At 37.6% G+C, this 576716-nt stretch overlaps 4 protein-coding genes and 2 long non-coding RNA genes across 8 annotated transcripts; 2 read left to right on the forward strand and 4 right to left on the reverse strand.

Annotated features, from left to right (window-relative positions):
* Positions 1–18482: 18482 nt before the first annotated feature.
* LOC131062232 (pentatricopeptide repeat-containing protein At3g24000, mitochondrial) lies at positions 18483–21488 on the reverse strand. Its single transcript, XM_057995887.2, has 2 exons — positions 21152–21488; positions 18483–21010 (listed from the first exon to the last, which is right to left on the reverse strand). The coding sequence occupies exons 1-2, from the start codon at positions 21351–21353 to the stop codon at positions 19125–19127; spliced, it is 2088 nt and encodes a 695-aa protein (XP_057851870.2). The 5' UTR covers positions 21354–21488; the 3' UTR covers positions 18483–19124.
* Positions 21489–125437: 103949 nt separating this feature from the next.
* Positions 125438–166123, forward strand: LOC131876341 (uncharacterized). The gene is made up of 3 exons (XR_009372617.1): positions 125438–125594; positions 126136–126292; positions 165820–166123. It is a non-coding gene; the product is annotated as an uncharacterized LOC131876341 (long non-coding RNA).
* On the reverse strand, positions 125958–331199 carry LOC131062195 (DNA repair protein RAD51 homolog 3). 2 transcript variants are annotated; one of them, XM_057995885.2, is made up of 9 exons: positions 331039–331199; positions 315133–315234; positions 246406–246528; positions 246127–246160; positions 245951–246021; positions 245605–245831; positions 195765–195896; positions 172316–172382; positions 125958–126258 (listed from the first exon to the last, which is right to left on the reverse strand). In XM_057995885.2, the coding sequence occupies exons 1-9, from the start codon at positions 331148–331150 to the stop codon at positions 126083–126085; spliced, it is 1044 nt and encodes a 347-aa protein (XP_057851868.2). In that variant the 5' UTR covers positions 331151–331199; the 3' UTR covers positions 125958–126082. The 2 variants fall into 2 exon arrangements, with proteins under 2 accessions (XP_057851868.2, XP_057851869.2); XM_057995886.2 differs by lacking the exon at positions 331039–331199 and adding an exon at positions 330462–330663.
* On the forward strand, positions 326311–326947 carry LOC131062221 (uncharacterized). Its single transcript, XR_009110828.2, has 2 exons — positions 326311–326391; positions 326486–326947. It is a non-coding gene; the product is annotated as an uncharacterized LOC131062221 (long non-coding RNA).
* A 22736-nt stretch (positions 331200–353935) lies between the features above and the next one.
* LOC131062169 (uncharacterized) lies at positions 353936–418978 on the reverse strand. Of its 2 annotated transcripts, XM_057995884.2 has the most exons (12): positions 418698–418978; positions 418474–418580; positions 416851–417077; positions 405841–405973; positions 405415–405563; positions 395042–395903; positions 394492–394958; positions 356242–356337; positions 355768–356158; positions 355604–355650; positions 354900–355353; positions 353936–354777 (listed from the first exon to the last, which is right to left on the reverse strand). In XM_057995884.2, the coding sequence occupies exons 1-12, from the start codon at positions 418751–418753 to the stop codon at positions 354470–354472; spliced, it is 3297 nt and encodes a 1098-aa protein (XP_057851867.2). In that variant the 5' UTR covers positions 418754–418978; the 3' UTR covers positions 353936–354469. The 2 variants fall into 2 exon arrangements, with proteins under 2 accessions (XP_057851867.2, XP_057851866.2); XM_057995883.2 differs by having other exon boundaries at positions 353937–354777; positions 355604–356158; positions 418698–418977.
* A 152298-nt stretch (positions 418979–571276) lies between these two features.
* Positions 571277–571915, reverse strand: LOC131063316 (uncharacterized). The gene has a single exon (XM_057997099.2). It carries the CDS (start codon positions 571913–571915, stop codon positions 571277–571279), a length of 639 nt encoding a protein of 212 aa, XP_057853082.2.
* Between the last annotated feature and the right edge of the window lie 4801 nt (positions 571916–576716).

Here is a 576716-nt window from a genome sequence, read left to right on the forward strand (position 1 = left end):
TCTTAATCAAATACTCAAATTATTTTACAATAACAAGATGTACAAACTAGAAGCTAATAAAAAACCATACAATGAGGTTGAAAAAGAAGGATGTATATCTTCCTTTAACACTATAGTTCCTTCTACAACACAATCTCTTGTTGATAATGCTTTCTTAGAGGATTGGGGTTCATTAGACTTTACACCCTCCTTTTTGGAGAATACAAAGTCCTTGAATTTAAAATTGAAGCCTCAAAGGAGCCTTGTGGTTCAGTTATCCAAGCTACTCCTAAATCCATTCAAACCTCTTCTTTTCACAAATGTCTTGATGATGATTGGAACTCTTTAGACTTCAACCCGTATGGTCCAATGGAAACTAAGAGTAAACCTTCTCATCCCAACATTTCAACAACCCATAAATATCCTCCATTTAAATTTGGAAAAATAGTATGGAGTCGATTTTAAAATCCTTTCTAAACATGGATATAATGAACATGTTTTGGGATGTATCAAACAAGGTATTGAGGCTTATGAGAAATCTACATCACACTTTTCTCAATAAGGTTTAGATTTCCAACCTCTTCTTTTGTCTACATCCCCCCCTCCAATGTCTAATGCATCTATGTCTTCACATTATGAAGAGAAACGATTAACACCTACTCTTAACTTTTCATCTAAACAAGAGAGTATTTTGTTAATGCTTTTTAAAGCCAACTGGCTTACTCTTTGTCTTCCAAAATGAAAGAAAAATTGTAAACCTAATCAAGAAAATCTTTCTTTTTGTGTGTATCATCAAATGCATAGCCACTTCACTAATTAATGTTAAGCCTTGGAGTGTACAATTCAACAACTTATCATATCTGGTATCATTCAAATGACAAGTGACAATAAGTCGCACCTTTGTCCCATCCCTCTTGAATAACACTTATTTTCTATTATGTTGTTCCTCATTATGTGACATTTGCAACTCTGTATGGAGGCTCATTGTCATTCATGATGATACTAGCTGAAGTACAACCATTCCTTTTTAGGATAAGCAACATAACAGTTTCTAGTGTGGTTGTCCTTGCCTATACACTGGGGGCATGGATAACTTGTTTTGAGGCATGCATCCTTTCTTGAGGATATCCTCTCCTTCTCTTTTGTGCATCCTTGTTTAAATATCTCCTTCCCTTTGTGGAAATAGGTGTCCTTAGACAAGGATCCTCTTCTTCTCTTGTGTGCATCCTTGTTTGAAGATCTCATTCCTTAGTGGAAATAGGTATTTTTAGACAAGGATTCTCCCCTCTCTTTGTCTCTTTTGTAGTTTTGCATCCTTGATAAGGATCCCTTTATACTTGTTGCAAGATGTTTCCTTTACAATGATCTCTTCCTTGCTTAAATATTTTCATCCTTTATAAGGTTCTTCTTCCTAGCTTGGAACCCATACATTTTCAATATATGGTGATGCTCTGCAAAAAGGATTAGAAAATCTGTTTGATGGCAACACACACAAGAGCACAAGAAACAAACGTTAGTGTTAGCAACAAAAGATTATCCTAAACAGGCATATCAAGAGAGATATTAAGCATGAAATAGAAAGCATATAAACATAAAATGAAATAGCTAATCAAGATGCTCATAGTTGCTCCTCCCTTGTTCCTCTCCTCTCCAAGTCCCAAATGAGTGTAGCTCTCAGCAGCTTTTTGCACTATGGATGCTTATGGAGGATTGAGATTTAATACTAAGCTTCAAATATGAAATGAAAAGCTAAATACTATGCTAGAGTAGATAGTGATGCTATGAAAAAGCTCTATGCTAATGCCAGTATAACAACAATACTCTAAAATGCTTCTCTTTTGCTTGAGGAGAAGGGTTCTATTTATAGAAGAAATAGGGAAATGAAGGGTTAAGATTGAGCAATCTTAACAAGGGTTAGGATTGAAAGTTGGGGATCCATGTGCACAATTGGCACCAATAAAATGGTGACAAGTGTCAACATAGGATTGGGTTGAGAGAAGAGGTTGGAGGCATTAAAGGCCTGAGAAGACCTCATGGTTATCTAGAAGGTAAGGGTCAAGTCTAAATTAAGATTACCCATTGGATTAAGAGTTAATCCAAGGATAAACCTTTGTGCAAATGTTTAAGAGATAATCATGGTCAAAGCATTAATGGCCTGATGAGACCTTTGGGTTGGGTAGAGGTTGAGTCAAAACAAATGTTTTAACCATGTGGGAGGGTTGAATTAACCATTAATGGTTATTGGAGACTTTGGGGATTAAGTGGTTGAAGGTTGAAAGCTTTCAAAGGTTATCCAAGACTTTGAGGGTTAATTTGTTGAACATACAAAGCATTAATTGCTTTTCAAAGACTTTGGAGTCTTTGAGAAGTGACTCCAATTTGCTTAGGAATGTGACAATATTTAGGGGATGGATTAGGCTAATTAGGAAGGGTTTAGAAGAATCTAGAAGGGGTTTAGGCATACAAGTGGATTTTGTAGGAAAATGCAAGTGGGAGAAATTTTGGTATTTTTAATTAAAATAAAATCATTTATTTCAATTAAATGGTGTAAGTTGAATTTGGATAAATATTTAAATAAATATTAATTTATTTAAATGAGAAAAAGAAGATAAAGCATTTAAAATGCTTGAAGACTTTGAGGGAAACCATTAAAGGCTTGAAGACTTTAAGGAAAACCATTAAAGTCTTAAGAAGACTATAGAAGGAAGCCATCAAGTTTGAAGACTTTAAAGCCATCAAGTTTGACTACTTTAAGGGAAACCATTAAAGGTTTCAAGTGGGTGAGGATAAATAGGATTTTAAATAAATAATTTATTTAAAATAGTTGTGCAACTTGCTTTTGTAGGAAAATACAAGTGGGTGGAGGATAAAGGTGATTTAAATAAATTATTTATTTAAAATAATTGTGCAACTTGCATTTGTAGGAAAATGCAAGTGGGTGGAGGATAAAGGTGATTTAAATAAATGTTAATTTATTTAAATGTGAGAGGTGGGATTTTGGGGGTTTTAAATAAATATTAATTTATTTAAATGTGAGAGAAGATTTAATTAAATAAATATGATTTATTTATTTAATTAATGGTTTGAATTTGGTTAAGTGAATTAAATCAAATAAATTGAATAATTTATTTAATTAATAGGAGAATAGGGTTAAGATGAATTAATTAAATATTAATTTAATTAATTATTAATTGATGGTTAAATAATCAAATAAATATTAAATATTCATTTAATTAAGTGGACAGATTTATGTGACTACATTTGCCCCTCTTTGAGACGGTGCAGTTTATCGCGTCGTTTCAAAGAAAGAAAAATAGGTGTGAAGAAATGCCCCATAAAATGTAAATTTAATGGGTGGTATGCCCCCTCGAGAGATGGGCCAAATTTTGTTTTGAAAAATCGGGCGATCTCTCGAAAAAGAATGCAAAGTGGAGGGGAGGTAGAATAGAAGAAATTAGAACTAATGATGAAAGAATGGGAGAAAATGGAGTGAATATGAAGAAACAACAAGCCAGCGAGTACCCTGAGGTCATGCAAGAGATACATAGCAGATGTAGTGTGGGGTTTGGATTGATGCTATACAATTGATCAAAATTGTTTGGACAATCTGGTGCAATCGGTTTAATTGCCCCGGTCAAGTCAAAGCGTGACAGTTGATGTCAGTTGGTCGCTTGAACATGATAAAGTCTGAGTAAGTGAATCAAAGTGACCTGATGTGACTTAGACAATTGATGTAATTGCCCGATGAAGTCAAGGTATATGAAGCAAAATACTCGTTGAGACGTAGACAATTGATGTAATTGTCCGTTGGATTGTGTTTGATTGGCTAATCAATTGATAGGATGTGCGTGTGATGGATGGTTGTGGGGAATCATGGTAGCCCCGTTGAGACTAGGTCATTATGATAAATGCCTGATGTAGTCTAGGATTACCATGATCGATTACCTGTTGAGACCCGAAGATACGTGATCAGAGTATCTGTTGATAGTCTAGGTGTGTGGGAGTCGATGTATCTGTGTAGACAGAGTAACTGGCTTAATTTTGTGGATGAGTGAGGATGGGAAGCGATGAAGGGATTAGGATGATGTTGATGATCAAGATAGGGAGGGTGAGGGGGGATTTGATGTTAGATAGAAGATATGGAGGACTTATGACTCATTCCTATGGAAGAAGAGGAAAATAGAGTATGCATTATTATGACTACGTATGCATGATATGCAGCTATTATGAATGTATGGATGGGTGGAATGCAATGAAATGCAATATATACAAATGAGATGGAATGACGATCCATGGTGCTTTATTTTTTATCATTGAGCTTTAAAATGTTGTAAGAAAATACAAGCAACTTGACATAAAGATTCAAGATGACCAGAGTATTTCTTACATGGATTTTTATATAGCAAGTTAATACAAGCAACTTGATATAATGGATCAAGTTGACCTGAGTATTGCTTGCGGAACAGACAAGGATTATCTCCGTTCATGCATGACTTGGATCGTCCTCCTTGATCTTAGGCTGATCATATCCTGAGACAAGTGCATACCGTACTAAGAAATAAAAACCTTTATCCAAATTGGATGAGGAGGAACCAAAGGAAGAGCATTGTACCTGCAAACAAACAGTATATACATAAAGAATAAAGAATAAGGATCCTTGGTAATGGTTCATGCTCATATGGTCGAGGTATACGCTGTAGTCAGCAAGCCGTAGTGATCTATGACTGCATTTTGCATAAGATCACGTAGCTTGGTGAACTTCCCACGTAGACACCATTAGTACATGCCCCAGAACTTCATCGGAAATAATGCGCAAACGATACAAAACAATGCTGAAAGATCCCGATACAGATAAACAAATGATTGTACTCATAAATCAACCAAGTATTTGATAGCTTAACATAATTTTCTTGTCAAAGAAAATGTCATCTTGTCTTTGTTTTGATAAGGAAGGATGCATCCTTGTTTAAGACAGTTTGGATTGTTGATGTTGATTGTGTTGGTCGAGTGATAAGTGGTCATTTGTGTGAGTATTTTGTATCTGATCGGATGAATATGTACAAGGTGTTGTCATGTTTTTTTGGGTGATTTTCGATGGTTTTTTGATGTTTTTGGATTTTGTGTAATAGTTTTTGAATGTTTGTGGATTTTGTGAGTCATTTTTGAATGTTTTTGTATTTTGCGAGACATTTTTGAATGTTTTTGTATTTTGCGAGACATTTTTGAATGTTTTTGCCAATGAATCACCAGTAATGTAGAATCCACTTCCATCATCTAGATTGTAAGGGCATTGCCCCCAAGTTGGACATGATTTATGAAAAAGCGGGATGCTAGACACATGAAGTACTTTCTTGGATGACAGATCAAATAACAAGCCATGGTTAGATGGATGGATGTGTGTATGTATGAATGTGATCGCAACGAGCCTGAAAGATACTGGAGCCATTGCCTTTACGAGTGGCGCCTATTTGCCAGGTTTTCACCATCGCACTTACCCAAGGTGCCACCGGAGTGGTTGTTCACCGTTTGGATGCATGATTTTTCTTTACTTTTTTTTTTGTTTTGAATGGTTTTGTATTTTCTTTAGGACATTTTCTGAATGTTTTTGATATTTTCTGATATGTATACCTTAGGTATAAAACCGTTTGAGGTGCATGCTATTGATTGGATCTGCGAGCGGTTCTCCGTCTGATGTAGCCAACTGATATGCCCCGGACCCGAATACAGCAGTGACAACATATGGGCCCAACCAGTTTGATTCAAACTTGCCTTGATGTTCTCTGTTTGGTTGGTTGCGAGGATTTTCTCGAAGAACAAGATCACCTACCTCAAATGTACGAGATCTAACTCGGTGATTGTAGCTTCTACTCATGCGCTGCTGATAGGCTTTGAAGTGATTGTATGCAGCTTGTCGCTTCTCATCTAGTAACTCTAAGTCCTGAAGACGAGATACTCTGTATGCTTCATCATCGATGAGATTGTGCAATGAAACTCGTAAGGATGGTATCTCGACCTCAATAGGTAAGATAGCTTCAGCACCATAGACCAATGAATAAGGAGTTGCACCTGTAGGGGTCCGAATGCTAGTTCGATATGCCCATAGCACTGGATTCAATTGAACATGCCAATCACGGCCGGCATCATTGACTGTCTTCTTTAGGATCCTCAATATGTTTTTATTGGATGCTTCGGCCTGACCATTGCCTTGTGGGTAATAGGGAGTGAAAAAGCGGTGTTGGATATGAAATTTCTCACAAAGCTCACGGACATCCTGATTTTTGAAAGGAAGACCGTTATCTGTGACAATGGACATGGGCACACCATACCGGCAGATGATGTAATTGAGGATGAATGAGGCGATCTGCTTGCCGGTGACTTGGGTAAGTGGAACAGCTTCGATCCACTTGGTGAAATATTCGGTGGCGGTAATAATGAATTTATGGCCATTGGATGAAGATGGATGGATTTTACCCACAAGGTCAAGGCCCCATTGACAAAAAGGCCATGGTGTTGTGATTGGTTGCAGTTCTTGTGCTGGTGCATGTATTAGGTCGCCATGAACTTGACATTTTTTGCACTTCCTAACAAAGTAGTAGGAATCCTTTTCCATAGATGGCCAATAGTATCCAGCTCGCATGATCTTCTTGGCTAGTGATGGACCACTTGAGTGAGTCCCGCAAATTCCTTCATGTACCTCTGCCAAAGCCTTTGTTATCTCATCTTGTTCCAGACATCGAAGGAGAGTACCATCAAGACTACGTCGGTATAGGGTTTCAGCAATAATGGTATATCGAGCAGTTTGGCGAATGAAGGTTTTACGTTGATTATTTGATTGGTTGGGAGGAAGGGTGTGATCACGGAGATAAGTGTAGAACTCACCATACCATGGGGATTCAGAACCAACAAGGAAACATATCATTTCAGATTCGGGGATATCATAAGCGGGGATCCAAAGTTGTTCTACCAAGAACTCGTAGCGTGTTGAATTCTGTGGAAGATCTAGTAGAGATGCGATGGTAGCCATGGCGTCAGCAGCTCGATTCTGATCTCTTGGTATCTGCTCAAAAGTGATAGTAGTAAATGATGTCTTTAGACTGTCCACCATTTGCTTGTATGGCATGAGTTTATCATCTTTGGTCTGATATTCATTAGTTGCTTGTCGAATGACCAGTTGTGAGTCGCCATATACTTGTAGTTCTTGTAATTTCCATTGTACGGCTAATCTGAGTCCTGTGATCAAAGCCTCATACTCTGCTATGTTGTTTGTGCATGGAAATGTGAGCCTGTAAGACTTCGGGATGCTATCACCTTGAGGTGTGATAAACAGAATGCCTGCCCCCGAGCCATGCCTAGTGTATGAACCATCAAAGTATAATTTCCATGACTGTGCTTCTGTAATCATGAATATCTCTTCATCTGGAAAATTGGAAATGAGAGGATGATCGCCTATGAGTGGTGCATCGGCCAATTGATCTGCAATGACCTGACCTTTGATAGCTTTACGGTCCACATACTCGATGTCGAATTCACTTAGAATCATCACCCATTTGGCTAAGCGACCTGTCAATGCTGCTTTGCTAAGTAAATACTTGAGTGGATCAATCTTTGCAATGAGTTGCACCTTGTGTGTCAACAGATAGTGCCTCAGTTTAGTGGCTGCTAAGATTACTGCTAGGCAAGCTCGCTCAATAGGCGTGTAATTGAGTTCATAGCCCACCAGTGTGCGAGAGATATAGTAAATAGCACACTCTTTTCCTTCTGCATTATGTTGTGCCAGTAGCACACCCAGTGCTGTACTTGTCGCTGAGATATAAAGTAACAACGGTCTACTTGGATCTGGTGGCATCAGCAATGGTGGATTCATGAGATAGTCTTTAAGCGCCTGAAATGCTTGCTGGCATCTGTCATCCCACTGAAAGCGGATGTTCTTGTGTAGCAGGTGTGTGAATGGGTGACACTTATCAGCCAATTGTGCAATGAATCTGTGGATGGATTGAAGCCGTCCTTGTAGTGTCCTTAGCTGACTGATATTCCTTGGAGGTGGCATGTCCATGATTGCCTTAACCTTTGCTGGATCGACCTCAATACCTTTGCTTGAGACAATGTATCCTAGAAGCTTCCCGGAGGTCACTCCGAAGACACATTTCTTTGGGTTGAGTCGAACATGGTATTGTTCCAGTCTATCAAAGATTTTATCTAAGATGTGAAGATGTCCTTCTCTAGTAAGTGATTTTGCTAGTAAATCATCCACATAATCTTCCATCATAGTATGCATCATGTCATGGAAGATGGTGGTCATTGCTCTTTGATAGGTCGCTCCTGCATTCTTTAGACCAAAAGGCATTACATTCCAGCAGTATGTGCCCCATGGACATGTGAAGGCTGTCTTATGTTGGTCCTCTGGTGCGATCTTTATTTGATTGTATCCTGAAAAGCCATCCATGAGTGAAAGCATGGCATGTCCTGCTGTCAAATCTACTATGATGTCGATATTTGGTAGAGGGAAGTCATCCTTAGGACATGCCTTATTCAGATCTCTGAAGTCTGTACAAATGCGGATACCCCCTTTTGGTTTGCCAACTGGTACAATGTTGGAGATCCATTTTGCATAATCAATTGGTCTAATGAAACCAACATCCAGGAGTTTCTTGAGTTCTGTTTTGACTAGCACGGCAATCTGAGGATGCATCTTACGAAGCTTCTACTTGACAGGTTTGGCTCCTTTTGCTACTGTGAGATGATGCATGACTAAATCAGGATCAAGCCCAGGCATGTCTGCATATGACCATGCAAAGTTGATCTGACGCTGTTGGAAGAACTCTATAAATTGAGGCTGTTCCTCTGGAGTGAGAAGAGATGCCAGATGTATGATATGAGGATTTTCAGGAGTCCCCACATTGTATTCTTTGGTCTCCTCGATAAGAATCGTTGATCGTTCCTGTTGTGTACTAGCAGGGAGGATGTCAAACCCTTCATCCTCAGGCGCCTCAGAGAGGTTTTCACCATTGGATACGCTCTTTCTTTTTACTTTTGTTGGATCAAATAGTGCCACAGTGTGGTTTTCACTGGAAGATCCATGTTTTATTGTTATATTTTTGCAGCTGAAGGGTTTGGCATCCGCCCCGAAGTATGCTGCGCTATTAAGTTCAATGACGAATCCAGCTTTGTGATCCCCGCTTGGTAGATTATCCCTTAATTCCAAAAAGTCAATGATAGCCTCATCGTTTTGGAAGAGGTCAAGACATGGGGGATTTGGTTGGTTCCATTCGATGAGTTCAGGGTGGATAATGGGCATTACTTCATCGATTGAGTTAAGTGCGGGAGATGTATCAGTGAGGGTTAAGACAGTGTGGTGAAGGTCGTTGATGGTACTCTCCCTGTCAGAATCCGGCGTAGGATGAGACGTAGGGTCTGTGGAAGATGTTTCCAGCTCAGGTACCCAAGTGGTCTTTATCTGTGCTTCTCCGTAAACAGGGATGTCTTTGCGGGGTGGAGGTGGTGATGTGTCTTCCTCATCTGAAGTGTTAAGTTGCACTGAATCGAATTCCCACTCATGTGAGTCGGTCTCTGAATCACTCTCCAGCATCCGATTGCTATACCATACTGGGATGTCTTTGGAGTTAAACACGGCAGGTGTGATTGGTTTATGTATCCTTGTAGTGATCGGTGCTGCAGGAATTGTGATGGGGTTTAATGGATTTGTCACTGGAAGTATCGGTAATGGTGACTCAGTGGCTTCTGCTGGAACTACTGGTGCCATAGATGCTGCTGCGGGTTCCAATATAGTTGCTGCTACAAATGGTGTTGCTGATAGGATTACTGGTTCGTTTGATGGGATGAGTGACATTGGTGATGGTGGAGTTGTGAGCCTTGAGGGGGCAGTGGGGATAGTGCTTGATGGTGCTTTGATTATGAAAGGTGTCCTCTTTGCAGTAGGTGGGCAAAATGGTTTGCTGGGTTTTCCTTTGAATCTGAGTTTAGGAAGGATCTCTTTTTCAAAGCCAAGGCCTGTATTACCTTTGGGCTTGAATTCTGGTAGTAGAGGTTCGTGTCGTCCTTGTTTGCAGTATCCCAAAGCACTCTGACCATCATATCCCATTCTTTGCATAATGAGGAGGCCTTTGCCATATTGTTCCGTAGGAAGTGTAACTTGCGGTTTGTCAGTGGTGATGGGATCTTTATAGATCCAGTCCGCTAGGTCCTCATCTTGTGTTTCTTCCTCTTGACTCTTTCCAAGGATGAAAGGCGTTAAGGCACATGCTGGCGTGATTAGTGGTTGCTGGAGCAACTGCTGTGGTTTACCATGTGTTCTAGGAGAAGTGGGCATTTGTCCCACACAAAAGAGTTGACTTAAGTTATATTCCCCGGGACCTTCCTCTGCGACTTTCATCTTAAGCTTTTCTTGCTTGGGTATAGGGGTGTTCGAACTGGCAAGAGAGGTGGGATTTACATATGATGTGGAGGAAATGGCTTCCCTATTATTAGGAACAGTAATCTCTGGTTGATGGCTGATATTATGGCAAAATGCAAAGGGATTTGCATCGCCCAGGATTGTGATCTCTGCACCATTATGTGGGAACTTGATACATTGATGGTAGGTAGATGGAACGGCTTGCATGGCATGTATCCAAGGTCTCCCTAATAATAGATTATATGGCAGAGGAAGGTCCAAAACCTGACAAATGATGTGCTTTACCACGGGGCCTACTCGGATTGGTAGTACCACAGCTCCTTTGGATGAACGCTCTGCATCATCATAGGCCTTGATGGTGATCTTCTTGCGAGGATCCACTGATTCTATTGCATATCCCAATGCTGTGACCAACTGTAGTGTACAAATGTTTAGGCCTGCTCCATTATCTATCAAGACTCGCTTGATCCTGTGTTGGTTGACAAATCCTTCAATGTGTAGCGAAGCGTTATGAGGTTGTTGGAAGGAAGAGTTGTCACTTTCGGAAAAAGTGAGACAAGGTGATGACTTTAGAGTTCCAACCATGGCTTGAAATTGGTCCGTGTTTAGGTTTACAGGGACTGACGCCTCTTGGAGTGCGTGATCCAAGATTGTTTTATGAGAGGGTGACAGACGCAAAAGCTCCAAAATGGATATAAGTGCCGGGGTTTTGTCTAATTGTTCCACAAGATTGTATTGCTTCGGGACAGAGGTGGTGCCCTGTGGAGCTGCCTTTATGGTAACTTTGCCGCGACGTGTAACAACATTGCAATTTGAGGTGGGATTTTTGAAGGTTATAGTTGCAATTTGTTCACTGGCATCATATAGGTGATTTACAGTGTAGTTATACGCAGCCTGCGTATAGTCAGTGGTATCGGTGCCTCGCCTGGAAGTGGAAGGACCCCTTTGATCTTGTGATGGAAGTGGATTCTTGAACATCTGATGATCATTATTGGTTGTTTTTGGGTCATGCCCTTCAATTTCAATTTCTCGTTGCCTTGACCGTGATCGAGTTTGAGCCATTTTGTTTGCAAGTTTGTGTTGAAGTTGATTGAAGATGATGATGAGTTGTTTGATGAAGGATTGATGATTTTAGTGGATTGGTGGTATGTAGATCTCTAGCACTTTAAGGTAGATGCAACCAAAATTCCTTCTTTGAATTGCTTGTTTGTTTTGATAAGATTTGATGTGATAAGGTGTAGAGAAATCTGAGATGTGTTACAGATTTTGACTACCTAGCAATGAGAGGATTCACTCATGAACTAGTTTTAACCTGCGTAGATGTGTCTCTTAGGATGAGCTTATCCTAGATGTAGAAACAATCTAAAAAGTGATGTGATGTGTTTGATTTCAAGCAATATCTAAAAAGGAATCGTGGGACAAGAACCTCTTAATGTTTTGAGAGTTTTGGGATGGATTGATGATGAAGTGATGATGTATGAGTGAGATGATGGATGTTTTTGTTTTCAACTTCAATCTTTCAATAAAAACTTTGTGTCACAAATGGGACAAACTCTATCTCTTCCCTTTCAGGCGTTGGTGGCACTTCTCGAGCTGTGTTGTAGGTGATACAGATGTTTGGGAAGAAGTTGGGATTAATCTTTCCTCCTTGATTTTTGTGATAACTCAGAGCTCTATATTGCATAAAAGCTCTGCGGTTCAATGATTTGGAATCAAACTCGTTTGTTTTACCTTGAAGATAGAGACGCATGTGATGTAGAAAGACGCTATGGGAGACAAAGATTTGTCGATTGATATAGAAGAATTTTCTTCTTTTGATTAAAGCCTTTGAGCTCAATGGTCTTCTTTTTAAGGTAATATTCTGATGACACTTCTTCTTTCGCAAGATGTGAAGAATGGTCATAAAAGTGGTGACTCTGTGTTTGTTTGTACTTTGTTTTTGGTATTTTTGGTTGTGTTGACAGATGTTGGATGAATACTTTGTTTTTGGGATTGATTTTCTGATTTTTCTTTGACAAGAAAACAAAGCAAGCACACAAACACAAGATTGTAGCCTCAAAGGCACAAATGAGTATGGGTCTAGATCAACCCAATCCTTGGACTTGTTTTTGACCCTTCCTTTAGATTTATTTTAAGGTGTAATTCCAAAGCCTGAAGTCGGCTCAATTTGCACTAGGTCTGTAAAACGAACACACTTCAAACACTCTTTATCCCTATGGTCAAATGGCCAGTTGTGATAAATTTAGCCCACATCTTGATATTTCTTCGACTTTGGTACTACATACCTTATGAATCCCGCCGTGGCAGGTAAGGATGTGATATACTAAGTCTTGCGCGAGCATAACAAATAGATGATCCCTATGATGGGGGAGTCACCACTTTTATCAAGTCACAAGTGACCTTTCAAAAAGCTATGTTTCTACTCAAGGAAATATGTATGGTGAGTATCTTGGGAGCAAAACCTTCTATGCTCTTGCACTAAATTATACCTCAAATATCCTCAATCAATAGAACAGGTGGGCTACTACTTAAAGGTGTTTAGTCATGTTCGATGGCTTTGGACATAAGTTCATTCTGCAGTGACTCACTTAAGAGCCTTGTAACTGGTGGTGGGGCCCATTTGTCCTTTCGGCCAGTTACACTGTAGGAACAGCTATACCCAAGGCTACAACTTTCGCTCTCACCTGATTTCTATAGCGGCTCGAAGGATTTACCGCTCGAGGTCGTTCCCAAGAGTATCGATCCCTTGGCAGGCCTCTCTTAAAAACATAAAATGTGAGTGTTACTAACACTTTTCTCTTGCACCTAGGACCACGAAAGCCAAGGGAGAGGATAGTGTGTGTTAGAAGTAGGACCACTCGACCAACTCTTTGCACAAGTGTGCCAAGCACGAAAAACACCTGTTCTTTTTAATCTGTCATTGCAATGTGATCTAACTATTTGGAGATGTTGCTCCAACAATCATGGTGTTCTTTTTAATTTTCAAAGGCAATTGTTTGAGTAAACTAGAATTTGAAAATCCTGGTCAACTTAATGAAAAACACGTTTGCATGAAGTAAGATTGCTTTAAAAATGAGACAAGTTGATTGTGAATTTTATTTGCACCAAAAATGGAAGTGTGGATTGTGAGTTTTATCTTGATGCAAGAAATAAAATTTGCCTTGTTGATTTTAAGCACCAAAACGAAGTTTGTTTTCTAACTTGCAAAAAAAATAAAGTTGTTTTTGTATAAGTTTGTGGTTCTTTTTACCTTTGAACAATGAAATTCTTTTTAATAGCCCCAAACAAATGTGTGATTCTTTTTCAAAAGCCCAAATTTGAAATGTGAAGTTAATTTTAAACCAAAATAAAAAGTGAATTCATTTTTAAAACCAACTTCAAAAACAAGTTAGTAAAAAAATATAAATCTACTCTTTAATCTAATTTAAATCTGCACAAAAGAGAAAAATAGTTAGTAAAATCCGCCTATTTGGTGGGCTTCTACAAGCCTAAATTTTTATTTTTTTTTTGGTTTTTTATTTTTTTTGGTTACAAAGTGATTTGTACAACGTTTTGTTACAATAGCGCTAGTCTGCGTTTGAACAGAGGCACTATTTAACACAAACGTATTAAAAGAAAGGGAAAGACAGAGAAGGGAAAAACACTGAAACAGGGGGAATAGCGCCAAAATAATGCCAAACGCACCAAAACAGTGTCAAAATCGCAACCTGTGTGACATTTTCAACATTCAAACATGTTATTGGTTAAAAAAAAAAAAAAAAATTGATCTTTTTGGTGTTTGGATTCACGTCGGGTTCACCAAATGATGCTCTGCAAAAAGGATTAGAAAATCTGTTTGATGGCAACACACACAAGAGCACAAGAAACAAACGTTAGTGTTAGCAACAAAAGATTATCCTAAACAGGCATATCAAGAGAGATATTAAGCATGAAATAGAAAGCATATAAACATAAAATGAAATAGCTAATCAAGATGCTCATAGTTGCTCCTCCCTTGTTCCTCTCCTCTCCAAGTCCCAAATGAGTGTAGCTCTCAGCAGCTTTTTGCACTATGGATGCTTATGGAGGATTGAGATTTAATACTAAGCTTCAAATATGAAATGAAAAGCTAAATACTATGCTAGAGTAGATAGTGATGCTATGAAAAAGCTCTATGCTAATGCCAGTATAACAACAATACTCTAAAATGCTTCTCTTTTGCTTGAGGAGAAGGGTTCTATTTATAGAAGAAATAGGGAAATGAAGGGTTAAGATTGAGCAATCTTAACAAGGGTTAGGATTGAAAGTTGGGGATCCATGTGCACAATTGGCACCAATAAAATGGTGACAAGTGTCAACATAGGATTGGGTTGAGAGAAGAGGTTGGAGGCATTAAAGGCCTGAGAAGACCTCATGGTTATCTAGAAGGTAAGGGTCAAGTCTAAATTAAGATTACCCATTGGATTAAGAGTTAATCCAAGGATAAACCTTTGTGCAAATGTTTAAGAGATAATCATGGTCAAAGCATTAATGGCCTGATGAGACCTTTGGGTTGGGTAGAGGTTGAGTCAAAACAAATGTTTTAACCATGTGGGAGGGTTGAATTAACCATTAATGGTTATTGGAGACTTTGGGGATTAAGTGGTTGAAGGTTGAAAGCTTTCAAAGGTTATCCAAGACTTTGAGGGTTAATTTGTTGAACACACAAAGCATTAATTGCTTTTCAAAGACTTTGGAGTCTTTGAGAAGTGACTCCAATTTGCTTAGGAATGTGACAATATTTAGGGGATGGATTAGGCTAATTAGGAAGGGTTTAGAAGAATCTAGAAGGGGTTTAGGCATACAAGTGGATTTTGTAGGAAAATGCAAGTGGGAGAAATTTTGGTATTTTCAATTAAAATAAAATCATTTATTTCAATTAAATGGTGTAAGTTGAATTTGGATAAATATTTAAATAAATATTAATTTATTTAAATGAGAAAAAGAAGATAAAGCATTTAAAATGCTTGAAGACTTTGAGGGAAACCATTAAAGGCTTGAAGACTTTAACGAAAACCATTAAAGTCTTAAGAAGACTATAGAAGGAAGCCATCAAGTTTGAAGACTTTAAAGCCATCAAGTTTGACTACTTTAAGGGAAACCATTAAAGGTTTCAAGTGGGTGAGGATAAATAGGATTTTAAATAAATAATTTATTTAAAATAGTTGTGCAACTTGCTTTTGTAGGAAAATACAAGTGGGTGGAGGATAAAGGTGATTTAAATAAATTATTTATTTAAAATAATTGTGCAACTTGCATTTGTAGGAAAATGCAAGTGGGTGGAGGATAAAGGTGATTTAAATAAATGTTAATTTATTTAAATGTGAGAGGTGGGATTTTGGGGGTTTTAAATAAATATTAATTTATTTAAATGTGAGAGAAGATTTAATTAAATAAATATGATTTATTTATTTAATTAATGGTTTGAATTTGGTTAAGTGAATTAAATCAAATAAATTGAATAATTTATTTAATTAATAGGAGAATAGGGTTAAGATGAATTAATTAAATATTAATTTAATTAATTATTAATTGATGGTTAAATAATCAAATAAATATTAAATATTCATTTAATTAAGTGGACAGATTTATGTGACTACATATGGTATATGATGCCAACTCAAAATCTCACACCTCATTTTGATCGAGCACAATTATTAATTAAAATAAAATATGATATTGTCAATCAATTATGAGAAAATAACAAATAATAAATAAATCATTCTAAAAATTTGCAAAAATTAAGACACCTTAATTCCAAATAGATGAAGACTCCTCTCAATCATAATTGTTCTTCTAATTTTTATTTTTTATATCATAAATTTGACCAATATATAACTAGTATTATACCTATATTCCAAAAAAAAAATGCATAAAATAATGCCGAGAGATAACACATAATTGTCTTGCATGTTTATTAGTTGTCAAGAAGGATATGGAGCTAAATAATGTTCGACTCTTTCACTTTCATTAAAGATGTAACAGTTCCATATACTTAGAGACAAGTGACAATGATTCTATTTTATTCAGAGTAATAAAATAATACTTACAGAGAAATTGAAACATGCATGCATTTACATGTCATCTACACGTCAAATTTATTCAAAATCAATTTTTTGTTTACGAATATTACTAATATTTGTATGTCATTGTAGATGTCTCTCAGCATAATTTACAAATATTTGTATGTCATTGTAGATGCCTCTCGACATAATCAAGGTAACTTCTAATTCATCAATTTATTGTCTCTAAAACTGACTAGTATACTTATATTTAAAAAATATATGTAAAATATGTCGAGAGATGTCTTATAATAGAAGAGAATCATCTATAAAATTAATGTTCTTCTAAAATACTAAACACCAAGAATACAAATCCATTAAAGTAAATCTAGTTTTATGCAAAAAGTTGTGAATCTAGCTGGAGACAAGTGGCGAGGGTTCTATTTTATTTGGAGTAATAAAATAACACCTCCGCAAAAGCTGAAACATGACATATTTCATGCATTTACCCGTCATTTGCATGTCAAATTATTTCAAAAATGGATTTTTGTTTACAGACATTTTGATGTCATTGTAGATGCCTCTCGGCATAACTAGTATACCTATATTTAAAAACTAGTATATCTATATTTAAAAAATATAAGTAAATTATGTCGAGAGATATTTTATAATAAAAGGGAATCTGACGATTGTAACAATATTAGTAGTATAAAGAGTTTAAAAAATATGGATAATAATAGAGTTACTTAAGTATGACACTCTTTCACTATCATTTGAATGTAATGGTTTCATATAGTTGGAGACAAGTGGCGAGGGTTCTATTTTATTTGGAGCAATAAAAGAACATCTCCACAAAAACCAAAAGATGGCATATTTCATGCATTTACCTGTCATTTGCATGCCAAATTGTTTCAAAATTGATTTTTTGTTTATAGACATTTTGATGTCATTGTACATGCCTTTCAACATAACTAGTATACCTATATTTTAAAAATATAGATAAATTATGCCAAGAGATATCTTATAATAGAAGGGAATCTGACAATTGCAACAATATTAGTAGTATACAAGATGTTCAAAAATATGGATAATAATAGAGTTGCTTAAGTATGTACCAACATTATCTAAGACGACAACATGACCCTGAAATTTAGAATCCAACGCTACTTGATTATTGATTGTACCCTTTAAATATTATGGCACTCTTCCCCTATCATTTGAATGTAATGGTTTCATATGGCTGTAGACAAGTGGCGAGGATTCTATTTTATTTGGAGTAATAAAATAACACCTCCACAAAAACCAAAAGATGACATATTTCATACATTTACTCGTCATTTGCATGTCAAATTGTTTCAAATTTGATTTTTTGTTTACGGACATTTTGATGTCATTGTACATGCCTCTCAGCATAACTAGTATATCTATATTTAAAAAATATAGGTAAATTATGCCGAGAGATATCTTATAATAGAAGGGAATTTGAATGTAATGGTTTCATATAGCTGGAGACAAGTGGCGAGGATTCTATTTTATTTGGAGTAATAAAATAACACCTCTCCAAAAACCAAAAGATGACATATTTCATGCATTTACCCGTCATTTGCATGTCAAATTGTTTCAAAATTGAATTTTTGTTTAGGGACATTTTGATGTCATTGTAGATGCCTCTCGGCATAAGCATAAATATATATAAAATATACCAAGAGATATCTTATAATAGAAGAGAATCATCTGTAAAATAAATGTTCTTCTAAAATACTAAACACCAAGAATACAAATCCATTGAAGTAATGCATGCAAAAAGCTATGAATCTCGCTGGAGACAAGTGGCGAGGGCTCTATTTTATTTGGAATAATAGAATAACACCTCCAAAAAAGCTGAAACATGGCATATTTCATGCATTTACCTGTCATTTGCATGTCAAAAAATTTCAAAAATGGATTTTTGTTTACGACATTTTGATGTCATTGTAGATGCCTCTCGACATAATCAATGGAGAATACATGTTAAAGCTTCCAATCTTAAACTAGTATACCTATATTAAAAATATATATATGTAAAATATGCCGAGAGATATCTTATAATAGAAAAGAATCATCTTAAAATAAATGTTTTTCTAAAATGCTAAACATGAAGAATACAAATCGATTAAAGTCCTCCATGCAAAAAACTGTGAATCTAGCTGGAAACAAGTGGCGAGGGATCTATTTTAGTTGGAGTAATAAAATAACACCTCCACAAAAGCTGAAACATGGCATATTTCATGCATTTACCTGTCATTTGCATGTCAAATTTTTTCAAAAATAGATTTTTGTTTATGGGCACTTTGATGTCATTGTAGATACCTCTCGACATAATAAACTTGATATTTATGATAGTTTTTTCAATTTGCTTTCAGTGTTGAGTTCAAGTTCGACTCAAAAATCGATCTGCCGGATCTGTGCCCAGGTCTTGCAAATATGAATTGAACCATAGGAAGGTCCTTGTAGTTCATGCTAGACGTCAGCAGTTAAATTTACACTCCACCTTCGTTCCACATCAACAGATACTATCTTTCAGCCGTGCTCCATTCTTTCACTTAGATTCACAGAGTCCATTAGTATCCTACATTGTCTCCTCTATTAAATTCAAAAGCAGAAGTGTTCTCCGTCATATCCTTGCTGCAAGCATGTAGATGGTTTATAAACTTAATTGGATGTATTGTCCTAAATCACCAATAGTCTCTGCATGAACATAATCCATCTTTGAAATGATGGAACCGATTAGTATCTCTTATAACAATTTCTCTCTGAACAACCTTCGAGATAAACTTGGCAGCTTCATGACAATCACCACATACACGAAGATTCTTTATGATTCGGATAGGTGTCCCTTCAGGTGTACTCATAAGCCCAAATGCAATGGCCATTCTCTCACTATGGGTGTAGAGAGAATTTTCCTTCTGCACCTGCTCTACATCATGTAACACAGACTCCGTGTTAGGTTCGTAGCCTGCCTCTTTCATCTCTGCAACCAGTTTCTCTAAAGTCTTATAGATCTCCTCTGCCTGTGGATGTGACCTGTCTCCAGCAACAAAAGCGTGCACCTTGTTCTTGATAACAACCCAACTATGTGCAGGCTCTTTTATAACTCCTCTTTGTTTCATTGTGTTCCACACATTTGCTGCTTCATCCCACCTGCCAGCGGTGGCATAGATGTTTGAAAGGAGCACATAACCTGCCGAGTCATGTGGTTTCAATTCAATAACATGTTCAGCGGCAACTTTTCCCAGTTCCATATTCCCATGTACTTTGCAAGAACCAAGTAGAGTCTGCCACACCAAAGCATCAGGTTTAATTGGCATTCTATCAATAAGGTTCTTTGCCTCCTCCAAACATCCATTACGGCCGTAAAGGTCGACCATGCAGACATAGTGTTCCATTCTAGGAGTGATGCCGTAATCATGAATCATGGATTCAAAGTAACGGTAACCTTTCTCAACTAGGCCAACATGGTTGCATGCAGAAAGTACACCAACAAAGGTTATATGGTTTGGCATAATACCAACCTGTAGCATTTGCTCAAACAGTTGGATTGCCTTTTCGGCAAGACCATGCTTTGCATATCCTGTAATCATTGCGGTCCATGAGACTACATTAGGGTTATAAATGCTATCAAAGACATTCCATGCAGCCTCTATGTTTCCACACTTGCTGTACATGTCAACGAGAGCATTCTCCACATATATATCCTGCTCAAATCCCATTTGTATTATTTGGGTATGGACCTGCATCCCCTGTTCTATAGCTGCTATGCCAGCACATGCACTCAAAATACTAGCAAAGGCAAAATTGTCTGGTTTCACTCCTTCCCACTGCATTTCACAAACAAGTTCCAGGGCCTCATTAGCAAGCATATTCTGACCATATCCTACAACCATTGTACTCCACGAAATATGATCTCGCTTTGGCATTTTATTGAACACATGGAAGGCATCCTCTATGCGTTTGCATTTAGCATACATATCAACAAGTGCATTTGCTGCAAAAATAGATAACTCAAATCCACTCTTAATCAAATAGGCATGAAATTGCATACCTTCTTCCAAACTCATTCTGCCGGCACATGCTGTGAGAACACTTGTCAATGTAAACTGATTTCCTTTCAGTCCTTGCTCTTGCATTTTAACATACAGCTTCAAGGCCTTCTCTCCTTGATCTGCCTGAGCACATCCTGCAATCATAGTAGTCCATGAAACAACGTCTTGTTCAGGCATTTTGTCAAACACTTTGCATGCATTTTCAATACTATCACATTTTGCATACATGTCAACAAGTACACTTCCTACAATAACATTCAACTCGAGCCCTATTTTCACAACATATCCATGCACTTGCCTTCCCTGTTCAATGCTGCCGTGGCTAATGCAACCGCGAAGAACACTGACAAAAACAAACCCATTTAACTCCACGTTTGCTCCTTGCATATATCTAAATAGCTCAAAAGCTTGCTCAATCTTTCCGTTTTGTACATACCCCGCAATCATAGAATTCCAGGATACCGCACTTCGTTGAGGCATTTTGTCAAACACTTGACGTGCATCAACCAAAGTTTCACCTTTTGAGTACATGTTAACAAGATTATTATCAGAAAATATGTTTGGTTTTAAGCCTGTTTTAATCATGTGTGCATGTACCATTTTCCCCTCTGCTGTGGTTTTTTTAATTACACAACCTTTCAATAAACTTGCATAAGTACCTTCTTCTAAACACATGTTTGATCGATTCATAAGATACAATGCCTCTTTCAACATGCCATGACTGCATAGTGCTGCAATATTTTCATTGATTTCACTGAATGTTGTGTTGGGTTCAGAAAATTTTATATGTTTCTGGGTTATAAGGCTTTTAGCGTCAATGAAAAACTTTCTGATGTGATGCCCACTGAAAACTTGCATCATCTTTCTTTTGATCTACTTGAAATCTACGAAAGAAGAAAACATCGGTTTAAGAATTTTTACAGCCATTTAAAAAATTGTGCATTTGTTTGTCATGGACATTTTACAGGCTTGATCGAAGGGTTCTAAAATTTTGGATACAGGTGATATTTAAGAAAATAACTACTGTGAATAGTGTGATTATTTGTGTTATTATGAAGATTTAACTAGTGTTATTAAAGAATTGGATTAAGATCATAAACAAGGATTTATTTATTAATTTGTTAAAAATCATTACTTTTTTCAAATAGTTTAAAGATTAGGAAATATATTGTTTTTAAGTTTTTAATTTTTGGGATCAAAATTTCAAAAATGATACATCAATAAAAATATACAAATATGAAAAAATTTAGATTAGAAATATAATCAAAACAATTTAATATATTTAAAAATATAATGGACAAATTCATATGTAGATGGTGGATGAATTGAAATCAACAAAATAATCGCAAGTTGTTAAATTGTAGGTAGAAATAATTTTTTCGAAGAAGTGTGCAAAGTCAATTAGGGAAATTTTTGGTCTATTATTTGCATACATTTATGTAGTACATGAGGTCAATTAGCAAGCCATTTAACAAATGATGTTGTTTGTGCAAGAAATGTCTCAATGAAAAAGTGATAGCTTCAAATCAACTATGCATGGATCCAAAAAAAATATTAAAACAAAACCTCTTAATTTTATTTTTTTATATTAAATATAAGGTATCAAAACATTGTACAGTATAACCAAAGGAGTTCAGGCTGTCAAAGAAGACTACAAGAGTCAAATTACAATAATTTGCATAATAGTACTGAGACTATAACCCAAAACTACAAACTGAGACCGAATACAAAAAAAGGATTACAGTAAATAACAGGATAAGACTATCTGAAATGCTGCATCAAGATCATCACAAAGGGCGCACTATGGAGAGGAATACAAAACATAGGATCAAAACTCCAAATACTGAATTACCTCTTCTCAGTTGTCAAGCCACGAGGTCCATCCCATCGGGCCTTCCATCCAGATAGCAGTTCTAAATTCCTAGATGATGACCAAAATATCTGCCTAGGCATGTTGTTGTTGCATCATTCGTCCGCCTTCATTGATTTCCTTCACAAATGTTTCAAGTGCACTCACAAAGGGGGATCTCTCATTGTTGAATTTGGTTCAGGTGTATCCATGAGACAACTCTAAGAGGAAAATTTGAATAGTTCCTTTGTCAATGAATCTCTCAAACTTCTCCACTGTAAGCTTCATCACAAGCATGACCTGCATGGAAACATTATTAAATATGAGTCTCCTGAGAGACTTAGTGAGCACTCTATCCCTGTTCTGAAATTTAGCCTCATTATGAAACTTCCAAATAATCCATAAGATTTCACAAGTTAAAATAGACCAGAAATAATTTACATCTCTTTTCATGCCTTTGATAAACCCATTAAGAACATCATAGTGAGTAAGATCATTATTAAAGTTAATGTCAAACATACTCCAAATCTCTTTAGAAAGAGACAATTGAAAAAAATATGCTTGATATTTTCATGAATCCAGTAGAGATTACAAATAGCAACATCTTTCTAGTGATCTTTAATAGGCAATCTTTGAAAAATAAACAACCATTTAAAGCACTTATATTTAGGAGAGATAATGGACTGCCAGTGAAATGAGAATAATTTCTGCCAATCAACATTAGTATAATGTAAATTCCAAATAGAATTAAGATATAAACTGAGACCATCATTAGATAAAAGAGAGTTATAAATCAATTTAGCATTAATCTTAATCAAAGGAGACCCATTCACCCATGTGTATGAGGTGATTTTGTCTTCCTTCAGTACACATGGCCTGTATAGGTCCACTCTGTCATAAGCAACCTTAAGCATGGCATAAGTCCTCTAGTTAGAGGAGGGAATTTGGAATCTCTACTTGAGGTCACACCATGGGACCAGTGCACCATTATAGATAATATCATTAAAAGTTCTAATGCCTTTATGAGCCCAATTCCTTGTCGAGCAGCCTTGGATGAGAGCCAAGGGCTTATCTTTATGCATAAGATTCCACCAAATAGATTTCTCGCCACAAATAGTGTTATCCTTGTCCACTACCCCATTGTTAGCAATCAGGTGTCTAATATATTCCGAGGCTTTCCAAATAGTCTTAAAAACAGAGGACCCGATTGGGGAGACAAGGAACCTACCGACAACCAAGTCAACAAAGGGGAGCAACTTCCAAGTCTTGGCTTGTTTAGGCATTGCAAGCCTAATATTATTCCTAGTGAGGACCTTCCATGGTTCTTCACCTTCTAAAGCTTGAAAGATCCATTTAGCAACTAGTGAAATGCCTTGAAGCTTCAAATTCTTCAACCCTAGACCACCCATACCCTTCTCCAGACAACACCAACTCCACTTAACTAAATGCCATTTTCTTTTTCCTCTACCATCAGACCAGAGAAAGTTCTTGATGACCTTTTGAATCTCGTTAATTTGATAATTATTGAACATCCAAACTGGAAAATAATACAGACTGTAGGAGGAGAGGAAAGTTTTGGCAAACTTGCAATCTGCCTGCCAGAGAGAGGTAGAGGCTATTCCATTTATTAAGTTTGCCATCCAATTTTATTTTAATCCACAACCACATCTCTCTCAGGCAAGGGTTAACAGTAAATGGGATTCCCAAATATCTGACCTGCTTTGATGGTCCACCCCATTGGAAGTCAAATTTGGTAACCAGGGGGGGAATCATCCCACCCCAATAGTATAGATTTCGGGGCAGAGATATTGGCCCCGAAGGCATCACAAAATATTTTTAGTTTACCCATCAGAGAGGTAAAGTTCCCTTCCTCTAACTAAAGGAAAAAAGTTGTGTCATCAACAAATTGTACATTCACCAAATCCATACTGTTGAGTAGGGCAATGCCCTTAACTCTGGGGGAAATGGATGAGTCTTTGAGAAGGTAAAACATAGCATCAACAACAATCACAAAAAGGGTCGGGGCCACGAGGCAGCCTTGTCTGATGGACCTACTAAGGGATATAGCCTAAGAGCGGGACCATTAATCTCCACTTGAACCAAAGCATCTTTAAGTAACGTAGACACCATCTGATAGAAATCTTTAGGGAAACCAAATGACTCCAGCATCATAAGTAGGAAACTCCACTCTACCCAATCATAAGCCTTCTCAAAGTCAATAAGGAACATGATAACTTTTTGTTTGGTGTACTTGGACCAATTCATGGCTTCCCAACTAGTGATCAGATTTTCAAGAATGTATCTCCCTTTGATAAAACCAGTTTGGGTGTTGCTAACTAAATCTGGAAGAATCCCTTCTAATCTAAGGGACATCATTTTGGCTAAAATCTTATAGAACACATTGAGGAGCGTCCTAGGCCTCCAATTCTTGATGAGGGATTTATCTCCATCTTTCGGAATCAGTTTGATGACACCCCTATTAATCTTAGCACCTAAAGTCTCAGCTTCAATAGCTTCATGATAGATCTGAAGTAAGTCCTCTACTATCCAATCAATATTAACTTTGTAGAACCCAACAGGGAGCCCATTTGGCCCGGGGGCTTTTTCATTGCTAAGGTTATTAATAGCTTTCCTAATCTCCTCAATAGTGAAAGGTTTACTAAGCATGTCTGCGTCTATATCAGAAATCTTTTTGGGGATGAGCATTTTTCACTGAGCAAGAGAAGACTTCTTAAGAGCGAAGTCACAGTCTAAAGTAAAGAGCTTTTCATAGTACAAGAGAAAGGCCTTCTTAATATCTTCAATGTCTGTTAATTCAATACCATCATCCCATATCTTGTCCACTCTTTCCTTGTACTCTTTTTGTCTAAGCATATTGAAAAAAAACTTTGAACCCTTATCTCTGAATTGCATCCAACTAATTGTGGCCCTGACTTTAGCCTTTTGGTCTTTCTTATGTTGAATATTCCTGAGCTTATCTCAGGTATGAGAGACAACTAAAGATAGATCAACATTGTGGGGATCATTCTGAATGAGAGCTTCCCGAGTGATAATTTTTTCTATGAGCTCTCTTACTTCTCTTCTCCCGTCCTTGGCTAATTTGGTGTCCAGAGTCTGGTAGAGAGTCCTCCAACTCCCAACATTCTTGTTCCATTTGTTGATTGCTGAGGACTCATGATAGTTCCACTTGTTAATGTGCTTGATAATATACAAAGCATTCTGAATATCTTGGTTTTGCAACATCTTAGTATTGAGCATAAAGTTACTAGGCCTCCTACTCTGAGGAGCCAAACTAGAGTTCACAGAGATATGCACCATAATGGGGTGATGATCGGAAAGGGTATATGGGATTGCCCTAACCATGCTCCCTGAGGAATCCTGGATGAAGGAGCAAGCAACAGAGTTGGCATAAAAGCGGTCTAGTCTGGAGTAGATCCTCTTAGTACCTTGTTGAGCATTGCACTGTGTGAACCAAATGTTATTATAATCCTTCTTCCTATCTTCTAATGGATCAAAGAGATGAAACTTAGTTTTCATCCTATCCCAAAAGATCTCTTCTCCACTTTCCATTCCATACTTAGACCACCACTTTTGTCCTTTGAGTTCTCAAATATTATTGAAATCCCCTCCTAAGATCCATGGGATGTCAGGGAGGCAAGTCATCCACTTCCAGAGACTAATTCTATCTTTGTAGTCATTGGGGGCATAGATAGAGCATAAGCCAACTTTAGAGTCTTCCAGCTCTAAAATAACCAATGAAACTCTATTACAAGGGAAAAAACCACTATCTATAAACTTAGAAGACCATTTCCTATTAATCATAACAACAACAACACCTCTGCTCTTGTCATGATTGGTGGAAAAATGAACAACGTCATTCCAGATGAATCTGAGATTGACCTCTAGGAGAAACTTGGATGCTTTTACTTCTTGCAGGAAAAGAATATCCAGATTCTTATGATGGTTGAGGAACCTTCTGATAATGTGTTTTCTATCAGGGGATTCTGATCCCCTAATGTTCTAGGAAATAAGTTTCAGATCCATAATAAGCACTAAGCATAGGGGTCTTTGGCGACTTTAAAGTTTCTAAAGCATTGGCGAAGCTCCTCTCTGTTAACTTTTTTCTTCAGAAGGGGAGCGACCTTCTTCTTGCCCAACGACCTTCCCCTCTTCCTTCTTACCTCAATGAAGGGGCCCTCACCGTCAGTACTTAATGTATCTGCTTCACTGTCCATGGCTTTAGAAGGATGGTGTTGGTTCGGGAGCTCCTCAAAGTTGACTAGGTCACCGGTCAAGGACCTCTGATCCCCATCAAAGTCCTCAAATAGGGGATTAAACCTAATAAAGTCATACTTGGAAGAAGTTTGAACTTTGGAAGTACTAAAAAACCTGATTGCTAACATTGGGGTCCTCTTTGATAACCTTAATACTGGCCACATCACGATCACAGACAATGGGGTGAGAATCAATAAAAGGGGTCGAATTGCCATCATCATGGCTCTCTTTATCTGTATGAGAAATCAAACTGTCAATTTGGTCCTTCTTACAAATAGAATTAGTGCCTCTATTAAGATTGTTTTTGATTAAGGAAAAAGCAGGTTTTGAAAGGGCCCCGAAACCCTTTACAAGCAGAACTTAAACAGCAAAGCTACAAGAAACAGAAAAGAACAAAACCACAAAAAACCAGCGGAAAACCGAAGAAAACCCAAAAAAGCCCCGTAAAGCCAGCAGGCCTTCCAACATTCAGATTTTTTCCGGGGCTTTAGCCAGGGTGTTGTTGATTTCATACAACTCTTTGATGTTGTCTTTGAAGTTAGGGGGATCCTTTGCTAAAGCAGCCACAACTTTCTTGATATTGGCCCTAGTTCTCTTCGCAGTACCGCCCACCGGAGTAGCATCACCACTTCTAGTTTGGATGGTCTCTTCCTCCAGGTCAAGATCCACGACCGGTTTAGGAGTGCAGGTATGATCAATGACCTTGGTGATGTCCTCTAGGTTTTTAGTGACAGCGGAGAGGATACTTGGGATAACTCCCATCAGATTTTTCATCGCTTCTTTTCCCTCTTCCAGTGATTTTACCTTATTCTTCATTTCCTGCTTCCAATTAATCTGCTCTCTGTTTTCATCCTCCCTCTTTTCATCCGTTTTTATCCCTTTCTTATCTAGGTTTTTCAGGGTCTCGTAGGTCCATCTATCGAAATCCATTCTAGCCTTAGAGAGCTTCTTGAGGTTATCCAGGATAAGCCCTTTACCAGCACTTTCCTTGTCCTCGCTATCCCTATCCTCAGTCAGGTCCTTCTCAGAGTCTTTGTTCATTTCCTTCTCAGAATTCACTCTGGTTTCCTCATTATCCTTGGGTTCCGCTTCTTCCATCAGATGGTTGTTGTACTTACCAGGGCATTCGCTGAGGGTAGGGCTTTCTTGACCAGGCTCATTATCGCCACTTTCTTCCTCATTACCCAGCTCCTCGTCTTTCCAGCTGTCTTCACCGTTGGAGTCGTCTGTCTCCATTCTACTGCTTTCCTTAACAATGTCCTCTATTTCCAACCCAGGGATGCTTTTCCTTTTTTTGCTGGAGGACGCCTTCTCCTTGCTAGTTTCTCCCTCTTCCATCTTTCTCTTGCCCAGAGAGGCAGAAATCCTCTTATTTTCTAGCAGGGCGAGGGTTTTGCAATGCTCATAGATGAGCAGCAGAAGCCCGTAGTGGAGAATCGGGTTGGAAGAGTTAATCCTGTGTTTGTTGAGGGACTTGGAGAGGGACCGAAGAAGGTAGTAGGGCAGGGATACCTTTTTGTCATGTCTGAAATGGTTTAAGAGCACGAAGTGGTAGGTGTGGGCCCTGGAGAAACAACCTTCAACCGTGATGTACTTGCGTTCAGAACCCAGCCCTACAACTTCTTGATGTTTGCAGCTTCGTAGTAGCCCCCAGTAGCCTTGCCAATTTTAGTCCTCTCTTTCTCTTTTCGCGGGAACAGGTTAACCGCGTTGTTGGAGACTTTAAGGTCTCGAAAGAAATTAAGCCCAATGTGGGGCATTCTGGTCACAGTGGAAATGAGCCCAGCATCCAGCTTAAACTTAACTCCATAAAGTTTAAAAGAGCCATTAGACCAGTTTTCAAAAATCTTGGAAACAGCTAAGTTAACCCTACCTTTGTCATAGTCCTCAAGTTTCTCCATGAAGCTGGTAAGAGAGCCCTTCTCCAATTTCGCCCAGACTTTTGGCATCGCTTTCTAGGTCGACGTATTGTCTGGTTCTTCCCGCCTTAGGTCTCCTCCCATCTTCAGATCTCTGCAAATTATAACCTTCTTTCCCGATGTTGCTCAAGTTTTCGAATTGAGTAACCCACAAAGCATGCGGCAATTTGTTAGAGATAATAGAAGATCTGTCACAGGACCAAGTAATGATGGCCTTTCCAGCAAGGCATAAATGATGCTTTTTACTTGTCATGATTAAATTGTCCTTCTCTCCCCGTATAACGCTCCTTTCTAATGAACTCTTTGATATTTAAATTGAGATCCTCCTCATGCCAAATCATTTGGGAGTCAGAGTTAACTCCAGTATTTGCTAAACAATCCGCAACGTTGTTTTGCTCTCTGAAGGCATGTTGAATAATAATTTCTTTGAAACTGGCAATGATCTCCCTAGCTTTCATGATGATATTTTCAATAGACCAGGAAGGCTCCGATTCCCCCTTTAAGCACTTTATAATATTAAGTGAATCTCCCTCAAGCCATATTTTATCATAATTTAGATTTTTGGCTATAATTAAGGTATTAAAGGCAGCAGAGGCTTCAGCAAAATGGCTAGTTTGATTCCCCAGAGGACCAGCCACCGCCTTAAGACAACTTCCAGCAAAATTTTTGACAATGCCCCCATATCCAGCTTTACCCGGATTCCCTTTAGAGGCCCCATCAAAGTTAGCCTTAATCCATCCCTGCGGGGGAAAACACCAGACTAGACCTTCTCTTCCAGTCTCCTTGCTAGTGGTAGTGGTAGAAAGGTTCCACCTGTCTTTAAAATCATCTTTAGTAGCAGGTCCCTGATCAGCGAAGTAGAGGCATTAAAAAATACTCCTAAAGATTTTATTTGCAACCACTTCAGGAATAGCCCTTTTATCCCTAAAAATCCTATTGTTGCACTCTTTCCAAATATTCCAGATAACAATCAGCAGAGTAAGTTTCCAAGTCTCCATAATTTTAGGGTTAGAATTAGGGCAATGCCATTGAAGCCAGGTGTCACCAAGAGAGTTCGGGAAGACCCAGCTCAGGTTCCACCTGGTAAGGATGATTTTCCAGATATCCTGGCTAAAAGTGCATTGATTGAGAATATGACAAGTTGTCTCTTCTTCCCTGTAGCAAAGAGAACACCTATTAGGAAAAATAATACCTCTTTTATGAAGATTGTCCAGGGTTAATACCTTATTTTGGATGAAAATCTAGAAGAAGATATTGACCTTAGGAACTAACTTCTTGTTCCAGACTTTAGCCCATATGGGAATTTCTTCCACCGAGACATTGTGTATAGCCACAACAGAGGAAACAGAGTATTTCCCATCCAGAGTTTCCCTCCATATCAATCTGTCATCTTTGTTGTCTCTAGGGATTTTAGCAGAGAGAGCAATTTGAAGGAACTTGAGTCCCAGACACTGCTGGCTAAAATCAATCCATTTCCCATTTCTCCAATAATCTCTTACCATTTCTCCATACCTGCTTTTGAATCGGTCTTTCCAATCTTTAAGGATTGGGATTTCCTCTAGAGGTTTATCCAGGATCCATCTATCTTCCCAAAATCTTATTCTCCTCCCATCCACAAGGTTCCAAGTTTTGCCAGCAGCAGCCCAACTTTTAGCTAATTGCACAACATTCCATATGGCGGATCCTTCAACATTAAAAGAGTTGTCAAAGAATTCTTCCTCAGAAGGTTGCATATAGAGATATTTGTTTTTCCAGATAGAGTTCCATTCTCTTTCCTCCCCTTTGAATCTCCATATTTGTTTGGCTAATAAAGCTTTATTCATAGAACCAATGTTCCTTAAGCCTAGCTCACCTGAGGCCTTAGGGGAACAAATTTTATTCCAGGCAATAAGGGGAATTTTGTTTTTAACTTCCACTCCCGACCAAAGGAACTTTTTTTGGATTTTTTCGATGGCTTCCACAAACTTTGAGGGGATTTTGAACAAGCTAAGAGCATACATAGGAAGATTTTGGAGAGTGGCTTTGAGCAGAGTGATTTTACCTGCTTGACTTAGGACAACCCCTTTCCAGCCAGCAAGTTTTGAGTTAATTCTATCAATTAGCTTGTTCCAGAAGGAATCCTCAGGCTTGAGACACAGAGGAAGCCCCAAATAGGTAGAGGGAAACTCATAGATGTTGCAGCCAAGAATCCTGCCAATCCTTAGTTGCCTTTGGACCGGGGTATTGATGAAAAACAAAGAGCTTTTATCCCAGTTGATTTTTTGGCCAGAGGCAGATTCATAGGTATTCAGAATAATCTTCATATTTTTAGCTTCCAAGATGGTGGCTTCCCCCATGGTAATAGAGTCATCAATGAATTGTTCATGAGAGCAGACAACATTGGATGAAGAAGGTTTCAGACCCTTAAGATTTCCATCTTCCACATTTTTAAGGATGAATCTACCCAGGCATTCAACAAGAATGGTGAACAGGATAGGGGATATGGGGTCCCCTTGTCTGAGACCTCTAGAGCTTTTGAAGAAACTGGTCAGGGAGCCATTGACAATAACAGCAGAGGAGGAAGTTTCCATGAGTTGAGAGCAGAGCTGAATAACTTTGTCACCAAAACCAAACGCTTTCATGATCCTAAGGAGAAACTGCCATTTCACTCTATCAAAAGCTTTAGCCATGTCTAACTTTAGGAAGAATCCCTAGTTATTCGTCACTTTCAGGGAGTGGATATTTTCATGAACGGAAATAATGGAGTCCAAAATCTATCTTCTGAGGACAAAGCCATTCTGCTGGATAGATATAATCCTTGGAAGAATTTCCAATAACCTGGAACTCAAAACCTTGGATAAGATCTTGTAGACAGAGTTACACAAGCTGATGGGTCTAAACTTGTTAAGCGAATCAACTCCGGGGATCTTTGGGATTGTTATTACCATAGTCTTCATCCATTTTATCATTATAGATAGTTATATTCTCAATATCTTTGATCATCGATTTAACAAGAGAATGCTTATTATTAGAAGCATAAGCAATGGGTAATTGGTCAGTCATGCTATCAACCACCATGGGGTTAGAGGAATTCCTTAATTTATCTAGCACAAGTTGCTGGACATTCTTCTTCCCAACATTCCCAATCCTAGGAGAAGGGGCAAGATTATTCTTATTGTCCCTCATTTGAGAAAGAGAGATATCGATAACCGAGTGTGGGGGAGGGTCTACATTGAAACTCACAAAGTTTGCAGCCTCATCAAAGGGAGGCGAGATGTCAGAGGGTTTGTTGATAAGCTCCGAGATGACATTTTTGAGAACATTTAATTTCTCAATAATAGGGGCATGAGGAGTTCTAGGCTCAGAGGACATGGCCTTATTGGTGCCCCCATCCAAAATATTTTTAGTCACAGGGTTCAGTTTATGCTTACCAAGAATAGGATAGTTTTTTCGAACATGCACTTCATGCCTACAAAGAAAGAATGTGTTTATGCCACCTAAAACCTCAAAAGAGCAATATTGGGGTCATCATCCACAACAATTTCAATGGAATTAGGGATATCTTTGCCCGAGTCTAGAGTAATAAGAACTTGAGTATCGAGATGGGGAACCAGAGAGTGGGAATTATCAATCCTGATGACCCTACCCACTGGCTTGAGCAATTGAGGAATAAACTTCCAGAACAGAAGGGGGAGGTTTTTAATAACAATCCATCTAGGACAGGAGTGAGCAATAATTTTATCATTGACCGCTTCAGGGGACCATTTAATATCCCTAAAAGTGCATTTTTCAATCGACTAGAATTGTTTATTAATAGCTTGTTCTTGAGATTTAACATCTTTAAACAAAATTATAAATAGACCTTTCTGAATCATATGACAAAAAGAAAAATGCAAACCCAGTTTTTTAATCCAAACATTCTTTAACCATTCATCCATAAACTTGCAGACCAGATAGTTGGTTATGTCCGTGGCCGCCAAAAAAATCGCAAATCTTTTAGTCTATTTTTCTCATTGTTAATGACATCAAGCATAATAGAATTGGAAGCCACACAGAGGGTAAAAACAAAGGGGGTAGGGTGCTTACCTTCTCCTCCTTTGACCCCATCAATACCTGTGAGAGTGGAAAACCCTAGATTCGAACTTGGCAGCGTCTGAAATTGACGAGGAGTCTAAATTGAGGAGAGTAGATTTAAATGTTTTAATAGAATTCGTGCCCTTGGCAAGAGGTCCTCCATTTGGCTCGCTCGCCATCAATGCGTCGACATCTAGAAGCCCACATAGACTATCACCACATGCAAAGAAAAGACCAAATGACGACAAAAGAAAATGCAGAACAATTAATGTGAGGACAAAGAAAGAAAAGAACAGAGTGCTTACCTACGTGGAGGAGGTCAACTGTACTCCTCCATGTAAGAAGGCCGAGAACCCCTCCACAAATGACCAAACCCTACAAATTTGGTTTAGTTGCAGAGCACTCTAAATGCAAATCATAATAAGTGTTCTTCCCATAACCTCTTAATTAGGAAAATCAAGCTTCATTACCAACACAATCATGTTATGTTTGTAATATGGAGGGAGAGAAAGAGGAGAGATAGGTATATAAAGGGGGGGAGGGGAAGGGGAGGGGGGAGAGAGAGAGGGGGGGGATTGATGGATGGATAGAGATGAAAGATATATATTTATATAAAGAGGGGCGAGGGGGAGATACAAATTTAAATATAGAGAAAGAAAGTGATATGTAGAGAGAGGTAGAGAGGGAGAGATAGAGGGGTAGAGAGAGATGGAGAGATAACGAGATATTGATAGAGGAAGATATGGATGAAATTGAGTTATAGAGATAAAAATATAATGAGGTATCAAGATATATATATAACTTCAACTTACCTAATATAAATTTTTTATTTTTTTTTCTAACACAAAAAAGACTTTTTCATGAGAAAATAACTTATAGAGTAAATTAAAATATCTTCGGTACAAGAAAGGCTTATTCATGGAGAAGGAGAGAATAGAATAAAAGGAGGAAGAGAAGATAGAAGAAAGAACAGAAGAGGAGAGTCTTGTGAAGGAGAAGGAGAAGGAGAAGAATACAAAAGATGAAAATAGAAGAATGTCTGTTGGAGAATCTTTTAGACCTTCAGAGATTCTACATCAAACTTGTTGCAGTTGTAAATGAAGTTCACACTAGTTGTCATTGCAAAAGTACTTCGAGTATCCATGTTTCAAGGTCAAATTACCCTTAGTCGATTGTCACCCCTACCTATGTTGCATCTAAGTAGAAATTTATCATATCTTAGGTGGAGTGTATTGAGTTGGTCAATGCTGCACTGAAGTTTCTCCATGAGATACTTCTCGATGTTGTTTTAGATGGATCACTAAGTGATGCTGAGCAAATACATGTGTTGCTTAATAAATTAAAAGATCATGCTTCCCAATCCCAAGAAAAAAATCACATAAGAAAAAAAATGCATACTCGCTATTAAACTAATAATTTCTATCAAAAATTAATTTATAAAAACAAGGAAAAAAATCATGTTTGCTAATAATAATAAATCTCAAGTTTTTTATCACCATCCATCCAATTCAAACCGAATCTATTAGGTTTATTTTCAAGGGTTACATGTATGCAAGTCAATGTTTTTGGTTAATGTTTTACATGTATATCTATAGGTCAATGTTTATATGTTTAAAAAGAAAAAAAATAGTGGGCTATCGAGTTAAGTAATAAATAATAATTAAATTAAATAATAAAGTTGTGTAAATCAATGTTATAATAAATGAATATTGAATTTTTTTTAAATAATAGTATTTTAAGTAACATACTATAATGCCACTATAAATTTAAAAATACATTCTAGAGTAAAATAATTTCATAAATTAGCATTTTCAAAGTTTTATGTTATTAAGTAAACTATAAACTACAAATTAATTGTGGCCATTATGTCGGCTACTAACCCATGTATTATATGTTACAATTTTTTTTGGGAAGAAGATTGATTATTTGTTATTGATTCATCATTAAAATTATAATGTAATTTATTGTTAGGATAACCGGTGAATAACTAAGAGGGGGGGGGGGGGGCTGAATCAGTTGTTAACAGATTATATCATTTAACCAGATAATCAACACAATGCAACCATACCACATAACACCATGATTTGTACGTGGAAAACCTGGAAAGGGAAAAACCACGGTGGGAAGCCTACCCATAGTCAGATGATACTTTTGCAGAAAGTATGTGATGCAATGAGGGGCCTGCACATGCAGGAAGGCACACTACCTAGAGCGTACTGCTCATTACAAAAGAGTCTCACTGACTATAGAGATGTTATAACCACCTCAAGATAAATGGACAACAATCTAGAATAATGAACTGCCAGAGATAACATCTACCATGCCTAATTATAGTCCCGATTAAGCTCAATATCAGAGGCCTTTAACCTCTTCCTTAATCCCAATTTGATCACCTATGATCGACCAAATCTCCTTCGCATATGATATTGCATTTCAAGACCATGACACTTGTTCCTCATGATCTACAATGAGATCTTACATCATTTTATACCAACCCTAAGGCCTAAACCAATTAGGTCGGCCACCTATAAGATATTACAATAAGATCATTACATAAATCCATATTACAATGATATGCCATGTTGGCTTAAGACCAAAACAAAAATAACCAATCCATAGAACATCCTGAAACATCCCGATAATGTATAGAGTACACGTTAACATGATACCGGTCCATAACCTAGATAGGTACCAGACCTATTTTGGGTCCACCACGCCAAAGAAATATCTTCAAGCAGTTGAATCACGATCAAAGAACATCTTCAGCATCCTGAAATCCATGTAGAAGCCGCACCAACACCACTTATGCATCCTATCAAGATTCCTCAGTGAAAGCTCTGTCGGTTAAACCTTAAACGAATACCAGTAAGGGTTTACAAGAGTGTATGATAGCATTCGATTACCAAGTCAATACCAACTGACCAAAACATGCTCCAGAAACATGTAACACATAAAATCAAACATACTCCATTGATCCAAACATGCCGGAAGTGTCCAACAGATAGTATATTCTGTCAGTAACACTAGATCTTCTACCGATAACCAAAACCTGTCTGTCGGTAACCAACCATAACAGCTAGTGTTGACATCAATGACAAAACATCAATGCAACACATAATCAATTCATCCATAGTGCCATCAATCTCCCCATTTGGCATTGATGACAACTCTAGATGTGAAAAACATCTAAGTACCAAAAAATGCCAAACAAGTCTCCCCCTGTGGAAGACAACCAAGAATCTCCTGAATATCAATAACTCTCCCCCTGTGAATAATATCTCTGTAAAGTTCTTGTGAGATTTTGCCAAGATCAAGAGCTCAATGAAATGTACAAAATAAAGACACAATATAGGACAAGAATAAACCGTATTCTCATCAATAGAAAATGATCAATAACATGATTCAATAGTTACATACAATGTAGATGAGCTTGCTTATATAGGCAAGGCTAGGGATATGTGAGCACCCAAACATGACATGTGGCTCAATAAGAAACAAGGGTAGGTAGGAAATAGGTGTGGGTAGGTAGGAGAAATAATATAATAGTCCACATGAGGTGGATCAACCACTGAATGTGGAGTGTAACAACAAGAGTGGAGTGTAACAACAAGATCAACACCATAAAAGGTGGAATTTCTCCTACACACACTATCCCAATGTGGCACAAACACCCAAGTGTCTCATACCCAAACTACTATGAAATGCATTATCCTAAGTAAACTTAAGTAAGTGTAATAATATCCATGATGAATAATTATTTACACCAACACCCCCCCTTAAGTGCAACTTAGGGGAATGCACTTAAGTCTACAATGCAACTAAGAAATGCAAGATGGGTCCCTGCTACTAGGCCATGTTAGGTACCCATGTACAAATGCAAATGCATGCAAACCAATGCAATGAAATCTCTCACAAAGTGGGGAAAGAGAGAAAAACCCAATGGGAAAAAACCCTCCCTCAAAAGAGAGATGAAAAACATACAAGAGAACTCTCATAGAAGAATGTGAAGGACAAAACCCCATGTGAGGAAAAAGTCCCCCCCATATGAGAGAAGAAGAGAAGCTAAACTGTGACCCCCCCTCAATGGAGAATCTGCACCAATGATAGAAGCTCGATGTATGAAGAAACTGCTCCACAAACGTCGAACAACATTCCTCCCCTTAGGAAGAAACAAAACCAAAGGTGTATCCATGAAGTCTCCCCAATCATGAAGGGAAGATGTATGAAGAAAACTCATGATGAAAGGAATCTCTGAAAACTGCTCAAATGTCCCCATGTCGATGTTGAAAGATACCCCCTCCAAAGGTGGTAAACTATGCCACAATGCTGAAAAAGGCACTCCAAGATCTAGTGGAGATGGATGTAGAACATGTCCCAAAGACTCACATGTCTCCTTGAAAAATAAAGAGACCTCCTCCAACTGCTGTACATAAGTATCCACAATCATGTCAACCTCGAAAGAATGATCATGTAGAGAATGAATAAGAGGGTCAGAGTGTGCCCTCGCAACAATCGAAGAAGGATAACCTTCAACAAAGAGAAGATGAATGTCATCAATGATGTCTCCCAAATCTGCAATGTAGGATTCCACAAACAAACCTGCAATGTTTGTCAAGTAATCATCCCATGAATCTGAAGCTGGAAGACAATGAATATCCTGCTGCACTGAATCACATGAAGGAAAAACTGTCGCACTATCCGCATCATCAGGTGCAATAGGTGATGTGATATCAATATGAGGAGATGAAATACAAGGCTCAAGAACGGGGTCACATGTGAGAATCCCCATGTTCAGGTGTCCAAAGTTCTCCTCAAAATCTGAACTATCACAATAAGTGTGATCATCATGTGTAGAATCATCAAATGTGAAATCATCATCATCAACAAAATCTGAAAAGGAGTATAACCGAGATGCATGATCAACCACCCTAGTTGCAATGATAGCTCTAGTCTCCAAGTCTCTAATGAAAACCGAGTCAGGTGTGAACTCCACAACTCTCTTAGTTGCGCCATGTGTGATTTGATAGATAGAAAGGAGATTGTTTGTCAAGTGGGGTACACACAACACATCATTGAAGGAGTTATTCCCAATGTCAATAGATCCTTTCCCAATCACATCCATGTATGTATGATTGCCCATCAAAATCTGTGGCATGGTGCAAGGCTCAAATGTAGAGAACATGGACTGCGAAGATGCCATATGATGATAAGCCCCTGAATCTAGAAGCCATCTCTCTGAATCATTACAGATAGTAGCACATAGAGCTTTTCCTTTTCTTGTTCCAAAAGAGTGAGTCTTCCCACTTGTAGAAGCCATGAATGCTTGCCCTTTTCCTTTTGAATGTGAGGAAGTGGAAGTTGATGAATCATCCTTCTTGTAGACTTTAGGCAAATCAATGTTATGCTTTTTGATGATATGTGTGAGCTCATCAATCTTCTTAGAATGGCAACGATGCTCCTCATGACCAATCTTTTTACAATAAGCACAAGTAGGTCTCTCCCTCTTTGGTGAATTATCTCTCTTGGAAGAGAATGAATCTCCTTGTTGTGGAGAAGATGGTGCTTTGTCCTTAGGCTTTGATTGCCATTTCTTCTTGTTTGAGTTGTCCTTTCCTTGATTTCCTTTGTTCCCTTGATTTGCCACTAATGCTTGAGACTTAGAAGCCTTAAGAATGCCCATGCTTATCAACTTAGTTTGTTCCATCATCAACATTTCATTGAAAGCATCAAATGTAGGCATTTTGTAGCTTGAACCCATTGTCATCCTATGGGTTTGGAAACTAGAAACAAATGCTGCATATTCTTGTGGAAGCTTGCCTATCAAGTTGAATATCAATTGAGTATCCTTCTTATCAATGCCACAATCTTTGAGTTGTGCCCTCCACTCATTTGCCTTAGTGACATAATCTTGTATAGTATCAAAGTTCTTGGGATCTAACATGGTGAGATCACTATCAATTTGATATCCCCTAATCTCATCAACTTGACCATACAAGTCTTGAAACTTTTGCCAAGCATCCTTGATTAGAGTACATTTCTCAATATGAAAAATGAGATCCTTTGATACATACTTTCTTAAGGTACCAATTGCCATGATATTTTTAGTGAGCCAATCCAAGTGACCAACTAGATCAACCTTAGGATCAGCGGGAGCAACAATAGTTCCATCAATGTAATGAGTGAGTCCTTTTTCCATAAGTTTACTCCATGCATCAATTTTCCAAGTAGCATAGTTATGTGGAGTTAAGAGAGGAAACTTAGAAGAACCCATAGCAGCAAAAAGGAAGGAACACAAGAGCACAAAAACACAAGAGACACCCCCCCAGATTCACTCAATCAAAGTACCCCCCCCAAAGTGATGATTTTGGCACTTTATACTTAGTGCGATTACAATGAGCCACTTGCAAAACAAGGCAAAGTGGACTTATGATGAAAATTTTACAACTTCTCAAATGAGATACAAGAGACTTCAATCAATAGTGCAATGAATCTAACTGATATTCAAGCAAATATACAAGTACCAAGAGAGCCAAAATGGCCAAAATCTGAAAGTACAATTTATACTCACAATGGCATCAATCTAATAGCATCATGTGAAAGTAGATGAAAAAATACGCACTTTCAAAAAAAACGGCACCTGAAAAGGAGGTCGTATGACCCCAAACGAAGCCTCGGAAGTTGCAAAAACTGGGATTACTCAGGTATAGTCACCAAAAACTGCATTTTCTGAAAAATCAGTGCATCAAAATCAAAAAAATTCTTCACCACTGCGGAGAGCACAAAATTCTAGCCCATTTCAAAAAAAATTGCTTGAAAAAAGGAGCAAAAATGAGCAAGTTATGGCCATTTGAAGTTGAACTGCAAAATCAAAAATGCAAATGAGAGGGGTCTGCTAAATTTTTTTAAAATGATGACATGGCGCTGATGTCAGCAAGTCACTATGTTAAATTTGACGGTCGTATGACCGTCGCAAAAACTTTGCCCCTGCTGACTGGGCGTCCGTACTGTACAGATAGCTGACGTGGCAGATGGCCGTGCAGGTGACTGTGCAGTCTGTACCGTACGGGATTTGCTGACTGGGTGAGCCGCGTGGCGTTTGCGTGGCGGTCGTACGAATGATGTGTCATAGTGTACGGATTGTACGGAAACCTGACGTGGACGTTTGTACCTGCGGGCCAGTGGCCGCCTACCACGTGGCGGGCGCGGGTCCTTCGGTCTGGTGGTCGCCGGCGGAGTGGGAGAGACCGGTGGGCTCGGGCGTTGCTGGAGGCGGTAGAGACCGGAGCGGAGATGCGGGTGGTGGCGGGTCTCGGTTTGCGGCGGGCGGCGGTCTGGTAGCATTTGGGAGGAGCCGGCGCGGCGGTGGCAGTGACGTGGACGTGGCGTGTCGGCGGACAGGACCAGTAGGTACGGGCTGACAGCGCTGCAGACCTGTCACGGGCGGCGCCTGCAACCTGCGACACGCAGGTACACTCTGCGGGGGGTGGGGGGTCTGCGGATTGTTTTTTTTTTTGAATTTTTTCGATTTTTCAATTTTTTTTTTTTATTTTGATTTTTGAAAAAATATTTTCAAAAAATAATTTTATTTTTTTTCGAAAAAATGATAAAAAAATTTGAAAATCTGTACGATTATAGCAAAATTGGCGAAATTTTTTTTCTCACCAAAATAGGCCGACTTTATAACCAAAATTCATGGAAATGACCTTCTGGACGCAATGGCAGGGTCGGATCTGGTCTAGGACGCCTCCAAAAGATGCTGCTCCTCAGATCTACCTCTTGACGTCGCAATAATGCCTCTTCAAGACGAATCAATGAAGCCCCAATGGCTCTGATACCATGTGAGATTTTGCCAAGATCAAGAGCTCAATGAGATGTACAAAATAGAGACACAATATAGGATAAGAATAAACTGTATTCTCATCAATAGAAAACGATCAATAACATGATTCAATAGTTACATACAATGTAGATGAGCTTGCTTATATAGGCAAGGCTAGGGATATGTGAGCACCCAAACATGACATGTGGCTCAATAAGAAACAAGGGTAGGTAGGAAATAGGTGTGGGTAGGTAGGAGAAATAATATAATAGTCCACATGAGGTGGATCACCCACTGAATGTGGAGTGTAACAACAAGAGTGGAGTGTAACAACAAGATCAACACCATAAAAGGTGGAATTTCTCCTACACACACTATCCCAATGTGGCACAAACACCCAAGTGTCTCATACCCAAACTACTATGAAATGCATTATCCTAAGTAAACTTAAGTAAGTGTAATAATATCCATAATGAATAATTATTTACACCAACAGTTCTGGATTTATTTTTCACATCACTATCTCTCCCCCTTTGACATCAATGCCAAAAATCTAACACAAATATCAAAGCAAGAATATAAACCTCTAAATCTCAAAGCTGAGTACTCCCTCTGAGTAGTAGCACCACTCATCAGTGTTAGAATAAATAGTATCTCTGATAATGCATGTCAGACTAATGACAAACTGCATCAATCAAGTCTCTGTTAGAGGGGCAGAAACCCCTAACCTGTCTCTCAAATACTCAAATGATTCCTTAGACAATGGTTTAATGAGTATATCTGCAATTTGTTCTTTAGTGTTCACATAAACTAGTTTGACTTCCTTTCCTTCTACCTTGCCCTTCAGAAAGTTATACTTTATTGATATATGCTTAGTCTTGGAGTTAAATACTGGATTCTTAGACATGTCAATAGCTGTAGAGTTATCACAGTAGATAACTATAGGTTCACTACAATTTACCTTGATATCCTTCAAAATTTGCTTCATCCACAAGACTTGAGTGCAATTAGTTGTTGTTGCAACATACTCAGCTTTTGCAGTAGATAAAGAAATGCATGACTGTTTTTTTCTAGATTGATGAAACCAGTTTCTTTCCAAGAAAGAAAGCTCCAGCAGAAGTGCTCTTCATGTCATCAGTATCTCCTGCCCAATCTGAGTCAGTATATGCACATAAAGTGAAATCATCATCTCTAGAATACCATAAGCCATATTATGTTGTTCCTTGCAAATACCAGAATATCCTCTTTACTGCACATTCATGATTTTCTTTAGGATTACTTTGATATCTTGAAACAATACTTATTGCATTCATAATATCATGTCTAGTCTGAGTTAAATATAGCAAGCCACCAATCATAGACTTATACCTTGTCGGATTTACCAGTGTAGAAGTATCCTTGATAGATAATTTCTCACTTGTCACCATAGGAGTACTTACCAGTTTGGAATTATCCATACCAAACTTCTTCAACAATTCCCTTAGATACTTAGTTTGACACATAAAAATGCCTTTGTTAGTTTGAGTAATCTGCAAACCTAAGAAAAATCTCATCTCACCAATCATGGACATTTCAAATTCATTTTTCATATTATTAGAAAATTCCATGCACAATTTATCTTCTCCTCCGAAAATGATATCAACAAATACTTCAATAATCAGAATACCATCATCAGTGATCATATAATATAAATTACTATCAGCACTGCCTTTAGTAAAACCAAGCTTCAAAAGATATTTATCCAACCTTGCATACCAAGCTCTAGGAGCTTGTTTCAATCCATATAAAGATTTCTTCAATCTACAAACCATATCTTTATCATCTATCAGTGAAAATCCATCAGGTTGCTCAATGTATACTTCATCCTCAAGTTCACCATTCAAAAATGCACATTTAACATCCATTTGATAAACCTTATAGTTCTTATAAGCTGCATACGCAAGAAATAGTCTAACAACTTCAACTTTGGTTACAGGTACAAATGTTTCACCATAATCAATTCCTTCCATTTGAGAATATCCTTTACAAACCAATCTAGCCTTGTTTCTTACAACTTGACCATCCTCATTCAGTTTATTCCTAAAAACCCATTTAGTTCCAATAACATTCTTATTTTTAGGTCGGGAACTAAAGTCCAAGTTTCATTCTTCTCTATCTGATCTAATTCATCTTCCATAGCCTTTAACCAATGCTCATCTTTACAAGCTTCAATAATAGATTCCAGTTCAATTAGAAAAATAAGACATACCTCTTCATTTGCCCGTATTCTTCTTGTCATAACTCCCTTGTTCCTATCTCCAATGATTTGATCTTTAAAATGATTTAATCTTACATACCTTGGTGTTTTCTGAACTTCAGGTTCACTGCTTTGATTATCAGTCACAGTTGAATTTTCTGATTGTATCGGTGTAACTGTCTCAGTTTCCTGTAGCAGTTGAGGCATTGTCGGTTCAGTTATGATCATTTCCACTATCGGTTCCCTGTCAAATGATATAGATTGATTTCTGTATTTCTCATCCACTTTCACATTAGCACTCTCCACAATTTTCTACAATCTTTTGTTATAACATCTATATGCTTTGCTTTGAATTGAATAACCAAGAAATATCCCTTCATCACATCTAGGATCAAACTTCCCAATTGAATCATCTCTTTTGATATAGCATTTACTTCCAAAAATTCTGAAATATTTAACTGTGGGTGTATGTCCAAACCATAATTCATAAGGGGTCTTATCGGTTTCACCTTTGATGTGAACTCTGTTGAATGTGTAGACTGTTATACTCACTGCTTCTCTCCAGTAGATGTGAGGCAATTTGGCTTCCATCATCATAGATCTTGTTGCATCCAAAATGGTTTTGTTCTTTCTTTCCACTACTCCATTCTGCTGAGGAGTCCGAGGTGCAAATAACTGTCTCCTAATTCCATTTGTCTCACAATAACTGTTAAATTCATGAGAAGTGAACTCACCGCCTTGATATGATCTTAGACATTTGATTGTCAATCCAGTTTCTGTTTCAACCTTTGCTTTAAAGATCTTGAATTTCTCAAAGGCTTCAGACTTATCCCTAAGAAAAGTCACCCACATCATCCTAGAATAGTCATCAATAATCAACATGAAATACCTATCACCTTGAAAGCTTCCAGTCCTTGCAGGACCACATAAGTCAGTGTGAATCAAATCAAGTACATCATTAGATTTATCATGTATGTTCTTAAAATAAGTTCTAACTTGCTTTCCCAATTGACATTCCTTACATACCAGATTATGAGGCTTCATAATCTTAGGTATATTTGTAACTGCCTTAGTTGAACTGATCTTAACAATACAATCAAAATTAACATGACACAACCTCTTATGCCATAACCAACTCTCATCAATATGAGCAATCAAACATGTCTTATTACCAGTGTTCAAGTGAAATATGTTACCTCCAGTCTGAATACCGGTTGCAATCTCCAAACCAGTCTTGTTAATGATTTTGCATTTTCTATCTTTAAACTGAAGTTGGAAACCCTTGTCCACCAATTGACCAACACTCAAAAGATTATGCTTTAAACCTTCTACATAATAAACATTATCAGTATTATGCTTGCCATCCAGATAAATAATACCTCTACCTTTGATCATACATGCTTTGTCATCTCCAAATCTGACTTGACCGCCATTGTATTCTTGCAGGGACATAAATTTTCTCTTATCTCCAGTCATATGATGTGAGCATCCACTATCAATTACCCATTCATCCTTATCTTCAACTTTTGTTGCCAGGGCCTTTTCTTCATTCATGATAATCAGTTCTGGTTCATCTTCCTTTAAAGCATAGAACACCCATTCCTTTCCATTGTCGGATCCAATAGCAGAGTCTTCTATTGGTTCATCCCTAGAGTCATCACTTACTCCTTCCTCATCCGCTATGTAGTATTGTTTACTTTTCTTGAATCTATATCTATTCTGGTTAGGCTTAAATGATTTCTTAACTCTTTCCTCAAATCTTGCATTCCTTTCAGGACATCTAGATGCAAAATGACCAATCTTATTACATGCAAAACATTTAAAAAGTGATTTTCCTTCATACTTACTTCCTGTCGGTCCTTTAGGTACTCTTCTAGCGAATAAGGCTTCAAGTTGCTCAAATTCTTCACCTTATTTCCTCATATCTTCCAATTCCTTTACATATAAGGATTTCCAATCACTTTTGCCGGTAGATGATGATGCATGAAAAGCAGGTTCAGACTTTACAGCTCCAGAAGATCCAAATTCTTCAAGCTCAAAAGCAGATAATTTCCCAATCAGAATGTCTCTATTAACTGAAGTGTTTGTCATTGTTCTCAACTCATTAATTGTAGTTGCCTTCATCTTGTAAGCCGGTGGAAGGGATCTCAAGACTTTGGAAACTATTTCATCTTCACTCAGAAATCCTCCACAACATTGAATTCCCATAACAATTTCATTTATTCTTTCCATAAACACAACAATTCTTTCATTATCTTTCATATTCAAGTTTTCATATCTTACCTAGTAACCATCAAGTTTAGCAATTTTGACAGTAGGATCACCGTCATTCAGAGTTTGCAATTTATTCCACATAACCTTTGCCGATGATTTATCAGTCAATCTCATGATTTGCTGATCAATAAGTGCACACAAGAGGGCTTCTCTAGCTCTACAATCATTTTCAATATTCTAGTCCAGGTCTGCAGGAGCAAGATTGCCGGATGTTGGATCATAAGGTGTGTATCCTTTCTCAATGATCTCCCAAATATCCTTGCCAAGACATCTAAGATGAGTCTCCATTCGAATTTTCCATATCCCATAATTTGTTCCATCAACCTTAGGGATTTCTCTTCTGAAAATAGTTGCCGGTGGATTTGAAGTGTTACCTGCCATAGGATCTACCTCAAGCGGTTAAGCTTCTGCAAGAGAGGACCAAAGCTCTGATACCAATTGTTAGGATAACCGATGAACAACTGAGAGGGGAGGGGGGGGGGTGAATCGGTTGTTAACAAATTATATCATTTAATCCACTTAATAACCTTAAACTAGAGCATATAAATATTAAGTACCAGAATAGCAAAAATAGATACCGGTAAGCAATGGAACTTAACAATAAAGCAGATAATCAACACAATGCAACCATACCACATAACACCATGATTTGTACGTGGAAAACTTGAAAAGGGAAAAACCATGGTGGGAAGCCTACCCACAGTCAGATGATACTTCTACAGAAAGTATGTGATACAATGAGAGGCCTGCACATGCAGGAAGGCACACTGCCTAGAGCGTACTGCTCATTACAAAAGAGTCTCACTGACTACAGAGAGGTTATAACCACCTCAAGATAAATGGACAACAATCCAGAATAATAAATTGCCAGAGATAACATCTACCATACCTGATTACAGTCACGATTAAGCTCAATACCGGAGGCCTTTACCTCTTCCTTAATCCCAATTCGATCACCTATGATTGACCAAATCTCCTTCACATATGATATTGCATTTCAAGACCATGACACTTGTTCCCCATGATCTACAATGAGATCTTACATCATTTTATACCAACCCTAAGGCCTAAACCAATTAGGTCGGCCACCTAAAAGACATTACAATAAGATCATTACATAAATCCATATTACAATGATATGCCATGTCGGCTTAAGACCAAAACAACAATAACCAATCCATAGAACATCCCGAAACATCTTGATAATGTGTAGAGTACACATTAACATGATACCGATCCATAACCTAGATAGGTACCGGACCTATTCTGGGTCCACCACGCCAAAGCAATGTCTTCAAGCAGTTGAAGCACGATCAAAGAACATCTTCAGCATCCTGAAATCCATGTAGAAGCCGCACCAACACCACTTATGCATCCTATCAAGATTCCTCAGTGAAAGCTCTGCCACTTAAACCTTAAACCAATGCCGGTAAGGGTTTACAAGAGTGTATGATAGCATCCGATTACCAAGTCAATACCAACTGACCAAAAAATGCTCCAGGAACATGTAACACATAAAATCAAACATACTCCATTGATCCAAACATGTCGAAAGTGTCCAACAGATAGTCTCTTATGCCGGTAACACTAGATCTTCTATCGGTAACCAAAACCTATCTGTCGGTAACCAACCATAACAACTAGTGTTGACATCAATGACACAACATCAATGCAACACATAATCAATTCATCCATAATGCCAACATTTATTTATATTTATAAATAGAGATAAAAATATAATTTAATTAACATATTAATGTTATAATAATGTATATACAAAATCAAAACAAAAACAACACATATTACAAAACAAATTCTTCTTACAAATATATATTTTTTTATCAGTAATTTTTTTTTCATTATTTAGGAATCTAGCTTTCCACATCGATACCATGTCATCCACTTTGAAATTTCTATTAAATTCCATCTTGTCAAAGATGAATTTAACCTATTGTTGTTGCTCGAGATCGACTTTCTACGTCGACCTCCTTAATTCGTCCAAATTAGTTAATTGGTCTATGTTGATGGTAATGACATCTTTAATGTCATCATCATACTCTTGCACAAATTTATTAAGTGGTAGTATATTGTTCACAAACATTCTAGTATCCAACCCATACACCAGATCATATGGTGATTTTTGAGTAGCCTTCTTCACTATAACTCTATTAGTCCACAGTGCAAGTTTGACCTTTTAACCCCAAGAATTTTTGTTCTTGCCTATCATCATCTCTATGATCCTCATTAGGATTTTATTACTTTATTATTCTTTACCTTTACCTTGGGGATGATGTGGGGATGAATATGAAAGATTAATTCCATAATTGTTACAAAAGGTTATGAAATCATAAAACCCAAAATACATGGCATTATCTTTCATTAATGGTACTGGGACCCCAAATCTGATAATGATATGCTCTAAGAAAAATTCTACAACAACTTTACTCATTTCCCTTATGGTAGGGAGTGCTTCAATCCATTTTGTGAAATAATCTATGTCAACAAGGATTCATCTTGGTATGCTTCACACTTCCTCACCAATTTTTTAGCATAAAAAAATAGTGTAGGCAACCAATAACCAATTGTAAGAATTTTTTGTGCAATTGTTTTAGCCATGAAATGACCTCGACAAGATCCACTATTCAATACACATAATATCTTATAAACTTGATCTTCACCTACACATTTCAACAAGACCTCATCTCTGTTCTTCTAAAATAGATCACCTTGTAATATGATATTTTTAATCTAGCCTAGAACTTGAGAGTCCTTTTTTATTTTTAGTCATACGCTCATGATAGTACATAATTTGCAAGTACTACACAATGTCTTTATACCAAGCAAAAGATTACAAGATACATTATTTCAAAGGTGTCTCTTCATCTACTCGATTAATCTAAATTTCCTCAAGATTAGACTTGGTCATGAGTCTAGCTAGTCTTTTTCCTCTAATTGTTTTAGTGATATAGATACCTATATTGAATTATTGGATCCTATTAATCCATATGCACCTTCTCCCAGTAACCTCCTACTGAGTAAAGATATTTGTGACTACAACATTAGGGACATAGGCCATTATTTTTTCTCCCACCAAATATGGTTTGAAATTTTTAACAACCTTCACTAAAGCATAAACTTGCTTCTCCATGATGTCACATTTTAGCTCTATAGATTGAAGTAATTTTCTAAAGAATGCTATAGGCTTCTCATAACTGTCATCATTTTTGTAAAAAAACAATAGCAACAATATGGAAAGAAGCAATGGGGAACAACTGGAAATGGTTTGAAAAGTTAGGAGACTTGAGCACACGATCTTGCTTGATTACTTCCTTAATGTTTTAAAAAACTTGTGTGGCTTTATCTCCCTAAGTGATCGATTCACTTTTCTTGAGAATCTTTGAGATTTCCTTAGTTGTCTCTACAAATTTTGTTACCAATCTCTTGACAAAATTCACCTACCTAAAGAAAAATGGGATTCATTTGACATTTTTTGGTAGTTGCATCATATCAATTGCTACTACTCTCTTAGGGTCAATTCTGACTCCATTTTTTGAAATAATATGGTCTAACAACTAACCTTCTCTGACCCTAAAAATACATATCTTGGGATTCAATGAAATTCCATATTCTATGGCCTTGGTGAAGATATTCTCCAAATACAGATAATGATGCTTAAGCTTTTTAGAGAAAGAAGCTAGATTATCCTAGTAAACAACCATGATAATATCAATCAAATCTACAAATACAACATCCGTTTCTCTTTGGAATGTTTCTTCAACATTTGATACACACATGTGCCCCATGGTGTGGTAGAAGTAGTCTTATACTATTCCAATTCTTTAAAATTTACCTAGTTACAACTCGAGAAACCATCCATCATTTCCAACAACTCACAACCAATCACCTTTTGAAGTATTTCCTCCATATTGGGTAGAGGATAGTTATCAATTAATGAAGACACATTTGAATTTTTGAAATCAACTCATGATCTTATGTCTCTATTCTTTAGTCTTATTGAAACCTAGGTAGAACATACGATAGGCTTAGTTATGCTTCCATCTATGAGCTTCATTAGCCGTTGTTGCATCTTTGGTTCCAGAGTTGGATTAATTGGTGTTTGATTTATTCTAAAGGGCTTTGTATCTGGTTTGTGAGGAATCTCATGTTGGAATAAGTCCTCTCTATAAGTCTTTATGTCATCATATGCCCAAGAAAATATATGCTTATACTTTCAGAGAATGGATGCAAGCAAAGATCTTACTTTGGGTCCAAATTCCTTCCAATATAGATATTTCTTAGGAAAGCCTCTATGCCCAAATTTACTTTTTCAAGATCCTTTTCATGCACAATAGGCGTATTAGCAATATTTCTATTTGTGTTATCAGACGCTCATTTTAGGGCATCTACCCTCTTTGGAATTTTATTTGTTTTAAGACAAATAACTTCATTCCCAAATAGTGTTTCTTTACCATCCACAACCTCCAAAAAATGCAAAAATCTATCTCCTAGTTGTGGTATTGATATATATAGAGCAAATATATTTACAAATCTTGGTCACCACTAAAAAAAATCCAATTAAAAATGTTATTTTGAATAGATGTTCTAGTCTTAAATTCAACTTTGGATATGTCAACTATTCTTACATCATTTGACCCAATAGGAAAAAAATCTAAGAATTCTTTGATCACATTTTTGGATATTTTGATCCAATTTATAGAAAAAGAATCAAACAACTCAATTGTATTCCAAACACCATGCTTATATTTCTTCAACCTTTTATGTTTTGATGCATATTTTCTTTTAACCTATGAAACTACTAACTTTGAGTCGTAGAAAATCAGCAATTTAATCCCATGTTTCACATCTATGTTTAAACCAAGAAAAAATATTTCTTATTTTGTTATATTATTATTGCACTCAAAGTCCTAAAGAAAAGAAAGCTTAAATGTTTTTCTAATAGGTGTTATGAAAATAATACTAGCACTAGAGCTCTCACTTGAGAAAGATCCATCAAGTTACATTAGCACAGATAATCATTACTAATAGATGCTTGAATTTCATCTATTATTGGTTATTTCTACATCACATCTAATTGAGGCGTACCCAATTTAAAATTGTCAAGATCCACATTGAGGAAACATACATGTCTACATGCTCTACATCCTTAATCAACGTAAAATATCTCTTTTCTTTGTCTAACCATACATTCTTTCCATTAACAAGAATCATGACAAATGAAAAATCTAACTAAATTCTTCCACTAATTGCTGCAAAATATTTCAATGATAACAACATCCCATATTGAGGTGGAATGTCCACAAAAGTAACATTCATGCTGAAAAATTTCTTAGGAAAAACAATTGTCTTAAATTTTGAATCCTTCATAATTCCAATCACTGGAATCTCTCTAGAATCCATGGAAAAATAATTTCCATATGCCTTATTCACTTGCATACCAAGCTCATTAGTATTGCTAAAGGCATAACATTCATGGAAGCTCCTAAATCTATCATACATTTTTAAAATTTTTTTTTATCATTAATAAGAAAGGTGACACAAAAGGGGTCAACCTGTGAAGGGCACTTAGTTAATATAGTACCTAAATAAATAACAAGAACTTCAAAAATTGATTCATCCAAGTCCACTTCATTAATTTCTTTTTTCCCTTTTCAAATGAATCATGCACTTTTTTTTGTTTCCTATTGACACCCTTGAATTATTATTAATTAAGACCAATGATTTGTCCTTATGCTCTTGTATTCTCATCATTTATAACAATGATACTAAAACTTTTATCAATAACAAGACTTGTGCCATATCAAATGGAGCATTATTTGGCATAATAGGAATATAAGGCTGGAAAAAACACGAAGAAACATTCTTATCGTTTTCATGTGGGGATGTCATTTTGGCATTAGAGGTACTTACATGAATATCTTTAGCAATCGAATTAGCTTTTTTTTGGTTGACATTATGCATCTAAGACTTTTGATTCTTGATAAGCTTACTCTTTTCTTCTACACTATTAACAATAATTGGGTCTTTAGCAAAATTCTGAGTCTCCTTTATGAACAAGCTACTTGGTTTCCTATGATCATTATTCTGTGTTTTATTTTGAAGTTGTAATTTCTTTTTTCTTGTTCAATGACAATTTAATGTTAATGCTTTAATCTCTTCATCTAATGGTCTTTTCAAATTTTTATCGAAATTATAAGGTTCAAAATTATGTATAAAACCACTTTGTTCCTCATCATCAAAGAAGGTCTATTGACAATAATCTCCACTTTGTTTTATTTTGTCATTTACATCCAATTTTGTGTCATATTCCTTTGAAGGAGAATATTCATCATTTGTAAAACATAACTTAGTGGATAACATATTTACTTCATCATTCTCATTAAAATGAGAACCATTGCATTCATCACAAGATTTGTTAGAATCTTCAAGTGATTGGGAAACCATACATTGCACAAGTGACTGCCACAACTCATAAGCCACACACCATGGATTATCATCAATCATATTGGCATTTGGCCCCTAGAGAGGATCTTGGGTATCTTTACTAGATGGACCCTTTTGGTTGTTCTGCATTGATTTACCATTATTCCATGTAATATTATAAGGCTCATCTAACAACTTTGACATTCTTTCTTACTTTTGGTAATTAGGTCTATCATGGAACAAACTGTTCTCAGTTTTGGCAACCTTGTACTTAAATCCTTTAGTGCACTCATCATTTTTTCTAACGCATCCTTAGATGAATATGCCTTATTTTGATGTCCTTTTATATTTTGTAATATCTTGACATCATCTCTTTTGTTGAGTTTATTAGTTTCCTTTCTATTGTTCTCTATATGTGTTGCAATCTTGTATGATCCATCAAATATTGAGGGTCATTATCTGTCAACTCATAGCCCATTTTGGCATCACAAGCATTGTAGTGCAAAAATAAGCACATAGATTCATTGGGTCTCATGTATGGGGGGATTTTATTAAAAACTCTAGTGAACCTAGCATTAAAGTTGGATGCTAATTCATTATAACACTTGCTAATGGTAGTCAATTCATTAATGGAATACTAGAGATCAATTTGTGTCCATACTATTGTTTGAACACCCTTTTGAATTCATCCCTAAAACCAATGCTTGCAACAAGAAGGTTCTTATACCAATACCTAGCTTCATCAATTAGGTATTGTATGAAAATATTCATCACCATATCTTCAGCTTCAATTACAAAATCATCTATCAAATTTATTAAATCTTTGAGGTCATCTTCGCTAGACAAAGCACTATTGCCATAAAACTTGACTAGTGTAGTTCTAATGTTATTATTGATGACATTAGAATATCCAGGCATCTCAGTAAAATCTAATCATATTATATATTTTTTTAAGTTAGCATATTTCCATAATCCATAGATTAAATTCGTTGTTGCTTCTGGATTAGGTTGTGTATTTTTTGCATCAACGTTTTAGATCACACTCTGTGATCTATCATTAGGGTAATAGAGAACATACATATATTTCCAGTTCTATGGGATTTCTAACTTGAATGTTTCCTATTACAATATTTTCCTAGACATTTGGATTTATTGGTGGATTTTGTTGTGCTTGAATATTTAGAGGATTTATTTGAATATTTTGTTGTAAATGGAGATTTGAATTTTATTGAACAGTTTGTCGCATAATAAGATTCTAATCTCCTTGTGGATTATGTGTTTGACCACCCACATATCCCCCATAAGGATTATGCACATGTCGTTGAGCCACCACTCTAACATTACCATTTTATGGCTGGCTCATTGCTTGTGACTGTGGGTTTGACATAGTGTTTTGTGAAGGCTTTATAGAAAGTGCATTAGTAGGCATAGATATAAAAACAATTGATGTTTGCATAATCCTTTGGTATAAAGCAAAGGTGGTTATCTTTACTAATGGAGTATGTTGGGATGTAGAAGCATAAGAAATATTTTGTGATAAATTACCAACAAGAAAACTTTGTGAAGCAACATTTGAGATAGAAGAACTATTAGCAGCAAAATAATTATTCATGGATTATAACCTCTTTCTCATGTCACTTCCAATCTATCTAACTCAACCTTGAGGTCATTAAATTCCTTTAGCAATTATTCCTTATTTTGGACATGAAATCCTGAGGAAAAATCCTTTTGTGAGGTGGAAAAGATATTTGCATCTATGAATTGGGTCCTACCACAAGTTGATGCATCTAAACTTATGTAGGGAGAATTATTTTGCATCATAGGTGCATTTTCATATCTAACTTTGTAGGAGCTAATTATTTGTTGGGTCATTTTAGGATAGAGATATTCTTTCATCCATTCATTTAAGATATAAATCTACCTTCCTCATCAACATGGAGATACTAGAGTCGCCACCCATTGAATGGTAAATAGATTATACTAGAATTTGATTTTTTTTCCCTAGAAAACATGTCAAATACTTCAATCCTCTTTTCAAAATAACTTTCACAATAGATGAATTAACATAAAAAAATCACCATTGCCCTAGATAGACTACTAGACTCTTAAAAGTATGATAAACAACACGTGTATTCCCTATTGGATTTGCCAATTTGTTGGTGTTTCCAAATTATTGTTTGATTTTCTCCATAGATAAGCTATTTCTAATACTTAAGATTCTCATATCAGTGACCACTGAATAGGAGACAATTATTAAAATTCCCCCCTCAGTATTTTAGGTTCTACAAGATCTTGGGGGTAGCCCTTTACCAATATCAATGGAAATTTATTTTAATGTACAATGATATTGCAATAATAGACATGTTCTCACAAATTTTACCAAGAAAAAGTGAAATATACTCAAAATTGGCTAGATTCTTGGAGAATAATTCATTACTAGCTTTGAGAATATACATAAATTAAAATAATTTATATAAAAAATTCAAATGATATATCATTTAGGTTTTCTAGATGTTGGATAAAGTAAATCCTATATTGGTTCCTAATAAGGATATAGAGTCAAATATTCCCATACAAATTCCTCTTTCTAATATTTAAATTGAAATACAATGGATTAGTTATATTAGTACTTTACACTAATGGAAATAATCCTTCACAATTATACTTACATATCCTTAAGGGCATACACAATATTTCATATTCCACTTAAAGCATTTAACCTATTACTTGAATACAAGCAATCAACAAAATATGCAACACAATAAACTTACACAAATAAACTCAAAGATCCTCGATCCTTTTATTTATGAAAAAGAGTGCTTACATCTAAGAAACAATTGTGAAAGACACACATTGTTCATATTTAATATTCTAAATTGTAAACATGCTACACAAAGCTTTTCATCTACAGACAAAATTCTCTTCTCTAACTCTAAAATTTGACCTCTCTACAAAAAAACCCATGCCAAAACTAAAATTATAGAATCCTTTACAATAATATAATACCCACTTTATAGAGAAATTGAGCACATATGCTCAAGACTAAGTCACATGACTCATGTGACTCTTTATAATTACACTTTGTTTTTACATTCAATTAAAAAAAAGTGGGGATTGAGCTTGTTACAAGATGATTATTTCTTTTAAAATAGGCTCATTGAAGCAATTGAAGTTATTGTAAGGGATCGAAGTTGATGTTAATTTTTTCCACATAAGCCAAAAAATAGACTAAAAAATATTACACCATTGGAAAGTCACTAGAGATTCCAAAATCATGTCACCTATATTATCGTTTGTTGAATAAGATGTAGACTTCTAAAACTTGATGAAATATTGAAATGAAAATATGCATTATTCATCACATCTCATTCCTCTTGTTACAAATGCTTTCTTTGTAGCCCATTGAGATGAGAACCGCATGATCACCTTGACCATAATGCATATTTTATCCAAAATTTTGCCTCTGGCTTACTCATTATGACTAGCCTCAACCAAAGTTTGTATGATTAGATATAAATTATTTAACAATGACCATATGATCATTATAATGATCCTTTACTATTTCCTCAACCAATGCAAAGAACCTTTCTATTTCACTCTCTAGCTTCATCAACTTGTCTAGATTGAGATTTAGGATATCCAAATTCACATCTTTTTCACATATGGAATTGAATATGAGAGGCAACATCTTAAAGAAATTCACCTAACCTTCACATGTCAAAATTGTTGGCATTAGGACCTCCTCCATCTCCTCAAAATAGTTCAATTCACTCTTTAAGACAACTTTATAATCCTCATGTACCAACAATATAGTACCTAATGCATTATATATATGTTAGGAATACTAGCACAAATACCATCACAACTTCCAAAATCATTGTGGCTCAACACCACCTTCATCATTGTAACCCTTGGAGTCTGTTAGGATTGCTAATTTTTTGTAAAATTTGGCTAAGTATGGCCTTGGTTTTCCCCTTTACAAGTTTTAGGGTTGTGTCAAAGTTTTAGCCTAAGTGTTGGATGCCATTCTTTTTATGTGGTTGCTGCCTTTTGCTACAATCTTCTATTAACTTGCTGAACCAGTCATCATAGCCCTTAGTTATGCCTTCATGTTTGTTGCATCATTTAGTGACTAACCCCTTTTGTATTAGGACTTCAAGTGTTTATTGGTTTTAATATTTTTCCTAAGTCTAATGTCAAGTGTTTCTAAATTTTCATAGCCGACGACCCTTTAACCCTTAGTAAGTTACAACATTTAGACATGTGCAAAATCCAATTACTTAAGTTGCCCTTGTTTCGCAAACCTCACAATTGTAAATTGGTTTGTTTGTGTGTACTTGCAAAAGTGTATAATGAGAAGGCACAATTCAAATGTAACTCCGTAGCTCCACAAATAGTAATTATTAAAGGAAAATGTATCCTCGAAACTATATAAGATGATGAAAGGTTAAAGTTGGTTTTGTCATCTGCGGAGGTGCGAAATGAAGGAAAGTGGTTTGTTTGGTAGATTTTGTTGCCGACAGTTCTATAGATGGTGATAAATAAAATAAACTGTATCTACAAAAGTGTGGGATATTGAAAAGGGAACAAGGTGGGCCTGAGGTTGTTAAGGTGGCATTACCATGATGGCATCAATAGGAGAAAGGAATGGTGTTGACTACCTCTATGAAGGAAAGATACCCAATCATCAAATTGTCAATGTTGAGAAGACTAAATCGTGGCCATTCCATTAGCAAGCATGGAAAGATATGAGTCCTAAAATTGACTGTGCAAAAAATCTTCATGCCTTAGTTAAAATTTTGGTCATTTTGAATTAGTCTTGCTCTCTGTCACAGGGTTTAGGGTTTTATGCATTTTAATTAAGTCTTTTATTAAAACCCTTGAGCCCGTTATAATTCCTCATTACCTTTTTTCACTTAAGGACGAGGGTTAGCTTATCGTCTAGGGGGCCATGTTATTTTCCTAGCAATTAATTCTTATGTCGGCCCCTTATATTTTCCTATGTCCTCGTTTTAATATTTCCTTATCTTCTAGCGGGCCCCCTTTAATATTTATGCCAGCGCCTTAAATTTTTCCTAAGTCTAAAATTTAAATAGTTTGGCCTTTATGTTAACGAGAAAATAGATCTGACGGCCCCCGCTACCCCGCGGTCAAAGGTGCAAGGAAGATAAGGACCACGATATCATGAGATAATGCCACATGTCTTGAGCAGGCAGGGTGAGTCGACGGTCTGACATTTCAAACATTTGATGTTACCGATTCCCAACGAGTAAAGTCTGAGTTACTAAGGGCTTTCTTATCTACATGTGCTTCAATGGACGATGATTTTTTAATCTATGAAAAAGGTACTTTATGTTTAATTGGCTAAAGACTAGTGTTTACCGTGGCAGTGGTGTAAAGATTGAACAGATCCAATGACCCTCGTAACCCTACGAAGGAAGATGCAAGGAGGATAAGGACCACAACATCATGAGATGATGCCATGTATCCCAGGCAGATTGAGATGAGCCGACAGTGGGGCCATTGACAGAGTTGATTTGGAAGGTGACTTGGTGATGCTTAGTCAGGCCTTTCACGGGTCTACTTGCTACATGTGACGGTCAATGTCAGGTTGACCAATATGGATTGTGTGATGTGCCAAGCATGGAGGAAGATCGACGATCGAGATTCAAAATTTATTTCAAAATGAATTGGCATCATTTCTTTGCACGCGTGAATAGGTAATGGTGGACGGGGTCTGGTCTGCTAATTGTAGAATGATGAAAGAGAGAAATCTTCTTATTTAAAATTACCAGAGGCATTTTGAGGATGAGCAGAGACTATTTTGAAAACCAATGGAGATTGTTTGAGCTCTCACAACAGTGTTGGGGTTTTCTGGTGTGTGTGAAACGTTTTGGCATCTTGCAGCGGTTGTTTCCTCGAGGAGTGAACCCAGTATGTTGTGAGCTCGTATTAGATTTTCATCGACACAACAATAAGGATGGTAAAGATCATAAAGAACATTTGAAAGTAGTTGGGATATTTTGAGAAACTATGGAATATTTTGTAACATAATTAGGTCTGCTTGATCATTCTGATGACAGGTGTCTCCTTTGGCCCGTAGCTTGTTTGCTCCATGTTTTTATAAAAGGGATTTCAAGGCCATGAGACAGGGTTCCAAATTTGATTTATGTACTGGGTTTTGCCTGGTTAGAGTAATAGGTCCCATGTAGTAGGTTTTAGGTGGAATGAGCAAAGTGTAAAGTCCTTTTGTAGAGAAAAATAGAATGAGTCCTGTGTCTTAGTTTTTGTAGGTTCTTGAAGGAGTCGGATTAAATTGTTTTATGACAAAAATAGCAAATTTATTCAACAGAAGTACAATTCTGATCTATTTCTCTCCAGTGTACAATTCTATCATCTTTTAAATGAAGTAAATCAAGGGTTCCTTTCATTTAGTGCATTGTTGTGATGTATGTGATTTTTGTTTATGCTTTGATCCAAGGGATCAATTAAATGTTAAAACAAGATTGCAGAGTGGTAGGGCTTGTTAAGGGATTTGATAAGTAGTCTAGGTTGGGATTGCAAATAAGAAATATTGTAAGGCAATATTTTCTCAGATATGAATGCTATTAGATATAATTTTATTATAAATTATTTCATATCTTATGACTTCAAGCACCCAATGAAATAAGGCACCGATCCTAGCTTGTTTTAAGTCTTTACAGTCAATCTTATACTCTATTCATCTATATTTGTTACAAATTATTGATTATCAGAATACCTTTCAATTCATGTCTATTATTGTGTGTTCTACCCATCTCATGCTCCAATTAGGTTGAGGATCACTGAAGGATTTGCCATCCTTAAGAATTCTCCTTATTGTTGAGCTTGCATATGAGATCATTTGCTTTGTTTTAGTGAATCTTTGATTATGGTGCAGAGATCATAAAATTCACTAAGGGATCACCCTCTCGAGTTTTGCAAAGCCCAAAGTGTAGAAGGATTTGCAAAATCCTTGTCAGTTGATCCATGTTCTTGAGGATTTTAATAGTCGGAGTTGGCTTCTCCATAGAAATCTGAAGAATCAACTTGGTTTTTGCCTCTCGCAGTGTAAACCCATTTGGGAACCAACAAGATCAATGGCCTAGGTTTAAATGTAGGCATGACTACCAAAGTGAAACTTTTTTCATCAAATGCATTAATGCCGACATGATTGAGGTTTTCCTACAAATCAGGAGCATTAAATTCATTCATGAAAGCACCATTTTTCACCTCGCATTTGAAGATTCAGGGGCAACAAAGAGTAGCAAAGATGAAGGGACTCCATTACAATTGCAAAGTTAGGGTTTCAAAGGAGAAAATTAAAACAATGAGTAAGCTTGTGCTTGCTGTGTTTGAATTGTGAAATTCTTAGTTGCCCTTGTATCTGTGCATTGAAATTTCTAAGTAGAACAAAGTTGAAGGGAAACCCTAGGTTGTTTTAGTTGTAAAAATGCTAAAGAAGGGTGAATCATCAAGAAAGAAAGGGAAAGGGGCGCCAAAGGTGGTAGTAATCCCATCTAAGACATGTCATGAACCAAATGTAGAGCCTTGTGTAGAAGAAGTGGTGAAACTAGGCGTAGGGTTAAGTGTTATTTCTGTTTCTATTCCAATTGAGGAAAAACCTAGGAAGCCTAGGGATCCAAGGAAGAGGAAGGAAGAGGCTTCTGATTCTCATAAACTTGAGCCTAAAAATTCTTGAGCCCTAAGAAAAAAGAAAGAAGAGGCCCTTGCACAAACTTAGGTCTCAGCCTAACCGCAAGTGCAATCTTATGTTGATATAGTCACAGTGGATCTTGTGAGCACTGCATAGCAACCTATAGAACAAGAGGAAGCAAAAAGACCATATGGTCAAGACCATTTAGATATCCTCCCCGAATCAAGCACAAACTGGAGAGAAAGAGGAACGTTTACTGATGTAATATAAAAAATATTATCCCTTGTAATTAATGTGACAAATGACACTTTTCCTCCATGTCCTTAGAGGTCAGGATCCACCATCATGTCCTTTTGTCCACTCAGACCATCCATGTCATCTCTGGCCGAAGCATTACCAACTCCGCCAACCTGTCACCTTCGGGGACACATGCGCATCGTGGAGACGTCTGCGCAACACACTAGCATCCCACGAATCTGATAGTCTGTAGGTGGCCATTTGAGCTTTATGCCTACACCCAGAAGGAATTGTAATGCCTCTGCATGCGCCCACCGACGCTTGAATTCCTTCTCAGGCCTTTATATTTCATCTTGGAGGCATTTGAAGGGATTTTTTTGGTGTTTTTGGTATTCCTTCTTGTAGGTTGAGCTCTTGGAGATTATTTTTGAGAGCACCACCATTGTCACAACACTTCAAGAATTTTCAAGCATTTCAAGCACTTCACACCAGCACTCCAATGATCGTTCGTGGAAGGGGAGTCTACTCAAATATCTCTTTCTCACTTTCCAATATTTATTTCCAATCTCATATTGCATTATCTATTATCTTTGTCATTGCTCTTTCCCGTGGCTTTTTGGGTTGTCCATGGAGGTGGAAACACCAAAACGGGGGTCTGACTTAGGTAGACTCCAAAACACAACCTCAACATTTTCCTCTCTTGTGTGTGTAGGAATATTATCGTGAGGAGGACGTTGAGTTGCAGGAGGCTTCATAGTGTGGACCTATTGTGATATTTTCTTACCCCTTTAGTATTTTCTTATTTTATTTCGTGATTAGTGCTTTTTAGTCATTTTGCAAATTTTGTTAGTACATCCTAGACTCTGTCTGCATTCTATGCTCCGTCTGTATAGGACGACAGTGCGTCGCGCTGGCATCTAAGCTCCACGTGCTCGTCCTGAGGACAGAGGCTCTGTAGAGCCGTCTAGAGATGCTTCTCGGGTGTTTGACACTTCTTGCATAATTCTGTTATCCCCTGGCTCATCTTAGCGCTAGTTTGCAAAGGTAGTCAGAAGGATAATTTATACTCAAGGATGCATCATCCTTGAGGTGGAAAATTCCCTCCATTACATTTTGGTGAACCTGATGTGAAACAGGATTATCTTTGCATTACTTGCTTTCTGCTTCATTTAGGTGCATTTAGTCTTTTAAATTTTCAAAATTTTCAAAATCTGAAAACAATCTAAAAAATCAAAAAAACTTTCATTCGCATTTAGTTTAAATTTCTACATTTTTTCGTTTATCTCTTAAAACAAACTTTATCATTCAGTGTCCCTATAGTGTGGTCCTGAGTGTCGTGGGGCTTGTCTATGAGCTTTATGACTCAGACTGCAACATGAGTCATAGTTAGGAGGTCGTCCAGGCGAAATTTTCCCCCTGATCGCTACAGTCCTTCTCTACCCGACATCATGCAAAGTGAGAAGTTTCCTGATCCCAATGAGTTCTTGTCCTCTCACAGTCTAAAATTTTTCCTGACTAGGGGGCCTTCTCCTTCTAATTCACAACCTAAATCTCCTAGGAGTTCTACCCTGCCTTCCCGTCTTGTGGTCGATCACGATTTTGTGGTCACTGTAGACTTTGAGAAGATCAATATGTTGGAGCAAAATTTGAGAGACTTTGAGGGTTTCTTCAATAGAGAGAATGTCCTCCCCCAGGCCAAGAATGCCATGAGTACCTTGAGAGACATGCTATTCTCCGACAAGAGAGGCCTAGAGATGTTGAGGGCTTTGTCCATGATTGTTAAAATCCATGTGCCCTTGGTAGATTCCCCCCTATGGACAATCAATCTGATCCCTTCGGTTCCCATATTAGTGTTGGCATTCTAGGGCTTAGTGTGCAAATGGTGGACTCCACCATACCTAGTGTCAGTGCTTCACTCACTCCCTTGGGCTACACAGGCATGGCTAGTAGTTCAACCTCCGTCGCTGCTCAGAATTTAGTAATCAACGCTGGTACTACATCTGTAGGTATCTCAGTTTCTGTTGGAGGATCCAGTGGAGGTGGCGACACACCTCCACCTCCTCCACCTCCTAATCCTATTTTGAACACTATTCTACAGAACATGGGCCAGTTGTAGTTGCAACTCACTAACCTAGCTTCTGCTTTCGGCCAGTCATCCTTACCTGCATACTATAAGAAGAGTCCTCTAGACATTACCATCCTGAATACTATCCTTCCAACTGCTGCTGAGTCCCTGAAGTTTGATAGGTTCAATGGTGATGGGGACCCAAACGTGCATATAGATTCCTTCATGACTATGTGTAGTGACTACCATAGTCTAGATTTTGTGTTGTTGAAACTGTTCTCATTTCCCCTCAAGGGGACAATGTTAGAATGGTATAACTCCTTACCTAACCACTCTATTCATACCTTTGATCAACTTATGGACCTTTTCCTTAAGCGGTTTTAGGCAAACATTGGTAGCAAGGTCACTATCATTGACCTTGTTCATTGTGAACAAAATCCCAATTAGAAGATCAATGATTTCATTTCGAGACATCAAGCTATCTCAACCAAGATCCCCTTTTCCCTACCAGATAGTGATATGTAGAGGACGTTTTTCAACAATTTGCAGCCAACATTGAGGGAGAAACTATCTCTTAACTGATATCGGAACTTCGCTAACATGTGCTTTGCTCTCATCGATTACCAGCACACTCTGTCGCAGTTCAGAGATACTTCTTCAAACCCTCGTGGTTTGTCCTTTGCAGGCACGTCCACAGATGGGTCTTAGAAGAATAAGGTTGTCGCTAATGTTGTGGCTATTCCTTCGATGGCTATTGTGCAAGCCCTACAACAAAATAGAGTCTTCACTAAGTTGAATGACTCATACTTGAGCATAATGCAACGATTATTGAAAGACAACCCAATTACCCTTTTGAAAATCAAACCACTGTCTGATAATCGGCCTTATCCGTGTTGGTATGATGGTTCAAAGTTTATCATTATCATTGTGTGATTGGTCACAACACTGAGTGATGTTATCATCTTCAACATGTTGTCCAAGACCACATCGACAGTGGTGCAATCAAGGTGGATGCACAGAAGCACAAATCAAACAAGTGTGTTGATAAAACCAACAACAATTTGCAGATTTATATCGATCCTTTCCCTCCACATTCAACAAATTTTATCTCTACATCGGATCCTTTTTCGGATGATGGTCCATATGTGAACATGGTCACCATCACCCCCATTAGCTCACCTCTGGCCCATAAGGGGAAAGTATCTGATCTATCCTTGTCATTTAACCCTCTAGATGCCCTGTATTGCAAAGAGCCCGCTCCTCTTTATGTCCTTGCCAAGCTGAATGGTCAAACTGTCACAGGTGTGATGGTTGACCATCTAGTAGAGTCGATGTTATCACAGATGAGACTCTCTTTGTGAACGATTGGCATAGACCGATGTATGATGAATATTGCACAACTTTGAGGATGCATGATGGGTTCTCTATCCGCACCTTGGGTAGCATCACCTTGACGATCCTCGTAGAGCCTAAGGCGGTGTCATATGTATTCATCATCATTCTTGAATTGGACCTCTTCCGAGTTAAGCTCAATATTCCTTGGCTGATTTATATGGAAGCAATCCCCTCGATTGTGCACAAATGTCTCAAGTTTCCCCATGAGGGCACGATGCATGTCATCCAGGGCATTGGATACCGACCCCTAATTGCCCATGGGGATTTTTCGTTAGGCAACTTTTGGCCTGCTCCGGTGGGGCCCATGCTTCCCCGCAGTGATTTAATTTACCATACTTATCAATATAAAACAGGGGAGTCAACTCCTAAATTTGTACAACCTAGTGTTTCGTTGCCACCTCCTGCATCAACCCCTCCTCCATCGATTTTGGTCTTGGAGTAGGTCATTCCTCATGTCTCCTCATCATCGAGGGCCAAGGTTAAGCCTTCTCCCTTGAATAGATCTCCACGTCCTCTTAGGACCACACAGCCTCAAACGGTGTCTGCTATTCCTGCGACTGCGCCCAGTGCAGCCAAGGGAAAGGCACCCATGTTGTTGAAGTCCGTGGCTCTCCCTCCCTTCAAGATCCCGATCATGGTCGATATTCTTTAGCCCTCTCATTATGATAAAAGGAAGTGATCTTCTTGTGTCCCTTCATCACAACCTATGTCGACACCCTCTGTTCCTCTGGCCTCTCCTTGAGCAAAATGAGGATGGGTGCCTGTTGCTGTAGATGTGGTACCTGATAGGGAGGCAGTGCAAGTGGAATGCTCAAGTGACTTATATGTTCACTAAGTATAGGACCTTACTATTTTCAAGGATTTGTTGCTGTAATCAGAGTGCAAAGGTTCATAGACCATCTCAAACTTCCTCTTGTTTCACCTCCCTAAGTCAAGACCTCTTGTATGCTGAAAGGCTTCAACCCCATAATCACTCTGGCTTGCTAAAACTATGTTCTTGGGGTCTGTCCCACAAAAGGTGTCAAATTCATGTGAGGACAACTTGTTTCAACTGGCATTGATGTCTTTTGTGCTTTTCATTCACCATTCGTGTACCCGATTTGACCAAAATTCAATTTTTAGGCCTAAAAAGGCTATAAGCAATTAGCCCTCCTTTTGGGGTTTTGTGCTCACCCTGTTCAAGCAATGGAATTCCAGACTGAAAGGTTTATATTTTTGGATACCCTTTTTGGATTTCTTGAAGATTCATCAAGTTTGGGGGTCCCTAAATCCTTCTCCATGACTGTCCCAAAAATGGGCATAAAAGGAGGGTTTTGGAAGGGTTTGTTGTCAAAAACCACATTTCAAGCTTGGGAACCTCAAAATGATTCAAAGACACCTATTTCTACCTTTCTGTTGGCTAACAAGACCATAACCAAAAAGTTTTAAACCTCACAAAGTGAAGACCAAGATTTTCATGATATGCATACAAAGGAAATGCAACATTTGACAATTTTACACTTTTGCCTTCCACAAGCACTTTTTTTTTGCAAAATTCCAATTATAACAGAAGTATATGAACATAAACGACATTAGAGACATGAAGGAATCCAATTTTCCCTGCACAAAAGACATTAGGCAAGTACAAATGGTAAATAGTTCACTGTCAAGTAAATGGGACTGCACTTTTCCTCTTTTCACTGTTTTTCCATTTTGGACCTGCACTTTGCAATGTTAAAACACATATTTGAAGGTTTGTTTGTGCTCTATAAGAAATTCTCTGTCTTCTTCATACATGAAGTCCTTCATACCTGCAATTTGAAGAGGAGAAAATCCATTTACAACTTCAACAATATGCAAAAATCAGTCATACTTGACTGTGGCAGCCTGCTGGGCGTTTTACATTATTTTTTTTTTTGCCTAAGGAGATCATTGTTTGATCTTGGCTTTTACATTACCCAAGAGCAGGGCTTACTCCTTTCTTGTACTTGTTTACAAGCAAACAAAGTATGGACAGAGGTTTTCACACCAATGAATGGTGGAGAGCAAACTAGGAAAGAAAACAACTACCAAACAGTGACTCACTGTTTTGGCTTACAATTCATGAAACTGAAACATATAACCTTCCTCTTCCAGACTTAGGAAGTCTCTTTTCTTTCTCACAACACTTAGACAACACATATGTCTATTCACCAAAAGGATGCAAATGCTATGGAAGAGCAAAGCATCATACTTGTGCAAAGACCCTAGCCAAATGGCTTACTTGCCTACGGCTCCATGGCCACAAAACACCTTGTACCTGCACTCTTGAAACCAAAACTCATATTTACATAATGTACAAATTGACCAACTGGTTCTTGAGAAGCCATGAACACTTTAAGACTCCAAGAAACCAAGTTGGTCAAGCATTCTTGCCCAAATTCCTAGACTGGGCAGTGAAACTGTGAAATCAAAACAATTTTGCTACAACTTCAAAACTTAATCAAATTTAATGCCACCAAAGGAAAAAGTTTAGGAAAACATGTTAGAATCAAAAAATACAAGAATAGTATGGACAAGTACAGCAGGTGTACGAACTGCTATTCACATGGAGCCAAAAACTAGAGAAAACCAAGTAAAAACTAGTGCAAGTTTGCAAAACTTCTCATAAATTCAAATGATCAACCCTTAAAAAAGTTAAAACAAGAGTTTAAATACCTCTCCAAGTTGGTTAACCTCCTATATGGATAGGTACATGTCCAAAGGCACTTAATTTTGACATTTTGATGCCTAAATGACAACTTTTGGTGCCTAGAAAATGCAAGATTGACCTCCAAAACTAACCATCATCTAAAAACACTTCTTATACCTTAAATCCAAACATAAAACATGTCTAAAACCTTTCAAAAACAAAAACACACTAAAAACTCACTTTTTACAACATTTTGCCAGGCAACACCAAAACTGGCAATTTTGAGCAAAAGTTGAAAACAGGAAACCAAAACCACACAATGAGTTCAAAACTCATCCAAACAACCTAGAAAAACTTCAAAAAGCATGCTAAACAACTTTCCAACTTAAAATAACACAAATCAAACCTGAGATGAAAAAGAAGCTGAGAATGAGCTAGGTGCTCCTGCACCAGTACCTCTCCAGGATGCACCTCCTATTTCATCAGTTGGGCCTTCTCCCATCCTTGACACAATTTCAGAGGCCTCTTCTATGGAGCATGATGCTCCTGAATCCTCTCCAGCTCTGGTTGGTGGTCCTCACCTTTTTCAGAATCATCGTGCATGTGAGAATAAACACTTTCGACGGGCTCGATCTCAAGAGTGTGATGCTACCTTATAGTCCGCTAGTGTAGCTTCGACACCCACTGCTATTTCAGAGCCTATTCCCTTGGTTTCTCCCATCTCTGCACCTATTTCGGTCTCGCTCCCTACTGCTTCAGGGGCTTTCAATCAACCTCCTTCTAAATGGGTGCAAGTTTTCATTGCTCCTTATTTGGAGCCACCTCTTTTCCAGACATACCTCCCTTGTCTCGACCCCTTAACATGTCGCATACGTAGGTGGTGCGGTGGTGCCCAGTGCAAATTTTTCTATCTTGCCTGCTTTGTCGCCGCTCCAGCATCTGAGTTTTCCTGGGGTCCTTCAGCCTACTACGGTTGATAGGAGGCCTAACACTCCTATCCCATGTAAATGCAAGTTTGAGCAGGGCCCTATTCTGGAGTTTCAACGATGCAAGTCTTCATAGGTATGTTTTTCAGCCCTTCCTTTGCCCGTCTCACTGCCTGCTGGTTTGCATGTTTTTATTTGTATGATTAAGAAGGCCCCACCTTCTCTTGAATTTGTTACTGCCCCTTTTCCAGAAGCTAGCAGTCTTGTTCTTGTTTCATCTTCCCCAAGTGAGTCACTTGCTTCCTCCATGAAATATTGCATGTTTGACTCCTTGGAGGACATCCCGACCTTGTCTATGATCTTCATGCGATCCTTTACCCTTGCTTCCTTCGAGCCTGTAGACGAAGACGTTGCTGCTACTTCATCTCTTTCTCTCACTACTGGTGAAGCACCTGATGTGGCCCTTGCAATAGTCCCTCTCCGAGCTCGCCCCCCTTCTCCCTATGATCTAGATTGGGAGGATGAAGCTCTGCTTGAGGATAATGATCTCCTGCAGTATGATCCCCTCCTAAGGGCTGATCGTTATGAATTTTATCTTTTATCTACATTTGCTTGCATGTGCATGTGATTGTGTTCCCCCTATGCTTGCTTTATCTATTTGTTCCCTCCCGGAGGACCCAGGTTACTCTGTAGGTACTTGGATATGAGAGGTTGACTATTTTTATCCGTTGTGCTCTCCTAAAGGACCTGAGTTACTTAGTAGGTGCTCGAATATAGGGGATTTCCTATCATACACATTCCTCTATTTGTCTACCTCCTTCTATTTGCCGTATCTTGATTTTTTATATTTGGGAACAATGCAAAGTGTTGGGGGCATTCTTTGCCTTCTTTCATGTTGACCCAAATTTTTATTTTCTCTTTGTCTTCATGTGCTATTCTTCAGATCCAAGAAATTTGGCACTATGACGATACAACCATCTTACAGTGATACTATATATCCTTTTGACACTGCTATGGGTTTTGATGCCAAACTATCAGATCCCCCTATCATCTTGCATTGCACCTTTTGATGTTGTGGATATATATGTGCCACTTTCTATTGGTGGCATTCCACAGAAACATCTTGCCATGTTGACATGCCACAACTGCTATTCTCCTTAGAATGACATGCCTTCCATGCCTATCATTCTAAGGGGGGGCCATCATATCTGCATTTATCTTTTTATCTTTGGCATTTATCCTTTCAGCTTTTGTGTTGGTGTCTTTTATCGATTGTTTTCCTTGTTTGCCTAGGTGGAGGCCAAACCGCTCTATCTTTTTCTTTTCCAAGATCGCCTAGGTGGGGGCCAAACCACTTGATCTTTTCTTTTCCCACGGTCACCTACATGGGGGCCAAACCATTCTTGAGTGCCTTTGTAGGGGCCAATATACTACTTACCAAATTTATTTGCCCTATCGCATGGCTATCTAGCGTGTCGCTACCCATGTCAGCAAAATTTTATCTTTATCTGCCCTATCGTATGGTTATCCATATTCACATATCACGCCCTATCGTATGACCATCTAGAATAACACATCTTGCTACCCATACTGATGTATCTTATACCAATGGCGGTTGCTCATCTCATATCTTTCCATAGCCAGGGGATTTCCTCTAGAGCGAGGTATGTTTATGTTACACTATCTTATCCATTCCTTTATCTTATCATCCATCACGCTAGTCTACAACTAGTGTGTTTGAGATGTACCAAATAGCAACTCTGTACCAAATCTTGACATCATCTCGTTGGGGGAAACCTCTTCTAATCAATAAAAAAATAGCCTCCCTATCATGACTATTCTTTCTCTGTATCTTTCTCTACTTTAGCTTCGCATCCCTCGACAAAGGCATGCTCGCTAAAGTGGGGGCAAAATGTAACATCAAAAATATTATCCCTTGTAATTAATGTGACAAATAGCACTTTTCCTCCATGTCATTGGAGGTCAGGATCCACCATCATGTCCTTTTGTCCACTTAGGCCATCCATGTCAGCTTTGGCTGAAGCATTACCAACTCCACTAACCTGTCACCTTCGGGGACACATGCACGGTGCGCTAGCATCTCACGAATTTGATAGTCTGCAGGTGGCCATTTGAGCATTACACCTGCACCTAGAAGGAATCGTAACGCCTTTTTATGCATCCACCAATGCCCAAATTCCTTCTCAGGCCTTTATCTTTCATGTTAAAGGCATTTGAAGGTATTCTTTTTGGCATTTTTGGTATTCCTTCTTGCAGGTTGAGCTCTTGGAGATTATTTTGGAGAACACCACCATTGTCACAACACTTCAAGCATTTTCAAGCATTTCAAGCACTTCACACCAATAATCCAATGATCATTCGTGGAAGGGGAGTCTATTCAAATCTCTCTTTCTCACTTTCCAATCTTTATTTCCAATCTCATATTGCATTATCTATTATCTTTATCATTTCTCTTTCCCGTGGCTTTTTGGGTTGTTCATGGAGCTGAAAACACCAAAACGGGGGTTTGACTTAGGCAGACTCCAAAACACAACCCCAACATTTTCCTCTCTTGTATGTGTGTAGGAATATCATCGTGAGGAGGATGTAGAGTTGCGAGAGGCTTCATAGCATGGATCTATTGTGAGATTTTCTTACCCCTTTAGTATTTTCTTATTCTATTATGTGATTCATTATTTTTAGTCATTTTAGCATTGTTTAGTCATTTTGCAAACTTTGTTAGTAAATCCTAGACTCTGTTTACATTCTACGCTTTGTTTGTATAGGATGACAGTGCGTCGCGCTGGTGTCTCAGCTCCGCGCGCTTGTCCCAAGGATAGAGGCTCTGCAAAGCCATCTAGAGATGCTTCTCGGGTGTCTGATACTTCTTGCATAATTTTTTTGTCCCCTAGCTCATCTTAGCACCAGTTTGCAGAGGTAATCGAAAGGATAATTTGTCCTCAAGGATGCATCATCCTTGAGGTGGAAAATTCCCTCCATTAAAATTAATTCATGTTCTCATTGTGGAAGCGATCTCGTCCCTATCACAGGATGGAGTCTGTTCTCTTATTTTTATAAACAGAAATGAGCCAGCTCCTATGTCTCATACATGGTCCCTTGAAATGGAGAGACCGATTGTGCCTAGTGTTTTTATAGAGATTGATTTTATAAGGATTTTGGCCATGAGATACAATTATGCTACCAAAATAGTAAGGGATATTAAAGGGAAAGTACTCTTGGATATAAATAAAGAAACAATCATCAAATGTTTTGGTTTGAGTGGACAAGCTTTAGTTCAAATTGATTTGGACAAGTTTCAAGCTGATCATGAAAGGAAGAGAAGACTCCTTAGGACATTTGAAGTGCCCTTGTATAGGCCAAAGGGTTTGGATAATAGGAAGGTACCTATTTTTTTATCATGAGAAGGAGCCCTTTTTGGTGGAGAAATTTGAAAATTATTTTGTCAGAACATATCATGCTTTGTGTCAAATTTTGGGGAAGGATCTTGAGCAATGAATGTGAATTGGAATGATGTTGATGGCAATGAGGATTCAATAGAAACATGTTAACATGTTGTATGATTTTGCTTCATTCATTGAGGAGGAGATACATCAAAGATTGATCAAGGTTAGAGAAGATGGAAGAAACATAATTTTTAAATACTATGACTTTGTATGTCATTTGATCCTGCACTAACATAGGTATGAATGGTATAACAGGTTAGGATTAAGGTTCCGTGATGAAAATGGAAAGGCATTCCCCATTTAGAGGTGGTTTTATCTATGGGATATCCAGTGTCCCAGTGTTGATTACTTGACCTTTCATGAGTGTTTTTTTGTCAAGGCAACTTCATGATGTGGTTACTTCCTCGACAAGTTGCCAATACAAATCAAGGAGTTGTTAAGGCCAAAGGTAGAGAGGATAGATGAGGCTAGGGAGTTTAACCACATTGATTAGTTTTTTCTAGTAGGTTATACCCTTATAAGGATCTATGGTTTCCCCAAGGTACCACATCAACTCCAAGTTTTTGTAACTCCCTGGTTAGCATTTCTTGAGTACATGTGGCAATTTATATGAAAGGAGAAGGAATTGATGCACATCAAAAAGAAGGGAGCTTTCCTCCCCAAATGTGTCAAGTACATTGATTTTTCCATTGGTTCCAATACCCTAGAACATGTCCAAAACTACATGAATTGTAGATTTTCTTTAAAATTTGGACATAAGAGATGCTATGATCCAAGGGGTATTATACATTAGCTAAAAGATACATAATTGCATAGAGGTACTTATTTTCATGAATTACATTATGTAGAGGACTTGATAAAAAATTGTCATAACACCACAAAGGTTGTCCAAAAGAGAAATAAATGCCCCTTTTTGTTGAGTATTGAAACAAAGAGGAAGAAATGGGATGCAAATTTTTCTAGGATTTTACCTTGAAGAGAAAAATGAAGTGATAATAATTTAAAAGCATTTATACTAGGAATGTCATTCAAAAGGGTAAAGGACCCATGACTACAAAGAAGCCACCAATAAAAGAATTGGTTGCTAAAAAGCCAATTTTTGAAGAGAGAGCTGAAAATGAGCCTCAAGAGGTTGAAAAAGAATCACCATAGATGTCTCCTCAAAAGGCATAAGTAATTGAATATGTTCATCCTAGGTTAGATGAACTTCTCAACCAACAATTCAACAAAGGCCATTCACTACCATTGTTGAATATACAGTCATTGAGCCAACCCATGGCACAGTTGAGGTAACTCAATCCTTGCAAGAGTTAGCTGTAGAGAAAGAGGTGGACCAATCATTAAGGTCACCTCTAAGAGAGGTCATCACAATCTAGGAGCCACAAGCCAGGATGGATTTGGAAGCACCAATTCTGATCAAATTGATGTGTGCATGTTGTGGTTACTTCTAGGTTCTTATCTGATGATGAATTCATAAAGACACCTAAATTTAAAGGCTTGTGGTTGAAGATGAAAGGCCAATATGAAGGTAACGTGTTTGGTGATGTTACTACTCCAGAGGAATTAGATTTGAGCCACATAACAACTAGTGAGGCTAGACAGATCATTAAAGATAGTGGCACACTATTAATCCCCTCTTGGAATTTTGAAGAAATATTTCTACTAGACCAGATTGGGCAACAATAGGACCCATTTCTTGTTGCGGAATTCAATAATGAGAGAGGTGTTAGTGGTATAGATTACCACCCGACATTAAAAGATTTGTCTCAGTGAGCTTCCACCCCAAATACAAATAAGCCACAATTATTGATAGGGGTGAAAGAGACTATTGGTGATGGTGGTATTATAAGGACCTTGAAGGATACAACAACTTTAGAAGTAACTAACATCACCATGCATCTTCTATGTTTACCAAAGATGTTGTAGAGAATCAACAAAAAATGTTGGAAAGTTTAATAACATAAAGAGTAAACATGAATAAATCATATAATCAATTGTTTTAGGAGAATGCTAGATTGAAGATTGTTGTCGGGATAAAGGACCCCCTCCTATTGCCAATTGATTCTATACAACAAGAACAACCCTCTTAATCAACTCAAAATGTTTCCTCTCCATTAGTGCAAGAATTGGATAGCATGTGAGCGCAATTGAAAGATTTGGAGCTGGAGTTGAAGTAGAAGGATGAATTATTGAAAAAGGCTAAGGATGATGAAATAAAGAAATCATTGGAGGTGATGAGGGATACAATTTGCATTTGTTAAAAGTAATTTTGGATAAATTGGATGATGTTTATAATGCATATTAGACTTTTTCACAAGTTTTGAAGCAACACAGAAAGTTTATTTTAATTTTCAAAGCCATTAAGTGATATGTGGCAACCACAGGCTAGTACCTTAGGAGAATTGTATATGGATGTTAAAAGTCTTCCGTCAACCCCACCAATTATTAGTGCTACATGGAAGATGTTCAAAATTTTAATCAAGGAGTTACAATATATTGAGAGAAAAGAGTTGGGAGTCAAATAAAAGATGGATTCCTTTCAGATACTTCAACACTAGACAATCCCTAACCTTTTGAATGAAAATGATGAGATTAAAAGACTTGATATATGGAAGAATGATTTTGAAGAAATGACACAAGTTTCCATAAGAAAAATTGATGAAGGGGAATAGCCCTAGGTGTCCACATACCATCTTGTGATTGAAAAGATTATTGATACTGACACCTTATATGGAGGATTCATAGTAGAAGTAAAAAATATAGTGGATAATAAATGTAGGGAAACTCATAGCAGAGTGCAAGAAATCTAGAATTTCAAATGGCCAACTAGCTTCCAAATTGCACAATGGAATCAACAACACTATATACTCGAAGGGTAGTTAATAGGGAGATACCATGCTAGGAGGGATAGACTTCGTTTCACACATAATTTAGCTACATACATGGGAGCCTTGCCAGATCATTCGATCATGGGTGTCCTACGAAGGTCCAGGGTACTTGATTGTGTTGGAAGAAAAGAAATTTTGGTCACATATTTTTTCAGTGCCTTGGTCATTTCACAAGGCTTGTCTTCTAGTGTGGCAAGTTTCTTTCCTTTTCACTTTATGCATTTTCCACCTCATCATAAATTGTATTATCATCATTCACAAAATTGTCTCCAAAATGAAACGATCTTCAAAGTAGTGCAACACATCATCATGCCACATCAACACGTCCATGTAGCGACATTTTTGAAAATGAAGATGGTTATATTTACTTTTCCCTCTAGGAGTGCAAATATTTTTGTCACATGTGAGTAAAGATACCACAAGATATTCTTATTTAGGCAAGTAAAATTTTGACATGTTAGCAATGGCCCGAAGCTTGTTCTTCTCCCTTCTTTTCTATAAAAGGGAATTCAAGACCAATTGCAAGAAGTTTTGAGATATTTAAGTCTTGTAATATGGGCTGGTAGAATAGAGTATTTTTCAGTCTGAGCGATAGAATTGTTGATAATGCAGAACTGGGCATTTCTTAAGAATGTATTAACAATTTTGCATGAATCAATAAAATCTATTCCAAGTTGTCTCCTATGTTGTGTTCTCTTTATGTGTCTGAATTGTGTCCCTTAAAGATGAAATGGTTTGTCTTTGTAAATTTGTTTTCTAAATGTGAGATATGTTTGCAGGTTCTCTTCAAGGAAGGGACTAAATTCTGTAGGTGTATTTCAGCCATTTGGGGAATGCAATAGTGATTGATAAGTAGAATTTGGAGTAACTTGAAAAATTATGTTCATGTTAGGCATGGATGTAAAAGCTTAGTTGGTTGAATCATTGAATAAGTTTGAAATACTTGAAGTTTTGTAATATTGACTTTTTGGCCACGAATTAGGCACTGAACCTTAAAAGCTTGAGAGAATTTCAAATACCATCCTATGATCTAATTTTTTTTTTAGTAGGATTAGGCGTATTTTAGAGTTTACTCCTAATTGTGCATGAAAACGTTAAATAACTATAAATTGAGCCAATATAAAGTTAAATACATGCATTCTGGTTAATATGTATTGGGACAAATCTACATTATTGCAATATAAATCCATATTGTTGCAAATCCTTTAAATATTGCAAAGGGTTACCCCCTTATGTCTTGCATAGTATAAAGTGTAGGAGATCATTCAATCTTTGATTGAGATCTTGTTCGTTGGATACTGATCCAAATTCTTGGTGATACAATTTGGCTCATTCTTAGGTGAATTTGGGCAATCAGTTGGAAACTCCAACATCGTCCAAAATATTTGAATACTTTTTAGAGTATTATGTGCCCTCATATGTGAAAATATTTTTCTTATATAGTTGTATGCATTCCATACCTCTTCAATCAAACTCAATATAGAGGACAACTTATGCCCAAAAATATTGTCAATGATGTCAAATACCTTTTTTGTTACCCTCCTTAACTATTGTTTTCTTTGCTTGGTTTCACTTGCTTAATGCTTCTTCCAAATCCCTATTTGTTTGATTTAGTGCCTCCCTCTCCTGAGCTGTTGTACTTGTGTAATGGATTGAGGAGGTGGAAGGAGTCACGTGACTTTATTATACTCTTCTAGCAATTTCACATTTTGATCATTAGCCCTATTCAAATCAGCCTCTAATTTTCTGATTACTGCTTTAGTAAACATAACATTATTTACTATCACAGATGTTGCTTGCAAGGAACTGGTATCCCTAAGTCTTTTTACAATCAAAATCTTAGTTAACTCACTAGTATCCCTTATCACTTGTGGTTTATTAGTCTTAGGATAGATATACCATATAGCTAATATCTAGTGCTTGGGATTTAATCCTTGGGTAAAAAAAAATTCCTCAGCTTGTTCTTCCAAAGTAAGGAATGGATCATTCCCCTTTTGTATTCTTATGGTGTCCTCTAATAGAAATCAACCACTTTGCCTCTCTAATTCTCTTTCCTTCTCTAGTGTCATATAAGATATATCACTATTTACTTCAACACCAACTTTAACTTCTATTGTTTCTTCATCGTCCTTGTTTATTGTCTCATTTATTTTACTCATTTTCCTTTAGAAATCCTCACCCTTATTCTTAAGAACAAAATATTTGAATTATTGTGAGGTGATTAACTTGTTAGCTATCATAAACACTATGCAAGTGAATGCTCTTTTGTCATCCACCACTGCCCCTCTAGTTTCAAAATCTATTAGTATTTTATCATCTGAGGGGGGTTCAACTGTAGCTCTTAGTTTTGGATTCACCACTTTCCTTATTTTTTGGACATTTAGAACAATGTCATCATCATCTACAATATAATCAACTAAGGATTGAGATTCAATATTCTATGACACTACCATTTGCAGATATTGTGGTGGAACATTGTAAACAATAGGTTGAGGCATGTCTATTGTTGATTTTGACATATTAGCCAATATGTTATGATAATTATTAATCATAACATAAATCTTGAGGATTGGGTCATTCAATTCTATGTTAGCCCCTTTATAAGAGAGATATATTGCCTTATTTTATTTTGCAAATTGTACCTTGATCCATGACACTCTTATTCTCACTACATCTACCTCTGATGAACATTTTCTAATCAAACCTTCAATTTGATCATATTCATGTGCATATCATAACAAATTGTAGGCGACCCTTATGTTGTGGATAAAATTCTAAGGATCACAATTTCTTATCTAGTCAACTTTCATCCTGTATGACCTCAATTTTGTGAATAATAATACTAGTGCCTCCTTGGTAGTAATCTAAAAAATAGAGATAAAGATAGTCATAGGTAAGAGGAAACCCTTCTTCATGTTTCTAAAGTGATTCTTTTATCATTCAATTTTCATGTGATCCCTAAAAATGCAAGCTTGACTGGTACTAATCTTGGCAATATATGAGGAGCCATTGAGGAATCATAAACCATAATAAAAATTGAATTAGTGTAGAAAAATGAGTCACCCCGATTGTAGCTGATCCCAAGCTCAAGGTATTGCTCTTGTGGTCTCAAGGACCTTCTTTCTTTGATATTCTCTAATCTACAAGGTTCCCTAAATTTATCATAACTAATTTGACAATAATTATACAAATACAACATAGTTAGCCTTATCACAGTTGCTATCACAAATATATGTTCCTTCTTGGATAGGTAGAGAATGTTCTTATTTATCCTTAAATCTAATTTACAATATGAGTGACCACACCTTTCTACCATTGTTTTAAAAAATATGGTATATGAGTGAATACCATCTAAAATTTATAACCTCAATATCCTTCTTCAACTCAAATAAACTCTTATGTATTTCATGAGAAATTAATGTGGCATAATCATAAGTTATATTTATAATTGAATTCTAAACATCTACAACTAACACCACTAAATTTCATGCTATTTGGGTCTTAACATCCATACCTAAAACTTGGCACAAGAAAAAATGTCTTGACAAAATAATCCTCAAAGATATCATAGTTGAACTGTTCCAACTGATCCCTTTCAAATTTTACCCATTTATTATTCTATTCCTTTTTTTTTTCTTCTAAAATTTGGTAACCACTTAACCTAATAGCTATCCTTCAATTTGTGATATTCTCTGGAGTAATGCTCCAAGATCAATTGGTAGCTGAGCATTCCTATTCAGTCCAGAAACTTCACATATGTGATTTTTATTTAGACTAACTAAAGATGCACCTTTATTATTGCAAACAAATCTTGTTTCAAGGACATAAATCTTATCTACTACTCTAATTATGTCTATGTTTATGGAGACATTTATGGCCACAAGCTTACCCATGTCTAATATTTGGATGTTATTTATAGGCTTGGTGATCGAATATTTGTTAAATATATACATAAATAGTGACAATCCATGCTTATCCACAATTTTGTTTGACAAAATTCTTGTGCCTTGGGCATGCTTTTCCCTTTTTGATGAACCAAGAAATTGGGATATGATATCTTCATCCAAACCCCTTTTAAATCCCTTAGAAGTAGAACTTCTGGTCATCTTTGGTGGGGTTAGGGTTTTAAATTTTTATAGAGCTAGGATTCCCAAGTAAATTTGAAAAGTCTACCCTTATCTTAAAGATTTTAAAAAATTTAAAGCCCTACAATGCATTTTTCTTCAACAATTAAATCTTAGGAGATCAAAATTATTCTTTACAAAACAAATATTTCAATGCATACTTAGAATTTATTACTTGTACTGCTTTGAAAACCATAAACTATATTTGTGAATGCCCTACCAGATTGAATTTTAAAAATTCTTCACACTAGAGCATTCTTCAAAATTTAGAGGATAAACACAAATGAAAGTGTGTCAAAAATATCAATGAAACTAAAAGATATTGACCAAAACTCATACATGTGAGGTAGACAACTACATGTAGTCATTCTTCAATTTTAAATATGGTTTGATGATCTTCAAAAATCCATGAATAACACAATCACTTGATTATTTAAAATTTTCAATTAATGTGACAGAAATCACCTTTAGGAAGCCACGTAATATTTAAACAAGTAGGTCCAACCTGAGATGCATGTCAACAAATTTGACTAGCCTCCACTATGTCCATAAAGTTGGTGCAATATATCATGTACTTAGCCTGGTTGAGGTATTCAATGGGCAAACTTCATGTCTTAAATGGGGGTTCACTTAATTATTGACCAGTGATGCATCTTCAAAGGTGACACTGACACTATATGTGCAATAAAAGGTCTCTCAAGCTTCTTATCATTTCATGAAAACACACTAACTAATGAAAGTACAAATAGTGTTGAACAAAAATATGTTGATATGACAATTACTGCAAGAGACTCAAGAGCAACTTAGTAGTGGCTGTAGGTAATAGTTGATAACTAACAACAAGTAACAATTAATAACTAACAACAAGAAACATGTTGGTTGCAACCAAACTCTAACTATGACAGTATTAATTGAACATAAGAATGAGCTAACAACAACTAAGAAATCAATATTAATCTAACTACCACATTCATAAATAACTTAATGAATAGAAAAGAAGGAGGATTACATTACCTCAAGTGGTCCTTTCTTGAGGAGTGTAATATCTGAGAAGTAACAATACGCTTAACTCACGAGATAACAATCATTGTATGTTCCCATTCATAATATGTATTCAACATAACCTAATTACGACTACACAAAAAATCTATAAATAACCATTTTATGCATTGTTCATGAATCTAACATTCATTAATTGGTAAACTAAAAAATAACTTAATGTTAGTTGGAGAAGATAGCAACTGAAACAACACTCCCCTTTAAATAAATTTAGAGGAATTGGATCATTACATCTTCCAACTAATTTTAAATAGGTTTCACATCTCCCTAACACTGAGACAACTTATTAATTAAGAAAAACATAAACAAACAACTGGACTATAGAGTCCCATTGAACAAATTCCTTTATTCATCACTAGCATAGAATTAGGAACAAGGGTTACTGAATTGAATTTGATTTAACGAGGCATAACCTCCTCATGCTCCATAATATCAGATATCCTCCATGTTTTCTTGAAGAGACATAGTCAACAAGGACTCCAACATGATCACAACTCTCCCACCACTTCTTGATTGCTTTCACACAGGATAACAAAGTATATCTTCTTTGCTTGGGTGGCTTTAGGCTCCCTTCAAGTTTCTTGTTAACTCTTTACAATATATAATAACCCACATAAATTATCATCCATAACATTCAACAACATAACAATCATTAAATCACATAAAACATTCCATATCAACATGTCATTCATATATTATAACTAAAAAATAATGTCTCTGTGAGGATGATTAAAACACATAATAAGTCCGATAATGGTCTAATAAAGTTTGATAAAGTAGCATAAACCAAGTAAAACTAGAGACATTTCCAAGACTCATCACATCTCCCAACTTTACCCTTTACTTGACCTTAAGAAGACCAATTCCTAAGATTATATCCTAGGATATCTTATCTATAATCAATGGTCTAGATTATTCCTGAAAGCTAATTTGAGTAGAAGCCTATGTCATTAGTGATCCTCTCCTAATGTTCTATTTCTCTCACTACATTAATCGTGTAATGTCTTCTCTAGCATGGTACTGGGTAGAGAAGGAGTGGAGGATGGAATTTGAGTGACATCCTTGCTATTCCTCTATCTTCTGCAACTTTCATATACCTTTTAGCTCTCAATTCTAGAACAATGAAGTTATATAGGGAATGTGGCTCCCTTTTTATGAGCTTCTGGGTCAATTCCATCCATCTATGATGATGGTAGTGTTTCAAAGTCTTTTCTTTTGCACTTCCTTGCACACAGGTTTAAAATCTTTGATAATCTTATCTCCTGAGTTCATAGAGTTTTGCTACAACTGCTAGCTTGTTAGTAATTCTAAATCACTCCACCGCAATCTCATTTGGTTCCTCACACTTATCCCTTATCTTAAGTGGGTGTGATTTCTCTCATTCTTGATATAACTGATACAATTCTCCTTGTTCCTACTCATTCCTAAGATAGGATGTGAGTGCTTTTAGTTATAAATCCCCTAAATAGAATAAGGGGTTCCATGTAGTATTGTAGGGGACAATCAAATTGTGAAGATAATATTCACACACATGGTCCTGTATGTTTGGAGTGGCCTTAGAATAAGCAATTAGAATTGATCTTGGTGATAAAATGGAAATGACTAAATTACTCCTTAATTGGCTAATTTGGAAACATAAATTTTTTTCTTGTAAGTATAAAGCATATACCTGGGTAGGAGGATGGCAACCGTGGAGCTGGTTGGCTAAATCAACCAATTTTTTCAAATCCAACAATTAATTTCTTTACTTCTATATTATTTTATTCAAATTTTGCCTCATGCTTTGCTTGGAGTTATTTTTATTCTTTCTCCCATTAGTTTCTATGCCATTGAAACTTCATATGTTGTTTCCATAATGCCATACCAAAAGTATAGTTACTAGTGCCGATTCATCCTTGCTCTTAGTTGTGAGGCATTCCTTTCTCTATGATTCTATAATAGCCAAAGTGTCTAATCTTTGTAGTGCACCTCCTTCTTCCTGCTACAAGGTTAATTGTGCATGTAATTCCTGCACCTTTCCTTTTAAACCCATTTCTCTTTCCTTGTAATCAGCCAACTATTCTTCCAATTCCTTTATCTTATTTAGAGATTCTTGCAGCTATGCTTTTTCTCTCCCTTTTAAATTGTACTCAGGGCATAAAATTTTTAGGACCAATATGAGGTTCATTATTAGGGATATATTATTCCATGGGGGGAATAATCCCATGTTCGCTTGTACTAGGTGGATTGATAGGTACTTTTCTTGGGTCAAAAGGGTCTCCTTCTTTTGTCCTTTGATAAAAATTGTATTGATCATTCTCCCCTTGCATATCTTCTCTTACATTTCCTACTTCAAGTCTTCCTGCTTCTTTCTCCATAGTTCCCCTATCTCTAAACATGTCTTCCCTCTCTGAATCCTCTTTTCTTATGGTTTCTTTTGCTTAGCCTATTTAATAGTTTTTGGGGTTTCCAACTTTTCTTTGGGCTTCTCTTTTCTGCCCCTTGTGTAAAAACTTTATGAGATTCTTCCATGGACTTTTGTCTTTTTGTCATAGGTTTCTCACTCATAGTCTCTACCCTTGACTTCTTGTTTTTTGAAGTTGAGGAAGAAATAGATTCTTTCCTCTTTATTGTCGAAGACCTAAGGCTATGGTTCAATGATGAAGAGGGAATTTTTATAGAGGCAATAGGTGTTTCTAGTGATTTTGTGGTGAAGCTACATGTTCACCCTCATTCATAGTCTCACGTTCCAATTCTTTACCTTTATACTTCTTAGGTTTTTTGGAAGGTGAGGAGGAACTATCCACATTTTTGTCATTAACTCGATAGTTCTCCCCTTTAAGGGTTTCAACAATTTCCTCTATTCTTTCTTATTATTCCTCAACTCTTCTAGACCCTTTTGATCTATCCTCTATTTGTTCTAGATCATGTCTAAGAAGCCGATTATAGATATTATCCCAAATTTTAAATTCTTCCTAGCTGACATTTGGAAATTACTAAGACAAACTTATTTTAACTAATAGAACAACTAACAGTGGTGAGATAAGGAGGAGGGTTTCCTCTTCCTCTTATATTCTACAACCATTGTTGTTAATATGTGATGTAGAAACTTTATAACATTAATCGGTCTCTTATGATGAAGGTATTTCAACAATTTTAAATGAGCATTATAAAGCATAGAATATTTTCCATCACACGTAAAATACCTTATGACGTGTATATCCATTGTCTGCTAGAGGGGAGGAACAAATACCCAGTGAGTTCCTTGATAAGACAAGTCAAACCTCTCATTAGGGAAAGCAAATTCTGCCCTTGCATTGCTGCATTTGGTGATATTGGAAACTCTTCACCCATTCTTGAAAGACCAAAAATATTATAAGTGGAAACCTTTGATGCATCTACCCTTAACCCTTTGAAAATTGCTTCATTATTCATGAAGGTGGTTGCGAAATTTTCTATCATTTCATCATTGAATTCTATCAACCATAGACAATAATGCACCGACCCTGCTCTCTCAAAGAATGACAAAGTGTTTTCATTTGAGAGAAATAGAGTGTGGTCTATAGGCTCCCTTCTAATGGGGTCATCACTCATTTTGCTTCTTCTCTTCCTACACTTGTCCTTCTTTTTTCAGTAAAAAGTGAGCTATAATTCCCCCACTTCAGCTCAAAAATGTTTAAATTTTACCTAAATACAACTCAAATCCACTTACTTTTGCCAAAAAATTCCCCAAATTGAGTTTTCCTCAATAATTATTCCCTACCTAGTATGCAAGTGAGTTGTATATGACCAACTATGATGCCCAAAATGATGTTTAAGTTTAGCCAAGGTTTAAACTTGTTGGAATTTACCAATCTTACAAAATAGTTTTAAATTTGATAGAAGATGCCAACATAAATAGTCACATCAACTACCTACATCTAGATAATAATGACAACAATACCCTTTTAAAACAAATATAATGAGTCCTACATTCCCCCAACTTATACATTAATTTTTTTATAAATTGAAATTAGGGAGGTAGGGTATGTGCAAGAGAAATAATTATTTAATAATACATAAATGACATGTTGATAGGAATAATGCATGTGAATTACCAATTGAAAATATTGTTAAGTATGTCATTAATAAGATTTAATATGGATCATACTTGTGGTTATCATACACAATGATTTGAAGTGTAGTTGTTGAGGTGGCATGAGATGATGTAGAAGATATGCAATACAATCCAAATATTATAGATGTGAATGATGTGACAAAAAAGGCTATGATGATGGCAACAATGCAGCGTCATGGTGACGCCATATGGAGATTTGAAAAGTGGTGGCAAAATGCATGTGCATGCAGATGGAAAGTGTGTTGATTGCAATGAAAATGAATGGATGCATGCAAAGGCTTGTTGGTTGTTGTTGTCTGTAACTTGGAGAAAAGAATGCCCTGCATGAAAATATAGAAGTTTTGATTGACACATTGAGTCAGGTCCCGATTGAGAAATATTGCATCAAGTCCCAAGTAGACATTTTGTTGTGGTACTAAAAAGAGAATTAAAATAACATAAAAGAAATATGTGTAGTGTGTGCATATGGCTTTTGGTGGTTCAAGATATGTAGAGGTAGTGGTTATGGGTAAACCAAAAGGTCCATCTCTAGAAACTAGAGAAACCTATGCTATTATTGGTGGTGGTGGAATGGGATCAAACTATGAAATGGATGGAATGGAAGGTGATGGAAAATAAACTAGGGTGGATGAAGATAGTGATCTGAATTATTTATGAAGGTGGAGCAAAAATTCTTTTTTGTCGATAATTTTTTTGTAAAACTTTAATCTGTGCCCATTGACCATTAACTTGAATTTGATTGGGTCAATTGTAGTGATCATTTGAAAACACTTGTTGAATCTCATAGGACCCTAACTAGTGTGTTCAAAGTTTTCCCTTGATGTCTCAGTCTCTAGAATCATATAGAAAAGTTCAGTTGTCTTCTTTGAATTCCTTTATTTTAATATACTGATCATGTCATTTACTCCTTTGCCTTTGAGAAAGTTTAGTATGTTGAATTGCCTTCATGCGCATTTCATCAAATGCATTTTATTGTGTAATTGATCCCTTTGAGCCTGATCAAGATTAATATCTAGGTCCAATGCTGTTATCAATGTCTCGTATTCAAATTCAATAGGCAAAACTGCCTTTTTCCCATAAACAATCTTGTATAGTGTGAACCCTGTGGTTGTCTTCCATGTGGTTCTATATGCCCAAAATTATTCAGGAAGTATTGTAACCTAGAATCTCCTATGAGCTTGCACTATCTTAGTCAAGATATTCTCCAATTCTTTTTTTGTGACTTCTACCTAACTATTGGACTATGGGTGGTAGGGCATTGATTTCTTATGCTTAATTTCAAATTCTTTGACAAATTGTGCTATCAATGCAGATGTAAATTGTGGGCCTTGATCGGTTATTATCTCACGGGGTAATCCATCCATGTAAAATATCTCCTCATACAAAAATTGAGCCACCTTGGTATCTCTGGCGTTTCGCAAGGCTTTAACCTCTACCCATTTTGTTAAATAATCTGTACATACTAGGATGTAGGATTTTCAATTAGAAGTGGGTTCAATAGGTCCAACAAAATCTAATCCCCACTTATCAAATTGTGCTAATGATAACAGTGGTTGAATTGGCATTTCTTTACTTTTTGTAAGTTTTCCCATTCTTTGACAACAGTTATATCACCTTGTGTAGTTGACAACATCCTTGTGTATAGTAGGCCAATAGTAGCTAGAGTTAAATATTTTGATTGTAGTTTTATTGATTGTAAAATAGCCTCCACAAGGATCATTATGGTACAAGATTTAAGTATGTCATATGTCTCATCCCCCCTTAGCCACATACACATAACATTGTTAGGTCCTGTGTAGAAAAGGTATCCATCTACCCATGAATATGATAAGCCGCGATGTGCTAATTTCTTCTTCTCTAGAGTTGTCTCATCTGCAATTAGGTAGTTTTCTATATTAGTATACCATTTTGAATATACTGACAAGGCAAAATATGTCCATTAGGAAAGAGTCATCTATTACCGGTTCCTCTATTGAACTGGTCAATCGGGAAAGGAAGTCTGCAACAATATTTGCCTTGATCGACTTGTCAACAATGGTGATGTCAAACTCCTGCAAAATGAGTATCCATCTTACAAGTCTCCCACTGACCACTGATTTGTTCATCAAAAAACATATTACTACATGGTTAGTGTGAATAAAAACATGGCAACCAATGATGCAATGCTTGAATTTGTTTATGACATAAACAACTGCAAACATTTTTTTTGTAACGGTGTAATAGATTTCAAAACCTTGCAAATTCTTACTAACATAGTAAATAACATATTCAAGATTATCTTACTTCTATCTTAGTACTACTCCAAATATAATATTAGATACATCAGTGTGTATGTGGAAAGGTATTGTCTAGTCGGGTCCTCTAAACATTGGTGCTTGTGTAAGCATAATTTTGAGGTTTCAAATGCTTACTAGCAGCTAGAAATCCAATCAAATTATGAGTCCTTTGTTAGTAATGTGTAGAGTGGTGAATTTATCTTGCTGAAATCCTTGATGAAGTGCTTATAATATCTTGCACGTCCAAGGAAAATTCTAACATCCCTATGCTTCTATGGCACTGATAATTTTTAGATAATAACAATCTCAGTTGGGTCAACTTGAATGCCATTTGCTGAAATAAAATGACCATTGACAACACCTTCCTTCATCATCATGAAACACTTCTCATGGCCGAGAGAAAGATTGTGGTCTTGACACCTTTGTAGCACCTTTTCAAAATTTGCTAGTGCCTCATCATAGTTATTACCATAGGTTGTAAAATCATCCATATAAATTTCCATGGTATCATGAGAAAAGTCAAAGAATATACTTAAGACAACCCTCTGGAAGGTGGTTGGTGCATTTCATAACCCAAATGGAAGTACAAAATATGCATATGTCCTCCAAGGACATGTAAAATTTGATTATATATGCAAAATCCATCTAGGAAAGAGAAATACCTCTTACCAACCAATGAGTCCAAAACTTGATCAATAAAGGAAAGTGGGAAGTGGTCCTTTCTAGTGGCAGACTCCTTGTAATCTACACATACTCACAAATTTCCTCCTTTCTTAAGCACAATGACCAATGGCGAGACCTAAATCAAAGAGTTTATGCAGTTTAGCCTTAACTATGACTCTGAGCACCAGGCTGGATTCATTCACCTCTACGATTGTCTAACCAATTTGCAACCTTCATTGATAGATATCTTGTGCATATATAGGTCTGGATCAATGCTTCGTATATCGTCGTAGTCCCGTGTAAATGCTAATGTATGTGTTTGTAATAACTATAGTAATCAGTCACATTGTGTTGTTGTTAACTCATTGTTGATATTGAGTGTTCTTCTTAGAGATACTTCTATTGGACTAGACATTGTTGTAAACGAAGAAAGATCTAGACCATTAATATTTAGGTTGAAATCATTAGGTAAAATATCAACAATAATTGGTGAAGTGGATGGATCTTCGCTAGCTTTCAAATTATAAAATGGACAAGTTAGGAAAGATAGGAACTCCTCTTGCTGTAGGTCCAATCCATAAGAATTCTGCATGATTTTGGCATGAAAACCATCTTCATCTTGCACTTCCATCATGGGAGAGTTATCAATTGTCATAAGAGTTTGCAGAGAATATTGTTCCTCTTCCTCCAGTGTGGGCCAGATGGATTATTCCAAATTTGAATGAGGCTAAGATGGAGGATAAAGTACTAGCTATTTAGTTATATCCCCATCAGATATTACCATATCCTAGCCTACAACTAATGAAAGCGACAATAAAAACAAACCATGGCCTTCATAGAATCAATGGATATCCCCCCAAATTGTCTTTGGGTTGTAGAACTACAAAATCATCAGGGTATTCACACGAATCTATGGTTATCAATGTCTTCAATTATTCCTTCTAGTTTAACAGTAGACCCATTTGCTAGTTGTAATGCAATTGGTGTTGGTCATATGTTTTTCAACTACAAATCATTAATTGTCTTCTTAGTCATGATGTTAATTTTTTCTCCAAGGTCTATGAGTGCATTATTAATGAGGGTACCATTGATTCTTACATCCATTTTTGGGCTTCTTGAGTTCCAATACTCATGAACCACTAATGTGCCTAGCATAATGTCAGTTGACTGTTCAATAACATGTGCTGTTTTGGGATTCTATTTCTTCCTTTCTGATCATCTAAGGCATAATTATCTAATAGATTTGGTATAAATGGGGACATCCTTGATGGGTTGAAGGAGAGGTATCTTCACTATGTCTATAAAGTTGGTGCAATATATCATGCACTTAGCCTGATTGAGGTATTCAATGGGGCAACTTCATGTCCTAAATAGGGGTTCACTTAATTATCGAACAAAGACGTATCTTCAAAGATGGAATTGGCACTATATGTGCAGTAAAATGTCTCTCAAGCTTCCTATTGTTGCATGAATACACTAATTAATGAAAGTACAAATAGTGTTGAACAAAAATTTGTTGATACGATAGTTGCTGCAAAAGGCTCAAGAGCAACTCAATAGTGGCTATGGGTAATAGTTGATAACTAACAACAAGTAATAGTTGATAACTAATAACAAGGAACAAGTTGGTTGCAACCAGACTCTAACTATGACAAAATTAACAAAACATAAGAATTAGCTAACTACAACTAAGAAACCAATAGTAATCTAGCTACCACATTTAAAAATAAATTAATGAACAAAAAAGAAGGAGGGTTACATTACCTCGAGTGGCCCTTTCTCAAGGAGTGTAATCTACAAGAAATAACAACACACTTAACTCAAGAGATAACGGTCATTGTATGTTCTCATTAATAATATGTATTCAAGATAACATGATTACAACTATAGAAAAAATCTATCAATAACCATTGTTTGCATTTTCTATGAATCTAACATTCATTAACTTGTAAACTAGAGATATTTCTAGTACTCATCACATTGCATTATTGGTTCTAAAGAGGGAGGCTCGATGGACACATAGCCCTTCACATTTATGATACACAATGAAATTTTGTAGCATTGTGGGTAATGGTTTTGTAGGCTTAAGGAACTTATGATAGATGGATTTTTAGCAATGCAATGAAGTATCAACATCTTGAATTTAATTTGACAAAGGTGGGGACCAAAAAATACACATTTTCAAAGGACTTGGGAAATTAAAAGGCATGTGTGACAACCAAGAACAAAGGGTCACTAGGATGAAGGAGCCAAGAAACATATGAACATAAAGGACTTAAGTTGTAACTTAAGCTACCGATAATCGAGATTTTCAAGTCAACTTTAAAATAGAATAGAAGGGCAAATGAGCCATGGAATCTTAAGGTTTTTTCTAGGAAGAGAGAAAAAACCCTCTTGATTAGTAGAATTGAAAGGAATAACAGGAGCAAGAAGTAAAATTAAATCCAAGTTATTGATTAAAGTAAAATTTACCAAGATAGAAGAGAAACTTGTGAGCAATCACCCAAACATGAAGAGGAGACACAAGAAATTTTGAAAGGGGAAAAGAAAAGAAAAACCCCTTGTGTATTATGAATGAAGGAAAATCCTAAAGAGAGAGAGAGAGAGAGAGAGCAAGAAGATCATAACAATAAAATAATGAAGTGAAAAATGAGAGAAGAATAATCTCTTAAATAGAGATGAGGAGAGGAGTTAAATGAATGTCACCATTCACAATATGTGGGTGCAAAGTGTCAACATCCTCTTCAGGAGGAAATTAAATATTCTACATATTTGGAATAAATAAAATGAGTTGTGAGAACTCAAATAAGACAAAGGACTTGTAGGGATACCTTAGGAACATTCCTATAAGTAAGAAATAAAAGGAAATTAACTTTATCAAGTAAAGATTAACTCCTAACATCCTCCCTTAAGCTTTACTTGGGGAGTTTACATTAAACCCTTCAATGGGTTGCAAACCAAGATTTTTACAATTAAATTGGAACTTTTCTATACAAAGTGGCTTTGTTAGAATATTAGCAACTTGATCTTTTAGAAGTGAAATTTGATTGTCTTCAATTTGTTCTCTGATAAAGTGGTGTTGGAGAGTAATATGTTTGGTCCTTGCATGGAAGATAGGATTATTAGCCAAGGCAATGCCACTTTGATTGTCACAATTTACAAAGGTGTTGGATCTTTTTGAGGTAGCCCCAAATGTTCAAGAAATCTTCTAAGCCATAAGTTTTGTTTAGACACATTAGAGCATCATTTATATTCAGTTTCTGTGCAACCAAGAGAGGTAAATCGTTGTTTCTTACTGTTACAAGAAATGACACTTGAACCAACAAATAAACAATATCCACAAGTAAATTTACCATCATTGGGATCTCCCCCTAGATTTGAATCAGTAAATCCTTTTAAAATGAAATCACAATTTGTATCATAAAATAAACCAACATTAATAGTTCCTTACAAATATCTCAAAATTCTCTTTGCAACTTTAAAGTGAGCATGTTGAGATTTAGACATAAAGCTAGAAACTAAACCTACACTATAAGCAATATCTGGGCTAGTAAGAGTTAAATAATTTAAACTTCCAACTAGTTGTCGATATAAAGTAGCATCAACTAAAGGAGTTTGCATATCAAGCTTTAACTTTGTGCCTAATTCACATTGAGTAGAAACATGATTAGCACCATTCATTTTAAACTTGTCTAAAAGATCTTGAGCATATTTACTTTGAGATAGGAAAATTCCTTGAAGTGTTTGCCAAATTTGCATTCCCAAAAAATAATGTAAGAATCCTAAATTAGTCATTTGAAATTTTTGTTTGAGTTGAAACTTAATTTTAGAAATCAAATTATTGGAACTTGAAGTTATAATTAAAGCATCTACATATAAAATAATAATTACAATGTCATCTTCACTATGTTTAATAGATAAATTTGGATCATTTTTGCTTCTAATAAAACCTTGAAAAAGAAAGAATGCATTTATCCTAGAATACCATTCTCTAGGAGATTGTTTCAAACCATAAATTGATTTCTTTAACTTGCAAACTAAATGTTCATTATCTTCTTTAAAAATAGTAGGAGGTTGAGACATATAAATTTCCTCATTCAAATCCCCATTTATAAACACACTTTTAACATCCATTTTATAAACAGGCTAATGCATATTAGAAGCTAAAGCAAGAACTATTTTAATAGTAGGCATTTTAGCTACAAGAGCAAAAGTTTCATTATAATCTAAGCTTTGAATTTGAGAAAAGCCTCTAGCAACCAATCTAGCTTTAAACTTACTAATTTCATTATTTTAATTCAACTTAGTTTTATATAACCATTTACAAGAAACATGATTTTTACCACATGATTTTTACCTTGAGGTAAAGGAACTAAATCCCAAGTTTGATTTTCAAGCAAAGTATCATATTCTTCTTGCATAGATTTTTGCCAATGAGGTTGATTTTTAGCTTGCTCAAAAGAATTAGGATCATTTGCATTCATAATAGTAGACATCAAAGTATAATTGCAATAATTTATTCTTCTAGCCTTAAGTTTATCCATTCTAGCTAAATAATCATCACTTTCTTAAATCAAAGTTTTGAATCATTTAGGCTTCCTTTTAGAAGTAATGGAATCATCACTAGAAGAAGAATCATTAGGAGTAGAATTATCGTGATCATTATCACTAACACTAGAAGGAAGCGATGCATTAGGAGTAGGGTTTAGAGAAGGAGTAGGTTTTAGAGGAGGAGGTTCATCCTCCACAACCACAACTTTACTTTCCACAAATTCATTATCCTGCACTTTAAAAAAATCGTGAACACCATTTTCAACAATACAAACATCTCTAGCAACTTTAACTTTGTTAGTGATAGGATTATAAACTTTATATGCTTTAGAATGTTCATCATAACCTACAAATATATAAGGCTACTATTTAGAATCTAATTTGTGCCTCTTTTTTTTAAGTTTATAAACATAAGAAACTGAACCAAAAATCCTTAAATGCTTTAATTGGGCTTTCTACCAGACCATGTTTTTTCAAGAGTTATATCCTTTAAAACATTGGTAGGAGTTTTATTAATGAGATAAGTAGCACAAGCCATAGCTTCAACCCAAAATTTATAATCCATATTCTTAGCATACAATAAACATCTAGCCATTTCAATAATGGTTCTATGCTTCCTTTCCACTACACCATTTCATTGAGGTGTATAGGGAATAGTAAGCTCATGTTTGATACTAAAATATTTCAAATAACCATTAAATGCATTATTCACATATTCCTTACCATTATCAGTTCTCAGTATTTTAATCTTAAAACTAGATTGCCTTTCAACAAACATATGAAATTTAGTAAAAAAATCAAGAACTTGATCCTTACTATGAAGGAAATAGATCCAAGTTCTCCTTGAAAAATCATCAACAAATGTAAGTGCATACCTTGATCCTTGGATGGAGTTATCCTCCATGGGTTCCAAAAGGTCACTATGAATGAGGTGCAATTTATGTTTTTCCCTCCATGCTTGACATTGTGGAAAGGGCTCCCTATGCATCTTACCACTCATGCATCCTGTGCGTACAATTTTAGAAGGAATAATGCTAGGAAATCCATCTACCATATTTTCTTTTTGCATCAAGGCAATTGATATTGTTAGTATTTATGTGACCAAGTATTTCATGCCAAACATTAAAACCAATTGTAGTAAGCAAATAATACTTTTAATGAGAAAACTCATAAAATTTGAATAAGTTATCATTGTCCATTTTAGCATTAGAAATAACTTGGTCATGTTTTGGATAAAAAATTAACACTTATCCTTATAGAATTCAATCTTGTAATCTTGGCAAATTTTATCAGCCAAAAGCAAATTTGATTTTAATTCTGGAACATAAAGAACATCATGTAATTTACCATTAGGGACATTCAAATCACCAATAGCTTCTACTTTAGAACTATAATTGTTAGCAAGTTGAACAGGAAAATTAGAAGTATAATGTTGCATAGAATAAAAAATTTCTTTATGAGAAGAAACGTGTTGAGATGCATTGGAATCAATAATTCACTCAAGAGGTTGAGAAACATTATAACTACATGTAAAAGAATGATGATATTGATTACCATTATTATTAAAATTTTTAGGATTAGAGTTATTTGAATGAATATTTGGAGTCACAGGATTTTTACCATTTTGTTTCTTAAAACATGTATTTGACCAATGACCATCTTTACCACAATAAGTACAATGGGGCCTTTTAGAAGAATTGTTCTTTTGACTATTATTAAAATTGTTATTTTAGGATTTAGAAAGAAAATTATTATTAGGATAATGATTATTATGATTATGATTATTATTAGTGAATTTAAAATTATGATTATGATTTTGATTTTTAGACATAAAAGCATGTTTACTACTTTTAAGTGTATGAAATTGAATTAATTTAGCTTCCTCTTGACATAATAAAATACAAAAGATACCATAAGTAAGCTGATCAGATAAAGAAGGAATAGCTAATTGAGCATGAATATTGGTAATAAATTGCTGAAATTGATGAGGAAGACATTTTCTAAGAATAATATGAATTAAACGTGAAGAATCAAGCCTAACTCATAAACCATTTAATTGACTTTTAATAGAATAAAACTTTAATAAGAATTCATCCATGGTTTTAAAATCGGTATACTCGAGGTCTTTGAGTTGATCTTGAAGCTAATTTTTTTTAGGATTCATTTGAGCTATCATAATTTGTTTTTAAAATTTCCCATGCTTCATATGCTTTTGTACAATTTTCAATGAGAACATACAATTCGAGAATCATTGAAATACCAATTAAACTAAGTGCTTCCTCATTTTGAGCCTTCCAACTGTCTTGGTTGGCTTGAGGTGCAATTGAAGTAGGCTCTGAGTCTTTATTAGTAGCTACATCCAAAAGATGTTTGAAGCGAAAAACAAAGGAAATATGCATTTTCCATGAATGATAATTAGTGCTATTTAACTCAATTTAAGGAATTAAAGTAGACATGATAGCAAAATAAACTTGAACAAATAATGTTAGTTTTAAAAAATTACCCCCTTTGATGAAAAAAAAACCTCCTTGATTAAAATTGAACCAAATTTCAATAATAACTTAAAAAAAAAGACTATCAATTTTTTATTTTATTTCAAATCCTTAATACAAATTTATATTTTAAAAGTTGTGATTTAGAACTCTTAATTTTTTTTTACATTTAAAAGAACTTTGATTAAAAAAGAAACTATTTATATTAAAAAACTTAATTAAAAGACTTTATATATTAATTTTTTTTTGATAAACTGTTTAAACTTTTTGATAGAAACTTTTAAAACTTTTTATATATGAAAAAACTTAATAAACTTTTAAGATACGTGAATGATTAAGAACTTAAACTTTTATTAATTAAGTTACATGAAATGTAAGAAAAGAACTGATAAAAGAAACATAAGAAATGAACTAATAAATGAAACGATACATTACCAAGCTATCAATACAAAACAATACAAGCAAATTGGATGAAAGACGTTACATACATATATGAAGGATTGTAGAGAAAGGAACGCTCCAAATTGGACGACTTCAATCATACACACTAAGCTTTGACTTCTAGGCTTAAAAGTGTTAAACACTCAAAATTGACTGACATTCTCTAGGCTTAATAAGTTGCTTAGTGTGTGGGGTTTAAGGATGGTTGTTACAAACAAGCGTAGAGGCAAGGACAATGTAAAGGCAAAACACAACAAAGGAGCTCGATATTGATAGCGAATCAGAAAATGGTCAAGGTAATAGTGCAGAGAGGAGTGCATAAGGAATAAAGATAGAGATGTTAGTAAGTTGTAAAAAGAAATACATGCAAACAAAATTTTATCAACTCATAGAATGTAGGGTCAAATAACAAAGATGTTAATCCCAAATGAAGATGATGGGCCTAAATGATGATGAAAGAGACGTGAAAGGCATGATTGAACACGATGCAGGGTGAAAATAGCTTGCATAGTTTGACTAAGCTTCCACACTTACACAACTCATGCACTTACAAACAGGCAAATAGAGAAATATAATGTCACACTAAAAAGAAACTCTCTCTCAAGGTGCAAATAGGGAGTGGGGAAACTTTCAAATACCCAAAGGCTTGGAGTGAGAACATGATATGATAATTTTAAGTCGTGGCCCAGCTAAAAGGCCTCTTGCTAGGTAAAACATTAGAGAATGATACAGGACAAGAAGAATCAAAATGATTAGAAATAAAAAGAAGAATGATACAAAATTGAGATTAAAGTTTAGTATGAAAAGGATTCAAATCATAATACATTAGTATATTAAACTTCTGGTAACAAAATCCTACTATACACAAAACTGGAGAATATAATATGAAAACCAAAGATATTTATTACACAAAGATCAATATGAAACCTCTTTTTATAAAAACCTTGCAAGAAGAGAAATGTTAGAACGTACAAGCAAATCAGAGATGCAACTTAATGATAAAACAGTTTTGGCAGGAAACTTCCCAAATGAATATAAACTAAAGAATGCAAGAAAAGAGGTTAGAAATAGAGTTTTGGTGGCAAGCCTTCCAAAACATTAAAAAAAAACAATTTAGACTCGAATCAAAAGATGATTAGACTTGCTGTAAAAATTTAAATTGAAATTAAAACCTGCACAAAAAACAAGTTAGAGAATAAAATTCTACTCTTCTCTCAAACAGTGCCTCCAAGAAGGGTGAACTCCAAACAAGATAATGGAAACCTTCATCAATTTCAACTTAAACAAGGATTAGTAACCTGCTCTGATACCATGAAATCAATAACAAGAGCAAGAAGTAAAATGAGATCCAAGTAAGTTATTGATTGAAGTAAAATATACCAAGATAGAAGTGAAACTTGTGAGCAATCACCCAAACATGAAGAGGAGACATAAGAACTTTTGAAAGGGGAAAATAAAACAAAAACCCCTTGTGTATTATAAATAAAGGCAAAGCCTAGAGAGAGAGAGAGGCTCATTACAGTGAAATCATGAAGTGAAGAATGAGAGAAGAAGCATCTCTTAAATAGAGATGAGGAGAGAATTTACAAAGTAACTCCCATTTCAATGAATGCCACCATTCACAATATGTGGGTGCAAAGTGTCAATATACTCTTAAGGAGGAAATCTAATATTCCACATATTTGGAATAAATAAATAAGTTGTGAGAACTCAAATAAGACAAAGGACTTGTAGGGATGCCTTAGGAATATTCCTACTGTGAGATTTTGCCAAGATCAAGAGCTCAATGAAAAGTACAAAATAGAGACAAAATATTGATAGGAATAAATTGTATTCTATCAAGATGAAAATACTGATCAACTGGATCATCAATCCATACATACAATAAAATATGAGCCTTCTTATATAGGCAAGGCTATATGGATATGTGAGCACACAAACATGACATGTGGCTCAATGAGAAACAAGGGTAGGTAGGAAATAGGTGTGGTAGGTAGGAGAAACAATATAATATTCCACATGAGGTGGATCACCCACCGAATGTGGAATGTAACAACAAGATAAGACCACAAATGGTGGAAATTATCCTACACACACTATCCCAATGTGGCACAAACACCCAAGTGTCTCATACCCAAACTACTATGATATGCATGTACCTAAGTAAACTTAAGTAAGGTGTAATAATATCCAACATGAATAAATAATTACACCAACACCCCCCCTTAAGTGCACCTTAGGGGACTGCACTTAAGTCTACAATGCAACTAAGCAATGCAAGATGGGTCCCGACTACTAGGCCATGTTAGGTACCCATGTAAAAATGCAAATGCATGCAAACCAATGCAATGAAATCTCTCACAAAGTGGGGAAAGAGAGAAAAACCCAATGAGAAAAAACCCTCCCCCAAAAGAGAGATGAAAACTTTATACATAGAATTCTCATAGAAGTATGAGAAGAACAAAACCCCATGTGAGGAAAAAGTCCCCCCCAAATGAGAGAAGAAGAGAGGCTAGGTATCCCCCGCTCAATGTAGAATCAACACCAATGGTAGAAGATCGAAGATGAATGAAGAAACTACTCCACGAACGTCGAACAATGTTCCTCCCCTTGGGAAGAAACAAAACCAAAGGTGTATCCATGAAGTCTCCCCAATCATGAAGGGACTATATAGGAAAAAAACTCATGATGAATGAAGTCTCTGAAAATTGCTCAAGTGTCCCCATGTCGATGCTGAAAGATACCCCCTCCAAAGGTGGTGAATTGCTCCACACTACTAAAAAAGGCACTCCAAGATCTAGTGGAGAAGAATATAGAAAAGTCCCAAAGACTCACATGTCTCCTCTAAACATAAAGAGACCTCCTCCAACTGCTGTATAAAAGTATCCACAATCATGTCAACCTCGAAAGAATGATCATGTAGAGAATGCACAAGAGGGTCAGAGTGTACCCTCGCAACAATCGAAGAAGGATCATCTTCATCAAAGAGAAGATGAATGTCATCAATGATGTCTCCCAAATCTACAGTGTAGGAATCCACAAACAAACCTGCAATGTTTGTCAAGTAGTCACCCCAATGAACTGAAGCTGGAAGACATGAAATATTTTGTTGCACTGAATCACAAGAAGGCGAAACTGTCACACTAGCTACATCATCAGGTGCAATAGGTGATGTGATATCAATAGGAGAAGATGAAATAGAAGGCTCAAGAACGGGGTCACATGTGGGAAACCCCAAGTTTAAGTACCCAAAGTTCTCCTCAAATTTTGAATCATCAACAAAGGAAGAATCAACCTCATCAATAGGACCAAAATGTGAAAAAGAGTACAACCAAGATGCATGATCAACCACCCCAGTCACAATGATAGCTCTAGTCTCCAAGTCTCTAATGATAACTGAATCAGGTATGAACTCCATAGTTTTCCTAGTTGCCCCATGTGTGATTTGATAGATGGAAAGAAGATTGTTTGTCAAGTGGGGTACACACAACACATCATTGAAGGAGTTATCCCCAATGAAAATAAATCCTTTCCCAATCACATCCATGTATGTATGATTGCCCATCCAAATTCACGGCATGGTGCAAGGCCCAAATGAAGAGAACATAGACTGCAAAGATGCCATATAATGAGAAGCCCCTGAATCTAGAAGCCATCTCCTTGAATCATAACTTGCAGTAGTACAAAGAGCTTGTCCCTTTCCTGTATCTGTCCCAAACGAGTTATCCTTTCCTTTATCTTTATCCTTGGAAGCCGAAGTAGACATTCTAGAAGGTAGGTTGATTTTGTTCTTCTCAAGAAGATGCTTCAACTCATCAATATCCTTTTTGTAACAATGTTGTTCATCATGTCCTGACTTCTTCCAATAGGCACAAAAAAGATTGTCCTTAGATTTCCTCTTAGGTAAGGATGTAGAATCACCTTCTTGTGGAGAGGATGATTGTGCTCCATCTTGTTGTGGTTGAGACTTAGGTTGCTTTTGGTTCTTGCCTTTCCCTTGATTGCTTTGATTCCCTTTTATTAACCACCAATGCTTGTGACTTTGAAGATTTGAGAATCCCCATCTTGGTCAACTTAGATTGCTCAAGTATCAACATCTCCGTGAATGCATCAAATGAGGGAGAAGTGTAAGAGGAACCTTGAGCTAACCTATGGGTGTGAAAGCTACATACAAAGGTTGCATACTCTGAAGGAATCTTGTCCAACAAGTTATAAACCAATTGAGCATCCTTTTTGTCAATTCCACAATCCTTTAGCTTTGCTCTTAGCTCATTTGCTTTTGTGACATAATATTGGATTGTATCAAAATCCTTGGGATCCAATCTTGTGAGTTCACTATCAAGCTTGTAGCCCTTAATCTCATCAATTTGACCATACAATTTCTCATAAATATCCCAAGCCTCTTTAATTGTAGTACACTTATCAATGTGAAAAATGAGGTCATCTGATACATACTTTCTTAATGTTCCAAGTGCCATAGCATTCTTAGTGAGCCATTCAATTTGAGCATTAGGATCAGCCTTAGGATCAGGTGGTGCCGTTATAGTTCCATTTACATAATGAATGAGTCTTTTTTCCATTAGCTTACTCCATGCTTTAATTTTCCATGAGGCATAATTATGAGGAGTTAAAAGTGGAAATTTAGGAGAACCCATAGCACCAAAATGAAAAAAACACAAGATAGAGAGAGGTACAATCACACAAGACACCCCCCAAATTACTTAATCAAGGAACCCCCCCCCAAAAAAAAAATAAAAAATAAAAAAATAAAAAAATGGTGATTTGGAACTTTATACTTAGTGCGTATACAATGGGCCACTTGCAAAACAAGGCAAGGTGGACTTCTGATTTCAAATTTACAACTTCTTAAAATGAGATATAAGAGACTTCAACAAATACCGCAAGTGATCTAAACTGAGATCCAAGCAAAATGCAAGTACCAAATAGGCCAAAATGACCAAATATTGAAAGTAAAACTTCTACTCAAAATCACTGCAAAATAATGGTAGATTTTGAAAGTAGACAAAAAATTATGCACTTTAAAAAAAATGGCACCTAAAAAGGAGGTCGAATGACCTCAAACGAAGCTTCTGAAGTTGCAAAATCTGGGATTGGACAGGTACAGTCATGAAGATCTGAAAATTCTGAAAAATACATTGATAAAAATCAGAAAATTCCTCCACCACTATGAAGAGCACAAAATTCTAGCCCATTTCAAAAAAAATTGCACCAAAAAAGGAGCAAAAATGAGCAAGATCTGGCCATTTGAAGTTCGCCTATCAAACTGAAAATGCAAATGGAGAGGGGGCCGAAAAATTTCAAAATACGGATGACGTTAGCAAATGATGGGATTAAATTTGACGCCCATCTTCCTGTAAAAAAAATTCACCTCCACCCTTGCGCGACGCTAGTACCGTACAGACATGTCAACTTGTGATTAGTTCCGCACTATAAGGAAATGTTGACATGGTGAGATTCAGTTCGTTCATACAGATGGCGTGGCAGTGATGTGTCTTACAGATTAGTGACACAGTCGATGATGTGGCATGTTGACTCGGATCTTTACATCCTGGTGGCAGTACAGTGGGTGACAGGGCAAGTCTGTGTGGTGTGCTGGCATGGCGATGAGTGGACTAATACTCAAATGTCGCGTGCCATGGATCATGTGCCAACTGGGTGCTCAGCTGGAAGTTTGGTTGTGCCACAAGGTGTCAGAGCTGAGAGAAGGCGAGGACACGTCAGAGAAGCCACTGCCATGAGAGAAGCCGCCACCATGGGAGGGGTCGCTGTTATAGACCACGATGGGGATGCGTCGGACAGGCCGGAGCACAGATCGGTAGTCGCTAGACGGGTAGTACGCTAGAGAAGCAACGCCGGGAGTTGCTGAGAAAAGGACAAGGTGACCGGAGCGAGGATTACGCCGACGGGGAAAGCAACGGTCATCGCCAGGAGTTGCGGGGAGCACAGGCTGCCTGGACCGAAAGGAGGGTCACCGGGAGGTTTCTGGATGGAGAAACCTGGAAGGAGTAGGTTGGGCATTGGACATCGCCAGAGAGGAGAAGACAACCACGGGGCTGGGAGGAGACAACACGAGCAGGTGAAAGTCGGCAAGAGTGATGAGGACAGATGACCGGGATGAGTACGGGGCCGTAGGCTGTCGGAGCATGGGGCTGATGGGGAGAAGAGCATGGTACATGACGGGGCCTGCAGAAAGATAAATGTGGCGAGTACAGAGGTTTGGGGGGGGGGGGGAACCCCCTGGAAAAAAATATTTATTTATTTTATTTAAATTTTTCAAAAGCCCCCCCTTTTTTTTAAAATTAAAAAAACTATGAATAATAAAGTATTAAAATAAAAAACAAATTCACAGAAAAAAAATTTAAATATTTAAAAAAAAATAAAATTTGTACCATATAGCCTTATAGGCTAAATTTATCCTCCAAAATCAACTTTCTCCAAAATAGTTGAGTTTATACTCAATTTTTATGGAAATGGCCTCCCAGACTCAACCGTGATGTCCAAATCGCTGTAGGACGCCTCAAAAAATAGCACCTCCCCAGATCCAAAAATTGAAGCCTCCAAAATGACTAATCAAAGAAGCTCTTTAGGCTCTGATAATGTGAGATTTTTCCAAGATCAAGAGCTCAATGAAAAGTACAAAATAGAGACAAAATATTGATAGGAATAAACTGTATTCTATTAAGATGAAGATACTGTTCAATTGGATCATCAATTGATACATACAATAAAATATGAACATGCTTATATAGGCAAGGCTATATGGATATGTGAGCACACAAACATGACATGTGACTCAATGAGAAACAAGGGTAGGTAGGAAACAGGTGTGGTAGGTAGGAGAAACAATATAATATTCCACATGAGGTGGATCACCCATTGAATGTGGAATGTAACAACAAGATAAGACCACAAAAGGTGGAAATTATCCTCCACACACTATCCCAATGTGGCACAAACACCCAAGTGTCTCATACCCAAACTACTATGATATGCATGTACCTAAGTAAACTTAAGTAAGGTGTAATAATATCCAACATGAATAAATAATTACACCAACACCTAAAAGTAACAAATAAAAGGAAATTAACTTTACCAAGTGAAGATTAATTCCTAACAAGAATAAACCTTAATTTTGTAGAGGTAACACCAATATGGTTGTATTTATTGAAAATAAAAGAGAGATCTTCTATTACAAACTATTCAAATGTATTTAATTTAATTTTAAGTTGTCTTGATTATATAGATGTTAAGTTGGGAAGAGGAATATATATATATATATATATATATATATATATATATATATATATATATATATATATATATATAGAGTAAGAGGAGAGATGTGAAGAAGGAATGCAGAAGCAAGAATAGGGGTTCAAATTCCTCCATGAAAAATTCTTATATGATGGTGACAATGATGCTTTATTGCTTGCTGCTAACACTATATTATGTTGTTTTTCTTACTGACTTGGGTTGCTCCTAATATATGACTTGTCACAAGGAATGGTTTTCTACATACACAACTTATGATGGAGTAGAGGTTTTCTCTAGATACAACAATTAGATTATTGGTAAGGGAAAGGTATGGTTGTGTTTTAGTGTTGGAAGAGTTAAATACCTTGATCATGTTTTGCATATTTTGGATTTGGTGACAAATTTAATTTCTATATCCAATTTTAATTATTTTGGTGTACATTTGACTTTTTGTAAATCTAGTTGTAGGTTGGTAAGAGGGAACTTGATGATTATTGAAGGATCTTGTATCAAGAATTTGTTTAATTTGAATGTATCCACATTTTGTAATTCTACCAATGTAACTAAAACTAAAAATATATGCTAATTGCTACACAAATATTTGGGTCGCACAAGTGAAAAAGATCTTGAGATCCTTTCTAATATAAAAATTTGGTTGATGGTTTTTCTAATTATTTTATCAACGAAAATGATATGCAAGAAATGTGTGTTTGGAAAATATAATAGATCTTCTTTTCTTGTTGAAAGTAATGAAGCTAAGATTTTATTTGAAATAATTCATTCAAATATGTTTGGCCTAATGGATGTGGGACTTTAAACTTTGTTATTATATTATATTTATTGATAATGTCTTTATATACACCTTAATTTATTCAATGCGTTAAAAACCTAAAGTTTTCATTATATTTAAATAATATAAATCATTAGTAAAAAATAAAATAGATTCTAATATAAGGGTGTTCTCTAAGATTTGGTATAGAATGCTCTATACCATGCAATATTGGCTAAACATTAACCCAAGATCTAGACACTTCATGAAAATACATGAGAGTTTAGCAATTAAAGAATAATATTATTTTATTAAAGACTGCAAATGATAAATTACAATGAATTACAAAGGGGACCCATTAGTTATATAGGCTAAGGTGAACATATCATTGCATAATATTATGACACGTGCCTTAATCTTATGGCTCACAACAACTAGTAGGATAAATATTAAATGATCTAGGAAACAAGAAGTAAATGTGATAAGATAAGTTCACATGACACCTGAGACTTCTAGATTTATTCCTAGGACTTATGTGTACCCTAATTAAACTTAAGTACATGTGTGAAGAGGAACTAGGTGATGAATTGGCTAGTTATAATACCCCTTTCACACCAACGCCCCCTCTCAAGTGCAACTTAGGAAGAAGTACACAAATGCAAACAATGCAAGAAAGGTCCTATCTACTAGGCCATGTTAGGTACCTATGTATTAATACAATGCACTCTCTCAAACATAGAGAAAAAGAGAAAACCTAGTGGAATGAAACTCCTCTATAAAAGAGAGATGAAAATAAGACACTCTTAGTGAAGTATGAGATGGAAAAAACCTCATATGAGGAAAAATCCCCCCCATATGGCTAATGAGATTAATAGAGGTTTTGTTGAGCCTTAATTTTGTCCGTCAATTATAAAGTTACTTGTTACATCATTTTGATGTTTTCTCTTATGTTTATCCTTCTAGAACTAAGTTTCATTTTGCATCAAGATGAATATTTTCAATTTATTGATATAAAACATAGTAGTATTAAATTCAAAACAATTATAATTAACTCTGATTAATAATGAACTCCTAATTTTTTTGTGTCATTTCATGACCATTTCAAAGAGCAGGTTTTATATTTTTTGTATAAATCTCTTTTAACTCTGTTATACATATAAGAAAGAAAAAAATATGTAGCAAAGGAAAATTGGACATTTTTGGTACACAACTACAATTAGAATATTTAAAAAAAAAAGTTTTTCTTTGAATATATTTGTTTTAAAGATTAAGTTTTAATCATATATAAAAATCTGTGAAATTAAATTTGGGCCAATAAACTTATTCCAAACTTGCTTCCACGAAGGAACACCAACCCTCCCATAAGTTTGCCTATCCAGCTCCAAGTAATCGAAACAACCAAGAGCTTACCCTTTGGATTAGGGCCCCAGTTAAGAGCCTCTTTTCCCTTTAAATAATTACACTCTACCTGCCAAAACCCTAGCAATCTCCCCTTAGCCTCCTTCAAACCTTTGGGAGGCCACTCATGAGATTATTTCCATTTATAAACCTCCACCTGACCTAAGTCCTAGTTTTTTTAAAGTCTTCAAACTTTATCCAACTAGCTTCAACAAAACTATTGCATAAGGACCACAAGTGTGGAAACACTGATATAATAGGCGGGTGGCCATCACATGAATCATACCAGAAAAGAGGCTCATATCCCTTATTATGAATCTAGAAAATCCCCTACTCAATTAGATTAGCACCCCTCTTAAGAGTGTCCAAAATCATAGAACCCTTACCCACAAGGATAAAATGAGGGACATCCTTACTATCCACCTCCCCCAAATACTTCTTAGTAAGGATTCTAGCCCAATCATGATCCTGATTAATGCACCCTGCTGCTTTAACTTGCAAATAAACTCACACTTAACCAAACTCCACCTCGTCAAGAGAAAATTGCCAGCCCATAAGATTTGACTACAAAGATCATCAAATTCCTTAATGTCACTTTATGGGGATATCTCTACAAAGCACATGTAAATGGGAGAGCCTAAATCAATGAATTCAGAAGCATCACTCTCCCAATCATCGATAGCCACTTGCATGTCCAATGAATAGCCCTCTTGTGAAACTTATCAAGCACATCCTATCAAAACCTATTAGGAAGAGGCTTCACAACATGCTAAGATAAACCAAAGGAACGAAACCAATCTGGAATCGAAGAATCTAGGCAATCCTTCTCTAAATAAGTTTAGGAGTATTAAAGAAGAAAATGGAATACATCCTCATTAATTCTTTTCACAGAGGCAACCAAGTAAATACCCAATGGCCTTCTTAAGTTAACTGCCTCATTGATTATAACAACACCTATATAACTCATGTCATACACAAACTATAAATAAGAGTGGGGAGACAAGTTGTTACCCCACTCCATCCATGGATCAAATGTTGTCTTACATGGGACTTTATAAATCTTCCTAGTCCTTTGACCATTAATATAAATAAATAAGGAGATAAGGGATCACCTTGCTGAAAACCTTTAGAGGCTCCAAACGAACTCAAAAGTCTTGCTATTGATAAGAACAATAAAAGAAGAAGTGGAGTAGTTCGTGATCCAATTAACCCACTCACTGCCAATCTATACACACTATATTTGACATCAAATAATAAAATTATTTTTTTCTAGCTCATTGTTATTTTACAAAAGTTTTCCCTTTTGAATCCCTCTAATTAATTTTCATTAATAATCTGTACAATACCTTGTCAACATCATACAAGTAGAATACTACTATAATATAAACATCTTGCACTATTAACAAGAATACTATATTCAATGATATTTGTGATAATATTTTTTCTCTTTCTTTTTGTTATTATATTATTATTGTGAAGAAATTTGCATAGATGTATATGGGATAACGAACAACAAAGATTTATTTAAGGAGAAAAATCATTCATAAGAGTAATAATTTGAGTTTTATCTAAAATATTTAAAATTCATATTGCAAATATTCTTTTGTAACCACTATAAGAGGAGGAAGGTTTCCTTCTGGTACATCTCCCTCCTTTGTTGATACCTATATATTTATTTTGACTAAGAAATGCAACAAAAGCTAGAAAGGTGCCATACAAAGGAGCGAGATCAACAATGAGAGAAAGGAACAAGTCAAAATAAAATTATAGGTATCGACACTTATAGTTTCATTTCTATTTATTTGTTTGCACTTAGATGAAGTGTTTTGAGATACTAAATTTGTGTTTATTGAATTGGATGCATCCAATTTATATCATGGAAATTTAAGAATGTAATTTTATAATAGTTTGGTTGTATCATAGAATGAATTAATTTGAAATAAAACAAAATATATAGTTATAAAATGCAAAAAAGTGACTTTGGTGAGTTATTCACACCATTTTTTACTTTCCACCCATCAATTATATAATTGTTGATATGTGCATGTAAGGGTATTATGCATGGTTGTATGTGTAACCATCAATTATATTGATTAGTTTTTTTGTAAGAATTGTGTATGTTATCTTAGTTATGGCAATGCATATTGTTGCTTTGGGGTAGTAATATTCTATTATTGTTGCATTTATTTATTTGCCAATTGTAATAAACTTGTCTTAGAAATATGTATATATGTGTGGTATGCATTGTATTTAGTGTCCATTAGAATCATCAAAATTGATATTGCATGGTAGCTGAAAATTGTGTGTGCGCCCTTTCAATAATCAAAATTGTTTATATTCTTTAATTGATGGAGTTCATAAGCCTTCATTCTTATGTAAAAAAAATTCTAATTGTCCAAGTGCCTTGTCTATACTACTATGCTTGGAATTTTTTTTTAAAAGAAATTTATCTTAGTTTTTGGTATATTTGATAATAAGTTTAAGTTTGTATGTTTTTAATATTTGAGTAGTTCAAAAATTATCGTTTCTTCTATTTCCTTTTATAGTTTATTAAAAAGGGAATTGTTTATTATATTTCTCTAGATTGTTTAATCATATAATATTTAAACAATCCTTTTAATCTCCATGACTAATTATTATTTTTGTTTATATAGTCTTTTGTGTTAATATTTTGATGACAAAGACAACCCTTAAGTTTCTATTATCGATCTTATAGCCTTGCGATAATTTTATTTCTATTGCATGACATATGCATAGTTCATTGTAATTCATTTTTCATTTTGTCTTAGACCATATGACAATCTAGGTGAATTTCTCAATCCAAATAATTTCTCTGTGACATCTATTCATAGATTTACCGAAACTACTTAGATGTTCACATTCCTTAATTACCCTCTCATCCCAAACTCTCATCTCTATGATAACTACTTCATTTATGAATGATAAGACTATACTTATTGATAGAATTTTGGCATGGTAATCTTATATAGCATATTAGCTTTCCAATTGTTATACAAATCGTCTTTAGATTATTATTGATCTTTATATGGCTATCTTTGAAACCTTGCATTAGTTGAAAAGAGATGTCATGATTTCATATATTTAGTATTCCCAAAAACTAGTGGTAATGATTTTGGATGTGTGAAATTATTTATAGTTTTAAGAGTAATAATCTATGTCGCGTGTGATGTAGATAATTTACTACATTTGGATTGAGAGATGACATATTCTTTTGGTTTAATTTAAATTATCACATTTAACATTCTTGTATAAACATAATTTAATTATAAGTATTTCTACCAAGCATTAAATTATTTATAAACATTAAGAAAAATGATAATATTGATGAGAGTAATAAGAGTTTTTCAAAATATTCTAGATTAATTAATTGGTATAAGAATGAATTAAATTCCTTAAAGAATAAATTCATTAAAGAATAAGAATTTATGAAGGAACTGTGATCTATTATTAAATAATGTTATTCAAGTAAACGAGCCTTGTTCACATTTATTATTGTTGACTTATATTTAATTTGGTATAACACTTACACTTTCAATTAAAAAATAATTTAATTTTCTTTCCAAATTGTTTTTATCAAATTTCAAATATAAATTGGACTCTTAATCTGTCATGTGCTCCCACCTCACTTGATAGGGATATTGATGATAAAAAGCAACAAATAATCTTTTGATTCAAATTTACATGTATCTTTTTGATGTAGTAAAATTTATTACCATTTTAAATTATGAAGTTATCATATTCAATTAAAGTTCATTAGAGTTCATTTATGTTCTATTGTATCTTTGAAATTTATATGATTTGAATATATTTTTAATTATTATTTCTTTTATATTTTGAATAGGTTTTTGAATGCTTACCAATCATATATTATCACCTTGCCAAATAGGGATCTTGGTGATCATGAAAAAGTTAGTTTTCTTTGATATATAAACAAACTAGACCTTATGCAATGTTTAGTATCCATGATGCTTATAGTTCACATTTATAAATGATATCATTGCACTTGAACTACAACACTTATGGCCTAATATTTTGTCATGCATCGATGATGTATTAGATTAGATGAAGGAAACAACAATAATTTTCAAAATTGACCTTCGATTAGGTTATCATCAATTAAGGATAAAGGAAGAAGACATGCCAAACATTAACATTTAAAACTAGATATCACCATTATAGATTCAATATAATTCCTTTTTGATTAACAAATGCTTTGGCCTCTCTTATGAACTTTTTTTTTTTTTTTTGTTGGATAAATTCTACCTTTATGGAGGCAGAGCCCTATATTGATTCAAAAAAAATATGTACATTACATAGAAAACATACACTAGAAACCAAGGATAGAAAAATCCTAAGCCATTAAATAAAGTTCCTATAGAAGTAGGCTATACCTCTACACAGATTCATGACTCTTTGGGCTCCTCTTGCAGAAAATGGAGTAGCATCAGAATACACCATTCTATGCAGTTTCCCGAATTCGTTATTCCTAGCCCCATCCTGGAACTCCCTCCATAGAATGCGCAAAGGGATACAAACTTTTCCTCTGAAACATTTTTAGGAGGATACTCCAAATCCCCCACTTCTTCTATCACACTACCAAAATAAGAAGACAACGACTGGCTCAAGTTCCCAAGTTTGATCTCAAAAATTTAATCAATATTTTTGGCTAGAAGGCAATGACCACCAACTCGTTACCTATTTGGTATCCTATCTCTGCAGACCCCATAGTTTGCACTATTGGGAAAAGAATGCTCTAAAAATATCCCCATTATGCTAGTGCTCTCCTCCTGGACTTGCATCAAGGATAATGTCCATGGCATTTAAAACATGATTATTGCCAATCTGAAACAATCTCCTACATTGGTCTTCCCTTGTTTCATGATTGCATTGACATCCAAAAGCAACAAATGCCATTCTGCACCTATCTCCGACACTGATCCTCCCTCGCCTACCTAAAGATATGTTAGGAATTGCATGCAGAAAATATCAATTATATGCAAATAAATATTAAACAAAGGAATTAAAAACACAGAAATAATAATAGAGAGGAGACAATTTTAATGTGGTTCACCCAAACTCGGGCTACGCCTGCCAAACAAAGAGTCCAATATTATTATCCAGTAAATTGAACCAATTACAACCAACAATCTCTTGCAACTCAATACCGTTGCAAAATGCTACAAAAAACTCTCAGGAAAACCCTAACCCTTAGCTGTTTTATCAAGACATGTCGGTTACACAAATAGAGTTAGCAATGTCAGCCAATAGAAAAATATATCCCGACACCTTTATAAAATAATAAGTCCCTTCCCCAAACTCCCATTCAATAATTTGGAGGGAAACTATGCCAATAAAATTGGAGAAAATTTAACCTCTGAGTCCGATTAGGCTCCATACAACAGCAAGATCTTTATATAGGATTCAATGGACTTGAACCATGCCCAAAATCTTCTAATTTTTTTTTCAGTTCCACAAAAAATTAAGATTTGATCCCCAAAATCCAAAGCATATCATATGAAACCTTCCTTCAAAGTTTGAAATGCATACAAATCAATCTTTCAGAGAGATTATATTCCTGAACAACTAAAAGATATCCTCACATTGTCCTTAGCCCGCTACGACCCCTGACTTGGATATACAAATCACTGAAAAGGCTGGAACCCTTGCTACTTCCTTTCGCATATAGCTCAATATAAAACCCAGCCAAGGCAATCACATAATAGTGCTTAGAAAATAGGACAACCCAATAACACATCTTCCAAGTCATGATCCGCAACTGAATCTGCTAAAAGTACAATTAGCCTATCCCTTCTCTATCTATTTTGGATACTCCTTGTTTTGACACCACCAAATCTTCCAATTGTTTCCATAATCCATCTAATCCTAGAATGACTTCATTAACTCGATGATCAATCCCTTTATTTGCCAAACAATCAGTAGCCCAATTAGCTTCTCTGAAAAATAGGGGAAATTCTATAATTTGATAATTGATCTAACCATACTTTGATCTGTGGAATCCATTGTTTTAACTTCCAATTCACTATATTCCCTTTCGATATAGCATTGGTGCAAATCTGTGAGTCTCCTTCAATTTCAACCTTCCGAATGCCTTTTGAAATGCACAATCGAATACCTCTGGAGAGAGCATCCATCTCAATGATATTGTCCTTGGTGTTGCCAATATATCTGTGAAGGGCCCACAAGTAATTACTTGAGCAATACCGAATGATACATCCAACCCCTGCTTCTCCTAGGTTGCCTCTAGCAGCCCTGTCAAAATTTATTTTTTCCCAGCCTCTCTCAGAAGGACACCAACTAGCTTCATGCCTTTCCTTGGATTTCTTTGGACCTATCCCTACCGGAGCCTTGAGGGAACCCCATAGATCTTTCATTCGTTCATCCAATTTGGAAAAGTAAGAAATCTTTATAGAATGAATCTTAGCAATCAACACCTCACATATTTCCTTTTTCAGGTCAACAATGATTTGATTCCTTGAATTGATCTGCTTGCTAAAGATTATTCTATTCCTTTCTTTCCAGATCTTCCAAACCACTATGGAAGGACCAACAACCCAAATATCTCCCCAAAAATAATTCTTACCACTAGTCGACCAACTACTCATAAAACTAAACAAACCTTCTTGTCTTGCAGTTTTTCAACTGATGGATTCCATAAACCAATCCCAACAAGTGGAAGCAAAGGGTCACCAAAAAAGTAAAGGTTCAAGGTTTCTTCATCCTTAAAACACATGGGACATATGCTAGGACCAAATATGGCTATTGATTTCATCAGGTCACTTGTCAAAATCCTGCCATGCAAGGTAACCCACAAAAATGTGCGTACCCTGGGGGCTATGCTCTTATGCCAACGCAAAGTCGACAACCATTGAGAATACCCAATGTTCCTCCTTAGAAGTTCATACCTTTCTCTGACATTGTATTCCCTCGAGGAAGCTAGACACCATACAACCTTGTCCTCCACTTGTGATAACACTATCGTCCGCCTATATAGTGCTTCTTTAAAGATGCGAGCATCCAAATGTTGGGGAACAAATAACTCCACCGGTTTCCAGGCAAAGGCAAGTTTCTCCTTATTAGTGCAACTCACATAATCAATAACATAAACCTTGAACTGTCTTTCAACCATGCCCAACCAATCTATATTATCAAAATACTCTGTTAACACCTTTGCACTATTCCACAAATCTCTCCAAAATTTAGCCTTTGTTTCATTCCCTATTTTCTGAGTGAGATGATTGGTTATGATCTCCCTGCTCTCCCAAATAAATCTCCAAATGCATGACCCGCCATTGGAATTGGCTAGAGTGAAAATTCTGGACAGATCATTGTCGTCCAAATATTTCTTTCTCATCACCTTACACTATAGTTTACTAGGATATCTATACATCTTCATGGACAACTTAGCCCCTAAGGCCAAGTTTTGAAGATTCAATCTCCTCAACCCAACCCCACCATATTTTTTGTAAAGACATGAAATCTCCCACTTAATTAGTGGGATTTTCCTATCTTCATTAGACCCAATCCACAAAAACTGCTTAAGTATGTTTTCAATTTTTGAGGAAGCATTTTATGTCAACATGAAGCATTATATCAGGTATATTGGAATGACTGATAATACTGATTTTATCATGGTTATTCTCCCTGTCCGAGACAACCACTTGTTTTTCAAGGAAGCCGCCTTCACCTAACATTTGTTCGCAACTTCCTCCCAGTAATAGTTTTTATTTGGCCCTATAAATAATGATGCTCCTAAATATTTAGATGAAAGGGAAGAAATCTTAAATCCAAACACCCTTTCTATTCTCCTTAGAAATTTTTTATTAGTATTAAAAAAATAAAATTTAGACTTATCTTTATTCATCCTCTGTCCCAAGGCTGATGAGTAAATTTTTAGAGTAGTGTTAATCACCTTTGCTTCAGAAACCGATGCCTCACCAAAAAGTATAGTGACATCAGCAAAATAGAAGTGAGTGATTGGTTCTAACTCTTCATTCACCACAATCCCTTTCCAAACCTTGGCTACTCTCTTGATTTTGATTTGCCAACTTAGCACTTCTACCATAATGAAAAATAAGAAAGGAGAGATAGGGTCTCCCTAACAAAGGCCATTAGTTGATTCAAAAAAATGATACAATGAACCATTTACCACAATAGAGAATCTCAGAGACATAATACAAACGTGAATAATATCAATCCAAAAATCAGAGAAACTAAATTTTCTAAGAATTGCCATTGAGAATTCCCAAGATACTTTGTTGTAAGCCTTACTAACATCCAATTTAATTTCCACACCTTTCAGGTGGTCCACCTTCATAGAATGAATAGTTTCTAAAGCAATGATAACACTATTAGAAATGCCTCTCCCTAGAGTGAATATGTTTTTCTCCTCTAAAACAATTTTATTCAATAATTTTTTCAATCTGTTTGCCAAAGCTTTCAATATAATTTTATAAATTGAATTGCCTAGGAAAATGGGCCTAACATCCGCCATTGAGCCACAAACCTCCTTCTAGGGGATAAGCACCACCACCGTGTTGTTTAGATCCCAAAAAACATTTCTCACCGTTTTTGAAATCCTTTGCCAAACAAAGAACATCCATTCTGATAAAATGCCAACACTTGTGATAAAACTTGGCTAGAAAACTGTCGAGCCCCAGAGCCTTGTTAGGGTGCAGTTGAAATGCTACCATTTTGATTTCCTCCTGAACAAACAACTCGCCTACCATTTGATTATCTACTACCTAGACCAATCTAGGAATTACCTCTAGAATAATATCCCACAAATCCTATCTAGCTGAGAGGAACAACAAAGAATAGAGTGGAGGTAATTGACCACTTCTCCCCCTATTTCATCCATTCCCACACACCAATCTCCATTCCTTAATTTGATCCTTCCTATTTTATTGTTCATTCTTCTCATTGTAATGTAAGCATGAAATCTTTTTGACTTTAAATTACCATCATTTAACCAAGATTCCCTCGCTTTGTCCTTCCAATGCATTTATTCTTTGACTAGAAGTTTGGAGAGGATGTCTTTTAATTATCTTTCCTTTTTAAAGTCTTATAGAAACATACCTTTATTGATTATTTTCTCATTTAGGATACTAAGCTCAGCTTCCACCATAATCTTTTCCTCAAAAATGTTTTTAAAATACTCTTTGTTCCAAACCTACACATAAAATAGAAACTCACCAAGCCTTTATATATTGCTCTCCTTCCACCAAGACTCGAAAAGTCCAATGATAGAATTATACCTCCACCACATCGATTGAAATTTGAAATAGCCATTATAAGGTTTCTCACCAAAACCGATATGCAATAATATTGGTAAATGATAAGAGATCGAAATCGGTAAAATAGTAGATGAAAAATAGTTTATTTTTCATCCAATGATTACCCAAAAAGAAACAATCCAATCTCTTATAAATATTGGTGAATTCCGCTCTTCTAGTTGTCCACATAAACACTCCATTATTAGCAGTAATATCTAGAAGACCATTAGATTCCATGAACTCTCTGAAATTAGATATGACCCCGCTACATTTTAGAATACCACCAGTTTTTTCCCTCAAATTGAGAATAGCATTCAAGTCTCCCCCAATTATGAGTTTTCTATTACCTAAGCCTTCCATTAATCCTTTAAGTGTATTTCAAAGAGCAACTTTCTCCTCCATTTTGGTTGGCCCATATACATTTAAAATATGAAACACAACCCAGATGTTCGATATAAAACCTTGCACAACATCTAGTGCGTACTGGCCTCTACCAACGTCAAATGATACAGATTGGAATCTCACAACACTCATAATCCTCCTGATTGACCACACGCATCCTGGAAGACACCCTCACATCTTCTGCAGAATTTGATAAACAAGTTCCCTGACTCTTGATTAAATTTTGTTTCTTGTAAAATAATTATGTCCTCCCTCTTCTTAACTAAATAGTGTTTGACCAAGCACCTTTTGTCAAACTCTTGATTAAATTTTGTTTCTTGTAAAAGAATTATGTCTGCCCCCTCCTCAACTAAATAGTGCTTGACATTCCATGTTAGAATCCTCATCTCCCTCCAAGGGAGTCCCTGGCTCCATTGGACATTTTATAAAAGTCATACACACTCATTAACCCTTTCTCCATTTCTTCATCCTCCCTCTTCTATTTGTTAGTTTTCCTACCTCTTCTCTTCTCAGCCACCCCTAACTATTTTTCTACTGATTGGCTTAAGAACTTTGTCTCTACATTGTCCAGAATGTCCCCTCCAGACCAATAACCCTACATATGAGAACCAAAACTCTAAATTTTCTCCAGCTGAATTTGTGCCACCTTGAATTTCCTCTATTTTCATCCCTCCATTGGAACCCAATTCCACAACTTCCTTCAACCCCCGTAAGCTTGGTAAATTCTTGCCCATCTTCTCCTTGTGACTGTTCTCCTGGGATTTTGCCTTGTCATTCTCATCCAGTATGTCTTTGGAAGTCTTTTGATTGAAGCCAAGAGGGGAACCCAATCTCTTGGCTTCCAAGCCTTCAAGATATGTGGATTTAGGTCTTTTGAAGCAATCACCCCCAAGCACCTGGACCTTAGAAAACACCTCTTTCCCTCTCTTTGTAATGGACATAACTGAATTTTCATGACGAGTTGCAGGAAGAGGATTCCCTTTCTTCAGAGTCCATCTAACAACCTTATGCTCCACGAGATGGAAATTGGATTCTCTTATTAAATATCTTGATGACAATTGGATTTTCCCACATAAACAGATCTGGCAACTTAAACTCAGATTACTTAACCATAAGCAGAAATGAACATAAGAGAGCATACACAAGAAACACCAGATATGATGTGGAAAACCCAAGAAAGGAAAAACCACTGAGAATGCTAGTTCTTAATATGGAAAACACTTTTCAAGGTGACACTAGTTAAGGTGATTTTTACAAAGGTGGCTCACTGCTAGAATTCTCACTGCCCGACTAAAAACGCAAGAAAAGGGAGGGCTCACTTCCCATAAGAAGAAAGAATCCACCACTGAGGCATAACTACCACACAAATGTAATGTTGGAAGAAACCTTAGGCTCACTACCACTGGTACCAAATACCATCGACTCACAACCATATTGATCAACCACTTCGCGTCAACAAGGATAGATCTTCCTTTTCAATCAACTTCCTTCTATATGTTCTTCATAATAAGAATCCTTTATTTATACTGATCTTTGAAATAGAATTTTCCAAGTCGGCCAAAGAGATAATGAAACATAATTCAAAATAGGTCTTCACTAAATATTCCCGCGGTGGAGAGGAATGAGAAGTGGACCACACCACAACATATTATCAATCAAATCAACATGTTATCAAAATGCCATAATCACCAAAGCAAAATATAGAGCATTCAGAATCAACTAGACCCAGAATAGACATATTTGAACAACCACAACTCCGGAGCACACCATCACGTGTCGAATTAAAATAACAAAAATAAATACATGAATAACATAAATATGAAATATTATCAATAGAACTGGAAATATGGAGAAATGAGGAGCTCTCCAAACTCTACCAGAAAACATCATCATCACTGCATAGAATTTTGAAGCACAACTTCCGGACCACCAACGCACAAGAATAACATCTCAAGGCAATATCCAATGACATACCAACACATCATGAAAACATCTACAACATATAAAAAATGTGAAACAAAACCAAATACTAAAACACATAATCAATACATTGACATCAATGACAATCAATGACAATCATACTGACACATCAAACATCTTCACATTTACAACATCTCTATGGTCCCTTCACCTACATTTCAAATAGAAAATTTATTTTTTTCAACTTCCACCTTTTGAGTCCAATGTTTGTTCAAGGCACATAGCCATATCTCCTTTGGAATTGTTCGAACTACTGTAATTTTCATTCTAGCATATATGTACAAGTCTCCATTTGCCAACTCAAAATTGATCTCTATCAGGGTACCAAGAGATCTACCTATTTTCTCCAGGCACTCTTCGAACCAGTATTCAATAGCTAAGTTGTATAGATGGATCTAAATGGGCGCTTCATATGTATTGCAAACCAATAGATCAAAATTTGGAGACCATCTTTGCATGTACAGTGGGTCTCCCTTCAACATCCATAAACCTCCCTTCATTATTCTATCTCTCTCTTCTTTGAAAGCACAAATGATGATGATTTTTTTTTTTGGCAACACTTTAATAATGCATCTTGTTTTCCACACTTCCTTGATCCATTGGTTGATTGTTGCCCTATCCTTATTAACCCCAATAAATCTACATATTATGAAATGATTTTGAATTAATTCCTTATCAATGATCACCTCTTCAGAAGGATTGATTGTCTGAAGACCTTCGTGCATTTTTCGTTCCTCCTTTTCCTCTACCCAATTCCCAGTGACGTCTTCATCTTCCTTCCCCGTGGCCTCTCTTTGCAACTTCTCCATGCAACAAATATAAGTTATGTATGAATGATTTCCTCCATAGAAATTAGTGCAATCATGCCTCTCTTATGAACTTAATGAATATTGTATTTCATAAATTTCTAGACAAATTTGAGAGTATAACTTAATGATTATTGTATTCCATAAATTTCTAGACAAATTTGTGAGTGTTCTTGGATGATATTGTAATCTACTCAAAGGATGAAGAGGAACATTTAGTAGACCTTCAATTGGTTATGCGAAAACACAAGTTATATGGAAAGTTGTCTAAATGCGTGCTTTTTTTGAAAAAATACATCCTTTATTCATGGCATATTATATCTTACAAAACAATTACAATAGATTTCAATTAAAAATAAAGCAATAATTGAGTGGCCAATGCCTAAAAATGTGAATGAGGTGAGAATTCTTATAGGACTAGCCAATTATTATAGAAGGCTTGTTAAATGTTTTTTTTAGGGTAGCAAACACTATCACTTCCCTACAAGATAAAAATAAAAATATTTTTATGGACTAAACAAGGTGACAAAGCTTTTCATATTTGAAAGAATATGTTAACCATGACTCTAATAATGAAGGTTCCTAATCCCAATGATCCATTCATAGTTATAAAATATGCTTCAATGGAAGGTTTAGGAGGTGTAATTTTTCAAAGTGGGAGTGTAGTTGCACATGAATCTCAAAAAACTAAAAAAATATTAAGTGAATTACGTTTCTCATAATCTTGAATTAGCAGTTATTGTTCATGCCTTAAAAAATAGACATTTTCTTTTAGAAAAATATTTTGAGGTAAACATAGATCACCAAGGCTTAAAGTATATTTTCACCCAACCCCACCTAAATGCAAGACCAAGGCAATAGATGGAATTTTTGAGTGAATATAAATTTAAAATTGAATCTATTAAGGGTAAAAAAATAGAGCGGTCAATGCATTGAGTAGAAGGTGGCACATAATGGAAATAAATGTTGAAGAATGCTGAGATTTAAAAGAACAGACGAACTTTCCACTAGTGAACAAAATTATATACAATAGGATATCTATCATATAAAATTAGAATGGGTAAATGTACAATGAGAGATTTGCATATATAGGCAAGGTAGAGGATGTAGGAAGGTAGGACTGATAAACTAGCTACCCATCCAAATTTGCAACATTTGTATGCTCAAATGACAAGTGTGTGATCATGTGCATGCAATAAGTTTTTCAAATGATGTGTCTTAACCACATGATGTAGGAAAAAAACACAAAAAATTCCTAAGTGGAGACTTAACTAGTGCGAATAGGTCAACCTAGGAAGTGTGATTAGCTAATTAGTTTGAAAAAAAACTATTTACACTTACAACCCTCTTAAGTACAATTTAAGGAGTAATGTGTGCAATGATGCTTATGGGACTCAATTACTAGGCCTTGTTAGGTACCCATGTACAAATTTATCATAAACAAAGTAAAGAAGAAAATCTAACAAAAATTAAAGTCCTCTCCAAAAGAGAAATGATGCAATAAAGTGTACAAGTGACAAAAATAGGAGATAGAAGGAGGAATCATCATGACCCCCTAAGGACTACTATTGGCCATTTGGTGGAATTGATTATGTGTTGCATTGATGTTTTGTCATTGATGCCAACACTAGTTGTTTGGATGCTTTACCGACACCCTTCTGGTCCCGATAGGTTGAGAGGTTTTTGTTTAACTTGGATTTGGCATGATTTGGTAGTCTCCGGTATAATCTGGTGATGAAATTGGCTCATTCATGATACTTATACTCATATTTGGTCAGTTGGTTTTTGTTTGGTGATTGGATGCTATCCTGCTTGCTTAAAAGATTGGTTTCTGGTTCCGACAAGGGTTTCATTGGCAGGTATTTTGATGGAGATCTTTGATGAATTACATAAGTGGTGTTGGTGCAACTTCTGATGGAGTTTCAGGATGCTGTTGATGATAATGTTCGAGACTTGGCGGTTGGAGATCATTGCTGAAGCATGTGGACCTATACTTGGTCCCGGTTGATCTAGGTTATAGACCGACTTTAATGTAATGTGTGGATAGGACCCATTGATGCATTTCTGGGATGTCTTATGTGTTGATATTACTTGTTTGGTCTAAGCCGACATGGTTTGTAATTATGTAATCGATTTATTATCTGGTGGCCGACCTAATTGTTTATGGTCTAGGGTTTTGTATAAAAAGATGTAAGATCTCATTGTAGATCATCATGGTTATATGTAAGAGGTCATGGTCAAGGAATGTAATGTGCGAATAATGTAATATCATTCAGGAAGAGGAGTTGGTCGATCATTGGAGATCGAATTGGGTTTATGTAAGAGGATTTAGTCCTCTGGTATTGAGCTTAACCGAAACTGTACTCAGACATAGGAGATGCTATCTTTTGCAGTTCAACACTTCTCCGAATTGTAGTCTGGGTTTATATGTAGTCAGTGAGGCTCCTTTTGTGATGAGAAGTGCATTCTAGGTTGTTGACCTTCTTGCAAGTGCAGGCCCCTCAATTGTAATTCACATACTTACTGTAGGAGTATTATTTGACTGTGGGTAGGCTTCCCATAGTGGTTTTTCCCTTTACTGGGTTTTCCATGTACAAATCTTGGTGTTATGTGGATGGATTTTATTATGTGATTATTGTTTATGCTTAATTGGTTTATCTGCTATTCCGGTATTAATGTTTTGGGTTCCGGTATTAATGTTAATGGTTCCTGTAATCTGTGACAACTGATCCACCTCCCCCTCTGAGTTGTCTTCTGGTTATCTGAACTGTCTAACAACTACTTCTAACACAATGCACAATAAATGTTCACCCCATAGGAGAGAAAGAAGAGGTCTATGTGATCCCCTCAAAAGATAAGAAGGAAAGAACTCCACACAAAGAAATGATCCCTCCCAAAACTAAAATGAGAAGAGAAACCGTGCATCCTCCCCTCAAAATGAAGTTTGTAGTGTTGATAGATGCTTGACATTGGATGTTGAAGATGATCCACGATCATTGAACAACATTTCTCCCCTTAGGAAGAAACAACACCACCTATATATGTGCAAGATGAATTCCTATTCCTGATAAGATTATGAAGGAAGTAATATGAATGTATCTGAATTATGCACATGATCCAAAGACCAAGATGATACTCATGATGATGCCTTCAAATGATGCTCAAAGATCTCCAAGGCACTGCTATACTATGACAAATGTTGATGAGATGAATCACGTATCATACATAATTCAAGTGCATGAATCATAGTTGTATGGTGACAACTAGATTGATGTAAATTTGTTTTTGTTGCAAAGTGTGCCAAAATGGATGATGACTGAGTCAGATATGTTAACTTATAAATATCTACAAAACTTGTCACTATAAAAATTGATGTAGGAAAGGTAAGAGAAATTTCCAAAGATGTATCTAGACTGACAACAACATTGATGTGACTCTCATCTAAATAGAAGACCAATGTCCTCAATAGTGTCATCCAAATTTGTAGTACAAGAGTCTACATACAAAGATGATATGTTAGTAGAAATACATCCTAATGTGGTGGATCTAGAAAATTGATGTCAATGTCCTAATTTGAAGAACCACTGAAAAATAATAGAAATTTCAACACTAAATTTAGATGTAGCAATAGGTAATATGGGTTTTCCAATCCTAAATAGAAGTTGGAAGAAACACTGTGAGGTATGAGGAAAAAAATATCCACATGTTGATTACTCCCACACTATGTCCATTTGATTTTGCAATTTTTAGGCATGGCCTAATTTAACATCTTGTTTTGAAGAGCCATTGGAAGCTACGAGGATATCAACACTAGATTTGAATGTAGCAATAAAAAATATGAGTTTTGCGATCCCAAATAGAAGTTCCAGAGGAGATGATGTGAGTTATGAAGACAAAATTCATCCACATCTAATTACTCCCATAATATATACATTCGATTTTGCAATTGCTAGATATGGTCTAATTGCAAAATAAATGTGAATGCAAGTTTGCCCCTATAAAATGAATAGTGCTAAAGCATAAGCACCTCATGAAGTCACATTGACACAAGAAGCAAAATGCATTCCTGGCTTTGAAACCATGTTGGAGAATGCCAAGATCTAAAAACACAAATGAACCTTCCACTAGTGAACAAAATTATGCACAACATGATGTTTATCATATAAAATGAGTGTAAATTTATGAGTCTTACATATATAAGAAAGGTAGAGGAAGTAGGAAGGTAGGATTGAACAACTAACTACCCAAATGTGCAACAATTGTATGCAAAAAATGAAAAATGTGTGAACATGTGTAAAATGTGCATTCAATAAGTATCTCAAAAAGTGCTCGTACATGTGTCTTAACCACATAAAGTGAGTTGGAGAATTAACAAGTGTGAATAGGTCAACCTAGGAAGTGTGATTAGCTAACTATTTTGATAATAACCCCATTTACACTAATAATAACAATACTCCAAACTAACCTTAGACAACAACTCTTATTTGAATAAGTGAATGACCCATGGAATAATCAAGATAGTGCAACTCTTGTGGTACTTTCTACAAATCCAAAGTGTGTAGGACATCCTTTTGACTACGATGAATTAACGAGATATCAAGAAAAAATTATGTACTAGATCTTGTCAAAATTAGAAATGTAATTCTAGAATAAGCTCATAATGCTCCTTAGGACATCTTGGAGTAAAGGAGATGTATTCAAATATTAAAAAGCTATATTTTTTTGTATATGATGAAAGATCTAGTAAACTTAGTTGTTGCCTTGAGTGCCAAAATATTAATGTAGAACATATACACATCATGCAAACTTTATATTCTCATTATATACCACAGTATAAGTAGTAAGTTATATATATGGACATTGTATAAGGGCTTCCCATGGCTCTTAATAGGCAGAATACCTAGAAATCTAATTGATGATGCTCAAACAATAGCTAAGAGATTTTTAACATAATTTTTTAGTTTGCGTGGGATTTTGGAGAAAATTAATCCTAATAGAGATGCAAGATTTACTTCCAAAGTTTGGACCACTTTGTAGACAACACTACATACTCAAATAAATTTTAGTTTAGCTTACCATCCAAAGATCAATGACCAAGTAGAGAGAGCATATCAAATAGTGGAAGATATCCTCCACATGTACTATATGGAGTAGAAAATGTGAGAGCGAGTAGTAGTAGTAGTAGTGGTAGTGGTAGTGGTAGTGGTAGTGGTAGTGGTGGTGGTGGTGATGGTGGTGGTGGTAGTAGTAGCAGTAGGAGCAACATCAACAACAACAATAGTAGTAGTAGTAGTAGTAGCAGTAGCAGTAGCAGTTCAGTAGCAGTAGTAGCATCATTTTTTTATTCTTTCCACCCATTGATTACAATTGTTGATCTATGCATGTAAAGGCAATATGTGTTGAAAACAAGATAAAAATGTATAGTGAAATTATGCTGATAATTTTATGCATTCAAATAAATAGAAAGCAATAAATCATAGATGCAAATGGATAACAAAATGAATGCAAACCATAAATCAAGAATTACATGGAGAAACCCTTTCGATAAAAAATTCCACACCCAAAGAGACCAATGTATTAATCCTTCAAATGAGTTACATCAATACAACTTCTGTCTCTAAATCCCTACACCACTTCATTGCTTCAACACTATGTGAATAACATATATTTCCTTTTACTCAAGCACTAAATAAATAGGAATGAGAAAAACCATAAATCCCATATAGTTTCTAAAACTATTAAATCACAAGTAATAGAAAACTTCCTCTTTCAAATTGTGATTTTATCCACCTTTCGAAAGATCTTCATTATCTTATCAAGCTTTCATTTATCTTTCCCCTTGTTCATGTTTTTACTATTTTGACAGTTAAAAAACATCTTAAAAGTTATCACAATTGCATTTAGCAACTTTCATGACAACTGGAAGATAATTACAAAATGGCAAGTAATAATTAAACTCAAAATAGTAAAAGCAAGGTTGAGACATTTTCTCAACATTCTTCCACTAGATAAGTAGGAGATATTTCCACAAGTCAAATTATGATATTCCTATCAAGATTCAATTGTGTAGTTTTCAAGTCAAACTCACAATTCTCCCACTTGTTAAAAACTACACAATTGAATCTTGATAGCAATATCATAATTCTCCCACCTCTCGAACACCTTGCAAAAAGCATAAAGGGAAACTGAATAAATCAAGATTTAAAAGAAGGCTCATGGCCTCTTTGTACCAACTAATTTTTTTTCTTCTGTGTTTACAGATTTAGTAAGAGAATCTACAACATTCTCTAGAGTGCCTACTTTCTGTAACATGACATTACCGCCCTCAACCATTTCTTGAACAAAGTGATATTGAACATCTATGTGCTTTGTGTGGGCATGCTACATTGGGTTTTTAGCCAAACATATGGCACTTTGATTATCACATCTAATTTTTACTTGTTTACATTGAAAACCAATACTTGAACACAATCTATCTAGCCACACTGCCTCTTTACAAGCATATGTTGCAGCCATGTACTCTACTTCTGTAGCAGACAAAGCAATGATAGATTGTCTTTTGCTCATCCCACTAATTTCTCCTAAAACAAAAAAACATAGCCACTTGTTGATCTTCTGCAATCTAGATCACCAACAAAACTTGAATCAATAAAGCTCTGCAAATCAATTACCCCACTCATATCATTAGATCCATGATAAAAAATGCAATGATTAGAAGTCCCACATATATATTCTGAAAAACCCTTTTCACATAAGTTCAATGTTCTTTAATAGGATTTGCCATAAATCTACTAAGAACTTCCACTACTTGGGAAATATTTGGTCTTCTATAGACCATAGCATACATAAGGCTTCCTACAACACTAGCATATGAAACTTTACAAATTTCTTCAAGTTCATCATATGTTTTAGGACATTGTTCTAGAGATAGACAAGTGTCATCTGGAAAGGGGAAATCAATTGGTTTACAATCATGCATGGCAAAACACTGCAAAATAGTAGTAACATACTTCTGTTGACCTGATCCCTATTGATTTCCATACCCAAGATGTATTTTGCAGCCCCTAAATCTTTCATATCAAAAGTACTAGATAATTGCCTCTTAATTTCCTTAATTAATTTAAAATAAATAGAATGATCTTCTTCACTTCTAACAAAGTCACAATTTGATGAAAAAGCATCAAATTTTTGATACCACATTCTTGGTAACTGCTTCAAATTATACAATGATCTCTTTAACCTACAAACCAAGTGTTCTTGTCCCTTCACAATAAAATTATCAGGTTGTTTTATAAGTATTTCCTCATCGAGATCCCCATGCAAGAAAGTTGTTTTAACATCCATTTGCTCTACTTTTGAATCAAAAGCAACATCAATAGATAAAAGGAATCTAATGGAGGTTAGTTTAGCCATAGGAGAAAAAGTCTCACCAAAATCCTTTCTCTCAACTTGTGTGTAACCTTTTGCCACTAACCAAGCTTTGTAGCATTTCAACTTACCATGTGATCTAAATTTCTTCTTAAATACCTGTTTGCATCCAATGACTTTCCTCTCCTTAGGCAACTCAACTACATCCCATGTGTCACATTTGGATCTTTTTTGAAGTTCAACAAGATGCTTTGGTTGTTCATCTTTAGAGTTCTCTTCTAATCCTTCTTCACCTTTCAAGTTGTTCTACATGTGCATCTTCTTCCGTTTGTTCTACCTATGTATCTTTATGTGGTTCAACCTTAATATCAAAATGCATTATTTTGTAAGGCTTCAACTAAGGTTCATCATTTTAAAATTCTTTTAGCTCTTTGAAAATTACATCTTTAGAATATACCATTTTCATTACTACAAGATCCCAAAGTTTATAAACCTTAATGTTTTCGCCATAACCCACAAAAACACACTTGTTAGCTCTAAAATCAAGCTTAAAACATTTTTCTTTAGGAACATGAACATATGTGTCACTGCCAAAAATTTTGAAAAGAGAAATTGATGGTCATTTATCTATCCATACCTCATAGGGAGTTTTATCAACAAGAGTAGAAGTAGGTAATTTGTTAACTAGATAACAAGTAGTGTGAACTACAACCCAAAAATGTTATTCAAGATTTGCACTACTCAACATGCTTCTAGCTCTATCCATAAAAGTCCTATTCATCCTCTCTACCACTCCATTTTGTTGTGGGGCATATGAAATTGTTTTTTGCTTATGTTCTACCTATGTATCTTTATGTGGTTCAACCTTAATATCAAAATGCATTATTTTGTAAGGCTTCAACTAAGGTTCATCATTTTAAAATTCTTTTAGCTCTTTGAAAATTACATCTTTAGAATATACCATTTTCATTACTACAAGATCCCAAAGTTTATAAACCTTAATGTTTTCGCCATAACCCACAAAAACACACTTGTTAGCTCTAAAATCAAGCTTAAAACATTTTTCTTTAGGAACATGAACATATGTGTCACTGCCAAAAATTTTGAAAAGAGAAATTGATGGTCATTTATCTATCCATACCTCATAGGGAGTTTTATCAACAAGAGTAGAAGTAGGTAATTTGTTAACTAGATAACAAGTAGTGTGAACTACAACCCAAAAATGTTATTCAAGATTTGCACTACTCAACATGCTTCTAGCTCTATCCATAAAAGTCCTATTCATCCTCTCTACCACTCCATTTTGTTGTGGGGCATATGAAATTGTTTTTTGCTTAACAATTTCTACATGCTTATAATAGTCATAAAAAACCCTAAAGCAAAAACTCACCACCATTATCCATTCTTAAAATATTTACTTTTTTATCTATTTGTTTCTCAACAAGTGTTTTAATTTCTCTAAATATATTAAAAACAACAAATTTTTCCTTCAAAAAGTAAATCCATAAATATCGAGAATAATCATCATTGAAGAAACATAGTAGCAAGACTTTCCAATATATGGTACATCCACAAGACCAAAAACATTACTATGAATTACCTCCAAAACTCGTTTGGCTCTATTACTTCTAGAATTAAAAGATACTCTATGTTTCTTTCTATACACAATCTTCGTAGAAATCAAAATTAGCAAAGTAACTTGACAAGCCAACAACCATCTTTTTATTTATGAGGGTTTTAAGACCCTTTTCTCCAATATGGCACATCCTGTGGTGCCATAATTTACATTATACAAAGTTATCAATTACATTAACAAAGTTACAAAAAGTAGAAGCATCACATCTAAATCTTCAGATCATGAGTGGCAATAAGGGCATCAAGAAGAAAGGAGATAGGTAAAAGTAAAGTGGCAACAAGGGCATCAAACTATAGATCATCTAAAAAAGAACCATTAATTGCAAGAATAAGATTATCCCAAGATTCAGGTAGTGAACATAATAATAGAATACATTTATGCTCCTCCTCTATCTTTCTATTAATTGACTACAACTAACTCAAAATTAGATCAAATGAATTCAAGTGTTTTGCAATTGAATCTCCATCATTCATTTTAAGATGGTCTAAATTTCTTTTCAAAAATAACTTGTTAATGAGACTCTTAGTTTGTTAAATTTCTCTAATTCTATTTCATAATTTATACGTAGTACTCTCATTTAAAACATTTAATAGAACAAAATCAAATAAACACAAACAAAAAATGTTGCAAGCCTTTTTATCTAATTTCTTCCAATCGTCATTAAACATACTATCTAGTTTCTCCTCTTTATAAACAACAATCCATTGATCTCTTTCTTCCAAGAGATCCTCCATCTTTACCTTCCAAAGCTCACATCCAAAACCATTGAACTTTTCAATGTCCAATCGAAATGAGTTAGCCATGATCTCTTATTGCACTGAATCTAAAACAAAAAATAACACAAACACACTCCCACTATAGTAAAATATCCAATCAAGTACTCTAAGAAACATGTCCCCTTCTCAAATCAAGCCAACTTGACTCTGATACCAAATGTTGAAAACAAGATAAAATTTTATAATGGAATCATGCTAATAATTTTACGCATCCAAAGAAACAGATAGCAATAAATCATAGATGGATATGGATGATAAAATAAAAAAAAAGCATAACTCAATAATCACGTGGAAAAACCCTTTCAAAAAAAAACTCCACACCCAAAAAGATCCAAGACTTGTATTAATCCTTCAAATGAGTTACATCAATACAACTTCTCTCTCTAAATCACTGCAACACTTTATTGCTTCAACAACCTATGAATAACATATGTTTCCTTCAACTCAAGCACTAAATAAATAAGCATGAAAAAAACCATAAATCACAAATGGATTCTAAAACCATTTGGTACGAATCACAAAAAATAGAAAAAAAATTTCCCTTTCAACTTGTGATTTTATTTGCCTTTTGAAAGATTTTCCTTATCTTATCAAACTTTCATGCTTTTACTATTTTGACAATTAAAAAACATCTTATAAGCTATCACAATTGTATTTAGAAACTTTCATGACAACTAAAATAGTAACTACAAAGTTGAGACATTTTCTCAACAATATGCATGGTTGCATGTGTAATCATAATTGCATATAAGGATTGTGCTTCATATCCTAGTTTTGACAATGTGTATGTTGATTTGGGGTACTAAAATTGTAGCCTTAATGCATTAATTTATTTGCCAATTGTAATAAACATGTTGGAGGAATATGTACGCATGAGTTTCCATTAGAATAATTAAAAATTTATATTCTTGCATAAGCCTTCATTCCTATGTAACATTTTGTCCAAGTGCCTTTGTCTATGCTGCCGCGCCTAGGCATTTGTTTAAAAAGCTATTGATTTTAATTTCTTATATATTTGACAATAGGTTTAAGCCTGTATATTTGATACCATGAAAATGATATTCTCCTATTTCCATTGTAGTTCATTTAAAAAGGAAATGTTTATTACAGTTCTCTAGATTCTTTTGATCATACAGTAACATTTAGACAGTCCTCTTAATCAGCATGACTGATTATTTTGTTTTTGTGTAGTCTTTTGTGTTAATCTTTTAATTGCCAAGACAACCCTTAAGTTTCTTAATCGATCTTGTAACCTTGAGGTAAGTTTGTTTCTATTAGTTTGATGAACCATCTACGATTCACTATAATTCACTTTTCATTTTGTCTTACACCCTATAGCAATCTAGATGAATTTCTCGATCCAAATACTTTCTCTATGATGTCCATTCGTGGATTTTGCCCAAGTTAAATAGATGTTCTCATTCCTTCATCATTCTCTCACTCCAAACTCTCCTCTCCGTGATAGGTCCTTGATTTATGAGTGATAGGGGCTATTTATTGAAGAATTTCGGTATGATGTCTTCTATAGCATATTAGCTTCCACTTTTTTATATTGACTATCTTTAGATAATTATTGATCTTTATATGGCTATCCTTGAAACCTTAAATTTAGCGTTGAAAGGAGATTTTATGATTTCATACGTAGTATATCCGCATTGGGAAAGATAGGCTGAACTGGCTATTGTTATTCTCTGGGTATTCAGTTAAGACTAATATTAATTAAATTGCTTTAAATGATTAATATAAATAAGTTATTATTCATCCTTCTTTGTGATTAAACATTTTTTTATGAAATTTGCTATTAGACCAAGTTGATCCTTACAATATCACACACTACCATTGTGCCAAAGGAAATTCAAAGTAGAAGTGCATGAAGATAAAGATCTGAAAAAAATGTTTATTTAAAGAAAAATAAATTTGTAGGAGTCTACCAAATATTTGAATAATAACCAAGTAAACATTACTAAGGTCAAAATTGTATTCAAGACCGGCAAAAAATCATTGTGGCATCTTGATACTTTTGTTACATCCTACATTACATATGCCCTCAGGTGTAATCAAGAAAGGAGCTGAAGCTGATTGCAAATATGGTGATTTGTCTATATAGGCAGAACGGCTGTTACCATTCCAGTATAAAATAAGTCTATTTGTACAAGCATGGGACCAAGTCTCACCTGCAAAATAGTTGAGAAATAAACTCAGAGATTGGTATGTATATGGAAATCAGGCTGTTTTTAAGAATGAAAGAGATTTCTTTAACACAAGGGAAAGCATGAATCTCTGAACTTGTGACAATTGCTAATCCAATATTCAAAGCTCTTTTACATAATGAAAACAAATTGTATAGCTTCTGCCGAATTATATTGCACTTGTGGGATTTACTTCTGTAATGAATTAGTCATGCAGCATATATAGCTTAAGCATATCCTTCCTAAGGGTTCAAAGGACATCAGTGGTTATGTATGTATAAGAAGTTACTGCCAAGTATGTTGTCTACAAGCCATTCAAAATTTTTGGAAATTAGCATAAATGGGAAATGTCATAAAATCTTTCGACTACAAATAAATTTGTTTTGCTTACAGAAGGATGAAAAATTTCTTTCAATCATTAAAGCTAACAAACAATTACAAAATAAGACCTGTTATAGGAGCAACCTGAAGAAAAGCATGTAAGTTTAGAACACACTATTGGTATTGTTAAGAATTAAAAGTTTACAGAACATAAACCCTTGATATAATTGAAAGTACTTAGGAGAAGCAAAAACAGAGATAGATTTAACCCAGTGGAATTAAACATGGAAATGTTGGAGATTGACAACCAGATGACTGCATACAATAGAGAAGAAATGGACGTATAGTACAATGGCCATTGAATGTATAGAAAAAGCCTGTTAGGGAGAGAGTAGATTGTATTTTTAATCATATCTTCTATTTTCCTTTCCCTCAACCTTATTTCTGTATAAATGCAAGAAATGTCATTAAGAATCAATGACAATTCAAAGAGATTTTTGGAGTAAATCCATTACATAATGCTAATAAAATACTCATATAATTGTCAAAGGTGTTGACCTTAATTGGTTAAATCATTGGGTTCTCACCATGGAGACTCAAGTTTTAATCCCCAAAGTGACATCTAAATTGAAAATCTAAGTTTTGACTCTTGGTCTTCCATTGTTGACTTCTAATGTTGATTTCTAAGTTGTAATCTAATTTTAATATCTAAGTGTCTCTTAAACTTCTCATGTTGATAACTTGATATATCAAAGTGCCTCTTAGACTTCCCATGTGGATATATAAGTTGAAAATGTAATGTTGATTCCTATGCTGAAATAGCTGTTGGCGTTACTGCTGGGGGGAAGGAGGTACCCTTGTAATGGCCTCCACCAGTTTGGGCCAACCTAAAAAATTTATGAATTGAAAAAAGAACTTTAATTTGTGATGTTGAATTGCCTGGCTCTCTGAATTCTTGCTTTTTATGCAAAAGGAATGGTCATCTCAGGAAAGACTGTCCTAAAACCAGATTAAGGCCAGAAGGTGTTTTTGAACTCAGTAGTAAAAAGCCAGTGGAAAACAATCCCCCAAATTGGGATGATACTACAAAAAATATCAATAACCTAAACAAGGAAAATAGGCTGATTCTAAGGGTAAAGATAATTCCCTCAATAATTTGGAAAACCCATTGTTTGATGGGACATTGAGGTTATTAGAGTCAAGGACTCCTCTGCTCCGAAGCCCATCTCAATGGATGTCCCAAGGCAAAAATAAAAACTTCCTTCGGGTCCTAAAAATGCTCAGCAGTTGGCCTTAGAAACCATACAGGCTAGAGCAGAAAAAGAAGAGAAAAAAGCAATAGGATCCTCTGACAAAGAAGTGGTAAACTCAGTCCTAGTCAGAAACTCTAACCTCAAATTGGGTGATGAACATTTCGAAAAGGAGATGGTATGGTCTTGTTTTAATCCTCTGTTCTCTGGTTCAGATATTGATAACTCACTCCCACTTCAAAAACTGACTCCTGCAAAAGAGGATAATAAAAAGAGGAAGTCAAATGATAGACCTAAGAACTCTGATTCTAGTAGTGAAAAGAAATATGGCTAAAAAAGGTAAAGCAGAGAAGATCCCAAAGTGTTTACCCCTCCTCGATGTCTGGCTTTCTCCTATTGAGTCCTCCATTGTTTTAGATTCCACATTTCTAGTGAAAGAAACTTCGGGTCTCTTCCTTTAAATTGAATAGCACCTTGCTTGATGATCAAGATTGTCTTTCTGGCCTTAGAGTTGCTACCTCATTATCCAAAAGTCTGAACAAGAACCTTAGCCCTATTGAAAAGTGAGACTCCTTGGTGACAATTTGGAAGAATCTATTTTAAGTGGTTGGCAAAAAGAGAGCCATGGACAAGAACAAAATAAAACACTTTCGGCATCAGAAATTACTCCTATATGAGGGTCAGTTACATGCCAACAATGCTGATATCCACATGGAAGCAAACCTTGTAAGGATAAAATCCCTATTCAGAAAATTGCAAAATTACAGATTTCAAGGACAAAGAGTTAAAGCTAGGATGAATTGACTCCATGAAGATGATAGAGGTTCCAAGTATTTTTTTAATTTGATCAAACACAACCAAAAAATGGAGATTGGTCCTATAGCAGACAATGGGTCATCCTCTAATGCTCCCACATTCATGAAGGAGGCATTCCGATCCTTTTTCCAGAAGCTTTTCTCCTTAGAAGAGGATGGTAGAGCTAAAAAGGCTAGAGGCCCATGCCTTAAAATGATCCCTAAGAAAGTTGGCTCAAAGGAAGCCAAGGAACTAGATAAAGACATTTCAGCAGTAGAAATTGAAAACATTATCAGATCTTTGGCAAATGGAAAATCTCCTAGTATTGATGGGATTACTACTGAATTTCATAAAGCTAATATTAGTTGGAATAGGTTTGAACTATTGGAAGTGTTTAATGAAGCTTTTCAAAACAATTCTTTGGGACCTGTTGTGACCTTTCCCCACATCGCCCCATTGCAAATGGGGACCCCCTCATTTTCGCTCACCTGATCGTTTGCTTTAGGTCTAATGTCTTTGTGACTTTACCAATATCAAGTGTTGAAGGACAATGCAAATAAACTAAACATCACCAAGTTTAGAGTGTCATCAATTTTTAGGGTTTCTGTCTTGCCAGTTTTGAAAGAAAGGCTTGCGTTGAAAAGAGAATCTTTCAAAGGGCCTACCAGTGAAATTTGAGTATTTTTTGAGAACTTTCGATTTTTAGCAATGTCTATTTTTAGAAAGTTTCACTGTGGCCACAATTGGCCTGATTTTGCATTTGGACAAAACTTTATGTTTTAAAGGGCCTACCAATGAAATTTGAGCATTTTTTGAGAACTTTCTATTTTTAGTAGTGTCTATTATTAGAAAGTTTCACTGTGGCCCCGATTGGCCTAATTTCGCATTTGGACAAAACTTTCTATTTTTAGAAACATGAGAACATTGACTATAAATGGAACAGATATCCAGATTCAAGTCCAGTAGAACGGAGATGAAATGTAGAGCGTAAAAGAAGTGAAAACGAAAAAATCCTCCTCCAGACCAAAAGTGCACCCGAGAGTGGGAATTCTCATCGAAGGAGGAATTTGGCAAAAACGGAAAAATTCTGCTCCAGGCCAAAAGTGCGTCTAGGAGTAGAAATTCTCATCGAAGGAGGAATTTGGTGAAAACGAAAAAACCTCTTCTAGACCAAAAATGCACCTAGGAGTGGAAAATCCACTCCAATTTTCCGGGAGGAAAATCCTTCTCCCTAGTAAAAGTGTGCCCAAGGAAGACATACAACGTGGAACAAGAAATAATTAATATTTTAAAGTGTTTTTAAATGGTTTTGGGGCGTGGGGTCTACACATGGAGAAAAAATTAATTATTTTTTTGAATAAAATTGATTAACCCTAAATGAAACTAGTTGTTTCCCCTTTAATCGGCCAATAAGATGAATAGGTGCAAATTCAAGAGGCAAAATATTGCCTATAAAAGTAAGTTGGTAATTCATTTTAACCTCACAACTTGGAAATTCACAACCATAAGAGCAGGTGCAACTTTGGAAAGAAGGATAATTTGGAGCAAATTTGACCAAGGTGTTTTTTCTTCTTCATTGTTTTAAGTATGGAATTCCTTCTTGGCAAGATTATTTATTTTCTTAGTTTGGAATTCCAGGTATGCAAAAATTCTAGCCAAAATCACGCTATGGACTTGTTCATTTGTCCTTGCAGTCAAGAATTTTGATTTTATATTTTATTAATCCTTGTGATGAAAGATTAAACCATAGGGAGGATTAATAAAATTTCCAAGTTTAAAAAGAAATGATTTTAACATTATTTATCCTTGGAATTCTAGGAAATTGAATTGCGGAAGTCAAGGTCACAACATAGTCCAGACAGTTGCTGATCAAGAAGGAAATGAAAGGATTTCTTCTCGAATCCAAAATCCAATCAAAGTGGGAAAATGTTGGCGACATCAACTTTGGGACGTTCAACTTAGAAGATTTTAGGCGAAGGATGTTCGGGCATGATGGCATAGTCCCTTTGGCGGTGGCGCGAACAATAGTCCGCAGTGGAATTGTCCATGCAGTTGGATTTCCTCCTTCCATCCAATGTCCAAAATTGATCATTGAATGTGCGAAACACTACAATCTAGAGAGAAGAACGATCTCAACTCCTGATGGAAAGTTACTGGCTAACCTCACTCCAGGAACGATCTCAGAGGCATTTGGAATCACCACATACTGTTCTATGGAGTACAAGAATAAAGAGAGAGCGTTGAAGTTCTACCACGTAGGAGCAGATGAATGTGCAGCTACTGTCAACCACAAGTGGATGGAGAAGCCTAAGCCTCATCATTCTAAATTGCCAAGACAACTCATCAGAATGTACTTCAGGCATGCCAAAACAACTCATTAGAATAGACTTTAGGTAGGAATACAATGATCTGGTGGTCCTGATGAACAGACTCATGGGAAGTTAACATGCTTATGCCTATGAACCATGGATGTTCTTCTACATAAGTGATACAAGGAATTAGAGTTATAAACTGGTCCAAATTGATAAGTGACAACTTGGATGAGCATCTAAGGAACTTGGAGCAAACTTGTTCTTTCTACATTAGTTCATACTTAGTCTACTTGATTGCCAGAAACAAAAATTTGATGGGCTCATATGCCAGTGACTGATTGGACCAGGTGAAGGAAAGTTCACAGTATATGAATGCTTTCCTCAGTTACAATTGACCAACACTATTCATTACAAGAGAGTGAACAATGAATTTTCAATGCATATTGTTCGGAGTCTACAAGGAGGTTTTCACAAGTGGTTATCTTCAGAGGCTAGAAAATTGGTGGAAAAGTATGGTGCATGGTTCATCCAATTTACCAAGTTCACATATATCAGAGTCCAAGGGTTTGATGGCAATCCTCTTCAGTTACCAAGATATCCAACTGATAAAATAATCCTATTGGAGGTAACAAGGCAGTTGACAATATATGACAAAATTTAGAATAAGAAGAAAAAGCAAGGATTACAATTTCGCTTCATCATGGGAGATTCATATGAAGTTTGTCCATCACTTTCAACAACCGAGAAGTTAGCTGAGGAGTTGCAGTTCTACAAACTCACCACATACATAACGAGGACAAACTTTGATCCTTATAACAAGATCGGGACTGCGGATGGCTGGAGACGTCAGCACAGAGCACACATGGAAGATTATTGGGCAAATGCCAAAGATAATTTTGAGATTAGAAAAAGAATGTTTTCTAGACTACCATTGAAGCTAGTGCAAACATGCGAACTCTTCTCAGTGCCTGATCAGTTAGGAGAAGATGAAAATAGAGTGCACCCAAACTTTGAGAAGGAAAAGAACAAGCCCATTTTTCCACCAAATTGGACCGATCCAGAGATATTTGATCTTGATGCCTTTGATAGGACAAGTGACTAAAAAAACCAAGAAATGGATTAAAAGGTAGGTTAGCAAATTCCAGGCCCAAGGTACCCAATTGACATATGATTTGATGGGCGATCCTGAATCACGATCCACTTAGGATGGGATCACTGACAAAACACAGGATGATTCGGTTGAACATGAACAGGGCCAACAAAAAGTAATAGTCAAAGGAAAGGTAAGGAGATTGCCGAAAGTTCGAGTTCAAGGAAGGCAAAGATGCAGAATACACCAAGTACAAGACCAAACTCGATGAAGAAGAAGAAGACAATGACACCTCAATCATCAACAAACAGTTCTCCATGCATAGAAGAAGTGGACCTATTCACAAGAGAAAAGATATCTCGACCTAGGAATGAAAGCCAAATGGAGATTGAGTCTTGTGTACCTAACAAGCAAAGTGACATGCTTCCATGGAGCCTCTCCACCAAGGAAACGTTCAATAGGAAGCTTGTCAGGATAAAGATTTGGATATCATGGATTTCTTTGACTAGTATGATACGACAATAGAAGTGGGAGGCTTGGGGGATCTCAGTTTTCCCTTTTCCAGTGGAAATTTCCTTGAAGATGAAACTTTACCAAGACAGCAAGAACAGATGGAAGTGCATAATCAGTCATCAAAAATACCAATGTGGATAAAAGATTGAATGAGAAAAAATCCAAAAGAGGATGGCGATCTAGTAGCAGAATTGGAAGAACTCCTCAACTAGATAAACAGTTCAAAAGACAAGAAGACAACCAAGAAGTTCTCCTGAATGACAAGAGGAGGATCAGGATCGAAAATTCTACATGTTGTAGTTCTTAGAGTAGACAAGACAAGGGATGAAATCACTCCAGAGGAGTATGATGTAACAAAGATTGATTTAGGACCTGTTGTGACCTTTTCACACATCGCCCCATTGCTAACGGGGACCGCCTCTTTTCCAGCTTCCTGCGTTGTTAGGTTAGGGTTTTGGCTACTGAGTGGGCAATTTTGCGTTTCCCGTGCCCGAGTCTCGGAATTTTGATCATGCCTAGTGTCGTCTAGGGTTTTTGAAGTGTTAGGATCAAGTTGCAAAAGATGATATTTTTAATGATCCTAAGTTTTGTCTAAGTGTTAGACCTATTGAACGTTAACGTGTTTTTAAACACGCGCATCAAATGGTTTTAAAGTGCCAAGGTATTCACAGACCTTTTGGAGTTGTTTTCTCGCTCCTAAGGTAATATTTAAGTTGGTTTCGCACTTTATTCCAATATTTTCCTAGCGTTTCGCTCTTATTTTTGGAAAATTAGTCTGGGTCCAGTCAAATTTAAAGTCGCTGAGTGATTTTGAGTGGTTAAAATGATAAAATCCTAAGGGAAATCCTTATTCCAAGGGTTAAAGGGTCAAAATCCATGCTAGAGGTGATTTTCCCCTCACATTCCAGACTACCCAACCCATTCCCCCACTCAAAATCCATACTACACATGGGTTTCCCCTGGAATCCATACTGGTCACTAATTTCCCCCACTATTTATCCATACTACCATCGAATTTCCCCTAGAGGTGCTAAAATTTGGCTAAGTGTAAGGATTTATCCAGACTGCCATCAATTTTCCACCAGGAGTGCGGACTGGAGTGCAAGGATAATTCCATGCCTGGGTCGATTTTCCACCAGGATTTTTGTGACAACTAAGTAAGGATTTTTGTCCGGATTTTCATCCAGACAGAGGTCGATTTTCCCTTGAGCATTTTTGTAAGGATTTTTGTCCGGATTTTTATCCAGACGGATCGATTTTCCACTGGGAACATTATGAAGAGTTTTGAGTCCGGATTTTCATCCAGATTGAGGTCGAATTTCCACCAAGGAGGTATTTTTTCAAGTTAAGTGAGTTTTGAGTGTGGATTTCTGTCCAGACACGCATCGAATTTCCCCTGGGGGGTGATTTTTGCAAAATGAGTGCATTTTTGTTTGGATTTTTGTCCAAACTCATATTGATTTTCCCCTGGTATGGTTTTTTGTGTGCATTTTGATGAAGTTGGGCATGGATTTTTGTCCAAGCATGGGTCGAATTTCCCCTATGGGGCGAATTTTGACACTTCAGTGATTTTTTGAAGGGATTTTTTAATCCCAACCTATAGCGATTTTCCCCTGGAGGCTTTATTTTGGATTTAAATTGGAATATTTTAACATATAAGCCCCATTTTGATTGCTTTTAAATAATTATTAAATGATTATTTAAAATTTAAAAGCAAATTTAATAACTTGCAATAATTATTAAATGTTTGAACCTTCTAGAAGCAAGTTAGGGTTTCATCAAGCAAGTATTTATACAAGTGTTTTTTTATCCCACATTGCTTGTGTGGTAAAAGTTGGAGGTGAAAGCAAGTATATGAGAGGAACTTCAACATTATTTTATTATTATTTCTGCCAGGTGTCTCCATGAAAACGATTTTTCTCCAAGTTGGGCGAATTTTTTTAGCAAGGCGTTTTTGTGAAGTGTGGGATTGAGGATTTATTTTCCTCCATTTTTTCCAGCTTGCTGATCTATTCCTCCTTGGCTGCCATTAAAGACCAGTTTCAGATTTTTGATTTTGCTAATTTTGGCGATTTTTTCCAAATTTAGCAATTTTTGGTAAAAGTTGGCAAATTCATGATTAGAGACTTGGACGATTTTTCCTCCACCATTTTTGCTGCTATTCAGACCTTCATTGCTGCAGATTGCTGCCATTAACAACAATTTTCAGAATTTTGAAAATTTCGATTTTTGCTAAGGAAGGTGATTTTTTGTGTTTGGGGTATCCAACCCCAACTTGGGCGATTTTTCCAGATTGCTGCCATCCTTCATTGTTGCAGATCAAGGCTGCCATTGACATCAATTTTCAGAATTACATTTTGGCGCTAGACTTGGGGAAAATTCGATTTTGCTTGGGAGGTGTTTTGGTGCCATATTTTGATGATTTTCATGCATGTTTGGTGGCTACCATCACTTCCAGCCTGCTGATTCGCTTCAGATCTGAGGTCAGAAACTCCATTGTTAGACGGTTGTCCTCAAAAATTTTCATTTCCAGCCACCTAACCAATTTTGGCGAATTTGCTTGGGGCTGTTTCCTTAGCAATTTTTCATCATTTTCAGGGATTTAAACCACTTTGCAAGGTGCTGGTAAGTCTGAAGTGTTCGATTTTCAGACTTGTCCTCAAAAAACTAAATTTTACCAGCCATACTTACATTCCGGAAAATGATTGTTTTATCAATAAAACTGATTTTTATTGATTTTATGCACATTTTGAAGACTACAACATGTTTTTGAAAGTCTAATTTTTCAAGTTGTCTTCAAAATTTTGACCTCCATTGTTGACTACGGAAGGTGTCTTCAGACATTCATTGTGTGAAAACACAACCTTTCACACCTTTCCTAAGTCATCATCAATCCGGTATACTCTTTTGCATTCTTTGCTTGCATATTTTCTAAGCATAAGGAGGTATAAATGAAATTTTATGGAAGGCTTCCATGCCTTAGTGTTGTCACACTTTGAACGTAATTGCTAAAATTTACCAAGTATATGGATTATTTTCCTGACTCCATGCTCTAGACTAGCTAAATCTTTAGAAAGTCAGGAATTTTATTACAAGTATTTATTTTTATCCTAGGACTAACTTCCAGCTTCGTACAGGTGCGATGTCAAAATCAGGAAACAAGGAAAGGAAAGAGCTGCTGAAGACTGGATTTTATCCAGAGTTTAAGATTTCATCCAGATGGAAGGAGATTACTGATACCAACATGCATTTCCTGGACTTCGACCAGATGCAGCGTCGGATGTTCGGATCTAGAGATCAGGTTCCTTCTCCAGCATATGCGAATATTGTGAAGAGTGGCATTTTCCATGCCGTTGGGTTTCCACAATTCATACAGTGCAGTGAGTTGATCCTGGAGTGTGCACGATGTTACGATCCACTCACAAGAATGATCAAGAGTCCCAAGGGCGTTGTCATCGCCTACCTTGCTGAGGATGCCATTGCTGAGGTGTTCGGAATTCCACGTGGAACAGACATGAAGGATGTGACCAAGGAGGATTATGCAAACAAATACACGAAGAAGATGGGTGTATGCAAGAGTTTAATTAATAAAGAGTGGATGATTGAACCAAGGAATCATCATTCCAAGGCTCCCAAGACACTTATGTGCATAGATTTTAAGGAGGAATATAGTGATTTGATATTCCTACTCAACAGAGTGATGGGGATGCCGCAGGGAGCAATATTTCATGGATGGATGTTCTACTTCATCCAGGATTGTCTTAGAGGAACACTAGTGAATTGGTCTAGGATCATAAGCGACAATTTGGATTTTCAGCTGAGGAATGTAGAGCGGTCCAAGTCATTCGCCATGACTTCCTACCTGGTGTACTTGCTTGCACGATTTGTTTCATACAGAGGACTAATATGCAAAGGTGAAGTCGGGAATGGGCAAGGACAAGTTAAGAGTTATGAATCCTACCCCCAATTGAGTATGCACAGAATTGAAGACTACAAGAGAGTGAATGATACATTCACTATGTACATCACACGGATGCTCAGGGCGGAATCCACAGAAGATTGTCCAAGGAGGCAACAGAGTTAATAGAAAAATATGGATCGTGGTATATACAGTTCCCCACTTTCACATACCTCAGGATTCATGGGTTTCAATCTGAACTCTACAGACTTCCTAGGTATCCAACTGACAGAATGATATTGTTGGAAGTGGTAAGACAGCTTCTAGAGTTCGATGTTATCCAAAGAGAGAAGCACAGGACAGGAATGATATTCCCAAATTCAGTTGGGAAGATGTTAGAGGTCTGCCAATCCGCCATAGCTGCCAGCACTGCAGGTGAGGAGATTGCATTCTACAGATTTGCAACATACAAGAAGAGAGAAAGATTCGATCCAGACAAGAAGGTCGGAAGGATCAGAGGAGAGAAGTTCACTCATAAGGTTGACATAGAGGATTATTGGGCTAACTTGATGGATGAACAAGCAGTGAAGAGAAGAATGTGGTGCAAAATGTCAGTGGATTTCATGAGGAAGTGTGGACTTTTCCTCATCCCTGATCAGATATTAGATGATAGAGATCATACACACCCACATTATGAGCATGAAATGAAGAATGCAATCCTATTGCCAAATTGGTCAGAGTCAGAAGAGACTGACCTGAATGTATTGATGAGAGAAGTCTTGAATTTCTCCTGCACATGGGTAGATATCCAGATGAATAAATTAGTTGACATGGGTGTTCCCTTCACTTATGAAAGGATGAAGCCGGAAGAGTCTACTTCCGAGGATGATCAGAGGACTGTCAGTGATGTCAGGATTCATGCAAACGAACAGAGTCAAGTTCCCAAGAGAAGGAAGAACATGCCTGGAGAAGTCAAGGCTAGAGGGAAGAAGATTGAGGATGTGAAGAAGAAACAGAAGACTATCACTCCACTTATCATTCCTTCACCCCCTCCCAGTGTCTCATCAATCGAAGTGATTGAAGTAACAAAACAGAATAAGGAGACTCAACAGTGTTCCAACACAGTGATACTACCAGAGAATATTCAGGAGTTCTATGCCACAGTGACATCTACACCTCCTGATGAGAATAATGATCAGCCGAAATCCCCTACTGTCCTTTTGGAAGTTAGCTTGGGAAATGAAGTATATGATTGGACTAAGGATAATCCTGATGATAATGAGGATGTTATCTCGGCATTGAAAGGACTGGATCGAGAAGTATGTCTTGATGATGGTATGGAAATGGCCGCTATTCCTGAATGGCTGAGGAGAAGCATGGAGAAAAGTAAACAAATGATAGAGGTACAGCCTATTGATGATATTGATGACTACCTAGCTAGGAGTGCTAAGAAGAAGGAGCCCAAGAGAGCGGAGATTTTGTCGCACATAGCTAGAGATGAGACAGGAATGCGGATTGCGCAGATTGCTGTTCCTAGAGCCGGCGTGACAGCGGACACTGCTACTCCCATGGATTTCCAGATCACTTCAGTCGCCCTTGGTCGTCCATCCGCAGGGCAGGAATTCCAGGAGATTGGTGACAACCTCCAAGCAATCAATGCAAAGTTAGACAACGATTGCGGAGAATGAAAGGTACAAAGAAGAAAATATTAGACTTAGAGAGTATATTGCAAGGACAAGGCGTGGAGATCTGTTGTGACGTTTTCACACATCGCCCCATTGCAAATGGGGACCCTTACTTTTTTTGCTTTTTAGGGTTTGTTCTTTGGGTTTTTTTAGGGTTTTGTTAGCTAGCCTTTGCATTTTGAGTGTCGCCCAGGTGATCACATGGATAAGCAAGTCCGGCTTGAGCGATGTCCTAATCCTGAAATTTGGCTAAGTCTGGAATGTCCTGAAATTTGACTAAGTCTGGAATGTCCTGATCTTGAATTTGACTAAGTCTGGAAACTGAAAAACCTCCAAAAACTAGATTTTGCAATATAACTCCTGGAGGTCTGAAACCACTCTCAAACATCCTGAAAGTATATATGGAATATAACTTAAAGTATAAGAAAGAAGAAACATAGAAGGAAATGTCACTTATAGAAGGAAATGTTATATTCCATAAAAATTATCCTGATAGAGAGTTCGAAAAGTCAAATTTCGCTCCTGTCCTTCACTGAGGATCCAGAGCGAATTTCGCTCCTGTCCCTCTCAGGAGGACCAAGGCGAAGCGCTCCTGTCCCTCACCAAGGGACCAGGGCGATAATACTTATTTGAGCCATTCCTGACCGTGTTTGGACGAATTGAGACATCAAAGGCATGGTGAAGGACGAAATGAGCATGATAGAGCATCCAGACTTGATCAAAAACAATGAAATGATGAAGTTTTTGCCTAGAAGGTCAAATTCGCTCCTGTCCCTCACTGAAGGATCGGAGCTTGAAATCCAAAATTTCCTTGTCCTTGAAAGATTTGAACGATTTGACGACTTGAGGAGAACCAAGGAAGTGCTTTTTACCAGTTGAATATAATTTGAAGGCACAAACATGAGGAAAAATAGACCAAAATGCAAAATTGCTCCTGTCCCTTAGTCAGGGACCAGGGCGAAATCCATTGTAGCTCTCGTCCCTCTCCCAGGGACCAGAGCGAAATTCTTCATAAGGTAAAATTCAAGCAAAAGCAAGCAAGTTTTAAGTTTGAAGGCAAGAAAGGAGGGTGAAACTAGACCGTTGAAGATAAATTTGGAAGTTGGCAAAGTGTAGTTGAGCTTGAAAGTACAAATTCGCTCCTGTCCCTCAGGCAGGGACCAGAGCGAAATCTTCATGAAAGCTTAGATTTTGAATGTTGATCACGTTTCAAGTGTCCAAAGGGGACCAAGGGACTTCATTTTACACGATGAAAGCAATGGCAAGTTGATGAAAGCAAGCATGAGCCCAGGATATTGAAGTTCGCTCCTGTCCCTCAGTCAGGGACCAGGGCGATATCCACCATATTTGCCAATTCATTCAAAATTCATGCCAAGTCAAGATTGTACATGGTTGCACAGGGTCTAAGGTGTCTTAAGATGATGATATGCAAAGGTTTCAAACGTCAAAAGACTATCAATTTGAACAAGGAAGCTATATCGCTCCTGTCCCTCATCAAGGGACCAGGGCGATTTTCATTAAATCATTCGTTTTCCTTCAAGATCACGTCAAAGTCAAGGTTCGCAAGATCAAGGATATCATTTGCAAGGTGATGAACAAGGAGTAAAGCTTGAGAGATAGCAAATGTTGGCCAGAGCATGAAGTTCGCTCCTGTCCCTCACCAAGGGACCAGGGCGATATCCACCTTAGAGGGCATTCATTCACCAAATCAAGTTAGTCAAGTTCGAAATTCCCAGCAAAAATGCCAAATCCAATGTGGAGATGGAGGTTTTAACGTCAAAAGCACAAGAATCAAGACCAAATTGAGATTTCGCTCCTGTCCCTCAGTCAGGGACCAGAGCGTTAGGTTTGCATCTTTCCACCTTTTTTAAAATTCTTGGCGTTAAATCATTTTTTGAATTTATTTTAAATGCTAAAATCGACAAAATCAAAAAAAAAATTCAATTAAAATAGCATTTAAAATTAGCGCATGGGCCTTTATTAATTAATTTTTGCCTTTTAAAAACCGAGTTTATTTAAAATTATAGGCATTAAATTAATTAATTATAAATAAAATGGGGCGCTTGATTTAAAATTTGTTTCATTTTACAAAGGTCGGCCTTTAAGTTTATTTTAAATTTGCCTTATTCACCAAAGTCGGCCTAGGGTCAATGTGAAGGTGAGCGCCTATAAAGGGAGGTGTTTATTTCATTTTCAAATCATCATTTTATCCTCTTTCATATGCGATTTTGGAGAAGACAAGGTACGAAATTATCATCAAAGAGGAGTGCGTGTTTGTTTCAAGTAAGGCGAATTTGTTATCTTCAAGACATTGAAGACTCCTCCCCCAAGGTGGCGAATTGCTAAAGTGGACGTTCATTTGGAGAGAGATCACGTTGAAGCCATCAAATTTTGATTTGTGCCTAGGCGATTTCCTTTGTTTTGCATTTTAGAGTTAAACTCTCAAGTAAGGTATGACAAGATCCCTTGTTTTAATTTCGAATTTTGATCGTCATAGCCTTAAATTTTGAAATTTTGAATTCTAATAGCTCAATCGTCGTTTAGGAAATGATAACTCAAGGACTTATTATGAAGTTTCCTAAATTTAATCTCTAATCTAGTTATTCATTGCAAAATCATGTTGCTAATTTTGAAATGTTGTGTAGGCATCAAATGGAGATCTCATCAAGGAAAATCAAGCCGGATCAAGGACGGTCTTCGCCGGGACGATCAAGCCAGGACAGAGGCGACCTCTTTCAATCCAGCGTTCCAAGGCGAGGTACATCATCATCCTACACATCAAGGACACATGGAGTTAGGACAAGGGCTCGTTGAAGAAGCAAATAATTTTAGAAGAGTTAATCAAAGATAACTTCTCAACGCCACCAAATTGAGTATCAACCAAGTGTCAGACGAGGTGGCATCCTAGTCATCACGTCTCCAATCAGTGAGGTCCACCTCAGCATGTCCAGATTCAATGTACTTAACTCATGGAAGGTGGCACAAACTCCGATGTACCTACCCCGGCTATCCATTGGTCGATTTTTCTAGAGGGGACATGTGTCCAAGCAATACAATTTTATCATTGGTCAAGCATTAAATGTTATGTAAAGGTTGTAACAAACCCTAATTAGGGTTTTCATTGTTGAATCTTGGCCATTGATCTCGAATTGATCTAAGCCATCGAATTGTATTGAGGGCACTATATAAGCCCTGGCATTTCATTTTGTAAGGGCAATTAGCAATAATTAGAGAGAGTTGTAAATAATAGAAAGCAGTTAGTAGATAGAGAGTAGTTAGAAATTGATAGAATAGTAATTAGAGTAGAATAGGAGGACAAGGCAAGAAATTGTTGCCATTGATTGTAAACAAACTCCATTTTCATTGAAGTAATGGTGAAGTGTGTCGTTTCTTGCAATTTGCATGGTTTCTTGTTGAGTCTTCAATCCTAGATGGTAGATGATTAGATGAATGGAGGAAATGCGATTGATTAATGGTGGAATTCGTATATCCATACTACTAGCAGTTTGTTGATTGCAGACTTGCCTTGTGTAGTCAACTGGAATCATTCAGCTTAAGCTCAATTTCAATTTGTCGCTTCTTCATTGATATGCATCAACTTGATGGTGTCTATGCCTGTGGTGATGATTTGAACATCATAAAGCTTCCCTTAGAAGATCGCACTAGCCTTGTGGAGATGGTCCATTGATGTCAAAACAAGACCTAGTTAGAGTTTCATCAAAAATCAAATCATTGCTCCTACATTCTTAGTATTAGGATTAGATCTTCTCTTCGCCCTCATCCTTTTTCCATTTTTTCAAATCTAAGCTAGTAAGAGCCTGTGTTCCAGCAAAGCAGATCGGAAGTTCAATCATCAGATGTAAGTCCCCTTGTGATTCCAGCAAATCACATCATACCACTGGAGTTTATCCACACGTAGAGACCCTACTAACCAGAACATTGGAGTCATCCTAACTGATCCTTCATGCGAATCTTCAGCAGTTAGAGACTTTATTCAAGAGAGGATAAGATGCCTTTAGGTATTTTATTCTGTGTATGATGGTGTACAAAATACACGTCAACAAGATCCCACCCTTATTTCCCCTATTGCAGTTGACCATGAAATACATTCACACTGCGAGGTAGCGAGAAGTACACACTCAGAGGTGGAAAAGTGGATTGAAAGCACAAGGAAGCAGGTAGATGATTTCCTTACTCAGTTTGTCCATGCATTTGATAAGACAACAACGCTCGTATTCAGAATCCAGTATTTGGAGGGAGTTTGGGAAGAATTCCAACCTATTCAAGACAAGACTATTCCACGCCTCCTGGCATTGAAGAAGGTTCCTAATTCCACCTTGGTCAACGAGAACAATGTGCACAGTGGAGACAGATATGATTTCCATGGCTGGTATTGTGCATTAGCCTTGAAGAAATCAACTTATGAGAACGCCCAATTGAGTTGTATGGAGATGGAAGAATTAATTCAGGACATTCAGATGAAGATCCTTGCCTCGATTGAGGAATTATTGGGTATTGATGTTAGTGATGCTAGTGGTTTACACTTAGCCGAATTAAGAGACAAGATGAAATTTATGTATTTTTGCCAGTTGGACTCTTTGAAGAAGAGTCAGATTGATGACTTGGTCTCTTTGTTGATTCATGTTCATAATTCGCAGAAGCTTATGCCAGAATGGGATAACACTTTGAATGCTAGCTCGGATTCATTGGATGTGATTGATTTACAGCAGGATACCTTGCCTAGCATTTCCATGGAGGAGTTAGATTCAGTATTGGCTAGATTTTTGGAGTATGCTAGGAGAGAGAGAGATGCAGGAAGGAATCTTCTAGAAGATTCCCTATATGATGACTAGGTATCTTTTCATTGGGCCATATGTTGGTGGCGCCATTTTTGATGTAACCCTAATTAGGGCAATTCTAGGGTTTTGTTGGCATGATCTCGACCGTTGATCTTAGATCAATCTGGGCCATCCATTTTTGTAAGAGACTCTATATATGCCCCTTTGTCTCTCATTTGTAAGAGAGAATTTTTGTAGAATTGTTGGTATATGCTACAGCTATTTGAATCCTAATCATTGTTCAATTGTCGGTGATTTTGCTCTTCAAATGTTGTATTTGCATTCATGGTTCTCAATTCCTCCAAGTTAGATTAGAATTTATTTTCATGTATGTTAGATTGAGTGGAAGATTTGTTGAATTTATTTGTGTGGAATCCTTAATCCATACCACTAGCCTCTTGCCGCTAGTAAGTGCACCTTGTGTGGTCAACTGGAGTTTGAGTAAACATAACTTCAACTATTATGCGTCCGTTGACAAGCATCAACTTGGATGGTGTCTACGTTTGATGGTAATAGTCTGAAAATCATTAAGTATACCTTAGATGATTGCACTAGGCTTGTGTCAATACCTGATTGTGAGACCTTGCCTGGTTTGATTCCATTAAATCCATTCATCATTTCCTACATTCCTAGGATTAGAATAGATTTCCTGAACCCTATTCTTTTTCCCCCTTTTTTAGTAAGAAGTAAATCCAAAGCCTTATTGATAAATCTTAAGTTGTCAGCACACCTATTCCGCATCATTCATGACAATCCAAACATTTGCGTAAGTCCCCAAGTGAAACACAACAATTCACATCAACCACTGAACTTACCCACTCGTCAAGACCTGACATGTAGAAACCTTGGAATCATTTTAGTTGATCTCATTCTTAGCATCTGAGGTGATTTTGTTCAAGAGAGGGTAAATTACTTTGGTAATTTATTCTGTATTGTTATGTGCATAAAAAACACATCAACAGGACCTACTTCAAGAGCTCAAGCCATTGAGGATTTTGATGACTCCACTCAAGCATTGAAAGATCAAATTAGGAAATTGGAAGGAAAGTACAAGAAGTTGAAGACTGACCATAAATCCTTAGGTGGATATGTGCAATGCCTAATGAAGCTAGTTAGACAAGAAGATGAAACATTTGTTCCACCCACTACCCTTCCAGGCGAATAAGTTGAAGGCCTTGAAGAAATGAAGATAATTGCTCAGGGAACTAAAGACTGGTTGAGGAAAGTTCACAAAGAGGCAGATGCATTCATTGAGGACTTAGTGCAAATGTATAATAGGATTTTGGCCATCCTCAGTTTAATCCAAGATATTGATCATGCTTGGGAAGACACTCATATCTACTAAGACAAGCCTATCTCATGCCTAGGAACATTGATGGAGATTCCTCGAGACACATTGATGGCAGGAGGGGTGATCAGGGAAAAGGAAGCATATGACTTCTCCAGATGATATTGCACAGTGATATTAGGAAAGGAAGCCTTCGAGAAATCAAATGAAGAGTCAACCCGACGAAGGAGGATACTTAAAGAAATTCAGATGGAAATCCTCTCCTCAACAGAGGCATTGTTTGCACAAGAAATGGGAGATGAGGAAATGACCACAAATAATTTGAAGAGCAAGGTCAAGGAACCCGTTTTCATGAACATGAGTTCTTTCTCAGGAAGTTGCTTGGATGACATTTCTATATTCGTTAGTTTCATGAGCAAGATTCAGGAGCTCACGCTAGCATGGGAGAAGACTCTTTGTCAATGTGAAAAGGATACAACAATCATGGAGTCCAAGCATGAGATTACTCCAAGTGTCTCTGTAGATGAACTCGAGATAGTGGTGTCTAGGTTCGTTGAATTTGCCATCAAAGAGAGAGATAAGGGGCACTTACTTCTAGATGATGAGTTGTTTGATGCTTAGTTGACATCTAGTTATTGGTTTTTTACTCTAGGTCTTTTTGCATAAAAGGTGGTCATTTACTTTGAAACCCTAATTAGGGTTTGTTCTCATTGCCTTTTGAAGGCCTATATAAAGGGATTTATCCCCCTCATTTGTAATAAGGATAGATATTATGAAATTGTTGTTGAAATATTGCCAAGATAATAATAATTCATTCATTGATTATTTTGTTAATATCTATGTTGTCTTCAAGTTGCATGGTTTCCTATCCTTCAAAAAATAAAATAGAATTTGTTTCTTCCAAAGTTGTTTAGTGAATGAAAGATCTGATAGTGTTGATTAGTGGTGAAATCCTTTTGCTCATACCTTTAAAGAATAGATGATTTCTTTTCATTGTGTAAGGTTAGTCTGAGCTTGTTTTTTGTGGATGTTTAACTTCTATCCTTAGATAAATATCGTTTATTCTGATGGTAATTATTCAAGGTATGAAAATCATCCGCACAACCTTTGAAGATTGCACCCACTTTGTCTAGTTGTTTCTTTTGGCGAGCCTAAGTGTGGTTTGATTTCACCCAATCATTCACCATCTCTTGAATTCTTAGGGGGTAGAATACAATTCCTAACCCAATCCTTTTTTGATTTTTTTTGAATTCCGTGATTCAAAATCCAAAAAAGAGAACCTTCATTGCTATATCTTCTGTAGCATACATTCCTGGAGAGTGCATGATTCCAAGTCTCATTGTGATCAAAGAACAAAAGCGTAAGTCCCCCTTGGATTACCAATACACATCATACCAAATGAGCTATATGCATCATAAAGTCGCAAGTTCGCATAGGAACCTTGGAATCACTTTTATGAACTTTTGCAATCTTAGCATGAAAGGCAATTTTGCTCAAGAAAGGATAAAGTGTCTTTGGCATTTTTATTCTCTGTTGGTGTGGTCATAAAACACCCATCAACATGACATAATATAGATAGAGGGATCATCAAATTGATTCCAAAGGAAGGAGATAGAAACTTGATTAAAAATTGGAGACCTATTGCTCTTCTAAATGTCTCATATAAGATATTGGCCAAAACTCTTGTTGGAAGACTAAGAGGGATTTTGAGGAAGATAGTGTCAATCACTTAGACTGGATTTATAAATGTATACGGTGAAAAGTGATGATAAACTATTGTAAAACCATAAAGATTCAACCACAAACAATCTAGATCCTACAATGAAACATTCACCAATACCAATAGAGATACCTACGATCATCAAAACAAGATATACCATTCACATGTCTAGTAGGGTTTCAATCTCCATTGTCTCCTATCTCCATTGATCTTGTTTGATATATTTGCTCTCAGATTTTATGTGTGCACAAGAGCTCAACAAAGAACGGAAATGTGGTTGATAGCTTGATCACAAGAGGCATGATTTTGTCATTAGATTGATTTGATGATTAGGGTTGATAATAAAGGAGAGTATCCTCTTACATAGAGAACACTGTAAGAAATGGAGGGATAAGATTAAGAGGTGTAAAGATAAATGGTCAGCTAAGATTAAAGGGTAGGTAGAGGAAATAATTAAATGATAAAGGGGGTAGGTAGGAGAAGAATTAAGAAATGAATGACATGTGTCATGGGTAGAAAAGGCTAATGAATTAATTAAATTAAATAAAGATTTATTTAATTAATAGAGGAAGTGGGATCAATTAAATAAATAAAATATTTATTTAATTTAGGAAAAAGACAATTTAAATAAATAAAAGTATTTATTTAAATTAGAAAACGATTAGAAGAGGATTAATAAATTAATTAAATAAATAAGAATTTATTTAATTAATAGAAGACTTAGGATAAACTAATTAAATAAATAAAATAATTAGACAAGACAATTTTAGGTGTCTACAATAAAAGATAGGTATATATTGGGAAATTTGATCACAACTTGGGAAGGTGTGCAGTGGGCCAAACATGACAATCAAAATCTTGCAATGATCCTGTTAGATTTTGAGAAAGCTTATGATAGGATTGAGTGGCCCTTTGTCCTTGAAATGTTGAAAGCTTTTGGCTTCCCACCTAAATTCTACAAATGGATTAATATTCTCTTTAGTGACTCCTCTACTCAAGTGAGAGTGAGTGGAGAACTTACAAAGTCCATTTTTCTTTAGAGGTCTATTAGACAAGGTTGCCCAATAGCCCTGACCTTATTCGTGACTGCAGTTGATGCCCTACATTATATTCTTAAAACTAGTCTCATATTCCCCCCCAATCAATGATATTGGATCACCTATCATGAACAGTTGCTAAATGACCAATTGACATTGCATTGTTCATTGAATTAATAGAGGAAAATTTGATAACATTGTCTAAAAAGATTGGATTTATTATGTGCAGCCTCTAGCTCCAAAGCCTCCCCTTATAAGGCTACTGTGATTAGTTGGGCTTAAGACCCCCCTAATTGGCTTACAAACAAGGGGTGGCAATGCGTAGATCCTAATAAAGTGGCAAGATATTTGGGTATCCCATTCGTTGTTTCACCTTCTCTCAAAAATGTGGGAATGGGTTTACCGGAAGATAGAAAAGAAGCATATCAAATGGAAAACTTAGTGTCTCTTGTGGGTAGGATCTAGGTTGTGCAAAATGTTATTGCATCTCATGCAATTTATCACTCTTCTGGTTGGCTATTTGCTAGTGTTCAATTTGGTAAACTGCAATTTTGAGAGATTTTCTCTGGTCAGAGGACAAAGGTAGTAGAAAGAGACGTAGTGTGAATTGGGCTTGGTGCTGCTTGCCAAAAAACATGGGTGCCCTAGCATTAAAAGACCTAAAGATTCAAGGTTTGGCCCTTGAGTCCAAATGGATTTTTAAAGCCATCGAAGGAGATGAACCTTGGAAAATTCTGATTATAAATAATCTAGCAATCTCAAAACCCAAAATGGACAAATAGTGGGGCTCTCTACATCTACAACACATCCTACTTAGCCAATTTGAGGTTAGAGTGTTTCACTCGACTGTGTTTTCTAGTTTTGGAAGGCATGGAGTAAAGTAAGACATTTGATATTGAATGGGGTTGCCTTCTCTAAGTCAACTGCATATTGTGTCCAGACTAGATCTATACGGTGGAATGTACTTATAAATGAGAAACCTTTGGAATTGTTTCAAGTATGCTTTGTGAAAAATTGGAACTAAGTGGGGGTTAAGGTGTTACATGATATCTTGAACAATGGTGAGATGAAGACTTGGGAGCATTGAGGACTAGCTATGATATGCCTTGGTCTCATAAAAAACATATTCGATGTTGAAAAATGGCTTGGGGGCCTTCTTTCCAATTAAAGTAATAAAAGATATAGGCCTTGTTAAGGATGTAGCCTCATTCGGATTGAAGCAAGCAATATATTATGATATATATATATATGTGTGTGTTTGAATAGAAATACATATATATATATATATATATTTAATGAAAGTAATATTAACATATTATCATTGTATCCGATGACTTTCAAATCGTATTCGGTATTACTACTACCGAACTGTTATTAAGCACGATAGTATCGAGCACCGTAAGTAAATTCGGTGCATAACTAATAATGGTTGACAACGTACAGTGAAGCGCTATGACTACGTAGGGTCATGACCCTACATGGCATGATGCCACGTAGGGGTCATGCCTCTACGTAGACATAACCCTTCACCGATATACATATGATATCGATGCTTGCAGAAAACAATAATCAATAACAGTGGCAATTACGTTTACAGCAAGCAGTCGATAATAAATCAGTTATTCTTTGATAGAATCAAATATATATATCAGATATACATTGAAAGAAAAGACTATTGTTTTCTCTATCTTTGATCTATATTCCTTAACATGGTATCAAAGCCAGGTTGGTAGAGAAATAAATAAAAGATAGTGACATTTTTAATTAAAATTCAGACTTGCATTCAGAATCAAAGGAAGAAAAATCATGGTGAACAATGTTAGAGTGGAGGATAGACTCGAAGGCGCATCCAACTTTGTCTCATGGAAAATTTGAATTATAGCAATTCTTCAAGAACTTTAACTAGATGCATACATAGAAGAAGACACAAAGATGCCCGAAGACGAACTAGAGCAAACAACTTGGAAAAGACACAACAACAAGGCTAAGAAAATAATAATTGATGCTGTTAAAGATCACATTCTTCCAACCATATCAAAACTAACTACAACTTATGATATGTTCAAGACCATCCAAAATACATATGAAATAAATAATGCAATCAAATTGCTCACTTTAAAACAGCAATTAATGCATATCAACATGAACAAAGGAGAAACAATCACATCCTATTTCATGAGGATTTCAAAGTTGAAAGACCAATTGTCAGCTATTGGAAATAATGTAGATGATATGGAGCTATCTCTAATAGCACTTAAGGGATTACCATCCAGTTGGGAATCCTTTATTCAAGGCATTAGTGCTCGATTGACACTACCAAAATTCAATCAACTCAAGAACGATTGCACTCAAGAAGAATCTCGACTAATTACAAGAGGGATGGGTCCAAACAAAGAGGGAGAAATTCAAGCACTACATGCTAACACAAGCAACAAAGGGAAGAAAAAGAAGTTCAAACAGAAGAGAGGAAATAATCACAAAAATAGAGACTTCTCCAAGATTCAATGCTACAGGTGTGATAAATTTGGACACACTCATAGGTTCTGCCCAAAAAGAAAGAAAGCCCAAGCAACCATAGCTGAAGTCAAGGAAGTAGAGAATCCTCTATTCTTCTTAGCCTTATCAAGCGAACTAAATTCAAACAAACATATGTGGATAATCAATAGCGGAGCATCTCGGCACATAACCGGATTTAGAGATCAATTCGAAACCTTTGAAGGGCACTTAGCTGAAGAAGTTACAATTGGAGACAATTCTACCTATCCAATGAAAGGAATTGAGACCTGCTCAATTCAATTAAGAACAGGAGTTAAATTACAATTGAAAGATGTTCTTTTTGTACCAGGTATCAAAAGGAATTTGGTCTCTATTTCAAGACTAGCTGATCAAGGATATTGCGTCACCTTCCATGAAGATAAAGTTCTACTCTGGCCTAAAAATTCCAACATAAAGAATGCTATTCCTATAGGATCTAGAGATGGTAGTTTATATAAACTATGTAATTCTCAAAAACAAGCACTAAATCTTGAAGTATCAAATTATAATGAAATTTGGCATAGAAGATTAGGACATCTTCGATTTAGTGCCCTACCTTCTATAGGAAAGATCACCACAGGATTACCCAATCTAAAATCTGATCATGTTGGAACTTGTAAAGGATGTGCTCTAGGGAAGAACTCAAAAGGGTCCTGTTGTGACCTAATCACACATCACCCCATCCCAGATGGGGACCCCCTTTGCTTTTAGGCCCTTTTGGTCGTTTGGCTTTTGTTTTGTGTGTTAGTGGCAATCTCTTCAATCTCTCCGCGTTTCGAGTGTTTGGGAGTCAGTTGGGGTTAATCTGCTTCTCTGTCAAGCAAATTCTGTGAAGTCTAAAGCCTATTTTGTCCTTTTTCTAGGGTTTTGCCTTCTATCCTAGATTCTAGGGGTTCCTATTAGGGTTTCGGGGAAACTGAGCATACGACTGGAGTCGAGACCCTTCAGAGCACCTCCCAGCAAAATTTGAGCCCAAACGGAACAACTTTCTATTTTTAGAAAGTCCCTATTTTTGAGGGATTTTTTTGAGTCCTGGAATGTCGCCATTTTGCCAAAAATCAAACTTACTATTTTTAGTAGTTTCTATTTATAGTAAGTCATTATTGCACCCGGTTCGGGGATCTAACACTGAGACCTGGAGAGTTTCTATTTTTGGAAAGTTATTACAGGTAGGGTCAGTCAACCAAGGCGACAAGGATCAGGCATTCACAGGCATTTCTAATTCCGGAAAGTCAGATAGCAGACAAAGGTGGCCAGAAATGGGTCAAGTGCTGGAAATCCATGCCTAAAATGGAAAGCTCAGGAAAGCACTCCAAAAGCACAGAAGGTCAAAATATTCTAAGTCTAGAATGAATTCACAAGTGCAATAATCCACCTCTCCATGGACATGTGGAAAATGCGCCCAGGTAAGGGCTGGGGCGCTGAAACCAAGTATGAATTCACAAGTGAAATAATCCACCTCTCCATGGACATGTGGAAAATGCGCCCAGGTAAGGACTAGGGTGCCAAAACCAAGGATGAATTCACAAGTGCAATAACCCACCTCTCCATGGACATGTGGAAAATGCGCCCAAGTAAGGGCTGGGGCGCTAAAACCAAGAATGAATTCACAAGTGCAATAATCCACCTCTCCATGGACATGTGGAAAATGCGCCCAAGTAAGGACTGGGGCGCTGAAACCAAGGAAGCATTCACAAGTGCAAAATTCCGCCTCTCCATGGACAAAGCCAAAATGCGCCCAGGTCTGGTCTGGGGTGCTGAAACCAACGAAGCATTCACAAGTGCAAAATTCCGCCTCTCCATGGACATGTGGAAAATGCGCCTAGGTCTGGACTGGGGCGTTGAATCCAAGAAGTCATTCACAGAGGGAAAATTCATGAATCCTTGGCATGGTAAAATTTCACCCAAGCAGAAAATTTGAAATTTTGCCGAAGGCACAGAATCCAAGGAGTCAAGGAGGAATAAAAAGAAAAAATTCCCCTCGGGCAAATTTTCAGTTATGTTATTTTTAGACATCAAATCCCGGCCAAATATGGAAATTTTTATAGATTCCAAATCAGGACGAAATTCCCCATCCAATGAACCTAACTCCTAAAATTTAGGAAGATCCCTAAAAAATAGGGATGTGAAGAAGAGGCATGAAAATTCCTTCTAAAGCAAGAAATAGCAAGTTGGAGTGGAATCGAGCAAATCCTAAGAAAGATCCTTCAGAATTGGAAAGAATGAAATCAATGAGTTGGCAAGAGGAATCTTCCAAGTATGACGCATGACTTGGAGCATTTAAGGAAAATTCTAAATTTGAACTCACACGCATAGGAAATTGCCTTGCATGGCATAGTAATAAGGAAAGAATGACGCGCCATAAATGCAATTACTAATTTGGTGCCTCTTGGGAATTCTATATAAGTTGGGAAAAACATTTCATTTTTCACGTGCAAGATTCAGTAAAGAAGCAAAGAGTTTTCATACTTAGTCTCTATTTTCATCAATTCAAAGTATTCCCAAGATGGCGAAACCTAGCAAGGCAGCTACTATCTCCAAGCAGGCATTGATCAAAGCAGAGATGAAAGGTTTTCTTCCCCATTCTCGGTTGAATTCAAGATGGGAAGAGATCAGCGATACCAATTTCGACACGTTCAACTGGACTGCATTTAAGATAAGAATGTTCAGAACTGCAGGACACAATCCATCTCCGCCAGCTGTCAAAATTGTGAGAAGTGGAATAGTTGCAGCAGCTGGCTTTCCTCCCGCCATTCAATGCCCAGATCTAGTCTTGGAATGTGCAACACATTACAATCTGGAGCAGAAGACAATCTCAACGCCAGACGACAAGTTACTGGCAACATTGACTCCAGAGGCAATTGGTGAAGCCTTCGGAATCCCTTCACATTACTCCATGATGTACAGGACCAGCAACGGTGCCCAAGCAGTCTATGAAGTAGGCCCCGCCAGATATGCTGATTTGATCAACAAGTAGTGGTTGCTGAAGCCTAGAGTACACGTTTCCAAGATGCCCAAAACTCTCACAATCTTCGAGTTCAAGCAGGAGTATGTGGACATGATAAAGATGCTGAGCAGAGTAATGGGATGCTCGCACTCGGTAAACTTCGAGCCTTGGATGTTCTTCTACATAGGCGAGATCATGAATTCGAATACACTGATCGACTGGGCTAGATTGATCAGCCACTACTTGCACGAACAATTGAAGAACTTGCAGGAGAAAAGATCTCAATCCTTTTCCATGAGTTCCTACCTGTTCTATATGCTTGCACGAAGGGGAGGATTCGATGGGCTGCCAGCAAGAGGAGTCATGGGTTGCGGGCCAGCTCAGTTGAAGGTGCATGAATGTTATCCTCAACTACATCTCCACAATGCGAATTCTTACAAGTTGGCGAATGACACCTTCACCATGTACCTGAGACGACTTATGCAAAATAAGTTGCACATGAGGTTGTCTCCATAGGCAAGTGCTTTGGTCCAAAAATATGGCGCTGTGTTCCTGCAATTCCCCAAGTTCACCTACGTCAGGTCGCAGGGCTTCTCCTTCTAGTCTTACAAATTGCCCAGATATCCATCAGATAAGCTTATATTGCTTGAGCTCATGAGGCAGTTGACTACCTACGATTAGCTGCAGAAGAAGAAGAAGCAATCTATTGAATTTCCGATTGTCTTGGGAGATTTCATGAAGATATGCCCAGGATTGGAGGCCGCTGAAAGTACAGCAGGCGAATTGGCGTTCTATCGCCTACCATTTTACACTTTTAGGGCCCAATATGATCCTACAGCCAGATTAGGAAGGTTGCCGGTGTCAAATTCATACATAGATTTCACTTGGAGGATTACTGGGCAGGTGCCGAGGATGATTTTGAGGTCCGGAGAAGAATGCACTCCAGACTGCCCCTCAACACCATTAGAATAAGTGAGATTCATCAGGTACCAGACCAAGTGAAGGAAGACTCAAATTTGATGCAACCCGAATTCGAGAGGATAAAGAATAGACCTATCCTATTGCCAGATTGGTCGGAGCCTGAGGTAGATGATTTGAACATTTTTGCTAGGACAGTGCTAAAATTCACTAAGCACTGGATTGACAGGCAGACAAGAAAGTTGGTGGAAAACCATGTCCATCTGACATACCAGCTGATGGGAAATCTGGATTCAAAGTCAGGCAGGAAGAGAGGCCCGAGTGGACAAAAGAAAAAGTGTCCCAAAGAGGCCAAGGGTAACAAAGACAAAGGATACCCAATAGGAAATCCCGTGCGAGGTTCAGCAGGAAGCCCAGCAGGAGGAGCCTCCACAAAAGAGAACGAGGACAGAAAGGGAACATTCACCAGTCAGCTCCGCAAGTGTACAAGAAGTAGAAATGTTCCCACATCCCGCAGGCCCACTTCCAGGGAACGTTCCAGCACTTGATATACTTAGCATCAACGCTTCACAGGACCGTCATCAACCAAGAAGTCAGAGACAAGAAGTTTCCCCGCACCTGGAAGAAGTTCGCCAGGATAATTTCGTAGAGACTATCCTTGGCGAAATGGAAGAGGAATCTCAAGAACGGGAGCATGCAGAGGATTACAGCCATTCCATTCTCGTGCCAGATAGGTTGGTAGGCAGATTGGGAAATGAAGCAGAAGGAGGGACCAATCCTGCTCAAGAATTAGAAGAATTATTGAAGAGGATGGATCAGCCACCGGAAAGAAAAGCCCCCTGGAAGTTTTCCAAGGTAGTCAGGGAAGAATTCGGAGCCCGGACCTTGCACATTGCTAAACCTGTGGTGGATAAGGATAGGAGTGAGATTAGGCAGGAAGATTACGTCATCAGACAGGTGGATCTTGGCCATGCTTCCACTGCTCAAGTAATGGGAGATTTCGATGATTCTTTCTTTGCCATGAAGGAGAAATTGCTGAAGTCAAAGGCAAAATGCAAGCGGCTGAAGAAGGAAAACGAACTTCTATGCAAGTACGTCAGGAGTTTCAAGAAACCCCTCAGGGAAGCGGGTTCTTCATCCACTCCCCCTCCCTTCCTTCCCAAGGAAGTAATTGATGATGCATAACTTACAAAGGCAATGGCACATAATTCCTGAGAATGGGTAGAAGATGTTTATGCTGAGGCAAGGAAATTTGTAGAAGATCTAGCTCAGCTCCATTCGAGGTTCGTGGCCCTCCTAAGTAGGTTGGAAACGGCGGAAGGACTATGGGAAGATGTTGATGTCTACCAAGACTTAACCATTTCCCGACTCAAGGCCCTGACAAGGACTCCAAGGCAAACACTGGTAGACGGGAAAGTAATCCAAGAGAATGAAGCCTATGACTTTCCCCGATGGTTCTACGCCATCTGTTCAGGGAAGAACACCCTTGATAAATTCAGCATTGATTCCGTCACCTTGAAGGAGTCTATTAGAGGGATACAAGAAGAAATCCTCAGTGCCATGGAAGCTTTATTTTCAAGGAAACTCAGCGACAGAGGAATAACAGTGAATTCCTTGAAATCCCAGTTGCATGATTTCTTCTTCGTCGGTTCGTTTCCTAAGGAACACTTTGCAAACGTTTCTTCATTCTCCGGTATGATGAAGAAAACACAGGAAGCTATGGCAGAGTGGGAAAGTTTCTTTTCCAGAAGCGAAGAGAAGATTGCCTTGATGGAATTCAACATCGAGAATGTGCCAAGTGTCTCCATCGGAGAACTAGAGGCCGTCGTCGGTAGGTTCATCGCATACGCCATTAATGAACGAGATAATGGTCATCCATTTTTGGACGAAAGTCTTTTGACTGAATAGTGATGGCGTATTTATGGCTGAAGGAACATTGACTAAGGCGTGGGACCGGTCAACGCATGCCACCGCAGGATAAGGAATCTTCTTGCATGTCGTCCTCTCATTATGGTTTTATGACGGATTCTTCTTGCATGTCGTCGTTGCTTGGAGAGTGGTAGGCATTTATGACGACGTCAGTTATATTCCGGGCATGATCATCACCATGGGCGCTATTTTTGGCCCTTTTAAATTTATTGTAAGTGGGCGTAATGGGTTATTTAATGCAGATTCCCACCTTGTTGCACCTTGAGTGGGGGATCTTTAGGGCAAACCCTAATTAGGGTTTTGCATGTAATCATGGCTTGAGGCCTATATAAGGGGGTGACCCCCTCATTTGTAAGGAGGAGAGACTATCGTCAGAGATTGTTGCTAAGAGTTTTGAAGCAAACACTTAATACATTGTTCAATTGTTGGTGTGTTCTTGTGTTGTTTTGGAACTCGCATGGTCTCGCTCTCTTCATAGATTAGATTTGTTTTCATGCTATTAGATGAACTGGATTTGATAGGATTGCTTGTTGCCAAATTCGTGCTCATACTTTTGGTGTGCGGCTGATTGTTGCATACCGTGCAAAGTTAGTCTGAGCCTCGTTATATGTGTATGTTCAACTTCGATTGTTAGAAGAGATTGTTCTATCTAATGGTTTCTTTTGATGATTTGAAAATCTTTAGCACTCCCCCTGAAGATTGCATCGCCTTCGTGTAGTTATGCGTTGCTGGCAAAGCGAAGCGCGGTTGGATTTTGCACAAGTTATCTCGTCTCCTTGTTCCTAGGATTAGATTACCTTTAGTTTAGTTTCCCTCTACCCTATCCCTATTTACTTTCTGCATATTTCAAAATCTGAAAAATCTAAAACTTAGAGCTTCATTGCAAATCATCCGTGTCAATAAATTCTTGAGCTTGCATAAATTTCTTCGACATACGTAAGGCCCCTTGGATTACCAGCAAACACATCAGCCAACTGAGTCACATCTGTAGCATAAAGGAACCTTGGAGTCAGTTGTTTGATTCTCCTACTATATCAGCATGCAATCGTACTTTGATCAAGAGAGAGTGAAGTGACCGTTAGGCAACTTTATTCTGTGTTAGACGCAGTCATAAAAGACATGTCAACAGGTCCTTTCCTTCAAGTGAACACAGATCAAAAGTTGTACTAGAACTTGTCCACATTGATTTGTGTGGTCCAATGTCATTACCATCACTAGGGGGATTTTTGTATTACGTGATATTTGTTGATGACTACTCCAGGAAAACTTGGATCTATTTCATAAAACTCAAAGAATCAAATGAAGTATTATTGAAATTCAAAGAGTTTAAAGCCTTAGTGGAAAATCAAACTGGGAAGAAAATAAAGACTCTAAGATCAAATAATGGGGGTGAATATATCTCTGAAAATTTTAAAGAATTATGCATTTCTGTTGGGATTAAGAGGGAGTATACAGTACCTTATAATCCTCAACAGAATGGAGTTGCAGAAAGGAAAAACAGAACCATCATCGAAGCCGCTAAAGCCATGATGCATGATCAAAATCTACATATCTCATTTTGGGCTGAAGCCTCAAATACAGCCGTGTACAATGAAAACAGATGCCCTCATTCAATCTTAGAGAATATAACACCTGAAGAAGCCTTTACAGGGAATAGAAATGATATGAATGGTGCAGTTCCTCTGCTCATCCTTAGTTATCCTGGAGTAGGTCTTGGGCTTTTTCTTACCTTTGGACTTTATCTCTCCTATGCGAGAGAAGATATCCTCCAGGTTGATAGGTGGCTTGACAGTTGCTTTCCGCTGTGCACGAGCAATTAACTAGTCTTGAGGGATGGTATGTCTGGATGTTATTGCCAAATTCCCACTCTGTTCCTTGGAGGTTTCAGTTGGCTCACTGCCTATTTGCAATTGATCGGTCATAGAAGGAACGGATGCAGTATCCAATCCCTTACTTATGGTTGAATTTTCCCCTACCTCACTGAACAACTGCTGGGTATCCCCTTGTGATGCTTTCTTTTCAGTTTTGTTGGGCTCCTGGGTCTCATCCCCCTTTTGTTCTCCCTCAACGGTGGTGTCATTTTTGCCGGCGCTATTCAATTGCAATTCATGCCGACTTCCCAATGTGAGCTCATGGTTACCAACCTCTTGATTAGGTGCAATTTCTCCCTCTTCAACTTGATTTCTAGGTTCATCGGAGCCGACGACCCTTATCTCTGCATCTTGTCCATCTTGTACCTGAGGATTATTTGCCTCGAACGCATCAACATCACTCTGTGAAGGTGGAGAAGGTATATTGTCAAGTTCAACTACATCATCCTCCGAACTGGGGTCTTTGGATGACGAACTAACTTTCGGCCTCCTGATAGGGATCTTTTCTCTTCTAGTTCTTTTTGATGTCCGAGTCCCTCTATTGGCTCTTGCTTTCTTCCTCTTTTTCCAAGGCTTACCAACTTCTTCCTTTGGTGCGCTTGAGGTTTCTTCATCCTCCAAAGACTGGGAATCGAGACTGCCCATCAGATTGTATGTAAACTGAATCCCCTCATGGGTCAATTTCTCGATTTGCTGGGATAACCAGTGATCGGTATACCTTCTTGGAGCCTCCATGACTGCCTCAAAATCAATGATTGGATCCTTAGTCCAATCAATGCCTGACAAGAGGTATTTAACCGCCTCAAGTTCTTGGACTTGCAAGCAATTACCATAATCAGTCACTTGATCTGGGACCTGACGGTACTCATAAAACCGCATTTGTTGGACACTTAGCCTAGAATACTCACACCTTCGGACCTCATAGTCATCGGAACAGTTGCTCCAATAATCCTCAATTGATGCCTTCACCCTGTAGCGCCTGCCATAGGCCCTCTTTGCCAATTTATCATGATCGAAGCGCTCCCTTGGAAAATGTTCCTGTAGGCCATAGGATGCTAATTCAACAAACGACTCCTCAGCTTGCACTGAATTTTTGAAATGCACATCGAGGGCACCCAAGATCATGGGGAAGGTGAATCCGGACTGCTTCTTATCTCTGAGTAGGCTGCCTGCTGGGTGTGCCTGTCTTGCAACCTCCATAAGGACTATTTTGTTTGTTGGATAGCGTGGAAGTCGGAATGGTGCTCCTTCAAAGCCTGCTATCCCGATGTAAGTGAACCTAGGGAATTGGATAAACCATGCACCATATTTCTGTATCAAAATGGTAGCCTGCTCTGAAAGCCTTACGTGCAATCCCCCTTTCATCAACCTGACTAGGTGCATTGTAAAGGCATCATTGACACGCTCATACTGACCAACTGCGTAAGCAGTATTATTCTTTTCTCTTTGAGCTATGCCATAATAATGCAATTGAGGGTAGCATTCATACACCTTCACCTGAGTCGGTCCATTCCCGATCTCACCTTTCTTGATTAACCCTGTCAATGGCTGGTGTCGAGCAAACATGTAAATCAGGTAGGAAGTTGTAATATCCCTTGGCTAATCTGACCCTATTTCGTTTATTGAACCCCAAGGAATATTGTCAAATACTTGGCATACAATGTTTGAAGCCGCTGTAGTGAATTCTTTATTTGTCTTCTTTGGGTTTGTAGGCTGCAAATGAAGTTATGGAAAGCTTCTAACAATGCAAAGTTGTTATAGAAATGATATGCTAGCTGTTTTAGAGCTTACACACACATGAAATGACTGAAATTAACTAGTACAGCTAGTAGACATTACGACAAACACTTGTCATGCATCCCAAAGTACACCTACAGCCATTAGGCATTTAAGCAAACAGTTGGCATGAAAGCTAAGTGGCTGATCAATGTTGAATGTCACTTGGAATATCAATCGACCCCAATCTGTAGGTGATGAAGGCGGCTACAGGGGTTTGCAGAATGTAGAAGCAGCCAAAGATTCCTTATTCAATCTTCATCATAAATCTAAACAAACATCTCCAATTTGGTCTCCACAAATACCACAAAATTGGCAAGGTACTGTAGCATTTACTGTTCACAGGTACTATAGTGTTTACTATTCATGGGTACTGTAGCGATTTACTATTCACAGGTATTGTAGCGCACTGTTCACGACACTATAGCAGCAAATAAACCCTCTGTATGATGTTCTCAGTCTGCCATATACATATGCCCTCAGCTATGCCAATAAATCTGAAAATAAATCCCCAATCAGCACAATGTCAACTTCTGGATGAAGCCAACCCTAGGAGCAACTTCAGATGAATATCTCACACCCTCAGATTGTTGATGCAATGAAGTCTTCATGTTCTCCAATGCCGATACTCTCGACAAGCTGCAGAAACCCCAGCTTCTTCTCCAAAGCCAAGAGACAAGTCTTCTCATCAAAAATAACAATGATCAATCTCCCTTCTCTTCTTTTCAAAAGCCTTATATATATTTCCCATGAAGGTTCGATTTTCTCCAATAAGGCATTAAATCAATTAATGATATTAAATGACATTTAATGATATAATATTTTCACTTTGTCATTTAATATTTCACCTTCGTAAAAGAGCCACACTTAATTAATTAAATGGTCCCCTTTAATGATACTTGGACCCTCCCTTAAGTTATAATATAAAATTATATTATAACTTAATAATATAAGCTCAAAACATTAATGTTTGTTTAAACTAAATAAACATTAATAACTCCATTAATACTCAACATTTTTGAATGCCGTCTGAACTGGGAGCTGACATGATGAAGCTGCATATGATCATACCCCTTTACTAAAAATAGAAGGGGTCCATCTCTAACATCTCAACTTTCTATAAATATTAAGTATAGCAAATGAAGTCCAAATGATACCAAATGAAAGCCAGATCGAAACACACTGAACTCTGGAGACGATACAAGCCTCGGAAGACCCTCTATCCATACTCATTAGCCTACGAGGGTCAGAATGATAGGCTAATCACCCAAAAAACCATGTCTGCTAAAATGGGGACATTACAAAAGTCATGGTGAAGTACTTCTTTTCTTCAAGCTCGACCAGCTGTGTATATTGTCGCTGATGATCTAAGCCCAGTCGAACTTGGACTTCCTGACAAAGACCTGTTCCGTAAAATAGAACATCCATTCCTCAAAAAAATTAGATTGAGGGAGTCCCATAACCCAGCTGAGTAAGGTGACCATATCGCCATACTCATTATACAAATCACTTCTGGGGGTCTTTTTACTTATCCTAATGCTTGGGGGCCTCCTTTTTTTGTACCATTCTTCGTTTATCAACGTTTTGCATTTAGCAGGATTCATGTCATAAGCAACCTGCGCCTCATCAATAGTTGTAGCAACAGGATTATTGGGAAATGGGATATCAAATGCCTCCCCAATGGCCTCAGGTGTGAAATCAGCTAGCACCATATTTTCTAGGACCACTAATCTAGTTTTTGGCTGATAATGTCTGGCAGCCTCAACTACTAGTTCATAATTTTGCACGGCTGGAGGGAAACCTGTTGCCTGAGCAATACCACTCTCCATCATTCGCCTGGGCTTACCATAGGCGTTTGGAGAGTATACCTTGTTCTTGAAATCCTGAATGTCTATGTGGCCCAAATCAGTGCCACCTATGTTCTCCCATATGCTTTGGACTTTCGACTCCCTAACTCTTCCTTTTTGGTATTGGTACTTCATTTTCTCGCCTCTGCGGGGGATGTCAAGACTTGGAAACCCGAGATATTTCGGTTGCACCAGGTGTCTTTAAGGATTCTACTGCTGATCTAGGCATTTATCCTGCACAACCGGACACAGATTACGAGATGAGACGATGTTAGCGCATAAAACCAATGGTCAAATCGAATTCAAAAAAGCATGACGCTTCAATAAAAGAGCTTGATTAATTGGAAATGAAATGCTACTTGAAACAGGAAATTAAGCCGGTCTCGTATAAATTTTGCTGCTTGGAGCGGGTTCCAAAAATGCCTCTTCCGAGGGATTACGGCGGCAAGGGCAAATGTTCAATCTTGCGACTCAGGGTTCAGATGATTGCTGATGTTTCGCACTGAGAAAAGAGTTTTGCCTAAGTTCAGTTTTTTTGAGATATTCAAAATTTCTCTAAGTCTGAATTTTATTTCAACAGTCAATTTTCCTGGCAGGTTTTGCTTTTGCGCTATATTTAATGCTTTGTAAAATCACAACCTACGAAACTTCACTCTCCAATCCACTGTTTAAGCATTATGACCAATTTTGCACAAATTAAAGACTTAAAGGAGAGAATTGAATCTTACCTGGCGAATTGCCCAATCGATGAACGAACTTCGAAGGCTTAGGCGTTTTTGCAAAGTGTTGCGCCTTTCTACTTTTCTCTCTTGCGCGATATTGGACTGCAAGGATTTTGCAAACTTGCTGAGGTAAAATGCTGCCTCTCTATCATTCCTAACTCGCGTTTTTCGCTCAAGAGGATTTTAAAAAAAGGTTTAAAGCTCCGCAATTTTGGATGCTGGGCGATTTTCGGGCTAAAAGGATGAAATGTAAACCTCTACTTTGCAAACTTCATAAAAAAACAAAATGCCCCTTTTAAATTGCACGATATTTTGCCAGGCTTCAGATCAAAACCATAAAATGCAAACCTCGCGATTTACTCCTTTAACCACTTTCAGGCCCAAACGATGAACTGCAAACCTTGCGATTTCCTGTGCTCTACGATTTTCGGGATGAAGAGACCAAATGCAAACTTGGTAAATGACTTATGACGCTTACCCCTATTTCGCGATTTTATGATGTTTGGCGATTTTCGGGCTGAAACCCTACTTTGCGAACTTGTTAATAACACCTTTTACTCCTGGCATTTTCGGGGCAAGAGGCAATTTTGCAAACTTTGAAATGTTACAAAGTTTCAACGTCGCCTCTCTATGACTCGTGATTTTCGGGTTAAAGTCACCTCTTGAAAATTTGCTTAAAAAAAACGCCTTCCCAAATTTCGGGTTGACAATGCCTTTTGAAAAGTTTCTAAAGTTTTATGCTTTTCTCTTATGATGCATTTTCGGGGTAAAAGGCATTTTTGAAAAGTTTGTATATTTAACGCCTCCCTTTATGTGCTTGCCCATTTTCGGGCCAAAACCTATTTTCGCAAACTTGTATTAAGTTACGCCTTCCTTGGTTGTGCGACTTTCACTTGACTTGCGATTTTCGGCTAGAAGGCAATTTTTTGCAAAATGTTTTAAAGTTTTAACGCTTTCTCCCTATTACGCGATTTTCGGGTGGGAAGGGAGTTTTGAAAAGTTTTAAAAGTGAAACGCCCTTCATGTATTCAATTTCGGGCTAGAAAGACCTTATGAAAAGTTCTTAAGTTTTTGCGATTTAACCCCTTTAGGCGATTTTCGAGGTAGAATGACCTTTTTAAAAGTTTGAAGTTTTCACCTAACTCGTGATTTTCGGCTGGACGAGGCCTTTTGCAAACTTATGCGGAAATTAGTTTTTACTTACTCTCCATTTTCGAGCTGGAAGGCACTTCTGAAAAGTTACAAAGTTAAAACGCTTTACTTATTCTCGTGATTTTCGGCATTGAAGAAGGCTTTGCAAAGTTTTTAGTTTTAACGCTTTTCACTTTCTCCATTTTCGAGCTGGAAGGCACTTCTGAAAAGTTACAAAGTTAAAGCGCTTTACTTATTCTCGCGATTTTCACCTAACTTGCCCAATTTTGGGCTAGGAGGATAAAATGAAAAGTTTGACAGTGAAGCCAAATTCGGCCCTAAAGGCCATTTTGCAAACCTAGGAACAACTGACACTCTTGCCTATTTAGCTGATTTTCAGGCTTATGCTAAAACTAGTCTTCCTTGGAAGAAATCTTGAACATTTCAAATTGCGAGACTCTCTGCAAATTGACCCCCTAGCCTTGCGACTTAAAACTTACGGACGCCCCATCTCTTGCACGGGCTGATTCAATCCTCTCATCATGGACAAGATCATTGCTGACCTCCTACGAACTCCTCAGACCTGAAGGAAACGGGCGGGCTCACTCTCCTGCAGGATCATTGCTTCACTACTACCTGTTGAATCTCAAAATGGCGGATAAAAATCAAAATCCTACACCAGGCGAGACGAAGACTGGAAAAGAAACGAGGGGGACCTTGTCGGCAATAGGGAGCGTGTGCAACGCACAACACCTGGTAAACACTCACCCTGATATTTGTTACGCTACTAATGTGTTAAGTCATTTAATGGGTGAACCCAAGAAGATTCACCTAATGGCTGCTAAGCATATTCTGAGATACTTGCATGGTACTATTGGACTTGGCTTGAAGTATGAAAATGTTGAGATACAACTCCAAGGGTATTTTGATTCCGACTGGGCAGGCAGTTCCATTGATCGTAAAAGTACAACGGCGTGTTGTTTTAGTCTTGGATCGGCTTTGATATCCTGGTTTAGCAGAAAACAGTCAGCAATCGCTCAAAGTTCCATTGAAGCCGAATATATGGCTGCCTCCATGGGAGCTCATGAAGCAGTGTGGTTAAGGAAATTGCTAGTTGGACTATTTGGGAAGCCCCTAAACCCCACTGTGATTCACTGTGATAATCAAGGCTGCATCAAACTTTCTGTAAATCCTGGTTTTCATAATCAATCCAAGCATATAGAAATCCCTTACCATTACATTAGAGATATGGTAGACAGAGATGTTAAAAAATTGACCTACATCCGCATTGAAGAGCAAAGTGCCGACATATTCACCAAACCTCTTGCAAAGTTGAAAGTGGAGTACTTTAGAGGTAAACTTGGTACGACTAAATTATAATTGAAATTTCTGATATTGAATCTTAGTCATGTGTAATTTGATATATTCATGAATATTTTTGATGCAATATTGCAATTGTGTTATGTCATGAAAGGTGACGATCTTTCATGTGATGTATGTGTAAAATCGCTATTGTAAAGTGACGACCTCAACAATAGCCTGATCTGTTATCAAGATTGACTACATTAAGTTGTTGTCCCAAAATGTGTCGGAAATCTTGATACTAGATTTGTTATGTCGAGTTATTGATTTGTTATCATTAAGTGTTGTTCCAAAATATGTCGGAAATTATGATAACAATCATATCATGATTGACTACATTAATTTGCTGTCGTGGAATGTGCCGGATGTCATGATACCAAAATTATTGCACCTGTGATAATGACAATTTTACAGTTGTCACTAAGATCAAGGTTGTTATCTGATAGACTTCATGTAATTGTTGTCCCAGAGTGTTGGATATCAAATAATTCATATCTCCTTGAGATATGAAGTTTTTCACTGGCAAGCATTACTGAGTGAATGTATATGCTCATGCCAAATGAATATATATCTAGAATATTGTTCCATAAAACATAATTATGAAATTTAATCCTCTTTTGCTAAGAGGGAGTGTTAAGGATGTAGCCTCATTCGGATTGAAGCAAGCAATATATTATGATACATTTATATATATGTGTTTGAATAGAAATATATATATATATATTTAATGAAAGTAACATATTATCATTGTATCCGATGACTTTCAAATAACATTAACATATTATCATTGTATCCAATGACTCTCAAATCGTATTTGGTATTACTACTACCGAACTGTTATTAAGCACGATAGTATCGAGTACCGTAAGTAAATTCGGTGCATAACTAATAATGGTTGACAACGTATAGTGAAGCACTATGACTACGTAGGGTCATGACCCTACGTGGCATGATGCCACGTAGGGGTCATGCCTCTACGTAGACATAGCCCTTCACCGATATACATATGATATCGATGCTTGCAGAAAACAATAATCAATAACAGTGGCAATTACGTTTACAGCAAGCAGTCGATAATAAATCAGTTATTCTTTGACAGAATCAAATATATATATCAGATATACATTGAAAGAAAAGACTATTGTTTTCTCTATCTTTGATCTATATTCCTTAACAGGCCTAAGCAATGTGATTTGCTGCAAAGCTGCATCAAACTTCAAGGACATTTTTGTTAACAAATTATACATGATGTTGATTGGCTTGGGGAGGTATACAAGTGGCTAAATGAATCTTGGAACCTTGTTTGGCCTGACTCTAAGTGGTCCAATAGACTTCCGCATATCTGGAGTAACACTGGTGAACCTAAAAAAAGCTTGTTTTCATTGGCTTCTCATTCATAAAAAACTAGCTATTTGAAATGTTTTACATACCTATGGACTGCCAACCAGAATCTGTGATTTGTGTGCATTGCCTGGAACTATTGAACATTTATTTTTTGATTGCAAATATGCCTTGGCAATATGGTCATTATTCTATAGTTTGCTTGTGGGTTGGAATGTAAATCTTGGTTTTACTTGGCATGAAATTTTTGCTGGTTATGTTGATGTCTTTAATGCTGAATTGAATAAGTTTTGGCTTACACTTACAAATTATTATTTTTAATTTATTTGGAAGAAGAGGAATGAAGAGGTCTTTTAGGACAAAAGGATTCATCTTACTGAGTTTCATAGTGAGCTCACCTATATCACTATGTTGTTTCAGGTTTCTGCAGTAATGGAAATTCCTAAGGACCATTTCATGATAAACTTGCAAGAAGGTCTTACAATAGTTTCCAAAACAGAGATAAAGTACAGTGACTTCTGATGAGCCTATAAATTGTCCATATTATTCCATGTTTTATGCCATTTTACCTCATGTTTATGATGTCCTTTCAAGTCATTTCCAAACATTACTTTGGTTACATGAAGCATCAACTAGGATTAATGGTGTTTGATTAGCATTTGCATGTCTAGCTAGTTGATGCTAAATAATGGTAATATATTAAGATGAATGGTTATTATTAAATGTAGAGTATTTTAGAATTATAACATGTTTTTGAGTGGAATCGTTCATACAGCTAGAAAACAGGAGGAACAAATTGGTAATTGACAAATGTCGCTGTTGACTGGAAGTGCTGAAAAAGTTAAAAAAAAACCAGTTTCAATAAAACGGGCATATCTCACTTATTTCTTAACAAAATTTCAGAGTTACCCGGGGATGCGTCCCCGACCTGAAAACCCCCGTCCCCGTCTCGGGGACATTTCGGGGACTTGGGGACGGCCAGGGGACATTTCCCCCCATCCCCAAATTGCCCTATATTTTTAGGGGACGTCCCCGAAACGGGGGGACGCCTGCCCTAGCCTTGGGGGACGTCCGTACGTCCTGGGGACGGCTGGGGACGGCTTGGACGTCCCCAATCTGTCCCGGGGACGGCTAGACGTCCCCCTTATCTAAGGCCATTAAAAAATATTAAAAAACTAAAAAAAGTTGTATTTTCAATTTTTTTTTAAAATTTTCTAATATAGGCCCCTTATTAATTCAAATTGTTAGTAAAAATAAAAATTAAAAAAAATTAAAAGATAACATTAATTTAATTCATAATTTTGACAATGAAACTATATGGCAGCAGTGTAGCCTTTGGGCATTTTGACACAGAGATTAGAAAATCACCCAAAAATTGCCAAACTCGGCGAGTTAATAGAAAAATAACACCCAACACCTTTATGAAAGAATAAGTTTTTTTGGCCTCGCGGGGCGTTGCCCCTTGACCCCGCAAGGGGCGATGCCCCTTGACCCCACCTTGGGGGCGCTGCCCCCAAACCCCCGTTGAAAAATATGGGGGGAAACCGCGTCGATAGAAGTAGGGAAAATTTAACCTCTTTGTTTTGACATTTTGTATGTTATTTCTTTAATATCTATTATGATATGCATATTGACAATGTGAATGAATTGAAATTCTGATTTATGAATGCATAATTGCATATTGTCTATTGAGTATTAACAATGTTGTATGTTCAGAATTTACATTCTAAAATGTCTTCAACTTTTCATAGTATCATACACATGCCATTTCCATGTTTTATTGTTTTCATATGAATATAATGTATGTATGCATGCTTTATCCATGTTTTCATATGAACATTTAGAATTTTGAAATTTTCCTATATATTTTAAATATTTCCTATATTTTAATAGCCGTCCCCTTTGCCGTCCCCCGCCGTCCCCAAATTTGGCAAAAAAATTTGCCGTCCCGGAAACGCGTCCCGCCGTCCCCTGCCGTCCCCGTCCCGGAAACTCGGGGTAACATTGCAAAATTCAGATCTCCAAAATGATTTGGAAAGCTTAAAAGGAGATCTAAAAACCCTTTAAACCGTTTGAGCTGATTCACAATAGTTAATGAGCAGCATTCACCAAAAGTTGATTGAGACACACTAGCAGATTTTCAAGCAGCAGTTAAAGAATGAGTTCTAGTTCAACTTGGACCCTTCTACCTCTTGCCTATCTCGTGTATTTGGAAAAATTATTGAAGACAAGGAATCATGGAGAAACTTGTGGAAACAATAAATTACGAATCATAACTCATTGTGACATCTTACTCCACATTTTCAGGTGTAACTCCACATGTTCAGCCATGACTGTATTTTGAAGTTGTAAAGAGTTTGAAAAGGATTACAACTCTTTCAACTCATGTTGGTTTAGTCTTTATTATTAGTTTGTTAAGGAATAAGTCATCTCCTTGCTATTGTGGGACAAATGATATTTGTAATAAGTTGTTGAGTTTGTAATTAACCCAACTCTCAAGTCTCATGCATAAGAGCCTCATGCATAAATCTGAGATCTTGTTGAGTTGTGAGAAGTGGTGTTGAGAGAGTATCCAATTAGTGTTGAGTCTTGTTAATGGTGTCCAAGTTCAATCAACAAGTTTGATATTTGTCCATGTAATCTTTGATTTACAATAAGAAGATGATTTGAGCAATGAAGCTTGTAGATTGAATGTTGAATGCTAATGACTAAGATTGAAGCCACTCAAGAAAGGGCCACTTGAGGAACTGTGACTCCATGGTAGTTTAGATTTGTAGTAGCATTACTTGCGGAGATCATTCAAACTCGGTAAGTCTCCAATGGAGACGAATTGTAAGTAAGATTCTAACGACAAAAGGAGGTAAAGTGATCTTTTAGCAAGGATCCCTAATGACGATCTACTGATAAGCAACCCTGATAATCATTGTAAAAAAAGCATATTGTATAAGGCACATATGATAGGACACTAATCAAGATCGGCAATCATCAAGAATAACAGTGATTGGGTATATTAATAATCATTTTCTATCGATCATAATCATATTAATAATCATCAATATTAATAATAGCGATTGGGTTAAACATCAAACCTATCATTACATTTGAATGACATCGATACTTATATTTGAATGACATCAATACTTACACTTGAGGAAAGCAGCGACCTATCATTCTAAACAAACACATGCAACAGATATATTAATACCTACACTAATACGAGTTGCTAATCAATAATCAGCAAAGGAGTAAAGGCGCTACGGCGAAGACTAATATAGTTAACTAAATAATTAGTAACATAGAAGAGGTGTGAATGGCAAGGGACATGTTGGTTCAATACAAATTCACATAACATATATAAGAGAAGTCATTAATTCCTCCAAAGGCATGGAAAATAGTCATTCATAACTTTATATTGGCAGTGCTCAAGGAGCCACACTGCAGCCAAGGAGAGTGGCATCAATCCACCATTGGCAACGTAAGAGCGCATGTACATAGAGACATCAACTAGAGATGGCATATTAAGGAAAACCTTGCGCAATCAAGATAGATACAATCAGAAACATCGGTAATCCTACCAACTACAGATTCATGAGCCGATTGTTATAATAGTGATTGTGTTTTGTCTTTCCATTGAACCACCAAGTAAGAAGGAGATAACAAGTACATAATCTGCCCTCAACCTGCACAGCAAACCATTAGAAGAAGACAGTAAAATTGTAGAGAGAGAATAAGAATTCTGCACAACTATTCTCTAGTATACTGTATCACTTCATTACATCAATGCTGTTACATTTATTGTATATTAAGGATCTGGCTATGCTTAATAGCCTGAATTGCTGATTACTCTTAGTCTATGACAAATCAATATATTACTTTCAGCAGCTAGTTAATATAACAATAGTTTGAGGATAATTCTTATGGAATCAAATATCTGGAAATACTATGGTTACTGAAAATTCATTTCTTTATTGCAGCACTAATACCATTTCAGTATAATCATCTATATCTGCTCCTGTCATATCTGCTTAATATAAGTCCAATAGCATTATTATGCTCTTAGCTGCAATAGACTATATTTGTATCATATCAGAATTAATTATGCCTTATTAAGAAACGGTTATCTTAGGCTTCATGGCCACAATAGTCAGTCATGCTGAAATGTGTGTAATATATCTAGGATGTGCATCATTTATTGTATATGTAAAATATGTTTTTCTAGATAATGTCTATGTATATTTGTGCACCCTTGTGGAGGAAGGGTATAGATGTGATGAAGGGGTAACGAGGGGCTCGCAAGTAAGCCATCCTTGGATGACCAAAGTGGCATCAAAGCTTGGGTGGCCCTTACACGGAGGAGTCAAGGAACCCAGTTGCATTCCCTACCCATTCCCCCACAAGACTTGATAAATAAGAGAAGGAGAGTTGATAGGTGAGCTGCTAGGTGAAGCAAGAAGGTTGTAGAAGGCAACCTTTCTTGGGCTTGGTGTAGAAATGGCTGCAAGCAAGCCTTCATCTCTCCTTCTCTCCAAGCTTCTATGTATTTTAGTCTTATTATTTGATCTAACCCTAGCTATAATATGAATATGTATGTTTTATATGTATGATCCACATGCAAGAGTTCATTTGCTTAGCAAGTTATTATTTGGTAAGTTCAAATCCTAATCCTAATTTGTAATTCATGCTTTCTTTAGGTAAAAGAAATACAATTTGGGAAGGGGACATTAATGAGACTTAAAAGTGACTAAGTGCTGGAAATGTTTAAAAAGTAAAATAAATCACTTTTTGGAGTTAATAGGCTTAATAAATTAATAAAATGATTTTAAAATGGAGTTTCTGGAAAGTTCCCTAAAAAGTTTATAAAAAAGGGGGATTGAGAGCTCATTTGGGAGGTTGAAGATTATTATTTCTCTTTGTCTAAAAACCCTTGTGGTTTGGTGATTGGACTTGGTTCATCTCAGCCTTCTTGAGGATGAATACCCTCTAGGAGAAGATTGGCTTCGATGGTGAAAGGTCTACCCTGACTAATGTTTGTTGGAGATATCGTTCAAGTAGTTCACAATGCATTCAAAGTTGAGTTATCAAATTTGTATGGTCTCTTTCAAAAACTTTGCAGGAGATTGGATATAATGCAGATTTTTGTGTGAGGACCATAGAGATGCCATAGTTGGTTAATCAGTCAAGCATCCCTTTGGAAGTGAAGAAAATATAATTTGGTAAGTATCTTGGCATGTAAGTTTGGGCATTTTGGCTGCTTCAATGCTTGTCTTGGTATGGGAGAGTTTGCTTGGACGTGGGACTCCTCACCTTAGGCATGAGCTTCATTTGTCTTAAATGGTGCTTCTGTCCTTAGGTTGTGAACTGTTGCTGTTCATGGGAGATTAAGCATTGGTGGGAAGGCGTGGCTTGTTTGTAGCATCAAGTGAGTTAGATGATATTTGTTTTTATTGCTGTGCAGTTTGCTGATCGTGGATTTCAGAGCTTCATTCCTGGACGTATAGGGTACATTTGAGACACCTGTGAGGTATCATTTACTTTGCTTCTGTCGATGTGGAAGCTTGTTGCTGCCTTATATCTGTTTAAAGTAAATATTTGCATATCTCTTCCCTTGGGAACTTGTCCTGGCTGTATACTTGAATATGAGCATATTTGTAAGGGGTTTCTGAGGTTTATTGTTGCTGCTGTGTAATGATTAAAGAGCATCAACTTCATTTGTAGATTGTATATGTTTTCCTGAGCATTATTATTTATCATAACAGTATGGTATTTGCAAAAAAGGTCAGCCCCTTTATACTTCTGTTCTTATCTTCAATTAATGTTGAAAGAATATTATTATTTTCGGTTTGTGCCAATGGTTATTAGTTTATATGCACCTCTCTGTGATTTTGAGTAATATTCATATCACAAAAATATCACCATTTATTTGCAAGTCTGAAACAAAACATTAAAACCATCAAGCAAGCTGTTTCTTAAAATGACATGGTAAAGAATGCAAAGAGCAAGGGTGCCAACTGCTTGACAACAAAGAAGTGCAAACAATTGGGCTGCAATTTGGGGTAGCATCTTACATCAGCACTTATTTCTTCTTTTTATTAGTTCTACCATGGACGGGATTCAATTATTGCCTCACAAAGGAACGTTTGCTACAATCTTATTTATACATTACAAACTGCTTGCTTAATTGCAGGAACAAAAAGGAAACCGATTGCCAAGTAGTTTGTCACTCCAAGGCCCATAGTAAGTGCAATCAAGTAATGGCAGCAGCAGCAATTATAACTAGACAAAAAGTTAAGAATTTAATTTGTGCTAGGTTGAATATCTTGACATATGATATGCTATCCACAAATCCTTATGGTAAAGTATTCAACATAGAAATACAATGCATAAGGATTTTCATTTAAACTTTAATTTACTCATCTTGCAGTTTTCTGTTGGTGTATGTATGTCAAATGAGATCAAGGAAGTATATATCAGAGCCAGAGCACAAGTTTTCATGGTAGCATGCCTGGGTTTGATTACTAACCCACACAAAGTTTGTGATAACAAGGATTGAACTTGTGCCATGCATATGATGATTTTACAAGTTTGAGATTAAACAGCATGCACCATCTTAATGAAACTAATTGCATGATAGATTGTCTCTATTTCACTACGCTAACAACATCCTAGGAAGATTTCTCAGTTCTTCTATTCTACATGTAATGGAATGATAATGCTAATGAATAAAACAGAAAGTTTTAATGATGGAAGCTGCTTGTATTTTTCCATCAATGTGATATCCATCAAATTTTCTGTTAAGTTTATCCATCAAGAGTAACAAATTTGCAAAATCCTTATGATGGCTTATATCAAAATCTATACTTAGGAATTAGCATATCTGTTCTATTGGCACAAAGACAATCTATAATAACAGAATTACCTAAAGCGGGAGCTAGTTGGAATGAACCTCCACTAACTTTCATTGTCACTTGATTTATTAGAACAACCTGCAAAAAAACGAAGAAAATTTATTTGGTATTCTGCTAAAGGATAGAAATTTAAGAAAAAATAGAATGAAAGATGTTATACAAAAATAACGTTCTCTCGTTACTCAGGTTGATGGAATATCCACATACTCCTGAGAAGGAAACGGTTGGTAGATCATTTTTAGTACAGTGGAAAAATGTTACCAATAATTTATTTGGTATTCTGCTTAAGGAGAGAAATTTTAGCAAAAATAGAATGAAAGATGTTATACAACAAATGCATTCCCTCAACTCTCAAATTGATAGAATATCCACATAGTCCTGAGAAGGAAGCAGTGGGTAGATCGTTCTTAGTCCATTGGAAACATGTTAGTGATAATTGTAAAAGGACTAGGAATTGCTTCCAAATGAAGCTAATGGCTGTTAAAAGATATCAAGAAGGCATCTGTTGAAGGGTATTAGGCCTCGACCATCAAGCTCATTGAAGAGATTCAAATATTACCAAACAATCAAAGATTTTGCAGAAATGAATCAAGAATAAGTGAAGAAACCAAAGGAGGTTTAACTTAATTGCATTTTCCATAAACCAAAGCAAGATAGCTGATAAAATGGATAGCAAATGGTTGGTATAAAGGCCAAATAAACTTAATTTTATGCATGCAAACAGGACAAGTTGCAGGATACACATCTAGGAAGGTAGGACACATGAGCAAAAGAGCCTCTGATTCTACAGACAGGAAGAAGTGAATATCTTAAAAAAAGATTGAACCAGGCAAAGAAAGTCCCTCTGAGTTTTGCAGCAGCAAGAATATCTTCATCTTGTGAGCTGAGATAGTTCACAATGTGTAAAGGAATACAAGTGAAAAGTTAGATGCGACCAGAAATAGACAATCCTCAAAAATATGGTCGTATATCAGTCACAGCTCCTACAATTAAGGAGAGCTTGAATCAAATAAAACATAACATCCAAACAACAGGAGATCTGAAAGACATGCTGCAAACCAAGGAAGACTGAGACACATGAATTGCAGGACACAAGGCAAGTTAGGGAAGCTGGCAAAGCAAGTTGGAGAGCAGGTTCCCTTGCCAACAGAGGCTCTAAAATGATACCAATTCCTATTGTTTTTGGCATTCTCTTGAAATATGGACCCACAAATGAAATTTTCTCAGATTTTTAAACCTATACTTTTCTTTCTTTGAGACTCTAGTTGTCTATTTTGATGGTAATGTGTAGAAAAACTTCATATTTATTTGACCTTTGTTTGATATAAATTTTTATCTAAGTGGATTGGCAATGCTTGGTCTAAGGCTTGATCTAGGTCATGTTTTTGACACCATGAGCTATAAAATTTGAGCAATGGATGAGGTAATTTAGCATGAAAATTTCTCCTTAATGCCAAAAGGAGAGTCTGTTGTGACGTTTTCACACATCGCCCCATTGCAAATGGGGGCCCCCTCTTTTCGCTTTTTGTTTTGCCTATTCTTCTCTCTGCTTTTAGGGTTTTGAGCAAGTGAGTGGTCTGTCTGGGCTAGGGCTAAGCCTTAAGGGTTTCTTTTGGATATTTTTCAAGCTAAGTCCAATCAAATTTTGAAAGTTATTAAGCGTCATTCCAAGGGTTGATTATTGAAGTAAGATAAGTCTGTCAGGAAGTCAAATAAGTCTCATGTTAGGTCTAGATTTGGAAATTTTTTTGGGGTAAAATTCAAATTTTGTCTAAGTGTTAGCATTTTGAAGATGAAATTGCATATTCTTGCCTAGGTAAATTTTGATCAAATTTCGGAGGCAAGATGATGCCTGAAATAGAAAAAGTGCTCCCGTCCCTCTCCAAGGGACCAGGGCGCCAATGTTATTTAATGCATATTTGTCACTGACTTTTCTATTTTGTTTTGTGCAGGGTCTCCCGGAGTGATATTTGGACGTGACTCGATACTTTTGAAGATTTTGAAGGCACGAAATTGGTGAATTTTGAAGGTTGAAGGAAAAAGTGCTCCTATCCCTCACCAAGGGACCAAGGCGAAATTTTGAATTCCCTCATCTTGCAATGAAAATAGGCCAAGTATTGGATATGAATGGAAAACAAGTGATTTTCTCCACCCGCTTGAAGAGGTTTTAGCTTGGAAAAGTGAAGGATTTTGTTTGAATCATCAAAAGTGCTCCTGTCCCTCTCCAAGGGACCAAGGCAAAGTGCTCCTGTCCCTCACCAAGGGTCCAGGGCGAAAAGACTTATTTGAGCCATTCCTGGCCTTGTTTGGTCAAATTGAAACATCAAAGGCATGGTGAAGGACGAAATGAACATGATAAAGCATCTAGACTTGATTAAAAACAATGAAATGATGAAGTTTTTGCCTAGAAGGTAAAAAGTGCTCCCGTCCCTCACTGAAGGACCAGAGCACTTTTCTTTATATGCACAATTTTAGACCTTTATTGGACATTAACTTTTATTCATAGCGTGAAGTAAGATGAAATCTTACCTAGCAAACGAATTTCGAGATGAAAAGTGAGACAATTTGGCTTAGAAGGCAAAAAGTGCTCCTGTCCCTCACTAAAGGACCGGAGCACTGAATTTCAAATTCGCACTATCTTTGCAAGGTTAATGTGATTTTATGATTTGAAGAGGTTAAGGGAGGCATGTTTTGTCCATTGAATATAATTTAAGCGGTCTACAAAGGAGTAAATCAACCCAAATGACAAAAAGTGCTCCTGTCCCTCACTGAAGGACCATGCCACTTTTTCAAGTTTCTCCTCTTTGTTTGATATTTTATGGCAAAACTCGACTTGGATAGGAAGGATGAAGGATGTTTTATGCCTTGGACGCGATTGAAGGTTTAAACGAACAAAGAAATACACCAAGATGCAAAAAGTGCTCCCGTCCCTCTCCAAGGGACCAGAGCGATTTTTCAAAAGTGCTCCTGTCCCTCTCCAAGGGACCAGAGTGATTTTCCAAAAAAGTGTAAATTTCTTGCAAGGCCAGGGCAAGTTTGTGATTGAAATGAATGGAAGAAGACATGATTAGCCCATTGAAGATAATTTGGGAAGCTAGCAAAGGACGGATAAGCTTGAAGTTGAAAAAGTGCTCCTGTCCCTCATTGAAGGACCAGAGCACTTAACATGTTATCTAGCCTTTCTCACCAATTTCGGACAAATTGAGGCCAAGGCGCAAGTTTGAAAAAGTGTTTAAAATGCCTTGAAGTGGAATTGAGATGCAAGAGTTGCAAATTTTGACGACAATTGACAAAAGTGCTCCTGTCCCTCTCCAAGGGACCAGGGCGAAATCTCCAAATATGCCCATTTACCTTACATTTTGAAATGCTATTTTTGTTTCCAGGACTCAAGAAGGAGTGGGGAATGATATTCTACGCCTTGAGGGTAATTTGAAGTTGATGTGATCAAGAATTTGTGCAATGGACTCAAAAGTGCTCCTGTCCCTCACTGAAGGACCAGGGCGCTTTTTATGAAACAACAAATTCCCTTCGAGATTATGCTAAGGCAAAGTTGTGTGAGATGGGAAAGATCTTCTAAAGCATGGTGAACAAAGGTTTGACTTCAAAAAATTGAGAATCCTAGCCTAAAATACTAAAAGTGCTCCTATCCCTCACCCAGGGTCCAGGGCGAAAATGTCCTAAGGCACGTTCCTTCTAAAAATCAAGTGAATTAAACTCAAGACTCCAATCAAAAATGCCATTTTAAAATGCCTAGATGAAGTTTTGAATGTGAAAATGAGGAATGCAAGGCCTAGAATGCAAAAAGTGCTCCTGTCCCTCTCCAACGGACCAGAGCGAAGTTAATGGCATTCATTATTTTTTACCATATTTGGGCGTTAATATCCTCCAAATCGCATTAGATGCCAAATTGCTAACTTTGGAATATTTGAAAAAATTAATTAAATTGGCATTTAATAAATTAATTTTGGGCCTCAAAAAATCGAATTTCTATTATAAAGGCATTTAAAATTAATTTTTGTGAAATAAAAAATTAAAAGTTGAGCGCACAAGACATTATTTTGCCTTTATTTGACAAGTCGGCCTACTCCTTTTGAGGTTTTATTTATTATTTCACCTTTTATTTGCTAAGTCGGCCTCATGGGTAAGTAGAAGGTGAGCGCTCTATATATTGGAGGTGTTTTTTTTCACAATTTAAATCATTCAATCATCCTTTCAAGTGCGAAATTGGAGAGCAATTTGAGGAGCGAAATCCAGAGGAGTGGAGCGAATTTCTACTAAGTGTGGAGAAGCTAGTGGAGGGCGAAATTCATCTTGAAGGCTATTGGAGAGGCGTATTTCTTGCTAGTTTGGAGGATAATTTCCAGATTTTTTGAAGACATTTGAAGGCGAATTTCCAGATCTTGAAGAAGCTAGTGGAAGGTGGAGTTCTTTTCCAAGCTAAAGGAGGTGCATTTGATCCAAGGGAGGCTATGATCTACACTTTGCCTAGCGAAATTCATCTTTTTTTTTACATCATTTCTTAGAGTTTAATACTCAAAGGGAAGGTATGAAGAATTACTTTTTTGAAGATCTCATTCAAGACTTATTGTGATCCCATTGCAATTTTGTAAAATCTAAGTCTTGAAAACCCAATTTCCATTCATGATTAATTTGAAAATGTATAGTTCTTGATTTATCATGACTTTTTCAAATTAATATCTTAAGTTTTACCTTTGAAAGGTCTTAAATTTCATGCTTTAAAGTTTGATGCTCAAAAGACTAACTTTAATATTTTGTGTAGGCATCAAATGGAGATCCCAGAGTTGGAAAATCAAGCCAGATCAAGGACGGTCTCCTCCAAGAAGATCAAGCAAGGACAAGGGCGACCTCCTCTAGTCAAGCCAAATCAAGGACGGTCTCCTCCAAGAAGATCAAGCAAGGACAAGGGCGACCTCATTCAGCCTAGCATCGGCAAGGATGGCTTTCTTCGATCAAACATCAGGACAAGGGCGACCTCTTCCAATCCAGCATTACAAGGCGAGGTACATCATCATCCTGAAAATCAAGGACATGAGAAGTCAGAGCAAAGGGTTCGTTGAAGAAGCAGATAGTTCCAGAAGAATTAATTAAGGCTAACTTCTCAACGTTACCAAATTGAGTATCAACCAAGTGTCAAATGAGGTGGCATCCCAGTCATCACTCCTCCAGTCGGATTGATCCACCTCAGCATGTCCAGATTCAATGTACCTAACTCATGGGTGATGGCACAAACTCCAATGTACCTACCCCGGCTATCCATTGGTCGATTTTTCCAGAGAGGACATGTGTCCCAAGCAATACAATTATTTCATTGGTCGAGCATTAAATGTTATGTAATGGTTGTAACAAACCCTAATTAGGGTTTTCATTGTTGAATCTTGGCCATTGATCTCAAATTGATCTAAGCCATCGAATTGTATTGAGGGCACTATATAAGCCCTGGCATTTCATTTGTAAAGGCATATAGTTAGAATAGATAGAAAGCAATAGAATAGAGTTAGTGAATAGAGAGTAGTTAGTTGGTGATTAGAATAGCAATTAGAGTAGAATAGAGAGAGAAGGCAAAGATTGTTGCCAAGATGTTGTTGTAAAAGACTTGTAACTTCATTGAAGAAATGGTGAAATTTATGGGTTGATTCGACAATTTGCATGGTCTCTATACTTCTCATATTTGATTTCGTGTTATTAGATGAGTGGAAGAAATGTGCTTGATTGATGGTGAAATTCGTATATCCATACTACTAGCAGTTTGTTGATTGCGGACTTGCCTTGCGTAGTCAACTGGAATTGTTCAACTTAAGCCTAACTTCAATTATCGCTTCTTCATTGATATGCATCAACCTGATGGTGTCTATGCCTGCAGTGATGATTTGAACATCATAAAGCTTTCCTTCGAAGATCACACTAGCCTTGTGGAGATGGTCCTGCGATGTCAAAACAAGACTTAGTTAAAATTTCATCAAAGATCATTCATTGCTCTTACATTCTTAGTGTTAGGATTAGATCCTTTCCTCGCCCTTATCTTTTTTCCTTTTTTCAAGTCAAAGCTAGTAAAATCCTGTGTTCCAGCAAATATTCAAAGCAAATCAGAAGTTCAATCATCAAATGTAAGTCCCCTTGTGATTCCAGCAAATCACATCATACCATAGAGAGCTTATCCACACATAGAGACCCTACATCGAAGAACCTTGGAGTCATCCTGATTGATCCTTTTCGCGAAATCTTCAACAATCAGAGGCTTTATTCAAGAGAGGATAAGGTACCCTTGGGTATTTTATTCTGTGTTTGATAGTGTACAAAATACACGTCAACAGAGTCCCATACAGTGATACACCAAGTCAATGTTCTGGCTAGGCAGTGACTTAAACATCGCCTGCAAACTATAATATATTGACCATTTTCCAGAAGACAGAAAGAAAATACAATAACTTTCACGAAAACTAGAAATTTTTATTTATATTTATATAAACTCAAGGACCACTTTCAAAATTGTGATATGATTGGCAATGCTAGTGCATTCTCACTTTCAATGTGAGTGCCATTTAAGTGAGTTTGGGCTGCTTTGCAAGTGGTATATAATTTTATTCGAAGGATGAAGGACTATGTGATCCTCGAGACTAGCATTGAGATCTGCTTAGCGGCTTTTACATTTGTTTCCTTGAAATAGATCAAAAAAAACTGGGCTCTTTTGTAAGGAACATATATTGGACTATGACACACACCAATGGCGCTTTGGTTACAATTTCAACAATGCCCAAAATAATCTAGAACTATGAATGATCCTTGGATTTACCTTTTCAAAATGCAAACACTTATTGTGATCTGAGCCAAGATGTGATTGTCAGCACTCCCTTTGCTTTCTAAGTAATCATATGGAACCTGGGGCTATGCCCCATGGCACCAATGACGAATAACTAAATGCCACACTACACAGAACCAATACCGCACTATATGGAACTAAACTTCAATGTCATCACCTCAAGAGATTGGTGTTTCTTTAGTAAGAACCTCAGCTATTGCTCTACTGAATTGGTATTCCCTAGTTTATGTATGTTATAGAGGGATTTCATAGAAGTCAGGATCAACAACAATCCTCAATTACACATAGTGCCACTTTAGATAAATTTTCCATGGTTCAAACTTCACACTACATCAATAGATCATCCATTATGGTGCACACTTGGAAGATGAACAAACATTTCAACTGTAAGGCAAACCATCACCCATTGCGAAACCTAATCTGTCCAGTGACCATTTCTGATTGTATTCTCTTCTCTTGTATTTGTATTTAACCACCTTTTCAACCCCTAAGATCAGCATGTATAGATTCATAAGAATTCCAATTAAAAAACCAGCTAGGAAGTTGTTGGTGTTTCCAACAGATTGCCTGATTATCTCTATAAAATAACTATCTAATCTTTAAGACTCCCAGATCAGTGGCCAATGAACAGGAGATAAAAAAATTGTTCTCCTTTGCACTTTAGGTTTTGCTAAACCTAGGGTGGTAGCCCTTATGACAATATCTTTGATTGATGACCCCTATATGTTAAGATATTAGTTAAAGCAGAAATGTTCTTATAACTTTTAATAAGATCTGTATGATTATTACCAGATTAACTAGATCCTCAATACATCTTCATTACAACACCTTGAGGACATGGAAAACCTCGAACACATTAATGGATTAGAATGATTTTGTATTTCTAGAGTTTTAGAACATAGGTTTTGGACCAAGAATAATCTCAGATCAGTGCCCATCCAAGGCTATAAAGTCAGATTCTCTATGCAAATGCCTTTTTCTAAAAATCAAATGTCATATCCAGATGATGTAACCTTACCACTGCGTTACAATGATATATCCAAGAAAGGGTATTACCTGCAACTTTACTTAGCATTCCCTCATACAACAGACATCCCTCCATATCTTATTCAAAGCATATTTAATCCATTACTTGAATAAAAGCAACAAATAAGATACACCATATAGCAAATGTATATAGCAATCTTACCCAAGGATGCGTTTCCGACAAAATTCTAGGCGTTTTGAAAAAGGAAACGGTTCGAGGATTGGAGGACGTCCCCTTGCCGTCCCCAAAACTCAAGTTTTTTGCAGAAATGTTTCCGCAGACTGAAAATGGAGGAAAAGGTCAGGGACATCTCAAACGTCTCCCAATTGTCCTAGGGACGAGTGTCCATCCCCCCTTAATTGCAGTGTTTTTGTTTTTTTAAAACTTGCCCAGGCTTAAAAAACATTCTTATTCTATTGCTTAGTGGTCCCCACACTTCTAAGTTGCCCTAAATGGTAAAACAACCTAATTTCTTCATTGCTATCTCATTTTGATTGAAGGAGAGAAAAAAAGGAGAAACAAGCAAAAAGGTTTGAAACTTTGAAGGAGAAAAAAAGTTGGAAATAGTAGTTTTGATGTGTTTTTTATGACACCATGCAATGCAAAATAAAATACTAAGTACTCTATCCTGTCTTGAACAAAATCTCCTCAAATATTAAACTTCATGATCAAAGAGGTGACTCCAAGGTTCCTATAGTCAAGTCTTGACTTTATACGTGGACAAACTCAGTGCGTTGATGTGATTGTTGGTAATCCAAGGGGACTTACGTTTATACTTGAACCTGTTGACGTGTCTGAAATCGCATCGCTGCAAACTCCATATGGCCAACGCAGAATAGAATAGCCGACTGATTATCCTACTCTCTCTTGAGATAAGGAAGTCTCTAATGCTGTTTTCTAAGTTTGATCAAAGGAGACAACCTCAAGGTTTCTTTTGTCAGGTCTTGACTGTGGGATCTCTCAGTGGCTTGATGTGTTTATGCTGGAAACACAAGGGGACTTACGCTTGACTGGCAATTCTATGGATAAATTCCCCGGAACCTTTTACGATCTTTCCATCAGATGATATTGGTTAATTTGATGCTGCTTTAGTAGGGCTGCGAGTTTTGTTTTTCGAATAAATAAAAAAGGGGGAGAAAAGAAAGGAAGGATAGGGAGAGAGAGAGAGAGACATGAACTGTAAATTTTAACTAAGACAGCAAATTCAGTCAAGCAGACAAACACGTCCAGGAAACTAGATTAGACATCATCAGCCATTTAGACACAATGCTTGTATAAACTTAGTGCAATCCTCAAAAGAGAAACCAGATTTTCATATTACCAAGTACGATATTAGAATTTCTACATTCATAGTATATATTTGATAATCAAACTGAGCATGAAATGGTCCAGATTAACCATGCGGAAAGAAAAGCAATCAGCTATTCTCTAATGGTATGGACTGTGAAGATTCTATCAGATGCTTGATTGAAAAACTGCTGTGCAAAATAAATAGACATAACTAAAAGCTTTCAAAATTAAGTGAAGAAGGAGACCATGCACTCACAAGGAAACTTGAAAATAGTCTTAATCCATTGTATTAATTCCTGCAAATTCCTTCAGAGCTTTCGCAACAATCCAAGAACTTCTTGCAAAAAGAGGGAAAACCAGTCCCTTTAAATAGGCTTCAAAAAGGATGAATGGCCTAGATTAAATCTAAATAAGTGGCCCAGATTCATCCATAAAGCAGTACTGCCCATACCCATAAATGGGAGGCAAATATCAACAACTACCCAAAAAGGGATAATTACAACAATTTGGAACAAATCAAAAAAAGGGGGCACAAAAGTTTTACAATTTGTTGACCAAAAGTCAACTGTCACCTTTTGGGACAAAAAGTGCATTTTAAGATTTTGAGGGGAAAAAGCACTTTTGAGAAACTATTTTTTCTATTTCGGTTTCACACTCTTTCTTTAGAAATTGGTCCTCGCCATACAGGTATTCCCACCATAAATCACAACCTGCTACCCGTTCCTTGCGAACATACTCCTAGAATTTGATACATAACTGGAATAGTAGACTGAACGGAGGCATGGGAGGGTGGCAAATTTTGTACTGCATGCCCTCGAGATACTGGTCTACGTGCTTTAAACCGTCCTTCCAGCTGGAGCGATTACGCTCGAAGCATAATATGTCTGAATGGAACTGACCAGCAAAACTCAAGTCTCCAACGGAATAAGAAACCTTATCTGCTCCCAACCTTTCTTCCCAGTCTGGCCGGATTACACTGTCGGATAGGTCATTTATCCATCCTGAAACCATTGATCGAAGGATGGTCTTACCTAGTTCTTGCATGTTCCCCAGAATTACCTCACATGCGTTATTTTCTTTGTCAATAATTTCCTAGGCGTCGTTCTTCATGGTGATGGTCCAGTACCATTCTTCGAGAACACTGATGCCATGGGGATCTAGGATGTCAGACAATGTGGGAATTTGCGCATGTGTCCAGAAAAGAGCTCTCATGAGGGGAAGGGTAGAGGCTGCCACTTCGTGCATGTGAAGGGATTCCCTCTTTACCTCCAACAGCCTGACTAGAGTGAGCTCTCGATGGAGGGTCATTTCTTTCACCTCCCTAAGGATCTGTTCTCCCTTTTTCTTGATGTCCTGCATCCATTCCTTGACGGCCTTTGTGGTATCCCGAATTCCTTCAAATTCAGTCGTGCTCCTTTGTGCCAATGCCGTTGGGGGAATATGGGATTCAGAGGGATTGTGCAATGGCCGTAGGAGCTGATCGATGTATCCCTCGGCTTGTTCAGCACGGGCCCAATACATATCCTTTTCCGCTGTGATCTCCTCGAGCTGTCTGAGTATGTTCTGCACTGAATCCTTAAATTCTTCCTTTTCCTGCTCTTTTGTAGCTCGTCCGATGGGGACAGTCGTGATGCTATAATCTGCCAGTGTTATTTGATCTGCTGGCTTGTCTACGGGCGGGGTGGCAATATGAAGAGTGCGGTTCCTTTGTTCATCCCTGGTTACTCTAGAATATGCCCTTGGTTTCTTCTTCCCTTTAGCTTTTGCTTGATCCATTCGCGAGAAGATATCCTCTAGATCGATGGGTGCTTTGGTGGCGGCCCTACGCTGAGCTCTGGCGATCAGCCACTCTTGAGGCACTGTCTGGGTCGATGATAGGGTCAAGTTAGCATTCTGTTCTCCTATGCTCTCAACCGGCTGACCACAAATTCGTGGCTGCCCCACCATCGGAGGAGTGAAAGAGGGAAGAAGCTCTTTGCTTGCAGCTGAGTTCTCCCCTATTTCGCTGAACAACTGTCTGACATCCTCTTGTGAAGGTTGCTCCTCAGTTCTCTCGGGCTCATGAATTTCGTCTATCCTTTGTTCTCCCTTGACGGTGGAATCGTCCTTGGCTGTATTAAGGAGTAGCAACTCGTGACGGCTCTACTGGGTAGGTTCATGCACTTCGACCCCCTGGGTGGATGGGATTTCTCCTTCTTCTATTTGGTTACCCAGTTTGGTCAACTCGAGGTCTTTTGGCTCGGTGTCCAGTACATCAGGTGCAGGAGGATCATTGGCCTCGAATGCATCGATGTCGCTCTGGGAAGGCGGAGCAGGTACACAATCCAATTCTATGGCATCGTCGGACGAACTAGGATCTTTTGAAGATGAAGTGACCTCTGGCCTCTTTATGGGAATCTTCTCCCTTCTTGTTCTTTTGGACGTCCGAGTTCCTCTGCAAGCCTTAGCTTTCTTTCTTTTCTCTAGTTTCTCAGTTGATGTCCCTTCGTCTTCGGAAGACTGAGAGTCAAGACTGCCCATCAAATGGTAAGTGAACTGGACCCCCTCATGGACTAGCCTCTCGATCTGATGATGTAACCACTAATCTGTGTATCTTGCTGGGGCTACCATAACTGCTTCGAAATCTATGATTGGGTCCTGAGACCAATCAATGCCTGGCAAGAGGTGTCTTACTGCTTCGAATTCTCGGACCTGGAGGCAATTTCCTGAATCCGTGAGCTGATCTGGGACCCGACGGTATTCAAAGAGTCGCATCTGCTATACACTCAACCTAGAATATTCCCGTCGCCTGACTTCGTAGTCATCGGAGCAATTTTTCCAATAGTCTTCAATTGACTCCTTTGCTCTATATCTTCGACCATAGGCCCTTTTTGCTAGATTATCATGATCGAAGTATTTCCTTGGGAAATGGTCTTGGAGGCCATAAGAGGCCAATTCCGCAAGGGACTCCTCTGCTAGGGTAGGGGTCCTCAATTGGACATCATGGCTGCCTATGATCATAGGAAATGTGAATCCAGCCTGCTTGCTTTCTCGAAGTAAGATGCCGGCGGGGCGCGATTGCCTTGCCACCTCCATAAGGATTACTTTGTCGGTTGGATACCGTGGAAGTCGAAGGGGGGCACCATCGAAGCCAGCTATTCGGATGTAGGAAAACCTTGGGAACTGAATGAACCAGGCTCCATACCTCTGCACTAAAGTAGTAGCTTGCTCCGAGAGCCTTATGTGCAACCCGCCTTGCATTAGCCTAACCAAGCGCATTGTGAAGGCGTCATTGACGCGTTCATACTGACCAACCGCGTAAGCCGGGCTGTTCTTTTCCCTTTGAGCTATATCCTGGTAGTGCAGCTGCGGGTAGCAATCATAGACTTTCACCCGACCGGGCCCATTCCCGATCTCACCTTTCATTATCAATCCTGGCAGTGGTTGGTTCTTTGCGAACATATAGACCAAATAGGAGGTCATGGTGAAGTACTTCTTTGTTTCGAGCTCAATAAGCTGAGTGTGGATGTTATCGCTTATGATCTGGGCCCAGTCAAACTTAGACTTTCCGGCGAAGACCTGCTCTGTAAAATAGAACATCCACTCTTCAAAGTAGCTGGACTTAGGAAGTCCCATGACTCGGCTGAGTAAGGTGACCATATCCCCATGTTCATTATGAAAATCACTTCTGGGGGTCTTTTTCACAATCCTGGTGCTCGAAGGCCTTTTCTCCTTGAACCATTCTTCGTTAATCAGTGCCTTGCATCGGGCCAGATTCATATCATATGCCCCTTGTGCTTCGTCTATGGTTGTAGCTGTGGGATTATTTGGAAAGGGGATATCAAATGCATCACCGATAGCCTCAGGGGAGAAGTCGGCGATAGTCATATCCTCCAGAAGCACTAATCTGGACTTTGGTTTGTAATGTCGAGCAGCCTCTACTACTAATTCATAGTTCTGGAGCAGCCTCTACTACTAATTCATAGTTCTGGATTGCTGGAGGAAAACCTGCCGCTTGGGCGATGCCACTTTCCACCATCTGCCTAGGCCTGCCATATGCGTTGGGTGAGAAGACCCGATTCCTGAAGTCCTGAATATCAATATGGCCAAGGTCGGTGTCACCAATGTTGTCCCAGATGCTCTGAACTTTCGACTCCCTCAATCCTCCCCTTTGATACTAGTACTTCATCTTTTCAACCTTACGTGGGATGTCTGATTTGGATGCTCGTGAGGTTTTGGCTACAACGGGCGTTTTTGATGATTCCACCGCCGATTTAGGCATCTATCCTGCACAGCCGGATGCGGATTACGAGGTGATACAAGAAAGGTAATGCGGGATAGATAACAAAAGAAGTGCTCCAGCAGGCCGGGATTAATTTAAAGTTTAGTCTAGACATGGAGCAATATTATTTTAGCTAACAGCTTGATCAACTTTACCCGCAGCATATTCTTGAAGATTTGTGACTACGCATTTATACTTATCACTTCTGGATTTTAGATTAACTTTCAACAGAGACAGCATGAAAATTTTCCCAAGTTTGAAAAGAGGTTCAATTTCTGGTGAAGCCTTAAGAGTGGATTTCTAAATTTCGAGCGATTGAACAATGTTTATGAGCACAAGAGATGCAAATTTCAAGAATTCAAGAATTGCGATCAAATTTTACGATTTGCCCATCTGACTTAAACATTTTCTAAATGATCATATGCAACAAAGCGCACTTACCTGATGGGAGCGGAAGCTCTTGCAAAGTTTGAATCCCAACGGTTATCTTTTTGCCTTAAACTTACGCGGTCGCTGGACAAAGAGAACTTATCATTTTAATTGGTTTCCTTCCTACCTTGGGTAATTGGTAATCTGAGCTTAGATAATCAGGAGGATTTAATGCAACACCCTACCTTCTTGCTTTCGGACTTTGGATGGTTTTCAAATTCTGAACTGCGCTTTCCTCCTCGCGAATTTGCAAATTTCGTGTCTTCCACTTCACGCTTTGCACACCTTGCGAATTTCGGAGGTCTAACCCACTTTGGTTAATTTCGGACCTCACACTTCCTCTTTTGCAAACTTGGAAACTCTGCGATCTCCACCTGCTGGGGGCTTTGGGTGTTTGGCGGTTTTCGGAGCACCGACACTGTTTGCAAGTAAAACCTCGGACCTGAAAGACGATCTTGCAAATCTTGGAAACTTTGAATGCCCTTGAACTTCCTTTCGCTATTTACATATAAACTTCGGGCCCGTTGCAGCTTCTGGCGCCTTGGAGTGTATCTCGTGATGACTTCGGGGCTTGAATGGAGAACTTCGGATTCCAAGCGCTACGTTGCCTTGGGCATTCGAAGTGTACTTTGTAAATAAACTTCGGAGCACTCGTCCTTTGTATTCGTCGCAATTTCGGAGCTGGGAATGCGTTTTGCCTATTTTGGAGCTCTTTGGAATTTCGAAGCAAAGGTCCGAATTTGGGGCTTTCTAGCGAACTGAAGTTTCGGACTTTTACGCCCTTCTCGCAACTTATAACACTCCTTTCTAATTCTCGCACCCAGGTTCGAAAGTGATGACCTTGTGATTTCAAATGCTTTTGGACCTGGAAGCATTTGCGCGATTTTGAGAATCACGACGCCTCTATTTGCAAAAAACTTCGGAGCTGGAGGCGTTCTCGCGATTTTCGGACCAAGTGCATCCCTTTTAAATATTTCGCATTTTCTTTATTTTTAAAACTCACTCCAAGGTCCGAAAAAAAGGACTTAAGTGATTTCGGAGGCTAAAGCACTTTTAGCCATTCTTTTTACGATTTTCGCAGTTTTATCCTAGGGTCCGAAAATAGACGCCTGAAGGTTTTCGGAGGGTTGGAGCGCTTTAGCGAGTTTCGGAGTTCAAACACACTTCTTTCTTTTAACTCGACACCCTTTACTCCAGGTTCGAATTTGGAATTTAAAGTGATTTCGGGGCTAGGAGAGTCCTTGGGATATTTCGCACTCTTCCACTTTTAAAAAAAACAATTTGCTCCAAGGTCCGAATTTGGAATTTAAAGTAATTTTAGGGCCCTAGAGCTATTTTCGCAACATTTTAAAAGAACTTCTGCATTGTTTTCGAACCAAGTAGGGAGCATCTGTTTTTTGAAATTTTCGCCCCTAGGGTCCGAAATCTGCACCTTAGACAATTTTGAAAACTTGCACGGAACGTCGAACCTCCTACTAGCCTTTTGCCAGGTTTCACAAATCTGGATTTAGGAGGTATTAGAATACTAAGGCACTTGGCCGGGCAATTCGATCTTTCATCAGCAGGCGAAAATCATCTCTCGCCCAAACTTTACAAAGGTCGGGTGACAAACCTTATGCAATCGGCCTCACAGCTCTGGCTTGGCGGGATCCGCCAATTCCTACCACCTTACGCCTATCTAAGGCGATTCTCAAAACTTCGAACAAAGCTCTTGGCGTTCACGCCCGAGAGCTAGACTAGTCAGGAGGACTCATCGGTTCATTACTTCAACGTCAATTAGTTTACAGATCGGTCACGAACTCGCTCGAAGAGACACGAGAAACTCTGCTCGGAACCTCAAGACAACGATCGAAAGCTCAAAACAGGAAAGGGGACCCTGTCGGCGACAGGGAGCGTGTGCAACGCACAACAAAACCTCAATTAGAACTCCTTCAATGTGACTGGAACTTGATCATCCAATATTGCAATCTTGTGATGCTTTCTCCTAAACTAATTTGAATTGAAAAAAAGATAAAAGGAGGAAGGGTTAGGAAGACTTATCTAATTCCTAAGGTTAATGACAACAATGGAGATGCTTTGATAGACAAAAAAAACCTCTACCCTAGGCCCAAGAGCGGATATACCATCCCTCTTGGCCTCATGTGGCCTTCCACCATCCATACGAGGGGGTGTACCTAGTGAGGTATCCTATAGCCGTTCTCCCTCATCATGCCATCCTATGATTGGGAATCCCTTGATTCCATCCCAACAATTGATCAATGTAGAGGTTGAAGGAGAAACTACAATAGGGTGCCCAAAGCGATCCTCTATCCGAGGCCCAAGAGTGGATATACCATCCCTCTTGGCCTCATGTGGCCTCCCACCATCCAATATGAGGTGGTATGCCTAGTGAGGAATCCTATAGTCATTCTCCCTTCTTGTATTCCCTTCCTCACCTTGCCATGATTGTTTGTTGCTATTTAGAAATCCATATTATAACTTATGTCTAATATATATGATGTTATCTGCCAAATATATTATCCTATATATGTAAAGAATTTTTGCATTATATTGTTGCATATATCAGGCATACATATTAAAATATATATTCAAGCATACTACAATTGAACAACAAAGCTAAAACCTGCCATAAATAATGTTTCTTGGTCTAATCTATTAAATGTTGGTGTATTAAGAATTGATCTGTTCCTTTAAATTTTGATGATTTCTTAATTGTTTTCCCTTAATGTAGATGTGATTCTCCTTGATGTTCGTTCCAATTACTTCCTTTGTTGCTGATTTAAATACCTATTCGTGTCTTGTTTGATGCCTGTTCTCCAATGGGAGACTCTCCTCTTATATCTCTTAAGGGACACGTAGGGGTATGACTCCTACCAAGAGTCTCTTGTTCTTAAAAGGAGATGTCCCTTCCAACTAACTACTCAGTTGGCCTTAAAGAAATTATTATTTGAATGTTCCTTAATCCCTTAGCCTAGTTGGCCACTGCTGATATTCATTTCTTTCTTTCTAGCCAGGCTGGCCTCAGAATAATCCACCAATAATTATTTATTTTCTTGGGCTGGGTTGGCCCTTCAATAACCATTATTATTAATATGTCTATTTCTAATATTAGTCAGCCTTAGTGGTTAATGCCCAAGTTTGGCTGTATTTAATATTAGTGGTTAATATTAGTCGGCCTTAGTTTACATATGGTTTGTATTTTGAAAATTTCAATTAAAACGAAATCCAAGGTCAAACCCTAGGTTAATCATGCATAGTTGAACTCAAAGTCATACTCTGAAAATTCCAACCTGGTAAATCTACGGGACTTGCAGCCAAGATTGAAAATTTAAAGCATTGCTCAAACAGGTCTTCAAATACCGAAAATCTCCCCACATTTTGATAGAACAATTCTAAAATGCAAAATGCACCAAACCCAGAAGTTTTAAACAAAGAGAGAGCATGCCAAACTGAGATTTCCCAGCCATGTAACAAATCTGGAAAATTGGAACAACAAATTACAACAATTTTTCAAAACTCACCATTATGCTGTTATGTTGTCACTTTGCTAATGATTTTAATACTAATGCCATTGTTGGGCACTATTGACCCCATTTGTGCTTTTAAGACTGCCTCATAATTCGTGTCCTAGTGTGCAAGGTAGATGCCTCCCAAAGTGGCTGAGTCCTCTAAGGCACCTGAAGCACCAGGAACGTCCCAAACATCTAAGACTGAGAACGCCTGCAAGTTGGAGAAAATGAAATATGAATATCAGGGAGTATTGCGGGACTCCAAAGTCCAAAGCCAATGAGAAATGTGGGCGATATGGACTTTGGGCATATTGATATCCAACAGTTCAAGGACACTGTATGTCGCGGACGCCCACTGGAGAGAAGAGAAAGTGGTGGAGAGTGGGATGGTTCAAGCTGCTGGATTCCTATAGGCCACCTAGAATTATGAGCTTATTGTAGAAAGTTCCAAACACTACAAGCCGGATGACAGAGTAGTGTTTGTGGACGACATGGTGATAGCAGAGACTTTTAGCATCCCTACCCATGAAGAGGCAATTGTGGTCCCAATGGAGGAAGCTCAAGGAACATACGATCAAAATCCCACTAAGTGCAAAAGCAAAATGAATGACAACAAGTTCAAAGAAAGGAGGCCCCATAGCTCCGGGATCCTCAAAAACGTATAAAAGAGTGAGTTCAACGAAGAATACGGGGACATGGTCACCCTTCTTAGCCGTGTCATGGGGCTGCCCCACTCCAATCTGTTTGAGGAGTAGATGCTTTATCACACAAAGGTTTTCATAGGGAAGATCAAGTTTGATTGGGCTCAAATTATCAGTGATAATATCCATGCACAGCTGATACAATTGGCAAAAAAGAGATACTTCACCATGTTTTCCTATGTGGTGTATATGTTTGCACGACATCCCAGGTTGTTGAAATTAATCCGCCTAGGTGACATTGGAAACGAGCCTAACTGGATAAAGGTATACGACTGCTACCCTCAACTGCACTTCTACAATATAAGCCAGAGGGAGAGAAACAATATAGCATATGCAATGGGTCAATATGATCGTGTCAATGATGCCTTCACCATGTGCATGGTCAAGACTATGCAAGAGGGACTGCAAAAAAGGCTGTCCAAATAGGCAATTGCGCTAATATAGAGATATGGGGCTTGGTTTATTCAGTTTCCTCAATTCTCTTATTTGAGAATCTCAGGCTTTGAGGGCCCTCCATACCGACAAGATAATGCTCCTAGAGGTCGCAAGACAAGCACATGCAGTTGAGAAAATCCTCAAGGACAAGAAAGTGTAAGAGTCTCCTTCCCAATGGTGATAGGGGGCAATGATGTGTATTTTAAAACCCCTGTGCAGGCTAAGCAGTCAATTAAGGAGTCTTCATACGTCTTACAAGAGCATCTCTACAGAAAAGGCTTTGATCCTACAAGATTGGGACGGAACGCCTACGACCGCCACTACAAGCACAAAATGGACATAGAAGATTATTGGGCAAGTCGTGCTGATGATTTTGAGATTCGTAGGAGGGAATACTCTAGGCTCAACTTGCACCAAATTAGAATTTATGAGTATGCCCGAGTCCCAGACCAAATAGTTGACTATGGAGACTACATGCAACATCGGGCATATGAGGCCGTAAAGGATCGCCCCCTGCCTTGATCAATAGGTCTCAAGATCCAGACACTAGTTTGGAAATTATAATGGAGGAACCTAGGAGATACGCTGATGCCTAGATAAATTAGCACATTGAGGAACTAACCCATAATGGGGTACGATTCACTTAAAATTTGATGGGAGACCTCGAGTCTCATTCATCAGAGGACGAAGAGGCATCAAGTGCAGCAAAAGGAGGAGAGGGTGAAAAGAAACAAAAGAAGGCTAAGGCCAGCAAAGGGTCAAGGGCATCAAAGAGGTCCAGGAAGAATAAAAGCCTGTCACTCGAAGCTCACGCTCAAAAGAAATTAACAATAAGGAGACCATTTTCTGCCACCTCACCAGAAGATCTTATCACAGCAAAAGATGTGACTGAGGTAGAGCGACAATCTACCCCTCCTGTGCAGCAAGCAGATTCAACTGTCATACAAACAACGGACCAAGAAGAGCCTAAAGTCAGAAGTGCAAGTCATTGATTTGGAGGGCCCCGAAAATCAAATTGAAGAAGGAGAAATTCATCCCAACAAAGAAGATGGTAAATGGGGTGATGAAGAGGTTGAAAAGAATGTGGGTAAAGATAAGGATGAGGATGACGAGGATGAAGATTTGTTGGCATTAGATTGTCATTGATGTCAACAATTGAGCAGATGCACTAGATAAAGATGTAGGATGGTGAATGTCCCAGATGAAGGGCAGATGGATAATAATGGGGTTGTCCCTGGTTGGCAGATGTGAGCAGGTTCATGTTACCCGTCATTTTTACTAAGTCGGAATATCCCTTTTGGTCTCAAAGTCTCTTTTCATTTTGGGTTGCATTTCATATGCTTTAGCTCCAAAAATGCTCGATCGACCGATCAACCTTATTTTAGGCATCAAGTCTCACTTATGTCTAAAGGGGCCCTACCCTTGCTTTATCGACTTATCGCCACCCGATGGAAGTGTAACGCATTAGTTCTCATTGTCATCAAGCTTTGTTCCATTCGATCCCCGATCTCCAATAGTGGACCCCACCCTTGCTTTATCAATTAATCGCTCTTTGATGGAAATGTAGCCACTAGTTTTTGTAGTCATTGAGTCTCATTCCATCTGATCCCCGATCTCCAATAGTGGACCCCACCCTTGCTTTATCGACCGATAGCACTTTTAGGATTTTTGGGCATGTGTGTTTTGTTGTTCTATGTTTCCTGAAGTGCCCGATAGCTTGACTCTTCGATGGAAGCAGTTCCATAGTCGGCAACACGTGTGGTAAGGTAGAAACAAGTGGACCCCACCTCGGTCATGCTGACGACTATTGAGTGGTATGGAAGATGGAGAAGCTATTGACATGGCAAGTACGAGACAAATCAAAAGAAGAGACTTTGCTAACAGAGAATAACTATGTGGATGCACATAACACACAGATTATTCAAGAGTATGATGATGTCGACAGAAAAGTTGCCCACGTGGACATTGACCAAGTGTGCCCGATGACAAAGGTGAAGTCGAAGACGTAGCTCACACAAAGCAAATCCAACTCCTCTGTCCAATAAGGAAATTAAAATTGCTGGTGAGGAATGGCGGTATGGACACACAGTAAGCGATGATTTGTAGTCCAATCAGGTTAGATTGCAGAGATGAAGAAGAGAGGTGATCATATTTAATAAAGACCAGTTGAGTGGCTCGAGAAGATCAACTGTCTTCTGTCGACAAGATATCAGAGAGATGAGTTGGTGAAGATTACCAAAGATAGTAATTTTATTCAGAAGATCACATCAGCCTGTACATAATGATGTGAATTTAATTCTGCTTCTGGCAAGAAGATTGGTTATTGTTGTCATGCTCAAGACAAAAATAATAATGTGCATGAAAAAGTGAGTGGATAAGTGTTGAAAGATAGAAGTGCGTGCGGTGAAGATAGAAAGCTGAGAGCAAACACTTGTGTGAGAAGAGAGCTAATGCGAAGAGCTGAGATGACCAAAGAATAGAGTACAGAGGTAGATGACACTGAGGGTTAGTCACATAGAGTGGGGCAGAGAAAAAGGACTGAACCAAGCAGAGATCAAAGAGTTGTATGCAAATATAAGAAGAGGACAGAAAGTAGAGGACAAAGATTGATAACAAAGACTAGAGAGCAAAGAACAGAGTTTGTGAGCAGAAAAGAATCAAGCCAATCTCAAGTGCAGAAAATAAATTGTGAGTTACAAAATTTCTTTTGTAACGAGGTACATATTTGTAATTGAATACTTACATATTGTAATCGTTTGAGTTGGTGCTCAAATAGGGGGTTGGTGCCCATAAATGTGTAATCAAATATTTTCATTGTGAGGTTGGATTAGAGCAGTAGACTATAGCAGCATTTCTCACCAAGGTTTTTCCCCACCGTGGGTTTTCCTCGTACACACTATGTTATGCGTATTTAATGTGGATGCGTGTTTAGCATTTCATTTTCATATTCTTGCTCTCTAACTTTAGTGCTTTCATAGTTTAATATCAAGTTTTAAAGCTCCACTGATTCACTCCCCCTCTCAGTGGTCCATTTGTGTTCCTACAAGATCTTCCTAGCAATGACGGACAACAGGAGGTTGAGATCCCCCAACAGTTGTTGAGTGAGGTCGGAGAAAACTCGACTGCAGAAAAAGAACAGGATGCAAGGGGGAGCCAACTTGTGTCCCTATCTGATCAGCCTAAGCCAAAAACTGAATCAGCTACAGCATCAGGAGAGCAGGGCATGGAGGTGGTTGTCACTTCAGGACAATCTATCCCTCCCACATGGTTGTAGGCCCGGGCTAAGAAGAAAGCAGCAATACGACCGCCTATAAGCCTCGAAGACTTATTCTCCCGAATAGGACAGCCTTTGATTAAAGAGAAGAATAAACCGAGGACTTATTCCAAGGTGACCAAGGACGCTCAAAGGAACCGAACAATACACACTGCTGCCCCACCCAAAGGCAAGTCAGCCGAGGAAGTCACACTGGCTGATTATAATGTTGTGTCAATCCCGATGGGAAAGGAAACTAAAGGTGAGCAATACACAGAGTAGTTTATACCTATGAGAACAATTTAGAGAGTCTGTGGATACAATGTTGAGCCAACCGGAGAAAATGACTGCAGAAAGGGAGATGCATAAGGCTCGCGCAAAGCAGGCTGAAAATTATATAGACCATTTGCTAAAGCCGCTACAACATGCAAATGAAGCCTTTGTCCCTCTTGTAGCATTAGCACAAAAAACGATTGCAAGATTTGAGAGTGTGCAAGACATAGCCAAGGCAACCAGAGAGTGGATAGAGGATGTAACAAAAATGGGGAACCAAATATTGGAGGATGTGGTATACTGCAAGCGGGATGCCAAGTGAACATACCAAAGGGTCAAAGCCCTTAGGTTCAAAATTAAGGAGATGCAGAAATCAGTTGATATGCCACTCCTAATTATGAAGGCGCTATTCTCGACCCATTCTAGGATCCTTATAGCACAATAGATCTTTGAGCCTCATGATTTCAGCACCTTTGAAAGCTGGTACTGAATCTTGGTATTAAAGAGTGACATTTTGGACTTCCTTAGTGACGGATGGGAGGAATGCAAGAAAGCCATGCTTTCCTGGAGAAGTTGATTGGTGAATGGAGACCAAATATGGCATGTGATGAAATAAAATTACGTTGGAAATGCCAAATGAAAAATGATGGAGCCCCATATACTAAAGATGATATAACATGCGCTAGCAAGTTCCATGCGGCTATACGGGACTATCAGACCAACAAAATTGTCTGGTTTCAACAGGTAAGAGAGGTAGATGATGGTTGTGTGGACACTAGTTTCTGGATGAATAACCCTCCCTTGCCCCCTCTTTCGGAGTTAAGGGTTGTCTACATAAAGTTCCAAGAGTATGTTCGGACAGAGCAAGCTGCATGCTGAGATATCTGGAAAAAGTATCTAGATGGTGAAAATGAGTTTTTATTGTAAAAGGGGAAAATATCTACTTTGGGATGACAAAAAGTGCAGTCCCCAAAGTTAGTTATTCCTCTTAACTACCAAAGTATATTTTCAATTTTTGAGCTCTATTTTGTGTACCTTTTTGGGACATCTTTATTGCTGGTGGTTGTTAAATTAGTTGGGAGGGCAAGTTCCATATTTACTAGGCATGGGTGCACATGTTGGATGGATGAATCTGGGCCACTTCACAATCCAACTTCCACAAACATACCTATATCCCCATTTTGAGCAAAAAAATTAAAATATGATTGATAATTTAACATATTTGACCAGCAAATAATACTTGAAAGGGGCAAAGTTGAGGAACTGCAAGCAGTAGAATGATACTTTGTAGAATCAGAATATCAATAGCCAGTACTTCCGACTGCTTCCTATTTTTTTACTATATATAACAGTCTTTCAAGAACAATTTGGATTATATAACAACCTATTAGCTTCTAAAAATAGAGAAATAGACTTATTCATTTACCCAGAAAAATATACTTACAGCATTATCATATTTGACAGCTAGTTTCATTAGCTTCTGTGCCATTCCACCAAGAAGACGAGTCCTGAGGGCCAAATCTTCAAATTCTTGCCGGAAATGAAAGGTTACACTGTCGACTATTATGATCTTGACCTGAAAAATATAAACAGGATATCACACATAATAGAAATGTTTTAAAACCTAAGATCTGTCTGAACTCTGAAGTACAGCTTAGTATAGTGCCATTCAAACAAAACAAACCATATGAATTTCCATGTCTGGACAGAGAATGTTAATTCTTGATGTTGTCAGAAAAAGCTCTATTGATGACCAAAAATTTCTACTTCAAGGCAATAGCCTAGGAAATAAAAGTAGCATTACTCATTATCTTTGCCTCAACAGACAAAGTTAACCATCCAAAATTTGTCTATGGATCATATGAGATTGTTTAACAGCCTATAACAAGTCCCTGTAAGTGGACCCCCTGGTTTATTTAATTTCTGTATAAATCACATGTAAAAACATTTCTTTATTAATTCATAAAGGAAATGAGAGAATTAAGAACATACTGAAAAGATTGGACTGTTTCTCAGGATACCCTTTTACCATTATATGCTTTATGATTAATGGTAAACTAGGCTGCCACTTTTCTCAATCTACCCTTTCTCATGATCAGAGATTTGACCACACTTATGTTCCCAAATCAGTTAACACTGCAAAATTTACCTTTCAAGTCGCAGGTTTTTCAGAAGCACCAAATGCGATGGTACAAAATAAACAATGGTGTATTCCCCAAGTACAGAGGTAAAACATGCTTTGCATAAACATAGCAATACCATGTCGCAAACAAGATTGATCAATAAATACTGTAGTGACTAGAAGTGTAACCAATAGTTTGGGCATCACAAGGCAGAAGGTGGGTCAATGCTATTGGACTTGATAATGCTGAACAAGACCTGCTACATATCTCATAATCTATTTTCACATCTCTTGAGTTGATTTCATAGTCATTAGAAGACCATAGAGGATCCCATGGCACTATAAGGCCTACATGATTTGACAATATTGATTGAAATGTAACTGTTCTAACATCTGTGGGATATCTCAAGGTGTTTTCAGTTTATTTCAAAAATGGTTTGAGGCCATTCCTCAATACATTGTATGGCAGATCACATGATGGTTTCAATTTTCAACTACACATCAGTTTTTTGCTAATGATCCATCATAATTAATCCTATTGTAAGCAACTACTCAACCCATCAGTAGACACATGCATTGTAGTAGTGGCCCTATGCTTTTAATCTTTTATCGTTAAGTCCTATTCAAGTTGTTGCACCCAAACAAAATTTCCGTACTGTGTCAAGTTCAAAGCTAGCATCTATTGTTTTCCTCAGTATTAGTTGTGATCACATTTTATCAAGTCTGTTGGAAGATTTAGTTTACATTTTTGTAATGAAGTCACCTTAGTGATTTAGTGTTAGAATTAAAATGTTCAGTTAGCTGGGAGTTAGTTTCCCATAGCATAGTTTGAGGAGGTTATACAGGAATATGGAATTAAATGCTTCACAAGCATTTGTATGATACACTATATATCCTAAAGAATTAATAATATTATTTACATATTTTTCTATTAACTTTGAAAGCAATATATAGAATTCAGCTTTTTGTAATTTCACCCTGCAAATTTCAACATGTTCACAACATATGAAACGATGCTCTTGAAGTTATCCATCATAGAAACACCTTTGGAAAGGAGGAATCCAAGTCAAAAATGGCTAAGCATGGTGGTCAAGCGCACACTTGAAGTAGAAAAAAGCATCAGAAATGGGGAAAGTCCAAATTTTAAATATCCATTGTCAAATGTGCATCTAGAGTCTGACGCACATATAATGAAGGACTTAAATCATTTCAAGGGGAAGGGAGACTCAAGTAAATGCCATTCGAAGGTGCACACCTTAAAAGCAGAAATTGAAACAAACAATCTACTGTATTGAGGCACACATCTAGTGTCATGAGATGGACCTAACTACCTTAGTACAAAGGATACATTGAGAGACTAACACACTTATATAAGGAAAATCAATCCATTCAAAGAGAAGAGCATATTTTGAGATTTATTTTTTAGTACGAGGAGCTCGTGCTTAGCTTTTGTTCTTTAACATTCACTATTTATAGCTTGTAGTTAGCTATTTTTAGATCTTCTGTCTATAAATCTCTTGCCATGCAAAAGATGTATGTCCTGAGTGGGAGATTGTAATAATTTGTATCATCAATCTAATTGGCAATTCCATGAGGTTAGATTTACAATTAATGGATAGGACTTTATAACTTTACATGCAACCGACTCAATAGCTAGAGTGATATGGTAGCGTTGCAACCAAGTCAATAGCTAGAGTTGAAGTACTGGTTATCATTTTATCTTTTTTCATGCAATAGCTTTGTAAACATCATAAATAAATGTTATTTTGCACTTAGATTTCTAATAGTGATTTTCAAGCCTACATATTGCTGAAATTGTTGTTAACTGAGTTCTCTAAGTTTTAGTGTTCAATTGTTTTGTGATAAGTTCAATTTCATACTCACTAGAGCCTTTGTTTTACAATTATTATCAAAACAAGTCTTGCAACTTTGTCTGTAATGCTTCCATGCTTAATGTTTGTGTTTCCAATTCAATCTTGTTTCACTTATAGTTTTTGATCTTTATGTCTAATTGAGAATCATAAACATCCTTTAGGATGTGTTAAATTATTTTTTGGAATAGATAGATTTATATAGAAAATCATTTGCCTTGAGTTAAAAAGTGTCTCAACCTTTTGTTCTAGATGAGTCCACAAAGACACCAGTTAAATTTTATTCAACATGAACATGAACCGCCTTAGAAAATCATTGTAAAGATTGTGATACCAAGTACGTACTGTTCATATTAGTTTAGTTTTTATTTTATAGGGAGTTTCCCTTCTAATTCAAAGTTGTTCTATTTTGTGTTGATGTTCAGCAGAGTTATGGGATGTCCGCAAGCCTTCATGTTTGAACCTTGAATGTTTTACTTCGTGGGCAAAGTGATGGAAGGTGATGGAATAATAGATTGGGAAAAGATGATCAGCCACAACTTGGACCAGCAACTAAAGAATTTAAAGCAATCCCAATCTTTTTATATGAGCTCATGTATTATTTATCTGCTGACAAGAATGGGCAAGTTCAATGGCTTGCCAAGAAAAGTACCCATGGGATGTGGACCAAGGCAACTAAAAGTCCATAAGTGCTATCCACAGTTGCACTTGTATGAAATTCCTTCTTTCAAGATGGTAAACAACACCTTCACAATGTACATCACTAGATTATTGCAAGGAGGACTTCATACAAGGTTGTCGCAAGAGGCTAGAAAGTTAGTAAAGAAGTACGGAGCCTGGTATATCCAATTCCTAAAATTCACTTAGATACGGGTCCAAGGATTCTCCAACCAGCCATATAAGCTGCCAAGATATCCAACAGACAAGATGTGACTGCTGGAGGTTACCAGGCAGTTGACCGCCTATGATAAAATTCAAAAGAAAAGGAAGTTGTCACTTGAATTCCGAATTGTTATAGGAGATTATGAGGAGATGTGTCCAACATTGGTGGCAGCAGAAAGGTCAATTGATGAATTATTGTTCAATCACTTAGCACCTCATATTGCAGGGACATTCTTTGATGCATACAACAAAATCAGGATGGTTGCTGGAGTAAGACAAAAACACAAGATTCGACTAGAAGATTACTGTGCCAACAACAGAGATGACTATGAAGTCAGGATGAGGATGTTTTCCAGATTGCCTCCCAATCTGATAAGAATTTGTGAAGTTATACACATGTCAAACCACGTTGAAGAAGATGAAAATATGGTCCAGATCAGAATATGAAAAGGAGAAGGACAAGCCTATTCAAGCCCCTAATTGGTCAGAGTCAGAAAATGATAATTTAAATATCCTAAGTAGGCCAATCCTGAAATTCATCATGTATTGGGTTCAACGGCACATTGCAAAGTTAAAGGCGAAGAATGCTCACCTGACTTTCCAGTTGGCAAGAGACTTGGACTCTCATAGCAAGGCAATGAAAGGGTCTTCAGGAGCCCAAGCCAAGGAAGAGGAAATTCCATAGGAAAGATCTAAGCATAGGAAAGAGAAAAGCATTCCTACGAATTCACAAGCAAAGAAGAGAAAGGAAATTCAGCAAGAAGAGCCATAGCAAAAGAGGCCAAGGATAGAGGAAGCATAGTCGCCTGCTAGCTTTTCCAACGTGCACGAAGTCAAAATGTTCCCGGAAGGAATTTCACGAAACCATCCATAGAAGTATGATATTGACACCGCATAGGCACATGATATTCTTACATAGGCCTATTTCAGCAGAAGAGTCAAAGGTAAGAACTTCCTCCAATCCCAAAACAACGGGATCAGAATTGTTTTGTGGAAACATATCTTGGCGAATTAGAAACTTTTGAGGAAGTTTCACAGGAACAGGCACAATTGGAAGTTTAGGATCAGCCAGCAACCACTCTAGATTGGCTGAAGGAAAGAATGAGGAAGGAGCTAGAAGAAGAAAAGATAGATCCTACACAAGAATTGGAAGAACTTCTAAACAAAATAGATAGGCTAGTGGAGAAGAAGGCAGCTAGGAAATTTTCCAAGATTACAAGGAATGAGTCAGGAGCCAGGTCATTACACTTAGTTGTGCCCAAAATTAACGAAGACAATAATGAGATTACACTTGATGAATATGAGATCATAGAGGTCGACTTAGGACATGCCTCCAAGGCCGAGGTGGTGAATGATTTTGATGAATCTTCCTTAGCACTAAAGGAGCAAATGAAAAGAATGGAAGAGAAGAATAAGAAGTTAAAGAGAGAGAACAAAGCCTTGTGCAAATATCTAGGGCGCTTGCAACATCCACTCAGAGAAGAAGATCCATCCTTTGTTCCTCCCTCTTCTCTTCCCAAGGAATCTATTGATGGCATTGAAGAAATAAGGAGAAGGGCTTAGTCCTCTAAGGAGTGGATAGAAGATGTCTTCACTTCAGCTGGCAAACTCATTGAAGACTCGACTTACTCCCACTAGAGAATTTTGGCTACCCTAAATAGGCTTGAGACTGTGGATAGCTCATGGGAGGATGCACATATCTATCAAGACTTAACAATTCTATGCCAGAGGGCACTAATGGGAATTCCCAAGCAGACTTTGATTGATGGGAAGGTTGTCCAGGAAAATGAAATATATAATTTCCCTCAATGGTTTTATGCAATCTGTATTGGGAAGGAGTTATTTGAAAGATTCAATAAGGAGTCAGCATCATTAAAGGAATCAGTCAGAAAGGTTCAGGAAGAAATCTTCAATGCAATTGAAGCATTGTTTGCAAGAAGGTTGATTGAGGAAGAGCTAACAGTTGACTATCTGAAGGATAGGTTGCACGAATTCTTCTTCGTGGAATCCTTCTCAAAGGAACATTTGGAAAATGTTTCCTTATTCTCCAGCACAATGTGCAAGACTCAAGAAGCATCATCAAGATGGGAGAAGTTTTTCTCCAAGTGTAAAGAGGACATTTCATTATTAAAATTTTAACTGGAGATTGTACCAACTGTCTCCATAGGAGAGCTAGAGGCCATCATAGCCATGTTCATTTCATTCGCCATAAATGAATGGTCATCAAATTTTGGATGAGAATCTATTGATTACATTAAGGCGTGATAGCGCATTTATTGTTGATGGACGTTTTGACTAGGTGGTGGCTGATTTATTGCATGGCAACTGCCATATTCAAGGAGATAGTGGCTCATTAATGCATGTTGGGCGATTTTGAATGTAATGGGGCATTCAATGCATCATGGACGCCTTTTTGGGAGCATGGAGAAAAGAATAGGTAGTGGGCGCAATTCCTCATTAATGATTGTTCGCACTACTTAGTGTCATATTTGGAAATCTTTGGTCAAACCCTAATTAGGGTTTTGCATGTTAAAACTTAGCCATTGATTGGATTTTAATTTGGGTCGTCCATTTTCCTCTTGGAGGCCTATAAAAGGGGGTCACCCCTTCATTTGTAACAGAGGGAGAGTTGTATGAGATTGTTGCGATATGTTTCTGAAGTAATAATAGTGATACATTGGATTTTGGTGTTCACTTGTGTTGTTTCAAAACTTGCATGGTTTCATCTTCCTCACTTACAATATATTTGCTTTGAGTACTTAGATGAATGAAATAGATTGCATTGTCTTATGGTGAGATCACTTGCTCATACCTTTTGCTGATAGATGATTTCTATCCGCAGTTCAAGGTTGGACTGAGCAATTATATGTGCGTATTCAACTTAGATTGTTGGATGAACATTGTTCTTTGATGGTGTTCATCAATGGTTTAAAATCCTACAAGCATAAACACCCTCTTTATGTAGTTATCTGATAGTGGCAAAGTAAAGTGTGGTCGATCTCACCTGAGCTTTGTTGACTGTTAAATTCTTAGATTTAGATTAGAATTTCTCAACCCCTTCCTATTTACTTTCTGCATTATCTTGTTGAAAAGTCCTAAACAAGAGAGCCATTCATTGACAAATCATTTGCAAAGTCTCCTTGAAGTTTTAGAATTTGTTTAAGTCTTCTTCGATGGGCGTTAGTCCCCTTGGATTAACAGTAACATCAACCAAACGAGTCTATATCCATCGTAAAGTCGCTAGTACACAATTGGAACCTTGGAATCAATGTATGATCTTCCTGCAATCTTAGCATACGTAAGATTTTGATCAAGAGAGGATAGAGTGACCATTGGGAACTTTATTCTATGTTGGTGTGGTCACAAAATGCCCGTCAACAGAGCATGACTAATTTTGACTTAAGTTCGTTGAAGACGTTTTCTTGGTCATCTACCCATGTTAATGGTTGTCCCTTGTTAGCAAATCCAATGGGTAAGAAATCTGGGCAAAGTTATTGATGAACCTTTTGTAGTAGCCAACATGCCCAAGGAAGGATTTTACCCCTATGGCATTCTCATGTGCCTCCATCTATACAATTACCTTCACCTTGTCTAGATTGGTCTTAAATCCTACCTTGCAAACCTTGTGGCCAAGTAACTTGCCTGAGGTACCACGAACCTGCACTTCTTTGGGTTCAATGCCAACTATGTTCTCTTGCACCTCTCCATGCATTCTTTCAGTTCTTTAAAGTGAATGACTTAGAAACTATACATTGACCAATCATCCAGGAAGGCTTTGAAATACCCCACAGACATCTTATCAAAGATATGTACAATGATCTGCTGGAATGTTGTCGAGGCGTTGCATAAGTTGAACAACATCTAGTTGTAAGCATATACTTTGTCTTCCACTATAAAGGTAGTCTTCAATTTATCCTCTTTAGCGATACTTAATTGAACATATCCAGAGAATTCGCCCATAAATGAGTACATCTCATGGCTAGCAACCTCTTCCATGATGGTGTCAATGAATGGGATCGAGAATGGGTCCTTGATAAATATTGCATTCAAGCACTTGAAGTCCACACATATTCTGATTTGATTGGCCTCCTTCAAGAAAATCACAATCGATGAGACCCATTCACTTGTTTCCACCTTGAATATTACGCTTGCCTCCAACATTGTAATATCCCTTGGTAAATTTGACCTTGTTGTGATGATTTGAGCTCCAAGGAATATTGTCAAACACTTGTCTTGCAAAGTCTGTACTTATTGTTCTTTGTTTCAGTTTATATAACCTGCGTGTTATGCAGTCTGGACAGCTAGTATAACTTACGTGTTATGCAGTTTTTACTTGGCATATGACTAATGAAAAACTTCAGACTTCTTTAAGAGTATTAACTTGTAATATTCCTTGCTAATATAGGTGTGAAAAAGATGGAATCCAACTCAAGGAATAATGTCAAACACTTCAAATACAAACACTCAGTTTGCTGGTCTAAGTTTTAGTCTCATATAATATTGTTTGTGTGACTACACAGCATCAAAATTGACTGCAAATGATCCCTGCAATGTCTAGGCTTGAAGTATAATGCATGAATAGCTTCTATTTAACCCCTCCAATGCATATACATGACTTCCAAAGGTGAAATGTGCAATTACAGCCAGCACACATAAAGACAAACATTTGGCATGCGAACTACAAACATAATGAATATAGATAGAAGATCATATAGAGAGCTGCAACATCCATCTCCTTAATTATTTGCAATCATCAATTACAATGAACAAGTAGTTACTTGGACTCTTATCATTCAATAATATTTCAGATTAATTGCATCTACTACAGCAACATATATATAAGATCAATGCATTACAAATCCATTAAGAACCTGGCTGAATGATACAATCTACTACAATAAACCTCTGTGCCCAGCGTTGAATTAACACAGCCCCATAATTATTCTGCACTTTACAAAAATATCTGCTCAAAAACCTTGTTCGATCTTTCTCCAATTTGCACGAATTTGACTGCTGGTTACAGCCAACTCAAAAGCAACCCTCAGAAGATATTTCACCACCTCGGGTAGCTGTCACAATGAAGTAGCAACACACTCCAATGCCAAAAAGCTCTAACAACTTGCAGAAACCCTTGGTCTCTCAAAATCCCAATGCTCTCCAATATCAAGTTGAAAGAAATAATAATCACATAATGAATTCGATTTCATTTGCAAAGCCTTATATCTCCTCATGAGGTTCAATTTCCTCCAAAAGCATTTAAAATAACATTTAAAAGGTTATTACATTAAAACTTAGGAAATCATTTTAATTTCTCAATAATATTGGAACCCATAATTAATTGTAATAATGGCCCCCTTTCGATGATGATTCGACCCTCAACTTAAGTGAAATTATAAAGTGAAATTATAACTTTATAATAAGCCATTTAATGATTTAATATTAATTTGGCCACTAAAATATTAGTAAATCCCAAAATACTTAACATTTTGTTATGCCGTCTCAAACAGGAGACCATCCTGCTTTTCCCCATGTGACCAGTCACCATATGCTCTTTCTAAAAATAGAAAGGTCCCCTCTCAATCAACTTTTGGCTTACTATAAATAGTCAGTGTGGCAAATCTATAGCAAATGAGGTCCAAATGATGCCAAACGAAGACCAAACCGAAGAATACAGAACACTGGAGATGATACAAACCTCTGGAAACCCTCTAACCATCCTCATTAGCCTATGAGGGTCCGAAATGATAGGCTAATCATCCAAAAATCTATGTCTGCTAAAAAGGGGACATTACAAAGATTTTCTCTCTCTTCTTGCAACTTGGCCCCATAATTTTTGTTCATCTTGTACAACCTCTTCCTCATCAGTTGCTCTACAAGTACGAGGGAAATTTTGTGTACACATAATTTTGGTGGTATGCCTTTCAAGACTTTGTGCGTCCAAGCAAAGGCATCCTTGTACTCCATGAAGTTATTAAATGCGGCTGCCTTTAGTATCGGGTTCCAGTCATCACCAACAAGAATGTCTTTGGATTATCCTCGTCACCCACGTTTACTTTCTTCATCCTTGGCTTTTCATATTTTATCTCCTTGTCTTGTTCAAAATTGTGACCCAATGTATCATCAACTTTTGCAACCCACACTTTATATTCCCCATACTCGGGTGGGAATTTCTCACTTGATGCTTTATTCTCTTCTTTGTCCATCTTTATGATCTACCGCATGTTACACTCAAGGTGGAATACTTCATAGTCCTTCATCTACTAATGGAATAGGCCATTGAGAGAGCTTGTCTCGTCCTTGAAACAATTCTCAAGATTGAGCACTGCATCATTTAGTTCTATTCTTCTTTCAATTATCTTTGATTCTCCCCCTTCTAAAACTGAATTGAAGGATGCCAACTCTTCATTGATTGCTTGGTTCTTGAGATCGATTACAAACTTCCTTTTGTTGCTCTCAATGGACAATGTGTTCCTCTTCTTGTTATGATTTGCTTTGGCTGCCACTAGCTATCTTATGTCGAGCAATGCATCGTGTGCCTCTTTTGCTACGAATTGACAACAAAGTTCAATATAAATCGTTGTGTGCCAATCGTCACCTTTTGTGCCATTATCGTACCCGAAGGCTTGATGTCGTGTTGATCAACACCTACCAAGTGAAATGTCAGTGGCCACAAAGTCATCTTTCCAAGACACTTCCACATCTCCTCTAGTAGTACGTTCACTCTTGATCCTCCATCCACAATTTTCCTTCCCATGATCTCCATCTTTGCAATGGCTAGTTGCTTCTCAATGTTTACTATCTGCAACATGGGATCGACAACTTGCTTGTCACTTGCCACCATTGTACTATTTCTTGGGTTTTGGTGCTATTGTCGTTTGTCACCAACTATATTGGTAATTGCCACTCTTAGTTGTGGCATTGTCTGCAAGAGATCTACCACCTTGATGGGAATTGTTGTCTACAACACTTGTTCTATGGTTTTTTTGGACTCTAACCGTACAAAGGTGTTGGTTGTTTCATTAGATGTTCTCCTCTCCTTGGCCATTGCTTCCTCAATTTCAGTCTTGGTTGCTCGGAGTCATTCCTTCACCATGCGAGGGTTTGGGTACATTGCTTTCTAGGTCTATGTGCTGGTAATTGCAAGGATCTTCTTGCCTTTTACTTCCAATGTGTTAATACCCTTTTTGTTTCAAGCAATCAATGTCCTCACGGTAGCTCGACCTATACCACTTACACAATAGGCCTTCCTTGTTCTAATTGCTCTATCACTCCCTAGCAAAGTGACCCCATTCATTGCACTTTTGGCATTGGATCAGGGGTCGGTCTCCCCTTGGAATCATATTGGATACGACTTCTTAGCCCACTATTATTATTATTGTACCAGTTATTATTCCCTCTTTAATTTCACTACCAGCCTAGAGATGCATTGTTGTTGGTGTTTTGTGGTTTCAAATGTGTGGTAGTAGGGGTTGACTGTTCCCTTGAGCAAAGAGCACTTGTGTGCTCCTTGTTTTCAGATTGTAAGGGCATTCCTTGATATAATGTCCCATTACTTGACAAAAGTCACAGAACAACTTCTTGGGATAGTTTACTTTTGTGTGGCCTTCTACCTTCGGTCGGTGCACCACAATTCTTGCCTTAGTGTTTTGCTCCCAACCTTTAGTTCATCATGCGTAGCACATCCCATCTCAAGGCTTGCACTGTTTTTGACTCGCTGTCACTATTGTTGTCCTCTGTGCTCTTGTTGTCACTTACACTTTTCTTCTTGCATGAGGATGTTTTATTCTCACTCTCAATGTCCATCGCCTGATTGTAAGCATCAACGTACGAGGATGGAGGTACAACTTTCATTTTCTTTCTCAACGAGGAGATCAATCCCTCGAAGAACCAACGCTTCTTCAGTTCGTGAACTGGTTGATTCTCCAATTTTACCAACAATTCCTTGAGTTTACGATTGTAAGCTTGTACATTTTAATGCTTCCCTAGTTTGGTGTTGTAAATTTCGACGACAATCGCATTGTCGTCCAATAGTAATTTAAACTCACCCTCAAACGTCTTCTTCAACACATCCCAAGAAACTGTGGCTTCATCTTCAAGTTTTGAGAACCAATCAATGGCTATTCCCCATAGTGTTGCCAGGATTGCTCTCAACCAATAATCCTTGACCAAATGACCGCCTACTATCCAAATAGTCTCACACATCCTACAATGCCTTACTAGATCCTCTGATCCATTTCCTATAAAATTGAGGAGTTTCTTCCTATCGACATTTGGACATGCCAGGGGAGTCACCATTCTTCACAGTCAATACGTACCTTGTGCCCAAGATGTGGTTGGACTATTTTACGACTTTTACTCGCCATAAAAACTCGCCGAGTTCTTGGGAAAAACTCACCAAGTTCTTGGGAAAAACTCGCCGAGTTTTTGGCGAGTTTTTATAGAAAACTAGGTTGCATTGAAAAAAGAGGCCCAAACATGTCAAAAAAATATCTTTTTTTTTCAAGTTAGTCTCATTCTCTTCATCAGAATATATACATGAAATATAACGATCTTTCTTATACTTTAAGTTATATTTCATGTACATATTCGCAAGATGTTTGAGAGTGGTTTCAAATCTCTAGGAGTTATAATGCAAATTCTAGGTTTTAGAAGATCTTTTAAATTTTCAGACTTAGTCAATTTCAGTAATTAGTATGCTCCTATCAACATTCTCTCGCTTTCTCGATCTCACTCACTTTATCTGCCCTGAATTTTAGACCTATCACTCTTCCTCTATCCCCCTCTCTACCACTCTCCATCTCACTCTCTCCTATCTCCCCCAAGATCTAGACCTATCTCTCTACCCCTCTCTTTCTCACCCTTAGACCCCCGCGAGGGGTGCTACCCTCAACCTAATTTTATTTTGCAAATGCTTGGTGACAAAGTTGGGATGGAAATACCCCAAATCTCAAAAAATTTACCCTTAGAATCTTACGTTAACCTTGTAGTTCATCCAGTTGTGAGCGCAATTGGAGCTTGTTTGAGGCCATCCACACGAAGAAGAGGAGCAAGTTAACTCAAAAATGCCTCAATGACCTTGTCTTTGTGCAATATAATCTTCGGTTGTGCATAAGGAAGGTAGAGGAAGCACCAGCTAGTCCAATTGATTTGGATAATATAGATCCTTACAGTGATTGGACAACGCAGGAGCAACCTCCATTGTTTACAGAGGATGACATTCAATGATTTGGAGAGGCAGGCTACGAAGGAGGAGAGTGGATTTGGTTTCACATTGGATGACATTGAGGAGGATGAGGAGGATGAGAAGTCATTGCCAGTGCCAGGTGCAGCTAGAGGCAGAGCTACATCTAGGATGGAGGATGAACCACAGCTTGAGCCAATGATACCGAGCGAGGAGGCACAATCACGCCCACAACAGACTTCTAGGACTAGACACTCTAGTTCTACCTCCCCCCTAGTTTTTACTAGAGTTGGGAAGAGGAAGATGTAATTGTATTGATTTATTTACTTTTAGTTCTACAAAAACTATTTACTATTTTGCTTCCAGCCATCAACATTCTTCATGAGGATGTGATTTTGTACCCACTTTGCATTTAAATGTATCTAGACTCAGCTTGTTTCTTTTGTGTTCTCATTTATTGACTCATGGGATGCATCTTCTCATTGAATTTTGCAATAAAAATGCATTTCTAATTAAATTTAAGCAATTTTTTCAGTTCTCGAGTTTCTTGCCGAGTATTGGCTGAGTTTTTCCCAAGTTTTTTTTTCGAGGCTTGGCGAGTTTTTGGTTTTGGCGAGTAGTTCAACTATGGTTCCCCCCATTCTTAATTCTTCTGATATGGATAGGTTCTCAATGCGACAGTATCTAGGCAACCTTGTTCTCAAGGTTCCCTCCTTCGTCCTCTTCATCTCATACAAACTATACAAATTGGTTACTCTCCAGGAACTCAGTCCCAAAGTTTTCTTCTTCATCCAATACTGACTGTACGGACAGGTTGCTTGTTTGGTTGGCAAGGTCTTCATTTGCTTCATTGAGGAGTGGTAAGTGTCTGGCAATCTCCTCCCACTCACTCCTCGTACAATGTGTGCCTTCCTCGCCAAATGGTTTTTGTCTCTCTCAACAATGACTCCTGTTGACATTTCTACTTTTACTTCTCAGTGGACTTTTTGATTCCTTAATGACTCTCCACAACCGTCATCGTCGTTCACTTTTCTCTCTCAGCCAAAGATATCTTCTCATTGATCCCTCTCCCTCTTCTCAATCACTTGCAGTATGTGTTTAGTCTTTGTTTGGCTGCAAGGGCATTAGTTGTCAGAGGTACAATGTCTACTTGTGTTACGTTCTTCTTCCTCCCTCTGGTTCCTTTTGTCGCATCTGTTGCCTATGGTTTTCTTGATACCTTTCTTCCCTAAGGTCTCGAAGGGCAATAAAATTGTGTGCCAACAACCACGGTAGTCTTTGGAGAAGATAGTCAACTTCGTCGTTCACTATCAGGTTATCTCGGATGGTGCTCTCAAAGACCTCTCACTGGAGAGCCTCCCTTCAAACATACGAGTTGACACATACTTCCCACAAGTACACCAAGTCTTGCATCAATTTGTCTTCTATCATGTACTCTTCTTCAGTTCCACTTACTTTTGGTTCTTCTACAGATCAGCCCATTACATCACCATATTGTCTGTCCGTGAAATATATTTTACAGATACATATTGGCAATGGTGCCAAATGTTTAGTGCCTAACTCTACCACTTACAAAAGTAAACAGGAATGTATATTTTAACAAGACATAGAACATAACAATAACTCATTGTGCATAATCAGAAGATATAACTTTCATTGCCAATTATTAGATGTACAAGATATGCAATAAGTACAATGACATCAAAAGAGATCGATGTCCCGACTACAACAAGAACAAATAAATAGTGTACCGGGTTGGTTAAGACTACCAACCACCAATAACTACCATCAGGAACTAATCTCGACAATTACAAAACATGACCATAAAATTTTATTTATTTAGCCGACTACATATAGCTAGGCAAAGTAGTAAAGTAACAAACAAATTACAGTACTAACTAGCATATAACAGCAATTATCAAAAGGCTATATATGCAAATAGCAGCAATCGGTTGCCAATTCCCTAACTTCAAGTGAGTTCACATAAATATGAGTATGATGTTTTCATAGGAAATCCAACCTTTTATGATACATTTTCAATCTAACAAAAGTAAACAACTGCGCCCAGCAGCATAAGAAAACTTATAATAGATTGGTGCTCAACTCTTTACCAGTTGCACTCAACTACCACATACGCTCCCTTCAACTATCATGAAAAAAGATGTGACAGCTTAACTCTGCACTTCATTGCTTTTCAACACTCTCCATAAACTATAGCAACAATAAAGTAGATTATCTTCCATGGCCAGCAACAATGAACAGAAAATAGTCAAACATGGGGTTTATTTTAATGACAGTACAACTGCTGCAAATTAGCTTTACAACAAATAATTCCCAAAAGTCTTGTTTGATTGAAATCATTAAGTTGGTTATGATCACAAACTAAGTTAACAGTTTGAGTTCAAATTTGGGTTTGGGTTCAGACTCATATTCAAGTTTGCAAGTTCGGTTTTCAGGCCAAAAGAATTTGGGGGTTCAGTTCATTTGGGTTTGTCCATACAAAAACATATAAATTTTTTAAATACATACATATTTACAACAGTAATAGTTCAGAACAATGCATAGCATCATATAATATACAAAACCACCATAAAAATTTAAAATACTACAATGTCGATTAGTGAAAATCAAATGTCATGATAAATATTTATTATTCAAACTTCAGTATTAAAATAAAAAAAATAATGTCAACAATTAGCCATTAGGCTTGAGTTTCATATGGGTTTTCAAAAATATCATTATCATCTAGGTTACCGGGTTCGCCTCTGGGCCCCCCTGGTACGGGTCTGGGTTCGACCGGGTCCATGGTATGGGTCCGGTTCGACCAGGGTTCGAAAAACCCAGAGTGGGTTCGACCCTGGTCGAACCCAGTCGAACTCGGGCGGCTAGGTGGCCCGTAAAGTCAAAACACAATGCAAATTTAATTTTGTTTTCAATTCCGCCTTGTAAAAAGTGAAAGTTATAACCTAAAAAAGCAGAAAATTAGACGTCTTAAAAAAGCAGAAAATTGATGCACGCCATGGAGTTCCGTGTGGGTTTGAAGGTTGTGATTTGGTGTTGGCCCTCGGCGCTGCCCCTTGACCCCGCTGGGGGCGTTGCCCCAAACCCCCATTAGAGAATCCATTTAATGATCAAACTTTAAATTGTTGAAAGTTGAAACAATGATACTTGAATATTTTATCATTTTGATATTAAACTTGATGTATATGATGCTGTTATGGTATGATCATGATGCTATGATTACAAGTTTATGTTGGTTTTGTTGTTTATATGATGCTATGTGACATGCTAATCTTAATTCATGCTTATAGGTTGCATATATATATAATTTACATGTTTTTGTACTAACGAACCCAAACCCCTTTTCAAAATTTTGCCGTACCGGCGTACCGGGTTCTTCGAACCCAAACCGGTGCCCGAACCTGAACCGGTAACTTAGATTATCATCATCAATATTAGATGATGTAGATATTAATATATTAAAAGAACGACAAACAATGCCATACACACCCTCATGCTTGCTATTTGGTTCCTACTCAAGATGCATGTAATATGATGCAATTTCATTTCGGCTTCCTATGGATCTTTCTAGGTTTGCTGCGGGTTTGGTTGGGTTCATCTAGGACAGATCCACAAAAACCCCCAAACAAACCAAACTAATACCGAACTAGTGCAGATCAAACCTGGATCTATAACCCCTAAGCAACGACCTAGTAAATTAGATCAGAAATATTTGTCTAATTGTGCCTTCTATTGTTGTATGGTGAACATGTAAGAAGAAAATATGCTTCATCTTCTATTGCATTCAAATTGTACATCTTACATATTCTTTGTGTCAAAGTAATCTTTACAAATTAGTGGAATTTCCATCTACCAATTTTGTTATATACTTTATGTGAGTTTGTTCTTAGTTTGTAATTGTGCTTTTCTCTTTTAGACGACTAACCCCTGTGTGGGTGGGTGGGATGTTCTAGTTCAAAATTGATGTAAAATTTCAACACCAAAGCTTTCCCATCTTTTTTTTCATCATTCCAACAGTTGTCAACAATTTTAGTTTGAATGTTAGAATTCAGATTGTTTGAGGAGGTTAACAATAGGTCATTGTAGATGTCTCAATGTTTCAACCATTTATTTGAGTCCTTTCACCAACCTTTTTTGTGATAGACATGTCAAACACGATTAATGGGAAATAACGGAAAACCTATCTTGACCTTTTTAGTGAGCTTATGTTTGTATGTAATATACAAGAATATTGACTCTCCTTCCAATAATAAGTGGAAAGATCCATCTCACCTTCAACATCTCAAAAATCTTTGCCCAAAGAGTTTCTTCAAATAATTTTTTTTAAAATCCCATATGTCTTCCTCACATATGTGGAACACATAAGCTCCTTACTTATACGAAAGAAAGCTAAAGGGCAAAAAATGCCTACTCCACTAATCTAAAAGGAGAGATAAAATAAGTTACAAAAAAAAAACGACGCAATAAAATCATTTAACATAGCATGATGATGTATCCTCGGAAAACCCTTATGAGAAGAAAAAACCCAACCTCAAAATACCAATCCAATGTATTAATCAGCAATAATATTGGTTACAACACCATCCAGGCAAGGAGCCCTCACAAGAGACAACACCAACACTTAAATCTAGAATAATATTGGCAACATAGCAATACTTATTGTTACCCCTCTATTTTTGCTCGTGCCTAAAGCCCCGTAATCAGCTAAAAACCAGCTATTGCTAATGTTTTAATGTTGAAAGTGTTGGTCACCTTTGTTCAAACTTTAAGGACCCTCATGGACATCCCCTACCTGCCAGTCACAAAAAAAATCATTATTTTTCAAATTATGTGAACGATGACACAAAATCCTTTTGTAGAGATAGTTTTAACCTCTTTTTCTCCAAAATGATCAGTTTTTATGGCCAAACTCCATGTCGGCTGGGAGATTTTAATGCTTTTATTTTTGGGTTACCCATATGTCCAAACAATTAAATCCCACGTCTTATGTGTCCTATACAAAAATGATTTATGGGTTATGCTCTACTTGGCTTATTTATTCTACAGTTAAAATTTTACAAGAAACGGAGCCCTCAGTGAAAAGTTATGCAGGTTTTTCTATGGCAGGCCAAAGGAATAATGTCATGCATTATCTTCCACGCAAAGACAACTTATAACTATAACTATCGTATCATCTAAGTATGGAATAATGCAATCTATATAAATACATATATTCTAGATGCAGACATATTTCCATGGCTCATAATAACTCTGAGTATGACGACATACCTGGGTTCTCCCTCTTGGTCTGTTCTGTCTCTCATCACTATAGATTTCCTCTTTTTTACCTTTCGTCATATTGATTTAGTTAAACGCAGTTCACATATTATTATTTCTGGCTATCACCTTTTGCTGACTGGGATTGGATTGCTGTAGATTGTTTATTCCACGCAATCTATTTTATTATTATTAAATTCTGCATATAGACATTATTGGGCTGCATATCTTGAACATACTTATTAAATACATCCCCTATGCATACCACTCAGAACAAGGATATTACTGCCTGTAACTTAATAATAGTTTTGATCTACTCTGGGCGATCTTTTTTTCTATTCCCTTGTTTATATCCCCCTCATATCACTTTGGTTCCATTCCCATTTATATCTTGAGCCATACCCTTTTGTATGGGTGCTTGATTTAAGAGACGTGTCTTTTATTAATTGTTGCTTTACCTTAATGAAGATAATAACTAAAACCAAATCGAGCTTTTAACTTCTAGTGGATATCATTACGAAGATCGTATTGGCTCAGAAACACGATTAGAGGAGTCTATGAAAATCCTCAAGATTAACATTGACTAGCAAATATCATGCCTTAACCATATTGTTGGTTATAGGGGCAACGACTAAAATACTACCATATGGGATTGAGAAGGCATGCCAGCGATTAACTAAGGCAACGTGTGGATAGGCGCTAGCAAGGAGAGAACGATATAACAGAATTCAATCAGCCTCTGGTATTTAACATATCGATTTCATAGAAAACAACAAATAATATCGATGACGGATGGAAAACGATTAGTTGGGAACGCAAACACTATACCACCATGAATTAAATAGAATATAGGTGTATGGAAAGTGATTATAATTGTTATCGTTGGGTTATAATAACAAAGACAGTGGTGACAATAACAAATTGGAATCTATTATTTGAGCATCTGCCTATTTGCAGATCAAGACATACAATCCAATCATCGACATGGAATATAATATACCTCTTTGTGGTTCCGCTCTATGTTAAGTGAATTGCCTTCAACATTATTGGTTGCATACTTTCTTAGAAAGATGAGAGATTGTAATATTTGTTTATAATTTATGTAATATAATATTAATTTAATTTCAAATAAAATAAAAAAATAATAATTCGTTGATAAATATTAATAATAATAATTGTTTCATTTAGGTTATATATATCAATCAAGGAGGGGACATGACATTCCCTAAAGAAAATGATTAGTGGCCATCTCTCGCTACTTGAGATGGATGGTATGTGTTGATGTGTTTTTTACGCACAATCAAACACAAAATAAAATACCATAAATTATCTTATCCTCTCTTGAACAAAGTCTCTCAAATGATATGCTTCGCGATCAAATGAGACAACTCCAAGGTTCATAATGTCGGGTCACAATGTGTGGATAAGCACAATTGGTCGTTGTGATTGTTGTTACTCCAAGGGGCCTTATGTTGAATAATTGAATACTTGAATTGCTGGAACTTAGATTCTATCTACTTGCTTGTGGAATAAAAAAAGGGCAAAAGACATGGGGTTTAGGAAGACTACACTACTCCTAAGAATGTAGAAATGATGGATAATCTTTGGTGAAACTCTACTAAGCCTTGCTTTGACATGCAAAGCAACAACTCCACAAAGCTTAGTGCAATCTCCTTAGGTAAGCACATGATGTTCAAATCACCATCAACAAGGATACCATCAAGGCAATGCATATCAAAGTGTGAATAGCAATTGAAGTTAAGTTCATTAAGAATTCCAGTTGACCACACAAGGCTAATTTACAATCAGCAAATTGCTAGTGGTAACTTCAAACCTTCATGTTTAAAGGTTTGAATTTTGACTGGGTAACTTCAAACCTTCATCCTTGAGACTTCTCGAATTTTGACTGGGTTAACTTCAAACCTTCATCCTTGGGACTTAGAAGTCTCATGTTTGTGAGGTGTCTATATTTTCTCTCTCTCTTAGCGAATTCATCCTTCATCTTCTTTCAAGCGAACTTCATCTCATTTAACTTACATCTTTCCAACCTCTATCCATCCAAGTTGAAATTCATCTCATTCAATCTTCAAGTGTTTATGTTTCCTTTTGATCTTACTTGCTTAGCAATTCGCTATCCTTCATCTTTAGAAGTTGGACTTCTATACTTGATTATTTCAACTTACACCCTTGGAGCTTCGATAATATTTCAACCTTGATCCTTGGAGGTTCGATTTTATTTTCCTCTTTGAGTAGTGAGCTTTCCTTCTTCTACCTTCCAGTGAACTTCATCTCCCTTAACATCATTTTCGATTTTATTTACCTTCCATCTGTCTAAGTTCGGATCTTCTTCAAATTCATTATGTTATTTGCCCAACTTGCTTCCTTCTAACTTCTTGATTTTGACTCCTCAAGTTCGCCTTATCTTACCTTCCATGTGTAGATGTCGATCTTCATCTTACATACCTGGATGTTCCTTCTCATGATCTCAAGTTGATGTGCACATTTATACTTAAGACAACTTTGCCAACTTAGATTGATTTGCAGCTTGCTAACCCTGGCAATTACTTAGAGCAAACTTTACCATTTTGGAATTCTGGGAGTTTGCCTAATTCGTATTTATCTCCATTTGCATCACTACACTTGGGCGATATTTTACCCTTGAATTGCACAAGTGATTCCGTGTTCAAGGCTTCATTTGTACCAGCAGGTTGGGTTGATCAGATTTCGATCACCTTTTGATCCTTTTGCAGCCTCTACGCAAATCGGTGTTTTTGCCCTCATTTGCACTGCATAAGAATTTCTTCATTTGATCGGCTTAGTGCTTCCTTGTACACATCACACCTTGTTTTTTATTTCTTCCCTGAATAGACTACTGATATTTATTTTACATACTTTGTTGTTGGGTAATTACGTCATATTGTAGTTAGAACGTTACGAGTGTTAAGGGTCGGTGGTTACGTGACGGTTGTTGGCAATTGGCACCGGACAACCTACACCGAAACCTATATATATGTACTTGGTTTCCTATTTCAGGGGGAAGTTATTGTGGAACAAAGTTATGTTGTGAATGTACTGGCATTTGACATTAATGAATACATACATCTGAGTTCTTCTGTTTACTTGCATTGTTGTATACTGTCATATTTCCTACATTTTTGTACTGTTATGCACTGTTGAACACACACACCCCTCGGGGGAAAACATCTGGCATCGTTGCCAAATTGAACTTGGAAGGACGGGAACATACTACATGGCACGACGATAATGGGACAACCAGTGAGCGAGGGGACCAGCAGCAATCCGGAGGAAGAGCCGACGGAGTTGTTTGAAAGAGAGGGAGCACTAACAAGGGATTTCACCTGCATTCTCCAAGCATCCATCAAAACTTACGTACGGAGGGAGGCCACGACCGAGGACATCCCTGAGAGCGCAGTGTGGAGTGCCCTTGGCGTAAGTCCGACCGTAAATCGGTTGATGAACAACTTGCCAAGCTTGCTGGCACAAGCGTTCCTTGCTCTCCAAACTCGTCGAGAAGAAACCTATCGAGAGACCCGTCGACAACAAATTTTGCAGCAATTTGAAGAAAGGAGTCCACAAGAGGAGGAGGAACATGACAAAAGCCGTCGACGAACCTTCAACCCCATGGAAAGAAGGAATTGATGCTCGTGACGCTAAATAAGGATAGAAACCATGTGTCGAGGGAGGAAAAAGACGTGCACGAGGCAGCAACGAGGACACTAAGGTTAGAACAACAAGCAGAACGTCGACGACGACTAAAGAAACTTGCGGAAGAAAGCACAACTGGCAATGATGGCTCGAGTGCAGAGGGCCAAGTTTCTGTACTAATAGAAACCACCAGGAAGCGGTTGGGGACCTTTCCCTGACATTGAAAGAGATTGGTAACGAGAGTACGGTAGAGTCGTACACGCCATACAGAGGTGCCGAGACCAGGAGGGAGGAGGAGACAAAGACCGAGAACAGAGAGGCGGAGGATACCGGTGCGATCGAAGGTGTCGGGAGGACACATGGTCACGGTAGTAAAAGCAATTTGTTCGGTGCAGGGTCATCACACCCTGGTAGTCAGAGCAACTTGGTGGGACCAAAGAAACGAGACTTGGACTCGGCTCGGACTCGGAAAGGCCGACTCGGACTCGGACTCGAGACTCGGCGTCAGACTCAGCTCCAGACTCGGCTGGACTCGGGATAGTGAAAAACTCAAGAAATTTAGAGATTTTTAAATATTTAAAACTTGTTTCAGACACCCTTTATTGAATACACCTTAAAGACACAATAACATCATCAAACTCGGCTCATTTGATTACATACACAAGTATACATCAATCACATAAGCATAAACGCAAATTGTAGCTGAAGAAAATAACAAACATAGATATATAAATATTGTCAAATGTATACAATATTACAAAACTCATGGAATAAAAAATCCATGTCATCATATGATCATCATCAAATGTTTCATACAAATACCAAAGGTAAATACAACTACAAGTCTATGGCTCAGAGGAGCCTGCACCCTCCGGCCCCGACCCCCTGCGAAGGCGTCTAAGGTAGGTCCTCGATGATTCAACTGCCATAGCCGCTCCCCGTGACACCATGCCATGCTCACCAACATCAGGAACATCCGTGTCACTATCTGCCTCTGAATCTCCTGTCTGTGCTCGTGCTCTTCGCTCCTCCTCTGCCATGGCTACAGTCTCAACCTCTATATCTACCTGGTCGATCCAATCAGTGTCAAACTCGGAGGTTAAATTTTCTCTACTTCTATCGACGCAATTTCCCCCATATTTTTCGACGGGGGTTTGGGAGCAGTGCCCCCAAGGTGGGGTCAAGGGGCAGCGCCCCTTGCGTGCTCCCTGTCGCGATACAAGGCGAGGTCGAGGGGCAACGCCCCGCGAGGCCAAAAAAACTTATTACAAGTCTGAATTAGGGTTTCTTTGAGAGTCTTCCTTAGGGCCTGGTTTTGCTCTTGTTGCTAATTGGGTCTTGCTTGGTGAGTATCATTCTTGAAGGTCCAAGCTAGGTCAAGTTGGTGAGTGATAAAGTCTGGAATGTCATCCTGATCTTCAAATGCCCTGAAATTTGGCTAAGTCTGGAATGTCCTGATACTGAAATTTGACTAAGTCTGGAAAACTGAAGAATCCTCCAAAAACTAGATTTTGCAATATAACTCCTGGAGGCCCGAAACCACTCTCAAACATCCTGACAGTATATATGAAATATAACTTAAAGTATAAGAAAGAAGAAAGATATAAGGAAATGTCACTTATACTTAAATGTTATATTCCATAAAATAATCCTGACGGAGAGACCAAAATGTCAAATTTCGCCCTTCCAAAAAAACTTATTACTTTTAAAAAAAACTTTTTAAAATGTTTTTTATTTTGTCATTTTATTAACCCAGCCAGTAGCCGAGTATGGGGCTCAGGACTCGCCGAGTCTGGCGATTTTGAGCCAAACTCTCCAACTCGGCGAGTCTGGCGAGTTTACTCCCCAGACTCGGACGAGTCCGAGTCCGAGTCCCTAGGACTCACCGAGCATGACTCGTACTCGGACTCGCCGAGTCTGGGCGAGTCCGGGCGAGTCTCATTTCTCTGGGTGGGACCCAACGGACCAAATCTCGACGAAGTACCTGCGGGAAGACCAATGTCTGGAGGAGGAGTTCCTGGAGGGTCAAGTTGGAGTTCCAGAGGGCAGACTGGGCGGTCGCCAAGGAACGTGATGGCGAATCGGCAAAAACTGCCTAAGTTCATCGGAGACGGGAAAGAAGACCTCGTACGACATTGTCGTACATGTGAGACAATCTAGTCGGCCAATGGCGTGGCCGACAGGGCGGAATGGGTGGTGCGACCCTACGAGGAGTAGCCATCGATTGGTACTCGGATGCTGATAAAACCAAGCTGACAACTTGGGATGAATTGCATAAAGCCTTCGAAAAAGAGTTTCGACTCCTCAGAGACGATAATGAAATCGTGGCAGAAATCCTAAGCACCAAGCAAGAGAAAAGTGAGACCATCCAAGCATATAGCCGACGCCTTAATGAATTGCTGGGAAAAATGGACAACCATACCAACGATGGATTGAAGAAAAGGTGGTTTGCGGAGGGTTAATACGCCTATAACCGGGCAATGGACCTAGAAAGTGAAGGGAAGACATCCAAGAAAAAGAAAGATCCTCTGAAGAAGACTCCTCCGACGGAAGTAGCAGCGACGAGGGGTCGAGTGAAAAGGTGCAATCCCTTCAGAAGGATATGCATCGCATGATGAAGGAATTCAAAATCATGAAGGGAAGCACCAGCAAAAATGAGGAAGTGTGGTGCGCAAAATGTAAGGAGGAAGGTCACACAAAAGGCTCTTGTCCTAAAAAGGCCTTCTGGGATATTTGCCAAGTGTTGGGACACTCCACCAAAGAATGTCCCTACAACATGAAGAAACAGGGAAATCAAGTGCTCTTCACCCAGGAGAAACCGTCACCCTCCGCCACAGTAGGCACATCGCAGCCTCAAACCAACACCACGGCATCATCTGCCGGTTACAGAGGTAACCGAAGGGGAGGAAGAGGCAACAATAATAATAGCAATAACCGGAGTCAAATGCAGTATGATGCCAAAGGACGGTTGATGATTCAGTGTCAGGCATGCAACCAGTGGGGACACTTTGCGCTGGATTGCCAGAAAGAGGAGACACCACAGAACTTGTGCAGATGGTATGGTCCTGGAGACCACGATGAGACAAATTGCCCCAAGCCCAAGGTTAATCTTCTCAATATTGAGAAGATTGGTGATAAAGAAGTACTGGCAATCACTCGTGCTCAGATCAAAAAGGCCACTTATCCCGACCTCCGTACGGAGAAGGAGAGATTATGGGAGGCAAAAGCCAACATTGAGCACGAGATGACGGCAGAACGACGGAACAATGCAGAGGTGGTGAGTACATCATCCCGTACTGAAGCCGAAAAGAACATAATTGGGCAAGTCTTGCAGATGGAGGTGCCAATAAGGGTGAAGGACCTTTTAGACACAATACCATAGCTGAGGACCGCCATTTTTAGTTTCGTACAAACCACTGCACACGCACCTTCGGGTGTGACCCAGGCGGAAGTTTTGGTCAGCCCCTAGGCTGACCCAATGTTGTTGGCCTTAAATAGTGGTCGGCATCCTGCGGTAGTGGAAATGGGAATCCTCGAGGCTATCCTCAAGGACACCATCGTGGACGGAGGTTCGAGGGTGAATGTGCTACAGGAGGATACATGGAAGAAGCTCAGGAAGCCAACACTATGGCCACCCAAATTCAACTTGGTGGGAGCAGACTAGCACGGAATCAAGCCACTCGGCACCCTGATGGCCCAGCCGGTGACCATTGGCACACAACCCTTTCTATTGGATTTTGTGGTAATCCCACTTAAGAAGGGGTATGACACCATCTTAGCGAGAGAGTGGCTGGTTACAACAAAAGTGAACAACCACCGGAAGAAGAACACCCTGTCCATGGAGAAAGGGGGGCGGAAGTACATCATTGACCTGAGGACCCAAGTTGTCGTCGAGGAGCTTGCATCATCCAACTCTGATTCAAAGGACTCAAACAGATGGGAGTGGGATTCCTATGAAGGCAAAGACAAGATGGAACCAAACAATGAAGGAGTGCTTGAACTCGATGGCTGCTCGGAAGATGGTATCTGCTCATTGAATGGACTCTTCCACTGGCAAATGGAAGATTATGAAGTGTTTCACCTTGCTTGTCACATTCTGCAAATTGAAGAAGAGCTAGGCGAGAAGGAGGAGTTTCCGCCAGAATATAGGGAGTATAAGGAGGGAGACGCCAAAGTAAATGTTGTTCCGGCGTACGGATTTTCAAAGGACAGACCAATGAGGTACAAAGACACCACTGTGAAAGAGACGAACTTAAGAGACACTGCCACCCCTCGAAATATATGGGTAGGAGACGATTGGAGCCCGGTGCTGAAGGCCGCAACATTCAAAATCTTCATCGAATATAAGGACATGTTCGTTTGGTCCTACAAGGATCTGAAAGGGGTTCCCCCAGAATTGTGCGTCCATCGGATACCTTTGGTCCCGGGAGCCCAGCCAGTTCGGAAGAGGTCGTACCGAATGAATAAGAACTATGCGGCCAAGGTGAAGGAACAGATTGAACGGATGCTCGAGGCCGGCATCATATTTCGGGTGGAGACACGTTAGTGGGTCTCACCGATTGTGATCTCACTGAAGGAGGCCAACCAGATCCGCATCTCCGTGGATTTTCGGTGCCTCAACGCAGTCACCATCAAGGATCCATTCCCTATACCTTTCATAGACAACATCCTAGAGGAGGTGGCTAGCCATGAAATGTACTCATTTCTAGACGGCTTTTCCAAATACAATCAGATTTCGATAGCTGAGGAGGACAAGTTGAAGACGACCTTTGTGGTGGAGGACGGAGTCTATGCGTACAACCGGATGTCGTTCGAGTTGTGCAATGCTTCGGCAACCTTCCAGAGGATAGTCCTTCACATCTTCAATAAGATGTCTGTGGGAAATTTTAAAGCCTTTTTGGATGACTGGTCGATTTTCAGTAGCGAAGAAGCTCACTTGGTGGCGTTGAGAGAGTGCATGGAGAGATGGCGAAGAGCCAGGCTGGCCTTGAATCCATGGAAATGCAGATTTATGGTACCAAAAGGAAAGTTGTTGGGCCATATCGTTTGTAAAGATGGATTGAAAACTGACCCAAATAAGGTACGGGTAATTGTGGAGATGGAATCGCCCATTGATGTGACGGGAGTCAAGTCCTTCTTGGGACATATAGGATACTACTGGAAGTTCATCAAGATTTTTGTCCAACTTTCATTCCCACTGGACAAATTGACAAGAAAGGGCGAAGCGTACATATGGGGACCGGCACAGGGGGAAGCATTCGAGGAACTCAAGAGGAGACTGGTGGCAGCACCCATTCTGGCCTATCCAAACTGGGACCGGGAATTCCACGTTCATGCGCATGCCTCGAGCTATGCTATTGGAGCTACACTAGCACAAGAAGGGGGTCATGGGTTGGATCATCCCATATATTTTGCCAGTCGGTTGATGTCGAAAGCCAAGAACTACAGTACCACCGAGAGGGAAGCCCTCAGAATGGTCTATGTCGTACAAAGTTTTTGGCACTACTTGCTAGCGACACCCTTTACTTTCTATGTGGATCACCAGGCATTGATGTACCTAGTAATAAACCCATTATCCAAGGCAGGATAAGAAGGTGGTGTTGGCATTGTGTTGTCATTGATGTTAACCGGTATGGGATGACTACCGGTATAAGAGATGTATGTGCAACATTGTTATGGATGAGTACATGATTAGATATCTTTGGTATCACGTTGTGTTGCAGAACACCGATAAGGTAAGGAAGAGAATGTCATTTAGAGGAATGATCATTGGAGTCACTGGCACACAAGTTAGTGCTTGACTTGTGTGGATGAAATGGTAAGGTTACCGGTACAGTGTATCATCGGTAAGGAGATTATGTCAACTGGTAAGTGAAGTGTTGACAATGGGCAGGATGCTTGGATGTTGTTTGTGATGAAGAGGCAGAATGTTACCTAAATCACATCAACACCATAGGAGAAGGATGAACTAGTCACCGGTACGCTGTGAGGTTGCTAAACAGCAGGACTCCCACCAGATGAAGATGCAGTCACCATGTGAAGAGATGATTGACAGTGAATGTGCCCACACCGGATCACGTGTCTGGTTGAAGATATGCTACACAAACAGGGAAGCCACGTGTGTGCATTGCTGGATGCAGATGGCAAGGTATCTCTCCACCGGTAAGTGGAGCTTATCTCCTATTATGCATAATGTGCATTATAAGCTTTGTGAGATAAGGAAGAAAAGGTAAAAGCAAGAGTTTGAAGGCTCACACCAGATCTACCAGTGAAACAAAGGAATGCCTCAAGTGCATGAGATCAGGGATATGCACTGGACCGACAAAGAAGGCATGTTGAGTTGCTAGAACTAATGAAGTGTGATGAGTTTATCACCTTGCCAAACCGGCTGAAATGATATTCAGTCTGTTGATGAAGAGGGCAAAGTGGAGCAGCTGAAAATAGAGAATGAAACCGACATGCAGATGCCTTAGATGGAAACCACTCGAGGTTGATGACACGGTGTCATCAAGAGTGTTTATCGGTATGTAAGTCCACCAGTGTGTAAGTCCACCAGTAATATGGACAAGGTGCAAATGCAGAAGACTTCCCACCTGATGAGAATGAGCATGCTATGGATAGACATGTCTGGCGACCGGTTAAGGTATTCCACCGGCAGTTCAGCAAAGGGCAGACAAGAAGGATAACCGGAAAAGTGTGAGATACTGCCAGGATTAGCAAACCGACAGAAAAGAAGAACCGGTTGAGTGTTTGGTCGGTAATCTTGTTCATACCGACACAGATGATCTAGCATAGGTAGAGGTCGACGTGGATGCCACGTAGAGATAAAGTGGCAAGCTTGCAGAGATCGGTGAAGTGCCGTGAAGGGATAGATGTTTCTGCAGGTGTGCATTTAATATGCATCCCATGATTTATGGATAGGATCAGAGGAGTGCGACTCGAGGAAGAATGAACGACAGAGAAAAATCAGGGAGTTGTTGGCACCTGAATCGAAGCAAGAAAATCAGATTGTGAGAAGACCTCGAGAAGGAAACAACGGAAATATTAATGGCGTTTTGACAGATGCAGGTCGAGATATAGGGCCATGGTTGCTAAGTTTAGAAAACGTGTATTGGAAGGCACGTTAATGGCGGTGATGTGCAAACAACTGTCTGGGGGGATCAGATCGGATAAGATCTGATTGGATTTGGTTTGCCTCGAGGTTGATGAGGAAACCCTAACCGCATGTGATTTGAATTGGCTTTTGGCAGGAAGACTGAGCTATAAATATGCGAGCCAAAGATAGTGTGAAGTGTTGTTGAATAGAAGAAGATAGAGTTGCTGCGAAGTGATTGAGTGTTGCATGAGAGAGTTAGATCATTCAGAGGAAAAATAGTAGAAGATAACAATGACTAAGGGAGTGAAGGTTAAACTGGTGATAGGGTTTAACAGAGGGTTAACTAGTATGGTTTGAGCAACCAGTATAGCAGCTAGATTGCATTTGAGAAGATAATCGGTAAGTGCTTGTACCGACAGGAAGACAGTTGAGAGGACTGAAGAGTATAGTGAGGAGGAGATCCAATAGAGCAGAAGAAGAGTAGAGGTGAACCGGTAGTGTTTACCGGCAATGCAACAGCAGATGAGAGCTGCAAAAGAGTGAACCAATGCAGCAGAGAAGGTGTCTCATCAATAGAGTGAAGTATATGAAAAGGTTACAAGATTCACTTGTAACAGTATGACTAATTTGGTATTTGAAGCTATCATTGTGATCACTGAGTTGTAGCTCAGTGCAAGGGTTGTAGCCCATAAACAAGTTAGGGGTTGGTGCTCCTTGGGTTGGTGCCCTGAACATTGTAATAGAGATTCATTGTGACGCTGGATTGGAGCAGTAGACTCCAACAGCATTGCTCACCGAAGTTTTTGCCATCCTGGGTTTTCCTTGTACATACTGGTGTTATGTGATGTCCCTTTGTGTGAATGCATTTGTGTTTCGTCTCCTTACTAACCGATAAGTTTGCATTCAGTTAGATCTGCTAATCAACATTCATTCATAAGGATAGTTAAAAAGAAGAGTTTGAGAACCACTGATTCACCCCCCTCTCATTGGTGCATTGTGTCTAACAGGTGGCTATTGCTCCTTCAGGAGTTCAGTTTCACAATAATTGTACGGCTAGGCAAGAGCCATGTGATCGCTGATCAGTTGTCCCGGATTAGGTCAGGAGAGCCGCCGGAGGGAATCAATGACGATTTTCCTGACGCACATCTGTTCTAAATCGCGGCACTACCACTGTGGAACGCAAACATTGAGGAATACTTGTCTACCTCTTGGTTTCTAGGCAGAATGTTACCAAGTGAGAGAAGGAAGTTGGTCTTGAGAAGCAGGACATTTCAACTAATTAATGGGTTGTTGTATAAAATGGGACCTGACCAAGTCCTCAGAAGGTGTGTGATGGAAGAAGAGATTTCGGGAGTGCTTCGGGAAGCACACAAAGCGCCCGCAGGAGGGCACATGGGTCCAGACACCACCGCGCGCAAGGTATTGCTGGTCGGACTATGGTGGCCCACCTTGTATAATGATGCACAGGAATGGGTGGTGGGTTGTGATATGTGCTAGAGGGCAGGGAAACCATTAAAGTGAGACTTTATGTCCCTCAATCCATCCCATGCCTAGGAGTTGTTTGAATGCTGGGGTCTGGATTTCATTGGAGCTCTGAAGGTCAACCAAACACGAAGATGTCGTTACATTGTGGTGGCGATAGAATACCTTACAAAGTGGGCTGAGGCGCGGGCACTGATGGACAACTCAGCTTTGAGTACAGCCAAGTTCATTTATGAACAGATTATTACAAGGTACGACATCCCAATCCAACTAACGAGTGATCGCGGTGGGCATTTTGTGAATCATGTCGTCAAACTACTCACGACGGAATTCAAGATTTTTCATTCCTTGTCAAGCCCATACTACCCGAGGGCCAACGGGCAGGCAGAGGCGACTAACAAAATACTGGTGTCAGTGATCTATAAGTCCTGCGGAGTTGAACAGGAAGACTGGGAGAAGTTGTCGTCGGTACTATGGGCATATAGGACCACCTACAAAGTCACCACAAGCCAGACACCCTTTCAGCTAATGTACGGCCAGGACGCTATTGTGTCGGCAGAATTCATGGTTCCGAGTTTAAGGATCGCGATCTAAAATCGCCTAGGCGATATGGAAAACCTGCAAGAACGGTTGTACGCGTTAGGCAAGTTGGATGAACGCAGAATGATGGCTCAATGGGCCACTGAAGCCGCCCAACAAAGACGAAAATTTTGGCATGACAAGCACATCCAATGCATGGAATTTTGTCCAGGACAGTGGGTGTTGAAGTATAATGGGCAGAATGAGATTAAGCCTGGGAAATTTAAAGTCCGATGGTTGGGGCCATTTAAAATCTGCGAAGTAGCTGCGAATTGAGCAATTAAGTTGTCAACATTGGCCGACCAGCCGATAAAGGAGACAATAAACGGGTCGAAGTTGAAGATTTACCACCACAAGCAGCAGCGGAATGATCCAGTTTGCCCAGAGGCAGGGCCAAGCCGGACAAATTGAAAAGGTAATTATTAATTCTTTTTAGCTGAAAAAAAAAAAAATGAAAAATTGGAAAAAATTGAAAATTTGAAAAAAAAAATATATATATATATAGATATATATTAATTAAGTGTATGGCCGTACGGAAAAGAAGACATAAAATACCGTACAGACCAAAAAATGTAAATAAAAGCAAAGGGGGATAAATCCGTACGGATCAGGAGAGGAACAAGTCCCTACGGCAGATTGGAGAGAGAATCCATATGACCAGCTTAGCATTGTACGGCCAACATAAAAAAAATTGTACGGCTAAGGGAGACCAAGGGTGAAATCCGTACGCCCACATGAACAAAGAAATTTGTACAACAGAATCAGTGCAAGAGGAAATTCGTACGGTGTCAGAGGGCAAGGAATCCGTACAAATTGAAGTCCATATAGTTGCAGAGTACAGGAATCCATACCATTACAAAGGAATCATAAGCCGTCCGTACGAGACAGGAGGGCACAAAAAATCGTAAGATCACAAAGGGAGAGGGAGACTTTCATATGATATATGCAGAAGGACAAAATCCATGCAAATCGTACGGTGATGACATGTCGGGGCATGTATTCTATACGACCATATTTGATTGAAGGTTATGCCGTACGGATAACGATGCTAGTGAATTGATCTATACGAACGCTAAGAAAGGACAGTGTACGACCAGGAGGAGGCGAGCAAGACCATATAGCCGCAACAAGAAATCTGTACATGTGCAATTTGAAATCCGTACGTGTACAATTTGGAATCCGTATGTGTGCAACATGAAATCTGTACGGTAGCTGGAAAAGGGAGTACAAGCATTTGCCTAGGGATTTTATCCGTACATTGCCAGGAGAGCTCGTACACAGTAAGTGGGAAGTCGTACAAGGGATAGCATAAGAAGGAGAAGTTGTCGTACAAGGTAGAGCATAACAGAATTTCAAAAGTTTATTAAGTATTGGCGCCAGCAGTTAAATCATTCAAATGGAATTAGGAAAACAGAAATTAGGAAAGCTAGACTGGAGAACACGGTTGCAGCAGTTAGACCAACCGTCACAATCATGGAAAATGGCAGAGGGGAGTATGGCAGCCAAGGACAAGGAGAAGCAAGTGTTGCAGTCGGGAGAAAAAATTGCAAGGTTAGCGGATATAGGAAAAGCCAATAAGAAGGCAATGCCGAAGAAAATCACACCCGACACTATTACATTTGAAGGATTGAGCGGAAATGTGTGTAGGACCTGGTGGTTGGAAACCCCGGATAATTATGCAATTAAAGAATCTCTCAGGAAGGCACGGGTACATTAGGCAATTCAAATGCCCATCTTCGCCATTAGAGATTTTGAATTGTGTCTGCGGATGATGGTGGCTACATATGACAATGCGACCGGGGCATCTACTTTCTCATACCAGCAGAGCATTGTGACTGTCTCCTTTGCACCCGACAATTTTGCTAGGGTATTTGGCATCCCAGACGAGGGCAAGAAAATAGACAAGAATGCCACGAAGATGTTGCCAAAAAGGAAAGAACAACTGTTGCGGTTAATTTGCCAAAGTGATCTCTCAGACCGAGAATGGGTTGTGATCAAGGCACCCAAGGGCAGAGGGTTGAAGAAGTCCTACATTGTTCCAGGAGATTGGCAATGTCTGTTGGATGTTATGAAGAGAAGACTTACAGGAGCCAGCAGGGCATCCGACACGGCCGTACCCATGATTGCACTGATGAACAGTCTGAGGAATGGGACGGTGTATAACTGGGCAACGGTGTTAATGCATGATAGCTTCGGTAAGATAAATGATTGAAAGAGAGATAAATGAAGTCTCTCATTCAATCATTTATCCTATCGATAAATTATGATGAAAAACTTCAAGCTATTAATCCTTCATTTGATAACCATTCTTCACTTGTATATGATCAATCTACTTAGTTCAATCAAATGCTTAACTATCGATAATCATCCTATAGCATAGAATCCCGATTTAATATCAGTTATATTATCTGTGTTCACCGATTATTAAATCAAGCTAACCAATGTATTCCGATTTATATCGGTTAATATATTTGACAACGAACAATAATGATTATCGGATTAACTAAACACCGATTGGTATCAGGTGGCAAGGTAAATACGCACCGATTGGTATCGGGCTGTTACGTTAAGCATACACCGATTGGTATCGGTTGTTAAGTTAAGCATACACCGATTGGTATCAGTTTGTTAAACATGCACCGTTTGTAATTACTGCGATAAGCAAAGGGGCACGATCAAGTAATGTCTTGATCGGTCATGTCTAAAAGACATGACCGGTCAAGGCATTGCTTGATCGTACCCAGCTTGCATATACATATCAATTGGCATTTGTGAGAAGGACATCGAAATCAATAAATGCTGCTCTCACCTGCCATACAAAAGAAGATAGTCAGATTTATCATATAAATAGATAATACATAGATCAAGAAAATATACACTAGAATATAACTTGCATATTGAATTGAGAATTGAACATCATTTACAATTGGCAATGTCTGCTGGATGTTATGAAGAGAAGACTTACAGGAGCCAGTAGGGCATCCGACACGACAGTGCCCATGATTGCACTGATGAACAGTCTGAGGAACGGAACGGTGTATAACTGGGCAACAGTTTTGTCTGACAGAATCAAAGAATTCTTGATGTTGCGACACAAGGCTTTCTATATGCCGTTTCATGCCATAGGGTTGTTCCTCGATGCAATACACACACAAGTGTTGTCAAAGAAGCACGTATGGAAACCTCGGGAGACGAGGGACCCTTCATAGCCATTCATTTTTTATTGGACCCACATGGATACCATGGCAGGTAGCGAGGAAGCCCATTCTAGCAGGAAGCGACAGAGACCCACACAGGTGGACACGAAATAGGAGACAGAGACAGTTGACGAGGACACAGATGAAGAGGCTACAAAAGAAGCGGATAGTAGTGCAGGGGAAGGGGACGACTCTGAGGGCACTTCTTCTTAGAGAAGCCAAAGTCATGATACATCCCGCCTTACCAGGAAGGAAGTAGAGAAAGCCTCGAGTACGGAGGAGAGTAGTGGCCACGCAGTGTCTTTTGGACACGTGACAAGAGGAATCCGTGGATTACAGGCAGGTGGAGTGCGACCTACGAGAGTAGGCCAGCTGGTGTATGCACCAGTCGTATTGACTCTGGGTGAAGGATTGACACCTCTCCAGACTTCGGGGGTGACGGTAGGAGCCATACCAGCCGTACCCATCCCAGGATTCGGGCAGTTGAGACCCCGACCTTCAATGCCTACACCTTCTAGGCTCGCCACAACAGTTCCAGCAGAGGACGTTCCAGCAGTGACATTGGTTCCGAGCGAACCTCCTTGCATTAGATCTATTGTACATACGAAGGTCTTGGCAGTAGAGGGTACGGTGACCGGAGATGATGATGCCACCATGGATGCGTGGCTGGGTTGCTATGAGATGCCTCCCATGACACCACTAGGACCCCCGCCTACCTCACCCCAACCACGTCCTTTTCCAGAGATTGTGGACCTCGATGAGGGTAGTTCTCATCAGGAGGCCGGACAATAGGAGTTGGCGATGGATTTCCTGTAGGACACCGTTGGGTTTGAGGAAGAGATGGCGGAGATGCAGCAGTAGGAGGAGGCCACTACAGAGAGCCAGCCGGAGGGCATACAGGTATTTTTGGCAAAGAAGGGAGCTAGTGTGCAGAGGATGGCAGCAGAGGTTGAGGCCAGCGAACGGAGATTGGCAGTCTCTCTCCAGGAGCGGACCATCGGGCAGTCTGTCGAGGGACTCCTTGCCTTTGCCACCGGCGGGTGTGCTGAGGAGTTTGGGCGATGTTTTGAGGCCAGGGGCTGGCCTGATGTGGAAACTTCTGAAATGTTGGCAGATTGGAGGCGTGAGGAGACAGCTAAGGTTGGTGGAGTACACTTGCCACTACAGCGGGTAGAGCAAGATCTCACGGACAGGTACTACCAGCTCGGACGTACCCAGCATGGTACCTCGGCAGCGGAGACAAAGCGGGTGGCAGCCATCACAGCTCGGGAGGAGCTAGCCACTCGTCTATGTACGATGGAGATGGAGTTGGCACAGCAGAGAGCCCGAGTGACCAGCCTAGAGGAGTTGGCTCGTGTCAGGCCAAACTTGGCCCAGAAGACGGCGGGGCGTGCACACAAGGTAGCAGAACGGGTAGCCCTTGAGACCCATCTCACATCTACTTTGGAGGCGTTGGATGCTAAACAGAAGGAGCTGATAAAGGCAATTTTTATGGTGAAATGATCCTGGGAGAGGCAATTGGTAGCTGAGCGAGATCTCCAGCATAGGAAACAACAAGTTCACCAACTGAGGGAGCAGTTGGCAGCAACAGCACTACCGGCCCCTTCTTCATCAGGGACGCCCTCTGTATCCCCTCAGCTTTGATTTTCATGTTTGGTCTTCATGTCATTTCCCATTTTGTTGTATGTCGTCAAGAGACGACCTTCTTTTTGGGGGGGGATGATGTTGTCGGGTAATTACGTCATATTGTAATTAGAACGTTACGAGTGTTAAGGGTCGGTGGTTACATGACGGGTGTCGGCAGTTGACACCGGACAACCTACACCGACATCTATATATATGTACTTGGTTTCCTATTTCAGGGGGAAGTTACCGTGGAACAAAGTGATGTTGTAAATGTACTAGCATTTGACATTAATGAATACATACATCTGAGTTCTTCTGTTTACTTGCATTGTTGTATACTATCATATTTCCTATATTTTTGTACTGTTATGCATTGTTGAACACACACACCCCTCGAGGGAAAACATACTTCTGTAAAGCGGAAAAATCGAACCCTAGTCGTTCTCCCCTCCCCAACTCCAAGGAGAGAGAAGGGAGAGTCACTAGGGTTGATGGTTTTCACTTAGGAGAGACTTTACATTCAAAAGAGGGGTTGAAACCCACAAGATCCAATCCCACACAATGCAAGATTGGATTCTATATGAGTTTCAAGGGTTAAGATATCAAGGATACCCTCTTTTGTAAAGAAATGTAGATAGCAAGATTGAACTAGGAATGCATGTAAAGTAGGAAAGATTCGCTTATAAACAGAGATAGGGATATGAGATGAAGCTACGGACTTGGAATTAGCAGTAAAATGTCGAGATGGTGCTGTTCTGCAAATTTGAGCGAAAGTTGACGGGACGATGGCTCCCGGCGTGCACACGGTCCTCCGAAAAATCCGCGAAACGAAGGTGGATCTGTTCGTCTCTGCACAAGGATTCCAGATCTTCAATTACAGCCGCGTACCTGCAACATGCGAAGGTGTAATGTATGTAGTATGTTGTATGTTGTATGTGATCTCCTCTTCAATGGTTGAATCCTTGTCTTGAATGCAACACTTAGCCTTGAATGGAGACTTAGAATGATCAATTGCTTGAAAGAATGCTTGAATGCTTGAATGCTTGAATGCTTGAATGTTTGAATATCGTTTCCGCCTTTTTCCATCCCTTACCAAAATGGGAGAGGAAATGTAGTTTATATACTTGTCAATTAGGGCTGATAGACTGATTTTCCCGACCTTAGGCCGACCAGGAAATGTTATTTTCCAATTTGCAAACTTAAAGACCCGAAGCCCCATAAGAGACCGGGCCCAAAATAGGGCCAAGGACCAGGGCGCTGGGCGCCATGGTCCCACCTCCAGGGACAGCAAGGTGCAAGGAGGGATCAGGCCAAGGTGCTGAAAAATGCAGTTTTTGATGTCATGAACAAGTTTCGGGGTCTCCATTCAGGTTCTGTGTTGCATCGCCATCGTGAAGACCCAAATGCAGTCAAAATTGCAAGTGTCGCAATTTTAGGACGCTACATTTAGCCCCCACTTTAGCGGGAGTATAAGCGTACGCTCATACTTCTGGTAAAGTACAAGGAAACAAAATTGAAAAACTTTCACCACGTCAAGGAGGCAAGATACACCAAGCCCCCAGTGGACTAAGGATCTTACGACTTCGATTGACAAAGTAAAAGGGAAGATCACGAGAGAGAACCATGACTGTCAGCAGTAAGGTTCCCTCACTATGAGTCATGCAAGAAAGATATCAAAAATTTTCAAGGCAAAGCTAAATTTGTCAAGAAATTTTCAAGTATCTTGAAAAGATATGGACGGGATGTATGCCCCCTACGTTAAAGCGATCGCACACGCCTCACCGGGGGTGATTGCTTTAAGGTAGTGATACATATAAGAAATGAGAAAGGAGCACGTTATCACAAGGATTTAGCCCCCAAGTGTGAGATAAGCCCAAGGATAATAGACACAAAACACAAAGCACAAGGTGACTTCGCTTTCCTCGGGGTCAGTATGCTGTATGATAATTGATGTATATCATATGTATGTATGCATAATTGTTCTTCATTCCCCAATCAAGGAAGGTCACCTAGAAGAAGGGAACACATGTGTCTTTTGAGTCAACATGAGAGAGACCAAAAGAGATCTCAATGTTTTGCATCGTCCTCAAGTAGACAACACTAAGGACAACAAATAGAAGAATGAGAATAACAAATAGAAGAAGTAACAAAAGAGAGGAGGAGAGAGTCTGCTATGCTAATGAACTAGTCTAGCACGTCATCTACCCCCCGATCTTGCTGATCAATATTTCGGGAAGGTAGGAAACACGCTAGAGGAGGAACATCCAACACAGCAGATGGAGCTATCACAAGATCCAAACAAGGGCTATGTTCATGTTCCGAGCCACGTTGTTCTTGTCTAGGAGCTAGGATAAGTGCTTTAGAAAATTCGTTAGATAAATGGTTATCAACATCAACATATTCATATTCACTATCAGAATGAACAGGAGTAACATTTTCATCATAAATAACATTTTCATCTATGTCATCATCAAGATTTATAAAAATAGGATCTTTAACTCGCACAGGATCAAGGCCATCATGCATCTTATGTTTAGGAGATTTCGGCTCAATCGTCGGCTGAGGAGAAAATGGAATAATATTGGCTGAAGGTGTTTTTGGGGATTGCAAAGTTTGAGAAGCAGCTGCCTGAGCTCTGAGACGACGCTTTTGTCGGCGTTCACGTGCAGAACGATTTCGTCTAGTCTTAGTAGGAAGTTGCGAAGATTGAGGAGGAGGAATGTTCTCATCCTTATCACTTGGGTGTTTAGGTTGTGGTCTCTTAGGTTGACCAATAGGAGAAGAGGAAGGTCTCTTCTCTCCATAAGAGGAAGGAGGAGGAACTGCTCCATATAAGGGAGGAATATTTGGTTTAGGAAGGAGACCAAGTCCATCATGACGAGGAGGGATAGGTCTACTTTTAGGAAGTTTATTAATCATAGGCATAGTCACATCCATAGGGATGGGTTGGGAATCTTCTTGAGGAAAGACATTAGTTTTATCTTTCAAAGGAAGAACTTCCTTCTCAAGAACGATAGGAATATCAAGTTTGGGTGTTCTAGGTTCGCTTAGAGATAGGATCATATCTTTTTTCCACTTTTGATAAGATTTAAAAAGATGATCACTTCGCGGAGGAAGAGATTGAAATTGTTTAGGCCAAAAGTAATCAATAGGAACGCTAGAAGTTCTTTCAGCTGGTTTAAAGAGACTATGATTGATAGTAACAACTTCACCATTATGGGGAAATTTCAAGCACTTGTGAATAGGAGAAGCAATAGCTTTCATGGAAGATAGCCAAGGATAGCCTAGCTTCACACGAAATTGTTCGGATGATGGAATAATAGTAAAGTCCACATCAAGGGATTTGTTATGAACTTCAATAGGTAATGTAATAGAACCAATTGCAGGAGAAAAAAATGCATCAAATAATTTCACAACCACATTTGTTTCATAATAGATCACTTGATTCAATTGCAAAGTAAAAAGAAATTCTTCAGTAATGACATTAACCATACAAGAAGGATCAATAAGCACTCCACGGCAAGGTGTATTCTTGAGTTTTGCAACTATATATAAAGGACCATCAGGTGCCCTGATAGTTTCACTGGAATCAAATGTGATGGAAGGTTCTTTAGGGATTTTCTGTTGCTCTACAAAGTTAATCACATTCGGAGTCATAGACACAAGATCATCAGGTGAGACAGAAGAATCAGTAGTATCAATCGCATTAGAGGTATGACAAGGTAATGGATCAGTAAAAATCTGAAGATTTTGGTTAGGAGGAGCTACAGATGTGTTGCCTTTATCATTCACACCAGACACAGAGATAGTATTATTATCAATCAAATCTTGAATTTTACCTTTTAAAGCAAAACATTTTTCAGTATCATGCCCAGGATGACGATGAAATTGACAAAAAGATTTGTTATCAAAATAGGGTGAATTAATCTTTGCAGGATCTATTTGCCTTATAGGAGGAAGAGTAAGCACATTTTGTTCCAATAACTTATTCATAATACTATGCAATGATTCATTCAAAGGAGTAAACTTTCTTTCTGTTTTGAAAAACTTAGAAATAGGAGGCACACCTGATGCTGCATTCACATTGTTGTTGATGATGTTTTCATTGAATTTAATGGACTCTCTGTTCGGTTTAAACTTTCCAAATGGTTGTTGACTACTATCACCCTTATCACCCGGAGCCATAGGATTTGCTTGTTCCATTTGACTCACAGTCAGTTGATAATTGTGAAGAGTTGCGCACAACTGTTGGAAAGAAGTAAACTCAGAAAACAGAAGTTTTTCTCTAATATCTTTTTGTAAATTAGAAATAAAGATTCTTTGAATATCATTGTCAGGCACTGGAAAGGAAATTTGAGCATACAAATGTTTATATCTACCAATGAAATCAGTCACTTTTTCTTTAACACCTTGTTTACAATGCATTAAATCAATCAAAGTAACTTTAGGACTTATATTGTTTTGAAATTGTTGAATAAAAGCATTTGCAAGTTGTTCGAAAGAAGTAATAGAATAGGAAGGCAACGAGCAATACCATTGTAGGGCTTTATCTCTTAATGTTCTAGTAAACAGTTTTGCAAGCAACCTTTGGTCATAAGCAAAATCAGTACATATTGTTTGAAAGGTCTTAACATGTGTTAGAGGATCACCCTTACCATTATAAAGCTCCAAATGTGGAATTTCAACATGTTTAGGGGGGATAGCTCGAACAATGTCAAGAGAAAGTGGGCTCGCAACATCAAATGTGGGCACACTAAACTTAGATTGATTCATAGAGGCAATTTGTTGCTGTAAAGAAGAGACAGTTTGTGCAAGATTGTTAATGGTCGCTTCAGTCGAAGAGTTCATATTAGACGTGTTAGATTGTGATGGAGGTGTTATGTTATTGAAAGAAGGTAGAGAGTAAGGTGGTGGGACACTATGATAGTTAGTCATAGGAGATGATTGGAAGGGAGGAACACTACAAGGAGGAATGGAATGGTTAAATGAATTGCCCCCTTGCGTCATGTTCATTTGTGGAGATATAATAGGGACACTCATTGAAGGAATGAATGAAGAAGTTGGATTGATTGAAGAGGAAGGATTGCCCCCATGACTGGTGATCATAGGAGGAATGTCTTGTGTTGAAGTAGTCATTATGTTTGATGTAAAAGTAGGTATACTAGCAATAGGAGTTGTCAAAGGAATAGAATGATTAACTTGAGTAGGAGGTTGTGTATAACCTAAAGTTTCGGCACAACTCTTCATAGGCATCACATTCGAATCCACAATGTGTGCAATACCACGCAAAATATCAATTCCATTCTTATCACTTTGAACCATACGTTTTAGACCCTCAATTAAGGAAAGAGCTTCACTATCAGGGTATTCTTGAGACATCCATTGTCGAAAATCATCAAATTGGTTATCCAATTTTGAAAGTTGTTCTACAGAAACCTCATGGAGAGCTTCTCCATCATTAAGAGGATTGGAGGAATTACCCATGTCCTCGTTAAAAAGGCCATTCAAATTAGGTTCCATCTCCTCAGTAATTAAACCTTGGAAAGACTTAATTCTAAGGCTTCGTCTAACGGGAATAGTGTAAGTAGGGCTTATTGTCGTAAAACTCATGCACTAAAGAGAGAGAGAAGATTTTGAATTTTAGAGGTAGCAAATTTCAATAAAATCAGCCAATCTCCTAGATTTAAGCTGTTAAATATAATCAGGACAATCTCCCGAAATTTCGGAAAAAATGTCCGAGACCGTGGCGAACGGAGTGCACACGGTCCTCGCAACTTTTTTTCGAAATTTTCAGGGATGAAAGTTATGATGATTTTAAAGCTAATCTGAAAAAATTGAGTGATTTTACGATCTGTAGATAGGCCAAATTAAAGTTGCAATCTCAAAATTGAACCCTACCAAGATTGTTGAAAAATGCAAATTTTGAATTTTGAAAAAGAGAGGGAAACTGAAATTTTGAATTTTATGATTTTAGAGGGAATACTAAAAGCAATGCAAGTTGACTCGATTTCATGCAAATTTCGAATTTGGAAAGTGGAAATCAAAGTTGTTGCAATTAAACACTTAATTTCAAAAGTCACAAACTGCACAAATTTGAATAAAGCACTGAAATTTCGAATGAATGCCAACACACTTTTCAGATTTAGGACTGTAAGAAACACAATTTTGATACAGATTTCAATTTCAACAATTTTTGAATGATTAGAAGCCTTAATCCAAGCAATCACTAGACCAACTTTGACTTTAATTTTGAAGGTGTTAAAATTGATAAAATCAGCCAAAATTCTGGATTTGAGCAGAAAAATACAGTAAGATCTAGCTCCCGAAATTTCGGAAAAAATGTCGGGGATGATGGCGCTCGGGGTGCACACGATCCTTGCAACTTTTTTCCAAATTTTCAGGGATGAAAGATATTGTGATTTTATTGCGGAATCCAAAGTTACAGCCGATTTGGAGGTGTTTTGATCAGTGAAATTATCAGTCAAAGGTTGAATCAAGGAGGTTTTAAAAATTAGGGTTTTGACACTTAACCACTTAATTTTCAAAATTAAAGCACAAATATGAATTGACAATTTGCAATACAAGGGTAGATCTGAAACAAGCATTAACAATGAAACATTTCACAAGTTTAATTACTTAAAAAGAAAATTTTAGGGTTTTTATGCAATTAGCCTCTAAAATTTGCAAAAGATCAAACATGGAAATGGAAACAAAATTTTCAGATCTAACCATGAATAATCAGAATGAGGATGTTCACATCGGGTTCACCAAAATGTAAAGCGGAAAAATCGAACCCTAGTCGTTCTCCCCTCCCCAACTCCAAGGAGAGAGAAGGGAGGGTCACTAGGGTTGATGGTTTTCACTTAGGAGAGACTTTACATTCAAAAGAGGGGTTGAAACCCACAAGATCCAATCCCACGCAATGCAAGATTGGATTCTATATGAGTTTCAAGGGTTAAGATATCAAGGATACCCTCTTTTGTAAAGAAATGTAGATAGCAAGATTGAACTAGGAATGCATGTAAAGTAGGAAAGATTCGCTTATAAACAGAGATAGGGATATGAGATGTCGAGACAGTGTTGTTCTGCAAATTTGAGCGGAAGTTGACGGGACGATGGCGCCCGGCGTGCACACGGTCCTCCGAAAAATCCGCGAAACGAAGGTGGATCTGTTCGTCTCTGCACAAGGATTCCAGATCTTCAATTACAGCCGCGTACCTGCAACATGCGAAGGTGTAATGTATGTAGTATGTTGTATGTTGTATGTGATCTCCTCTTCAATGGTTGAATCCTTGTCTTGAATGCAACACTAAGCCTTGAATGGAGACTTAGAATGATCAATTGCTTGAAGGAATGCTTGAATGCTTGAATGCTTGAATGTTTGAATATCGTTTCCGCCTTTGTCCATCTCTTACCAAAATGGGAGAGGAAATGTAGTTTATATACTTGTCAATTAGGGCTGATAGACTGATTTTCCCGACCTTAGGCCGACCAGGAAATGTTATTTTCCAATTTGCAAACTTAAAGACCCGAAGCCCCATAAGAGACCGGGCCCAAAATAGGGCCAGGGACCAGGGCGCTGGGCGCCATGGTCCTGAAGGACCAGGGCGCTAGGCGCCATGGTCCCACCTCCAGGGACAGCAGGGTGCAAGGAGGGATCAGGCCAGGGTGCTGAAAAATGCAGTTTTTGATGTCATGAACAAGTTTCGGGGTCTACATTCAGGTTCCGTGTTGCATCGCCATCGTGAAGACCCAAATGGAGTCAAAATTGCAAGTGTCGCAATTTTAGGACACTACAACTTCTAATTTGGATCTTTTTCTTCTTTGAAAGTTGATCCCATTGTATAGATTCAACCTATATGATATGAATTCACACATGATCTTTACTTAGATCTGAACCGAGCTGAATCTGTGATTGAATTGTATGGATATCCACCACTCTTTCTTGGTAAAATTTGCATTTCTGAGTTCTTCGCTCTCCCTATATTGAATGTGAAACTTGAATTCTTGATTGATCTCCTCTGTTCCATGCTCCCTGCATCCTACTGCTTCCCTTAAACCTAGAAAACAAACATAATTTGATCAAGATACTAGAAAGAGAACAATGTTTTCTCAAATCTGGAAATAAATTTCAAATCTGATTTCCCTTGTTTGACCTTTAATCCTCATCACACTTGCCCTGAATTTGCATCTTTGTATTATCATTTACTTCTTCTCTCTCTTTTTTTTATGATCCGATTTGGCAGAAATTTACCTTTGTTTAGGTTTGCAACACTATACTGGCTTAATGCTTGATAGGACCCCTTTTATGTCTGATTTTACCTTATTTGAATTTAAATCTCTATGTTTTATTTATGTGACACATCTTTACTTCCAAGGCCAGCTTTCTATCTCCTTAGAGCCACACCTTGCCTTATGTTTGATCGTGGCATGTGCTGGGGCTATTAGGGGTCAAAAGAAATGGTGAGGTGGATACTGTTTTTTTTTAAATGCCTTCAAAAAAAATTCTTGATTCCAAAGTTTTGGTGGGCCCCAAGCAATGATGTGGTAGAGAGGGAGAAGAATGTGAGGTGAAGTGAAGAGTGGTAAGGAAAAGTGCCACGTAAAGAAGGGAAGTGGAGGATATTGGGGGAATGGGAGACATAAAGGATATGGATGCGTGGGATGTAGGGAAGGGTAAGATATACCATGGGGGTAAGGTAGATGGAGGATGTGGGAGGTATAAGAGGTAATGAAGGGAGTTAAGATATGTTGGGAGTAAATTGGAGTGGGAGGCATAAGGGGTAGGCTAGGATGGGATGGGGGTTATGTTGGAACACAATGGACCGCTGAGAGGGGGAGGAATCAGTGGTCCTCAATAAAACCTTTTTCTCCCTAAAGATCTAAGCAGCAATAACTTTATTCACAAACCATGAGCAAAGATACTAACACATGAGCGCGCACACACATAAGAGCACATCACATAACACAAGTATATACGAGGAAAACCCACGGTGGGGAAAAACCTCGGTGAGAAATGTTGTTGGAGTCCCCTGCTCCAATCCAACCTCACAGGTAAAACAAGTTACAACATTTAGGGCACCAACCCCTAATCTGAGCACCCACTCAATTGATTACAATAAATATATTGAATACAGTTGAAATACCTTGTTGCAAATTAGATTTTGCAACTCAAAAAGATTTTGCTCTTGAGATAGATTGAACTCTTATCTTCTCTCTAACATTAAGTCTCTATCTCAGCTCTATTTTCTATTGTCTGCTATCTGTCTGTTCTTTGCTTTGTTCTATGCTCTGTTCTCTTCATTGTGCTTTTTCCCTCACTGCCTCTCTGCCTTGGCTCTATCTCATGTTGCCTCTAGATGTCTAGGCTCTTTGCACTCTGATCGCTCCTCTCTATCTTTGATCTCTACTTCTCCCTCTTCTTAGACTACTCTACACTTAATCTAGTACTGCTACATCTTCTCTTTTTCTTACATGCAGTATCTAACTTCACATCAACTTTTCATAGTTCACTCACAACAAGCCAACAACCCCTGTCATATCACATTCACTGCACTACTCTACTCTTCACAATTGCATTCTCTATTCACACCTACACAAACAGTCAGTCAGTATACATCACCAACTTTTTCTTGAGCCATTGATCTCGGCCTTCATTGTGGCAGTTCCACGCGCCACATCATCATACACCTCTACCCTATGTTCACACTGCCCTGCCAACTTGTCCTCGTGACTCTGCAAGCTCAGCTGCCTCAACTACTGTTGTCAAATCTCATCAAATGCCTCTCCATTCGATCAGCCTGTATCTGCAAGATTTCCCTCCAAATTTGCAATTTAAAAATTGATTCATTCTATCTCTCTGAGATCTGGTTTGTAGCAGATCGAATCTGCACTAAATAACTCTTCTGTGATTTCTAGGATGTTTGTTGTAATAAGTTGCTATTTTTAGCAATCTAAATCTGCCTTACAGATTTGGTCCTAACTCTGTCGATCACCTCGAGCCCTTCAACTTGTTTGCAACAGATCCTCCATTAATGTCTTCACCATCCTATTGTCGACCTCTGCATTGATTTTATCGAACAACTACCTTACTGAAATCCATAGTCACCGACTTGTGGAAATCAAATTTGTTCTATGACCTCTGGAAGCCACATGTCTTCACTTTCTTCGTCCAAGTCACTCTGTCAGTCCCAATCAGCATCCTTGTGGACCTCTGAGTCTATCAACTCACAAACATGACTACAAGGTTGATCACGAGTTTCAATTCTGTCGGCAATAATACCCTTTCATCTTTTCGATAGGCGTCCTCTAATTTGTTCCGTACATGCCACGTCATCTGGTCAGATTTGGTCAAGGCTGATGTGGACTATCGGATTACCTGGAGGCATGCTCTGCAAGCACATCGGGTTGACTAAAAACACCTATGGCGATTCACTTTGTTTCCATGTTACTCATATCGGATTGACTCATTCCGATACATCTCCTTGAAGCTCTCTCAGAATAGCTTTAACTGTTGGGTTGACATCTAGCCTCTATTCCACCTTCAAACCTTATCCCGACGACCAATTGATGCCTTTGGTTTCTTCTGTAGGCATGAGTTGTTTTGATAAGAAACTCCCTTTCGATTTCCCTTATCGCCATAGCAATCCCGATGTCGATTTCTCAAGGCTCCATCGGTATAGTTTTAACTATCAAGTTAACACTTTGTCTCTATTCCGCCTTCACAACTTATCCCGATCACCTTGCGATGTCTTTTGTTCCTTTCGTCGACATTGGTTACACTGATGGAAAAACTCACCTTGATTTCTGCTATTGCCATAGGTTATACCGAGCCATATTCTCCATGTTGACTGACCATATCGGCATAGGTTACCCCGATTGGTAGACTTCAAGCCAAACAAACATTCATCGGGATGACCACATCTATCGGCATAAGAAAAAACTTGTCAAAACGACAGAACAAGTTACTCCGATGACATTTTGTCTGTTTACCCTTCATCAGCATAGGCATCCCGCAAGCACAACTTCGTGGTGACAGGGTACATCGACATAGGTATTTCGAACTCACAACTCCACAATGACAAACTTCATCGGCATCACTATTCCGAAATCACAACTCCATAGTGACAAACTATCGGAATAGTGAGCACTATCGGATTAACATTTGGACTCTATCCCGTCAAAACAACCTTATTCCGATGACTCAACTTGAACTTGCATCAGCATGGTTACTCCAAAAACGCATATCCACAGTCCTTTAACAAATCGGCATATGTTATACCGATGACGTACTAGGAAGTCTTCTCTTCGTTCTCCTCTAACGGAATAGCTATCCCGATCCTGTATGTGATCCGATGGTGTCCACATTGGCATAGGGTATTCTTACAAGCAAAAAGTCGGAATAGTTTGGTCTATCAGCATAGTGGTGATTAGTCATTCTGCCTTGAATAGTTACTCTGATAGGCGCCCTTGGTCTTCTTGTCGGCATAACTATTCTGATACAATGATATCAGATTAGTTTACTCTATCGGTGTTACACAAAATTGCTATACCGCCTTTGTGAGTTATTCCGATAGGTACTCCAAGTTACTGTTTCGACCGAGCTATACCGATATAGTGATATCGGAACAGTTTGTTCTATCAGTATTACACGAAAATGCTACTCCGCCTTTATCTGCTATTCTGATGTGTAGCTCGCTTTGTTATTTGGCATAGCTATCCCGATATACTGATATCGGGGTAGATAACTCTATCGGTATTACTCAAAAACATTACTCTGCCTTTGTCAGTTATCCTGATGTGTAGCACAAACTCTGTGATCGGTATTGCTATCCCGATATCACCCTTCGACCCGACATCGGCATGACTTATGCTGATAGCACTTTCCTCCACATGACTTGGTATCGGCCGAGCTATTCCAATACGACCACTTCACCTACACAACGTTTGATCGGCTTAGCTATCCCGATCCGACTTGTGATGCATATTTATCAAACCATAATGTGATCGGTATAACATAGTGAGGTCTTGCCGATATACATAATATATTGTTTTCAAAACTCCAGCTTCAGGACATCCAACAAGAACTCATCATATGGCATTGTGGGAGTCTGCAACAATTCATCAACCTGATCTATGTGATCTCTATCTTCAACAATCTGATCCATCAACTCTTCTACTTAGCCTGCAGCCTGCAAGTTGACCTGCCTAGTTAACATCAATGGCATCAATTGCACTCTTCTGTAACTTCATCAGCCCTGCATGCACACATGTTGACATCAATGACAACTTCAATGCCAACAAGTTAGGCTAAGGAAAAGAAGGTGGGTTAGGATAGGATAGGTGTAGGGGATAGGGTGGTAAGGGAGTGTGGGTAATGGATGGGTAGGTTAATGAGTGTGAGGTATAGGTTAGAAAATGTAGGGAATGGAGGGTATGAGGTGTCTAGGGAAGGGAAGTTAGGAAGTAGAAGGAGGTTAAGGGATGGGGGTATGAAAGGTACATGGAGGATAAGAAGGGGGTAGGTTAGAAGGTATGGTAAATGAAATCTGGGAGATATAAGGGTTGGAATAAAAGTAGGTAGTGGGGTGAGAGGGAAGGAAGGGAGAAGGGAGATGGAAGGGATGAATGATGGAAAGATGGAAGGGAAGCGATCGGGTTTGGGCATCCACTTGTAATGCTGGAAGGTAGGTTCGAAGCTTTGGAGGGCAAAGAAAGTGTTGTACCTCACTTCATCCTAAAAAGAGACTTGATCAGCTCCTGAGCAACTACAAATAAAAGGCTAATAGCAAAGACTCGACAACCACCAATGGCTAAGCTAAGACAACTAACCTAGAAAGCGAAAAAGTGGGGGTCCCCATTTGCACTGGGGCGATGTGTGAAGACGTCACAACAGTGTGATGATTTCTAATCATGCATCTTTTGTTAATCATGCATCACAATAAGTCTTAATGCAAGCACATACTCAAGAGATCATAACACGAACACTATACTAGAGGCAGTATGCTTCCAATTATATTCATAAAGCCTATATTCAAAAAATAAAATACTAACTTCCCCATTGTTCCTCACTTAAAGTATACACAATCCTAACCCCAACAATTAAAAAACCATCATCTCTGTCACGTTAACTATCAAATTCATATCTCAATAATTCCCAACCAAAAAACCTATTATCAAGAGTTGCTTTAAAACCACTTTGTAGAAAAAATTGTGAAAAATAATATGGTTGTCCAATTCAAAGAAGTTGTATGGTCAAGAGCTATTAGTTAAGATTCCAAAGAAAGTAATTCGGCATCTAAGCCTTGTTATAGTGGGTGTTACATGGCATAGCAAATAGTTGATAATGTTGCAAGGTGTGCGCCCTTGGTCTCCTTGTATTGTGCAATGCAACGCTCGGGTTTGTGACATGGCTTAACCGCCTCCTGTGGATTCTATAAGTCTAGTGGTTGTATTAGGCATTAATAGGTCGATCTTTTGGTGTAACGGCAACCATGCTTATAACAAGTGATATCAGAGCCTGGGTCACAAGTTCAAACCCCCTCACTTGCGCAGGGGGATTGTTGCAAGTTGTATGCCCTTGGTCTCCTTGTGTTGTGCAGCGCAGCGCTCGGGTTTGTGACATGACTTAACCGCCTCCTATGGATTCTAGAAGTCTAGTGGTTGTATCGGGCATTAACAAGTCGATCTTTTGGTGCAATGGCAACCGTACTTCTAACAGATAAAACACCATTTAGGCTATGTAGTATTAAAAGGATTTATTCCACATACATTATGAATTATTGTATCAAGGGACTAATTAAAATGGTGGACATGAAGAAAACTATAAATCTATGGAGTGCATCTGGTCCTCATCAAGTAGTTGGAACCCACCATCTCATGCACTCTTCTATAAGTACCTGTGTAAGCTTAGATGACTTCTAAACCCATTATCCTCAATACTCAAAACCCAAAACGGTTGACAGTGTAAGTAGTTCAAATAAGGTTGCACAAAACCAACAGCCAAGTTTCTGAGTACCTTGCTCAACACTCAAAGATCATTTAAATTTAAAATCACCAACTTTCAAGAAAACTTACAATTGAATAACTATAATGGTTAGGTAATTCTTTGGCACTCAACACTTAATACACCACAAGAAGATGATAGTCAACTAACCTTAACTTAAGATACAAAGTCCAAAATCAATGTCATTCTTAATTACTTGTGTTAATAGCTGTGCAGTGGCAATAAAAAACTAGTCTTCATTTTCCAACTATGCAGTTAAGGATGGTTTCAGCTTGGAGCTTATACTGAGTGCATTTTTACCTCTTTATGTTCTTCGACAAACTTATCCATGTGATTTACTGCAGCAATTTGTTCAGTGTAGTTGCAAACACGAAAATAGAAGATGTTCGACAAGAAGTCATCAACATGTAGTTTTCTATGATCTTCTTCTTCCTTCCTTACATTAGAGCAAGACATGCCTTTTAGTCTCTGTATGCATGCTTCTGCGATCTGAATAACACGCTCAACCATAAAGCTCCCTTCTGTGTCTGTCATACACCAAACTCATTAAGAATTAGTTTATGTTTCCACAATTTTAGAATGAAGTCCAACATATATGCTATGCACAAACACAAATGACTTCATTGGAAATCAACCAGAAAATTACCAATGTACACTGCTTGCCCACCAAGCCCACCATACACTTTAGGAATCTGCACATTGATTGCAAGTTGAATCCTGCAAGCGTTATCATCAGCATTGCATATGGCCATGGAACCAACATTGATACAGAAAATTTCAGATAGCAAGGATTTTGTAGTTCAAAGGAACATGATTTAGTACCCAAGCTGTGTTTTGCCAATACCTGGTACACCACCTATCAAGGATAAAAGAAGTTCAAATAATGAGGTTTAAGGTAATTTTAAAATGCCTTCTCAAATTCATTACATTCTAAATCATTACTAAATACGTGAGACAAATTTCCTCAAACACTTTCTAATGGAATCTTGATTATTTGCTTGATTGCTTCCATTCATTCAAATTTAAATACTATTTAGTTAAGATAGAGAACATTAATAAGAGAGTAGAAAAAGAACTTGAGCAAAATATGGTTACTCTTACCAACTTCAGTAACTTCCTTGCAATTAATGCCCCCACCCAAAATCAAATCTAAATCCGCACAGGACGTAATAATGTGTTTCACAGTCTTTTCTTCACAAAGTAAATCCCATGCTGTCTTTGCACCTGCCAAATATGACAACCCAATTTAGAGGCTTCCACACCAGTTGTCCCCAGAAAAGCAAAAAAAAGATACAAAGCACGTAGTTCCATCTCCTGTTGGATTGAATTTATCATGCAAGAGTGACTCATTTGAGTGACTTTTTAGGTTTCATCAAAAAAGGAGAGAAATGCCAGAAGATATGTGTGGATAGAAAATCATATACAATATTGTTTGTTGGACTAGCACATATGTAACGGGTTTCCACCTCCTTTTTCAATTAAGATAACTAGCGGAGCAGTTCTTTCTTGATCTGCTGAGAAAATTCTAAAGCCTGCATATATTAGTTATGATTGTAGTAAAATATTCACCACAGATACCCCCCATCAACTGAGACGTTTGGGGAATTCTAAAATTTTCTTTTATGTTTTTCCACCCTTTCTCTAGTAAGGTATTTGTGCCTGAGACCCATATCAATTAAGGCATTTCGGAGAACCATATCCCCTAGCTCTATGATTATTTTGGGAGCATCATCTTTTACCAATGGTACTACATCCCACTCCTCACTCAACTGCTACATTTGTTTTGGTGGTTGTGTTGGTTGTGTTCAAGCCAATTGTGGTAAACAATACATTAGTATTTGAATGGTATTGTGACTGTGATCCCATGTATCAACAATAGCACCTATTGTATTGGATTGTCTTCTTCCTTTTCGTCAGTTTTATTGTCATATCATGTACAAGGTCATCAAGGTCTTGTCTTAAGTGATGAAAGAATTATATATAAGTACCCTATGTGATCAGCTAACCATTTATATCCCTAACAGTTTGTATGATATCTGGAAAGTATTGTTTAGCAACGGGGATGTTGAGCTCTGTTTTTTGGGCTGCCATAGTAACAAGTTACAAAAATTCTCCATCTTCCTCTTGTTTAATTTCAACTATATTTTCTGCCTTTAATGGTGCGGCAATCATCATCATCATTGTTATTAACTTACTAGGACTGCATTTCGTATAAGATTGAGACATGTGTTGAAATAATGGGAGATACAGGTTTACCCTTTTTCTCCCTCTTAATTCATCTTTTTGGGCCTCAGATCCTACTACTATTGTTTGATGATCTCAGATTTTTTTGATTCTAGAGCCTCTACTAGGTGGTGTTTTCTGAACTTTCATGATGGCTTGGATCTTTTGCCGATCCACTTGAACTCCTTGACCACAAATATGGAAATAACATGTCCTAAGTACAGAATTTTAGTCAACCCAAACTAACATTTGGATTCTTTACGATACAAGAATTACTGCTCCAAAATCCCAAGTACCTCATCCAGGTGTCTCGAATGTTCCTCCCATTTCTTGCTATAAATCAAGATATCATCAAAAAATACAAACAAATTTCCAGAGCTCCTTACTAAATATGTGATTCATGCATGACTTAAAACTGACAAGAGCATTGGTGAGATTAAATGGCACAACTCGGAATTCCAAGTGTCTGTAATGACAACAGAAAGCTGTTTTGGGTACATCTTCAAAGACTCAAATTTGATGATAAGCGAATCTCAAGTCAATTTTAGAAAAATACACTGATCCATGGAGTTCATCTTAGTTCATCAACTTGAAGAATCGTATACCTAGTCTTAATAGTTCTCTTCTTCAGTGTTATATAACCAACACACATCCTTATCGTTCCATATGTTTTCTTCACCAAGACTACTAAAGATAAAAATGGACTAGAGTTGATCTAATGTGCCCTATTACTAACAATTCCTTGATTGCCTTTTCTATGTCTTCTTTGTGCATTTGCAGATGTTTATAAGAGGTAGTAATGATAGGCTTAGCCCCTATCTCCAACTCTATAATATGCTGAAATCCACATTTTGGTGGAAGCCTCGAAAGTATATGATTGAAGACCTTACTTTGTTGCTTTAGAATGACATAAATGTCTGTTGGATATGAGTCTCTTTTAGGAGTCAATTCTGATGAGTTGATGAGGCAGTTGAAAGTCCATGCAATTCAGTCCTTAGGAAAAGATCCCTCCATCCTCTTGGCAATGACATTCCAGGGTGTACCATCAAAAATTCCTCTAAACACTACCTCCTTGTTTTATTTAAACTTGAGTTCCATTGATTGGTAGTTTTGAGGAAATTTCCCAAAGAAGCGTAGCCATTGCACACCTTAAACCATATTTGTTTCTCACAAGTTAACCACACAGAAGTCCTTACGTATTTTGTGCTTCCTTAAGGTAATACCAAGCTTTCTCACCTTCCGTTTGCAAGGAATGGCACATCCATCTACAACAATGAGATGAAAACCATTGACCTCCTATGTTTCAAAGCTCATCTTGCTTACCAATCCATCATCAATAAAATTACACATGGCCCTGTTGATGTGTTTTTCATGCACATGCGAACACAGAATAAAATACCAAGGTATCTTATCCTCTCTTGAACAAAATTTCCTCGAATGCTGAAGATTTCGCCTAAGGATCATTCGAGAAGACTCCAAGGTTCTTATATGTAGGGTCTCTATGTGTGGATAAGCTCAATTTGGTCTGATGTGATTATGCTGGAATCACAAGGGGACTTACATTCGACTGCATGAGCGTTCAATCTGTTGGAACTTGAATCCTATCTAACGGCTGGAAGATAAAGATGTCGCAAAAGATATAGGGTTTGGAGAATCTAATCTAAAACCTAGAATGCAAGAAGATGGATGAACGACTAGGTGGAGTCCTACTGGGTTGGGTCTCACCATCAGGCTAAACAATTCAACACCAACTCAGTGCGATCTTCTAAGGGATGCTTCGAATATGTTCAAATCGCACACCATCAGACACTGATCACCATTCAAGATAATGCACGAACAATAGACATGTATAGACTCGAGATTAAGCTCATTCTATGCCAGTTGCCCATGCAGGACGCACTTACAATCAGCAAGAAGCTAGTGGTTTGGACTAGGCGGATTCTAAGCGAGTGCATTCAATAACTTCCTTCATTCAATCTAATTAACCATCATCTAGAATAAAGATTCAACAAGAGACCATGCATATTGCAAAGAAACAACACCCTTCACCATAACTTCAATGAAAATGGAGTTCATTTGCAATCAAGGAAACAATTTCTTGCCTTCTCTTCCTAATCTACTCTAATTGCTATTCTATTTACTATTATAGCTACTAATTCTTAGCTATTAACTGATCCCTAACTATTAACCCCTTTACAAAGGAAGAGCCAGAGCTTTATATAGAGAGCTCTTTACAATTCAATGGCTCAGATCAATTTAAGATCAATGGCCAAGATTTTACAATGAAAATCCTAATTAGGGTTTGTTACAAGAAACTCTCCTTAGCCAATGAGAAAATTACATTCCATGAATGTGGACCAATAGATGTCAGGGGTAGGTGCCTCGAAATTTGTGCCATCACTGGTGAGTCAGGTACATTGAATCTGGACATGCTGAGGTGGAGCTATCTGACTAGAGGAATAGTGACTGGGATGCCACCTTGTCTTGCGTTTGCCCTTGCATTGACCTTGATTGATCTTCCTTCATCCTTGATGTACTTAGTGAATGATGTAACCCCTTGACTCTCATATGTTTGATGAAGCCTCCTTAAGGTCAGATCACTCCTTAGTAGCCCACTTCACCTTGAAATGCTTACAAGATCTTTCTTTTGATATCTTGTGGTTTCTCCATGTGGTAGAATGAAGATCTTGAGGATAGCTTGCAACTCCTCGAACACTTGAAGTCTTCCAACGCTTTAGAAGCACCTTGAGTCCTCCTCCATGCATTTGAAGTGTCCTTGATAATGATGGAACTTGAATAGGTCTTCCTTGTCCTGGCCTGATCCTCCTCCATCTTGATTTTATTAATCTGCAAAAAAACCAAAGGATGATTAAGTATACATGATATATTTGTTCTAATATGATATTTCTCACCTTAAATCATCAACAAGAAGGCATTAGAATGAAATTCGCTCAAAATCCTCTCCAGGGACAGGCCCTATAGTGAAATTCGCTCTGGACCCTTTGAAAGGGTCAGGAGCGCAATTGGACAAAGTTGCTCAATTAGACCTCATTTTTAACCTTACCTTACCAAGATCAAATCATTCGCCTCCAAAATTGCTTAGGAATGGGTTTTGCTCAAGGACTTAATCAAAACTTTAGATCTCCTAGGAATTTTGCTCTGGACCCTTTGGAAGGGTCAGGAGCCAAATTTGCATTTTAGCTTGATTTTCATCATTTCTTTGCTTCAAATCTCTTCTTAAGGCAAGAATACATCAATCTTACGCCGTAGGGACAAAATCTAGGCTTCAAACAAGGAGTAAAATAGCGTTTTAAGAAATTTCGCTTTGGACATGGGCCAAGGACAGGACCTATAAGGAATTTCGCTCTGGACCCTTTGGAAGGGTCAGGAGCGAAATTTGCGATTTAGCTTCAATTCTATCACTTCATTGCCTTAAATCACCTTTCAAGGGCAAGTACATATCAATTCTTTCCCATTCATGCCTTAGAAATCAAGATCTTGGTCTCAACAAGGACCAAAAAGAGGTTATAGGAAATTTCGCTTTGGACCCTTTGGAAGGGTCAGGCACGAAATTTGCATTTTAGGACAAATTCTTCACATTTTGTGACCACAACTTACTCAAATGCATGCCTAAGGATGCCTCTAAGTTCAATCCACCTCAATCAACACTAGGCTTGACACAAAATTGGGAGCAAAAGGAGTTTTTTGGAATTTCGCTCTGGACCCTTTGGAAGGGTCAAGAGCGAAATTTGTCTTTTACCCTCAAATCCATTATTGCTTTTACTTCCATTTAGTTCCTAAGCCAAGTATATATCCATCCTCTCTCCACCATGTCCCAGGAACAAAGATCTTGGCTTGAATAAGGAGGGAAATAGTGTTTTAAGAAATTTCGCTCAGGACCCTTTGGAAGGGTCAGGAGCGAAATTCTTCCTTAGGCTCATTTCACACTTCTTTTCTCCTTTCTTTGCCTTGAACTTGACTTATCAAATCTCTTTTTACCATAATCAAGTCATTTTCCCATCTATTTAACTTGAAACAAGGTCCTTTTGGGTGCACTAGGCAAAATAAAGTCTTGCTAGGAATTTCCCTCTGGACCCTTTGGAAGCATCAAGAGCGAAATTTGCATTTTGCTTGACCTTCCTTCACCAAACTTCATTTCTCATCCTTTAATCATCAAAAACAAGCCTTTTGCCTTGAAGAAATGCTTGGGAATGAGTTAGTTTGTAGGTTGGAGCAAGGTATAATGCTTCATGGAGAAATTCGCTTTGGACCCTTTGGAAGGGTCAGGAGCGAAATTGCTCAATTAGGCTCAATTCTCATCCTTTTTCACTCATCTTTGCTTTAGACTTGATCTTTGATCCTTTTCTCTGCCATGCATGACCACCATTCAATGTCCTCAATAAAGAAATAAGTCTTTTGGGGAATTTTGCTCTAGACCCTTTGGAAGGGTCAGGGGCTTAAAAAAATTTCGCTCTGGACCCTTTGGAAGCGTCAGGAACGAAATTTTGCTTTTTGCACAAATTCCTCACTTTTCCTCACTTCACTTTGTTTCACCCATCAATTCTCTATTCATACGTCATAAGGACAGAGTTTTTTGATGCAAATTAGGACCAAGAAGGGAGATATTAGGAAATTCACTCTGGACCCTTTGGAAGGGTCAAGAGCGAATTAGAGGAATTTGCCTTAGATATCACTCAAACATTCAAACTTCTCCCTCAATCACATTGCTCTTACCCAAGACATGCTAACAAACCACCTTAAAGGAGTTCCTAGCCCAAAAGTTGGATGAAAAGTGCATTTTAACCATTTCGCCTAGGTACCCCTGGAAGGACAGGACCTATCCAAGAATTTCGTTGTGGACCCTTTCAAATTTGATGAAAAGGTCAAGATTTGAGCCTAAAATACAAATTTCGCTCTTGACCCTCCAAAAGGGTCCAGAGCGAAATCCTTAGAAAGACCTAGTTTGTCATGAAAAGTATTGAATTGACATCACCTTGAAGGCAAATCGAGTTGATTGGGATGAAGGAAGAACCCAAAGGCCAAGTCTAGACCAGACTTGAGGAGAAAATGAGAAAATTTAGCCTAAAACATGAATTTCGCTCTGGAACCTTTGGAAGCGTCAGGAGCGAAATTTACAAAAAATGCTCAAATTCTAGACCTTTCTCCAAATTTCCAAGTCTAGACCTGATCATTAGGTGTTTTTCAAGGATAAATAGGTCAGCTTCACATCAATCAATGCCTAGAACTTCATCATTCACCAACTGGACCAATCTCAAACCCTAAAAGGGAAAATCCTTGATGGTACTCACTCACAAACCTTCATTGACTTCCTCAAACTCAAACAAGACATAACCTATCAACAAGAGCAAAGCTTCACCTAGAGAAGGATTTCAAAGAGACCCTGACTTGGACCACCTACGGACCAATTTGAACTCAAGCAAACCCTGCTATCCTAATGATCTCAATGACAACTCTCCAATGCAAAGGCTAATAGCCAAGACCAGCAACCAAGCAAAGAAACTAACCCTAGAAAGCAAAAAGTAGGGGTCCCCATTTGCAATGGGTCGATGTGTGAATACGTCACAACAGGCCCCAATACCTATAAGAATCGTGATGCAATGTCCCAACAATACCCCACAACACTAAGAACTTGGAACTTGGGGGATTTTGAAAGTACAACTAAAGTATTGTTATTGGTCCTCGTCCCATTATTTTAGGTTCAAGTTCTTCTATGATTACTAGTTCAAGATCTATTTCAGGCTCATCATCATGGGTGACCATGATGTAATGGATTTGCCCTTCCCTAGACAATGATGACCAAGGGCCCATGGCTCCCAACAATTGAAGCACAATGAGTTCCTTCTCAATTCATTTCTAGAGTTCACATCTTTTTTAGGTGGAGTATATGTCAGCCCTTCTTTTCTAGTATTCCATTCGTTTTGACTAAAAGGAGCTCCCCTAGGAATGTATTTGTTCCTTGCTGCTGAAGATTCTAGATCTAGAGCCTTCTTAACTACATCATAAAGAGTTGATGGATCTGTTATCACAAAAGCTCGCACCCTTGTTGAGCTATCAACTCAGCAACCTTGTGAAACATGGAAACAACCCCGAAGTGTGGGACCTTACGCAAGGGGTTGAATCTCCAGAGAAGGTCGGCTTCCTTCTCAATCCAGGTGTAGATGTTGAACCAACTCAACACTTCAAAACTTACTCCTAAGCCTATTCTAACAACTTGCAGAGGTAAAGGTAAGAGAGAAATGCTTAAAATAAAAGGAGGTGATGCACCAAGAAGAGATTGTTTCTCTCCCTACTCGAAATGACACAAAGAATCAACTGAAACACCTCGTAGATGCACAAACTTCAGTTGTATGAGTGACCCCAATGCATGTATGGAGGTTAGGATTCACTGAATGTCAAGAGGGGAGAAGGTTTCCCACAAGTCACACTCAGAAATAAGTTAACACAGCACATACAAGAGAAGAGCCACAAAACATACACCTATGATGAAGGTAAGGAAACATACATAGCATACATAAGTTTGAAGGAAGGCAAGAATGGTGATTTTCAATTCATTATATGACCAATGGCTAAACTTACAGTTGCATAAATGCAAGATAAATACAAGAGAAGTGAAAGAGCATAGAATAGCTCAAGCCAGCAGGGAGAGAACCCTTTACAATGAGGCTTAACAACCTTTATATAGAAATCAAGAGTGATCATGACCCCTGTGTGTTAGTCTGGGAGTGCAGGGAAGTGCATGCACTTGACTTCTGTACATGCAAGCAACATAGCTATACCCTGAAAAGGCAACCCTGAGAAGGGTGGATTGATTGACCTTCCAAAGTCAGAGCATGCAGATATGACATAAGTCACCACAACAAGCATGGCTCCGTACCTCTCCTGATGGAAATCCTGCCAAAAACATTAAATGCACCCATGTGGCTCCACAAGAGAAGGTGCACAAGTCACAAAAGTCGTCGGAGCATTTAAATCTTTGAGTGTTGATCATGCCATCCGAAAGTGTTGCCAGTCGGAAAGAAGTCCGAGGACTTTGGAAACTCGGGTTCTCGAAGTGGGGAAGACAAGGAAAGAACTTTGGAACCTTGGGGTTCCGGAAAGGAGAAAAGAGAGCAGAAGGGAACTTCGGGACCTCGGGGTTCCGGAGTTCTGGAGAACTGAAAAAGGGCTAAGGAAGGAACTTCGGAACCTCGGGGTTCTGAAGTTCCGGGAAAGAAGAAGGGAAGCAAAGGAGGAGAAATTCAGAACCTCAGGGTTCCGTAGTTCAAGAGAAAGAACGGAAGAAAGGCTAGGAGGGAGCTTCGGAACCTCGAGGTTCCGGAGTTCTAGGGAACTGAGAAGGAGGCAAATAAAAGGCAGGACTTAGCAAAGGAACTTCGGAACCTCGGGGTTTCGGAGTTCCGAGGAATGAAAGAGAAGGGGAAAGAGAGAGAGGAATTTCGGAAACTCGGGTTTCTAGAGTTCCGAGAAAAGAAAGGAGAGGCAGCAAAGGGAAGGAACTTTGGAACCTCGAGGTTCCGGAGTTCCGGAGAAGAAAAACAAGGGAAGGCGAAGAGAAGGAACTTCGGAACCTCGGAGTTCCTGAATTCCAGGGAACGGAGAAAAGGCCAAGGGAGGAACTTCCTCCAGACAAGGCAACACCTCACACTTCATGATTCTTTTGCTTTCTCCTTGATCAACTAGGGCACCGCTGGTCCATGAATCGTATCTCTGATCGGTTCTTACTGATGGACCAAGGGTGTCATAAAATGACAACATTTTTGGCGATTTCTATGAGATGCTTGCCTGCTCAGCATGAAGTCCATAAGCCTTGAGCATCCATTAGGCACTGAGTCATTGAAAGACCCCAAACATGTGTGCGCCATCACTTGGAGGAAAACTAGAAACTAGAATGCACACCCTCTTAAAGAGAATGCGGCAGGTGCACAAGCACTTATGAAAGCAAAACAACTTCTACTCTAATATTTACATAGTCATCAACACCCTCTTCAGAAGCAAGGTTTGAGATGAATCCCGTTCATTGGGATTGGAAGAACTTCACCATCAAGCCTGGAGAGATGAAATGCATTGGCCTCCTTGCAACTAGTGATGACATATGGACCACTCCAGATAGCATCAAATTTGGAGTGTCGCCTAGGTTTGGCTTTGTCTGCATCCCACTTGAGAACTAGATCTCACTCTTTGAAGACCCTATTAGTCGCCTTTTTGTCAAAAACTTTCTTGCCCTACTCTTGATGAGTCTCAAGTGTATGCATAGCCTTACTTCTAACCTCCTCCAACTCTATCAGCTCAACTAGCCTTACTGCCATGGCATCATTCTCTGTTAATTCCAGCTGATGTGCTAGTTCAAGAGAGGGTAAATCCAAGGAAGTTGGGAGTCTTGCTTCCTTCCCATATACTAGCATGAAAGGGGAGTTACCGATTGCACTCTTGGGTGTGATCCTATCAGTCCATAAGGCTTTCCTCAACTTAGTATGCCATGCACTCCAATTGTCTTCAATCGTCCTTTTAATTATCCTGATGAGGTTCTCGTTGGAAGATTCAGCTAAGCCATTACCCTGAAGATAATAATTGGATGATGTCTTCAAGTATACACCATGCTTAACTACCCAAGAACTGATTTGGGTTCCATCGAATGCCCTAGCATTGTCTGATATGATGGTGGAGGGGACAACGAATCTTGTCACAATTCCATCAAAGAATTCCAACACTGAGGCCTCAGTGGCATCCCTCAATGCGATTGCCTCTGTCCACCTAGTAAAGTAATCTGTTGCGGCCAGGATCCACTTGTAGCCAGCACTAGAAGGTGGATTTATTATGCCAATGAAGTCTAAACCCCATTGTGCGAATGGTTGATCTGCTTGGATGGGATGAAGAGGTAGGGAAGCTAGTCTTTGCTTCCCAGAGAAGAGAGCACATTTCTTGCAATTCTTCACCCATCTATGTGAGTCATTGAATAAGGATGGCCAGTAATAACCAGCCCTCATTATTTTGATAGTCGTAGTCCTTGCAGAGAAGTGGCCCCCTGAAGAGCCATCATGAAATTCCTCTAACAATCTGCTGACTTGGTTTTGATCGATACATCTTAGTAAGACTCCATTAGAGTCTCTTCGAAAAAGAGTTCCATTCACTAAGACATAGGGATGGACTGCAACCTGAAATGCCTTCTTTTGGTCTTGTCCAGACCTTGTGGGTATCTACCTTCCATTAAGAAGGTGGTCATGTCACTTACCCAACTGAATTGAGTGTTGTTGCCAATTGGTTGATCCTCTTGTAACACAAGAACGACCTCTGAAAGTAGTCTCAGAAGATGAGACAAATTGTTCACATAGGCCCCTACCTCTTACAAGCTTGGTGATCTTGATGTTGATGTCATACTCCATGACGTTGGTTATCCACCCAGCCCTCTTCTCACTGATGTCCTTGTTTAGAAGGAAATCTTTGACACTTGCATGTGGCACTAAGAGCTGGATCCTATTGTTAGACAGCATGTGTCTGAAGTTTTTTAGTGCCCTTACAACACTGAGGACTTGCTTCTCTACATAGCTATACTTAAGCTCATAGTCCTTTAGCCCCTCACTAAAGAAAGCAATAGGTTGCTCCAAACTATCATCGTTCAACTGTGTTAGGACAGATGAGATATTGGATTCTCCTCCGAAGGTATAGAGGATAAAATCCCTTTCATAGTTAGGATTGACGAGGGTAGGGGCCTGAGCAATTGCTTGTTTGATTTCTTCAAAACCGGCCCTTCCCTCCTTGGTCCAACTGAAAGCCATGTTATTCTTCAACATGGAAGTGAGGGGTTTAACCATGGTGGAAAGGTTGGGAATGAACCTCCTCACAAAGTTGATCCTACCAAGGAAACTTTGCAATCCTTTCTTGTGACTGGGGAGTGCAAGAGAAAGAATAGCCTCCACTCGCTCTGGATCAATGGTCAAGTCCTCCTTGGATACGATGTGTCCTAGCAATTTTCCTTGATCAATAGCAAATACACACTTGCTAGGGTTCAAGGACACACCATAATCCTTGCATTTCATGAACACCTGCTCAAGATGACCAAGATGGTCAGCTGCATGCTTTGAATAAACAGTTATGTCATCAAGGTATATAAGCACAAATTTTGCTAATACACCCTTGAAAGCCATGTCCATTGCTCTTTGGAATGTGGCACCTGCATTGGTTAGCCCAAAGGGCATTTTACAATAAGCATAGGTACCCCACTTAGTAGGAAATGCAGTCTTGTATTGGTCTGACTCTTGGACCAAGATTTGATTGTAGCCCGATACCCATCCAAGAATGAAAATCTTTCCGAGCCACTGACCTTTTCGAGAATCTGCTCCATAGAGGGAAGGGGATACTAATCCATGAGGGAGGCTCTATTGAGATCCCTAAAGTCTACACATAGCCTAATTTCCCCATTCTTCTTTCTTACAAGGACGAGGTTGGCCACCCAGGAGGAGTGCTTGATAGGGAAGATGATATTGGCTTCTATGAGCTTGGTCAACTCCTTCCTCATTAGTCCCTCAAACTTGGGGTTTATTGGCCTTTGTTTTTGTCTAATTGGCTTTGCATCCGAGTTTAACTCTATAGTATGCTGGGCTAAGCTAGGGTCAAAACCCTTTTCAAGTCTTCATAGGTCCAAGCAACTATGTCATCATACTTTTGACAAAGCTCAACAAAGGCCTCTTGTTCAGTTGAGGAACACACCTTGCCCAAGTTTAGAGACCTACCTTCGGTGACAACAACTGGCTTGTAATCCCCCTTCTTTGCAGCCAAGTTCATCTTATTCTTCAACTGATCATCCAAGTTGAAAATGACTTCCAAGGTAACTAGACCTTTAAGCAACTTGTTGAAGTTGAGATGCATGATTTGATCTCCATACTGGTCTTGCAGCTTAGACTGATTTTTAGCAAAAAATTTTGCTTCATTTTGCTAGAAGTTGACGATCTGCTAATCGATTTCGAATACTTGCCAATTTACCTGATTGTCTGGGACAGCAGGCCTCACAACAAGCCTGATGTGTTGTTCCTTCTCACTTACAACATGCGCTGGTATGTCGAATTGAGCACCAACCACTGCAACCCTATCAGCATGCATGTTCTGACTTCTAGGAATGCTCTGGATATTGAAGGCCTCAAATCCTTTAATCAAATCCCAAACCCTGTGTTTGTATGATTTGAGTAGGTTGTTTTTTGTTACACTTTGAGCTCGGATGTGATTAACAACCAACTCAATATCTCCAAATACTTGCGAAGATCTGATCTTTCTACTTTGTGCAAGTTGGAGACCTTGGATCAAGGCTTCATACTCAGCGACATTGTTGGTGCAACCAAATTGAAGCCTAAAAGAGAAGAAATATTTCTCCTGCTCAGGAAAAACAAGCATCACACCAGCACGTGCACCGTTCTTGTTTCTTGAACCATCAAAAAACATGCTCCATGACCACTCTGAGTCTCCTTGTGTCCTGATGAGATTAGGGATAGGAGTATCCTCTTCATGGATACAATAGTGCCAAGCCTAGTCTCTTCACACTCAGCTAATGGATCAAACTAAAAAGCATTGGCCCATTCCTCCAGCAAGCAATCAGGGACCTCTTGCAAAAGAGTAGTAGGCTCACGGACAATACACTCCTCCCCCTCTTCATGCAAAGTGCAATTCATGTTTATAGGGCTGGGGGTGTAGGGCTCAATGCGGTTATGGGCAATGGGCTCTGCCCTTATGGTAACCTTGGTACCATACCTTGTTTGAAATAGCATGTGGGACCAATCAAAAGACACGTACCCACCTATCTTGGCGGTGAAGTCTCTAGACAGGCAGATGGCAAAGAAGGCAGGGAGGTCGATGATTGATACATCTTGCAAGACAGTACAACTAGGGCATGCATGCAAGGTTAACTTCAAATTTTTAACAACCCCAATTGTCTTAGTAGAAGTGCCATCCAATTGGACCACCCCTTTTGTCAAAAGTTCGTATTCTATGCCAAGAAGATCAGCTACCTTCTAAGGCATGACTAGGCTACTAGCTCCTGAATCTATCATGCAGTTGTGAACCAAGTTATCTCCTATGATTAAGGAGAGATAGAAAGGGGGAGGTTTGTTGATCTTGCTTGAATCTTCTTCATCCTCCTTGGCTTGTGTTGTGACCTTTTCACACATCGCCCCATTGCTAACGGGGACCCCCTCTTTGCCAGCTTTCTGCGTTGTTAGGTTAGGGTTTTGGCTGCTTAGCGGGCAATTTTTCGTTTCTCGTGCCCGAGTCTCGGAGTTTTGATCATGCCTAGTGTCGTCTAGGGTTTTTTGAAGTTATAGGATCAAGTTGCAAAACTTGATATATTAATGATCCTAAGTTTTTGCTAAGTGTAGACCTATTTGAGCGTTAACGTGTTTTAACACACGCGCATCAGTGATTTTAAAGTGTCAGGATATTCACAGATCTTTTGGAGTTGTTTTCTCGCTCCCAAGGTATTATTTAAGTTGGTTTTGCACTTTATTCCAATATTTTCCTAGCGTTTCGCTCATGTTTTTGGAAAATTAGACTAAGTCCAATGTAAATTTAATGTTTCTAAGCGACTTTGAGTGGTTAAAATGATAAAATCCTAAGGAAATCCTTATTCCATGGGTTAAAGGGTCAAATTCCATGCTAGAGGTGCTCTTCCCCTCACATTCCAGACTACCCAACCCATTCCCCCACTCAAAATCCATACTACACATGGGTTTCCCCTGAAATCCATACTGGCTACTATTTTCCCCCACTGTTTATCCATACCCAAGTCGAATTTCCCCTTGAAGTGCTAAAATTTCGCTAAGTGTCAGGATTTATCCAAACTGCCATCGATTTTCCACCGAAAGTGCAGACTGGAGTGCGGACTGGAGTGCGAGGATAATGCCATGCCTGGGTCAATTTTCCACTAGGATTTTTGTAACAACTAAGTGAGGATTTTTGTCCGGATTTTCATCCAGACAGGGATCGATTTTCCCCTAAGAGCATTTGTAAGGATTTTTGTCCGGATTTTCACCCAGACAGAGATCGATTTTCCATTGGGAATATTTTTGAAGAGTTTTGAGTCCGGATTTTCATCCAAACTGAGGTCGAAATTCCACCAGGGAGGTTTTTTCCAAGTTAAGTGAGTTTTGAGTGTGGATTTTTCAATCCAGACTGCCATCGAATTTCCCCTAGGGGTGATTTTTTGCAACTAAAGTGGATTTTTGTCCAAGCTCATATCGATTTTCCCCTGCGAGGTTTTTTGTGTGCATTTTTTATGAAGTTATGCATGGATTTTTGTCCAAGCATGGGTCGAATTTCCCTTATGGGGTAAATTTTGGCATTTTAATGATTTTGAAGGGATTTTTCAATCCCAACCTATATCAATTTTCCCCTGGAGGCTTATTTTGGATTTATTTTCCTCCATTTTTTCCAGCTTGCTGATCTATTCCTCTTGGCTGCCATTAAAGACCAATTTCAGAATTTCGATTTTGCTAAGTTTGGCGATTTTTTCAAACTTTAGCATTTTTTGGTGAAAATTGGCGATTTTATGTTTGGAGACTTGGGCGATTTTTCTTCCACCATTTTTGCTTGTTGTTCAGAGCTTCATTACTGCAGATTGCTGCCATTAACAACATTTTTCAAAATTCTGAAAATTTCGATTTTTGGTAAGGAAGGCGATTTTTTGTGTTTGGGGTATCCAATCCCAACCTGGGTGATTTTTCAGATTGTTGCCATCCTTGCTACTGCAGATCAAAGCTGCCATTGACATCAATCTTCAGATTTTAGTTTGGCACCATAGGTGAAAAAATTCGATTTTGCTAAGGAGGTGATTTGGTGCCACATTTTGACAATTTTCGTGCATTCTTGTTGGCTGCCATCATTTCCAGCCTGCTGATTCGCTTCAGATCTGAGGTTTGCTTCAGATTTTGACCTCCATTAATGGCTGCCATTAATTTACAGACTTAATTTTTTATCGCCCAACCAATTCCAACCTAAACATTTAGCATTAGGAGGTGTTTTATGGAGTTTTCTATGCATTTTTCAGACCATTTTATCGCTGTTGCAGGTCTGAAACTCCATTGTTAGGCGATTGTCCTTAGAAATTTTCATTTCCAGCCACCTAACCAATTTTGGCGAATTTGCTTGGGGTTGATTCCTTAGCAATTTTAAATCATTTTCAGGGATTTAAACCACTTTGCAAGGTGCTGGTAAATCTGAAGTATCCGATTTTCAGACTTGTCCTCAAAAAACTAAATTTTACTAGCCATACTTACATTCCAGAAAATGATTGTTTTGATCATTAGAACTAATTTTTATCAAAATTATGCACATTTTCAAGATTACAACATGTTTTAAAAAGTCTGATTTTCAGGTTGTCTTCAGAATTTGTTGACCTCCATTGTTGATTGTAGAAGGTGTCTTCAGACATTCATTGTGTGAAAACACAATCTTTCACACTTTTCCTTAGTCATCATCAATCCAGTATACTCCTTTGCATTTTAGCTTGCATATTTTCTAAGCATAAGGAGGTATAAATGAATTTTATGGAAGGCTTCCATGCCTTAGTGTTGTCACACTTTGAACTTAATTGCTAAAATTTACCAAGTGTATGGATTATTTTCTTGACTCCATGCTCTGAATTAGCTAAATCTTTAGAAAGTCAGGAATTTTATTACGAATATTATTTTCCTAAGTCTAACTTCGAGCTTCGTACAGGTACGATGTAAAAGTCGAGATATAAGGAAAGGAAAGAAGTACTGAAGACGTTGGAGATTGGATTCTATCCAGAGTTTAAGATTTCATCCAGATGGAAGGAGATCGCTGATACAAACATGCATTTTCTGGACTTCGACTAGATACAGCATCGGATGTTCGGAGTCAGAAATCAGGTTCCTTCCCCAGCATATGCGAATATTATGAAGAGTGGCATTTTCCATGCCGCTGGATTTCCATAGTCCATAAAGTGCAGTGAGCTTATCCTGGAATGTGCACGATGTTATGATCCGCTCACAAGAATGATTAAGACTCCTAAGGGCATTGTCATCGCCTACCTTGTTGAGGATGCCATTGCTGAGGTATTCGGAATTCCACGCGGAACAGACATGAAGGATGTGACCAAGGAGGATTATGCAGAAAGATACACGAAGAAGATGGGTGTATGCAAGAATTTAATTAACAAAGAGTGGATGATTGAGCCTAGGTCTCATCATTCCAAGGCTCCCAAGACACTCATGTGCATAGATTTTAAGGAGGAATATAGTGATTTGATATTCCTACTCAACAGAGTGATGGGGATGCACCAAGGAGCAATATTTGATGGATGAATGTTCTACCTCATCCAGGATTGTCTTAGAGGAGCACTAGTGAATTGGTCCAAGATTATAACTGACAATCTGGATTTCCAGCTAAGGAATGTAGAGCGGTCCAAGTCATTCGCCATGACTTCTTACCTAGTGTACCTGCTTACACGATTTGTTTCATAAAGAGGATTAATATGCAAAGGTGAAGTCGGGAATGGGCAAGGGCAATTTAAGAGTTATGAATGCTACCCCCAACTGAGCATGCATAGAATTGAAGACTATAAGAGAGTGAATGATGCATTCACTATGTACATCACATGGATGCTGCAAGGCGGAATCCACAGAAGATTGTCCAAGGAGGCAACAGAGTTAATAGAAAAATATGGATCATGGTATATACAGTTTCCCACTTTCACATACCTCAGGATTCATGGGTTTCAATCTGAACCCTACAGACTTCCTAGGTACCCAACCGACAGAATGATATTGTTGGAAGTGGCGAGACAGCTTCTAGAGTTCGATGTTATCCAGAGAGAGAAGCACAGGACGGGAATGACATTCCCTATTTCAGTTGGGAAGACGTCAGAGGTTTGCCAATCTGCCATAGCCGCCAACACTGCGAGTGAGGAGCTTGCATTCTATTGATTTTCTACCTATAAGAAGAGAGAAAGATTCGATCCAGACAAGAAGGTCGGAAGGATCAGAGGAGAGAAGTTCACTCATAAGATTGACATAGAAGATTATTGGGCTAACCTAATGGACGAGCAAGTAGTGAAGAGAAGAATGTGGTCCAAAATGTATTCGATGATAGAGATCCTACACATCCACAGTATGAGAGTGAAATTAAGAAGGCAATCCTATTGCCTAATTGGTCAGATTCAGAAGAGATTGACCTGAATATATTCATCTGTATATCCACCCATAGCCGGGAGAAGAAACAGAAGACTATCATTCCTTCACCCCCTCCCAGTGTCTCATCAATCGAAGTGATTGAAGTAACAGAACAGAATAAGGAGACTTAGCAGTATTCCAACACAGTGATACTACCAGAGAATATTCAGGAGTTTCATGCCACAGCGACATCTGCCCCTCTTGATGAAAATAATGATCAGTTGGACTCCCCTACTGTCCTTTTGGAAGTTAGTTTTGGAAATGAGGTATATGATTGGACCAGGGATAATCCTAATGAAAATGAGGATGTTATCTCGGCATTCAAAGGACTTGATCGAGAAGTATGTCTCGATGATGGTATGGAGATGGCCGCTATTCCTGAATGACTGAGGAGAAGTACGGAGAAAAGTAAACAAATGATAGAGGTACAGCCTATTGATGATATTGATGACTACCTAGCTAGGAGTGCTAAGAAGAAGGAGCCCAAGAGAGCGGAGATTTTGTCGCACATAGCTAGAGATGAGACAGGAATGCGGATTGCGCAGATTGTTGTTCCTATTGCAGGCGTGACAGCGGACATTGCTACTCCTATGGATTTCCAAATCACTTCAGTCGCCCTTGGTCGTACATCTAGAGAACAGGAATTCCAAGAGATTGGTGAAAACCTCTAAGCAATCAATGCAAGGTTAGACAGAGCGGTTACGTAAAATGAAAGGTACAGAGAAGAAAATATTAGACTCAAAGAGTATATTGCAAGGACGAGGCGTGGAGATCCCACCCTTATTTCCCCTATTGCAGTTGACCATGGAATACATTCACACTGTGAGGTAGCAAGAGGTACACACTCAGAGGTGGAAAAGTGGATTGAGAGCACAAAAAAACAAGCAGATGATTTCCTCACTCAGTTCGTCCATGCATATGATAGGACAACAGGGCTTATATTCAAAATCCAGTATTTTGAGGGAGTTTGGGAAGAATTCTGACCTATTCAAGACAAGACTATTCCACGCCTCCAGGCATTGAAAAAGATTCCTAATTCCACCTTGGTCAGCGAGAACATTGTGCACAGTGGAGACAAATACAATTTCCATGGCTAGTATTGTTCACTAGCTGTGAAGAAATCAACTTATGAGAACGCCCAGTCGACTTGCATGGAGATGGAAGGATTAATTCGGGACATTCAGATGAAGATCCTTGCCTCGATTGAGGAATTATTGGGCGTTGATGTTAGTGATGCTAGTGGTTTACACTTAGTCGAATTAAGAGACAAGATGAAATTTATGTATTTTTGCCAATTGGACTCTTTGCAAAAGAGTCAGATAGATGACTTGGTCTCTTTGTTGATTCATGTTCATAGTTCGCAGAAGCTCGTGCCAGAATGGGAGAACACTTTGAATGCTTGCTCGGATTCACTAGACGTGATTGATTTACAACAGGATACCTTGCCTAGCATTTCCATGGAGGAGTTAGATTCAGTATTGGCTAGATTCTTGGAGTATGCTAGGAGAGAGAGAGAGAGAGAGAGAGATGCAGGGAGGAATCTTCTAAAAGATTCCCTATTTGATGACTAGGTATCTTTTCATTGGGCCATATGTTGGTGGCGCCATTTTTTATGTAACCCTAATTAGGGCAATTCTAGGGTTTTGTTGACATGATCTCGGTCATTGATCTTAGATCAATCTGAGCCATCCATTTTGTAAGAGACTCTATATATGCCCCCTTGTCTCTCATTTGTAAGGGAGAGTTTTTGTAGAATTGTTGGTATATGTTGCAGCTATGTGAATCCTAATCATTGTTCAATTGTTGGTGATTTTGCTCTTCAAATGTTGTATTTGCATTCATGGTTCTCAATTCCTCCAAGTTAGATTAGAATTTAAATTAGAATTTATTTTCATGTATGTTAGATTGAGTGGAAGATTTGTTGAATTCATTTGTGTGGAATTACTAGCCTCTTGCCGCTGGTAAGTGCGCCTTGTGTGGTCAACTAGAATTTGAGTAAGCATAGCTTCAACTATTACGTGTCCGTTGACAAGCATCAACTTGGATGGTGTCTATATTTGATGGTAATAGTCTAAAAATCATTAAGTATACCTTAGATGATTGCACTAAGCTCATGTCAATACCTAATTGTGAGACCTTGCCTAGTTTGATTCCACTAGATCCATTCATCATTTCCTAAATTCCTAGGATTAGAATAGATTTCCTGAACCCTATTCTTTTTCCCCCTTCTTTAGTAAGAAGTAAATCCAGAGCCATATTGATAAATCTTAAGTTGTCAGCACACCTATTCCGCATCATTCATGATAATCCAAACATTTGCGTAAGTCCCCAAGTGAAACACAACAATTCACATCAACCACTGAACTTACCCACTCGTCAAGACTTGACATGTAGAAACCTTGGAATCATTTTAGTTGATCTCATTCTTAGCATCTGAGGTGATTTTGTTCAAGAGAGGGTAAATTACCTTGGTACTTTATTCTGAAATGTTTTGTGCATAAAAAACACATCAACAGGTTGCACCAAACTAGTGGAGACTGCCTTTTCGTTGACTGTTGCCTCATCACCTGACTGATCAACGTCCTTTAGTGCCTCTTTAAGCAAATCCCTTTGAGATGGGATTGAAAGGGCCTCCCACATTGTGACATTGAGGTTGGCCTTCTTCATTTGATCAACTATGTTAAAAGAAACACCAGCTGATTTTAGAGGCCCCTTTGCTCTTTGGACGACTTGGGCCTCTTGTTGCCTCTTACTGCCTTGCATGGTATTTTGGCTTGTATCATGGACAGCTATATTGGGCGTTGGAGCTAGGGCTGATGTCAAAGGTGAGGCAGCCTCCATGGCTCTCTTCTTTGACCTTGTATACTGCAGCATAGACTCACCATTTGTTTGATTCAAACCACAAAATTCTGCCTCCTGCCAATTGACAAAGGTAGAATCCCCTTGCAAGTAAGCCTGAGTGCCAACACTTGGCTGATTTGGGTCATATTGCTGGCCAGAAGTGGTCGGCTCATCCTACACCACTAAGGCTTGGACAGACCCTCCATTTTGGCATGCACCTTGGTTGTGTGGCTGATTGCATGATTGACACCAATCCTGCTCTTGGGCGAGGTTATTTTGCATTGGAACTATCGCTTTTGAGTTGCTTGCAGCTGTGGCGTTCACACAATTCAAAGGCCTAGCGTTGCTCCATTGGTTTTGCCCTTGAAAGGGTGGCCTATTCTGCTGATAGTTCTGATTTTATGCCTGATAAGGTCTTCTATGTTGGGCTCGTTGCCTCTTTAGTGTCACCAACTCATTGCTGAAATTTTGCAATAGAACCTTGACCTTATGGAGCTCATTAGAGGATGTAGAGGGTGTGGATGATTGTCCTACAAGCGCCATGGGGATAGGAGCTAAGGTGGATTGTTCAGTAGGAACTTCCGGGAAGAGAGGCATTGGAGGCCATGGAGCTATCTTCCCAGTCTGAATCAAACAATTTTCTGCCCTTATGGCTATGTCATATGCACTCTGTAAAGAGGCTCCACCCATTGATTGTACCATGAAAGCTATATCACTGTTGAGGGCTCTAAGATGATACAAGAAGGCATGATTTGGAGATCGCTTCACTAGAACAGGAATTCTATTCCATGTCTTATGGAATCTGAAATTGAAATCTCCCATGAACTCATGGGGTGCCTTCTTGATCGTAGTCAACTGCTCCACAAGTGATAGGTGATCACTTTTGTCTTTGAAATGGTTGCACAACCTCTCCCCCAATTCATCCCAATTGTGAATGGAGCTAGACGACAACCCTCTATACCACTGCAAAGCTTTGCCTTTCAAAGATGTGGCTAAGAGTCTGACACCAACATCATCTTGAGTGATAATATGAACGGAGCAGATGTTTGCAATGTCTTGAATGTGCTCAATGGGCGTAGTAGTTGTTTCACCAGTGAAATATGGTATACTCTTCAACCCAACCACTAGTATATCATTCCATTGAGTCAAAATAAGGGGACTCCCCCCATTGAACGTAACAAAAACCTGATTCCTTGCCATTGAAACAATAGTTTATTGATATGAGTGGTGGGAGCCCTTGACAGTAATGGTCTTGTAAATGGAGGGATAGAATGAGACCTGGGAGATGGAGTGTTAACAATCCTGATTTCCCTAACTGGTGATAATGAAGGTCTACCTCTCTGCCTTCTAGAGCCTGAAGATGAGAGTTCTTCGAACTGGAAACTACCTCTAGAAGACGCCCTTGTATGAATTATGGGCATGAAATCCAAAGCTCCAACAAGTCATGAGCAAGCAGTGGACCTGTTGAGCAAAGACTTCGAAACCTCGAGGTTCCGGGGTTTGGGACCTCCAAAGTAGTGAACTTCGGAACCTAGGGTTCCGGACTTCCAGAGTTGCGAACTTGTGATTACTTGGGAACCTCAGGATTCCAGGGTCCCAAAGTTAGGAACTTTGTATGAACAAGAACTGGACTTTGAAAAGAGTCGCCAAGTGCTTGAAAGGTGACTTCCTCTAAAGGCTGAAACACTAAGAATTAGCACCGAATCCTTAGCATGTATGTCGAACTAAGTCCCACCGAGCATGCCAAAAACTGTTATCACAAAAGTTTGCACCCTTGCTGAGCTATCAACTCAGCAACCTTGTGAAACATAGAAACAACCCCGAAGTGTGGGACCTTGCGCAAGGGATTGAATCTCCGAAGAAGATCGGTTTCCTTCTCAATCCAGGTGTACGTGTTGAACCAACTCAACACTTTAAAACTTACTCCTAAGCCTATTTTATCAACTTGCAAAGGTATAAAGGGAAGAGAGAAATGCTTAAAATAAAAGGAGATGATGCACCAAGAAGAGATTGTTTCTCTCCCTACTCGAAATGACACAAAGAATCAACTGAAACACCCAGGAGATGCACAAACTTCAGTTGTATGAGTGACCCCAATGCATGTATGGAGGTTAGGATTCGCTGAATGTCAAGAGGGAAGAAGGTTTCCCACAAGTCACACTCAGAAATAAGTTAACACAGCATATACAAGAGAAGAGCCATAAAACATACACCTATGATGAAGGTAAGGAGACATACACAGCATACATAAGTTTGAAGGAAGGCAAGAATGGTGATTTTCAATTCATTATAAGGCCAATGGCCAAACTTACAGTTGCATAAATGCAAGATAAATACAAGAGAAGTGAAAGAGCATAGAATAGCTCAAGCCAGCAGGGAGAGAACCCTTTACAATGAGGCTTAACAGCCTTTATATAGAAAAATGGTTACAAGAGTGATCATGACCCCTGTGTGTCAATCTGGGAGTGCAGGGAAGTGCAAAGAGCATAGAATAGCTCAAGCCAGAAGGGAGAGAACCCTTTACAATAAGGCTTAACAGCCTTTATATAGAAAAATGGTTACAAGAGTGATCATGACCCCTGTGTGTCAATCTGGGAGTGCAGGGAAGTGCATGCACTTGACTTCTGTACATGCAAGCAACCTAGCTATTCCCTGAAAAGGAAACCCTGAGAAGGGTGGATTGACTGACCTTCCAAAGTCAAAGCATGCAGACATGACATAAGTCACCACAACAAGCATGGCCTCGTACATCTCCTGATGGAAATCCTGCCAAAAACATTAAATGCACCCCTATGGCTCCACGAGAGAAGGTCCACGAGTCAGAAAAGTCGTCGGAGCATTTAAAGCTTTGAGTGTTGATCACACCATCCGGAAGTGTTTCCAGCCGGAAAGAAGTCTGAGGACTTCGAAAACTCGGTTTCCCGAAGTGGGGAAGACAAGGAAAGAACCTCGGATCCTCGAGGTTCCGGGAAGGAGAAAAGAGAGAAGCAAGAAACTTCGGGACCTCGGGGTTCTAGAGTTCCGGACAACTGAAAAAGGGCTAAGGAAGGAACTTCGGAACCTCGGGGTTCCGGAAAGGGAAGCAAAGGAGGAGAACTTCGGAACATCGGGGTTCCGTAGTTCCGGAGAAAGAAAGGAAGAAAGGCTAGGAGGGAGCTTTGAAACCTCGGGGTTCCGTAGTTCCATAGAAGGCAAGGGAAAGGAACTTCAGAACCTCGAGGTTCCGAAGTTCCGGGGAATTGAGAAGGAGGCAAGGAAAAGGCGGGACTTAGCAAAGGAACTTCAGAACCTCGGGGTTTCGGAGTTCCGGGGAACGAAAGAGAAGGGGAAAGAAAGAGAAGGGGAAAAAAAGAGAGGAACTTTTCCGGAGTTCCAGGAAAAGAAAGGAGAGGTAGCAAAGGGAAGGAACTTCGGAACCTCAAGGTTTCAGAGTTCCGGGGAAGGGAAGAAAACGAAGAGGGAACTTCGGAACCTCGAAGTTCTGGAGAAGAAAAACAAGGGAGGGCGAAGAGAAGTAACTTCAGAACCTTGGGGTTCCGAAATTCCGGGGAAGGAAGAAAAGGCCAAGGGAGTGTTGTGACATTTTCACACATCGCCCCATTGCAAATGGGTACCCTTGCTTTTTTGCTTTTTAGGGTTTGTTTTTTGGTCTTTTAGGGTTTTGTTAGTTAGCCTTTGCATTTTGAGTGCTATCAGGGAGATCAATAGGATAGCAGGTCCTGCTGGAGTGAAGTCCTGATCCTGAAAATTTGGCTAAGTCTGAAAGTCCTGATCCTGAAATTTGGCTAAGTCTGGAATGTCTTGATCCTGAAATTTGACTAAGTCTGGAAACTGAAAAACCTCCAAAAACTAGATTTTGCAATATAACTCCTGGAGGTCTGAAACCACTCTCAAACATCCTGAAAGTATATATGGAATATAACTTAAAGTATAAGTGACATTTCCTTCCATAAAAATTATCCTGATAGAGAGTTCAAAAAGTCAAATTTCGCTCCCGTCCTTCACTGAGGATCCAAAGCGAATTTCGCTCCTGTCCCTCTCCAAGGGACCAAGGCGAAGCGCTCCTGTCCCTCACCAAGGGTCCAGGGCGAAAAGGCTTATTTGAGTCATTCCTGACCTTATTTGGTCAAATCAGAACATCAAAGGCATGGTGAAGGACGAAATGAGCATGATAGAGCATCCAGACAAGACAATGAAATGATGAAGTTTTTGCCTAGAAGGTCAAATTCGCTCCTGTCCCTCACCAAAGGACCAGAGCGCTTTTCTTTATATGCACAATTTTAGACCTTTTTTGGACATTAACTTTTATTCATAGCATGAAGTAAGGTGAAATCTTCCCTAGCAAAGGAATTTCGAGATGAAAAGTGAAGCATTTTGGCCTAGAAGACAAAATTCGCTCCTGTCCCTCACTGAAGGACCGGAGCTTGAATTTCAAATTTGTACTGTTCTTGCAGGATCAAGATGATTTTATGATTTGAAGAGATCAAGGAAAACATGATTTGTGCGTTGAATATAACTTGAGTGGGCCACGAAGGAGAAAATCAACCCAAAAGATAATAGGCGCTCCTGTCCCTCACCAAGGAACCAGAGCGATTTTCTCACAAGGCCAATCTCTCGCAAAGGCAAAGCAAGTTTTATGTTTGAAATGAATGAAAAGGGGCGTAATCGATCCATTGAAGATAGTTTTGAAAGTTTGCAAAACATAAGTGAGCTCATGATGGCCAAGTCGCTCCTGTCCCTCTCCAAGGGACCAGGGCGAAAAACACATTAGCCAGCCTTCCTCTCCGAATTGAGACGAGTGCAGGCCAAGGCACAAGTTTGGAATGATATTTAAAGTGCTTCAAGATGGAATGAAGTTGCAAGGACCGCAAAATTCAAAGAAAATGGGCTAGGGCGCTCTTGTCCCTCTCCAAGGGACCAGAGCGAAATCTTCAAAATGCCTAAGTGCCTAACATTTTGAAATGCTATTTCTTGTTGCCAGGACTCGAGATAAAGTGGGGAGTGATGTTCTACGTCTAGAAAGTAATTCGAGGTTGATATGATCAAGAGTTTGTGCAATGAACCAAAAATCGCTCCTGTCCCTCACCAAGGAACCAGGACGAAAATGCTTTAAGGCAAGCTCCTTCCAAGGATCGAATAAATCAAACTCAAACTTCCAAATGAAAATCCCATTTTGGACGTCCCGGAAGAGATTTTGAACGTGAAAGCAAGAAATACAAGGCCAAAAATGAAAAAGCGCTCCTGTCCCTCTCCTAGGGACCAGAGCGAGGTTGTTAACAAATTGATGTTTTTACCATGCCTAGGCGCCAATGTCCTCCAAATCACATTAAATGCCAATTTCGCTAAAACTCCAAGATATTTTAAAATCAAATTGACATTTAATAAAAGCGCATATCATTTAATAATTGATTTTTGAAGCCTTAAAAAAATCGGAATTTTCAATTATAAAGGCATTTAAAATTAATTTTTTATTAAATTGAATTTAAAATGGAGCGCTTAAGGTATCTTTTTTTAATGTTTTGCTAAGTCGGCCTCTTCTTTTATAATTTTTTGTTTATTTTTTGGCCTATTTTGCCAAGTCGGCCTATGGGTAAGTGGAAGGTGAGCGCTCTATATATTTGGGTGTGTTTTTCATTATTCAAATCATTCACTCATTGTTTCAAGTGCGATTTGGAGAAGCAAGGAAGGAGGTGCGAAATCTAGCTTGTGTGGAGCGAATTTCTACCAAGTGTGGAGACTAAGGAAGGTGAAATTCATCTTGAAGGCTATTGGAGAGGCGAATTTCTTGCTAGATTGGAGGATAAAATCCAGATGTTTTGAAGGAATTTGAAGGCGAATTTCCAGATTTTTGAAGAGGAAGGTGGAGTTCTTTTCCAAGCTAAAGGGGGCGCATTTTGCTAAAGGGAGTCTTGATCTACATTTTGCCTAGCGAATTCTCCTATTTTTGCATCATTTTTTAGAATTAATTCCCAAGTGAAGGTATGGCGTAATCACCTTGGCACCATTTTTGAAGATTTAAATTTTGCTTTGAAAATCCTAAATTAGGAAATGATAACTCAAGATTTATCATGAAATTTCCTAATTAAAATCTTGAATCTTCCTTTTAAAGTTTAATTTTTAGATTTCAAGATATATTACTAATTTTGAAATGTTGTGTAGGCATCAAATGGAAATCCCGGAGTTGGAAAATCAAGCCAGATCAAGGACGGTCTCCTCCAAGACGATCAAGCAAAGAGAAGGGCGAATTCCTCCAGTCTAGCATCGACAAGGACAACCTTCTTCGATCCAGCACTAACGTCATCAAGGGCGACCTCTTCCAATCCAACATTCCAAGGCGAGGTACATCATCATCCTACAAATCAAGGACACAAGAAGTTAGAACAAGGGTTCGTTGAAGAAGCAGATAGTTCCAGATGAATTAATTAAAGCTAGCTTCTCAACAACATCAAGTTGAATATTTACTAAGTTACAAGTGTCAGACGAGGTGGCATCCTAGTCATCACTTCTCCAGTTAGTGTGGTCCACCTCAGCATTTCCAGATTCAATGTACCTAACTCATGGAAGGTGGCACAAACTCCGATGTACCTACCACAACTATCCATTGGTGGAATTTTCTAGAGAGGACATGTGTCCAAGCAATACAATTTTATCATTGGTCAAGCATTAAATGTTATGTAATGGTTGTAACAAACCCTAATTAGGGTTTTCATTGTTGAATCTTGGCCATTGATCTCGAATTAATCTAAGCCATCGAATTGTATTGAGGGCACTATATAAGCCCTAGCATTTCATTTTGTAAGGGTGATAGTTAGAGTTAGAATATAGTTAGAAGCAGTTGGAAGTATTAGAATAGCAATTAGAGTAGAGTAGAGAGAGAAGGCAAAGATTGTTGCCAAGATGTTGTTGTAAAAGACTTGTAACTTCATTGAAGAAATGGTGAAATTTGTGGGTCGATTCGACAATTTGCATGGTCTTTATACTTCTCATATTTGATTTCATGTTATTAGATGAGTGGAAGAAATGTGCTTGATTGATGGTGAAATTCGTATATCCATACTACTAGCAGTTTGTTGATTGCAGACTTGCCTTGCGTAGTCAACTGGAATCGTTCAGCTTAAGCCTAACTTCAATTATCGCTTCTTCATTGATATGCATCAGCATGATGGTGTCTATGCCTGCAGTGATGATTTGAACATCATAAAGCTTTCCTTCGAAGATCGCACTAGCCTTGTGGAGATGGTCCTGCGATGTCAAAACAAGACCTAGTTAGAATTTCATCAAAGATCATTCATTGCTCTTACATTCTTAGTGTTAGGATTAGATCCGTTCCTCGCCCTCATCTTTTTTCCTTTTTTTTCCCAAGTCTAAGCTAGTAAGAGCCTGTGTTCCAGCAATATTCAAAGCAGATCAGACGTTCAATCATTAAATGTAAGTCCCCTTGTGATTCCAGCAAGTCACATCATACCACAGAGAGCTTATCCACACGTAGAGACCCTACATACAAGAACCTTGAAGTCATCCCGATTGATCCTTTTCGCGACATCTTCAGCATTCGGAGGCTTTACTCAAGAGAGGATAAGGTACCTTTAGGTATTTTATTCTGTGTTCGATAGTGTACAAAATACACGTCAACAGGGAGGAACTTCCTCCGAACAAGGCAACACCTCACACTTCACGATTCTTCTGCTTTCTCCTTGATCAACTAGGGCAGCACTGGTCCATGGATCGTATCTTTGATTGGTTCTTACTGATGGACCAAGGGTGTCATAAAATGACAACAGGATCAAAGGCTCTCACTAAGCCCTTGAGGGGTTCAGGTAACCCTTTGATGAAAATAATTATGATTCTCCTATTTTGAACATATGGTACCAATACTACTAACCTCTAAAATTTAGTCACATAGTCTTCTATCAATCCATGATGTTTTAATTGGACTATCTCTCTAAAATGAATTTTCTTCCTTTTGAAACTATCTAATAGCCATTCCCAAAATCTTCTAAAGTCGTGATAGAATCATGTCCTTGAGTCATTATCCTATGATACCACCAATCATTAGCCGCCTCTTTAAGGTGAGGAGCCACAAATTTGATAGCCTCATCTTTGATCATTGGGTTCAATGAAAAATAGGAGTCAATCTTTTGTAACCATGCTTCGGCTGAACATTTGTTGGGCCCATAATATGCAGGGATGGTTAATTTACCAACTCAACTCTAGAAGTCTCTATAAGCTTAATATTGAGGAGTCCTTCTTCCTCCACTTTTTGATGCGTTCCTCATCTACAAATCACAATAATCCCTAATGGACATATCCAACTATAATCCTAGACTAAGATCTGATATTCCTTGCAATAGATTTTCATCATCCCTACGGTTGAACATTACCATTCTTCTCACTCTGGTTGTGGTTCTTCCCATGGTAGAATTTTAGGTCTGTAGATCTTGGGGCTTAAAATAGGTGAAAAAGAGCTATTAGGAAGTTGACTAGTTACTGAGGGACTACCTTCTCCATTGTTTGCCTAGCTCATATTGTTGTCATGTCAAGAAAGAATTAGCTATGAAGTTTCTCATTGAATTTCCTAGTGCTTCCTAATTCAATTTGAGTTGGGTCACAAATTCCTTCAAGGCCTCATCAAATGATTTTTATTTCTATCACCCATCTTTTGTACTTTGTATCTTAAGTCAATTAATTACTCATATTTTCTCGTTTTAAATATTGGAGATATCTGACACTGTATAGCATGAACTCACCTTACAAGCTAGCAAGATTATTGCTGCAATACCATTGTCATGTCGATATACTACTAATTTTTTTAATAATTTGATTGCAAATGAATAGAACAATTGACTGAGTTCTAAAAAAAGTATTTTATTATGAAATTTCTACTTCTTTTACAAAGTGGAGACTTATTGTAAGTCTAATTACATAGGAAGATTAACAACTTACACAATTCTTACAAATAAAACATGACAATTCAACCTCAGTTTTGACTCTTGAAAGTATGTGTTTGTTGATGTGTTTTTTAAACACTTCAAACACAGAATAAAATACCAAAGGTATTCTATCCTCTCTTGACCAAAATCTTCTTGGATGCTAAATGACATGATCAACCAAGATGACTCCAAGGTTCTTTAGTCAGGTCTTGATGTGTTGATAACTCAATTGGTTGATGTGATTGTTGGTACTCCAAGGGACCTTGCGCATATGTTTCTTAAGAGATTGACTACTTAGTTTTAAGGAATGCTTTTTAAATGATTTGCAATACGGCTCTCTTACTTGCTACTGCTACTAGATGTTTGATAAAAAAAAAATGCAAAATTTTGAAAGGTTGAGAGATACTAACTATGCCTAAGAATGCAAGGACGAAGGATGATGTTTGATGAAACTCTACTAGTATTTGTTTTGACATACAAGAACAACTCCATAAAGGCTAATGCAATCTTCTAAGGGAATTTAAATAATTTTTAAATTACTATCAACAAACATAGATACCATCATATGAATGCATATCAATGCTTGAATAATAATTGAAATTAGGTTCATATAAGAATTCAGTTGACCACACAAAGCACTTAACAATTAGCTAAGCACAAGTAGTTTGAACATGTGAGTTTCACCATGAATCATACACAACATTCTATCATTCAACTAAGGTACTAAAAACAAATCCAAACTTTGAACTGAGAAGATGAATAACCATGCGAATGCTCCAAAGATAGAATATAAATCACCACACTTCAATGTCTTTATAATAATCCAGCAGCAAAATAGCAACAATTCTTCAAGTCACTCTTCTTAGTTAAAAATGAAAAATGGCATATAGAACTCCAAAAGAATAAAGGGCCAAGATTTCTCTACAATCAAAGGCCAAGATTAAACCACTTAAGCCATTATTAGGGTTTGCAACAAAATTAATAAATACTATGCACTAAAAGTGGAGCGTTATCTTCATCACGAACAACGAAGAGCAATAACTAATGAGAAATTTGCATGACAACTAATCATCCAATAAATTGTCTTCTAGAACCTTGTTTCTAGTATCCCTTTCTCCGATTCCATATGCAATGAATCTAGTCATGATTAACTCAAGCTCCTCTCTGTCAACACTTGGCAAAGCATCTAGCTACAGATATACCACATCCGGCTGATCAATACAGGCTTTAAGTGTTTTCTCCCACTTTGCTTGTCTTCTTTGGAGATAATTCATGAAGATCATGAATGAAAGAATATCATTCAACTAGTTTTCTTGAATGGATTCCAATCCTTGGAAGTAGACACTCTTCACCTTCTTCTTCAACTCTTCAAAATCCAAACCATCTTCTTCATTCATCTCTTGTCCTAACAACTCCTCCAATGATACAGGGATCTTTGATTGAATTCCTCTAATTGATTCCTCTATCTTTTCACATTCTCCCTTCACCCTATCAAGTGTTGTCTTTATCATCATCAAAGAGTAGTGCCAACAATGGAAGTCAATGGAAGTCATAGATGTTACCTTCTTCAATTACACCCTCTTGTGTCAATATTTGAGTAGGAATACATCGCAATACTTTAAGACGAGCAATCATCTTATCCTGTGCCATTGGGAAATCTTCCCACTGATTTTCAATGCTTTGAACCCTTCCTCTAAATAATACCATTTCATCATATATTCTTACCAACTCTTGTAGAAATCCTTTTGCTTGCTTTGAGATGTTCTCTATGCATTTCTTCAATCGTTGGTTTGAATTTCTCATTGCTTGAAGGCTCTCAAATGACTCGTGTGATGGAAGGAGGTGGAACAAATGTTTCATCTTCCTGTCTAACTGGCTTTATTAGCCGTTGTATGTATTCCTTCAATCTCACATTCTCTATTTCCAGCATATCCTTCTTTTCTTCTACTCGATGGAGCCTTTGTCGGATTGATGTGATAGTATCACCCAATTCTTGAAATTTTTGTTCTTCAGTTGTATGCCCAAGGTCAATTGTTCTAACTTCATACTACATGGCAGTAATTTCTTCTCTTGGCTTGTCAACAGTGGGGACTGCTACTTGTAATATGCGTGACCCTGAATCATCTCTGGAGATGTGGGAGACCTTCTTTGCCTTCTTCTGTTCTTTAGCTTTATTGATCCTTACAAAGAAATCATCTATATCTTCAATGGGTTGAACTTCTACAACTGCTTTCTTATTCATTCTCTCTTCGAGCCAATCAAGAACTGTAGACAACTCCATCCCATCTTCCAATCTACTATATCCACTGATTCCTTTCAAGGCTGCAATGACAAGTTCATCTTGTTTCTCACTTGTGTTTTGGTTATGATCTCCCAAATCCTCTATCATGATTGTCTTTTCTCTTTCAAGGTGATTATGAATTGGTGACATCTTGTCTTGAGAGTATGTATGTTGCTCCATTCTTTGTTCATCCCTAAGTTGCTTTCTTCAATTGAAGTTCGATTCATTCCTAACTCCCCCACTGAGGAAGTACTTGTGATTGAGGAGGAAGTGTTCGTCCTTGACTTCTTCCGTCAAGATTCAGCATTGGCAACTTCGTTTCTGACACATCTACCTTCTTGAGGATTATCAATTGTATTCTTCCTTTTCTTGGAGACTTGAACCTCTCCTTCACTATTTATTTCTTCATTGTTCTTCATTGCTTCATCCTCCTCGGAAGAAGAAACATCTTCATCCATCTTACCATATGTAAATGATAATCCTTGACCTCTCAAGTTGTTGATTTGTTGATTAACACACCATCTTGAATTATATAACAAATCCTTCATTAAAGTGTTGATATCACTGAGTTCAGGCTGCGACCCACTAGGTGTTAAAATAGGTTTATCCTTTTCTTGTTCATATTGTGGTAATACATGCTCTCTGTCATCTTTGACTTGATCTGGAATTGAGATCTGGAAGTGAGAAGAGGTTACACCTTTTGATGAAATCAACCGACATCCTAGACCACATCTTCTTTCTTACCTCTAACTCATCTGTAAGGTTTGCCCAATAATCTTCCATGTCAATTCTATGCTTATACCTTCTTCCTCTAATGGTAGGTATCTTATGGTAAGGATCAAAGCATGATCTTTGTTTGTACACATCGAGTTGATAGAACTCCAACTCTATGTTTGTTGTCTTGGCAGCTTGAGCTAAATAGCATGTCTCTACCAATTTACCAATTGAGATAGGGTATGGAATTCCCTGCCTTTGTTCTTCTTTTTGGATAAAATCAAACTCTATTAGTTGCCTTACTACTTCAAGTAGTACCATCCTATCAATGGGATATCCTTGGAGACAATATGGATGATATGAACACTCATAAATTCTGATGTATGAGAAAGTGGGAAATCAAATAAACCATGAACCAAACTTTTCTACCAACGCCATAGCTCCTTTTGATAATCTTCTATGTATTCCTCCTTGCAATAATCAGGGAAGATACATTGTAAATGTATCGTTGACTCTCCTAAAGTGTCACTTCTCATGTAGTTGCAGCTGAGGATAGCAGTCATAAACTTTGAGTTGCCCCTTCTTAATACCTACCTCACCCTTGCATATCAATCCTTTATACCTTAGATGCCTAGCCAATGCATACACCACATAAGAACTCATGTAAAATGTTCTTGTTCTTTCCAATTCTCTCAACTGAATGTCTAGGTTATCACTGATCAACTTGGCCCAATTTATCATTTTTAAGCCTAGAGAGACCTCCTCTACAAAAAAAACATCCATGTTTCAAATATTGCTCCTTGTGGACGTCCCATGATCCTATTCAGCATGAACACCATATTGTCATACTCTTCTTTAAAATCAGAGTATACAAACTTCTTTGGTATTTTGGATTGTGGTCTCCTTGATCCACTTACCCAATCCGAAGTAATAAGATTCATACATCTTTTGGATGCTTTCTCAAAAAATGCTTCTGATTCTTGTTTAGTCAGGTCAACCGTCCCATCACAGTAAGGGATACCAAATGTCTCCTCCGATTGCTTCTTCTACAAGGTGTGCTAAAGCCTAAGACCATTCCATTGGGTGACACTAACGTCCTTTCTTGGGGGTTATAGTGTCTTGCACACTCCACCATTAATTCGTTAATTTGGATTGTTGGTGGGAAGCCAGCAGCTTGACAGATTCCATTCTTGATCATGTTAATTGCCATGGTAGAGGGCATTTGATCTTGTGTGCCAAACATCCTCCTCTTGAACTTGGTCAAGTCGAACTGCTCCAAGTTGGTGTCCCCAACTTTCTTCCATCCTAAGTGTTATTTGAGATAGAAGCCTTTGAGCACTGCCTTCATTTGATCTTTTCTTGTACCTTCTCCTGACATGTTCCTGTACGAATCTAGAAGTAAGAAGGTTTAAAGAGTATTTTAAAGCTTAATTCCAATAGTACTTCTAAGTTCTGATTTTCTTATTAGTGAATACAAATGCTTTCAAATTTACAAAATCAAAACTTAGAAACATATATTTTAAATTCTGAAGATAAAATAATAGTCCATTCAATTTGTATTACAAAACCTGATTTTTGTGACTCTGAAAAGTCTGATTATTACTCAGAAATCTGAGATATATATTTCCTTCTTAACCTCTAGGACAATTGATTAACTTCTGTGATTTGATCTCTGAGTTAATGATGAATAAAGTTTAATCAGTACTCAGAAATCAGAGTTTGAAAACGATTTGGGCTTTGGTCATGGACCAGCCCCCTTTTGATTCTTTTTCTACACAATTTGATGTTTGAAAATCTTCTCTCCAATTGTATCTTCTTAGGGCAATTTCGTGACACTTCACTTAATTAGCTTTCTGATCAGTCCCTGGGATGAATTCGCTGAGTCTTCTTTTGGTGCAGATCCAAAGCAACTTCGTTTGACTGAGGTTGGAGGACTCCCTTTCTCTTCTTAAGAAAGGTTGATAAAACTTCTTGAAGCGGCTTTGAAATAACCTATTGCCGTGCGAATTTAGAGGAGCAGAAATAATCTGATTTGAATTTGTTACCATGTAAAAGGCTTCTCTTCCCTTACATATATACCTTGAATGGGAGATCGCACCCTTCTATCCTCTCATGAAAGCCGACTTAGCTAAATAAAACAATTTGTTGCTCTTTTAAACTTAATAGAGGGAATCGGATTTTCTCACCTAGCCGACTTGGCTAAATAAATGAAAATTTAAAAAAAAAAATCCAATTCAAATTGCCTTGCATCTAGATCTTCCCAGCCGACTAGCATTTGATCAGACATCTTCCAATTTTGCTTCATCTTCCAGCCGACTTAGTTTTGATGGATTTTAATCTCTTCAAATTCGCTTCATTACTTGTCAAACCTACTTCACTTCATGTTTCTTTTCCCTTCGATTTCCAATCAGGTAGATTTAAACTTCAACTTCCCAATGGTTATCTTGCATATCTTGAGGTATATGGGTGTAATTCTACCTTCCACGTTTTAGAGGTTAGCCTTTTACCTTCTTAGCCCTTCTCATCAACCTAAGTTGATTCGCAACCTTTCATCGTCTTATAAAAGTTGACTTCTTATTAACTTAAGTCGGTTCGCATCTCTTTTCCTATCAACTTAAGTTGATCCACATCTTTTACTTTGCTTTCGGAGGTTAAATTTGACTAAGGCGATTTTTCTTCTTCAACCTAGGTTGATCTGTATCTCCTTTCTTTATCATTTAGGGTTGATATTTTAGCTAAGCAAATTTCACTTTCCCATCAACCTAAGTTAATCCATAGGCCCTCCTTTCTTTTAGGATTCATATTTTACTAAGTAAAACTTCACTTCCTATCAACTTAAGTTGATTCGCAGGCTCTTAATATTTAGGAAGTTTATTTCCTATCAACCTAGGTTATTCTGCAGGCTTCTTCCTTGATGTTGTAAGTTGAAATGCTCTTCACCTTGATTAATCCCTCAAATTTGACGCTTTTGCCTCCTAGAATTGATCAACTTCTCAGTTTGGAAGAACCATTCTTTAATTTGCAAGGAAAACGTAACCCTTTCAAAATCGACCCTTCTTGCCAACCTAGGTTGATCCGCAATCTACCAACCCTAGCATAATGAATGGCAATTACTTAGAGTAAAACTTACCATTTTGGAATTCTGGGAGCCTATTTGAACCATCATACCATGCAAATTTCTTGTAGTAAGACTTCCCTGAAGGCCAAATTATTGCTGAATCAAAACCCCTAAAACAACTAAAGCAACTAATCTAAGCAAAAGGGGGTCCCCATTTGCGGTGGGGTGATGTGTGAAAAGGTCACAACAGTGCCCATGCTCTAATAATGACCCTTTCATTCACACCACCTTGCAAGTGTTTAGTTTTGGGAACTCCCTGAATTGATGCTGCTCTATGCTATAATTTGCAGTCCTCAATTCATGCCCAAGGAGCGTTTATTGCATTTACCTATGAGCTGGAATGTGCTGGATTTGACTGACAAGCTGAACTACTGTGCTAGATCCAAAAAAATGTTAAAACAGATTGGTAAACTAGACTGTTATGATGTAACTAGGAAGGTGCTGAAGCTGGCTGCTAACCAACTTTGCACTGAAACTACTAAACTAGAACTGTGTTGAAATATCTAAGCCCTGTACAATTCCCGAACTGAAATCACCAACTAGAAGGCTGAGTGTTTTTGTCCCCAATCTCCTTTTGAGATGCTCAGGGGTTTCATCCTGGGAATGTGTGAACAATTGCTCATAAGAAGCTGCCTAAAGAAAAAGATTCTGAATGGTGTTTCTGCTACCTATGCTTGTTTGAAATACGGTCATACATCCTTAGAGGGTGGCTGCTACTACTCCTAAGGCAGCCACCTCCTTTCACTTTTTTTATATTTTTATAAAAAATCAGAACCTTATCTTCTGGAGGCAGCCACTTCTAGCCTTATCATATTTGAGGTGGCTATCCTTTTTCTATCTTCTCTGTTTTTTTTAATTTTTTTTTTTTAAACTTTTTTTTTCTTTTTGTTATAGCATTTGCAATTTAATAATGTGAACAAAACCAACTCCCCTTTCTTTGTCCCTCAAATGGCATGTTTCCAACAAGGTTCTTTCCTAAACAGGCCCAACATTACAACAAACTGTAAATTTGAAATAGGCAGCAATAAGAAGTAAATCGGAAATAAATTAACATTCAGGATTTTCAAATAAACTAAGACTAAGAAATCAAAATAAAAAAAAATTTGCACCTAAAAAAAGATAGAAAATTAGTAAAAAAAGGGATAGGGTTTGTTCATTAAAAAAACAAGCAATCTATAATGGATCAAGAAAAAGAGAGGAAAATAAGTTCTCTTCATTTTTTCCTCCTTTATTTCTTGTTCGAGGAATCTAGAATGAAAAAATTAAATAGATGTGGAAGACATGCAAAATGGGAAAAAAAAATCAAAATAGGGAATACCCTATGTTCAAGAACGTTTTTGAGATAGGGATGACAAGACATGATTTGGGGACGGAAATGATGGGATGTGTTTTGGGGATAGCAGTCCTAGGGCCAATTTTTGGGTACAGCAGGGCGGCAGCAATTATATATATATATATATATATATATATATATAGAAGAGAGAGAGAGAGAGAGTCAAATTTCTACAAGTTAATTGACAATAGTATAACAGCAGCAATATATCATGACACTATTTAAACAACGCTGGACAATGTCTACAGAATCCTCTGCACAGACTGCATTCCAAAAGAAATTGTTTGTCTGCATTTCTCACACAATACTCTTTCATTGTGATTGCAAATGAAAAAAATTGTCATTTAGAGAGTTAGAGGTTTCAGTCATTTTTTATTTTTATGCACAGACTGTATTCCAAAAGAAATTGTTTGTCTGCATTTCTCACACGATACTCTTTCATTGTGATTGCAAATGAAATGAATTGTCATTTAGAGTGTTAATGGTTGTTTTAGTGTTAGAGGTGTGAGTCCTTTTTTATTTTTATTTTAATGTTTGACCAACCAATTGAATCTTTCCACCAGGTTCACTGGGTTTATCAAGTTTGGCAAACTCAGGGAGTCTGAGCAGCCTTGTTAGTTAACTAGTTGCCACGTTCCCCAACGTCCCCTAGGTTGACGGGGACCCCCATTTCTGCCCTTTGTCTGCTCAACAAGAGAGCACTAGGCAAAATCTAAACCTTTCTTTGCCGGCAAATCCCAAAAAAAGGCCCCCCCCCCCCATCCAAAGTGATTATTGCCGATCTGAAATCAAATAGAATTAGGGCATTCATTTTTTTTATGGAATTGCTCTTCTATTATCGAGCCTCATAAAGCTGAATCAAATCCTGAAATCGTAGAGCAAAGACGTTTTGGTGTTTTAGGGCAAACTCGTTTTGCCATCACGCCTATCATCAGGCCTTCAAATCCCGTCAAAAACACCGAGAAACCATCGCCTAGGGCAAGAAAGGAATGAGTTCGGGTTTTCTTGCTCCAAAGGTAAAAATCGTAGGTCTTTTAGGCTCTCATTTCTCTGTAAAAACCACCAAAATGTATCCCGTTCTGCTATCGAGCCTTCAAAGGCCGAGAAAATCCCAACGAATGCACCAAAAATCTCCTTCCAAATGCCAAAATCGTAAATCACAAATTGAAAAGGGCGTTTGTCCAAATCGCGAGCCCTCTAAACCCCGTCAATCTGCCAAGGAAAATACCGAACTTCAATTTTAGGTGTTTCTAAGACCAGCAAAACGAAGTTCTGCCATAAACCGAGTCAAATTCCATCCAGAATATTGAAAATATATTTGGTTTGAGGCGCAACAGGTAAAAGTTTCGACTTTTCTGATAAAAGTGTAAGCTTTCAATAAGCCCACTAATGTCCTTCAATCGCCAAGAAAATCCCAAAGGAAGTCGCTTATTGTAATTTGGCATATTTCAAAATGTTAATGCATAATAGCTTCGGTAAGATAAATGATTGAATGAGAGATAAATGAAGTCTCTCATTCAATCATTTTTCATATCGATAACTATGATAAAACCATCAAGCAATTAATTGATCCTTGATAGCCATTCTATATTTGCATATGGACAAACTATTGATTAATCATACTATGTATCTTCCTCATGTTCATCTATCTAATGAATCTTGTATTTAGATGAATATCGATTAAACTTAATAATGATGACACCGATTAATATATTATCGGATTGCATATTATATTAGATCGGGTTGCATATTATATCGGGGTGCATGTAATATATATCGGAATGCATATCAAGTGGTATTATGTTAGTCACCGATAGTTATCGGTGTGTTAGTCTACACCGATAGTTATCGGTTGTCAAGGCTAACACACCGATAACTATCGGCTGTTAGCATTGACAGTCACCGATATACTATCGGGTGTTAGCGCTTGGTAAACACCGATAATCTTCGGTCATACTCCACACCGATTGGCATTTACGTAACATGTTGTTTGTTAGTATAAACAAAACGGCACGATCAAGTAATGTCTTGATCGGTCATGATCAATCAAGGCATTGCTTGACCGTGACTCATTTGTCATATACTTATAGTAAGTGGCATTCTTGAGATAGGACATAGAAAATATTAAATGTTCCTCTCATCTGCCACAAGCAAGAAGATAGTTAGATATATACAATAAGAAAGTAATAATACCAAATTAGATAATAGAATATAACTTGCATATTGAATGTAAATTGAACATCATTTACATGGTATCAGAGCTATAGTTAAATCGAACCTGAGGTTGTTCAATTTTACGTAAAATTCAAATCAAGTATATATTCAACATCACAATCCTATCAATGGCCAGCGCTATCAGATTTGAAGACAGACTTGCAGGAGGTGACAATTTCTCCGCATGGAAATTCAGAATTCAAATGATACTAAAAGATAACAAAGTTGAATCATTCATAAAGACTAAATCCAAAGAACCTGAGACTGAACCTGATCAAGCAATTTGGAGAGAAAGAAATGATAAGGCTATCAAAATAATAGTTGATGGGGTAAGGAACAATATTATGCCCATTATAAAGAAACACGAATCAGCCTTCAACATGTTCAAAGCACCTGAAGATGCTTTTGAGATATCCAATGCCAGTAGAACCTTGGCTCTAAAAAGAGAGATAAATCATATAACCATGATGAAAGGAGAATCAATCAACGCCTACTTCATGCGGATATCGAACTTAAAAGATGAACTAGCAACCCTTGGATATGAGATCCAAAGCAAAGAATTAACCCTCATTGCTTTAGATGGGTTACCTAGTATCTGGGAAAGGTTCATCCAAGGCATCAATGCAAGGGACAACTTTCCAAAATTCGATAGACTAAAGGCTGACTGTCTCCAAGAGGAATCAAGGCAAAATAAGAAAGGAATCAAACAAAAGAATATAGATGAAGATCTTCAAGTTCTACCTACGAACTCAGATAGAAAGGGCAAGAAGAAGCAATTCAGGAAGAGAAAGAGTCGTCATGGCAAGAACTCTTTCAAAAAGGACCTCTCACAAATTCAGTGTTACAGATGTGACAAATTTGGGCACTCTGTTGCCAAATATCCAGAAAGAGCTAAACAAGCCACATTTGCCAAATCAGGAAAATCGAAAAGGGAAGAGGACTCCGAGAAGTATGTGCTCTATTCGGCACTCACACATCAAACATCAAACAAAGTGAACTCCTAGGTAATCGACAGTGGCTCATCCAGACACATCACATGATTCAGAGAAGTACTAGACTTTATGAGAGAGGAAAATGATGAAGAGGTAACCATCGGAGATGACTCCACACACCCTGTCAAAGGAGTTGGAAACTGCACGATCAAACTAAAGTCAGGGGTATCATTACAACTTGAAGGAGTACTATATGTTCCAGGCATTAAGCGGAATCTTGTCTCAATATCAACACTAGAGGACAATGGTTACAGAGTGACATTCATGGACAACAAAGTGTTGGCTTGGCCAAAGAACTCATCTATCACGAAAGCTAGTACAATTGGTCAAAGACAAGGCTACCTATATGAGCTATGCACAGAGCCCAATTTAGCCCTAATTCATGAAACTACAGATGCCAATGAAATCTAGCATAGAAGACTAGGCCACCTAAATTTTCAAGCTTTATCATCAATGGGGACCTTGTCACAGGTCTACCTAAGCTAAAGCAATATCATTCAGGGGCATGCACAAGATGTGCCCTAGGCAAAAGTACTAAGGGTGCTTTTCAGAGTAGTACTAGGAAAACAAGTAAAGTCTTAGAGTTAATTCATTTTGATGTATCTGGACCTATGTCTGTAAATTCATTGGGGGGTTTTTTCTATTATGTGATATTTGTCGATGACTACTCTAGGAAAACCTAGATCTACTTTCTGAAATGCAAAGAATCAAAAGAGATCCTTAATAGGTTTAAAGAATTCAAATCATTAACAGAAAACTACTCAGGAAACAAAATTAAAACCCTTAGAACCGATAATGGGGGGGAATACACATCAGAATTATTTAAAGAGTTTTGTGAAAATTCAGGGATTAAGAGGGAGTTAACAATACCTTACAACCCTCAACAAAATGGGATAGCAAAAAGGAAAAATAGGACAATCATTGAAGTTGCCAAAGCTATGATTCTTGATCAGAATCTAAATATCAATCTTTGGGCAGAAGCAACTAGCACTACAATATACATTCAAAACAGATGTCCTCACTCTCATCTTGAAGACAAGACCCCTGAAGAAGTTTTTACAAAATCAAAACTAGATATAAGCCACCTTAGGATTTTTGGATGTCCAGTGTATATTCATGTAGCTAAGGAGAAAAGATTAAAATTAGAACCCTCTGGAAAGAGAGGAATCTTTGTAGGATACAGTGAAACCTCCAAAGCCTACAGAATATATATACCCGGCCAAAAGAACATTGAACTAAGTAGGGATGTGATCTTTGAGGAAAACTTAGCCTTCAAAAGAGCCCAAAGCTCTCTAGATCCTGAAGTCCATATTCCTAACCCCGGCTTAGATAGAGATCCTACTCTTGAGCTTCAGAGGGAGAATCCTGAGGAAACTATGAGTGAAACTTTAAGTCCACCTAGAGAAAACCTCAAGAAAAGACCACTATGGGCCACCAAAACTATAGAAGAAGCTCAGAAGTTGGCTGCTCCCTTAGGAACCTTCAAAGAAAGCAAAAGGCCTAATAAATTTGCTAGCTATGTTGCCCTTATGAATGACCTCTCTAAAGCTGAACCAAGCAATGTATCAGATGCACTTCAACATCAAGTATGGAAGGATGCCATGTCTGAAGAGTATCAATCCATTATGAAGAACGATGTTTGGGAGATTGTTCCTAGACCAACCAAGAAATCTGTGGTTTCATCTAAATGGTTGTTCAAAATCAAACATGTTGCAGACGGCAGTACTAAAAAACACAAGGCCAGATTTGTAGCTAGAGGCTTCTCACAAAGGGAAGGAATAGATTATGAAGAAACCTTTGCACCAGTTGCCAGGTATACCTCAGTAAGAGTTGTATTAGCCATTGCAGCAGCAAAGGGATGGAAGGTACACCAAATGGACATTAAGACAGCTTTCCTAAATGGCGAGATCTCAGAAGAAGTCTACCTACAACAACCTGAAGGCTTTGAAATTCATGACACAGAGTCTCATGTGTGTAGACTCAAGAAATCTCTCTATGGGCTCAAACAAGCTCTCAGGGCATGGTATGAAAGAATAGACACCTATCTCTCAGGACTAGGTTTTTCCAAAAATGATGCAGACCCTAATCTCTACTACAAAACAAATAGAGATGATATGCTGATATTGATCTTATATGTTGATGACTTATTAATCACAGGAAGTGATCAACTTAAAAAACAATGCAAGAATGATCTATCTAAAGAATTTGATATGAAGGACTTAGGATTCCTTCATTACTTCCTAGGATTAGAAGTATGGCAGAATTCTGACAACATCATACTAAACCAAGGAAAGTACACTTTAGATATTTTGAAGAGATTCGGAATGCTAAATTGTAGACCCATGACCTCTCCTATGGAAACCAACTTACATAAACTTAAAGAAGCAACAGCAGAGTCACAACCCACTGATTCTACTCAATACAAATAGATGATTGGGTCCCTGATGTATCTGGTAAATAAAAAACCAGAAATCTGTTATGCAGTCAATGCTCTAAGTCAGTTTATGTGTGAACCAAAGGAGATACACCTGGTTGCAGTGAAGCACATTATGAGGTACCTACAAGGTACTCTAAACCTTGGTCTCAAATACAAGAAGGTTTAGATAGACTTACATGGATTTACAGATTCAGATTGGGCTGGAAGTGTAACAGACAGGAAAAGCACTTCAGGGTGTTGCTTCAGTCTAGGTTCAGCTATGATATCTTGGATCAGCAGAAAGCAATCTTCTATAGCTCAAAGTTCCACTGAGGCAGAATATATTGCAGCTTCTATGGCTGCCCGAGAGGCAGTATGGCTCAGGAAGTTGCTTGTAGGATTGTTTGGAGAACCTATGAAACCCACTGTCATACACTATGACAATCAGAGTTGCATAAAACTTTCAGTAAACCCAGTGTTTCATGACAGATCCAAACATATTGAGATTCCATACCACTATGTGCGAGATATGGTAGATAGCAATGCAATCCAACTGGAATATGTTTGTACAGGAGATCAAACTGCAGACATTCTGACCAAACCCCTTTCCAGAGTGAAGGTTGATCACTTCAAAAAAGGTTTAGGTATGACAGAAAGGTAAATTGCTTTGTAATCTGTATTTGAATACCCATAAGATGTTTAATGTGTAAACCTTTTTGTCATGTTAGGACAAAGTTTTGGATTATATCCCCTGGGTTCACATCTAAGAGGTGACGATCTCTCAAGATAGTGAACGCTTGTATGGGGACATTATAAGGTGACGATCTTATAGTGTCCAAACCAGTTATCATGTTGGATCTTTGGTATGTCATGGATGTGCCATGATTGTGTTGTGATAAAACATTTGTATAAAAGTGTTAGTGCACTTATCACAACTAAGATAAGGTGAGAAATTAATCTTTCTCATATGATTATCCTTAAGTATTGCGTGTAGGCAATACTGATATCACATGCTTAGGTGATATCCTGTCAATTGCAAGATTGATATAATGAACTCTAGTATCACGTGTTTAGGTGATACTTCATACCAAATGATTAGGTGGTATGATTCCCATGGATGACTAAAATGATCACTATCAATTAAATTACGATGCTTGAATATATTGTCTACATTCATCTTACCTAGCTAAGAGGGAGTGTTAATGCATAATAGCTTCGGTAAGATAAATGATTGAATGAGAGATAAATGAAGTCTCTTATTCAATCATTTATCATATCGATAACTATGATAAAACCATCAAGCAATTAATTGATCCTTGATCCTTGATAGCCATTCTATATTTGCATATGGACAAACTATTGATTAATCATACTATGTATCTTCCTCATGTTCATCTATCTAATGAATCTTGTATTTAGATGAATATCGATTAAACTTAATAATGATGACACCGATTAATATATTATCGGATTGCATATTATATTAGATCGGGTTGCATATTATATCGGGGTGCATGTAATATATATCGGAATGCATATCGGGTGGTATTATGTTAGTCACCGATAGTTATCGGTGTGTTAGTCTACACCGATAGTTATCGGTTGTCAAGGCTAACACACCGATAACTATCGGCTGTTAGCATTGACAGTCACCGATATACTATCGGGTGTTAGCGCTTGGTAAACACCGATAATCTTTGGTCATACTCCACACCGATTGGCATTTACGTAACATGTTGTTTCTTAATATAAACAAAAAGGCACGATCAAGTAATGTCTTGATCGGTCATGACCCATCAAGGCATTGCTTGACCGTGCCTCATTTGTCATATACTTATAGTAAGTGGCATTCTTGAGATAGGACATAGAAAATATTAAATGTTCCTCTCATCTGCCACAAGCAAGAAGATAGTTAGATATATACAATAAGAAAGTAATAATACCAAATTAGATAATAGAATATAACTTGCATATTGAATGTAAATTGAACATCATTTACACAAAATTCGAGCACTCTTTCCCTATTTTGGCCTTGTATTCACCGAATTATATACCAGAAAAAATGAGACTTTAGTAAAGCATGGAAACGAATGGTGTTAAAAAAAAAAAATAGAAAGACATGGCAAGTATCGAAGCGATTTTTAAAACCACCCTAGAAGGGCCGTGTTGCGACCTTTTTCACACATCGCCCCATTGCAAATGGGGACCCTCTCTTTTCCTACTTCCTAGGATTTTTGTTAGTATCCTATGACCTTCCGCTTCAATTCTACCAAGCCTTGCCTAGTTTTGAGCAACTCAGGCCCTGACGATTGAAAGTTAGTTTTTGCAAATTGTGTGATTCCAGAGTACAAACACCACCAGAGTGCTTAGACAAGCCGGAGGACGAAGATCGCAATTGATTTGGACAAATTTGGACAACTTTCTATTTTTAGAAAGTCTGCTTTTTTGCTTTTTCCTATTTTTTAGGAAGTTTCATTTTTGGCATTTTCAGCCCGATCCCCAGTATGGCTATTTTTAGAAAGTTTTCCCTACTTTTTAGGGATACCTGTTTTTTGCTTTTTCAGGATGGGAATCTAGGGTTTGCACTAGCACCACTGACCAACTTCGACCGAGACCCAAAAATTCCAAGTTTTGACTAAAAAGCTAGTTCCCTACATTTTAGGGGTTGTATCGCTTCAAATGGTTTGCCTAAATGTGGATTTCAAATTTCAAGTTAATCTGGTTAATTTTGGTTAAGATGTGAAATTTTGAAATTTTCCAAAATTTTGTGTTAGTATGGCTAATGGATAAGGTTGAATGTCATGGCAGGTGTAGACAAGTCCGCCATATGGAAGCCTCAGCAAAAATTCGCCTTAGAAGGAAGGTGTGTGAAGGTGAAAGAGTTATCAATAAAACTCCGCCCTATGCCTTGGGGTCACATCAAGGAAGTCCGCCATGTCTTGGATAAGTCATGAAGAGGGATTCTCAAAGTCCGCCATACCTTGAAGAAGCCTTGGGAGAAGTCTTGAAACTCCGCCCTATCCTACCATGTTGAAGGTCAACACTCCAAAGTCCGCCATGAAGGCCAACCTTCCAAAGTCCGCCATATGGGAGCCTTGTCTAAACTCCGCCCTATCCATGAGACCCTCTAGAAGTCCGCCCAAGGAAGGAGGATAGCCAAGGAGGAGCCCATGAGGAGAGGTCTAGAAGTTTGCCATGAAGGGGTATAGCCTAAAGCCCGCCATGTAGAGGAGTCTCCAAAGTCCGCCATAGGTCAAGAAGACTAAGGAGAGGGAGCCCAAAACTCCGCCCTCCTTGGTGCCACCTCTAAAGTCCGCCGTACCCTAGCAAAATGATGATGATCTCGGAGAAGTCCGCCCATGTTGGAGAAGTCTTAAAACTCCGCCCAAGATGCTAAGTCATGAAGGAAGAGCCCCATGAAAACTCCGCCCTATCCAAGGAGATGATAGAGGAGTCACCAAAGTCCGCCCAAGGTAAAGGAGTCACCAAAGTCCACCATGTCTTGGGAAGATGCCACTTAAAACTCCGCCATGTTAGAGGTATATGAGCCTAGAGCCCTACATAGAGACCTCTAAATCTCCGCCATGCAAGTGAAGAACATCAAGGAAGACCTCCAAAAGTCCGCCTACACATGAAAGTCAAGCAAAATCAACAAAATGCAAGTGATGTCATAAAAATCCTCCAAGATTTCGAACCTAAATCCAAAATAGAAAGTTTTCAAATTGGAGTATTTGAGGATTATTAAAGATTTTCGAACTTAAATCCAAAATGGAAAGTTTTTTTGAAAGATAATATTTGAGGATTATTAAAGATTTTTGAACTTAAATCCAAAATGGAAGGTTTTTTTTTTGAGAGAGAATATTGAAGGATTATTGGATATTTTCGAACTTAAATCAAAATGGAAAGTTTTTTTTGAAAGAAAATATTGGAAGATTAGTAAATATTTCGAACCTATAATCAAAATGGAAAGTTTTTTTTTTAAAAGATATTTTCTTAAAACTTGGAAACATGACAACACTTTCCTCAAGAATGAAGTTAGAATTGGAAGTATGAGTTGGAAGATTTTAAGTGTTTCTAATTGAGGATTTAACCTTATTTACAAATACTTCATTGTAAACTTCATTTCTACACCAAGAAGTTCGAAGTTACTAAGGAGAGCTTAGTAAAGTATTTCAGTTTGAAGATCATCTGGAGAAAATTTTTGATATTGCTGGAAGTTGGATAACTTTTTTGGAAAAAGTTTCACAGATTTTTGGAGAAAGACAACTAGTACGAGGAAGAATTATTTAACCTTTTCTGAATTTTCTGAGTGTTCTTGAGAGAATTCTAGCCCTACTTCTACCCATTCGAAGGTGAAACTCAATTCATGATACAGATTTATGGATTTTTTTTTAATATTTTCCAGAATTTAATAAACGATTTTTCGAAAATTTTGGACAAAGAAAATCATTTTTCTTTTTTGGCTAAGTAAAAAAGTTTTTCAAAGTTATGACACTCAGTGTTGATTGACGATCACGATCGTCCTTGGGATTGAAAGGTTTTTCAAATGAGATTTCAATTTTTCATGACTAAATATAAGATAAAATTTTCCGACACTTAGCCATTTCACGGCCCAGTTATTTTTTTCGAAATTTTGCAAATTATTTTCTAAACTTAAAATTTCATTGTTTGTCTGCAGGTCCTAAACATTATGAAATTTCAAGTGGATAAAGATGTCGGAGTCAAGGATGACTTCAAAATGGAAGAACGTCAGCAACACCAACCTCGGACACATCAATCTGAGGGAATTTAAGAAGCGAATGTTTGGTCTGGACAACCTTGTGCCTACCACCATTGCGCAAAAGATGATGAAGAGTGGCATCATGCATGCTGTTGGCTTCCTCCCCACCATGCTGTTGGTTGAAAATTATGTACACTTGGGGAAATATACAAAATTGTGGTTTCAACCACAGCACACGAGTAAAAACTCTCCTAATTAAGGGAAGGCTCCCCCTATCTAACTACAACTTGGAAAATAAAATAGGATGGGACAGAAATCTTTCTTCTTTTTTCAAGAAAGACAATATCCTTTTCTCTTCACAGAAAAGGATAGCGATTGAATATGAACAGCAATAACCACTTTCAAGTGAAATAAGAGAAAGGAAATGAAGTTTCCTGAAAGTGCAAAGACTTCCGTCACTTCCTTCGGGACGGGACAGCAATATCAAGCTCAAAGACTTGACTATTGGAAGTCCTATCTACCCTTTGCTATATTAAATTTTACAACGAATAAAAGATAACAGCTCAAAGACTAGAATAATCTATTCTTTCAACAGAAAGACAAGAACTAATGCAAGCTCAAAGACTTGCTACTATTTCTTATCAAACAGTAATTTTTCCTCAAGAATAGACGCAAGCTCAAAGACTTGCTGCTCCTTCAAGAGAGTTTCCTATTTTAATTAATCTTCTCTACTTGTAGCTCAAAGACTTTAAATTAGATTGGACTAAGCTCCTTTAGAAACACTTTGCATGGAAGAAATTAAAAAAATTCAAACTCAAACATGTAGCTCAAAGACTCAAAACTTAAGTAATCCTTCTTTATTATTCTTCAAAACCTTCAATTCACATACATAAGTTCAAAGACTTCTTGCTGTAAATTTGGAAGAGTTTTTGCTTGCTTTCCAAAAGATAAATAATTACAATGGACTCCTCAAGTATTTATAGAAGAGGAGCCTTGAGAAAAAGGTGGGAGGATCCTAACCAACTTCAGAGATTCTCTCAACCACCAAGACTCATTCAATAACTAACTGAGACTTCATTAACTAACTAAGAGTTACTCCAACTAACTAAGACTTATTCCAACTACAGTCCTAATCAGACACAACTTGTAGTTGCCTTACATGTAATTACAAAAGTGCAAGTAATGTGTAACTTGCTTTTTACAAAAAATACTTTTACATGTAATTTGTCAAAACTAAATTACAACTAAAGATTACAAAAGAGGGAAAATTCAACTAAGTGTTGAAAAATACTTAAGTTGCATTTTGTGAAGACACAAATCCTTGAAATTTCTGGATGCTCGATTGTAGTTCATCGGGATTCGGTTCATGGGTGTTCTTGGCAACAACCATAGTCTTCACAATAGTGTCGTGACAGCAGAGGAGCGCAGAATTGTTTTTATCCAAGATAGACTGGATTTCATGCAAAAAGGCTTGGTGTTTCATCAATGCTTGAATCGAAGTTGCCGAGAATTGTTCGCTGCTCCATTCATTATGAATCCTCATCTGTAAATCAGCAAGAACTTCTTCTTCTGGAATCAGCTCTCCATCCTGACTTACTATGTTGCAAGAGGCCCTTTCACAATGTGAGACAATATCTCGATAAACTTCGCCTCAAAATCTCTTTGCATCACCAATCTCCTCAATGAGGGATTTAAGAACAAGGGTCTTGTTTTCCAGGAGTTCTTCAAATTCCAAGTATATGACCCTAGAAGAGATGATGGTGTGCTCCTGTAGAACACTCAACTATTGTTGGGGCATGGTACGCCAAATTGTCAAACTTTCTTCAACACTTTCCAGATTCTTTTTGAAAGTATTCGAAGTTTGATCCAGTTTCTCCTCAATGGTCTCTAACTTAGACATTATTTGAAAAATGTCTTTCATTACCTGTACACATTGATCATGAAGTTGATCAACCCAGGAATCCAGTGCTTGTACTTTCTGAGCAGCCCTTTCCACTCCACGAATTGATTCTTGGAAACCAGAAGAACCTATGGAGTTACTCCCTTCAGCAGCAAGTTTTGTAATTTTATGAACGACTACCATAAGTTGTCGGTTTTCCTCTTCTAGCTTGTCTTTCTTTGCTAGAAGATCATCACACCTTTGTACCAGTGAAGCAACAGAAAACTGAGCATCATGTTTAATGACCTCATGCGTTTGCTTGCCCAACTCTATCCTTGTAACCTTATAATTAGCAACTGACATTTCATCAAGTGGCTTATCTGCAATAGGTTCCACAATTTCAGCTACCTTCATCTTATTGCTATCAACAATTACCCTAGAGATAGTCTTGGCCTTCTTAGCAACTTTGGATCTGGACTGTTTCAGTTGCTGATAGTCAAAGGCGTCGGGTGAGATTTCTAGCTTCTTCCTTTTCGGGGTGAAAGAACTAAGCCATGGAGGCAAAGTCATCAACTCCCCTCCAATCACAGTCGTAGGCAAAGGAGAAGCAGTTTCTGTTTGAATCACCGTGGTCATCCTGGGAGGAATATCTGTTTGGACGGCGACCACGGTTTGCTCAGTTACCAATGGGCATGAAGATTGCCTCATGAATTCTTCAAAACCAGAAGTGGAAGTATCAATTTCTGATAACTGAATGCAAGTAGGAATATTCTCAGGAACTTTCAACACACTCTCTTGTTGATGATCAGGAGATGACTCGTATGCTGAAATGGGAATTGCATTCTGAGGAGACTCATCCACAAGCAAATCAGGAGGAGAAAGAGGCGTCTCAATGGAAACTGGAGGAATGACCTCATGAGGTGAGTCTGAAACTGGAGACTTGGGAGCATCATCAGATTGTTGCCCCTCTTCTGGATCATCCAGATCGATCACCTGAACATGGAATCGTGATTTTTCCTTCCCATGCACAGTCGTCTCCTCAGGAGGAAGCACTACTGCACAACTGACTCGTAACTTGATCCTTGTGCCTAAAGATGAAGCACCCTCCTTGTTGTCAATCTGAATCTCAGACTTCCGTCCAAGAGGCCGCGTAGAATCATCTTCTTTACCAACCTTGATTTTGATAAGTCTAACAGCATTACTTTTCAGCCATGAGTTGGTGTTGGCCAAGATAGGCTGAAATCTGTCAAGGATGGAGATGCACTCCTTGTGTGACCATTGGATCAAAGGAAGTGGAGCTTCCTCAACCCTCCGTGGACTGTATTCAGGATCAAGTATATGCCCGTCATTAATCATCCCTTGTGGGATATCCACCAAGTTCAAATCAACAATTTGCTCAACAGTGAGCCTGCAGTAATCCATCTTGAGGACTTCGACTTCTGTGCGAAAATCTACCGAGATGTCTTCAATGCGATGAACATGCACAAAGGATTTCTTGATCTTCTCCTTCATACCTCTATAATCAAAATCAGCTCTAGGTTTAAACCTTTTGAGCTTGATTTCCTACAATTCAGCCTCCATGGCCTTAGCCTTCACAGATGTGACAAGGGAGTACCGGCCAATTTTCAATGGGTTTGTGGTAGAGATCCCCATTCCAGCCTTGTGCTTAGCAGACTGAAAAGTGTGGACAGTCATGATCTGTCTTCCCAACTCCTTAAGAATGATCTTATCAGTTGGGTATCTAGGAAGCATGTATGGCTGACCATCATAGCATCTGATCCTCATATAGGTGAAGGTGGGAAACTGCAAAAACAAACATCCATACTCGCACACCTTATCCCATGCCTCATCTGATACTCTCTTGTTCCTAAGATTTCTGTCAAACTGACACATGAAATATCCGAAGAATGCATCTTGGACCCTTCTGAAATGCAGTCTGCTGGGTCTCAACGACAACTGGTCATAATATTCCCAAACTGGTAAAGTGAGCGATCACCCTTGGTAGAAAGACCTGGAAAGTGTCCAAGTGATGCTGCCAAATATACCAAATATGAATTCATGAAGAAGGTCATGGTGGTAGGAACTGCTGCAAGTTGTTCGCACAAGGCATAGCTGATGACTTCTCCCCATGAAATGTGATGAGACTGTCGTATGAACATGATGAACTGGTACATCCATGGCTCAAAGACATTGGAATGCTCAAGGCCCATCATCCTGCTAAGGAGGGTTATGGTGTCTCCTATCTCCCATTGGAAATCGCAGCGGTACAATTTCGCCCACCTTGAGAAGGAGGCTCATGCCTCTTGGATCCACCTATCAATGTGTCGCTTGCAATCTTTTTCCCTCTTCACATAATACTCTGCTGCACTTTCTTTGGAGATTTCCATATAGACAAGTGCAGGAAGTATTCTGAAGACCTTCTCGATTGTATCTGCATCGAGACAGATTATAGCTTCATCATCATCATTTTTTATGACTCTTGATTCCTTGTCAAAATGATGGGCGCATGCAAAAACGAACTCAAGTTCTAGGGCAGCCACCGGGAAGGAAGATGCATGATGGATATGGCTGTCCAACAGCCACTGCAAGTTATTATCCTGTGGATCTTCTACCCTTTTGACGAATTCCGACATATCAATATGCCCTATCTCCGTGTCTCTGATGTGATCCAAAGGAAAAGAAACCTGGGAAGGTGCAACCTCGTTCTGGTATTTGTCATATTTGTATTTCATCTTCTTTGGAGTTGGAGATGCCGGCAAATCTGACATTGATTGTGAACCTGGGATACTGTGATGAAGACTTAAAAAGTTAAGGGAACATCATAGTCAGCTGCTAATATCATTCTTCCTTCTCCAAATGGGTAAAACTTTGATTCTTGAATTTCATGATTTTGTGAGAGGAAGAGGGGAAATATGTAGAAATGGGAAAATCCGGACTTTGACCAATTTCGGATCTTGGGAGAATTTTTGCAGGTATACAAGTTGGAAAGAACATACATACAATCGGGGTTTTAAAACCCGAATACAAGTACACTTGTAAATTCGAAAATGGAGAAATGGACGAAAAATGAGATTTTGACTTGCGGAAAATGACGGAAATGGAAAGTATGGATATGGGGAACATGAATGGATAGAAATGGGAAAATCCGGGAAAGTCATTTTCATGAAAATGGGAAGAACTCTTCAACACGTAATCCGGTTTTCATGAAAATGGGAAGAGCAAGAATTTCCAGCAAACTTGTAATCGGGATTAAAAATCCTGAATACAAGTAAAGAGGGAAAATTTAGGGAAGAACAATGCAATTCAAAAATTGCATACCAAGGGAAGAATCCTCTCACAAAAAGCGATTTTTGGGGGAAGAACAATACATTCCAAAAATGCAACTAAGAAAGATAACCAAGAGAGCAAGAAAAAAAAAATGAAGGAAAGAAAGGAAAGAGAACATACCTTTCTTCAAACTGAAAATGCCTCTTCAAGAAATGCAACCAATTCTTGGAAAGAACAAGGAAAACCAATAAAATAGAAGCAATCCGCAATGCCAAACCCTTAACACGTTTTTGCAAAAATGCCCCAAATTGATAAATGAAGCAGCAATTCCAAACTTGGAGAACCGAAATGCCAATGAGAGAGCACACTCAAGAGGATTGGAACAAAACGCCTAAGAAGGAGTAGAAGGAATAGTGACAAGCGTTTGCAAAACGTGGCCAATATTTGCATCTTCAATGGCATCAATAAATAGCTCAAATCTCCTCCCAAACTCCACGCCTAGGTGAGAGAGGGCAAAACGACTTAGGAGTTTGCAGCTTGTTTGGGATTTAATCAACCAAAATGTGGCACTAAATAAAAACGTGATTGCTGATCTAGGGCGAAAAACCAGTCAATGTAACCTCCATTTGGCATGAAAGGTGTCCAAGAATGCATGAGAATAGGATGCAAGCCAAAACGCCTTCCTCCTCCAACAATTTCTCCACAAAAATTGCCTTGAAATGGTCAAAAACTGTTTTTCCTTGCATTTCGGGTTTCTTGGAATAAAAGACAAGTTCGATTTTGCACAAGGGAATGAAAATCGGGTTTTGGGGGGAGAATAACAAGTTTCAATTTCACTTTTTCCACTTACAAGCCAAAATCGGGATTTTTTGGACAAATGACAAGTTTTTTTTTTACTTTTTCACTTGCAAAGCCAAAATCAGGTTTTTTTAGACAAATGACAAGTTTAAAATTGTCAAAAATACACTTGCAAGGCAAAATCGGGTTTTTTGGAGAGGAATACAAGTTTTAATTACTTGTAAAAGGGAAATAAAATCCCTACAACAAGTTAAAAATACTTGCACATATGTAATGGGGATTCAAAATCCCTATTACATGCAAAAACCATTAAAGTAGGGGTTTTTTGACAAAATTGCAAGTTTACTTGTAATTGAGCCAAAAAATCCCTATTTTAACTAAACAAGACCAAAAAACAATAAAAAAGACAAAAACAAGAAAGGAAAATTTAAAACAAATTGCAAGTAACATCTTTTAATAGCAGTGCACATGTAATAAGCTAAAAATTTCCCTACAACAACCAAAACAATGAATATCATTAAAACTTGCAGTTTGAAGAAAATTCTCCACCTGCAGTCGGGATTTTAAAACCCGAAATTGAAGGAAAGACATAGCAAACGAACCCAGAATTTGACGAAATTCGAAACGCAGTTCGAGGATGGACTGAGGATTAAGCCAGTCCAAGGATTAGTCAAAATTCTGCCTCAGGAAGCATGCCATAGAGTAAAAAATTTCACTTTTTCACAAAAATTTCATGTAGTGGTCCTTCATTTTTGGAAACAAAAATGGGGACAACACATGCAATGCAATGAACTAGTAGTCAAATGTGCCAAACATTACAACCCCATCAGTAAAGACATTGTTGCACCTGATGGAAGGGTACTGGCGAACATCAGTGATGTGGCCATCAGAGAGGCCTTCAGGATCCCAGAGTATCACAACACAGTGTATATGACAAAGGATGAAGCTGACGGTCTATATCAGGACCACCTGGAGGAATATGATGCCATAGTTAACCATTCCTGGCTAGACAAGCCAAGGAAGGGCGCCTCCAAACTTTAGAGGAAGAGCCTAGTGCAAGCATACTTCAAGGAAGACATTGGAGACATGATCGTCCTGCTCAATAGAATAATGGGAAACCCTCAGGGAGCTCCATTCGAACACTGGATGTATTATTTCATTAATGAAATAATCAATGGAGTAAAAATGATAGACTGGGCCAAGATGACCAGCGACAACCTAGACAGCCAGCTGAGGAACCTAGAGACGAATAGGACTTTCTTCATGAGTTCCTACCTGTTTTATTCCTTGGCTAGGACCTACAGATACAGAGGTCTCACTTGTAGAGGAGAAGTAGGGAACAAGGAGAACCAGTTTCCAGTGTACGATTGCTATCCCCAGCTCCACATGGAAGAGAAATTCCATTTCAAAAGAGTGAATGATACTTTCCTTATGCACATCACTCGGACATTGCAAGGTGGGCTGCACCTGAGACTCTCTCAAGAGTCTATGGACTTCATCAATCGGTTCAGATATTGGTACATCCAATATCCAAAGTTCACTTACCTTCGAATTCAGGGATTCTCTGGGCCTCCCTACAAGCTTCCAGCTTACCCTACCAACCGAGTTGTGTTACTCGAAGTTGTAAGGCAATTAGAAGAGTATATGGTAATTCAGAGGGAAAAACAGAAGAAGGCAGGGACTTCCTCTCTTACAATTGGTAATGGGCTGGAAACATGTCCATCGGCACAAGCTGCTGCGACAACTGAGAAGGAGCTAGGCTGGTATCCCTTTTATCAGTACAAGGCGAGAAGGAATTTTGATCCGTTCCATAGGATAAATAAGGTCGAAGGGACAACGTATGAACACAGAGCCGATCTAGAAGATTATTGGGCTAACGCAGCCGATAGCTTCGAGATCAGGAAGAGATTCTGGTCGAGAATTCCTTTGAGCTTGGTGAGAGCAACAGAGGTATTTAGAGTTGTCGATCAAGTGAAGGAAAGCCTAGAGCTTCAACAGCCAGGCTTTGAAAAGATGAAAAATGAACCCCTAGTTTTAATAGATTGGACAGAGGGGGAGAAGTCAGATCTAGCAGACCTCATGAGATCAGTCGTTGAGTATTTGAGGTGGTGGACGTCTGAAAAGACAAGGCAGTTAAAGGCCAAAGGTGTGACCTTGACCTACGAATTGATGGGAGTAGATGATACTCTGTCCATCAATCCTTGTACCTCTGTTGGTGATGCCCAAAATCTAGAAAGAGGAAGGAGTTGGTTGGAAGTTCCACAAAGGTCACAGGGAAAAGGGTTGTAGGTGAAAGAAGGGAGTCCAGTGAAGGCCATTCCATCCTGAGTGTCGCTTCCATTGTACCCGATCAGAATGCAATTGGGGAGCAAGAGATGAACATCTGCATGATTGACGATGAAGTGAGACTGCCTTCTCATCCGGTTAAGGAAGCAGTGGAAGAGGTCGTCCAAAGTCCAGACAGAGAGCAAGCTGAAGCGCCTACAGTCTTCTTGGATGGCATACCAACAAACCCAGGAGAGGCAGATGATGAGTTTGACCAGAATGCTGTAGAGCAATCAACCATTCCGGATTGGCTGAGGGAAAGAATAAAGGCCAAGGTCCCCAAGGAGGCATGTTCCGAAGAGGTCACTGCAACATTTCTGGAGAGGGTGAATGAGCCCACTATAAATAAACCACCCAAGCCCACCAGAAAGTTTTCTCTAATTCAGAGAGACAGTGCAGGGTTCAGAACAATCCAGATAGCGGTGCCCAAAGAAGGAAAGACTACGGACAATGTCGCTGCCAAAGATTACAAGATTACCACCATAGAGCTGGGTAAGCCCACCCAAGACCAAGAGGTCCAGTATTTTGACGACTCTTGCAACGCTCTGAAGGCAAGTCTAGTCCATGAAAAAGAAAAGAGGAAGAAGGTTGAAGAAGAAAACCAGCAGTGGAGAAAGTACATTCTCCATCTTACCAGACCACTCAACCGTGAGATCCCGGTTACTCCACCACAGCCTCTTCAGCAAGGATCGATGAAGGATTATGATGATATGAAGGGCTTGTACACTCAAACAAAGGAGTGGATTTCAGACACTTCGGCGCGTGCTGACATACTGGTAGAGAATTTAGTATCGGCACATGAGTCAGCCTCTTCACTGATCAATCGTATCCAGGATCTAGCCACCAATTGGGAGGATGTGGATGAAATTCAAAATGAAATACTCCCACATTTGAAGGTTATCCGAGGCTTGTCGAAGAGAAGCCTAGTGGATGCAGGTATCATACAGGCCGGAGACAGGTACGACTTCAGCACATGGTACTATGCATTGGTCACTGGGATTGAAGTTCTGAAGAAATCCGAGACCAAGTGCTTTGAGACAGAGGAAAGTGTTAGAGAGATCCTGGGAAAGGTATTCCATGTGGCGTCAGAGATCTGGAAGAAGGAAAGCATAAGAGAGAAAGATTTGCAAGCAGAAAACCTGAGAGCCAGGATCCAGTCTAACTTCTTCAAGGATTCAAGGATGATTGACAAAGGCGATCTCTTGAAAATTGCAAATTTTCTCTTCATCGATGAAAATTTTCTTGCCCAAGCGGTTGAGTGGGAGAGCATCCTCGCTACCTGTACCGATGATGTGGACATCATCGACTTCCAGATTGGCAATTTGTCAAATGTCACCATGGAGGAGGTCAAGCTCATTGTGTCTAGGTACATCGAATCTACGAAGGAGGAAAGTAGGCGCTCACCCCAGTGAGATTAGCAGCTATGCCATGTGTCACTTTCTTATTCACTCGAACTGATGGTGTTTTGGGAAACCCTAATTAGGGTTTATAACTTTCAATCTTGGCCCTTGATCACTGTTTGATCTCGGCCGTTCATTTATTCTTGAAAACTATATAAGGCTACCTCCTCTCATTTGGAGGGTATGAGGTTTTTGATGTATTGTTGCATAAGGTCATTTCCAGATAATATGTTGCATGTGTGTTGCTTTGTAATCCCTATTGTTTGAATGATTTGCATGGTTTCAATTTCCTCAACACTTAGTTAAAATTAATTTAGATTTGCTTTCGTCGTTGTTAATTTGAATGAAGGATTTGATAAGTGTCAATTGATGGTGTATCTCCGCTCATACTTTTGGTAAATGGATGATTTCCATTTTACCGTGCAAAGTTAGTCTAAGCCCGTCCTCTGTGCATCCCAACATCTCAATCATAAGCACAACCCATCAAAGATTGCACTGACTTTGTGTAGTTGTCCCTAGTGTGGCGAAACAAAGTTTGGTTTCTCGAGAGCATCCAATTGATACAGTCTCTGGAGTTTGTAGGACTAGATTAGCCTTCTTAACCCTATCTCTTTTCTCCTTTTTTGAAAGTCTAAATCCCGGAAAATCAAAAAAAAAAAAGAGCTTAAAATTGCTAAATCCATCTAAGTCCAGCAGTTCAAGACAGTTGTTAAACGTAAGTCCCCCTTGAGATTTTCACCATACACTACCCAAGAAGCTTTTCCACTAAAATCGCTTGTTCGCACATATAGACCTTGGAATCAGTAGTGATTTTTCAGGAGAGGGTAGAATGCCTTTGGGTATCCTATCCTAATGTTTGGTAGATGATAAACCAGATACCAACAGGCCGATAAAAATACCAAAGGGCCTAACGTTTTGAAATCAAAGGTCTCTATATTGCCTTTGTTTGCCTAAAAATCCCCTTAAGTGCAAACCGTTAAGTGAAAAGTGAAAAAGGGAGGGCGCAAGGGGCGGTGGTTTCGATAGGTTTGTAAGCATAAAGCGCTTATGTGCAAATTGGCCTAATATCGCCAAACTTTTTCCTTCAAATGGAGGGGAAAATTTTGGCACTTTTGCTCCAAATCGCCGAAGTTTTCCCTAAAAGGGAGAACATTAAGTGAAATCTTTAAAGGGAACTTTTTGGCACTTTTGTTCCAAATCACCTAACTTTTCCCTTTAAAGTGGCACGATCTTAAGTTAAAAATGAAATGAAGTAAAAGAGGTTCCAATTGTTTTAAAAGTAAACATCTTTTATTTTCCCCTTATGTTCGCCAAAACAAAGTCCAGTGTTGCCTTGACAACATTTAATATTTGTTAAAATTACTTAAATTTTTCGAGGTGATTAATTCAAGTTGAACTTGCTTTTGTAGATCAACGTCGCTGGTAAGAGTCAAGGGAAAATTTAAAGCTCAAACTGAAGAGCGCCAGGGCCGAAGGATGAAGATGCAACGTGTAGGATCAAAATGGTGATTCTAAAACATTGAAGAGCACGCCATAAAGTCGGGACCAAAGTGATGCTATTGTGAGTCTCTAAAAGACATCAACATAACATTTACAAAATTGCATAGCTTGAAATTCCAAAAAATCAGTTTGTAAAAACTGATTTTTTTTTAATGTAAATAGCTACCTGTGGGCCCTATTTAATGCATTTAAAACAATGGGGTACACAAGTTATTCTTCAGCTACCTGATTGACCAAATTGATGTAGAATAGTTGTCAGTAGCTGAGAAAGTGGTTGAAAGTGGCAGCCAAGAGTTACTAGGCATGGGTTAAAGTTGCCAAGCTTCTAGAAGGCAGATTGCAGCCATTTGATGAAATCAATCCTGGCCCTTAATCTGAAATGTAAAATGTAAAATCTATAAAAGGCCAGTGCCTCTCTTTTGTAAAGGGTTTTTTAGGAGTTAGATACTTGGATGTTTTAGCAGTTTGCAGATTAGGAGTAGAATAGGACTACTGGAAGAAATTGTTGTAATGGCAGTTGAAATAAATATATGAACATTGAAGTATGGTGTTTGTTATTCTTGTTTTCTTCTGTGTGCATGGTTTCCCTTCTGCTGGTTAAGTTAAAATTCAGTGATTTTAATGGTGAAATGTGGGGTTGGGGGGGGGGGGGGCGGTATTTGATTTGAATTCAGGTTCATACCATTGGGGACCTACTAATTGTAGGTCATCGTGCATGGTTAGTCTGAACCTTACTATTGTGCTTAGTTCAACTATAGGTATTTGTCTTGGGCTACGCCAGAATTGAGTGCCTAAATGAGTACCTCCAGTCTAAAAATCTTTCATTCCCTTGGAGCTTGCACTATCTCTATGAAGTTGTGAGTATATGTCTGGCGAAGCACGGGTTAGTTTATTTGAAATTTGTCTACCTGCAGCACCAACCGTTACTACCATTGTACTTAGGATCCGTAAACCCTATCTCTTTTGCATTTATTTTTCCAGCTTAAGAATTGCAGCACTGTCGGATGCATGCCAGCTTGTTGTAAACGTAAGGCCCTTTGTGTTTACCAGCAAAACACATCAAACCGCTAAGTTATCCTAAGCCATCAAGACCTGACATTTTGAACCTTGAGGTTGTCCCCTTTGATCATTTAAAACAGCATTAGGTATTTTTCCTTATTCAAGAGAGGATAGGATACTTACCATTCTATTTTGTGTTGACTAGAAAGAGTTGAAGTACAACTTTAGCCACATCAACAAGAATCGGTGAATTTCAGCAATTACAAGTGAGTTTGTTACTATTCTTGAGACATCTTCCATTTTACTTCCCATTCCTTCTCCACCTCATCTAAAAAATATTCCACCTCCTATTAGTCATGATCCTAGTGCGCATTCTCTTAAGACCTGACCTATCATTATTGTTCCTTCTCCTAATCTTATTAGAAGACGAGTAGCATTGGAGTGCGTGAGACTTGAGGTGGCTAAAAAGAGCAACCTTGCTCCTCCATATCAAATTAATTTTACAACACAATTCTATTATTCTAAGTCAATGTCCAAGAAGCGGTTTCAGGTGAAGAGCAGAAAATGGTCATTTGATCATCGAGACAACTATTTTTCCTTAAGGAAAAACAATACAAAACACTGAACATTAAAATTTCCAGGTCATTGAGACTGACTTAGGATCACAGTCACAGCAAGGTGATTTGACCTTGTTGAGATAGTATCAAAAATCTAGGACAGAATCCTTAAAGATGGTGAGGATAAGGCAGTCCTCGAGGCCAAAAGCAAACAAGTCCAAGAGTATCTTTCTCATCTACTTTATCCCATTGCAAGCCCACTAAGATTTGTAGCACAGATCTTGCAGTCCAATGAACAGCAAAGGAAACTAGATTAGCTAATCGCACATGGAAAGAACACAAAAAAGTGGATTGATAGAATTTTTCAGCAACGTTACATGCAATTGGCAGCTTATATGCTTTGTTGACCAAAGCACGTGAGGTGAAGAGCAATTAAGTACTCCACTTGTACTTAATTGGCTGATGACAATTGGGAATAATTAACATTCTTTAATTTGATTGACTTTCTCCATCATTACGTGACTATGATGGAGAGGGTCTCTACATATAAGCATTTTATAGAAAAATTCAATCAAATTAAGATCCTTGGTCCAATTAAATTAGTTGAAATGGATGTAATAACAAGTGTTGATGATGATCCTTCTTTCAATTGATTGGAGAAATATAAGCTTTTCATCCAACTTCTTGAGGATGCTATCACTATTTTGAGCGATCAAAAATCCAAACTCAATGAAATTGAGCGGCAACATATAACCACTATTGTAAATTTGGGTCCTTGTACATTTGCCCATGAAAATGCAATTCAAATCGAATGCGTTGATGAAAGAGAAAAATTTCCAAGGCTACTAAAAAACACACTTGGAGGAGCACAAACACATCGAAAATATGAAGTTGGCTTTCACCTGTAGGCATATCCAAGCAGGAAAGAAGGTTTTGAATGAGGTTGATACTACAATGACAGTGTAACTATACTTTAGATGTTTGAGGCTTTCATATGGATTCTATGCCTTGAGTCCAGGGATTCCTTCACTAAAACCAAAGAGCCCAACAAGATTCCTTGACAGATTCCATCATGTGGGATTCCAAAGTAGCTATTTTTGGCTGATCCTGCTTTTAGATCTGAAATATTTTTAGATGATCTTCTAGAAGGTCTTCATGCAGAGACTATCTTTTGGGAAAAAACCTATTTCAAGATTTATGATTTTAAATTATGTATTTTGTCTAGAACAACTACATATTTTAGGCTTGCTTTGATTGCAAGTAAAACATGCTTGTAATTTTGCACTAGAGCATGGACAACATAAGTAAGCTCTCTAAAGAAAGAATTTGCTTCTTTAGTGGCTTTACTTTTTGAACAAGATGTTGACCTCACAAAGCTTGAATAAAATCTTTGGACACTCTATCACCAACCTTCAAGAAATGAAGTTTGGCTTTGATTTGGACCCCTTTGGAAACAAAGGCATTGGCAACTTGCACTTGGTTGTAGAGGTTGGCAACCTAGAGTTACAAAGTATTGTGGAAGGGCATTACTTCGAGCTAAGTCGAGATGTCGTTGAGCTTTAAAGTCATGGCCACATAGAATTTAAGCCAAATGCATACCATAGATCCTCATGAAGTAAGTCATGCACATCATACGATTACCTCACCAATTAATCCAACCAAACTCTCCTTTCATACAAGGCAAAATCAGATATGAACTACAATGAGTTAATGCATGAGAAGTGATGTGTTTAGGAAGAATTGAGCATTTTCTATTGTGGGCTTCCCACTCAATCCAAAAGAAAATCAAAGAATATTAATAATAAAAAAGAAAAATATCAAACAAAGGCTCAACCAAAAAAGTGAAACAACCGACAAAGGAAAAGTATAGTTGCACCAAAATCATAGTACAATCAAGACATTTGATCACTATATCAAGCACACTATGCAAATTGGATTATGTAAAACCATGTGGAGGAAAAGTTTTAGCAACCACTATTAGGGTCATAAAATAGGCCAAATTTGTTGTGCATGTAGAAACATGCCTCACACTCATCACTTGTCCATCTCAATGAGCAGTGGCCCTAATTATCACACATCATCTCAACCATATTACAGTCATCATTAAAGACTTGCTATGTCTTACGCAGCTCATCTAAAAGCTAGAACCAAAGATGGATCATTTCAACCACATTCTTTGGGGCATATATATTGAGAAATTCAAGGCCTTTGTTATCCAAGTTGAAAAGGACACAAAGCCCTATTTGACATGTCACAATCATGCACAACATAGTGAGGTTGCAACTTGGTTGACACAAACATCATCAACCCTCTATGACCTTACTCATGATTGCTACTAAAAAGTCTATCTTGCCATACAATAGGAAAGACAACAAAAAGCAAAAAACCATATTGATCTTCTAAAAACCTAGACTGTCCAAAGAAAATCTCTCAGTCAAAACTCTCACACAATGTACTTCTCATGTGAGTCTATTAGAGCCCTAACATTCCATAAACAACAATTCATGATATCTAAGCATCTAAGGGCATATTCTTAGATTCAAAATCTTCCGATTCAATGCAATGTTCCCCTGTCAATGTACGATGAGGGTGTCAATGTACGATGTGTGACCGTACGGTGAGGGTGAGGATGTATAGTGAGGGTGCGGTTGTACGGTGAGGGTGTGTGAATGTACGGTGAGGGTGAGGATGTAAGGTGAGGGTGTGGATGTACGGTGAGGGTGAGGGTTGTACGGTGTGGGAACCGTATGGAGAGAGTGCAAACCGTACAGTGAGAGAACCGTACGGTAGTGGAGACTAGTCGCCCGAGCCAGGCCGTTCAAGGTGTGGTGTATTCGATCAAGTGTGGTATAGGGAAATGATGAAGCTTGCAATAAGGTTTGATGCCAAATAAATGATGAAGAAGAAGATTTAGATTTCAAGAATTTGCACAAGCCAAAGAATAGTCAGATTAATGCACTTCAAATTATAACAATCCTGGACTGAGAGCAGGGCAGAGTAGGGTGAGGAGTTACTCCCACCGAAACTACGAGTACCAAATAGGGAGGGTCTTTCACCTCCGAAATGGCGGATAACAGAACTCCAACAGGAATTCGCACAACAGAGAAAAATACCAAATTCGCATACCAACACAAATGACAGACTCGGCCATAAATATGGGCTCCGGGAAATTTCCTGAAGGGTTACAAACGGGCCGCCACAACCAAACTAAGACTTGACTAATCTAATTAAATAAAGGGCCTGAAAGATTTGTTATTAAATTTGGAGCCTTACAGTAAAGTATTTAAATTTTATTATTTAATTATATCGGGGACATCACAGTCCTCCAGGGCCAAAAATTTCTTGCCCTCAAGCAATTGCAGACTTGGATGCTCCTGAATTTGCTCACCTTCCCAGGTGGCATCCTCGATGGGTAGATCCTTCCAGCGCACAAGGAACTCCTTGACTGTGCGTGATCTCAGTCTCTTTTCTCTGACATCGATGATCTCCGTCGGTTCCAGAATTAGTTTTCCTTCTTCGTCGATGGGTGGCTGATCCTTGGACACTGTGACGCGCTGCCCGACGGCCTTCTTGAGACATGACACGTGAAAAACATTGTGAATCCGACTCCCCTCAGGAAGCTCCAACTCATACGCAACTTCACCCACCCTCTGAACCACCCTGTAGGGTCCATGGAAACGTGGTTTCAACTTCTCCTTACCACTTGTCTTCAAGGAGGATTGTATATACGGTTGCAGTCGGAGGTATACCAGATCGCCCACCTCAAAATTTTGCTCAACCCGGTGTCAGTCGGCATACATCTTCTGTTGGTTCTGAGCCCTCTGCAAGTTATCTTTGAGAGATGTCAAGATGTCCAAACTCTCCTAAAGCCAATCTTTGGCCCTCGGTGCACGACTATCTCCCAATGCCAGATCAACAAAATGAGAAGGTTCATAACCATGCAGTGCTTTGAAGGGTGGCATGCCTATCGACATGTGATAGGTGGTGTTGTAACAGTGTTTACCCAAATGTAGCCAGCGAACCCAAGCCTTCTGTTGTGCTGAGATGTAGTTCTTGAGATAACCCTCCAACCATTTGTTCACAATCTTGATCTGTCCATCTGTCTGCGGATGGTAGCTCGTGCTAGGCGACAACTCAGTTCCTGCCAACCGAAATAACTCCATCCATAAGGTACTCAGAAAACGGGTATCCCTATCACTTACTATGTTTCGCAGTAGATCATGTAAGCAGAATACCTCACGGAAGAATAAATCAGCCACTTGAACTGCTTGGTATCCTGTGGGGATGGCAAAAAAATGGGCATACTTGGTCAAGCGGTCTACTACGACGAAAATGCAATCTTTTCCTTGCGCTCTGGCGAACCCAGTAATGAAATCCATCGAGATGCTATCCCATTTCTGGTCGGGGATTGGCAGTGGTTGCAGCAATCAGGTCGGTAAGGTGTGCTCAGATTTGTTCTGATGACAGGTGGAGCATTCCCGCACATACTGCAGAACGTCGTTCTTAAGTCCCTTCCGGGAAAACCTTTCACGGATCTGTCTATAGGTTTTCAAGTATCCCGGGTGTCCGGCCAAGGGAGAGTCGTGCATTTCCTTCAGAATCTTTTCCTTCATCTTGGACTCGGGTACCAAATAAATTTTGTCCTTGTAGTAAATGATGTCATCAACCACCTTGTATCGGTCATCCTACACTTGACCATCCATCAGTTCGCAGGCAAAAGTATTATTGGAGTATTCAACCAACAAATGTTCCTTCCAATCCGCCGAAATCTGGGATAGAGAATATATGGCAGGCCTTCTTCACAGGGCATTGGCTACCACGTTATTTTTGCCCTTCACATACTCAATGTCGAAATCAAATGCCTGGACTTTGCTCACCCACTTCTGTTGTCGTTCATTCAGATCCCTCCGCTCCAAGAAATATCGCAGGCTGTTGTGGTATGTCTGTACGACAAACTTTGCCCCAACGAGGTACTACCAAAACTTTGTCAATGTGTGCATGATGGCGAGCATCTCCTTGTCGTAGATGGAGTACAACCGCTCATCTCCCAAGATCTTCCGACTCTCGAGCGCAATGGGGTGATGGTCTTGCATCAACACCGCTCCAATGCCTTCTCCCGAGGCATCGCACTCCAAGATGAAAGGGCGAGTGAAGTCTAGTAGTGCCAGAACCCAACACGTACTCACAACTTCTTTTAATTTGTTGAAGGTGTGTTGCGCCTGCGCATTCCAATGGAAGGATCCTTTCTTTGTCAGATCTGTCAGTGGTGCACCAAGCTGTGAAAATCCTTTCACAAACCTTCTATAATAACTGCACAATCCAAAAAATCCACGCAACTCCGAGAGAGTCTTGGGTGGAGGCCAATCCAAAATTGCCTGAATCTTCTCCTGGTGAACTTGTACCCCCCGAGCGTTGATGACGTGACCCAAGTACAGGACCTCGGTCATTCCAAACTCACATTTGGACCTTTTGGCATATATAATGATTGTGATTTCATAATCCCCAATACTTCATCCAAATGTCCTAGATGTTCCTCCCAGGTCTTGTTGTAGATGAGTATGTCATCGAAGAATACCAGTAGGAACTTACGCAGTTGCTTGTTGAAGATGTGGTTCATGCAGGACTGAAAAGTGGTCGGAGCATTGGTTAATCCAAATGGCATGACCAAGAACTCATAGTGTCCGTTATGGCAACGGAAGGTTGTCTTTTCCACATCTTGCTCCCTCATACGGATCTGATGGTAGCCGAAGCGGAGATCAATTTTGGAGAAATAGACTGCGCCATGTAGTTCGTCCACCAACTCATCGATCCTGGGAATGGGGTATCTAGTCAACACAGATTCTGAGAGTTTCGTCCTTCTTCTTCACCAGTACCACCAAGGATGCAAAGGGGTTAGAGCTAGGCCAGATCCATCCTTTATCGAGGAGTTCCTGGATCGTTTTCTCTATCTCTTCTTTGAACTTCTTCGGGTGGCGATAGGGTGTGGTGATAACGGGTTTTGCTCCTTCCTCCAACTCGATGGTGTGCTCAAACCCTCAATGTGGGGGTATACCAAGTGGAATATCAACAAAGACCAAACTATGCTTATCCAAAACCGCCTGAAGTTCCTCATCCTGGTAGTAAGTCGGTTGCCCTTTCACAGGTTTTGTCGAGATCAAGCAATGTGCTGCCCAAACTACTGCATCATCTCTGAAGATGGCTTCCATCTGTTTCGCGAAAATCTCTCTCGGGCCTCCATTCGACATTCCTCTGAGAACCACCTTCCTGCCATCCATCTCGAATGAGAACTCCATCCTTTTGAAGCTAGAGTGTATTGGTCGAGGGTCTCCATCCATTGAATGCCCAATATGACATCCGTGTCATCCAGATCTACTACAAAGAAATCGTTGGTCACCGTGTAATTTCCCATGGTGATGCTCAGTTGCAGAACCAGGTGAGTGCATGATAGGACGTTGCCTCCTGCCACCTTGACATCGAACCCTTCATGCTCCTTTGTACACAAACCCCTTCAGGTGACGAGTGATGAGTTTATGAAGTTGAGCGAGGCCCCACTATCGAGCATAACAAGGACTCGTTGCCCTTGAAGTGTACCATGCATCCCTCCAATCTTGGTTCAACTGTGCTTGCATCTCCTGAAAGGTGGGTTCTTGCTCCTCACGTGGCGCTTCTGATTTCTGAGGAAAAGTCGGCATCAATGGCCGTGAATGTGAGCGTTGGACGTTTGACCTTCCAATGACCGAATTATCGCCCTGCCCATTCTGTTATCCATTCGTTTTTTCCAAGGCCGATTGTCGTAAGGTTTCCTCCATGATTTGTTGTCATTGCTCCCCTCTGGTTATGGTCTCATTGAGTTGAGCTTGGCTTCTAGTTAGCTCCCTTAATAGTGCCATGACTTCTCTTGCAGGATTCTGTGGTTCCCCCATTCGATCGATCGAACGATACCTCCTTGTAGTGTACACTTGCATCCACTACATGACAGGCTGGCAAGATCACCAGCTCTGACACCACTGTAATGTTCCCTTGTCAATGTACGGTGAGGGTGTGAATGTACGTTGTGTGACCATACGGTGAGGGTGTGGATGTACAGTGAGGGTGTGTGATTGTACGGTGAGGGTGTGTGACCGTACGGTGAGGGTGTGGATGTACGGTGTGTGACTGTACGGTGAGGGTGAGGGTTGTACGGTGTGGGAACCGTATGGAGGGAGTGCAAACCGTACAGTAGTGGAGACTAGTCGCCCGAGCCAGGTCGTTCAAGGTGTGGTGTATTCGATCAAGTGTGGTATAGGGAAACGATGAAGCTTGCAATAAGGTCTGATGCCAGATAAACGATGAAGAAGAAGATTTATATTTCAAGAATTCGCACAACCTAGAGAATGGTCAGATTAATGCACTTCAAATTACAACAATCCTGGACTGAGAGCAGGGCAGAGTAGGGTGAGGAGTTACTCCCATGGAAACTGCGAATACCAAATAGGGAGGGTCTTTCACCTTCGAAATGGCGGATAACAGAACTCCAACAGGAATTCGCACAACAGAGAAAAATACCAAATTTACATACCAACACAAATGATAGACTCGGCCATAAATATGGGCTCCGGGAAATTTCCCAAAGGGTTACAAACGGGACGACGCGACCAAACAAAGACTTGACTAATCTAATTAAATAAAGGGCCCGAAAGATTTGTTATTAAATTTGGGGCCTTACAATAAAGTATTTAAATTTTATTATTTAATTATATCAGGGACATCACATTCAAAGTAGTTATTCTACCAAAAAACTGCTATTTCAAAGAGAACTCTTCCGATTGTAGGGTTCACTTTTCAATAATTTCTCCATCCTCCACAAATAAGAGGAGGGTTGTGAAAGAACCTGTGATTCTCTAATGAAGAAGATGAATGAAAAAACAAAATTTGCACTTAATTCTTGCAAGGCCAAAACACATACAAGTAGTGTTCTCAAAAACAAGGTTTACTAACCTCTTTGGAGAGCTCTACAAAAGGTAAGGGTGGTGACATATCCCCCTACTTGGCTTTGTCATTGACAATTGTGCAAGAGAGGAACAAACGTTGAGGCTTTAGGTGGCACCACTCCAACTTACAAAGCTCCTCCATTGTTGGAACCTACATGAGATTCTCTATTGTGTCCATTAACAACCCCCCTTTCAATTGCTAACGTTATTCCATCCTTCATTTTTTGCTTGAGGCAAATCTTCCTAGCTTGGAAGCTAGTTTGACTTTGTGACTAACTAGTGGAAAAAACCCTTCGTTAAGTTCTAGATAATGTTTAGTGTAACCACATGAGGGACCCCCAAAACATTAACCCAGCTTTTGAGCATGCTTTCAAATGGGATTCTACCAACAAGGTATCTTATGAGCATAAATTGATGTGACCATTTGCTTGTATTATTAAAATCAAGAAGTCAAAGGAAACATTTGAAGGAGTTTCAAAACTCTTACCTCCTAAAAGACCTCAAAACAAACTTCTTGGATTTTTTTGCATGTGATACGATTGTGCAAAGCTTCCAATCCAACCACTTTCACATTAACTACTGAATAATACTATTTTGGTGCTACTAAAAAGAAATAAACCACCCAAAGAGAAAGAAAAACAAAAACGTTTAATCAATAAATGCAAGATATGAAAATCCTACACTAATTCTGATTGGCCATGTGAAACTAAGGGACCAAGCAAGGGATTCAAGAATCACCACCAAACTAGCCTCTCTCCCTCTCTTGCTCTATGTATGGATTTTTTGGTTGCCTCTGCCTACGAATTTTATCTTTTGAAAAACACTTTGATTTAGACAATTAGAACACAAGTAAGATGAATTTTTAGGTCAATCATGTTACATGGGAAAAGAAAATATAAATTGAACTTGCTTCATTAACATACATCAATGACTTTAATTTCTATACAATGGCAATGAAGATTGATTTTAAGAGGTAAAAACGCATTAAGTTATATATGCACCATTAAAAATAAAAGAAAGGTTTGAAACTCAATTCTATGACATCAGACTAGATACATTTCTGCTATGAAAATAAAAATAAAAATTGTACATAGTTATAATGGAGATGCATAAGGAATATTTAATCAATTACAACTAGAAGGAGATATGATGACTTACCAGCAAGAAGGCTACCAATTTGAGGTGACTTCACATCCATCCCCTTTCTATGCCAAGCAACCTTTAAGATGTCTAATGCCTCTTCATGGGAAACATTGATCTCTGCAACCAAACCAAAACCAACGTTTAGGTTCCTTTTAAAAATAGCAATAACAACAATAAATGAGCAAGTTTCAAAATCTGCCAAAGAGCGTAGCAAATTGGGAAAGACAAAAATTTGAAAGGTTTGGTGCATATATGTAAATATGTTCCAACTTTTTTTACAAAAAGAAGAAAATTGTCTATGAAAAAACGTTTCTCAAAATTTGAGGCCTTTAATCTAATTGGCCATGAAACCATATAGATCATAGATCCAGGGGTCTTCAATAAGTTTTGCTTTGAGGTCCACTAAATTAAGCATGAGCAATTACTTGGTGCTTCTTTTGTTCATAATTAGACCTCCAAACAAGAAGTGGATGTCATACATATCCCTCTTCTTTCAACTAGCTCCATACTATGAATCTATGGCATCAGCTTGTCAAGCAAACTCAATAGCCAAGACCTAGTCTATGACATACTTTGCAAGCCAAAAGGATTCCTCTTTGAAATTATGCAGTCAAATCATTGTATAATAAGCTTCAAAGTACCAATCCACCAATATTTTGATATTAGTTAGCAAAACTTATTGCTTTACACTAAGCCAAATGAGCTATCCATAGTTTAGATCTACAAGAATGGGAGCCAAGAATCCCTCTACGAACTCAGAATAGTCTAAAGTTTGGCCAAGCACCAAGGTCCATGCAAACACACAAACAATTCTTGGAGTCAATGACTCATCCATGCTCTTCATATGAAGAAATGCCTATAGAACTAAGCATTTTAATAAATGACCAAATGCAAAAGGAAGGAGTTCCTAAACACTCATTGTGAATTGAAGTGGCTTGGTAATGCTTGGTGTCAACAATGACTGCTACAAAATCAAACAAGAACAATCATTTCTAAGCAATTGTTTTGAGTTTGTGGAGAACATCTAATTAGAAGTCTATTATGAGGTATTCACACATCGCCCCATCGCAAATGGGGACCCCACTTTTTTTTTTGCTTTCTAGGTAGTGTTTGAGTCTTTAGCTATTAGCCTTTGCATTAGAGAGGTATAGGCGCTCAAATGGCTAGGAGTCAGGTGGACAGTCTTGCATGAGTGTGAGGTAAGTAAGTTTGCAAAGTCTAGATATCATGAGTCCAACCATGAGTGAGGAAGGATCATTAATTTGAAGGTCACTTAAAGTGCTCCTCTTAAAGGAACAAACTTCACTTCATGAACACTCCTTGTGTAGCAAATTTCTTGCACTTCTCCCACAAAGCGAAGATTCACTCTAAGATCTCATGTTGAGCAAGTCATCATGTATTGAAATTGAGAAATGAAAGTGAACAAAGGAGAGTTTAGTCTTGATTTCAAATCCACTTCATAAGCTAAACCACAGGAGAGACTTCATCTTCAAGGTCAGGAGAATGAAATTCGAACTTCATGAGTTGAACATTTGGAGCGAACTTCATGAACTGGGAATTTGGAGCGAACTTCATGAACTGAACATTTGGAGCGAACTTCTTGAATGAACACACAAGAGAGAACCTCACCTTCAAGCCTTCATGAACAAAATTGGAAGTAAAGGAGCGAAGAGTACTTGACAGCATTTAACCTTGAATGGATTCAATTTGAAATGAACTTCACGAACTCAACAACACAGGCGAACTTCGTGAGTTCAAGATTTGGAGCGAACTTCATGACTTGCACATTTGGAGCGAACTTCATAAGTTGAACATTTGGAGCAAACTTCGCCTTCAAGCCTTCATGAGCGAAATTGAAGATAGAGGAACGAAGGAAATTTGGAGCACGCACTTCATGTTCAAACACTCAAGAGCGAACTTCATGAGTTGATGATTCGGAGCGAACTTCATGTCTGAGAGATTTGGAGCGAACTTCAGGAGTCAAGGAAATGGAGCGAAATTCATACAAAAGCGAACTTCATGAGTTGGAAAATTAGAGCGAACTTCATGAACTCAATAAGATGAGCGAACTTCATGTAGGGAGCTTCAAGAGCGAATTTCAACTTCATAGCTCAAGGTATATGAGTGAGTTTTACATTTTGAGGACGAATGAACTTCACAAAATGGTGTATAAGAGCGAACTTCATGAACTCACCCACATGAGCAAATATCACGATTTGATTTACATTAGCAACTTCATAATCTCAATAAGGTGAGCAACTTCAAAAGTCAAGGTATACGAGCAACTTCAAGATTAAAGCATGAAGAGCCAACTTCAAAAATCAATGCACATAGGCGACTTCAGGAAATGAGATACATCAACGAAGTTCAAGAATCCATCGGTATGAGCGAAGTTCAAGAAAATGGAGGAGAGCAAGTTCAAAAGAAAAGGGTAACTGCAATATTCCCACTAATTTTTTCGGTTTTTATAAACAACAAATACTACAATGCACCTGTTAAAGTTAGGAAAGATAATCGTAATACTGTTGAAGGTAACCCTTCCACTTTCTGATCACCAAGAGCCCAATGTGGGAAGGTGAGAGCATACGGTGATAAGGGGATCGTTAGCTCACTCATTTGCTGGAAATTACAATGCAAGTACAATATTGGGCAGCAAGCCAGCCCCTTCCACTTTTCAGCGGGATGGAGACCAAGAACTTGGCGGTAAACCAGCCAAGGGAACAAGAGCATAACCAAAATCAAATCACTCTACCGCTTATGCAGCAGGAGGACTTTACATAAAAACTATCACTCAACCGCATATTTCAGCGGGAGGACAATATCACTCAACCACTTTCTCAGTGGGAGGACAAAGCTGAATTACAAAACATGAAGCCGGCTAAGCCATCCTCTTCCACTTGTTCAATGGGAAATACCATATAATGCAACTAGAATGATTGATCAGTACTACTGAAACAATCTTACAAAGATAGAGATGCGAGAGAAGATAGAGTTAAGTACATATCTCAAGTATTCAATATCAAATTCACACAACAAAATCACTACTTGTTGTTCTGAAATTAGAGTCAATAATACGCTGAACCAGCCACACCCAAATCCACTAAAATGCTCGTAACTTTCCCAAAACTGAATGAAATCACATCAAACCAAATGCAAATGAATAGCATAACTTAGGCGATCAGTTCAATACCTTAAAATAGCAACTTGAGAGCCACAAGAGTGATGCACGCAACCCAATGCAAATCTGGAAATGGCGATATAGCTGAATATTTCGATTTGCAATCATAAATTGGAGAGTTCCCCAAATACCACACCAATGTAGAAGAACTATTGTCTCTCCAATACGCTTCTAATGAGACTTCACCCAAAACGATGCACCCAACACGCAGATAGCTATGAACAAAACACACTTCCAGCCAACACACACCAGCAACTCCAAAAAATGCAGCAGCACACAACTCTTCAAAAACACACCCAATGCAATCCCAAGTAGCACCAAGTAGTTCATAAATTCGAACCACAGCTAGGAGTGATGTCTCACACTCGAAACTGGAAAGAAAGATCTAGGAGGTTTTCACCCTCGAAGTCTGGAGTCATTCCAACAGCATAACAATATATTTTCTCTGGATACCAAATGAGAGGCCAAGCACCTGTATTTATAGATTTTTCCCTCTGAAATTGAAATGCAAATGGCACCCAAAACCATTGAAATTCAATTTCATTTCATGTCATAGCCTCCCCTAGACATGGCGTTAATTTTCCCAAACTCCCGAGGCAAAGTTCGAACTTTTTCCTAGGTGACAACTTTGCAATATAAAATAATATAAACATGAAATATTTCATATTTCTCAACGCCACCTTTTTAATGCCACTGACTTAGGAAAATAACAATATTGTTGGCAGATAGATATTTTTCCTAAGTTGCCCATAACACAATTAATCAGTAATAAAAATAATTAAATATCAAACCTTAGGATAAGGAATTAATATTTAATTAAATAACTTATAACTCCAATACTGATTAATACCAAAATCAAGGCTGAAGCTGTGCGATGAAGACCACTGAACTGTGCTGAGTCAGGACCATGTCCGAGACTGCTAAAAATAGACATGCTCAACACAGCCACTTACTAAAAATAGTAAGTCAAGAAATACTGCTCCGAAAAACATAATCTTCGCACCCAGAGAAAGACTTTGGAAAGCTCAGTAGAACTACATCATCCAAACAGCCAAATCCTAACTTACTAAAAATAGTAAGTTCTAACTTCACCAAAGAATCAAATGCATGTTATGCCACGCTGGAGTTCACGGAAAACCCAAAAGGAAACCATAAGCAGAATTGAAGAATTCCCTCCTGACAAACCCTAAAAAGCTCGTGCAGAACTCCACAAAAGTTGGAAACCCTAATTCTCCCTTCCAAATAGCCTACAGGTCTCCGAAATAGGCCAATGGACCACTGAATGCACATCACTGAGAAGGGGACATTATAGTAACTTAATGAACATCAAGGGTGAAGTAAACTTCAAGAGCTCCTCTCTAAGAGCGAAAAAAACAACTTCAAGTGTCCCTTCATAAGGGCGAATTCTCTTTATATGCTCTTATTAAACTTATATATCAAGTGTATTTAATACTTGCTTGTTTGTTTTGTAGAAGATGAAGAAAGAAATAAGGAGATCACACAAGAAACATTCGCTTACATAAAGACGTGATCTAGAACATCAATGACATGAAGGAAGTCACAAGAGAAGGAATTCCGAAGGAGAGAGACAATGGTGACATCAGAAGTTCATTAATACTTCAAAACTCAGATTTATACCTTGCACTTCTGTGATCAAGGCATTAGAGGACAATTTCAGAAGAGTTAATCAAAGTTCGAAGATTATCGTCATCATCGCTAAAGCTGGATAATGTTGAGTATCAAGAAATATTCCTTCATGATGATCTATCAAGCCTACAAGTGCAAGATAAAGGTGAAATCCTAGTCATCGTCCCAATCAGCACTCGCCAATCAAAGAAGTTCCACATCAGCATGTCTTGATTCAATGTACCTGACTCACTCGTGATGGCACAAACTCCGAGGCACCTACCCTTGTTATTTATTGGTCATACCAAAATGTTGTAATTATTTCATTGGCCAGAACTGAATTTGTTGTAACAAACCCTAATTAGGGTTTTCATTGTAAAATCTCAGCCATTGATTTCAAATGGATCTGAGCCATTGAATTGTATTGAGAGCACTATAAAAGGCTCAAGTCTCTCATTTGTAAAGGTTAATAGTTAATAGTTAGTAGTAGAGGAAGAATGGAATAGAGATTAGAATAGAAGTTAGATTAGGAGTGTTGAGACATGGACCAGCTAGGACTCAAACTTAGGACCTTCCATACGTTGCTGGAGTGCTCTACCACTGAGCTACTGGCCCCTCTTGGACCATTCCATCATCGTTCCGGGTGTCGTTAATTTCCAATACCAACACCCCCCCTTAAGCCACACCTCTCGTGTGCTTGGGGCTCCTAGCCTGGACTTGGCTTCGATACCATGTTGAGACATGGACCAGCTAGGACTCGAACCTAGGACCTTCCATACGTTGCTGGGGTGCTCTACCACTGAGCTACTGGCCCCTCTTGGACCAGTCCATCGTCAGTCCGGGTGTGGCTTATTTCCAACACCAACAAGGAGAAGGCAAAGATTGTTGCCAAACCTTGTTGTAAAGAACAATTGATTTCATTGAAGTTATGGCGAATTCGATTTGTTGCTTCAACAACTTGCATGGTCTTTACTTCTCAATTTATTTTCATGTTGATTAGATTGAATGCAAGGATTTGTTGAATGTATTTGTATGGAATCCATTTAGTCTATACCACTACCCTCTTGTTGATTGTAAGTGTGCCTTGCATGGTCAACTGGAGTGATATGAGCTTAAATTCAAATTGTTATGCGTCCATTGTTTATGCGTTAACTTGAATGGTGAGCAATGTTCGATGGAAATGATTTGAACATCTTTGAAATGCCCTTAAAAGATTGCACTGAGCTTGTGTAAAATTGTTCAAGTTGATGGTGAGACAATGCTCAGTAGGGTTCCATCTAATCATTCATCCATCTTCTTACATTCTAGGCCTTAGAATAGACCTTCTCAACCCTTTCCTTTTGTCATTTTTTTAAATTCGAGCTAGTCTAGGACAAAAGAATCACCGTATTGCAACATCAGCTGATCAAGTTCCAGCGATTCAAGCATTCGACAATTCGACGTAAGTCCCCTTGTGATTCCAGCATAATCACATCAACCAACAGAGCTTTTCCACACGTAGTGACCCTACATTCATGAACCTTGGAGTCTTCTCAAATGATCCTTAAGCTAATCTTCAGCATTTGAGAGATTTTATTCAAGAGAGGATAAGATACTTCAGGTATTTTATTTTGTGTTTGTATGTGCCTAAAAAACATATCAACAAAGTCCTACACCATTTTGTGGTCATCTAGGCCAAAGTTCAAACCTAACATCGAACACATGTCCCAAACATCACTTTTGAGTGAGTGGTTCCTATAACTGTTGTGGAAAGCCTCCATGATATGGGGAAGCCAAAGCATCCCTCGATATTGTCAAGCTTATCTCAACCCAAATTTTGTTACTTCAAATAATCTTGGCCTTAGCATCATAACAATCCATGCAAACTTGAAATTAGATCCAAACATAGGTGTACTTGATGTACAGGCAAAAGTGGAATACCATATTCGAATTCCAAAACTATGGTTGTCCACTAATTGGAATCTCTCTAACATGCATTCATGAGTGCCTTCCCACAGATTCTTTGTTTATTTGATAGCATGAGATCAAAGACACCATCCATGTAATCAAAGACCAGGGAGGAATCTACACACTTTCCTTTTTTATGGTTCTTACACTCCCCTATCCTCTAGGAAGCCTCTCTTGAGAAAGAGCTAAGGCATATGATTTTCTTTCTTTATACTCCATAAGCAAATCAATGTGCTATCGAAGTTGGTCTTCTCTTCTTCATTTTGGCATCCTAGCTTATAGTTGTTGAGCTTCTTTCATTTCTTTCCTTAGTTGACAAGGTGATAGAGAGAACACAGAAGGCAAAGAGCTCTCAAGAAGTTTGCAAAATGGCTTTCAAAGACAATAACATTTTCAAAGCCAACTAAACTTCTATCTTTAGTTGCTACATGGCACAAGCTATGGGAGTGTCATTTATTGTCCAACACCTCACGATCTAAATGCAAGTTGGTGAACTAACACTTGTACATTATTTTCTATCTAATCAATGTCTTTTCGCTTGCACAAGATCTGATTTTCTCTCCTACAAATTTGAAATCGTTTTGTGACAAGACATGAAATAATTGGAAAATACACACGATGCAACTAACTACCCATTCCTAGCAGCTTTTTGAAATGATTGTGCTTTTTGAACATGAATACCCAAATTTGATGTGATAATACCCTTTTAAAAATTATTGTTCTTGGTATGATGAACACAAATTCAAAATCGATGTGATTAGTATTTGTAGGAGTTAAGTAAACAAGCTTAATCCATTAGGTATCAATGATTCAAAGTCTCAAACTATTACCCTTAGCTGCCAAGATTGACTAGGCACTTTTCCAACCCATCGTTTCTTTATTTGTTCCAAGGTAATGATGTGGCATCCTCACTTTCTTTGTTAGCAATTAAGGAAATCTTTTGAATTTTGAAGAAAATGGCACCAAGGCCATGTCATCACAAGAACTAATCCCACTAGATCCAAGAGCTCTACAACCCAAAGGGAAAAGGCTTGAAATCCAAACAGAACAAAAACTAAACTAAACAAACCACGGACAAGAAAATCTAGAAAATATAGTACAGTATATATTAACGAAGGAGCTTATGCAAGAACCTAGGTATGGCACTCAAGATATATCATTTTAATCAAAATTTGCAATAGATTACCAATAGTGTTCATGAGCTTGAAACAATTAGCTTCCTTAGAAGTTGAGATCATGCAACATCTACTCCACAAGGAATTGAACTCAAAATGTTCTCTGGCCTTTGAAGTTCTTGAGTCCCATTTTATGACAAAGTCACCGACTTGAAAATCTAGCTCAGAAGAGCATTCGTCATTTGACAATTCATTGTTGGTCACATCAAAATCCTCACGAATTCTCATTTTTCCTCCAATTCTAGCAACTTGGCCAATTGGATCTCCATAGCTCCATTCTCCTCTATCTATACTTGTTTTATCAATTTAAGTGAGGGAAGCCCTAGGGAGATTGGTAAAGAAGCCTTTACCATATACTAGAGTGTAAGGGGATGTATTGATATCTTTTTTGGAGTTATATGATCTACCCATAGAGCTTGCTTTACATGTTAATGCCATACTCTTTGCTATTCGGAGTTGACCCTTTTAATAATTCTAATTAAATTCATATCGGTAGACTCCATGAGTCCATTACACCACGACTAATAAATTGAAAATGTTTTTATATAGATTCCATGCTTGAGAAAACTGTGAAAGCTTTTGCATAATCTGAATATAACAATATGGGGAACCCAAAACCTAGTGACCATATCCTCCAAGAAGTTGATAATCACAACTTTACTAGCCTCTTTAAAGGGTACTACTGCTATCCACCTTGTGAGGTAGTCTGTACCAATGAGGATCCACTTGTATTCAGCACTTGAAACGAGATTTATAATGCCAACAAAATCTAGCCCCAATAAGCAAAGGGCTCATTTGTGGATGTCAAGTTTAGGGAAAGCATTGCATTTTGTCTTTTTTCAACAAAAAATTGACATTGTTGGCACTTGCTTATCCACTTGTAGCAGTCCACAAACATTGTGGACTAGTAATATCCTGCTCAAATTGCCTTTGCAGCCATTGTGCAAGCTAAGAAATGTCCTCTTGGGATTCCTTCGTGAAACTCATGTGGTATCTTTTCAACTAAATTCTCTAAAATACTAAGTGAGATCCCATCAAAGCTACTTCTAAAGAGGACCTTGTTGTCTAAGGAATAGGGTATTCCTTGTAGTTGATAGGTGCTTCTTTTAGAAGAAGGTACATCAATTGGGCACTGCCTAATTTCCATGAATCAAACTATTTCACCCATCCATGACCTTGGTTCTCCTTCATGATTTATTGAGATGACCTATGCCTCAATATTCTAACTAGCTAGTAGCTTAATGTTCTCAAAATGTGTTGGCATATAGCCCTCCCTCTTACCGATTCGATTCGCCTTATGTCTCATTAAATTAAAGGATTTTCTTAATCCAATTTGCTCTTTCTCCACTTATTTTTCCTTCCATGATCTGTTCTTTGATACTCAAATGGATGACATGTTATCCTATTTTTGAATATCAAGTGACTAAATTTCTTTAGCCCTTTGATCAATGCATAGGTTTTTTTGTCAACAAAGTTATATTTGACCTCATACTCCTTGAGATTTATGATAGTGAATGCAATTGGATGCTCACTATGTTGTCATCCTTAGCTATGCTATGATCACCTTTGAAGACAAAAATGATGAAATCCTTTGAAAAATACAAATGTCTCAATACAAGAGTTGTTGCTATGGCCTACTTGATTTCTTTTAATGCTTCCCTCCCTTCCAAAGTCCACTTGAATGCTTGATCCTTCTTGAGCATAAGAGTACAAGTTTTCACCAATACGGCAAAGTCAAAGATAAACTTGCCAATAAAAAGAAAAGATCATAGCACCTTCTTGAATACCGACAAGGAGAGCTCAAGGATAGCTTGTACCCTATCTAGACCAATAGAGATCCCTTTAACACCACATGTCCAAGAGTTCCCAAAGATACACTTCTTTGGGTTGAGAGATATTCCAAATTCTTTGCATCTATAGAAAACTTGTTTGAATACATGAAGTGATCCTCCTTCCTTTTTGAGAAAACCATGAGATCATCTAGCTAAATCAAAATGATCCCATTTACCAATTCTTAGAAGGCAATACACATTGCTTGTTGCAAGGTAGCTCCCATGTTTGATAGACCAAAAGGCATTTTGGCATATGCAAATGTTGCCCACTTATGCAACTAACATTTTTTTATGCAGATCTTCTTCCTTACCTAAACTTGATTGTATCCCAACAAGTCATCTAACAACCATTTAATTTGAAACCAACCACTATTTACAATAACTACTCCATAGAATGTAGTGGATAGCAGGTTGTATAGGGGAGTAGATGCGTTGGGGAATTTCTTTATGCAGATAAGGGTGGCTAATGGGACCGGTATGGAGCGATTGAGAATCCATTTCCCACTATGAGATTTATATGAGGTATCCTTCTCTCAGAGGCTAACCCCCTTACATAAACGAAAGGAAGATACAAGGAAATGCATGGAGAGATCCTTAGAGAAGGGCCTTGAGACCATCTTTCCTTATGATTATGGTATCAATGGTTGTTCATCCTCGTAAATCCCATTGTGTAAGTCATGTATCGTAAATCATGTATGGTTATCGTGATGTTTGAATGTGTATTACGTAGAAGGGATGGTAACAAGGCAATGGTTTTGTGCTTCCTTCATATAAGAACCAATATGAGAACTATGATGCTTTCTAAGAATGGTAACATCATGAGTGATGTTTATAGTACAATGAAAAGAATAATGTAAAAATAAAAGTGATAAGATCCAAGGTGTTACACTAGATTGCTTCAATCAATGGCACAACAAAAAATGAATTATCAAATTGATAACCGCTTCAAGGCATGTAATTCTGCATCTGATCAAACTGACATTAGTATTCCTTTTCTTTAATTCACACAAACAACGAGGCCTTCCTTGCTCATGTAGATGCTCTAACCAATGGTGCAACAATTTTGAATTGTCAAACTGACAAGTACAAAATGATACTCGGCCCGTTGATCTTAAAGAAGATCGAATAGTTCCAAAGTTCTTCATTGTGATCTATTAGAAGGCTCTAATACCAAATGTTGTAATGAATCGACGAGGGAAATGGGCACACAAAGTAAAGTGCATCGATGCTAATTTATTGAAGAGGGAAAAAATTACATCATTTGTAACTTATATCTTGTAAGTTAATTATATTATTGAAATACACTTGCAACATTATGCACAAAAATACCTTATGTCTACATATACATTATGTCTAATAATGGGGTAACAAATCCCTTTTATTCCTTCACATAAGCTTTGGGCATCTAATCCTATTTCCCTTTAACTTGGATCTCAGGCCCTAGAAACTACAGCTGCCACTAAGAAAGCGATTTCTGATTTCTGAGGAGATACTTAAGCAGATTTGAGGAGTTTAGGTAAGGAAACGTTTTGCTTTGTGTTTAAGTTCCTTTTTTGACACATTTAGACTTTGTTTTCTGAACTTTAATACACTTTTAACTTCTTTTATAGCAAAAATGAGAATAGTGATGAAGAAAACCATACCAATCAGTCAAATGGGGAAAAAAGAGTGTGGAGCTTGGTTGGCTGGAAATCAAGCTGTAAGTGCAAACATTAACAAATCCCATTAAAATGACTCCAACCAATTCTGAAATTTCAGGAGATTCAAAGGGTATGGTCAAAGCAACTGAACCCATACAAGGAAAAGGCAAATAATTCCAGGGGTCCAAACCAATATGATTTATAAATTTTATGTTTCGGTTCACATATCATGGATGCCTTTCCAATGCTTGATTTAGTTAATAGATTGTTTAGCAATGCAGAAAATATTTTGGTTCTTTTATATTTTCAATGTGATGTTCTCTGCCATCCCTGATAATTATGCATGTTGACCCCCTGTTTCTTACTGTTCACATCCAAAATCTTCATGTAACATAGCAATTTCTCAAATTATAATATATAATGTTTTATTGAGATTCAATTGTTTAGTTTTGAGTAAATCTTTATCAATCTATATTTCATGAGTAGTGATTCACAAGAATCCATCTTTCATGAGCATGAATAGGCCACTTAGCACTTCATTGCATCTAGGTGATGCTTACAGGAATCAAACAAGCTAAGTGGGCTTCACCTTGGGGGAAACTTCATTCTTAAGTGTGGTTAAGTCAAAGTAGTAGTGGGATGGCTTACCTCACTAGAAGTCCCAATGCTTCACCTCTATGAACATCACCTTGATGAAATGAGTCTCAAGTGGACCATTCATCCTTGTGAGAAATGGGTTCTTGTGAACCACTACTCATGAAATATGGGTCAATAAGGATTGAATCAAAACAATGTAATTAAATCCCTATTGAATACATTGTGAAAACACCACCTAGATGTAAATTTATCAACTGTTTCTAATTAGCTTGTTGTAGATCTATTTCATGTCCTTGTATATGTGGCCTTTCTTGACACGACAATGTGATTAAATATGATGATTTTGTTAATGTATACTTATTTCAAGAACAAAAGCCATATAGATTATTTTATAGTGCCTTAATGATAGAAGTTATTATTTCTGTTTTGGCATGTGGCAAATTCTAATGCTTAGAATTGACAAAGTTTGCACAAACCACAGCCAGAGTCGTGACTTTCAAAGAGTCAATTCATTTTGGCTAAATCTGGAACACTCAGCACTCAGACTTAGAAAACTTTGTGACTGAATTGGAAATTCATGAAACTATGACCAAGGCTCCAATTAAAAGTAATATTTTGCCTGTTGCAACATAGGAAACCCCAAAGGGATTAAACTAAAACACTTGAAAAGAGTGTAAATAATTTATTTTTTTAAACTTTAATAAGTTGAATGATACATTGAGTTAGCATTACATTTAGATTACACAACGGAAGACTTAACATCTAAAGGGTTTCCCAACTTGGTTAACATGGTTTAAACTAACATTGCTTAGCATTAATTAATCCAATTAAGTTGATTAAACATAAAAACATAATTACATTTAATCCAAAGGTTACTTGATCCAATAGTATAAAAAAATTATTAACATGTCTAGGTTTCGTTCATTAGGATTCCATCCATTACATTGCATCTAATATTCGAATAAAACATATGCATTAAACATTTAATTTCCATTCATACATTGTTTGCATCATAAGATAAAAATACATTACATTTCACTAAACCACTAAGTCTCAAAAGATCAGATAATGTTTACATTACAATTTACATCTTGCCATAAAGGCATACATATCAAATAATTACAACTAACCATATAAGGTCCATGATATACAAAGAATGATTCAAAATAACAAATAGGATCCAACTGAATAACAAGACGCTTGAATCCAAGCGCGACTGTAACACCTATGAAACCAACTCCCGCAAGAAGGAAAAAACACACCCGATAGAAAGTGGCACTACCACCCAACCATGTGGCTCAAAAAGAACCACCCCACCGTGCTAGGAGATAGAAATAAGACCCACTAGCAACCTATAAGGTTTGCACACACATGGTCGAAAACACATCAGAAAGACTCACATGAAAAACTCGCAGAACATGACTCCACAACAAACTCAAGTGAAACCAACAAGGTTACACACTAGTGACCATAAGAGAAGAGTGTCATCACATGGTTTGGTATGGCTATCCTGGCATGCCTTCATAGGTCTCGACCCCCATCGTGGGTTATCCTGGTAAGCTCTCCCGAACCCTCAACCCCATCCAAGTCTCATGTGGACCCAAACAATCCTTTCGTGAGGACAAGGTTGTTGGTTTGCCATTATAGGCCTTCTCACTACATCCTGAGTCACTAGTGTGTAGCCTTGTTGGTTTCACCTGAGTTTGTTGTGGAGTCATGTTCTGCGAGTTAATACTTCATGTGAGTCTTTCCGATGTTGTGTTTTCGACCATGTGTGTGCATACCTTATAGGTTGCTAGTGGGTCTTATTTCGATCTCCTAGCACAGTGGGGTGGTTCTTTTTGAGCCACATGGTCGAGTGGTAGTGCCACTTTCCATCGGGTGTGTTTATTCTTTCTTGCGGGAGATGGCTTCATAGGTGTTCCAGTTGCGCTTGGATTCGAGCGTCTTGTTATTCAATTGGATCCTATTTGTTATTTTGGATCATTCTTTGTATATCATGGACCTTATATGGTCAGTTGTAATTATTTGATATGTACGCCTTCATGGCAAGATGTAAATTGTAATGTAAACATTATCTGATCTTTTGAGACTTAGTGGTTTAGTAAAATGTAATGTATTTTTATCTTATGATGCAAACAATGTATGAATGGAAATTAAATGTTTAATGCATATGTTTTATTTGAATATTAGATGCAATGTAATGGATGGAATCCTAATGAATGAAACCTAGACATGTTAATAATATTTTTATACTATTGGATCAATTAACCTTTGGATTAAATGTAATTATGTTTTTATGTTTAATCAACTTAATTGGATTAATTAATGCTAAGCAATGTTAGTTTAAACCATGTTAACCAAGTTGGGAAACCCTTTAGGTGTTAAGTCAAGTCTTCCATTGTGTAATCTAAACATAATGTTAACTCAATGTATCATTAAATTTATTAAAGTTTAAAAAATATATATATTTACACTCTTTCCAAGTGTTTTAGTTTAATCCCTTCGGGGTTTCCTAGCGGGTCGTTACACATCTTGCAACAGACAGGCTGTGAGTGAATTACTATAGAGTGCTAACCATCAAAGAAAGGGTACCACAAAATATTTTATTTTTCTTGCAATGTAATTCTCTAAAGATGTAAAAACTGTCTATTAGTAATTTGGTACGAACGCTGTTGGATTTAGTAATTTTATTCATGCAATACTTTAGTAGGATTATGCATAATAGCATGGTCGCTCAGCTTCTTTCTTGAAATCTAGAACTGAAAGAAAAGATCTGGCATACTAATTGACAAACTCCATAACAGCACTTTTCCCTTTCCAAATGATATGCCTAATGTCCCATTAGCATTGACTTGACTATTCAGTTCAGAGTTTGATTTGATTTTGATTTTGTGCCGATGAGGTTCGGGGCTCTGACTTCAAACACTAGTCCACACTTAGTTGAACGGCCAAGTTCAAAGCTTCACTAGGATGAAATTCTCCATTGGCGGAAATGCACCATACTGTCCATCAGATGGTCTTCACATATGCAATTCACTTGTCCTGAAAGATCGTATTCTCAGCAAAAAGTAGCAACTAGATCGCTGAAAACTCAAACTACTCAAATTGAAAGAAGTCCTATTGTTCACCCAGCCACAGCTAACCTTATGCATTCACGTATGGGAAGTTTTGATACTTGTAACCACTAGTTTGCATTGAAACTCAACTATCTCTGTATAGACCATATGATATTTGCTTGAGGGTTCAGCTTATATTCAAAAACTCATATTTGTCATTTAACACGACCTGCAGCATTTACAATTGTTTGTCCCCTAATTAAGTGTAATTTGCAAGTAAGAGGGATCACCTCCTGTGAGAAGTGTATAACTCCTGATAGAGAATTTCGAAGCAGTTTCAAGTCTTGAAGTCTCACACACATCCCAATAACAATACGTCAGTGTGAACTTGAACCCTACATCTGATGATTTCAATAAAGAACTATAAACAGTTTTTCTAAAATTAAAACAAAAAGGGAAAAAATGGTTTATCATCATTAGTGCTAATTGAATCAACGAGATTTTTAAACCTCTGCGACTGGCTCCATTTTATCTCTATATAATTACCACTATACAGTGTATACATGGTGCATAATTCCGCTTAAACACTACAATGTAACAATAAAAATTACGAAGCACATTCGAGAGTAACCTATATTTCAAACCATTACAACTAATAACTTTACCAAAGATTTGAAGTTCTAATATATCAATAAAATCAACGACGTTTTACGAGTCCGGGAGCAAGATTTCAATTGCGGCAGACTAAAGAATAACAAAATTACTGGAAATTAAACAGAATTTGAAGATTCTTTTAGAAATTTGACAGCAAGATTTTAAAATGTCACCAAATAATTGCAGCTTAAAAGAGGAGGAATGGGAAAAAACCTGAGGCGAGGTCAAAAGGAGAAAGGCTGTGAATGGAATCAAGTGTGGTGTAGCCTGCTGAAGCGAGTTTCGCCCTCTGAGAAGGAGCTAAAGGAAGGCATATAATGTCCATTGCAGAAAGAACGAACTCGCAAAGAACCTAAGAGGCAAATGTATATATACTACCCGCCAAAACAATGTTACCATTTAAAATTGGTGTTTACATCTCTATTATGTACTCAATTAATAAAATTAAAAAAAAAAATTATCACTAGTACTGGCACCAAAACTAGATGCAATAATAAATATCTGATAGTAATATATAATTTGAATAATATATTGGAAAGTATAAATGTAAAAACTGTATTTAATAGTATTAATATTTATAATATAAATAAATTGATTAAGAAATATAAAATATAAAATGTAAATTAATTTAAAAATATAAATTATACAAAATGTTTTTACAATATATGAAAACAATTAACTTAAAAAATTTATTACATTGAGTACATTCATTATAGATTTATCAATTATCTTAGTTTAATGCAATGCATATTTATTACGATTATTTTGTAAAATGTCAAATCAAGCCAAATCTATGTCTATTATGTTTTCTTGAACATGATATTATATATTAAATTTTATATAATAATTATACTTATTATTTTATAATATTATACTAAATTTTATGTTAAATCTAATGGCAATATATTTGCAATTATTTTATATTTACATATCATTAAAAATAAATTAATTTACATTTTTAACTATTTTTTAATAATTATTTTTAAAATATTATAATTATAAATTTTATGTATCATTCTCTACAATGATCCTTGATTTTGGAACATGGAGTTATCATCAAAATCTTATAGAAAATGTAACAATTTTATTTATTAATTAATATTTACCTCATTAAATCTTTTATATTTTTAAATTTCTCTCTCTATATAAAATTTATCTTTGTCACCAAAAATGAAGCTTTCCTAGACTCTCATTCCTCAAGTGTGTCTCCATACCCTCTACTTTCCATGGTTTGAAAATGCAATGGAACATACATTCAATGTGAAATTACATTTAAATAAGTAAGTAGAATAAACTTATATGAAGACAAAGTGATTATGATTTACCAATTAAATTTTACTTAAAAAAGAGGGCTTGTAATTAGGATTTATTTTGAACATAAAGATTATGATAGGGCTTGTAATTAGGATTTATTTTGAACATAAAGATTATGATTTATTAGTTAAGTTTTACTATAAAAAGAGTTAAGTTCTACTATAAAAAGAGAATTGTAATGGGATTTATTTTAAATAGAAAGATCTAAATATGATATGTTACGATGAAGAAAAAAAATATTTATTAAGATTGTAAGTAAGATTTATTATATATAAAATTTGTAATATATATCATTTAATTAAATCAATTTTAATAATAATTTATACTATTGAAATATTATTTTTTGAATAAATATTTTCTAAATTTAAATAACAAAATATTTATATTTATAAAAATATACATATTAATAAAATGTTATTGAATCTTAGAAATTTTCATATATGTGTATCTAAGACTCTATCTAGAAGTTAAAATATTTTTAAAATATTAAAAAACCAAAATTATAAATTCAAACAAAGCATAAATTAGACGTATAAAATAAGTTAAAACACAATCTTTATAAAAAAAATAATAATAATAATTAAAGAAGTGATAGAAAGTTGATAGATTGATCAATTATATTTGTTAGTTAACAAAATATAAATATGATGGAGAGATGTATGTAGATCAATAGTGTATGCGAAATGAAGAAGATTATGTGGTTGATCTAATATATTATTTAGAAATAATGTATCTTTGTTAGTAAGTGTCTTGAAGTTTGTGTGGATCTTCTTGTTGTTAGAGGGCAAATTTACAAATGTGGGATGAAGTCAAAATGACGGATTAATCTAGGTCCAAACTCAAAACGGAAATCAAAGGTGTTATGCTCAACACATTTGCCTAATATATGATGATTCACTTTGGCCTTCCTAAATATGTAAGGCTTAGCAATGTTTAGAAATACTTTAAAGGTTGACTATTTGTCACAAGGAGGCATGTTCTCTTATATCAACCCTTGAAAATTGAATGATGATCAAAAACATTAGGCAAGTGCCTAAGCATGTGATTTCTTAAACTTTCTATTGTACCAAATCAAATGTGTCACTAGTAATTGCTCTCTACAATAAATGATTGTTTGATTCCTCAAATCGTTAGGAGATTACTAGAATAAATGCATTAAATGTCATTAAATACTAGTGCATAGCATTAGATAGCACCTAACATGTGTTTAGTCAAGGTAGGAGGGTGACTAGGTGAGTTAGACAGATTTAAATTTTAAGAGTGTGTGTGTGTGTGTGTGTAGATGTACTTAGATCAAAAGTCTGTGCAAAATGAAGAAAATTGTGTGATTGATTGTATACCTTATTCAAAAATGATATCTCTTTGTTAATGAAGTATCTTAAAGTTTGTGTTGGATCTTTGTTTTGTTAGAGGACAAATTCACAAATATGGGATGATGTCATTGTGATGGATGTACTCTAGGTTTGAACTCAACTTGGCAATCAATGGTGTTATGCTCTACAATTTTTCCTAATGTGTGACAATTTGCTTTGTTCTTTCTAAATATGTACCTTGCTTGGCAACGTTTAGAAATACTTTAAGGGTTAAAAATTTGTCACAAGGAAAATTGGATAATGATCAAAAATATTAGGCAAGTGTATAAGCATGTGATTTATTAAACCTTCTATTGCGCCAAATCAAAATGTGTCACTATTTATTGATCTCTATAATGAATGATTATTTGACTCTACAAATGATTAGGAAATTACTAGGAAATGCATTAAATACTAGTTCATGGCATCAAATTGCACCAAACATGTCTTTCTAAGTCGAGTTGAGGTAGGAGGGTGAATGCGACAAGTTAGCCCTATTTAAAAGTTTAAAATGGAAGGGGGAAAGTTCATGAATATGCGGTTATATTGTGATCACAAACTTATCCTAAAATGGACTAATTTAATGCTCAAAATCATGGTGGGAAGTAAAAAATGAAGGTAGGTGTGTAAGTTAATGTGATTAGTGCACAAATAAGTTGGATGTGTGTGTGTGTGTAAGTGGTTGTAATGTACCGTACACGGCAGCACAACCTCCACGTACAGTCAATCGCCTCCACCCCGTACGGTCAACACACACCACCGTACAATCCACCCCGTACGGTCAACACACACCACCGTACAATCCACCCCGTACGGTCAACACACACCACCGTACAATCCACCCCGTGTGGACAACACACTCCACCTTCTGATCAATTGCTCCCTCCACCGTACGGCCAACACCCTCCACTGTACGCTCAATACTCTCCATTGTACGACCAACCCACCATACAACCAACTCAATCCTAGTACACCTTGTGTCGTACAACCTCCACTATACGACCCACACTCTGTACTCTCCTTCAGTCAGATGATTCTTTGTGCGGAACTAACAATCTCCACCCCGGAAAGTGAGAGATGTAAAGACAAGGAATGATGTTACAAACAATTACTGGAATATTGGAATGCTCGGATTATGAATATTATTCACAACACAATATTAGATATCGTTGTCTAATATAGATTTGTAGCATAAAATGAAATATCGGAATGATATTTCCAATGGTAGACTAGGGTGGTTGTGAACCACCGAAACTATGATCACAGAATAGGGAGGATCTTGCACCCCTGAAATTGTACAGTGCCAAACTCCAACTGGAATTCGTAAATACAAAGAGAACATCCAATTCACCATCATACCTACAACTATGCCAAACTTGACCTTATAAATGGGATCCGGGAAGTTTCCCAAAGGGTTACAAATGACCGACACCAAAAGTTTATTATTTTATTAATTTGGGCCCCTTTATTTAGTAATTAAATTAATTAATTAAATAATTCCTTATGATATTATTTAAAATTTAGGACCACTTAATTTATTAACTTAATCAAGTCACTTTATTAAAATTGGGGAGATTACAATCCTCTCGGCCCAAAGATTGCTTTCCCTCAAGCAATTTGCAACTATCTGCCATCTGACAAGCTCTAGGATCCCAGACCATGCGTAGATGCTAGTAGCCGTAGACCATGACTATGAGCACTGCCTACAAATCCTCAATCAAATTGCGCTGCTCCACTCTGATATTGCCCTGCTCGAAGTTGAGAAATAACTCATCAAAATCCATCTTGCTTTTTTCATATAGATGCCACTCACGAGGAGAGATGCACGCCTCATGCTCAACCGAAAGGGAAACTTCGTATTCAACCATTTGTAGAGATTGCTCATGTAAGGGATCATTGCTAGAGTTCGCATCTCCATGAAGTTGATCAACCACTGTTGGCTTGACAAAAATCATACAAACATCTTCATCCTTGTAGTTGTCATGAAAGTTTAAGTGTTCTCCATTTGAAGGGACAATTGTTGTCTCTGGCTTGTCCATATCCTCATGTCGCAGGGGTGAACATGAGGACTTGTCTTCATCTTTTTTTTATTTTGATTGAGTTCCAAATTTAGCATCCAACTCCTCTTTTATTTTCCTTACATAGTACTTATCAAAGGATTTGGAAGCCTTGATCTGCTCAGGTTCACTTGAGTATTCATCAAAGATTCTTATAACCTCCTCATGCACAGGTATACTTTTTCCGATCAGAACTAGATATTCTTGAAATGTCAGAAGATTCTTCCTCTTTTGATATTTGTTATACCACTTGGTGATTTTATTGGCAGCAATTTCATTATCCCTTTCTTCCATTTATGTAGTCATCCCAAGCATTCCACAGGCTGGCAGGATTTCAGGTCTAATAGAACTATAATGTATCGTACTTGACAACACAACCTCCCTATACGGTCAATAGCCTCCACCCTGTACGGTCAACACACTCCACCGTACGGTCCACCCCGTACAGACACCACACTCCACCCTCCGGTCAATGGCTCCCTCCATCGTATGGCCAACACCCTCCACTGTACGGCCAATACTCTCCACCGTACAACCAACTCAATCCAAGTACACCTTGTGTCTTACAACCTCCACCGTACGGCCCATACTCCGTACACTCCTTTAGTTAGTTGATTCTTTGTGCGGAACTAACAATCTCGGCCCCAAAAAGTGAGAGATGTAAAGACAAGCAATGATGTTACCAACAATTACTGGAATGCTCGGATTATGAATATTATTCAGAACATAATATCAAATATCGTTGTCTAATACAGATTTGTCTTCGAATGAAGACTTCAAAAATTTGTAGTATAATATGAAATATCGGAATAATATTTCCAATGGCAGACTAGGGTGGTTGTGAACCACCTAAACTATGATCACAGAATAGGGAGGATCTTGCACCTCCGAAATTGCACAGTGCCAAACTCCAACTGGAATTCGCAAATACAAAGAGAACATCCAATTCACCATCATACCTACAACTATGCCAAACTCGGCCTTATAAATGGGATCCAGGAAGTTTCTCGAAGGGTTACAAACGACCGACACCAAAAGTTTATTATTTTATTAATTTGGGCCCCTTTATTTAGTAATTAAACTAATTAATTAAATAAGTCCTTATGATATTATTTAAAATTTAGGATCACTTAATTAAGTCACTTTATTAAAATTGGGGACATTGCAGTGGCAAGGGTAGGACCACATGTAAATGGATATGTATATATGGGTAGATAAAAGACTAGGGGAATCATCCCAACTTCACAATAGATAATGTTATTTATCACTTTGTACATGTATCAAAACAATTTTTAAAAATGGACACAAAACTAAATGGAAAAGGGCATCAATGTATAAATTTCACCATTAAAATATGAATAATAAAAACAAAATTAATAGATTTCATTAAGTGAATACATACTTCTAATTAGGAATAACATTTGATAATCTGGGTTTCACTAATAATAAGAAATTGAGAATCATGAGGGATAAATTGTAGAACATTACATTATTATAATAGGGAATATTGTATACTATGCAAAAATCTATCATGTTGTGGTTTTGTTTTGGTAGCATTGTCCTTAACACAATGACTAACTTGAATAGTTTGGTCTACATGTATGTGAAAGTCAACAAATAACATGATCGTAATTTAATTATATTATTATAAATTATCAAGGACCAATCCTAATGAAATTTTCATTTGTCCTCTATCTTGGGTCATTTTTGCACTTGCAAAGCTTCCCTATGTCCCTTGAACTTTTGAATTTAAATTTAAAAATTGGATCTATGTCCCTCCTTTTAAACTAGTGCAACTAAAGCATAAAGTATTTCAAATTACATGCTAGATTGTTACATAAAAATGAAAATCCCTAATTCACTAAGATAATTAAGTATCTGAGCAATCAAATGAGAGAACATCTAGCATGTATTTGCAAACATCAAAGCATTATCATGTAACGTTCTAGGTGTACTTCATGATTGTCTATTATCATTTATCATCATTTCATGTCACTGACTAGATAGTAGGGATTTGATCAATGGAAACCCCCCTCCCTACCAAGCTTATAAATTATGCTCATTAACATCATTACTCCTTAGGCATGGATCAAATGCATCCAAGTGAAAAGATTCCAAGTAGCAAAATTAACAAAGTAAATAAATCCATGAACCAACTTTAGATCTATGTGTAAGGTTAAGATTCACGCTTGCAAATATTAATTTTGAACTCATGGAAGAACCATAACACATAAAAATAAATTTATCAATTTCCCCAAACATTTTTTTAATAAGTCCTAATTTTTAATAAGAAAAATCATTTGTCGTTATCTAACACAACAAGACCTTCATCAAACATAGAGATAAGTACCATTACTTTATTTGTTTAAATTTTATGCATGCAATGTGTTGTCATGATCAATTTCATCTCTATAAATTATGTTACCTAGATGCCACTTTTACCCAAAAATAAATAAATTTTTTTTAACTAGATATCAACTCAAGCAAAAAAAATAGGCCTAAAAACATGTAGTTTTAGCCCTAAAATGAATAGTTAGTGGCCTAGTGAGTGGCTTTGACCTTGTTAGACAACCTTTTGATTTTTATATGGATTCTTTCTTAGTATATTTAAGGGGTGTTTTGCGAATGTGACTAAGTCTAAAACTATCTAAGTTAGACAAGTAAACCTAATGTGGTAATGGCAATGGATAATGAAAATACAAATAAAGAGAAGTAAGATAAGGATAAATATGAGTAAATTACAAAAGTAAAATGTGTTTGATATGATTTGCAAGGGGATTGATATAAGAGTAGAGAAAAAAGGTCATCGCTAGAAATGGTGAGTATTCGATGGGAGAATGGAAAATGATGCCTGAAGAGGGTAAACAAGGGTTTGAACACACAAAGGCAAGGGAAAAATGTTAGTAAAATGGTGTCTCAATCTTGTAATTATTTATAGTTAGTTTATATTTGAGTGTGTGTGTGGGGGGAGGGGGGGGGGGTGGGGGGGGCGTGGGGGGGGGTTGCCTTGTGAGGTTTGAGAGGATGACCCCCTCGGGCGGGGGATTTAGGGTCATTGCCCCCCAATGAGGGCTTGGGGGCAATGCCCCCAAAAGCCACATTTCATATATATTTTTTCATTGTAAATATAGATTGTTCATCATTATGTCATAGTTTTGATGGTAGATATTATGTTGGCTTTGCTTGCCTTATAAGGCAACATTACTTTTTGATGATATTGTATTACAACAATGCATTGTATTCAATTGTATTGTGCATGAGAGTCTAAATAGATCTTGAGTTGCCTTGGATCTTTGGTTGGTGATACTCCTATGGAAATTTTGCTCTGCGAGTATGTTGTAATCTTGTTGATTTCATAATATATTAGACAAATTTTGGAGTGTGGGGTTTTTTTTCTCAAAAAGGTTTTCCCCAATCAAACCAATGTGTTGTAGTATGAATGCTAATTATGTTTATTTTTGTTTAGCTTTTGTAACTTTTATAAAGATCTGAAAAAATTGCATAACCCTCCTCTTAAGATTATTGTAGGAAGTTTTTTCTCTACCTTAGCTTCCTTACAAAAAAGAGAGAGAAAATAGAAAAGAAAAGAGAATGTAAAGATAAAAATTAAGGGATGATGGAGAGGTCTAAAATAAGACATTGAAAAATAAAAATATAAATGGGTTTAAGGTGTTTTGATGGAAATGAAGACTAAACACATAATAGGGCTTCATAAAGGAGGAGTGGGGGGTGAGAAAAAATGGGATTGAATGCCAAAGGAAATGGATGAGGATATATGGGTTGAAACAAGGGGAGAGAGGGGATGAGGATGTTTGCTCTCATAATTCCTTGGTTTCTCTTAGAGTGAGTTATGAGACACTCTTGCATTTCTATTTTATGGAGGCAACCTTCTATCCTCAGTTCATCTTGCTTCTTCAAACTATTGCACCTGTGCTTTCAACTTGCATCTGTTGAGTAGTTATAATGAGACCACTCATGCAAATTCATGTGTCATCTGTATTTTCAATTGATAAATGTTATTTCCATTTTTGGGCCATCTAATCATTGTTTGAGTAGTGTTGTTTGGAGTACTCATACATATTGTCATTCCTATTTTGTGGAGGGAACCTTCTATCCTCAATTGATCTTGGTTCTTCAGACTATTGCACCCATATTTTCAACTTCCTTTGGTTGAGTAGTGATGATCGGATTACTCATCCAAATTCATGTGCCATCTATGTTTTAGATTGGCATGTGTTATTGTTGTTGTTTCCATGTGATCATTGTTCGAGTAGTGTCATTTGGGACACTCGTGCAAATTGTTCTCTTCTTGATCTTGATCATCATTTTTTTCAAAGGATGTACTTTAGTTACAACAATATATCAGTCATCCTTTAACAATTGTCTACAATTTCTTTGTGCTTTAGTGATGTTCTTCATGTTCCTCTTATTTTTGGGACATTGTTTTGGAGGCTTCTCATTCCTCCACGTTCTCACTTTTGAAGAGTTTCCTCACACAAGGTTCTTCTCCTTTTCTTTGTTTGTGAGATATTATATTCCATTTGTACCTGGGTATCTCATTAGGTTTTGTTGTTGGGACCCATCTTTTGCATGATAATTTCATCTCTAAGTTGCACTTAAGCGAGGGTGTTAATGTGAATGAGGTTATTCCCTAGCTAGACATTAGTGGGAACCTATTCACATGACTTAAGTTTACTTAGATCCTAGGTGGCATTCTAGAAGTTATTTATAATGGGGCCATGTTCACCTCATTAACTTTTAGTTATTTGGGCACTTAATATTTGCATCATGAATTTAATATTTGTATTCAAGGGTAGTTTTTCATACTACATCTTGCCTTGCCTATATAAGGAATGTACTTCTAGCATTGCAACATCATCACATGTATCAATCATGTAGTTATCATATCATATTGTATGCTTAATATTGGTGAAATAACATCTTTTGTTGTTGCTTCTCTCTTCTCATGTGAAGGTTATTTGGTGTTGCAAATTGAATCTCTTGGATGTTTACTTCAATATTTTAATGGTGACAATTGCATACAATAGACATTTTCCCTGTGTTTTCGGTTCCCCTTGACCTAGTTGTCCTTTACACAATGACAAGTGTATAAGTGTTGTGATTTTTTATTAGATTTTCACATAACACAAACTTTATCTAATTTCATATGTACTCGTTCCCAATAACTAATATTGGTGCTTAATTTTACCATTTACCATCCAATGTCAAATCCACAATTTGAGGGACTAACCCAGTTTATTTATGCAATTTGAAGAGATGACCCAAAACCTTCAAATAATTGATTTTAAAATTTGGCCCATGTTTTCCTCTTCCCGCTATCCATAATTCTCTAATTCAAACTACAAAAAATTTCACTCTTCACCTTTAATTTGTTTTTAAGGACTTATTTTAGTACATTTGCCTCTAGAATCTAAAAAGCATCTCTTCCATGCATCAAATCATTAATCATTATCTTATATGACATTTATATTATGTCAACATTTAAGACATATTGCATGACCCTTTGTTACCTTTGATATTTATTCCAAGCTATTAAATGAGTATCCTAGAGATTTCACTAAAGGAAAATTTTACTTGCCTAGCAAACCCCTAGATCCGTAATAAAAGTTATAGAAGTCAAGGTGCACAAGTTTCAAATTGAAAAGTGCACATTCACTTCTAACGATAAAATCCACATAAAGGGTTAGATTTATAATTCTTACGACTGATTCCAAGTCACATTGGCCATGCATTTCTATAATTCATGAAAATTACCCTAATACTCAAACAAATCATTCATTTATTTTTTATTTTAGAGACTTTTCATATTAGTTGCAAGGGTGATTTTTTTGGGGACATCTAGTGGAGTGCAATACAAATTTTAACCAAGAGGAATTTAAATTCCACAATTATTTTAATACATTATTTCTAATTGATCTTAGAATTATTTGTCTATCAATGCTTAACTACTGATTTACTCTCAGATTTTTATGTGAGAGAGTATTTATTTTCTTACAAAATTAAATGTATACATAAAGCTTTATAGTGAAATTCAAACATGACTTAACAATATATCAATAGTATAATATGTGTAACATTCAAAAAAAAAATTAAATCATTTAATTTTTTTAGATATAGTATAAATTTGTTCATTACTATAATTACTATTTTCAATAACTTAATGGTGTTTATACCCTCTTTTTGGGTTATGTGTTATACTAACGCTTGTTCCTAGACAACATTAACAAACTATTTTCTTATTTATATATAATTGATGGCCTTCCATGTAAGATATATATCTAGTATGTGGTTTCTCTTCTTATAGAAAAACTCTTTTAATAAAATAATGGTGAAAATTAACTACAAATGCCCTCTTCCCTTGTGTTTTGGCCTATTTTTATTAGTCATGAATGTAATAAGTAGCTTACAAGTTGCATATTCTTGCATGAAATTGCATTGTGTCTTTCCCCAAGGCTTGATTTGTAGATTTGCATTCATGATCCTTAAACATTGTTTTCATTATCCTCAATCATATTTGCAAATACAAACTTGACCCAAGTCACTTCCACAATTGCATATTTGAGCCTTGTCCATTTAAAATTCAAAATCCAATTGTATTCCTTTGACAACCACTTTAATAGTCATTGTAAGATGACTCAACAAATGTTATGTTGATTTCCATGCTTTGTTATATTTAAGAGTAAGTGCAAGAAGTTGGGTCACTTTTTGTCCAAAAGGGGGTCTTTTTTATGAAAATCAAACTCTGTCATATTTGGAGTCAAAATTTGAAGCACTTACACATAGAACCTCAACATGGTCCATAAATATGAAATGTAAGATTTTTTGTCTATCAGTCAAATATGTAATTTATTCTTATACACAAATAACAAAAATTATTTTTTATAAGATGTACAAAAATGACTCTTTTTTAGTCTTATGTTTTGAGCCAAAACAAACATGTGTACAACCAACATAATTGGACCTAAATAAAAGTATTTCTAATTCTTTTTGGAGAAAGTTGTGTATTATGGTGAAGTTTGGTCAAGATATTTTTTTAATATTTTTTTTACAAATATTTTTAAAATTATTTTTTTATTGATCCTAATTATCATTTTAGAAAATTTCTTATGTACGACCAACATAATTTTAGTTAAAGTAATCATAAAATGTTTTATTTATTATCTAGAGAATAATTTTTAAATTGATCACATATAAATTTTTCCAAAAAATTAAAAATTAAAAACCAAAAGTTATTAAAAATACTACTACCTAACATTTTAAATTTATGAACCACTTTTTTCAATAAATAAATAAAAAATTGTATCTAATCATTAAAATAACTTACATATTTAAATATCTTCATAATAAATAAAAGATATATACATCAACATTAGGGCTAAGTATCCATGGAGACTAGATAGATTTATAGGTTGATAGATTACAAAATTATATAACTTTGGCAAATGGCTTCTTGATGCTTAAATAAAGATATCTACATCAAATTAAGGATTGCACTTGTTATTTACCTTAGATTGTCTGTGTGATTTTATGTTTACATAAAACAGTGAACCCTACTTATCTTAAACCTATTAGGTTTGTCATTAGGGTTTATTCCTTCTACATTAGAAATTTTTATTTGATTTTTAATTATTACATTTTTCTTCAAAATAAAATTAGAGTTTGAATCTATTCTCCATTGTGCTTCATTACATTCTATTTTTATTAGGTTGGGACATTCACTATTTGTGATCCTTTCTACCTACCCTTGGATTGTGTATTCTTTTTATATCATTTAACATGGATTCTCATACACACTTTCATATAATTTATGTTTATGCATGTCTTATTGATTTTGATGTGTCCCTACATTGTTTCATTCAATGTCCTTATCCTTGATGATTTTGTGTCTTTTAATCCTATGGATAGGCACATGTCTTCTAATAGATGTGTTGACTCATCATATTTGTGATTTCTCCTCCATAAAATATGTTAATGCTTGACCTTCTACTTTAGATACACTTCAATTTTCCATGATCTTAATGTTGCCTCTAATATTCCTATAACTAGCAATAGTGACAGTGACAGTGTGTTGCCTTTAAGGTCATTTTTTCCTAATGCTTATAGTTAATGTTGATGATCCAATAGATTGAACTCCTCATGATACATCAAAGGGTTTTCTTTCATGTGATGGGAATATGCCTACTGAGCATATCCTTTATAATGTCCTACTAGCTTTTCTTGTTTAGGAATTGCTTCTCCTAATTGCACGCTTCTCTTGCTTCATCTTGCCTTCAAGATCCTAGTGATGTGGATATACTTCTTTCACCTACACATGAGCTTGATAAACTTTCTTCCCTTTCTTGTGGCTCTTGTTCTATTGATGAGCATGTGACAATTCTTTATCCTCTCATGATGTGGTTGATGGCTTTGTTTCATGACAATTTTCTTTATGATGTAAAGGTTTTTAACTCATGATAGATCCATGTAATGGTAGTAAAAATGAAAATTTACATGTTGAACCCTTCTTATCCCTAGTTCCTTCTTATATATGATGATGATGACACTTTGAGACATGCACTTTTTGCTACTTTGATTAATAGTGATAAACGATGGTTTGATTTATACAATACTTCTTAGACATCATTCCATGTGTTTTGTCATACATCTTTCATAGGTTATAATTAGCCCTATACCTTGTTTTACTCATGATTATCATTCTTCCCCTTCTAGTGACCCTTACGACATCTCATATTTTTCTATGCATCATGATGATATGCACCTTTTTCATGGAGACCCTTGTTTGGATCCTTTTGTGCTTTTTCATGATGTAGCTTTGAGTGATTATGGAGTGCATTCTTCTACACCTTTTGACCAAATTTATAACTTAGACATGCATGAACAAGAATAACAATGTGAGGATATTTTACAACTTTTAAATAGTTAATATGAGCAATGTACCACTCTTTGATGATACATATTTTCCATCCTCTCTTGCTAATATGCATGATATGTAGACACATATGGATATGGTATGGGTTGAGAATAATATTTTACATTCCCTTATGAGTAGTTTTAAATACTTAGAAAAGTGTGTGGATGATTATGAACAAAAGCTTTGAACCAAAACATCATACCAATGCAATACTACACAACCCTTTGGCATATAACATTTTTTATTTATCAAGGAGCAACATAATTAGGTGAATAAACTTTTGAAATGTTGTTGCTCAAAAAATCCCGCCCAATGGCCTGCGTTCTGGGGACGACGCTTGGAGGAAGCCCTTCAGCCTGCGCTGTCCCTGGTTCTGGAGGTTGCCCTTCAGCCTGCGTTGTCCCTGTTCTTGTGCCAAGTGATGTGTTGTCAAGCCCTGCGACTGATGGTGGTGTTGCTATTGCAGATTTTGGGATATTGGATGCAAACCGTGATGTTAGTGGGGCTGCTAAGAGTTCGTATGCAGATCGATTGGGTAAGGAGACTCAGTCGTTCCCTGTTTGTCGCTCCATTGTTGTTAACTTGGATGATGAAATGGTTAATGAAATAGATCAAGTGGCCTCTGATCTATCTTCTCATGTGGTTATCTGTCGATTTAAAGGCTTTTGGCCTAATCTTCCAGGGCTTCATGATTGATTGGGTCTCTAAGCATTGGGAGCCCCTTATTTCAGACTCGGTGCAGATTTTCCCTTTAGCCAAGGGTTTCTTTGTTGCTAAGTTTGAAAAAGCAACTGACAGAAAGATTATTCTTTGCGATCATTTTTTATTTGGGAGAATCGTTACCCTTTGATGATTAAACCATGCCATGAGGACTTCGTTCCTTTGTCTGAATCTTTCTGTAAGATGCCAATCTGGGTTAGACTTCCTAACCTCCCTCTTCACTTTTGGGTGGATCCACTTCTTGAGGTTGTGGGGGATGCTTTGGGAGATTTTCTGATGGTAGATGTCGAGTCTTCTGATATCCTTCATTCTACCTACGCTTGTATCTTGGTGGACATTGATGCTTCTAAGGGGTTGCCTAAGGAGATTAAACTATCGACTCCCAAGGGTTTCTAGATCCAACCTCTGGATTATGAAGGCATTCCCTTCAGATGCAGAAGGTGCTTCAAGACAGGTCATGTAGCGGCTAAATGTGATTTACACAAAGTTAAAGCAAAGAAGCCTTCGTCTTGATGGATTGGGGCTTCCTCCCACCATTACACGGTGTTAAAGGGCTCTTCTCATATGGGTATGGAGCCTGATATTTCTCCTGAAAAATATTGTTGAAGATGCTCCTCTTGCCACTAATGCGAATGGTGAGATGGTTCGTTCGGAGTCAATCGACGGTTCAGAGTTGTCAAATGTTGTTGGATCTACCCCTGTTGCTGGTTTTGACAGGTCTGAGGGTGTTGTTCATGTGTCTAGGGAGGTTGTTGGAGTGGTCCATGTGCCTACTGTTGTTTCCAGGGGTGTTTCTGACCCAAGTCCTGCTATGCCTGTTGGAGCTTCGTTGTTTGTTGGCTATCCCTCAACTGCTGATTTTCCTACGTTAAATTCATTGGAGTGGCAAGATGAGGCTGCTAAAGTTGAAGATGGTTGGATAACGGTTAAAGGTAAACGGTGTAAGAGGTCCTCGTCTTCTTTTGACATGACACTTCGATCCCACATGAAGGGTCCCAAAGGGAAATCCTAAGTGAGGGGGTTGTCTTAATTTGTTTTGGGTTGCCTATAGTTTCTCAGGCAGCTTGTCTCTTTGGGGTTTCTACCCTTTCTTTATCTGGTAGGCCTGTTGGTTTTCTATGTCTATTCTTTTTAGCAGCTTCGTTTTGCTTTTGTTGGAAGTTGTAGAGTCAGTTGTTTTGGTTTTTTGGTTGTGGTTTTCATTGTTAATATCTTTGCGCAGCCTACTTTATTGGGTTCTAGATCTCGATAAAATCTATTGAGTTTTGGATCCCTTCAAAACCTGTTGTATGGGGTTTCTGGCCCCCTTAAAACCCGTTTTCCCTTATTCAAAAACATTTTTTATTTATCCTTCACCAATTGGATTTGTAAAATCATATTTCATAAAAAATAAAAAGGTAGAAGCAACCCATTGTTACATTTTTCAATGTTTCTAGTTTATGTGCATTGCTTATTTTCATGAGGATCAATTGCCCACTTAAGTGTTCTCAACAAGCTTGAGTAGTCATGCATTTAAATGGTTTTATTCATTACATGTGCTTCTATCACTTGCTTTTATAATTTGGAAAATATTTTTCTGAAATGTTTTCTTTATAATATTAGATTAAAGGCACATGTTATTAAACTCGAGAAATTCAGACAAGAGCAAGACCCAATTAGAGATACTTATTTTGGTTTCAACTGTTAGCTACTAACATGATCTTCATCTTAGAGGATGATGAACTTGAAAGCATATTTATTGATAGGTTACTCCCACTCTTCAAAAACAATAGGTTGCATGCCTCGTCATTTATTTTTATATTTATGTAATTTTAATGGCAAATGTAAGCATGCTTAAAGAACGATCCTTTTCTTTGTCATCACATTTGTTCCACTCCTCGTTCCCCTGAGATAAATTCATTGTCACATTTTGATAATGAAGGCAATGAGAATGCATTTTTTTTTTTGTAACGAAGGTCATCATCCACATGTTAAACCAAAAAGATTTACAAAATTCACGTCAAAGGTGCCTACACATGTATTGGAACAACTTTTGGAACATAAACTTATTACTTTATCTCCAGTTAAGCCAATGCACATGTTTAAGATTGTACTGCAAAAGCTTCATTTATTTTTTTGCTTTTCATAATATACATGGACAATATATGGATAGATGTATCAAAGTCAAACATCAAATTTAAGATCTTATAGTTGACAAGCTAATACAAGTTGATGATAATCATATTAACGTAATGAAGATCATTTGAATATTGGTTAGTCTGTTGGTTTTATTGATCATAGCACACCATAAGTTGAGATTATAGATGATACTAATATGTGGGGAAATGAGATCCTAGCCTAGGAATGCAAATTAAGATCTCAAACCTCCATTGCATATCATTAAAACACGAAGTAGGTTCAACTACAATCTTGATAGGAGAGTTGAACACTTGGAATTTTGTTCCTTTGTTGCAATGGAATTGAGATTGTGAAGTGCATGTAAATGAACTAGGTTAAATCACAGCAAAATAATAACTTTAAGCATAAATAGTGAAATATAGAACACAAGACCAACACAATAGTTCATATATGAAAATAAGATGCAGAGCAAAAATTTTAGCTGAAATCTATTGTTGAAAGTGTCAAAGACGATTGGAGGGCGCCCTAGTCTTGGGGGTGTCCAAATTGACAAAAAGGAACAAAAATGCAATTAGGGGAGGTCTTGTAGCCCTTATCTCCCAAAAAATCAACCAAAAGGCATTAGGCATTAGGCAATGTTGGAGGGCGCCATAGTCTTAAGTGTTTTTGATTGTCCGACATCTGGGAATGTCCATCACAGTTTGTTCTACAAACATATAGTCCTCTTTGTTGTCGGATATGAACCTACACATACGAAAACAAGGAAAAAATGGTTTGTATAGGGGTTTGCCTAAGTCAAACCCTATATTGGTGTTCCCACGTCCACAACTATGATGAATGAGAGCTTATCCTCAAAAAGGACAAAGGTTAAATCATAATGAAAATGTTGAATTGACGAATATCACTTTAAGTGTGGAAATGATGGTGATGTGATCCTCTTTAGACAAGCCCTCTAAGTGTAAATGCAATAGCATGATAACAAAACATAATCAAACATGAAAGCACACTTGAATGTAGGTTGTTGTAGCTTGTTGCTCAACATGTTGAATACTCATACTTGAAGTTCTTACTTGATAATTTGAATGCTCATCAAATCCTATTAGGCCTTATGAATGATTAAAGATTACTTATATAGGGTTCACAAGGTATTTTTGAATGTAGGCTAACAACCAATGGTCAAATGATAAAATTGGGATCGTATCATGAATGACAAAGGCCGACACTTGCACACTTTTAAATTTGGGACCCTTTTAGTGTGTCTCGATCCACTAAAACATGGATTCACAAAAGGGGTGGCAAAGTATTGGTATCCAAAATATAGGACCTTGTCTTGAAATTATCATATGATGACAATTTGTAGGTTTAACAATTAAATTATTTGATAGGATAGGGCCCAAATAAGCTTTAAATGGTCTAAGAGAAAGCACACTAAAGTAGCTGCCCAAATAGAGTGTGGAATTGTAAAGGGATACAATTTACTACACAATAGATACAAAAGAAGAGACATATTACATAACATCTAAGCTTATTCTTTTCAAGGATACATCATAACATTGGCTGTCGAGCACACTTTGTAATGACATAATAATTCAATGGAGAGCATTGATTCTAGTGATGTATTTTCCAAGCATTTTACAGACACACCTAATGGGACGTAATTCCATTGCTTAGCTACCTTCACCTACCTCTATAATATTTAATTCCTTGATTTTATTTTTTGGTTTTATGTTGACTTCCATGTTCCTAGTTAGCATGGGGATGATGTGCACAGACACCTTTAATGGTGCATGTTAACATAAGTAACTTTAAACATGTATTGTGTTGTCCATGTCACTTATTCTTTATATTATATATCATTTCGACTTTGGCATTCTGCTTATGACATGTATGTTATGTTCCTAATTGTTTATTCTTCCATTTAGGACACATTGTGTATCCTTACAATTCGAAATTTGTTTGTGCAATGTTTGTCATGCATCTCCTATTCTTTTTTTTTTCTTTTTCCTTTTTTATGGAGATTCACACTTGTGAGAACGACAACCCACTAAGGGCACGAAGCCCACAAGCACACCAACCTAGTGAGGGCCTTCACAATGTAGTTTTGGCCACCTAATATGAGGGCACGAGCCTATAGACTGAAACCTCTTCGACTAAGAGCCAAGAATCGATGGGTATCCATTCCATCATATTCGCTCGGGGTATGATCCTAGCCTCATCCTGTATGATGTCAGAGCCTTGCACTCAGCAAGATTTGATCCCTGGTGGACTCATTTGGAGCCATTCAAGTTCACAAGCAGACCAACCTTCAATTATTTTTGCCACTTAGGGGCATCTTTCGTATTCATTCTTCTATATTTAGCTTCTATTCTTTCCAGTGTTCCATATGAAGCTACATTGCACTTGTTTAAGTTTTCCCATGAGAAGATCATTTATTCCCTTGCAAAAATGAACTAACAATGTGCATTGACATTTACAAATCAATGACAATTTTCAAGATTTCATAACGTTAACAAATGGCTTCCTAATTCTTGTACATAAATATCTACATAAAAATCAAAACTGAAATTTATTCAATTCTTACACTTATTTAAACATTTAAATAATTTAATATTTATTTCAGTCCAAATTCTTAAACCTAATTTGTTTGCTAATTGAATACATTTATTTAATTAACCTAGATTTTCTATGTGAGTGTAATTTTCCCACTCCATATAAAAAATATATGTCTTCTTATAATACAAGGAAAATATAAAGATTACAAGGCATTCTCATCCTGTGAAAGGAGTTTGGTTTTCAGTCTATTGTTGCAACATTTTTCAGCTTTATACCATTGTATAATTTCGTGTTGTTCTAGACCATAAATATTATGTAGATATGTTGTCTTTGTTAATTAAATAAAAGAGTAGATTAACAAAATAAAAATAGAATTAAACAGCAAGACACGAGACACGAATTTAAAGTGGTTCACCATAAAGGCTACATTCACTCTCAAGCAGGGAAATATCTTATTCACATTTTTCAAATAATTGCATACATCATTGGCTTGCTCTTTATGAACAATTATAATAGCATTATCTTGAATGAGAAGAGACAAAGGTTATTAGAGGGAAACAAAGTGACTATTGGGTTTCACATTCAACACTCCCACTTAAAACCCAACCACTGCTTACAGCCTTAGAAACAATCATATGACCAATAATCTCATAATATGCTACGAGCAAAGATATCCACTACATTTTCATACTTAATCTCACACTATAAGCCTTTCATTGCAAGATTTTAACATTGCCAAAATTTGTTCAAGAACACTTTGAATTAAGCTTCTTCAAAGCACATCAGATTTAATGAAACTTAACATTGAAATTTTGAATCTCTCACAACACAGCCTTGGAATTCCTAAGAGGAACTGAATCCCACCATCGTGCATTATTGCACCATACATTTTATACACCCAATGTGGCCATGCTGCACATGGTTGCCTGTACCTCCACTTCAAATCATCAACGACCAAGGCTTTGTCTGCACTTCCCTAACCTCCATCCTTTGAAAATTGTTTATTTTTCCACCAGTTATCGGTACCAATACTTCCCTTTTCAACTGCACATACATCTCTGTGTGTGTTCATAGTGAAGGTCATCTTTCCACCTATCACTGCTTCTTCTTTGTAGTTTGGATCTAATACCACCATGTCTCCTTCGCCAAAGAAAGCAAACGTCACAACAATATCCAGGATGTTAAGGTTGACTCGTAGCCCCCAAACAACTTTTCCTGCCAGTATATAAAGTGACTCTGCACAATCTATTGCCCGACTTTCCTTTAAACCACGGTCCACTATGCGCCCTAGTTCAACAACGAATTGCCCAAGATGCCCAACCTCAAATGTAGGATCAACCATTGGAGAAAACTCAACAAACACTAAAAGTGTTCCTTCATTGGGCCTAGCACGATAAGGTCGAATCACTTGTCCTATCACAATGCCCACGACATGGGATTACTCTAGTTGCACCTTTGCAGCACCATCCTTGTCGAACTTTATCGATAGTAGTCTATGAAAATCGAAGGGGGCACATTCATCAATTCTTTGTTCGAGTTACAAAGTTTCTGGTATCATCTTGTCCTTGAAAAATCTGTCAAAAAAATTCTTTTGAATATCTCTCAACTTACCAATGAAAGTTCCCTCCATAACCAAAGAAAAGCCTACATGTTGTTTGGCCAACTTAGAACCAATGTCACTACTACTTCATTTTGTTGGTTCAAGGTACCTAAGCGAACTCTTGTTGCAAGTTGTTCCTTCATTTAACAACAACCTCAAATGAGTTTGGTTTAAGGAACATTCCAAAGGTCTCACATCGTTGTCTTTTGAACATAAACCTAGTGCATCTCAATCTAAAAAAATTTGCTCTCTCCCGACTCCCTGTCCATGGCAATTCGAATATTCACAATCTCTATGTCTACAACAGATTGTGTCAACTCAAATCCTCTTGGTGTCGCACCTACCTCAGCCCCTACTAAATTGCAACACCAATACGTCTACTAGCAAATGCATAATCCTTTTTAAGAGTTGTGAATATTATGGACTGTGGAGTACAACCGCACATCACAATAACAGCTAAACCCATCGTTTTGCATTCTGATGAAGCATAAAATCTATCATATAACTATGCATCGCAATGAGTCCATGCCATTAATGGTGAAAACATCAATTGTGATCTGAAAGCTCTTTAAAGCCCTATGCTAAGTGGTCACCATAAAAAACATAGTATCCATAGAAACATCACTTACTACGAACCATAGTGCCACACATCTACTTCTGAGAAGACACTCTATTCCCCTTTCACTATTCATTGCATCTTTATCGACAACCTTGTCCTTCATTTTCAAGTTCAATATGACAAAAACAAGCTCCCGGTACTCTTCCTCCATTATGGGAGGACATGAAGGGCCCACCACAACTTCCATGCTTGCCACTTTATTTTTGTCGCTCTTCTTTTTTTAGTCTTTCTTCAAAACTGGGAAAAATCTCCTCACTTCTTTGTGTTTCAATTTGAAGAAATATTTGATTATGCCTCTCTAATTGTATTCTAAAAACAACCAAGATGTTTCTCTTCCTTAAGTGTCTATCTTTGACTCAGATTTTCATTTTCAGATGATAAATAATCCATAGTACCATCTCTTTTTACCATTTCGTTTCTTCAAACCGTTGAAATTCAGACCCCTCTGTTATTTTTATTTCCTTGAGCTCCACAACGGATTCAACTTGGACCTTTTTCCCCTTATGATGCTTCTTCGTAATCAACCTCAACGTTTCCTCTTTCTCCCTATTCAAGGCCTCCTCGTACATAACATCTCCATAGGTTCAAACTACAATGTTTGGGGTTTTCTCCCCTATTGAATTTGCCAAATCCTCATCCTCACGACCTTCGATGAACAAACTATTGCCCTCATAGAGGGCCATAAAATCCAGGCCTTAATTGTAGAGGTTCACATTACAAGCCTCCCACTCCTTGCGACTCTTCACCTACCCGTCCAAAACCACTTTGTGCTTCTTCCTGTGGCTTTCAACCTCCTTTTTAATCTCGATGCTGATTTCTTTTTTTGTGTCAACAAGTTCATGGTTGCTCAAACCATTTATACTTTCTATAGCTGCATCAAGAGTTGAGAAAGAAACAAATCTAGCATCTTCCTCTTCTGCCAAATCCTCCTCTTCATTTGACTAATATATTGTTTTCTTATACTTCCAACAATTGTCACAATACCAGAAACCACCATCTCTAGGTTTGCATTTTGACCTTACTCGTTATTTCTCACGATCTCTTAGACTCTTCCCTCTTTCTTTTGATCTTCCTTTGTCATCTACAATCAAAGTATCACCTAATGTTGGAGTCTCATTTTCTTCATCCCACCAATGTACACGATGCATAGAGGTGGATCACCAAGTATCTTTCCCATCATTTTCCAAAACACGTATTGTCGAGTCTGCATCTCCTTCAACCTTGGCAGCCACAACACCTTTCATTTCTGGCATCTGGTCCATGTCACTGTCAAATTCCAACATACTACGGAATTCATCAATAATTGAATCAGCAACATCATCCAAAAGCCTCTTCTAAGCAGCCAAAATTTCACACAAGGTGAAGTTGAAGTAGGATGATCAACTCCCACTTCAACGCGTCTCTTTATTACATAAAAGCACCCAACTCCGGGATCCAACACCCAATCATCTTTCATCTCTGCTCAATTTTTTCATAACTTCTCGTAGTTTCTCAACCAAGCTTTGATACCAATTATTAATTAAATAAAATAGTAGATTAACGATATAAAACAGAATTAAAGAACAAGACACGACATGAATTTAAAGTGGTTCACCATAAAGGCTACATCCACTCTCAAGCAGGGGAATATCTTATTCACAGTTTTCAGATAATTACATACATCACTAGCTTGCTCTTTATAAAAAATTATAACAGCGTTATCTTGAATGTGAAGAGCCAAAGGTTATTGGAGGGAAACAAAGTGACTATTGGGTTTTGGGTTTCACATTCAACAGTCTTATGATTTTGTTGATAATAGCCCCATTATATTCCAGTTATTTTTGTCAAACATATTAAAGTTCATAATGGATATTTGATCTGTCATCATTTTTTAGCTTTAAAAGTAAGGCAATAGATACATGCAATTATTTGGGGATGACCCCACAACGCAGCGGTTAGCTGTGAGCCTCCTACATGGGAGGTCTTGGGTTCAAGTCTACTTGACTGGTTCTTAGCTCCAGGGAAAAGCTAAAAAATATCGCTTCGGCTGTGACTTATCAAAAAAGAAAAAAAAGAAAAAAGATACACAATTACTTTAGTTAAGGCTGAGTCTAAGATTTGATGGACAATTTGTTTATAAGAAAACGATATTATGATTTGAGTCTAAGATTCGGGGGACAAATTTCTACGTAAAAGGCGCTGCTCTACCTAAGAAACTTCAATTAGTTGTCTTTTGACATCATTGGAAATGGAACAATGCTGTATGATTTGCAGTGTTGGGACATGCTATGATAAGAGCTACTGAAAGAGAATTTTCTATAATGTTTGGAGTGCCAAACTGTGGTGTTAATTTCCTCTAAACTTCGCAGGATGCCACTTCTTGGGACACCTGCATATTCTTTAGTTGTGTGTCCTGCTCTTCTTTGAAATTTTGCTTTTGTTAATAGTGTGACTTTGAACATGTTTTGTGGATCCATCCGATCTGCTCACTTGAATAATTCTATCACAGTACTGCTGAAAAGTAATATTGTGGCTGACACATATAATTTGATTATCTTGCCCAATAACACTTTTTATCAGTTTTGCCACGTTTTGTTGGTTCTGTTCATCTAATGCTGCATCCACCTCATCCATAAGATACACAGATGAGCGACTGAATTTTGCCACCATTAGAATGAAGGCAAGGCTTAGAATGGTCCTCTGGCCACCTACATTGTGAAAAAGAAAAGTGTAAAATTGTTAGTCATTTTGAGATAGGGCTATGACATGTCAAAAGGAGCTCCAAACAGTAGAATTAACTGCTCATATAAAAACAAGAAAATGCTTCCACCTGAGAGTTCTTCTAGGTTGCTCTTCCATCCATCAGAGTCATCTTTTGATCCTTCTTTGTTATTGCAAAAGGAAATTTTCACTCCATCTTCCACAAGCTGTCCACTTTTGATTAGATCGATCCCTTTTGTCGGGAAGAACATCTTACAGCATTCTACAAATGACTGCCGAATTTCCTGATAAGCAGCTTCATTTGCCTTTTGCACCTTGCTTTTGGTATCTTCAATGCCCTCTGTTAAGATATCTATAGACTCTGATATAGATGTCCATCTCTCTTTGAAGAGTTCAAGCTTTCCAATCTGCTCATTGAAAGCAATCTGCTCATCGAGAGAAAAGTGTTTTTCTTGTGGTTTTATTTTCTTTAACTCTTCCATTATGATATTGAGTTTTCTCTTGTTATGTAAATAATCACTCTTGTCCAGGGTCTGATCTTTGGTCAGAGAAGGGAGATTTCCCTGCAAGATCATGTATCATTAGTTAGAAGAGCACTTAAGAGACGAAACCTTAAGTGCTCATCAATTTTCTTGCCTGTGAATTCATCTGTTGCAGTTACGATTGTTTAAAAATTTAAGCAAGTTTGAAGTCATAATTCTCAAGTTCAAAAATTGAAAGATTTGCCTTTTAGTCTTGACTCTTTCAACTTTTGGGGGCAAGGGTATGTAAGAAGGAAATGCAGTCTAACTGAGCAATTGTTTTCAAGTGTACCTCTGTCTGGGGTAATGCCTCGAGTTCTTTCTCAGCCTTTTTAACATCTGCTTGTAGATTTGCAATGCAATTTCTCAGCATTTGAATATTACCTTGTATTTCAGAAATGAGTACTTTGTCATGATCCACAGCTGCTGTCTCAGCAGAATAATCTAAATACCTACCTTCCTTTTCTCTCTTAACTTCTTCAATTTTGTTTTCAATGCTCGCAAGTTGTTGTGCATGCAATTGAAGTTCGCCCTGATAAGCCTGCACAGCTTTCGTCAATTCACCAATACATAGAACTTTGTTCTGCAACTCTACTTTCTCCATCTTGATCTTTTCTTGTTTATACAGTGTTTCATCAAGAATTCCCTGAAGAACAGCCTCGTCATCATTTGCCATTTTAAGTGCCGAAATCAAAACCTTTGCAGTTTCAATACAATGATCTGATTGTTTTAATTCATTCAGTTGCTTTTTGCTTGTTTCCATGTCATTGCTAAGAAATGCAAACATTTTGTGGTTCTCTTCAAGATCAATCTTCTGTTTCCTTATCTTGTTTTCAAGCTCCTTAATCTACATAGGAAATGAATCCTGTTAACTGGAAAGAAAAATAAAAATCAATACATCGTTAAAAAATTTAAAACGAAAGAAATTACCTGCTCCTCTATATTGTTAATCTCTTGGTGCAAGTCTTCTTTTTGTCTCCTGTGAGTTTCGAATTTGAGTGATGACAACTCCAGTTCTTCGAGTTCCTGTAATAAGAGATAAACTCTATCAGAAAAATGTGACAGGAGGCAATGAAACAAAAAAGGTCAGAGTTAAAGATGTTGAAAAAAAAACCAAATGTTTGAAACTCTGTCTACAAACTGTGAGATCCATATATAGAGATCAAAGTAGCTTGTATTTTATTAGCTTTTTATGCTTTTATAGCTGATTTATAGAAGAGTGCATAGAAAAACATGTTCTTCCTTGAAAATCTCTATATATGTTTTTCTTCCAAATCACCAAGTCTGAATCTGAGTCCAAGTCTGAAAACAGCCTGCCAAGTCTTAGTCTGGTTACTAGTCAAACTCCATTCTCTAAGTGTTTTTTATTTCTGAAACTCGTGGAATACAGTATACAGGTTATCAAAACAAAGTCACAACACAGAGTAATGAACCATGGTAGAGATGACCCTGTATCATTCAACCCAGCATCACTAGCTCTACAATGGGTCTTACATTCACATCTCAAATAGGTCCTCAATGCTGCTACAGCCATAGTTGCATTACTTGGAACTGGGATTGACTTGGGAAACCAAATGTATAATTGTAAATCAATTACTTAAGATTTAATCACAAAAAAATTGGGAAATTATAAATGGAAAAACATTTAATTTCTGCTAAAATGAGCTCTGCTAGGGTTTTCTGATTTTCAGATTTTCTTGCTTATGGTGTTTCTCCTTTGGATTTCTTTGTCACCATCTTCCCTTCATTCTGGTTTCATCTCAATGAGTCCAAGTAGGGGGGGATCTTGTACCCCGGCATTCTTTTAAAAATAAAGTCACGAGATCTGGTTCTTCGATTTTGGAGAAAGAAATTGATGTTGTTCTTGCAGCTGTTAGCAAGCACAAGATTGATCAGCCCAAGAAGCTCAAACCAGTGCTTTCCAAGCCTTGAGGAATCTCTGGTCATCGATATTTATGTTTGGGAATTTCAAAAAGAATGTTTCCACTTTGTGTGGAAGAAGTTCAATATGCAAGTTCTTTGACATGCCACTATCTTTGGAGAATTTGTACCTCTAGGGTCAAAAGAAGTGAAAAAAAAAGAGATCATGAACTGCAATCTTATGCCAAAGGATACTTCATAGCTATATTTGTAATGGAATTGATAGGGATGCTGTCTTTGTTAGAGGTCCCTACTTATAGAAAAATGCAAGTCTATTCATGGAACATGTGAGTTTGAAACACTCTAGGGAACTGCTCAACTTGACACCACTCTGGATATGCATACATGCTCTTCCAAGAGTTTTGGTCCCCATTTGTTTTTAAAATGATTTCCAAATCTTTGGAAGTGGCAATTTCATGATAAGTGTCTCTACTTATGCCAAAATATGTGTTGAGATCAATCTAATGGCACACCTTCCAAAAAGTATTACCTTGAACGCTAAGGAGGTAGAGTGACTTCAATCCCCTTGGATTACAAAATCTTGCCTTTCAAGTGTCATGGCTGCCATGAGTATGGGCATTGTTGTGACCATTTCACACATTGCCCCATCACAAATGGGGATCCCCTCTTTTGCTTTCGGTCTTGGGTTTTGGGTTTTGTTATGATAGTTTGTTAGGAGTGATCCTTTTGGAGTGATTGAGTTTGAGATAGATGACACATCCAGCTATTTGAGAGTTGGCAATTCACATCCTTCGGTAGGAATCAAGTGTGAATTTTGCTTACATATGGTGATTGCCTGGATCCAATTTCCTTTGGCTGGCTGGAAGGGCGACTTAGGACATTTCCATTACTTCCTTCCATTGCCTAGAGCACCTCTTCAGGACAGTTCATTCCCTTTGATGGTCAAGATCAGTTAATTAAGGGATTTTCATTTTCAATCAATTTTCAAGTTAGTCTGATTTCATTTCCTTGGAGCCTACCATATTGGGCGATTTCCTTTGCTCAGCAATCTAAGGCATTTTACCTTCCTTGGCACTGGATATCACATCCCTTGACAAAGGATATAGCATCCCTTGGCTAAGGATGTCAGCGATATAAGGAATTACATACATCCCTCAACAAAAGATCCCTTGACAAAGAATATCACATCCCTTGGCTAAGGATATCCGTGACTTAAGGATTTGGGACCTCCCTTAGCAAAGACAAGATGCATCCAAGGCATTACCATCTCCCATACCACTCAAGTGTGATTTGATGAGTGCGAAGGATATGTTTGAAGCACCCCTTTGATTGGACTCCACCACTATACAGAAGGAATCTTTTAATTTAAATTTGACTTTGGTGATTCAAGTCGGCCTTAGGAGTTTTATTGCAAATCATTTAAAGATGTTGGCCTTGTGATCAATCACCACACCCCTTCAAGCGACTATAAAGATATGTTTGATCATTGCATTTGATCAAACCGAAATAGATTTTTTGCATATTGCAGATCACAGCGATTCTTTTAATGCTACAGTGAATTCATTTCTTGAGCAGGGATGATTTTGATTAAGAGCAAAGCGAGGTCATTGGAGGAATCAAAATTGATCATCTTTTACAGCGAATTGGTCTCCAAACACAGCAATCCTAATTCTGATCATATATTGTCAAGATCATTATTGCAAACCTCAGCGAATTCACTTTTGATTGAAGGCGATTTTGACTAAGACTGAGGCAAAGACATTCAAGGTATCAAACCTGATCATTATCTACAGCAAACGAACTTCTTGAATCAGCGAATTCTGGAAGCAAGATTATCGAATTCACATCAGCAACTCGACAAGATCCAGCAATTGATCAAGAGCGCACTCATTTAAAGAAGACAATTTTGTCAAATGAGTAATTGAATTGATATAACCAGTCTGTTTTGAAACCATTTCCAGGTCTGAAATAGACTTATTTGATCATTTTTATACAAAATCGGACCTTATTTGAAGACTGATCCAGCTTCTTATTTATTATTTCCATGAGGCTTTTGTATGGGAGGCTTTTGTTTAACACATTTTAATCATTTAAGAGTACTTCCAAAGTGCAAATCATTAGTATGAATTGTTATGTTCAATTGGAATCAGATTTGCAAGCTAGGGTTTTGACCTAGATACCTAGGGTTTTGTGCGATATTGGAGATTTTGATGAATTATCATTCTAGGGTAGAGGTTCTTAACCTAGATAATTGATTTCTACTTGCAAGCATTGATAGCATCTCCTAGGACTAACTTAGACAACTCTCACAGGTAGAACATGGTAGGAGCACGATAGGCTCTCATCAGGGAGGACTCAAAAGGCGACATGATGGAGTCCAAGATTGCATCATTTTGGGGCAATGAAGGAGATACCAACTTTGGTCAAATCAACATGAAGAAATTCCAAGGACCGCTATACACCACCAAGCCTTCCGTATATTCAAAGATGATGATCAAGAGCGACATAGTGAAAGCAGCAGGCTTCCCTCCAGTAGTGCAATGCAATCAGTTGACCGTCGAGTGTGCCAAACACTATGATACAAGCAAGAGGATGATAGTGGCACTTGATGGTAGAGAGCTCGCCTACCTTTTCGAGGAAGCTATTAGTGAAGCTTTTCATATACCTAAATTCAACAAGATGATCTACAAAAGCAAGGAAGCATCACGGGTTGTCTACGATAATGATCCCGACAAATGCCTAGGCATAATTAACAAGTACTAGCTATTGAAGAGCAGGCCAACCCTAGCCAAGTTCCACAAGATCGACTTCAAGGAAGAATTTGGTGATTTGATCACACTACTCAACCGAGTTATGGGAACTCCTCATGCCTTTCAGTTCGAGAATTGGATGTTCTACTTCATGGAGACCATACCAAGGGAGAGAATTAACTGGGCAGGGATTATTAGCAATAACATTGATCTACAAATCAAAAGACTTATGCAAACTAGGACACATGAGTTCATACATCATATATTCACTTGCCAGAGCTCATGAATATGCAAGATTAATTGAGAGCATGTGAATCATACACACAACTGCATTACCCTAGCAAGACAAATTACACAAGAGTGAACGATGCTTTCACTATGCATATCACAAGAACGTTGCAAGGTGGCATTCATCAAAGACTATCCCCACTGTTGTGACGTTTTCACACATCGCCCCATTGCAAATGGGGACCCCCTACTTTTTAGGCCCTCTCAGTCTTTTGGTTTTTTGTCGTTCGGTCTTTTCGCGGTAGTCTCGTCAGTTTCTTCACTTTGCGAGTGTTCGGGGGTCAAATTGATTAGGTCCGCTCGTTTGAGCAAATTTGATGAAGTCTAGGGCTTGTTTAGTCAATTTTGGGGTTTCTGCCTTTAGTCCTAGATTTTAGGGGTTTCTGCTAGGGTTTTGGAAAAACTGAACATATAACTGGAATCAGGACCCCTCAAGGAACCTCCCAGTAAAATTTGGGCCAAAATGAAGCAACTTTCTATTTTTAGAAAGTTCCTATTTTTTAGGGATTTTACTGAGTCCTGGAATGTCTTCATTTTGCCAAAAATCAAACTTACTATTTTTACTATTTTCTATTTTTTGTAAGTTTCTATTTATAGTAAGTCATTCTGTGTCCTGTTCTAGGGATCTAACACTGACATTCTAAAAGGTTTCTATTTTTGGAAGTTTATTTCTAGCAGGACCATTCTGGCAAGGTGATGAAGATCAAGCATCCACGACTACTTCTAATTCCGGAAAGTCAGAAAGCAGACAAGATCAGTCAAAATGGCTAAGTGTTGGCATCAAGTCTTGAAGTGGAAAGCTCAAAGAATCATCCAAGTCTGGAAAGCAGTGTGAAAATCCTTCAGCAAATCAATTTGACATCCAAGTGAAGGAGTCTGGCATCAAGGAAGAAATGATGAATTTCCTTCCCTTAGGCAATCCAGCGCCCAACTAAGGATGAAGATGCCAAAATGCTCACACCATGGAATTCAAGGAAAATTGTGAATTCCTCCTTCATGAAGAATTAGCGCCCAAGAAGAAGTCATGGCGCCAAACTAAGGGCCTCAAGGAAAATGAACAAGGCATGAAATTCCACAATCAAGTCAAAATTCCACCCTAAGACAAGGAAGGGCGCCAAAGTGCCCATGCCATGGAGAAAACCAAAATCATGAATTCCATGCCTTAGTGAAAAATCCGCCCATGCACAGGAAAGGGAGCCAAAACAAGGGAGTCAAGGAAGAACTCCAAAGTGTGAAATTCCTCCTTCAGTACAAAATTCCGCCCTAGGAGTTGGAAGGGCGCCAAAATCAAGAGGTCATGGAGAATGTGGAAAACCAAGAATTCCTCTTTCATGGTCAAAATCCGCCCAAAGCCAAGTGAGGGCGCCAAAATGAAGTCTCCATGGATAGCATGGAAAATGCCAAATTCCTCCCTACCACCAAAAATCCACCCAAGAAGGTCAAAGGGCGCCAGAATGAAGTCAACCTGGAAAATTTGAAAAATTGTGAATTCCTTCACCTTAGTGAAATTCCGCCCTACTCCTCAGGAGGGCGCTAAATAGGAGAAAGCATGGAAGGAAGGACAAATAGAGAATTCCATGACAAGGTCAAAAATCCGCCCAAGAAGGGTCATAGGGTGCCAAATTCAAGGGATGGTGGATAATTCAAGCAAAGTATGAATTCCTCCTTCAATGTGAAATTTCGCCCTAGCACTGTGGAGGGCGCCAAAATGGAGTCAGCAAGGAAAATTTGGAATTCATTGAATTCCTTGACCAAAGGGAAATAACACCCTAGGGAATAGTAGGGCGCCAAATGGAGGGGATGAAGGAAAATGTTAAAATTCATGAAATTCCTTCTTCAATGAAGAATGGCACCCATGCTTTACCAAGGGCGCTCAAAGGGACATTCCATGGAGAGCATGGAAAGTGGAAGATTCTGTGATACATGCCAAAATGCGCCCAAGGATTCATTAGGGCGCCAAAGGAGGGTAGGCTTGGAGAAGGTGGAAAATCCTATATGCCTTCGCACAAATGCACGAGTTGGAAAGTTCCTTGATGAGTTGAGACAACGCCAAAGAAGAGATAGCAGAAGCCAAGGTAACTAGGGCATGGAAATGTGCAAAAAAATGATCAAAATTCCTTACCAGTGCAGAATCATTGCTCAAATCCAAAGGAAGGTGCCTGAGTCAAAGTATCAAGGAAGGACATGGGAAGGATGAATTTCCTTTATCAAAGTCAAAATTCCAGGCCCAGTTAGGAAGTTCAAAATTTTCTAAGGCACGGAAATAATGAAATTCCTTCACCAAGCTGAATTCCACGTTCCACGCCTAAGTTTGAGAGTCCGGGATGGAAATTTCCAAGGCAAAGGAGAATTTCGAGGGTCAAGGAGGAATGGAAATGCAGGAAATCCCCTCAAGAATAATTTTGAAAAATCCTATTTTTAGACACCAAATCTCGTCAGAATTCGAAAAATTTCGCAGATTTGGACTCATGAGGGAATTCTCTCTCTCCCGGACCTAGGTCCTAAATTTTAGGAAAGTTCCTAAAAAATAGGATATGGTTGAAAAGTGTTGAAAATCTCCTCCAGAGCAAGGAAACTTCGAGAAACTTCGAGAAAATTCTTCATGGATCAAATTCTTCTCTCCTAAAGTTTTCTCTCTCCAGGGTTTTTTCTCGCCAAGTGGCAGTCGAGTCAACGGATGCTGAATTAATGAAGCATCTCTTTGCATGCAACCATCACATTTATGGCATTATGGCAAATTCCTTCTGCATGCAGCCATCAGATTCAGGAGATGATGGTGAATTTATGGCATCATGAGCGATTTTTGCATGAGGGTACATTCATTGCATAATGGGCACTTTTGAATGTAATGGTTAATTAATGCTTTATGGGTGCCATTTTTGGTAGGATTGTAATTAATTGTATATGGGCTTTATGGGGTATTTATCGCTGATTCCCACCTTGTTGCATCTTGAGTGGGGAATCTTCTAGGGTGAAACCCTAATTAGGGTTTGCATGGCCTGAGGCCTATATAAAGGGGTGACCCCCCTCATTTGTAAAAGAGGAGAGATTATAATCTGAGATTGCTGCATCAGGATTGTTGAAGTAGCCAATTTAATACATTGTTCGATTTTGATGGTGTATTCTTGTTCTATTTTAGCAATCTGCATGATCTTGCTCTCTTCAGTTAGATTAGATTTGTTTACATGTTGTTAGAACCGGATTTGATAGGAGTACTTGTTGTAGAATCCGAGCTCATACTTTTGGTATGCAACTGATTGTTGTATACCGTGCAAAGTTAGCCTAAGCCTTTTGTTATGTGTGTACGCTTAACTTCGATCATCAATGAAGATTGTTCGATCCAATGGTCCATATTAGTGATCTAAAAAACCTCTACACACCCTTTGAAGATTGCACCGCCTTCGCGTAGTTGTGCTCTATTGGCGAAGCGAAGCGTGGTTTGATTTTGCATGAGTGATCATGTCTCCTGTTCTTAGGATTAGATTAGCTTTAGCATAGTTCTCTATACCCTACTCTCATTTACTTTCTGCATTATCCAAAAAATTCAAAACTAGGGCTTTCATTGCAAATCATCCGTATAGAAATCCTTGAGCTTGCATGAGTTTTCTTCAATTGAACACACGTAAGGCCCCTTGGGTTAACAACAAACCCATCAAACAATTGAGTCACATCCACGCACTGAAGGAACCTTGGAATTAGCCGTTTGAACTTTAAGCAATCTTAGCATACGGACTGATCTTGATCAAGAGAGGGTATGGTGACCGTTCATGACTTTATTTTGTGTTCAACGCTATAAAAAAAAACACGCCAACACCCACAAGCAAAGGAGCTAATAGAGAGGTTTCGTGCTTGGTTTATCCAGTTTCCCAAGTTCACATATATAAGAGTGCAAGGATGCAATTGCCCACCTTACATAATACCGAGATATCCTACCGACAAGCTAGTATTGCTTTAGTTGGTGAGGCAGTAGATGGTATACAACAAAGTACAAAAGAGTAAGCACAAGTCAAAGATTCCATTTCCCATCTTAGTTGGACGATCATTGGAAGTGTGCCCATCCTTGCAAGAAGAAGAGAAGGTGGATGAAGAATTGAAGTCTCTCCTAATCCCATACTTTTCCAGAGATAGCTTTGATCCCCGCAATAACATCAAGAGATCAAGTGGAAGAAGACATAAGCATAAGTTAAAATTAGAAGATCATTTCATGAATGCTAAGGATGATCTAGATAGAAGGAAGAGAATGTGTTCAAGGCTATCAATTGACATTGTTAGAGCATGCAAGATCTTTGACATTCCAGATCAAGTACAAGATAGTGGTAGATGTCTCCTACCTGTATATGAGCAAGAGAAAAACAAAGAAGTAAAAGTCAATTGGAGTGAGGTAGAGAGCACTAACTTAAAGAACTTAATGAAGCCAGTCTTATCATACACAAGGCGATGGGTAGATACTCAAACCCATATGTTGGAGAGCCAAGGCACTCAATTGACATTTGAATTGATGGGAGAGGTAGAGTCTTCAAATGATGAAATGGAGAGCGAAAACCAGAGGGGAAGCGCCACCCAGTCAATTCATTCCAAAGGATCCAAGAGGAAAGAAATCAACAAAGAAGAGCCTCCAAAGAAGAAGCATAAGTCAAGTTTAGGACACCGACCTTCTACTAGTACTTCTTCCGTGCACGAAATGGAAATGAATCAGGCAATTGTCCAAGAAGATCATCCACCTAGAGAGAACATTGATCATGGAATGAATGAGTCCATGGAATCTACAATTCAAAACAATAGGACGGACAAAACAAAGCAACCATTACATCAAGACAAGGTAGTCCCACCTAAGCCAGTCAAAGACAAGGCAAGTAGTGATGCACATGTAAATGTTGAAGATGAAGATCAAGAAGTTACATCTCCACCCCAAGAAGATCAGCAAGTAAATGAAGTGCAAGTCGGAGAAGAGAGATCGGCTATTAATAGATGAAGAAGAAGATCCTATCGATTTGGGCAACTACCTGGATAAAACTCAAGAAATGAAAAAGAAGAAAGCAACCAAGATGTCAAAAATGACAAGAGATGGTGAAGGATCCAGAATAATACAGATTGCCACTCCAAGAGTAGACAAGCCCGAGGATGAGATTACAACAGAGTGTGACTTGGAGACTATTGATTTAGGTCCTCCCACCACTAATTAGGCATTGGAAGACATGAATGACATGGTCAAAACAGTTCACGATATGCTAAAGTTGGAAGTAGAAAAGAATAAGAAGTTAGAGAAAGAGAACAGTGTATTGAGAAGTCATCTCCAGCAACTCAAGATACCATTGAGGCATCACGATCCTTTGGCCACGCCTCCACCATTGCCTCCTCCAAACCCAATTGATGATTTTGATAAGATAAAAGCCTCTACACAACTAATGGATACATGGATCAATAAGACTTTCAAAAGGGCGAATGCGTTCATAAGGGAGTTGGTGAAGATATTTGACAGAGCTATGGCGATCCTTGAAAGAACTCAAGCACTCATGACAACATATGAGACTTTTGTTTACACAAGAGAATTCACCATACCCATATAGTAAGTAATGAAGAACACACCAACGCAAACTTTGATGAACGAAGGACTATTGAAAGATGGACAATCACCTGATTTCTAGCAGTGGTGTAATTTGGTTCACATGAGGAGGCTCATATTTGAAGATATCAAGGGTGGATGCACTCAAGTTGATCAACCAATTAATTTGATACATGACAAGATTTTGGAATTAGCCGAAATCATTCTCAAGGAGTAAAATGAAGGAATTGATATTGATGTCGATCGGCTAGTTGAGAAAGTGAAAACTATCTTCTTTGGAGTAAATGAATCACCTTTCGAGAGGCAGCTGGACAATATCCACTCATTCAATGTACTTGCCAGCAAGACAAGAGATTTTGGGCCAAGATGGGAGAGAACCTTTGCTTCAAGCTTGGATGAGGTCAGTTACTTGGAAGAACAATTGAAGAACCTGCATACAGCTCCAATAACTGAGTGTAATGTCCCCTACTAGGTTTTAGGTTTGTTTTAACCTATTTCAATGCACTTATGACTTAAACTAAATTGATTAAGAGACAATTCTATCTTGACATGAAGCAAATCGGTGATATTCCATAGTTCAATCAATTAATTTATTAATAAGTAACTTGCTCATCTATCATACACCATAATTCTTAATGCAAGTGTCAAACTTTGTTACTACTTCAGTTTTAAGGAAGAAGAGGATGTGAATGTTACCAAAACACTTAGATACCAAATACAATAGGTTCCCTCAAAGTTTACAGATCCAAGCCCTTACCCTATCTTGGGTCTCGGGATGCTGATCCCCACCCTCTCTTGGGAGTCACCCTATTGTCTGGATTTAGACTGCCCCTCTTTGGAAACATCTCAATTCCCAACTTTTTAAATATTGACAGTAGTAACAAGAATTATATATAAACAAATTCTTCTTACTGTTTATAAGCTCTTTCTGATTTATTATCTAGTATTGTTATTTATTTGATTAAGACATTATAAATATATATTATATAGTTTTATTTTATTATAATGTATATTACTGCGGAGTAGTTTCCAGAAAAATATTATAATAATTATAATATTTATAATTATTATATATATCATCAATATTTATAATACTATTAAATCCTCTATAAGAACATTAGCAGGCTTTATATATTAAGCATACATATTGAGCATACCTCCCCACGCATACCATCCAGAACAAGGATGTTACTGCCTGTAACTTCCTAAGCCTTCTGATCTGATTTGTTCCCTTTATATATATAGCGCTCATATCCCTTCATCGAAAGGTCACATCTTTATATTAATTATTAAGAATATACTAAACTGATTTTACCGAGTTAATAGATCTTAACTTATTTACTAATTCTGTTGTTATATCATAGTCTAGCAATTTCGATTGTTTTAGAAGTGAATGACCTTTTTAATATAGTCGTATCCTTTCTTTAAGGAATCGCAACACATCGCATCAATTCACAAACATCTCTCTTCATGGAGTCATTTTGTAACTATTCTTTTCAAAATATGATTTTTGTATTTCTGTCCAGATGTGACTCACGTGTTTACTGACTTGTCCACCTATGAGTTTTATTGGCCACAGTATCTTTGGAACTGGTCAACATATCTTTGTCGGTTAGCAAGAGGAAATATTTGAATATCCTTTACACAGTGCTTAATAAAATTATCATATTTATTATTAGTTTTGATGTTGTATATATATTATAGTTTTTGCAATCTGATAATATAATATTTTATAATATTATATTATTATATTATTATATTATTGATGCTGGGTGTATTTACTGTTATTGTCATTCTGAAACTATACTCTTTTTTGTTGTCTGTATATATATTCGCTGCCATGACAGACTGAGATTATGTAGTCTTGTCTCTATATATGCTACTGACTGTAGAATATGTATAGCTGAGTCTTCAAAGTGCATATGTATTCTGTATTGTAGAATATGTATATTACCAATAGATATATATATATATATATAGTAATTATTCATTAAATTTCTTCATATTTGCTACAATGAGTAGGTGCCAATTCTTTGACATCAATGACAATTTCTCTACAGTTGTCATATATTATAGGCTTATTCACTGAGGTATGTCTATCGATAATGTCATTTGGTCAAAGTCTCTAATTTCAAAGAGGGGACATGACACTGAGATTAAATCAATGATGTCTAGAATCGTTGAATTTGCCAGAAAAGAATGAGAGCAACAGGATTCTAGAAGATAGTTTGTTATGATCCTATGTAGTGTCGATTTTTCCTATTGGAGTATTTTTCCTCGTATTTTGTGCCAAATGAATGTCACATTCCCATTGGCTGATATTTAATATTTCGCAATAATTAGGTATTTTGGTTGTAGCAAACCCTAATTAGGGTTTAGGTAGCAAAATTTGGGCCCTTGATTCTGATTTAATCTTGGCCATCCATTGTAATTAAGAGCTCTATATAAGCTCAACTCATTTCCTTTGTACTTCATTAGAGAATCGATTAGAAGAGTTTTGAAGAATTGTTGCTTGATGCTACAGAAATTAATAAAATCATTAAGTATTGGTGACTTATTGAGTTTTGGAGCATTTGCTTGTTTCTTCATCCTCTTATGAGAGAAGTTAATATTTGAAAAGACAAAAAATAATTAAAATAGAATTTGCTTTAAGTATTTTAGATGAGTGCAAGATATATGTGCATGATTGAAAGTGAAGCACTTTGTTCATACTACTAGTACTCCATTGATGGTGAAGTATCTTGCATAGTCAACTGAACCCATCTTAGCCAAAGCTTAATTTCAATTACGATTCCATCATTGATATGCTTCATCTTGAAGGTGTCTATGTTTGTGATAGTGATTTGAAAATCACCAAGCTATCCCTAGAAGATTGCACTAGCGTTGTGGAGATGTTTGAAGCATGTCAAAGTAAAGCTTAGTTGAGCGTACTTGAGATTGTCCCTTGCCTTGCATTCTTAGCAGTAGCATAGCATCCTTAAACCTTACTCCTTTTTTCATTTTTTATTATCAAAGATCAGAGTAGTAGAAGAGAGAAATATTGCAACATCATTCGAAGAACGTCATTCCATTAAACTTGAATTGAATTTAGCAAAGATCAATTACGTAAGTCCCCTCGCAAGTATAGCAAAAGACATCATACCATTGAAGCTATCCAACACATCAAGACCTGACATCGAGAACCTTGGAGTTGTCTCAAGTGACCCTTTTTGCCAATCTTCAGCATTTGAGAAGTCTTTGTTCAAGACAGGATAGAGTATTCAATACTTTGTTATGTGTTCAATTGTGCATAAAAACACCATCAACAGGCATCTCATTAGAGAGTGCCCAAATCTTCAAGAAAATTCAATTACAAAGTAATCACGAAAAACTTGGGAAAATTTTGGAGGGTTTTATCAAACTCAATAAGAAGCATATGACCAAGAACAAGAATCTAGACAATTGTGAGAAAAAGGGAAAGAAGTAGACAAATACATTACTGGATGGAATAATATCCCCATTTTTTTGAGTAAGAATAACTAATTAATTTAATTAGTTAAGTTGTCCAAATTATTGATATTTCATATGGATAGCTTAGCTAATTATTTTAATTAATAATATTAAGTTAATTATTTATAACGTTATCAAATAAATTAAAAAATTAAAAGATGACTTTATATTTAATTAATTTAATAAAGTGACTTAATTAAAAATTCTATCATAAAGTCACTAAGTAAAATAATATAATATTATTTCTAAAAGCTTCTAGAGGTGGACTAAAAAAGTATAAAGGGGGATCTGTTAAAATAATAGCTATGGTCGGATCCTTCAGGCCAACATAACAAATTACAAATGTGTGAATGGCCTTTGGCCTTATACATTTATATATAACGATTTATAAGTTATCTTGCCTATTAAAAGGAATCATATTTATGCTATACGAATTTGTTCCTAACTAAATGTAATTGATTAACAATAATAACATTGTATAATCGGTTAATGAGAATCGGTTATCCCGTGACCCACCACCTTTGGGAAAGGCACGTTTGGAGAGGCACAACCGACTTGGTCAAGGATTGGGCAGATCGAATCATATACACTGCGATCTGGATATGTGTGGGCAGATCGAATCATATACACTACGATTTGGATATATGTGTAGCAGAGCAAAATACATATAACATTTTTGAAGATCAAACTATATCTACAGCGAATTGCTCCAGCAATCTAATATCATCTACAACACTATCGTGTTGTATGCACTGTCATTCTTCAGAATGTTGTGAATTCTTCAGCACTATCGTGTTGTATGCAAGCAACTCGTGTGTATTCATCTTCAGCTGTGCACATTCATCTCAGTTCGTGATTTGTCTACAGTGGATTGTTCTTAACACATAGCAGATTTGATTTGCAGAGGAAAACATTCGTGGTACATCCTACAGCAGTTCAGTTTGCATCTCCTTCAATCTAAAGTGACTGGATCCATCTATAAGCTTCAAGGAGTGAAGCAATTCACATTGGTCTTTGTACTTGATCATTGTAACAGCATCTTGCTTTTCGTATTTAATATATATATATATATATATATATATATATATTAGAGATATAATTTCCGTGCTCGAGAGAGACGATAACAGTATATTGTCTATGGTTGGGAGGGCAACAATGATGTGAATCATTGCTCGTGGTTAATCGAGCACACCCTATGATTACTGTGCATGGTCATCTTCTTGTGATCCTAGTATTGTGACAAACTCAACAGGATCTAGTTGAGCTACAAGGCAGCTTGGGAATTGTTTTGATATTGATTGAGTTTTGTAGAGCCAGGGGGTTTCTGCAGAATATTGTCTTTGGGAATGAAAACTCCCATTGATAGCATAACTGAGAGAGTGAAAGATCTCTCGAGGGGTTGCATTGAGGAGGTGATACTTCAGTCATCTCGTTTGATCTTACTGAGTTTTTACAGCAACATTCATGGAGTATGCATGGGAAGAATGCTTCAGATTAGGGTGCATTTGATGTGTTTGAATCTGCACTTCATTGAGGAGATAAGCGATCCATTTGGGAGCATTTTCAGGGTGTTTGCAGGCATATCTTGAAGAAATTATCAGATCTACAAAAGGAGCGATCAGACCCAGTAATTCCCACATTTATGCTCATTACTTATTATTGATTGCTCAGAATTTTATGGGTACTTGTTCAAACAAATCGGCTGACCTTGGCAAACATTTATATCATTCATTGGAAGAGCAGAACGTCTACATTTATTTATCACTACACCTGCAACTTAGGGTATTGGGCAGCTAGCTTCTAGTGGAACGAATTCATATGTGGAGCCTTCAAAAATTGTGGTGACATTCCCTACATGTTCACTGGACTTCAACCTTCCTTTGGCAACATCAAATCAGTCAGAAATCAGAGCATCAGTTACAGCTGTTATAAGTTGATTACAGTCTAAAGCAATTTGAAACAGGGGCGATTTAGGAAGGAATTCGATTTGGGGTTCAAGAGGAACTACATTCAGATATTGCTTGCTTCTTCTTATCGGCATTGAGCAGACAAACAAACAGGTTCATCTTATTTATTTGTAGCTGATTGTATTGCCAAATAGTCACTGTTATAACTGTCATAGACAACAATACATCAAAATCTGAGTTGAGGAATGTGTGCATCTATTAAGCTTGTATTGGTGTTTTATCTATAATAAGAAGTCGGTTCTAAACTATATATATGTTGTCAAAAGGTCTTATTACCAATCTGAGGATGCATGACAATTGTTTGACAAAATGTCAATTAGTTGAATGATGGTATGCTTTCTTTAACAAGTAATTTGTTTCAGTTCATTATATTCATATGTTCCTGTAAGCAAACCAAGGCAAACTGCATAACACGCAGAGTTATACAACGGTCCAAATCTGCATCACACGCAGGTTATACAGACTGAGACTTAGAACAGCATGATGCCAGCTAAGTGTTTGACGATATTCCTTGCATTTTTAGTCCTATAACAGCAGGGGATATTTCACTAGAGGCCTACAAATTCAAGGAGATTTGGGGAAGCTAGTAGAAGGTCTTGCTATAGGAAAGAACTCCATGGCTTTGAAGAACGAAGATAATCATTTCAGCCCATCCCAGTTTACCACCTTCAAAGGTGTTGAAAAAGGTAAATAGAGAAACCTTTGGGATTTTCAAGAAGGATCCAGCTCAAAGAAAGAAAGATTTGGGAAACCTATGTCTCATAGGCATTATGAGAAAAGAAAGGGAGATCTCAATAGTTGTAGGGTGGCAAGACATGATAGATATGCTATCTTACAATTGTCAGCACTAGCTGATGCAGTGGCAAGAAAATGATCTCCATTGGAGGATGTCTTGGTGGGCACCAAGAGATAAAAAAGGTTACCCAAAAAATCATGTCCTAGAATATTAGGAGATTGAATCCCCCCTCCAAGAAAAGGATTCTCAAAGGATTCTTTGAAAATTTCAATCTGGAGATTGTCTTGATTCAAGAAACTCAGATCAACTCAAAAGCAATAAATTCAAAACTTTTCCCTTTTTAAAGAAAAATGGGGTATAATAGGTAAAGTTGCTAAAGGCCCTACAAGAGACCTAGCTATCATATGGAATTGGAAAGAGATCTGTTTGCAGCAAATGTTTTCTACAAACTTTTCATCTGTTGGTTTAGTTCAAGGATTAGTCTCTAACATTAGTTTTCCCATCATCAATGTTTATGGTCCCAAACCTGTTATGATCCTTAAATCATATATTCCTAAGCATATATTATGTATTTCAAGTATAATAAGGATACGCACTTGTAGCATGCTTAACATTTACATTAGTTTTAGTTAGTGCCTTAAACCCTTTTAATTATTATCGAAAAAATTCTGCATCTATCATTTTTTTCTCCTTCAGGTCTCTTTATCATCCTAATGATGGATCACGGAGTGTGATCCGAAATGTTCACGTAAAAAAATTCTACACAATCTAATTCAGAAGTTTTTCGATAATAATTCTATGGATTGTGGAAACTTGATATCATTAACCCTTTTAATTAGTTATCCCTATAACTAAGGAAGAGAACTCTCTCCCATATCATCATAACTCAAGTTATTGAATTCATATATTATAATCTGATTATGGGAGGTCACCCCCTCAAAGTATGCTATTTTTCTGATTTTTACATTTATTTCCAAGAAATATCATAACAAGTGATATCAGAGGCTACAGTTTGGGTCAATATTGTTTATTCCGCCATAACTTACAAACCATTGTGAATTTGGACTAATTTTTTATGGTTTTAGAGATATAATCAATATAGGTTCAAATAAAAAATCGGAGTTTTATGATGAGTTTTGTTCAAGTTATTCAAAATTTATAATTTTCCATTAATTTCCTCTCTAGGCCACAAATTTCAGACCTCATTTTTGAAAATTACATTTTTAGAAAGCTTATAAAAAATTAGGTCAGGTTAGTTCTCTGTAATTTCTTGTTAGACTCAAAATACATTCATTAATTTAGTGGTCAAAGTTTGGTCAAAACATAAACATCAAATTCTATTATATCCCATGTTAACTCACACTAGATACTATCCTCCCTTAATTAATAAAAATAATAATCTATAGTTTAATTAAAAATACAATTGAAGGCATGCCATTTTTAGGACTAGAAGACTTTTCTACAAATATTAAATCTAAGGACTCTCTTTATTGTCCGCCACTTAAAATCCAAGAAAACAATCCACTAGAACATGAAAATGTGGTACATATGATTAAGGATAAATTATATGACCAATTTGTAACATCTTTAGGTGATGGTTTAGATGGGTTTATGAAGGATCTATTACAAAAACTAAAGCCCCAACAAAACCACCAAGGTAGGTACAACCCTAATGAACAAAATCAAGGGATGGAAGAATATTTTCAAGGTCCAAAATTAAACCTACCAATAATAAGCAGCCATAGGTTTGATGGTACTGTTGGTGTCTACTTTATCATCGACCAAACATTAGAGTAAGATACCCGAAGGTATTCTATCCTCTCCTGAAAAATCACTACTGATTCCAAGGTCTATATGTGCGAACAAGCGACTTTAATGAAATAGCTACTCGGGTAGTGTATGCTGAAAATCTCAAGGGGGACTTACGTTAACAAGTGTCTTTCAAGCTTCTGGACTTAGATAGATTTATCAATTTTAGGCTCTTTCTCTTTTTTTTGGATTTTCGCGATTTAGACTTTCAAAAAGGGAAAAAAAGGATAGGGTTAAGAAAGCTGATCTAAACCTACGAATTTTGGAGACGGTATTAACTAGGTATTCTTGGGAAACCGCAATTTGCTTCGCCACACTGAGGACAACTACACAAAGAGGGTGCAATCTTCAACGGGTTGTGCTTATGATCGAAATGTTGGCATACACAGGGGATAGGCTCAAACTAACTTTGCACAGTGAAATGGAAATCATCCATTCACCAAAAGTATGAGCAGAGATACACCGTTAATTAATACTTATCAAATCCTTCATTCAATTCTAACAACATGAAAGCAAATCTAATTTAACTTTTAACTAATGTGTTGAGGAAATTGAAACCATGCTAATCACTCAAACAACAGAGATTACAAAGCCTTAAGAGAAAGCGCACATGCAATATATTATTTGAAAATGACCTTCACGCAACAATATATCAAAAATCTCACACCCTCCAAATGAGAGGAGGTAGCCTTATATAGTTTTTAGAAAATAAATGAACGATCGAGATCAAACAGTGATCAAGGGCCCAGATTGAAAGTTATAAACCCTAATTAGGGTTTCCCAGAACTCTATCAGTTTGAATGAATGAGAACATTACATGTGGCACAGTTGCCATTCTCACTAAAGTATGCGTCTAGTTTCCTTTTCAGATAAATCAGGTTCATTGAATCTGGGCATGTTGACTTGGAGCAATTTGATTGGTCGAAAGATGACGAGGCGCCACCGCAGCCTGAGTCACTCCTAATCTTACTCAAGCGGTGCAGGAGCAGGTACGGGAGCTGGATCAACTTCTTGAGGTGGTAATGGACGTTGTTCCCTTCGAATTTGTGCGTCAATGCGGTCAGCAATCTCTTCCTCCTCTTCAAGGATAAAGCGCATTCGACACCAATCAAGATAATTTCTTTTTATACTCCAGGCTACGTTGTATAACTCTATGACGATGTTTTCTTGTTCGTCATTGAAATTCAACTCTGGCTGTAATACTGGTTCAAGATCTCTTCCTGGTTTAGGAGGAATGATTGGCAGGCCCATGAAGCTCGGAAGGAAAATTGTTGAATTTCTTAGAATAATCTCTTGTTGACGACTCTATGCTTGCTTCTTCGTGGCTCCAATTTATGTTGCGTGAGAGGAGGGTGAAAGCTCTAGATAACCCCTTGCAAATATAAAATGATAGGATCAAGTTGTTCAGACATTCACTGTGATCATGCCCTCCTTCTTGATACCCTGGAATTTGGAGAAGAATTTCTCCATGCCTTCATCATAATTGAGAAAATTGGAATTTTCTTTGTGAAACATTTCCCATACTTAGCCAAATTTTGGCTATCCTCACGCTCAGATGAACCTTGCCCATGAACTTGTCCTCAATCCTCCGTTTGGCTTGAAACTCCAGCTGCAATCTCTATGATGATCCCGCTTCTATTTCCATCTGCAACCTATAAAACCAAAGGAAAATAAGTTAGAAATCAGAACTTAGATTAAATATTTAGGATCTAAATTGTAAATGTTGTTCAATTTACAATTCAATATGCAAGATGTATTCTAATTTTATTCTTTATATCTATGTATTATCTATCTCTATTATAATTCTGACTATCTTCTTTGTTTGGCAGGTAAGAGGAGTATTTATCGATTTCAATATCCTCTTCACAAATACCAAATGATATATATATATGAGACGGGATGATCAAGCAGTGCCTTGACTGGTCATGTCTTATGGACATGACCGATTAAGACACTACTTGATCACACCCCTTTGCATATGTTAACAACCGGTGTTTTAATTATTTACCAGCCCGATATTAATCGGGGTTCACGTAACATAATATATATGCCAATCGGTATTAACGGTGTTGTTTGGCGTGGCATATTAACCGATAGTAATCGGTGTCTATGTTAAGTAACAAAGATCACTAACTAAAGGTTGTATATATTAAACGGTGCATACTATGCCACCCGATAGCAACTCGATAATCTTATTTCGTTTGCTGGGAACACATCCAATATAGATCGGGATAGATGGTTAACCTGATAACTATCGTTTATCACCAATGTGCCATGCCATAATATGATAATCGATATTGATATAAATGAGGAATGATTATCAAATAAAATAGCTTGAAGTTTTCTTAATAGTATAATCGATAGGATAAATGATTGAATGAGAGACTTCATTTATCTCTCATTCAATCATTTATCTTACTGTAGCTACCATGCATTAACATTGATGACTAAGTGGTTGGTATCCTCACTCTATTCTTGACACTTAATCACAAAAAGATGGAATTTTCACATGTAAACTCCACACTCGAGGGATATTTACGATTTCAATCCAAAAACCAGGTCTTATAATCTTGAAAACCCTCATCCCATTCAGTCCAACATGATCTTTCTTACTGAAAATCACCTCCAACGAACTTGGAAAACTCAGAAAATGTAGTAAATCTGCATTCAAAACCAACTTCACCTTCGATGCGGAGAGAAGAAAAAGACAAGAAGACAGAAAGATCTTTAGAAAACTCAGAAAATTCGAATGATCAGCATTTGTGAAGGACAAAGCTGGAAATGATGATTAATGCCTCCAAAAATATGCTCAACCTGTGAAAACCTTCTTTGAACCTCCTTCAACCTGCAAGATAACTCTGAAATTTGCTCTTAACTTGCTCAGAAAGTTCGAACTTTTGTTGTGTAATAATGAAAGGAGAAATGTCTTATTTGTATTAGAGTTGGTTTTCACAATTAGAAACACACAAATATCCTTCCAATTCATGTTCCTAAATCAGCTTCAATCCTGAATATTCATGGAGAAGGTTTCTATTTTAGTCTTTAGTTGGCTTGTCATCTCTTCAAGTTCGAAAATCTTCTTCTTGGTTCACAAAGTGCAAGTTTCTAAATTGATTTTTAGTCCATAAATTCGAACTTGATCTTTAGATATCTTCTTTCAAAACTTTCTAATTCCATCCACAGTTCGAATTCTTTCCCAATCTGCACTATATCTTCTTCCAAAACTTTCTAAATCAGTTAGCACTGACTTATTTTCGAACTTGCTGTTGACTTTGCTTGACCTCCAAGTGTAGGGTGGACTTTCTAGCTCATGTATGGCGGAGTTTGAGCAACACATGGCACCAAGGCATTAAGAAGGCGGACTTTGAAGAAGAGTTAGGCACTTCAACCTGCAGCAAGACGGACTTTAATAGGTAAGTGGCTCCAGCATAGAGCGGACTTTGGTTCTTTCACAACATCATGGCTAAACACTTGGAAACTTTCCTTATCCATTGCTATGTTGTTAAGCGGACTTTGCAGCACTTGAGAACAATTGTGCTTGCTACCTTAAGGTGGACTTTGAAAGCATAACATCTTCATCAGCATAGGGCGGATTTTGAATACCTCCTTGCACCATGACCTCTTCAAACACTTGGAATAATCCTTGACACCATAGAGCGGACTTTGAACAGCTAAGTGCCTTACTTGGACGGAGTTGGTGAGACTTCCTTGCACCATGGCCAATACTTAGAAACTTTTCTTCACTTCACAGGGTGGATTTTGATGATACCCTTGAAACTCCTTCATCACCCAAGGCGGACTTTCTATACCTCTTGTCATCACTCTTGTCATCACTCTTGGCTGCTCCATCATAATGCTTGGGTGGACTTTCTTGAAGACTTGGAACTCAACCACGAAGAGGGCGGAGTTTGAGGGGTACACTTATCATGGCAGAACTTTTTGGAGTCCATTTCCAATATTCATACTTCCAAGGGCGGACTTTGTGAGTCTTAGGCACCACTCACCTTGCTTGGAGGGTGGACTTTTGGTAGCTCACAACACTACTTACCTTGGGTGGACTTTTTAGCTTATGCTTCAAGGCGGACTTTGGGGTTCATTTGAAGGGGCGGAGTTTAGAGTGTTCAAGAAGGCGGACTTTTGGAGTTCAACTTATTCTCTTCTCAAGTGGGAGGGCGGACTTTTCAACTTCCACTTGCCATTCACCATATCCCTGGGCAGAGTTTTTAGGCATCTCCACAGGGCAGACTTTTCATCCCTCTCCACAGGGCGGAGTTTGGAGAGTTCACAACTTGGGCGAACTTTTCATCTCTCTCCACAGGGCAGAGTTTTCATCCCTCTCCACAGGGCGGAGTTTGGAGAGTTCACAACTTGGGCGGACTTTTCAACTCTCTCCACAGGGCGGAGTTTTCATCCCTCTCCACAAGGCGGAGTTTGGAAAGTTCACAACTTGGGCGGACTTTTCATCTCTCTCCACAGGGCAGAGTTTTCATCCCTCTCCACAAGGCGGAGTTTGGAGAGTTCACAACTTGGGTGGACTTTTCCCATCTCAAGCACCATATACCAAGGCGGACTTTTGATCTCTCCTGTCAAATCAATTGTGTTCTTCGTCCTTTGGCCTTTCTGGGCACTTTGACAGTATCTGGACTTTGTTATCACTTGGCTTGCAAAAACTGACTTTCAATCCTTTAGAATCAAATTGCTCAAAACTAACAAACTGAAGCGAAAGGCCACGAGACACTAACAAAAACCCTAGAAAGCAAGAAAAAGGGAGGGTCCCCATTTGCAATGGGGCGATGTGTGAAAAAGGTCACAACAGGTACAAATGTAATTCCATGGATAAGTCTCATGGAACAATATTTTAAACTTCATAATATGCCAGTTAATGCAATGGTTAACACAGCCTCACCACATTTAGAATTAGAACTTTATCAATGGTACCAATGGAGGACGAGTGGCAAGCAAGGGCAAATGCTTAATTGAAAAGAATTTAATAATGAATTAACAACCTTCTATGAGTAGCCATGCAATGGAAGCAACTTTAACTGACTAACAAATTTAAAACAATTGAAGTATGTAGTTGAATATAATGATGAGCATATAAGATTGGCAATTCAAGCTCATGAAGTGACTCCTTAACAAAGGCTTCAACTATACATCAATGGACTCAATGACCAGATTAAGCATGATGTTTGTTTGTTGGAAATTTGTACAATTAGGAAAGCTATGAAACACACATTGCATATTGAGAAACAAAACACCACCAAAAATTTCATTCAAGATGAAACTATAGGATTAAATGACAAGAATGAGACTGATCCTATTGACAAAAATGGGGAAAGATGCTTTAACCTAAGACAAATTAGTCAGATCTCTCCTCAACAAGAGACAAAGAAAAGAGAGAAAGGTCTATGTTGGAATTGTGATAGCAAATGGTCAAGAAGTCATAAGTGTTCTAGCGGTTAGATATACCAATGATTGTGAAGAATGAGGTTGAAAAGGGAGGAGTACCCACAAAAGAACTAAATGTAGAACTTAAGCATGAAATTTCCTAGGAAAAAATAACACTACTATGTCCTTGCATGTACTAAATGTCACAAGCACACCACAAACACTTCAAGTGTTTGGTTATATAAAATAGAGAAAGGTGACAATTTTGGTTGATATAGGTAGTACACATAACTTATTAATAGAAGATTGGCTAACATTTTGGAAATTGAGGATTTCTTGAAAATGTAAAACATGTGGATATTATAATAATGGCATTGAGAATTTTACAGAGAATTTACTATTAGCTCATACAATTTGGCTAGTGCTTTTTGGAAAATTTCTCATTAGCAAATATAATATTTGGTTAAAAATTAACCATTGGCAAAAAAAATCCTGCTCAACAGGGTCCTTTAATAGAAGAACACAATATAACATAAACATCTTCTGTAATGAGAAATGTTACCCTTTTTCTAGAATAAACTGGAGTAGGAAAATTTTCACAGTATAACTATTATACTTGTTGCCTTGGACAATATTGACCAAGTGTATAGACCTGCCACTTTGTTGAGCTTTTGAAATAGTTTTAACCAGATCTTGCAGAATCAACCTTCATTTAGTGGTGTTGACTTTCCAAAACAATCAACTTTTTTGAGAACAAAATGTATAACTATTGCAAAACTATTTTGATTGTTGCTTGTTTTCTTAAGGCACAATTACTCCCATTGAGTTTGCTTGATCAAATAACTATTTTAATGCGAAAAACATAAGTATACTTTTGATTTGGCATTTAACTCAAATATTCAGCATTGAGGTTTAGATAAATATTTCTGAGAAGGCTGGTGATCGTTTTGAATATTTAGCCATCTGTCCAATGGAAAGAGGAATAATTAATAGGCCAACAGTCTTTTGTGGTAGTGACATGACCAGCAAGACAACAATCCCATTAATTGACGCATTTTTGAGATGGCATACAAATTCATGCATGGTACCATGACTGAACAAGACAAATAGTCCCAATAGGGTTGACGGTAGAGATTGAATGAATTATTATCAGACAAAAAATTCATGTACAAAGGCATGAGTGATGGTCTTACAACCTTTGGAATGGCAGCAGTGACGATGATGTGTAAAGACCCAACCAGTGTCTATACCAAACTTTTCACCTTTTTCCCAATGCTTAGAAGCTAGACATTTTGTCAAACAGTTCATACGCATTCTAATTGGAAAGTTTCTTAAATTAAATATATTTGGTAAATGTTTTCCATCATTGGAACAAGTTTTCAATACATTTCTCATTTATTAAACATTTCAATACATCAGACATTTGTTACTTTCCCTAAGGACCACCATTAATCATTGAGTGGTTTACAAACTTGCTGCTCATATAGAATAATAACAGTGAATACAATTCTGACCTGACTATTCAGACAACATTGTTTGATGTAACAAGCCTTCAATAAACACCAATGCCAAGTACTTAGCTGATAGACGAGTCTTCCAATTATCACCCAATTATTCATAAGCTCATCATCCATGTTGTTCCTATTTGGCCTCTCTTTTTGGAAAGGTTTCTTATCCTTCTTGGTGGAAATGGTTTGGGCTGGAACTTGTTTTTAGGTGCTTAACTCTCCATGTTTCAAGCCCCCTTGATGGCATCCTGCAAGGAATTTGGATCAAATGCGTTGACCCAACCACAAAATGGTTCTGACAACCCTCATAAATAGAACAATCAACCTGTGCTTAGAAAAGTTTGTGACCTTGACTGAGTTTCTAGAACTCAAATACTGTCTCAACTATGTCGGCTCTCTATAATGTAGCTTAGGGTCCTTTTTATCAAACTTATCAATCAACCTCTATGTAAAATCAGCATATGAGGTGATATTGTCATGTCCCAGGGTCACTAATGTTGGCGGCATTATTGTACACGGGAATAACATTAGTTAATTATGTGTAATTGTTTTGGTTAGTTGGCAACCGAGGGGTGGAAGTTGCGGTGCGACGGTTGGCGCTCGCACCCCCTCGGTACCCTTTTATACTTCGGAATGTAACTTGTAACATACACTGATTATGAATAGAACATCTGATATACTTTGTCTGATATTTACGGCATTATTTTGCGTTATGTTCTTTATGTCTTAAGTCATTCACCCGAGAGGGCAAACATTTGGCGCCGTTGCCTAGACGAACTCGGGAACGGAAGACACGGATGGCGCACAGACATAATGGGCCTACCCGTTGGTGAAGTAAACCCGGAGGCCGACGACGCGCAGACAGAACTTTACACAGGAGAAGACACGGCAACGCGAGAATTTTCGATTTTGCTCCAGGTAGCCATTCAGACATACATTCGACGAGAAGCAGCAGAGGCAGAAATCCCACCAAGTGTCGTGTGGACAGCGCTGGAGGTTAGCCCGGCAGTAAACCGGTTAATGAACCACCTCCCTCGGCTGCTTGCACAGGCATCACTGGCACAGCAGGCCCACCTGGAGGAGATTGCCCAGGAAGAGCGACGACAACAAATCCTGCAACGCTACGAAGAGAACAGCCGACGGGACACGGAAAGAGATGGCGCCAGGCCAGGAGGGAATTGAACCGTGAACTTCTTATTTTCAAATAAAAGTGTCATTGACACGAGTTGTACTTGAGCAGATGAATTAATAAAGACATGTTTTGATTTAAGAATTGAGAGTTATGGAAATGTGCGACAATTAATGCCAAACCTATTGAATAAAGATAGGAATAGAAAACCGGAAACGAATGAGTGGGAGGCCGTGCAGAGGGCTTTGATTCTGGAGCAGCAAGTAGAACGTAGACGGAGGCTGAGGCAACTTGCCGAAGGACGACCTGCCGAAGGGGGGCCTGAGGGGAACCAAGGAGGTGTCACGGAAGGTGCAGAGGCCGACGGAAATTTCTACGCGTCGCCAGATCATCGTAGGACGCGGAGCCACGAAGAATTTATAGAAGAAACAAGGTTACGGCGAAATCTAGTCGAGGAGACTCGGGATCAGTTTAGGAACTTATCCCTTACGCCACGGAGTGAAGATCACCAACAGGAAGCAGGAGTAGGAGTGTGTTAGAACGAAGGGGAGGGCAACAGTACGGGTGTAGGTGCCACACGCGACAGGCAAAACACCGTACCTCCAGGACACACCACCAACACTACTGGAGGTAGCAGCGCAGGGCCGCAGACACAGACACAACCGCCTCCAGGAAGACGACTAGGGATGGCGAGCAAACAAAAATTACCAAAGTTCATAGGGGACGGCAAGGAAGACCCCTTACGGCACTGTCGTACATGTGAAACCATTTGGTCTGCCAACGGAGTAACAGACCAGGATGACTGGGTACAGCAGTTTCCAGCCACGTTACGTGGAGTCGCCATAGATTGGTACTCCGATGTAGATAAGCAAAAAGTGGCCACATGGGCTACCCTACAGAAGGAATTCACGGAGGAGTTTCAGTTGCTCCGTGATGACAACGAAATTGTAACAGAGATATACAGTACCAAGCAAGGTACTAAGGAGACAGTAGGGGCATACAGTCGAAGGCTGAAAGAACTCTTGGGTAAAATGGAGAGCCAGCTGGCTGAGGGCTTAAAAAAACGATGGTTTGTGGAAGGAATGAAATCCTCCCTACGGAAAAAAATGAAGATTGTACCCCCGACGTCATATGACGACGCCTATAACAGGGCGATGGATCTAGAAAGCGAATACAAAACATCAAGGAAGATAAAAAGTAATAAATATTCATCTGACGATGATGAAGATTCTGACGGAGAGAGCAGTAGCAGTGGCGAATCGAGTAAAAAGGTACACACGCTCCAGAAGGACATGGAACGAATGTTGAGAGAATTCAAGGCCATGAAAGGAAGTACAAGTAAGACGGAAGAAAATGAAGTGTGGTGTACAGACTGTAGGAGCGACGGACACACAAAGGGTACTTGCCCGAAGAAGGCATTCTGTGAGATTTGCCAAATGATGGGACACTCCACCAAGGAGTGCCCATACAATATGAAAACCCGAAGCACGAACCAGGTGTTGTTCACGAAGCAAGCCACAACATCCGCACCAGCGGGTACGGGCCAGCAGACTAATACAACGGCATCATCTAGAGGATACCGGGATAATAGACGCGGCGGTGGAAGAAATAATAACAATAACAACAATAAAAACCGGATCCAGTACGATGCCAAGGGTCGGCCGATGATTCAATGTAGGGCCTACAATCAGTGGGGACACTTCGCCCACGATTGCACGAAGGAAGCCAACCCTCAGCACCTCTGCCGATGGTGCGGGCCAGGCGATCATGAGGACGCAAATTGCCCGAAGCCTGGTGTACGCCTTCTAAACATAGAACCTACGAAGGCAGAAGTATTGGCAATCACAAGGGCACAGGCTAAAAAGATTGCCTACCCAAATCCCCACACGAAGACCGAGAGAGTGCGGGAGGCCAGAGACGAGATCACAAAGGAAATGGCCGCACAAGGACAGAACAGTCACCAGACAGCAAGTCCACCACGGACGAAGGGAGAAGAGGAAATCTTACGGCAAATATTGCAGGTAGAGGTACCCGTGAGAATTCAAGACCTCCTGGAAACTATGCCCCAGCTAAAAACAGCTATTTTAAACTCTGTACCCCCACAAGTAAAAACGAGGGAGGTCGTGAGCCCCACAACCAACCCCGTGTTTAGGGAGGTCACGAGCCCCGCTGTCGACCCCATGTTGTTGGTAGTCAACAGCGGACGCCACCCGGCGGTGGTAGAAATGGGTATACTAGGGACCACCTTAACAGACACTATTGTGGACGGTGGGTCAGGAGTAAATGTACTCCCAGAAGCGACATGGAAAAAATTGGGAAAGCCTACGTTGTGGCCCCCTACGTTCAACCTGCTAGGGGCAGACCAACATGGGATTAAACCCATTGGTACCCTCATGGGCCAGCAGGTGATGATCGGCACGCAACCATTCGTGCTGGATTTTGTGGTAATCCCCCTAAAGCAGAAAGGATATGACGCCATCCTAGGGCGGGGGTGGCTCATTGCAGCAAAAGTGAACCATAACTGGAAGCGGAATACCCTTTCTTTGGAAAACGTCGGGAGGAAGTACGTAATCGATCTCCGTACGCAGATGGTGAGCGAGGAGTTAGCCTCTTCCTCCGACTCGAAGTCTAAGGGACACCGATTAGCGGAGGGTGGAAATAGATGTCGCATGGAGCCTAGTGATGAAGGGGTGTTAGAACTGGAGGCATGCTCAGGGGACGATGGGGACTCCTTGAATGGCCTCTTCCATTGGCAAATGGGAGATTATGAACTATTTACACCCTCGTGCAACGTATTGAGCATCGAAGAAGAACCAGATATATTTCCCCCAGAATATGGCGAGTATAAGGAAGGGGAGGCAGCAGTGAATGAGACGCCGGCACACCAATTCCTGAAGGGGGAGCCTATTAAGTATCAGGAAGCCAAGTTAAAGGAAATGAATCTCGGGGAGACAAGTGACCCCAAGATCATCCTTGTCGAAGATGACTAGAATCCAGTGTTGAAGGCTGCAGCCTTCAAAATTTTCCTTGAATACAAGGATGTCTTTGCATGGACATACAAGGACTTGAAGGGCGTGCCCCCAGAGCTATGTGTGCACCGAATAACATTGGTACCGGGAGCCCAGCCAGTGAGGAAGCGGCCGTACCGAATGAACAAAAATTATGCTGTACGAGTGAACGACGAAATTGAGCGGATGTTGGAAGCAGGCATAATCTTCAGAGTGCAGACAAGCGAATGGGTGTCCCCCATTGTGATTTCCCTCAAGAAAGAGGCCAATCAGATCCGGATCTGTGTAGACTTCCGGTGCCTAAACGCTGTCACTGTTAAAGACCCGTTTCCCATACCCTTCACAGACAGCATCTTGGAGGAAGTAGCTGGACATGAAATCTATTCCTTCATGGATGGGTTCTCTGGTTACAACCAGATATCCATCGCGGAGGAAGATAAGCTGAAAACAACCTTCGTGGTGGAGGACGGTGTGTACACATACAACCGAATGCCCTTCAGTCTATGCAATGCGCCTGCCACCTTTCAGCGCATCATCTTGCACATCTTCGACAAGATGTCGGTGGGGAACTTCAAAGCATTCCTGGATGATTGGTCTATTTACAGCGAACAGGACATCCACTTAAAAACTCTCGGAGAGTGCCTGGAGAGGTGTCGGAGGGCACGATTGGCCCTCAACCCGAAGAAATGTAGATTCATGGTACCACAAGGAAGATTGCTGGGACACATTGTGTGTAAAGAAGGATTGAAAACGGACCCGGACAAGATTCGGGTAATAGTAGAAATGGAACCTCCTACGGACGTCACGGGGGTAAAGTCCTTCCTTGGTCATGTGGGGTACTACAGGAGGTTCATCAAGAACTCCGCTGAGGTGTCCCACCCGTTGGATAAGTTGACAAGGAAAGGGGAACCATACATTTGGGCAGAGCCACAGAGCAAGGCCTTCGAAGAGCTGAAGACAAGGTTGATGGGAGCGCCCATACTGGCATACCCGAACTGGGATAAGGAATTCCACGTTCACGTGGATGCCCCAAACTATGCCATCGGGGCTACATTAGCCCAAGTAGGAGGACACAGGCTGGACCACCCCATTTATTTTGCCAGCAGGTTGCTCTCGAAGGCGGAAAGGAACTACAGTACCACAGAACGTGAAGCACTTGGTATGGTCTATGCCGTACAGAAATTCCGTCATTACCTCCTGGCCACACCATTCACATTTTACGTAGACCACCAGGCACTCATGTATTTAGTAAACAAGCCCATTATCCAGGGGAGGATAAGTCGTTGGCTATTGCTACTACAGGAGTTCACATTTTTAATTGTGGTAAGACCAGGGCGAAGCCATGTCATCGCCGACCAGCTGTCGCGGATTAAGTCGGGGGAACCTCCAGAGGGAGTAAATGATGATTTTCCAGATGCACACTTGTTCCAAATAGCTGTACTCCCTGCGTGGTACAGGAAGATTGGAGAGTACCTATTGACGTTCCGATTTCCGAAGGGTATGCCTCCAGGGGAACGAAGAAAGCTCGTATTAAGGAGCAGGACTTTTTTGCTCATTAACGGGTTACTCTACAAAATGGGGCCGGACCAAATATTAAGGCGTTGTGTCATGGAGGAAGAAGTCTCGAGTGTACTAAGGGAGGCACACGAAGGGCCCGCAGGTGGACATATGGGTCCAGACACCACAGCCCGAAAGGTGCTTCTCGCAGGACTATGGTGGCCAACGGTACATCACGACGCCAGGGAGTGGGTCGTGAGGTGCGACACTTGCCAACGGGCGAGCAAACCTCTGAAGCGGGACTTCATGCCCCTCAACCCGTCGCATGCACAAGAACTCTTTGAGCGATGGGGACTCGACTTTGTGGGTCCTCTTAAGGCCAGCCGCACACGACGGTGCCGGTACATTATAGTTGCGACAGAATACTTGACCAAGTGGGTGGAGGCAAGGGCTCTCCAGGATAATTCGGCAGTAAGCACAGCGAAATTTATTTATGAACAAATCATTACGCGATATGGTATACCTATTCAGTTGACCAGTGACCGGGGAGGCCACTTCGTGAACCATGTCATACGCCGATTGACATCAAACTTCAAGATTTTTCACTCATTCTCAAGTCCGTACTACCCACGTGCCAATGGCCAGGCGGAGGCCACAAATAAAATAATAATGTCGGTGATATATAAGTCTTGTGGAGTGGAGAGGGATGACTGGGAGGAGCGCCTACCATCAGTACTTTGGGCATACCGAACAACTTACAAGGTAACTACTGGACAGACTCCCTTCCAGCTAATGTATGGACAAGAAGCCGTGGTGCCAGTTGAATTCATGGTGCCGAGTCTACGGATTGCCATCGATAATCGCCTTGGCGACATAGAAAGCCTGAGGGAGCGGCTGTAGGCTTTGAATAAATTGGACGAACGAAGGATGATGGCTCAGTGGGCGACAGAAACAGCCCAGCAAAGACGGAAGATGTGGCACGACAAGCATCTCCGGCGAATGAATTTTACTCCCGGACAGCTGGTGTTAAAATTCAATGGGAAGAACGAAATTAAACCTGGGAAATTCAAAGTCCGATGGTTAGGGCCCTTCCGGATACGTGAGGTCAATACGAACGGGGCGATAAAATTATGGACGCTGGACGGAAAGGAGATACCAAACGCAGTCAACGGGTCGAAATTAAAGATCTATCACGAACGGAGGGAACCGGAACCCCCCAATCAGTCAGCCCGCTAAATAAAAGAAAATTTGAAAAAAAAAAATATATATATATATAAAAAATTTATAAAAAAAAAGAAAGAAGTGGCCACCGTACAGTGGGACCACCGACGGTGGAACCATCGTGCGGTGGAACCACCGTGCGGTGATTACACCGTGTGGTGGGAGCCACCGAAGGCGGTCACCAAGCAGCCTGTGGGAGAATAAAACGCCGCCAAACATCAAAGACGCCGCACAACACCACCGCGACGAAGAACAAAACAACCCCGCACACCGCCATCACCGCACAACAAGGGGTAAAGGGAAGAAAAAGCCGAACACCGCACCACCACGCCACCACACGACGCGAAGGGTAAAGCACGGGATACTAGCAAGTACCGCCTTTGATGTTTCTTGCAGCCTTGTTGTGGCTGAGTTCGAACCATTGCCCATACACAACACAACCATTGTCGTTTGCCGTTAAACCACGACGCACAGGCCGACCACCAAGCACCGCACGGCCAGACCAAGCCCGCACAACCCCATGCAGCCACGCCGAAAGACACCACGCAGGCCACGCACAAGGGAGAAAAAGAGGAAGCAGCCGCACGGCGGCAACCAAAAAAAAAGAGGGCCGTTACAAAGGGTAGATTTTTCTAAACAAATCAGTTACAGGGAGATCGATGGATTCAGCAGGGAAAAGGAGTTGGAAGAAACAGCTGCACGCTTCTTCCAATAGCAGCCAGAGGGATAGGGGTAGCAATATCAGGATTTTAGCTTCAGGAGTACGTGTTGCAGGCGGCACCATGGATGCCAGCGCTCGACAAAAACAAAAACAGAAAGCACCATAGGCTGCCGCAAGTGCGAAAAACGACGCCACAGAATGTTACTTTTGAAGGCCTGAATGGATTGGAATGCCGAAAATGGTGGCAGGACACCCCCGATAATGACCTGGTAAAGCAAAACCTCCGGAAGGCACAAGTAGAGTGGGCTATTCGGATGCCCGTGTTCCCTATCCGGGAGTACGAGGGTGCCCTACGCTTCATGGTGGACACCTTCGACGGGCATACATGCACCAACACGTTTGAATACCTCTGGAGGGATGTCACTATATCCTTCAAAGCAGGGGATTTCACGAGGGTATTCGGCATTCCGGGCAGCCAGGGCAAGAAAATAGACTTGAAGGCCAAAAAGATGACACAGGAGGAGAAGGAGCGGTGGATTAAATTAGTCTCCCGGAATTTGACCACAGCGGAGTTGGACAGCGTGGCTAGAGCCACGAAGAGTCGTGGAATCCGTAAGACTTTTGTTGCGGAGGGCCACTGGAGATGCATTATGGATGTCATCAAGAGCAGATTGACAGGGTCGGGTAGGGCGTCGGACATTGCCCTCCCTCAGATTATGCTGATGAATGGGCTAATGAATGGCATCGTATATGATTGGGCAGCGTTACTGGCAGAGCGTATGTATGAGTTTTTGACGCTCCAGCATCGCACATTCTATATGCCTCATTACGCTATATGGTTATTCCTGGAGGCCACACGGGAAGTAGTGTCGGAGGACGAGTTGGAGGTACGGCCGCAGGGACCGTTGACAACGGGAGAACCTCCAATAATGTATTGGAGGCACTTGGACATTGGGCACTCTTCCGCGAAGCGGAAACGGGCGGTGGATAGGGCCTCGGCCTCAAGGGAGCCTGACAGCGGGAGGGATTCCAGCACGGAGGATTCAGAGGTGGAAGATGAGGAGGACGATAGCAGTCAAGCAACGGAGGAGCCTGTACGAGTCCGGTTTGCCCCACCTCTGTTACCGATGGGCACGACTGTGCCAGCATCTGGAGTAGGCGGCACCTCTATTCCGGCCTTCAGACATAGCCATACGCCTGTTACACTTGGTCCCCTCCAGCACGAACACCAAGGAGCACCGTCGGGCCCAACCACAGCGGCACTTACCGAGGACATGGCAGAGTCAGGGACGGAGGAGTCACCACATCAGGTAGTGGGCGTTGAGGAGCAGGGGCCGACGGAGGTGGAGGAGACCGAGCCTCACGTGCGGTTGGACGTCGTGGGTAGTGACGCTGTGGTGACTGTTTCTGTTTCGTTGTTGGAGGAGCCGACGACAGCGAACCATCCCCCGGTCACGGAGATGCGGGCCGACCTCGAGGCTATGCAGAGCTAGCTCACACAGCGGTTTCAGATGACACTGGCACAGCCGGAGGGAGCTATTGTATTCTCACCGTGTCGAGAGACTAGAGCGGAGGTAGTCGACTTGGATGACTCGTCAGGGGAGGCACATGGATTCACAGTTGGGAACGAGGCGGGGGAGGTCGCCTCTGCTGGGTAGGCACCAGGAGATGGTGCACCTTCGGTGGCGGAGACAGTACCTTCACAGCAGGATACAGTAGTGCCCGTTCCACCAGGGATTTCCCAATCTTCGGCACAGACGGGGGAGGATGTTGAGACTTATCTCGCTGACATGGCTGATATGGTAACGAGGGGTAGGCGGGTGGTGGTCGCCGCCCAGACGCAAGCATTGCAGCAGGTGATGGTGGAGCTAGAGCAGGTCCTACAGTTTATGCAGGTGGGCTGCCCGACAGCCTTTGCTACCTGCTTTGAGTCTCAGGGGTGGCCGACTGCGGAGACAAAGGAGATGCTCCAGGCTTGGAGGCTGCGTCAGCCCGTTGTGGAGAGTCGGGTGACGGCAGTTGCCCGCGAGATCGAGCAGGTCTACCAAGATGCCTATTATACATTGAGGCGTACACAGCAGGAGTCTGCAGTCAGGGAGGCTGCCCGAGTAGCGTTGGAGAGAGAGGTGGCCAGTCAGCAGGCCTCATGGGCAGCCGAGAGGGCGCAGTTGTTGGCCCAGCTAGAGATGGCCCGCACAGAGACGACTGAGATCCGAACAGCGAAGACCGAGGTAGAGACCCGTCTGGCAGCCGAGCAAACACGGTTGGTCTGCACGACGGAGGCAGTGGATACAAAAGAGAAGGAGTTGCTGGAAGCCGCACACATGGTGAAGACAGCTTTAGAGAAGGTACTAGTGGTGGAACGGGATGTGGCTGCACGTACTCAGCAGGTGTATGAGCTCCGTGCCCGCTTGGCGACCCAGACACCGATATCTCACACTTCTGCTTCAAGGACGCTTTCTCAGCCCCCTCCCTAGTCTTTTAGATATATTGTATAGGTTGCATTATCTCCATTTTTGTAAGTCGCCTGGAGACGACTTTTCTTTTTGGGGGGGATGATGTTGGCGGCATTATTGTACACGGGAATAACATTAGTTAATTATGTGTAATTGTTTTGGTTAGTTGGCAACTGAGGGGTGGAAGTTGCGGTGCGACGGTTGGCACTCGCACCCCCTCGGTACCCTTTTATACTTCGGAATGTAACTTGTAACATACACTGATTATGAATAGAACATCTGATATACTTTGTTTGATATTTACGGCATTATTCTGCGTTATGTTCTTTATGTCTTAAGTCATTCACCCGAGAGGGCAAACAACTAACCCATGGTATCACCACTTATAAGCTTCTCCATCTAGATGAAGTGTGGCATACTTAATGGCTTATGTCTCTATCATGGGGTTAAGCTGAAAGTATGTATCTAATTTCTACACCCATGAACATGTACTACACTTGCTAGAACCATCGTAGCTAGGAATGGTCAATTTGCCCACTGTTTGTTGCAACTCCTTTATAGATCCTTATCCTCTATCTCCTCTGGGTTTATTTATGTACTTGGCACAAATTTGCTAAGAACATGGCTACATAAAATTCATCACCCAATGATTGATACTCCCTCAAATAATCTGGCCAATCTTCGCCACATTCTTGCTGTCCTACTTGTTCTCTTGGCGGTGCTTATAAGAATTTGAGCATTAAGGGTCTATGAGTTGTTCTACTGGTTGCCATGGAGTTGTTGATCGGAATAGTAGTGTTACTTCCCTCTCCATGGTTGCCATTGTTGCCATTAGTACCGTTGTTCCCTTGATCACCTTGATTTTTGTAATTGATATTAATGGTTTGCATCATTTGAGTCATTAACTGAACCAAATCATTTAAAATCTCTATAGTACTAGGGTTTTGTTGTTCTTTTCTATCATCATAATTTCTTCTTCCTTGGAATCTGAACTAAGAAGATATTGTCTTTTCTTGCAAGTGATGAAGTCTCTATTTTTGAAATTCATAAATTATTTTCAGTCGTTAAACTTCCACACAACCCTCCAGGCTGGGAAGATCACTTGCTTTGATACCATTGTAAAGACCCCGACCAATGTCTATACCGAAATTTTCACCTTTTCCCCAATGTTTAGAAGCTAGACATTTTGTCAAACAGTTCACATGCACTCTAATTGGAAATTTTTCTAACTGAAATGTATTCGGTAAATGTTTTCCATGATTTGGAACAATTTTTCAATATATTTCTCATGCATTAAACATTTCAATACATCAAATATGTTTACTTTACCTAAGGACTACCATTAATCATTAAGTGGTTTACAAGCTTGCTGCTCATACAGAATAATAATAGCGAATACAATTCTGACCTGATTATTCAAACAACATTGTTTGATGTAATATTCCTTCAATAAACCACAGTGCCAAGCATTCAGTTGATGGACGAGTATTCTAAATTTCTAATTATCATCCAATGATCTATTCATCTATTATTTTATTCCACGCCTTCCCCTTGCTAATATAATTCTTCTCCAGCCATCTGAGAATAGTTCCAACAACAAAATAACTCAGATTGTAGTCGTGCAATAACCTCAATCTAGTCCTCACGCTAACCTTAAATGTAATACACAACTACTATAAGTAAGTTAATGCCTCTGCGCAGGAGGTTCGACCAACATTTAAAATTACCCTAGCGCCTTATAATGTTAAATCCCTGCACGAAACCTATGTGATTCCATCTGCAACCAGCTAGGGTAGATATCTCAAAATTGAAAATGATTCCCTTAGGGTTTTCTCAAGCAAGAAGCTCAAACTCCACAATAGAGAAAAAAATAAACAAGCATCCCAAATGAGTTCTCTATTCCTCTTTTTAATTTTCCCACGGAACATTCCCAAAGGGACCTTTTAATTTCCCGCTTACCATATTACATTAAAGCACCTTTATAAAGTAATGTTTACAGTTTTCCCTTTAAATCACTTAAGTCACTTTATAAAATTAATTGAAGTCATCTGGAAAATTTTCTTTATTGGATAACTTTATTTAATAAGTAAATTTATTCCCTGATATAGCCCAAAATTAGCCTATGGGAATTAAATAGGCTGAATGGGACACTTCTAGCTACCCTATGGAAGGAGACATTACATGATGGCATGTGGCTAGCTATCCCATGTTAATGGTAGCAAGGTTTCACCAATAATCCCACAATGGAGAAAGGCAAGATGAGCAGACAATACCATTAAGGATGGAGCCAAAATTCAATGCATCCATATTGAGAACTAGATAAAATAAGATGTTAAATGAAAATTGAGATACATTTATAAAAAAAAAAATTTATGGCTGGGTGATGGAAACAAATTTAAAATCCCAACTTAGAGATGCTTATGGCAATAAATGTCAAGGAATTTTTGTCCAAAGGATGTGGTTTGGAGAGGTCCCCATTCGTGCAAAACTGATAATGTTATGGCTGCTAGTTATTTATAATATGTATGCATAAATTAAGTTTGTGGCCTTCTATTTTATTACTGGGTGAAGGTTTTGTCAGGACATCCATCATACTGTAAGCAATGCTGACATCATCAACCCAGTTTGTAGCATAATAAAGAGTTTTACCGAATTCCATTCCCTTTTATTCCTGGGCATTGATAGAATTAATCATTATTGTTGATATACTGTTTTCTTGGTTTTTGTATTGAAAATGTATTTAAAATATACAAAAATATCAGTTGTGTTTGTATGCATGTTGCTCAAATGTTGTGAATTTTAGCCCTGGTAGGGTTGTAGGGTGTGGTTATCCCTTTCTGGTTATTTTCATAAGCCACCCCTACAAGCAAATAGTCCTATGTGTGTTGACTGATGAAAATGCTAATGGTCCTTTTATTGCATTTATGATGCTATTTAGTTTCATTTTCTGTGTCATTACTCATGAGGTACTTGAGCAACAAAGGAAATTTAAGTTAAGAAACAGTTCAAACTATTCAATATGGAGCCCTGTCTTTACTTATTTGAAAGGCCTTCAGGTGCAAATTAAATTTGTCAAGCATCAACTAATGAGAACAAGGGAATATGGAAATGTAAAGTAAATTGCTCCCCTGGGAGAGTTGATAATAGTCAAGCATTGCAGACTATTTTAAATCTATCAACTCAATGCCTATCCTTATATACTCATCTACTGGAAAGTCTCAGATGTTCTTTCTCACTCTCCCACAAGGAAGGAAGTTTAAAACAATTCTACAGTGAACGTGACTGTTGCATTAGGCACATGTGCTTGGCAAGACCACATGGATACAAAAACATTGATTTCATGTTAAGGCAATATGATTAGTGATTTGTCTTCTTGTGCAATTTCATGGAAATACATATGGCGGAATTGTAACACATTAGAAAACACGAGTTAATATAGAACTCCATAAAGTTAATTCGTTAATTAAAATTTCAAACTGCAACATAGGCCAAAACAAAAGCTCACTTTTCCTTTTACTGTATTAGACTTTAGAACTTATTCACAAGAGCCTTAATTTCCTGAATCAACAAATTTTGATCCATGTCAAACACTTAAGTCTGAGTATTTTCCCCACATTATGCTGTTAAATATTGATGAAAAGGAGTGATTAATACAATGTAAATTTATATATTAGCTCTTCCACAAGAAAAATATGCCACATTGAAATTACAAGTGGAATTGCCATTCAAATAAGAGATCCAAATCTATCTATTGTTCTTTTGTGAGCATTTGCTGTTAGTGTTTACCTTTTTTAGAGTAAAAAAAGAAAAAGAAATAAGAACTGAATACCTGTTTTATTCTTGTGAGAATACTGTTGGCAGAATCCAACTTGGCCTGGAAATGATCATTCTCAAATTTAATTTGGATATAATTGCTCTTTGCATTGCCCCTCCATCCTCCTGTTACAGATCCTGATCGGTTCACCTTGCCATCAAGCGTAACACTCCAAATTCCATGACGAAGGATCAAATCTTTGGCAACTTCATCTGAAGAAGAAATAACATAACCTCCAAAAACTCTCTTCATTGCTTTTTCAAATTTTACATTGTACTCTATTTGCTCAAGTGGCAAAATAACACTTCCTTCAGCATACTTCTGCTGAGCCTTCTTCTGTTGATGAAACCTATCTTCAATCCTTAGCCGGTCAAGGGGCCAGATACGACCAAATCTGGAAATATTTCCAGCCTTCTCCCATATTCGTAACAAATCCGCCGCTGCTTCTGTTGATTCTGTTACGCAGGTCTTCTTTAATGATCCTGTATCACAAGTCACTAAAAAGTGAGGCACACAAAAATTCTAAAACAAATGACATTCTCTAGCCAAAATGAAGACATGTTACCTGAGATAATATTTAGAGCAAGAAAATATTTATGACTTTCTTCAAGTCCCTTCTTAAACCTGAAACATGAGTGCAATGGCCATGATGGCAAAGCTGATTCTATGTCATTTAATGTTCCAAGTTCAGCACTTATCATCCTAAGTCTGGTTTCCAATTCATCTTGGTCTCCTTCTATTTTTAATTTCTGCTGAGTTAATGCCTTCTTCCTAGAGTTATCATCATGTGTTTGAAAAGAACAAAGTAAATCAGATAAAACAGTGAACTTCTCTTTTGCTTCTATAAGTTGTTTTTCCATTGTTTCTTTCTTGGCAGAAAGAAAATTCAGTGAATCTTCTATCACCAGCTGCTGGGTGCAAAGCTCTTGCATTTTCTCTTCTGAAGCAATGATGGTATCTTTTAGTTCTTCTAGGTAGAAGTGAATGGAAGCCTTGGCATTTGAAGAGCTTTTCTCACTCTGAAGCCTACTCACAAGTCCTTGCTTCTGTTCAATTTGCAAATTTATGTAAGAAATTTTCTCCGTGAGACTATGTAAAAGTTGCTCAAGATGACCCAATTTCAAATTTGCATCCTTCGCAGCTTGAAGCTTTCTCTCATACATAGATTTCTGTTCCTCCTTCATAGCAATAGTATCAAGAAGCTGGACTCTTTCACTTTCAAGATTCACTGAGGGCAATTTTAACTGATTTTTTAGTTCCTTGATATGAGCTTTTCTTTTGTCCAGAATAAGTTGTTGTTCGTTTATCCTACACTCTTCAGAGTTCAATTGATCCACTTTTACATCAATTTCTTTTCTTAAGGATAGTAATTCCTCTGACAGGAAGGTACACAACTGACTAGAAATAAATGCTACTTCTGATTCAAGCTGCATAAAACAAAAGAGATTTGAACAATTGAGTAAAAAAAATTTCCACCATGTAAACTAAGGAGAAGTATTGAAGAGCAGGTCTCACTGCCTAATGTTCATATTGCTTTTCGATCTTTTGTGCAATGGCATGGTGCATAACAATTGTACATGATTGCATACAGCAATGTTCCATATCACAAAATTGGCTCATAGATAAAATTAATGAGATTGACAATTCAAAGTTTGAGTTTGGGCTAAGTTCAATAAAGGTATCTACACAAGCTCAAATACCTTAAATACAGATCACCAGTGATAGGTATCAACCTTGGAGGTGCAAAGATACCCATATTCATGTTTTATTAATGTTATTAAAAAAAGATTTAAAATAAATAGACTACATGTCAATAGTAATCAATATTCTATTTCTTGTAATATAATATATATTCATGTGCCACTATGCATCACTTTTTATAATGTTTTTCAAATCATATTCTCAAGGTATATTCCACTTGTATTTTCTTTTTCTAATAATAAAGTTATGAGGGGAGGCATCCAAGCTGAAAGAGCATGCTAGAGGATTGGAAGAATTAGCGCTCAAGCTAGAGGAGCATAGGAGGGAGTTGATGATGAGGAGTTGCTACCCTATAAGAGGAAATAGATGGCATGGCATTCAAGCCAAAGAAGTGCAAGTAAGAGAATTGTAAGCCTGATGTTATCTGCATTGGGAGATGAGATAAGATAAAGATAAATTTATTAATGTCCAACAAATGACCACAAACGGATCAAAGGAACTGGAGGTTACAAACGAGGAGGGCAGCCACCAGCAAGGGCACCAAACGGTGCCCGCAAGAAACAAAACAAAACAAAACAACCGCAACACCCAGGCCAAAGACCAGCCAAGCAAACCCTAGGGGGCCGTAGGAGAGGATTAGATAGAGCAGTATCCCCGCATGATGTGAGGGGTAGGGGCCCCCATTACCAACCCTTGATAAATAATATAAATAAACAATCCTCTTGAGAGCTTCACAAGGGGTATCTAAAACACCAAACTAGTGTCTCAGTTGGTGTTGACCTTAAAAACTAAATTTGCCTTTACCTTTATAGAGATACAAATGAGGAATATGACAAACCAAGATGTAAGGAGAAACAAACAGGAATTATTTTGTATAGAAAAGAAAAGTCATTGAGAAAACTTTGGTGAAATAACTGACTGTAAGAAGCCAATTAAACAAATGTAAAAGAGGAACCCAAATAATTGCAAATTATGATGAATAAGAAGGGAGATACCAAAAGAATAGCGGGCCATTTAAATGAGGTTAAAGTTAATTGTGGATTGCAATGAGACAAAGGAACTACATGGGAAATCATAGGCAGATGAGAAATAAAGATTACAATCAAATACAGGACACATTATGGTGTTGCAAATAGACAGCTATATAAGAAAATAAAGCAAGTCTCCTGACAGGCTGACACACAACTCACATGCCAACCTGTTATGGCACAATAAGAAATAAAGGGAATTACAATCCATGGTCTCTGATTTACCCATTTACATAAAATTGCACATGAAACCAACTTGATATAAAATGTGAATCAAGAACCCATTTGAAGTATAGATTACAAAGCGAAATTCCAGTCATGTGTAGAATAGTCTTTATATTCCACATTGTAATAATGTAAACATTGAAAAGTCATCCACATGAGTTAACTTAAAGCTAATTGTTACATGCATAAGCATTACATTATTTGATATTTCACAACACAAATATATTCCATACTGTTGTGACCATTTCACACATCGCCCCATTAAAATGGGGACCCCCTCTTTTTGCTCTCGTTTTGCCTGTTCTTCTCTCTGCTTTAGGGTTTTGAATTAAATGAGTGAGTCGTCTGGATTAGGGTTAAGCTTTAGGAGTTGCCTTTTGATATTTTCAAGCCGAGTCCAATCTAATTTTGAAAGATTATTGAGCATCCTCGCTGAGATTGCAATTTTGAATTAGCTTGAGTCTGTCAGGAAGTTGAGTATGTCTCAGGATGAGTCCAGTCAGAATTTTGAAGGTAGGTTCAAGTTAGGTCTAAGTGATAGCATTTTAACGATTGAATTATGCAATTCTGTCCGGGTGAATTTTGACCAAATTTTTGAAGGTTTACTAACTTGCCCCTGGCCTTGGAGATGACTTAATTATGCCTTGTCAAGTGATTTGAAGACCTAATTTTTGATATTTTGGCCTGCAGAGGTGAAATCGCCCCTGTCCCTCACCCAGGGACCAGGGCGAAAGTGATATTTTGTGCATATTGGTTATTGACTTGTTTAATTTGTTTTATGCAGGGTCTCCAGGAGGACAAATTGGACGTAAATTGAATATTTTGAGATTTTTGAAGACTCCAAAATGATGAATTTTGAAGATTCAAGACAAGTTCGCTCCTGTCCCTCACCCAGGGACCAGAGCGATTTTCCTCAAGCACACCTTCTTGGACATTTTTTGGATTTGGACTTTTGTTCATAGCTTGCGAAATGATGATATCTTTCCCAGCAAAGGAGAATTGAGATGAAAATTGTGAAGATTTGACCCTAAGGAACAAAATCACTCCTGTCCCTCACTGAAGAACCGGAGCTTGTTTTTCAAAGTTACACTGTCCTTGCAGGATCAAGACAATTTTTTTGATTGGAAGAGATCAAGGAGGGCATGTTTTGTCCATTGAATATAATTTGAGTAATTGGCAAGCAAGGAAATATGCTAAAATGACAAAATCGCTCTTGTCCCTCACTGAAGGACCAGAGCTCGAATGCCAAGTTTGCCTTATCCTTGCAAGATTTAAATGATTTCGCGATTTGAGAAGAACAAGGGAAGTACGTTTTGCTCATTGAATATAACTTGGATGGACCAAAATGGAGAATATCGATCCATAATGGCCAAGGCGCTCCTGTCCCTCTCTCAGGGACCAAGGCGAATTTTAAAGGTAGCTCCTGTCCCTCTCCCAGGGACCAGAGTGATTTTCTCAAGAGATAAGTTTTTGGCCAAGGTAAAGCGAATTTCAAGCTTGATATGAAGGAAAGAGGGTATAGTCACTCCATTGAAGATAATTTTGAAGGTTGCAAAACGCAAAGTGAGCCCATAATGGCCAGGGCGCTCCTGTCCCTCTCCAAGGGACCAGAGCGATCTCCTCATAAGGCAAATTTCCCGCAAAGTTAAAATGAATTTCATGTTTGGGATGAGTAAAGGAAGGCCTAATCGCTCCATTGAAGACAATTTTGAAAGTTGGCGAAACACAAGTGAGCTTATAAATGCAAGATCGCTCCTGTCCCTCTCCAAGGGACCAGGGCGAAATATAGATTGTCCAGCCTCCCTCTCCGAATTTGGACAAGTCCGAGCCTAGGCGCATGATGGAGATGATATTAGGAATGCTTCGAAGAGGAGCAAAGTTGCAAAGACCATGAGAACTTGATGGAAATGGCCAAAGCGCTCCTGTCCCTCACCCAGGGACCAGAGCGAAATCTTCAAATTTCCTGATTGCCTAACATTTTGAAGTGCTATTGTCGTTTACAAGACTCGAGATAGGATAAGGAACAATGATTTACGCCTTGAAGAGAATTTGATGTTGATATGATTATGGATTTGTGCCATGGACTAAAATTCGCTCTTGTCCTTCACTGGAGGACCAAGGCGATTTCTATAAAATCAAGCATCTCCCTCCAGAATCACGCCAAGACAAGGTTTTACGAAATGAGGAACGCCTTTTGGAAAACGATGGACAAGGAAACATCCACAAGAATTGACAATTTTTGGCTCAAGTATAAAATTCGCTCCTGTCCTTCACTGGAGGACCAGGGCGAAAATCCTTAGAAGGGCTCGTTTTGTCTTGAGAGGGCGCGAATTGAACATGCATTAAGCGAACAATAGAGATCATTGATTGCCTCACATCATAAATTGACAATGTGGAAAACGAGGATCAAGGACGAAAGGATGAAATCGCTCCTGTCCCTCACCAAGGGACCAGGGCGAAAATGGTTCTAAAGGGCATTCATTCAAAAATTGAATAGATCAAACTCAAAGTCACGAATGAAAACCCCATTTTGGGCGTAAAGAAAGAGACTTCGAACGTAAAAGGCAAGAAGTATGAGGTCTAGAATAAAATCGCTCCTGTCCTTCAGTCAAGGACCAGGGCGAAATTGCTTTAAAACAAGTTCCTTCCAAAGATGAAATAAATTAAACCCCAAATGCCAAGCAAGAATGCTATTTTGGACATCCAAGATGAGACTTGGAACGTGAGAAGCGAGAGATACAAGACCAAAATGAAGGGGGCGCTCCTGTCCCTCTCCAAGGGACCAGAGCGATCTTGTTAATATCTATTGTTTTCCATGCTTGGGCGCCAATATCATTCAAATTGCATTAAATGCCAAGTTCGATAAAACCTTGAAACATTTTGAAATTAAATTGACATTTAATAAGTGCGCATGGTATTTAATAATTAATTTTAGCCTTTTAAAAAATCGAAATTTAATTGCAAAGGCATTTAATTAATTAATTAAATTATTAAATGAAAGGAGTGCGCTTGGGGGGTATTATTTTAATATTATTTATGAAGTCGGCCTCTTCTTTTATTTTATTTTGTTTATTTTTTGGCCTATTTTCCAAGTCGGCCTATTGGAAATTGCCAAGATGAGCGCCTATATAGTGGAGGTGTGTTGAGCAATTTTAATCCATCATTCATTCATTTGTTCGAATGCGATTTTTGAAGAAGTAATAAAGGAGCGAAATCTCATCCAAGGAGAAGTGTGAGTTTTGATCCAAGGAGGAGTGCGAATTTTGTTGGAGGTGGAGCGAATTGTTCCTCAAGGCGTTGAAGACCCACAAGGTGGTGAAGTTGATGAAGGAAGCGCCTTTGCTAGAGGACTTCGATATTCATTTTGCCTAGCAAATCTCTTATTGTTTTTGCATCTTTTTTAGAGCTAATTCTCCAAGAAAGGTATGGCAAGATCTTCCTAGCCTAATTTTGAAATTTTGAAATTTTGAATTTCCAATTGCATAATCGTCATATTTAGGAAATGATAATTCAAGGATTTATCATTAAGTTTCCTAAATTTAAAGCTTAAACTTAATCTATATTTTTACGTTCCAAGGTATATTGCTCATTATGAAATGTTATGTAGGCATCACGATGGCGACCCCAAAGCCAAGAGCATCCACCAGTCGTCCAGCCCTCATGAAGGAAGATCAAAGGAATGAAGAAATGGAGACCAAGATCGTGTCAAAATGGAGCAACATTGGAGATACCAACTTGGGAAACTTCAGTGTGAAGAAGTTTCGAGAGGTCCCTTACATTGGAAAGCCATCACCTGTCGCAAGGAGAATAATTGAAAGTGGCATTATCAAGGCGGCCGGCTTCCCTCCAGCAGTCCAGTGCCATGAGCTGATGATCGAGTGTGCTCGCCATTATGACCCACAGTCAAGATCGATCATGTCCAAGGAAGGAAACACTTTAGCTTATCTTTCAGATGAGGCTATCAGTGAAGCTCTCCATCTGCCAGAACATAAAGACATGATTTACAAAAGCTTGGAAGGAGCTAGATCCATGTACGAAGATGATCCAGACACTTGCTTGAGCATCATCAACAAGAATTGGCTACTCAAAAGTCGTCCTCGCCTGAGCAAGATTCCCAACACACCACATAGGATCGACTTCCAGGAGGAGTACAGAGATTTGATAACCTTACTCAATCGAGTGACAGGGGCTCCTCAAGCCTTCTATTTTGAGAAGTGGATGTTCTTCTTCGTCCAAGTGATAGTTCAAGGAAAAGGAACAATTCATTGGGCTAGAATCATTAGCCATTGCTTGGACGTACAGTTGAGAAGACTGAAAGCTACTAAATCCTTCCACATGAGCTCATACATCATATATGCCTTGATCAGGAGTTTTGAATATGCAGGACTACCTCACAGAGGGGCGATTGGAAGAGGACCTGGAGAAGTCAGAGTTTGTGACTCTTATGTTCATTTGCATCATCCACCTGGGAGTAATTACAAGTTAGTCAATGATACCTTCACAATGAACATCACCAGGACACTGCAAGGCGGGATTCATAATCGGCTATCTCAGGAGGCACAAGAACTTGTGAAGAGGTATGGTGCTTGGTTTATCCAATTCCAGAAGTTTACATATATCAGAGTTCATGGGTGTCCTTCACCTCCATATATGTTGCCAAGATATCCGACAGACAGAATAGTACTACTTGAGGTGACTAGGTAGTTGGCAGCTTATGCGAAGGCATTCAGACACAGGCATGGAAATGGGATTCCTGTACCTATCATACTAGGAAATTCAGTTGAGGTATGTCCTAATGTTCCAGCTTTAGATGATGCAGAAAGGGAGTTGGCCTTATATTCATTTTCATTCTTTTCATTGAGAGAGAATTTTGATCCTTATGGGCATATAGAGGAGACAGTTGGTAGAAAATACAAGCATGAATGTCAGGTAGAAGACTTTTGGATGAATCTCTCAGATGATTTAGAAGTGAAAAGAAAGATGCATTCCAGATTGCCTTTGGATTTCATCAGGAAATGCAAAGTTTACAGAGTGGCCGATCAAGTTCAGGACAGTGGCAGGCACCTCCAATCCTCTTATGATAGAGAGGACAAGGCAGTAAAGATAGATTGGAATGAACTTGAGGTTGTGGACTTGAAGACTTTGATGGCTCCAGTTTTGTCCTGTACTCGCAAATGGGTTGATGTGCAACATCAAAAGTTGAGAGAGCAAAATATATCAATGACTTTTACTTTGGAGGAAAGGTCGGCAGAAGGAACAAGTGTAAGTGAAGGCAATCCCCATCATAGAGGTGCGAAGAGGAAGGAAAGACCTGAGAAAAGAGAATCTTCCAAGAAGAAGCAAGAGGCCAATCGAGATCGCTCATCCGGCACATCTTCTCGACAAGAGAAGAGGACACTGGAAGTTGAGGAATCTATGGAGTCAATGGTTCAGAATGATAAACATGACGAAGGACAGGCATCTCAACGTTCATCAAGTCAATCTCCCCAGGTCAATGAACTACATGAAGACAAGGATGATGATGAAGCAACATCTCCTCTTCGGAAAGAAGAGCCACTACCTAAAGAAATACAAGTTAGAGAGACAAGGTCCGCCATTCCAGATTGGTTGAAGGAGAGGTTAACAAGGGTAATTGTGATCGAAGACGAAGATAATGTGATTGATTTAGATAGCCTTGTTGGAGATTCTCAGGGTGTAACAGAAAAGAAGAAGGCCACCAAAATATCCAAGATGATCAAAGATGAAACAGGGTCCAGGAAGTTGCAGATAGCTACACCGGCAATGGACAAGTACGAGGGTGAGATCCTTGCAGAAGAATATGACGTAGAAACCGTTGAGCTTGGTCCACTCACCACCGAGCAGGCATTGGATGAGGCAACTGATTCATTTGAGACACTTAAAGATAAACTTAAGGAAGAAATGGAAAAGAGTAGAAAACTTGAGAGAGAGGTCGGTGCTTGGAGAGGCTACTTTAGCCACCTCAGTCAGCCTTTGGGACGTCAGGATCCAGCAGTATCTCCCGTGCAAGCACTTCCCCTTGAATCAGTTGGTGAGGCAGAGAAAGTTAAGAGCTTGGTCCAGCTTATGAGCTCTTGGATTGACAAATCCCATACAGTTGCTGTTGAGTTTGCAACAAGAATGGTGCAGACCATTCATCGGGCTATCCAGGTCCTTGAGATCATCCACAACCTAATGATAACAGTAGCCGCCTTTGCTCACACTAAAGATGTTATCATTCCTGTTCTTCAAGTAATCAGGCAAACACCAAGAAAGATCTTAGCACAAGAAAAAATAATGGATGGAGGAGCTCATAATTTACTCCAGTGGTCTACTTTACTCCAGATGAAGGAAGTTCTCTTCGAGGACACCAGCACCAAATGCAATCAAGTAGAGGAGGTCATCCATCCAATCCAGGACAAGGTGTTTGGGGTTTTATGTACTATTCTTGGCAGAAGGATCGAAGTTGAGACAGATGTGGATCTTCAAGAATTAGAAGAAAGGGTCAAAGTCATCTTTTGCAAGGATGAGAATGTGATTACAGATGAGCAAAGAGATCAAATGTTTACTACTATGCTCCTGATTGAGAAAATTAAGGAACTCGAACCTGAATGGGATGCAGCTCTTCTCAAGGCCTTTGATCAGATTATTCACTTGGAGGAACGAATGAGGAATCTTCCTGAGATTCCTATTGCTGAGATTGAGGGAATCGTGTCCAGATTCATTGCATATGCTAAAAAGGAACATTGGAAAGGGAATAAGGTTCTAGAAGAGAGGTTGTTATAGATGACATGGCACCTTAATTATCATTGGTCTATGTTTCCTAGATTTTTGTGCCAAATTAAATATTTGGCTATGCATTTAATATTGTGCAATAAAAAGGGAACTTTTGTAATAAAACCCTAATTAGGGTTTAGGTGTCAGAATCTCAGCCATTGATCTTCTTTTGATCTGGGCCGTTCATTGTAATTGAGGATGCTATATATACCCTCACTCATTTTCATTTTGTCATTAGAGATTAGAAGATTAGAGATTAGAAGAGAGAAAATAAGAAATAGTTAGAAGATTAGAGCTTTTGGAGAGAAGAAAGTTATTTTGTAACAAGATTGAGTTTGAAGAAAGGATTTCAAACAATTGTTGTCTATTTTGGCTTTGAGATCAATAAAATATTGAAGTTATGGTGTTTTATTGCAATTCTTGCGGCTATCTTCATGGTTGTTTACTTTCTTGAATCATTCTCAGTCGAAGTAGTATTTAAGTTTGAAAGGACTAAGTGTTGGGCTTGATTTTGGTGAGGTTCACGTTCCAAACCACTAGCTTCTTACTGATTGTGGGAACGCCTTGTGTGGTCAACTGGAGAGACTTGAATTACTTAAACCTTCAATCGTCATTGAGCTTTGGATATGTGCCTTTGTGGTAGTGTCCATGATCCTTGATGAATTGAAAAATCATTTGTTACCTTAGAAGATCGCATCAATTTCAGTTGGGTTGTTATCTCATGGCAATATTGAAATTGGTAGAATCTTGCCAAATCTAAGCCTACATTAGGCCATCCATAGGATTAGATTAGAATTTATCCCTTGCAAACTCTACCCCTTTGATCTTTTTTGAGAATTTGTTAGTTTAGAGAAATCTTGTTCCTACAGCTTGGAGGACGTAAGGCCCCTTGATGAAACAGCATTCACAACAACCACTGGTGCTTATCCACACATAGAGACCCTACATAAAAGAACATTGGAGTCACCCTGATTGATCCTTTTTTGCGACATCTTCAGCAATCAGAGGCTTTATTCAAGAGAGGATAAGGTACCCTTGGGTATTTTATTCTGTGTATGATTGTGTACAAAATACATGTCAACACATACCTTGTAAATGTATGGAAAGTATCTCAAGAATCGGATACAGTCTATAAAATTATGCAGAAGAAAATAGGTTTCTTCTGATATTGGTACTTGAGCTACAAAGAATTGACAAGATCAAGAATTACCTGTTTTATTCTAGACAAGGCCTTCAGACATGTTTGATCTTTTTCAATTATCTTTTCCAGCAAAACTATATTTTCCTGAATTTCATCAAGGCCTTTCCTTGTCTTTTTCAACTCTTGTTGGGCCTTTTCCACTTCTGCATTCCACCTTCCTGCTCAGATGCAGCGTGACAGATTTCAGCTGCCCATGAACTTATTTCCAAGAAATACACAACCAAAGAACATAATTCCACTCACAAACTTATCTACAGAACAGAGCACCTCAAACACAATCACCAATACGCATAAGTATAACTCTTTGTTTCAAAATTTTTATTTTTAATAAATAGTCCTTCCTAGGCTATGCATCCTATCAAGGCTTTGAGTTGATTTATAATTTAGTTCTGTAACATGAACATGATAGTGCTGCCTTTTGACTGGGAAACATACCTGCGCCTGATGCTTCAGAGATTATAGATGCGAGCAACTTCAATGAGTTGCCATCAGCTAGTTCTGTGACCTGTGATTGGTGAACTATGGCACCTGTTCCTTCAAGATAGAGCCTTAGTTCTTGTAGGATTTCCTGTAAGTACAAATTTTTATGTTAGAGCTATATAGTATATAGCACCTTGAGAGTCAATAATTTCCTGAAAGTATAACTTTCTATGTTAGAGCTATATACCAAATTAAAAGACAAGGGTCCACATTGATTTTAGCAGCCACATAAACTACTAATTTCGTAAATCAAACAAAGCATGATAAAAACATTTAATTCTCAACCAAGGAATCCTTGACCTGAACAAGAATAATGCATAACCACACAATCTACAGAAAAGTCTTAAAGAGCTCTATCTTAGAAACAGCATTCAAGCTTGATTGCAAAATGAACTCCATATCGAGGATTTCAAGAACCACACTCTTTGAGAAGTTAAAAACTAGCCTAGACGATGATCTGAAATAAACTTCTGGATGTGCCAGTTAATTGAGAAATTAAGGATTTGAACTAAATAATGTTTATTAGGGTGCTACCAGCCAGTTGACATATAGATGAAATACTTGAGGGATACCTTAATATAGAATTAGAGCTTAAAAGGCTGACTTGAGAAATTGAAGAGTATTTCAAATCCATTAACATCCAAATGAAGGTACTGAATTGTCTGTCCCTTTCTTCAAAATTCTTCAACCTGGACGACAATCTGCATGATGAAGTGAAAAGATTTCATTCCAGAAAAATGTATCAAATCCACCTCAAGGTTGAATCAAAGCCTCAATGGTACCTTTCCTTAAAATAAACCAACAATATTTATCCTCTGAAAAAATCTGTATAAGGTTATAACATGCATGGTCTGGCACTTTAAAGGGGTTCTCAACAGGAGGGGCCCTTGAAGTACACAATTTCCACATGGACTCGAGTGCAATAATCATAATTATTCAGTAGCCAGCTCAAGAACCATGCTGATATTATGAACTAACAAAATAAGCATAGATAATAGTTGCATTTGAAAATTCATAAACCAATATGGCAGGTGTGACTGAACGTTTGACTGAAACCCCTCAACCTGTAAGGATCATGATTCCCGCTATTGACTTTTATAGTAATTTTGATGACTTGCATATGAAGCCTCAATCAATCTCTATAAACTGGGCACCAGCTCCAAACCCTGAAAATGAATTTTTGATCTTTTAATGTATGTATTCATAATTACCCTTTCAGACATGTAAAAAGCTATCCAGGAATTAGTCCACTACAGAAGGCTACAACAATGTGCATGTGATTGCTGAAGGATGTTGTGCTCAAGCAATCACTCAAGTCTCAGCTCTGTGCAGGATAAAGCTGGGGCCATGGGTTGGTTGAACTCACCAAGCTGATGGTTACTTCCCTCTCTGGTTATTTTTCAAACTTCTTTATAATTTATTAGAGATAAATAAGTAAGTTTTCAATCCCTGTACTCTCAGGACTATGTGTAAGTTGAATATCATCATGTCGAAGCACCCTCTGCTTTTAATGGTGACTTCATATACTGCAGATCAAACGGATGATTCTCTGAACATTTATCCTCCTTTATGCACAGCTTTCAATTTCTACTTTGTTAAATCTGTGACCTGTATCTTCTCAGATATTGCTATCTATATACGTTGAAAGGCTGTTGTTAGTATTTTAGTTTTAAACTACTGTTTTTTTTCTTCAGAATTTAATATATTTTTTTTGAAAGGGAAAAATAGCTGAGAGAGAAATGTTATACAGAGGTAATCATAATATCAAATTAACAAGTAGGTTAAAATTGATTTGTACATAAACTATATGACTGAAAAATGAATATTATGAAAAATAAGGATCATGATTGGTGGCATGATGGAAGGCCTTCTTATGGAACTTCAATGTACTCTGTTGTCAATGATGCAGAGGTAAGGTGGAGGGCTTCATACTAACTCAAACCAACCAAACTTTCAAACTTAGAACTCTAATTTGAAGGGTTTCTCTTGCAATCTCACCATTCTCCTAGTAGTATTCCAAACCCTGTTTTTCCCTCATAACTTTCAAGTCAGACCTCTAACCCAAAATATAAAAGCTGTTTTAGATACCCATCATCCTCCTACACAAGATATCTCAAAATCATATGGGGGTGTTTTGTAACATAACCCTCAAAATTCTGCTGCTATGCTGCTCCAAAGGCCTAAACACAGAATTTTCACTGTGAAATGCAATGAACTGTCATTCATAACTTTCACAAAACACAAAATGAGGTCAATCGCTTCGGTCAGATTGTAGATAACATAGTTACAGGATTTTCCCCAAAGTTACATAAAGATCTAACAGTGGAAACAAAAGTTATGACGTTTTTCCCAAAACTGGTAAACCTAGGCAAAGTTCCAGGCAGCCTGCACTAAAATTGCCATAACTCCCTCCAAACTTAATGAAATTCAACCAAACCAAAAGGAAATGAAACTAGATTCATTTATCCATATTTTCCCACTGGTTTCAGGTTTTTAATGTACTGTACTTGGCCGTACCAAAGGAAACAATCAGATTGTAACAGAGGAAAAACACAGAAAATACAACATAGAACTTGCCAAAAAAAGGTTTCTTCTTATTCAATCATTCTCCAACCTTCTCCCACCATGGGATTCGAATTTACAATATGTATTTATGCTATTACAATCACATTTCAACTTCCCAACCTTTCAATTTACAACTTATGACTTCATATTCCATGTTTTGCAATTTTGACAATATTTAGCAAAAAGTGACAATACTTTGCCACTTGACTCTCCAATCCATCTAATGACCTAATATTGACTCAAACACACATGACATGGTTTTAAATGACTTTATTACATGATTAAAACACCATCTAAAACAAAGATTTACAAAATGGCCTCATGGAGGCATATAGTCCACCGGGTGCTCTTGCACCAGTAAAGCAACTCCAATTTATAAAGTATAAGATTAAAAGGTGGAATAGGTTGTGTTTTGGTCTAAGATGGAAAACTTGGCTGGGACTCACAAGACTCGTGAGTTTGACGGCGCACCAAGTTGACTCACCACGAACTCGCGAGCCGCATCCTAGCGAGTCTCCCCCTAGTACTCCCATGTTTTAGTGTGTGACTTGCACGAGTCCTAGCTCGGGACTTGCGAATCCTGAGCTAGGACTTCCCAACAATGCAAAAACACCTAGCAAGATAAAAAACATAGGTTAATGATTTTTTTCATTTCTTTCTGCTCCTTGGTGTGCAAAATAGGTTTGAATTGTGAAGTTGCATTAGGAGAGGAAAGAGGACGATGTAAACATTTATTTTGACATTGACTTATATGTAAACATTTATAAACTTATAGTTATGATGATGTTATCATGTTGTACATTTGAAAGTTGAAAGTTGAAACTATTAGTATGATCATTGATTATGATTCATGAATGATGAAATTTCAAATTTTGAGTGTTTGAAGATCATATGACATGTGTGATGTTTGAATTATGGCTCTTATGTTCTCTAAATGCATTAATTTCTTTTTGTTTTTTTGTAAAACTGCGGTTTTCCCAAGTTCAAGGCCTATTTTGGGTTGCCAAGTCCACGGCGAGTCCGAGTTTCCAAACTTTGGTTTTGGTAATATCCTCTAGGAGAAGGTGAATGCTCAATCTTGAGTGGATGCTATTACATGCCAAATCAGAGACCAAGGTTTATCAGAGGATTTATAAAGAGAGGAGTTGCTACATTGAAAGAGTTGGAGGAATGGGAGCTACATGAGGAGATTTATTGGAATCAGAAGTCAAGAGTTGATTGGCTCCAAGAAGGTGACAAGAACACGAAGTTCTTCCACAACTCAATGAAGGATGGGAGTGTAATGTCCCCTTTTGTAAAATGCCCTAGTTTGCCCTAGATTACAACTCTCAGCCAATAAGGGAGGATTAGAGGGGGCGTACCAAACAAGTTAGAAAATAACCTACAAATTATATAATAATTACAAACAACTAACTATGATGATGCATAAAGTAAAGAATGATTGATTATGATGAAACATAAGGCAATTTACAATTACAAACAACTGTAAAATTAGAGATCAGAATCATAGGTCATAACTAAAGGAATCCCAATCATAGCAAACTAGGATGGGTAACTTGATAGGGTGTCTTAGCCTTCTCCCTCAATAGAGCCACACTTGATAGGGTGTCTTATCAACCGTTCTCCCTCAATCAAGCCACACTTGATAGGGTGCCTTATCAACCGTTCTCCCTATTCGATCCTTCATAACCACGGCTGATTACAATAATCAGACATGATACGTATTATTGCAATGATGGGAAGTTCTTACAGTTTGCTTGCCCTTTTATGTGTTTCGGTTTTGCTGGAGTATTCTTCCCTTCTTCGATTCTTATCCCTTCAGGCTTGACTACAGATTCCTTCACTGTGTTCTTTCTTCAAATGATTGGGGGCTATTTATTTCCCTCCCTCACGTGGTGGAAGGCCACCAATCAGTGGTCATGACTTTTTAGTGGCAGTGACCCCTTTGAAAGGTCCCTGCCTTTCCTTCTCTCGATGTTGTTTTGCCATGTCAATCATCGTTGATATTTTGTTTTGAGGATCCTATCATTAACTTAACTAATCTTTCTTTGATCTGATTGTCCTCCCCTAAGGTAGTGATATCCTTAATTTGCAATCATTATTGGTTGCTCGTAATTAAATGTGAATAACAATAATTGTGATGGTGAAAAATGGAATCGAGTGGTTTAGGACCTAACCCCACTTTCCTCCACACTACTTCCTGCAAGAGAGAGTCAAGGAATATCTTTAGGGTTTCTATTCCTTTGCTGCTTATGAAGAGGAGATATGCAAAATGTAGTGATATGACTAACTAAGCTAGAGAGATGACCTAAAGTGCTGAAATAAACTGAAATACAGAAAAATGTAGAACTGAAATTGAGACACAAAGTACAAAATTGGAAATGAGATTTAGATGTGCACCTATCACCAAAATTTGAGCCGGACCAGGGCACTGGGTGCCTTGGTCCCTGATACCTAACTAAGCTGGACTTCTGCAAACTGAGAACTGAGATCCTGCATTGCTGAACTGCCACAGAGAACATGAAAACTCAAAGGACTAGGGCGCTTGGCGCCTTGGTCCCAAAAGGTTGAGAGCTGTTTTTGGATCTGGGTCTACACCTGTGTGTTCTGTCTTTCCTGAAGATTGTGCATTCGTCGGATTTCTGTACATGCGCCTACAAGTTGAAAAATGGTGTATGGGTGGCTATATAGGATTTTGCCTTAGTCAAACCCCTTGTTTTGGTGATTTCCACCTCCACAAATAGCCAATAACGTATTGAAAATGTGTGTGCAAGAACCTTATGTGTGTATAAGATCCTAAATGTGTTGAAATGCAAGAATTAGAGTTCTATCTTACGATATGAGCATAAAACCCTAAATGAATATAATGTAAATGAAAATGCTTCAAATCACAAATGCAATAATGGATCTAAAGCAATAATGTAGATCTGAAAATAAGTGTTGAGAAACTCATATAAAGATATGAAAATAACATGAAACCATACCAAACCCTAAGGGAGAGGTACAAGCCAATCAATAGTCGGTGATCTCCTATTATTCTTCAATATCTTCAAAGCTTCAATTGATGATAAAAATAGTTGATGAAGACTTGATAGATGCTTGATTTGCTAGTTGAAGACTCCACATAACCTGTACTTTCACTTCATAAGAGGTTCCTTCAATTGCTTGTAGATGGATCCTTCAAATGAGGAAAGAAAAGGCTATATGTATGAAACCCTAACTTTGTTTTTTATCATAGGCCGACCTAGAAATGATATAATTTCGCACCAAATCGGATTTAAACATTATAATACCGCCAAAACATGATCCCGAAATTTGGAGAGAAAAAGTGGAGACCATGGTGAATCACCATGGTCTGAACAACTTTTTTCCAAAAATTTAGGGATGCGAGGTATTGCGATTATAAAGTCAACCCTAGGTGGAACGATGATTCAAGGTGTTTAGATATGCGAAATCGGGCCTTGAAGGTCGAAATAGGACATAATTAGGGCTTTTGATAAATTAATTAATTGAAAGAATAAAATAAAAAGGGGCACACTTAAGATTAAGGGCCCAATTTTATGATGTGTGGAGGGATGAAAGAGGACTTTAGATTTAATTTAATTAATTAATTAAATGCTTAAAGGGAAATTAAAATGAAAGATGCAACACACTAAGGTGGGTGTTAACCTAAGCATGGAATTGTACCACCCAATCAGGGGTGTACAATTTACGATGCTACAATAATTAATTCAAGATTCCTCCTACTAGTCTTTCATTAAGTATGACAACCAAGAACAATGATGTTACTACTTGTAACTTAATAACAGTTCTGATCTGATCTGATCTGACCGATGGTGATGTCCCTAATTGCTTTTGATTCCTTTCCTTTATATCTCCTAATTAGAGGGAGAGATCACACCTCTTCATCATATATGCCCTTTGGCAAGAGACACGCCCCTTCACCATTAGCACCCTTTGAAAGAGTGCAACTCTTCATTATTTCTGCTCTTTGAAAGGGGCACAACCTTTCACAATCAGATCTGCACTTCTGATTCCACAAATTTTCCCCTCTCAAATGAGATACTTTTCTCCCTTTTATATCTCATGTTTGAGGGAGTCACAACTTTTCATTCCATGACTCTTGACCATTCATTAACTTAATTAAATTTCTAATTATATTCTTTTATAATTTAATTTTAAATTTCAATTTTATTCTTTTGAATTTTAATCTTATTATTATTATAATATTTACCATTAAACTCTATTTCAAAGTGGGGACATTACAGGGAGATATGGGAATTCTATTACTTCTCTCATATCCCTGGAGGGAGTCCACCTTTCTTCCTTTTGGGTGATTGCACAGGAGGCTAATAGGTACTTTGTGGTTTTGTTTGCGGAGGACTCTCCCCTACCAGTATTGAGGAAGGTATGGTGCTTGATTGTAATCCCTCTATTGTTTCCAATGAGATGAATGAGGACCTTTTGAGACCTATCTCTCTATCTGAAGTTGAAGAAGTTGTGTTTGGAATGAAGAAGGGTAAAGCTCTTGGTCTAGATGACTTACTCATAAAGTTTTATCAAGAATTTTGGGAGATCATTAAGTTTGACCTCTTGGAGGTGGTGCAGGAATCCTATAGCAAAAAGAAGATGTTAAGGGCTATGAATGCTACATTCCTTACTCTTATTTCCAAAAAGGAAGGAGATAACTCTCTAGATTCCTTTCGACCTATAGCTCTGTGTAATGTGATCTATAAAATAATCACAAAGTTGATTGCAGAAAGGCTTAAGCCATGGCTCAGTAAATTAATCTCTGAAGAATAGGGGTATTTTGTTGTTGGAAGACAAATTTTTGATGGGATTATTATAGCATTAGAAACTATTCACTCTGGCGATTTCTAAGGATAAGTCTATGTTTATAAAATTGGATATGACTAAAGCCTGTGATAGAGTCAAATGGGCTTTTCTACAATATGTGCTTGTTGTGTTTGGTTTTGGAAATGAATGGATTGGTTGGGTAATGAGTTGTATCACTTCCTCTTCTTTTGTCGTTCTCATAAACAATGAGCCTACAAAGATGTTTAAAGCTTCCAGAGGTCTTTGGCAAGGAAATCCCCTTTCCCCCTACCTATTTATTTTAATGGCAAAAAGATTGGGAAGATCTATTAAGGCTCGAGTTAGGCAAGGACTAATTTAGGCTATATTTATTTGGCAGCTTCAGGGCAAAAGATTAAGGAAGATAAATATTTTATCCTTTTCTTTAATACCTCTCCTCTTATTTAGGCCAAGATTGCTAGGATCTTGAGATTTCAAATTGGGGCCATTCCTTTTGTATATCTTGGGGTTCCTCTTTTAGTTGAAACTTTGCCCAATGGGTTTTGGCAGGACATTTTGGATAAGCTTCACAAAAAGGTCAATCATTGGACTAACAGGTGGCTCTGCTAGGAGAGTGACGATCTTGAGGTCTATTATTCAAACACTCCCTATCTACAAATGCTTTGTGATAACTGCTCCAACAAGTTTTATTAAGAAATTTGATGCCTTCTCCCAACAATTTTTGTGGATTGTTAATCTACTTTCTTCAAAGTGGAGTTTGGTGAAGTGGGATTTGGTTTGAAGACCAATACAAGATGGTGGTCGTGGTTTACATTAAGTAGGCATGAATGGTCAAGTTCTGGCTACTAAATTATTTTGGAGATGGTGGATCCATCAAGATCGGGATTGGGCCAAAATCCTTAATGTAAAGTATTTAGGGGGAGTGTATAGCAAAGATGTTCCTCGGTTCAATATGGTTGGCAAAGGTTCTATAATCTAGAACACTCTTAGGAAGGGAGTGTAGTTAGTTAAGCAAGGGCTCTCTTGGATATGTAATAAAGGTGCTGAAGCTTTGACTCTTGGGATAAACATCCACCAATTATTGCTCAATTCCCATACTTGTAGTGTTTATGTGATAGCTTCCTTGATGCAGGTTGGAATTGAGTTGAATATTACAAAACTTCCTTGAGTTTGGGGCAAGTGGAAGTGGCTATATGGAAAGAGCAACATGAATAGCCTCCTGGAAAATCAATGGATGCTCGGGAGGAACTTTCTCGAATTTTGGCAAGAAGATTGTGTAATTCTTTGAAGGAAAAAGATGTTCTAGCTTGGGGTCCATATACAAAGGGGAAGTTTCCGGTGGCCTCAAGCTACATGGAGTTGGATAGTTTGACATATGGGAAGATGAATGTTCCTTGGTGGAAGCAGGTGTGGAATAGGTTTGCTTGGCCCAAGTGTAACATTTTCTTTGGCTTGTTCTGCAGAATAGATGTCATACCTTGGAGAATCTTCGGAAACAAGAGTTTCAGGGACCTTTTGCTTGCGTTTTGTGTAATAATAGTGAGGAGAATACTCATCTTTTTTTTCAATGTGCTTTCACCGAGAATATATGGCATTTTTAGTGGGGATCCTGGAAGCATGCTTGTGTTCATGCTAATTCTCTAATTGAGTTTTGAAATAGTCTTGGTAGGCCTCCAACTAAGACTCCTTTTCTCCATGTGGCTTGGGAGGTTAGTCATTCATTTATCATATGGCAATTGTGGTTGGAAAGAAATCGCAGGACATTTAGGGTAAGTTGTTGGCACAATAAGTTTGGCAAAAAATTATTAATATGATCTAGGAAACTTTTTCGGCAAAGTGTGATCTTTTTGTTGATGTTGATCCGGGGGACACGGCTATTATTTAGATTTTGAATATTTTTGGTGGAGATATAAGAGATCCCATTTATAGGAGGAGTCGGCAAGCTAAGTGTTGACATATTAAGAAGAAGGTTCAGCGGAAGGGTAAGTGGTCTCCTCCACCCCAGAGTGTCCTGGAGATTAATACCGATGGTTCTTCTAGGGGTAATCATGGGCACGCGGGGATTAGAGGTATTGGCAGGGATAGTATGGGAAATGTGATTTTTCTCTTTTCTGTTTATAAGGGGCATCAAACTAATAATTACATGGAGGCTTCTGCTATACTCTCTACACTTGAAAGAGCATGTGCTCATGGATGGTGCAAGATTATTTGTGAATCAATTCGTAGGTTGTTACGAACATGCTAACTAAGCAGCGGTTGGAGGATGTTGATTGGCATCTTGCAATGGTGGTCAAACAGATCCTTTGTTTGAGAGACTCTTTGGAGTCAGTTTCCTTTTGCTATGTGCCACAGGAGTGGAATAAGGCAGCTGGTTGTTTGGCTAAATGGGCTTTTGAGCATCTTGATGGATGGAATGTTGGGGAATGGGACCAGTTGCCCCTGGAATTTGCTCAAATGCTTGATAAGATTGTCATGGATGATATGATTAGTTAGAAGTGGCCCCATCTGGGTCACCGTTAGGCTGGCATTTCTTGTTATGCTCTCTTTGCTACGCTGGTTACCCCTTGTAATTGTACAGCTCTTTCTGATTTAATAAATTTTTACCCTCTTTTCAAAAAAAATTTAAGGACTGAAAGTATACCTACATTCTCTTTCTCTCTCTCCCACACTCTCTTTTTTTCTCTACACTTGTATGCCTTGTGGAAAAGGAAAGTGAGGGTGGTTGTAATAGATTAGAAAATGAAATTGGAACTTGCATGATTGCATCTATTGAAACAAATGTGAAGTATAGAATGGATGTTAGATCATGGTAAGGTTTTAAATGGCTTGCATTGTACTTTTCTCCTCTTACCCTATGCTTCTCTTGGAAGGTTAATTAAAAGAGGCAATCATGCATTACTAAGTTAGTATAGAGGATTATAATGAAATTGTATGCTTACTCTTAGTTATTCATTTGGTTATGTTCCTGCTTAGAGTAATTGGACTCCTTTGGGCTATGCCCTTTGTCTACAGCCTTGTTTGTTCACCAGAACACATCTTCTGCAAATGTTTGGTACGAGGTAATGTCACAGATGGCAACAATACCTCTTGTAGGTTGTGCTTTCCCAGCTTGTAGCAAGCATTGACAACAAAAAGAAATTTGTCAAGATATTTTTGACTGCAGTATTGTCCATGATAAAATTTGTCATTGCATCTTTTCAGTCAAGGAAACTAAATTTCTTCAAAATTCAAAACTCGAAAAGTGCTAACAAAAAAAAATTATAATTCATATGCCTACTATGCGGCAAGTTGAATTACAACTCCAACTAATAGTAAATTTTATAAAGGCCGTTCATTTGCTTCTTTACAGAGATGTCGATTTTGAATTTGTGCAGAACCTAAAATATTTAGCTACCTTCATATTACTCTTTTGCAGTAAGAAAATTAAATTTGCAAATTGATGTCAAAATCCAAAACAAATTGTTCCTACTCCAGCCAAAATCTGTTATAACTCAGGGTATCATAGAATGTCACAATGACAATCATTTGCTCCTTTGAAAAATCATTGGGTTTAGATTTTGTGCAGAACCCAAACATTTAGCTTACCTTAACATCTTTAACTGATTTGTTCTTTCCATCGACTCTGTACTGCCTGGAATCATCTGGATTTATTGTAGCACTTAGCATTACAACACGCTCTTGTCCACTATTTCCATTGATGGCCAATTCAAGTACAACTTCGCAGGCTTCCTTAGTGTCTGTTGACTGGAGCTCCGAATTATAACGGACTCGAAGTGCAGAAGTCTTGGTGCACAAAGCAAAAGATATTGCATCTGCAAGTAAAACCTAAGAAATCAGAACAGAGTTCAAGCTTCTGTAACCCAATAATAAATAAAAGAAGCTTTAGGAAGCTCAAAAATAGGTTGTCTATGCAATTTTCTCCAGTGCAATCCATAATAATTGAAGGCGAGCTACAGGAAGCTTAAACAACGATTTTCCATGTGATTTCTTCTTTGGCAAACCATGATAACTAATAAATAGCTTAAGTTCGTTCAAATAATCGTTTTCGATGCAAGTTCTTTTACTCCAACCCATCATTATTAAAAACGAGCTTCAGGAAAACCAAATATTGGTTTTCTATGCAAGTAGTTCTTCCAAAATTTTCAAAATAATTTAAAAGAGACTCGAGAATCTCAAACATCAGTTTTTCAACACGATTCCTTCTTCCACAATCAATTGTAATTAGACAGAGAGCTTCGGGAAGCTCAAACATTGCTTTTCTACGCTATTTTTCCTTTCGTATTCCTTAATATTGGACAGAAAGCATCAGGAAGCTTAAACATTGGTTTTCCCACACAATTTCTTCTTCTGTAAAATATAATAATTAAACAGAGAGAGAGATTCAGGAAGTTCAAACTACACTTCTCTACTCAATTGCTTCTTCTGCAATCCATAATAATTAAAAGAGAGCTTTAATAAGCTCCAACATTTAATTGTCTACACAAATTCTTCTTCCAAAATCCATAATGCTTAAGACAGAGCTTCAGGAATCTTGAACACTCATTTTCTAGGCAATTTCTTCTTGCAAAAATTCTTAACAATTATAAGAGAGATTCAAAAAGCTTAAATATTAGTTTTCTCACAATTGCTTTTTCTATGATCCATAATGATTAAAAGAGAGCTTCAGTACACTCAAACATTGGGTTTCTATGCAATTTCTTCTTCCGCAGTCTGCGCTAAATTAAAAAAGAGCTTCAGCAGACTCACGTGTATGTTTTCTATGTAATTTCTTCGTTCGCAATCAGTTTATAATTACAAGACAGCTTCAATGATTAAATTTCTACACAATTTCTTCTCTGGCAATCCATAAGAATTAAAAGAAAGCTACAGAAAGCTCAAACACTTGTTTCCTATGTGATTTCTTCTACCTCAAATATTTGTTTTCTAGCAATTTATTCTACCGCAAACATTTGTTTTCTATTTAATTTCTTCTACCACAATCCGTTGTAACCAAAAGAAAGCCTCAACTGCAAAGATCGCGTTTCTATACAATTTCTTCTTCAACGATGCATAATAATTGAAAAGAGAGCTTCAGCAGGTTGAACACGGTCTAATAAGCATTTTCTTTCTGAAGCCCTGGTTACCTCTAGAAATAATTTAATAATTTACATAAGAATTATTTCAATCAAAGTAAAAATGCAGTCAAATCCTTCTTAAATTTTTGTTTACCTAAAATGTTGGATTTTCCGCTTCCGTTGGCGCCTACAATGAGGTTAAAGCCTTTGATAAACGTGAATTTCTGCGGCTCTTCACCGAAGGATTTGAAGCCGCGTACGCTGTAATGGAAAATTTTGGCGCCAATTTATGCGAAGATGAGTTTTCTTTTCATAATGTTAAAACTCAAGCTTCATTTTATTTAATCAATTCAAAAATTTAAGGCAAAATGTATGAACCTGATCGATTTGATGTAAGCGGCTGACGGGGAAGATTGTTGTTGTGGTATCACCATGGCTCTGACGTGCAGAGTCTTGATTGCATTTGCATGGTATGCATTTTTCTAGTACATTTGAAGGGTGCGAGAAACTTGTGCACAATAGTGTCCACGGGATTTGAACTCTGCACCTCTCTTTGTTTATGAATAGTTGTCCGTGAGCAAATTAGAGCTATATTGCAATGTTGCCTGCCCTCGAATAAAATATTTTAATGGGAGGGAAAATTTACATACCCATGTTTTTTCAATCCATCTCAGGATCTATATGTGATAAATCCAAAGTCTTTAATCAATTATACTGTTTTTTAGGCTTTGTTTTTTAATATTAATAAATCTTGATATTTTGTCTATTTGTTTATCTGTTAAACAGATTTATATATGTGTTTTTGTTTTTTTTTTCATATATTTATTTGTTTATTTTAATATATCTATTTTATCTATTTATTAATGTTTAGACTTATTTTTGCAATTTTAGGGTTAAATCAATAGTCGTAAAATTGATTCTTTTGAATTCAAAATTTTAATCTTATATTTAGTCAACTCTTACGTATAAACATCTAGCCTAAGACTAACTAAACAAAAGTTTGTGCAATGTATTTTGGTATTCTTATATTCAAATGCACCCATTTCACTTACTACCCTTTCCAATAATAATGAATACAATCATTTTTATTTATGGAATGAAACATTTTAGATTGGTGTTCTAAAATGAATATAGATCTACACATTCATTATAGGAGTAAATGTATGGCTAAAGAGTGTTGCACTCAATTTTTTACTTAAGTTTTCTAGGGGTTAATTTAGGAAAATACATCCCCCACAACACAATCTTCAAATATCAAAAAATGATAGAGCTACAAAGATGAACCAAACAAAGTGAAAAATAGAGTTGTGCAATTTACTAGATTAAATCCACAAGTGCAAGACATTTATGTTATCGTGGAGTCAACCTACACAACAAAAGGAATATATTGATCTTGAGGCAAATACCATACTACCACATTACATTTATGGTCCTAAGACATCACAAATTCTAGAATATTCATTTTTTGCTCAATAAATTATCATTATATAATTATAATTAATCTAATTTATCAATCTGGATTGTCATCATCATTTAATCTAAATTCATTTGTACTTAATTGATTGCATTACTTAATTAGCCTAAGATAACCTTAAGAAAGTTTTTTTTTTTTTTACATTTTGGTGAACCTATTTGATCTTCCACAACTAGTTTATCTCCTATGTGTTTTTTATCATGTGTAAGGTTTTAGATTTACACTTTTATAATTTTATCTCTCTTTGTTGAAGATTACATATCACTTTTTCATTTATGTGTTTTATTGATGCATCTCATAGTTGTGAAAATGACTCCAAGAGGATAAACAATTGGATCTAAGTATATAATGGCAATATAAAAGGCAACTACACATATAAGACAAATGTATTAGGGTATGTGTATAAAGATAAGATGGGGATAAGTGCATTGGGATATGTGTGTACGTGGATGGATAAAAGACTATGGGACTAATGTCAAATTTACACAAGATTACAACATTTGTCATTATGTAAATGTATAGAAATTTCCTTACAATTAGTATAAAACTGAATAGAAAATTGGCATGTATATGTAAATTTTATCATTAGATTTTGTCTCCACTCTAATGTGCATGTTAATCATAAAATGGCCATGTATCTCAAATATTATGACATTCACAAATAGGCATGTAAAGTAAATATTCAAACAATAAATAACACAAAAGGAGCTCCATATAAAATAATGGAACCTACAAGGTACCATTGTGTAAGTGTGTCTTTTAATATTCTCTCTCTATGAAAACCTTAAAAATAAAGACAAAATATGTAGTGAGTAGCTTTTATTTCACAACTAAAAATTATGTACAAAATAGGAGCTTGATGACTATCTAGGAAATAGGAACAATGAGAAATGAGTAAAGAGGAAAATTCTACAATGTTTAGATTTTGTTAATGGTGCTTTTGGTTCAATGGCCATAGAATGACAAGATATATGGAGCGCAAGGCGTGTCATGTGGCAATGCTATGTTTGGACATAACAACAAGTCTTTGCATAACACTTTTCACTACGTGTGATCTAAGTGTAACCACGAATGCAACTACAATATAATCCATTCATTCAATTTGTGCACTAACCTACACTAAATGCATGCTTAGTAATAAAAACAAAACTAAATATGCAACATATTTTAATGTGTTAATTAGCACCCTATTTTCATGCATCTTTGAACAACACTAGTCACCTACATAACTTGGCCTTTCATACGGATACACATGCCTACACTTGGATTCATCTTACTTTCACCATATGTACATGACATATATCATTATATTATTGAGGGCTTAGTTGATGGACCCTTGCATTGATAGTTATTGTTAGCAAGAGAAAAGGGGAAACTGCAATCCAAAGATCTGTACCCCAAATATATCTTACATGTAGTCAATTGATACCCCAAAGGAGATAGTAAGGGAAATCAACATATGCAAAAGTGACTTAAGACAGTAGCCATCCATACATCATCATTAAAAGAATAAACAATCATAACACATAGAATTGGACTAGCAACATCTTCGATATACTATATCTTCATCCAAAACTTCAAGTCTCAGTCTATGCTTTACATGTCGTAATATATATCTCTTAATTCTATTGCATATCTCCCATATAAGATTTGCAATGTACATATATACAATTCCCAAGAAGGATTTTGATTCCTAGAGTCGGCTAATGATCTATTTATATATCGTAGACCATATGAAGTATCCTAGGTCAACTTTATTCATGGTCCTTAACCTGCCAACATCACCCCCCTTTTAAAATGATGTCTTCTCCTCAAGACATGAAGCCCAGTTGGGTAGCAGTCACTTGAGTTGTTGAAATATCTTCTCCTAGTTGGTTTTTTCTTGTTGGATCGTGAAGACGTGTCCCTCTATCTGGATTGATGTTGCTTCTGCTTCCACTAATGTGGTAGGGATCTAGAGTTTTTTATTTATCCCCTTTGTGACACCCAACCCGAAGCTATTTAATTTGGTTCTTTATCTGCTCCCTTTTATATCTAGTTTTGTTGCAAAGTTGATTGTTTACTTCTTTCATATGTGCCCTTGTTTCTCCATCCATGTATTTTAGTGGATTGTATGATTGGTCCACTTATGGAATTTGATCCTCTTGTTGGTTGAAAATTTTGTACACTTGGGGAAATATACAAAATTGTGGTTTCAACCACAGTGTGTGAGAAAAACTCTCCTAATTAAGGGAAGGCTCCCCCTATCTATCTACAACTTAAAAATAAAATGGGATGGGACAGCAGTCTTTCTTCTTCTTTCAAGAAAGCCAATATCATTTTCTCTTCACAGAAAAGTGATAGCAATTTAACATAAAACAGCAGTAACAAATTTTTGAAATGAAATGAGAGAAAGGAAATGAAGTTTCCTGAAATCTCAAAGACTTTCGTCACTTCCTTCAAGACGGGAGAGCAATATCAAGCTCAAAGTCTTGATTATGTGAAGTCCTATCTACCCTTTTCTATACTAACGCTATCAAGAAAAAATTATAACAGCTCAAAGACTGAAATATCTTATTCTTTTCTACATAAAATAGTAGGAAGTAGTACGAGCTCAAAGACTCACAGCTATTTCTTACAAAATCTGCTTCTAAACTCTCTTAAGAATAAGTGCAAGCACAAAGTCTTACAGCTCCTCTCAAAAGAATATTTATTCTAATTTATATTAACCTCCAATACTTGTAGCACAAAGACTGCAAATCAAATTTGATTAAGCTCTTGAAGAAACACTTGCAAGAAAGATAATATAGAGCACAAACTCAAGAATGTAGCACAAAGACTCAAAGCTTGAGCAATTTTCTTCTATTTCTTTCAATTCTTGAATTCACACATGAAAGCTCAAAGAATTCTTTGTTGTAAATTTCATAGAGTTTTTGCTTGCTTTCTAAAAGATAAAGATTACAATAGACCCCTCAAGTATTTATAGAAGAGAAGTCTTGAGAAAAAGGTGGGAGGATCCTAGCTAACTTGAGAGATTCTCTCAACCACCAAGACTTATTCAATAACTAACTATGACTTATTCCAACTACATTCCTAATTGAACACAACTTGTAGTTGCTTTACATGTAATTATAAAAGTGCAAGTAAAGACTTGACTTGCAATTTACAAAAAGTTTTTACATGTAACTTGTCAAAAGAAAAACTACAACTAAGAGATTACAATTCTGGAAAAATACAACTAAGTGTTGAAAAACACTTAAGCTGCAACGTGTGAAGACATGAATCCTTCAAACTTCTGGATGATCATTAGTAGCTCAGCAGGATTCGATTAGTGGGTGTTCTTGGCAAAAACCATGGTCTTCACAATGGTATCATGGCATTGAAGAAGCATAGAGTCGTTCTTCTCCAAGATGGACTAGATTTCGTGCAAAAAGATTTGATGTTTCATCAAAACCTGAATTGAGGCAGCTGAAAATTATTTGCTTCTCCACTCATTATGAATCTTCATCTGTAAATCTACGAGCACTTCTTCTTCTGGTATCAACTCCCCATTTTGACTCATTATATTGTAAGAGGCCTTCTCACGATGGGAAATAACACCTTGGAATACTTCAACTCGCAATCTTATTGTATCATCAATCTCCTCAATGAGGGATTTGAGAACAAGGGCTTTATTCTCTAGAAGTTCTTCAAATTCCAAGTACATGACCCTGGAAGGAATAATGGCATGCTCCTGAAGAACACTCAACTGTTGTTGGGGCATTGTGCACCAAATTGTCAAATTACCTTCAACCCTTTCCAAATTTTGTTTGAAAATCTCGGAGGTATGATTCATTTTTTCTTCAATGGTCTCCAAGTTAGACATCATTTGGAAAATGTCTTTTAACACTTGTGCACACAAATCATGAAGTTGATCCACCCAAGAATCCAATCTTGTACTTTCTGAGCAGCTCTTTCAACTCCCTGAATTGATTCTTGTGAACCGAAAGAACTTGTAGGATTACTCCCTTCACCAATAGGTTTTGTAATTTTATGAATAGCTGCAACAAGTTGCCTATTCTCCTCTTCTAGCTTGTCTTTCTTTGCTAGAAGTTCATCATATTGTTGCACTAGTGAGGCTACAGATTGTTGGGCATCATGCTTGACCACTTCATGCATTTGTTTACCCAATTATATCCTTGTAACCCTGTAATCAGCAGCTTGCATTTCCTCACGTGGCTTATCTACAAGGGGCTCAATAAAATCTGCCACTTTCATCTTGTTGTTGTCAACAGTTACTCTTGAGATTGTCTTGGCTTTTTTAGCAACCTTGGGCCTGGACTGCTTTAGTTGTTGATAATCAAAGACATCAGGAGAGATTTCCTGCTTCTTCCTCTTTGGGGTAAAGGAACTAATCCATGGAGGTAAAATGACTAGTTCTCCTCTAGTAGCTATTGAAGGCGAAGGAGAAGCATTTTTCGTTTGAACAGTCGTGGTCACCCTGGGAGGAGTATCTATTTGGATGGCGACCATGGTTTTCTTAGTAGCCAAAGGGCATTAAGATTGCCTCATAAATTCTTCAAAGTCAGAAGTAGAGGTATCAATCTTTGACAAATGGATACATGCAGGTGTATCCTCGGGAATTTCCAGAAAACTCTCATGTTGATGATCAAGAGGCGATTCAACTGCTGAAATAGGGATGACATTCTGAGGAGACTCTTCCACTATTATGTCAGGAGGAGATAGAGGCATCTCCATGGAAACTGAGGAGGGAATCTCATTAGGTGAGTCTGAAGCTAGTGACTTAGGAGCATCATCTGATTGATGTCCTTCTTCTGGATTATCAGAATCGATCACATGAACGTGAAGCTGGGACTTTTCCTTTCCATGAACTATTGCCTCTTTAGGAGGAAGCACTATTGCCTGACAAACCCACCATTTGATCCTAGTGCCTGAAGATGATGCACCTTCCTTGTTGTCAATCTAAATATCAGACTTACATCCAAGAGGCCTCATAGAGTCATCTTCTTTTCCAACCTTGATCTTGATGAGTCTAACACCATTACCTCTGAGCCAAGTGTTGGTGTTCGACAAGATAGGCTGAAATATTTCAAGAATGGATGTGCATTCTTTATTTGATCATTGGATTAAAGGAAGTGGGGATTCCTCAACCCTTTGTGAGACATATTCTAGATCGAGCACATTCCCATCATCAATCATTCCTTCAGAATGTCCACCAGGTTCATATCAATAACATGCTCAACAATAAGCCTGCAATAGTCCATCTCGAGAACCTCCATTTATGTACGGAGATCTACCCAGATATCCTCAATATGATGCACATGCACGAAGGACTTTTTGATCTTTTCCTTCATACCTTGGTAATCAAAATCTGCCCTGGACTTAAACCTTTTAAGTTTAATCTCCTGCATCTCAGTCTCCATAGCTTTGGCTTTGACGGATGTGACAAGATAATACCAAACAATTTTCAATGGGATTGTTGTAGAAATCCTCATTCTGACCTTATGTTTGATAGATTGATGAGCATGCACATCCATGATCTATCTTCCCAACTCCATAAGAATGATCTTATCGGTCAGGTATCTAGGAAGCATGTATGGTTTCCCACTGTAGCATCTAACTCTCACATAAGTGAAAGTTGGGAATTGGAGAAATAAGCACCCATACTCATTGACTCTTTCCCATGCCTCATCTGACACCCTTATGTTCTTTAGAGTCTTGTCAAACTGGCACATGAAGTAACCAAAGAATGCATCTTGAACTCTTCTGAAATGTAATATGTTGGGTCTCAAAGGCATTTGATCATAATATTCCCACACGGGTATAAGCGAGCGATCACCCTTGGTAGAAAGACCAGGGAAACGTCTGAGTGACGCTACCAAATACACTAAGTATGAATTCATGTAGAAAGCCATGGTAGTAGGGACTGTTGCAAGTTGCTCGCACAAAGCATCACTGATAATCTCTCACCATGAAATATGATTAGATTGCCTTATGAACATGGTAAACTAATACATCAAAGGCTCAAAAACATTAAAGTGTTCAAGACCCATCATCCTGCTGAGAAGAGTAATGATGTCTCCAATTTACCACTTAAAGTCACAACGGTACAACTTATCCCATCTTGTGAAGGCAGCTCATGGCTCATGAATCCACCTGTTAATATGACATTTGCAGTCCTTTTCCCTCTTGAGATAGTACTCAGCTACACTATCCTTTAAAATTTCCATATAGACAGGTGTTGGTGGTATTCTGAAGACTTTCTCAATTGTATCTGCATCAAAGCAAATTATTGCCTCACCATCATCATTTCTAATGGTTCTCGTCTCCTTTTTAAAGTGATGGGCGCAAGCGAGAACAAATTCAGGTTCTAGGACAACCACTAGAAAAGAAGATGCATGATGGATGTGGTTGTCCAACAACCGCTGCATATTACTATCCTACGGATCCTCCACTCTCTTAATGAATTATGACATGTCCACATGCCCTATCTCCGTGTCCTTGATGTGGTCCAAAGGAGAGGAAACTTGCGAAGGTGAAACTTCATTCTGGTACTTGTCATATTTATACTTCACCTTCTTCAGAATGGGAGAGGATGATAAATCTGACATTGAAGGACAAGCTGGTGTACTGCGATGAAGACTTAAAAGTGTTAAGGCAACATCATAATCAGCTACAACTAACATTTTCCTTCTTCAAATGGGAAGAACTTCAGCCCTTGCACTTCACAACTTTGTGAGAGAAAGATGGGAAATAAATGGGAATGCTTGAACTTTGACTTTGACCAATTTCGGATCTTGGCGAAAGTTTTACAAGTATACAAGTGGGGAAGAACGAACATGCAATCGGATTTTTAAAACCCGAATGCAAGTATACTTATAAAACGAAAAATGGAGAAATGGGTGGAAAATGAGATTAGACTTGTGGGAAATGATGTGAACATAAAGTACGGATATAGGCAATATGAATGGATAAAAATGGGAAGATTTTGGGAATGACATTTTCAAGAGAATGGGAAGAACTTTCAACATGCAATCCGGTTCTAAAAACCCGATTTTGGAAGAATGGGCGTTTTTCATCTTTGCAACTTGGAATTTCAACAAAAGATGGTTAAATTCTTATAACCATAAGAGAAGATCAATTATTTTCATCCAACTTGTAATCGGGATTTAAAATATTGAATACAAGTAAAAAGGGAAAATGGGGAAGAACAATGCAATTCACAAATTGCTTTGCAAAGGGGAAAATTTCTCTCACAAAACCGATTTTGGGGCAAAACCAAAATATATACAAATTTACAACTAGAATGGAAAAAACAAGAAAACAAGAAAATGTAACAAGAAAACAAGAAAATGAAACAAGAAGAAAAGAAATCATACCTTGCTTCAATCTGAAATGCTTCTTCAAAGGATGAAACAATCTTCGAAAGAGGACAATCCCTTAAGTAAGCAACCAAACGAACTTGAAAACCCTAGCCACGTTTTTGAAAAACATCTTAAGCAGCAAAAATGTGGCACAAAATGCAAGTATAATGGCACAAGAACCGGTCAAATCTTCCTCTAACCTAAAAGCCTAGGTGAAGGAAGCCAAAATGACTTAGGGAAGAAGATATTCGTGGTACTTGGATCCACCAAAACGTGGCTTGGAGGAATCACGTGTTTGCTGCAAACTCGCCTTCAAACCAACAAATGAACATACCAAATGGTGTTGAAAGAGTTAAAAATGCATGAAAATAGAAAGGAATCGAAAACGCCTCTTCTTCCCAAAAAATCTCCACAAAATTTGCTTGAAATCTTCAACAAATCCACCTTCTTGGCTGGTCAGGTTTTTGGAAATGAAGAACAAGTTTTATTTTGCATGTTGACAGTGAAAATCGGGTTTCTATTTTCATATTACAAGTTTAAAATTTCACTTTTCTTTCAACAAGGCAAAATCGGGTTTTAGAAACCCTTTAGCAATTTTAAAATGCCTCTATTTTCTCTTTATGGAGCAAATCGGGTTTTTAAGACTCAATTGCAAGTTTTAAAATGTCACTTTTCTCCATTCTAAGCAAAATCAGGTTTTTGAAAGAGAAATACAAGTTATAATAACTTGTAAAGGGGAAAATAAAACCCCTTCAACAAGTTTTAATAACTTAACACATGTAATAGGGGAATAAAATCCCCCATTACAAGTAAAAATGACTAAAATAGGAATTTTATAAAGGAATTACAAGTGACTTTTTTAATTTGCAATTTAAAATTAACTCGTAACTTATCCAAAAAATCCCTTTTATGACTTAAAAGGCCAAAAAGCATCAAGGGGGAAATAAAAAGTAAGTTACAAGTTCTTTTTCAATAAAGTGCACTTGTAATTTACTAAAAATTTCCCTCTAAAGACTAGAACAAAGGAAAATATTAAAACTTGCAATTTAAGGAAAATTTCCCACCTACAGTCAGGGAGAAAAAACCCGAAATTGAAGGAAAGATATAGAAAACGAACCCAGAATGCGATAAAATTTGAAATGTAGTTTGAGGATGGACTGAGGATTAAGCTAGTCCAAGGGCGAAGCAAAACTCTATCTCAGTAAGCATGCCATAGAGTAAAATTTTCATTTTTTGACAAAAAAATTAAGTAATGGTCCATCATTTTTGAAAACAAAATTGAGGACAACACCTCTAACTTCGTCATTTGATCCTAAAGGATCTTTTTTGTGGTAGGTCATTGTAGAAAAAATGAATAAATGACCTCGGTCTTCGATACACTATCAGTCAACTTTTCTATTTATACATCTAATTGAGTTTGTGCTGTAGCATACTTCTTGATATACTTATTTGTTTTTTGCTTTATAATATCCTCCTAGGCCTCTTTTCTAATAATATGTTTAGTGGAGGCCATATCTCATTGTAAATTATCTACCAGTGGTTTGAGTTGTTGTGATTGGGGTAGAGATGTATGTCACAGTATGTGAGTGTGTAGGCTAAAAATGGAATCGGGTAGTTTAGGACCTAATCCCACTTTCATCTAAACATTAGAATACGAAAGCACCTAAAGGAGTAATCCCATTTGACTAACTCTCGTGAAAGAGATTCAAGGGATACTTTTAGGGTTTCTATTCCTTCACTGATATGAAAGGGAATATGCTAAATGTAGGAGAATGCAAAGCTATGCTCATAAGAGGAACAAATATGACTATAACAATAGTAATAACAAACTGATAATCTTAATCAAACTAAGATATAAAATACAAATATGAGAATAGAATTCTAATTTGCACCTAATATCCAAAACTGAGCTTGAACTGACAAGAAAGACTAGGGCACTGTACGCCCTGGTCTGAGAAACCAGTTTGGGCTACAATATGGGGGACCTGTTTTGGAGTCTATCTGAGATAATCCTATCAAATATGGAGCCAAATAAGGAGGACCAAGGCATGGATCACCCTGGTCTTGGAGGTGTGGGGTGAAAAGAGGTGGAAAACCTAAAGCCTAATGGTTAGTGTATAAACCAAATAAAACACAAAATAATGCATTCAAATACACAAATAAACCATTATACCTTAGCTTCTACTCTTCCTCTAATTGAGCCTTTGATGAAGTGGAATGCGCCCAAATGCTCCACTTGATTAGATTGGATCCAAGATAGGATGTGGATTTCTCTTCACACACAACAAGGTTAGTGGATTTGGATTGGATTTGGATTTGAATGATGATGGATATGGATTAGATGAGAGAAGATTTGGCCATTATGATGGCATGATGAAGGATTTTGATTCTCAAATGGATAGCATAAGATTGGATGAAAAGTGGATATAGGGATGAAAATGGACAAAATAAGAATATGATAGAAGTGGATTAATAGATGAGGGGAAGAGACCCCAATTTATAGATTGGAGAAGGCCAAAATAAAGGGCCAAGATTTATTTTGGGATGAAGGGTTGAGATCGATTTGAGAGGGAGCACATGGATTGAGAGGACACGGTGTGGGATTCAAGAGATATGCCATAAAGGCATATCTTGTCTCCACACCTCTCAAGGTTCATGGAGAATATCTCCCAAGTACATTGGGAGGAGAAAAAGGAATTAAAAAATCCTTGGAGAAAGGGGAAAGGAATTAAAATTTCAAAATAAGAGGATGTGGAAAGAATAAATGGATAAAGGAATTAAAAATTCCTTGGAAAGAGGATGCATGGAGAGATTCAAAGAATTTGAATTTCTTTGAAAGGATCAAGGTGATTAGGGATGTATAAATGATTAAGGAGATTGATTAGGTGGTTTAATGAGTGATTAGAGAAAGTTAGGAGGATGTGACACGAGAAGAGATAATGAGTGGAGGAATATGAAATTGGAGAATAATGATAAGTATGATTAAGGAAGAATTAATTAGGCTAAGTGGAGATCAGGGAAAGTGATTTGTAGGAATCACTTTAGTTAGGTTAATAGTGGGATTTAGAAGAAATAATGGTTGAGGTGACTTTAGAAGAATGGGGAAATAATTAATTTATTGATAAATTAATTATTGGACTATAGTGATTAGATTGATTAAATCTAGTTTAATTAACCTTAACAAGAAAGTAATTAACATAATTAAACTGGTTAATTATGTTGATAGGCTTAAATTAATTAAATATTAATTTAATTAATTTTAGGTGTCTACAGGGTGCCTTGGTCCTTGCAAACCAGGTCCAATTTTTGATAATGGGTTTGTGCTCGTTCACTGAGATCTCCCAAAAATTGCCCATTCCGACATAAACCTATGACTGCACCTACAAGATGGAAAATGGCGTGTTTGTGGTTATATAGAGTTTTTCCTTAGTCAAACCCCCTATTTTGGTGATTTCCACTACCACAAATAGCCAATATTGTACTGAAAATGTGTGTGTACCCTAGAATCAGAGCAAATAGTAGATATTTTTATGAAGGCATTGGCAAATGATACTTATGAGTATCTCAAACATAAGTTAGGGTTTGTTGCCCCTCCTTCCAATTAGATGTAGTTTTGGTGATGCATCTTTCCAGGGGGAGACTTAGTGCTTATCTTTATTCTTGGATTGATGTTGTTGCTACTCTTAGGGGGAGCATTGGTGTGAGTGGTGAGTATGTTTTTGTTTATCTTTTATGCACCCTTTTGTCATTGTTGTTAAAGGGGGAGAGAGTTGTTATGAGATTATCTTGGAGAGAGTTGTAAGATTATCACCTTTTTCATTGGTATTGATGACTATTGGTTTATTGGTGTTGCCATCAATGACAAAGAGGGAGATTGTTAGAAGCATGAGCTTGTATGGTTGTCATTGATGTCAAACCTGGTTATCATGATGGATATTTGTCCAGATATGCTTTGTCAAACCTTGGTTATTTGGATAGATTTTTGTCTGGAATGCTTTTGGTGCCCTCTGGATATGTTGTTAATTGCATTGAGGTTTAGTGGATCATGTTCTTTTAGTCCGAATATGTGCTAGAAGATGTGTTTAGGTGATTATTTGGGTCTGACTTTGGTTTGTGGAGACCCATATGGAGAATTTTGCATTAAAAGTGATTATATGGCCGATTGGTTGATTATATTACATGTTATGTTTTGAAACATCTTTTGGAATATGTGATATCTTGTGCAGAATGTCAAATTTTTCATGGGATGATGTATTATGATATGTTTTGGTTCCCTCTTTCTCCTAGAGTGGACCAATCTAAGTATTTTTTGGTTCGGGTGGCTTATTTTGTGTAATATTGCTTATTTTGTTTTGGGCGATCCTTGATTAGGATTTCAATGTTGTATCTCATATATAATATGTTTGCGGAAGGATGAATTGAGTATGGATGAGAAGTGAATTGTGTGAGAAGTGTATGCAAATGATTTGCAAGTAGATTTGAGTTCTATCAAATAGAGTGTTTGTGACAGTGGAGAATATTAGAGATGTTTTCCATGCTATTGGTCACTTCATTATTGTTCAAGGACAATTTAATGACCAGGAGAATCCTTCTCATTTTTAGTTTAGCTATTTCATTCGTTGTTGATTGACAATGAGTCCTTTGGTCGTAGTTTGTATCTTGTCCTATATAAGTTTTCTTTAGCTACACAAGTTCTTTTTGTATCTTGTCTAAGGTAGTGCACCTTAGTTCCACAAGTCCTCTAGGTGTTGGTGCTCCTTGAATACAAGCCTAAAATATTGTAAATATTGTTATTCATATTGTGAGTTAGATCCTCACCATGGTTTTTCCCTGTTTGGGTTTTCCACGTAAATTTGGTGTTCATGTGTTTCTGTTTGATGTGTTGAAGGTTAAAGTACTGATATTGTATAAGTTAATTAATAATTATTTTTGAAGTTCCATAATAAATCACCCCTCCCTTTTAGTCCCATTAGGTGTTCCACAAAATGTTTGCAAGAATATTTACCAAATACTTAACTTTTTTATTAAATTATTAATTTAAATCATACTAAACCAATATATAATATACAATACTTGAATTAGGAAGCAAAAATGCTGGATCTACTTTAATACATTAATATAAATAAAAAAATTCAAATACATAAGTTTCTTAATAAAATATTTTAACTTTTACATTGAGAAACATCTCCTCCATGACCTACAAAAAATATGTGATCTTGATAGTAGACATCATTTTGAAGAGATTCATATACATCATAACAATTTGGTTTAGTTGCCACATATTTCCTATCCCTTTTTGTTATAAGAACATCTTTAGTAGTAAACAATTCTATATGCCAAATATAACATGCTTTCCTTATATTGCTTTTCAGGAAGCAACCACTACCCATGTCTATCTTTGAATGTGGAGTTCTTGGACCGCTATTGACTACTGTTACTTCTTTTCCAAAATCAACTCAATTAGCAAATAATGTCAAATATTGTTTGTCTTTGAATGTGGAGTTCTTATCCTATCGATCTTTGATGTGGAGTTCTTGGGCCACTATTAACTACTATTACTTCTCCTCCAAATCAACTCGATTAGCAAATAATGTCAAATCCTTAAAAATCATAGCAGGTGTGACCCACTAACCTGTCTTGTAAATACACTGCCCACACTATATTGTTACCCATAGTTTCCTAAAAAAACCAAGAGCATGGTTACAATCAACCACCTTATAAATATGATTAGAGTAACAGATATAAACGGAAAATAATAAATAGATAATAAAATGAGATGGAATTAAATTTTATAGTTAAAAGATGCAGTTTAGTTTAGTTTGGTTTGAAAATAGTTAATTTCTTAAAAAAGATCATTGTTAGAATTGATCATCTTATAAACATGACTAGAATAATAGATAAAAAGTAAAATTAAAAAAGAAAAAAAATGTGATGAAATTAAATTTTATAGTTAAAAGTTGCAGTTTGATTTGTCCATTTTCTAAATTTTCTTATTAAGAAGACTAAAGAAATATTAAATATAAAAAGATTTGTACTTACTCTTTTTATGCTTATCAAACTCTCCATTTGTTTTCCTTCATACAAAAAAATATTTTTATTGTGCTTATCAGACTCTCCATTTGTTTTCCTTCATACACAAAAACATTTTTTATTGTCAATGTGGGATATAATTTTCCAAGTTATAGCAACATGTTTGACTAAACTTAAACTACAAAATGCATAAACTATAAATATTTAACTATCTAAAATTCAATTAAATTATTATTTCATATTCTGATGTGTATTTTTAGAATGATAGCAACACTCCCACTGGCTATGCAAAATATTATTTCATATTCTTACATGTGTATTTTTCTAGTCTTTAATATGACGAGTTATAAAATAAAAATCATGATAATAAGAAAAAAATTAAACATTTCAATACGTTCAATAAGTGGCGGTGCTACTACAAATATTATCATTGCAAAGATATATATGACTTAAAATATTATTATAAATTTATTCAATGATACTTTTATGTTTCTTTGGCCATAACCATCAATATTGATGAATAATAATTCCTTAGAAACAACATTTATGAGTGTTATCATATGGTCCATATAAGTATGTAAGACACTATTGACTAATAAAATTATATAATGACTCTAAAGAATAAGTGTGTAGTGTTTGACTTAAAATACTAAATATTATTTCTTACAAATATATAATATACCCTACTTTAATACATTAACATAAATAAAAGTTCTCAAATACATATAAGTTTCATAATAAAATATTTTAATTTTTTACATTGAGGAACATCTCCTTCGGGACCTCCAAAAAAAATATGTGATCTTGATAGTAAACAACATTTTGAAGAGATCTATATACATCATAACAATTTGATTTACTTGCCACATATTTCTTATCTCTTTTTGTTATAAGAGCATCATTAGTAGTAAACAATTCTATATGTCGAATATAAGTTGCTTTCCTTACATTGTTTTTTGGGAAGTGCCCACTACCCATGTTTGTCTTTGAATGTGGAATTCTTGGATCATCATTAACCATTGTGACTTCTCCAAAATCAACTCGATTAGTAGATAATGTCAAATCCTTAAAAATCACAACAGGCCAATGACCCACCAAACTATCTTGTAAATACACTACCCACACTATATTGTTAACCCTAGTTTCCTAAAAAAAAACAAAGTTGATGGTTAGTATCAACCACCTTATAAACATGATTAAAGTAATAGAAAAAAATTAAATAATAAATAAATAAGAAAATGAGATGTAATTAAATTTAGTAGTTGAAAGATGCATTTTGGTTTGCAAATAATGTCCCTTTTATAAATCTTCTTATTATGAAAAATAAATAAATATTAAATATAAAAATATTTGTACTCACTCTTTGTATGCTTATTATACTTTCCATTTGTTTTTCATTATATACAGGAACATTTTTTTATTATCAATTTTGGATACAATTTTCCTTCTTGAATAGATACTTGAAATTTATGCACTGTTGGGGTTAACATAATTTATATACTCATCATTAGGCATATTGTGTAGCTTGGAGATCTCATTGATGATATCATTGTGCAAATCAGTAGTCGATATGAAGGGTAAACAAATACTAAAGAAACAAGTATTAAGAAAGCATTGTCAGGAGCTATAGCTATGGCTGAAGAAGAGTAGAGAGATAACATGAAATCAATCTAGAACAGGTTATGTATTTATACAAATTTTAGGATTTATAATGAGTAAGGATTTATCTAATGATTTTTGAGTTTTCGGTTTAAATATTTTTGTTAGTTGCAGATATCTCTTTCATCTCTATCTGAATGCTTTCTTAAATTTTTATCCTATTTTAAATATTTATCTAATGATTTTGTTTAGTTTTCAATCTCAAGAATTTTAATACTTAAAGAATATCTCTGTCACAAGGTTTTCTTAAACTTTCATCTAATTTTAAAGATTTATCTAATGATTTTCTTTAGTTTTCAATTTAAAGAAATTTTTAAGAGTTAGATATCTCTTTCATCTCTATCGCAATGGTTTTTTAATTTTTATCTTTAAAAAATATGTTCGTTTTTCTTTTACTTAATAAACATGTCTATTTTATTCTTTTATATTTTAGTTTTATATCTTAAAAAATCTATATAAAATATTAAGAAATATATGAGATGCGTATTCTTAATTTTAATTAAAATTAAAAATATGAATGCATATTCAAATAAAAGATATATTCAAGGTAATCTTATTTTCAATAATATTCTAAAAAGGAAAAATCAGTTATACTCTTTTTTTAAATGGTTTCAATTAATATTAAATAAAAAACCTATTTCTAAATTGATATGAAATAAAAAATGAAGATATATTTTTTTAAAGATGTTTAAAAATATTTAAAAATAAAAAAGCATTTGTTCTCTCTCTCTCTCTCTCTCTCTCTCTCTCTCTCTCTCTCTCTCTCTCTCTCTCTCTCTCTCTCTCTCTCTCTCTCTCTCTCTCTCTCTCTCTATATATATATATATTATTATTATTATTTTTACTCGGTATTAATAAGTTATTTTATTCATATTGAAAAGGAAAAAACATCTCAGAATAAGTAAACTTTCGAGAAGAGTCCACATTAGCCCAAAAAACTAAAACAAACAACCACTACATATGCATACACCTTGTCTACTTATAACGAGTTGTAGCAAAAAAATCGCTCGCAATAACAATATAATTTAAACCCGTAAAATTACCCCATCGACTAGTTCCATGCCGAAAATAACAAGTTTGCAGATTAGGGATAAACCCCACAAAGGAAAAGAAACAAAAAAACTAACTATAATGAGTCTGTAATAGAAATTATTTGTTTCCACGAGAGGAGCCCATATTGCCGCCACCTGCATGCATCTTTGTCGCATTCCTCTTCCTTGGTCATAGCACCCTACACCCCACACCTTCTACTTCAGCCTTTGTCAATTCAATTGTATTGCCTCCACTTCCTTAATCTGCACCAAGATTTTTAAGGCCTCCCAGTCATGCTTTGCTTTGGCTCTGCGATGCACTTGACACAACCCTTGCAACCACCAAACAAAAGTGATTAAATTCCCACCTCTACCCTACTCACCTTTATCCAAGACTTCTCGAATGTTGAAACCTTCACTAGGAACAACCCATTCGAGGAAGGAGTTCATTCCTCCCAAGAAGTCCTTATGAACAATCGCTTATTTGTTTTCTATATTTTGATAATAATCTAATTTAATATTAATTTTTTATTCCATATTTAAAAACTTAATATTAAATTGATATTAAAAAATATTCAAGATAATCTTGTATTTAAAAGTTTAAAGCATTTAAAAAACATTTATATTCTATTTGCATCCTATCTTTTCTATAGTAATGATTATCATGATAACTATATTAAATATATTTGGATTTTTGATATATACATTAAAAATCAAAATAAAAAAATTAAATTAAATACTAACAAGTATTGATAGAATTTTGTTTTAAGATTATAAAGTGTAACTTTTAAAATAAATTTCAAATTAAAAAATAAATAAAAAATAAAATAATTTTGTTTTGTAATGAGAAATTGTGATATTTGAAAACAACTTTAAAGATAAAAAAAAAATTGTAGAGAGGAAACAATTGAAAAAATAGAATGCATTCCTCAAGTCATTTCTCCTAGATTTATAATAGAAGGATATCCTACAATTGAAAAAATAGAATACATTCCTCAAGTCATTTTTCCTAGATTTATAATAGAAGGATATCCTAGAACCAAAAATATTTTTTAAGTGAAAATAAAAAATTGAAATTGAAGTTTTTAAAGATTTATAATATAAATATGTTTGTTTCAATAATTTATTGAAAGTATGACAAGTTTTATATATGTGTGTGTGTGTGTGTGTGTGTGTGTGTGTGTGTGTGTGTGTGTGTGTGTGTGTGTGTGTGTGTGTGTTAAAAGGAAAAAGGTCTTTCAAATTCATATACAACTATAAATGCTTCTTGACATAAGTATTGTAATGTTTGATTTGACTTTTTTGATACACGGACCAAATTCATTACTAAATCAATTAACAAGATCTCCTTCTTCATTATCTTATTTATGACCAATATGTTTCTTTAGGTCTCTTACTAACCTACACTGGGACAAATGGTGTAGCCTTATTCTATATATTAAACTACATAGTTTGACCATATCAAAGGACAAGGTTATACAAAAAAACTTAGTTTATCTTATTCAAATTTAAAATGTCTGTCAATGAGCCCTTGGTCTACTGGTGAAGTTGAATGGCTCCAAATGAGCCCACTAGGGATCAAGTCTTGTTGAGTGCAAAGGCTCCGACGTCATAAGGGATGAGGTCGGGATCATGCCTTGGGTGAATTTGGCGAAATGGATACCCCTCAGTCCTTGGCTCTTAGCCAAAGAGGTTTTAGCCTATAGGCTTGTGCCATCGTATCAAGTGGTAAAAACTACTTTGTGAAGGCCCTTGCTGGGCTGGTGGCTTGCAGGCTTCATGCCCTTGTTGGGTTGTTGTGCTCGTAGGTCTGGACCTCCATCAATTTTATTTTTTTTAAATATCCCACTCTTGATACCAATTGTTGAACACTTTCAGATGTTGAGAGGGGAGGGGGGGTGAGTCAAAACTTAATCAACTTAACCAATCAATTTAACTAATCAATTATCATTAATTCCTTTTACCACATGTGCAGAAGTAAAGAACTAAAAAATATAATATAAATCACACATGAACACCAAGATTTTACATGGAAAACCCAATGAGGGTAAAACCATAGTGAGAACTATCCCACTATATGAAAAATAAGTTACAATATTTTAGGCTCAAGGCCAAGGAGCTCACTACTCTTGATGTGGAATTGCAAGACTGAGGCGCACAACCTTAGGGAAAGATACAAAAATGACTTGTGGATTTTGAAGATCATTTCTTCAAGGAAAGATACATTATATTTGAATGATAAAAATCAATATGATTGAATTATAGACAATCATGTCCACTAATATGTTGCTTACAGTTCACTGTTAGAACACATCTGAAACTACCTTCATTATCGCTCTACTATACTTACAAACCTTTGTGCAACTTCACATACACTTCACACAACACACCACTCCATATACATCTCCAAAATGGTTTCATCCCTTTTATACCATTCACAAAAAAAATAATCATCAACTAGGTTGGCGTAATTAGATGTAACATGTAGGATCAAAATAGTCAACCTAAAAACAATATTCAAGGCAACGTGGAAGACAAAATGAAATGTGTGAGACATCACACCATGTTGACACACCTTCCAAATTATTCTAAAACAACTCGTATAATTCCACATGCCACATGGACCAAAACATCATAGGTCGGCTCCAAATGATAGAATAGTTAAGGTAAACCAACTCAACTTAATCAAATTACATTGCAAACAACCAAAAAGACTTGTAGATGCTCAACATAGAATCATTGATATCTACAAATCCAAATCATCAAATTGCATCACCAAAATACCTTAATGAATGTTACAAGCTAGGGTTGTCGTTGCACCAAAAGATCAACCTGTCAATACCTGATACAACCACTAGATTTATAGAATCCACAAGAGGCTGTTAAACCATGTTGCGAATCCCCGCGAGGGATGCTGGCCCACTGCCAACAATCCCCCTCCCAGCGTCACTCACCACGGCCTGCGTGATTCGAACTTGTGACCAAGCTCTGATACCACTTGTTACAAGCTAGGGTTGTCGTTGCATCAAAAGATCGACTTGTCAATACCCGATACAACCACTAGACTTATGGAATCCACAGGAGGCTGTTAAACCATGTCGCGAATCCCCGCGAGGGATGCTGGCCCATTGCCAACAAGGAAAAGGAATGCAACACATTCTTATACACTGTCACTCTGCCACTGTATAATCTGGAACTCAAATCAAAATAACTCCAATTGTAGACCAAATGAGAATCTAATGTTGTAAGGTGTGAGCCCTTGATCTCTTTGTGTTGTGCAACACAATTCTTGGGTTTGTGACATGGCTTAACTACCTCCTATGGATTGATTAAGTCATGTGCTTGTATTAGGCATTAAAAAGTTGATCTTTTGGTGCAATGACAACCATGTTTCCAACAAGTGGTATCAGAGCTTGCGTCATGGGTTCAAACCCCTCACTTGCACTGGGGATTGTTGTGAGGTGTGCACCCTTGGTCTCCTTGTGTTATGCAATACAATGCTTGGGTTTGTGACATGGCTTAACCACCTCCCATGGACTCATTAAGTCATACGATTGTATCAGGCTTTAAAAGGTCAATATTTTGGTGAAACCACAACCCTGTTTTCAATAATTGGTATTAGACTTGGTTCCTCTTTGGAAAGCTTAATCTCTTGAGGTAGATTCAGAATGGAATAGGAACTTTATCTTAAAGCACTAATGTTTGATGGAAATGTTTTTCCTTATTAGAAGGACATAATGGAATTTTACTTGGAGACTTTGCAAAATGGAATGTGGGATATTATCTAGATTGGTTATACACCTCCTCTGAATGGACCTACAACTTCAGATGAACTTAAGGCTCAAGAGACAAATGCAAAAGTTATAATAGTACTTATCAATAGTCTAAATGATGTTGTATTCAGTAAAGTTGAAGGACTAAAATAAGCTAAGGAGATGTGGAACAAGTTGTGTTATGCATATGTGTAGTGTCCCTCCCTGATTCATCTTGCCTTTTTGTACATCAATGGATCATATTGATATAGCTTAGTCTACTTTATGATGATTTGGCGGTATCATACTATGTACTAACCCTATTCCATGATTATATTGGATATTATGATGATACTATGTTGTTTGTGACTATCTTCCTATTGTATTCGTGATAGAGACGATGTCATATCACTCATTGTGAGCATGATATGACATTGCAATTCTCTTCACTTGGCTGATTATTTATGATATATGTTATTGTATACGTTCTCTCGTGGGTATTGGTGGTTGCAGGATTGTAGGTACCAAACATCGACTCCACCTGGCTTCTCAGGTCTGAGTGTGTCTTCATCCCAATGGCAAGTTGATAGGAGGTGACATGAAATCCTATTCTACACTCTAGGTTAGTTGGTACCCTGTCAGTCTTAGTTTTATGTTTAGAGTTGTCTTGTGGTATTTATGTTACCCTATGTTGGATTGTCTTGAGGTATTGTGATTATTGGTTAATTAATTATTAATTGATTAAATTAGCTCATATAGTTTATAATAATAAATTAATTTAATAGTTGATATTAATATTTAATATTAATGTGAGAATTATTATTCTTGGGATTATTATTTATTAATGTCATTTTGTGGATCATAGTATTTGGCATTTATGATTATGCATAAAAGATTATTTATTTATCTATTATATTGGCTAGAGTATTTATATCTATCTGTACATTTAATTATTTTGTTAGTGTTTATTTATTTACCTACCCCTTGTTATGATTGGACCCTCTTGGGAGTTGTGCTTGTGAGATATTATTATTGAATTGTTTATTTATATTATTTTATGGTTTAATATTTAATTGGGCCTTTATATTTTATTGTGCCTTGGTTTATTTAATTAAATGGTTGTTTATATTATTGTAATCTTCTTTTTATCCTATTGGGTTATTAAATTAATTATTTATTCTACCTACCCTATTTCACTATTGGATGAGAATATTGGGTAAGTTAATTAAATAATATTTTATATTCTTACGTTGGTGTTTGCATAGGGGTTGGTAAGAAATATATTTTAATTGATTATTTTCATTGGCCGACATATTCTATAGTTTTGTTTTGATTTTCTATATATTGAGATTTCTAAGCTTTTTTGGGGGTTGGCCTTCTTGGTAATTTTTCTGCGACTAAGCATTTTAGATCTTGTTTTTGAGAGATTGGCATGGTTGGAGCCTTGGTGGGTTGTTCTGCATTAATTACATAGACCTTCTCTTCTTTCCTCCTAGGTTGGAGTTTTATTCTCTTTGCATTTTATTTCTGAAAAGTTTTTCTACTCTGTGTTTGATAGGAAAGATTGCTTGCGAGGCTAGATTATGGATATTATAATAAGATTTATAATATAGATTTGATAAATATTTCATGGGGGGAAAAAATATAGTATTCTTGCGATTAATCTCTATGCATTTCCATATATGACTTTGTGAGGATGTGTCTATGTATTGTTGTAAACATACTTGTTGCTTGGAAATATCCTTGGGTCCTGGTGAAATTATTACCCGCGTTATCATGTGGAAGATCACAATTATATTCCATGCTTGAGTCATGCTTTGTGCATATTATTTTTCTGAGTTTCTAAAGTGAATGCGCTGGAACCCCTTATGAATGCACTGTTTCACTATATGCGTTATTATTTTGCTTGGATGCATTGTTTCTTAAGGTATATGTGCTAAGATATTGGGTGTATGCGTCAAACTGGGGTCAAAGTCACTATACTATGAAATGAATGTGTTGCTTCAGTTGTCAAAAGTGCTAACTTGTTGACCAAAAGAGTTGTAGTATATGTCAAAGGCACTAGACTATTAGACAAAAGTGCTACACTATTATTCATATGTGATAGTATGCTCCATTGGTCTTTTTGAGTCAGTTTTAGATTTTTGGATTATTTCTACGGTTTTTGTTTGGGTCCAAAGGTCGAGTCTATGTCATCTGAGTGTCCTTTGGTGATTCAGGATTGCATTATAGATTAAGATTGATTATTTGTATTATATTGTGTTAATCAAGATGAGAAATACCTTGGTGATGTATTGGGCTCATTGATATATTTGATGCCTATGGATTTTGGATGTTGTGATTTATGTTGCCTATGTGGCTATGATTATGACATATGTTATTCATGTCTTTTGAGTATGTTGCTTGATGTATAACCTTGGTTATCTGGTTTTTTTTTTATTGAGAGCCCACATTTATGAGAGATGTATATATTCACCCCAAGGTATATGTGCATGCTAGGGGAAGGGGGCTTCCAAATGAGAGACTGTGGTCATGGGGAGTAGCCAACCAAGTTACCTGGAGTCTAGACCTCCAGAATATCTCATTGGGAGTTTTCCTTATAATCAAGTGATAACTTAAATAATTAATCCTAGTGGGTTGGGTAATAGTAATTCACCATAATAAGACAAGAAATGGTTGTGGTGGCCCCAATACCTTGCCCAGGGGTGATATCTGGGATAGGATTGGGAAGAGCGGTGATCTAGGCAAGCTAATCTCCCTCACTCCTTCAAGGTTTAGATGGCTCTGCATGTGCCTTATGGATGTCAGGATGGTTCTCAGGTTCCCATTATGATTGAATGCGATGACACTCTTTCCCTACATGCAGGTCCTAGCACCTTGATTCTTGATTTTTTGAGTAGCCTCTGGATGTCTTATGTTTATATTGAGCTTTGATTTAGCCATGTAATGTGTGGAGTGTTATCTTTGTTGGAAATGTGCCTCAAATTAACTTGACTTGTGTTCTGACTGACCAGAGTAACCTATCTCGATGGAACAAATGTCGGTGTGACTCTTGGCGATGGGTCGATGGAATCTTCTTCTTGTGATCAGTTAACAGGTGAGAAAGTCTGAGATGATCCAATGGTTGTCGCTATACCGGGATGGGAAGATGATCAAAAGTTATTCCCTGCGGCTTGGCAACAAAGCACTTGCAAAAAGAAGCGAGTTAAAAACCGTGCAGATCAAGGTTGATCCAATGGTGGTCGCTAGGTCGCGATGGGAAACTTCTCGTTAGAATATCCATCGTGACCCAGCAATAAAGAAGAGCTTCATTCTGGACGGTTTGTGAGGCTGTGCTGAGGTGGCAAGGTAGGGACTCTGAAGCCAATCAGGAAGTGACATGTGGCATAAGTGAGCAAACCAGGTGAGATAAGGGTCGTGCAAATCGAGAAAATCCAACGACAGATCCAAGGAAGATGTAATCAAAGTAGCCAAAGGAAACCGAAACACAATGTTGGTTGGGTGGATGGATGTTACTGAATGACAGACCGTTGGAATCCATAATAGTTATGCTTAATTGATACGTTGTAATTGATGGCTGATATATATGTTTCCAAAGATGTAACTGAAAGGGTGAGAGAGGTTACTATGTGATGTATGGTGTGGAGTCATGTATGTTGGAAGCCTGAGTGTTCTGCATAGGTGATGACTGTGATACAAACATAGATTCTGAGAGCAAATTCCTGTGAAGAGGATTTGTATCTTTATTGTAACCTTCTATTAATTGTGAATAAAGTGTTCTCTCTTTGGTGGTGGGTTTTTTACCCGTAAGGGTTTTCCCACGTAAATCTGGTGTTAACTCTGTTGTGTTTTCTGTGTGATTAGTTTTTCATTAGTCTATGTATATCTTAATGTTCTGCAAAATAATTTAAAGACATACTTGCTTGATTCCCCTTAGAATTGGTGTTAGGAAAGCATTTTCAACATTGTGCTTTCCTTACAAGTGGTATCAAAGCTTGGCCTATTTTGTTATCCTTGTTGGGTAGGGTTGGTTCTTTGTGCCAATTCTGGTTTCAGTGGGAGTCTAGCAAAGTGTTTATTTGTTTAGTTTGTAGTTTAAGATGGCGAACACCTCTGGGCGAATGGACATTGAGAAGTTCAATGGCTCCAACTTTGAGTTGTGGAAACTTAAAGTTGAAGATTTGCTAGTTGATAGAGATCTTTGGATTGCAGTGGTTGGAACTAAACCTTCAGGTATGAAATGAGAGGACTGGGACCTTGCAGATAGAAAAGCCAAAGGGTTGATCAAACTCTGTTTGGCAGACTCCATTTTGTTAAATGTTCATGAGGAGAAGACTGCTATTCTTCTATGGAAGAAACTTGGTGATATTTATCAGGGAAAGTCTCTGGTAAATAAGTTGTTCTTGAGGAAGAAGTTGTAGTCCTTGAAGATGGATGAGGGTACATCTTTAGCAAATCATCTGAATGTTTTCAACATGATTGTTGTATAGTTAACCTCCGTAGGAGTCAAGATTGATGACGAGGATTGATGTATGCTTTTGTTATGTTCTCTGCCTAACACATGGGATCATCTGGTAATGGCCATTGGGAGTACAACAACCATGCTCAGAATGGAAGGTGTGGTTGCTTTGTTACTGTCAGAAGAAACACGAAGAAAATATTCTGAGATGGCCAAGGAGGTTATCGTTGTTAGAGGAAAGCAAGCGGACAAGAAGTCTAAATCCCAGTCAGAGGAAAGTTCTAAGTCTTCTGGAAAGAAGTCCAAAGCGAAGTGCTAAAATTGTGGGCAGACTGGTCATATCCAAAAGGATTGCAGAGAGAAGAAGAAAAATAAGAGTTCTTCAGATTCTGGGTCCTCTCAGAATGATGATGGAGATGCCTTCTGAGCTGCTTTGGCAAGTCAAACATCTATTGATGTATGGTTCAATCTTCATGAAGAAGATGTTTATCATGATGCCATGTAAGACTTGGTACCATGTTTGGCAGTTATGTATATTCATCACTTGATGGTGGATGATCTTCATGTGACTGAAGATGCCGACAACTTGAGGATTCATAAGTCCTTGGTAGAGATGTTGTTTATGTTTTAACATGTTATGCTTGTTAGGCTATTTTTATTGTGTTGTGGTACACTCTTGAGATGCATTTAGAGTTATGGCATGATATGGAGGTGCTCATATGGAGCATGTTATCTCTTTGGATGAGATGTTTTAGATGGTTGTCATGTTTAAGTTTCTGATTCTGTAGTTGGAATTTTGACATTGATCTTGGTTATTTTTTGTGTTTTGAGGACACTGATCATTTGCTTGATACTCAATGATATTGTGGTTTTTCATTTGGAGTTTTGGCATGGGTTGATCAGTTAAAGGTACTCATGGATACATGGAAATATAGTATACCTTAGAGGTATGTATAGTTGGATGTGCTAGCACTTGTTGTAGGTTCTTTTCGAGCTATGTTTGTGACAAATGTTGGTACATTCGGTTAACCTTTTTGGATCGAGAATTTTGTATTCTTGGGAGACAGAGTTATGTTTTTCTGTGAGACTGATTATATGGTTTTCTCTGTGGATAGCTTCTATGTGTGTCCAGTAGCAGTGGCATGGTAGAAGGTAGGTATGTCCATGAATGAGATGTGACTACTTTGCAGGTATCTCAATGATGCACACAATAAATTCTATTTCCTGATGATTTATGATCGAGTGGTATATCAACATTGATGGGTTTTAGACTCCATGTTTCTCAGGTATGTCTGTAAGTGTTTGGCAGTCCTGTGAATTCCTCATCAAGTGGGAGATTGTTGGAAATGTGCCTCGAATTAACTTGACTTGTATTCTGACTGATTGGAGTAACCTATCCCAATGGAATAGCTATCGGTGTGACTCTTGCCGACGGGCCGATGGAATCTTCTTCCTGTGATCAGTTAATAGGTGAGCAAGTTCGAGATGATCCAACAGCTATCACTATACCGCGATGGGAAGATGATCGAAAGTTATTCCCCGCAACTTGGCGACAAAGCACGTGCAAAAAGAAGTGAGTTAAATACTGTGCAGATCAAGGTTGATCCAACGGTGGTCGCTAGGTCACGATGGGAAACTGCTTGTTAGAATATCCATCGCGACCCAGTGACAAAGAAGAGCTTCATTCTGGGCGATTAGTGAGGTCATCCTGAGGTGGTAGGGCAGGGACTCCAGAGCCAATTAGAAAGTGACACATGGCATAAGTGAGAGGCCCATGTGAGATAAGGGTCATGCAAATTGAGAAAATCCAATGGCAGATCCGAGGAAGATCAACGGTGGAGTAAAATTCTAAGACTATCAGCGGCTGATGCTGTACTGAGGTTGTGAGGTGCCCAAAATGTTATCCCTTGCGACATGGCGACCAAGTGGTGGGACTCGGCAGGAGAGTGGCTAAGGTGAGTTAAAGGCCAAGTAGATCGTAGTTGATCGAACGATGATCGCAGAAGATCCGACGGTGGTTGCTAGGTCACGATGGGAAATTGCTCGTTAGACTTTCCATCGTGACCCAACGACAAAGAAGAGTTTCATTCTGGGTGGTTAGTGAGGTCGTGGTAAGGTGGTAGGGCAGGGACCCCAGAGCCAATCAAGTGGTGACATGTGGCAGAGCTGCATTAGTGGAGTCGTTGGTTCATCAGGAGATCAGAGCAATGCTTTTGTGGTCTTTCCGATGGCAGATGGAGTAGAGACTGACTACGGGTGTGTGCTCGAACCGGAGTCCAAAAGATAAACACTTGGACATTGAAGATGGTCTTGTTGATATATATGAATACAAACTGACCCGACTTCTTGACGAATGTGGGATAATGGATGAGTCGTGAATACAGGACGGTTGACGGTTAGACTTCCTGGCGGTTGGAGTGACTAACTGTTGTGTGAACTACATTCAACAGATGTAATCAGAGTAGCCAAAGGAAATCAAAATGCAATGTTGGTTAGGTGGATGGATGTTACTGAATGACAGACCATTGGACTCCATAACGATTATGCTTAACCGATACGTTGTAATTGATGGCTGATATATATGTTGCCAGAGATGTAACAGAAAGGGTGAGAGAGGTTACTGTGTGATGTATGGTGTGGAGTCATGTATGTTGGAAGCCTGAGTGTTCTGCATAGGTGATGACTGTGATATGAACATAGATTTTGAGAGAAAATGCCTAGGAAGAGGATCTGTAACTTTATTGTAACCTTCTATTAACTGTGAATAAAGTGATCTCTCTTTGGTGGTGGGTTTTTTACCCGTAAGGGTTTTCCCAAGTAAATCTAGTGTTAACTCTCTGTTGTGTTTTCTGTGTGATTAGTTTTTCATTAGTCTGTGTATATCTTAATGTTCTGCAAAATAACTTAAAGACATACTTGCTTGATTCCCCTTAGAATTGGTGTTAGGAGAGCGTTTTCCGCACTGTGCTTTCCTTATAATCTTTTGGTTTTTAGGTGTCACCCTAGATCTAGAGTGCATGTGGGATTTTGTGTCATCTCCTAGCATGGGGGGTGGTTCCTTATGGTTCCACATGGTTGGATAGTTTGATGCCTTATTCCATTAGAATGTTCTATGTTGGATGCTATTGTGTGTGATGTGGACTCTTCTCTCTTCATCTATGGATGGATTCTTGTGGCAGATTGATGTATATGATTAATCTGGCACATGTAATTTGTATATATCATGATGTAATTGTATTGGTAGTTGAGATCTATTCTTCTTGATGTAAAATAGTTGATGTATAGGTAATGGTAGATGTTGTATGAGGTCATGATCATAATGCTTATAAGAGAATGTAAGGTTGTATCTTGGATAATGCTCATTAAAGGAATTGGTTCTATAGATATGCATTTAGTGTTATGTGAATGTCTATGATGATAAAGGAAATGGATTAGTAATGTGGTAATTATATTGGAAATGGAATAATTATGTCAGGATGTTGAATAAGTGATTGGGATTAGGAACATTTGGAATCTATGTTTTAAAATGAATCTTAGGGGTTTAATGGGATTTGCATTATTAATGGATCTATTCATGATAGATAGACTAGTGAGGTATCCTATGTATGCATGAAAAGAGAAAGATTAGTTGAGATATAATGCATTGGACCATGGTAGTAAATATGATTTTATACTTACGTTAATATGTTATGTTGATGTTATAATTGATGATGTTGAGATACCCTAGGGAATATTGATTGTAGAATTGTATTTGTTTTGGCTTGCATATAATACTTTGGTGGATATGTTCATGATGGGTAATTGTTTATCTTGTTAATGTATGTTAAATGCATAAGAGTAGTTAGATATATATGTTGCATTAGTAGATGTAAAAAAAAAATCTCTATTTGCCTATTAGATGTTTAGTTTCTCTAGGGTATTTTGGTGGGCATTACAATATGAAGGTGACCCTAAGTCAAAGCAAGCTAGGTTGATGAATGTGAAACAAAAATATGAATGTTTAGGAATGATAGATGATGAAATTATTGAGAACTACATAAATAGAGTGAATGATACTGCTAAGGTTATCTGAGCTATCAATTGAACTTTAGAAGAAGGTGATGTCATAAGAAAGATCTTGTTTACACTAATTAAACCCAAAAAATCAAAGAAGTGTCTGATTGAATAATGTCATGATATGAATAATTACTCAATTGATCAACTCATAGGAACATTATTTGATTTTTAAAGTGGACAAATGAATGATATAAAAACCTAATGAAAAGATGCTACATTTAATGTTTCAAAAATATTAGAAGACAAATCGAAAACAAGTGAAAACTTGGATGAGATTGAAGTGAAATTTGCAAGAAGATTGAAGAGAGGGATTGTAATGTACAAAGATAAGTTACCCTTGAAATGATTTAATTATGACATAATTGGTCATTATGCTTCTAAATCTATGTATAAGGAAGATTACAAAAAACCTAATGATGATGAGAAGAAAAGTAGATATAAAAACAATAACATGAATTTAAGAAAAGGACTAATGATAGAGATAAAGGGAAAATGAGTTTTTATTCTATGGAGATACATTCATCTAAGAATGAAGATGGTGAGCACTCAAATGAAGAATATTTATTCCTTGCTATAGAAGAGAAGAACTAGGATAGGTCTCGAAGACATGAAGATGTTGAATTAAATGGAAAGATAGCAAGAGAAAAGACTGCATTGCATGCTAAGGTTGAACCGAGAACATGGATCATTGATTTTGGATGTTCAAATCACATTTAACCAGAGATAAAGATAATTTCATTAATCTCAAGAAGTATGATGGTGGATCAGTGGAATTTGCAAGAGAGGAACCTACACCTATTTGAAAAATAGGAAGTATGTTGACTGATGGTAAGCATAAAACCAATGATGTCTATTATGTGGAAGGTTTAAGGCATAGGTTGTTGAGTTTTATTCAGATGTGTAATAAAGGTTATGAAGTTTTATTCAGTAAGACTAGATGTGTGATTAGAAAAGGAAAAACTAGAAGAATGTTAGTAGAAGGTATTAGAACAAATGGAAATGTTTATTTCATTAAGGACGAGTGGAAGAGATGTTTTCTAACACAGAGTAGTGAATGTTGGTTATGGCATGAAAGGATGGGACATGTTAACTTTGACAACATGATAAAGATCAGTAATACTAAAGTAGTGAGAGATTTACCAAATATTATCAAGCCAAAAAAAGAGGAGTTTCAAGAAGGAGTATTCCACTTGAAGACCCTTGGAGATGGTTCATACAAACATTTGTAGGCTTACAAGGACAAAATGACTTAATAAAGAAAGGCATTTCATGTTACCTATTGATGATTATTCTAGAATGACATGGGTTACATTTTTGAAATAAAAATCTAAAGCTTTTGAAATATTTATTGTGTTTAAATCAATGGTAGAGAATCAAGTTGATAATAAAATCAAGTGTTTAAGATTTGATAGAGGTGGAGATTTTACTTCGAATAATTTTGACAATGTTTGTGAGAAATATGGTATTAGAAGACACTTTTCTATTCCAAGAATCCCTTAAAAAAATACTATAGTAGAAAGGAAGAATAGCCTGACTGTTATTGAGATGGCTAGAACTATAATGAATGATGCTAACTTGGCTAATGTATATTGGAAAGAAGTTATGCATACTATTGTTTACATTCTTAATAGGGTATATATAAGAGTAAATCATACTAAGATGAGTTGTGTAATAGAAGACCTCCTACAATGAAATATTATAAAATCTTTAGGAGTCAGTTTTATATTAGAAGAGATGAAAACAATCTTGGAAAGTTTGATACCAGAGTAGATGAAAGAATAGTTTTGAGATATGAAACAAACAACAAATCCAACCGCTGTTACAATAAGAGATTGAACAAGATAGTGCAGAGAACACATGTGAGAGTATGTTAAGCATGGGATCAAACTGACCCTGAACTCGTATAGGAGACTGAGATTATGCCTATTGCAGCAGAAGAAAAGACAAATCCAAAAGACAACAATGAGAAAGAAACAGATGAAATTGAAGAGGAAGAAGAAGAACTTGAACAAGTGATTAAGATCCCAACAAAATTTGTGCAAAAGAATCATTCAAAAGATCAAATAATTAGAAACAAAAACAAAGGAGTTCAGACATGAAGAACCATTATAGAGGTAAATGAGAAAGAAAAGTACTTATTTTTTCATCAATGGAACCTATATCATATGAGGAAGAAAGCAAAGAAGATAATCAGGTAAAAGCAATGGAAGAAGAACTGAATCAGATATAGAAGAATCAGACTTGGGAGTTGGTACCCAAACTAGTGGATAAGAATGTGATAGAAACTAATTGAGTGTTTTACAAAAAGCTAAATGAACAAGGATAGGTTACATGGAACAAAGCAAGATTAGTATGTAAAGGCTATTCACAAGTTGAAGGTATTGATTTTGAGGAAACTTTTGCTAGAGTAGCTAGGATGTAAGCCATAAGAATGTTTCTTTCTTTTTCTGCTTATAAGAATTTCAAGGTATACTCCTTCCAGGTTATTACTTCTAACAAGGCATTTGTAGTCAATCCATTAACTGGGTGATTCCTAACAGGATCAATTCTTAACAAGACTTTTTGTGAACCTTTAACAGGGCGAACTTCAGAAGAGTTCAGATAGTTATCTTGTGAGTCTCATCTCACTGTGGTTTTTACCTATTTTGGTTTCCACGTCAAAAAAATTTGTGTCAAGTGGTGAATGTTTTTGTGGTTATGTTTTCATGGTTGATTTACTTAGCTACTTAACTATTTTGATAAGTCATGATAACTGGAAGCATTGAGAAATGAAGAAGTTGTTTACTGTTAATTTGTTATAATAGTCAACCGGTTTATCCTATGAGTTTTTATCTTGACAGAGGTATTATTCTAAGTTTACTTTGGGAGAATTTTTAAGATTGGTGAAGTTTTTATCAATTTTTCTATCTATTGATTCACCCCCCCCCCCCCTCTCAGTAGTTGACTAGATACTTATTCTTTCATCATACCATCAATTGGTATCAAAGCATATCAGGTCCTCTAAGGTCTAATCCTAACAACTTGAGGTAAAGATCTTGCAGATCATGATGAAGAAGGAAGGTCTGAAGTTTAATAGAGAGAACTACAAGTTATGGAGTGATAGAATGAAAATTTATATCAAGAGTTTGGGAAGCCAGTATTGGGAACATGTCAATACTAAGTATGTTGCACCTATTGGGATGTTGACTGATGATCAAAAGAAAGAGCAATATGAAAATCATCAAGCATTGGAGGCTATTATCAGTTCTTTGTCTGATGCAGAGTATGTATATGTTCATGGTCTTGAAACTGCATATGAGGTATGGAAAAAACTTGAAGAGATTTATAGCGGTGATGAACATGTTAAGATTTCTAAAAAAGAGAGTCTAAGAGGAAAGTTTGATGACATGCAGATGACTGAAGGTGAGAATATCCAGCAGTATGGTCAAAGGATAAAAGAGATAGTTGGTGAAATTAAGAGTGCAGGAGGTAAAGTGGAAGATTCCACAGTAATCAGTAAGGTACTGAAAACCCTACTACTGGTCTACTCTATCCGAGTTGCAGCTATTCAGGAGCTGAAATCCATTGACAAAACTAAGGTAACTCTTGACTCCATCATTAGCAAGCTTACTGCTTTTGAATTAAATGGTTATGATGGTAGTGTACAAAAATCCGAGTCTGCATTTAGAGCTTCTATTTCTAAACCATATGTGAGGAAAAGTAGAGATGCCAGTCACAATTATGAATCCAGATCTAGTAGAGAAGCTGATGACGAAGACAATTTAGTTGAGCTTGAAGCATTGTTGGCCAAGCGGTTGCCTAGAGGTACAGGTAAATATAGAGGCAAATTACCTTTGAAATGTTTTGCATGCAACAAGATTGGACACATTGCTGCTAACTGTCCTAATGGTGATAATGAGCACAAACGAGAAAAAATCAAGAAGTACAAGGGTAAAGGCAAAAGAGATTGTCTTATTGTTGTTGATGGTGGTATCATTGATGAGGAATCTAATGGTGATGCTAATGAAGACGTTGTGTTTGTAGCCATTAAAGAAGAGATGTCAGACCAGAAGGCATTAGTATCCAGGATGGATAACTCTGATGATTGGATCATTGATAGTGGTCAAATTTCTTTATTTGAAGGAATTTGATGGAAAATTTGTAAGATTTAGTAATGAATCACCCTGCATGGTTAAAGGTAAGGGAACTATTTCTCTTAATGGAAAGAGTACACTAATACATTTAGCCTAAAATTCCGACGGAGGTTTCCAACGGAGAAGGTATATTGTGATCAAACTTGATTTTTTTTTGAAAAAATGCCCGATTTCGTCGAAATTCCGACGATAATCCAATGACATTAGGGTTTTTTAGAAAAAGTGCCCGTGTTCGTCGAAATTTCGACGAATGCGTGCATTACTTAAAAAAAAAAGAAAAGACCAAAATCCCGCCTATCTCATTCGTCCCGCCTCTGTAGCGATCATTGGTGTGACAAACACGACCATAGCGAGGAACGGGGGAACGAAGTGCCACGGGCACAAAGTGCCAAGGGTTGGCACATAACCAGCGAGGACGACTACAAGGGAGCCCAAAATGGGTTGTGTAAACGGCGATGCCCGGGCCTCCGTCAACAGCAATAAGAGCTACAGATGGAGGAAGAAGTCATCTTTGAGAAAGATTTATGGATGCGAGCGCTCTTGAGGACTGGTATTTTTGCAGTGAAATTTTCTTGAACTTGTGCTACAGTTGTATCAACAAAATTCCTTGCTAGTTAGGGTATTAGAAGAGATTAATCAAGAAAAAAATCGGTTCATTTTCGTTACATTAATATGGTCAGAAAATAAATCTACATCCTGATACAAGATTGTAATCTCCTCCCCCATCACCCCCATTTCTCCTCGTGTAATATAGAGAATCCAGATAGAGAGGTAGATTATATTATATATCTCATCAAGATGAGTATTAGTCATTCTTGTTTAGGTATGGAAATCTTTTGCGAGAGGAAATATTGTGGATGTGATTGACAAAGCAATAGTAGAAAGCATATCCAATGAGTAAGTTTTAAGATGCATTCATGTGGGCCTTTTATGTGCACAAGTAGATGCATTAATTCGGCTATCAATGATCAATGTACATGCAATGCTTTTAAACTCTCCAACCTCTAGAATTATAGGCACAAATTCAACTACTTCACCGATCACTCATTCAATCCATCCATCTATTAATGATGAAACCGTAACAGATTTAATTCCTAGATAATCTTGTTTATTCTTTGCACATTAGAATAATAATAAATTTAATATCAAGTAGGTAGTGTTTTTTACAATTTTAATTATGTAATACTTTATCATTATATATTAGTGAGTCATATGAACTCACACTTCATGATTAGTATGTAATATCTCCAGTTAGAATATTAAGTAATATTTCACTAAATTTCTCACCTCAAAAATTTCTTGACCTTAATGATAGTTAATGTTAAGGATTGAATGAAATAAACTCTTGTTCATGGATCACCTTCTTAGCCTCCTATGGAAGTCATTCTTTGTGTGGTCTACCATGACCATAATCAGGGTCTTAATAAATGTATTAGATACTCTCTATTATCAATAAGAGAGTTATCATAATATAGTCGTGGCGAGTGGTTACAAATTAGATTAGTGGGTCTATAGTTCCCACTTGGTTTGTACTTAGAAAAATTATCATTTCTTAGTTGTATGGAAACTACAAATTCATGCATCTAGCCAACAATACACACTAGCTATTATATGATTCCACTAATGAGAAAAGCCTAGTCAATCTTATAGTTTGTGGAATTAGTCATGTCCCTCATATAGAATATCTATATATGGAGTATTCTTGCCTATAGATTACCTATTATTTTGCTTAATAATGTGATTATTTCACATACATCATAAAAGTGCCCTTCTAATATGTTTGTGCATCAATCTTGAAACCATATTTTTATTAACCAACCAATGATAAGAATTATCTTAAACAAGCCTCTATATTTGAATCCCACTAGCTTTGATAATCAACCATAATAACCTTAACAATGCATCGACGGCAAAAATGCCTAATAAATTATCAATTGTCTTAGGTGAATCTAGCCAAAGCCAACCCATCAAATCCACTAATCTCCCTTTCATCCCAATCATAAAATTTTATGGTTGTTGGAACAAGCTTGGGAGATTTAGTTCTTCCTTTGCAAATCAACATACCCTATTTTGGTTTCCCAAATATTTACTAAATAACTTTGAAGATAAATTGGGAAGAGAATCCATCATATAGATATTTCTTTTCAACAGCCTTAGAGGACATTGTTTTGTCTATCATTTATTATAATAGCTAATACCCAATTTTTTTATAAGATAACAAGCAAAACCTCCTCTTCACAAACTATGTTTTCCTTAATAATCCGAGAATGAAAAAAGGAACCCACATAAAAATTACTCACTCCCTACCATGAAGGCAAAAGAACATCCAATTTAAAGATAGATGTACCAAAAGGAAAGAAATATCACCTCAAAATCTGTCTTGAACTTATACATTGAATCTATACACACGAGAATCCCCTTAATAACTCTCTCACAACTTTCAATGCTAGAAGAATGAGTGTTTTCACAAGACTTTCATACTATGATATTTATATCAAGATTCACTTGCATAGTTTTAGAGTCAAGCTGACCCATTCTCATGAGTAGTTTACATGAACCCCTCATAAGAATGGATCACTTAGTACTCATTTCATCAAAGTGATGCTCATAGTATTACTGAAAAATTGTATTATTGTTCCAAATTTTGTGGATATTTAGGAGACACAAATAAAATATAAATGTAATCATTCCATATTTTTGTAGGAGATATTGGAATGAGACTAATAGGAAGAGTAGTAAACATGAGTCACAATGAGCACTTTAGAATAAATATAAACATTATAAGGAAGAGTAGATTGGAAAAATAGAAGCTTAATTTATTTTCCAATATGCAAGATTATTACTTGGGAAAGAATCTTGAAAGATGATTGAAAAGATTCCTTGAGCTAACATTGTCTCACTTATCCAAAATTATGAGGAAGGATTCATTAATGAAATGGTCATTAACAAGATGGAGAGAATAATAATTTAGCTTGGCCATGACACAAAGTCTTAGAATAGATGCCAACCTTGGTGAATGGAATGAAAATCCCAAACAATTAATGAGTGGTGAGACAAGTAGAGGCATCTATAAATTTTGTTTTGAATATATATAAAATAAAGAAAAAATGGGACTAAAACCAAGGGAAATGCACATGGAAAGGATATGATGAAAATCAAAATAAATAGTTTGAAGATAATATTAGTTACCTAAAGGATATTCCACTTGATTATTTGGTATATCATAACTATTTTTGACAAATTTTGAAACCATTAGAGGTACCTTTTACTTATGTAGATGAGGCATTCATTCATGTTGAAGTTGTGATAGCTTATTTGCCTCTTTATTTTCAACAAATTATCCATACAAATTATCATATATACTTGTAACCTCCATCCCAAACCACCTATTTCACTCTTCTTCCTTTGTGTTCCTCTTTTATTCTTCCATTACCTCTTCGCTTACCTAAATTCAATCCAAAACATATTGTATATAGCATCAAAAAAATTCCATATTTGATTAATATTATCCACAACATATCGAAAAGACAAATACCACACTTACTATGTCATCAACCAAAAATAATTTACTTACATATTCAAAGAGTTCAATAATGGAGAAACATCCATGTGGTGCTCTACACATGTCCTTGAAGGTTCAAGAAATACTTATCCTCTATTGGTCCAAACTTTAAATCACTTTCCATTCATGAAAATAATTGCAACCATACACAATTTCCCACCCAATAGATTCTCTCAAACTAGTTTACTATCTTAACATAGGGTCAAGGAAAAGCGGGCCAAAATAGGAATCCAAGTGTCTTAAAAGCCTTCAAGACCATAGTGGTGAGGATTGAATTTCTTTCTTTAGTGGTATCTTTCCGTAGATTAATTAGTTGGGGATTCTATTAGGACCTTTTCCTAATTAAAAAAAATATATAAAGATTACATCCCTAAATATTGCATTCATAATAGAATAAATTTCTGCAATATTGAGACTATATTCATAATAGATTTATAGTGATGAATAAAGAACTATTTAAGATTATCAAAAAATTGATGTTTTCTTTCTCCCAACCGTCATTGGATATTGGGTGATCTTTGAGGCATTATGTCAAATAGTTCATGTGCCTTATCTAAGCTTACATATTTTGCATGCATGTGTACCTGGGCAATTGCGCTACAACATCTATACTCACTAATCACATTTGGTTGGAAGTTTCTAAATCCATTTCAAACACATCTTGTGCATATCCTGTAATCTATGCTAACGGTGATTGTCTTTAATGGCTTCATTGTGTGCATAATTGATTGGCTCTTCAGTCCTAAGACCTTCAAAAGTCTTTAATGGCTTCATTGAGTCCTTTTGTCTTCCAAATTCACCTGCACCAACTTGAATTCTCCTTCAATGCTTGATTGCCTGTTCACTTGGAATTGAATTGATTTTATAACTAAGAGATCACTTGATTTTATATGTCTTGAAAGCATTTTATCTCGATGGCTTTAAATTAAAGTACTTTCTCTTCTATTTGGTATTGGTGGAGCAGATACTTTTATGATATGTAAGTTGAGAATATTTTATGAAAGGTCCCTAAATGAATACACTTTAAACTGATTTTAATATACCTTGAAGTGTGCAATATGGAAGGTTCGTATTCTTAATCTCCTGCCCATTTCTTAATTTAAAAGATGATATCTTTATTAACTTGATTTCTCCTTCAATTCTTGATGAATGCTTGATTGCATGTTCACTTGGAATTGAATTGATTTTATAATTAAGAGATCACTTGAATTGTAGGTAAACCCCTTCAAATGACAGGGTAGGCTTCCTTTTATACCTAATATATGTCTTGAAAGCATTTTATCATGATGGCTTTAAATTAAAGTACTTTCTCTTCTATCTGGTATTGGTGGAGCAGAGGTTGCATTGCATCGTCCTAGGATACATATTTCCGCAGATACAACACAAGTTAAATGTATCCCAGGTCGATGCAAAGCAACCTCTGCTCTAGAGATCACCAAAAAATAGAGAAAGAACTTTAATTTAATGCCATCAGGATAAAAGTCTTTAATCAAGACAGATAAAATTTGAGTTTGATTGTCATCATTTACTTTGCCAAATTCTTCACACGTAACTCCTGAATCAATTTCCTACTCAAAATAATTTTATTATGTCTCAAATATAGGGAAACAAAAGGCTTCAAATAGTAAACTTGAACATGCAACTAAATCCATTGACTAACCAGAAGAACAAAATTAAGAAACGGTTTGATCATCTGAGAGATGTTGTAGACTTGCAACTCACCATCTAAGTTTTTGCGGGTAAGAATTTGTTTTGTTTTGGTTATGGTTGTGGTGTTTATAGGGAGACATTTACAAATTTATATCTATTTTCACTATTTAATGGTTTATGGGTTCGTAATGGTAATTTAATGTTGTTTCATATTTTTGTATATATTCTTTATAATAGCCTATTATATTGATTTGTTCTATTATGCATAATGGTGTGGGTCAGACGGCTTTGCTGTCGGTGCATGAAAGCATTGAACGAGTTCTACTTTTAAAAATTACATGAAACATTTTTAATTTATTTGATTCAGTGTTATTTGCAAAAAATGATTATCAATGATGTTTCCTTTCTCCAAGAATTGTCTAGGATCTTTCCATCAGATAATATGTAACATCGAATGACTAAATCTTTTCATTACAAATGCTTATTTTATTTAATTATTATCTGAGCGTGAATTAAAATTTATATCTGTACAAAAGCAAAACATACAAGTTCAAGAGTCATGTGCAAGCAAATTTTGTAAAAGAAAGCAAGCAGGCATTATCTTGAATGACATGGAAACAAGCTCATTAGCTGCCTAGAAGAGAGCAATTGGAGAATGGCAGAGGAAAGTGTTTAAGGGTGATAAATAGATAGATAGTATGCAATACAAACAAATAATGTCTAGAGTTTCTGATGTGACGTCTCTAATTTATGTCCGGAGGGTCTAACTAGTTTTGGAGTTCCTGCGAAACCTATTGGGCCATGCTTGGAGGAAATCAATGTGTTCATGCAAGGAGCACCTTTTTTCTATTATGAGAATGATACTTTTGCACCGAGGGATATTTGGAAGTCAATATCCAAAAATTTCTATAGTGTGGAACAACTAGAGTTGGCAGACTCGAAGTATAATTGTCAACTTTCAGAAGACCAAGAGGTTATGTACACAATCTCCCAATAGAAGAGCGATTTCAAGAATTACCTCTCCCCACCATGACTATTCAGGAAGCACTTCCTCAAACAGAGGACTATTGGCCTCCATGGGATCAAAGAAAAAAATTAAAGCATAGACTCTAGACGATGTGGTGGTGTCCTTCGTGAAGAACTCTACACTATAATTGAAAATTCATGAGGGAAATTGCAAGATAGTGAAGAGAAATACAATCTTGAAAAGTGGGAAGAATGGATCTTGGTTTGAGTGGGGCCAAGTCAGGTGGCTCCTCTAGAGGTTGACGAGATAGAAATCATATTAGGATTTGAAAAAGATCACACTCGTGGAACTTCCTGTGCGAGTGATCGATTGCGGTGTTTGGGTAATGCAACTGTATCTATTTGGAATGCATTACCCAAACACCGCAATCGATCACTCGCACACGAAGTTCCACGAGTGTGATCTTTTTCAAATCCTAATATGATTTCTATCTCGTCAACCTCTAGAGGAGCCACCTGACTTGGCCCCACCCAAACCAAGAACCATTCTTCCCACTTTTCAAGATTGTATTTCTCTTCACTATCTTGCAGTTTCCCTCGTGAATTTTCAATTATAGTGTAGAGTTCTTCATGAAGGACACCACCACATCGTCTAGAGTCTATGCTTTAATTTTTTTCTTTGATCCCATGGAGGCCAATAGTCCTCTGTTTGAGGAAGTGCTTCCTGAATAGTCATGGGGGGGAGAGGTAATTCTTGAAATCGCTCTTCTATTGGGAGATTGTGTACATAACCTCTTGGTCTTCTGAAAGTTGACAATTATACTTCGAGTCCGCCAACTCTAGTTGTTCCACAGTATAGAATTTTTTGGATATTGACTTCTAAATATCCCTCAGTGCAAAAGTATCATTCTCATAATAGAAAAAAGGTGCTCCTTGCATGAACACATTGATTTCCTCCAAGCGTGGCCCAATAGGTTTCGCAGGAACTCCAAAACCAGTTAGACCCTCTGGACATAAATTAGAGACATCACATCAGACACTCCATACATTGTTTGTTTGTATTGCATACTATCTATCTATTTATCACCCTTAAACACTTTCCTCTGCCATTCTCGAATTGCTCTCTTCTAGGTAGCTGATGAGCTTGTTTCCATGTCATTCAAGATAATGCCTACTTGCTTTCTTTTAGGAAATTTGCATGCAAGAGACTCTTCAACTTGTATGTTCTGCTTCCATACAGATATAAATTTTAATTCACGCTGAGATAATAATTAAATTAAATAAGCAATTGTAAAGAAAAAATCTAGTCATTCGATGTTACATATTATCTGACAGAAAGGTCCTAGACAATTCTTGGAGAAAGGAAACATCATTGATAATCATTTTTTGTAAATAACACTAAATCAAATAAATTAAAAATGTTTCATGTAATTTTTAAAAGTAGAACTCATTCAATGCTTTCATACACCGACGGCAAAGCCGTTCGACCCACATCATCTCTCATCATCAGAATTCCGACGACAAATAATGAAACACCCGACAAGGATGTTGTGCATCCGACGACACTCCTCTGTCGGAATTTTATACTTTGGTGTCGGAATTCTGACGACAGCCCAAGATGGCGACGGTATTCGTTCGCGGAATGAGCATGCATGGTGGCCCTTGGAAAGGTTGGAGGTGATGTTGAAATTGCAACGACCATAAGGATAGTCAGAACTTCCGACACAAAGTTTTTGACGGCCTTTTTTGTCGATAGTACGACAAAATGTGGTTGGAATTCCGACGATTGGCCGTCGAAATCTTGACCCAAATGTACTAGTGGTAGTGCAGATGTTGTCTAATAGGTTGAAGGTTTAAAGCATAATCTTTTGAGTGTGGTACAACTCAATGATAAAGGATACCCATTGGAGTTTAAAAATGGTATGTGCAAAATCTATGGCAATAAAGGTGAACTGATTGCAACCGGGAAGCAAACTAAAGGTAACTTGTTTCACCTTGATCCTAAAGTTAGAAACTATTTAATTGCAAAGTTAGATGATAGTTGGCTTTGGCATAGGATATTTTGTCATATAAACTTTGATAACATTGTTAAAGTGAGTAAGTCCAAGACAATGAGAGGTTTGCCTCAACTAGACAAACTGGTTAATGCTTCATGAAAAGAATGTCAATTGGGAAAGATGACATCCTCAACTTTCAAGAGCAAATCCTTTTCAGTGAAATATTTGTTAGATTTGGTTCATACAGATCTTTGTGGACCAATAAGAACAAAAAGTATTCAAGGTGACATGTATTTTAGGATCTTCACTGATGATTGCTCAAGGATGATGTGGGTCACATTCTTGAAGGATAAGACTGAATCTTTTGGTAAGTTCAAGGCATTCAGGGCCTTAGCTGAGAAAGAGAGTGGTAAGAAAATAAAATGTCCGAGGACAGATCAAGGCAGTGAATTTACTTCTTAGGAATTCACTAGGTATTGTGAAGAAAATGGTATTAAACGACAACTTTCTGCACCTAGGATACCACAACAGAATGGTATCATAGAGAGAAACAACTAGTCAGTTGTTGAAGCTGCTAGGATGATGTTGATACAAGGAGGTGTAGTAAATTTTTTTTGGAGAGAAGCTGTCAGCACAAATGTCTACACTATGAACCGGATTCTGGTAAAGAGAGGTAAGGAAAAGACTCCTTATGAATATTGGTATGGTAGATCACTTGATGCTAGTTATTTCAAAATATTTGGAAGCAAATGTTTTATTAAGAGATGTGGTTATACTAGAAAATTTGAGGCTAAAAGTGATGAAGGTATATTTATTGGCTATTCCACCAAGAGTAAGGCCTACAAGTGTTTTAACAACCAGACACAGAGAATTATTGAGAGTGCTAATGTTCGAGTGGATGAAAATCCTGAAGTCTCAGAGGAAACTAGTTCAGAGAAAAAGGATGAAGATCCTTGTATTTTGTTTTTGGAACCAGAAACTATGAAATTTGAAATTGGCAAAGCAAATATTGATGTACCAGTTCAACTGAAACAGATAAATGCAGAAGAATATGATGATAATGAAGAAGCTAAACCTGAAGATAATGATCATGTAATTCCAAGATATGTGAGACTGAATCATAATCCTGAACATATTATTGGGGATAAGGATGCTGAAGTACTAACCAGAAGAAGAATCAGAGAGAATTCTTGCATGGTCTCCACTATTGAACCAAGAACTGCTAAGGAAGCATTTGGTGATGATCATTGGGTTAAAGCTATGGAGGAGGAATTAGATCAAATTGAGAAGAACAACACATGGACCTTAGTACCCCGACCAATAAATAAAAATGTGATAGGTACTAAGTGGGTATTCAGGAACAAGTTGAATGAAGATGGTGTTGTAGTTTGCAACAAAGTTAGGTTGGTTTGCAAAGGTTATGCACAAGAGGAAGGAGAAGACTATGGTGAGACTTTTGCACCAGTGGCAAGATTGGAAGGTGTCAGAAATTTACTTGCATTTGCATCACACAAGAAATTCAAGGTATACCAAATGGATGTTAAGTCTGCATTTTTGAATGGGATACTAGAAGAAGAAGTATACATTGAGCAGCCAGATGGTTATGCTCTGAGTGATAAGAAAGACATGCTATACAGATTGCATAAACCTTTATATGGATTAAAGAAAGCACTGAGAGCATGGTATGAAAAGCTTCATACACATCTAATGAAGATAGGCTTTCTGAGAACCAGTGATGATAGTAATATTTATCTCAAATCTGAAGGAGATAAAATACTAGTTAGTGAAGTATTTGTTGATGATATCATATTTGGAGGTAATGATGACATGAGAAAAAGTTTTGTAGATGAAATAAAAAATGAGTTTGAAATGTCTTTATTGGGAGAAATAAAAAATTTCATAGGCTTGCAAATACAACAAATGAAGAATGGTATTTTTGTCACACAGTCTAAGTATGTGAAAGAGGTCTTGAAAACATTTGGCATGAGTGACTGTAAACCAGTTGGGACACCTATGGTTACAGGTTGTAAGTTGTCTAAGGAAGATGAGTCCAAATCTATTGATGAGAAGGAATACAGGTCAATGATTGAGAAATTGCACTATGTTGTTCACAACAGACCGGACATAGCTCATGCAGTTGGCATAGTTGCTAGATTCCAGAAGAATCCTAAGGAAACACATCTGATAGCAACCAAAATAATTTTTAGATACTTGAAAGGTACTGTTGATTATGGGTTATGGTATCCATATGGAGGAAATTTTGACTTGAAGGTGTACACAGATGCAGATTGGGCAGGAAATGTTGATGATTGGAAAAGCATAACCGGTGGAGCATTTTTTCTTGGAGGAAGACTTGTTTCATGGAGCAGTAAGAAGTAGAGTTGTACTTCACAATCTACTGCTGAAGCTGAGTATGATGCAGCTTACATGAATTGTACACAAGCTATATGGATGAGGCACATTTTGGAAGATTTTAAGATGAAGATTTCAAAACCTATAAATATTTTATGTGATAAAATAAGTGTCATAAATATTTCAAAGAACCCTATTTTGCACGCATGAACCAAGCATATTGAATTGAAGTATCATTTCTTGAGGGAAAAAGTACATAGTAAAGATGTGATCTTGGAGCATGTTTCTACCAAGGAGCAGCTTGCAGATATTTTTACTAAACCTCTACCTAAGACTACTTTTGAGTATCTTAGAAGTCAGTTAGGGGTTGTCCCTCTTCATGAAGTAAATTAAGTATGATGTATATTACATCAGTCCCAGAGCTATTTGCAAAATTTTACAGAAGGATTGGTGTAGAAGTGGATTTATTCCACAGGGGGAGCATCAAGTTGTAGATTGTTGATAATGCACAATGAAATTTGACATTACAAGTTTTACTTTCAATTTGGCATTGTTGTCAAAGGGGGAGAAGAATTATGTGATTATGGGAAGGAGAACTAGCGACAAGCTGAAGACATGGAGAGCATGGTGAATAATTGGTAATGTAAACTAGGATTCCTAAATTCATAATCATGCAACAATCAATGGTATTGATATTTGTATTGCCATCAATGTGAAAGGGGTAGATTGTTGGCATTTGCATGAAGATTGCATTAATGATATGTTATGTTGTCAATGATGCCAATTAACCGGTAATGATATTGTTGATATTGTTGTAATATTGTTACTGTAACCGGTAGGAAGAATTTGTGGAGTGAATTGGTAACCGATGTAAACCTTATCTATTATTGTAACCGGTAAACCCTACCTGTTGTTTTTGATAAACCCTAACCAATTAAGTCTGGTGAGTTAGTTATATTGGTTTATGATCTGATGATGAGCTGTAATGATTATGACATATATGATTATTATATGAAGACAATTCCAAGAGATTTTGGTGAGTTGTTGTAACTGTTTTTATCTAGGGAATGAGCAAATGTATTGCATCTAATGCGAAGTGCGTTACGAGTTACTAAGTTCAATGAAGTGGTGATCAAGGAGCGATCAAGGTTTTCTTGATTGATGTGCAAAGATTGCTATGTAATCCAACATTCATACTTGAATCGATTTGTTTGTAATCTCTATGAGAATTAGGTTTTTGTTGTGTTACCAACCTGATTGATTTGTTTATAAGGTCCATGAAGTTGTTTAGTTTTAATGATTTGGCAAAGAGTGAGCATAGATCAGTTGAGTGTGTGGTTGCCGAACTGGATGATGTATCTCACAATTTGAGTAAAGGTAGATAGGAACATGAAATGGAGTGATCAAGCAAGTGTAGTGGTTTTCAGATAGATCAACAAACTCCTGTTGTTTTCTAACAATTACAGTAGAATTGAAATCCCCTAACCGGGTAAGCTCTAACAAGCTTGGTGTTATTTAAATCCTCTAACAAGGTGATCCATTAGATTGGATTTTCAAATCCTCTATCGAGGTTACTCCTTCCAGGGTATTGCTTCTAACAAGGCATTTGTAGTCAATCCATTAACCAAGTGATTCCTAACAGGATCAATTCTTAACAGGACTTTTTGTGAACCTTTAACAGGGCGAACTTCAGAAGAGTTCAGATAGTTATCTTGTGAGTCTCATCTCACCGTGGCTTTTACCTATTTTGGTTTCCACGTCAAAAATATTTGTGTCAAGTGCTGAATGTTTTTGTGGTTATGTTTTCATGGTTGATTTAATTTACTACTTAACTATTTTGATAAGTCATGATAACCAAAAGCATTGAGAAATGAAGAAGTTGTTTACTGTTAATTTGTTGTAATAGTCAACCAGTTTATCCTATGAGTTTTTATCTTGACATAGGTATTATTCTAAGTTTACTTTGAGAGAATGATTTTTGAGATTGGTGAAGTTTTTATCAGTTTTTCTATCTACTGATTCACCCCCCCCTCTCAGTAGTTGACCAGATACTTATTCTTTCATCATACCATCAAATATATGTTACAACAAAACTTTAAGAAAAGTACTGTAGACAACAATATTTATTTCAAGGTTGAAGGTAACAAGTTGTTCATTGTAGTTGTCTATATTGATGGTATTATATTTGGAGGAAGTAATGATTATGCAAAGAATTTATAAAAAGACACAAAAGGAATTTAAAATGTCAATGATTGGTGAGATGTCCTTCTTTCTTGGTCTACAAGTTACTTAGTTGGAAGATGGAATCTTTATTTATCAAGCTAAATATGTCAAAGAGATGTTAAAGAAGTTTGATATGGAGAATTGTAAACCAGTTACTACCCCTTTAATTGTTGGTTACAAATTGGGCAAAGATGATGCATCTTTGAATGTTGATCAGAATAATTATAATATATGATTGGAGGACTGTTATATCTACCTTCCTCTAGACTAGATATTATGTAGGTTGTATGTTTAGTTGCAAAATTTTAGGTTAATTTGAAGCAATCACATGATCAAGCAATGAAGAGGATTTTTAGGCACTTGAAAGGGACTTAGGATTTTGGTCTTTGGTACAAAAATCATGGAGACTTCATGTTGAAAGCATATACAAATGCTGACTAGGCAGAAATTATTGTAGTGGTGGTCCATTCTTTTTGGGAGACGGGTTGGTTTCATGGTTAAGTAATAAGCAAGACTTAGCGTCATTATCTACCATAGAAGCAAAATACATTACGACAACATCTTGTTGTACTCAAGTTATGTGGATGAAATATACTCTTAAAGACATCAGAGTGGTTGTGATGAAGCTATTCCTATTATGTGTGATAATACCAATGCTATAAATATTTTAAGGAATTTGGTAATGCATTCAAGAAATAAACATATCTCAATATATTATCATTAATTAAGGGATAAGGTTGTAGAGAAGGAAAATAAATTGGAATACATTTCTACAAAATAATAGGAAGCAGACATTTTCACTAAGGCCTTGGAAAAGGATATTTTTGAGTATCTCAGGTAGAAACTAGGGGTTATTGCCCCTTCTTTTTCTAACTAGATGCATTATAGTAGTGCATCTTTCTAGGGGGGTATTCAATGCTTATCCTTTATATCTTGAATTTATATTATTATTGCTGTCAGGGGGAGCAGTGGTGTGTGTTGGTTAGTATGTCATGCAATGCCCTTTGTCTTTGATGTCAAAGGGGGAGAGAGAGTTGTTGTAAGATTGGGAGAGAGAGTTTTTATGAGAGAGAGAGAGAGAGAGAGAGAGAGAGAGAGAGAGAGAGAGAGAGAGAGAGAGAGAGAGAGAGAGAGAGTTGTTGTGAGATTTATATAGGCATTGTTCAAGTGTTTCCATCAATGATAAATGGGGAGATTGTTGGAAGTATGAGCTTGTGTGGTTGTAATTGATGTTAAACCTGGTTATTTGGATGGATTTTGGTCTGGTTATGTTCTTGGTTGTTGTAGTTATTATTTATGTTGTAAATTGAGTTTGGTATTTTGATGTCATGAACCGTTTTATCTATAATTACTTGTAATTATTAAATTATGGAAATGATTTATATTTTATGATTAGATGGATGAAATGGAAATGAAAATGGAATTGAAATTGAAATTTGATATGGATTAGGATGGAAATTTAAATGAAAATGAATGATTTAAATTATCTTTATTATGAAATTTGGGATTGTCATTGCTAATAAACAATCGAGTGCAAGTGAATGCAGAAACATGTGAACGTGGATGAAGGCGAGAACTTGGTTCAGGTAGAGTTGTCTTAGCTCATGGACTTTGGTAAAATAGATGGGATCTCACACACCACTTTAGAATAAATATGTGTTTCTGTTGCATGATTTGATTTTATGATTTAATCAAATATGAATTTGCACGAGTGACTGCAAAATGATATGTTTTATTCTAAAGTAAGTTTTACTTTTAAAATTATTAGATTAAATATGATAATTGACTATAGATGTATGCAATTTTTGTGAACGGATATGAGTGAATGGATGAAGCAAATAAACTTATTTGTCACTTGTGTATTCTCTCTTTGTGTGTATATATATATTTACCTTATTATTGTGAAATTTAATATATACTTCTTGTATTTTGTGTGTGTGTGTATATATATATATATGCGTGCGTGTGTTTGTGTATTAATATTGTGGCAAACATATTATATAGCATTGCAAAGGGGAAGTCAATATCAATATCGACTAAGCATCATATCGAACTCATTGAGTTTGAATGTGATAAGGACCATGTGCTATGAAACCTGGGCACTACGTGGACTATCCCACGTAACAAAACACCTTGCAAATGGAAGTCGATGAGTATATTGACTATGCAACAAAACAAACACATAGTGTTTAAGTTAAACACAGACTTTGCAAAGAATAATCACATTGCATTTGAATAAGTATACAGACTGTGCCGTAAAGCATGGTCTCTACGTGGTGGAAGCCATTTGGATTTAGCCTACGTGGTAGAAACATTGGCCATAGGCCATGCAGACTGTTAGATGTGCCACATGGGTGGCACAACAAACATTAACAACAGTTAGGTATAAGCCTCAAAACTAGGAGAAATTATAGTTGGAAAACAACATAAATAAGACTATTGTTTTAGTAAAACACACACAACGATAGAATTGGAAACATAAAGAAAAGAAGAATATTGGGAAATTTAGAAAAAACACAAAGAAAGTAACACAACCAGTAGATTTTGAAAGGAGAATTAGAATCAATCATCTCAAATTTGGCTTCGAAATTCACAGGTAGGCTCTTATTCGAGCAATGTTTTAAGGTATCAATCTGAAAGAATAGAGTTCAATTTGCTTTGAGAATAGTTTGTTTTAGAATGATAATGTAGAAAAGAATTAGAGATATGGATTAGATTTCTATTTATAAAAATCATGTTGGTTTATATCAAATTCCATTTGGAAAGTCATATAGATGTAGGTGCATTACGAAGATAATTTTTATTGTATTACTCATTGTGGAAAACATAGAAACTAGATAATCAAAACATGTAAACCATAGAAAATGAAGTGTTAGTTATTGATAATTATACTATTTGAATTTTATGAGAAATAAATAGAAGAATGTGTACTCATATTCTTTCCTTGCATTTTATATATGTTTATATGCTAAATATGCATACATGTGTTACACCTTCTTGTTTAAAAATTGTTTTCAAAATTATGTGTGAAATGAAAGATTGTCTTTTATTATATTTTTGGTATCATGTGAAAAAAAAATAGGAAGCTAGAAATGTTAGAATACTTTTGCATGTGTTTTTGGGGAAAGTTACCTTCCGGGATGGGTGCCGAATGTGGAATTATAGAGAGAATAGTTTGCTTTTCCAAACTACATTTTTTTTCTATGCATGGCATTATACTCGACCGAGTAACTTTTTGACCATTGAAAAAGATGGATTTATTTATTTACACTCTTTACCATATCCTTGATTGATCTTGTTTGTTTCTTAATGGAATTAGAAAATTGAAAATACATGTATCATTCTAGGCTCGCACTAGATTCCATCTTGTCTATCAAATTCTTTTTGCTAAGCAATTTATGCAAGGTCGGGTATTCTTGGTTGATTAAGAATTCTAGGGAAGTTTAAGCTTCAAGTTTGGGTGGAAAAAGCACCCAAATCTTGTTCTCGTCTTCATTTCTAAAAGAGTGCATTGAAGATAGCTTTGGATTGAAGATCAATAGATGCATCTCATTCCTTCTTTGCATTATTTTTTTTATTTGAACTTAAGGCAAATTAAAAAGCCTAAGTAATGTGTGGATTTATGAAGATTTTTTTTGTATATTTTTATTGAATAAAGAATTTCATTTTAACTGTAGAAATTTTGTGTATCCATAGAGCTAGGGATAAAATTAAATTATTTATAAGTTTATTCAAGAATAAAGAGTATTTCATTTTATTATCGAGTTTAGAACGTTTTACATCTTTTCATTTTGGTGTTAGTTATGGCATTTTGATTTGAATGGTTATTTCTGTTATCTAGCAGTGTGTCTGTCAGAATGGTCTGGAATGTCTTCAACGGCCTCCGAATATGTTGCAAATTGTGTTGTGATTCAGTAGACATGATTTTATGACTCATATAGTATTCCTAGTTTGCTTCTTTGGTGGTTTTTTTGTTCCACAATAGGGCTTTGTTTATTTATGTTCAATATATTCAACTATGTTATCATTTGGTGTGTCCGATTGAGTTATATTGATTGGATCATATTATTTTAGTACATACATGCATTAGATTATGTACTAAGAAGTTTTTATGGGTCTCACCATGGCATGTGGAGTTTCGTGTGAGGTATTTTGCATTAGAAGATGTTGTTTGGCCGACTGATTGCTATATCTACACATTACATTTGGTAATGTATTTTAAGAATGTATTAGCATGTGCAGACCATTGGATTCATCTTGGAAGGATGTATTGTCATGTGTGTTGGTTCCCTCTTTCTCTTGGAGTGGACCGCTTTGAGTAGATTTGGTTGGGTGCCTTTTTTTGTTTAATAATGCTTGTTCTATTTTGGCTGACCTTTGATTAGGTTTTTCAGTACTCAATCTCATATTTAAGGAGGGTGGATGTATGAGTTGAGTTTAATGTATGAATTGATGAGAAGTATATACAAATAATGTACAAGCATATTTGAGATTGTAGAAGTGAAAAAGTTAGAGCTTTGAAGGTGATATATTCAATGAGATAGTGTGTGGTGACAATGGTCTTTATTAGAGATGTTTGCCATGATGTTGGTCACTTGATCTAGTTGTTCAAGGATAGTAATGTTCAGGGGATCCTTCTCAGTTTTAGTTCTACCATTTCTATTGGTTCTAATTGATAGTGAGTCCTTTGGTAGTAGATTGTATCTTGGCTTGAAGCAGCGATCCTCGGTTGTGCAAGTCCTTGTATCTTTCCCTAAGGCAGTGTGCCTTAGCCTTGCAAGTTCAACATGTGTTGTTGCTCCTTGGAAACAATCCTAAAACTTTGTAATCATTCATATTCATATTGTGAGTTAGATTCTCACCGTGGTTTTTCTCTATTTGGGTATCCACGTAAATTTGGTGTTCATGTGTTGATGATTAAGTTGTTACTGCTATGTTAGTTGATGCTATTTAATTAGTTTATTTTGAAGTTTTGAATTGATTCATCCCCCCTTTCAGTCCTTCCCTATGTTCAACAAATGGTATTAGAGCCTGGGTCATACGTTTAAACCCCTCGCTTGCGCTAGGGGTGATTGTTACATGGCGTGCAACCTTGGTATCCCTGTGCTTTGCAGCATAATGCTCAGATTTGTGACATATCTTAACCACCTCTCATGGATTCGTTAAGTCATGCTATTATATCGAGCATTAAAAGGTTGATCTTTTGGTGCAACGACAACCATGTTTATGAAATGTAAAAACTAGAATATATCATGCATTTGAATCTACCAACATCATACTTCAACCTCAATAGCTAATGAAACATATGCACCATAATGTGGACCAAAATCGAAACAAACTCTGATAGACTATTCATAAAAATAGTCACACTTATCCAACTATGGATCACTAAGATCATCTATAAAGATCTAGAAAAGCTATATTACAACTTGATATACCAGTTGAATTGACTGCAATCAATATTCATGAACACTAACTCAATCCTCTATTACTACACCAAATGAACATGTATCCATACCAAAGATGCCAACAAGTTTGACATCAATGACAACTCAAACTCATATTTGCAACAATATCCCCCTTTGCAACATGGATGTGTTGGTAAGTAAAAATTGATTTCAATTTTTATAACCTTTTAATCAAAGTTTGAATTGAATATTTAAAAGTTTATTTACATGTGTGTGTGTATAAACTAATATGGTACATTCATTTATGGATTTGTTTGTAATGTCACACAACAATTTAAGTCTGCAAAAGCACTTAATTGGTTATCACAATAGCATGTTAGATGTAATATAATTTTTAGTAGAACTTTTTAGAGAGTGGACATGAAAAGGGAGAGCATGATGAAGTAGTCTGAGTATGTGTGAAAAGTGTACTTCACCAACATGAACTTGCAGACACATGTTCAACAAATTCAAAAATTTGTATATTGTAAAAGTATTTTACACATGCACACATTTTGTTGTCTTCCACAATGATTCATTGATATTTATATGTATACATGTGTACTTGGTTCTAAATCTTAATCTTTACGTATAAATATCATGGGCCCACTTTGCTAAAATAAACTTACAAGTAACACCATACAAAATTCAAATCAAATTATTAAATGGCGCAAAAGTCATTTTGGTGCTTGTGAAAAAACATACAACAAACATTTTTTTGGAAAGTTAAAGTTGTACACGTGATTATGATTCCAATTTGAACACATTTAATTTAATTAATTTGGTTAAATAAATTTATTTTTCATATTTGTAACAGATATTTGATCAATCAAATCCTTATAATTGCCAAACAAATATTGGTATTAGAAGTTTGCATCAAGTCATGACTATAAGACATAGCAAGCCTCTTGCAATTTAAGTGAGAGATAAATCATGTTTTTGTGTTAAGTGCAATAGGAATTATGCACATATTCTACAATGTGAGGATATTAGAGATGGATATGTTTCACAATGGGAAATGAAACAATTAGTTTTAATGCTTCCTTATGATGATAATGGCTTTGTAGATATTCACGATCCTCTATATTTAGTTGATAAAAAATGCATTTCTAATTTAGTTCTTATAGGTATGTGTATTTCATTTAATTACAAGATTTAATTTAATTTAATTTATATAAATTTTAATTGTGTGATATCAAATTTATATTAAAGTTCTTGTAACTTGTGGTCTACAGATGATATTTTTGTTGTAGTTGCAGATCCTTACAATACAAAAGGTGTAGATTATTATCTATTAAGATGCATGCAGCCAAAATGTTGCCACAATCAATGGAAGGTGGTGATGGGTAAGAATATCCCTCTAGATCAGTTGTTGTTGGAGGCACCTATTATCAACAAACAAAGATATAGATAAAAATGGTGTTACATTTATTGATTACATGCCATACCAAAAAGTTATACATTATAGTCACTTAGTTATACATTTAGTGATAAGATTACATGTGGAAACTTTACCAAAAAAAGATCATGACCAACAAAAGTGGAGGTTGCCTATTGAAGATCATGAAAGGATCTTAGAGATAATAAAAGATAAAGAGGATTCATATTATATGTACCAAGAGCTTTAAGTTTTTTAAAAGTAAGTTTGAGTTCATATTTTCTAGGACCATATATAAATTTACATATTTATTTGTTTGGATGATTATATTTAGAAATTGTTATGAACAATTTATATTATACTGAATTTGAAATTAGAATAACAAATTTGTATGTATTAAAATAAATTTGATGATTTCTAAATTGGGTTGCACTCTAAAATTTCAAACATCACATTATCCTACAAGCATTTATATATTTGAATATTTTTTCAAACATTTGCATCAACATAAATAGTCATTTATAGGATTTGATTGAGGAGATCATGTACCCCAGCAATTTCCATCCCTCAAGCATTATTAAATACTTCTAGTCTTCATCTAGAAAAGTAGGCATCCACAAATTAGGTGAATCAAGAAGCTAGAAATTAGCATATCCATCATGTTAGTTCCACAAGACATAAATTAGATACATGTCTCTGAGATTGAAGCAAGTTTATGGATTTGATCCACTATAAAGTACAAAAACTATTCTATGATTGATTTAAAACATAGACTTAAATTAATTATTTATAGACAAAACCTAATTATTTCAATTCTCAATATAGATAGATTTTAGTTTCAAGAAAAAAATATTCTCTTTCATAGATTTTATGTATAAGATTTTATAAGAACTCAAATCCTTCTATCTCAAGATTTTCACATAACTCCACACAATTTATGTAATGCCCCCTTTTTGGGACATTAGGAAAATCCATTAAATAATTAAGTTTAAGTTGTCTAAACATAATAACTTTAAAGACAACTTAATTTAATTATTTATCTAAGAGTGACTTTTTATGTCAACATCGAATTATAAAGTAAACACTAGTCCATTTGGGGCTAATTTCTGATGGCCAATCGTCAGAATTGCGACTACATTTCGTCAGACTGCCAACAAATGAAGCCATCGAAAACTCATCGTCGAACTTTCTGACGATGCCTTTGACCATCGAAATTATGACAACACCGTGAACTCTGTCGAAGGCGGCCATAATTGCCTTTCCGGTCCAAAAAATCATTGGACATACAACATCCTCGTCAGAGGTTTGTTTAGTTTTCGTCGAAATGTCAACGACAGTATGAAACTTTGCCCCGACGAGAATGTTGTTGGTCTGATAGTTTGGTCGTTGGTCCAGTAATATGCATCGGCGATTGTCCGACAAGGAAGTGCCGTCGGACATATAGCATCCTTGTCAGATGTTTGTTTAGTTGGTGTCAGAATTGCAAGGGCAGCCAAAAACTTTGCACCGACGAGAATGTTGTTGGTCTGATGATTTCATTGTCGGTGCAAAGTTTAGTTCCTGTCGTAATTCTGACGGATATTTATTTAAAAAAAATAAAAAAAATAATGATTATCTAGATGTAAGGCACACCTCATTGATATGTACAACGAATGATATTCTATCCCCATTAGCTACCAATAGGGGGCATATGTTTAATTTCAAGCTAATATGAGGCACACTAGTTTCAAGCTAATACGAGGCACACTGGTTTCAAGCTAATATGATTAGGCGCACCATGGTTGAGATGGTCCAAACCCTAAGAGGACTGTATGAACCACTGAGTAATGGTAAACCTATTAAAAATGGTGCTGATAGGGAATTAGCTAACCCAAATACAAGAGCCTTTAAAGCCAATTTTCTGGAAAAGGAAAGGACAACACCAATGGAACAAGAGCAACCCAATCAGGGAGATGAAATGACTTTATCTACTTTATCTAAGTTAGTTGTTCTTGGGAGCTGCCAAAACTTATCTTCTATATGTATACATGAAATGACTTTATCTACTATATATACACATATTTCTTATAAGTATATCCCAAATTGATAATCTCATATAAAGTGTCATCCAAAGACGATAATCATGAATTCCAGACTACATGAATATCCTCTTTAATAAAATAAATCACATGTACAAGGTTATTGGGTTGATAGAGTCCAATAGAAAAGTACAATAGGTAAAGATAGTACTAAAAATAATGTTACTAGCATCTTAAAAGAAAATAGAAATGCATTATGACCACCCACAAAACACTCGATATAAAATAGTTCCAACCTTTCTTTTGTTTAAGTAACTAGGGTATTTGAATTTAAATTTTGGTATAAAAAAATAAAATTTTAAAGGTCATCTCTCCCCCTGTATAGTTCAACATGTCCACATGTTTACTCCTAAATTTTTTCAACTCATTTAGATATCTTATTTTCTAGTTATGAAATTGATCTTGGGACCTATGGGTTATGGGCCCATAATATACTTAAAATTGACACATATAAGAAATCATGATCTCAAATTGAAAGATATACCAAACATAGTAAAGCCATTTTCTCAAAATAGACACAAAACCAATATTAATTAATTGACATGATACTAAGAGAAATTTGTAGTATAATAGGGTGCTAGCTAACACTACTAAAGTTATGCTCAAGTTTGTTTGAGATCTCATCATGGTATAAACAAAGGGAATCAAAAATATATTTTTTGTTGTAATTTCTTATGTATTTTATATAATGTGTGATCAATAATATTAAAATGTTTAATAGTAGTATCTATAATAAGCTTATCTTATCTTTTACCTTGACATCCTTTTCCTTTGTAAAAGGGACTAAACTTATTTTGTTCATTTTGATATGATGAGGATAGTGTTGACGACGTTTTGACACACCCACCAACAGTCAGGTAGTTAATGCAAACACTCACCACCTCTCCTAAAAAGTAACGGGTTCGGAAGAACTCACTACCCCAAGGTCTCTGTAGTCAGGTCTCGACGGTGATGGATAACTCAAGGGCTGATGTGGTTATGCCTGTAAAGGGGCCTGCTGGTTAGAACTAAATCTCGATGGTTTATGAACAATTGCACTTCCTTTTTTTTTTGTAATTTATGATTTAAGACTCTCTGGGGAAATAAAATGCGAAGTGTAAGGGAAACAAGAAAATAACAATAAAGATCAATACAATGACAACTTAATAAACTATTCAATTAGTTCCCTGCAATTTGAGCAATTATCAGATATTATCCAAGTTAGCATTCAACAACGAACTTCTATAAAACCTGCAAAATCATCAATTTCACAAATCTATGGACATAGAATCATCAACAATATGGCATATCATAGTAATTCCCATACACCACTAATGTGCGCAATATGGTTCATATCATAATAGACAAAAAGATTACCACGTTGCTAACTCAAAATATTAGACGTTACCGATTACACAGAACAATTTGGTAGAATATAGATGTAAATCAGGCAATTTACAAGCTGCTTTTCATATTAATCTCCATGAATGTATAGCAAAAATAACTCAAACATCTTAACAATCTACAACAAAACCCTAAAAATCTCTAAGTGGGCCACAAATCATCAATTTGGGGACCCTTACAAATGAATTCAACTTCTCAATTTATAGAAGTTTTTCACCCTATTATTTAGGAAATAACTCTATCCTAAATTAAGAACTAAAATTAAGAGTCGCAGTTAACTTGCAAGTTTCTGCCCGGACACTCCACTTAACAACTACGAAATGGATGCTGCATGAGCACTACGAAGACCATGTTGGGTGAGCCACATTTTCGTAATCATGCAGGATTTCTTTCAAAATTGGGACTTGAGTAGGGGGAGCAGTTTTAAAATCAAGAAAAAGCTTTGCTATCTTTAGCAATTGTGTGCCTGGCTTTTTTTATTTCTTGGTAAATACCTTATAATTTTCAATTATACATGCAACTGCTTGGACCGGCAGATTGGCTACATGCTTAATTCTAAATTTATACTTCTTCAAAGTCTCCTCTGCATGTACTCCTTGTTCCTCTAACTCCTTTACCGTATCCGCCACCTCCTAACACTGAGTAATTAGTTGTGTGTATCTATCCATAAGGGCAACATCGAACTGGGCAGTAGGTCCTAAGTTTTGTGCCTCATATGCATCCCATTGATTCAAAACTTGATGCTAGTTCATTATTCCAAAATAAACTATTCTAAGGCTAAAAGGCCCAAGTATATTCGTTACAAGATCTTCATATGACAAAATCTCTCTGAGAAGAGGGTCCCGAATATTAGTCATCTCCTTGACATACTGCTGATACATCTCTACTTTCAACTCCAAAATGTATATGTAGGATTGTAGGTTCTCACAACTATCCCCTCCTAAGAGGTCTTCTTGTACTATCAGCTCTTCTCCTAATCGTAGTATCCTTTTTAAAATTTGGAGCTGTTTATTAACGGTGTTCTCCTTCTACTCCCATTGTGTGGAACAGGTTGCCAAAGCTCCACCTACCTGCACCGCTTTATGGTATATTTCCATTGTGTCCTGTAGAAACAACCTAATTTTGGCTACATTCATCTGAGTCCAAGATTTAGCGGCCGCAGCTACTCGTCTCACCTCCAATAGTGCCTTTACATCTCCTTCTGGCAAGGATGAGGTTGAAGGTAGGTCATCTGTCCTACATGAGTCCAAAGGTTTACACATTTCTACCAAGAGGTGTTTATACTGCCCTAGCTGCACTTTAAGTTCTACATTTGAGCTATGCTCCTTTTTCACGCACCCTCTGACAATGCTTGTGGCTAGTTCCAAGGTATCTAACTCTCCCCACTTGGTCTGCTTACCTAGGTTTATATGTGATACTTGGTATTTGGGAGAAGCTTGTCCCTCGGCCTGCGATGGAACCGCTACATCTGCAATCACTTCACCAGAACTAGTTTTCAACAGGTGGTGAACCGTCTTCAACTTCTTAATCTTTGGTGGTTCCTCGATGATTTCTTGTTGTAGAGTAACCTTGGGAAGCTCTGCTTTTCTCTTTTTCTTTTCAAAGGTAAACTCTAACCATTCCTTTAGGAATAATATTGGTTGGTAAATCCAAAATATCCACGTTACCTTCATTATTGAAATCATCCGATTTATCTTCCTCATCAATAATTTGATCTTCAAAAGCCCCCGAATTGGCGAGAAAAGCTAAGATATGGGCATCATCAAGGAAAACTTGGAAATGTTTGATATTATCAGGCACCACAGGTGCATAGATTAATTCCACCGAAAACATCTTTAAAGGGGATTGGCTTACTGGTTCTAATGTACTAACAGCTACAGCCAGCGCATCGGGTATTCCGTTCACTTTCCTAGGTACTAGTTGAATGTCAAAAGCCTCGAAATCTTCAATCAAATCCCACACTCTATTCCGATATGCCGCTAATCTCTTGTCATGGCACACGTATTGGCTTCGCACTTGTTTAACCACCAACTCTGAATCTCCTTGCACCTTTAAACACTTTGCTCCTTTCTTATGAGCGAAAAGTAATCCTCTAATTAAAGCTTCATCCTCCGTTACGTTATTAGTACAAGGGAATCGAAGTTGGTAAGAAGCTAGAAGGGTTTTCCCTTTTGGGTTGGTTAACTCTACGCCTGCTCCGCTGCCTTCTTTGGATCTTGACCCATCAAACTTTAAAAACCATATTTCATCTTTTGGTTTCTTTGTATTTTTCACCTTTGGGTCAATGCTGAGGTTAGATCTCAGAGAGAATTGTTGTTTCTCAAGCTCAATACTTTGTGACAATTGAGTTTGTTCAATCCCTAGTTGTATAAGCACTTCAATTATATTCGAAACAACCTCCTGTTCAGATTGAGGTTGAAATTTGGATTGTATTTCTTCCTTCTTAAGCTCCAGAGGAACATCTCCCTCTTCATTTTTAACAACTTTAACCGCAAGAACTTCATGGTTGTATTCTTTAGGTAAGGTAATCTTGTCTATGGGCTTGATTGTCTGAGACTCTAATTCGACACCTTGAACTTCCCCCATATTGTTGGTATGATCATCTTCTTCGAACGGAACCAGATTCATCAACTTTGCGATCTCATTCTGACATGGGATACATGAAACTTCTGAGTGTTCCTCATGATGTATCCGACACCACTTTGGTAGCAACAACTCTTGTATCTTCATAGTATTTCCTAATAAGCACATTCCTTGTTGTACTGTTGTAACGAACTCTTTCACCCGCCCTTTATATGTGGTTTTGTCAGTTTGAGATGTTTGAAGTGGGGTTGGTGCAGAGAAAGTAAGAATCTCATTGACTCTGTAAACCCCTGGGCTTACCTCAGCAAATGCCACTTCATTAAGAGCACCGTAATCCATGACCAATTTCTTCAATTTAGGCTCACTATCAATTCAGATTTGGTTGCTCACCCCTTTCCAAGGAAGCCATAAATATGTAAAATAAGTTGAGAAATACCCTCCCAATGCCTTGGACCAATCTCTACTGAGAAGCATCCCATATACTTCTGGAATATGCACCACTTGAATGTCAATATAGCAAGATATTCAAGGATCAACGCCTAACTGGATATATACATCTTTCAATTCTCCAATGACATTAACCTTTGTTTTGTCTAATTGTACTACCTTACTATTCCAACGTACTGGTTGAAGTCCAAGTTGTTGGCATATAGAGTAAGGCATCACGTTTCTTGAAGCTCCTGAGTCCACCAAACAGTTATGTAAATTCTTCCCACATATCTTCAAACTTAGTAAAAATGGTGGATTTTCTATTGCATCATTACTAACGTTAGCATTAACTTCATTAAAATCGGCCATCTTAACCTCATTACTCTGTGATTCTAAAATTTCCAACTTCCTAAGGAGCGCCTTCTTCTGTTCGAGGCAATATCTTAATACTTCCATTAAGGACATAGTAGTGGTAGTCCTTTCCATCTCTTTAGTATTGTCCAATGATCCTTTCAGAACATAATCTTGCCCCCGAACTTGTTTAGGGCGTGTTCCTTGGAAAGTTTGAGGTGGACAAGGATTGTTGCTCGCATTAGCATCTGAAGGTACAAACCTGTCCGTCGAGGGAGGTGGTCCTGTTAACGGAGCCTTGCCTTGAATTCTAAGATTATAGTTGTTCCTGGTTTGAAAGGCCTGAGCATCGTATATGCATGGTTCACCATCAGCTTCAGCCTGAAACTCTTTACACGGGAAAGTATCAACCACCATGGTAGTATTAACCTTATCCGGTTCATCAATGGAACAATCTTTGGGCTAAGAGTCAGCTTGAGCAATTCTTATGATTTTCTCGAACTGTGCACAATTAACCTTAGAATGGGAAGCTGTGTCATGAAACCTGCACCAATTTGTTAGTAGATTCGTATCAGCAAGGTTAACACTTTGTGTGTGGTTTGGGTTATCCCGTGCATCCGGGTGGTCATGGTTCACCCCACCATTATTCGGATCTCTATTCCACTGCCTATTATAAGGTTTATTATTGTACCTTTGATTTTGGTTCTGGTTATTGTAGTTTCGCTGATTAATATATGATTGAGATTGATTATACCCTCCTGGTGGATTCGTCTTTAGCTGGCTCAAGTCCGAAGTAACCCGTGAGATCATTTTCTTCAAGGCCTCTACTTCAGCAGATATATGGGATCCTTGATTCTCAGGTGCCGTAGTTGGAAGTTGGTTTGTTGAATGCATATTATCAAATTGTTGATTTCTGGCTTGCGGTTGACCATCGTACTGTGTTTGAGTGGGAATGGTATTGGTACCATTTTGCCAAGTCGATGCTTGAGCTACAAACTATTGACTTGTCTGTGGTTGGGGTGCATAAATTGGTATGGGGTTCATTGTTGGGGCACCTATAGGTAGGGACGAGGGTACACCTAGGAGTTGATAGTAATTTCCTTGATTCACTCCTGTGGGTAAATTATATCCGATAACTCCTAGGGTTTGATTCAACTCCTGGTTCATGCTAATTGCTAATGTGAAGACTTTTGCTAAAGTATCCCTTTGATCTTGAGGAACACTCTTTTTAATGAACATAGCAGTCCAAGGGTCAATAGCTCTCATATATGAGTCGATGGCTACGTTAGGTGCTACCTGGTAAGGGGCTTGCAGCCTCTTGAATGCCCTTTGGAAGTTAGTATTAAAAGTACTTAATGGCTCATTTGGCAATTTCTTAAGAGAAGAAAACTGATGGTATAATGACCCAGGGTCTACGTATACTCGGAATTGATCAATGAAGGCCTTCTTCAAAAGATCTGAACCTGTGATGGAGTTTGCAAGTAGGGTTAAGTACCAATTGTATTCATTCTCCCCAAGTGAATATGGGAAGAGTCTACATACTACATCTTGGTGTCCAATATGATTACGAACAACTGCATCTTTGAATGCTTCAATATGTTCATCAGCCATTCGTCCGCCTAGATAGTAAAATTTGCTACAAAATTTGTCGGGGTTTCTAGTTAGGTCATGTATACCTCCTGGTATGGTTCCTAGCAGTGTAGTGTCTTGGTTAAATTAAGCCATCGAAGGTAATAATGGTGAATGTTGAGTTACGAAAGGTGCAACGATAGGTTGAGGATTGGGAATCGGTTGGTCTCTTATGTTGGGTATGGATGACTGTACTGGTGAGGATGTTGAGGGTTGTTTCTTAGCTTTGTTCTTCTTCCTCCTAGTGGCAAGTCCTAATTCAACTAAGTCAGATGGTGAAGAACCACTCCTCAGGACTCGGTGGAATCTCTTGGGAGAAAAAGATGATATATGATCCATCTTAGTACCTCAATTACCTGGCTGAGTAGGTGGTTGTAGATTTTCTCGTATTGTCCCAAGCAAAGTCGTATAGTTGAGTAAGAACATCATCTTGTTGATTGCTGAGGTTAGGTTGGGTAAAGGGTATCAATCCATCTCCTGGAAATACCAAATGCGATTCACCTACGAGAGGTTCAAGCCAAGGCCCTCCTTCTAGCTACGTTTTTGTAATCATGAAGGATTTCTTTCAAAATTGGGACTTGAGTAAGAGGAGCAGTTTTAAAATCAAGAAAAAGCTTTGCTATCTTTAGCAATTGTGTGCCTAGCTTTTTTTATTTCTTGGTAAATGCCTTATAATTTTCAATTATATATGCAACTGCTTGGACCGATGGATTGGCTACATGCTTAATTATAAATTTATACTTCTTCAAAGACTCCTCTGCATGTACTCCTTGTTCCTCTAACTCCTTTACCATACCCACCACCTCCTGACACTGAGTAATCAGCTGTGTGTATCTGTCCGTAAGGGTAGCATCGAACTGGGCAGTAGGTCCTAAGTTTTGTGCCTCATATGCATCCCATTGATTCAAAACTTAATGTTGGTCCATTATTCCAGTATCAGCTATTCCGAGGCCAAAAGGCCCTAGTATATTTGTTACTTCACCGGAACTAGTTTTCGATAGGTGGTGAACCGTCTTCAACTTCTTAATCTTTGGTGGTTCCTTGGTGATTGCTTGTTGTAGAGTAACCTTGGGAAGCTCTGCTTTTCTCTTTTTCTTTTCAAAGGTAAACTCTAACCATTTTGGTATATCTTTAGCTTTATCACCTTTATGTGATACAATCTCAGCAGTTATAACATGCACCTCTGCCTGCTCCTCTGCTTCAGCTCCCATTTGGCCAAGAACCCGGAATGATGAAATTTGGTGGGCTAAGTTAGCTTGGAGAGCTTGTTGTTTGTGTAACTCTCCTAGCTTACCACTAACTTCCTCATTGAATGCCATTTCTTCATTCCCTAGCTCCATTTCCGCTTGCCCAACTTCTATATCCTTAAGCAAGTCTTCTTGGTCTTGAGGAGTTAGAATCAACCTTTCATTTAGGATATCCTCTGCTTCACCTCCTTCTTGCTTACTACCTAGAGGCTATTGTTGGTCGAGATCCTCTTCCTCCTGGTCAGAGTCAGACTCGACATTTCTAATTTTCACTTTCTCAGTAGTGGGTGTAAAACCTTGCACTCCGGGTTGCCCTGTGGATAAATCAATAAATGGTGGTGCGGGAGCAACGGTTCCCGAAGCACTTGTTGTAACTTTGGAAGGTGGCTGAATAGGTACCTCCTTGGTAGCCTCTAGGTTCTCTTCCTATTATTGAGTATCTTCTCCTTCAGTGTGGCCTATAGCAGTCCTTGGTGGGAGAACTCTAGCAAGTGGAACGACGCCTATCCCATCGGTCACTCCTAGGTCTGTAGCCTTCTTCTGTAGTTCAGACTCCTTGATCTTTTCTTGGAGTTTCTTCAGCAAGTCCTCAATGCTTTCTTGAGGCTTGTCTTCCTCACCTGGGTCAGTGGAGGTATTCTGTCTTGAAGCCGACCTTGTTTTCCTGGCATACTCTTTATGGCCTCTTGATTGCGGCACCCCTGAGGTGGATTCCTTTTACTTTGTTTTTGATGCACTGGGTCTGACCCTCTGGCTTAACCATTGCTAAGTCCTATTGATGACCACCCGGGAGACATTCTCCATATCTGTATCTTCGTTTGCAGACCATTTTACTGGGGAGAGGGGCCTCTTGTCTATTCCCAATTCTTTATAAATTGGATCAAGTAACTCTCCATCATCCCTCAGGTCTTTAGGGAGGTTAGTCTTGATACGAAAGTCTCTAACCTGCAGCACAAACAACCTATTATAATTCTTCTCCCTGACTTCAAAACTATCCTGCAAGTTGGCCCAAAAGTCTTGCAAGCTGGGCCTATGCCCCTCATATGCGTTAGGCATAGCTTGCTTAAGTTTCTCGTAGGGATCATAAAATTCCCTAGTATGACTATATTCTTTTAGGTTAATATCTTGAAGCTCTTGCTCGACCAATTTTGCCACCTGTATTTTAGAACAGGCGAAGTACCCAATGGACACCGAGAAGTTAATACCTATTTTGTGTTTAGAAGACAACAGTGACTGGAGACCAAGAAGTTGTCTCACATACTCCAGCAGGATTACCCTATCGTTGCAATAACGAGGCAACATCATTAGATTCCCTATGAATCCACTAACTTTGATGTAAGTGGAACGTGGGTTTTGGATGAACCAACATGCCCAATCCTAGATAATAGCCATGGCTTCTAGGCTTATCCGATATCCTACGTCTCCAGTCAACTTAATGATTATAGGGAAGATGAAGGCATCATTAACCCTCTTGAAGTGCGTCTTTGCATTTGGTAGAGTGAGTTGGGAATAATATTCCCATATCTTCTTCTGTCCCTCCTTCTCTCCTAACTGCCCTTCTACCTGTAGGCCTAGAAACTTTCCGGCTTTGGCAGCTACCCAAATGACATAGGACATGAAAAAGAACTTCTGGGTATGCTGCACCTCCTTCATTTGCTTACAAATGTTATCAGAAAGGATTTGCGGCCAATCAAAGTATTGCTTTCCTACCAATATCGTACTCATAAATTGGAATATCCAAGGGTGGAAATGCTTGCTGAAGGCCCTGCTGAGCATAATAATCAAGTCCCTTTGAGGCTCTTTGAAGTCTGCCCTTAGGACCTCTGTAGCTTTGAGCCCTTCTTTCGTCTCCTCTTCCAACCAGTTGGTATTCATGTGTCATTTGCTGACTGACACCTTCTCATTCCACGCTTTCAAGGCCTCTTCTTCTGCTAATAAGAATGCCTCTTCCCTAGTTGGGATTCTGAAGATGAACCCTAGCATTTCCAGAGACAAGTCAATAATAGTCTTTCAATGTGCATCTATGCACTTTCTGGTCCCTGGATTGTAGAATGGAGCGATGGTCATTATAAACTCTAGTGCTTGAAGCGACAGTGGGAGTACATTAGCTTCCACAAGACCCGACCTCTTTATCCTTCGGTGGAGAGCATCTAGGTTAGGTTTATCCAATTGGGTTGTAATATCCCCAATCTCTATGTGTCCCACTTTGATGTCCGTGACCCATTTAATTTGATCATCCAGCTTCGAAACATGGACCTGTCCTTGATATTGGTACTTCATGGTGGCTGGAAGTCTGTCAATTTCTTTACCTCTCTTGTTGGCGAATGAGTCCGTCTAACCACTGTAACCTGCAAGCAAAACACAAATTTTAGTCCTCAATATTAAACATAAATCTGTATCCACTTCAGGGTCCTGGGTTAAGCACAAAGAAAAAGGGCTTGGAACTCTGGGGTTCCGGAGTTCCGAGCCCCAGATTTGGGATGATCCGAAACTCTGGGGATCCGGGGTGGAATGAAAGGCAAAACCCGCAACTCCATGGATCCGGGGTGGAAAGCTAAATGATACTCGGAACTCCGGGGATCCGGGGTGGAAGCCTAAATGAGACCCGGAACTACGGGGATCCGAGGTGGAAAGCTAAATGAAACCCAGAACTCTGGGGTTCCGGGGTGGAAAGCTAGGGCACGCCCAAAAACAACAAACATAAAAGAACAAAAAGGAACAAAAATGCAAAAAGACACTCAATCTACAAAAACACAAGGAGAGAAAACTAATTCACCAACCCAGAGAATCAAAAATTGAATGGATGCCAAGAAAGAGAGCTCGGGAGTCCGGAGGTTCGCGACTTGGAGCTAGGGAGGAGAAACTCTGATTGCACAAATGAACTGAAAAAGTTAATTATCTCCTATATATAGCCTCCCAAAATCCTTCTGTACGAAAACCATAAAGATGACCCGGGACTTCGGTGTTCCGAGGTCGACAGAGAGGAAAACAAAACAAACCATCTCAGTGCTTGAAGCGACTGTGGGAATACAGTAGCTTCCACAAGACCCGACCTCTTTATCCTTTGGTGGAGAGCATCTAGGTTAGGTTTATCCAATTGGGTTGCAATATCCCCAATCTCTATGTGTCCCACTTCGGTGTCCGTGACCCATTTAATTTGATCATCTAGCTTCGAAACATGGACCTGTCCTTGATATTGGTACTTCATGGTGGCTGGAAGTCTGTCAATTTCTTTACCTCTCTTGTTGGCGGATGAGTCCATATAACCACTGTAACCTGCAGGCAAAACAAAAACTTTAGTCCTCAATATTAAACATAAATATTGATCCACTTCGGGGTCCCGGGGTCTCGGGGTAAGCACCAAGAAAAAGGGCTCGGAACTCCGGGTTTCCGGGCCCCAGATTTGGGATGATCCAGAACTCTGGGGATCCGGGGTGGAAAGCTAAATGAAACCCGGAACTCCTGGGATCCAGGGTTCCGGGGTGGAAAGCTAGGGCACGCCCATAAACAACAAACATAAAAGAACAAAAAGGAACAAAAATGCGAAAAGACACTCAATCTACAAAAACACAGGGAGAGAAAACTAATTCACCAACCTGGTGAATTGAAAATCGAACGGACGCCAAGAAAGAGAGCTCGGGACTCTGGAGGTTCGCGAATTGGATTTAGGGAGGAGAAAATTTGAATGCACAAATGAACTCGAAAAGTTCATTATCTCCTATATATAGCCTCCCAAAACCCTTCCGTACGAAAACCATAAACATGACCCCGGGACTCTGGGGTTCCAAGGTCGACAGAGAGGAAAACAAAACAACCCACCTCGGGACTCTAGGACTCCGGGGTTCCGAGGCCAAAAGACCCAAGACCTCGGGACTCCGGGATTCCGAAGTTCTGAGGTCTGAACAACAAGGAACCTCGGGACTCTCAGACTCCGGAGTTTCGAGGTAAAACCCAAAAGGGACCTTGGGACTCTGGAACTCCAGAGTTCTGAGGTAAAAACAAAAAAGAACCTCGGGACTCCGAGATTTCGGAGTTCCAAGGTAAAATCCAAAAGGGACCTCAGGACTCTGGGATTCTGGAGTTCCGAGGTCGACACCAAAAAGGGAAGAAAGAAACTAAAAAGGGGGTCCATATTTTTACTCAAGGAAACCAAATGGGTAAACAAATATGCTAGACATAACAAATGGCGACTATCTGGGAAAAATGACTATAGACAATTTAGAATTTCAGAATCTTTGGTTAACCCGATACGTAAGGCTATTATCACTCAAAAGGATGTATAAGAATTTTAAGATGAATAAGTGATTTAAACAAACAACCAAGATGAGAAATAGACATGATGAACTCTTAAGTGTGTGCGTATGATTTATTGCTCCATCATTTCAATAATGTAGATAGGCAGAATAAACTAGGCACAAGTTACATAGGTGAAGTCTTTAATCGTGTTTCATGCAAGGTTATCCTGGGCATAGCTCTGCTACCAGCCAGGCGTCTATAGCCCCAATAGAGATACCTCTGGCCTTCGTCAAGCAGTGCTCCACTGCTAGCCAGGTGTCCATATCCCCGCTGGAGATTACTTGAAACACCCATTTGAGTTGCTTAAGAAGATCATTTATCTCATTTTTTCTTTTTTTTTCTTTTTTTTAGAGATTTATAGGAAATAGAGAATGACTTCTTTCTTCAATATTCTCTCAAGCAACTTCCAAACATTGAAGTTTGATGACTGGGTTGGAAGCCACGGTGGATAACATGAAACGTCTTGACTTCGGATTTTTCACTTGATACCCAGTTTATCTGTTATCTCACAAAACCTTTCTGATGTGTCTTAATGTGATGTTAGTGCTGAGTTTATCAAGCTAGCCTTTTCCAAATTGAAAGTCAAAAACTCATATCATATTCAAACGATTATATACCACTTTGAACGAGTATAGACAAAGGTTTCAAACCCAACCAAATGACAATGAAAATATAAATAGCAGAGAGTCGAAATCTCTCAGAATTTGGCAAGATGTTATACAAAGGATACCTACTTCCCTTCAGAATCTTCAAGAACAAAACATATACCCCGACTCAACAAACAAAAGAACAAACAAGAAAGGAAAACAAAAACAAAAAGGGAAAACACACAACAAGGCCCAACGAAGCACAACCAAAAAGGAAAAACAACTAATTACTATATACAACAAGTCCAGCTTTATTAAGGATTTAATCAAAGTAGTGCTTAAGGAACTGACCATTGACGGGCAATGGTACCAGTTCTCCAGTCAATGAGCTCAACCTAAAAGTGTTCTTGCCTAGAATTTCAGCTATTTGGTAAGGACCTAACCACAACCTTTCAAACTTATGATGATCACCTTTCTTTTCCTTGGCCTTGTCCCATAAAAAGACTAGGTCAGCGATCTGAAAAGCTTTCACCTTAGCTCTTTTATCAAACCATCGCTTAACAACGGCTTGGTTGTTGGCAAAGTGTTGTAGCATATTAATTCTTTTTTCATCAAGTCTTAACAAGTTTAAAAAGTGAACCTCTACCTGATCCTCAATGTCAAGTTCTTTCATTAATTGGAGGACCGGTATTTGCAAGTTAATTGGGAAAACAGGGGTCTGGCCATAGACAAGGTAGTATGGAGAAGTTCCTTGGGCGGCTTTTATTCTCGTTCGATCAGCCCACAAGGCATATCTCAGTTGATTATGCCAATCCCTGGGGTTTTTCTCGAGTAGCTTCTTGATGACATCTATGATGTTCTTGTTTGTGGGTTCAGCTACCCCATTACCTTGCGGGTAATAGTTGGATGAAAATTTCAATATCACTTTATATTGGTATGACCATTGCATCAATTGTGCAGAAGTAAAAGCAGGACCATTATCACATACCAGAGCGAACGACATACCAAACCTGGTAAGGATATGCTCTTCAATGAATTTCAGGACTACCTCAGCAGTAGCATTGCGACAGGCTATGGCTTCCATCCACTGGGTACAATAATATGTTGCTGTAAGAATAAACTTATGTCCTGCAGATGAATTAGGGTTAATAACTCCTACAAAATCCAGGGCCCATTGAGCAAAAGGTCTTACCTCAAACACTGGTTGGAGAGGCATAGTAGGATTTCTTCCTCTGGAGGCTACAGTTTGACACGTATGGCAATGTCAGACATGTTCATGAGTATCCTTAAATATGCTAGGCCAATAATATCTAGCCTTCAAAATTTGATGTGCAGTGGCATCAACTAACCCATGACTTGTACCATGTTTCCCGTGAAATTCCTCAATCATATTATGAGCTCCTTGATGATCAAGGCACCGAAGGTAAATACCCTCATAATTTTTTCTGTAGAGTGTCGAATCCTTGATCATATAATTAGCACTCTTGAGCCTTAATGCTCATCTTTGCGTAGTTGTCAATCCCTCATGACACTTATTATTCAATAATACAAATACCAAATATGTGTACCAAGGGTCCTGAGTAAATGACTTCAATGTATATTGTTGGCACTGGATTTGAGGGATGTTGGTCACCATGGCCTGACATAATCCTTGGCCTCGGACTAATTTGATTGGATGTATCTCTAAGTAAAATTCTTGTAATATTGTCATCCATTTCCCTCATCATTCTCCAAGTTTAGATTGCATGAGTAGTGACATTACTGCTTGGTCAGGAACGATCGCATAGATTTTACTCCTTAGGATGTAATGTCTAAAATTCTTGACCGCTCTTACTAATGCAAAGGCCTATTTTTCAAGAGCAGAATATCTAACCTCGATGCTTTTGAAAGGAGAACTCATAAATGCAATAGGCTTCTCGTCTCCTTCTTGCCTCTACGTCAAAATAGCTGCTCCTGAGTGTAGCGAAGAAAAAGAATATATGTAAAACGACAGTGTGTAATTTGGGCTAGTTAGTACAGGGGCTTCAACGATGGATTTCTTGATCTGGGCAAAAGCCTCTTTTGCTTCAATTGTCCACTCGACCTTAGCATCCTTCTTCATCATTTCATTCAAAGGCTTGACTATTTCTGCAAACCCAGTAATAAATTTTCTCACAAAATTGATCTTTCTGAAGAAAGATCTCATCTCTTTTTTACTACCGGGCATTTGTATTTTTAATAATGCTTCTACTTGATCTGGGTGTATAGAGATCCCCCTCTCAGAAATTACATGGCCAAGTAACTTTCCTTCAGCCACTCCAAACACACATTTCTTGGGATTAAGGGAAATTCCATATCTCCTACACCTCTCTAACACTTTTATGAGGTGGTCTGGGTGATCTTCTCTGATCTTAGAAAATATCGTCAAATCATCCATATAAATAATAATGCATTTTCCAATCAGTTCTTTGAATGCTGTATCCATCGCTCGCTGGAAGGTTGCCCTGGCATTAATCAATCCAAATAGCATTCTTTTATACGCATATTTTCCCCACTTCGTTGTAAATGTCATCTTCATATGATCTTCATAATTTACCAACACCTGGTTATATCCTGAATAACCATCTAAAAATGACATCATTTGTGAACCATTCACAATTTGTAATACTTCATCCAAAGAAGGGAGTGGGTAATTATCTTTCTCAGAGGCTTTGTTGAGATTTCAAAAATCCACACAAATCCGTATTTCTCCATTCTTTTTCCCCACTGGTACCAAATTAGCGACCCAAGTAGAATGTCGTACTGGAAAAATTATCTTAGCGGAAAGTAACTTTTGCACTTCCTTGAAGATCAAGGGTTCTATTAGTGCATTGACCGGACGTTGTTTTTGCCTAAATGGTTTTATGTTAGGATTTAGGGGAATCACGTGGGTGATAATAGTTGTATCGAATGTCTTTAAATCTTCATACCCCCATGCTATTACATCGATGAATTCTTTCAAGATCTGTATCAGCTTTTCTCTTTTTCCTTGAGTGCAAATCTTCCCAATATAAACAATTTTCTCTTGTCCTTCAGGACCAATATTATGAGGCTCATATTTTCTAGCATCCGAGTCAGTTGTTAATCTCTCTTTTACTCTCGGGTCTGAATCAAAAAGTCTCTCCAAGGTGACCATTCCTTTAGGAATAATATTGGTTGGCAAATCCAAAATATCCACGTTACCTTCATTATTGAAATCATCCGATTTATCTTCCTCATCAATAATTTGATCTTCAAAAGCCCCCGAATTGGCGAGAAAAGCTAAGATATGGGCATCATCCAGGAAAACTTGGAAATGTTTGATATTATCAGGCACCACAGGTGCAGAGATTAATTCCACCGAAAACTTCTTTAAAGGGGATTGGCTTACTGGTTCTAATGTACTAGCAGCTACAACCAATGCATCAGGTATTCCGTTTACTTTCCTAGGTACTAGTTGAATGTCAAAAGCCTCGAAATCTTCAATCAAATCCCACACTCTATTCTGATATGCCACTAATCTCTTGACATGGCACGCGTATTGGCTTCGCACTTGTCTAACCACCAACTCTGAATCTCCTTGCACCTTTAAACACTTTGCTCCTTTCTTATGAGCGAAAAGTAATCCTCTAATTAAAGCTTCGTACTCCGTTACGTTATTAGTACAAGGGAATTGAAGTCGGTAAGAAGCTAGAAGGGTTTTCTCTTTTGGGTTGGTTAACTCTATGCCTGCTCCGCTGCCTTGTTTGGATCTTGACCCATAAAACTTTAAAAACCATATTTCATCTTTTGGTTTCTTCATATTTTTCACCTTTGGGTCAATACTGAGGTTAGATCTTAGAGAGAATTGTTATTTCTCAATCTCAAGACTTTGTGACAATTGAGTTTGTTCAATCCCTGGTTGTATAAGCACTTCATATTCAAAACAACCTCTTGTTCAGATTGAGGTTGAAATTTGGATTGTATTTCTTCCTTCTTAAGCTCTAGAGGAACATATCCCTCTTCATTTTTAACAACTTTAACCGCAAGAACTTCGTGGTTGTATTCTTTAGGTAAGGTAATCTTGTCTACGGGCTTGATTGTCTGAGACTCTAATTCGACACCTTGAACTTCCCCCATATTGTTGGTATGATAATCTTCTTCGAACGGAACGATCTCATTCTGACATGGGATACATGAAACTTCTGAGTGTTCCTCATGATGTATCCGACACCACTTTAGTAGCAACAACTCTTGTATATTCATAGTATTTCCTAATAAGCACATTGCTTGTTGTATTTTTGTAACGAACTCTTTCACCCGCCCTTTATATGCGGTCTTGTCAGTTTGAGATGGTTGAAGCGGGGTTGGTGCAGAGAAAGTAAGAATCTCATTGACTCTGTAAACCCCTAGGCTTACCTCAGCAAATGCCACTTCATTAAGAGCACCGTAATCCGTGACTAATTTCTTCAATTTAGGCTCACTATCAATTTGGATCTGGTTGCTCACCCCTTTCCAAGGAAGCCATAAATACGTAAAAGAAGTTGAGAAATACCCTCCCAATGTCTTGGACCAATCTCTACTGAGAAGCATCCCATATACTTCTAGAATATCCACCACTTGAATGTCAATATAGTGAGATATTCGACGATCAACGCCTAACTGGATATATACATCTTTCAATTCTCCAATGACATTAACCTCTATTTTGTCTAATTGTACTACCTTACTATTCGCACGTACTGGTTGAAGTCCAAGTTGTTGGCATATAGAGTAAGGCATCACGTTTCCTGAAGCTCCTGAGTCCACCAAACAGTTATGTAAATTCTTCCCACATATCTTCAAACTTAGTAAAAATGGTGGATTTTCTATTGCATCATTACTAACATTAGCATTAACTTCATTAAAATCAGCCATCTTAACCTCATTACTTTGTGATTCTAACATTTCCAACTTCCTAAGAAGAGCCTTCTTCTGTTAAGGGCAATATCTTAATACTTCCATTAAGGACATAGTAGTGGTAGTGCTTTCCATCTCTTTAGTAACATCAACTGATCCTTTCAGAACATAATCTTGCCCCTGAACTGGTTTAGGGCGTGTTCCTTGGAAAGCTTGAGGTGGACGAGGATTGTTGCTCGCATTAGCGTCCAAAGGTACAAACCCGCCCATCGGGGAAGGTGGTTCTGTTAACGGAGCCTTGCCTTGAATTCTAAGATTATAGTTGTTCCTGGTCTGAAAGGCTTGAGCATCGTATACGCATGGTTCACCATCAGCTTCAGCCTGAAACTCTTTACATAGGATAGTATCAACCAGCATGGCAGTATTAACCTTATCCGGTTCATCATTGGAACAATCTTTGGGCTGAGAGTCAGCTTGAGCAATTCTTATGATTTTCTCGAACTGTGCACAATTAACCTCAGAATGGGAAGCCGTGTCATGCAACCTGCACCAATTTGTTAGTAGATTCATATTAGCAAGGTTAACACTTTGTGTGTGGTTTGGGTTATCCCGTGCATCTGGGTGGTCATGGTTCACCCCACCGTTATTCAGACCCGTATTCCACTGCCTATTATAAGGTTTATTATTGTACCTTTGATTTTGGTTCTGGTTATTATAGTTTCACTGATTATTATATGATTGAGATTGATTATACCCTCCTGGTGGATTCTTCTTTAGCTGGCTCAACTCTGAAGTAACCTACGAGATCATTTTCTTCAAGGCCTCTACTTCAGCAGATATATGGGATCCTTGATTCTCAGGTGCCGTAGTTGGAAGTTGGTTTGCTGAATGCATATTGTCAAATTGTTGATTTCTGACTTGCGACTGACCAGCGTACTGTGTTTGAGTAGGAATGGTATTGGTACCATTTTTCCAAGTCGATGCTTGAGTTGTGAACTGTTGACTTGTCCGTGGTTGGGGTGCATAAATTGGTACGGGGTTCATTGTTGGGGCACCTATAGGTAGGGACGAGGGTACACCTGGGAGTTGATTGTAATTTCCTTGATTCACCCCTATGTGTAAATTATATTCGATCCCTCCTGGGGTTTGATTCAACTCCTAGTTCATGCGAATTGCTAATGTGAAGACTTTTGCTAAAGCATCCCTTTGATCTTGAGGAACACTCTTTTTAATGAACATAGTAGTCCAAGGGTCAATAGTTCTCAGATATGAGTCGATGGCTATGTTAGGTGCTACCTGTTAAGGGGCTTGCAGCCTCTTGAATGCCCTTTGGAAGTTAGTATTAAAAGTCGTTAATGACTCATTTGGCAATTTCTTAAGAGAAGCAAACTGATGTTATAATGACCCAGGGTCTACGTATACTCGGAATTGATCAATGAAGGCCTTCTCCAAAAGATCCCAACCTGTGATGGAGTTTGCAGGTAGGGTTAAGTACCAATTGTATTCATTCTCCCCAAGTGAATATGGGAAGAGTCTACATACTACATCTTGGTGTTCAATATGATTACGAACAACTGCATCTTTGAATGCTTCAATATGTTCATCAGCCGTTCGTCTACCTAGATATTAAAATTTGCTGCAAAATTTGTCGGGGTTTCTAGGTAGGTCATGTATACCCTCTGGTATGGTTCCTAGCGGTGTAGTGTCCTGGTTAAAGTAAGTCATCAAAGGTAATAATGGTGAATGTTGAGTTACGAAAGGTGCAACGATAGGCTGAGGACTTGGAATCAGTTGGTCTCTTACGTTGGGTATGGATGACTATACTGGTGAGGATGTTGAGGGTTGTTTCTTAGCTTTGTTCTTCTTCCTCCTAGTGGTAGGTCCTAATTCAACTAAGTCAAATGGTGAAGAACCACTCCTCAGGACTCGGTGGAATCTCTTAGGAGAAAAAGATGATATATGATCCAACTTAGTACCTCAATTATCTGGCTGAGGAGGTGGTTGTAGATTTTCTTGTATTGTCCCAAGCAAAGTCATATAGTTGAGTAAGAACGTCGTCTTGCTGATTGTTGAGGTCAGGTTGGGTAAAGGGTATCAATCCATCTCCCGGAAATACCAAATGCGGTTCACCTACGAGAGGTTCAAGCCAAGGCCCTCCTTCTAGCGATGTTTTCATAATCATGCAGGATTTCTTTCAAAATTGGGACTTGAGTAGGAGGAGCAGTTTTAAAATCAAGAAAAAGATTTGCTATCTTTAGCAATTGTGTGCCTAGCTTTTTTTGTTTCTTGGTAAATGCCTTATAATTTTCAATTATACATGCAACTGCTTGGACTGGCAGATTGGCTACATGCTTAATTCTAAATTTATACTTCTTCAAAGTCTCCTCTGCATGTACTCCTTGTTCCTCTAACTCCTTTACCCTATCCGCCACCTCCTGACACTGAGTAATCAGTTGTGTGTATCTGTCCATAAGGGCAGCATCAAACTGGGCAGCAGGTCCTAAGTTTTGTGCCTCATATGCATCCCATTGATTCAAAACTTAATGTTGGTCCATTATTCAAGTATCAACTATTCCGAGGCCAAAAGGCCCTAGTATATTCGTTACAAAATCTTCATATGACAAAATCTCTCCGAGAAGAGGGTCCCGAATATTAGTCATCTCTTTGACATACTGCTGATACATCTCTACTTTCAACTCCAAAATGTATATGCAGGATTGTAGGTTCTCACAACTATCCCCTCATAAGAGGTCTTCTTGTACTATCAGCTCTTCTCCTAACTGCAGTATCTTTTTAAAACTTCGGAGTTGTTTATTAAAGGTGTTCTCCTTCTGCTCCCAATGTGTGGAACAAGTTGCCAAAGCTCCACCTGCATGTACCGCTTTATGGTATATTTCCATTGTGTCCTATAGAAACGACCTAATTTTGGCTGCATTCATCTGAGGCCAAGATTTAGCGGCCGCAGCTACTCATCTCACCTCCAATAGCGCCTTTACATCTCCTTCTGGCAAGGATGAGGTTGAAGGTAGGTCATCTATCCTACAAGAGTCCAAAGTTTTACGCAGTTATACCAAGAGGTGTTTATATTGCCCCAGTTGCCCTTTAAGTTCTACATTTGAGCTATTCTCCTTTTCCACACACCCTCTAACAATGCTGGTGGCTAGTTCCAAGGTATCTAAGTCTCCCCACTTGGTCTGCTTACCTAAGTTTATCTATGATACTTGGTATTTGGGAGAAGCTTGTCCCTCGGCCTGCGATGGAACCGCCACATCTGCAATCACTTCACTGGTACTAGTTTTCGACAGGTGGTGAACTGTCTTCAACTTCTTAATCTTTGGTGGTTCCTCAGTGATTGCTTGTTGTAGAGTAACCTTGGGAAGCTCTGCTTTTCTCTTTTTCTTTTCAAAGGTAAACTCTAACCATTCTAGTATATCTTCAGCTTTATCACCTTGATGTGATACAATCTCAACAGTTATAACATGCACCTCTACCTACTCCTCTGCTTCAGCTCCCGTTTTGCCAGGAACCTGGAATGATGAAATTTGGCGGGCTAAGTTAGCTTGGAGAGCTTTTTGTTTGTGTAACTCTCCTAGCTTACCACTAACTTCCTCATTGAATGCCATTTCTTCATTCCCTAGCTCCATTTCCGCTTGCTCGACTTCTATATCCTTAAGGAAGTCTTCTTGGTCTTGAGGAGTTAGAATCAACCTTTCATTTAGGATATCCTCTGCTTCACCTCCTTCTTGCTCACTACCTAGAGGCTGTTGTTGGTTGAGATCCTCTTCCTCCTGGTCAGAGTTAGACTCGACATTTCTAATTTTCACTTTCTCAGTAGTGGGTGTAAAACCTTGCACTCCGGGCTGCCCTATGGATAAATCAATAAATGGTGGTGCATGAGCAGCGGTGCCCGAAGCACTTGTTGTACATGTGGAAGGTGGTTGAATAGGTACCTCCTTGGTAGCCTCTAGGTTCTCTTCCTATTCTTGAGTATCTTCTCCTTCAGTGTGGCCTATAGTAGTCCTTGGTGGGAGAACTCTAGCAAGTGGAACAACACCTAGCCCATCGGTCACTCCTAGGTTTGCAGCCTTCTTCATTAGTTCAGACTCCTTGATCTTTTCTTGGAGTTTCTTCAGCAAGTCCTCAGTGCTTTCTTGAGGCTTGTCTTCCTCACTTGGGTCAGTGGAGGTATTCTATCTTGATGTCGACCTTGTTTTCCGGGCATACTCTTTATGGCCTCTTGACCGCAACACCCCTGAGGTGGATTCCTTTTGCTTTGTTTTTGATGCATTGGGTCTGACCCTCTAGCTTAACCATTGCTTAGTCCTTTTGATTACCACCTGGGAGACTTTCTCCATATCTGTATCTTCATTTGCAGACCATTTTACTGGGGAGAGGGTCCTCTTGTCTATTCCTAATTCTTTATAAATTGGATCAAGTAACTCTCCATCATCCCTCAATTCTTTAGGGAGGTTAGTCTCGATACCAAAGTCTCTAACCTACAACACGAACAACCTATTATAATTCTTCTCCCTGACTTCAAAACTGTCCTACAAGTTGGCCCAAAAGTCTTCCAAGATGGGCCTATGCCCCTCATATGCGTTAGGCATAGCTTGCTTAAGTTTCCCGTAGGGATCATAAAATTCCCTAGTATGACTATATTCTTTTAGGTTCAAATCTTGAAGCTCTTTCTCGACCAATTTTGCCACCTGTATTTTAGAATAGGCGAAGTACCCAATGGACACCGAGAAGTCAATACCTGTTTTGTGTTTAGAAGACAGCAGTGACTGGAGACCAAGAAGTTGTCTCACATACTCCAGCAAGATTACCCTATCATTGCAATAACGAGGCAACAACATTGGATTCCCCTTGAATCCACTAACTCTAATGTAAGTGGAACGTGGGTTTTGGATGAACCAACATGCCCACTCCTGGATAATAGCCATGGCTTCTAGGCTTATTCGGTATCCTGTGTCTTTAGTCAACTTAATGATTATAGGGAAGATGAAGGCATCATTAACCCTCTTGAAGTGCGTCTTTGCATTTGTTAGAGTGAGTTGGGAATAATATTCCCATATCTTCTTCTGTCCCTCCTTCTCTCCTAACTGCCCTTCTACCTATAGGCCTGGAAACTTTCCGGCTCTGGCAGCTACCCAAATGACATAGGATGTGAAAAAGAACTTTTGGGTATGCTCCACCTCTTCATCTGCTTACAAATGTTATCAGAAAGGATTTGCGGCCAATCAAAGTATTGCTTTCCTACCAATATGGTACTCATAAATTGGAACATCCAAGTGTGGAAATGCTTACAATCAGGCTTGCCAAAGGCCCTACTGAGCATAATAATCAAGTCCCTTTGAGACTCTTTGAAGTCTGCCCTTAGGACCTCTATAGCTTTGAGCCCTGTTTTTCTCTCCTCTTCCAACCAGTTGGTTTTCATGTGTTGTTTGCTGGCTAACACCTTCTCGTTCCATGCTTTCAAGGCCTCTTCTTCTGTTAATAAGAATGCCTCTTCCCTAATTGGGATTTTGAAGATGAACCCTAGCATATCCGGTGACAAGTCAATAATAGTCTTTCCATGTGCATCCATGCACTTTCTGGTCCCTGGATTGTAGAATGGAGTGATGGTCATTATAAACTCTGGTGCTTGAAGCGACTGTGGGAATACAGTAGCTTCCATAAGACCCGACCTCTTTATCCTTCGATGGAGAGCATCTAGGTTAGGTTTATCCAATTGGGTTGCAATATCCCCAATCTCTATGTGTCCCACTTCAATGTCCGTGACCCATTTAATTTGATCATCTAGCTTCGAATCATGGACCTGTCCTTGATATTGGTACTTCATGGTGGCTAGAAGTCTGTCAATTTCTTTACCGCTCTTGTTGGCGGATGAGTCCATCTAACCATTGTAACCTATAGGCAAAACACAAATTTTAGTCCTCAATATTAAACACAAATCTTGATCCACTTTGGGGTCCCGGGGTAAGCACCAAGAAAAAGGGCTCGAAACTTCGGGTTTCCGGGCCCCAGATTTGGGATGATCCGGAACTCTGGGGATCTGGGGTGGAAAGCTAAATGAAACCTGGAACTCCATGGATCCAGGGATTCGGGGTGGAAAGCTAGGGCACGCCCATAAACAACAAACATAAAAGAACAAAAAGGAACAAAAATGCAAAAAGACACTCAATCTACAAAAACACAGGGAGAGAAAACTAATTCACCAACCTGGTGAATCGAAAATCGAACGGACGCCAAGAAAGAGAGCTCGGGAGTCCGGAGGTTCACGACTTGGATCTAGGGAAGAGAAACTCTGAATGCACAAATGAACTCAAAAAGTTCATTATCTCCTATATATAGCCTCCCAAAACCCTTCCGTACGAAAACCATAAACATGACCCCAGGACTCCGGGGTTCCGAGGTTGACAGAGAGGAAAACAAAACAAACCACCTTGGGACTCTGGGACTCTGGGGTTCCGAGGCCAAAAGACCCAAGACCTCGGGACTCTGGGATTCCAGAGTTCTGAGGTCTGAACAACAAGGAACCTCGGGACTCCGGGACTCCGGAGTTCCGAGGTAAAACCCAAAAGGGACCTTGGGACTCTGGAACTTCGGAGTTCTGAGGTAAAAACAAAAAAGAACCTCGGGACTCCGGGATTCCGTGTTAGGGTTTCAAGCAGATCCGAAGCAAATATGAACTAACAATTATATGCAGATTTAAATACAAAAGATAAAGAAATAAAACAGGACATAGATAACACAGAGATTTAACGTGGTTCACCTAGAATGGGTTACATCCACCATACACAGCCGTCCAATCTTTCTTATTATCCAGCAAAAACAGTACATCAACCTTACAATGCCTTAAGCATCCTAGCCGCTTATAACATGCATTTTTTTAGGGCAACAAACAAAGTCGGCCTTTTTAGGGTTTTATTACAATGTCGGTTTTCATCAACAAAAAAAAAGGCAAAATTTTTTTTCTCGGGGGCTGCTGCCCCCAAACCCCTGCCCGGGGCCCGGCCTGGGCCCGGACCCTGGCGAGGATACGTGCTGAGTGTACAGTACTTTGTTGATCAGTCACCACATTTCAACATTCCGGAGTTCCGAGGTCGACACCAAAAAGGGAAGAAAGAAACTAAAAAGGGGGTCCATATTTTTACTCAAGGAAACCATATGGGGAAACAAATATGCTAGGCATAACAAATAGGATACTCTTTTGTTAAGAAATTTCATAATTCTTCTTCTTTTTATTTATTTAGTAAGATTAAAATACTTTTTAAAATATTTTATCCAATTATATAATCTCTTATATGTACCAAGTTGAAAATCTAAATTGACATTTCATTATATCTTAAGCACATTCTAGTGGTTTTGGATATAATATAATATATAAAATGAAATATTGTAAAGGCTCAATATTCACCATGAATTGATTTTAAGGAAACAGTTTTGAAGAAAACCATCCTTTCAAATATAGTGTGAATACTCTTCAAAAAATAAACAATAAAAATAATCTACATATTTCTCTTTCTTTTCTACAATCTTCTAACTTTATATTTCTTTCTCTTCATTCGGTGTCATTACTTCATGCAAAGGGTGGAAACAATGTCTTTTCAAGCGAAAGCAACATGAATGCTTCGACAATTTAGTAATTTAAAGAGAAAATACTGGATACAAACCCCACCGTCTGGTCAAATATCTATTAAGAAAAGGGTAATCTAGAAGGACAAAATTTCTCTGCTCAAAATGGAAGCATTTCAGGCAAGGTAATTTCTTCATTCATGAAAGATGAGCAGTTATGAGACCTCAATCCATGGTAAAAGCCCTTGCTAGAACTATCAAGGATGCTGATGAAAGAGAGATCAAGATTTCTAATTAAGGATTGAATGCTAAAGAAATTATAAGGTTGCAAAGAGAAAAATGTTTTGGACAATATTTACAATTATAATAGTTGCTGAAATAGAAGACATGAAGGCCTACATATTCTTTTGGTTGCCACAATCACAAGGGAGGTGTTTTTCGGCGAGTGCCTCTTCACTGGAGATAGGATGATTAACTTTTCAGCCCATGACCCATCTAATGGCATACTTAGGATGAGTTTCAACAACATAAACCAATGTTATAAATCAATTTTAGCTAAGAAGATTAAGTGTTATCATCAACACTTATATACGTTGCTACTCCATGACTATCCTCATACACAAATAGTGAATATAATTTTAATTTTAAGTTTCTACAACACTTATATAAGGTGCAAATCAGTCATAAATTGAATCGTATTGAAATAATTTGTCGATTGCAAAATCACCCGCAATTTGAATGTGGTTGCCCAAAATTTTGTCTAGAAAGTGCAATAATGCCTTAAATGTTTAGCACAAGGAAGGCACATGAAGTTATAATATATTATGTGATAGAACACTGATCAAATATGCATCAACGACCTCAAATTGTCCTACCATTTATTGGACTTTAATGGGGAGATGCAACGTTTGGAATTTTTTTTTCCTTTCTCCCTTGGATGCCATCAAGTATTTGTTACACCAATATTATTGGCAACATAAAAAATTATATGAGAACCTTGTATATATTCTTAGATTTAACTTCTAAGCCAACATAGCTCTTCACCCATGGAGACGTCAACTTTGCCGAATAATACGACCCACTTCTTTCGGAGCTGATTGCATTTAAAAGCGAAAAGAATTAGAGATGATCTCACCATGTTGAGGATGACAAAATATCCAGAGTGTCCAACTAATCATTATAAATGTATTAACAAGGGCCAATAAAATTTGATAGAGCTTTTAACTGAAACCAGTTCTTTTGGTTTCATGTCGAAATAGCTTTGGAAATGTTGCATTACTATGAAATACAGGATTGCATCCTTGTTTGCTCTGGTTTGTAACTTTCTAACCAACATGAAACACGTGATTGAGCATTACCCAAAAAGGACATGATCTGATGGAAACATTCTCAGCCCTTAGAGATGAGACATGAGTTTCTTAAGTGAAGTTACCCATAAACTATGCACAATTGTTTGAATTATTTTAGCATAAACCACAATGAATCTACACCTATAGTCCAAAGTAATCTGGCGAGGCATGCTATCTAAAATCCAAAATCATGAGTATTGGATCCAAGAGCTTAGAGTATAGAACAAAAATTCGGTTATATACATAATATATCAAAGCAATTTGCAACCATATCTATTTAAGAACGGTTCAACATATAAACTCTTATCTTTTTTTTTTTTGGTAAGCATTATCAACTATAATGAATATATAATACTCTAAAGAAGTCTTTATTGTTCATTATATAAATGGGGATATGCATAATATGGTATTGTTAAATATATTTAATTGTAATAGATAATATTTGAAAAATATATTTTATGTTTATATGTATTTATTCAAATAAATATAAGGATATATACCACTTTATTACTATTGAAAATTACTCGCTGAGAATTAAAACAAAATAAATCTAGGATATAGAACAAAATTTTCTTAAGGTTTGACAATGGATGTATCCCTCAAATCAATCACAAAATTAACTATATAGATCAACATCTTACTTAAAATCACATAGAGAAAGCTTATTGATTGACTATGAACATGTTACCTTAGGATGGGCTTAGATATGAATTTGGAGTTATCAAAGCAATGTTAACTTTTGGGTGGAATCTTAAACATAGATATGAAAACACATATAGAATTTTCAAAAAATTTAATGCCACTAAGAAAAGAGAGTAAAATTAACATATGAAAAAAAGTTATAAGTTAGGTCTTATAGAATAATTCTAATGAATCAAAGGTTACAAAAAATATATATTCTAGATATGCATATTTTTAGGATTGATTAATAAAAAAAATTCAAACATAAAGAAAATTTCAAAGGTAGGAAGGCTTGATCATTAGGTTCTGACTTTATCTGCTTTATCTAAGTTAGTTGTTATTGTTCTTCTTTGTTCTTTTCATAAGAATACTTCTCTCTAAATTCCTCTAGCACTTTATTACTGCTACAACCTACAAAACAACTTGTCTAACCTCCTAGACCAAGCTCCAATTCACAAAATAAATAAAGGTGAAAACATGGGATGGTTTTGCAAAACATTTTACAAGCCCAATTTCACATCTCACCAATGCAAAAGGTATGCATTTTTATTTCACAGTATAGAATGGTTTCTCAACTTGTCTATTATGTTTGTCACTTGAGGATAGGCCAATGGGGAGATTGTTAAATTTATTTGTTGAAGGGTTTGGGGGAACTCTATGAATCACTAAACACTTTCTTATCAATAATGAGATTTGTGGTATTTTTTTATTTATTGAGAGGTAGACAATGTTTATAGCTTCTCTCATTAAAACTTCCAAAACACATTTGTTTTTGATAATTCACATGGTTTGATGGTGTAGGAGCACCCTAGGGACCTAGGTTTGGCCAAAATGGTCAAAATTTGAGATTTTAGTTTTTATTGTGTTATTTCATGTAAATAAGGCCATTTGAGGCCATTATGATGTATTTGGACTTAATTGGGAAAGTTCGAGGTCCATTGGGCAAAAATTGTAAAAAGTTGTCATTATTGTCATGACAACTTTTAAAAATTGGTTGGGAGGTTGGTTTTTGACGGTTTGAGATTGTAACTCCCTTGGATGGGAATAAATAGGCCTTTTTCATACCACCCAAGTTTTTCTTGTTGAATTTTGAAAGTTGTACTAAATGAAGTTGGAGATTTTTGTTCATACAAAAATGTTTCAGTCTAATTGTCATTATTTTTAATTGTGAAATTCATCATATTTTCATTAGAAGTCGATTGGATATGGTAGAGAAGTGAATTAACTTCATTTTATCTTTTGTAGCATTGAGATCCATTGAAATTTGAAGAAGATATCACTATTTTTCCAAAAACTATCAAAACACTCACTAGGGTTTCCAATGAGTGGGAAAAAATGTGTTTTTGGCCTTTTCACCATTTAAAACTCACACCACTGGTTGGAAAGGCTCTTGTAAATATGTATTTTTATTTATTTTTCTTGCAGGTATCCAAAACCTCTCATACACACGCTAGATTTGATTGATTGGTCTGATATTCTTCATGTATCGGACCTCTGGGATAGCAGCATAGAGAAAGTGGAATATAAGATAGGTGAGAGCGAAGTGCCTTGGATGGAATGTTGGAAGAGATGTGTGGGACCCTTGCACAACCCATAAAAGCATTTAGAAGCCATAAAAAAGTGCCATAGACCAAATATTAATGACTATCCTAAGGGTACCAATTGTGACAATCACAAGTTTACCAGTGATACTGCCTACTCAAACAAGTTGTGTTTGGAAACCCCACTAGGTGTGTATATGTAATGGTAATGAAATGTCCTAAGAGTAGCCCTTACACCAGTATGCACAAACCTTGGTGTCACAATGGTGTTGGTGTGGCCTTGGGACAATGTTGGTTGACTGTTACAATTAGGACAATGATCTCAAACACAATTTACGGTGTTTATAACTCTAATGTCCCAATCTACTTGTATATATTTTCACAAAACAATGATCAACCCAACCATAGCTATTAATAAGATTTCCCCATAAGATGCATGCAAAACGTATCATCATTGATAGGGTAACTGACTTGCATTTAGTAAGAGACCTCAATGAGTGGAGTTTCATGCTGAAAAGAGTACTTGCAATAAAGATATTGAAATCAACGAGACATTATGCATTCAAAAATCCACAAGGAAGATCTAATATTTATGAATGAAATTGCAAATCAATCTAAGTTACATGTTTGATATCTTACTTATATCATGGCAACATAAAATGTATATATGCACTCAACATACCTCTTTGCTTGTTTATTTGAGAATGTTGCTAGGAATTAATAGGTGAATGATACATTGATCTATACATGAATCACTTGTACTTTCCTAATACTTTCATCCCTTGGTCAAGGCCACGTACCCCTAACACTTGAAGATTGTTTCCACCCTCATGATTACTTGAAGTCCATGGTCAAATCACACTAAATGACAATAGTTAGTACAAAATAGTGACCATAGCCAAGGAAGCCCAAATTTACTCATACTCAACATAATAGGAAATAACTAAATCATCTGGACCATTATTCATAACATAACCTTTTTTTCACATCATGGAAGGCCAAAATTACAAGGATCACGCTTCTTCGAAGGAGCCATTGTTCAGAGCCACCAAACTATCAACAAGAGTAGAAGCTATTAGGCTCATACAATTTTAGGACATATAAAGAGTTGAATCAGAAGCAGAAAAAAAATAAAAAAAATTGTTGAAATATAATCTTCACAATTCTGTCATCACGAGTGCAAACAATCCAGTGGGGAGGACAAAGCTGAATAGTGTGATGAGGATCAGAGACATCCAATCTAGGAGGCATAATATGAGACTCTTTCTAAACCAATGCTAAGGGCTATTATGATTTGAAGCTTCTCTTAAATCCTCACTTTTTGTTGTTACATAATGAGGTAGAAGAGGCAGATTCAAAGTCTTAGAATGAGGTCGATATATATATGGATCGTAATATATGAAAGGATACATGAAAGATATATGAAGGCTATGGTAGAGGAGAATAATTACTTCACACTAAGTGAAGTTATGGAGATAGCTGCCATGGATGTAAAGTGGGGAGTGTAAAGGAGTCTTTGGATTCATGAAGAACATTAAGGAGAAAAGGTTAGTTATATGAAGGAAAAATAAAGAAAAAGGGAAGTGATAAAGAAGGGAGGAAGAAAATAGGGAAGAAAGTGAAGAAATAAAGAGAGAGATCTAATTTATTTTGGTATGTAGCCTCTACTACTCTTTTTCTTGTTGAATGATTTTGCAATATTTTGAGAAGATTGCAAGGCATTAAGTAATGCTCATAAGGCATGAAGAAGCTACGTAAAGCACAAACCATACATATGAATACATGAAAGACATGAATCATACATGTAAACCATGAAGTAATACATAAATACACATAAGGTACAAGCATATATGAGAAAGGTTCTCATGGAGTGGACACACTGAAGACACTTCAATCATGAAGCATACAATAGAGAGGTATTAATGGAATAGACATCTGAAAACATATCATTCATGAAGTAACAAAATGCTAAAGGAAATGACAAGTAATAAAAAAAACTTACAAGGATGAGGCATATTCATAGCTTTTGCAGTCCCGCCATGGATATCAACACTAGAAGCAACTCATACTGTTAGTGTACATACAAGACAATATGGGAGTTCATTATACCCAGCAACTTGTGGTGTTGTTGTTCGTGTTGGCTCTATTGGACCCTGCAATTAAGATTCAATATATATTATTCAATAAGATTAACTGTGCAACATAATGAAATATTGAAAAGTGTGTTATCTTGTTGAGCTTCGCTTGGTTTCGAGAATAGTTTAATATTCTCTACTTAACAAGGCCAACCACTTGAAGGTGGAAGCTCATTTGGCCCCTCCCCCCCCTAACATCACTCTAAATTCCCCATTAACATCTTATAACATTCATTCATTCTTTCTTTCTACCATTAAGAAAATATAACATTCATTCATTAATATCACATAACATTCATTAACACATAACATTGATTAACATTAATTAACATGCAACATTCATCAATATTAATTAACACATATCATTCATAACCATTCATTAGCACATAATTACATTCATTAACACATAAAAATCAGTCATTATCAAATAAGGTAGATTACAATCATTTCTTTTTTTCTTTTTTCTTTGAAGCTATGAAAAGACTAAATGGACCATCGGTTTCTTCATCATTTCCCCCCTCTGCAGTTGTTCCGCCCTCTGCTCGTGATCTCGATGTATGCCTAGTCCTATACCGAGGACGAGGACACTGAAGCGAAGGGGGGTCTTCTGCAATAACAAAGAAATGGGTTAAATTCAAAACATTTTTTATTATTGTTACAAGTATTTCATTAATTTAGAGAACATAACTGTTGTGCTCTTTACCTGATGGGGCCACATCATTTTGTCTAGCCTCAACCTCAACATGCTGAACACCCTCTAGATCATCTAGAGTTGAAATACTAAAGGTTACATCAATGCTGAACACCAATTGCAATTATATTTGTTTAAAGGAATAACAGTGGTCCTCTTTACCTGATTGGGGAACATCACGTTCCTGATGTTGTGTACCCAGATCATGCTCCACTTGGTCACCACCGACTACATGCTCTAAAATATTAACAAAAAAGGTTACATTAATTACTACTCTAGTTACAAATTAAGATGTTTAATTGTATTAATAAATACATAAATAAATTTGAATAGCAAATGAATACCTCCACTACTGGGATGCACATCTGGACCTTCATGTGCAGGTGATGTTTCATGATTAGCAGGCTGCATTCCAATGTCATTCACATTGTTATCATTGCTTGCTTATTTAAAACAAATATAGTCACTTTATGTTGGAACTCAACATCAATTAGATTATTGGTAAAGTATTCAATTTGAAACAATTTCCATTTAGCATATTTACCTGTGTGACGGATGCACTCGAATATTGTATATGCCCACTCAATTCTTATAGTCGATCAGCCATGGCTGCATAGCCTTGTTGGTCGACAATTCTCTTGTCATCTTTTGTGGGTGCTCTATTGAATTTAGAGCCTTGCATTTTCGCTTGGTATCGTGAATTTTGCTTGCATTGTTTGATACAAAAAAAAATGTTTGCAATTTACTAATATTTTGATGCAATATTTCATTTACATGAGATACTTACAATTCGTGCAACAAAGTTTCATATAACCACCAGAGCCGAGTTTGTGTTGCCCGTTCTTTTCTTGTCTTGTCTTGGTTGCCTTTGACGTGTCACTTAGTCTATAAAAAGTTTGAAATATGTTAGGTTATATAAATATAAAGAGTAATTAATTAGTACATAATTACATTCTTAATAGTATCCCGTACCTTCTTTTGGCGTTTGGTAGTGTATTTCCTTTTTTCCTTTCAATTCTCTCCTTGGAATCCAAAATTAGGTCCTTCCACTCCCTCTTTGGAATCATGGGGGGACGCTCGTACTTTTGGTTCTTCTCTAAATGGGTCCTGTATTGGTCCCTCACATACTTTAGATATGTGCCAACTTTTTCAAGGAGCTTGGTTTTGTCAAAGGTGTCATTTCCAAACCACTCAACCATTTGGTTTGTCAATTCATCTTTTAACCTTTTTTCTTGGTCATTCCACCTTTTAAAGCAAAAACAAACCTGTTAGATTCAGAAATGAACTGAAGGTACATTTATTATAGTTCAAGAAATGGATCAAAGGAAAACTATTCTAGCAATGATATGAAATCAAAATAGTGGATTGGGGTTAGTTTACATATGATGTACCACCTTTTATGTATGGTGGGCCCAAATATCTGCAATGCAATGTCATTAAGATGTTTATAGAAAATATCATTTCCTGCAAAAAATTCATGGGATCATTAGTCCAAAACGAGTAATCATAAAGTAAATTACAATTAGACTATATATAATAATAATTTTAAAGTACCTAGAACCTCTTGTATCTTTAAGGGAATCATTTCTTCGTCGCTCACCACCAATGTGGCCTGCAACGTTCCCGTACTAGCAATACAAGAAGATCTAGGAAATGATGGTATGTTATCAACAGTAGTCGCCTCTGGCACATCCTCATGTGCATCTCCTGCTGCAGAAAATGAATCCACTATGAAATTCCCCCAAGAAATAATGCTTGAAGGGAAATAAACACATAACAAAAGATAGAGAAAAAGAGGGATCTACCAACAGTGGGCGGGCCAATATGACGTGCAGTAGAGGATGTTTGCATGCTACATGTTGCCAACATTGCAGTCGGCAATACAGGTGGGGCTAACCTCTGATGAGGCGGCAATGACATTTGCATAGGAACATTGACATCACCTGAAGAATAATACATTAAATATATCAAACATTAAATATATGAAAAGTGCAAGAATTGTAAACAAGGATGAACCTTTATTATGAACATTGACAATATCAAGTATGATGTGTTTTGGGTACTCAAAGTGATAAGCCAAGCAAGTGATAATCCAAGAAAATCATCATCACCTGAAGTACCTGCAACACCCTGATCATGGCCACCAGTTTCATGAGGGCGCAAAAATTGTTGTAAAAACAACATGTACATATTTTAGTTAATGACATAAAAGAGAATAAAATATAAACCATTATTGAACTTTTGTTATAATTAAAGCTTTCATTATTGCTTACTTGCAATTTTTCTGCTATCCGAATCAACACTTGCACCCTCTCTCGTATATCATCAGTCATAGGATACACGGATGTCAAAGCAACAATCTCTTTACTATTTTTTCTAAGAGGTTTTTTTATAAATTCCATAGGGTGTGTGAAATTTTCAAGGTCATCATCGCTTAATCTTGTTGAGTCCACATCCCTAGAGAGGTGCTCAAGTACTGCAACTCCCTTTCCCTTTCACCTAACATCCGTCTGTGTCAAGAATATCATTAACAATTACAAAATTAGTCTAAAGCACTCAAAAAAGAACATAATAATGTAATAATTTTCTTCTATCTAATTTGTACAATTACAATGAGGTTTACCTGCTCAGTAGAAGTGTCGTGACATACATCCCTATCTGCGCTATGTGATGGATCCATGTCGCCATGTGACAAAGAAAAAATATAAAAAATGTTAGCAAAATTAAACCAATAGACTTAGCAAAAAAACTTCATAATAAAATCGTTTATTGGAGTCATTAATTGGACGCTGGTTAATTTAAATGGTATATAGTACGTACCACCCCCATGATATTAACTTTGTTTGTATCTATACGATTCAAACTGTAATCGATTAGAAGCTCTTTGCCTACACTTATTGATTTTATCGCACATATGAATACATGATTTCCCTCACGCTCCTCAAATATGCAATTGGGTTGTTTATTAGTTGACTCAGGTCGCGTACTATTTATAAAACTAGCAATATTCCCTATTGCTTTTGGCCGACCATCAATGTATACAACCACTCATTTACTTTGATCATTATCTTTTTGTTGTATATAATATGCTCACAGTACATACCTATGCATACTTTTTTTATATCGAACAATCTGCATCCAATTATTGTAATTGTAACAAGGTCCGACAAACTCCATTAATTCTGCAACTTTGTTGTAACAAACCTTTATGTCGTCCATGGAAAATAGGTCGAAACCGTGTAACGACAAAGGTGCTATGCGATATATCCTATCGTTAACACAAAAATCGGTGTTTATTGGAGGAATTTCCTTGGGTACCCATTGTTTCTATAGATGTTTGTACCTTAATGGCACCTCAATATCGCATAAATAAACACAAAGTTTAAAAAATGTCACATAAATAGTCACTCTCCCTATCTCCATCTCCATATTAAAAGGTGCATCATGAATTAATTATGTAATGGCATTAGAATTCAAAACATAATGAATTAATTATGTAACCATAGAAGTCAACAAAAAATTGATCAAGAAATCAATATTAAATAGATACTATACTAATCACATACCTCATACATTTCATCATCATCATCATCATCATCACCACCACCACCACCACCACCACCATCTTCATCTTCGTCATCACCATCACCATCACCATCACCATCACCATCACCATCACCATCACCATCACCATCACCATCACCATCACCATCATCATCAACTTCTTCTTCATCATCATCATCATCGAGAAACTGTCGATCGTGATTATCATTTACTTCATCTTCTACTTCTTTGGTATCTTCTTCTTCCATCACATTATACTTTATCAGCGTTCCTCTTGGATCATGTCTAACAACAAATGACCAACCCGGTTTATGTGGAACCTCTGAGTAAAATACCTGCTCACATTGGCTTGGAAGAACATAGGGCTCATCCCCAACTGGTTCAAATGACCTTGTATTAACCATTGTAAAACCATTATCATGTTCAATAATAGTTCTATCAGGATCATTTTTATTCAATCATAGCCTTTACCATTTGATGACAAACAAAACTAATCTGAAGGAATTAAAGTCGCACTCAAGTATATCATCCAAAATGCCACAATATCGATTTTGAGACTGTTGAGGATGTATGTCATTTCTCGATGAAATATTTGTCACCTCAAAGACTACAGTGATGCCAGAATCACAAGTTTTCTTCATGTCATCCAACTTTTTGATGTGAAATTTATGACCATTGCAGCACATACCGTTGTGGTGTTTGACCTGCGATATGTCGAACATGTAGAATTTATTGCATTGTGAGTTGATAAACATATGGGTGATTAATAAATTTATACGTACTTGTTTATCTCTTAAACCATATGCTAAATCAATTTCCCTTTGTGCAACATTGGAATCTCCATTAGGATGAGCTTCTTTAACCAATGAAGCCACACCTTCCCATGTTAATGTGCGACTAGAATGTTGACAATGTTCAATCCATACGGTCATCCAATCAAGATTGTTTGTAACATACAAATGTAGTGCATCCCACTCTCGACCAGCTGTACAAAAAATAAATAGACGTCTTACAACCGATTTATTTTGAAGATTAAGAATTAATTAACTACAATAACATCTTTTAATTACCTCTCACTTTCCTCAATCTACCTTTCCTTGTCAAGTACTCCCCTTTGAATTTGTTAATGGGGTTGGGATCCCAAATGCGATCCATGTGGATCTTTGCTGCAAACTTAGGAAGATATTAAAAAATGTACACCATAGTCTGGTATACCATATATCCCTCCACCATAGAACCTTTAGGATGTGCTCTTTTTCGAACCAAAGCCTTCAAAAATTTCAAGTGCCTCTCAACCATCCACATTGACCTAGTGTGTATAGGTCCACACAATTCAGTCTCCTCAACTTGGTGTATGAGGTAGTGTTCTTGTGCATTGAAAAAAGCTGAAGGTAGACACTTTTGCATTTCACACATTAGGAGGAATTTTTCTCTTCCAATATTTTATATCTTCTTTATGGATTTCTTTACATGACAACCACCTACAAGATATTCAAGACGCAAAAAAATACATTAGATAACAAGTAAAACAAATCACAAATATAATATCTATACAACGAACTGAACAAATATCACTACTTACCTCATGTATTTTCCAAGATCATATATGACTTGCTTGACATTATTGTCAAAGTCGTCTGGGAGAGATAGAGGTAGAAAGTACTGCAACAATTATAAAATTATCTTTTCATTTTTTTCTAACATAATACAATGAAAAGTACATGCGTAGTACTTAAATATATAGTAAAAACACAATAACATGCATTACCTTAATGAAGGTATGCCAATCATGCGTTTTCATCCCTGGCCCAAATTCACTTTTCTTTGATATGAGATTGTTTATGTTCGCAGCAAATCCTGTGAGAAATCAAAATTTTTGTATGACTTCTTTTATAGCATTGCTTTGCTGGTCCGTTAATAACCAAGGAATCTCACTTATATTAATCTAGTCTCCATGGCTATTTGATTGAATGACATTTATCATTGCATGATTGGAATCCTGAATGTCACTACATATTTTGACAATTTTTTTTTTGTCACGCCTTCCATCCAATATTTTCCATAATGTCTATGTTATATTCTTTCCAATATGCATAGTATCAAACAAATGCACAATTTGTAACCGCTCATAGTAGGGCAACCTACTAAATTGTCAAGGATAACTTTTTAGTCCCTTAGGAAGGTGGTCGTTTATGCCTTCATGACCTTCACGATCATCAATGACATCATCAATAAACAAAACACAATAGAAAAGATGTTTTATGACATAAACCAGTAGATGGAATAACATTACGTTGATGATTAATTATATTATATTCCAACTTCCACAGGTGAGGTGTCATTCTTCGTGGCTTTGATGTATTCTCTTCTTTCCCATTGAAAGATGTTTTTTCAGTATTTTGATACTTATGATTTTTATGGAGAAAGTGCCTATACTCATCAAACACCTGCTTTCCTAAACTTTTTGAATGACGAGATTTCATCTTTGGACCACAAACTGGACATGCAATTTTTCCCTTTGTTTGAACACCTACAAGATAATGTATAATTGGATTAAATATTTTAATTTTTTGAATTATAATGTTCATGCGCAACTTGAACACTATAACATACCACAAAAATGTGTTAGCCTTGGGGCATCATATATTGTCCATAGAAGCATCGCATGGAATTGAAATTGTCTTTGTCCTATTGGTCTAGAGACGCCATACATAGTGACACCATTCCATAACTCCAACAACTCGTCGATAAGAGGCTCGATATATACATTCATATCTTTAACTTAGTACTTACCTAATCGAATGAACAAAAACATTACATAATTATTATGACCATTTTACTGCAATATTTATAATTAAATGTAGACGACTATATTTAAATGATAAAATACCTGGAACAATTATTGCCAACATTATGTGCTCCCTCTTTATTGACATCCATGGAGGAATGTTATTGTTGATAATAAAAACAAGCGACACTGAGTAAACAGATCTCATCTCTCCAAATGGATTGACACCATCCGCTGCCAATGAAAGCCTGCGATTACGAGGTTCTTCTTTAAAGTGTGGCCACTTTTCCTCTATGTCCATAAATGCTGAACCATCCGCAGGCATTCGAATAATTTCATCTAGACTTCTATTGCGTGCATGGTAATCCATAAATTGTGCCAAGCTAGTTCACTTGAATAATCGTTGCATACGTGGAATAATGGGAATATAGCGAAGAACCTTGCGAGGAACCCTTTTTGTTATTTGATCTGTTTGATATCTACTGATATGACATTCAGGGAATTCAGTTCAAAATTCATGTTGTTTGTGATATATAATATGATCATTGGGACAAACATCAATTGCTTGATACTCCATTCCAATATCTTTCATAATGGCAGATAATTCTCGGTATGACTTGTGTGTGTGAAAAGTGGACTTGTATCTGTATCTGGAATACACAACACTTCAATTAATTTATTAGATGCATGGCTAGTAAATCAATAATCAATGAATAATAAACCATTACAAAGTGACCCATTGCCTTCTAGTAGATGCGAGTTTAGATTGCTCTCAGATTGCTTAGCTATACAGTGACTAGACAACACCTAAATGAAGGATTTTTAATCTATATGAGCATGAATTTAAGCTAGATGGATGAAAGATTTAAGCTAGATATGCAAGGTTAATCTAACATGATTTAAGCAATATATGAATATTTAGGCTAAATGATTTAAGCAATATGAAATAGCCAATATGCGAATCTCAATGCAAATTCTCAATGAACCTAGAGCAAAAACAACATAATAACAATATATTCTCCAGGATTTTTGAATGAGAGATGAGAGCCTAAATTTATAGAAAATTCAGAAAGAAACCAATGGTTGAGATCAAATGATGATGAGTGGTCAAGATTTTCCAAGAGGAAGCACAATCCAGGTGAATTGATGTGATTGGATGCTTTTCTCAGTTTTAAAGGTAATTGAACTAAAATTAAGATAAAATCAAGAAAAAACTGATTTATTCTCTATTTCATTCAATTTTGAGATTTAATTGCTTTCTTTGAGATTATTCATCAATTTTTAATTTGTTTTTTTCAAGATTATCTCCAATTGATTTCTTTTCTCAAATTTTAATTCTTTTTTGGTCAATTAATTCCTTTTTTGAAGATTTGATGGCAAATTAATTTATTTCATTAAATATGCTAGGATATTCAATAAAATAAATAGGATAATTGTTTAAAAATGATTTACTTGGAATGATTTAATTAATTAAATAAATATTTAATTAATATTGGTTGATTAATTTGCCATGTGACATTGATGATTTTAGAAATTAATGGTGTGCTCAAGATTTATTTAATTGCCTTTGGTTAGGACCTTGGTGATGTTGTCGAGATTAGGGGCCCATGGTTTAGATGACCATTTTTAGGGTATTACATTTGCCCCTCTTTGAATTAATGTGCGAGCAACATGTTGGTTCAAAGAAAATTTTATGTCTAGGAGATACTAGTTCTGAACTTGATTGATCACGAACCAAATGAAGAGCGAGGTGTTTAGCTTGATTTGAAGCGATAAAGCTGAACATAGTTGATTAAAGCGATACCGATCCCGAACTTGATTGAACTAGGAACGATAGAGAGCGAAGATACCAAACTTGAACTTGATTGATCAAGAAGCGGATCTTATTGATCTAGAACTTTATTGATCTAGACACAGTGAGCAAAGATAAAATCGATCTTGAACTTGATTGATCAAGATACGATGAGTGAAGATAAATTATCCAGCTTGATTTGATGCGATGAAACTGAACACTTGCTTAGATTGAGTGTGATCAAAGATACTCTTTAAACCCTTGATTGAGTTTAAACGAATAATCAGCTTGATGAAAAGCGATGAAACTAATTAATGTGAAGAGATTAATTCAGATGAAGACAATATCAACTTGATTTGAAGCGATAAAACTGATATGCCCTTAGCGATTGATTTGATTCAGATGATCGAGAGATCTCAATTTGATATAAAGTGATGAAGTTGAGATGCCCCTAGCGACGAGGTCTTATTTGATTGTCTTTAGTTGAAAATGATTTTTTCTTGACTTTTGATGAAGATTTGAAAATTTTATCGACATTTGAAGATGTGAGGTCATAAGGTCATGAGTATGCCCCCTCGGGAGCGAAATCAAAAGATAGCGAGGGTACATGATGATAGGCAATTTGGAGCAATGATAATGAATTGAGCACAAATGATTTAGAGGAATTTTTGAAGATTAAGTGTGATGAGAAAAGTGAGCGCAAAGTTGATTTGTAGAATAAATTGAGATTCAACGTTGATTTACGAGAAATTGAGCGCAAATTGGAGAAAGAGAATGAACAGTTGATGAAAGCGCTAAGTGGTCCAAATTTGATGAAATTGACTAGCAGAATGATCTTGAATTTTGATTTCAATCCCGAAAATGGAATCAGGATGGGCAAATTAGCTAAGGGTACAATTTTCATGTCCATCGGAGCAAGTTGAAAAATTAGGGTTTTGGCTATATATGGGTAAAAAGTGTCATTTTCAATTCATTTTAACCCTCCAAGTTTGAAAATTCAAAAAGCCTTATGTGAAAAAAATGGTGGTTCCCACTCATATGCATCAATTTGAGCGCCAAAGATGACATAATCGACCTCGAAACTATGAGCCAACGGTAAGTGATCAATCTTAAGCCTGTTAATCATTTCAAAATTGAATTTTTTTGTTGAATTTTTCAATTTTTTGTCATGTTGAAGTCGGGTTTTTATGTTTTGTCGTGCGAGACAGGATCCTGTCTCGTATGACAAACTGTTAAATTTGTTTTTTCATTTAGGGTCATTAGTTTTGTCATTCTAACCCCACCCTTCTATCGCACGACAACATTCATAAGAGACCATTTTATCATCCGGGGTCTAATAGTTTGTCGTATGGGAGTCTTTTGCCGTACGGGGCCTAATCCTGGCTCGTACGAGTTGCTGCCCTTTTGTATTTTGTCGTTTGGAAAACAGTGAGCATTTTTTAAGGTCTAAACTTGAAATTTTGATTTTACAATTGACGTAGTTGGATTTGCGTGATGGTTTACTTCTCTTGTAGGCTTATTTAGGATGTTTTCTGATGCTTTGTTGTTTGATTGTTTTGCAGGTTCGATTGCCTCATGTGCTCTTCAGGTGTGTTTATCCACCTACGATGACCTTAGTTCGACAACTTTCAGAGGTTGAGCAGGCACATATTGATGTGTGCAGTTTGATGCACCTACTTAGATTACCAGATATCCGTGTGAATCACGGTATGCTCACATCATTAGTTGGGCGATTTTATTCAGAGCATAATACCTTTCATTTGCCAGTTGGGGAGATGACCATCACTCCCAAGGATGTTTATAGGATTCTTCGTATCACTTTTGCTAAGTGTATGGTAGATTATGATGCAACACATCTTCCTGGATTACAGGTTATCAGACGTGTATTCAGGGATCCTGATATCTTGACATGTTCCATCAGTTGGGACATCATGATGAGCATGTATAGTGAGGAGTTTCCTCTTGCTTGTGTTCTAGCAGGTTTTATTGGCTGCTTTTTGATGCCAGATAGGGGACAACAGGGATTCCAGTGTGGATGGGGCAAGATGCTGGAGAGGTTGATGGAGATCTCTTAGAGACTAGGCTGGGGTTCATGTATATTAGCACACATGTATCACAAGATGTATGAGATTGTGTATAGAGAGGGGAAGAGCATGGCTGCAGGTGTCTTGATCTTATAGATATGGGCTTGGGAGCACCTCCCAGTATGCCGACCGATTATAGATGACAACAGAGAGCTTGGTTAGCCGATTGTGTACAGGTATTCAGATTTGTTACACAACCCCATCTGGGCAAGACCAATTTTTGGAGATGACAAATGAATTACTTGATAGTTGTTGTATGGAGACCTTACAGGGGCTTAGAGCCATGGGATGACTGGAGGATCATACGCATGGATCTTTTTGTTACACACCCACTCATTGGAAAATCACAGACTATAGTGGAGCGATTTGTGGTATCTCGAGTGATGAGGCATTATGGTGGGCCTCAGGGGATCTCGCAGGAGTACACAACATACGCGAGATATGCTGATGAGGAGAGGCGGGGATGGTCACCGATGTTATCATACGACCTGAGTATGTAGGAGTTGACTGGATTGTAGCGATTCCGGTGGGACTACATGGATGATGTTGCAGATGTGGGGGTATTGCCCCAATACAGGGATTGGTTCTAGTAGCATCCATTCCCTAGATTTTTTGATCTAGTAGAGAAAGCACCTCATATTGAGGAGGTTGAGGATGATGCCCCCGCACAGGGGCAGTGATAGGGACAGAGAGCCAAGGCTCTGAGGCGGGTAGGTGGTGATCCTGGTGCTAGCAGTAGCAGGATACCAGTTGGTGGTAGGCAGCAGAGAGGAGAGGGTGGATCCATAGGGACTGTTGGAGTGAGGCTTGGTCGAGTGAGGGTGCCGAAGGGTGGAGGAGAGGAGGAGAGAGCAGCACCAAGACAGGTCTGATAGAGGAGAGAGGAGCAGGGGAGAGCCAGAGGTAGAGATGGGGGAGGGGATGGAGGCAGAGATGGAGGCGGAGAGCCTGCGAGGGATGAGGGGGCCAACACAACGCAGTCGATGAGAGCATGCCTAGCGAGGTTACAGTCATAGTTGATAGTGGCACAAACTCAGCTGGCAGAGCAAGCCTGACAACTTACAGAGCTTAGAGCAGAGAGAGATCGTTAGGTCTCAGAGATGAGAGCAGAGAGGAGGGCAGAGATAGACGCTTTATGACAAGAGGTTTTGCACCAGACCAGTCGGGCAGCTTATTACGTTGCAACTTACAATGTAGTTGTTCCTGTAGCGCAATAGGTTGTACTGTACTCACAATATATGGCACGATCAAAGGGAGCTCAGGCACCTCGTCAAGATCCCGGTCAGCAGGCTCCACCTCCTCCACCAGGCGATGAGGGAGAGGCTGAGAGCTAGATATTCTTTTTGTAGCTCTGATATTTTTTTGTAGACAGACCCATTTTTTGTAGCCTATACGATTCTTGCTCCGATGGGAGTTTGTATATGTCAGCTGACATCATTTTGTACTTTGAGACTTTATACGATATATATATATATATATATATATATATATATATATATATATATGAGATCTAATTTGACGTCATTGTACTTGTGTTGATTCGATTATGAGATGCTTTCTATATACTTTAATCTATATGTATGCATTTCTTATTTAGCATGAATGTATGTAATGCAACTGAATATGAATGTCTATTTTTGTTTCTTTTCATATGCAAATAAACGATGATGCAAATAAATGAGGAGAATGAGTAACTTGTAATGCAAATGTTTATTTTTCTTCATGCAATAATATGAATGCAAATAAGTATAAAATGACATGTATGGATCTATATAAGATGCTCATGTATGCATCTAACATCTCAATACACAAGTACTCGATTGGAGAAACGATGATGAAGAAACCACTTAGCGAATAAATGATGAAGCTTCAAACCCTCATTCGGAAGATAAAGAGAGCGTTGTTACCATATCGAAATCACTCTAAATTCACAAGATGCATAATGAAATGCAACATGAGATGCAAAATGAGATGCAATCCTAAATCTAGTCATTGGATTTTGAAAAGCTTAATTTTCATCATTGAGCGTTTTACAACCACAACAAGCAGATTAGAGTTCCTTTCTTTTCATGTGCCATATTAATTATCTTGTCCGCAATGACCCTTTTTTCATTCATATCCTTGGACAGATTTCGCAGGGACTTGGATTACATGATATAGAAATTCCCTCAAAACAAACAAAGAAATGATGGGAACCTCCCTGTAGCATACAAATAAGCGGAGTCGAGGTCTGTGTGGCAATTTCACTTTAATGTGAAGGCACTTATCACAGACACCCAGCTGATTAGATGTTTTCAGATCATCAGAATCATTCCTACAAGTAGAAAACAAAGAAAATATTATGCCCCCGATCCTTGCTCCTCTTAGTCAAGATAGACTTCCTCGAGTTACTCAGAGGGAATAATAAGTGAAAGCTAATGTAAAAGACATCACACAAAGAAAATTTCATGCATATCTCAAACTGTTTAGTGATTGTTTTCAGTAATGTTGTTTTGCTTATTTACTCAGTGATAAAAACTCTTCAGTAGTCAGGAGACAGGTGACTGACTCGGAGTGGACGACCAGGTTTCACTGATGTAAAGTTGACTTAGTTGACACTGCTTAGGATATGTAAATTTCTCAGTTGATTACCCTAAGACTAGGACAGTGATCGGTTTCAAGCCGCGAGGGTCCCAAAAGAACCAGGATGTCACAAAAGTGACTAAAAGATATGTACAAGCGAAATCAAAGATGCATGAAAGCGGGAATGCCAACATTGTGTTGATAGATGGAGCGCTTGAGTAAAAGAGGAGCCTGTTTGCTAGGTTTTCACTTGCTTGGCAGAGATTCATTTTTTTTTCTTTCTTCTTCTTCTTTTTTTTTTTTTGGATTTCTTCAGGACTTTTTTTGATTTTTAGGATTTCTTCAGGAATTTTTTCTGATTTTTAGGATTTCTTCAGACTTTTTCTTATTTTTATGATTTCTTCAGGACTTTTTCTAATTTTTAGGATTTCTTTAGGACTTTTTTTATTTTTATGATTTCTTCGGGACTTTTTAGCTATATAGGCTACTGGAGCAGAAAATATTTAGGTGAAGAATTTATTTAGATGGATGGTGTTGATTAGTTTGCATAGCTTTTCTCCTTTTGATGTTGAGATTTGATAGGCACTAGAGCCAAAAGCTGCAGTAACGATATAGGGACCCAGCCAGTTGGGTTCAAACTTCCCTTTCTTGTCTCGAAACTGTTGATATTTAGGATTTTCTCTTAGAACTAGGTCACCAACCTGAAATTCTCTTTGTTGAACCTTCTTGTTATATCCTCTGGACATTCTCTTTTGATACACTCTGAGATGATCAAATGCCACTTGCCGACGCTCATCCAACAATTCGAGCTCTTGCAATCTAGATATTCTATAGTCTTCATCAGTAACAAGACCTTGCAAAGAAACTCTTAGAGATGGTATTTCCACCTCAATAGGTAAGACTGCTTCAGACCTATACACCAAAGAAAAAGGTGTAGCCCCAGTAGGTGTTCTGATACTTGTTCTATAAGCCCACAAGGCAGGATTGAGCTGCAGATGCCAATCCTTTCCAGATTTAATGACTGTCCTATGTAAGATAGTCAACAGATTCTTGTTAGATGCTTCGACTTGTCCATTACCTTGAGGGTAGTATGTAGATGACCAGTGTTGTTTTATTTTGAAATTTTCACATAGTTCGTTTAGATCTTTGTTCTTGAACTATCCTCCATTGTCAGTTATAATGGATGAAGGTATACCATACCTGCAGATGATATAATTAAGAATAAACAGAGCTACTTGTTTACCGGTTGCTTTGATGAGCGGAACTGCTTCTACCCACTTAGTGAAGTACTCAGTGGTAGTGATAATAAATTTGTGTCCATTAGATGATGTAGGATATATTTGGCCAATTAGATCAAACAACCACTGTTGAAAGGGTCAGTGTGTCACAAAGGGTATGAGATCTCTTGCTGGGGAATGGATAAGGTGCCCATGCAGTTGACACTTTTCACAGGTTTTAGAAAATTTTATAGCTTCTTTCTCCATGTCTAGCCAGTAGTAGCCAACCCTTAGTAGTTTTCGTGCTAAAGTTAGACCGTTTGAATGAGATACACAAACACCTTCATGAACCTCAGATAGTGTGCATTGGGATTCCTCAGTTTCTAGACATCTAAGCAAAGTATTATCTAAACCTCGCCTGAATAGGTCGTTAGCAATGATGACATACCATGACGCATTTCAGATTAGGTTCCTTTTTTCATTTCGGGAAGATTAGCAGGGACAACTTGGTCATGCAGGTAAGAGTAAATGTGGCTATAACGAGATGAGTCATGTCCAATAATAGAACAAACCATCTGGGACTCGGGAGAATCATAGGTAGGATAATGTAACTCTTCCACCAGAAATTCAAAGTGAAAATTAGATTCATGTAGCTGTGGTATAGATGCCAAAGTGGCCATTGCATCCGCTGTTCTATTTGCTAATCTGGGGATCTGCTAAAATGATACGAAAGTAAAGTATTTCTTGAGATCATCCACCATTCTCTTATAAGGCATCAGTTTCTCATCTCTTGTCTGATATAGATCATTGATTTGGTTGATAATGAGTTAAGAATCTCCATAGACATGTAATTCAACAATCTTCTACTCGATGGCCAGCTTGATCCCGTTTACCAAAGCTTCATATTCTACAATGTTGTTTGTGTAAGGGAAGAGAATCTTGTAAGCTTTTGGGACTGAATATTTTTGGGGAGTAATAAAATGTATTTTGGCACCAGAACCATGTTGAGTGAAAGACCCATCAAAGAACATCTTCCATGACTATTGAGTAAGGTGCATGATTGATTCATCTGAGAATTCTATATGCAGAGGTTGACTATCTTCAAGTGGAGCATCAGCAAGCTGGTCTGCAATAACCTGTCCTTTGATGTCTTTACATTCTACATATTCAATATCAAATTCCGTAAGAACCATGGCCCATTTGGCTAGTCTTCCTGTAAGCATTTCTTTACTGAGAAGATATTTGAGTGGATCAATCTTGGCTACTAGCTTAATAGAGTGCACTAACATATAGTGCCTTAATTTTTGTGATGCAAAGACTAATGCCAAACATGCTTTCTCTATTATAATGTAGTTCATTTCATAAGACACCAATGTTTTGCTGATATAATATATAGCTCTCTCTTTTTTATTTTCATCCTATTGTGCCAGGAGTACTCCCAATGAAGTATCTGTAGCTGATATGTATAGAATCAATGGTTTACCCTGAATTGGTGGCATCAATATTGGTGGATTAGAAATATAATCTTTGAGTTGTTTTAAATGTTGTTCACAATCTTTATCCCAGTTGTATTGAACTCCTTTCTTTAATACCTTTGTGAAGGGTTGAACTTTGTTTGCTAGCTGAGATATAAAGCGCCTTATTGACTAAATACGGCCCTGTAAACTTCTCATTTGACTAATATTCTTGGGTGGAGGCATTTCCATTATAGCTTGGACCTTTTCAGGGTCAACCTCAATTCCTTTTTTTTAAAATTATGTAACCAAGCAATTTTCCTGATGTTACTCCAAATGCACACTTTTTCAGGATTTAACTGGAGCTTGAATCTTTCCATTCTATCTAGTATGAGGCCTAGTTCTTGAATATGCGTAGATCTCTTCATAGTTTTTACTAGGCTGTCATCAACATAATCTTCCATGTTTTTATGCATCATATCATGGAAGATAGTGGTTACCGCTCTTTGGTAAGTTTCTCCTACGTTCTTTAACCCAAATGACATAACATTCCAGCAGAAGGTTCCCCATGCACATGTGAAAGCTGTCTTTTCTTGATCCTCAGGTGCTATCTTGATCTGATTGTAACTAGAGAATCCATCTATTAATGAATACATCTCATATCCAGTAGTCATATCTACTATCATGTCAATGTTGGGCAATGGAATATCATCTTTCAGACATGCTTTGTTGAGATCCTTGAAGTCTGTGCAAACCCTAATAGATTTGTTTGCCTTTGATACATGTACTATGTTTGATATCCATTATGCATAGTCTATAGCTCTGATAAATCCAACTTTTAGCAATTTTTCTAGTTTAGCCTTGACTAGCAGTGCCACATGAGGATGCATCTTACAGAGTTTTTGCTTGACTGGTTTAACTCCTGGTGTAATAGAGAGATGATGCATGATGAGATCAGGATCCAATCCTGGCATATCTGAGTATGTCCATGCAAATTTGATCTTCTTTTCTAAAAAAAGGTTGCTGAAATCTTTTAAATCTTCTGTTGATAGTGATTGAGCTAGATGAATGATATGTGGCATTTCTTCACTCCCAATGTTCACTGGCTGAGTTGGCTCGATCAATATAGAAGACCTCTCCTGGAAATGACTTGGTAGTATATCAAGTATCTCACCTTCAGGCGCCTCAGAGAGGTTTTCACCCTTAGGTACGTCCTTTATTTTTACTATTTTTGATTCTGACACTGCCACAATGTCATTTTCGCCATCAGACCTCTTATTTTTCTTTTTTTTCTTTTTGTGATTGAGATACTTGATGTCTGTTTCATTCATTTTCTCACTTTGCTCACTAGTGGAAGAGTTCATTGGTTCCACTGCATTAAGATAGCAGGCTAGTGTGTAGTCATTGGCGAAGGTGGGTATATTCAAGGGTTGGTTATAAAGAGTATAATCAATCAGTTCAGGATGTATTAAGGATAAGGTTTGAACAGGATCAAGGGAGTTCACGGTACTATCATCATGGCTTCGAACCGACCAGTCGAGTTCCAGAAGGCTACCTTGCGTATGTGTCTCAAGACCAGGAAGATTTACAACATGATTATCGAAATTCATGTTAGTATTTGTTGGACCTAACCCAACTGACCTACTTCTAGCGTTGTCACCTACTTCAGACTGGATTACATACCGTGGTGTGACAGTAACAGGGTCAACAGACAACATCTCAACATTCATGATAGAGTAGTCATAATGCATTGTTGAATATTTGTTGTTATAAATAGAGCTCCTGTCTGAGTTATCAGAGTCATAAGATGAAGTTTTTGGCTCGTCTTAAAGTGGCTTAGTAAAAGTATATATAGTATCAATACCTACATCTTTGATGCCGCAAGTTCCTTCATGATTTGATTCATTGATCACTTGTATTTGACACACTTGTGGACATAACCTTGATGGTTCTGTTAATCCCTATCGTCTGTTCCATTCAGCTTCCTCTGGACTGATGACTGGTTCTGTTTCTGTAGCTTTTAATTCTTCTTTTGTAGTTTCGTACCTGATTTGTCCTATCTCATTAGAGAGAGAGTTAGTAGGTGAAGAAATTGCTTGTGTCCTTTCTTCCTCCAGCTGTTGTTCATAATCTTCTTGTCTTTTTAGTCTAATTTCTTCCATTTCCCTTTGCATTTTTAGGTGTATCATCTCTTGTGCGTCATCTGTAATATCACTGGATTCTCTAGGGGTTTTTGTAGTAGATGTATCTGAGAGGTGGTCTGGACCCCATTCATACTCATTTGAATTAGCTTCTGAATCATCTACTTGTTGTCTGCCAGTATATGTTACCGAAATGTCCAGTGGTGCAAACAATTCTCTGATTCTGTATACTTCGCCTCTCATATCCTCTAGGATTTCTACTTCCTGTGGTATTATAGCTAATATAATTGGATCTTGATTACCATTTGTTTCCTCTCTTTGGGTTGTCAATTCTTTTTGTTCATCGTCGCACTCTTTCTGAGTTTGTTGAGTATTAATTTGTTATGTTGTTAAAGGTAGTACCATTTTCTTCCACATAAGTTGATGGTGGGACATGTGCTTCTGATCTGATGACTTTCTTGGATCATATCCCAGTCTAGCTTTATCATTGGCAGACTTAGTTTGTAACTGAATAGGTTCAACAATACCTTCTTAACGCTTGCCTATAGGACCGATACCTGAATATCCCATGTGTTGAAGCATCTTATAGCCTGGACCATATTGTGTCGGGGCAATCTCACAAAGTCGTATTTCTTTGTTTGCACTATCTTCTTTGAAAAACGATTTGAGAACATCATCCTCTTCTATTTCATCTGCAAGAGAAGTAGAGGACTGTATAAAGAGACCATCATAAATGACTTTTGGAGTTGAAGTTTGTGGCTTCATAACCTCTGATGGTTTTCCCGACTGTCTTGGTGATGGAGGAAGAGACATTAGCGAGAGCATAGGCTCTATCTTGTAGCCATCCATGCCAGTGTTTGTGATTTTCAATTTCTTTTCTAAATCTTTCAGCAAAGATTATGAACTTTCAGCTGTAGAGGTTGCTCTATTATGAGGAACAAAAGCATTAGCACTCCGTGTTAATGCATTATAGGTATAGCTTGTATCGACAGGAATACTGACTTCAACTCCATTATAAGGAAATTTCAAGCACTAATGATACGTAGATGGTACTGCTTTCATTTCATGAATCCATGGCCTGCCCAGTAAGATGTTGTATGAAAGATGAAGATCAAGGACCTGAAAGATGACATCTCTTTCTACAGGTTCTACCCTGATTGGTAATAGTACCGGACCCTTAGAGGTTCTTTCTTCTTCATCATAAGCCTTGATTTTTATTTTCTTTGTTGGATCAATAACGTTTTCAGAAAATCCCAGCCATGTCAGTAGATTGTAGGTACAAATATTCAGCCCAGCGCCTCCATCTATCAAAACACGTTTAACTCAGTGTTTATGGATCATAGCTTCGATGCGTAATGGTTGGTTATGCGAGTGACTCAATGAGTTATCATCTTCTTCAAAGAAAGTGAGGTAATGAGGTGAAGTCAGGTGATCCACTAGAGATTGAAACTGATCTATGTCTAAATCTTTAGGGAAACTAGTGGTGAGCAAAGCCTTGTCCAAGACCTCTCTATGAGCAGAAGAGATCTTAAGCAGTTCCAAAATGGAGATTTGAGCATTGGTTCTTTTCAATTGTTTAACAATACTATAACCAAGAGAAGATGATAAAGCTAGCTGTTTTGATTTGGCTATGATTGTGTATGTTTGTCTATTTGGTAGATTTGATGTTGTTTGATTGAAAGTTGAGGAACTAGCTCCTTGGAGAGTAACCTTCTTTTGAGGGCGAGTCACAACATTAGCAGTTTGTGCTTAATTTTTTTTTATCCTAGATTATGATCACATTGCAATATTCAGGTTGGGAAGATTCAATCATGTTGATCACGTCATCGTTGTTAGTGTAGGTATAAATGACTCTAGCTCCTCCCTTGGCTTTTGAGGAATCTCCTTATTCATAAGTCGGTAAGGGATCTTTAAAGGCCTTATGATCAGCATTAGTCACATGATTTCCCACAACGATTTTGCCAGAATCAATGGGATCTTGGATTTCATGTTAGAGTTTCATGTAGCTATTTATGTTATGCCCCTTGTTCCAATGGTAGTGACAGTATTCATTTTCTCTCCACCATTTGGGCTTAATTTTTGGGTCATATGGTCTAGAATTGTTTGGCAATGTTATCAGATTATTTGCAAATAAAGTTTTAAAAGCTGATTCATATGATTCATCTAGAGGAGTAAAATCACACTTAGGTTTTGAAAGCCAAGGCTTTTCTTTAAACCATTCTCTTGCTTTCTTCGGATGATTTACTACTGCAGTTTCAGCTACCTTGAGTGCTTGCGTGCCACTAGCCAAGTTAAATATTGTGGATTTTATTTTTTCTTTGACAATATCTACCACTCCATCATTAACAACATTTCTGTTGTTATCTTTGCCATATTTCCAGTATTTTCTCTTTTCTTTAGAACTAGAACCTTGTGATGTTTCTTTCCAGAGTGATATATCTCCCCTTTTTATAAGCACATCTTCCATTCTGAGGGCATTATATATCATTTTGTTGAATGAAGGATGTACTTGCATCTGTACACTATATTTTAATTTAGGGATTAAGTTGTTGACAAATATATCCATCTTCTCAAGATCTGGAATAGTCCGTGAATATAGAGAGAACATCTTTCTCCATCGTTGGAGAAAAGTGAGAAAGGGTTCTCCTGTCTTTTGTTTGGTATTGCAAAGCTCTATCATAGTGACTGGGTGACAAATGTTATAGGAGTATTGCTGTAGGAATAGTTGGATTAATTCTTCAAAAGTTTTTATTCCCATAGATAAACTTGAGAACCATTCCATAGCTTGCCCCCCTAAACTTCGCGGGAAAAGGCGCATGAGATACGTTTGGTCGTGCATGAACTCCATACATAAAGCACAAAATTCTCTGATATGATCTTGAGGGTCTGTATTCCCATCATATTTGTCAAACTTAGGCATTTGTACTCTTGAGGGAAAAGGAGGCATGTAAAGGTTTTTGTCAAATGGGAATGGGCATATTGTGTCCAAAGAATATTGTTTTGGTGATTTATCTTTGTTTTTCAGTTTTGTGACCTTAGTTCGTAACGCTTGCATTTGTTTGTTTAGAATTCCCAATGGTGTCTCTTCCTCTTTAGTGATGAGGGCCTCCACATTATAATCAATAGGAAGTTTGGTGCCTTGCTTTGCTAATTCTAGAAAATAGTCTTCTTTTTCTCTAGCCATGATGACCTTCATCATTTTTCGGAACTCTTTATCTTTTTGACATCTATGTATTTTGACCTCGGGAGGTTCAAGGATTTCAAATTCAGTTGATTAGGACTCGTTGTCAGTGGCATGAATTCTAAAGTTGTCATGAGTGTCTCGTTTACTACCTTGTCTTTCTTGCCTTTCTCCAGACATGGTGGGAGATAGGGGCTGACCAAAGATTGGTAGATCGTAAACTAGTATTTGTGACGAGGATGGTTTATTTGGAAAGAGATTTTCTACAAAGAATGGATTGTCGTTTGACGAAAAGGGTATTTCTTTTTGTTTGTCTATTTTTTTCTGTGAGAGTTTATGGTTTGAACAGGCATTTGCAACCGACGGGACCGAGAGCTAGATGTGTTGCAGAAGTCAAGATCAAATTGTAGCTAGTTATTTGTTTAACGTAGTGATTGAAAGAAGTTACTAAGATCTGGTCTAGTTTCAGGAATGATCTATCATGTGTAAGACGTTATCTAAGTTAACAGGTTTTGATAAGATGTTGTTTGAACTAGCTTAAAGATGATCGACAAAATCGTGCAATGCAACGACAGGGGTACACTATCAAGGTTGTTTATGCTCAGGGGGATGATGACTAGTTTTATGCTCACTGTAGACTGATTTGGGCAGGTTTGACTGTTCTGTACTGACAAAATCAAAGATTCATACGATGGGATTTATTGAGCCGGATGACAATTTAATAGTTTCAGGACGACAACCGTTTTGTTTCGTACGAGTTGCTGTCTAGTACCGTATGACAGATGGGTATGTCTAGGATGACAAAAGATTTAGTCCAATTACGTATCGTACGACACAAGATTTAGCTTTAGACAACAAACTACTGGGTTTTGTACAAAAGAGGATTGAGCTCAGACGACAAATAATCAAACTCGTACGACATAGGATATGGTGCAAGACGATAAATGATCAGATTCGTATGACTGTTAACAGGACAAAGACAAAAATTCTGAGTTTTTTAATAGCTGAGTATGACAACTGAGTATGACCAATTTTGAGATGGACTGATTTTCGACCAGGATAGACTAGTTTTGGACAGAATTTCGACTTAGGGTAGACTAGTTCTGACACAGACAAAGTTTTTGATCACTGAGTTGTTTTTTGTTTTCTCCAATTTTGGTATTCCGGTTTTAGTTTGAGGGATGAAAAAACAAAAAACACACAGTACAAATAGTAATTCCAATCACAACATGCAAACCCTATGGAAGTTGGCTTACAAAAGAAAACTTTTGCTTGCTGACTTAGGTACACACCCAATAGCTAATCAGAATACAACCGCTAAGTCTCACGCAATGGATTCTCAAAGCCGTATTAACCGACTCCAAACGCTAATGGGGGCACGATATGTCAAGTGTCTTGGGAGAGTTACTATCTCTCTTGCATAAAGATTATCAACCTTTCAGAGGTGAATTGGGTAGCTTCTAATTTTAATTGGATCTAGTAAGGGGTCTGTTCGACACGTCTAGGTATAAACTCAATTGAGAGGTCTCCCAGCCTTGAAAACCAAGCTTCAATATACTCGAAGGTACTGAGGAGAGCTATTCCCGAGCACTACCGTTGACTTAATTTTCATCAAATCACGTTTATTTTATAGTGGGTTGGAGTACTCGACGTTTAGCCGTTCCCACTTAGGTCGTTCCCCTCACACCGGCCGTAACGACTTTAAGAGTTTTTAAGCTCCTCGGGAGGGTAGGCCCGCTAAAGATGTACAAATCTCAAACAAAGAAAACACCTCAAGGGTCTGGATTTCTGATTGTCTTAAATAGACAAGAGCATACTCTCCTACCTCTCAGAATTTGCTTAAAACATGAAATACATATTTGTTCTTTAACTAGATAGCAAGTTAGGTGTCTAAAAAATGAATTTAAAGAATACATGATGTTTAGTTGATTCTCTTTAGGCAACCTACAAAAACAACTTATCAGTAGTCATGTTTTTTCATTCTTTAACAGGCGTATGTTTGATTGATAAATTCTTTGACAAGCGTCTTGCAAGAAACTGGTTAAGCTGTGAAAATATCAAGCAGACAAAAGATGATTCAGGGTTAGCGTTAGCGTAATCAAAATTTGATAGAAAACCTGAAAAGTGAAACTTGTTTTAACCCAATAGAATAAAACATCGTACGACAATTATCATAAAGTGAAACAACAAAAGGCTTTTATCGTACGAGTTAGAACTAAGCATAGGACAACAGAAGATAAAATCAGATAATCAGAACAACATGTCGTACGACACCATTTGTTGATTTGTACGACAAATCAGAGGCTTCGAAAGAATGTCGTATGATGCAGTAATACCACTCGTACGATATTTTGCAGAGATTGTATGGACGAAACCTGTAGGATAAAATTTTTTATTTTGAGGCCGAAAAAGTAGTCTTATGCCCCACGGTGGGCGCCAAAAATGTGTGTGTGAAAAGTGGACCTATATCTGTATCTGGAATACACAACACTTCAATTAAGTCATTAGATGCATGGTTAGTAAATCAATAATCAATGAATAATAAACCATTACAAAGCGACCCATTGCCTTCTAGTAGATGCGAGTTTAGATTGCTCTCAGTTTGCTAAGCTATCCAGTGACTAAACAACACCTAAATGAAGGATTTTTAATCTATATGAGCATGAATTTAAGCTAGATGGATGAAAGATTTAAGCTAGATATGCAAGGTTAATCTAACATGATTTAAGCAATATATGAATATTTAAGCTAAATGATTTAAGCAATATGAAATAACTAATATGCAAATCTCAATGCAAATTCTCAATGAACCTAGAGCAAAAACAACATAATAACAATATATTCTCCAGTATTTTTGAATGAGAGATGAGAGCCTGAATTTATAGAAAATTTGGAAAGAAGCCAACGGTTGAGATCAAATGATGATGAGCGGTCAAGATTTTCCAAGAGGAAGCACAATCCAGGTGAATTGATGTGATTGGATGCTTTTCTCAGTTTTAAAGGTAATTGAACTAAAATTAAGATAAAATCAAGAAAAAACTAATTTATTCTCTATTTCATTCAATTTTGAGATTTAATTGTTTTAATTGCTTTCTTTGGGATTATTCATCAATTTTTAATTTGTTTTTTTCAAGATTATCTCCAATTGATTTCTTTTCTCAAATTTTAATTCTTTTTTGGTCAATTAATTCCTTTTTTGAAGATTTGATGGCAAATTGATTTATTTCATTAAATATGCTAGGATATTCAATAAAATAAATAGGATAATTGTTTAAAAATGATTTACTTGGAATGATTTAATTAATTAAATAAATATTTAATTAATATTGGTTGATTAATTTGCCATGTGACATTGATGATTTTAGAATTTAATTGTGTGCTCAAGATTTATTTAATTGCCTTTGGTTAGGACCTTGGTGATGTTGTCGAGATTAGGGGCCCATGGTTTAGATGACCATTTTTAGGGTATTACATGAGCGAGGTAGAATACTTTATGGTGGTAACAAAAACTCGCCTATCAATCTACAACAAAAAAATATAATTTGTTAATATAAAGAATATTAATGGTACAACATGATTCACCATTTATTATGACATATATGACATACCTTAACATACGTGACATTGTTATGCTGGATAAACCATTCATAACCTTCAAGTTCACCAACAACAATACAACGGAGAGAAGAGTTGTTTGGGAGCCTTCGTAAAGGGCCTCAGATGCCTTCTCAAGTAGAGGGACATCATGAACAACATCAAGGTCATCTTCATCATCATGATCAGCTGCACGAATACTAAATGTGTCATGGATCAATGTATTTGTACCATCATCTTCAATTGTGTTTTGTGGCTCATGATCGTCATCTTCCATGGGATCATTATCTTCAGCTTCGATATTCACACCTCCATGTTCGTCCACTTCGAAAACCATATTCTCTGGGTCGTGTTGATCCATATCATGTGCTCTGGGGTGCTCGACCTATATAAAATTGATAAACATAAATAAACCATGATCATGATCTCATCATCAAGTGATTTCTTCTGTATATAAATTGTTAAAACGATATAATAAAAAACTTACCAATGGATGATAATCATGTCCACCTTCAATGTGACCATGCAACCTACAATGTTTCTTAGCTGTTTTGATTAGAAGTCTTCTAGTCTTTAACCCCTTACAAATTTTGTAGGGACAATAACATTTTCCATCACCTTTTCTTTTCAAGTTAGACCACAATCTAGCAATTGTCTCCTTATTTTGTTGTTCGCTAATATTGTCTGACATGGTCTTTCTTCATAGGCAATAAAATTGGGCTATAGAACTAGTTATATAGAAGTTGAAATGTTAGTTATGAAATCACGTTTCAATATAATATACCAAATTAAATTACTTGAACATAGAAATTATGCAAATTGAACCAAAACCATTTAACTCTTCTTTTTCATCTCAAAACATATCTAATGGCTTTGTGGTATTCAATCCTTGTATCATATCTTAAGTTGACTAATGTCTAATTGGGGTAATCCATGAGTGTCTAATGTGAATTCATTATCAATGTTTTGAAGTCATTGAGAGTATGGCGATAGTCATCCTTATAGGATCCTCTCAATGCTATCCAAATCAGTCTAAAAGGAAAGCAACTATCCATTCCCATGCTCATGCATACTTACATGACTAATGCTGCCCTTGTGTATCCTAAACATTGGAGAGACCTTATCTGACTTGCCTAATCAATGTGGTTGCTGTCCTAATATGAAATACTGAGTTCTACCCTTGCCTCTGCATCAAACTTCTCACATCATGTTTCTTCAACAAAACACACTAATATGAATTGAGCCAACACCATGAGTAAAGGGTCAAGTATCATGGCAACTAATCATAATACGTGAAGACGGGGTTCACACATAAGTGTTGGCTCTCAACAATGCCAAACTTCCAAAATTGTTAGTCTCAAGACTTCTCCTATTGGGTCAACACTCATTGATGGCCGCAAGGCCAAATCAATGTATCTAGGCTTCAAACTCCTTACTCTAGGCTTGGAGGACCCTATACAAGGTCGATGAACACTCACTTGGTATTACAATAGAAAGAGCCTTCCTCTAGAACTTTTTTTGCAACACACACATCATTGGTAATCATTGTTATGATGGATGGTCTATTAGGACGGTAAAGAAAATGCTTATTATTTTTACACCCTTTGAAACTACAACAAGGTATTTGACTTGGTAGGGTCCCCACACATCAATTCAACACCGAACATTAGGCAATTCAACCTTTTTCCTTCTCAATGCATTTTTTTTTGTCTTTCACTGGTTTTCTTAGTTTGATACATAGGGATGTCAGACCTTTCATGGCATCATCACACACGCCTTCCAATATGTAGTCCTTTCATATTTTAGGTGCCTACACACTATGTTGTTGTTAAGTATTGATGTAGTCTTAAGACATCTCATGACTCCATTACATGTCCACACTTGGGTTTACAAACACAACTCTGTCAAAACAAAAACAATATCACTAGTAAAACTATGACTGTGACAATTAATACCCTTAGGACAATCATAGAAATTTAATCTATTTCATTTGGTTTTGATCCACAAACCCTTCCAAAGGTTGCATAGGGTCCCCTCACCCCTCTCTCTGTTATCAACCACTTCAAAATACCAATCGCTTGGTCTTCCCACCAAATTCTTCACTCTTACTGCCTTTTACTGTTTGATACATAGAGACATCAGACTGTCCTCATTCCCAAACACGTACCAAATCTAATTCGGAGCCCTGCACACAACATAAGATGATACATAACATTAACAAAGGTCTTCCCACACATTTGGGTGAATTTATATGCATGGGAGACCAAACTATACATTATTTACTCCTCTCGATAAACACTAGGCAAGGTTTTGACATTTTTTTGGAAAAACTATGATATCTTCTTTAAAACACTATGAAATTCAATGCCACAAAAAGACAAAATGAAGTTAACTCTATAAACTGCAATATTGTATTTATTTTTAATCGTTTCTTTCCTACATTGTTTGATCTTCCATCTCGTTAGAAATCTCATCTCTATTATGCTTTGATGGATGTCGCATCCTGTTACAAACCTCACATTTTGGTACTGGCAGAAAGGATTTTAGCAAAGGTTGTGGAATATGGCTTTTACATCTACCAATTGTCATTCCATCTTGTGCATATGGCTTTTACATGTAGAAGAAATAAATTTGATAAATAGGCCATATGGTGGATGATAAGTGAACGATGTAAGTACTAAAGGTGTGGTACTAGTGGCTTTGGTACATGAAGGTGACTAGAGGTTGTGGAAGGAGAAATGGTGGAAGTTGGATCTATGGTAGAGGTGGGAGTAGATATTATTTATGCATGAAAATGTTAAGATAATACTCACAAAATAGACAGGAATCCAACTTAAGGCATTCTATTTGTTAATAAATTTCTCTACCATTGAGCTATTGCCCCCTTTCTTACCATTCCAATGTTGGCTTGAGTGTAGATTATTTTCAACACCCATTATAAGACACATTATAGGTTCTTGGGGCTCCTAACCTAACCTAGCTTTGATAACATTTTGAGCTACTACTCATGGACTAGTTAGGTTACCAAGATATGACCTTCTATTTTTTGTTAGAATGCAATCTATGACTGAGTATTAGAGGATCTTACTAACTTGGGTATCATGCTTTTATGTGTCTTTGACATGACTCATAGTAACTATATAATGATCTTACTAGTCCTAGATCTATGCCTTGTCTTTTTGATATGGTTCCTAGTGAGAATATATGAATCTTACTAGTTCTAAATGTCATAACTTTGTGTTTTGCATGCTCCATGTGTGTTACCAATGTTACTCATATTACTCACTTTGTACTTCCCTTTTATCTCAATATTGTAGATTGATAATATCATAAGTCTTAGAAGCTACCAACTTTCCAAATTTGTCGTCATCTTGACTCTTCAATATCTTAGTGAAATAATATTTGGTTTCTCCATATTTTCCCAAGAGTACATGAGCATAATTTCATACTTTTGCTAAGAGGGGGCTAAATATTGCATCATAAGTTGTATCTCTTTATAAATATACACTAGGTTTGGACTCACTTTAGTGGTTGTGCCTTATTTATGCCTAATTGTACTTAGGTTTCGCAATGTTTCCATAAATTTGGTTCATTCCCTTATTCATGATGTTCCTCATGGCTCAATTTTCTAGGACTAGGGTCTTGGGAACCCTTATTCATGGAAATTGGACCTAAAATTTGAAAGATGAATGTTGGATTCACAAATAGTAGGAATTTCCTCTCCAAATTTGGACTTTTCCAAAAGTTCAATTTGAAAAGGTGCAAGCTGCATATAGATACAAGTCTATTTCTCATTTCAAACCCCTATAAACTCCAACCCACATCTACCAATTTTTCAATCAAGCAATTCAAATCAATTGAGCATAGATCTATAATCAAGGAACAAGGCATTCAAAGATACAACTTTGTTACATCAGTTATGATCAACTACATTATGTTTTTCCATGATGAAAGCATACGCTAACATATTATAGAAACATTAAAGCATTTCAAAATTGAGGTATATTTGTCAATTTTTTATTTACATTTATGTTTGGAACATATTAACACAAACTGTAATGTTATGAAGCTTCCTTTGCTAGATACCTCCTTAGAACTGGTTCAAGATGACTCTCATGCACATTTGTAAATGTGCAAGGAAACATAGATATGCCTAAGTTTGAGAGCATAGTATAACTGAGGCATGTAGATGACAATAATGACAATGACAAGCCTTATGTATAGGTCTAAGGAAAAAAATTGTGAGAAACACATCACTTTGAAGCACACATTAAAAGAAGACATAGAAAGGAATAGCTACACCAACAAAATAGTGAATAAGAAGTAAACAAAGCCAAGTTTCATTGAAAATATAGTAAAGATCTTCTAGGATAGTGTTAAGAGCAGACACAAAGCTTCCTGAAGAAGTCATGAGAAGATGATACACAATAAGAACCAAATACACATGGCAAAGTACAAGTGATAACAGTCTTGGCCAAATTAATAATAGTGAGATCATGGGCAAAGATTTGAAATGCAAATCTCAATGACAACGCAACCAAAGAGAAAAAGTTAGGACAAAGCCTATAAAAAAGAGATAGCCACAAAATAGTAACAAGTAGTCTATACACAATAAGATAGATCAATCCATGGTATAAATCATAGAACAACTAAAATCATGAACCTTAATACCATGAAGAGAAAACCCAAAAGTTGATTTTGATAGTGAGATAAGTCATGAAGAATCCTCAAGTAGAGAGACTATATATTTGGCTGGTAAGAGGGCAACATATAGGTGCAGAACCAGACAAACTACGACGGAGAAGGATATGAAGATGAAAGAAAGCCAGATAGCTCAGGAAAATACCGACTTGAGGGAAGCGGCCAAGGCAATGATGCTTTTGGTGCAGGATGCAGAAGAAACCATGAAGAATTTCTAAATTTATGTTTATGTTGGACTTGGGGCCAATTTCTTGCTGGCCTCTTGCTGTCCTTTCCTCTGTTGCTGGCCTTTTTGCTGGTTTTTTGCAGCTGTTGTGTTTTGTTTCTTTCCTGAATATCTTTCATATGTAATTGGGTTTCGGGTCCCTTAAAACCTGTTTTTAATTAATCAAAAACATATAGGCAAACACAGTAAAAAAGAGCCATCACTAGCTACTGTGTTTGATAATATTTATTGTAGATTCAATGTTTCAAAAGATATAAAAATGACCCATCATTTTCATTGGAAACATAGTCAAAATGATAAAATCATTGTCAAATTATATACATAAAAGACTCAGACCAAATCTAAGAATAGAGATAAAGTAGTAAAACGGATGTTCACTATCAAACAGGAATGAGAGCAATCTCAAAACACCAAAACACTTTAGGATAATTGAACAGAAGACTTGGTCTACAACTCTATCTTGTCTTTTCAATGATGATGAAGGCTCTTGTAGAATTAATTGTGCACTGTATTTCCATCTTTGTTCTAATCCTTAGCTTGCAAGATCACCATGTTTTGGGTATGGGGTGATTTTGTTTTTTCTCTCACTACTGCTATGGTACTCATTGATGTTGATATTGAACCCAAATCACAAGCCTGGGTTGTCCCTTTACTTCCTCTTGGACTGTGTAGGTCTTCATTATCATTGTGATCTTTGACTGTAAATGAAAATTTGTGTGTTGTAATCCTAAAGACTGTTTACACATACAATGAACTTCTTGTATTCCTCTCATGAGGACCTCTGTCTTGGCTATTCTATATAATACTTCATGAATGTGTACTTTGTGAAAGTTAAAATAACTGTGACTCCCATCTGAAACTATTTTAAATGTGATCTAGCATGGTGATGATGTCATTGTTTTATTTGAAGTTAATGATGAATGACAATCATTTTCATTGATAAGACTATTGTGATAACATGCACTTCATTTCACTATAAAATATGACTTAGACTATCGTTTACTCCTTTTAATTCTTATTCATAGGAATATATCCCTGTGCTTTTGACTGTTGTAACTTATAGCTACTTTTTTTTGTCTTCTAGGCCTAGATACATATTCACGAAACTAATTCTTTGGAAAGATGCATGTTGTGTTTGATCATGATTGTAATAATCAAGTCTCTTTAAATTAGATGCTTTATAGTATGCTCTCAGATTGAGGCATATCTGCTTCCTTTGCTAGATACCTCCCTAGAACTAGTTAGCTCGTTCTTTGTTGTGTATATGTCCTAGTGCCATGGTAGGGGCAGCGTGGGAGAGAGAGAAAAGAGAAAGAGAGGTCGATTGCCCTTCGGGGCGTATAGAATTCATGGTGGCGAAAGGAGAAGAATAGACATCGACAATTGAGGCATGGGGGCAACATTAAAATACTTCCGATGATGTTGACCTAGGAACGACAAAGCACAGGTAGTTGTGAAATGCAGTGGATAGCTCAAGCAATGGATGGGGCACAAGCAATTCCTCGTATATGAAAATAAATGAATGAAGGTGAAGATTCAGCTACCTCGAATGGTGAAGATTCTACCCAAGCAATTCCATAAATTATGCAAATATTATGCAAATCCGAAGATTCAATGAATGAAAGTGAAGATTCAGAAATTCCTCATATTATGCAAATCCGAAATGAAGGTGAAGATTCTACCTCGAATGGTGAGTGTGCCGTTTGATCTTTCCAGGGGTTGAGCTCGAAGCGGAAGCTTGCGCAGGATTGCAAATGCACAAATGACTTGCCCTTTTTTTTTTTTTAAGTATAATGCCCATTGTCGTCGCAATTCCGATGAGCGCGGGCACTTATTGATGTCTTGGTCTACGATTACTCTTATTCTGAAAGAGAGTCGTATGTACCTTCCCTTATTGAGTGTTGTGCTCTTTAGACTAATCCATTTGGGTTGGTCCGTGCTTGTCTTGATTCTGAAAGTGCGAATTGTGTTTGTTTAAGTTTATGATCTAGCTTAGTGTTGTCCACTTGAAGGGCTAGTATGGCAATTATGGAATGCTTATTTTGTAGAAAATTAAATGATCATCACCATTCCTCTCTCTCTCTCTCTCTAGAAAGTAAAAGGACTAGGATATGTGTAATTATCGTTGATTGAGTTTCTTGTTGCAAGAGGAAGGCTGTGACTTCTTGAACCCTTGTGTGAACCCTGCGATGCTTATGTGTTTGGATAATAAAAGGGCTATGGGTTTTAAAATTTATTTTGGTTATTGGGAGAAAACTGTATGTGTACGTTTAAAGAATTCTCCATGTGTATGTTGTAGGAGTAGCATGATTAAATTCTACCTTAGTAAGGTGCATTGCTATGCGAATAGTTGAATTATGTGAAACTGCTTGGCTTGTAGAAGAAGTATTGAAAGGAGCATGTTATTGTAGCTTCAAGAGAGTACTAATGTGTTCCCTGAAAGATTGTTTTATGTGTTTCATTAAACCAGTTGATTGAAGATTTATTTTAGCAAATGCTCCATTGAGCTTGCTTTTGGGTATATGTAATTACCCTCATGTGTTTAGAAAGTGCGAATGAAAAGCTTGTTTGATGTGCATGCATTAATATGTTTTATTTAGTTGATAGCTCCTCGCTTACTTTTGATCGTAATGTGATTTCTTTGATAGGTTGCAAATTATGACATGTGTCTGTATTGTATTAAGTATAAGTGAGTGTTCTTAAGAGGTCTTGCATTATCGAAAGATTGCCTGTCTTGATCTCTGCTTTGTTTGGAAATCTAGAACCTCCTGTTGCAACCATAACTATTGGAAATGTTTTGTTAGGCTGATTGTCATTCTTCTAAAACGGTAGCGAAATGAAAACCGTGTAATTAAAATGATAGGCTTATAGTGAGAAATTTTTGTGTATAGTGTGACCTTGATTGACCTTGTGTCTTTGTAAGAAACAGTTTGATTATCAAACTCTCTTTCCCTTCTCTTTGCCTAATCATAAGATTTTTAGAAATGGTATTAAAGAATGCATTGATTTAAATAGAATGTTTATAAAACATGTGAAATTGTATGTTTGCATTTGGCTTCATAGTGATAGATGAAAGTCCTCTTTGAGAAAAGAATTTGCTTAGCTAGTAATTTAGTTACGAATGCTTAGTGAAATTTAAGAAAGATATAGGAATGATGTTATTTCCTTATGTAATTGTGAATTGTTAATAATTTCAGTACTTGAATCTAGAGTAAACTTGATTCAGTTATTTATATAGAAAGCATAATTGAAATCTTCCTTGAATAGATGTTAGCGTACTGAAAAGTACTCCCCGTAAATGTGACTAAACTAGTACTGGTGTAATTGTTTGTATTGTAAGAAACCAGTGCTTATTATATGTGCCCATGGGTTGGTGAAGTAATCAACCATGGAAGATATGTTGCTTATGAGTATGGGAAACCATACTGTTTATGTGATGTTGCTTATTTGTTTCCCTACTGAGTACCCAACCTCGGGTAGTGGGTAACTTAGTATGTTAAGGGGTAGTATTCGAAGTAACCGTTCCTTGAATAGTATGGATTGGCGTACGAGTAATGTCGGCGCGAAGCGACTTTAGCTTCTCTACTTCGAGGAATGATATAGTGGTACTATGAAACTGTATCAAAGGTGTACTCAATACTTTCCCTTTGATGAATCTATTTATAGGTTTATGTGTGTCAGCCTATTCCTCTCCTTTATTTGAGCATTTCGATGGTGATTCTTGTGTATAGTGATGGTGTAATTTGGAGGATCCTTTGCCTTGTCTTCATGAAAGGTAGGTTTATTCGCATGTGCTGCCAGTTAGTATGTGTTGGTGGGCATGTGGGTGGACCCTAGTCATGTATACCTCTGACTTACGGCGAGTATCCTTCTAGATACGTCGCTATGCGAGATGTGACCTGCGCGTGCTTTTTCCGTGAGGTACACTACCATGCGGGATACGCCCAGTGCGTGTTTTCTCCACTTGGGGTATTGCCATGCCGCATGACGACGTGATGCGGGGTGATGTCGAGGTGCACACCGCCATGCCATGTGGGTAGTGTGACTATGTCGCACCACATGATGAGCTACTGCAATAGCTAGTCAGTTGTTCCTTCCTTCCTCGTTGGTGGCTAGATGTTAGTCACACAGTGATGTTATGTGCAGTTGTGATATTCTTATTATTTCTTTGGGGATCAGCAATTTATTTTATTTTGACTTTGAAGGTTTAGCCACGATTTTGTGATCTTTTGCACTTTTGATTTGGTGTTGAAATTCCGGATTATTTTCTTACCTTACTATTGGAATTGATGATTTATTATCTTTATTCATCTGTACTTTGGTGGCTAAACTGGTTTATCCTTATTGTTTTCGGATGCTGGTCTTGTGTTGAGATGTGAAATTCCTCTCCAAGGACGTATGATATGGATTTGGTAGAGTGTGTGCGAGGAAGTTGATGTAGGGAACCTTGAGGATGGGGGTATGTGAGGCTGTGTTGCAGCTAGTATCCACTACCTACCTATGTGTGGTGACTATCTCTTGGAGGCTAACCACCTTGCTCAACAAGGGATATTCACAAAGGTCTTGTATGGAAGGTAGCACCGCTATGGTGTGCCTAGCACCATCGAGCCTTTGAGTGAGATATTGGATATTTATGATCATATTGTTGTTCTGAGATCAGGCATAGAGATGCTGATCATGCATGTTATCCTTGACCGAGCATTAGACATGCTCACTTGTGGCCTTTTGAGTTATGCATTCCAGTTATGTGGATGGTTATTATTTGTATCATGGAGTAAATTGTGTTAACTTGTCACTATGTTATGGGACATAGTCTTTGGAAAGGTTTTTATATGCCTGGCAAGTGTAATCAATTGAGTTATTTTGTTGCTCTTATTTATTGGAAGTTAATTTGGTTGTAGAAATTGATATTTAAGCTAGTTCTATTCAATAAAATTTTATGATAAAGATGGATTGGTAAAGGAAATTGACCTTGATGGCATGTTTTCTTGTCATGTTTGATAGATGATTATGGTAAGTGTTGTTTACCTCTTTGTAATGCTTTAATTTGGTGTAATGAAAAGGAGAAAGTTCTTGTATCTCTCCTATGATTATTGATAATTCCTAGAATATTTTAAGGAATGTATGGTTTTAGATGTATCTTGCCAATGGATAATGGCGTTTGTAAAGGATTTTACAATAAACATTTCATTTATTTATGGAAATATTTCTATGTGCAATTTGATCTTTGTTGAATGAGTTTCAGGGCTGAGGCGTACGACATGTTCTCCATCTAGCCTTACGACTTCCAGGAGTAAGTCGGAACCTAGGGGGGGAGAATGTAGTACCCTTGCCCTAATCAATTTCTAATCTCGGTTTAATCTTGGTTAGTTTATCTTAATATTATGTTATAGTCAGATGTTTGATTTAATGCATAGCTGTTGATGTGGTTTTCACACTAGTTGTATGCAAGTTGTTTAGTGTACCTATTTCGTGGTATTAATATCGGGCTAACGCTTTCATTAAATTTTATATATGTATGCATGTATGACTCTTGGTTGCAGGAGATTTCAGGTACAATGCCGCATGAGTGCAAGGTTCGTCTTCACCTAGATTTGCAGGTTTGAGTGTACCTCTTTAATCCTTAGAGTTGGATTAGGTGGTCATAAGACCCTAGTCGACCTTAGTTGTGCTCAAGTGAGAATCGTCAGCCGTCGCCGGTGTTCCCTTCTTGTTTGGGTTTGCGAGTCGTCTGTTTGGTTGACCTTCTCGGTTTGCGTGCTTGGTGTGTATGGTTAAATTGATTAATTAGTCCTTAGGAATTATTTTGATTAAATATGTATTTGTGCATTAAAGATTAATGGACTAGATTAATCGGGATTTCGTTATGCGATTTTCGTTGATATTGGATTGCTCGTTTTAAATTGGGAGTAAGTTCAATTAAATGGTTGATTTGAATATTAAATGCATTTTGGATATGCTGTTGAAAAGAAAGTTTTGTATTTAAGTGCAATAGATTTAATTGTATTCTGTTGGCTTTTTAAATTAGAAAGGTTAAATTGAATTAAATGAGGAAATTAATTTGGAATTGAAAGTCAAGTTTAATTTGTTGTTATAGTTAGAAAAGAATTAATTTTGAGAATTAATTTTAAATAAAAATTTTAATTCCAAAAATGGAATTTTGGTCAACTCTTCCTTATAACCTAAAATTTGGGGAAATTTTGGGGGATGGATATTTTTGGAAAATTTTTGGTTGGAAAGAGATTTTTGGGATGAAATTGGGGGTTTTGGGAAGAAGGAAGGGCTTCTGGATCTGGCAGGATTGGGCTCTCCTTCAACTATTCCAGGAATGCGTATGAAGGTAGGATTTACCTTAACTGTTCTTCCTTGTGGTTATGGAAATGGTTTGTTGGGTGAATGAAATTGATTGTTGTCAAAATCCAATCTTTTTAAATATTGTTATCAGATTTAAATTTGGATTTGTGGGTTTAGATCCATACTTTTAGCTTGTGTTCTTCAAGAAGATTACATGGTTGTATCATTGTGTTAAAATGGATCCTTTTGGCCCAATATGGGTCTTTGATGGAAATGGTTTGGGTTTGGAAATATCCTCTTGTAAGTCTCTTTTTAAGACTGTTTTTTTTATGTTATTATGAGGTTTTGCTGTTGTGAGTGGGAGTGTTTGAAACCCACGTTTCTTATTAAAAAAAATGGACCTGTTGTATGATTGAGTCGAAATATATAATTTCGAAGCATTTCGTGTTTTCCGTTTTTTATGAAAAAACGAACAGTGTGTTTAAAAAAAATATATTTATAAAAATCGAACTGTGTGTTGTTTTGTAATGATTTTCGTTTGGGGTTCGGAGGGCGGGGAGCGGAGCTCCACCCGCCTCCTCCCCCCGCTCGTCCCCCGCTCGTTCCCCCTTCTCCCCCTTGCCGTTCACCAGTGGCCGCGGCTCACTGTGGTGGCCGCAGGGTGCCTCGGGACCTGCGGGCACCACAGTGGCGCCGCCTGCGCGGTTCCCACCTGCGGCTAGGGTTTGGGTGCCCAGCCGTCCCCGTTGGGAGGTGGGCCCCGCCTTCGCCACCCCTTATAAAATGTTGTTTTTAAAATTAGTTTTTTAAAAAATGTTTTTTTAATGTATTTTTTTTTATTCAAAATATATATATATATATATATATATATAATATTTTAATATTATTTAATGGGAATTTTTAATTAAGATTTAATTATGAACAATGTGGCATAAATGAATATATGCTGATGATTCTTAGATAGATTATTATGCTAGATTTAATATTAAATTGGGTATATTTTGGGTAGATGAAATATTGTTGTATTGGAAAAATCTTTTTGAGTTAAAACTTACTTTATTCCCATATATATATTGTTTGAAGATTTTAAGGGTATAAGTCATCTGGAAAGGTTCGAAATGAATATTTAACCATTGGTCATTAGAAATTTAAACGATATGCTTTTGGAAATGATTATCTTCATTTAGACTCTCTTTTTATATTATATTTCCGTGATCCGTATAGTGCATTTGGTCTTGGAAAAAAAAAATGAAACTGTAGAGGTCGGTTTTGAACCAGTATGTCAATGACGTTTTGATTGGAGATTAAATATCTTATTTAATTGATTAATGGTTGTCTAAGATTTATTAATATGAATTGGTTTAAAAACTCATTATGGCTTAATATGTCTGTTCGATGCTTTGAACCTTAGAGAGTTAGAAAACCAAGGACAACCTATCCCTAGATGAGGTAGATAACTGTAATCTGATATAGATCTTGTAGAAAACTTGATCGACGTTTAATGTTTAGATCAATTCGAAAAGATTGTATCTGTTGAATATTCCTATGCGAGTTTAATTTCTGTATTCGCTTTTGCTTATTAAATGGCAAGTCGTGCTTGTTTTGATAGGACCCTGTCGTATGGAATGATTTGGGGTACCTGTTTCAGTCCTCGGTTCCGAGTGGACTATTGTTTTGTGGTAATGTTGTACTTGGTCTTATCCTCTATGTGAGAGTCGAATGATGATTCGTGGTTGACCTTAGTTTGTCAGGTCTCTAGTTAGAGTACCGTCAGTAAGTGATCATCTTTGAGTCGTGTTTGACCAGATGGTTGTTTCTCCCTTCTTGAACTCCGTTCGTCTGACCATGCCTATTCCTTGGTTTTGAGTTCGTCTGAGTTTAGTCTAGTGTCATATGGGAAAGTGGCTTTCGATTGGGGGCCGCGCCCAAAGTGGCTGCTGGGTAACCCGTCGAAAGTGAGTCTAATAAGTGATAACCTAACAGTAGATTAGAATGTAATCTCTAAGTAAGATAATTGTGCCTCACACATGGGACGAGTGCTATCATAGATTCGACATGCTGTGAGAAGGCCTGAAATGGCAAACCACCATCCTTGTCTTCACGAGAGGATGTGTGGGTCCACATGAGGCTTGGATGGGCCGAAGACTCGGATTAGGTTACCAGGGTAACCCAGTGTATGGGGCCGGGACCTATGAAGACCTGCCATGGTAACCATACCAGGTTGTGTGATGACACTTGTCCCTACGTTCGCTAGTGTGTTGTCGTTTTGTCCTGTTAGGAGTACCTTTGTGGGTCGTCCTTTTGTCTCTGCCCTTGTGAGTATCAGTTTCATGTTAAACCTTGGGTGGTGATGACTCAGTTTTATGGATGCTCTTCTGGACCTTTGTATTAGCTTTGATTATGTTCAGCTGGATCCTGTTCTTTTCAGGGATTGTTTATGTATTTATTGACTGGTGAGGTCGCTTGTATATTGTTTGTATTTCGCCTTGATGGCTGGATTGTAATGGTGTAACCTCTTGTATTCTTAACTTTATTATTTATCAGAGGGGTCTTGCAGTTGAGTAGACCCGGAGATGTAGCCCTTTAGGGGTGAACTCCGAGATCATTATGGTGTTATGTGATGTATTCTCTTATGTTTCCTTTATTCAGCTTTATCATGTATGAATAGCTTACGTTAGAATGTATAAGTGGATACGATGGAATTAACTTTATATGCTTATATTCAGTCCTTTCTTGAATGCCATGTTGATCGAATGCATAAGTGGTTTAGATGAGATTTATCGTAGATGCTAGTATGCAATCGTCTTGTAAAATGCAATAAATTGGAGTATGAAAGAATGTATCTTAGAGTAATGGAATATATTCAGTTGTTGTTAAGGAAATTAAGTATGCTTGAAAAGATCTCTTATGTTTATGATGAAATTCTAGTGTGTTAGAATATTAGATGTATGGCTTGTATTTTTATGAAAAGCTTGAATGAAGATTATGAATAGATCTTAATGGTTGAATCCTTGCTTGTGAATTATATTTCCATCTTTTGAAAGAAATTATCCTGATTAAGAATTATCTCGTTATTAAGATAATTAGCTTATTGGATTAATTGTGTGAGTTAAGTGAGTTGTGAAATTTAAGTAATCTCGTTGGGAAACTCTTTAGGTGTTAGTTGATGTCTTCTGCTATTTAAATCTGTATCTTTGATATCTTGTTGTATCTTAATGTGGTGTAACTTTTAAAAAAAATAAAATTATTTGCACCCTATTCTTGTGTTATGGCTTAATCCCTTCGGGGTTTCCTGGCGGGGCATTACATCCTCTGCTAGATACCTCCCTAGAACTGGTTCAAGATGACTGTCATGCACATTTGTAAATGTGCAAGGAAACACAGATATGCCTAAGTTGAGAGCATAGTATAACTGAGGTATGTAGATGACAATAATGACAATGACAAGCCTTATGTATAGGTCTAAGGAAAAAAATTGTGAGAAACACATCACTTTGAAGCACACATTAAAAGAAGACATAGAAAGGAATAGCTACACCAACAAAATAGTGAATAAGAAGTAAACAAAGCCAAGTTTCATTGAAAATATAGTAAAGATCTTCTAGGATAGTGTTAAGAGCAGACACAAAGCTTCCTGAAGAAGTCATGAGAAGATGATACACAATAAGAACCAAATACACATGGCAAAGTACAAGTGATAATAGTCTTGGCCAAATTAATAATAGTGAGATCATGGGCAAAGATTTGAAATGCAAATCTCAATGACAACGCAACCAAAGAGAAAAAGTTAGGACAAAGCCTATAAAAAAGAGATAGCCACAAAATAGTAACAAGTAGTCTATACACAATAAGATAGATCAATCCATGGTATAAATAATAGAACAACTAAAATCATGAACCTTAATACCATGAAGAGAAAACCCAAAAGTTGATTTTGATAGTGAGATAAGTCATGAAGAATCCTCAAGTAGAGAGAATATATATTTGGCTGGTAAGAGGGCAACATATAGGTGCAGAACCAGACAGACTACGACGGAGAAGGATATGAAGATGAAAGAAAGCCAGATAGCTCAGGAAAATACTGACTTGAGGGAAGCGGCCAAGGCAATGATGCTTTTGGTGCAGGATGCAGAAGAAACCATGAAGAATTTCTAATTTTATGTTTATGCTGGACTTGGGGCCAATTTCTTGCTGGCCTCTTGCTGTCCTTTCCTTTGTTGCTGGTCTTTTTGCTGGTTTTTTGCAGCCGTTGTGTTTTGTTTCTTTCCTGAATATCTTTCATATGTAACTGGGTTTCGGGTCCCTTAAAACCTGTTTTTAATTAATCAAAAACATATAGGCAAACACAGTAAAAAAGAGCCATCACTAGCTACTGTGTTTGATAATATTTATTGTAGATTCAATGTTTCAAAAGATATTTCCATCATTTTCATTGGAAACATAGTCAAAATGACAAAATCATTGTCAAATTATATACATAAAAGACTCAGACCAAATCTAAGAATAGAGATAAAGTAGTAAAACGGATGTTCACTATCAAATAGGAATGAGAGCAGTCTCAAAACACCAAAACACTTTAGGATAATTGAACAGAAGACTTGGTCTGCAACTCTATCTTGTCTTTTCAATGATGATGAAGGCTCTTGTAGAATTAATTGTGCACTGTATTTCCATCTTTGTTCTAATCCTTAGCTTGCAAGATCACCATGTTTTGGGTATGGGGTGATTTTGTTTTTTCTCTCACTACTGCTATGGTACTCATTGATGTTGATATTGAACCCAAATCACAAGCCTGGGTTGTCCCTTTACTTCCTCTTGGACTGTGTAGGTCTTCATTATCATTGTGATCTTTGACTGTAAATGAAAATTTGTGTGTTGTAATCCTAAAGACTGTTTACACATACAATGAACTTCTTGTATTCCTCTCATGAGGACCTCTGTCTTGGCTATTCTATATAATACTTCATGAATGTGTACTTTGTGAAAGTTAAAATAACCGTGACTCCCATCTGAAACTATTTTAAATGTGATCTAGCATGGTGATGATGTCATTGTTTTATTTGAAGTTAATGATGAATGACAATCATTTTCATTGATAAGACTATTGTGATAACATGCACTTCATTTCACTATAAAATATGACTTAGACTATCATTTACTCCTTTTAATTCTTATTCATATGAATATATCCCTGTGCTTTTGACTGTTGTAACTTATAGCTACTTTTTTTTGTCTTCTAGGCCTAGATACATATTCATGAAACTAATTCTTTGGAAAGATGCATGTTGTGTTTGATCATGATTGTAATAATTAAGTCTCTTTAAATTAGATGCTCTATAGTATGCTCTCAGACTGAGGCATATCTGCTTCCTTTGCTAGATACCTCCCTAGAACTAGTTAGCTCGTTCTTCGTTGTGTATATGTCCTAGTGCCATGGTAGGGGCAGCGTGGGAGAGAGAGAAAAGAGAAAGAGAGGTCGATTGCCCTTTGGGGAGTATAGAATTCATGGTGGCGAAAGGGGAATAATATACATCGACAATCGAGGCATGGGGGCAACATTAAAATACTTTCGATGATGTTGACCTAGGAACGACAAAGCACAGGTAGTTGTGAAATGCAGTGGATAGCTCAAGCAATGGATGGGGCGCACGCAATTCCTCGTATATGAAAATAAATGAATGAAGGTGAAGATTTAGCTACCTCGAATGGTGAAGATTCTACCCAAGCAATTCCATAAATTATGCAAATATTATACAAATCTAAAATTCCTCATGCAAATATTATGCAAATCCGAAGATTCAATGAATGAAAGTGAAGATTCAGAAATTCCTCATATTATGCAAATCCGAAATGAAGGTGAAGATTCTACCTCGAATGGTGAGTGTGCCGTTTGATCTTTCCAGGGGTTGAGCTCGAAGCGGAAGCTTGCGCAGGATTGCAAATGCACAAATGACTTGCCCTTTTTTTTTTTTTAAGTATAATGCCCATTGTCGTCGCAATTCCGATGAGCGCGGGCACTTTTTTGAAAAAAAAATAAATTTCATTGCTAATGCCTTCTCTGTCGAAACTTAATGTGAAATTATCATCGGAATTCCGACGAATTCGTGCATTTCTTAAAAAAAAATCAAATTTGGTCACAATATGCCTTCTTCGTCGGAAACCTCTGTCGGAATTATAGACCAAATGTATTAGTGAAAGTCACTTAATTAATAGAAGGGAGTTCCAAGAGATAGGCAGTGGACGAACCAAGAGTCATAGGGTTGAGTTATTTAATAACTTGGAGAGGCTCATTTTTGGTATGCTTGGTTTATATTTGGAAATTGTTTCTCTTGGAGAGTTTCTGGGAAGCTCTAGTTTTCAACAAGTTTGAGGACGCAAACCCTTGAGCTTGGAGGTATTGGATGGAAACCCATTGTCAGTTGGAGTTATCATTCAGGTGGATCACTTTGTGTTTCAAGTTTATTTACTGGTTATCCAATCAGACTGTAAGTTCTGTGGCTACGATTGAATTTTTTCAGTTGTTGCTCTGTTAAGGATTTGAGGCTATATCCATATCTAAATTTCAGAAATTCTATTTAAATATGAAATTTAATAGTTTTTCTATGTAATTAGGTGAATAAATTGAAATCAATTTCATGCAAATTGTATGTTGAACTTCTGTGGTTTGTTTGTTCAAATTTTTGGAATAAATATCTCTAGGGAGATATTTTAATGGTATCAGAGTTGGTTCTCCAGCCAGCTTATAAAGAGGAAGAAAAATTTGCAGTAATAATATTAATTGCAGTTCTGAGGTTTTTGAGACTCACTTGTGAATTAAGATATAATCTTCTGAATATTGTGTTTGCCATTAAATGAAGATTCTAGTTAATAACCGTGGGACCCGATTTTTGGGACCTTGGCACGAGTTTGATATATTTTGGAGCAAAGGGTCATCACCGTAAAGCATCTTGGCAGAAAGAAATAATAAAGAATGTCACCTCAATAAATCGGGCCCGGCTTAACGAGTACACTCGAAGCATTGACTGCAATGCTTAGGTGGCTCGTGTGGGGTCCATTCCTTCTGTTCTCTTCACTGGCGCCCGCAGCAGCCCTATTAACTGTTGCAGTCAGTAGTCAACTGCCAAATTACCGCCTATAATCCAAACCGAATTCAAAATCGCTCCTGCGCTGCATAAGTTTGGTAGGTGGTAGTAAAGAGTTCAATCACATGTGTGAGAGAGAGAGAGAGTCTCATGGAATGTTATCATCACAGCCAAGGAAGCCATGTGAAATGTTTTGATAGGACATACATGCAAAATGTGGAAGCACAGACAAGGGACGCGAACCAGTTTGATCGAATGCCTCAAATAAATGTGATCTTATGGAATGCCATGATTCCTGGATAATACGCAAAACTGAGTTTTGAAAAGGCTTCAGGAACTTGCAAGCGTATCCAATTGGCAGATGTAAAACCGAAATCCGCAACCTTTGCCAGTAGTCTCCCTGCCTATGCCAAAATGGGAGCTTTGGAACAGGGTATGGAATCCGTCAAATGATAAAGGACAGAGGAATTCTGTGAGATGCTGTAGTTGTAATTGACCTGGTAGACATGTAGAAAAATGTGGAAACATAGACAGGGAGCAGTAACTGTTTAACAAAACGCCTCAAAAAAATGTGATCTTGTGGAATGACATGATTGCGGGATACACACAAGATTGATTTGTGACAAAATGCCTCCAAAATTTGTAGCCTCATTGAATGTGCTATGATTGCAGGATATGCACAATTATAGACAAGTCATGTGAATTTTTGAACATAATGCCTCAAAGAAACGAGTTCTCATGGGTTTACAAAATCAATTTTTTAAAAAGGCCTTAGGAACTTTCAAGCAAATGCAGTTCGCAAGTGTATAGCTGGACTCTGCAACGTTTTCTAGCATCCTCCTAGCTCGTGCCAAATTGGGATCCTTGGACATCCATTAAAGCATTAAGGATAGAGCAATTTTGTCCAATGTAGTTGGAATTATTCTGGTACAAAATGTATGCAAAATGTGGATGCCTAATAAGGGGCGGGAACTATTTTGAGACCACATTTATTACTAATTTACAAGAAATTCGACATCTCTATTATTATGCATTTTAAAAAACTTTTAGCACACTTTTTGTTTGTTGTTATCTATAATAGAAGTATGGTTGCAAACATCCTTATATAAAAAATGAAATTTGTTCTTTCAATAAGCAACTTCAGTATTTTCAATAGGTTCTACTATTTTTTATCAATCTTTTAAATGTCTCTAAATAATTTTTTCATTTATAAATTTAGCTGCTAGTAAATCATTTTTCAATAGTCTCATATAGATTAAGAATTTCGTTTGAGACATATTAAGAAATTTATCTAGAAAGAAAACTAATTTATTATTTAATTGGTAAAGGTTTTTATGTATGTATGCTTAACTTAAATAAATCCATCTATTGCTTGAATCCTAAGATAATTGAAAAAGGCTTTCCTACATTTAAATTATGTAGGCTATCTATATTCTATTTATATTTGTAGTGAACTTGACGTGAATCCTAACCTTCATTATGTATTCCTCTCTTCATCCTTAAAATATATTTTCTCTCTAAACACCAAACTCTCACTCTAATGTTTGAAAGTTAATTATTCTACATTGATTTTTAATTTTTGTTGTCATTTCACGAAACTCTATGTTTTAGTAAACATAAACATAGTCGTGCAATATATAGACTATATAGAAATTAGGTTACTGTCCATTTGCTACACTATTGTCTTTGTCTTTATTTTCATTGAAAAAACTCTAAGCTTTTCTACTCAAATTCCCTATAGCATATGAGGATGAATCATTTTTCAGTTCTTTGATATAAATTATTATCTTTCCTTCTTTGACTATTCCTTCCTTATACATTATCTCTTATAGGAACCCTTATCTTAACCATCCATGTATTTTCCTTCCTTTTCCTTTTTTCATTACCTTCGTTCCTCTGAAGTCATTTAACCCACATGTCAAGTCTACATGTCTCACAATGATGACCACTTTGATAATGAGTCCCTATTAGATGATGCTAAGTTTGTCACTCACCCAAATGACTACCACTTGCCTCTCCTCCAAAGTATCACACTTGATGATGCTACCTACTCCTTAATAAATATCATCATCACCCATCTTGAGGGGCTAGAGATATTACAAGGTATAAGACATATGATCTAAAATAATGTTCCTTTATAGTCTAGCTCTCCTACCTTAAACCCACTCTTCTAACCAACTATTTTCTTTTTCCTACTACTTAATATTCCTTCACCTAAATTTTAATGCCTACACCTTCTTATCCAACCCATGTTCCTACCATTTATGCCTCTCTTCATTCCTCCTTTTAACTATGATCATGTTCCTTAAGGCAAATACTTTACCTCCTACCACTATGTGCAACCTTTTCAACCCTTACCCTTCACTTATATTGTTTGATCCTCTTTTACCACTACTTTCACTCCCTCTTCTATTTTACCATGAACCTCACAACCCTTGCCACACTCTTAGGTCAAAACATGTTTTTTTTTGCATCTCCTACCCTCAATGTCCCAACCTATGTCCTTATCTCTATCGTTTAACACCTACTTCATGAAATATCAATGATGCAATACTAGTTTCTATTCTTCCATCAACTTATACCCCTAGGAGATGGAACTTTAAACCTCCTTCACGACATAATATGTTTGGATATAATAAGTTAGCCACAAGTATCATAGTTCATCACATTAAACACTGACACATGTATGATTGGATAAGAGATATTAAGATACATGTTCTATCCTTTATAGACCAATGTGCATTGACTATTACTTTGATGATGTATTTATAGATAATCCTTTATCTATTCATTAAGAAAAAAACATAAAAATGGTTCTATTATTTATCTACCTATTATATGGGTTCCTTCATTTATCTCACTCATCTTTTCATGGAACACATTCAACTCAACATCGGTTTGTAAGTCAATTTCACCAATTTTTATGCATTGTAATAACGTGCAAATGAGAAGGTGATGGATTTAATATTTTATTATCAATGCATTATTTCATAGATCTCCTATTTTATTCTCAATTGTAATATCAAGAGGGTATTTATTACAATATTTTCCCAAATCTTCGCAATAAAAAATTCTTGCATAAATATCTCTCTTTTATAATGTTTTTTACCACTCTATAGACCTATTTCACTATGCAACTACCTTACTATCATCCTCTCCTTTTAATTTTTCTTAATTATCTCTTTGAATTTCCTTCTCACCAAACCATTTTCACCATTACCTAAATATTTTTCTTCACTTTCATAAGATTATCCTAGGATATGTGTTGGTGTAAATAATTATTCATGTTGGATATTATTACACCTTACTTAAGTTTAGTTAGGATAATGCATTTCATATTAGTTTGGGTATGAGACACTTGGGTGTTTGTGCCACATTGGGATAGTGTGTGTAGGAGAATTTCCACCTTTTATGGTGTTGATCTTGTTACTACTTTATCATATCCACTTATTGTGGAGTGATAATTCTACCTTCAGTGGGTGATCCACCTCATGTGGAATATTTTATTGTTTCCCCTACCTACCACACCTATTTCCTACCTACCCTTGTTTCTTATTGATCCACATGTCATGTTTGTGTGCTCACATATTCATATAGCCTTGCCTATATATGCAGGCTCATATTCATTGTATGTAACGCTTGATAATCCAGTTGATTAGTATTTTCATCTTGATAGAATACAGTTTATTCCTATCATCTATTTTGATATCTCTTATTTGTGCTTTCCATTGCCTCTAGATCTTGGAAAAGTCTCACATGGTATCAGAGCCATTAGAGTGCCATTGGTTTGCCAATTGAGAGAAATTTGGGGTTTTGCATATTGGAGCTTTCTGTTGCAGGTTATTATTGGAGCTTGTTGGGTCAAATCTGAGGTCACCATTGGATTGAGGAGATTCAAGAAAGTCAGAATCGCCTTTTGTTTCGTCCAAATGTGACATCCGAGGCCAAATCTAAAGCCGTTTGAAGGTGGAAGGTGGTGACTTGTCCCGACAACGATCTGCAATTTTGGAGCATATTTGGCCAAATCCGTCATCGCCATTGCACTTAGAAGCCCCAAAAACCTTAAGATTGCCTATTCGTTTGTTGAATTTGGCCTCCGTCATTCTGATAAAAAAAAAATCCCCCTCCCTTGATCGCAAGTACAGACGTAGTGCGCATATACGATTTTTTAATTTTTTAATTAAAAAAAAAATAAAATTTTGGTGGGAGGTGTTTTTTGGGTCCGCAGGCCTTGCGACTTGCAGACAACCTGCGGGAACCGCAGGTTTACCTGCGATCACCGTAGGCCACCTGTCGCATGCACGTGTACATGCGAGAACCCCAGGGCCCCTGTGGCTCGTAGGGTACACCTGCGGCCACCCGTAGGTTCTGCTATGTAGGGTACCTGTGGGTGACGCAAGATGCCCTGCAGACCCTACAAGGTCCTTTATTTTCAAGTTTTTAAAAATTAAATTTTTTTAATTTATTTTTTTAAAATATTTTTTTTAATAATAAAAAATAAACTTTTTTTCTTTAATAAATTTTTATTAATATATCAATTTAAAAAAAAAAAAAATGACGTATGCCTTTTTAATAATTTTTTTAAAAAATTAAAAAGTTCAAAAAAGAAAATCATGCTTTTTTTTTTTCTTTATTGGTTTTTAATAAAGTTTTTTTTTGCATAGATTATAATAATTGTTTTTAATGAGATTAAAAACAAAATTATCATGTAATAAATCAAATTGGGAACAAAATTTTTCTTGTCTACCACACTTGTCTTGCAGTGCTTCCAACCGACAGTTAAGTGGGGGGGGGGTGAACTCACAATAATGGTTCCCACTTTTTTGCCACTTTTGACACTGAGATGTACATTTTTAAAATAATCTTCAACTTCTGAGAACTATAACTTTTAAACTATTAAAAGTTTGAAGATGATGTAAATTAGTGATTTCTAGCATTTTGTTTGTAGATTCTATATACATTTTTTTCAATTTTTTTTGAAGGATTTTTTTTTAAAATTTCCATCTCCCTCGAAAAGTAGTTTTTTACAACAAACTACATTTTTTAAGAGTGATGTGCCTCCCGAAACGCATAACTTTTTTTCTATAAATGATAAAAACTCAATTCTTTCGAATTTTGGTTTGTAACATCAATATCCAGGGCTTGCATTTGGTTTTATAGTGATATGTTCAATATTTTTCATTTTATAAAGTTTTGAAGTCCGACTAGTCATAATTCAAACATAGGTTTGCGTTTGAACACATAACTTGGTCTATATAAATCGAAATTCAATTTTTTTTTTTTTGTTAGAAAGAAGACATCAATACCAAGGGCATAGATATTTTTCAGAATTTTTTTGAATTAGTTTCTTATTTTTCCCAATGTGTTGAACAAAGAAGTTCATGTTCGGTGAAAAACCAATTTTTAATAAAATTAAAAAATCAAGAACATAATAAATTCAAAATATAACAAAATTATATTCGTTGGAAAGCTTGCTTCGAATACTACCATCTAATATTTTTGGATTATCAAGATTATTTCATTCGTGCATTGAACCAGAGCTCCGAAGTCATTAATTCTTGAGAACTCTGAAATATTTTGGGAGAAACTTCTAATTTTTGGGGTTCGAACGAACACGAGTTCAATCGGATTGGGTTCGCTCGAACCAAAATGGGTTCGAGCGAACCCCCATTCGCTCGAACAAGTGAGCTCGATTTTGGCATGCCCGATGTTCGAGTGAACCCACTCGATGTTCGAGCGAACCCAACTGAATAGTTTGGTTCGCTCGGACTCCCAGGGGTAGTCCGAGCGAACATTTGTATTTCGCTCGAACACTGGCAAATCCGAAATTCCCACTTTCGCCAAATTCCTTCGTTGGCAAAAGTGGGAACCAGCTTTGTGAATTCACCCGGGGGTCAGATTGATCTTATATTTTTCTTGTCGACATCCCAATCAGAGGCATCTTCATCTGCAGTATTCTACAGGGCTTCTTGGTGGCATCATTTTCATGTTTCCAGATTTGCACTATATCATGTTGTATGCTCTTGCATGAGCAATGTTGTACTCGCACTATCATAAAGTGCCACACCTCTTTGTATCTTGTCTTTGATGACATATTTGATGTAATCCTCTTGTACACGTAGATTAAGAATATCTTGCGAGACTTGGTGCATGGCTCCAGTTGAGACTTAGATTGTACCAGTATTTCTACCATTTACGAGTATCCAGATGATGCTCAAAGCATGTTGTCTCCATGCCTGATCTTCATTTTGTTGCAGTGAGTGATTCATCGTCATCGACATTGGTACCTAGTTTTGTCACACTTTGACATTATTAGTGCAACATTGGCTCTCTTTCTTCCTTATGGGGAGGTATTTTGGTCAACATCATTGGACCATCTTTGCAGGAGATTTTACATTGAGGGGGGGCTTCATGGTCTCTTCTTCTCTCTTATGGGGGGGACTTTTTCCTCACATGAGGTTTTGTTCTTCTCATTCATCATTGAGAGCATTATGTGCTTTCATCATCTCTCTTTTGGGGGGGAGTTTTTTCCCATGTGGTTTTTCTCTCTTTCCCCGCTTTATGGGAGATTGCATTTGCATTTGTACATGAGTACCTAACATGGCCATGTAGCCAAGACCCATCTTGCATTGCTTAGTTGTATTGTAGACTTAAGTGCAATCCCCTAAGTTGCACTTAAGAGGGGGTGTTGGTGTAAATAATTATTCATGTCGGATATTATTACACCTTACTTAAGTTTACTTAAGATAATGCATTTCATAGTAGTTTGGGTATGAGACACTTGGGTGTTTGTGCCACATTGGGATAGTGTGTGTAGGAGAATTTCCACCTTTTCTGGTGTTGATCTTGTCACTACTTTATCATATCCACTTATTGTGGAGTGACAATTCCACCTTTGGTGGGTGATCCACCTCATGTGGAATATTTTTTGTTTCTCCTACCTACCACACCTATTTCCTACCTATCCTTATTTCTTATTGAGCCACATGTCATGTTTGTGTGCTCACATATCCATATAGCCTTGCCTATATATGCAAGCTCATATTCATTGTATGTAACGCTTGATAATCCAGTTGATCAGTATTTTCATCTTGATAGAATACAGTTTATTCCTATCATCTATTTTGTTCTCTCTTATTTGTGCTTTCCATTGCTTCTAGATCTTGGCAAAATCTCACAATATGCTTCTATTAATCCAACCCCAAGAAATTATTGAAATTTATTTTTATCTTTTTTCTTAAGTTTCTACATGATGGCCTTTTTCTTGAGTTTTTCTTTTTTTCCTTCGTATTATTTTTTCAATTTATCTTTTCTCATTGAGGATTCTCCTATTCTATATTTGATTTCTTAGATTGTCTAACATTTTCTCCTTTACTTTAGCTATTCATTACTACTTTAGTCTCATGTCTTACATTTAGATTGGACAATTATTCACTTTTTAGTCATGGTGCCTACACTTCTTATAGAGCACTAAATTTGGGACAACTAGAAATATCATGTCATTTATCACCACAAAAATAATAGGTGGAGTTTTCTCCTATTTTTATTTTGCACTTATTAGTAGAATGTCCTAGTTTATCATAGTTATAGAATTTTGTCCTTTTGGTCCTTCCTCTTTCTTTGACACCTCTATTATTAATGTGGTAGCCTCCCCTACCATCTCCTTCTCTATAGTTACCATGGTAGCTCATATAGGGTCCTACATATTGAATTTGTGGTACTACATAGTGCATATTGCTAAATGGTCTTATACTTGGTCTCAATTGAAGCTCTCACTATCCATGTGCCAAATAAACATTCAATGTTCTCATGTCTTGATTATATGCTCTATACATACTCCTATCCAAAATCCTTCTCTAGTCAATCCATGAACCGTTGGTGCATAGTTATCTTCTTCATGAAGAAAAATTGAACACCTTTTTTTGTCATGTTTGTCCCACTTTATATTTTATAATTTATACATACTATATTTCTACGGGAATTTAACCCTGCTAGTGTGGTAGCCCCCTTGGTACCTTAGATGATCAAATATTCATTCCTTAGATGGTTTTTCATATTGTAAATTTTAAACCAATTTTTACTTCTTCTAAGTTGGGTAGAGGTATCGACTTTTTCACCTTTCATTAGGAATTCTTATTCCAACATTATGTTTCAACTCCAATTTGAAATGACCATTTTCATCTTTTCTCACTAAATCATTCTCTCATATCTTTGACTAGGATTCTATTATGATGATCAATTCTAATAAATCCCTATATGAAGTGGAAATATTCTCATCTACTTCTATTATAATATGAGGGGTTAAACTTAAGATAAACGACTCAATTTTATTGAACTTTTATGTCAAGGTTTCTTCTAATTTTCTAACCACACTATTAAATTATTGTTCATAATATTTTTTAGATTCCTCAAATTTTTTTCATCTTCATTGTTTTCTTAATTATTTTTGTTCACACATTAGGTGAATGGATTTTTTTTCAAAAATTAGTCACTCGATTATTTTTATGTTATATCATGTTTTAGACATTCTTTAATGCACCATCTTAGTGCCTCGTTATTGGGGGTCTTCACAAAATCATGCCATTGATTCTAATCATCATTAATGCCAACCATACTCTAATGATTCTCTAATGTAAAGAGATGTTTGCTAGAATCCTTTGAGTATCTATTATCTTCAAAGTTTCCTTGGAAAAATCTAAGTGTTTGGTGACTTCTAAGTTTATTCTATTGCTAGATATTATCTCCTCTTCACCAATTAACAAATTCATTTCCTCCCTTATTTACTTTCTCTTCTTTCTCATGGAAACCCCACCTACAGTATCCCTACAAATAAAGTCAAACTTCTCTAATTTCATTGTTGTCTTATTTTCTTTCAATTGCCTTAAATCATTTTAGTTAGATTTTTCACTATAAATTTGATTTACATTATAAACTACTCTATTTATTTAATATTCATGATTTCCATGTCCATTGAGAATATATCTATCTCAATACTATAGTTTTTATATATTGCATCTCTCTTGATGCTTCTCACACTTTTTTGAACATTTTTCATTATCTTTCCTCTCAGTCCTAGGATTGTTTCAACATTTTTTCTTCTTCCTTCTTTTCTATCATGGTCATTAAATAATCTTCAAAACCTATCTTGATCATCTAATACTTATTATTTATCTCTTGTTTTCAACTTTTTCCATAAACATTCAATTGATTTAATTTATTCATCATTAGCTCTTCTCTTTTTAGTACCTTAATTTATCAAGTGGTAGTATAAGACATGTAATACTACCGCATCTTTCTTTTTAATATCTACAATGATCTCTATCTTATATTATATTCTAACATAGTAATTTTACATGACTTATAGGTTTTAGTGCATTTATAGGTTTTCATCATTAATCTCTATTAGGTTGCCCTCTTTATTTTTCTAAACTTAATAAGGATAGATCCAACCAACCTTTAGAATTTTTACAAAGGCATTCATGGGGATATCATGGCTCAATCTAAAATCCTTTTCCAAGGGATAACGTGTTGCATAGGACTAAGGAATTGAAGAATCTTATCAAAGCAATCTAGATAATTGATGAGGGTGGTACTTGAAAGAAAATCTCTATAAATTGAGGGTAGATTTCCTATAAACTAAATATGTATTGTTGGGGTGTGAAAAGGGATATAGTTTTCTTGGATATTGATAGTTTTCTTTGGTATGGAAGCTTTTTGATTAGTCACTCTTTTAATTTTTATAAAGGCATTCCTAGGGAAATCATTGCTAAGATATGAAGGTCAAATTTAATCACATCAAAACATGCACTTTTCCACTTGATCTGGGTGATTAGGTGCATGTAAGACATGTATCATGTTGTGATTAATTCAAGAAAGTGATTAGATGACACGTAAGAAAATGTCACTATCAGCATATGGCATTAGCTTGGTCATTAAAGGATCATCTTGTGGCGGGGTTTAATTGGTTGGTAGAATCTATAAAAGCCTAAGTTGCATTGAGTAGTTGGGAAGTAGGTTTTAGGCTTACCACATACTAACTTACTTTAGGGAATGTTGTATAAATAATCTTATAAGTTTGAAAGAAAAAAGATGTAAAGAAGAGCAAGGATCAGTGAAAGGGATACCCAATATTATTGGCAGAAGTGGGATCAAAGCGAGGAAAAATTTGATACCACTAAATAGTATGAAAAAAGGTAAAGGAAAGGGATCAAGGATTAGCGATATAGAGTAGTAGATGCACTTTATGGTAAAAGAAAATATATATGTTCAAAAGTCTAACACAAGAGAAATGGGTTAGGGATAATTAATGTGGCGTTCCTAATGCTAGTAGAAGAAAATCAAGGAAAATAGGGTGGAATACATTCAAGGTTCAAAGACTACTTTTACCACATACCTTATACCTTTTTGGTATGATGGTATGAGTAATCCTACAAGTATGAGTCCCATAAGGAGGAAGAGAGATGGACAGTGGGGTGAGGAAAATGGGTAGGAAAAAAACTAAAAGCCCAAGATTTTGAGACATAAAGGAAAACTGAATCCTCAAATTAGAAATTGGTGATTTTGAATACTCAATGCAAAAAAGAGAGGAAGCATGGTTCAAAAGTGTACATGGAGAATAACTAAGGTTCATGGATTAGTCTTGTAACTTAAGAAGTACATGATTATAAGGAGACCTCAAATCCTAGGGCCAATGGCAAAAACAAAGTAGAGAGTGCAAGCATGGGGAAATTTGTGATAAAGTACATAGATAACGAGAAATTTAAAAGAATAAAATAGTCAATGGTCTCAAATAAAAATGAAAATGTTGAATTTCAAGGAATGGAAAGAAAGAATATTGGTAAGAGGAAATATATAGACCCAATAAAGGCTAAAAATAGACATAGACACTCCTAACACTTGGAATTTTTTTTTTACAATTTTGAGATACTTATGCACATGGAAAGTATAAGAATAGGCAAACCACTACAACAAGAACATTTTTTAATAACAAGATTTATTGAATGAATTCTTAGGTTGGTTATAGATGGTGGCCAAAAAATGGTTGTATTAAGAAAGAAAGCACTAGATTTGGATAAATTTACACTTACTAATATAGACACCAATATCACTTAAATGGAGTAAGACACAAATATCATATAGCAACTATAGGGACAAAATATGTCTTTTGTCAAATATCAAATAGGGACTTTATAGGCAACAAAATCAAACTAAAAGAGAATTATAAGCACACTAGAGCCCTTATACTAAGAATGATATGCATGGTAAAGGCTCAATAGGATAAACATTGATGGAGAGGTTCCTTAATTTTATCTAAAATTAGAGATGGTATTGTAAGGCATAGAGAATGTTCCTAAACATTCTATGATAATTAAATAAACATAAGAACCCATTTATTTAAGGTTTATCATAATTAAAGCTTTTCAAAATTACTTCATACAAGAAATTAATCCTTATGATTTAATAAGGCCTTGGAGTAATCCATGAAAAAATGTGTGCAAGTGAGTTCATTTCTTCTTCATGAAATCAACTGAACTAATCATTATAGGTAGGAATTGCAACAACATTGGAGATAAATCTCATTGTAGTGTGGCAATCAACACATACTCAAAGGCTCTTAACAACTATAATAGTTATTTTAGAGGGGCATGTTTGGAGAACCAAAAGCAATTGTCAACTTTTCACTATGATGATAGACAAATAATGGTTTTTTCTTTTTTCACACAACTAAGTAAATACCTTGCACCCTAAAAAAGACCTTGTTGCTTTCATCTCCCAAACCGATTTCTCCAACTTTACATAGATCTACTATGTTTATGGATGTAACCTATCTCCTACACAAGAATGTACCATTTTATGACCTATCTAACTACATTCAAAGATTTTTTTGATTCCTTATCTTCCATCATTCTTCTCACCATTTGCTCATCATATGCCCACTTCAACATAGATGTTTGAGAAAAGAACATAAGTCACATTTCTTTTAGAGCCTGTATTCGTATGTGATTTGGAGGCAGCATGAAAACATATCCACACAACCGGCATCTTAATGATAAAAGGTTAAGGTGTTCTCCTGATAGACATGAGCAATAGGTCAACCATCTACACATAATAATCGAGTGTAATGCAAGAAAGGCTACCCGTGTGATTGAAGTATGTACAGCCCACATACACTTAACCTGCATGGCTGCATGCACATATAACACAAACAAAGTTGAGAGCATTCTTGCAAAATTCATTTGTGCATATCCCACAAGCATTGCATTACATGAGACCACATTTTTGTGCCGTTTATACTTCCACATTTTTCATACATGTCTATCAGTGCTGCGTTTCCAACGATTATATCTGAGAAAAACCTCCTTTCCGTGGAGCTTTGGTGGGATGTCTATACCCTGTTCTTAAGCTACCATATTGGCACAAGTGGGGAGTATGCTACTAACCATTTTGTTCGAAAGATTTTATAGCCTTGTCAAAAATCCATTTTGTGCATGTCCTGCAATCATGGCATATTCCATGAGACCACGTTGTTTGGAGGTATTTTGTCACAAATCCATTTTGTGTGTATCCCGCAATCATAGCATTCCATGAGATCAAATTTTTTGGAGGCATTTTGTCAAACAATTACCACTCCCTGTCATGCGTCCACATTTTGCATATAAGTCTACTAGGTCAGTTACAACTACAACATCTGGCAGAATTCCTCTGTCCTTTACCATTTGACGGATTCTATACCCTGTTCCAAAGCTCCCATTTTGGCACAGGCAGGGAGACTACTGGCAAAGGTTGCGGATTCCGGTTTTACATCTGCCAATTGGATACGCTTGCAAGTTCCTGAAGCCTTTTCAAAACTCCATTTTGCGTATCATCCAGGAATCATGGCATTCCATAAGACCACATTTCTTTGAGGCATTCGATAAAACTGGTTCACGTCGCTTGTCTGTGCTTCCACATTTTGCATGTATGTCCTATCAGAGCATTTCACATGGCTTCCTTGGCTGCGATGACAACATTCCATGAGAGGCTTTCTCTCTCTCTCTCTCTCTCTTATGTGATTGAACTCTTTACTACCACCTACCAAACTTACGCAGCGCGGGAGCGATTTTGAATTCGGTTTGGATTATAGGCGGTAATTTGGCAGTTAACTACTGACTGCAACAGTTAATAGGGCTGCTGCGGAAAACGGAAACGGGCGCAGATGAAGATAACGGACGGAATGGACCCCACACGAGCCACCTAAGCGTTACAGTCAACGCTTCGAGTGTGCTCGGTAAGCCGGGCCAATAAACTGTGGTCCCAAGATCTATAGTCGGGCATATGAAATATTTCATTGCCGAGAAACTCTGTCGGATCTATTATAAGGCTTTTTAGTTGTTTAGGGAGGGGAGATATCAAGCGATAAAACATTTGTGGGCCCGAATCACATTTGGTCGACTCATTCAATATTGCGACTATTACAAGAAGGTGATCATTTGAGGAACCATTGAGCATAGCAAATTTTTGTGCAGGTAAATCATATTTTGGTTATAGTGGACATTATTGCCGACCCGACACTGGGCTCGCTGATCAATTCTCCTTGTGCCGTGGGCTTGGAGGAATTTCGCATTGATTTGTCGAAAGTGGTTCGATGCAGAGGTTTTTCCACATTGAGAAGAGAAATAGCTGTGGCGTGGAGAGTCAGAATTTGGCGACTTTCAACGCATTTTCTCAGCCATTGCCAGGAAAGAACTTTGTCGGGCCTCGTTTTTTAAAGATGAGTGGTGTGTGTGGCGTAAATGTTCAGCGTGGCCCTTCATCTTCTAGCATCGATTTATTGTATTGGTGTTTCATCTACCGACGAGCATATCACTGATAAATATTTGTGAATTTGCAATTAAGGAAGCGACTTGTGTTTTGATGTAAAGCAGCCAGTTCATGATTATTTGGTGCAAGAGAACTTGGCCATATCGTGAACTTCTTCCTGTAGCGCTTCTACCAAATCATATCAATATGGCGTAATATTTTTAGCGGAGAAAATAGATAGTAACGGATTAATTTGAATCGCAGGTTGTAGCATGCCATGAAGAAGTTGCTGTATTCTGACTTATTTTGTTGAAGTGTGAAGAATGGTGTTGGGTGAAGACCGTATAGTTGAGATGAACTATGATTATGGTGTTTGTGTTTTCATTCAGTGTTGAGAGCTGAAACAACAGGTTGCACGATTTGAATACTAGGGAAAATCCAAGTCGACTCCCAGCCAAAACCTTGACTAGCTAGCTAGAAATTTACTGTCACTTGCTGCAGTTGCAGTCTATTAACCACAAGCCCCTAGCAGACTTACAAAGATTGAATATGAAAGATCTTGGTGACATAGCATAGTGAAGTCTGCAGTTTGGAGAAGGGTTTGAGCTCCATATGGTATTCATAACGACTTGGTTCCCAACCTAGGTATAACTCCAGCCAACGCTGTGTATAAACTGGGCGTATCTTCATAACATTGGCCGAGTGCACCCATCTTCCTTTTCCTCGCGTATCTGCATACATTGGCTGGGCACTTGAAGCATTTTAACTGGGCGTGAACTTTATTTTGGCCGGGCTCGGAGTTAGCCTTTCATCACAAACTTTGCTTGGGCGTTGAACTAAGTTCTAGGCATTTTAAAGTGGTGTTACATTGGCAAGTCGGGGCTGGTTCTTCTTGAACACACAGCGAAGTACATATGTTATGCATTGCTCAGATCAGACGTTAAGTGCAGGGTAGTCAGAGTCTTGAACAAATACAATATAGCTGCTGAGCATGGTGAAATTAATTGGCTGGGCGTTGCCATTTGTAGTTGGGCATTATAACATCTTCCAAACTAGAAATGAGACTATTACCTTTGCTGGGCGTGGAATATTCATTGGTCTGGGTGTGACTCTTACATCTTGCTGGGTGTGAAGAACAGATTGAACTAGGCGTAGAACTTCCTCTTTGCTGGGCATTGGTAACTATATTGTGCTGGGCGAAAAAAGCTATAGTTGGGCATGATTTTGGTTATTGGTAACAGACATTGACTGGGATGTTAATTACGACTGGGCGTTGGAAAGTGTCGGGAGCATATTACTTCTACGATAGCCACCTTGCAAAGAAATATTCTGAGCTGTGAGGGTGTGGACTATATTTCCTCAGAGCTGTAGTGTGCTGTAAGCAAGGCTGAGCCAAGGTGATACAAACTGTGGAGCGTGTGCACATCAACAGTAAACCAGGTTTTTTATTGTATTATTATGAAAGTGTGTATGCATGGTGTGTTATTGACAGTAAATTTTAAAAGAAAACTCAGTGTTGTAATTCCTTGTAATATTCAGTTTGGTGTTAAATGAAAGTAAAGTAACACTCATGAATGTCAATATAATGTTATGTAAGTTGGCATTGTTTATGAATGAAATCTATCAAAAACTAAAACGCACCAGGGACAGCTAAACCTTAGTCACAAACAGAAAAAAAACAATCAGACTTTCATTTTCTAAGTCAAGGCAGACTAAACTACAGCATACAAGAAAAAATTCCAGTCATTCCTTTAAGACAGGGCAACCTACTACAGTGGTATCTATTCCGAGTTCTTTCAATGAACCATGGCAACAGAGGACATTAAATAAATGGCTAGATCACTCTATATAGCAGGCAACAAGCTCAGTGATCTTTTCCAATCAAGAGATGAAGCCTTTAAAACTCTTTATAAGGTAGAAGAAAGTTTGAATCTTTTGGAGCAGTCACCTCATGATTTGATGCAGACTGCTATGTTACCTGCTATGGCAACCTTGAAACAACACAGATGGTTAAAGAATCCTGATGGTGAGATAAGGTTGTTGGTTACTACTTCCTTGATGGAGATCATAAGAATCTCAACGCCTCAAGAACCTTATGAAGATAACATAATGAAGGAGGTACTATAACTAGTCGTTGATAGTTTCCAATATCTTGGGGACATCAAAGCCCATCAATTTCCAATACACACCATGTTTCACTATTTCTTGGTCACAATCAGGAAAGAGTACAATGAAGATATTATTGCAGCCACGAAGAGCATTATGGCTATGACAATTAATGAGAGTGATGCTCATTTCCAGCCACTTATGCATATGTTGTTAGCAATTTCAAGTCAAGAACATGATGCTTCTAAATTTGCTTATGAGTTGGTCAACAAAGTGCTCAAACAATGTGAGTGGAAAATTAAAAAATTCAAGAAATAGATGACTGAGATAAATTAATATCAACAGGCTTACAGGTTGTAGGGTCTTCCAAAAAGAGTAAGAACCAAATGAGGAAAGAGCAAATTTGTTTCACGTGTCAGAAGGCGTGGACACTTGAATGTATTTGTGGAATTAATAAGGGAAAGGACAAATTGCAGTCAAGTGGTGATGAGGGCAAAAATGCAGGTGAGAATAGTGTCTTGATTCATGAGGAACAAGTTGAAACCATTACATTTGACATTGGGCATGCTAGAAGAAAACAAGATGATTATTTCCAAGAAGCTAAGGATGTTGTTATGGAGGCAGAATCACTTGCTATAGGTGAGAGGCATACAAAACTCTTTGGTGGCGATTTGCAGATTATTATTGATAAAACATGTGAGTAGGAAAACTTCCTTGATGAATCCATTTATGATCACATTACTGCTCCAGTTGATCTTCATGAGGAGTGCATGCCATCCTCTAGTGAGGTAGATGAGTTTGAAAATGTTTCTATAATTGATAACCAATCAAAAAATTTAACGTGTGACATCTCATGTATCTTAGATGAATTTGAACAAGAGCCTTTAGCAATGCAAGATTTCAAGGAAAAAATATTGGTCACAGAGGAGAGAGTTGTACAAGTTTCAACAAGGGCAGACAAAACTCACAAATACATTGAAGACCTCATTTGGAAAACCCAAATTGAAGAAAGACAGAAGGGAGTTGCAAGTGGAGTCACTAGTTCTCGACTTTGCACAATCAAACAGGCCTTAGAAATAATGAAATTTGATTACTTGTAGTTTCTCCAGGATAGGGATCTTGTGATCAAGTTTACTGAAGACAAGGAAAAAGAAGTTAATGACTTGTGCTTGCAGTTAAGTATGGCTCATGGTGCATTATAAAAAGCATAAGATCAATCAACTCTTGCATTTACTTCTATGAAAAAGGGAATGAGTAGTAGGACCATAGAAATTATGCAATTCGTTGAAAGGATCTATGCACTTGGTAAAGATGAAATAAAGTTTGATGATCTCAGTGGAAGCAAAGAAGAGGATTCCAAAGGTCTGATTTGGAACAACGGTAGTCTACATCCTCCCCTTGATATTGCGGCTCTTACACTTGGGAATACTCTTGAAGCCAAGGTTACAAGTATTGGTTAATAAATTTGGAATGTTGATGCAATAAAAGAGGCCCAAAACATGACTCAAAGGCATGAAAATAATGTATGACAACAGTAATATACTTCACCTTTCTCATCATATTGCGACTAATAATCATGAAAAAAATAATGGTACATCTCCTATTATTGATGGACTACACAAAACAAGTATGGTACATGACAATTTTGATGATGGGACTGAGTCTATATCTTATGTTATAGCTGATATCTACCATTCTTTTGATGATAAGAGACACGAGTTGCTTAATCCAGAGATTCTAGTTGAGGTAGTTGATCATTTTCATGACAGTGATGTGTTGGGCAGTGATGGCATACACACCTCATTCTTGAGTCTGCCACCTATCTCTCTTATTAGGACAATGATATCTTTGTTGGTTGGCGACTTCATATTCATGGATTCCTTATGGACTAGTGGTTGTCCTAGTCGGAGTCTTATAGCACTTCCTGATTTAGCATTGAATACCTCAGTGATTCAATAGCATGGGAGTGTTGAAGGGTGCTTCTTTTGGATAGAGATGGAGTGTGGGTTGTTTTTCTTTTATTGGCATTGGTTTAGAGACATGTTTGAAATCATTAATGCAGGATCAGAGTTATGGCAGCGGGGTAAAAGTACAAACCTGTGTCACACTTTTACAAAGGAAAAGGCTAACACAGCAATAACTATTCAATTTCGTCGCTATAAAAGTGTCATTTGCATTTTGAATACGAAGATGATGTAAACTGAAGTTTAAGTCTACTATTTTTCAATTTTTTTTTTCCATAATTTATATGTTTTTTTTAGCTTTAAAGTCCATTTTTTAATTGCTGAAAAACGTTGAAGAACAGGGGGTTTGGTTCCCACCTCAATGGAAAATGTAAATCAACTTTTTTTTTTCTCATTTTGATATTTGTTATAAATCAGATATTTATACAGCGCATGAAAAAATAAATAAATAAAATTTGATGTATATTTTCTTTGTAATAGCATTTGGAAGTCAAATACACTAGAATTTGACAATTTTTGTCTCCCACCACAATTTGTCTATTCAATTTATGATAATCCAAAAACTAAAAATAACTTTTGGAGAAGACTTTCTCTTCTAGTGAACTATATTTTTTTCAATTTTTTTTGAAGTGATTCGATATTTTTTTTTGTTTTTCAAAGCAGCTTGTTATCGAACAAAAGAATACCTAGTTGTAGTATTTTTAATTTTTTATATATTAAATGTAATCAAAACATTAGAAAAATTATATGAGTAGCATCGCGACTTTGATCTCTACAAAAGGGTATTTTTAATTTTTTTAATAATTTTAATTTGCCTATTGAATTTTGCTGCAAAACTGACAAGTTTGAGAAAATCGTCATTTTTGTTGATGTCGCTGCCACTTGGCATTCCACATAAGTTGTTCCGGCTAGAACTGTGAGGGTCGACGCGACGGGTCGTACAAGCAACCGGTCACTTGAACCACATATAAAAAAGAGTTATTTTTCCCATTAAAAAAACCAAAACAATCAAGTGCGAAAATAATAAGAGTTATTTTTGCAAAAAAATATTTTTTTTCCAAATAAAGTGGCATTTTGGAGTGAGTAGGAAGATTATAAAGGGGCAAATATTTCTAATTTTATAAAGGGGCGAAGATTTTGAATTTTTTTTCGGAAGGCGTCTACCTTTTCCAAGTATGCTATTTTAAATTATTTTTTAATCATGCTTAATTTACAATATTAGATGTCCAAGGGGTTGAGCTTAATTGGTTAAAACACTGGGTTCTCACTGTGGAGACCCAAGTTCAATTCCCAATAAGGACATCTAAAATGAATTCTAAGCTGTGACTCTTGGCCTTCCATAAAAATGGGGAAGATCTAGGGTCAATCTAATCAAACATAATAATAATAATAATAATAATAATAATAATAGTAATAATAATAATTCAAAATATTGCGGCTTCGGCCTATTACCTACCAAATTTTTTTTATTTTTTATTTTTTTTACAATATTAGATTTTTTTTGGAAATTAAATATTTTTTAGATTAAATTTAAAACTTAAAAAAGAAAAGTAAAAAAAGTAAGTGCTATCAAGTATGGGGATAGCGCCCTCTATTAAAATTCTGGAAAATTACAGCTAGTTACATCACCCACATATGACAAAAGGTGGGTGAATCGAATCATCCTGACTACCCTATGATCCAACATTACATTTGGAAATAACACCAAAAGATCGAATAGAGACAAAGAACAGAGCAGTCGGCACAAGTATGTCAAACAAAGACAAAGACAGAGCAGTGACCAAGTGTAGGGCAATTATTCATCTCCCCGAAGAGCTTGGAGAATAAGAGCAACATATTCACCAAGACTGATAACATTTGTAGTAGAGGCAGCAAGGAACCACCATTCAACGGAGTTGGTAACACGCTTGAAGGGGTCTATGTTCCCATTCAAAACCATGCACCTGAATATCTCCCAAGCGTTTTCCACGAAGGTCTTCATTCGCTCCCTTTCCTCAGCCTTCTCCATTCTTCTTTATGTTGTGCTGCCCTTATCGTTGTTCTTGGAATCCGACCCATCCTCCACCTCTTCCTCATCGAAATTGTTTGCATCCTCACTAGAATCAGAGGGAAAATAGTACTCGGGCTGGAAATACGTTTTTAATATGCCAACCTTTGTATTTTCATCCAAACTGAGAATACCATTGGCAACAATATTCCCCATGGACGACTTCACAAAATTGCACATCAACTCGACAGACCACTCCCTTGAGTCAATGATGTCGACTAAGGGAAGAACAAATACTTCATAAATGAGGGCATTGTACCAATGCATGTCGAAATTTAGAGTAATCCCCATCAACCCCTGAATTGCCTCATACACATACTCCTTCGTTACAAATAGATTTCGAATTTGAGCGTTCACATGCCTTGCACAGTTGACACAACTAATCTCCCCAAAGTGTGCCATTATCCAAACTCATTAATATAGGTGACATCATATTGTGAAGCATTAATCTTTATAGAGCCAGATGCCTCTAGAAGTTTCCTTTCCAAAATCCTAAAAATGTAGTGTTTTGATACTGTTGCCCAATTTGCTCAGAAATAATAATGCGACTGTGCCGCCACTACTGCGTAGGAATCATACTAGAATATGCTTTTGGGATATAGAGGGCAGTGAAATCTTGTCACTGTACCCTGGGACTGATCCAGAGTCTTATCTAGTGCCACCTCAATCCAGGCCCAGGTAGTCATCCATCGAACGTACTTGTCTCGGTCGATACCATCACGTGAAGCTTCTATTTTGATGTGATTAATAATATCATTACTTGTAGAGTGTTGATCAAAGGTAATCTTGTTATCATTACATACCACACCCAAGTTTGCAAGGTAAACGGCCATACGGTTCCCTTCCCAGTACACATGCTTAATCTCAAAAGTGCCAATCAATTCCAACTGATGGTTTATTCAAGGGAGCCATTTGCTTAACTTCCAGCATTGGAAATTCGATGATAATGCCATTTATAATTATTTGGGAATCTCCCTCAATTAGCACCCTGGAGATACCATTTTGTACGCAAAGATTTAATCTGGCCTCTAATGCTCTGATTTCAGCCTCATTGTTAGTAGCCTTGTCCAGTCCACCATATACGCTGTGTACTATCTTACTGGTATTGTTCCTAATTATGGCTCCAAATCCAGCATCTCCCGAGTTACCCTTGCTAGCTCCATCAAAGTTTAATTTCACCCAATCCTTCGGTGGGGCCATCCATCTGATATCCCTCCTATTCACTCTGTTATTGGTGTCTATGATTACAGGGTGTTTGAAGAGCCAAATCTTTTCCATTCGACGGTCTCAATCATTATAGGATCTGATTCTCCTCGTGACAAATTTCCCATTTATCATTTCCTCAACAAGACTTTTGATGTTCTCAATGATTTTATTAACTGGGAGTGTGATTTCTTTGAAGATCCCCCTGTTTCTTTCTTTCCAAATGTGCCAAACAATTAATAAAGGCCCCACCAGCCACAGGTCACTCCACCTTGAATTATAGATCCTTGGCCAAGAAATGAGGAAGTTCTTGAGTACCTCACATCTAACAATTTTAAGATTGGTATTTTCAAAGAACCAGTTCCAGCAGGCCTTTGCCATGGGACAATTGAAGAGTAAATGATTGGCAGATTCTTCATCTGCCCTACACATAACACACATGTTAGGTCCGGAGATACCAATTGAGTTTAGTCTGTCCCCAGTGAGGATCCTATTATGGAGGGCCAGCCAAAGAAATGCCCCGGCTTTAGGGAGAAGCTTATTACTCCAACATAGCTTATGTGGCCAGTCCGTGCACATACCCCTTTGTCTTTGTACCTCATAACCCAATTTGACAGAATATTCTCCTGATTTGGCAACACTCCAGAATATCCTATCCTCATCATTAGACAACGAGATACATCTACTTTTTAGCACATCTTTCAGAGATTCACATAGAATCGGATTGACAATGGATATCTATTTCCATACCCTCTTCCCATCCAGTTCTTGCTCGAAATAGTCCTCAACAAACACACCATACGTAGACTCGACAAGCTCAATACAATCCTGATTAAAACTATCAGATAGTGCAGGTGCACCATCCCATGAGTCCCTCCAAAATTTTGCAGATTTGCCATTACCAATGTGCCATGAAATGTGATTAGTTATAATGAATCTGCAATCCCAAAGAAAGTTCCAGGAGGCGGATCCCCGCTCTGCATTTGCCACTGTGAGAATTCAGCAAGGGTTCTTGAAATCCAAATATTTCTTCTTGAATATTTTGCACCATAGTTTCTACGATTTTGTGTACATCTTCCAAGATAACTTGGCACCCAACACAATATTCTGTAGTGTCATTTTCCTAAATCCAACACCGCCATCCTCATACAGTGTCCTAGTTAATGAGTGGTATCTTTTTTTTGTCTTTTGCACCCTCCCAAACAAATTTTCTGACCAGGTTGTCAATATTCTTACCAACAGCATAGGGTATCTTGAAGCACGACATACAGTAAATGGGAATGGCCGATAGGACATACTTGACCGTTGTCAGTCTGCCAGCTTGTGTTAGCCATCTATCCTTCCAAAGCGTTGTTTTGGTCGAACAAGATTTCAAAACATCTTCCCAGATCTAATACAACCTACATCCTTTCTCAATTCTAACCCCCAAATATTTGATTGGAAGTTGAGAAATTTTTATTCCCAACAGGTTCGAGATCCTTTGCTGATCTTGCATTTTAGTGTTGAAGAAGAATAGTTGTGACTTGCTTTTATTCATCACCTGCCCAAATTGTTCAGAGTATACATTCAGTGTGCTCATAATGTTCTTGGCTTCGACTAGTGAGGCCTCCCCAAATATTATTGTATCATCAACAAATTGGGAATGAGTAATAGTATCCAATTGGTTGTGTACTTTCATCCCTTTCCATTTGCTGTCTGCATGTCTTTTTTGCATCAATTTCCCAAGAACTTCAACCATAATCACAAAAAGGGCAGGGGATAACGGGTCTCCCTGATGCAGGCCCTTCGTGGCTCCGAAGAAGCTACACACATTTCTATTAACAATCATCGAGAAATTAACAATGGATATGCAAAATTTGATACATTCGATCCATTTGATAGGAAATCCAAATCTTTTCAACACACATATTAAAAGGTCCCATACAACCCGATCATATGCTTTGGCAACATCTAGTTTAATGACTATACCTTTCTGTTTCTCTTTGTATATTGAGTGGACGACTTTTGAGACCAGAATGATGCTATCGGCAATCTCTTATCCAAGGGTGAAGCCATTTTGGTTTTCTGAGATGAGTTTCGGTAATAATTTCTTAAGTCTTTCCACCATTGCTTTGGAGATAATTTTGTAAATTGTATTTCATATTGAGATGGGGTGATAATCCATCATTGATTCACAATCCTACTTCTTGGGAATCAATGTTATTAGGGTACGATTGATTTCTTTGACAAATTTCTATTTTTTCTTGAATTCTTCCACCACCAACCAAATGTCTTGTCCCATGAAATCCCAACATTTTTGAAAGCATTCGGCAGTTATACCATTTGGTCCAGGCGCCTTATGTGGGTGGAGGGAAAAAGTTGCATTTTTAATATCTTCCAAGGTAGATGGAGCTTGTAGCATAGCACAATCTTCATCTGTTAGGAGTGTTTCAATAACCTCATCGATTAAGGAATATGTCGAATTGGTATCAATGTTTCCGCTCCCCAAAAGACCAGTGAAATAATCGATGGCAGATTGTTCAATATCTTTCTGTAAAGTGCATACATTACCATTTCCATCCTTGATGGATCCAATTTTATTATTTAATCTTTTGGCCTTGGATGAGGCATTAAATTTTTTTGTATTCAACTCCCCATCTGCAATCCATAATTCCCTAGATTTTTCTTTCCAATACAGCTCATCCCTTTTAAGAATTTCTGAGTACTGATCTTTTAATAGCTCTTCAGCTTTGAACTCTTTATTTGTCATGCCCATTGCCATCACATGATTACTAATGTCCTCCAATTCTTCCTCAATCCTGGTTTTCTCCACAAAGATGTTTTTAAAAGATAATTTGTTCCATGTTTTGAGCTTATTTTTCAAAAAATGCATGCGTTTAGTGAATCTGAAGCTTGGGGATCCAAAGAAGATATTACCTTCGAGCCACTATTCCCTTAGATTCTTCAACAGTTTTGGATCACGCTACCACATGTTAAGAAATTTGAAATAATTTTTCTTACAAGGATTATCGTGAGCAATGGAAAGTGAAATAGGAAAGTGATCCGACCCTATTTGAGGTATAATGTTAGACTCCAATGAGAAGTTGCCATTCATCCACCATTTGCCAACCAAAAACCTGTCTAGTCTTTCAGAAATCTTGGAGAAATTAAGTCTTCTATTTGTTCAAGTGAATCTCCCATTTTGGGGAATGATATCAATCAGTTTGTAGTTGAAAATAAAATCCCGAAAATTATCCATTACCTTGGTAGGTTTTCTTAGACCGCCCGCCTTATCATCAATATCCAGGATGGCATTGAAATCACCAGCAATTATCACCTTATCAGATGCTAACAAATTAACCTAAAGGGAAATCTCATTCCAAACTTTTAGCTTCTCCTCAGTTTTAGTTGGTCCATACACATTAAACAAGGGAAATTGTAGATCTGATCTCCTACACTGAATGATACAAGCCATCCAATGATCTCATGAGGCAATTGGAATAACATTGATGAGAGATGGATTCCACAACAAGCCCAAACCACCGACCAATCCCCTAGCATCTTGGAAGATTCCTCCCCAACTGTAACAATATTTTACAAATTCCACTGCCTTCTCGCCATTGAGCTTTGTCTCTTGCATAATTATTATTTCCTAATCGAGCTTGGTCAAGGATCTTTTGACCAAGCATTTTTTGTCAAGGGCAGATAAGCCCTTGACATTCCATGAGGAGATCTTCATTTTTCTCCAAGGGAGGGGTTCTCTCCCTTGGATACTTTCAAGTAATTCAAGACACTAACAATTCCTTTTTCATTGGCTCTTTGTTCTCTGACCAACCTATTTCTCTTCCTGCCCCTCATTCCTTTGGAATGACCATAGAGGATGTTGGCGGATTGGCTAATGCATTTGGGGTCTAGGGTATCCATATCCTCCATTTCCTCAAATTGTTCAGAGATCTCTGAGAAGGAATCCACCAGACCATCCACAATACCATGATCATTCCATTCCATATCCTTTGGAGGATTCACCTGAATTGTCCTATCCAAATTGCACGGGATGTCATTTTCCACCATATTTAGGATTGGTGCCAAATTCTGCAGAAGTGAGTTATCACTCGTGTGTTTTATTGGGGTATTGGCTTCATCTTTAGGCACTTCCCACATTAATATGCCCTCATGTGAATGATCCATCTTTTTCCTCCATTCTTGTTTGGGTTTCCTCTACGGTCTATGAAATGCTCTTCTCACAAACATTCTGCATCTATCAGATAGGTGAAATTTACTATCGCATCTGTGACATGCCCTAATATCTTTCTCTACCTCGACCCGTTGATTCCATTCACCATCCAAAGCTAGGATCGTGACAGACTATGGAATGGTCTTAACAACCACAATTTTTAACCTCGCATATGTATACAGATCACTTTCAATAATTTCCTCATCAATTTCCATAAGTGTACCCAGGGTTCGACCAATTTTCTCCAGACTTGAGTCGCCCCAATATTCAATTGGGAGATTAAATAATCAGACCTAGACCAGTTCTTCATAAACTGCTAAATGAGTGGATCAAAATTAGGGGTCCAGGGTTGGATGTATAGTGGATGATTTCCCAAGTACGAGTTTTCCTTTTCCAGGATATGATTCCTTTCAGATTCATTTGTGAAGACAACGACGAAGAAGCCTTTTGGAAGAAACTTGACTACAATGTGTTTTCCCCATTTGTTATCAACCCAATCGTGAATGGATTTCCTGGACATCTTTGGTCCAATAAATCCGGTGATGACCGCTTGTTTCTCAAATAGGACTCTTTCATTCGCCACCTCCTCTGTTAGGTCAATTTTGATCTTGGATCCTAACTTCTTTGTGTCTATTTCCTCGCAACATCCTCTTTTAAGGCTTCTATTAATGTTGCCCTCCTTAGGAACCTTTTGTGCTTTTGTCTGATCATCCCAATCAACCTCCATGATCCTCCACTTGACGGGGTTTACCAACAATTGCTCGTGCTTGTGTAACTCCTTGGTGCGCCTGCCTTTCTGATCTTCATGGTTCGGTTGCACATTTCTGCTCTGCACATTTTCGCTCTCCATCTCTCACCTTAGGTTAAATAAGTGCTATTTTATTATTTGTTAATTATGCTTCAATTATGTTATCTTAAATTATTTTTTCAATTATTGTTATTAAATCATGTTATTAATGTTATTAAATCATGTTCATTGTACATTGCATAGTCAAATGTAGAATCCAAGTAAACTTAATTTCTTACTCTTTAGATAAATGCTCTTATTTCTTGAATGTTGTTTTTTTATTTTCTAAATTTTAAAAATTGGAGTTTAAGGAAAATGATCTAAATGGATGACATTTACACATGCTTCATTTATTCAATTTAAAAAGTTTAAGAAAACAAAATCATTTATACATTTCATTAATCACATTTTGTTTGTTAAGAACAAGGTAAAGTAACTAGATATAACTTATTAACTATATGAGTACATTAATTCCTATAAATTTACATACTTAAAATCTAACTAAATATTGAATTTGTGAAATATATTTAATCACTTTAATGAAATTGAGTATATATCCAACACTATTTAGTACTGAATTATATTATATTTTATTTCCTAATACTTTACTCAAATTCTCTATATATTAGCAATAGAAGGGATATAAGTGATACTATACAAATGATGTAAAAAGATAGGTAATTGATTATTGGACCAACCAATCTCATGTTTCTTCCAATAGAAGGGATACTATATAGATGATAGATGAAGATGGTAAGAAGATTACACATCCAAAACATTTCTTAGATACAACACAAAGTGAATTGTTTGAAGCATTCAAGCAAGAATTTTCAGATGTAAAGATTTGCCAAAGGATGTTTGAGAGATTTCATCCTTGCTTTGTACACATAAATGTGTCACAAGGGGCCTTAAGTGTTCCTAAGGGGTCACACATGTTTTCTAGCACATGCGTGACTCCTTAGGACCACATAAGACCCCTTGCGACATCATTTGGTCTTATGTGATCCTAATAGGTCCTAAGGGGTGCACATGTGTCGCAAGGGGACCCTTAGGACCACATAAGACCCCTTGTGACACCATTTGGTCTTATGTGGTCCTAATAGGTCCTTAGGGGTGAACATGTGTTGTAAGGGGCCTTGTGTGGTCCTAAGGGGTCATCCATGTGTTAGAACACATGCATGGCCCCTTAGGACCACTTAAGACCCCTTGCGACACCATTTGGTCTTATGTGATCCTAATAGGTCCTAAGGGGTGCACATGTGTCACAAGGGGCCTTGTGTGGTCCTAAGGGGTCAGATGTGTTCTAACACATGCGTGACCCCATAGGACCACATAAGACCCCTTGCGACACCATTTGGTCTTATGTGGTCCTAATAGGTCCTAAGGGGTGCACATGTGTCACAAGGGGTCTTAAGGGGTCACGCATGTGTTTTAACACATGCGTGACCCCTTAGGACCACATAAGACCCCTTGTGACACCATTTGGTCTTATGTGGTCCTAATAGGTCCTTAGGGGTGCACATGTGTTGTAAGGGGCCTTGTGTGGTCCTAAGGGGCCTTGTGTGGTCCTAAGGGATCACCCATGTGTTAGAACACATGTGTGGCCCCTTAGGACCACTTAAGACCCCTTGTGACACCATTTGGTCTTATGTGGTCCTAATAGGTCCTAAGGGGTGCACATGTGTCACAAGGGGCCTTGCGTGGTCCTAAGGGGTCACACATGTGTGACCCCTTAGGACCACAGAAGATCCCTTGCGACACCGTTTGGTCTTATGTGGTCCTAATAGGTCCTAAGGAGTGCATATGTGTCACAAGGGGCCTTAAGTGGTCTTAAGGGGTCACGCATGTGTTCTAACACATGCGTGACCCCTTAGGACCACATAAGATCCCTTGTGACACCATTTGGTCTTATGTGGTCCTAATAGGTCCTAAGGGGTTCACATGTGTCATAAGGGGTCTTAATGGTCCTAAGGGGTCACGCATGTGTTAGAACACATGCGTGGCCCCTTAGGACCACATAAGATCCCTTGCGACACCATTTGGTCTTATGTGGTCCTAATAGGTCCTAAGGGGTGCGCATGTGTCGCAAGGGGCCTTGTGTGGTCCTAAGGGGTCACGCATGTGTTACCCTTAGGACCACAAAAGACCCCTTGTGACACCATTTGGTCTTGTGTTGTCCAAATAGGTCCTTAGGGGTGCACATGTGTCACAAGGAGCCTTAAGTGGTCCTAAGGGGTCACACATGTGTTCTAACACATGCGTGACCCCTTAGGACTACATAAGACCCCTTGTTACACCATTTGGTCTTATGTGGTCCTAATAGGTCCTTAGGGGTGCACATGTGTCGTAAGGGGCCTTGTGTGGTCCTAAGGGGTCACCCATGTGTTCTAACACATGCGTGACCCCTTAGGACCACATATGACCCCTTGCGACACCATTTGGTCTTATGTGGTACTAATAGGTCCTAAGGGGTGCACATGTGTTGCAAGGGTTCTTAAGTGGTCCTAAGGGGGTCACCCATGTGTTAGAATAGATGCGTGACCCCTTAGGACCACATAAGACCCCTTGCGACATCATTTGGTCTTATGTGGTCCTAATAGGTCCTAAGGGGTGAACATGTGTCGCAAGGGGTCTTAAGTGGTCCTAAGGGGTCATATAAAATAATCAGGACAT

Source organism: Cryptomeria japonica, chromosome 5, assembly GCF_030272615.1.
Source record: "Cryptomeria japonica chromosome 5, Sugi_1.0, whole genome shotgun sequence".
NCBI classification, from domain to species: domain Eukaryota; kingdom Viridiplantae; phylum Streptophyta; class Pinopsida; order Cupressales; family Cupressaceae; genus Cryptomeria; species Cryptomeria japonica.

What these genes read in the sequence shown, in the direction of transcription:
- LOC131062232 (XM_057995887.2), bottom strand. Translation starts at nt 21,353, where the DNA reads ATGATGCAAGTTTTCAGTGGGCATCACATCAGAAAGTTTTTCATTGAC. An exon ending in AAACATGTGTTTAGAAGAAG is followed by an intron (nt 21,011 to 21,151) that starts GTACTTATGCAA and finishes TGTACTCAAAAG; the next exon opens with GTGAAACTTTGGTTGATGCA.
- LOC131062195 (XM_057995886.2), bottom strand. Translation starts at nt 330,648, where the DNA reads ATGATGATAAACCATTTTTTCCCTTTTTGTTTTAATTTTAGAAAAACT. An exon ending in CAAGGAAGTTACTGAAGTTG is followed by an intron (nt 246,161 to 246,405) that starts GTAAGAGTAACC and finishes TATCCTTGATAG; the next exon opens with GTGGTGTACCAGGTATTGGC. An exon ending in CCAACTAGCTCCCGCTTTAG is followed by an intron (nt 126,259 to 172,315) that starts GTAATTCTGTTA and finishes ACTATTTTGCAG; the next exon opens with GTGAGACTTGGTCCCATGCT.
- LOC131062169 (XM_057995883.2), bottom strand. Translation starts at nt 418,753, where the DNA reads ATGGTGATACCACAACAACAATCTTCCCCGTCAGCCGCTTACATCAAA. An exon ending in CCTTGTCTAGAATAAAACAG is followed by an intron (nt 395,904 to 405,414) that starts GTAATTCTTGAT and finishes TGTTTTATGCAG; the next exon opens with CTTGAATCAGAAGTAGCATT. An exon ending in CAACCTAGAAGAACTCTCAG is followed by an intron (nt 354,778 to 354,899) that starts GTGGAAGCATTT and finishes TTCACAATGTAG; the next exon opens with GTGGCCAGAGGACCATTCTA.
- LOC131063316 (XM_057997099.2), bottom strand. Translation starts at nt 571,915, where the DNA reads ATGCATTTTTTGAAAAATAAGCTCAAAACATGGAACAAATTATCTTTT.